Raw genomic sequence first — 437,127 nt, forward strand, 5'->3', positions numbered from 1 at the left:
AGACATCATGCTTTTCACACTCTGCTCCATAAAAGCCATGGCAGAACTTTGGTATCACTATAAAAATGTCTCAAATTGTTTCCCATTTGGTCACGAATTTTGACCCCATTACAGTGATGAAGGAAAGCTTGTATGGAATTTCCTTCAAAGGCCTTTAGCAATGTTGCTTACTGGTCCCGGTGCCGATGCACTGTATAGAAGCATAGCACTTCGTAACTTCAGTTCTTCCAGGGTTGGCTGCAATGTCTTTGGTACATGCGCAGGAAGTTTCATAATTATCCACACCCAGAGATATAAACATTTTTTAAAGTTTTAAGCAAACACTCATAATACTCCAAGCCCTTTTCCATACAGTGGATATCTTTCTCAAGATATAACCTCTCACCCGCAGCCTTACCATTTCTCTCCCATTAGCTTACGTGTAGGTAATAACTCAGCTTTACTGGTGGCGCTGCAAGTCCACAGGGAGCTGCCTTACCTCTGGGAAGTGGCCCTGTTTTAAGCACATTCGGCATCCTGGGTGCTGAGGGGGTCAGCCCCACTCTCACCCCCTGCTCTGGTAGGCTGCTGCGGGATACAGCCAGGGAGGATGCTGACACTGACAGGGAAAGGGCATGAGGTGGACATATTTTGACTCCGAGTTTCCTGATGGGAAAAATGGCGAGCTCAATGATTTATTTTTTGGCTAAAAATACTGTTTTATTTTTAGTCCTCAAACCCATATTAGTCCATGATGCAGAATAGCCCCATGTGGTTCCTTCAGCCTAAAAAACTACTCCTGGCTGTTACGCACTATTGAAGGTACAACCATTTTCAGCTGAAACTATTTCACTCCAATGGTGATTTCAGCCACAATCCATGTAGCTTTCTCCTTCTGCTTCTAGGTGAATAAATACTTGTCATTGTGCACCGAACACCAGCCAAAACTGATGCAACAGTGAACACAAGTGATTCTTCTGAGCTAATGGGTTGAAAGCCTGTAATTCTTGGGGCTTATTTTTAGCTTAGAACAACATAGGAGTACTTCACCCGAAAGTCTGAAAATTGAATTCTTCTTTTAGGGAGGCTGGCATGTAAAGGCAAAGCTCCCTTTAGCAAAAGGCTGGTCTCTGATTAAGCTGCATTTGATCCCCCTGCCTGTTGTCACACAGCTTGAGCCAATAACTAATAACAGTGTGGGGAGGGAGAGAGGCAGCCCTGCATTTCAAGCTGTCAGTAAGAACTTCTAATTTCACTGCAGAAATGGCTGCTCCTTGTTATTCTACTTACCAAACATGAGTCTGAGGACTAAAAAGTATTTTCACATGTTCTAAACAAGCTTTAACTGAGATGGGAGCAGTTTAGCACTTGTGGAAAACTTTTTATCCCAGTTAGCACAAACATTGTATTATTCAGACGAAATCAAGAAGAGAGTGTCTGAAGCATGCTTCATTTGCAGAACTTGGCATTTTTGTAAAGTGCCTTAAGGAAACTCAGATGAATTTTGGGGATTTGGTAATAGCAGATGTATCTTAAATCTTCCACAACACTCATTGAAACAGAACAGGGAGACTGTCATGAAAATTCAAGATTGTACCCGTGTGGGTAAAAACCTACATGTTTCAATTACAGGACTTCAGCTGATACTGTGTGGGCATGAAATCACCCCAGCAGCTAGCCTGGATACTGAGGGCATGATGTACTTCAGAGCCCTGGCTTTCCGTGCCAATTCATCCCCACTGTTAAAACTCCACATGCAGGTAAGTGGCACCCCTAACAAACTAAAAACTTCCTTATTGACCCATTGTTTTCACCGACCCTTGCTTGCCTCCTTCAGTATAGTAGTGGAGCTACAAACACAGAGCACAGCCTTGAATTGGTAAACAATGGCATAAAGCAGCCAAAAAGATGCAGCATCCATTATTAGGAAAAGTGGCTCCCCGGTCTGTCAAAATATCAGGGATTTTGTCTGAGAAGAGTCAGTGTCTTCCCAACAGCCCCTTTTCCCATGTCCTCTTTGGCACATCCCTAAAAATAATAAAAGCAACAGACAAGGCAGGCAGGTGAACATCCAACTGTAGTTTTTTCAAGTCAGTCACTTCAACACATCCGTCACCTTGGATAGCTTAAAAGACAGACTACCACAAACACACTGCTAGCTCTGCAACACACAATTATTTTAAGATGTCTTTCCCACATGTGACAAGCTGAGTTTGAAAGGCAACAATAAAGCACTTCAGTTACTCCAATCCGTCTTGGAAGGAATTTATTTGGACGCTCCCATAATGTTAAAATATGATTTGGTCACCTTAATCCTCCCAGATAAACCCTGAACCCTAAGCCAGGAAGAACCTGATCATACTGTTTCCCTTTCTCTCTTGACTGTGTTTGCACTGTGATTTTTAGGCAGCAAACACTGTCCCCTGAAGCCAATAACAATGGCTGTGACAGAAGCGTCATTGAGAAACACACTGTGATCTGTGTATCCACACAGGCCAAAGCCATCCTCAGTGCTGGCTGAAGTGCTAGTGACTCCTCTACTGTACATCTACTCTGGGAAACTTTAAACAAAAACCCTCCAGGGATCAAGGACTATCTGGAGTTCCCATTCTAGCAGATGAGTGACTTGAGGCAAGTCTTTGTCCCTTCAGGGAAAGACCCAAAAGCACAAGAGGCTTTTCATCAACCTTCTCTACTTAGAGCCACTTGGGGCATGTCAGGAGTGCCAGACCAGTACTGATGTACCAGCAGGTATCAGTAAAGAGAGTTGGGATTGCCGGGACCTTTAAGAACCACCTGTGGTGGCATTAAGCATAAAAAGACAGAGGATCAAGGACTGTAGAATGCTAATTATAGGTAAATACAATTAAGTATTGTCAGGCAGTGGTATTAGATAGGAGGTTTCACTAAACAATTTTTTTAGTACTTTTGCATAACCTAATGACATTATTATTCAATCCAATGCTTGCCAGCGAAACAGAGCAATTTAGAATGCAATCAATTTCCCAATGTCAATTTTTGCAAAGCTAACTTCAAAACACACGTTGCTGCAACTTCAAAATGAACGCACACCCAAAAGCGCTTACTGTTCACTGCACTGAATGAAGGCCCCAGCTAACAGCACCTATTTGAACTGAACTACCACAGACACACTGCTCGCTTCCTTATCGAGGTTGGTCAGCTGGAGTTGACTGGCATCTATAGAAATAAACCCACTAGGAGCCCTTTTCCCACCCTCTCGTGCTGCTGCCCCAGGCTCCTCACGCAGCTGCACGTGCAAAGCAGCACGAGTCAGCAGTGCTTGCTATGCTGTGGAGGGGAAAGAGGAAAATCAGAAGCTGCAGTGTTGCAGTTTTCCTGGGAAAGCAGAGACTAAGGAGCCTTCACCCTGATGTTCACTCACCTCCAAGACCCAAGGGCTCACAGACACACAGCATCAACTGCTGACACCGCAACAGAGCAGGAGTCACACGGATAAAATATTTACATCTTCCATTTCACCACTGGACCATACCTGAAACGATGCATTGTTAAACCTCCTCCCGAGCACACCCTCCCTCTCCCAAACTGACGATGCCAGTGAAGCTTAGCGCATCAGCAACAGTAGGAACAAGATGCTTGGACCCATTTTCAGATGTCCATCTATTCCTCCTCTCCCCCCCTTTCTATAAATGCAGGAGGAGGAAATGCGAAGGGAAACGCAGCTGAAGCAACCTGCCCAGATCCCAGCTGGGGCACTACCAGGGCTGAGACAGTGGCTATTTTGAGATAATGGAAGGCTGAAAACCTTCAGATGTCAGCATTTAGCAGCAGACAGTATTTCAAATATTTACACAGCCATGTCCCTTTCTGAGGAATTGCAAACATTAGGGCTTTTTACACCAGAACTGCTGCACAGAAGGGGAAGTGCTATTGAACATCTGTCTGAGCATACTTCCCTCATTCATCCAAGTCAAGATACCGAGTTTTGGGGATCACTACTGTAATTTGTGAACAAAACGGTATATTCAGGGACCTAAAATAAGCCACAGACAAGACAGGAGATAACAATGCTTTATTTGTACATTTCAGCAACAGGAGAAATAATTGAAAGATGAAATTATCTGCTTTGTTGTAAAGTATAAAAACATTTAATTATAAATATTTAGCTAAAAAAGCGTGATTTATAAAATATAATCTGTGAAGATATATATACACAGTTTAATTGTTTAGCAATTCTTTCACCTGACATTAAAGAGTAGAGGTTTTTTCTATTTGTTATTCCATGCTCACAGTTTAGTGCTCACAGTTTAGGAAGCAGAACAGACAAATGAAAACACGACTGGTGAGTTTCATTCTGGAAAGAAAAGAAGCACAAACTGGGGCACTAGCAGAGGCAGAATTTGAGCAAATCCATGTTTCAAGAGAGGTCTCTGAGGGAATACAGCTCCCCTGCCATGACCTACAGTGTATGTACCTGGACAAGCAGTGGGCATTTTAACATTTGTGGGCAAGTTTCCTGTGTCTGCAGAAGAAAATGGCTAATAGTATAGTGCAAGCCCTCTGAATTCAGTTCAGCTAAATGTGCTCACCTTGCTGCTCTTTCCTTCTCGAGCAGAGATTGCTCAGTATGCTGGGCTGGTGGTATGTCATGGCTCTAATGAAATCACAATGTCACCTTCATGATTCAGGATTTCCAAATAGAAAACCCCAGTGTGCCATCCGATTGCATTGTCCAGCTGGTAATACCACTTAAAAACAGATACAGCTGCCTAAAGGCTGGAAAATACAGTGAAGTCGTACAGTACACTAAATGTGATGGAATGTGAAAGAAGATACATGGTCAGGCAACTCAGTTTTCTATTCCTCATTTAAGACAGAGCCAGCTTCCTCCCTTCAAAGTCTTGGGAATTCTTGCCTCTTACTGAAAGATTTGTTACTATGGCACTTCAGAGAAGAAAAACTGGAAGACTCTCCAACATGCTGGGTGGCAGAAACTACTACAGGAAATGGTAATTAATTTGATCCACATCCCTAGTAACTCTCTTTCTCTCTTCACAGTGTTTTCACAGTGCCTGTGGCACAGGGCTTTGAGAAAGAAAAGGGTGACAACACCCAACAGCAGTACAAACATACAGGAAGTCAAGCTGTAATTTGTACACCCTGATTTACACAAGACCTCACTACTTGCCTGCAAGCAAGGAATTAATATTGTGTTAAGAGAAAAAGAATGTATAGAAAAGAAGGAAAGAATAAAGTAGGCAAGCATGACACTTGTCAATGCTCACCCATGATTTGCTACCTGCTGTTTCTGCTTCAGGGTGATGTGCTCCTGACAGTTCAGAGCAAAACAGCATGTGCACAGCTCTTAGGATTCACCTTGTTATGAATGCATAGTAACTGCAAGAACTGTGCCCTTAAACTCAGGAGGATCTTCAGGAGAGGAAAGCTAACAAAGCTGTAACGAGTTTTAGGCAGGATCCAGGCAGTTCGCTCCAGGTAGAGCCCTGATCTGGGAAACGTACCAAGTCATGTGCAATCTCAGAGTGCATATTGGCTGGTCGGTTACTGAGTAAATGCAGACTTTAACTCCCTGAAAGCGGCTCGGCGGTGTTTCCTTTCCTCCTCTTCCCGCTTTCGTTCATCCTGCTCAGCTTTTATCTCTGCTTCAAACTTACTGGCTGAAGAGAGGGCTTGAACCTTTATGAGAGAGAGAAAATAAAAGCCTGTCAAGCCTTGCAGAGGGAGAGCCAGAGCCTAAACTACTCCCAGATGAGCAATGGAGAACTGTTTGCTGTGCCACCCAGTGCTCTGTGTTAACTACCCTGCAGTGCTTGGGTATTTACATCCAGTACCTGTTAGCTTGCTTGACTTTAACATCAACAAAAGAAAGGTCGTTCACTAGTAAGTCACTAACAAGTGACCAAAACAATGCTGTCAGTACTGGGTCACATACATTCATTCTTTCTGTAGGCAGACAGCATAGCATAAGCTGTGAGTGTACAGTGGGAGAAACTACTGCAGGAGACAGTTCTGAATGACAGCCAAATCTGAGAACATCATACTACACCACGGATAATCTGCAGATCAAAGAGACATTGTTTATTTGCTGGCTATTTTTCCAGCTTTCATCTCAGTACATCTGCTGTGCAAGAGCTGTGTTATGCTCTTGGGAAAAAAACTTCTTGTATAAACAAGCAGGATTATTTTCTCTCCAAGAGAGCTTTCAAAAAGGGTGCTTTGTCAGCTTTGAATGGTGCAAAGCTCTTTCTGCCAACCCCAGGACCCTGTAGAATAATTCTGATTCCAAAGGTTAGAGAGCTGCTCGAGAAAGAGATGTCTGAAATCTTATACTCCAAAACACTCCATTCACCACTGAACCCAGAGTGTTCTGGTTGAGGGAGGGTTTTGCAAGATGGGAAACTCTGTCCCTACTGCATTAGTTTCCAGGATACTTTTGTCTTTAAAAGCAGTCAGCCAGCTTTTCCCATAGAGCTCCCAGCCACAGGGACACAGGTTGGCCAGTCCCTGTGGCTGGCCCTGTAAGACCCAAAGCAGAGGTGGTGAATTAAGCCGTTCTAGTGTTGACTGATTTGCAGAAGCAGCATGTAGATAGACAAATAGAAAGTTTGAAGGGAAAAGCTATGGCTGAGGTTGGGGTGGGAGGCATGAAATATACATCCTTGTAGCTAGGAAGAAATACTAGGCAGTATCTTCTGTTCAAAAACAAGCAAGGTCAGTGTCTCGGCGACAGTTGCGGCCTGCGTACAAAGCTTTTTCATGTTCCTCTGTGCCACACCATACCTTAGCTTCAAAGAAGTTCTTGGCTCCTTTGACTCCCTCAATGGAGACATCTATCTCCGAAAGCTTCGCAAGAGTCAACAGGCCGCTGTCCTCCTCGAGTTCCCCAGCTGCAGCTTTATGGAAAATCAGCAGGAACTAGCAATACAGAGAGAAAACATCCAAGCTCTTCAGTGAAGCTCAAACGAAATGCAAAGAGCACAGACGTTCACCTGCATGGGGCTGGAATTTACATTTCTGAGCAAAGGAAACCAGGTCTATATAAACCCAGCAGTGCCATGGAACTTGTACCTAGCTTTAGTACACAGCCCTATTAGACTAAAAGGGGTAGGAATCTCATAGGAAAATAGGGTTTCCTGGGGAGCAGAGCCCTGGTGAAGCACAGCTCCTCCTGAGCCAGGGCTGCAACATGGCCAGAGGAAGGAGACCACCTGCATGGTACAACCATATGGTAGGCTCAGATACACTTCGTTATGTCCTCACACCCTACTGATGTATTCACAAGCTCCTCACCAGCTTCCCCAGTGTTCTGGGGACTCAAATCACATCCCATGACAAAGAAAGCAGGACAAAAATGGCCTTGGCTCACAGCTGAACCCCAGGCTCCCTAAACAGAGGCACCAGTGCACTCCTGTTAGAGAGCACAGCAGCCCAAGCATGTGCATGCCCTTGTGATAGAGTGCCTTGAACAACTGTGCACAGAGCAACATCTCTGTTCTGCACTGGACCACAGACATTTAACTAATCCAGAGTCACTACAACAGAGTGCATATTGGCACGTGAATTGCACAGGAAAACAAACAAGGAAAGCACACTTTATTTTACAGAAAGGATGCAAAAATCTGCCTGCTTAAAAATAAAGACCTCTGCACCACCTTCTACCTGCTAACTGAACTCCAGGTTAAGATGTGGATGTTCTATGCATTATTTGAGAGGTCCTATAACTGCCAGCTCTTTTTGGCCACCCGAGGTTTCTCAATCCTTGGAACAGTGTGGAAAGAACAGAGACTGGGACAAGTCACCCAGGTTCAAAGGGAGCACAAAGCCACACTGGTTCAGTCCAGGGCAGAGGGCTGCACATACCACACAGGGCTGCCCATAAATCCTGAAACTGCACAGGCACATCAAACACCTCTAGTGCTGTGCTCCTCAGGCTGCCAGGCCTCTTCCTACAGAGAGCCTGAGCTGTCCCAGCGGAGGGCAGCAGAGTCCCAGCATCTGCTTGCCTGCTAGAAGGATGCTGGAGAGGGTTTCATCAGAGACTGTAGCGATAGGACAAGGGGTGATGGGTTTAAACTTAAACAGGAGAGATTTAAGTTAGATATAAGGAAGAAATTCTTCCCTGTGAGAAGGGTGAGGCCCTGGCGCAGGCTTCCCAGAGAAGTGGCTGCCCCATCTCCGGCAGTGTTCAAGATTGGACGGGGCCTTGAGCAACTTGGTCTAGTGTGAGGTGTCCCTGCCCATGGCAGGGGGTTGGAACTGGATGATCTTAAGGTCCTTTCCAGCCCAAACCATTCTGTCATTCTATGATTCTAAGTTGCTCGCAGAAGCTGGTGGAGATGCAAAGGCCTCCCATGGGGAAGGGTGTGGAGATGACAGCAACGCTGGCTGCCTCTCACAGAGGGAGCGTCACCAGGCTTTGCTTGCTGCCTCATAACCTGTGTGTGCTCAGCACAGAGCAGCCAGAAAGCAGGCTGTGGTTGGGGAGGGAACTTCCCCCCCTCCAAACACATGTAAGAAATTAGACGATGCTCTGCTGAACATCCTGCTCAGAAAGAAACCAAATCCTGCCCAAGATACCCTCTCCTTCTGCTCAGTTCCACTGGGCTCAGGCTAGTTCCTCTCCTCCTCCGCCACCAGGCAGGGGACTCGCAGGGCTGGCAGCCAGGCTTGGCATTAGTCATGGCTCCTCCTCACAGTTTCTGCTCCACCCTGCGAGTCCCACTTCCTGGCATTGGAAAAGAACAGCGGAGGCAGCACAATCCTGAGGTCTGCTACAGCTGTTGCCCAGGAGGGACTGGAAACACCCAGTCATGAGTACAACTGTGCATGAATCATCCTGAAACTAGAAGATAGGGCAGTGATCCTCCAGTGGTGGAATACGGGCTGCCACAGCCATGAAATGCGGGCTGAGCTAAAGGAAACCAGGGGCTGAATCACCATTTGGGGCACACACAGCATAACGTCAACCCCAAGCACCCAGCAAGATGGGCTGTGAGGCATCATGCTGGTTTCCACAGGAGCAATCCTTACACCAGCACATCACCGGCAGCTCACCTCACCAGTTATTTGCCCTCAAGGCATCAGTCCTTACTATTTAGAGACCACGAGCAATCTGCATTCAGCTTCCATTCCCAGCCTGTTTCACACTCTTGCTGCGCCCAGGACCCATCACCTGCAGCTAAGCCTCAGGAAAATGGCAATAGAGGAAGAAAAGTGAATAATGTCGGTACCTTTAAAAGCTGTGCTCTCAAGGAGGACAACATGACACACTTTCCACCACCCTAACCCCATAAGAGATGTATGTGCTCACACTCTTCATGATCCAAGACCTACCCTCCATTGCCAGGTCTCAGAGCGATGCTGCAGTTATGCAGCCCCACCAGGCTCCATGCTGGCCTCAGGGATGCGAGGGAAGGCACAGGATTGACTGGCAGCAGCAGCCTTGCAACAGCTTGCCAGGAAAGCAGTGCCACCCGAGGCTGTGGTTTGCACCAGCCCTGCCAGCAAACATGATATGGGTCAGCATTTAAGCTGATGTGGGCGTGGTGGACATCGGGTGGATTTTTGAGGGTTCTAGATAGCGGCCACAATTAGACATTACTATTATAGCAATTAACTCTGGTTTCCTGTGGTAATGACGGAACCAGGTGGTCAGAGATGTTTCCTCCACACACTGTACTCATCTTTTTAAGCCTAAATTCCTTTGCTGCAATTATGCAGTTAATTGTTGATGTATTGATGGATGCTCAAAGGTCAGTGGTAGAAGGCAGCTTTCCTACTGGGGCCAGCATTTTGTCAGCAGCAAGTCAGATCCATGCAAGCCTGCTTCCCAGGCAACAGCTTACCTGGAATGAGAGGACATGACACTACTCAAAGCAGCAGCAAAAGGTGACCTATTGCAAGTGAAAGAGGTCCTTACCAATTCTCTGCCCAGGTCATAAGAAGCACATCTTCAGGCAGGTATGTCAGGACTTGTTATTCTGTGGAGAGGCAGACAGGAGCCCTCCAGCACTTGAGTTCAACCCTGCTGAGTTCAGACACTCATTTAAACCAGGGTTTTGACTTGTGTTGTCAGAGAGCCCCAAGTCAGCTTCATCACCCTCCACATGCTTGTTTGTCACCACTAACAGGAAGCAGAGGGGGACAGGGCTACAGGCTAGTTCAGACCTCCTCACCCACTGGAAAACCTGCCTCCCTGCCAGTCCTCTACCCTAACTCAGCAGCTGGACACAGCACATCTGCAATAAAGCAAGCAGCACCCTGCTCCTTGCAGAAGGAGTTCTGGGTACATGCCAAAGCTGCTATGTAATTTGTGCCCAGAGCTCTGCCAGCGATGCTCCCTCATTCCAAACCATGTGCTGCTCAAGCTGGGGGTTACTTGACCGTCATTTTGCATCTGGCAAGAAGCTACAACCGCACCAGCTGCCCCGTGCTGCAAGCCAAGGGCTGGAAGCACAGGCAGACCATGCCAGCTGATGGGTGGCCGTGCAGGGGGCTGTGCTCCAAGAGCAGAAGAGGAGCTGCTCTCCCTGCCACTGGTGCCAGGAGCTCATAGCATCTTACAGAGCCCTCAGGATAAAGGCACTTACCTGTCACAATAGGGAGCCCCTGCAGCAAGCCCAGAGGCTGTCCCCAGCTCTTCACCCAGGGTGAAGGGTGGCCCAGGAGGCACACAGAGAGCTCCTCCAGCCCACACAGTGATTTGGCAATCACAGTCTGACCTGGGGCCAAGGGAATGGTGCTCTTCCTGCTCCGCTGGATTCTTTGCTACCCCCCAGTTCACCTCTGACATGGCACATCTCCTTCCCTGCCCAGAGGAGCTGCTGGCCTAGGGATGTAAAGCCACAGGCTCTCACTTCCCAGATTTGCATGCCTTTCCCCCTCTCTAAGAGCTGGGGCCTGTAACCCAGCCTCTGCCTTGTACTGCTGCGCTCTTGTAGGGAAAGAAATGCAACAAAACCCTTTGGGGGTGGAAGCAGGGAGAGATGGAGCATCAGCTCTGTGAACTGCCCGTCACCCCTCACCCCAACCAGCCCAGCTGGTCACGGGCTGTGGCTGCTCATCCTCCCTCCCAGGCACTGCCAAATGCCTCGGAACCTCCAAAATGAACAACTCCATGTCCTGAGCTGTGGAGAGCTCTGCACATGGTCTCCACAACTAAACCACCACGGTGAGAGCACAACCCCATTGCAGCCATCCCTTGGGGTGGGACAGCAGCACAGTACTCAACCAGTGCAGGACACAAGCAGCACTGGCCCTCCTGCTGCCTAAGGGGATGTCAGTTAATCTAGAAAGCCACAGTGTGACATATACTTCTGACTGAGACAGCAACCAAAGCCTGGGAAGAGGAGATGATGCAGCGTGAGGTTTTAGTACCTGGGATCCCCCTTCCTGCTAAGTTGGGTACCTGTGAGTGCATGAATGTCACTGCTCAAACTCCCTCTCCTCCTGTGCCCAGCAGCAGTTCCTGGCCTGTTCATGCTGCTCCCAGTGGTGTCAGCCCAGCGGTGACAGACCTGTTCACTGTGTGTCCCTGCTGAGCCAGCATCCAGCACTGAACTGCTGAATCACCACATTTGTTCCATGGTGCAGAGGTGACCACCCCCCAGGAAGCTTGCCATGGCTGGTCACTGCCTGATGCAGAGAGGGACACAGTATAAACTGGAAGAGGAAGCCTCCAGTGCCACAGGAGATCAGCTGCTATGAGCAGAGACCTTGCCCTGCACCTAAAATGAGGCCTGAGCCACTGTATCGCAGGAGCCCAGCAGTAAGACCTTGTGACTGAAGGGTTGTGCCACCTCCAGGTACAGCAAGGAGCTCTGTCAGCACTCCCAGGCAGCTGCAGCAGGGCTCATATGTGCTCCCAAAGCAAGCAGGGAGGTTGGAGAGCTTTGGCATCAGCTACCACTACTGCCACGTGGAGATGGATGCTGATGGTGCTCTGCACCTCGAGCTCCCCATGGCATGGGGAAGCTTACCTGCTTCTCCACTGCACCCCACAGCTGGAGAAACAGAGACAGGACAGGGCTACCTACAGCCAGAGTACAGACCTGGCTGCCTCCTCCCTCCACCCACAGCCACATCCCCATCTGCTCCAGCAGCTGCCCTCACCTCGCGGAAGCTGAGCTTCCCATCAAAGTCTTCATCCACCTCCTTGATCATGTTCTTCAGCCCCAGGTGGGTCTGCGGGGCTCCCAGCTTTTCCATCATCAGCTTCAGCTCCATCAGGTCAATGTACCCATCCCGTCCCGAATCATACCTGCGGGGTGCAAAGGCGGGGGGGTCAGCCCTCAAAATCCCCATATCCATCTTCCCAGAAGAGGAACTGTGCCAAAGGATAAAGTCATGGGGTGGCTCAAAGCTCAGGCGAGAGGGGAAGCTGCAGGACGTGACCAGCACTGAGATATATTAAGCTCAGGGAAGTAGCTGACAGCTTACACAGAGAGAAGTGCTCGGGGGAGCTCAGACCAAACCACCCACACAGAAGGAGCATGGAGGAACTCGGCTTATCTCAGCGGGATTTCCATCTCGCCCACTTGTGTGCCCAGCACAAAGGTTACTCGCACACAGCTTTACACCATGCACCAGCACAGGGAGGCAAAGGCATGCCCGAGGCAGCTCCTGCCAGGCCTGCTGCTCGTTTTGAGGAGAAACAGGGAGCACAGACCAACCAGAACCTCCCAGCAGAAAGCAGATAATATATCTCTTTGTAGGCAAAACACACACACACACCCCCCTGGCCGTTAAGATCTTTCCTCTACAAAATGGACATGGTTTTGTACTACACGAGCACCATGCTTCAGGGTGGCTGTTTATCCAGTATTCCTGGGCCGAGCAGAACAGCAGTCCTGGGGGAGCACAGCAATCCCAGCCAGCGCTGTGGGCTGCATCACAGGGCCAGGCTCGCAGAGGAAACCAGTGCCCACCTCTAAGAGCAAAACTGAAGTGGGACCACACTCCCAGTGGACTCTTTGTAGGAGGAGAGCACCCATGCAAGGAGCAGAGTGCTTCAGGGATGGGGAGACAGAGACCTGCCACAGTCAGCCTCGGACTATGCACCATCTGCTGCATATAAGCATCCAGCCCACCCAGCAGCCAGTGCTTCACACCCAGCACTGGGTTTCAAAGTCCAAAGGCTGGAAGGATGGGTGCTCTGCTATCAGATCTCTTATCAACAACCCTCCCTCAGCCTGGGCCTGCCGTCGGCGTACAGCAGAGCTGGAAGCTCGCATGGGAGGACAGGGCAGGGTCTGCCAAGCTGGGCTTAGCCCCTGTGCATGTCTGCCACTGCCCCCTCGCCACCACCCCAACCCCAGAGTCAAATCCTTTCAGCCATTCAGAAAGGAAACCCTTGGCACAGCTCTGAAGCAGGAGGCAGTCAAATCCTCGCACCCATTATCAATGAACGACCCAGTCTTTCATTGACTGCTAGCTCTCTTCCAAAGAAATAAGGGCTGCAGCAGACCAAAACCTGCACAGCTGTGGTTATCCTGGAAGAAAGCCCTTTCCAGCTGAGAAACCTCGCAGCCGCAGAGGAAGCTGTGGCACAGGAAGGCATGAACAAAGCCGCTGGCCCCGAGCTGCTTGCAGGCGTGGGCAGCTCAAGGCAGGGCTGCAGCCTAAAGCTCTGACCCTCTCTTCACAAGCATGGGCACAAGGTGCTTTTCCCCCAAACTGAGCCGGCCTCCACGGCTTTCCAGAGTCCCGCTGCCTCTACAAACATGATTTATACTCTCTGTGCCTCTTTGTTTCCAAGGTCCCAGGCCCAAGAGACCCCAAATGGCAGGGACATCACCACTGGGCTAGTGCACAACCCCTGCTACCAATCTGCTTGCATGCTGTGCACCCAAACCCAGGAGCCCACCGGGCCAGACAGCTTTCTGGAGCACTAGGAAAGAAACCTCTGTCGGAGCAGAAACCAGGTCACAAACCTGAGACGTCACAGGCAAGAAAAGCAGCAGGTTCATCATAGCAAGGCAGGCGTCATTTAATTAAGGCACATGTCCACAGCATCACCCAGCCCAGCTCCGAGACACACTTTCAAGACCTCACAGAAGTATAATAAGTGCAATATTTAATTGTCAATTTGCTTTTTCCTTAAGTTTGGGAGGAAGGGTGTGGAGCTGCTCCTCCACAGCAAGGTGGTTGGAGCAGCAGTGCTTTTGATGAGATAAAGCAGCAAAGCATAAAGTGGCACTTGGGAGGCACCTGGGCTTGGGTTTTTTGGCCCCAGTAAGCTCACGCTGCCCTTTGGCTGGGTGCAGAAGCAGGATGATACCGAGGTCCCCAACAAGGGCTGCCCAAACAGGGTCGGAACACTGCTCGTCCCCTCTCAAAAAGCGCTGGGTAATGGAGATGAAGGCAGAAGGAAGGCAGAAAGCCCATCCCTGCCTACCACACTCATCTCACCCTGCTTCTATGGACACTACCCACAGGCAAACAGCAGCCCTCAGTGCCTGCCCTGGTAAATGCACTACCCCGAAAGGGTTAAGCATGGGGCACAGCTTCAGGGCTCATCATTCCCGCAGAGAGGCAGCACAAAGCCAGGATTGTGAGAAATGGGGACTTGCCAGCGGCAGGCTGTGGCGGCAGGGCAGCACGCTGTACCAGCCGCACAATGGGTGTTGATGAGCACACCCGCTGGCACCGAGATGCACCCCAAAACCAGATTACCGGCCCCTTGCAGTGGGGAACAGCCAGACAAAGGGACACTGAAGCCCCCTTGATGCTCAGTGCCAGCCCCAGCAGAGCAACAGCAGCACACTGCAGACTGCTGCATTCTCTCCCCACCCCCCTCGTCTCCGAAAACAGCCCAAGTATTTTAGGACCTGGGTAGAGCCACTCGGCTGCCACGGGCGCTGCAGCCAGGCTATTTAGGGAGAGGCGTATTTATAGGGCATGTGAGATGGTGAAATTCATTCCCTCCAGCCCCCACCGACACAGGCACAATGGGGCACAACGCAGACTGCAACCTGTTAGTCAGCCGATGCTTCTGGTACACCTCAGCCCTACCAAAAACCCCACTGTCTGCTTTTCCGGAGCTCCCCAATACCATTCACACCAGAGTCACTGCCCACAGAGCAGCCCTGTTCTGGTGATGGGCACTGGTCAGCCCCCATAGGCAGTGCTGGAGGGGGGCACCAGGGCAAGTTTGGTCCCTAAATGCATTGTAGAATCACTAGAATTGGAAGGCCCTTAAAGCTTATCCAGTTCTAGCCCCCTGCCACAGGCATGGACACCTTCCACTAGAGCAGGTTGCTCCAAGCCCCTTCCAAACCTGGCCTTGAACACTGCCTAGGATGGAGCAGCCACAGCTTCTCTGGGCACCCTGTGCCAGCCCCTCAGCACCCTCACAGGGAAGAACTTCTGCCTGATGTTTAATCTAGATCCACCCTCTGTCAGTTTAACACCATTCTCCCTTGTCCTATCACTACATGCTCGTGTAAGAAGTCCCTCTCCAAAGATCCTGGGGAGCCATCCCATCCTGTACTCCAGGGGTGGTGCAGCAAGCATATGGAGCACTTGAGTGCCTTCCCAGCCCTTGCCATCCCTGCTGTGACACTGGGGCTTTGCTTCCTTTGGGCTCACAGCTCCCCGGGACACAAGCCAAGCCTCATCCGGGTGATGCGCAGGCATTATGGACAGAGGGGCTCTCATGCTAATGGGCAGAGACGTCTCACATCGCAGGCAGGCGACTCCAGCAGCGAGCCAGTGCCATGGCAGGTCCCCACCTGCGATGGCTGGAATGGGAACATGGACTGGTGTGACACGGCTCCACAGCACCGCCGCCACAGCACTGCTGCTGGCAGCAGACGAGACACAGGCAGCGGCTGCCAAAATCCGCAGCAAGGATGCACCCAGATTCCCACGCTGGCGCGCTTCCATCTGGGCTGCTGAAGTGCTGGGAGAAGAAAAGCAGGAGCAGACATTGGAGGGGAAGGAGGGAATACCTGCTCAGCAGACTTGCTTAAGAGCAGCCTGTTACACACTATTACTGCCCAAGTACAGTCATTGTACTGGTGTTATGCAGCGTAGCTGGGGGTTACACCATAGAAGAAAGAGGGATCAGGAGGAAAGGAGAAAGGAAATGCCAAGGACTGCACCACCTCTATTGACTCTGCAGTCACCTCCCAGCTGCCTGAAAAACACCAACGGAAATAAAAGGATAGTTGAATGAGAATTCCCAAATCCCTAAGGATCAAAGAGCAGTTTCTAAACATTCATGCTTCTTGAGAAAGGCTGGAAAGAAAACCTGCCCTCCCTGTTCACAATTGCTGTATCTGAGCTTGCTCCACATGCTGTGGGCACCTGTACTTTGATCTGCAGTTTCAGCATGCTGCAATGGCCCAATTTCGAAATAATTTCACTATTTTGAAATAAAGCTGAAGTAGCATAATCTCCTCTTAAATATTTCAAAATCCTTTCGAAGTAATAGTTTATTCCCTCCAAGCGTTGTGTTTCACCTTACGTGGAGAGGTATCTTCTTGGTATCCAGTGATGTCTTCTTGGTATCCAGTGATAGGATGCATGGGAATGATTCAAAGCTGCCTGAGGGGAGGATCAGACTGGACATGAGGGAGCATTTCTTTACCAAGAGGATGGTCAGGCACTGGAACAGGCTTCCTTGAGAGGTGGTCAATGCCCCAAGGCTGTCAGTGTTTAAGAGACATTTGGACAATGCCCTTAACATGCTTTAACTTTTGTGTTGTGGGTGGCCAAGTCCCTGTGGGGATGACCTCCCTAAGCACTGGACTCCAGAGGCAGCCGGTCTCACTGGGAGCACGGCAGTGCTGGAGCAAGCAGGCCTGCTGCAGCACATCAGACATGTCCTTTGGGACAAGGTGAGTGGCTCCCAAATAACTCCAGGAGGCAAGGGGACATCACAGCCTCTCCCACTGGCCAGGCACAAGGCGCTTCAAGATACGTGGGCAACGCATGGAATTCCATAGATACAAAAGCAATAGCAAGGCTGGAATTTCTCCACTCCCTCGCACCCTGCAGATGAAGCCAGTGGCTGTTTTCCTCCCTCGGAAAGGTCATTCCTGCCAGGCACAGCCTCACAGGCCTGGCCTTTACACCCCACTCTGCCACTTCTCTGGACAAGAGGGCACCAAGGGGAGCTGTGAGACTCCAGAGCTCCTGAGGTGCAAGACTTGGGGAAGGGAGGTTATCATGGCTACCACAGTCCTCACACACTGTTAGAATAGGCAGCTAATTAGGTCACATTATAATTAGCCTGAGCTGCAGACTTCCTGGTCCCTTTGCCGAAAAAAGATACCCACCCCAAAGGCTGCCTGTACCCAGCACCTACAAGATACCTGTACCCCATCTCCAAGGGAATGGTGCCAAAATGGGGGGATGCTGCCAAGAGGAGTCTTGGACAAGAGAAGGAAAAGTGAGCCCAACCATGGCAGCAAGAGCAAGGAGCATCATTTCTGCTTTGGAAGGATGCGGTACAACCTGCAACACAGAGCACCCGGGTGAAGCACTGGATTTTGGGAAGCCCCATGTGCAGACAAGCCCTTTGGTTCCACCCTGGCACAGGGTGGTCACAGCCATCAGCTGTACTGTGGAATGCCCTGGCAAACACCAGAGCAGCCACTATCACCAGCAACTCCCTCTTCCTGGCTGGAGCACCTCGGCCCAGCCCATACTGTGCCTGGGTCCCACAGGCTCATATTTAGTCAAAACTATAGATTTATAAGTCAGGCTAAACTGATTAGAAACACTTTTGGATGGGAAGTCTCATAGTGGAAACTTACATCCTGTGGCAGCGAGAAGATACATCCCTGTCTGTCCAAAGTTTACTTTACCATTAGTAAGAAAGATCCTGGGTTGTGGCGGCCCAGCCCAATAAGCCATACAGAGAATAAAAGCCTTAATCACATTAACTCAAGCTCTGACTGGCAGGAATTAAGGGGAACATTTCCTCTCCTCATAGAGCACATGGTGTGAGCTGAGACTTGAAAAGAGGTCGCTGGCAGCAGATGGAGCAAAGAGCAGATCCTCCACCACTGCAAATGCCAGGTGCCTGTAACAGAGGGAAAACCAGGATGGGGTTTTCTGTCTGACTGTCCGGGGAGCACAGGGGAGCAGCAGCCCAGCTTCTTTCTCTTTTGGCACAACCAGCCGGCACTCAGCTGCAGTAGTCCTCACAGGGCGTGCAATGTTTCCCAGCTACATTGACCGTCTGATTAGCATTCAAATGCAAAGCCTAGGTTTCCCCGCTTACAAGGCTGGCGTTTAATGAGCTCATTGTTGAAAAATTCGGCTGCGATTCAGCTCTTCCACTTTTTATTCCCCAAACCACCGCTGTTCCTTTCCTTATCCCTATTGAGGCAGTGCTGCTGCCCACTCCAGGCTCTCACCCGCAGCTTTTGGGCACTGCAGCTGCCTGCATCGTTTGTCCTCCCGCCCTCACAGTGCCACATCTCGGCGCTCCGCAGAGTTGGACCCCTTTAACCATGGTCAAAAGGGACACACAGGAGCAGGCAGAACAGCAACCTCACCCATCCCGCTTCCCTTCCCGCGCCCGGCTGTGAACAAAACACTGCCTGTGCAACAAAGAACTCCGGTGAGCTCAAAAGACCCACTGCCTGGTCTCCTGCAGCAAAAGCCCCATACGGGGCCAGCAACACCCCGTAGCACCAGGAGCTCTTAACCAGGCTCTTGGTCTCCTCGCAATGACCCCAGCCTCCAGGGTGCCCAGGGCAGCTTTCACATAGGAAGACAAAAACCTAACAAGTTACAAGCCCTGCTGCTGTCACCTCCGTAAGCGGAGATAGGTCTTTGCACTTTGCCATGAAAGCTCACGTAGGTTCTCTGTGGTCCTGCCTCATGCCAGGCAGCAGCTCAGCCCCAGCCAGGCAGCCAAGCCTGCGTGACCCCTCTCCTTGGGGCTGGGAGAACATCGATCCCCAGGAGCACAGGGGTTTGTGGTGCCAGAGGGAAACCCAAGCACACATAAAGCTACCCAGGCACGGTCCAGGATGGGGCTTGTAGAGAAAAGGGCAGGATCACAGTCCCAGGAAGGGCCAAGCCTTTCTGTTTACAGAAGCAGCTCTCTGCATTGGCACCAGCAGCTTGACGCTAATACAAACCTTCCTGCCAGGAGGGGATCCCCATCCTAGCCCCTAGGAAGGGGAAAGCAAGAGGAAGCTGTACACAAGCTTTGTTTGGGTACACAGGAGTGAACACCAAGCCTGGCAAACGGGACCGTGGAAGGAGCTACTGCACTGCCAGGCAGAGCTGCAGGGGATGTTCAGGGTCACAGTTGTTGAAGGCAGATCCCCAGCATTGCTGCGAGGCTCCGGGGCACAGAGTGCCCCCAAACCCACAGCATATGGGTGCCACCACGAACAGCCACCGTCCCAAACCCAGGTAGACCAGAGGCAACACCAGGCCGTGAGCTAAGCACAGGGCTCAGCTCCAGCCCCGAGTCCGGAGAGGAGGGGGGCAAAACCCACGAACCACCTCCCCCACCACCACCACCCGAAAAAGCGCAGGGACAATGTGGGGATCAGATGGCGCTGGTAACACGCCGCAGCTTCTTCCAGCCCGACCGCAAAACCGCGAAGAAATGCAAATATCTAGCCAAGAGCAAACAGCCTCTCTCCAGATGTCCCCCCGGCGAAAAGCACGGGGAGGGCCCGCGAGGGAAAAGGCAGAGCCCCAAACCCGACGGCCGACCCCATGGGTCCGGGCAAGCGAGTTCTCCCCCCTCCCCGCTCCCGCGCCACTCACAGGCGGAACATGCGCTCCATGTCCTTGATCTGCCGGCGGCTGAACTCCTTGAACTCGGTGTAGGGGTTGAAGACCGCGGCAAGCCGGGGCTGCGCCGCCCCTTCGTTGATGTCCTGCCGCCGGCACAGCTTGGCGCTCAGCTCCGCGCCCGCGCTGGCCGTCAGGCAGCTCCGCTCCGCCTCGGCCCCGGCCGCCGCCTCGCCCTTGGCCGCCGCCGCCACCACCTCCTCGCCCTCCGCCGCCGCTCCGCTCTCCTCCAGCTGCAGCCGCCGCTGCAGCTTCTGCGCCAACTCCTCCGAAGCCATGGCCCACGGCCGCGCTCCCGGCCCGCTCCGCTCCAACCTGGCCTGCCCGCCCCGACCCGCAACTTTATTCCCTCACTTGGAGGGAACGGGGCGGAGCGGAGCGGGGCGGGACGAGGCCCGGACGGGGCGGGAACTTAAGGAGGCGCAGCAGCATCGTGTGGCTGGTGGGGGCTGTCGGCGGGTGCGGCGCGGTGTGGGGTTGGCCGCGCTGCCCCTGGGGGTATCCACCACATGTACACCCACCGTCGGGTGCAGCCCCACAGGCTGATGCTCTCAAGAGTACATTATCGCACACACAGAGGCTATCTCCCCACCTCCCCAAGCAGGGAGCCCCCCCCCCCAGATAAACCCTATGGTTACCTCTTCGCGGGCAGGGTCCCCCCCATGGACCCCCTGCACCCAACACCAGGGTACGCTGGCCCAGGCTTCACCGCTGCCTGCAGGACTCCGCGCCGGGGGGAGCGGCCGGGCCCCACCGGCTCCCCAGGCACCCCACAGCCCGCTCCATGCCTGCATGGGTGGCGGCGGCCAGGGCCGCGCGCGCTGGGGCAGAGGGACCCCTTAAGTCCCGCCATGCGCCTCCCCTTTCTTATCTCCTTTGGCTAAAATTAACACAGGACAAAGCTCAGCTCAGCTCTGGGCTCCCCCTCCTCCTCCGGGCAGCGTGGAAGACAAGGCAAACCTTTTCCACCACCCTGCTCCCCTTCCCGGGCCAGTGCCCAGAACCATCCCTGCTGTCCCCAGGCCCTGGCAGGACACAGGCATGTCCCTCCCAGGAGCTTTCGTCCCTGTCCCGGCTGCTGGGCGGCTGGACGCATCCCCCGGGATGGGATTATGGCTGTCATGAGGCTGTTTAGGGTGGCTGCTGATGCGATTTACTCACCGAGGAGGAGGGGGAGAGGAAAGCACTGGCAGAGACATGCAGCCTGTTTATGGCTCCTGCGTGCCCAAGCCTGTGCGTTGTGGGGAACCTGTCCCAGCGGCTGTTACGTGGCTGCTCCACACTGCTGGGTGTGTAGTAAGCAGCTCTCTCACTCTACCATAGTATGGTGACCTACAGCTGACACTCTTTGGCAAGCTCATTCCTACGAAACCTCCTCGGAAAATAACTGCTGAGACTGTTCATAGGAACCCTGCCTGATACCTGCTGCCTGGGCAGCTCGAGGATGCCCCAGCAGGGGTTGGCATGGCCACAAGGTCACCAGGCTGTCTGACACAGGAATGCCACTGCAGGTGTATCACACCAGGACTGCCTGAAAACGAGGGTTCAGAGTAACAGGAATAGCATGTGCTATACTCACACTACTGTGCCTTCAGAAAAGGCCATGGTGGAGAGATCCTCCTTTCACCCAAAGGGCATTGAGAGGAGAGCTGGGAGCTGTGACAGTCCGCTGACCACCCTAGAGACTCATGAGCCAAGAAGAGCTTTGGCCTGCAAGGTGTCCAGAGACGTGAGAATAACAAAGAAGTAGGGCGGGACCGGGGCTGTGTGGGGCTCCGTGCTCGGGGGGATTGCCGGGAAGCGCGTGCTCGTGAGGGTCTTCCCGGTGCCGTGAGGCGGTGGGGCTGTGGGGCTGGGCTGGAGCCGGGCAGGGGCGATCTAAGACCCCCCTGAATGAGCCCGATGCCGTCTTGTGCGGTCAGCTGAGCAGGGCTGGGCTGCACTGGTCCTTGCACGGGTGCCCTGCCTTGGAGCAGAGTTCCTCCGTGCCTGGGAGAGGCCCCGTGGAAGGCCGGGGGCTGTGGGCTTTTGGGGGATGGTTCCGGCCCCGTTTTTGTTCTTGGGGTGCTGCGGCTTGTGAGGTGTGCGGGGTGCGTGCGTGCGTGTGTTGCAGGGGGGCGTGAGGGAAGGAGCGTGGCGTGTCTGGTTTGGGGGGGTTTGTGTTGGGTCGTCGGGGCGAGCGGTGTGCGGGAGTGCGTGCTCGGGGGGTTGTGTCGGGGCGGGGGTTGCCTCGAGGCGTGCGGGCGTCACAATAGTGTGGGAGTGTTGTTGCGGTGGGTGTGAGTGCGGGTCGGGAGCGTGTTCGGCTGAGCGAGTGCGGTGGTGTCAGGAGAGAGAGTGCCTACGGCCATACCACCCTGAAAACGCCCGATCTCGTCTGATCTCGGAAGCTAAGCAGGGTCGGGCTCGGTTAGTACTTGGATGGGAGACCGCCTGGGAATCCCGGGTGCTGTAGGCTTTTGCCAGGCGCTCGGGGCGCCTGCGGGCAATGCCGGCCCCCTTTTTCTTGCTGGGCTGTTGCGGCGACAGGGGCCCCTGCGGGCCCTGGCGGTTCCCATTTTCTTGTTGGGGTGTTGCGGAGCGGCAGCTCCGCGGGGGTCCCGGTCCCATGCTCCTTGGGGGGCGGCCGGGAGGGAGCGTGGCGTCGTTGAAGCGACGGGGTTTGTGGCGGGGCGGCGGGACCGGGGCTGTGTGGGGCTCCGTGCTCGGGGGGATGGCCGGGAAGCGCGTGCTCGTGAGGGTCTTCCCGGTGCCGTGAGGCGATGGGGCTGTGGGGCTGGGCTGGAGCCGGGCAGGGGCGATCTAAGACCCCCCTGAATGAGCCCGATGCCGTCTTGTGCGGTCAGCTGAGCAGGGCTGGGCTGCACTGGTCCTTGCACGGGTGCCCTGCCTTGGAGCAGAGTTCCTCCGTGCCTGGGAGAGGCCCCGTGGAAGGCCGGGGGCTGTGGGCTTTTGGGGGATGGTTCCGGCCCCGTTTTTGTTCTTGGGGTGCTGCGGCTTGTGAGGTGTGCGGGGTGCGTGCGTGCGTGTGTTGCAGGGGGGCGTGAGGGAAGGAGCGTGGCGTGTCTGGTTTGGGGGGGTTTGTGTTGGGTCGTCGGGGCGAGCGGTGTGCGGGAGTGCGTGCTCGGGGGGTTGTGTCGGGGCGGGGGTTGCCTCGAGGCGTGCGGGCGTCACAATAGTGTGGGAGTGTTGTTGCGGTGGGTGTGAGTGCGGGTCGGGAGCGTGTTCGGCTGATCGAGTGCGGTGGTGTCAGGAGAGAGAGTGCCTACGGCCATACCACCCTGAAAACGCCCGATCTCGTCTGATCTCGGAAGCTAAGCAGGGTCGGGCTCGGTTAGTACTTGGATGGGAGACCGCCTGGGAATCCCGGGTGCTGTAGGCTTTTGCCAGGCGCTCGGGGCGCCTGCGGGCAATGCCGGCCCCCTTTTTCTTGCTGGGCTGTTGCGGCGACAGGGGCCCCTGCGGGCCCTGGCGGTTCCCATTTTCTTGTTGGGGTGTTGCGGAGCGGCAGCTCCGCGGGGGTCCCGGTCCCATGCTCCTTGGGGGGCGGCCGGGAGGGAGCGTGGCGTCGTTGAAGCGACGGGGTTTGTGTTGTGTCGTCGGGGCGAGCGGTGTGCGGGAGTGCGTGCTCGGGGGGTTGTGTCGGGGCGGGGGTTGCCTCGAGGCGTGCGGGCGTCACAATAGTGTGGGAGTGTTGTTGCGGTGGGTGTGAGTGCGGGTCTGGAGAGTGTGCAGGTGATCGAGTGCGGTGGTGTCAGGAGAGAGAGTGCCTACGGCCACACCACCCTGAAAACGCCCGATCTCGTCTGATCTCGGAAGCTAAGCAGGGTCGGGCTCGGTTAGTACTTGGATGGGAGACCGCCTGGGAATCCCGGGTGCTGTAGGCTTTTGCCAGGCGCTCGGGGCGCCTGCGGGCAATGCCGGCCCCCTTTTTCTTGCTGGGCTGTTGCGGCGACAGGGGCCCCTGCGGGCCCTGGCGGTTCCCATTTTCTTGTTGGGGTGTTGCGGAGCGGCAGCTCCGCGGGGGTCCCGGTCCCATGCTCCTTGGGGGGCGGCCGGGAGGGAGCGTGGCGTCGTTGAAGCGACGGGGTTTGTGGCGGGGCGGCGGGACCGGGGCTGTGTGGGGCTCCGTGCTCGGGGGGATGGCCGGGAAGCGCGTGCTCGTGAGGGTCTTCCCGGTGCCGTGAGGCGATGGGGCTGTGGGGCTGGGCTGGAGCCGGGCAGGGGCGATCTAAGACCCCCCTGAATGAGCCCGATGCCGTCTTGTGCGGTCAGCTGAGCAGGGCTGGGCTGCACTGGTCCTTGCACGGGTGCCCTGCCTTGGAGCAGAGTTCCTCCGTGCCTGGGAGAGGCCCCGTGGAAGGCCGGGGGCTGTGGGCTTTTGGGGGATGGTTCCGGCCCCGTTTTTGTTCTTGGGGTGCTGCGGCTTGTGAGGTGTGCGGGGTGCGTGCGTGCGTGTGTTGCAGGGGGGCGTGAGGGAAGGAGCGTGGCGTGTCTGGTTTGGGGGGGTTTGTGTTGGGTCGTCGGGGCGAGCGGTGTGCGGGAGTGCGTGCTCGGGGGGTTGTGTCGGGGCGGGGGTTGCCTCGAGGCGTGCGGGCGTCACAATAGTGTGGGAGTGTTGTTGCGGTGGGTGTGAGTGCGGGTCGGGAGCGTGTTCGGCTGAGCGAGTGCGGTGGTGTCAGGAGAGAGAGTGCCTACGGCCATACCACCCTGAAAACGCCCGATCTCGTCTGATCTCGGAAGCTAAGCAGGGTCGGGCTCGGTTAGTACTTGGATGGGAGACCGCCTGGGAATCCCGGGTGCTGTAGGCTTTTGCCAGGCGCTCGGGGCGCCTGCGGGCAATGCCGGCCCCCTTTTTCTTGCTGGGCTGTTGCGGCGACAGGGGCCCCTGCGGGCCCTGGCGGTTCCCATTTTCTTGTTGGGGTGTTGCGGAGCGGCAGCTCCGCGGGGGTCCCGGTCCCATGCTCCTTGGGGGGCGGCCGGGAGGGAGCGTGGCGTCGTTGAAGCGACGGGGTTTGTGGCGGGGCGGCGGGACCGGGGCTGTGTGGGGCTCCGTGCTCGGGGGGATTGCCGGGAAGCGCGTGCTCGTGAGGGTCTTCCCGGTGCCGTGAGGCGGTGGGGCTGTGGGGCTGGGCTGGAGCCGGGCAGGGGCGATCTAAGACCCCCCTGAATGAGCCCGATGCCGTCTTGTGCGGTCAGCTGAGCAGGGCTGGGCTGCACTGGTCCTTGCACGGGTGCCCTGCCTTGGAGCAGAGTTCCTCCGTGCCTGGGAGAGGCCCCGTGGAAGGCCGGGGGCTGTGGGCTTTTGGGGGATGGTTCCGGCCCCGTTTTTGTTCTTGGGGTGCTGCGGCTTGTGAGGTGTGCGGGGTGCGTGCGTGCGTGTGTTGCAGGGGGGCGTGAGGGAAGGAGCGTGGCGTGTCTGGTTTGGGGGGGTTTGTGTTGGGTCGTCGGGGCGAGCGGTGTGCGGGAGTGCGTGCTCGGGGGGTTGTGTCGGGGCGGGGGTTGCCTCGAGGCGTGCGGGCGTCACAATAGTGTGGGAGTGTTGTTGCGGTGGGTGTGAGTGCGGGTCGGGAGCGTGTTCGGCTGAGCGAGTGCGGTGGTGTCAGGAGAGAGAGTGCCTACGGCCATACCACCCTGAAAACGCCCGATCTCGTCTGATCTCGGAAGCTAAGCAGGGTCGGGCTCGGTTAGTACTTGGATGGGAGACCGCCTGGGAATCCCGGGTGCTGTAGGCTTTTGCCAGGCGCTCGGGGCGCCTGCGGGCAATGCCGGCCCCCTTTTTCTTGCTGGGCTGTTGCGGCGACAGGGGCCCCTGCGGGCCCTGGCGGTTCCCATTTTCTTGTTGGGGTGTTGCGGAGCGGCAGCTCCGCGGGGGTCCCGGTCCCATGCTCCTTGGGGGGCGGCCGGGAGGGAGCGTGGCGTCGTTGAAGCGACGGGGTTTGTGGCGGGGCGGCGGGACCGGGGCTGTGTGGGGCTCCGTGCTCGGGGGGATTGCCGGGAAGCGCGTGCTCGTGAGGGTCTTCCCGGTGCCGTGAGGCGGTGGGGCTGTGGGGCTGGGCTGGAGCCGGGCAGGGGCGATCTAAGACCCCCCTGAATGAGCCCGATGCCGTCTTGTGCGGTCAGCTGAGCAGGGCTGGGCTGCACTGGTCCTTGCACGGGTGCCCTGCCTTGGAGCAGAGTTCCTCCGTGCCTGGGAGAGGCCCCGTGGAAGGCCGGGGGCTGTGGGCTTTTGGGGGATGGTTCCGGCCCCGTTTTTGTTCTTGGGGTGCTGCGGCTTGTGAGGTGTGCGGGGTGCGTGCGTGCGTGTGTTGCAGGGGGGCGTGAGGGAAGGAGCGTGGCGTGTCTGGTTTGGGAGGGTTTGTGTTGGGTCGTCGGGGCGAGCGGTGTGCGGGAGTGCGTGCTCGGGGGGTTGTGTCGGGGCGGGGGTTGCCTCGAGGCGTGCGGGCGTCACAATAGTGTGGGAGTGTTGTTGCGGTGGGTGTGAGTGCGGGTCGGGAGCGTGTTCGGCTGAGCGAGTGCGGTGGTGTCAGGAGAGAGAGTGCCTACGGCTACACCACCCTGAAAACGCCCGATCTCGTCTGATCTCGGAAGCTAAGCAGGGTCGGGCTCGGTTAGTACTTGGATGGGAGACCGCCTGGGAATCCCGGGTGCTGTAGGCTTTTGCCAGGCGCTCGGGGCGCCTGCGGGCAATGCCGGCCCCCTTTTTCTTGCTGGGCTGTTGCGGCGACAGGGGCCCCTGCGGGCCCTGGCGGTTCCCATTTTCTTGTTGGGGTGTTGCGGAGCGGCAGCTCCGCGGGGGTCCCGGTCCCATGCTCCTTGGGGGGGCGGCCGGGAGGGAGCGTGGCGTCGTTGAAGCGACGGGGTTTGTGTTGGGTCGTCGGGGCGAGCGGTGTGCGGGAGTGCGTGCTCGGGGGTTGTGTCGGGGCGGGGGTTGCCTCGAGGCGTGCGGGCGTCACAATAGTGTGGGAGTGTTGTTGCGGTGGGTGTGAGTGCGGGTCTGGAGAGTGTGCAGGTGATCGAGTGCGGTGGTGTCAGGAGAGAGAGTGCCTACGGCCACACCACCCTGAAAACGCCCGATCTCGTCTGATCTCGGAAGCTAAGCAGGGTCGGGCTCGGTTAGTACTTGGATGGGAGACCGCCTGGGAATCCCGGGTGCTGTAGGCTTTTGCCAGGCGCTCGGGGCGCCTGCGGGCAATGCCGGCCCCCTTTTTCTTGCTGGGCTGTTGCGGCGACAGGGGCCCCTGCGGGCCCTGGCGGTTCCCATTTTCTTGTTGGGGTGTTGCGGAGCGGCAGCTCCGCGGGGGTCCCGGTCCCATGCTCTTTGGGGGGCGGCCGGGAGGGAGCGTGGCGTCGTTGAAGCGACGGGGTTTGTTTTGGGTCGTCGGGGCGAGCGGTGTGCGGGAGTGCGTGCTCGGGGGTTGTGTCGGGGCGGGGGTTGCCTCGAGGCGTGCGGGCGTCACAATAGTGTGGGAGTGTTGTTGCGGTGGGTGTGAGTGCGGGTCTGGAGCGTGTTCGGCTGAGCGAGTGCGGTGGTGTCAGGAGAGAGAGTGCCTACGGCCACACCACCCTGAAAACGCCCGATCTCGTCTGATCTCGGAAGCTAAGCAGGGTCGGGCTCGGTTAGTACTTGGATGGGAGACCGCCTGGGAATCCCGGGTGCTGTAGGCTTTTGCCAGGCGCTCGGGGCGCCTGCGGGCAATGCCGGCCCCCTTTTTCTTGCTGGGCTGTTGCGGCGACAGGGGCCCCTGCGGGCCCTGGCGGTTCCCATTTTCTTGTTGGGGTGTTGCGGAGCGGCAGCTCCGCGGGGGTCCCGGTCCCATGCTCCTTGGGGGGCGGCCGGGAGGGAGCGTGGCGTCGTTGAAGCGACGGGGTTTGTGTTGGGTCGTCGGGGCGAGCGGTGTGCGGGAGTGCGTGCTCGGGGGGTTGTGTCGGGGCGGGGGTTGCCTCGAGGCGTGCGGGCGTCACAATAGTGTGGGAGTGTTGTTGCGGTGGGTGTGAGTGCGGGTCTGGAGAGTGTGCAGGTGATCGAGTGCGGTGGTGTCAGGAGAGAGAGTGCCTACGGCCACACCACCCTGAAAACGCCCGATCTCGTCTGATCTCGGAAGCTAAGCAGGGTCGGGCTCGGTTAGTACTTGGATGGGAGACCGCCTGGGAATCCCGGGTGCTGTAGGCTTTTGCCAGGCGCTCGGGGCGCCTGCGGGCAATGCCGGCCCCCTTTTTCTTGCTGGGCTGTTGCCGGCGACAGGGGCCCCTGCGGGCCCTGGCGGTTCCCATTTTCTTGTTGGGGTGTTGCGGAGCGGCAGCTCCGCGGGGGTCCCGGTCCCATGCTCCTTGGGGGGCGGCCGGGAGGGAGCGTGGCGTCGTTGAAGCGACGGGGTTTGTGGCGGGGCGGCGGGACCGGGGCTGTGTGGGGCTCCGTGCTCGGGGGGATTGCCGGGAAGCGCGTGCTCGTGAGGGTCTTCCCGGTGCCGTGAGGCGGTGGGGCTGTGGGGCTGGGCTGGAGCCGGGCAGGGGCGATCTAAGACCCCCCTGAATGAGCCCGATGCCGTCTTGTGCGGTCAGCTGAGCAGGGCTGGGCTGCACTGGTCCTTGCACGGGTGCCCTGCCTTGGAGCAGAGTTCCTCCGTGCCTGGGAGAGGCCCCGTGGAAGGCCGGGGGCTGTGGGCTTTTGGGGGATGGTTCCGGCCCCGTTTTTGTTCTTGGGGTGCTGCGGCTTGTGAGGTGTGCGGGGTGCGTGCGTGCGTGTGTTGCAGGGGGGCGTGAGGGAAGGAGCGTGGCGTGTCTGGTTTGGGGGGGTTTGTGTTGGGTCGTCGGGGCGAGCGGTGTGCGGGAGTGCGTGCTCGGGGGGTTGTGTCGGGGCGGGGGTTGCCTCGAGGCGTGCGGGCGTCACAATAGTGTGGGAGTGTTGTTGCGGTGGGTGTGAGTGCGGGTCGGGAGCGTGTTCGGCTGAGCGAGTGCGGTGGTGTCAGGAGAGAGAGTGCCTACGGCCATACCACCCTGAAAACGCCCGATCTCGTCTGATCTCGGAAGCTAAGCAGGGTCGGGCTCGGTTAGTACTTGGATGGGAGACCGCCTGGGAATCCCGGGTGCTGTAGGCTTTTGCCAGGCGCTCGGGGCGCCTGCGGGCAATGCCGGCCCCCTTTTTCTTGCTGGGCTGTTGCGGCGACAGGGGCCCCTGCGGGCCCTGGCGGTTCCCATTTTCTTGTTGGGGTGTTGCGGAGCGGCAGCTCCGCGGGGGTCCCGGTCCCATGCTCTTTGGGGGGCGGCCGGGAGGGAGCGTGGCGTCGTTGAAGCGACGGGGTTTGTGTTGGGTCGTCGGGGCGAGCGGTGTGCGGGAGTGCGTGCTCGGGGGGTTGTGTCGGGGCGGGGGTTGCCTCGAGGCGTGCGGGCGTCACAATAGTGTGGGAGTGTTGTTGCGGTGGGTGTGAGTGCGGGTCTGGAGAGTGTGCAGGTGATCGAGTGCGGTGGTGTCAGGAGAGAAAGTGCCTACGGCCACACCACCCTGAAAACGCCCGATCTCGTCTGATCTCGGAAGCTAAGCAGGGTCGGGCTCGGTTAGTACTTGGATGGGAGACCGCCTGGGAATCCCGGGTGCTGTAGGCTTTTGCCAGGCGCTCGGGGCGCCTGCGGGCAATGCCGGCCCCCTTTTTCTTGCTGGGCTGTTGCCGGCGACAGGGGCCCCTGCGGGCCCTGGCGGTTCCCATTTTCTTGTTGGGGTGTTGCGGAGCGGCAGCTCCGCGGGGGTCCCGGTCCCATGCTCCTTGGGGGGCGGCCGGGAGGGAGCGTGGCGTCGTTGAAGCGACGGGGTTTGTGGCGGGGCGGCGGGACCGGGGCTGTGTGGGGCTCCGTGCTCGGGGGGATGGCCGGGAAGCGCGTGCTCGTGAGGGTCTTCCCGGTGCCGTGAGGCGATGGGGCTGTGGGGCTGGGCTGGAGCCGGGCAGGGGCGATCTAAGACCCCCCTGAATGAGCCCGATGCCGTCTTGTGCGGTCAGCTGAGCAGGGCTGGGCTGCACTGGTCCTTGCACGGGTGCCCTGCCTTGGAGCAGAGTTCCTCCGTGCCTGGGAGAGGCCCCGTGGAAGGCCGGGGGCTGTGGGCTTTTGGGGGATGGTTCCGGCCCCGTTTTTGTTCTTGGGGTGCTGCGGCTTGTGAGGTGTGCGGGGTGCGTGCGTGCGTGTGTTGCAGGGGGGCGTGAGGGAAGGAGCGTGGCGTGTCTGGTTTGGGGGGGTTTGTGTTGGGTCGTCGGGGCGAGCGGTGTGCGGGAGTGCGTGCTCGGGGGGTTGTGTCGGGGCGGGGGTTGCCTCGAGGCGTGCGGGCGTCACAATAGTGTGGGAGTGTTGTTGCGGTGGGTGTGAGTGCGGGTCGGGAGCGTGTTCGGCTGAGCGAGTGCGGTGGTGTCAGGAGAGAGAGTGCCTACGGCCACACCACCCTGAAAACGCCCGATCTCGTCTGATCTCGGAAGCTAAGCAGGGTCGGGCTCGGTTAGTACTTGGATGGGAGACCGCCTGGGAATCCCGGGTGCTGTAGGCTTTTGCCAGGCGCTCGGGGCGCCTGCGGGCAATGCCGGCCCCCTTTTTCTTGCTGGGCTGTTGCGGCGACAGGGGCCCCTGCGGGCCCTGGCGGTTCCCATTTTCTTGTTGGGGTGTTGCGGAGCGGCAGCTCCGCGGGGGTCCCGGTCCCATGCTCTTTGGGGGGCGGCCGGGAGGGAGCGTGGCGTCGTTGAAGCGACGGGGTTTGTGTTGGGTCGTCGGGGCGAGCGGTGTGCGGGAGTGCGTGCTCGGGGGGTTGTGTCGGGGCGGGGGTTGCCTCGAGGCGTGCGGGCGTCACAATAGTGTGGGAGTGTTGTTGCGGTGGGTGTGAGTGCGGGTCTGGAGAGTGTGCAGGTGATCGAGTGCGGTGGTGTCAGGAGAGAGAGTGCCTACGGCCACACCACCCTGAAAACGCCCGATCTCGTCTGATCTCGGAAGCTAAGCAGGGTCGGGCTCGGTTAGTACTTGGATGGGAGACCGCCTGGGAATCCCGGGTGCTGTAGGCTTTTGCCAGGCGCTCGGGGCGCCTGCGGGCAATGCCGGCCCCCTTTTTCTTGCTGGGCTGTTGCCGGCGACAGGGGCCCCTGCGGGCCCTGGCGGTTCCCATTTTCTTGTTGGGGTGTTGCGGAGCGGCAGCTCCGCGGGGGTCCCGGTCCCATGCTCCTTGGGGGGCGGCCGGGAGGGAGCGTGGCGTCGTTGAAGCGACGGGGTTTGTGGCGGGGCGGCGGGACCGGGGCTGTGTGGGGCTCCGTGCTCGGGGGGATTGCCGGGAAGCGCGTGCTCGTGAGGGTCTTCCCGGTGCCGTGAGGCGATGGGGCTGTGGGGCTGGGCTGGAGCCGGGCAGGGGCGATCTAAGACCCCCCTGAATGAGCCCGATGCCGTCTTGTGCGGTCAGCTGAGCAGGGCTGGGCTGCACTGGTCCTTGCACGGGTGCCCTGCCTTGGAGCAGAGTTCCTCCGTGCCTGGGAGAGGCCCCGTGGAAGGCCGGGGGCTGTGGGCTTTTGGGGGATGGTTCCGGCCCCGTTTTTGTTCTTGGGGTGCTGCGGCTTGTGAGGTGTGCGGGGTGCGTGCGTGCGTGTGTTGCAGGGGGGCGTGAGGGAAGGAGCGTGGCGTGTCTGGTTTGGGGGGGTTTGTGTTGGGTCGTCGGGGCGAGCGGTGTGCGGGAGTGCGTGCTCGGGGGGTTGTGTCGGGGCGGGGGTTGCCTCGAGGCGTGCGGGCGTCACAATAGTGTGGGAGTGTTGTTGCGGTGGGTGTGAGTGCGGGTCGGGAGCGTGTTCGGCTGAGCGAGTGCGGTGGTGTCAGGAGAGAGAGTGCCTACGGCCACACCACCCTGAAAACGCCCGATCTCGTCTGATCTCGGAAGCTAAGCAGGGTCGGGCTCGGTTAGTACTTGGATGGGAGACCGCCTGGGAATCCCGGGTGCTGTAGGCTTTTGCCAGGCGCTCGGGGCGCCTGCGGGCAATGCCGGCCCCCTTTTTCTTGCTGGGCTGTTGCGGCGACAGGGGCCCCTGCGGGCCCTGGCGGTTCCCATTTTCTTGTTGGGGTGTTGCGGAGCGGCAGCTCCGCGGGGGTCCCGGTCCCATGCTCCTTGGGGGGCGGCCGGGAGGGAGCGTGGCGTCGTTGAAGCGACGGGGTTTGTGGCGGGGCGGCGGGACCGGGGCTGTGTGGGGCTCCGTGCTCGGGGGGATTGGCCGGGAAGCGCGTGCTCGTGAGGGTCTTCCCGGTGCCGTGAGGCGATGGGGCTGTGGGGCTGGGCTGGAGCCGGGCAGGGGCGATCTAAGACCCCCCTGAATGAGCCCGATGCCGTCTTGTGCGGTCAGCTGAGCAGGGCTGGGCTGCACTGGTCCTTGCACGGGTGCCCTGCCTTGGAGCAGAGTTCCTCCGTGCCTGGGAGAGGCCCCGTGGAAGGCCGGGGGCTGTGGGCTTTTGGGGGATGGTTCCGGCCCCGTTTTTGTTCTTGGGGTGCTGCGGCTTGTGAGGTGTGCGGGGTGCGTGCGTGCGTGTGTTGCAGGGGGGCGTGAGGGAAGGAGCGTGGCGTGTCTGGTTTGGGGGGGTTTGTGTTGGGTCGTCGGGGCGAGCGGTGTGCGGGAGTGCGTGCTCGGGGGGTTGTGTCGGGGCGGGGGTTGCCTCGAGGCGTGCGGGCGTCACAATAGTGTGGGAGTGTTGTTGCGGTGGGTGTGAGTGCGGGTCGGGAGCGTGTTCGGCTGAGCGAGTGCGGTGGTGTCAGGAGAGAGAGTGCCTACGGCCATACCACCCTGAAAACGCCCGATCTCGTCTGATCTCGGAAGCTAAGCAGGGTCGGGCTCGGTTAGTACTTGGATGGGAGACCGCCTGGGAATCCCGGGTGCTGTAGGCTTTTGCCAGGCGCTCGGGGCGCCTGCGGGCAATGCCGGCCCCCTTTTTCTTGCTGGGCTGTTGCCGGCGACAGGGGCCCCTGCGGGCCCTGGCGGTTCCCATTTTCTTGTTGGGGTGTTGCGGAGCGGCAGCTCCGCGGGGGTCCCGGTCCCATGCTCCTTGGGGGGCGGCCGGGAGGGAGCGTGGCGTCGTTGAAGCGACGGGGTTTGTGGCGGGGCGGCGGGACCGGGGCTGTGTGGGGCTCCGTGCTCGGGGGGATTGGCCGGGAAGCGCGTGCTCGTGAGGGTCTTCCCGGTGCCGTGAGGCGGTGGGGCTGTGGGGCTGGGCTGGAGCCGGGCAGGGGCGATCTAAGACCCCCCTGAATGAGCCCGATGCCGTCTTGTGCGGTCAGCTGAGCAGGGCTGGGCTGCACTGGTCCTTGCACGGGTGCCCTGCCTTGGAGCAGAGTTCCTCCGTGCCTGGGAGAGGCCCCGTGGAAGGCCGGGGGCTGTGGGCTTTTGGGGGATGGTTCCGGCCCCGTTTTTGTTCTTGGGGTGCTGCGGCTTGTGAGGTGTGCGGGGTGCGTGCGTGCGTGTGTTGCAGGGGGGCGTGAGGGAAGGAGCGTGGCGTGTCTGGTTTGGGGGGGTTTGTGTTGGGTCGTCGGGGCGAGCGGTGTGCGGGAGTGCGTGCTCGGGGGGTTGTGTCGGGGCGGGGGTTGCCTCGAGGCGTGCGGGCGTCACAATAGTGTGGGAGTGTTGTTGCGGTGGGTGTGAGTGCGGGTCGGGAGCGTGTTCGGCTGAGCGAGTGCGGTGGTGTCAGGAGAGAGAGTGCCTACGGCCACACCACCCTGAAAACGCCCGATCTCGTCTGATCTCGGAAGCTAAGCAGGGTCGGGCTCGGTTAGTACTTGGATGGGAGACCGCCTGGGAATCCCGGGTGCTGTAGGCTTTTGCCAGGCGCTCGGGGCGCCTGCGGGCAATGCCGGCCCCCTTTTTCTTGCTGGGCTGTTGCGGCGACAGGGGCCCCTGCGGGCCCTGGCGGTTCCCATTTTCTTGTTGGGGTGTTGCGGAGCGGCAGCTCCGCGGGGGTCCCGGTCCCATGCTCCTTGGGGGGCGGCCGGGAGGGAGCGTGGCGTCGTTGAAGCGACGGGGTTTGTGGCGGGGCGGCGGGACCGGGGCTGTGTGGGGCTCCGTGCTCGGGGGGATGGCCGGGAAGCGCGTGCTCGTGAGGGTCTTCCCGGTGCCGTGAGGCGGTGGGGCTGTGGGGCTGGGCTGGAGCCGGGCAGGGGCGATCTAAGACCCCCCTGAATGAGCCCGATGCCGTCTTGTGCGGTCAGCTGAGCAGGGCTGGGCTGCACTGGTCCTTGCACGGGTGCCCTGCTTTGGAGCAGAGTTCCTCCGTGCCTGGGAGAGGCCCCGTGGAAGGCCGGGGGCTGTGGGCTTTTGGGGGATGGTTCCGGCCCCGTTTTTGTTCTTGGGGTGCTGCGGCTTGTGAGGTGTGCGGGGTGCGTGCGTGCGTGTGTTGCAGGGGGGCGTGAGGGAAGGAGCGTGGCGTGTCTGGTTTGGGGGGGTTTGTGTTGGGTCGTCGGGGCGAGCGGTGTGCGGGAGTGCGTGCTCGGGGGGTTGTGTCGGGGCGGGGGTTGCCTCGAGGCGTGCGGGCGTCACAATAGTGTGGGAGTGTTGTTGCGGTGGGTGTGAGTGCGGGTCGGGAGCGTGTTCGGCTGAGCGAGTGCGGTGGTGTCAGGAGAGAGAGTGCCTACGGCCACACCACCCTGAAAACGCCCGATCTCGTCTGATCTCGGAAGCTAAGCAGGGTCGGGCTCGGTTAGTACTTGGATGGGAGACCGCCTGGGAATCCCGGGTGCTGTAGGCTTTTGCCAGGCGCTCGGGGCGCCTGCGGGCAATGCCGGCCCCCTTTTTCTTGCTGGGCTGTTGCGGCGACAGGGGCCCCTGCGGGCCCTGGCGGTTCCCATTTTCTTGTTGGGGTGTTGCGGAGCGGCAGCTCCGCGGGGGTCCCGGTCCCATGCTCCTTGGGGGGCGGCCGGGAGGGAGCGTGGCGTCGTTGAAGCGACGGGGTTTGTGGCGGGGCGGCGGGACCGGGGCTGTGTGGGGCTCCGTGCTCGGGGGGATTGCCGGGAAGCGCGTGCTCGTGAGGGTCTTCCCGGTGCCGTGAGGCGGTGGGGCTGTGGGGCTGGGCTGGAGCCGGGCAGGGGCGATCTAAGACCCCCCTGAATGAGCCCGATGCCGTCTTGTGCGGTCAGCTGAGCAGGGCTGGGCTGCACTGGTCCTTGCACGGGTGCCCTGCCTTGGAGCAGAGTTCCTCCGTGCCTGGGAGAGGCCCCGTGGAAGGCCGGGGGCTGTGGGCTTTTGGGGGATGGTTCCGGCCCCGTTTTTGTTCTTGGGGTGCTGCGGCTTGTGAGGTGTGCGGGGTGCGTGCGTGCGTGTGTTGCAGGGGGGCGTGAGGGAAGGAGCGTGGCGTGTCTGGTTTGGGGGGGTTTGTGTTGGGTCGTCGGGGCGAGCGGTGTGCGGGAGTGCGTGCTCGGGGGGTTGTGTCGGGGCGGGGGTTGCCTCGAGGCGTGCGGGCGTCACAATAGTGTGGGAGTGTTGTTGCGGTGGGTGTGAGTGCGGGTCGGGAGCGTGTTCGGCTGAGCGAGTGCGGTGGTGTCAGGAGAGAGAGTGCCTACGGCCATACCACCCTGAAAACGCCCGATCTCGTCTGATCTCGGAAGCTAAGCAGGGTCGGGCTCGGTTAGTACTTGGATGGGAGACCGCCTGGGAATCCCGGGTGCTGTAGGCTTTTGCCAGGCGCTCGGGGCGCCTGCGGGCAATGCCGGCCCCCTTTTTCTTGCTGGGCTGTTGCGGCGACAGGGGCCCCTGCGGGCCCTGGCGGTTCCCATTTTCTTGTTGGGGTGTTGCGGAGCGGCAGCTCCGCGGGGGTCCCGGTCCCATGCTCTTTGGGGGGCGGCCGGGAGGGAGCGTGGCGTCGTTGAAGCGACGGGGTTTGTGTTGGGTCGTCGGGGCGAGCGGTGTGCGGGAGTGCGTGCTCGGGGGTTGTGTCGGGGCGGGGGTTGCCTCGAGGCGTGCGGGCGTCACAATAGTGTGGGAGTGTTGTTGCGGTGGGTGTGAGTGCGGGTCTGGAGAGTGTGCAGGTGATCGAGTGCGGTGGTGTCAGGAGAGAGAGTGCCTACGGCCACACCACCCTGAAAACGCCCGATCTCGTCTGATCTCGGAAGCTAAGCAGGGTCGGGCTCGGTTAGTACTTGGATGGGAGACCGCCTGGGAATCCCGGGTGCTGTAGGCTTTTGCCAGGCGCTCGGGGCGCCTGCGGGCAATGCCGGCCCCCTTTTTCTTGCTGGGCTGTTGCCGGCGACAGGGGCCCCTGCGGGCCCTGGCGGTTCCCATTTTCTTGTTGGGGTGTTGCGGAGCGGCAGCTCCGCGGGGGTCCCGGTCCCATGCTCCTTGGGGGGCGGCCGGGTGGGAGCGTGGCGTCGTTGAAGCGACGGGGTTTGTGGCGGGGCGGCGGGACCGGGGCTGTGTGGGGCTCCGTGCTCGGGGGGATTGCCGGGAAGCGCGTGCTCGTGAGGGTCTTCCCGGTGCCGTGAGGCGGTGGGGCTGTGGGGCTGGGCTGGAGCCGGGCAGGGGCGATCTAAGACCCCCCTGAATGAGCCCGATGCCGTCTTGTGCGGTCAGCTGAGCAGGGCTGGGCTGCACTGGTCCTTGCACGGGTGCCCTGCCTTGGAGCAGAGTTCCTCCGTGCCTGGGAGAGGCCCCGTGGAAGGCCGGGGGCTGTGGGCTTTTGGGGGATGGTTCCGGCCCCGTTTTTGTTCTTGGGGTGCTGCGGCTTGTGAGGTGTGCGGGGTGCGTGCGTGCGTGTGTTGCAGGGGGGCGTGAGGGAAGGAGCGTGGCGTGTCTGGTTTGGGGGGGTTTGTGTTGGGTCGTCGGGGCGAGCGGTGTGCGGGAGTGCGTGCTCGGGGGGTTGTGTCGGGGCGGGGGTTGCCTCGAGGCGTGCGGGCGTCACAATAGTGTGGGAGTGTTGTTGCGGTGGGTGTGAGTGCGGGTCGGGAGCGTGTTCGGCTGAGCGAGTGCGGTGGTGTCAGGAGAGAGAGTGCCTACGGCCATACCACCCTGAAAACGCCCGATCTCGTCTGATCTCGGAAGCTAAGCAGGGTCGGGCTCGGTTAGTACTTGGATGGGAGACCGCCTGGGAATCCCGGGTGCTGTAGGCTTTTGCCAGGCGCTCGGGGCGCCTGCGGGCAATGCCGGCCCCCTTTTTCTTGCTGGGCTGTTGCGGCGACAGGGGCCCCTGCGGGCCCTGGCGGTTCCCATTTTCTTGTTGGGGTGTTGCGGAGCGGCAGCTCCGCGGGGGTCCCGGTCCCATGCTCTTTGGGGGGCGGCCGGGAGGGAGCGTGGCGTCGTTGAAGCGACGGGGTTTGTGTTGGGTCGTCGGGGCGAGCGGTGTGCGGGAGTGCGTGCTCGGGGGTTGTGTCGGGGCGGGGGTTGCCTCGAGGCGTGCGGGCGTCACAATAGTGTGGGAGTGTTGTTGCGGTGGGTGTGAGTGCGGGTCTGGAGAGTGTGCAGGTGATCGAGTGCGGTGGTGTCAGGAGAGAGAGTGCCTACGGCCACACCACCCTGAAAACGCCCGATCTCGTCTGATCTCGGAAGCTAAGCAGGGTCGGGCTCGGTTAGTACTTGGATGGGAGACCGCCTGGGAATCCCGGGTGCTGTAGGCTTTTGCCAGGCGCTCGGGGCGCCTGCGGGCAATGCCGGCCCCCTTTTTCTTGCTGGGCTGTTGCGGCGACAGGGGCCCCTGCGGGCCCTGGCGGTTCCCATTTTCTTGTTGGGGTGTTGCGGAGCGGCAGCTCCGCGGGGGTCCCGGTCCCATGCTCCTTGGGGGGCGGCCGGGAGGGAGCGTGGCGTCGTTGAAGCGACGGGGTTTGTGGCGGGGCGGCGGGACCGGGGCTGTGTGGGGCTCCGTGCTCGGGGGGACTGCCGGGAAGCGCGTGCTCGTGAGGGTCTTCCCGGTGCCGTGAGGCGGTGGGGCTGTGGGGCTGGGCTGGAGCCGGGCAGGGGCGATCTAAGACCCCCCTGAATGAGCCCGATGCCGTCTTGTGCGGTCAGCTGAGCAGGGCTGGGCTGCACTGGTCCTTGCACGGGTGCCCTGCCTTGGAGCAGAGTTCCTCCGTGCCTGGGAGAGGCCCCGTGGAAGGCCGGGGGCTGTGGGCTTTTGGGGGATGGTTCCGGCCCCGTTTTTGTTCTTGGGGTGCTGCGGCTTGTGAGGTGTGCGGGGTGCGTGCGTGCGTGTGTTGCAGGGGGGCGTGAGGGAAGGAGCGTGGCGTGTCTGGTTTGGGGGGGTTTGTGTTGGGTCGTCGGGGCGAGCGGTGTGCGGGAGTGCGTGCTCGGGGGGTTGTGTCGGGGCGGGGGTTGCCTCGAGGCGTGCGGGCGTCACAATAGTGTGGGAGTGTTGTTGCGGTGGGTGTGAGTGCGGGTCTGGAGAGTGTGCAGGTGATCGAGTGCGGTGGTGTCAGGAGAGAGAGTGCCTACGGCCATACCACCCTGAAAACGCCCGATCTCGTCTGATCTCGGAAGCTAAGCAGGGTCGGGCTCGGTTAGTACTTGGATTTCCACGGTGGTCCCGGTCCCATTCTCCTTGGGGAGCGGCAGGGAGGGCGCGTGGCGTCGTTGAATTGACGAGGTTTGTGTAGATTAAATGTCTTTTGAATGTCCGTTATATCCTAAGGTATTCTGTGATTTACACTGTATTTTGAAATGGTCTGTCTGGAGATTAAAACCCTCGTAATTCTGAAGCTAAATAAAACTAGAAATACCCCTTGCTTTGATTTTATTTCTAAGGCAGGCTTTACAGGATTCTAGTAGGCTTGAGATGGTAATATTTGAACTTTTATTAGTTGGTCTCTTCCTGCCCTTTTTTTTCAAACCTATACTTTTACAAACGAATTGAGGAGAATTAGAGATTATGTGACATCTACACGTGTGTTAACATTGAAAGGGGCACAGAAGAGCTAAACTGAGTGCACAGTCTGAGTTCAAATCAATGTAATCCCAGAGTGGCATAAACTCTTGGTTTGGTATGAGTCCTCCTTATTTTCTGCAAGGTGACTGGAGCCCTTTCATCAGGTGGTATCATCACCAGGTTTCTTTACTTCATGCCTAATTTAGCCCAGATTTGTTTCCTGATCTCAGCAGTGGCTACAGCTGATTGAAAGTCAGTTCTCCCATGTATCACTGCGTTCTATAAAAAGAAACCCAGCAACAGAATGCTACAAAAAAATGGTGTTGGGAGAGAAAATGGAATAAAGGATTTGAAAATAATGTAATTTTTTTCCGGTTTTTTTTTTTTTTTTGGCCATTTATCGTCATTAGGCAAGGATAAGCTTTCCTGAAGAAATTTTTTTGGGTTATTGTCTGGAATTTGAGGTAAGGGAGGTTGTATTCTCTTTTATGTTAAATCTTTCAAGACTTGTCTAAAGTGTATTGAGTTTCACTCTAATTCTGATATTACAAAACATCCATTACAATGGAACTTTGTCTAGCAAAAGAAGGTAGATCATGGTATACAATGTTGTATCATTTGACTGAAAAATGTTTAAATGTTTTAAAATACATTATTCTGCTGCCAAAATCACTAGTGCTGTGTAAAGAAAAGGGCAGAGATATCATCCAGCTGTGATTGATGTAGATGACAAACCTGGAGCTTACTACTAATTGTTGACTGTTCTTCCAGTTTTATAGACTTTATTTTATCTAACCTGGAAAATAATCTGGTAAACCTATACAAGCAAGACACCTGCTTAACAGTAAAAGAAATGCCATATTTTTACTGTTAAAGAGAATCACTTATGACAAACACTGTGAGATTCTGCTCTACCATACTGAAATTTAATGATGGGAGCTTACACCAGTGTACTCATTTGTGCATTGCAAGTGAATTAATAGCGGTCAGAGTTTTACTTTTAAGTGTTGCACCTTCATCTAGTGTTTCTAGCATTTGAGCAGCATCTCCACTGTACCCTCAGACTTAGACCATGTGGGGGAGTGTTAAGAGCTCTTAGGCAGATGTGTGTGGGAGCCAGGTTCAGAGCCGGAGTGAGTGTCTGGGCAGGGAAAGGTGCAGCAGCAGAGGCTGTATTGGTGCTGGCATGTGCATCCGCGCATTACTTCAGCTTGCTGCAGTGGTTTCAGCTGAGGAGAGCAGCCAGGTTAAAATGCTGCCTTCAAAGTGTTTATCTCCAGTAACTCCAGCATTCGTGATATCTCTAATAGCCTACACAGCCCATATGACTAACAGCAACAGGAAAGAACCATTTTTGTGAGGCTCTTCTTGAGGTACAGCAGCTTGCCAAGCCTTCCCAAAACTACTTTAGTGTTTTTTTTTTTCTCTATGTGCAGGATGTTTCTCATCACAGACCAAAGCTTTTCCAGAAGTCAAACACATTGGTTTCCCTCTCCTCCCCCAACAAAGGGGAAGTGTGTGGCCAGTTACAATGATAGCACGTGAAGAGGTATTGTCCTGAAATAGGGTTAAATGGCTGCATCCTTCCAAGAGGCTATTTCCAAAAGGAGAATTGCCCTTTGAGCTGGAGTACAGCAAGGGGAGGGCTGCCCCTGCAGTGAGTGCCCATCCCCAGAGAGGGGTGGGGAGCTGGGGACTTAGCGCCTTCCTGCTTATCACCAGGGGTGAAAAATGTCATGATATAAAATGGTTTGGGTTGGATGAGACCTTAAAGCTCATCCAGCTCTAACCCCCTGCCACGGGCAGGGACACCTTCCACTAGAGCAGGTTGCTCCAAGCCCCTGTGTCCAACCTGGCCTTGAACACTGCCAGGGATGGGGCAGCCACAGCTTCTCTGGGCACCCTGTGCCAGCGCCTCAGCACCCTCACAGGGAAGAACTTCTTCCTAATGTCTTATCTCAGTCTCCCCTCTGTCAGGTTAAAGCCATTCCCCTTGTCGTGTCACTACATGCCCTTGTCAAAAGCCCCTCTGCAGATTTCTTGTAGCCCCTTTAGGCACTGGAGCTGCTCTAAGGTCTCCCCTTAAGGAGCCTTCCCTTCTCCAGGCTGAAGCAGCCCAGCTCTCTCAGCCTGGCTCCAGAGCAGAGCTGCTCAAGGCCTTGCAGCATCTTCATGTCTGTGAGAATTGCTCTTATTACCCCTCTGCAGCTGAATGAGAATTCCACTGAAAAATGGCATTTCTTGTTTAAATCAGTCCCCAGTTCCCATCCTGCCCCCCATGGAAGTGAGCAGAGTGAGAACACGAGTTATTTCAGTGGAGCTGAATGCATTTCAAAAATATCAGAACTGACACTCATGCGTAGTTCGCCTCACGCCTCTTTCTTTCCTCCCTCCCTTTCATTTAACCCCAATTTAGGTTTCCTTCCTCCTCCATCCCCCTTGTTTGTCTTTGAGGTGAGCTGAGGTCAGGTTTCCCTCTAGTGGTTTGACACTTTCTGTGCAGCTATGTAGTAGAGCAGAGCTTGGGCCTTTTGAAGTTTCAGAGCAATCTTTACCTCTTGGCAGCTCTAAGTGGGTGTAAATGTTTTCCATTCAGAGCAGTATCCAGCTCAGGATTTACCAGGAGGGTGCTGGCTGTGTTGGCTCCTTTTGCTCTGACTGGTGCCACGCTGCACCAAGCTCTGGCTGGCACAGGGATGTGCTGACTATGCTGTGTACAGCTGGATGTTGATAGCATGGTTAGATATTTAATTTTTTTAAATAGTTTTATGGGTATAAAAATGGTTCTGTGTGCTCATGGAAGGCAGAAAAGCCCCTGATGGGCCATATTATGTGAAGGAGCAATCTCTGGTTTAGGAAGTTCCTAAACTACATGCTTTAGTGACCTAGGAACGTATCTGGTGGGCTTCCAACCTGCCACAGTGAGGACGATCTTCCAGATTTGTGGAACAGAGCCAGGGCCCTGCAGATCCAACCTTCCCAGGGCTCAGATCCTGTAGATAGACAGCAGCAGGGATTGGGGCAGCATTGGCTGTGCTGGGTTTCTGCTTCCTATTCAGTGCGACTACAACTGGAAACAGCCTCGTGGGGAGGTGACCTGTACTGCAGGAGGCTGATTTCCATACAAGACTCTCTTCCTCATGGCGTGTGGGAGAGGTGGAGAGGTCATGCACTTGCCCTTTTCCCCTGGCTGCCTACAAACAAGAGCTCTGTGCTGATAGGGGAGACCAGAGGCTCACAACAATCACTAATATGGCGCAGCAGAGTCAGGTCTGTGTCACAGAAAGAAGCTCTGGCTACCAAGTGACTGAAGGCAGTTGCTTTCAGAAGACCCAGAGAGAACATGTTATGGGAATACAACTCCTTCAGACACTTGGAAAGGCATCTTAGCACAGAGGTGAATTACTGTGCTGAGAAAGATGAAAAAACAACCCAACCCTAATTGAAGTCTGATAGTCCTATCTGGAGAATATCGACAAAATCTTCTGTTTCATGCAGAACACCTTAGAATCAAGAGTTCGATAAAATAGAGCAGTTTATATATATATATATAAAAGATATATAGTAAACTACCCATGCTCTCTGCTCAGACATAGTAGTCATGGGGAATTCCTAATTTCTCTAGTTTTATAAGCCTAATGCATCAGGAACTAAATTTATGCAAAGTGTTTGTTTTTCCTTCCTGCATGCCGCAGCCACTGCCATTTCCCCATCATTGTCTCTCCAAGGTGCTTACTTGCTTTCTGTTCCCTTTACATCTTTTATAGAATCATGGAATCACAGGATGGTTTGGGTTGGAAGGGACATTAAAGCTCATCCACTTCCAACCTCCTGCCACGGGCAGGGACACCTTCCACTAGAGCAGGTTGCTCCAAGCCCCTGTGTCCAACCTGGCCTTGAACACTGCCAGGGATGGGGCAGCCACAGGTTCTCTGGGCAACCTGTGCCAGGGCCTCAAAGAGGCAAAAGCCACACTGCTTTTTGTAACCAGCAAGGGAAAAAAGCAGAAAAAGGAAGTGTTTTGTCTCTGTGCTGACTGATGTGTTATTTACTTTTCAGTTGGAGACTGAGGGTTGTGTTCACAATGTTTCTTCTCAAATCAGAATTTTACGAATGATGGAGGACGACTCACGGAGACTTTTTCTTTAGCTGTTGTTATAAAATGAATCTTCAAATATTTTTCTTCTTCCTTTTCTTGTGATAACTTTCAGGTTGATTGACCTTCCCTTAGTTCCTGACATCTAGGGTTTGTTGCTCTTGTACGGGTCATTTATTGAGTCAGATCATTTAATGGCATAGGCTTTGTTGATCAGAGACAGGCTACTCTGGCACAAGGTGGAGAAGGAAAAGGTCAGATGAGGAAGGGGGAAGATGTTTCCTTGTGCATTTTTCAGGTTGATGCCTAATTGTCTATGGAGATGGTGATAAAATGGGTCAGTGAGGGATGGTGGTCCAGAACGGGGAATCTGGCCTTTGGGGCTGGGGACTTTCTCCTACTGGGCTTGTCACTCCTGCGTGGACAGGTTGGAGGAACAAACCTTGAATAATCATTGCTCAATCTGGGGAAGAGGATTGCTGGTTGGGGTCTGTTAGCCACTCGCCCTCTTCTCTTGGCTGTCTCTCTTTCTTCAGTCATGGGCTGTTTTGTTAAGCTATGGCAGTGAAGGGAATTCACTTAGCACTAAGGCAGTCTGATTTCCCAGTCCCAGCTTTCCCAGCACCTGCTTGAGCCAAGGGTGATGAATGATCTTGCAAAACCACACTGGCCTTGCACTGGCACCTGTGGGGAGAGGTTAGACTGCCCTTTGCTGTCACTGGAAAGGTGACACTTTCCCCTGAAGTTGGGTGGGGAGGAGAATTGGGAAAAAAGGTAAAACCTGTGGGTTAAGAGAAGAACAGTTTAATAATTAAAATATGGTTTAATATAATACTCTTACTGCTAATAATAATGAAAAGGGAAACAACAAATAGAGACACAGCTAAAAAACACAACAAAATAAGAAACAAACAAGTGATGCACAGCTTAATTGCTCACCACCCACTGACCGCTGCCCAGCCTGTCCCTGAGCATCGATTGGTGGCTCCTGGCCAGCTCCTCCCAGTTCTATACTGAGCATGATGTTCTATTGTATGGAATGTCCTTTTGGCTGGTTTGGGTCAGGTATCCTGTCTCTGCCCCTCCCCACTGGTAGAGCCTGAGACTGGAAAGTCCTTGACTTAGAATAAGAACTACTGAGCAAGAACTAAACATGGTATCAGTGTTATCAGCATTATTCCCAGACTAAAGCCAAAACACAGCACTGTACAGCTACTAGGAAGAACATTAACTCTATCCCAGCTGAAACCAGGACCGAGGAATGTTTGTGTTTATTGAGGAAGAGGAAAGTGGGAATAAAGCAGTGGGAATAAATCAGCCTGGGGTTTATTGGCAAGAAATAAAGCCAATGTCAATTAAGAAACAAACAGAGATGTGCTGGATTTCTTGTATCTTCACCTCAAATCTGCCTCACAACAATCATGTAGATAAATTGTCAGCAGCAGCACAGTCTGAACCTGGGATGTGCCTCTAAGTGCGAAGTCTGGGAATCTCCTTGTGCTTTTCCTGCCATGCTCTCATCTCCATGGGAGGCCTTTTCTCTTCTTGTTTGCTAACTTTATTTTACTTTCTGAAAACCAGTGGGGTGCTGCCTGGTTAGAGTCCCTGTCCTGGGCAGGAGGTGGTGGGATCCACTTTTCTGCTGGGGGAAGGCAGTGGGTGTCCAGGGAAGGGGGTGCTGGGGTGGCTCTGCCCTGGGCACCCCAGCAGGAGATTGGTGCCTGGATGCAGGTGAGCACATTGCCTCCATGGAAACTTTTTAGCAGAGCCTCTATTTCCTAGAGATCTTTATCTCGTGGGGAGGTTGGTCAAGCATCTACCTCTACTGAGACCTCCCTGCTGTGCCTGAAGTAGCTCTGAGGTTCTTTGTGTGAGAGATGGGAACAGAAGAATCTGACACACACTCCCCCTCCCGCCCCGCACCCCCATCATGCATACCTGGAACAGGTCTGTTGTATTTGAGCTCCCTTGTCTCTTCTTCCAGAGCCGGGACTGCTGCAGACCACCATTCCTCCAGGAGGCAGGAGGTAAGATCCCCGCCTTGCTGTTCTCTGCCTGCTGAAAACATCCCCTGCACTTTCCAAAGGGACAAAATCCACAACTTGGATCCAGCCAGCTGGTAAAAGAGAAAAAATGCAGGTATGTTATTAAAGTCAGAGATATATCCTTAATCATTGTTCTGTTTCTTCAAAACTAAAACAGATGTCAAAACCCACCCTTGTTCATCTTGGCAGAAGAATGTCAGCAGACAGAAGTGAGTAATGAAGTTAGCGAAGCTGCTGGCATATTGCTGCCAGGCTTTCTGATGGACAGGCTTGCAGATGCTGTGGACTTTTAGCACCTTTGAGGATGAGGAGTGCAGGATGTCAGATGCTCTCCTGGGCTGGTGCATGCAATGCTCACCCCTCTAGATTGTCTTGGTGGTGTTTCTGAGCCTTCAGAAACTGAGACATACAGCAATGCTTCTGTCTGAAGCTAGTGATAGTGAACCATCCTGGTTTTCACTTCCCCAGAAGTGCCCTCTTTTTCTGCCTTTGATGAGAGCACCTTTGATGTTTGTCACAGTTTTTTGGTGACAGCTTTCACACTTTCCACCCACACCTGGCATTGAGCTGAACTCTCATTTTTCAGTCAGCTGCCGTGGTTCAGGACTTGGCAGCAGAGTTCATTTAAAGTGTGACAGCAACAGCAAATGGAAAGCCCCAAGCAAGAAAACTGGTGTGAGCAACCACATCGAAGTTAGAGGAGGTTTGGGTTGTGTCCTGCACTCGTCTGTGTGTGTTCTGCACTATGTGTTTGTGTCCTGCCTATGCAGCCACCTCTAGTGCACTGCAGCAGGTCCACTTTTTGCTTTCAAGTGACCTGTTTGTGTAACAATCCCATTCAGTGCTTGTAAGGGGTGCCAAACTGGCTGTGTCCAGCTCTGCATCAGTTCATAGAATTAGAAATAATATAATGTAGGAGATGCCAATGCAAGATATTTGTGCTAGCTGTGTCCTGCAGGTGCTGGGAGGGCAGTGTGGCCTGATGAGGGCAGGATGCGGTCATGCATGGTAGGAGATACCTGCCCTCCTTACACCTGAACCCTCATCACTTGGAAAGTATGAGGTTGATGTTGTCCAGACTTGGCTCCAGTGGAATTTGGGAAGTCTGAAAGACAGAGTGTGTGACCTATTGTAAGAAGGTTAAGTTGCACATACTTGAAAGCTTGGTGGATGGAACAGGCTGCCCAGTGACGTGGTGGAATCACTGGCATGGAAGTGTTCACAAACTGTGCAGACGAGGCCCTTAGTGACATGGTTTAGTGGTGGTCTTGATGATCTTAAAGGTCTTTTCCAACCTTGCTGATTCCATGATCCTGTGTAATCAGATAGCTATGTTTCTGCAGCAAGACCAAAGCAAACCAGCCAAGGCCTGCTTTGCTTGGCTAGTTGCAGTCTGTCTGTGCATGGGATGGGGGCTGTCTGCCTTCCAGGCAGCGGTGGAAGGATTGGTATTTGTTGGCATATGCTCAGACCACCCTTTCCTCCTGGAGGCTTCTGAGCCAACCAAAAATGTCTACTATAGATTGCTGCTGCATCCTTACTGCTTAATTCATCCCTTAGCTCTTCTCTTTATGGTGTGGGAGAGCTTAGCCAGATGGGTTATGAATTTAGATACACCTACTAAACACCTACTAAATCAGACCAAAACCTCAAAAAAAAAAAAAAAGTGTCAACACAACTGCACATCCCAGTTTTCCTTTTGAAAAGCCTGAGGGGGTTTCTTGGTCCTTGTGCCATGTTTTTCAGCCCCAGCATGTCCGAATCCCTGACTGTCTTGTGTTTGGATAGACCCTGCTCAAATGAAGAATGGAGGTTTTGGTCTTATGTCTAAGGGATAGTTTATCTATCTGTTCCTTCTTTTCTGAGAGTGAAAAATGCTCTCCTGTGTTTTTGTCCTCACTAGGAGTCATTCAGAGTGGTGGTTGTCCTTCTCAGAGCTGCTGTGGAGGCTGGCTGTGCAGTAAGGACCATCCCTTCGCTCCCTCCTCAGCACCACCTTGCGCTTTCACATCCCAACTGTCTCCTCCACGGCACTTCTGAGGCTCCCTCCTTCTCCTAACCTCAGCATCACCTGAGAACTCATGGCTGTAAGGGGGCTTTGGTGTGAGGTTTCTGTGCGGAGGAAGTTTGGCCATCTTTGGCCAAGCATTCATTGTATGTATTTCTGTACATTCAGTATTTCTGGCAAGTGGCTGCTAGGGGAAGGGGTGTTACTTGAAGTGAGATGGCTTAGCAGAATCTGCTCAGAAATGCTTTGTTTGTAGGTGGCTTTGTATCTCCTCCACCCATTTAATTAGCAGTTACTGGAGGTGAAATATTTTTTCCCAGCACATCTAAAATAGCTGTTTGATTTGTGCAGCGCTTTCACCTCTGAAGAGCTCGCACCCATGCTGGTGAGACTCGAGGTGTACAAAAAGCACACTGGCAATCAGGTAATCTCTCAAATCGCTGTGCTTTTGGCACACATATCCCATACTGGGGAGGAAATATTAAAGGCTTGTTTAGCCTTATTGGGGAACAGTCCATCAAATCAAAGTCTGAATTATTAACCCTCTGTATTGCAGAGCAGTTGGAGTTGATGGAGTCCATTTTAAAGCAAAGGAGATGCCTGAGGTAAAGAGGTAAAAAGCATACAATGAGCACAGCTGTATTTGCTGACACAATGTAGATGGCTTTTCTGAGTATCTTTTCCTTCTGACAGTCTCCATTCTCTCTCATGAGTTCTGCAATGACTTGCATGGAGCAATAACTCAAGATGATCAGTGATACATCACACAGATGATGACCATCCACAGAAATCCAGGGGCAAAAGCTGCCTTCAGCGGTGACCTCAGCACCTTGGCTTTCAAAGGGTCCTTGATTGCAAGGTACCTATGAGCTGCTATGACGGTGATGATACTGATGCTCATTAAGTGGTTTATGAAATGGCCACCTTCCAGAACCAGGCACCATTGGCCTACCTTCAACTGATGGAACTGGGATAAAGTTTTAGAAGGCAAAGTAAAGAGCAGCAAGCAGTCAGCCACAGCCAAGGTGACCATGTATACTCTTGTTTCTGTCCATTTGCCGAGTTTGCAGCAGAACACCCACAGCGCCAACACATTCAGCAGAATGCTCAAAAGCAAAACTGGGATGTAAACACACAGCTGGACAAGTGGAAAGCTTTCATAGGCTGTGATACTGCAGCTGCTGAGGTTCATTTTGGGGGTATTAAGAGGCACAGTTCCTAGAAAAGCAGACTAAACCTTTAGAAGCTAAGCACTTGGCTGAGTCAGTGGTTAATTTAGATAGTTCAGGGCTTTTCCAACAGTGACTGTGGAAATGACTCTGCAGAGCAGAGCTGGCTGAAGGATACTTAGTAGGAAGGGAATGAAGTGGGGCATGAGCCTGATCGCTTGTGGAGGAGAGGAAAGCACTGGCTCCCATGTAGGGAAGGCTGCGTGTGGAGGGCAGCGGGGGAAAATGCTTGGGCCTCTGTTTTGGGCCACACTCAGATCAGGCAGCAGCAGGTATCCTGCAGCTAGGAGCTGCGTGAGCTGTTACAGCCAGGTGATAATGGAAAAGGAATGCCTAAACACAGCTCTTATTCCTTCCCCTTATAGTGGTGCTCAGGAGAAGCCAGCCAGCATCCTCACAGCTCAAAATGCTTTCGGACATGTGCATCAAAAAGACAGCTGTGCTCTTCTACATTCCTGAGCTGTCTCTGCATATTTCTCATTAGTGATTAGAGCAATTATTAGTACATTTCTTATTAGTTTTAACTGCTGTTGAATGCTGTACTTGATGGTAGCATTTAGTGGTCTGCAGCAAGAACCAGAGTCAGGGGTCTGCATGCTGCATTTCAAGGATTGTGAAAGCTGGTCTGTGTCTCAGATGTATTACAGCTATCTGCCACAGTTCCAAGACAAAAAAGCTCACCTATGCCATGGCAAGAAATGTGATCAGCAGCCATGTGAAATAAAGAGATGAGCTGTGTCTGGTCTAGTGGGTGATTTTATCACCTGGGATCTAAGGCCAGTATTGCTGTTTACCTTCTTGTTTTGGAGGAGTTAGTGCAGGAGTATATTCCGGGTGCAACTGTTCATGGACAGAAAAGACCTTGGGAGGTCTGAGATGTCTTTCATTTTCCCTGCAAAGGGAACATGGCTCCACGAGTGCAGGTTCCTGGTGCTCGAAAGCATCCTGAGCAAGCAAACCATAGGACAGTGCTGCAGCATCTATGTGCATCTGCAGCTCTTGGCTAGCTTTGAAAATAATGCTGCTGGAGGAATCATGCCAGGAGACCTCTTCAGAGGTGAGGGAATGTGCTATAGTCAATACCTGCAGCAGGTCTGTGCTTTGGACACAAGGAGAAAGTTAAGGAGCTCAGAAGATACAAGAATTGACCATAACAGACAACAGGGAGACCTAGCAAAGGCTGAGGCAAGCTTTAAGTGCAGAAAACATGTCTAATGTGTCCAGTATCAAAATGAGCTTTTGAAAATACACCAGCTCCAGCCCTCTCTCAGTTTCTCCACCACCATTTTGGTGTCCCACCACGGCTGGCGAAAGGCAGTGCCCTGCAGAGCTCAAATAACTAGGTCAGCAAATAGCCAGGAGGAATTACCTGCTCACTCACTGTCCTTGCAGAGAGTGAATGTTCCTCCATACCAGATGTGCAGGCACGATGAGCCGTCCTGGCAATGCTCCTGGCCCATGACTAGTGAGTTGCCCTGCGATGTCCGTTTGCTGGTGGCTGTGAGAGCAGCAACGCTGGTCGAGGAAGCACCCCTGCCCCTCCTCAATGCATTTCCACAGGGTTGAGCTTTCTCTGCCATCACTGGCGTGGTTCGTACCACCCCCTTTTGACTGAGGAGCCTGCAATAGCAAGGTGGAATGCTTATCTGCTGTGCAGCCCTGCAGCAGTTCCTCTGGCAATTGAACAGCTTTGGATTTTCCTTTGAGTTACTTTCCAATGCCTGATACCTCACTGGGCAATGCCCACTGACTTTCCTTGCCCAACAGGCTGTGCTCAGTTCTTGGAGGGGACTTACTGGCCTGAAGCATCCTGAGGTCTTCTCTCTGCCTTCTAGACCACTGCTCCTGCTGGAGCTGGCATGGGGACTGCCACCTGAATGGGCCCACAGTCCCATTCACAGAGGTGAGTGCTGCAGTTTCCGGACAGTTTTGTGATTGTTATAACTGGTTTTCAGTCCGAATCACAGTAATTCTCTCATGTTCCACAGTTCTGTTCCTCCAGCAATTCTGGGAAGACGTGGCACTGTGACCCTGTGACCTGCTGACTTTGTGACTGCTCTGTGGTTGCAGTACCCTGAATTGCTGTCTTGGGCAAGTGCATTTCCCCTTCCCACTTCCCACATTGTCTTAAAGCAGCTTCAGGAGTATTTCTGCATTGTCTGTCTGTGCATTACAAACCAGCCTTTGAGATTAATTCCTTGTTGTTAGTGTATAGTCAGTATAGAGCTTGGTTTAAATACTTCTCTTGAGTTTCCAGGGACTGATTTTGCCTTTCTTATGGCTGCTTCTTGGTGGATGCTTATAAATAGTTACTGACTTATTAGCACGCCCAGCTCGTTGATCCCCAAACACCACCATTTTCATGTCATGGTCCTTGTTAGTACTTTAGTTTTCAAAGTCACCCAGCTCCTTGGGTTGTGATAGTTTCAGCACTGTACAAAAAACACTTCACTTTACATCATCCTCAAATGTCATCTACATATTCCTATTGTCTGTATCAAGGCAATCACTACCAGTATTAACCATGAGCAGTCAAAATCAAGCCTGAAGGGAGCTCAGCTCATAACATCTCTTTGGTGCAACGCTTCCCATCCACAGCTTGGTGCTGTGGTCACCAGATGAGGGCAGCTATGTCTCTCATCAGCCTGGTGAGGCTTCAAGGGAGGGACAAATCATGTCACCAGGCACAAACCAGCTGGCTGTGATCATCAGGTTCACCAGGATATGTCAGAGCAACTCAACACCAGCTACCAGTAGGGAAAGCTATGATGAAGTGTTACCTGTGGAGAACTTGCGTGTCTCCTGGTGTGGTACTTGGGTCTCTGTCTGATTCCTGGACACCACTGGGTCAGGATCCTCATGCTTCTCGTCTCTCCACCTCGGCTCCCTACCAAGCTACCCTCTAGGTTCTTGCAGCTGCTTATGGCCCCTTTCTTCCATCCAGTTGCAGGTTCTATCACCTCTGTCTCAGACCAATGATGCTCACTTGGTGTTTTCCCTTGCCCCTGCAGCTCTCAGCCTGTCTCAGCCCTGTGAGTGCTGTCACCATGTGGCACAGTGCAGGTGGCACTTGTGCTGTTTTCTCACTTCCTTGCTGGCAGCTCTCCATTGGGGTAGTCTGGGGGCCTATGGCACTGCTGGGAACCAGCGCCTGTACAAAGAGAAGGGGCTCTGTTTGGGGGTCTCTGCCCCCTGACTCTACTTTGTCTGACTTAATTAAAAGCCTTGTTGCTGGTGTGAGGTTTCATGTGCCAATTCCTTTAAAATTCTGGACTTTCTGGGTTCTTCATCCTTACTGAAAGCTGTGACAAAGCAATCAGGTAATTTTGAGGGCATACCTGGACAATTTTGTTGTTTGTACCAGCAGCAGTACTAGGTGGTCTCACTTCTTTTCTTGTAATGTGTAGGTAGCTTTTCATGTCTAAGGGAAGAATTTGCTAAGACCTGTTTGATCTTTGTACTTCTTGATCTCTAAGATTTAATTCTGTTTTGTACAGTCATTTTTCCTTCCCTTGTAAGCTCTGCCTCATGTCCTGCTTGAGGTTGTTTCCCAGCCAAAGAAAGTCCTTCTCATGATGTTTTCCTGTGCTCCTGGTACAGTTTGCTAGTAGACAGGTTTGATGGGCTTCCTGCCTCCTTTTCCTGCCAGGGAAGATCTTGGCCTCCTCTGTCTCCCAGAGACTGTGCCTTGCTGGCTACAGCTGCTGGCACATCACAGTGGGGCACCTCTGGCAAGGTGAGAGGTACCGGTACCCCCTCCACACGTGCAAGGGGAAGATGGGACGCTTCACTGCCCCATGGCATTTGGGTTCTGCATGCCTCTGCCCTGTGTGATTTTCTTTTCCCTGGCTTTCTCACAGGAACATGTGATGTTGCAACAGCAGATCTTGACCGAAACAGAACTACAGGGATGGGAGCTGAAAGTGTCAGTCTTATTTTTAGCATGGAAAACCTGTGAAGTGGCAGTGTTATGCTAAGTGCATCCACTTCACACAGTGACCAACCTTGGCTGCTGAGACTGTTTCTCTTTTCCCCTTCCTCAGCACCACACACGAACTGAGCCACAGCAGATGCACTTGCAGGGCTCTCTGTACTATAGCCCTCTCCATCCTTCCACAGCATCAATGCAGTGAAATACTGGCTCATGCCAGCCCCTGCATTCCCTGCTTAGAAGGGCCAAAAATGCTGAATCTGATGGATGCTCACACAGAAGCAGGAATCTGGATTACTTTGTAGGCTTCTCTTGCATGTTAATTTTTGCTTTTTGTTTGCATCCCCCTTGCTCCCCCCAGCCTAAATTTTTACTGCAGCATCAATTTCCTCATTTAGAGTTCAAGCCATTGTCAGCATCTTTTCCTTTTAAGGGACAGAGAGATTATATCTTGCTCAAACACTAGCAGAATGCAGTGGTCCAGCCCTGCTTGTTGGAGCTGATGATGAACTGTGGCTGCTGCTCCCTACTATTGTTAGCCAGACTCCTGTGCAGAGACATGAGAAAAATTTGTGGATGACAGTGTCACTGTCCTCGTGGATTGCTATTCCAGTGCTGTAGGATGGCTGCTGGTTTGTTGTAGACCAGGTGCTGTTCCATTTACTGGAAGTGCTCATGGAGCTGAGGTTTTGTTCTGACTGAAGAAAGGTGTCAGAAACCTATAATTAACATCATTATAACTTGACATGTTAAAGCAGATAATAATTTTTGTCCCAGGTAGTATATACATCTTGAGGTAATCAGAAAGTTCCCTGCTCATCTTTGGGTTACACTGTAAGTATCTTATTATAAGGCAGATCTCATATCATGGTAGCTAAGTCTCTTTTCACAACCTCTTATCTAAGTTTAGCATTAATAATAGAGGACTCTGCTGAATAATGGTGATAAATGAACATTTATTTATAGATATATTACTATGAGATAGCTTTATTATCACTCACTAAAGAACGTTTCCTTTTTTTGTTTTTATAGCAGTCAGTGCAAACAACAAAAAATATTACTTAATGATGACTGGGATTGTGAAGTCAATTTCTATTTTACAATAAGAAAAAGAAACACTTAATTTTTCTGATTTAGAACATGAACAGTGGGAGGTGTCAGTTTGCTTCCTATAAGAAAAAAGCACTTCATAGAGCTCTATATGCAGCAAGCTTGGCTATGTATAGGAATGCCAACTATAAATTCTTTAGCACAGTTGTCGTACTGTTTTTGGCACCAACAGGGAGTAAGCAGGAGGCTGTGTGGTGCTTAGCTGCTGGCTGGGGTGAAACCATGGAAGCTGTTTAGTTTATTTAATAGAGTGCCTTGCCTGTGATCCTTCCTTGATTTGAAAACTCTAGGCTTGGGGAAGAATACAGTGCTCTGAAATTCTTTCGTTATAAAACAGTAGCAAATGGTATCTCAACAGCAGCTATTATTTGCCATCCTATGAGGCCTATCCATGAGGCCACAGGCACAAAAGCATTACTATTTTGTATTTCAGAGTAGACAACTTCATCAGAGCCCATTGTAAACAGTACAAGGTGCCCCATGTTAACAGGCAGAAAACATGAACATGACTGGGTTTGCAAAACAAGTAAGTTGTTTGCTTTCTGGGTTAACAGCAGGTTAACAGGTTGATATGGATCAACCTTCATCTTTTTTCAAAATAATTAACATTTTCATAATAATCTGTTTGGAACAGGCATTCATTGTAACCAATAAGATGCAAAAGCCCAGAAGGGGATCCTACAGCAAAGAGTGTTTTTGAAGGCCCTCTGCACTATTTCTGAAAACAGAAGATGTCTTCCTTGCAAAACACCTCTTGCCTGGACACGTAAGTGATACCTGTCATGAATACTGACAGCACACCATAAAGGAGAATGGGCTAACAGGGACTCTAAGCCTCTTGCTCTCCAAGGATAGTTAATAGCAGTGTATTTGCTGGCAGCTACAAGGGTGCCAACACTCATGCATCTCCTTAAGAAATGGAGGATTTTTAAGATCTAGAACAATGTGTCTCTTGTATCCTTTGCTGTCTTTGAAAAGAGAATTTAAAAGGCAGAAGGAGGCAGAAGTGTGTGCTGTGATTAAGTTGGCTACATGCACTCTGCTTGCCCTGAAATACCAGTAATTCCAGAGCATTAAATAATACATCAAAGAAAACTGGGACATAAATGATCAACAGAATGACCTCAGTGGTTTCATCCATTTTTATGCTGAGCTTCCATCGTGCTGGGGCCTCTGCCAAAATATTGACACAAAGCAGATGGATCTAATGTTTGGATGAGGAGTGTTTTCTGTGATGGGAATAGTCATTTCAAACGTTGTTTGGCAAGTGTCTAGACACTGGTTTCAGCATGTGGTCTGCAGACACTAGAAGGTGACAGGACACTTTTAAGGAAACTATTTGTAAGTTGTCACCAAGAAAGTTAATTGTCTGTAGGTTTAAATGAGCAGAATATGGATTTGCCTTCCCTGGAGGAATATTTTAGGTATTTACAAGTCAGAAGACACTTGGAGTCAAGGACCATGAAGCCAAATAAGATACAGCTATCACGTGCATTTCAAAAACTCTATAATGTTTACCATGCTGACTCCATGGGTCACTTCCTTCTAGTGCCCCAAGATTTTTGTTTGTGGCTTAACTGTTTTGAGCTGCTCTGTTGTCACTTCCTTATAGGGTGGAAGGATATATGGTGCATAGTCAGCAATCACAGGTGTTATAGAGGAGATTTGTAGTTGGAAAGCCAGACATTTAAATGGATGCATGGTCCAGGATCCAGCTAGGAAAGCTTAAGGCTCTCTGTATAATCATAGAATGGTTTGGGTTGGAAGAGATCTTAAAAATCATCTATTTCCAACATTCCTTCCATGGGTAGGGACACCTTTAGAGTTAAAAGGCTCAAAATGAAGTACAGGAAAGCTGTTGAACCCCCACTGTGCACTGTCAAGCAGCTGAAAGAGAAAAAGTGCCAAATCCAAAGCAGTGCTTCATCATACAGGGCAATGCCGAGAAGCCCTCAGCTGTAGGTCAGTCTGCTGATCTCACCTCAGCAGCCGCTTGGGTGAGATCAGATCTTCACAGATTTATTACCTGATGGGCACAATTCTAAAGCTCTGTTCTGGGGCCTACAATGCTTTGCAGGGCTCAGTTTTTCCATGCAGTAAGGACTTTATTTATACCCACAGTGATTTTAGTCTCACAAATGCCAGGGTGTTGCCGCTTATGTGTTATATGGCAGGAATGGGGCAATAATCTCAGGCCACTGTCTTTACTCCGTGCACAGCAATAGCTGTATCCTGGTGATAGCTGCAAGCTTTGAAATTATATAGGCTGGCAGGAAGCTATCAGTGTATGGTTTGATATGAGCAGCACAGATCTATTAGGTTTGGCATTGTAGTACATGGGGTTTTTCTTGGTGTTTAGTGATCATATACGTAACAGTAGCAGAAGTGGATTTGTGTATTGCTGTATGGGTGCTCAATTTCCTGTGTTTAGTTGCATGTTATGTACAAAGAAGTGCATGGTGGAAACAGTGGCCTTATCATCTATTGTCCATCCCACATGGCGCGCTCTCTTGAAGCTGCCATACAATGATCTAAGACTATAGTCAAAGCTGGAGTCAAGTCACTGAGGACAGAAGGACAAAATTCAAGTTAATATCAGACCTCTTGGAGAGGGTTGCCCATTTTTGCAGGAATGCCTATACCTACAATGATTGCAAGAACTGTAGAAGGTCCCATTCCCTCTGCCTCATTACTTCAGCAGCACTGGTGGCTCTTAACACCGATCGTGTGCTACGCCTTCATTATGTCATGACTTGATCTGTGGGTGGCTGAGATTCTTGGCTTTTGTTCATCTTGGACCTCCTCGATATACAAGTGGGGAACAGAGATGGAAATTCTTGAAATTCCTTAGCTGCAAAGTAATAGCAAAATGCATCCAAACAGCAGTTAGAACTTGCTAAGCATGCACAGATCTGAATACAGGCTGTAGCTTCCGAGAGCAGAGAACAAGCTCCAGCAACATCTACTGCAAACCGTGAGAGCAGGGCGATGTAGAAGGGTGAAAAACATACAGTGAACACGCACAGATTCACAGAAATAATGCGGATTGCTTTCTGGATTAGTTTTGTCTCATGAAGGCTTGTGACCATCTTCTTTTTGAGACATTTGATAACTTGTACTGAGCAAAAAATCACAATCACTAAGGGAATAAAATAGCCAAAGATAGTGGACACTAACAATGCATAACTAGGTTGAATAGATTGTTTCCGAAGGCAGAATTTTTCCTTTTTGTCATTAAATAGTGGATGAAAGTAGGAATAAATCATTAGCATCATCCAAAGAACCCCACAGATAGAAGCTGATTTCAGTGGGGATCGAAGAATCTTTGCTTTTAGAGGGAACTTGATTGCAATGTATCGATCAATTGCAATCAGGGTGATGATCAGGATGCTCATAGGCATGTTTGTAAAGTAGATCTTCTCTATGATGAAACGCAGGTTGTCGATGGGATGCTTGTACTTGGTAAAATACATCAAAAAAGGCAGGGCAAAGAGCAGGAAACTGTCTGCAACTATGAGGTTGATCATATACACCCTGGTCTCAGTCCACCTCTTGAGTTTGCAGCAGAAAACCCAGAAGGCAATCACGTTCAGTGGGATCCCCAAAGAGAACACTGGGATGTAGACTACAAGCTGAAACAGCATGATGCCATTCTGTGTGCTGCCGTCTTCGGTGCAGTTCTCCATGTTGGATTGTCTCTGCAAGAAAAGGGGGCAGGCATGAGACCGAGCTTGGAGATGGGTTGTCTGGTCTGGGTCCTGCTGCAGAGCGGTGCTCTCGTGTCTTTGGGGCTCCTCATGCCCCTGCACTGCAGATGTAGGCTCATCAGCACCGTCTATGCCTCAGCTACCAAAGCAACTTGCCACCAGCTAACACAAAACCACAAAGGCAATTCTCTCTTGCAGCTATTACAGGGTTAGCCCTGCCTTGCCCTCCATCCAGTCCTAGTTTGTGCAGTTTGACTAATAGCAAAGGGTGTGCAAAGCACAATGGTAATTTCTGTGGTCCTTTATCTTTGCTGCTGCTGTAGTTAGCTGAGAGCCACTGGCTTTACGGCAGCCCAAAGCAGAGCTGGGCAGCATTCCCCCTTTGTCCCCAAGGTCCTTGCTTTGTTGCTGAAGCCACCCTTTGCTCTGGGTGTTGCCAGGCTTGTGAAATTCCACAGACTTCAGTCCTTCCAGATGTGGGGTAGGTCTGGTGGCTTTACTCCTGGGGTGGTGGGAATGCTGCTGCAGGCTGGTGGGTGGGTGCCTGCTGTGGGCAGGCTGTGTCCAAGCATAGAATCAGCTAGGCTGGAAAAGACCTTTAAGATCATCAAGTCCAACTGTTCCCCAGCACTGCCAAGGCCACCACTAAGCCATGTCACTGAGGGTCTTGTCTACATGGTTTGTGAATGCTTCCAGGGATGGTGATTCCACCACTTCCCTGGGCAGCCTGTTCCAATGCCTGAGCACCCTCTTGGGGAAGAAATTGTTCCTGATATCTAGTCTAAACCCCCCCGGTGCAGCTCGAGGCCATTTCATCTCGTCCTATACTTGTTACTTGGGAGAAGAGACCAACCACCTCCTGGCTTCATCCTCCTTTCAGGTAGTTGTAGAGAGCAATAAGGTGTCCCCTGAGCCTTCTCCAGACTAAATCCCCCCCAGGTCCCTCAGCCATTCCTCATCACACTTGTGCTCCAGGCCCTTCACCAGCTCTGTTGTACTTCTCTGGACCCGCTCCAGCACCTCAATGTCTCTCTTGTAGTGAAGGGCCCAGAACTAAACACAGGATTCGAGGTGCGACCTCACCAGTGCCCGGTACAGAGGGATGATCACTGCCCTGGTCCTGCTGGTTACACCATTGCTAATATAGGCCAGGATGCTGTTGGCCGCCTTGGCTGCCTGGGCACAAGCTGGCTGATGTCATGCCACCATGAAACCACTCCTCTCTCTGCAGGATGCCGGGGAAGAATTGCTCAGCATAAGTACCACCAGCCCTAGCAGATAACAGGTCTCCAAAGAGAGAAGGGAATGTGAGCACGCATCTGACCTCAACCTTCAGAGATAGAAAGCCAAAATGTTGCTAGAGCAGAAAACACAAATCCAAGAACTTAGACTATTTTCTGGTATTCTTTCAAATATTCAGGTTATCTGCTACCAGCAAGAAGGCTGTGGAAAATGAATCAGACTTAGTCTGCAGCTCATAAAGGAAGTGTTTACATTGAGGCAGGAAAAGAAAACACCCAGATTCCTACAATCCCTTACAAATACATTGCCTTATAATTCAGCAGCTTGTAAGCATCAACATTTAAACTGTAGTGAAAATGCCCAATTGCATGAAATAAGTGAACTGGTTTTAGTGTTGCAGACTGAGAGATGGATCTGGCAACCACAGAGGAAAGCACAGCATCTGCGCTAGCACCAGAACTGGTATGTCATTACTGAACCACAGGGATACAGTCATTTTTGGGGTGGAATTTATGGAGGAACTAATATACAGCTGATGTCCTGGCTCTCTTGGGCTTTCAGCCTCACAGGTCCTTGGCTGTGTTGTGGTACCACCTACCTTGCAGCCGTTCCCTGCCAGCCTCCTGTGGTCATCCCACAGAGAAAAAGCCACTCTCTGCATGCATAGCACTGCCCTGAGGAGCAGCTGAGCCCACTAGGGCTGGGCATCCCAGCCCCATCAAACCCTCTATGTAAGCACAGAGCCTGCGGTGGTTCCCAATGTCCTGTGCTGCAGCGTGCCTGGAGCTGGGTATCTCTGTGTGTGCGGAAGAGGAACTGGTGTGAAACTAAAGCAAGGGATGAAGACCCCCCTGAATGACACAGGCAGCTGCAAAGTAGGAGGACACCAAAGCATCTGTGTGCAGGTAAGGATTGACCTAGAATGGTTTGGTTTAGAAGGGACCTTAAACTCATCCAGTTCCAACCCCCTTCCATGGGCAGGGACACCTTCCACTGGAGCAGTTTGCTCCAAACCCTGTCCAACCAAGCCTTGAACACTGCCAGGGATGGGGCAGCCACAGCTCCTCTGGGCACCCTGTGCCAGCGCCTCAGCACCCTCACAGGGAAGAACTTCTTCCTTACATCTAATCTAAATCTTCCCTCTGTCAGGTTAAGGCCATTCCCCCCTGTTCTGCCACTACAGGCCCTTGCAAAAAGTCCCTCTCTCGATTTCTTTTAACAAGCAGGTTAGTACTTCAGTTAAGAGGTGAGAAAGTACACCCCAAAGTATGTATTGAGAAGAGCACTCACCGGTGTGGGAAGAAGTAAAAGCCATTACCTTGTGGGGCTGTCAGGATGGTTTAATCCTCGGAAAGGTTGCAGTGTAGACACAGATGTTGTAGCAGGGGAGGAAATCTGCCGGGGATGCAGGTACGAGAGCAGTATGCTACTCCATGCAGAGCACAGCTGCCCCAGAGCCTGCTGTCGACAGCTGAAACACAGCAATGAACTCTTGTTCCCCAAAAGCGCTTCATTTATCACCTACTTTTTGGGAGAGTCGAGTCTCTGGTGCCCTCTGTTGTTCTACTGGCATCAGCTCGATGCTTCACCATCATCCTTATCCACCCAGACTGTGCTCCCCCACTCATCCCACACAAACCCCAGCAATTAAAATTTAATCTTTTTAGTCTTGGGGAAAACAAATAATTTCTGAAATACAACCCGTAATGGTTGCAAATTGCCCTTCTGGCAGCAAAAGGTCCCCTAGGGAGCACAGCAGGCTGAGCTGCCTCTGGTGCGGTTGCAGAGTGTGTGCAGTGGGAGGGCTGGCAGCCTTCCTGAGGGGACACGTCAGTGCTTGTGCACCCCCTAATAGTGAGCCCAGGGTGAGAGGTCCCAGCGTGCTTCTTTTCAGTGCCTTTAGAGGAAAGGTGACAGCCATTATGGGCTGGCTCATCCTCTGTGAAGCAGTCAGGTGTCTAACACTGCTCGTCAGCATCACTGCAAAGCCCAAGCTGGTAATGACAGTGACTGGTCAGAGATAGTGGTGAGGCCATAAGCACACTGTCGGGAGCTTTAGAAACTTGTTTAAGAGCATGCCCCAGTGATTTTGATGAGTCATTTTGATGGGTTTGCTGTCTGTTGGCTGCAGCAGTTGCAGTCCTATCTATGGGAGCCAGCTGATGGGGCAGTTAAGACATCAGACATTAATTCGTGTCTCCTGAACTCACAGTTCCAAAGGTGACAACAGCAGATTGAGCAGCAGCCATTGGCTCCCTGGAGGCAGATGCAGGTCACAGGGGAAACTGCATAGGTGAGCAGGGAAGACTCCTGCATGCAGAAATGCAGACCCAGCTGTGTCCAGATGTGGAGTTTGGCTGAAGGTGATAATCTGAACCTGACCTGTGCCTGGGAAGGTGAACCTGGGGGCCAGCCTGGTGCCACAACATAAACCCAGAGAATAGAAATGCATAGATGGCAAAAGTCTAGACTAAGTTAAACGGGCTTCCCCAGGCATGGGAGCAGCAGCCCCTTGGGGATGGCTGTGCCAGGGCTCAGCAGTGCAGCAGGAGGAGCTCAGCCCTGACACCTCCTGGACTTTGTGCCTTTATGGCGCTGGAGAAATCTCGTTTTCATCCTTCACATCTATCTGATGCATTGACTTGAAGATGAAGGGCAGTCACTAGAGTGGGTGTTTTGTAGGGGCATCTACTTAGTAATATGCTGGTACTGCTTGAACCGTCCCCCCTGCCCTCCAAAGCAATATGAAAGAAATCAGATTATTTTAATAATTGTATATTTTAATAATGCAAATAACCTGAAAGGCACAATGAAGTAAAATGTGATATATTCTTTTGTATGTGTTGGCAATAAGGATCAACAGGCTTTAGCTGAAAAATGAACTAGAACAGGGAGACATACATAGGTCACCTGTCTTCCCATAAGAGTAACAAGTAGGTGCTGGAGGGTGGAATGGAGGCACGTTAATGACCAGTGATTACATACCCACTTTTACATAGCTCTGTGAAATTAATAGAAGCATAGGGTATAAATTGCAATTAACTTTGTAATGCTAAACCTAACAAAGATCTTGCGCCATCCCTGGAAACATTCAAGGCCAGGCTTCTGGGCAATCTGATCTAGTTAAAGATTTATCTGCTTATTGCAGGGGAGTTGGACTAGATGAGTTTTGAAGGTCCTTTCCAACTCAAACTATTCTATGACTCTATGGTCTCTCCAGAGAGATAGAGCAACAGTTATCCCAATAACACTGAAGATGTATCTTCTCTTGATGTTGCAGAGATGTTGTGGGGTGCTGTTTCTCATCCCTCTTGCCTCCGTCCTTCCCCCCCCCCCCCTTTCTTTTAGCAAGTGTGTGTCTGCAAGGGGTGGATTTGATCTGTTTTTTCACTGCTGGTTTTGGGAGGTAGAAGGGCTTCATGGAACTCCCTGGTCACAAAGTAGTAGCAGACACTATCCAGGCAGCAGTTAGATGTGGCAATACACCTTGTCATGGAGGAGATGTTCTTCATAACCTGGAGCATGAAACAGGTAGCTCCAATGCTATCCATTACAACCCTTGCAAGTAACCCAAAGAAGGCTGGCAGAAAACATACTAGAAACACAATCAGATTTGCATAAATAATGTGAACAGCTTTCTGGATTGATTTCTCCTCTGGTGAATTTGTGTTCAGGCATCTCTTAAGGCTCCTAATCACTTCTGTGGAGCAGAAAGTCAAGATTGCTAATGGAAGAATAAAAATGAAGAACATGGAAAGCAGGATCAGAGCAGCAGGCACGGCGGTATCCTTCTGGAAGCAGAGGGTGGATTGGCTCTGCCAAATCTGTACAGTGGCACCAATTATCACGGAGACCCACAGAAGCCCACAGAGAAGGGCTGCCTTTGATGGAGACCTGAAGGTCCTGGCTTTCAAGGGGTGCTTTATGGCAATGTATCGATCAATGGAGATAAATGAAATTATGTAGATACTCACTAACATGTTGATGAAATACGTTGTCTCTATCAACTGGCAGAGTTCACCTCGGGTTGACTTATTCCAGCGCAAATAAGCCATGAAAGGCAAGGTGCAGATGACAAAGCAGTCTGCAAAGACTAAGTTGATTACATACACCCTTGTTTCTGTCCACTTCTTTATCTTGCAGAAGAACACCCAGAGGGCAAGGGCATTAAACAGAACTCCAAAAAAGAAAATGAAGTTATACAGAGCAAATTCAATGAGGCGGACATGGTGATAAAGTTCTAGACTTGTGATACTGCAGTTGTTGGACACATTCATTGTCCTGTTGTGTAGATGTTGTATGATGTTTTGAGACCTGAAATCGGAAAAGACATGGTAAGGCTTTGCTCCTACCTCATAATAGATGCATGTCCTATAAAAAAAAAAAAGGGTGTTTAGGTGAAATATTTAGTTTGCACATCACAAATGTGTATTTGAGTCTACAAAGCTGGCCTTCTCAGTCAGTGTGTAACTGGGATGCATCCTTTGTCAAGCTTTGTTTATGTTTACTCAGTTTAGGAGTAAATATCTCAAAGTACACTTCCAATAGTGGGAGGCAGTCTTTATTAAATAGCGGTATCTTCAATGGAGGGGCAGAATAGCACTGAGAAGAACCCCCATGGATAGTGAGGGCATCCTGTGACAATGTGATTTCTTAAGCCAGGCTGTGCAAATGAGGTAAGATTACCCTTAGCTTGGGTATGAGCTAGGCAGGGATTGCTGCAACCAGACCTAAAGCCCAGCACAACCCATGAGTGAAAGCTCTTTTACCAGATCTGCTGGCTTGGAAGAGAGACTAGTGGGGTGAAGGCCTGCAAGGGCATAGCAGATGTCTCTTGGTAGACATGCTCATGCTCTGGCTCTAACTGGGCAGGTTTCTGAGCCTTTGGGCTGCCTTGCAAACCTGGACCTCCTGCTCAAAGCTGAGGAAAAGAGCTGAATCTGAGTTCCTGCATCCCAGAGGCATGCTTGAAACCCTAAGTGAGTAAGTGAGGCATGTAGCTTTCCACCTCCTTGGAAGGGGAATTTGGGGTGGATTAACCTGATTTTAAGCCCAGGAGAGAGTACGATTCTGTAGATATAAAGCAGATAGACGCACCTGAAAGAGGAAACACCAGTGCAAAACAAGGAACTTGTCATTAAGAGCTGCATTAGATGGTTCCTGCTCAAGGCAGGCATTCTGCCACCCTGGGAAATCCATGAGGTATAAGTAGTAGCTACTGAGTCTCTGTCACACTGGATGCTAGATGTTCTGCAAGAATATTGGTTATGTGAAGAGTGTGAGTTTGTGGCCTGATAAAAATCAGCTTTTATCAGACCCCATCCTGTGCAAAGTGGCTGTATGTGGCATACAGAAGGAACAGTTCTCTGAAATGGTGATTCCGTGTATATGTCACTGAATTTCTGCTTGCATCTAAAGGCACTTTGGAAATAATTTAACCTTTTAATTTGAAGTATGGTTTTTTTGCCATTCTAACAGGAGACTGAAGTGGTGAGCAATCTGGTGAAATCCTACAGCTTTCAGAGGTTTAGAAAGGAACACCATGACTGAACCTGCCTGATTAAGCAGTTATTTGCCTCTGCAAGCAATTGAAACCTCCTTGTGGTCAGTTGGTGAGAGTACTGCCTGCAAGATCAGACTTCACTAACTGATAAACACACAAATAACTCAACTGCTGGGGAAAACGTAAATGTCTTGGGCACTCATAGGCACTAATGTGGCTCCTGTGCAGAGCTCTCTCAGGTTCTTGTGTGCTCAGGTCTGGGTTTCCCGACACAGGCTTGCTGCTCGCTGCCTACACCCTGGAAGGAAGCTGTCACGCAAGGAAAACCTCTCTGAACTACAGTAAGTAGCAGTAGGGAAATATCTTACATCAAAGGCCGAAGCTGCTGCATCGTTATGCTCTCTAACTGCATGAGGCAGATGTCTTTGTTTGCATGGCTGACATGTTGTTTTTCATTCATCAGCCCTGGTCTGCAATGCCAGCAGCAGCCCCTGTGCTGAAGTACAAGGCAGGCAAACCTGGTGTGCTCTGCTGCATGTGTGCTCTGCTGCATGCTGCTCTGCTCTGTGCATGTGTGCATGCTCTGCTGGTGTGCTCTGCTGCATGAAAGGGCTGTGGCTGACACCACCCTTAGAGCTGGAGATGTGGCCCAAATGCAGCTCCCAGCATCAGAGCTCACAAGTGCTCCAGGCAGATCAGAGACTGGTGGGAGGAGGGAGGAAATAAGCAAAGAGTTTTAAAGCAGGTCACGTAGCACAGATGGAGCATGGCTGAGCACAAGATATCTTTAAAGAGATGCAGTTTGATAAGCTAGCATATCCTGTGGCTGCTGGAAATGCTCAAGGTGGGGTAGATAAGGTGGATGCAGCATCAGAGGAGCTAGGCAGCAATATACGGCTGAGAGAAAAGGATGGAGATGGCTGTAAAACAGCATCTTGCTGCTGCTGGAGGACCATGAACAGGCTGGGTCTTGATGGACAAGGTCACCAGTACTGTGGGGTGTGTCCTGCTTTCCCCCACCCATAGACTGGGGAGAACTGGCAGTAGCTCTCCCCCACCATAGAAGGCCAGTGTGGGCTTGTTTCCTCCAGCAGCTCAACAAGCATCAGGCTTCTTCCAGAGCCTTAACAGAGCTTGGAGGAAGAGAAGCAAGGCAAAGGCTGAAGGCACTGTGGGTGTCACAGTAGCACTGTAGTGGCAAACATCCAGTGTTTTTCCCAGCAGGATGCCTGTGGAGAAGCAGATGCACCAGAGCCCTTGCATGTAAAATCCTCTCCCTTCCTTGTGTGGGGAGCTCAGAAGTGAGCAGGTACCGGAGGGGTGAAGGCTGAATGTGGTAGATGAAATGACTAGGGACAGCACAAGAGCTGTGGTGGGTGAGGGGAGGGACCTGAACTGAGCAGAGGGAGAATGGGGTGGGAAGCATGGTGTACAGCATGGCATCTTCTGCGTCAACTGCCTTCAAACCTGCCGCATCTGTGGCAACAGCCCTGATTTTCCCTCTAAAAGGAATGGGTAGCTGTCAGCAAAGATTTAATACATATGCTGCAAAGGTGAGAGAATAGACTTGGTCAGGGCAGTACTTCACAGGGGTGTTAATCTAACCATGGCGACTGCTGACCTGGGAGGGAAGCCCAGCCTGAAAGAGTGAGCGGACACACTGCCTCTGTGGTAGAAGAGCTCTATGTGAGGGCCACAGCACTTGATTGAGGGGCTTTTCCTCTCTGTTTCCAAACAGCATAAAGAAATCTGGAAACTGCCTGCTCTGACCTTGCTATTGTTGTTCATAGCTCTCAAACATAATGATCTAAATCACAGCACTTTGTTCTTTTCTTTTTTTGAAACGTGTGTTCTTTCGAGCTCATCTGTCACTGCATCTCTTGAAAACAGTAATGTCATCACCCCAACCACAGAACTGCTTTGAAAGACCCTGGAAGTGAATGCAAGGGTTTACTTGGTCAAAAAAAAGAATTTTTTTTGAATCACCTGTTTCCCATGTTGGGATGAATTTAGCTTCCAGTTCCCAGCTCCTGTTAGGAAATAATATGCTGTGATCTTCCAGGAAAACTACCCAGAGAATACCCTGGAGTAAGAACAGAGACCAAAAGAGATGACAACTTACTGGATGGATGTCTGCACCGCCGGGACTGCGCTGCCTCGCAGAAACCAGGTACCTAATGCTCCTCTGCCTCCCTCCAGCCACAGCAGGACCCTGAGCAGCAGTTCACAGAGAGCAAGAGAGAATGAAACCCAAGTGGTATTACCTGTAGGTTTAAGGCCACAGAATCAGCAGCGGGTGTCAGCAGAGGCGGGACATGTGGGGGCTGTGCAGCCATGCATCCTGGCCAGGAGGAGCAGGGCCAGCCTGTGGGGCTGCAGGATGGGCACAGGCTACAGGATGGGCAGGGCTGGTGCCCAGCACCAACAGCTCTCTGGTACTTGAGGGTTTCTCTAGCACCTCCTCCTCCTGTGTAGGAGATTTTTATCCCGGTTTGGTCTTGAATGTTGTTCTGCTGGCGAAATGAATGGTGGCAGTACTTTCCACTGAGGTCTAACATCTCATCATTCTGCACTTCCTAAACCGGTGTGTTTGATGGCTAGCAGTGGTACTCAGCGGCTGTGGATTTGAAGTGCTGTGCTGAAACCTATGCTAAACAAGGCTGGAAGATGTGATATCTGGTATTAGATCATCCCATGCAGGGCCCTCCAGCTGAATGCTGGATTGAGTTATGCTTGCACAGCTCTGGGCAGGGAGGTGGGCACACCAAGCACCTTGACACAGAGTGTAGACTCTCTCTAGGCTGGAGAAAGTCTCCCCAACCGTCCTCAGACAGAGACTGCTGCACTGAAATGGCCCCTTGGGATGTGTTGGGTGCCTAGGGCAGAGATGGAGCTGGAGATGGCCACAATGGGGCCAGTGGCAGGGCTGCAGCCTGCACTCATGTTTCAGCACAGGCTTTAGGCTGGCAACTGAACCAAGGCCTTGGCATCTCACATGGGTGGCAAAGAGCCTCACTTCTTGTACCCTGCATTGACAGAAATACAGGGGGGAAGAGAGAGCTGTAAGCCTGAAGGGCTGAGTGATGGCTATTTAATTGGTGTTGATGACCAGCATGCAACACAGCTGGTGGGGAATTGTCTTACTGTCTATTTGCCCTTAGCACCTGACCAGCTGAAACACTTCATTGCAGTGATGTTAACGGTGGTTGGCTGTTCATAAAATAACAGGATGGGTATTCTCCTGTCTATGTGAGCTGTGAGAGAAGAGAAGCTGGCTGGCTTGAGCTGGAGGTGAGAGCACGCAGGCACTGGTGTGGTGAGTGAAGGATGGCAGGATGCAGACATGTCCCAAGTGCCCCTGGCTCAGGAGGCACCCAGTGGCAACAGGCAGAGGAAGTGCTGAAGCACAGCTGGCCAGGAAAGCAGTACAGAGGAGAGGAACTGAGTGCGACCAACCAGCCAATTCCTTATCCACTGAGTGGTCCATCTGTCAGATCCATGTGTCTCCAGTCTAGACATCGTGTGGGACAGTGTCAAGTACCATATGTGTAGGACAAGTGCAGGTGGATGTCATTAGTTGCTCTTTCCTTGCCCAGCAATGCTCTAACCATTGTTATCAGTGTAATCAGTGAGCAAGGTAGGAGTTACTTAAAATGTCTCTGAACCACACAGTGATAAGCCCCTCAGATAGCATCTGGCACTTGTGAGGTGCTGTGGTGGAAGAGGGCAGGGAAGCGCGTTTACGTGAAACACTGCAATAGCTCTTTGGGTCGCAGCACGAAAGAGGGATGGGAGGGTCACTGTAAGTGTTTAAGGCCAGAAAAGACGTGTGAGGAAAGCCCCAAAAGAAAAGCTGTGGGAGCTGTTTGCCTGTGGTAAACGCAACTGTGTTTCCCAAACAGAGGCTGATGCTGTGAGTTATTTTGAACTAACAGCCCAATGCCATCATCCTGCCTTGTTCACAGAGTGGTTGAGGTTGGAAAGGAATTCTTGATGTTTACTCCAACCCTTTGCTCAGACTCTGTTGCCATGTCCAGTCTGGTTTTTAATATCTCCAAGGATATCTCTACAAATTCTTTGGGCAACCTGTTCCAGTGTTCGCTCACCCTGAGAGTAAGCATTTTTTCTTAATGTTTAAATGGACTTTCCTGTCCTGTATTTCATTTTGTGCCCAGTGTTTCTCACTGTCACTGCTGACAACAGCTCCGTCTCCTTCCCAGGATTGAGGTGAGACTAACTGTCCTGTAGTTGCCTGACTCCTTCCAGCCTTTCCTGAAGATAGTGGTGACATTTGAGTAAGTCAGCAGTGTTAAAGGGAAGAGCACACCATGGGTGCCAGCTCACTTGCAGATCTGGCTGTAAAAGGAGAGGAGATGAGCAGCAGTAGAAAATTACTTTGGGCAAGGAAAATAAAAGGAGCAGGCTAAGATTTCCTATGGAAGATGTCAGCTCCACCTCTATGTCCAAAAATCTGGGTAGAGTGCCTGGGATGGGAGCAGTTTCAAATAGAAACGCTGCACTGAATGTGCTTGCTGCAGCTCCTTGAAGCTGCAGGATGGGTGCACTAGCTGAGGGGAAGCAGAAGGGCAGGGGCACCCATCTTGCGAATAGGTAGGCAAGGTTTTGTGCTCCTTAATGTTAAGTGGAGAACAAAAGCCACAGGCCAGTGGGGAAGGAAGCACATACCTCCCTGGGACTTTGTGGGGGGTGATGCTTCAGGGCAGCGGTATGCTTCAGTGTCTGATAATGTGGCACAATGGAAAGGATGCAGTGGAAACCATTAAAGCTCCATGCTTTCCTTTCCAGGGGAGGCATGCTGATAAGTGTGTATGTGTCTGCAGAGCGTGAGACAGCATCGAGATGAGTCACACAAGTGTCAGCCCTGCAGACACCTCGCTGTCAGCCCCCGGAGCCAGCCTGCACCTTCCTGAGAGCCTGCTGCTGGACCAGGAACCATGGGGAGAGGCAGATCCCCCACCACGCTGTGCCGGTGAGCTGTCACCCAGGCAGAGATGGGATGAGAGCCTGTTGAGACCCTGTGGAGAGGCTTCTGCACGCCCTGTTGCAGGGAGAGTTGTACAACAGTGAGGCATCAGGGTGGGAAGAAGTGGCAGAATCAGGTGCTGCCATGGGGCTGGACAAGGTGTAGGGCAGGAGGATACACACAAGTGTAGTACTCTCACAAGAATAGAGTTCCACACTCGCAGAGTAGTGGCAGGGGCTGAGTGTGGCCGTTGCCATGTTGAGGAAGAGCTTCTATGTGGAACATGCCAAGCAGTTGTGAAGGTGTTTCAAATCAGGTTTGTGCATGGCATACATGTGCAGTGCTGTAGCCCCAATGCGTCTCATATCATCCTTTCACCTCTTCTTCACAGCTCAGCTTGCTTTGCAATCCTACTTGTCACTTAAACACAAATACCTTTGTGTAAGGGCACTTTTATCTTAAGACTGTCAAGTTTGCCTCTAATGCCAACATAGAATCACAGAATGGTTTGGGTTGGAAAGGACCTAAAAATCGTCTAGTTCCAGCTAGAGCAGGAACTTCCACTAGAGCAGGTTGCTCCAAGCCCCTGTGTCCAACCTGGCCTTGAACACTGCCAGGGATGGGGCAGCCACAGCTTCTCTGGGCACCCTGTGCCAGCGCCTCAGCACCCTCACAGGGAAGAACTTCTGCCTAATGTCTATCATAAATCTTCCCTCTGTCAGTTTAAAGCCATTCCCTCTTGTCCTAGTCCTACAGGCCCTTGTCAGAGGATCTCTGCTGGCATCTGGAGGATGCTAAACTAGCAGAGATTACATTTGTTTGTGTTTTGCTAAAATATAGTACACTGAACAGGACTAGATGATGTTTTTGGTTGTGGTGTGAAACGGGGAACGCCTATGTGGGATGCTGCAAAATTTTGTGAGACAGCCTGGGTGACCTTTTGAAGGTACTATCTTTTCCACGGCAGCGAGGAAAAAACACTCTTAAACTTGGTTTGGGTTTTTTTCCTTCCCACCCCTCAACCATTAACATCTCTTTCCTACGTTATCAATTTGCAATGTCACTTTGCTGTGCAATACTTTGAGTGTGGAAGGTCTTCACCTTTATTAAAATTCCAAATTCAAAGCTTAACTTATTTACAATTTATGTCCATATGTACAAGGAGGAGGAACATAAAGATGATGTAAGGATAGATAGGTTTGTAAAGCAAGCCATGCTCTATTCAAGGGCTGGCTGCAGGAATACCCTGCTTGTACGATGCTATATATGAGTGCTTATATTTTGAATGAGTTTTACGTATGACCTGCACACTGATAGAGTGCTCTTTAGGCTGCACACTAGCCTATTCAGCCTTAGCAGTGTTGATACTATGGACCCACATCAGTGGTTTCTTGAGCTGAAGAAAAACCTGATTTTTGTTCTTAGGTAAATATAAGAACCTTTTTCTTTCAGAGCACCGTGTGCTTGAGTGGATATTGTGTGTGCCAGAACACACAATTTCAAGAGCTCCAGATTTTTTTTACCTCTTTGTCTCAGCTGCAAGACCAAAGAGAAAAACAAGGTTTCTGCTAATGGGAAGCAACAGAGGAGGGCAGAGGTAAGGCTGGTAATTGCAGCACATGCTCCCCTGACCATGTCCCAATGCCAAGAGAGCAAATCCATTTACCCTCTGCTTTCACCAACTGGTCTGTAATTTGCCTGTAGTTAGCCTCTCTGTTTCTGCATTTTATAGAATTATGGAATGGTTTGGGTTGGAAGGGACCTTAAAGCTCATCCAGTTCCAACCCCCTGCCACAGGCAGGGACACCTTCTACTAGAGCAGGTTACTCCAAGCCCCTGTGTCCAACCGGGCCTTGAACACTGCCAGGGATGGGGCAGCCACAGCTTCTCTGGGCACCCTGTGCCGGCGCCTCAGCACCCTCACAGGGAAGAACTTCTTAATGTCTCATCTCAATCTCCCCTCTGTCAGGTTAAAGCCATTCCCCTGTGTTCTCTCACTACAGGCCCTTGTCAAAAGCCCCTCTCCAGATTTCTTGTCAGCCCCTTTAGGCACTGGAATCTGCTCTAAGGTCTCCCCTTAAGGTGCCTTCTCTTCTCCAGGCTGAACCAGCCCAGCTCTCTCAGTCTGTCTCCAGAGCAGAGCTGCTCCAGCCCTCGCAGCGTCTCCGTGGCCTCCTCTGGCTCACTTGAGCAGCCCCAAATCCCTCTTGAGTTGGGCCCCCAGAGCTGGATGCAGGACTTTGTTTCCTCTTACATTGGCATAAATTCAGAGTAATGCTTTAACAGCTGGACAGATCTAGATCCTCATATAGAAATACCTGGGGCCAGTAAATCTGAGCAAAACCATGTCCTCTGCTTGAACAAGGCAGAAATTATTTTGTTCTTGTTTGCGTGCTCAATTCAAAAAACTTGTTTACGTGCTTAAGTCAGAAAGTTGTTTCCTTTCCACTCAATTACACCCATTTAATTGAAAACATTTTCACAGGAAATCTCAGCTTGATTTGCTTTCCTGATTTGGGATCATTGCATTGCTTTTCATCTAAACAGCAGTTGATTTGCTTGCAGGCTGTTTTGCAGGGGGTCTATGGGGAATTACCACTATTTTTCTAATCATCCTGTTGGATTCTGTAACAATGCACGTCGCCAGTATCCTCTCGACATTTGAGTACTTCCAGCTCCCATGGCTTCAAGCCTTTCTCCAGGGAAAGGTTCATATGTGGGAGGGAGGCAGTCATCTGTACCAATGTAGGAGCACCAGAAGTCCTAGAGCTGGTCAGGGCTGTATTTAGGTCCTACACATGCAGAGTAAAAGTCATTCCTGCCTGAAATATCTTGGAGTTTAAAATCCCCTATTCTAAAAACAGTGGTAATAGTCAAAGCACAGCACAAGCAGTCCTACCCGTGGGCAGCACCTGGTGTTGAGCCTGTGCCCAAGACAATGCCACCTGATGAGCCCTACCTGCTGCAGTCAATGGCCCCCCTGAAGCACTGGCATCCAGGGCAGAGCTTTTGCTGTGTTTTTTACTATTTCAGGAGAGGTCTTTCACACACAGCACTCTCTACTTAAGTTTGAAATGGCAGAGTTTACAGCTCTTGGTGTTGTCTTGTTGAATTTGTACCCATGCAGCCTTTGAACCCAATGGGAGTCCACCACAGTACTCACAGTGTGTGAACCTTGTTGTTTATGATGTCTTCTGTCTAGGGGACATACACAAATAATAAAGCTTTGCTGTCTTGATCTGCTTGTATGAGCAGAGGCTGGTGGGGCAGTTTCAGGGCTAAGAGCTGATTTTCCTGAGAGGCATCCCAGCTCTGCAGCAGATGAGCCTCACTGCTGAGGAGAAGGCAAGGGCTGGAGGGAGGGAGAACCAGAAACTGCAGGTCTGCTACATTATTTTTTGCAATGAGGGTGGTGAAATACTGGCACAGGTTGCTCAGAGAGGTGGTGGAGACATTCAAGGCCAGGCTGGATATGGTTCTGAGCAACCTGATCTAGTCGAAGACATCCCTGCTCATTGCAGGAGAGGTTGGACTAGATGAGCTTTGAAGGTCCCTTCTAACCCAAACTGTTCTGTGATTCTATGATTAGAACCCCAGTGAATGCAAGCATTTCCCTACAGCTGCTGAGGATCTCCTCATTTCTTTGTAAAAAAACCCTAAAGCCACAATTATCCTTCTTTCTTATGGGAAGGGCTTCTCATCGTCACACTCTTTGGTGTGTCTGGTGGGATTGTGCCCTTGCCGGAACTCATTGTCAGTACCTTGAGCTAAAGCGTTTTGCTGAATAAGGTTAAATTCATCTGGGGGAACATATTTTAATGCATCCGGGGAGAGGAAACTGGCTTATTTGAGATACTAAGGTCTGTCTGGCATGTGGTTCGCACTGAACATTTGCTACCACAAGTACCGTGTGTGAATAACACCCAGCTCTGGGGAAATTCACTTTTATTTCAAGCTGTTTGAACTGGTCATTTAGCAGAGTAGCAAGTGTCACATCTTGAAAGCAAAGCTCCTCTGGTGCAGCTGATGGACCCTGAGCTCAGCAGGAGGCCTGAGGGTGCTCTGCTGTTTACCTAGAAGAAAAATGACACCTGAACCACAGCAGGATGTAGAGCTTTCATGTGTGTAACCCCAAATTAATCTACATTTCCTAGCCTGCCAGGCATGCAGCAGGAGTGCAGCTTTCTAGTTCAGTAAAGGGTATTATCTGCTGAACATTTTTCAGTGACAAGACTTCAAATGTACCATATCTGATGGGGGGCTTATAGACCATAACACACACAGTCTATTCGACAGACTCACTTTCCTGGCAGCCCCGGATACCATCACTGGGACTGAGATGTGTATTTTAGCCCCTGATTTCAAGAAAATACCATAACAGAGTGGTGCATGCAGGCAAACAGTACATTTCCGAAGACCCCTCTCTACTGATGCCTCTGTTGCACCCTGCTGATCACTGAGCACCTAGGAAGCCCAGCTTTGCAGATGATGCATGCTGCCCAGCATGCAGTGTGCTGGTGAAGCCAGACATATAGGAACAAGGTCCTTGGATCCTGCAGTGAAGCATGGCAAAGTGGCATGGGAGGAAGAGGCAAGGCCGCGGGGGATGCAAATGGAAAATTCCTGTAATTGCTACTTAGTGCTACTTAGCAAGCACTTTGAGAATTTGCCTCTGCGTTCCCTGCACACCACAGCATCCCTTCCTGTTCGGTGGCTGCTGGCAGGGCTTATCTACACTGTTGATGGCATTAGTGTCACTGCATAGCTAATATTGATGGGTGGCTATAACAGATCACTGCTCAACTGCTTGCCCTGGAGAAAGGATTCCTTTTGCGCAGCTGCCTCTCACAGTTTAATGATGCTGCAAAGTTTTGAAGCTCCATGACAGGAAAGTCTATGTACATTTAAAAAGAAGATTCCTGCTTTTAATGAAATTAAATAGTTGTTATGAAGAAATCAAGACGTTATTATGGCAGGACCACATTTCTAATATTCTTGTATAGTCTTCTCTTATAGTCTCTTCTCTTATGTTCTCTTATAGTCTCTTATATTCTCTTCTCTTATATTCTTATATCCTCATATTCTCTTATAGTCTCTTCCCTTCTCCTAAAATCTCTCCTCTCCCCTTCTCTTTCCTTCTCTTATATTCTCTTCTCACATATTCTCTTAGAATCTCTTCCCTTTCCTTCTCTCATATTCTCTTCTCACATATTCTCTTAGAATCTCTTCCCTTTCCTTCTCTTATATTCTCTTCTCACATATTCTCTTAGAATCTCTTCCCTTTCCTTCTCATATATTATTAGATTCTCTTCCCTTCCTTTCTCTTCTATTCTCTTAGATTTTCTTATATTCTGTTCCCTTCCCTTACGTTCCCTTCCCTTACGTTCCCTTCCCTTACGTTCCCTTCCCTTACGTTCTCTTCCCTTTTCTTGTATGCTCTTCCCTTCCCCTCTTCTATATTCTCTTATGTTCTCTAATATTCTCTTCCCTTATATTCTCTTATAATCTCTTACTGTCTCTTCACTTCTCTTTTATTCTTTTCTTTTATACTCCCTTCTCTTTTCTTCCCTTCATTTACATTCTCTTCTCCTATATTCTCTTATGTTCCCTTCCCTTTTCTTCTCTCATATTCCTTTCCCTTTTCTTCTCTTAAATTCTCTCCTCTTTTCTTACATTCTCTTCTCTCGTATTGTCCTATATGCTGTTACATTCTTTTAGAGTCTATTCCCTTTGCTTCTCGTATATTCTCTTCCCTTTCTTCTCTTGCATTCTCTTCTCCTGCATTCTCTTCTCTACTCTTATAATTTCTTAGATTCTCTTATATTCTCTGATATTTGCTTCCCCTATATTCTCTTGGATTCTCTTCTCTTAGATTCTCTTCTCTTACATTCTCTGATATAGTCTTCTCCTATATTCTCCTCTCTACTCTTATAATCTCTAAGATTCTCCTCATATATTCTCTTCCCTTGTATTCTCTTGTATTCTCTTACATTCTCTGCTCTTAGCTTCTCTTAGAATCTCTTATCTTGTATTCTCTTAGATGCTCTTCTCTTAGATTCTCTTGTATTATCTTATATTCTCTTATCTTATGTTATCTTCTCTTAGAGTCTCTTCCCTTTTCTTCTCTTAGATTCTCTTCTATTATGTTCTGTTATTCCTTTCTCTTATACTCTCTTCCCTTATATTCTCTCTTGTATTCTCTTACATTCCCTTTTCATATTATCTTATATTCTATTATTGTATAAGAGAATGTAAGTGGAGAAAATACAAGAGAAGAGAATGTAAGAGAATACAACAGAAGAGAATTTAAGAGAAGAGAATATAAGGCAATACAAGAGAAGATATTCTAAAAGAACAGAATGTAAGAGAATACAAGGGAAGAGATCCCAGGAGATTCCAAGAGATTATAAGATATTTTAAGGGAATATGAGAACATAAGCTAATACGACAGAAGAGTTTGTGAGAGATTCCAAGAGATTCTAAGGGATTCTAAGAGAAGAGAATGTAAGAGAGTACAAGAGAAGAAATTCTGAGAGAATCTAAGAGATTATAACAGAATCTAAAAGAATCCTATAGATTCCAAGAGATTCAAACAGATTTCAAGAGAAGAGAATGTAAGAGAATACAAGAGAAGAGAATCTAAGAGAATCCAAGAGATTCTGAGAGATTCTAAGGGATTCCAAGAAAATCTAAGAGATTGTAACAGATTCTAAGATTCCAAGAGACTCTAAGAAATGCCAAGATATTCTAAGAGAATCCAAGAGAATCTAAGAGATTCTAAGAGAATCTAAGAGATTCTGAGAGAATCTGAGAGATTCCAAGAGATTCTGAGAGAATCCAAGAGATTCTGAGATTCTAAGAGAATCCGAGAGATTCTGAGAGATTCCAAGAGATTCTGAGAGAATCCAAGAGATTCTGAGAGATTCTGAGAGAATCTAAGAGAATCTAAGAGATTCTGAGAGACTCCAAGAGAATCCAAGTGATTCTGAGAGATTCCAAGAGATTCTAAGAGATTTTAAGAGAATCCAAGAGATTCTGAGAGATTCCAAGAGATTTCAAGAGAAGAGAATGTAAGAGAATACAAATGAAGAGATTCTGAAAGATTCTAAGAGATTTTGAGAGATTCTAGGAAAATCTAAGAGGCGAGATTCCGAGAGATTCCGAGAGATTCCGAGAGATTCCGAGAGAGGAGAATCTAAGAGAATACAAGAGAAGAGATTCCAAGAGATTGTAAGAGCTTCCAAGGAAATCTAAGAGATTCTAAGCAAAGAGAATATAAGAGAATGCAAGAGAAGAGATTCCGAGAGATTCCAAGAGATTCTGGGAGATTCTAAGAGAATCTAAGAGAAGAGAATGTAAGAGAATGCAAGAGAAGAGATTCTAAGAGAATCTAAAGGATTCCAAGAGATTCCAAGAGATTCTAACATATTCCAAAAGATCCAAGAGCATCTAAGAGATTCTAAGAGAGTCTGAGAGATTCTAAGAGAAGAGAATGTAAGAGAATACAAAAGAAGAGATTCGAAGTGAGTCTGAGAGATTCTAAGGGAAGAGAATGTAAGAGAATACAAAAGAAGAGATTCTAAAAGATTCTGAGAGATTCTAGGAGAATCTAAGTGAAGAGAATTTTAAGACAATACAAGAGAAGAGATTCTAAGAGAAGAGAATGTAAGAGAATAAAAGAGAATAGATTCTGAAAGATTCCAAGAGATTCTAAGGGATTCTAAGAGAATCTAAGAGAAGAGAATGTAAGAGAATACAAGAGAATAGATTCTGAGAGATTCCAAGAGATTCTAAGGGATTCTAAGAGATTCTAAGAGAAGAGAATGTAAGAGAATACAAGAGAATAGATTCTGAGAGATTCCAAGAGATTCTAAGGGATTCTAAGAGAATCTAAGAGAAGAGAATGCAAGAGAATAGATTCTGAGAGATTCCAAGAGATTCTAAGGGATTTTAAGAGAATCTAAGAGAAGATAATGTAAGAGAATACAAAAGAAGAGATGCTAAGAGAATCTAAGAAATTATAAGAGATTCTAATAGAATCCAAGAGAAGAGAATGTAAGAGAATACTAGAGAAGAAATTCTAAGAGAATCCAAGAGAAGAGAAGAATCCAAGAGAAGAGAAGAATCCAAGAGAAGAGAAGAATCCAAGAGAAGAGAAGAATCCAAGAGAAGAGAAGAATCCAAGAGAAGAGAAGAATCCAAGAGAAGAGAAGAATCCAAGAGAAGAGAAGAATCCAAGAGAAGAGAAGAATCCAAGAGAAGAGAAGAATCCAAGAGAAGAGAAGAATCCAAGAGAAGAGAAGAATCCAAGAGAAGAGAAGAATCCAAGAGAAGAGAAGAATCCAAGAGAAGAGAAGAATCCAAGAGAAGAGAATCTAAGAGAATCCAGGATAAGAGAAGAAAATATAAGAGATTATTAGAGAATTGGATCTAAGAGAAGAGAATATAAGAGAACCTAAGGGAAGAGAGTCTAAAAGAGTCTAACAGAATAAAAGAGAATCCAAGGGAAGAGAAAGAATCCAAGGGAAGAGACTTTAAGAGACAAGACTCTAAGAGACCAGAGGAGAGGAAAGAGAATATAATTAACGCTGCCCAGGCCGCCCTGTGTGAATCCAGCCTTGCTGCACAAGCTGGGGTCTCCCAGCCCCCTGAGGACGGAGCACTGACACGTTCTGCATCCCAAAACACATGGAGCTGTCATTGCAAAGACATTACCGGTAGCTTAGCAGCAGGCAAATGCTTTGTGATGTGAAGTCCTGCTGGGGCACTGGGAAGAGGACAGATCAGGGAGGTACATTGCGATGAAGGCTTGTGGTGTGCCTGAAATTCCTTTGAGAACATGATTTTTCTACTCCTGTACTGAAAAAAAACCAGGCACAAACAGCAAAAACAAGCAAAACAGGAGAAAGGAAGATTTAACCCTTATAACACTTGAGACAACAACATTAGTGAATCTATGTGTCAGTGACTAATGTTACAGGTTGCATTTTTTATAGCAGTGCATCCTGGGGATCTTTGTCATGTCACAGCCCTGATGTAGCCTTTGCACTGTGCACCCACCTGTTTGGGCTGCAGGGCAAGGAAGGAGGTCAGTGACTCCAACTAGCCAAAGCCCTTCCCTGATTCCTATTGAGGTTTCTGCATGGCGAACATCCTGTTTCTGTACCAGGTCTTATTTCAGGATACTGGCTTTAAGGTCTTAAGCAATAAAGGATTTATTTTGCTTTTTCTTTGTTATTCTGGTGTCTAATTGCCCTTGGTGCTAAATTAAAATGTTCTTTCCAGTTTGATATCCATTAGTTTTAATTTGCAGGCTGAGTGACACTTTCCTCCCCAGACCTCTGAGACCACTGTCTCAGCTCTCCTGGCTCAATAAGGATGGCTGATAGTGCTGTGCTCACCCCTTCCACAACACCTATCTCTTTGTGACGAGGTCTGGAAGCTTGGAGAGGAGTACAGACTACAGATCTACACTAAGGAACACCACCAAGAGCTACATTTTGCAGGGACACCTGAAACACTGCAGCCTGGGAAACAGTGATATTGGCTGCTCACAGCTTGTTGTGAGAGCTGACCCTGCAGCTCAGGGCTAAAGTACACTAGGTTTCTTTAAACTCCGTATAATCAAGCAGACCTCAACATATTTCCTTGCTAGAGTGTTTTACTTCCTCATTCCTCTTCGTGACAGTGCTCAGAACAGAGACATTACTGGAAGCCACATACATTTCATGTAGTAGCGAAACCACAAAACCAGCAACAGGCAAACAAATGTTTTCAATGTTTTCAGCTATACCTATTGTCATAGAGTCAATAGAACAGTTGAGGTTGGAAGGGACCCTAAAGCTCATCTAGTTCCAAGCCCCTACCACGGGCAGGGACACCTTCCGCTAGAGCAGGTTGCTCTGAGCTTCATCCAACATGGCCTTGTTATAAAACAGTAAAATATCAGTTCTTGTCCTTTGCCTCCTTGAAAAAGGGCAGTTTGTGTCTCCATCACCCTCTCCACCACAGCACAGTTTGTCCACGCACTGCAAACCATTCCTGATAACTTGAGGGGAAATGGCTGCTAAATAATAGGGCTGCTAGAGGCTTCATTCCTATCCATGGCTACTGTTGAGTTTTAGTTAAAACCACTTTGGTTTGATAACTGCTCATTACTGGCTGGAAAAGGGTAAACAGACCAAAGCTGCTGCAGTCACAGCAGCAAGTTTGGAGACAAAGTTCTCTGTAGAGGACCAGCAAAACACATTTGATGGGGCAACCCTAAGGGATGCCACAGGAAGCATTCAGGTGTTTAGCAACTAGGTCACTCTAGGCATTCAGCACCTCACTACAGTCCTAAGGGTGCTCCCTAATCACTAATATTTGTCACTACACCAAAATAAAGAGGTGACACCAAGTCATTGCAGGCATAACTACTGTTCAAACTCACCAAGTCCCACTAAGATACTTTTGGCCTAACAGCCCTGCAAGGAGGTGATGATTTACAAGGAATTAAAACCCCCAAAACTTCAAGAAACAAAAAATACCAACGCAAAATTTGAAACAACAAGAAGAACCGAATGCAAAAGTCTGCTCCAAGCCTGCCCATTTATAGCAAAGAGTAGCAATTTTTCACACAGGAATTACTCACATAATCATTAGGGAACTCATTAGTTAACAGGCTTTCTTTCAGGGAATAAAGATGAGATATCATCAGGGACTGCAATAGCAAAGAAATAATACAAAATACATATCAAATATTCAACTACAAGCAGTTAGAGAAGAGGCTTTTGCAGGAATTTAGGCTGATCTGACAGCCAAACCCAAAGGGTAGAGGGCATAAGCCCTTGCAGTTATTGGAATTATACACTCCAGGCATCCAGGACAAGGTAAACTAATAGTGAGAGTTTATTGTGGGTGTTACTGGCAGACAATCATGTGCAGCTGTGGGAAGGGAAATACTGGTGGGCATTATGCTTATTGAGCAGGCACTATGTTCTTTGTGACACACAACCCGAGTTTACTTTAAGTCAAAACCAACCAGAGTTTTACTTCTAGATAATTTCCCAGTCCTTCTCCCCTGCAGCATTTAATCCTTTGTGATTAATTACACCATCATGTGCTGAGATCAGAAAAGATGGGACAAAAGAGAGACATGTACAAAATAATAATCTCTATTCACATAAGCCTCTTTATAAATGCAAATTGCAACTCTTCAAATACTGACAACGGGGCTTATTTTCATTACCATATTTTCACTGGCTGTAATTAGTCCAGTAGCAGGATTATTACCTCTCTTATCATTAATAAGAGAAACTTATTTGCCACATTGCCATTGATGGCTTCTGCTACCAGCACACCACCCTCACAACTTCCCTTTCAACATCTCCACTGTCTATTTCATGACCCATAAAAATACCACCAGCCAACGGCCCACACAACACAGGCTGTATTTCCACAACAGGCCCAAGTACTTAAAGGGCACACACTGGTGGGAAACTGTAAAGTGGGGGAACCCAGCAGGAATTGGCTGGGTCCCGTTCCTGCTACTTTTCAGGCATTATCAAAATTTTGGTGTAGGAGATGCATTTTTTGGTACTAGCTGGACACAGATAATATTCAACACTGTGGCACAACAGCAAAGCTGCCTGCACAGAGCCCAGCTGCTAATGCTGCTGATGCAGCACTGCTGCAGTGCAGTCACTTTTGTGTACACCAACAGAAAGCGGTGGCAGCTGGGATGCTGCTCTCAAACCCACTGCAAAACCCCTTTGCTGCTGCCCCACAAAACTCTCCTCTTGGTTCCCCAAGCGGCTGTGTGTCCTGCACTCCCTGACTCATGATGGTCAACCACGAGAGCTGCTGTAGGGAGAACACACGGCTCCAGCACATGGATCCTGACCATAGCATCTGCATGAGCCAGCCTGCAAGAGCAAATATAGGCATCTGCCAGCCTGAGGAATAAGTTACCCATCCCTATGTATAAGCGTGGGGGGGCTGCAAGACAGAGCCCTTGAACAAGACGCTGCCCTGAAAGCCACCTTCTCCCAGCCCCTGCTGGCTCCTTAGCATCATAGAATCACAGCATCAACGAGATTGGAAAAGACCTTCAAGTCCAACCATTGCCCAGCACTGCCAAGACCAACACTAAACCATGTCACTGAGGGCCTCATCTGCATGGTTTTGGAACATTTCCAGGGGTGGTGGCTCTACCGCTGCCACGGCAGCCTGTTCCAATGCCTGATCGCTCTTTGGGGAAGACATTGTTCCTAATATCCAGTCTAAACATTCTTGCAATTATTTTAACCAGAATTTGCCATTCCTGAAACATCTCCAAAGAGCTGTCATCAAGATAAATGCATTTAACATCACTAATACCTCTCTTCTGCCTTCAAAATCCAAGACCTGTTCCTCAAAGGAACTTCAGCTGCTTGTTATGTCCAGCCAGCTGAAAAAACAGTAAGCCGCAGGCTCTTAGGGAGCATACCTAAATAGATTTCTGTGCCAATAAGTTCCCAAAATAAGATGGGAATTTAGGAAAGTAAATCCCAGTGGGGTGTGATCAGGGGATTGGAATAGCCAGGGATGCTAAAGGAGAACAAACAAACCACGAAGCTGGAGTGTGGAGCTGTTTCAAGCGTAATTCAGCTCTACCCTGAACAACATGGGCTTTCCACAACAGCAACCAAGTTTCACCTCAAATGATCAAATACTATACCCAAGTGTCCTGGAAGACACAACAGACATCACCACATCCCCAGCAATCTGGATTCACAGAGAGGGCTCCCTCTGCCCTATTAAAAGAGGTTTAGCTCTGCAAATACTCCACAGAGTGGAGCCCAAGAGACTTCTCTGAGCCAGTCTGCAATTGCAAAGGTCCCGCTTAAGAGTGCACATCAGCATAGAGCTGCTATACAGATACACAGATAACTCAGATAACATATATACAGATAACTCAGCTGTTATTACATACACTAGCACTAATTCAATTAATTTGCTTTTAACTCATACCCATCTTTGAGCACAGCTATTACCTGTGCTCTCTGGGAGACCAGTGCATGGTGTCCAGCTCCCCTGGAAGGGGAGGCACCAGGACACCCTGCCTGCCTGAAGATCCCAAAGGCACTGAACAGTCTTGGGTGAATGTATCCTGAGGCTCCTATTCTCCTAATACTTATTTTATATGTAGAAATCATGTAATGTTTGAGAAACCTCCACTCTCGACGAGAAGAACATGCTATCATCACAGTCATTACCGATTAAAGCAGCAAAGAAAGATACATAAAGAGGGGAACTAAACCTCTGTGAACATAAGTAGTGCTGAAGTATTTTAATCTTGATTCTCACTGCAGATTAATAACTCCAAAACACATGCTTCTTCAAACCATAAGTATTTCCTGCTTTACACAGCTAAGTGCTTCAAAGCTTCAAATCCACTGTGTTACAGAAGACTCAGTAGGAGAAGGATAAGGCAATGCTTAGAATCCAGAAACCTCCCAACAGCACTGCACCATACCCACACTTGGTACTCAAGCTTTTGCAAACAACCACCACAATGAATCATTTTAACATCCTGATATTTAAAATTAATAATTAACCCCCTTTCGTGTTTACAAGACCTCTCCTTACAGTTATGGAGCCATCTATGTTTATAAAGGTGAGTGAAGAACTGAATTGAGATTTAAACTTTAATCTTAAATCATGTAGCCCACCCTTTTGAGGACACAGGTGAATGTGAGAGGATGCTGTGAGAACTTCAAGGGCATATTCAAGCCACAGAGCTCTCTCCCTTGCACAGCACAAGGCCCTTGCTATTACCCATTTGGCACCTTTCAAGCCCCCTCACAGATGAGAACAATTACTATAGCAGAGAGGAAATACATCATCACAGCAGATAGAAAGAGATTCTTCTTCTCTCCCCTCTTGCCTCCCTATATACTTTGGCAGAGGTCTGTGTTACTATTGGAAGCCACAGCTTCCAGAAAGCAATCAGTAACAGTAAATCCTGGTCCCTCTGCCCATGCAGTGAAGGTCCCTGCAGGGGCTGTGCAATCCCTTTCAAATGGGACACATCCCAAGCCCAAGCCCAAGCCCAAGCCCACCTTCATCTGGTTACAGCCAGCTTTAAGTGCTTTTGGTCAAATTTCCGCAGTATCATTCTTGCCAATACACTTACCATAGGAGATGGCTTTAATGGTTTTAAGATGACAGAGAGGAGATTTAGATGATACATTAGAAAGAAATTCTTCCCTGTGAGGGTGCTGAGGCGCTGGCACAGGGTGCCCAGAGAAGCTGTGGCTGCCCCATCCCTGGCAGTGTTCAAGGCCAGGTTGGACACAGGGGCTTGGAGCAACCTGCTCTAGTGGAAGGTGTCCCTGCCTGTGGCAGGGAGTTGGAACTGGATGAGCTTTAAGGTCCCTTCAACCCAATCCCCTTCAAGCCATTCTAGGATTCTACAAATTTCCACAACCTTCATTTATTGGAAAAAAAGAAATGATTTGCAGAGGCAAATCTTCACCCAACTCTTATTGCTGGGCAGAACAAAGTGCACAGCCCAAGGGCCCAAAATTTTATTTGGGCCTGCCAAAAGGGAGCTGTTAGTGTCCCCTCTGTATGAACAGGCAAACCTGGGACGATGCTGGTGTAAACCCAATTCATTAAGGTGTATGATCATACCCTGCGTTTAGGGTTGAAGCTGTGTGGTTTTGAGTACAATTCAATGCATAAGCATTAGTGAGATTCGGGAGCACAAGATGTTCTGCACATCACGAGTGATTATAACATTTGTCATCTGGTTCCCTTCTCCTGTAGCACAGCCACGTGAGGTGGAAGTCTCTACAGCACTCCAGGTCAGCCCAAACTGTGCCTCAGTAACTGAGGGACTGAAAGGTAAAATAGCACAGGGGGAAGGCTGGGAGAAAGGAAATACTTGGCTAGAAAAATACATCACTTAGGTGGACTGTTTTCCAGCTTCAATAATAAAAAAGTATTAATGTCATTGGAGACTTCTTTGCATTTTCATGTACCCTTAGAAGAAAGAGTTCCATCTCTTAGCTGTGTAATTCATAGACATTTGCTTTTGAACCTCTGCTTGGACAAGAAGTGAGCAGAGGGGAATTGAAGGTGGGACCCAAAACCTTCAGCAGGGAAAGCAGAGCACCTCCTAAGTATATCAAAACACAAGGCTCAGCTCCCTCCAGCTACATCTCTTTTGCAAAAGAAAAAGGACGGAATTCTGGTTGCAGTTAATTAGCGGTTGGAGGCAAAAGTAATTTCTTAGAGACGTTTTATTCCTCCCTGTGCATAAGGTGTTTCATTAGCCATAAAATTACACTTAGTCCCAGGCAACAAACCAGGTGCCAAGAATGCTGTGGTCACGGAAGAAATGTGCAATTGCTACTGTGAGCATCCACAGCCCTCCAACCTCCACCTGCAGACACGCTTGCTTCCTTCCTGGAAATCCTGAGGAAGGTTTCCTAACCTCAGGAATAATTGCATTTGTGCTCCCGAAACTAACACCAGCTATTTGAAATCAGTTCCTGTCTCTGCTCCCCACTGCTGGCCCAGCTTTGCTTGGGCTGCATCAGGAGACAGAAGAGCTTCCCAGGTTCACCAAAGGCAGATTTGAGATACAGATATAAAGTTATGCAGAAACAGAAATCTCGGAGGGGCTTAGTAATTGCCCTCTTGCACATGGGGAAGACCTGGACCCTAACAAACCCAGCCAGCAGGGACCTTGCTTAGTTAGCATTGCACAACAGGAATAGAAAAGGTTTGTCTTGGACTCGGATGAAGGAATTCGGGTTTTGCCACCTGGACAATGACACCTCTAAGCCTCAGCATATCCTAATTTAGTAGATCTAGACCAGGTAACAGCACTCTAGGAAACCCACGAGGTAGAAGTTTCTATGTGACAAACCAGTATCGTTGCTACTTTTTTGCCTCGAGTCATTTTAATCCCTGTCTCCAGCTTTGCTCTTGCCCACCTCTCCCTGTGCTGTGCTGCAGTCTGACCTGCTGGGTTCAAGACTGCTACTTTGGTGTAAAAAACCTGATTTGTGGAATAAAAGCACCAGATCTGCCAGGAGAAAGCTGCACTCCTCTCATGGACGAGCACTAAACTGAAATGCAACACAAAGTTGGCAACTTGCTTTTCTCACTCTTGTTTTCATGACAAGGCGCTGAATGCATAGGGATTTTAAGAAAGCCCAAGCTCTGAATCAAAGATTAAATGAAAACATTTCTGTTATGGGTACAGATAACATGTTCCTGGGTTTTATGCTTGCAGTGAGAAGCTTTTTAGCATAATTCTAAGAGTCATTTTAGGAGGGATACAAAAAAATTCCTTAAAATCTACCTTGATCTTGCAACATTTCTGGATGGTAGCATCAGGCATTTATTTTCCTTGAAAAACATCAGTTTTTCCTCTCCAATCCAAACTCTTTTTATTATTAGGAGAGACCATGAGCTACTGTTAAATCAGCCACTGTATCACTGCCCACTGTTTCAGAGCTTCAAGGAACTTCTCGTTAAGCCCCAGCAATAGATTCCAAGGCTAACTTCTTACTGTAAGCACCTATTGACTTACTGTTTGAAGCTTTCTGCTGGGCTTCCACTTCTTTTTGTTCAGCCTTTGCCAAGCAAGCCCATGCTTGCGAAAGGAGGGTATTCTTGTGCCACAAGGTCTCATGGGCTCTAAGCTCCTATCGCCACTCACCAAGCTCCCCTGGCAACCTGCCTTGTGCACAGGATACACCTAAGGTCAATTTAAGCACCTTTCCAAGCAACACACAGGTGTATTGTGTGTGCCCATAGATGCCCTGACTTGAGTTTTACACATCAACCAAGGACGGACAGCACAGTAACAATTTGAAGGGTTAAGAGCTTCCCCTGAAGCATACTGCAAACCCATTACCTACAGTTATCAATGGCAGAGAGACTAGTGCAACAAAACAATAAGCACAGGTTGAAGTAGAGGTCAGTGTGGACGCAGCAAATTCCTGGCTGATATTACTGACACACACTATGCAGAAATAACAGAGTCATCATGTTGCTAGGAAAGTAAAATATGCACTTTCAGCAATGGATATAGAAATTGCTCAGTAACAACCAGGACAAGTGAGCACAGCTGAGTATGGCTGCCTGGGAAGTTTAGGCACAAAGCTCTCACTGGGCTTAATTCCTGACCCAGGATGATCTGGGAATCTCAGCTGAGTGACTGTTTCCTCTTGGGGCTTTTTTGGTGAAACCACCACAGTATTTATTGTTTGGAGAGGTGACAAGGACACTCACAGGACTAGGAGGATGATCCCAGTTAAAAGTGGAATGAAGGGAGGTAGAGGCAAAAAAACACTCAACCGAACTGGTGTACGTGGTGGCTGAGCACACCAGCCCAGGGCTTCTGCGAGCAAAGCTGCTGTATTGCTCTAAAACAGGCAGCACAGGCACCCCTGAGCCATGGAAGCAGCTGAACCACCTTCAGACATCACTGCTTGTTCACCAAGACATAGTGCCCCTGAACTGAGAAATCGGGTATACCTGGTTATACTCTGCCCTGGCAAATTCATAGCTGCAGTTATTTGAACACATACCGCAGAACCAGATCATAACCTAATAAAGTTGCAATTAAATTGCACTGCCTTTACATTAAAGGTCAATCCAACTTCTTCTAAAGTAGATGTGAGACTTCCTGATGGGCCCTGCACATCATAGAATCATACATAGAATCACAGAATGGTTTGGGTTGGAAGAGACCTTAAAGCTCATCCAGTTCCAGTTCCCTGCCACAGGCAGGGACACCTTCCACTGGACCAGGTTGCTCCAAGCCCCTGTGTCCAACCTGGCCTTGAACGCTGCCAGGGATGGGCCAGCCACAGCTTCTCTGGGCACCCTGTGCCAGCGCCTCAGCACCCTCACAGGGAAAAATTTCTTCTTAATGTCTCATCTCAATCTCCCTTCTGTCAGGTTAAAGCCATTCCTCCGTGTTCTGTCCCTACTGGCCTTGTCCAAAGCCCCTCTCCAGATCTTGTCAGCCCCTTAAGGCACTGGAATCTGCTCTAAGGTCTCCCCTTAAGGAGCCTTCCCTTCTCCAGGCTGAAGCAGCCCAGCTCTCTCAGCCTGGCTCCAGAGCAGAGCTGCTCCAGCCCTCACAGCATCTCCGTGGCCATCTTCTGGACTCACTCCAACAGCTCCACATCCCTTTTGCATTAGGACATCATCCATGTCCTTCTCCTGTCCATGACACCCAGTGCCACACCACAGAAACACAATATTTGTGAGCATTTCCGCTCCTACACCAGGAGGATGGATGTGTAATTTCCCAATTATGGTCAATGAAAAAGAAGCAAACGAATAACTTCTGCAGGCTGAATCATCATCTTGCACTGCATAGCAGTGGTTCCCTCCATCAGCCTTTACTGCCTGCTCATGTCAGGGACTGAATGCAGGATAGAGCCCAGTACAAATGTGGTCAGGACCTTAACTGAGTATGGCAGATATTTGCAGAGATTCCCAGCTATTCCTGACCTGTTTGTTAGTTTTCCATGTAAGAATTAGCACCTGTGGGAAACATGTGGAGACATCACTGTAAGGGCAAGATCTGACCAGGGCCTCCAACTACACTGGAGATAAACCCCCCAGTCCTGCAAACTCAGTATACTGGACCATATACGCAACATGGAATGAGCGATACAGAGGCATCATAAATTTTAGGAAACTGAAAAGATCATGTTTAGGAGACACAGACTCAATTTCCAGTGAAGAAAACAAAGCTGTAAAAGCACATTTTCTGTGGCTGTTTTCTATACCAAACCCTACAGAAATAATAAGATTTATTATCATTATTATTATTTCCTGCACATCAGATTGAGGTTTAGATTTCTGACCAAACCAGACGTGAAGGCCACTTTACAACAGCTTTCCAACCTCTACAGACCAGCGACTCCAGACAAGCTACCTGGGCCAAACCTGTGTTCTTACTTTCCCTGGAAGGCACCAAAACAAAATCAAACTAAAAGCCCACAGCACCACTCATGAGGATCGCACAGCTCTTTGCTTTTGCCCACCTACAGAAGCTGATCCAATGGCAAGTCTGAGCACAGCCCTGGAGCTGTGCGATATATCCAAGTCACCATCTGATGATGATGTGCCAACAATATTTTAAGGTTACTGAGGTAGTTTTGTCAAGGTTTTCTGCATGTGCCTTGAATATTAATATCAAGGTCTCTTGTTTCCCTGACTGACCAGGGGAGCCTCGTAATTGAAAGCAAAAATGCTTCAAGGAGAATTACAGAAGTGGGAGGATATTCAAATTCTTTGGCCTCATAGGATAAAAATAATAATTTCCTCCTGCTGGGCAAGGAAATTAAAACCTTTCCTTGCTTATCTGTGAAGCCATTCCCCGGCAACAGCAGACTGAAAACTGCAAGCTTTTCTTGTTTTGGGAAAGGATAAAGTACTCACAAAAAAAAAAGAGAGTAATACATGATGCTGTAGGATTACCTGAGCTGTAGGTTTATGTTGTGCTGGTAGAACATGCACCACCAGAAGCACCCCTCCAGCTTTACATCAGTGCTCAACCCAGTGGCAAAAAGCAGCTGTTTCTCCCCATTTAGCTGTGTGTCACGCTGCATCAGGATCTTCAGATGTGGAGACCAAGCGTTACAGCAGCTGCCCCAGGACCCGAGCTCTGCTGAGGTTCTTAAATGCGAAATACCTCCAGAGTCCTCCTTTCATGCCCACCCTCAGACCAGGCTGATTTTGATCGGGAAAACATCTGGAAAACATCTGTCTTCTCTGACCTTACCTGAAGGAAGTGGAAAGGGTTGGTGGGCTGCCTTTTATAAAATCAATAGAAATCAATAATAAAAATAGGAGGTTTGGGTCTCCTCAAGGTGCACCTCTCACAAGCCATCACCCACCCCCGACCCTGGGTGTCTCCTGACATGCGGATTGTGGAGGAAGGCATAAAGAAACTGTGATTTAGTGCGGGGATAAACGACCCTGGTAGCTGGCTGCCAATGCCTTTCAGTGCCTCTTCTTGGGAACCTAAAGTTGAAGTGCACACAATGCAAAATGCAGCTGCTCTTTCGTCTCCATCCCTGCACACATGTGCCCCAATCTGCCTGTTTCTACTACACTGCACAGGCTGAGCACCTTGTGAAGTCTGATACCAAGTTGTGGCAGACTTTCAGAAAGTCTGAACACAGGGAAGATGTCACAGAGAATTCATGTCAGCTCCATGAAAAGCAATGTAAGAAGATAAATGTGAGCTTTCTGTCTGAGACATCCCTGAGTAAGCCTGATGCCTGTAGGTGTGTTGAGTGAAATATTCACCTCTTACCGCTGGAAATATTTTGACTAATGACTTTCTTTGCCTAGTGGCAAATACCACCTTTTTTCCTTTTAAATCAGAGACAAGTGTCATGAAAGAGTTCATTTGCACATTAATGGGATATTTATAAAGTACTTAGTATTGGCATTCCCTCAGCAGGCAATTGCAGACACATTCTGCTTTTTGAACAGTTTTGGGTTGTTTCTTTAGTTAGTCTCGAGGTGACTTCCAGCACACAAATACACCCCGTTGGATTCCCCAAGAGTACCCACTTCTGCTCCGACCCTACTTTTCCCCCCTTAGAAACTCCAGGTACCAGTAGCAGGATGATTCTTCAACAGGGATTTGACTGCCCTGCCATTTCAGTCTCTGATCCCACCCAGCCCCTCAAATGGAAACCATGAACTGAGGCGAGGTGAAGACTAAAGATACTGTGATTTGGAGTCACATTTCCACCCATGCCAATTCCATAGCATTCACACAGCAGAAATATGGACCCTGCCATGATGCCTTGTGTCTGTTCAACTGCTCTCAAACCCCCTTGCTGAACCAAGTTTGCATCCCCTGAAACATACACAACATTAGCTCACATTCATTAAGCTAATGCACTCAACTTGATTCTGGCTCGTACAGTCAGGCTGTCACGGGCTAATCTCTGTAGAAGAAAATTGTTCAGTAGGCAAAATAAGGGAGTAGAGTAAAAGAAGCTTTATGAGGCCATCTATCCGCTTTCTGCCATCCACTCTGCACAAAGTTTTTCCCTGTGACATGAATAATTGTTTCCTTTCTCCTTTATTATTATTTTTGCTTAAATAAATTGTCTCATTAAGCTCCGTGGAACATTGAAGAGGTATTACCTTCCCTTACCAAGAGAAAAGAACCCAAACAGACCAAGTAGTGCTTCAGTATGCTTCTTATCATGCTAAGACTTGCTCCCTTGCCCAGGAGCTGCACCAGCCAGAGGCAAGCTTAAAAACTGCAGCAGCATGACCTGTTGATCCTGGCACCCAGGGAAAAGACAGAAGCACTAAGCTAATTACAGTAACTAGTAACTGCCAGCTCAGCCCAAATCCCATTGCAGGGACATGGAGAAGTCTGTTCCCATGGCCAGAGCCTCCACCCTGCAAAGATAACCACATCACTTCAGACACGTGCAAACCTAGTTAAACCAAGAGAGGCATTGTAAAAATCACAGGCTAATCTTAATATGTTCATAGGCTGGAAGGATCACTCTGAAACAGCACAGACTGCAGAGGAGTTGTCCTTTCTATAGATGCTTTCTGAATTAAAATAAAAGATTAATCTACTTACTAAAAGATTGGATTGGGGCAATCCCAAGCACAAGCACAGGCTGGACAGAGAATGGATGGAGAGCAGCCCTGAGGAGAGGAGCAGGGGATTTTTAAGGTCCCTTCCAACCCAAACCATTCTGTGATTCTACTATGATTCTATGACTTGCAGTCCATGGCTGACTTTTGCTCTGCACTTGTTTTATTTTTTTTGCTGTAAGTTTCCTTGCAGAAATGGCTTTATTGTCTTTTCACAGAGCGAGAGAGAAGGCAGCATCAAAAGTTCTTGTTCTACCCACAGTGTTTACATGTAGTTTTACTTTAAAGCGCATTACTAGTTTTACGCGCTTTGTCAGAAGGCTACACGGCATCACAGAGGTAAGTGTGAACCCCCTGTCTCTTGCATAAAGTGTAGGTTATCAACAGTATAAAAGGAACACACTGACAGCAACATTGAGACTGTCAGTGAAATTTGTCACTGAGATGATAGAGACAGAGAGCTTCTCCAGGTCTTTCCACAGGACTTTCCAATTATAAGTGGAATGAAGCATGTCTTGGAGATATAGTTTTTAATTACAGTGGTGGTTTCAATCATTATTTACGATGTATGTTCCTTAGTAGAGAGGAAGGGTATTTCCAGCAGTGGAAAAAGTAAAGATGAGGCAGGTTTAGGCCATCAAAGTCCTTCATTTAAAAACTGCTTCTACCGTGTTACAGGACACTGAAGACACACAGAGGGAAATCAGTCTGAGTTAACCAAGAGGTACAGATTTAAAGTGAATTGGTTAATCTACATTAAGATGCTTTAATTCTGAGTAAGCGATCTTTACTCTGCTTTAAGATATGATTAAGCTGAAGTAAATTAAAGTAAAAAGAGACTATTTGATATCCAAGTCCACACGAGAGTGGGAAGCAAGCCCATGTCGCAGGGCTGGCCTTCCCCAGTCACTAGAGATGCTCCAGACCTCAAAAGCCCCTATGAGGCACCACCACGAATTTGCTGATGGTTTCTGTAGCAGACAGCATGACCCAGCTGCACACCCACAGTGCACTAAGCCACAGCTATAACCAAAGACAAAAATGAAGCTGAAAATCTTAACAAGCTCAAAGGACTCCTGTTGCTACATCCTAACGGCAGCACATTTGCCACGTCATATTTGACGCTCCTAAAATATGAGACTTCTCATTGCTTTCAGTCCCACAGCAGCCAGCATTACTCACAATAAGCGTGTTTTCACCAAATAAATCAAAGCCTACTGCTCACACCTAATGAACCCTTGCAAAATACCTCCTATGTATGAGATTTAAAAGCCTGGAGTGCTTTTGAAGGCAAAAACGTCAACCCACTGATGAGGGTACATTCAAGTGTCACACTTATGATCTAAATGTAGTAAAAATGCACTAAGTGCCAGCCACAATCAGTTCTAGCAACAGTTGCTGTGATCCAAGAAGAAAAACATCCTGTCCAAGGAGATGCGGGAGGAACGAACGCAGAGGATCCTATTTTGCTCTTTATTACTAGCTGACACAGTCACACAGCCCAAACCGTACGAACAATAGAGCAAGAATTTCAGTATCTATTAAAAAAAAGATATTTTTTTAAAAAAATAAAAAATAGAAGAGGATTAAAGTCAAAGTGCACACAATCCTATTTCATCATAAGAACTGGAAATAGATTTATATAAGCACTGTATCACCGATTACCTGCCTTTGCTTTGGGGAGCTGCCTGAGTTTGATAATTTGTTCACATCAAATTGGAGCAACTCCTACACAGAAGAACAAGATCCTATCTTGCACATCTACATAACCCAAATACTGTTGGTAACTTGAGGCATTCCTGCAGAAGGCCTTCTATAATGACTTTATGGAGAGGACTACCTGTTTCTTTATGTCTATTCTGCCCACTGAAAAAACACTGTCAGGCAGGTTAGATTTCATTAGTGCTTATTTAGAGCTTGATGGCAATACAGGGATGTCTGCTGAAGGACTCCCTTTTCTCTGCCTTTGTTAACAACCTCAGGAATAACTGAAATGTTGGCAAATGTAGCCTCATCTGATCAACACTACTGAAGCAGTAGAAAGTTTGTTCTTAATCCCTGTTTACCAGGCATTGCTGTTCTTCCTGAAGCAAAAGGGAATAAAAAGGTTTGGAATAAAGTTATTTGAGTCTTAACATATCCTTGTTATCCACATAGTTTTCCATCCCTTTTTCAGTGCAGATAATTTTTAGTGGAAAAGTCTGTTTTATCAAATCAAAGTCTAACATCTCACACTGTGCTGAAGGAAAGTCATGCTTCTTTTTGCTGAAAAACATGGAAAAGGAGGACAATTATGCCCCCATTAGCCTTCTCATCGTTGCATGTGATAGCTGGGTCTATACAAACACAGTACAAACCCCACATCTTTTACAATTAGATGGTTATTCTACTGAACATGTGAGATACAGCTCAAAAGAACGTTGCAAGATAGGTCTAGGGAAAATATAATAACATTTGAAAGCATTAGGAGGACTAACATCCAAGATTTTTTTGTTATCAGCATTATCTAATATATCACAGTAAATCGTCATAAAATAAATTTGCTTTGCAAGAAAGCACAGAAGATGGTAGAATAAAAATGTGTTTATGGAACAAAAGAAGATTGATTAATCAGAGCAACAGTAAGAGCTCAATTCGACCTTATTTTTGTATATTGATTTTTTGTTATGATTTGCCTTAATAGAGGAGGTTTGACTATTTTGTTTGTTTAAAAAAGGACTTTCCGTTAAAAAAATGAAAAATACATGCTAGTAAATCAATAAGACTTGTAAGACAGGCTTTTCAGTGCCAAAGTATCTGTAGCTGAGTTTGTAACTGCTGCGAAACCAGGAGCAGCAGCTCCTGACCCAGTGTCATGAACCAGTTGAGCAGCACCAACAATACACTACTGCTGTAGAGAGGGACTGGCCCCTCACTCCATCACTGGCTAAGCCCCCACACCGTGGTACTATGCAGGACACAGCTGCTTGATGCTGACATCTGTATGAAGGCTGTTCATCACTATCAATTTCCAAGCCTCTCTCAGTGGGAAATGCTTCCATCTATGGAACTCTCCATCTGATACCAAGCTAGAGGAAAGGTTTAACCCATGCTGCATCAGGAAGTTGCTCATTAACCTAGCAGGTCATAGACATGTCTGACAAACAGGGATCTGCATTTCCAAGGAAAGAGAGGGGATGTTTATTTTAGTTGTACTTCTCCAAATTCACTTCCAGGTAAGAATGAAGTAATTAAGACATGGGGGATAGAAGAAATACATCTAGACCTGCTGGAACAGACTGGAAGAGTGAAGTGGTTACAGAAACTAATCTGCTCTGCAAGGTTGTGCTTCTCTTAAATGGGTGCAACCCAATGAAGGGGCCCAAGCCTTCCAATTAGAAGTTCAGGTCTGACCTATCTGCCGGGGCAGAGATTTATTTACAACATAACTGTGAGATCCAGGCAAGCAACAGTACAGCTTCCTAAACAATTAGCTTTCAATGAGCAGCTCCCTAGATAGGACTTCAGTTCTGTCTTTGGATGATGTGCAACAACAATATGGGAGCATCCACCAAAGGGATTTTAGCTTATGTCTTTTCATTGATAACCCTAGCTGCACAGCAGGTTCATGTGCCAAAGGCCCTCAGACACTGAGTTAGCGGCTCACAAGATTTCCTTGTCTTGTGACAAAACAAATGCTGTTTTCCTCTATGGAGACAAACTGAGAGATCTGGGCTTGTTCAGCCTGCAGAAGAGAAGGCTCTTTAAGGGGAGACCTTAGACCAGCTCCCAGTGCCTAAAGGGGCTACAAGAAATCTGGAGAGGGGCTTTGGACAAGGGCCTGCAGGGACAGGACAAGGGGAATGACTTTAACCTGGCAGAGGAGAGATTGAGATGAGCTCTTAGGCAGTTCTTCCCTGTGAGGGTGCTGAGGCGCTGGCACAGGGTGCCCAGAGAAGCTGTGGCTGCCCCATCCCTGGCAGTGTTCAAGGCCAGGTTGGACACAGGGGCTTGGAGCAACCTGGTCTAGTGGAAGGTGTCCCTGCCCGTGGCAGGGGGTTGGAACTGGATGAGCCTTAAGGTCCTTTCCAACCCAGACCATTCTGTGGTTCTGTGATGATTTAATCACCTTGCTACAAGGAACCTGCTTCTGAGGTTCTCCTGCACTGATACAATGGGATACAATGGGATACAATGTGGAAGGATTAATACCACTACCAACCACTTTTGTGTTCCCTGTGCTGAAGGGGGTAGCAGCTCATCCCTCTGTTCAGCCCAGAGCCACATGGAAGGCACAGCCACAGTGGTCAGCTGGAGTGCACAGGGAGAGGAGGACTGATGGTACAGCAGAACCAATGTGCCATCCATCCTCCTTCATCATGCCTACTCACACCACTGAGAAGTGTCATCTTCTCTTCCATATGCTGATAGCTGTGACTCTATGAATCCTCCCGTGAATCCATGAATCCATCTTCTCAGGACACAGATAACTTCTGCTGTGTTTACAGAGCGACCAACCAAGACAGAGATTTTGAAAGCTCCTGTTGTTTTTTTTTAACAAACCACTTTCCACAAACCCCCACGAGGTTTTAGAATTCCTTGAAACTGTAAAGTACACACCCCCATGCTAAAATTGTTAACTTCTTCTGACACACAGGACAGCCACCAGCATCTGCTGAGAAGGGGTTTGTCACAGGTTTAAAATGGTGTTGACTCATGGAAGTGCCTCACTGCTGTTTCTGTAAAGGATGCCAGGAACAGGCAGGAGAAACACTGCAAGATACTTGCATGAATAGAAATAAAGACATTCTGAGCTTGTTCTGCTCCCAGAAGCACGGCTTTCAGTGCACACTGACCTTCAAAACCAGCAGCACACTCAGAGCTGGCACGGGGACAGCAAGCCAAGTTCACTGGGCTTGGGGAAGTACCTGTTTCTATTTAAAGAGATCTACTTTCTGCCAGAAGTTACTCAGTCCAAACCACTCTCAGTCTGCTCCCTCTGCTCTTCCCCTTCTCTGGCTTTCTGAGTTACTTGGAACAAATTGCACTGGAGACACACTTTTCCAAACCATTGCCAAGGGCAGTTTTTCCCTTCCATTCTGCTTTTGCAAACACACATGTTATCTTCCCAAAGCACACCTTGAACAGAGTTGTTTGTTTGCTTTTCCAAATTCTCATTGCTTAAATTTCCCCCCAAGTTAGTTTTGTCCATTGTACACTGAACACAAGTTAGTGGCAGAGCGCTCAGCTTCAATCCTGACCCGTTGTCAAAAGATGCAATTGATATGAAATTCTTTTATCACACATGAAGCTGCAAGGTAAGAGATGACATCCTGGAGGATAAGTAGCAGCAGGGGCCATGTATCTACAGAGGGAAAGCATTTCACAGGGCTTCAAGGAAAGATGGTGTGAAAGCTGGCCCCTACAAGGGTTCCTTCCTTTTTCAGTGTGTGAGGGTGCTGCGTTTGCAACCCTGTAGTACCATCCCCTGCAAGAAGCCTTCCATTCCCACCTCTAGAACAGCAGACAAGTTGTACATGACATGAGCTGTGCATTACCAACTCCAGGAGACACCAGATCTCCCTCACTGTGTTACAGGATGACCGGTCAACCTTGTGCACTGAACCCATTTTCCATGCTTTTCACAAGGCTGCTAAGCATCTCACTGAGTTTAGTTCAGAAGGAGAATCTATTTGCTTAGAGAATAGAGAAAGCCACTTACCTGTTTTCCTTCGTCTGCATTTTAAAAACAAGCTAGAAACAAACACACCCTCTTCCTTGCATGTTCTATCCTCCAAAAGAAGTCCTGATCTGTAGCTCCTTCTGGCATGGAGTGAGGCACAAAGTCAGCCAGATCCCAGTTTGCTCCCATCATTTAAGCTCATTAGGTCCAGGTGATGTGATGCTGAATATACTTGCAGGTAGCTCCCTTCTCAGGACACCAGGTGATATGTTCACACCTTCACAAGCTCTTTCCCACTTCTATAAATGCTTGAGGGCATTTCCATCCCCAGGGCATGTTGTTTCTGGAGCATTTGCTAGGATCTGAGATACTTATGGCCATGCACACAAATTATCTGCTCCAAATTGAAGCCTGATGCTTCTGCAGTGTGCCCTGTATCATCACCTGAAGCAAGTGAAGATGCTTCCCTGCCAGGCTGGTACAATTCATAAATGAAAACAAAGATCCACAGTGCTGGGCAAGAGCATATTGTGTACTTATGCACAACAGAGAAGAATAAACCATCTTGCTTGTACCCAAACTTTAGCTGAGTGCATACACAGAAGACAAAAGGAGTATGTGGCTGGGGTAGCTCATGTTCCTCTCCAGGGAGTGCCAGCAGGGCATGCGGGCGTCACAATAGTGTGGGAGCCTTGCTGCGGTGGGTGTGAGTGCGGGTCGGGAGCGTGTGCGGCTGAGCGAATGCAGTGGTGTCGAGAGAGCGGGTGCCACCTGGGAATCCCGGGTGCTGTAGGCTTTTGCCAGGCGCTCGGGGCCCCTGCGGGCAATGCGGGCCCCCTTTTTCTTGCTGGGCTGTTGCGGCGATATGGGCCCCTCCGGGCCCTGGCGGTTCCTTTTTCGTGTTGGGGTGTTGCGGAGCGGGAGCTCCGCGGGGGTCCCGGTGCCATGCTCCTTGGGGGGCGGCCGGGAGGGAGCGTGGCGTCGTTGAAGCGACGGGGTTTGTGGTGGGGCGGCGAGGCCAGGGCTGTGTGGGGCTCCGTGCTAGGGGGCGTTGCCGGGAAGCGGGTGCTCGTGAGGGTCGTCCCGGTGCCGTGAGGCGGTGGGGCTGTGGGGCTGGGCTGGAGCCGGGCAGGGGCGATCTAAGAACCCCCTGAATGAGCCCGATGCCGTCTTGTGCGGTCAGCTGAGCAGGGCTGGGCTGCACTGGTCCTTGCACGGGTGCCCTGCCTTGGAGCGGAGTTCCTCCGTGCCTGGGAGAGGCCCCGTGGAAGGCCGGGGGCTGTGCCGGTTTTGGGGGGCGGTGCCGGCTCCCTTTTTGTTCTTGGGGTGCTGCGGCGTGTGAGCTGTGCGGGGGGCGGTCGTGCGTGTGTTGCAGGTGGGCGTGAAGGAAGGAGCGTGGCGTGTCTTGTTTGGGGGGGTTTGTGTTGGGTCGTCGGGGCGAGCGGTGTGCGGGAGTGTGTGCTCGGGGGGTTGTGTCGGGGCGGGGGTTGTGTCGGGGCGTGCGGGCGTCACAATAGTGTGGAGTGTTGTTGCGGTGGGTGTGAGTGCGGGTCGGGAGCGTGTTCGGCTGAGCGAGTGCGGTGGTGTCAGGAGAGAGAGTGCCTACGGCCACACCACCCTGAAAACGCCCGATCTCGTCTGATCTCGGAAGCTAAGCAGGGTCGGGCTCGGTTAGTACTTGGATGGGAGACCGCCTGGGAATCCCGGGTGCTGTAGGCTTTTGCCAGGCGCTCGGGGCGCCTGCGGGCAATGCCGGCCCCCTTTTTCTTGCTGGAGTGTTGCGGAGGGGCAGGTCCGCGGGGGGCGCCCGTGCCATGTTGCTGGGGGGCTCACAAGGCCAAGTAGTAATCCCACCACTTAGAAGGAGGGAAATAATACAGACAAAACAGAAAGAATGTCACTGAGGAGCAGAAGCATTAGTGGCACTTTGAAAAAGACATAGAGGATCAGTAAAAATGCTAGAGATATCTAAAATGACAACTGCCAAATGTGGAACAGGTTTGAAAAACCATCCAGTTGTAAAGAAAAAGGTTCAAAGGGAATACTGAAATCAGGAATGGAACCAGGAGATTATGGGCAAATAGATTTTTCGGAAATCAGTAGATACTGATTTGGATGTTAGTGGGAGCCAGTTTTGGTGGGGTGTTGCGAAGGGACAGGTCTGCGGGCTGCTCCCATGCCGCTGGTGTAGGGGAGCGGTAGAGATTATGGCATACTTGGATGGGAATTCTTCCTTGGTTATGTGGCCTCTTGCTCTTTGATTGGCCTTTGTCTTTGTTTTGTGCTCATGATGGACTGGTGGCATTTAATTTTTGATGGTTTTTTTTCTGCTCTTCAGTCTTTTACATACTTCTGGCTTTTTTTTACCTCAGCTTTAAATATTTTGTATAATTTTAAAATAAATTTCCCTTGTTGTATATTTTCTGATCATTATGCTTATTTATCCTGCCCACACGTTACCTAGAGTCGTTAGCTGTACCCGCGTTTCTGTACTTGTCTCCGAGGTTGGAGCGTTGGCTCGATGGTTGCAGTGTCTGATGCTGTTACCTGTTTTTAGGGGTGCCGTCACGCTTGTGCAGTTCCTACAGCAATGCCTTTCCACATTGCCCAATTCCTAATTGCCTGTGCTGTGGGAGCTGCCGCCAGGGCAGCGGGCACTAGGTGAAGAGCCCATGGGTGTCTGCGAGGGGCCGTGCCATGCTCTGGAATGCCCACTGCAGGATCCCGTCCCAGGCGCCCTGCAGGACAGCCCCAAGGTCATTCTCCCGATCCATCCCACTCCCTGCCCCCTTGTCTGTCCTGCCTCACCCCCTGCCTAATGTCATCCTGTAGGCCACACCAGAGACATAGTCCCCTGAGTGGACTGTGCCTGTTGCTGCCCGTGAGTGCCATACCTCACCCAGGAGGGCATCAAGCTCATCCCTGCTCAGCACAGGGTCACTGCCGAGGGAGCCATCCTCTGCCTGCAGGAGGAGACATGTCCTGTCAGCTTTCCTGCCTCCCTCTGCCTGCAGCCCTTTGGGTCAGGGCTGGTTGGCTGGGTTCTATGTGTCACCTGGTGCAGACTCATCTCATGCGCCACGTCTCTAACCCCCTAACCCCCTCACCCCCCTCTCCAGTACAGCTTCGTAGAATCATAGAATGTTTTGGGTTAGAAAGGACTGTAAGATCATCTAGTTCCAATCCCCTGCCGTGGGCAGGGATGCCTCACACTAGACCATGTTGCCCAAGGCTCTGTCTAATTTGGCCTTGGACACTGCCAGGGATGGAGCATTTACCACTTCTTCAAGCAGCCTGTGCCAGTGCCTCACCAGCCTCACAGTAAAGAACTTCCTCCTTATATCTATTCCCTGTTAAAGTTTGAATCCATTACCCCTTGTCCTATTACTACAGTCCCTAATGAAGAGTCCCTCCCCAGCATCCTTATAGGCCCCCTTCAGATACTGGAAGGCTGCTATGAGGTCTCCACGCAGCCTTCTCTTCTACAGACTGAACAGCCCCAACTTTCTGAGCCTGTCTCAAGCTGAGACAGGCTGAGAATGAGACAGGATGCTCAAGCTCCCTTATCATCCTCGTGGCCTCCTCTGGACTTGCTCCAACAGCTCCATGTCCTTTTTATGTTGAGGACACCAGAACTGTACGCAGTACTCCAAGTGAGGTCTCACAAGAGCAGAGTAGAGGGGCAGGATCACCTCCTTCAACCTGCTGGTCACACTTTTGATGCAGCCCAGGATATGGTTGGCTTTCTGTGCTGCAAGCGCGCACTGCTGGCTCATGTTAAGCTTCTCATCGACCAGCACCCCCAAGTCCTTCTCTGCATGGCTGCTCTGAATTTCTTCTCCGCCCAACCTGTAGCAGTGCCTGGGATTGCCCCGACCCAGGTGTAGGACCTTGCACTTGGCTTGGCTGAACTTCATAAGGTTGGCATCGGCCCACCTCTCAAGACTTGAGCAGTGTAGCTAGAGCACTTGCCAGTGAAGACTGAGACAAAGAAGTCATTGAGAACCTCAGCCTTCTCCAAATCAAGAATAGCCAGTTCTCCCGTTCACTAACTTGCCTCCAGCAACACTCAGCCAGTCCCTCACTCCGCCTGAAGTAACATTCCTCAGCCTTATCATTCCCTCTGTAACCACCACTGCTGCCTCACCCAGCCTGTTTCCCTCCACTGGGGCTGGTTGCTGGTGGTACCAACCTTTGCTGCCTGTAGTGGGTGGTTGCCGGCCACTGTGGTGCTCTCCAGCCTGCCGGTGTCCGGGGTGGTCGTGCAGGATGGGCACAGCAGCAGCCCCCTACAGCCAAGAGGGGTGACAGAAACCATCGGAGTAGCCGCCCCCTTCCCAACCATGGCAGGATTTAAGGCTAGGATGTGGGGGATGCTGACAGGAGACTCACCTGGAGTCCCTGCTGGGTGCAGAGTAGTGCCGGGGTGCAGGGATCTGGGTGAAGCAGCTGCTGCAGATGCTCCCATCACCTCCATCACACTGAGGTCCACAGGCCTCCTCCCTCAGGGTGTCAGGGGTTCGCTCCACAGCTGCATTTGCCTCCTGCAGCCTGCTTGACTCAGCCACAGCCGCCACACAGGAGCCACACTGCCACGTCCCACTGCACAGCCAGAGCAAGGCGGTCAGGGACAGCCGGGGGGGCACCGGGTTCCCAATGGCGCCCTGGGGCTCACCTGGGGACGCGGGGCAGCGGGGGCACCAGGCAGGCGAGGTGGAAGGCCCTGGGGCAGCCATCGCAGCAGATGAGCTCACCACCATCACCGCACACTGCACACTCGTCCTCGTTCTCCTGCCCCGGGGGAGCGGGCAGGGGGTCACCAGCACCCAGCAGGCTGCGACTGTGGCGGGGCGCATGCTGGCGAGGGACCCCAGACTCTGTCATCCCCATCACCCTCTCCCCTTGCATCACCTTCTCCCCTGCACCAAATGCACCAACTCCAGTCAGGGTGGGAATTGCCTGTTTCTGGGGAGTTGTAGCCTTGTGACGGCTGGCAGCTAAGCCCCAGGTTGCCTGTGCTCAGCCGAGCAAAGGAACGTGCAAGGGATGCTCCAATAGTCCCTGTTTGCCCAGGTGCCTCTCAGGGGTGCACAGGGGCCATTCCTGGGGCTCACCTGGTGGGGCACAGCGTCCTGGCTGTGCACAGTGGGTGTCAGCAGACGGTCCTGGGGGTGCACTTGGTGCTCCCCGCCCTGTGGGCAAGACAAAAAAGGGGTTGGGAGGAGCTGCTGGGACAGCCTGGCATGGGGGGACACCCCCAGGCCATGATTGTGCTGCCAGGAAGGGACAACCCCCTGCCACAGCCTCGGGCAGCTGCAGAAGTAGGGGGTGAAAGCAGGTGGTGGTGGGGTCCATACACTTTGGGATGCCTTGGGCCGGGCAGGGGGCCTCAGGCTGCGGCTTCTGCTCCTGGCAGCTGGCTCCTCACAGGCGGCTGCGGCATACAGCTCGTCCCCAGCTTTGCTGCTTGTCTTAGAGCTGCCTGCAAGAGAGGCCAAGAGCAGTGCCCTTACCCCCACCCCCCCTCCTGGGGGCAGCTTCTGGATTTGGGGGGCTAAACTAGGCAGGAGGTTAGCTGGTCCTACCTGGTTCCAGTGTGTGTTTGATGAGGATGCCCTCGACAGCACCTTGAGTGACAGGCAACTCATTGCCTGCCACAGCCACCGCTCTCTGCACCGAGGTGGCCACTGCCTGGAGGGCTGCAGGCAGGGGTTGGCTCAGTGGAGCAGGCACCAACTGCAGGCAAACAGTGCCCAGGCAGACACTGCCCCATCGGGGTTAGGCACTCACCACCACCACGAGGGGTGCGAGGGGCATCCACACCCTCTGGCTTCTTCACAGTCCTCACCTTCACCAGGGGCCCTGCAGGGTTGTGAGGCTGGGCATCAGGGAGCACTGCCCCTCAGGGATCCCCGCAGCACCCCACCACATCTCCATCCCACTGTGAGTCTCCATACCGGGGCTGGCGGTGTGCCGTGGGGAGGGCTGCACCACCCGGGCTCTGTCCCGCTCCTCAGGGGCTCTCCTCTTGCCTTGGGGTCTGTGTGGTGCCATGGGGCTGGGGGAGAGACGCCTGCCGCGGTGCTGCCGCCCCAGCTCCACCTCTGTGAAGGGGACAGGCACAGCCATGCCTGGGTGACACCCCTGCCCGCCAGCAGAGCCGGAAGGTAGCCATGGGGTGCCCATCCCGCCTGCCTGGCCTCCTGCTACCTCTGGGGAAGGCGCCGCGGAGGGGCCGGAGCCGGGTGTACCGCTCCAGGTTGTAGTCCTTGAAGAGGACTTCCCAGAAGTCGCGGACGGCAGCAGCATCTCGGCCCAGCAGCCAGGTGAGCAGCGCATGGAAGGCACGGTGGGAGCCCTCCCGCTCCGTCCGGCTCAGTGTCTCCTACCGGTGCCATCACAGCCTGTCGGTGTCACCGGCCAGCCCCATGGCGTGTCCATCCTCTCCCACCCTGCAGCCTCACCTTGAAGATGTGCTCGGGGACAACGTCGTGGTCAGCCAAGCCGTGCAGCAGCGGGAAGATGTCGTCCACTGCCATGGCAATCTCGGTGCGGTGCAGCTTCAGCAGGCGCCGCAGGTCCCCCTCGCCGCCCGGCCCTGCCATGCTGCGGGGATGCTGCCGGGGACAAGCAGCCTGCCCCAACGCCCCCCTTTAATATGCCCTGGCCAACAACAGTGGAAACCTTATCAGGCTCCCGCGGACACACTCATTTCTGTATGAGGCCACGTAACATGAGATAGTTCCTCCCGACACTGGCTGTCCTCATGCCTTGCCCCCATGGTACCACCACACCCCCAGCAATGGGATTTGGGGTCAGGCTGCTCCCCAGCTCAGGGCATTAAGAGTGGTGTTAGCATGGTGAAGGACAGCCAACGCTGCAATGACCACCCCTGGGTGCTGGCACAGGGGCTCCCGCCTCTCTCGTCCTTGTGGTTGGCCAGGCATTGCCCCAAAATTTCTGGACTTTCCACAGGACCTGCTTCTCTCATCCAGAAACTGAGCCCCGGAGCACGTGGGAAGCAATGCCCTGACAGCAGGGGAAAACGGGAGTATTTGCCCTGGCTACCTGCAAACCACCAACAGGAAAGCGCTGACACCAAGCGTGTGATCAGGTACAATTAGGAATGCTGAACAAGCAAACAGCCCGCTTGAAGTGTGGCATCATTGCCTTCCAGCCTGCCAGAGCGATGGCAGTGCCACAAACAAGGCCAGGGATTACCTGGGCAGGCACTGCCCGCAGCTCCTCAACACCCACTCCAGGAAATTGGGCAATAAGGTGATTTCACTGGATATACACAACTGTAAAAAACTTGGAACCGGCATAAACCGGCTCCTTGGGAGCATCGAGCATAAAAAAGTCTGTGGGCCTGGCTGCTCTGCTACCAGGTGTCCGAGAAAGAGATAGCTCCAAAGTTCCTATCCCAATTCCCAACTGTGGTATCTGCTGGCTCTAAAGCTGTGCCAGAAGGAAGCGTCTGCTGTTCAGAAACTCGGGAAAAATAACAAGACAACATCCTCTGTGAGAGCAGGAAATACCCTCATACATATCTGCTTAATAAATTAATGTGTTTACCCATGGAAACATTCACCTTGGAGCTCCTTTCAGCATTTGGAGTGACTTTTCCCATGGAGGCACCGGGAGAAATGGGATTGGGGTCAGGCAGGTGCCCTTCCAGGTTCCCATGCCCCACACAGAGATTTCAGTCCCCAGCTCTGCTGTGGTAGGGATGGCTTTCCCACTCCCTGATGCACCCCCTTACCCCCCCATGGTACAAACCATGGATGTCGGGAGAAATGGGAGCTGAAGCTCCCTGTGGCCCAGCCACAGGCGCTGAGCACAAGCCTATCATGACACATTCTCACAAGTCTGCTGAACCCTTCCCAGGAAAACCAGTTTCCCCAGCGTCCCGTTGCAGGGCCAAAATATGTCACCATCACCCTGTCTGGTGCCTTCAGGACAAGACCCTGGTGCTTGCCGCAGGGCAGCCGGTGGCTGTCCTCTCCCCATGCCCACCGCAGTTAGGGCAGCTCCTTTGAGGTCAGGCGCTGCTCAATGCAGCTGTGAGCCATAAGCCCACAGCACTGGGCTCAGACTTGTGTCAAATTCCAGCCTTGTGACTGTTTCTGTGCTCTGAATCACGGACAGATTGTTTTCCACATCCAGCCCGCTCAGTAGTGTAATGATTTGCATTCTGGGTGGTTGTTTTTGTGTTCCTTCCCCTTTCTGAAACACTACACAGGAGGCAGAGCAGCAGCTGCCAGGTGCCACGTGAAGAGGCATGTACATCCTGGGGTATTCAAGTGGGTATTTCTATATGTCCTTGCTTAGAGCAGACCTTGGCAGCTGGACAGTACTTGTAAGGGCCATGAAAAGTCAGCTTTTACTTGCAGAGGGGTGTAAAACCCTCCCTGGGGCTGCCTGGCTGTGAGAAGCTTGGCCATGGTTTCAGCTTTTCTACTGCTCCCCTTGCAGAAATCACAGCAAAAGGTTCAAGCTAGGTCAGCTCAATCTGAGCTGAAATCTGACTGTGAGGGCTGAAGGTGTTTCTCCACAAACACCTAGTTAATTCAGCAACTCAGTGTCCAGCAAAAACATGTGTAGCCCCTGGAATGAGCGTTGATTCCCTCCTCCTGCGAAAAGCTACTGAAGCAAATGGGTCCTTTCCAGCTTTTCTTCCTTTCCCATTTCCCTTCCAGGTCAAGGCCTCATAGTGCAAACCTTTGCCCTCTTGGACACCACCTGCCCGGTGCTCATCTCATAAAACAGGTCCCTGAACCAGTCAGGAGAGAACAGGCAGAAGTGGGGAACCTTCCCATGGGATCATGCCAGGAAGGCAGGCCCCCTCACTCCCGTTGTCCCCGATACCAACCTCGCCATGCCTCAAGCACACCGGGTGAAACTGCCACCACACTCAGAGGTTTCATCCCTCTCCCCTTACCTTTGGCTGCTTCAGGCTCCAGCACTGCTGGTACAAAAGGGCTCCAGGTAGGGCCCAAATCTAGACTCCCATTTCTAGCAGCTCCCCTCCTGCTGCCCCAGAGAGTCTGGCTGAGAGTGGTTCCAGCCACAGCTTCACAGCTGCTCCTGCAAGAGCCTGGGAGGGAGAGCTGGAGTAGAGCAGGTTTATTTTAGCTTGAGTTTCCTCTTTTCTCCCCCTTTAGAAACAAAAGAAGAACCAAAAGAAGAAACAAAAGCCCAGAGGTATGTTATATTAATTTATTTGGGACACACCAAAAAAGGAAAGTCAACAACTGTTAACGTACAAAAGTACAGAATCCTGGGACAAGATTTACTGTCCTGATTAAAAAGGCACCATGGTCCCAAAGAAGAAGTAATCAGAATACATCATTTAGAAATTTCCCCCCCCGTTGCAGCAGAAACAGAGCCAGGCTTTGGCTCTATCCACAGTCAAACCCAGTTTAAAATAAAAAAAGATTTAAATGCAATAAACACTGCTCAGCCTGTACAGGATGTCATAGAATCACAGCCTAGAGGATGGTCAGACTTTTTTTTTTACTTTTTTTGTCTTTTTTAGAACAGCAAAGGTGACAAATCACTAATAACTGAGGAAGACTGCAGAGTTCTGATGTTTTCTGCTCAACTTTCTGTAACACACGTCACTTCAACTGAAACTAGTAGGCTGAGCGTGGGGCTTCTGGATGAAATGTAATTCCCTGTGGTGTACAGGAAGTCAGATTCGACAACCTTAAATTCCCTGAATCCCTGAAAAATCATAAAACACTACACAGCTGTGTTCCATATTCGAGCCAACCCTGGTGGATTTGCTTTACACACAAGCATTTATACTGTCAGCTATATTTGTAATACAAAGGGGGGGTTTACAGCAGTTATTTTAAAAAAACATCTACTTCGGCGAGGTCCGAGCTTGGCTATATTCCCTGCTGAAACAGAGCTGCTGGTGTAAAAGCCCAGTGAGAGGCTCAAGTCCAGCACCTCAGGGCTGGAAGGCAAATAGTTCAAACGTGACATAATCTGCACGGGGAAGTCAGTGAAGCACGTCAGAGAGAGGAGGAGAGGGAGGGCTGCAAACGCTCAAGCAGCAGAGGCCCAAGGGTGCTGCAGAACGTGGGTGCGTGCTATTAAACCTGTAATGACACACTACGGGTGATGCAGAATACACTGAGTTCACTACGTATTTTGGAGCAACTTACCGTGAAGAACTTCTCCGAGACACGGAATAAGGATCCCGGCAATGACTAACGAGCAAGGTCACTGGGAAGCCGATGCACGGCTCAGAGCCGGACGGATCCGTCCTTGGGCGGAGGGATGGAGCAGAGGAACGCCGGAGCCGGCCTGAGCAGCGAGGCCAGGGCTGCCGCCGCCTTTTGTGCCTGCTCGCTCTGCTGCGTCCCAATGGGACCAGCAGCTGATTTGTGTTTCATTCCTCCTTTGGCACAGGACTTCAAAGCAGTCCAAGAACTGATTCATCAAAAGTAAAGGAACTGTCAAAATTATTCGTACATGCATTTATTGTTAAAGGGAGCAAAAGCCAAAGAATGAAACAACATGAGTTAATGTCAGTAAAATGATGTGCGGGACGGAGAGGAAAAGAAACGGGGAAAAGCTGAGATACTGGAGTGGGGAAACCAACATTCACACTGAAAGGTAAATTTGAAAACCAGGCAAGTTTGCGTTCTTTTTACCAGAGAACTTCTGCAGACAACTAGAGACTTGGGGTTTTTAGATCTATCTCAGTGTTCTCTGGCGAGGCTTGGGAATCTCACCAGAGAGATCTCCAGCACTGGGTTTCACTGAAAGTTCAAGTCTCTCATCTTTAAAAACCAGTACAGCAACTCTAACTAAAAACAGCAGATACCCTCGTACTGGGGGCATCTGAGATCACAGACACATCACTGCTCAGGGTGTAGGTGGACAAGAGGGTTACACTTTGTTCAAACAAACTCTGGGTGGGAAACTACCATTTCCCCCCGCACTGGTCTGCACAGACCTCAGGGGTGGAAAAGCAAGCCCAGGCTCAGGTGCCTTTTGCTGTAACTACCACAGCTCTCCACACCCGGGAAAGGCTTTTTCTTTCCTATACCCTATGAAGGCAGGATAACAGTTTATAAAATTCTACCCATCTTAAAACTAAATAAAGCAATTTGCATCCTTCTCCCTATATTTACTCCCCCCACACCTCCCCCAAGATAAAGCATTACCACTTCATTTAGGATTCACACCTTAGATCCTAGATTAGGGACTTCATGTTAAAACTCATCCAATTATGGGAAGGTTTATCCTGATCAAGGAAACGTCATTAAAATAGAATCTAGAATAAAACATTCAGAATCACCAATGCTTTTACAGCCAAAGCACTCAAATGTCTCCCGATCTCTCTTCTCCTCCCCTCCTCAAGCAAGAGAGCAATCCCTTCGCACAACTGCAGGGCTCCTCTCCGGGACTGGGTGATACAAGCTGAAAACCACCTTCCTTCCTCGCAGCAACACCAAATTCTGCCGAAAGGGGCCAAGCACCTTTCACCTCCACTGAAACCAGAATGAGTTAGGGCTTTTCAGCACGCACACTTCCTGTTAGCAACAAGTCCAAGTTATTTCCCTGCAGTAAATCCAAGTCCTGTTTCATACTGTTAGGTCACCACTGGCTCAGAAATGGTGAGAGACTTCCAAAAACCCACTGGTGCAGACAGGACCTTGGAAGAAGAGGCTTATACGCTACATAACCGTGGATCATCTGCTACGTTTGAGCCTTCGCATCATTAGCCGCTGACTGCGTATCCTTCCAAATTCACGTGTTTTAGTCCTTGCCGCTGTCGCTGTCATCCCAGCGCTCTTCCCTGGAGGCAGGATGTTCCTGAGCTCTGGCTTGGGGATCTACAACAATCACTTCCAATTGATGGTGGGATTTCAAACTTGCCTAACGTGTGCATTGCCACCTCGTACTCCAGCAGCTCTGCCTGCCGACCGCGGCATGCACTAGCAGTTTTTGACCTTCTCCACAGTCTCGTAGAACCCAGGCCTAACCCTCCTGATGCTCATCCGTATATGCTGGCACTCCAGGGGCATGGCAGTGCTCGCAGGAGTCGTGGTGCACAGGCGCTTCCTTCTGCCCCGCAGCGAAAAAGCCGGAGCGCCGCCGTTCTCCTCCTCGGCCGGGTAGGATTCATCCACACTCGTGCCTTCGTCTGATTGCTCATCACTTTTGTACTTCATTTCCTTTGCTTTGTTTCCTTCCTTCTCCTCCCTGGCGAGTTTTCTGAAGTGCTCCAGACACTGTATCTTCTGCCTTCTGTCCATCATCTTCAATTCCTGCTTGTCTGTGAAATCTTCATAGTACATTTTTCTCTCGCTTCTTTGATCTTCAAGGAATTTCCACTCGATGCTAGTCATTTTTATCCCACTGTATTCCTCCAGTTTATTTCTCATCTGCGTGTCTGTGCAAAACACGTCGAAGAGCTTCTCCGAACTCTCGTTGAACTTGTCTGCTCGCTCACTAAAAGCCTGGTTCTGTCTCTGCTTTCTGGTCTGATACAATCGGGTAAACTCCTCGTACATTTTGAGGATAAGTTTCTTTATGTTTTGCGTCGCGATGGTGTGCAAGTTGCAAACCAACCAGTGCTCCTGCAGGTGCTCTGCGAGCAACTGGGCCGCATCCTCTTTGGACCGCTGGGCCTGGCCAGCTCTTTTGGGCTGCAGTAAATACAGCATGTTCTGAACCACATCCTTCTTGGTTGGCAGTATTCCCTGGGTGAAACCCGAAGACTCTACATATTCAACAGTCCCCAGAGTCTTCCGTGCTCTCACCTCGGTATCCAGTGATTCCATCACTGCTCGTTTATATTGTAGTTATGACACAATCTGAAAGAAGAGGGAAGGGAAAAAAAAAAGGAGCATGTCAAATGAAGCTTCTTAGGTTTTTTTCTTTTTCCTCTTATTAATATAAATAAACAGATGAGAAAACACTCAGACCAATAAGATCTGGGAGTTTATGGTATACTCAGTTGCTGTTGGACGGCTGCCGTTAGCCCAGCCCATCCAAACATCTGCACGTTGAGACTCTCTCTCTCCTCTGTGCGTTCTTAAAGCCTAATACAGTGTGTTTGTTTATGTTAATTAGCTTTTAATTAGGTTTTGGACTTCGCATTGTCAATTACAGCAAATCAAGACCGCCTAGGGCACCGGACTGCAGCGCCGGCATGTGAGGACGGGCATGCCCGCGCACCGGCCGCTCCGCTTCGCGGCTTCCCCAGCGCCGGTACGAAGCTGCCTAAAGCAGGCAACAGCCGAGCTCGCTCCCCCCGGGCCCCTCGCTGGGAGCGGCCCCTGAACACCGGCTCGCCCTCCCGGTGCCCTCCCCGCCCGCGACCGAGACACCGCCCGCAGCGCGGAGGCCGCGGCCGAGCATTACTCATCGCCGCCCGCCGCGGCCCTGCCTAGGCCCGGCCTGCCCCGCAGCATGACTGGCACTTTTCCCGGCCGCGCAGCCGGCGAGGGGAGCCGGGGCCAGGGGCACCACAGCCCGCGGCTCTCCGGCCGCACCTCGGCCCCCTCCGCCCGCCGCCGCCGCGGCCGGGGAAGGCCGGGGGGGGCCCGGGGAGCCACGAGGCCCGGTCCCGCCGCCGAGGACACGGGGCCCGCCGCAAGCCCGCCCGTCGCCGGGGCCCCCCTCCGCCGGCAGCTCCCGCAGGCGGCAGCGCGCCGAGGTGCCGCGGGACCGCCATCGGGGAGCGGGGCCGGGGCCGCCCCCCACCCCGCGGCCCCCCGCAGCGCTGAGTCACGGCTCGGTGCCGGGAGGCCCCGGGCGCCGCCCGCCCGCCCCGCCTGAGGCCTCCTGCGGGCCGCGGGCCCCGGGCGGGGGTCGGCGGAGCCTGGCGCGCCCTGCCCCCGGCCCGGCCCGGCCCCTCCCCTCCCCTCCCCGGGGCTCACCGCCATCTTGGAGGGGGGTCTGCGGAGCCTGCGCAGGAAGGAGCGGGGGGAACAGGCCGAGGGAGCCGCCGCCATCTTGGAGAGGGGCAGCACCTCAGCCGCTCCCGCCCGCCCGCGCCCGGAACATCCGCCTCCCGCGGCGCGATGGTGCGCGCCGGAAGCGCGCCTCGGATTGGCCCGACGGGTGGGAAGGAGCCGGCGGGGGCCAATGGGAGCCCCACGGGTTCGGAGTCCCCCGGCCAATGGGCGGGCGCAGTGCGGGCAGAGAGGACGACAGGAGCTGATTGGCCGCTGCCCAGGCAATTGGGAGTAGATTGGCGGGCGGGCGTCAAGGCGGCAGGGAAGGGAAGAAGGAGGGAAGCTGATTCGTGGGTTCTGCGGCGATGGAGCGGGAAGGAGGGAGCTGATTGGTGGAGCTGCGGTGGTGGGCGGGCACAGCAGCTGCCCGCTCCCGTCCGTGTCCGCGGCGCCGTGGCGGCGGCGATGGGCGCCGGGACGGACCCGGCGGAGGCGCGGTGCGAGGAGCCGGAGGGGTGAGACCCTGCCCCGCCCCGTCCCGCCCCGCCCCCCTGCACGGCCCCCGGCACCCCCTCACCTGCCGCCTGCCTGCTCCCCCCCGCAGGAGGGTCTACCTGGACTACAACGCCACCACCCCGCCGGCCCCCGAGGTGGCCCAAGCCGTGCGGGATGCCCTGCGCCACGCTTGGGGCAACCCCAGCAGCTCCTACCCCGCAGGTAGGGACCCCGCGGCGAGCTGCCGCGTTGGTTGGCTGCTGCCCCATGGCCCGGGCAGCCCTTGGCAGAGCTGCCACGTCTCGTCCCGCAGGGAGGAAGGCGAAAGAGCTCATTGGCAGTGCCCGGGAGAACGTGGCGAGGATGGTGGGGGGCCGGCCGGAGGACATCGTCTTTACCTCGGGGGGCACGGAGGTGGGAGCAGCCCCCATGCCCCTGCCCTCCACCTCCTCGCAAGCAAGCGAGGAGAGTGGGTTCCAAGGGTGCTGTGCTCCCTATAGGACTTCGTTTTCCGCTCTGCCTTCCTCTCTTCAGGCAAACAACATGGTGATCCACACCGCCTGCAGGCACTTCCACGACAGCCAGGCCACGCCGGGGGACAGCTGGGGGATGCCGCACATCGTCACGTCCAACGTGGAGCACGACTCGGTCTGCCTGCCGCTGGAGCATCTGGTGAAGGAGGGCTTGGCGGGTGAGCAGCAAGGGATGCGCTGGGGGCAGCTGGCTGCAGATCTGGGCCCCCATAACCAGGGCTTTCCTCCACTGGTGCTTTTGTGGAGGAGGGCAGGGACACGCTTGCTCCGTGGTGTTCCTCTTTCTCCTCCCAAAGGGCACTGACTTCCCACATGGCGTCCCCCTTAAGCTGGGTGCATTACCCTGTTGGCATCCTGAGAGGCACCATGCTGTCTGCCTGCTCACCAGCTGCCTTCACGGTTCTCCTGCCCCACCGCTCAGTGGGGTGCAGGCAGCCCTGGTCGTTGTCAGGCTTCCCAGCAAACCTCAGGGCTTGTTTCTTGGCTTGCAGAAACCACTTTTGTGCCCGTGTCCCAACGAAGCGGGCGGGCTGAGGTGGATGATGTCCTTGCTGCCATCCGGCCGACCACCTGCCTGGTTTCCATCATGTTGGCCAATAACGAGACTGGGGTCATCATGGTGAGTCTGTGGGCAGCGAGTAGGATGGGGTAGGGACGTCCTCGCAAAAAGGTGCTTGGTAAGGGGGAGCAGGCAGTCCTTGGGATGCAGACCCTTTTCCCTCCCGCCAGCCTGTCATGGAGCTGAGCCAGCGTGTCCATGCCCTCAATCAGCGGAGAGTAGCGGAGGGGCTGCCCAGGATCCTGGTGCACACAGATGCAGCACAGATGATTGGCAAGGGGCGCGTGGACGTGCAGGAGCTGGGGGTGGACTACCTCACCATCGTGGGACACAAGGTATGGCGCTGTGCCCGTGGCCCAGCCGCTGTTTGCCCTCTAAGACATCTCTGTTGGGTGCCAGGGAGACTTTGGCAGCCCCCTACAGCTTAATACCTCATCAGTGGCCAAAGTTTTCCTGCTGGATGGTGGTTTGGAGACTGTCTTCAGCTGGGTGACAAGGCTTCTGGTAACAAGGGGGACCAGGAGGAGGCCAAGGGAGGGGGACAGCTGTACAGCAGCCTGTGAGATGTGCAGGGGTCAGCACTGGAGGGCACTCAGATTTGGGCAGGAGTACAGGGAAGGGACACCTGGCAGTGTCCCCAAGGTGACCGTGGCTGTTTCTCCCCACAGTTCTATGGCCCGCGGATCGGTGCGCTGTACGTGCGTGGCCCCGGCACCACCACCCCACTACACCCCATGCTCTTCGGAGGGGGACAGGAGAGGAGTTTCCGGCCAGGGTAAGGCAGCTGGGTGATGGCCTGGAGAGCGAGGCCTTGGGCTGGTGGCCAAACCATGCGCAGTTACATAGTCCAAGCTGAGCTGGCAGCTGTGTCACTTGCCAGCCCCGGGGTGGGCAGCCCAGCGCAGGGAGCTGGATCTGTGCATGGGAACTGTGGGATCCCGGTGTGCGGGCTTTGCTGCAGGAGGAACCACACGGTGGAAGTGCTCCCTTCCCAACCACCGCAGAGAAGGGTCCAGGACCCCCTACCAGCAATGAGGGAAACAGCTGTACCCTGAGGTTGGGTTTCTGGTCCGGAGAAATAACTCACTGCTCCCTCTTCGCTTCCAGCACTGAGAACACCCCAATGATTGCCGGCCTCGGCAAGGTGGGTCAGTGATGTTCAAGGGTGAGCAGTTCCCTGGGGGTGCTCTCTGGTGCTTCCAGCATGGGGACAGCCACCTGCGCTCCCTGGTCACTGGAAGAGACAAAGTTGAGGTGCGGGAGGGTGGGTGAACCAGTGGGAAAGAAGATAGGGCTTTCTGGTGCCAGTCAAAGGAGGTGCTTCGGAGCACTTGCTGCCGGCTTTGCAGCCCTGGCAGTGGGCAGTCACGGAGCTCACATGGTGCAAGGCACCAAGAGGCTATTGATGCAGGGAATCTGGCAGTTCCCAGGCTGGACTCACATGCTGGGGGGCTGTGCACAGAGGAAGGTGTCGGGGTGTTAGTGATGGAGCCTGTCTGGGTTTTCTCTCCTCAGGCTGCAGAGTTGGTGAGCAAGAACTGGGAGACCTACGAGGCTCATATGCGGGATGTTCGGGATTACCTGGAGGCCAAGCTGGAGGTGGGCAGACCTTGTTCCTGTTTGCCTCTCCCCTCCTGGGGTCTCAGCCTGCAGAGTGTGGGGCCCGGAGCCAGAGTGGGTATGACCCTCATCAGGACAGAGCTGCTCGCAAACCTAGAGTGGTTCACAACCCTGTGATTTCTCTAGGCGTGCTTTGGGAAGCAGAGGATTCACCTCAACAGCCACTTTACAGGCTCCAAGCGGCTCTGCAACACCTCAAACTTCTCCATCCTGGGCCCAGGCCTTCAAGGTAGCTCTTACCCCACCGCTGCCCCATGATGGTGCCTGTGGAGCCAAGCACCTGTCCTGCACAGCACCCTGTGGCTGGAGCCCAGCGAATGCTCAGCCAAGGCTTTGGCAGAGAGATGAAGCAGGCAGGGGCCCTTGGAGAGAGTCTGGGTGATGGGAAACCTGTGCTTGTGTATGCTGCAGGGCGAAGGGTGCTGTCCTGCTGTAAGGTGCTTCTCGCCAGTGTTGGGGCTGCCTGCCACTCTGAGAAAGGAGATAGGTAAGCAGCTGGCTTGGCCAGGCTGAGGGTGTCTTCCTAGAGGAGAGTGGGTGGGAGGGAGGGAAACAGGACAGGGAAAGGGACTTTGGTTCGCTGTGGGCATGGTCATCTGGAGCAAAGAGGGTGCAGAGCTTTCCAGGGGGGCTGAAGGGCTCCTATTGCAGGAGGCACAGATGGAATGCTTGGCTGCTGCTTGGAAGGACTTTGGCCCTCCTGGCTTTGGTGATGCAGCTGAGCTTGGAAGTACTCTTCAGCAGCTGGCACTGCCAGAAAAGAGCCTGCCTTATTCCTGTGTGTGCCTGGCTCACCTGCTTGAGCCCAAACTGGGCCTCCAGTGGGCTCCTTTGGGGGTGTGTGGGGACAGCAGGCGACTGGCCTGGTCTAGAGTAACGCCCTCTAGACATGGCAGAACTGCCAACCCATGGGAGTCATGGGAGAGGTCCTTCCTTGAAGGGGAAGAGCCAAATCCTCCATGGGGTAACAAGCCCAGAGGGAGCAGGTGCCTTTGGGAAGGGAGCAGGATGCCGTGCAGGAGACAGGTTTGCCTAGAGATGTGCTCCCTCTTAGGGCTTGGTGAAGCTTTCTGATGATGACCTGTGCTTCCTTGGCCTTCAAGTTAACCCTGCTCTCCCCTGTGTCTGTGTTTCAGGCCCTCCTCGATTCTGCTCAGCTGTGGGATCCCCTACGACGTGGCACAGAACGCCTTGCGGCTGAGCGTGGGGCGGGACACCACCCGGGCCGACGTGGACCTGGTCGTGCAGGACCTCATGCAGGCTGTGGTGCAGCTGGACCAGGACCAAGCCCCGTAGACCTTGGGAATTACTCCCTGGCCATCACCCAGGTTCTCGGGATGGGGTTGTGTCTGATCGGCTCCTGGCTGCTGGCTGCCTCTGTCAGTCTGGGCTCAGGTTTTGGCAGGATTAGTTTTGTACCTGATCCCCAAGTTGAACTGACCCAGCCTGCAGCTTGTGGCTGTGGATCAGACACAGGGGAGGTGGCAGAAGGAAGAGGTGGGATCACCCATTTTGGCAGCCGTGCGCTCTTAGGGCTGCTTGGCTTGCGCTCACAGGGGTCACAGCGGGGCTGGCACGGCTCTGCAGCTTGAGCAGAGAGGCTGGCAGAGGTGGTGGAGGCAGCAGGGAGCTGTGCTGGGCAGCTCAGCGAGAGCTTGGTCAGGACTGTCACTCCCTCTGCATGGTGCAGGCACTTGGGGAGTTTCAGTACAGAGTGCTTCTCGCTTGCCAGCACATACCCAGCTGCCTGCATGCATGTGTGCATGTTGGCACGATGGAGTCCCAAAGCTCGACTGCATCCAAGGCATTACAAGTGTGGAAGCCCTAGGAGATAGAGCCTTTTGACCTGGTTGCTTTCCACAAAGGAAGCTTTCCTGCTGTCTTATTGCGCAGAGGAGAAAAGACCATCTGCCTCAGAGGGAAATGAGGAGTTTATAGAAGCACAGCGAGATTCTGGGCTGGGAACTGACAGGGCCTTCAGCTACACCCAGGGGGTTTTTGGCTGGGAAGGTGTTTGGCGTGGCTTTCCCAGCACTGCATTGCGTTACCTATTCCCCTCCCTCCTGTCCTTCCTACAGTAGGCAGAACTCCCGTCACTGGCTCCATGTGCTCCCGAAGGAAACATGCTGGGGCAGCTGTAACCATGCCAGCACCATCTCTGAGGAAGTGTGTGACCCAGGAGGTCGCTCTCATCACTGACAGAGGACATAAGTGTCACACGGATTAGGAGTGTTGCTGATGGGCTGATGTTGGGGAATCTGGTCTCCTTGGGTATTCATAAGAATAAAAGTGTTTGCTGCTGCTGTGGCTTTTTACAAAGTAAAATGTATTTTTCCGTGGGGGAAGCTGGACGGATTGAGGTCATCTGAGCAGTATCTTTCCCCTCAGAAGATGCACATGTCCCAGAAGAGAGGCACAGTCTGCTGGAACAGAGAGGTGCCTGTTGGTCCGGGAGCCCATGGACACAGGTTTTTAAACACTGGTCTTTACTATGTATGTAGGTACTAATGTACTTTACATACATTAGCACAGCCAGGAGTACTGTTTGGGACCATAAAACCCTGGGGCTTTTTCTAAACCCAGTTTCTAACTGCCCATGTTACCACTGCTGTGCACACCTCAATCTCAAATGCCGCCTTTTCTTCTTTTTCCTTGCATAATTGTCAAAACCTCTTTAAGAAAAAGTGGGTCCATAGAAGTAATATTGCTCTGCTTCAGGGGCAGATCTTTGATCTGCCATGGACCTTAGAGTTCTCGGGGACCTTTCTTTCACAGCCGTGGCACAAGTGGAGATCCAGTTTTGGGGGCTGTTCAACCCCGCAGGAGGTCTGGGCTTCCCGCATTGATTCAGACAGAAATTTAACCACAAAGCACAAACAGCTTTACTGACCGGTTCTTTATACACACAAGAAATGCAGGTTTTAACCACAGAAATATTAACATCACTGTGAGTATTACAGCCAAAGCAGAAGTAGTGTTACAGAGGAGACGAGTACTCTGGTCGACCATTTTAATGGCTTTACTGTTCCATTTTCCTACTACCACATTGCACAGGAATGAGAGTCACTAGTGAATCCCTCTGTCTCTCTATTGCCTTATCCACGGAAGGTGAGGAGGGACCTGCCCAAGGCTTGGCCGGCACCTCTGTGGGCCAGCCTGCACTCCCTGCTCACGCACCCTACGTGCTGGAGACAAATAGTCTTTCCTCACATGACAAAATGCCAGTGGTGATATGTGCTAGAACAAATTCACCTGCCATGGAAGTCTGGAAACACCAACGTTGCTACACCAGCTGTGAATTTAAACAGTAGAGAGAGGACCTGGCTACTCTAGACAGGGACATGACTCTAGAATGCGAGAGTTGAAATAACTAACTTCCATGTGGTCACACAGCCAGATTCAGAGGGCAAAACCACAATTCATTTAATGGAAGAATCCACAATCTCCTGATAATCTTGCCTTCCTAAATTCTTCCAGGACAGTTTGTAACACGCAAGGAAAAAGACACTAACCAAAATAACAGCTCCCCCGACAAGATCGTAAGCGCCTGGGAAGATCCGCAACACGACAAGCTGCAGGACCATGGCAATGACTATCTCCAGGTGCTGGACGGTGCTCACCAAAGCAGGGTGGAACTTGCTCAGGGCGTAGTAGACCCCCAGGAAGGCTGCTGTGGAGCACAGGCAGATGGCAAGGAGATAGCTCCAGGTTTCTCCATCCAGTGGGACGATTGGCTCTTGAAGCAAGAACATGGTGGACGCTCCCCACACCGTTCCTGTCCAACTAAAGGTGAATAGTGCTGTCCACATGCTGATGTTATCTTTGATTGACCTATAGACTATCATGGAGAGAGCAGTGGTCAAACCTGCCATAACAGTCATGGTATAGCCAAAAGCTTCCTTCCAGGTGCTTAGTAAAGAGTTTTCCTCCTTAACAATATTGGGGATCATGACCAGGCAAACACCAAACACGCTGCCAAATACAGTAATAAGGTCTACGTAGGCCATTCCTTCATCTATGAGTAAAAAAGCCAAAATGGCACTGAACACTGTAGTGGTAGCCCTCCACATAATGGTCCCATTGCTGGGGGGAACTATAGAGAAGGAGGTATAAGCACAGGTAATAGAGATAACATTACAGACCCCATAGAAGAAGAGCCGGAGTCTGTAGCCTTTTGGGCCGAAGGGAGGCTCATGGTAGTAACACACAACAGTAATGGACAGCACTTGTAAGACTGAACGGATGAAAATCAACTCTAGGGATGGCACTTTGGAACGATCAGAAATTAATCTTGTGATTAGAGCCACACATCCGTGAGCCACAGCAGATCCAAACAGGACTACCCATGTTTTTCTCGACTGCAGTATATTTCCTTCAGGAAAATGCTGGGATTGCCCCATCTCATTGGGTTTTGGCAGTTGTGCTGGCTGAGGTTTGGTGTCTATTGTACCAAAATAAGTCCTTTCCCTCTTTTTCCCATCATTCAATAGTCTTTTCTTAGGATTATCCTCCATAAATACTCCAGTATCTTCATTAACATCCTCATATCCCTCTTCTCCTGGCTGGGGATAATGAGAAGTATATTTCACTGTTACTGTGTTGGGATGAATTTTCACTCGCTTTTTGACTGGGTATTTTTGGGAAGACGAATCCATTTCCTTAGAGAAACTTCCTGGCCTTAAGAAAAGGAGATGCACTGTTATTTTTATATAATGAATAGCAAGGGATTCATTAGTATGTAAATGTCATTAGTGTTTACAAGCTGTTTTTGTCAACCAAGTCAGTACTAGCAGATTGTTCTTGGTTTTGCTTTTTCTGTTGCGTTACTACTAAATACCTTTGACAGTCCAGCCATTTGGATCTCCTCCAAAGCCAACCATGGCACTGCACTGTAGTCATTATTTTAAATCACATATATTCTCATTATGTATACTACATATAATGCATTCTAGTATATACTTACTCTAATGAGAAAGTTCCCTTGCAAAGCTTTTTGGACAGTATATACCCTGTAATTATGAATTATACTTCTTGTTAATTGCTTGCTAATGTTACAAGATTATGGAAGAAATTTGGCAGGAGGAGATGATTGCCTTGTTCCTAAACTGACAGAAAGCACACAGGGAAATAGTATCCCTGAGCAAGTCAGCATAGTTACTGTATGAATAAACAACAGAGTTTTGAACAATGCTGCTCTGACAGTGTTAAAAGTTCCTTCCTCTTTTCACATCCTTTTATTTCCAGTGATATTGATTTTGCAACAGGTTTGTTCTTTAAATCTGATTTATTTTTTTTTCAAATGGGGAAAATTTAGAAGTGCTGATCCAGACTGCCAGCCAGACCTTCCTGTGTGTCTTGGTTTAAATCCAGCCAGCAACTCAGCACCATGCAGCCATTCACTCACTTCCCCTTTCCCCCTCTGGGGAGGATGTGGAGGAGAATTGAAAGAATGTAAACCCCACAGGCTGAGATAAGAACAGTCCTGTAACTGAAGTACAATATAAAACTACTACTAATGATACAGGAAATAACAAGGGGAGAGAATATAAAACCAAGAGGGGAAAGAAAAAAAAAAAACCAACAAAAAACCAATTAACACAAGCGATGCACAATACAATTGCTCACCACCCGCTGACCAATACCCAGCCCGACCCAAGCAGTGATCTGTCCCTTCCAGATAACCCCCACTCCCCCACCTCCCTCCTGGTTTATATACTGGGCATGACGTGCTGTGGTATGGAATACCCCTTTGGCTAGCTCAAGTCAGGTGTCCTGTCTCTGCTCCCTCCCAGCTTCTCATGCCCCTCGTCACTGGCAGAACATGAGAGACGAAAAGTCCTTGATCAGGGCAAGCGCTACTTAGCAACAACTAAAACATTGGTGTGTTATCAGCACTGTTCTCAGACTAAAGCCAAAACACAGCACTGCACCAGCTACTAGGAAGAAAATTAACTCCATCCCAGCCAGAACCAGGACACCCAGGCAGACATTTAAAAAACACAGACACAAAATCTGTCTCCTATTGGAGGTCCATTTCACTCTACACAAGCAGTGCTTGCGGTTTGCGCACACCACCTTAACACAGGCAGCAACACGCGTGGTGTGGCATGTGTCAGAACAGCAACAGCCTCCCAAAACAAGCAAGGGAGCGATACCATCACTTCACCAGCACAAACACCGCTTGGTCCTTGCTGTCGCAGGCACAGGCAGCCTGCCCACAGAGAGCCCACCTGCAGCCTTAATTCCCTCCAGCTCTCTGCTGAGCGTGCCATCACTGTCCCCAGGCCCAGTGTGGCAGCAGTGGGCCAGTTTAATTCAGGCACAGGGATGTCATTGAGATTACTTTGTTTTCACAGCGCCCTCCACCATCTGCACAAAGAGCCCTTCCAAATGAAGTGGCAGCAGGAGAAATGCAACCTTCCCTGCCGTCTATTTGCCCCAGCAAATAAACACATGCAGACCTTACCTGCGACTGAGAAATTTAATCCCAAGCCAGAAGGGGAAAACACCTCTTGGTCATCTACATCTTTGCCTGGGCATCTAAAAAGAAACAGTAGATGCTCTCAGATATCAAATAGGAAAGGTTTCAATCATCTCAACACAGAAAGTAATACCTAAAGGAGGCATGAAACATGCTGCTTGTTTTTCAAAGCTGAAAATATGAGAAGCGCTAGCATGCCTTTGAGGCCATGCTTCTTGGGAACTGGCAACCCTGGTGCATCATTATGGGAAACACCCCGCCACAAAACCCCAAGAACTTTAGATGGAGAGAAAGCAATCAGTGTTGTCTTGCCAAAACCACTCTGCAGCCGTCTCTCTGAATTACTGATGGAACTAATCCAAAGAACAAGTGGTGGTTTTGTAAGCATAAGGTTCCTACAGCTTAATAACAAGAAAATTCACCATCCCATGCCTGACCCACCAACACTGCGGAGGAGAGGACCCCAGGAGGAGCCGTCCTCCTGCTCCAGCCATCCATCCCCAAGAGCTGAGCCCAGCCCTGCAGGCAGCAGCAGTTTGGCCTGTGATATCAGCAGGCGATGGGATCTCTCTGCAGTCCTTGTCCACAGGGACTACGGAAGCAGCAGAGCAGGTGGGTCCTGAAGGTGCAAGACCATAGCCAAGTAGGCAATCAGGCTGAACAGCGCAATGGCTGTTTGTCAGGGACACCACAAATCAAAAGGCGATGTAGAAGTGGGTGCAGCAGCTCATCACAGACATACTTCTAGAATAATGTGGCAGGGTTCAGCCTTTGCATTTTCTCCACCATCTGCGGACGTGGATTTTCTCCCTGTGTGACAGAGAAGCACTGCCTGTCCCCTGGCAAAAATAATTTACACAACAATAGGATATTCTTTACCCTCGGTGGGGGTGAGTGTTTATTGAACTCCCTGCTGCATCCAAGCTAAGCTGTAGCCTGCTTCTTTCAGGTAGAGTGAATCCTGGTAGGGACTTTGAACCGGGAGAGGGGCAGGCAAGAAGGCAGCAGCGTCAGTTCAGACCTCTGCAAGCAAGCGAGGGATCCCGAGGCACCACCTTACTCTTGCCTTTGGCTGACTAAGCTTGCTCACAGCTCCGAGACACCTTACTGAAGCCGAGATTGGTAGATTATTTAAGGGTCTGAGGACAAGAGAGGTCCTTGTGTTGCAGGAGGCCTTGTGCTAGTCCTCCTGTTCATGTTTCTGCTGCCGACGCATTTTCAGCAGAACTCAGCTGAAAAAAAACCAAAAGCATACCCAGTGTGCTGCTGAACAGTGAAGGAGTACTCCAGAGAGCCCATTAAACACTGCAGTTTAAATACTGCAAGAAACTTGAGAAGAAACAGCTGAAATGCCAAGGAGAGTAAACACAGAGGGTAAGAGCTGGGTAACTGCTGCACTAGCAAGCAGTTCAAACAACATTTAAACACCTGGGCAGAAATCTACCCCCATCTCAGCTGCTACTTGCACTTCACATGAAGATAAGTTGTTAATTTCAGATTCTTTTAACATGCAAATGCAAAATGCACTGAATGAATCCAGGAAGGCAGTGATTTTCACAAGCACAGCTTTTCTCACTGAGCATTTTCATTGTGTTATGAACTCACAGTTCTGCCTTGCTGGCCTCACATCTTAAAAATAAGATCTTCTTTATTTAAGGCACAATATATGGATCAGGAATAAAATAAGTGTGAGGAGAAGACGACAAATTGTGCGCAACAGGCATTAATATTAGCGGGATAGTGGATCTAGCCTGTGTAAACACAATCATTCCCTCAAGAAACACCTGAGTACACACTGCAACTGTTCGCTCACGAAAACAAAACCCTGCATTTTTTACCATTAGCATACAATGGTGGGGTTTTTTTTGCTTCCAGTGTTCAGGTTACATTTTGTTCCAACAAATATAGAAAGCAGTACAGAAGAGAGACAAAATGCAGTTGCAAATTTAGCACTGGGCCTGTGTAATGTATTCAGAGATCTCTCTGGAGGAAAACAATAGATCATGAGCACGCAGCTCAAAATGGCTGTCCTATACAGACACAGTGTTCCCTGTATTCCTTTCCAGCGCTAGGAATTCTAACAGTTGGAAGGGCTGGAAGGCTGAAGGGCAAACGCAGGAGAAATGAGAAAGGCAGGAAATGAGAAAAGAACAAAAAAATAACAGGAGTGCTTAAAACAAAATTTAATTTCCTCTATTAAATATGGAGATAATGACAAATGTCACACCAACTCTCACACAGTACATCTATTTGTGCTCTTTGGTGACCTTGCTTTTCTTAACCAGTGAGAATTTCGATGGAGACAGAGATTAACGCGTATCCCAAATCCATTCTATTTGTCCCAGCCACAAATTTACACTAAACAGACATCAGCAGAGCCTATGCAGAAAACTTGCTACTTCTCTTTCTGCTAGTGCCTTTTGTGGAGATCACATGAAGTCTTTATTTTTCTTCATATCTGGACACATAAATTTCTCATTTTCTATCAAAACCATAATTTGACTTTGAATCGAGTTTACTACAAGGCTGAAGATTAAGTACTACGCAAAATTCTCATGTTATTTAATAAAACAAACATTCCCAATTAAAACTACAACCTGGGACACCCATTTAAATTACCAGCTCATGGAAATCACCAACTGCCAAAGTGGGAACCCTGTTTTCCCCTGGATGAACAAATAATCACAATGAATTCACTAAGTGTCACAAATCATGAACAGAATACACACCATGATTTAACTGAAAACATACCCCAAATACTCCCCTCTCCCCCACCACAATCATTACACATGTGCTGATTAGCAAGGTAGAAATAGGTGATTACACACCACTTGACTACTGGGGGGGTGGGAGGCTGAGCTCTCCTGTTTGCAGTGCCTGAAGGAGTTAAGGCTTTGAGGTGTGACTGGTGATTCTAACCACCGATTTTCAGTAAGCTCACAGAAAAATACCCTCATCTTCTGCCAGATTGGTCAGAATCAGTCAGACGATTGAAATGTTACTACGGAAGATTTGCAACCATGGCAATTGATGTCGAAAATGAGCAGTCAGCTATCCCTGTGTTCTGAAAGGCACATCTCGCAGGGCTGCTCCTTTGCCTCCTCTGTGGAAAATCCCCCAAATCCCAACCAGGTTAGACTGGGATTACCAGGGGGCTGTAAGCAATCCCTGTAGGATAACTACAGACTCACAAATATCCCTGAATATTATACGTACAAAAGACCGGCTCCATCCCTGCAAGCCCATGTAATTGACTGAACTTGTGCCACGTTCACCAAGCACTTCCACGCAGCGTGCTAACTTCTCACAATGCAGGTTTTTGATTCCCTATCGAGTGCAGGAAAATACCCCAAATTCCTGTTTCAGCAGTCTCTCCATTAAGCCACCTTAACCCTTCCTGCAGACTCTTCAGTGGCTCATAGTTCAGGCAGCTGCACATGCCATGGGATGTATCAATTAGAGGAACACAACGTGAATGGAGGGGGAAGAAAAGGCAATGCAAGGTGCGCAGCAGGCAATGAGATGTTGGTTTCTCTGAAACAGCCTGCATTTCTGTTGCACTTTAAAATTACTTGACAAGGTATGTGCTGGAAAATCAGAGGACCTTTATCGATGAAGCCAGATGGTTTGACCATATCAATTTTATTAAAAATTACGCAAAGAATCTCAAATCTTTATTAAAATTTAATGAATAAAAATAGCTATTTAAGAAAAATGAAAGAGCAATTACATGAAAAGAGTTTTTAGCACTTAAGCGTAAGAGCAAACATTATACACAAACCAACAAACCGGTATCCCATGTCTTCCAAGTTGAGTTGTGTCCGACAGCAGTGCCTAAGGGAAGAGCCAGTACACCCTTCACAGAATTCAAATATAAACCCTACACTTAAGCCCCACAAATTGTAAGCACGTTCCTGATATTTTGCTACCCCAAAAACCAATCCGTATTTCTGCTAGCTTGCTAAAGCTGCCACATGCGATTTCAATGGGATTATATGTAACACCTTTAATTTCTCTTGCTTTCACTAACCTATTCTCTCGCCGTGTAAGGGCTCCAAATGCATCCCATTCCATGAAAAAACACTCTTCCCTAATTTCTTCAGCCGTGTCTGTTGCCTGCTGCAACTACGACCTCTACAGCAGCAAGACTTGAATGAAGTGATTTTAGAAGAGCCTGCAAACTTCCCCTTGTACAAACCCCGATATGAGCAAACCCTTTTAGACTGTAATTCCAGGCACGGGGGAAAAAACGGGCAATAAATCAAGACTTAAATAGAGTATCCTACAGCATACAAAATTAGCTTAATTAGATATTATAAGAAATGGTTATGTTACAACAGGCTGAAACAGAGCACGAAAAGGCAATTACAGGTTTACAGGTTAAGATTAGAGGTATTTTGCTTACTGCTTTTGAGCTCCTCCCGACAAATTGCCTCAAGCCTGGCAAGGCGGCAACCCGGTGCGTGTGTGCGGTGTGTGCAGAAGGGCTCCCGGGGACAGCCGAGTGACACCGGGAGCCGGGGCTCGGGAGAGGACGGCACAAGCTGCGATGGCAACTGCCACGTTCGCAGCGCTCGGAGAGGAAGCGGCGCATCTCCGAGGAGAGCGCAGGCAGCGCGTTCACCAGGGAGCGAGCAGCAGCCCCCCGCGGCGGCCGCGGCGCGGTCTGGCGGCGCGGCTGCGAGCGAGCCCGACGAGGGGCTGCTGCTGCTGCTCGGGCTCCTTCCCCGCCAACCCCTTCCGTCGCCGCCGGCCCTGCAGCCCCGCGGGGCGAGTCTCGCCCTCTCCACCTCCGGAACACTTACCGGTGCCGAAACACCCGCCTCAGGCCGCCGCCGCCTCAGCGGCCGCTCCCCGCCTCTCCCATGCCGGGAGACCCCCGGCCCCGCTCAGCCTACGGGCCGCATCGCCGCGACCCCAGCCTTAGGGGAGCCGCCAAGACGAACCCTCCAGCACCCGAGCGGGAGCCGCACGACCGCCACTCCTGTCGCCTTCTATCGCGACAGGTGCCCGCCGCACCACACTGCCCCCTTTCTCCCAACCCCCTCCCCGGTTTCCTGTGGCCCCGCCTCCTCAGCGGCGGCGCTCGCTGCCCCCTTCCGCCTCGCGGGCAGCGGCGCACGCGCGATGTTTTCGCGCGAAAGACGTTTGCGGCGCCCGCGTGCCGCGCGCTGGGGCGGGGCCGCCCCGACCCACGGGCTCTTCCCCCCCCCTCCTCCGCCCCTCCCCGTTCCCTCAGCGCGGCAGCGGCGGGCGGGCGCCAGGGGGCGCTGGGGGTCCGGCGCGCGGCGGCGGCTGCGCCATTGGCGGGTCGGACATGCCGCCAGATGGCGGTTTAGGATTGCGGCTCCGGTGAGCGCGGCCCCCGCCAGCGCCGCCGCCCCGGCCCCGGCCCGCACCCGCCCGGACCCCGCGCGCTCAGCCGCTCCGCAGAGCTTCCCGGGGTGCCGCCCGGGCCCGGCTGCGGCGCGGCCCGAGGTGAGCGGGGCGCGCGGGGAGGGAGGGCGCTGAGGCGCCGATCCAAGATGGAGGCGCGAGGGGCGGGGGCAGCGGGCCGGGGCCGCTCGCTCGCTCGCTCGGTCTCCGCGGCGGCCGGGCCGGGAGCGGGCGCTGCCCGTGCGAGGAGAGAGGAGAAGGGGAGGGGAGGGAAGAGGAGGCGGCGCGGGGCGGGGCGGCTCCTGCCGGAGCAACGGGTCCCCCGGGCGCGGCGCTCTTCGCCGCCATCTCATTGTCCCCGTCGGGGCTGCCGGGGGCGCCGGGCCGAGCTCGGGCGGCCTCTCCCGGCTGCCGGGCCTGCGCCCCGCTCCGGGCGGCGGCGGCGGCGCTCCCGCTGCGCGGCCCCGGCGGCGGGGGCGGCCCGGGCGGTGGCGGCGGCGGGGGATGCTCGGGCGGAGCGGGGGTGGCGCTTCCGCCGCGCGGGGCACGCTGGTGGCGGCCCCCGGCCGGCCCCGGGCGGCGGCGGAGTTGGTGCCGTGGCCGCGGGGAGAGAAAGTTGCGGGAGCCGGTGCGCGGCCCGGTTCGGCCCGGCCCGGCCCGACCCGCCACCTGGGCCTGGCCCCGGGGGAGGGCGGCGGGAGCGCCCGGGCCGCCCCAGTGCCGCCGGCGTCTGGCTGGCGTCCAGGCGGGACAGGCGGGGGTTGGGGGGCCACAAACATGGAGGAGTGTGGGGCTGCAGCCCCGGAGCTGGGGACCCTCAGCCCACCGGTCCTGTTGCTTATCCCCAAGTTGTTAGTGCGGCGGCAGCGGGGCGAAGGGATTGCGGTGGGGTGGGCGGCCTGCCTGGCGGCGAGAGGCCGCTCCTCGGCTTGCCAAGGGAGAGTAGACCTGTGTCATGTAGTGGTGATGCTTCCCTGACCTTTGGGGTGGGAGATGCAGCGTGCTGAGCCCCAGGTGGCTGGTGGGTAGGTTGGACCGACTGGTGGTACTGGAGCTGGAACCGTGGCTCCTGGGAGAAGCTGAGTGTAGGCAATGCCGTCTGACCAGTGCTGCGAGGTGGGGAGATGGAGACACCAGTCTGGGGTCCTGGGCTGTTGGACAGCAAAACCAACAAGGGTTTGCTGGCAAGGAGGAAAGCTGCTGTGATGGGCGCTGGTGACTTGGTGACTGGCCTGTGGTAGGGAGTAGTGGTCAGCCACACTTGGCTTTCTGTGTGTTCCTGGGGTGGAGCAGCGAGTGTGAGCGGTGGTTGGGATGAAGTGTGACTTGGGAGAAACAGGATAGCAGTAGTATCTGTAGAGCAGCTTAAAGGGATGTGACGGCCAATATCAGTGTCAAAAAAACTTAGTTTCTGGTAAGACAGCGTGAGTTTAATTAGACTAAATTGAGCTGCTTTATAAGTATTGATTATTTCAGTTGTGTTCTTCACAATTTTGTGATACATGTAGCTCTGTAGAGTTAGTCTAGTAGTAATGTTTATTGAGTTGTTCAAGAGTGAAAAGCGTTTCCCAGATCACACCACTAACACAACTGTTCCTAAATTGTGTCGTGTTTGGTGTGATGGATGGCATTAAGGTCTGGATTCAAACATCTTAAGACTTGCTTAACTTCTCCGTGTTATCACACTAGTGATAGTGGTGGTATGGGAGAAAGGTTAGTCCAGATTTTCTGGATCCAAAGCAGTTTTGCATTGTCTAGTGTTTTTTGTTTGTTTGGGGTTTTTTTGTTTTATCTGTAGACAGCAAGGTCATTTGATGAGTGTTTCTACAGTAAACTCCATCAGTCCATGAAGAAATCGCTGGACCGCAAGGCAAGGTATATCCTGTCTGTTGAAACTACAGGAAGAAGTTCTTAGTTTTGTGGAACTAGAGGCTGGTTTATTAGTGGTTTTTTTCTTTTTTTCTCTTTTTTTTTCCTTTGTGACTCAACTGTGGTGAATTTTTGGTGGACAGCCTGCGAAAGAACACGTAGTGGGGTGCAGAGGTTTTGGAACAGCAAGCCAACCCATGATGTGGCAGGATTTCCTGGCGAGCAGGAGCGGAGGGGCTAACTCCAGGGGTAGGGTTCATCAGGGAGGATGTAGTTTTTACTGGCTGCTCAACACGGAGCATTCAGTTGAGACTCTTGGTTGGCCGCTGCTGCTGGACCGCTTGTGGACTGACAGCACTTGGAGGGGATGGTGGAAAATGGTACTTTTCTGAAGCTGAACAAAGAGTTAGTGTCAGTTCTGGAGGTTCATAGCACCTCTTGTACAACCCCTGTATTTCAGGGCTGAAGCACATGGCAGTTGACAGCTCACAGTCTCCGGTGGTTCCTAACATGTGCAAACGTGCTGAAGTTGACAAGTTTACTTTGAGAGACAGCATTTATGGCCAAACATCCACACACAGTATGCCATGGACAGAATTTGGGGGTTGCTGAAACCCTGGTGTTGTGATCGGGGTTCCAAGCTTTTCAGCTACTGTCTCTGTCCATAGCCAGCCCTTCATGTTGTGCAAATTTTTATATGACGTCTCCTGAAAGTAGAACATTAAATATTTGGATGCCTTGACAAAATGAATTACTTGGAATGCTCAGAAACTCAGCAAGCAAACATTTTTGATTTGAAAGAACCCTTTCTTAAAGAAGAACATCTATCTCAGGTTTGCACTGGTGACTTTGGGTTCTCTCCTTTCTTTCCCTTTGTTGTAAAGACTTGCCCTGATATAAGGTGCCTAAATATTGGTGTTTTAAATATCATTTTAGTAGGCAAGTCGGCCTATAGAGGTGTAAGGATGCAGTGGGAGAGAAATGCTTAATCGTGATGGCTTTCTAAGAAAAGTCCTTTCTGAGATAAGAACACGTATATTGTAACATGTTCTTGTTGGCATTCAGACGTTCGTTAAACATTTGTAAGTTGTTTTCTGGTAAAAAGCACAAGAGACTTTAACACCCTGCTGAAAATTTGGAAGTGCTAGTTCTGTAGTTAATACAAGACATACTGAAAGCAGAAAACTTGTTGTCTACTTGAGCTGTGCAGGAATGCTAAAACCTGAATTTGGATGCAGTGCTGCCGAGTGGGTGCTTGGCCTCTTGGAGGTCTGGCTCTCCCCTTTCTGCACCTCAAAGTGCCCAAGTGTTCAGGTGAGGCTTTGGCTTGGAGTCAAAACCAGAAGGTAATGCTGATATCTGGTGCCAAGATAAGAATGTGCCTTATCTAAATCTGACGTACTGGCTTCAAGACTTAAAACCCCAACCAAAATCTGTAGGATACTTAATGCCTTTTTTAAAGTTCTGGGGGTTTACTTGCAGTCGCTCAAATCTATCATGTGGAGCTCTGAAACTCTCCCATTGCAGATTGCCATCTCCTCCTGCTTGCAGTGCCACTGTGTTTGCTCATCCGGCTAAAAATAGAAAGGAATAGAGTTAGATTTCTTTCTTGGAAAAGAAGGAGGAATCCTACAAACTTTGAATTCACCGGCAGATAATGGTTTTGTCATTTCTAGCCAGGACATCTAGAGAGATGCTTTATTCTCAGCAATATTTTGCTTTTCCAAAACTGATTTAACTTTGTTGGTTTGGGTGTTGAATATGTGATCAGAATAGAGAGATGTATTTCTTTGTTTCCCTAGAAAATAAGGGGTTGAGAGAACATAATTATGGCGCTCTGTTGCAACTTTTCAGTCCGAAAATATGCTTCCAAAAGCAAGTGTTTTAGGAAGATCCACACTAATTTGTTTGTTTTAAGGTAGATACACCTTCAGCTTGGCTGAAAGAGCTGAAGAGAAGGAGCTGCAGAGGGAATCTTCTCCTTAGTTCTCATTTTGTAGCTACTTTCTAGTTTCTGACATATCTGAGCGTCTGAACATAGGGAATGATTTCACCACTGGACATTTTGTTTGTGAGAGAATAGCCAGTGACTCAGGTCTTTGCTAACATGAGAAGGAACTATGCTCCTGGGTTTCATAATTTTGCAGCGTTTCCTCATTGGCATCTTAACAGGCATTTTAGTATTTTAGAAAATGTGTTTGTGTGTGCTTGAGGTAGCAGGATGCCTTGAAGAACAGATTTGTCAGGGTCTCTCTTCTGTGCCCAGACAGTATCACGTGTATCCTGTTCTGAACTGTAGTTTCAATATAAACTTGAAAAATTTGGTGACTCTGCTTTCATATTAGACAATCTCAAAGCCACCTTACTTTGGAAGAAAATGTCTATTTATAAATACAGCTAATGCCATATGCGGTGCAAATCACAGAACCATAGAATGGCTTGGGTAGGAGGGGTTAAAGCTTGTCTGAATCCAATCCTACTGCCACGGGCAGGGACACCTTCCGCTAGAGAAGGTTGCTCCAAGCCCCTGTGTCCAACCTGGCCTTGAACAGTGTCAGGGATGGGGCTTCCACAGCTTCTCTAGCCCCTTGTCCAAAGCCCCTCTCCAGGTTTCTTGTAGCCCCTTTAGGCACTGGAGCTGCTCTAAGGTCTCCCCTTAAGGAGCCTTCTCTTCTCCAGGCTGAACCAGCCCAGCTCTCTCAGCCTGGCTCCATTGCAGAGCTGTTCCAGCCCTCGCAGCATCTTCATGGCCTTTCTCTGGTTTTTCATCCCTTCAGGCATCTGATTTTGATTTGTGCTGCTCTCTATGTACCCAAAGATGGAGAGCACTGGCTAGCCATGAGCTGCCAAATACTTGTTCCATGATTATGGTGCTAGTCCTGCCTAGGGTGGATTTGTAGTCTTAAAACATGCAAAAAGGCATTGGTCGCACAACATTGTTTGGTGGGACAGGCCTCTCAGTCAGCATGATTAGACACAAGAGCTTGATGTGAGAGTATATTCTGAGTTCCAGTTGCACAGTTATTAATCTTTTATTGCAGAATTAAGAGCAAGAGGTTGAATTCTTAAGCCTCTCCACCCTTAACTGAAAGGCAAGTTGTTTCAGGTGGTTCCCAAAAGTGATGTCTAACTAGAAAGCAGCATGAGGCAATATCCAGCCAGCTGTGTTCTTTGCTGTGCAGGGTTTCAGCAGAGTATGTGCTATTTATTCTATAAATAAATACGATGAGTCGATCCTCTGTAACTCTCCATACAGCAGACTTGTATTATACTGGCAGGTCAGCTGAGTGAACACAGTGTTGGCAGATGGTTGAGCTCATAGGAAAAAAAAAATCTGCCTTTGTAGGGTTACATAAGAACAGACCTGTGTGTCAGAAATGCTTCTAAATGTCAAATATTTTTTCTACAGGAAAATAATAAAAATGAAAGCAATTCATCTTGGATGCATGTTTTTTATATACCAGAGCATAGCAGGTGGTGGTGTTTTTTTGAAACAAAAAAATCAAACGACAAGCTGAGAATCTGTTTGCTCTCCCCCACATGAGGGTTTCTCTCTCCTTATAGGGTTAGAATCCCCAAGTACCAGGAAGATACCAATGTGTTAGTGTTTATAAGTGGGAAAATGAAACTTCATTTGCAAATGGATAACGAATTCTCTCTCAAATGAGTGACAAATGCACTAGTTTTGCATTGTTATTTTCTGAGATTTGTTCACTAGGACCACAAGAGCTTGTTTCTGCCAGTGGAATTGCACAAGATGATTGAGCTGATCTGCCAGCCTGCCACAGCTGAGAGCAATCTCTTTCTGCACAGCTGCACAGATCTTCCCTTTCCTTTGTGCTAGTGCTCCTGCTGGATTGACCTTTCCTTGAGCTAGTTGAATTCCCTACCTGGCAAAAACCATCTGATTGGGAGGGGTGTTTTTCTGCCCAGTGAATTAACTGAATCAGGCCATCAGAGTAAGGTATTGCTAGAGGTGATGCAAGGTCAGTGGCAAGAATATTTTGGGGGAAAAAGGGTTCTGTAGATGAAGACCCTGGCTTCTTTAGGTGGGAGATTCAGATTGGCTCAGCTCTATGCGCTCACCCTGGGTGGCAATGTTCAGTGTGGGGCCCATCAATATGTATGTGAATTTGGGATTCCTGCGGGCAGCTCTTACCTTTACTGAATTCTCTCTGCAAGCTTTGCTGTCTGTAGCCTGTGTGTGTTCTGTTCTTTGCGGCTGGTCCAGTCTGCCTTACCATGGGTGTCACCAGTAAATCGGTAGCACTCACCTCCTTTTCCAGATGTAAGAATATCTCAATTTGGGCTCCAGCTCATATTCCTGTGGGACTTCACTGGTGGCCTTACTGTATTGTCAGAAATGACCGTTTGTTTTGCTCTTTGTTTCCCTTCTTTTACCCAGATAGCCTATCTATGCAAGGCCTTTTATTGCCATGACAGCTTAATTTCTTTAAGAGCCTTTTGTGAAGAATCTCGTTAAGTGTCTCTTGGAAATTAAAGCTGGTTTTATCAATTAGAGTCCATCGGTGTGTGAGTAAGGGAGATCTTCTAGAGAACTCCCGTACGCTTGTGGAACTTGACTCTCCTGTGCACAGGTGGGGTTAATTTCCCTGTCTGAATGCTGTCGTCTATTTAGCTGTCTACTGATCTGTCTTCTAGAATAGTTCCTAGTAAGGTAGGCTTACTAGACTGTAACATCAGGAAGGGTCAGATGAGAGAGTAAACATATAAAAGTAAAATTATAAGTTGTGCTGAAGAGAAAGCACTGCTTCAAGCAGTAGAATTCTTCTTGAAGGCTTTTCTTTTGATTCACCCTCACTTGGCGTCTTTGGTGTCTTAATAATTTTGTTTTTCCTCTAACCTTGCTTTAATAGGACAGTGCTTGGGTTTTGCAGAGGAATTAAGCGTCTCTCTTCTAAGATATTAGTGTTTTAAAAAAGGTAGAAGAACTTATTTTGGGATCTCTGTTTTTTGGAGTTCAGTGGAAATTGGTTCAGGGACTGACAACTATTGGTAGTGGGAATTGGAGAAAAGGACAGGGAGGGAAGGATACGCACGCAGAATATGGTTGTGTAGGCCTGTTTCTGTTGGATACTGAGCTTAAAAATAACCCCAAACAAAATAACGTGATGTCAGTGATACTGTGAAATGAATAATACAGTACAGGGAGCGCAAGATAGATCATGCTTGCTCAGAGGGCTGAAGTCTGCCTTCCTTTGGCTACTCACAAAATGTACTCAGCGATCTGTGACATGTGTTCTGCCCTACATAATGCTCTGAGAATGAAAGTGTGAGTGAAGATAGAGAATTAAAATGGGAAGGATAACTACCGAGCCTTTTGAGGGACTTTCCTGAAAGATTGCAACATTTTGGGTACTCTGCCCGTTTAGTTACAGGTCATGGTTTGTTTATTCTTCATCTCCTTTCTATTCCTGAGTTGCAGTGTTTTTCTTCAGCTTTTGGAAGCTTTCCCTGTTTTAGCACTAGCTGATTGTTCTGCTTGTATTTACATAAACAGAATTTGCCTATAATGTGTCCTTTCTCATCCCTCTAAAAAGGGTCAGTATAGTGGGTCAGAAGAAATGGCATATCTATTGCCTTCCCCAGTCACATGGGTGATTTTTTCTCTTCAACGTGGTTTGGTTTTGTAAGCTTCATTTGGAACGCTTTCCTCTGCCAAAGAGATCAAATGGAGCTGAAGTTTAATTTCTGTTTCAAAATGTTTTAGGGAAATTCTGAATAGTATTGTTGTACAAGACACTGGTGGTGTACAAGACACTGGATGTGTCCAGAACCTGAAGAGGAAGAGACACACAGAATATCATACTATTTCATTAAAAAATGGCCAATCTGAATTATGGCAGTGCCATCCGTTTGCTGAGGTGGAAGAGAGGACAGAAGAAGGTTGCATGGCAGTAAAACCTTGCGTCTGGGTCCTATCAAATATCCCCAAAGCTGGAGTGTAACAAGTGGAACCTTCGAAGTGGAATGGAAGGAGGGAGACTGTTCTGTGCAGCCTGTCCCACAGCTTGAAGATTTCCTCACTCTGCTGCACTGTTAGAAGCAAGTAGGAGAGCACAGGCAATGGAGTTAGTCAAATTTCAGGTATAACCTACATTACCAGCACTGTCAGAAAAGGAATGGAAATAAAATGTCCCACTTCTTGCATTTTTCTTACTGTGTTTCAGTATCTTATTGTTATACTTGGTTTTCTCCCCAAAAGAAACCAGAGAAGCTGCTGGTCTTTTGCTTTGCAAAGAAAGGTTTTGGCACACTTCTCTTTCTGTTGGTGTAACTATAGAGCATGGGCGTTATGGACTGGAAGCACTCGTGCGTGGGTTTGTATGTAAATTCTTATTGCCTGAGGTGGCTATTGAATTATGAATTTCTTGTCTTGGAGTTGAAATGTTTGTTGCTGTCATAGCCATTAAAGCTGGTAAAACAAACTTTTTGCATTGGCATGCCTTACTTTTCTGATTTCTCAGTACTGTTAGTTGATTTAGAGTTTGTGTTGGTGTCCAGGTAGAAAGTTGAAGAGGAAAAGTTAAGGGTGTTAGTGAAAAATAAAAATAAAGGGAAGCAATGTCTCACATTTGGGGGTAGGGGAAGGAATCATCAGTTGTAGCTGCCATTATTTCCTTGACATTTTGTTTTCCCTAGGCAAATGCATTGTTATGAAACTGCTAAAACTTGAAAGTTTATTCTTTTCAAAGCCTTCAGAGTATTTTCTTAGAGATTTCTGCCAGGACTTCATCCCTGAGGAGTGCCAGGCCTTTTGCAAGAGTGTTGTCATTCACCAGCGTTCATCCATAGCATTTGTGCAGAACTTGGAGTCTCTTTCCATGTAATACCACCAGTATTTTCTGTAATAAATTCTGAGGTGTTGCTAGGGTATGTCACTGATGTAGCTCATCTTATTGTGAAATACACTGCTAAGAATAACCCTTTCACGTCTTATTGCCCATAAATTTTTGGCAGTCACCTCCTTTGTTGTCTCTCCCTCAAACAACTTCCCTGACCTAAAGTCATGCTTTGATAACACCCACATCTAGAGTTTAACTATTGTATCTGTCTCTGTCCTGAAGGCAATTCGGTGCTCCTTTGTAACTCGTGTTTGCATTCAAGCTTGTGTCAAAAGATAATGACTTTCTGTGACAGTAATCACAAAAAGCATTCAGCATGTGGGACAATCAGCACTGATTTGTAGTTCCCCAATTCTGATCTCTTCACCTACAAGACTGGTAAATGGCACATAGCACATTGTGAAATGCTACAAAGTGCCATTAGATTTATTTATACTGTTTGAATCCTGAGCATATGTGCAGGTTCACTATTACTGGCAGAGGCGAGCATGACACAGGGAAAAGAGCTTACGGAACAAATACATAATTCAAGAACATGGGAATGTACAAAAAAAGACATTGCCTTGCAGCTTGCTAGAAGAAATAATTACACGGTGAGATCCCTTTGCACCAAATGAGGTGGCAGGGGTGAGGGACCAGACTGTTCCCATTGCATACAGACTGCAGCTAGTAGAGAAAGTATCATGCAAAGTAACCACAGCTCCTGCAGCTCCCTGGTTTTCTTTGTAGTATTGTGTTTTATTAATAATAATAGTAAAAAAAACCCAAAACAACTAGCCTTTTTAATCTCTAGTCAAGCTATTGCTAATATTTATTGCCCATCAGACTCTTTCAGGGATGATTCAAAAGAAGGATGTGTGTCTCAGGTTAATTGGAGAACCATTCTGTTCTTCCTATGAGCTCTTGCGTTTGACGTTACTGGCAGAGTTCCCTGAAACAGAGGCTTCAGTTGAGAAGACAAAAAGCTGTGGTGAAGAAAGGAAAGAACATGTTGGTAGAAGGAAAGTTAGAAATGATCCGAATGTCATCTTGCATTCACCAGGCATCCTTTTAAAGAGCAAGAAAGACCAAAACTTTAAGACACAGAACAGCCTTTTGTTTATTTTCTTCTTGGCTGTAAGTCCAGGCAGTTAGAGACTTAGTTGCTGGGGATTTTTTTAATCCTAAAGGGAACTTTGGTTATTACATTATTATAGATGGCTCAGATGAGCATGCCTGTGGTTTAGATGGGTATTGTTAGGCAGTTACTAAAATCTTGTTCCAAACAATACACGCCTCTGAGAAATCATTCAGACTGGAAATTCCTTATCGGAATTTTACCTGTTGTGTTCCAACAAAAAATATTCTAATTAGTGACTGAATAGGAGATTAAGGAATTTATTTGGGCAGTGATAAATATGTATTTTTTCCAGGGATTTCAGTGGAAACTCCTGCTGAGTTTTCCTGCTTTAGGGTAGAGACCTGTAGTTGACCTGTTCTGTGGTTTTAATGGGATTGCTGTAAGTTGTTGCTTAAAACAACAACAGCAAAAATCCATGTAGCTTGATCAGTTTGTAAGTGTCAGCAAAATAGTAAATGATAGCTTGGTAAGGACTACAAGATACATTTTTTGGTGTGGATCTGCACTGAGCAGATTTCGTTATTGTGCAGATTTTGCATAAGGAACAGATTGCATGTGCCACATTGAGAGTAACCTTCACTGTCTCCTTCCAACTTTGTGAGGAAGGACAGGAGTTTGACAGACATCAGTCTGTTCCTGTGTAAACACAAGCCATTCCCTGACGCCAGACTATCTTAAGCATAACTTCCAAGGTTTGAAAACTAGGCTTCAAATTCCTTGTCGTCATTAAGTTGCTAAATGGCAGATCTTGCCAGTTGGGTATTTTTTGTGCTATATTCGTGTTTCCTTCAAAGCATGCAAGTTACTCAAATAACGAACAAATGTTTTTCCTAATTTTGTTTAGAGGAGAACATTTGTTTTGGCTGAAATCTTCCAGAGCAACTTAAACAGATACCAGCATGGGAAAATTCGTAAAACTAGCAGAATACAACAACATTTTTGTGCTTGGGCAGTTTAAAATGTCATAGCAGAATATGAAGTAAAAGGACAATGTAAACTGCTTTTAGCTTTGCTAAAAGCTAAACGTCGATGTCAAGATCAGAATAGTTGGTGCTTCAAAGCGCATTATAAAGGTGATCAAAAGTGTCTATATGGAAGATCTCAATTTTGCTCGAGTACCCAAGTGGAAGGTTACTTTGTTGGGAGCCATTTGGTGACTTTATTGCATGGGTATCAGTGCTCTCACTAGTGGAACCCAGTAGATCTAATACTATTTTTACCCATCAATTCTAAATATCCTGATCATGTGTGATGAGAAGAATTGAGACTACCCAGCCCCCTCCATATTCTGTTCTTTACAATCTTTCTTCCTTACTGTCCCACTCATAAGAATTTTCCTGTATTGCCAACACAGATTTAACATGGCAGTATGTTTTCTTGAAGACCACTACCCAAAATGTTCAAATGGTTGATAGTTTCATGTAATACCTGCTTTGCAGTCTTCTACACCTGTCTTTCAAGTAGAAATGCACTATTATTTATTTTGTCCTGTAAGTCTTTTGCTTTAGAAACAGTAGCTTATATTTGAAAAATTGCAAAGTATCTCTCGGGCGTCTTCATCCTCTAACTGGGACGTGCTGTGTTGGGAGAACACATGTTAGAAAGATTTTTACCATTGAAGTTTTATTTAATGAAGGAACTGGTATTGGGGAGACTGTTAAAGTGTGCTTATGCCTGATTATTTTATATGATTTCTTTCACTGATTTTTTTTTTGGTGCATTGCTGGAATCCCTGGCGACATAACTCTTAAATCCAAATTCATCTTGCTTTTACAGCCACTACGGGTATTAAAACTGTAGTATTCCGAGATCTCTATCCAATCTTGTGTTTTACTGTAACAATGGACTTGTCCTAGAATGGTTATTTATTTACTTTTACTTTCATGGTTCTGCCTGAGCTTTCTTTGTTCCTGGAAGAGGACTGAACAAAAAAAAGAATGGAGAGAGACCTTGAGCTAATCCCTTTCTCTGTCTTGGGGGAAGATCATTCACAATATTCTTGACAGGTGCTTGTCTAATCTCTTAATTGCTGGAAATTCCACTGCATTTCTTAAGCAGCTTATTCCAGGGCTTTCTATTCTTGCTGCTTGTTTTTGCCTTAATGCCTAACTGACACATTTTGCAGTAAACTTTGATTATTTTTTTTTTTATTTGGTTATGTCCAGCTGTTTCTGATGTACCTGGATGTATTTGAGCTATCATTTTCTGACCCTGCTTGGTCTCTTCTGTAACACAAACTGTGTCTTTATATTTGTGCTTCCTCATAGATTGTGTTTTCTTGTCTTCTGATCCAGCTCACTGCTTTGTAGACTTTCTCCTGCCAGTTCATATCTTGAAGCCTGGAACCCCAAACTAGGCACCCCACTTTAATGCCGAAGATTTAGTAGAGCTGAGTGGATCTTTCTCTGTTTATTTTTGAAGAGCTCTTCACAAGACTCCATTGCTCCATTGTTACCCTCTTGTTTGTAGCTCATGTAAGGCTTTGTGAGCAATCCCAATGTTTGCGATTCTGTATTAGCCTGCACTTGGTTGCATATCTGGATTCAGTCTTGGTTTCTGTCGGAAAGGCATGTTCATCCTTCTCACAAATGGAGGAATTAAAAGCAGGATGGGAACCAGCATGGAAAACAATTGATAGCAGTGAAAAAAATCAATATTTGCCTGTTATTAAAAACAGCTTCCCCTATGTGGTTAACAAGATGTAGAATATAAACATTTTATTAGTTTCTTGGCTGATGCCATTTGATCATACAGGAGCTGTGGCTTTCTTACTGCTCTTGTCTAGGAGAATCAGGACTTTCCTTTTTGATGTTGTTGCCTGATGCAGTTGTCTGTGTTGTCATTTGATTAGCTGCAGTCTTCAATATTCATGAAGAGTAGTGAAGAAAGAGGCTGCCTTGTTTGTTCAGCGTCAAGCTGTTGAAAGCGTACGTGGAACATCAGTTTCTCTCCATCCTTTGATTTCAAATGCTGGGGTTTTGTTTCTGTAAAATGGTACAAATCTTCATGACTACTTCTGTCAATACAGAAAGAGGATTTGCTTTTTCATGGTAAAAGTCTAATGGCAACTGTAAGAGGAAAAGAAAAAAGCTGGGAAAGAAAATTTAAACGTGAATGCTAAAAAAGGGAAAAAGGATACATTTAATGTGAACGTAGGCTCTGGGTTTTTTTACAGTCTTCCTCTAAAATTTGGCTAAGAAACAAATGTCTTCCAGCATGGACAGTATTTGCAGCTTTTGTCTCTTTCAGACTGTGGGTATATTTTTGTACCAAGTAAGGATGTTTCAAGCCTTGAAACCATCTTCTATTTATGACTTAATTAGCAACATTTATTTATTAACTGTTTGGATCCTGGTTTCCTCAAATAACAGTATTTCTTTCCTATTAATGTATAATCTTCAGCAAATAACTTCAGACATAGATCTGAATTGGTACTGTACTATTTTAAGTGCATGATGATTTGAAACTTGGATTTCACTCCTTGTTTGCTTATTTTGACAATCTGTCTCAATGTGTATATTACAAACTAATTTTTCTTGGGACCATTGGTAGAGGTAGGATAAAGGTTTAAAATTGCAATGAAACTAGCTTGTGTTTTCTAGGCTTTACTGGATTTTGTTCACTTAGTAGCTTTGTATTGATAGACATGCCTGATCTTTTTTTTTTTTAAAGTGCTTTTTTTGTTCTCGGTTAGTATTTTCCCACTTTTTTTTAGGGTGACAATCACTGCTATCACCTTTGCTGCCCTTATGTCACCCCCCAAGCATCTGCTTTTGACTGATGAGCCTCCGTTCCCTCCACCCTTGTGACTGCTTCCTCCATGAGCAGTTTGGCTCCTGCTCGGAGCACAAGGTCATCTGCCTGGCATGGCTTAGGGAGTTGTTCCACGCCCTGCTTCCAGTAGGGAACAAGTGCTCTACACAGCTCTCGTAATAAAATAGGGGATATTGTACGTTTCACTTAGCAGTTACAATGCTGTCAGCGTTTGCCAGATCATCAGTAGCCACTATGTTTGTAATGGTTTTTTTGGAAACACATTGAATGAGTTTGAAATCTGTTAGCAGTTGGTTTGTCACCAAATGAGCAAGTTGTTCAGTAGTGCAAAGCCAAGAGGACAGTGATTGAACAACCTTCCTTTCCTCCTGTGTGTCCTCTCTTTAAGCTGCAGTTCCCCAGCATTGTTAGCTATATTTTGCTGTGCTGTTTCTTTGGTGTGGTTGTTAGTAAAGGCATGTTGGAAGACAGGTATCTCTGCAGGCTAGAGAGTAGTTTGTGGTCTAATGTATAATAATTGTGATACTCAGGTTGGTTTGGAGGTGGAGAAGTAGTTGGTGTTTTGATTCTATACTTCTGTGGCAACCGCATTTCTTAGCCTAGCTCTCAAACAAATGGAGCATGCTTTGTTCTGTAATTGAGCATTTTACTAGGAGTAACAGTGTATAGTACAGGAGTAAATGGTTTCTCAAGTACCCTGGCTTGTTCTCTGGGAATATGAGTTTCTTCCTTATCATTGCAATTGGGAGACTATCAGTAGTTTATTCTTCAAATGTACCGCCCAGGGAAACTCTTATCTCCAGGATTATATCGCTTCTCTTACCAATATATTGACCTCTTTAATAGACTAGGAAGAACCCAATCATCAGTCTCTTACTTTCCCTTCTAAAAGCTCTCAAATATGCAAAGCAAAAAAAAAAAAAAAGTCAACTGCTCTTTGGTTCCTTAAGAGTTTGGCACTGTATGTACATGAGGTGTTTGAGTTGTATTTGTTTGCATCATAACCTCTTTAGTTTGTACAGCATTTTTAGCCTGGTTTCATGAATGTCATGCACAATCCCACCACCAGTTTCTCTTGTGCTCTGCTCTGTTGAGACATTGCAATAGTCCAAAGAATGCAATGTTCCAAGGAATCCTGTCCTTATTTAAGCTCCAAAACTGTTTTCCTGACCCTTTATAGGCCAGAGAGGTTTTCCACAGTGGCTCTGTATGAATTGCTTCTGACAGCAAAGAACTACATGGTTTGGTGTTACAAACAAGAGTCTCACCAGCTGGCTGACAAAGTGATTTGTCCTTTAAATGATCCACTGCGGTTAGGAATTGTCTTTTTGACCTTAAGGGTTCATTTTCCCCTGTAACCTGGGAGCTCTGCTCAGAAAAGAGATCACAGACTTTAAACGTTCATTTCAATCTTACCTTGGTCTAATGACAATTGTTTGTTGATTCAGGAAACCATTTTATATTTGCAAGTCAAAGTTTAACTACCATACTAATTATTTTCTCTTCTATTTCCCTGTAACACAGTTTAATTTCATCCAAGCCTTCATCAGTCTGGGAGTTTGCAAGCAGACTAGAAATTAAATTGTACGTTAGAGAACAATAATAAACATCCTTTTAAATGCTCACATTTAAATTAAAATAATTGTAAACCCCCCTCCTAATAAAAATGATACTTTAAAATGTGTTCAGGTTTCCATGTTTCTAGTGAATTAAAATCTCCTTCTCTTTCCTTTTTTCATCCTTTGGCAATTAATCTGGTATCTCATTCTTCCAGATCATTCTCCTGATGTTTGAGTAAGGTCAACAGCTACTCAAAATGACAACCTCTTTTCAAGTGTGGCTGCCAAATTGCATTTTCATATTTGAGGAGTATCTTCTGCCTTCAAAGAAAATGTGGGCACTCCTGTTAGAGAGAGAATTAACTGTTCCATTTCTGCTTGCTGCTGTTAATGAATCAGTACTCCCTCCTTTGAGGAATATTGAAGACTTGTGGAAGAGGCTTTTGTACCCATTGATAAGGAGCTCATGAAACTTTTTTTAGCTTAAAATCCAGGATTTTCTTAGCATTGCTCTCTGAATGCCAACAAGATGTTTTTAGCTTCAGTGTAGGAAATTTTGCTGAAACTAATAACTGGCTCATTTTGTATTCTCTTAAGCTGCCCAGTATATCGGGATCTGGAAGATGCTTGTATTGAATGCAACCAATATCACACTAAAACATTGACACAAAAGGGTTGAAGAGTTCCCTGAATTGCGACAGCAAAGGAACTTTTTGGAAGCGCTCAGTGTTGGGCTTTGCTAGAGTTGTTCATTCAGAGGGCTGGCATTAAAACAGGCTTTTCTCTAAAAGCTGCAGTATCCACAAGTTCTATCAGACAGGAAGAAGCCTTTGAAAATAGTAATCTTTGATCAATTGATACTTTTGTGGTGTTTGCCTGGCAAAGAAGTGATTTTCAGTCTTGCCACAGAAGAGTAGCAACTCAATTGTATCGATTTAATGTAAACTAGTGAATGTGGGAACACTACATATTCCATATGCTCCTCTAGGAGCCTGGTTTTTTTTTTGACTGAGTATCTAGTTGTTAGATTTACAGTAAGAGTTGTGTTACTGTGAAGGAGTTTGAGTGTTTCTGTGATCAAACAGGAGTATATAACTTCAGTGGCAGCGCTGTAGGGGAGGGAAAACTGAGTCTACTTTATATCAGTGCTGTGTGCTAGGTGTCATCACAAGGTAGCATGAGGTCTATAAGAAAACTGTAGTTATGTGTTAATGAAATTAATGTGGTCATATATCAGTTTTCAATTACACCGCTGAAGAAAGCAGATGTCATTGAAATTTATGTGTTGCGTCAAATCTGCTCATTATGCTCCTTCCTACAAGGTTAAGTCCCTCTTACAATTCTGCTTTTGAATGGTACCTGTAGAAATAAAAAGCTTTAGACAGAAACCAACTTCACACCTTCTTATTTTTGTTTAATTGAAAAGATATAAAGTGAAAAAAACCAAACAACAAACCACCCAAACCAAGAACCCAACCCAGGCATTAAAAGCTCAAATGCACGCAAGGGTGGGGTTTTTGCCAAATGTATCAAATGGGGAATTACCTTTAAGTTCCCTGGGATCTCTACCTCCAGGAGTTTTTGCACTTAGGAAGGATATGTTATTTTCAACATATATGCTGAAAGAGCTGGTCTTGTTCAGCCTGGAGAAGAGAAGGCTCCTTAAGGGGAGACCTTGGAGCAGCTCCAGTGCTTAAAGGGGCTATGAGAAACCTGGAGAGGGGCTTTGGACAAGGGCCTGTAGTGACAGAACAGGGGGGAATGGCTTTAACCTGACAGAGGGGAGATTTAGGTTAGACATTAGGCAGAAGTTCCTCCCTGTGAGGGTGCTGAGGCGCTGGCACAGGGTGCCCAGAGAAGCTGTGGCTGCCCCATCCCTGGCAGTGTTCAAGGCCAGGTTGGACACAGGGGCTTGGAGCAACCTGCTCTAGTGGAAGGTGTCCCTGCCCGTGGCAGGGGGTTGGAACTAGATGAGCTTTAAGGTCCCTTCAACCCAAACCAGTCTGTCATTGTATGATATTTTAAAACCTTGAACAACTGCTTTAAGCATACAGTGAAGTCCAGGTTTCAGCCTGCAGGTAAGACAGGTACCTTCCATAGAAAACACACAAGTAATTCCCAGTGTTCCCAGAAAAAAACAGTAAGCCTAAAGGGCTTAAAGATTTGAAAAAGTAGTCTGTTCCATTTTCTCTCCTTGACAGTAGTAAGACCAGATTTATGAACATTGTTGATAAAGAAATGTATAAATCAGTGATGGAAATTGCTCTGGAGTTGCACAGCTTTTGAAGGATGTGTTTCTCTTGTTGCCTCCTCCAGCCATGTATGGGAAGGCCACTTGGCAGTCTAGCACATGTGTTCTGCTTCAGAAGTATCTGGAGGCTTGGGTTAGATTGATAATGTGTTTTGCTAGATATTTGACAAATGCATATTAAAGGAACGTATCCTTTATTGAAAAATATTATTTAGAGGGCAAGGTATGACAGCCACAGGAGAATATGGTAATAACAGTGGAACTGGCCAGGCTGAGATAAAGAACAAGAGGTGAGATTGCTCTTATCTTTCCTGCTAGTCATGGGCTGAGAATCGATTAGTGTTGGACTTCAAGTATGTAATTAATGATGAAAAGAGCCACTAGCAATTTGGACTGTATTGAACATGAACTGTATAATGAAGTAGCGAGGTGAGCCCAACTACATTAAATGGGAGAACCTGTCACATCTATAATATTAAAAAGCTGTCTTAGTATTAGAAAGCTGCACTGGTAGAGTACTTGGTATTTCAGTGTATTTAACATAAAAAATCTGAATGAGCTAATTAAGGGTATTAAAATGGCTGCAATAGAATTTGAATATTAAAAGTTTATAAAAGCTCTAAGCAGTAATTAAGGATGCTATTTTCATATACGAACTTCATTAAAGTTTAGTAATGAAAAATCCTGCTGCAGCTCACAAGGCGTAGCGTAAAAGAAAAATCTACTTTTAAATTCTCTCTTACTGTCTCTCTTTTGGATTTAGTTAAATAATTAAGAAATGTGAAACTAGACTGTCCTCTTCTCATACATAGTATAATTTGGGATATTCCCATGTCCTTGCTAAAATTGGGGAAGATAGTCCTTTGCATGTTTATCTACTTTTGTACTTCAGTTGAAAGAGGATTAAAAACTATGTTGTGCATTTTTTTGTCTGTTCTGTATTTTCTGAGATTTTTCCATTTTAGAGCTTCTGAGGTCACGAATGAAGTAAAAGCTGTAGTCCTCCGCTTAATCAAGCAGCTTCCTCATTTTTAGCTGATGAAAGATTTTTGGCACCTTGTCCTCAACTCTCCTTGCTATAGCTGTTGGGCTACTACTGCTCAGATAGCGGCAGCTCCCTGAAGAAAATTAAAGGAAGCTCTGTTTATAGCAGCTGGATGACCCTTTTGGTGATAGAATTGCCTAATCGAGCAGTAAGAGAAGATCCAGGCTAATTCCCCATCAACCCACAGACTTTTGAATAAGGGCATACAGTAGCCAAGAAGCTATTGGGAAACAGGAGAAAACTTCTTGCCAAAGGGCTATCTAGTCTCACACATTTATTCAAAAGCTCACCAGAACCTGTAGTGGATTATTCTGAATATTGAGTTACATCTTGTCGCCTGGAAAGGTACTTTACTAAAAAGGTTTACATACGTGTGTTTTGGAGCCATCCACCCTTTGACTAAGGCAATTGGTCATCTTTTGTGTGCCAGTAAGTTGGATTAAGTAAATAGAATGAGGCCTTTCAATTTGCCGCTAACTTCTTTTCTTAACTGCTTTCCACTGGTGGTTATCAGGATTTTTCTTTCTTACCAGGATGTCACCCTTTCTGCTAAAATATCAGTGTTCTTTCTCTAGTGCACGCTTTTGCCTTTCATAGTTTGGGCCACTGCAGTAGAGCTCTACATGGGTGAGCAGGTTTGAAGGTTAAGGCCAAGGCCCTTTGAACATGCAGAGGCTCATTTATGAACTGTGTTTGTTGATGAGTAATCTGTGTTTATTGATATGTGTTTAATGATGAGTAAACTTTGGTTAGCATTTGATGCTGATTAGCACCAGCATCATTGAAGGCTAATGATCCCATTACCTTTTCCAGGAATGACAAATACATGAAGATCTGTATCAAATTCTGAGCTGTTCTAGCTCACTGGTCAAATGCCTTCCCCAAATGGAGAGTCCATTCACTCTTTTTGAAACCCAAAATAGAATTAGTATCTTGATGTCACTGCATGAATAATACTGGAAATGTTTTAATTTGCTTTGTTACTCTTTACACTCAACTGCATCTTCCCTGAGAAGTATTTCTGAAAAATAAAGCTATTAATTTAATAGGCTTTTCGTCTAATTAGAAGGAAAGTGCTTTTTCCTGTTACATGTAGCTGACAAGTGAATGGATATTGCCTTGACCACTCAACTAAATTCTCAGTAAAATAGTGCCAGTGCTCCTAGAGCACTCCTTGTGAGCACTACATTAATGTGCTCTTTAGCATTTCTCTTAGCAGGACTGTGATCAATATAGTACTTCATAATTTCTCAGGATAGAGTCAGATTTAGGTAGAATGTGAGTATTAATGTGTAGAAATTATCTGGAAGCAATTACGCTGTTTGTTCACTGGGGAGAGAAAACCAGGTGGTCCTGGACCAGGAAGCTGCCTCTCATCCTAAAACCTTACAGTAATTTATTAAGCTATCCGCATTCATTTATGTTACCTGTTCATATCACTGCTTTTCATATTATCAGAGAAATCATTAATAGCTTCCTCTTCTCTCAGATTGTGTTACCATTTCTTAAAAGCCACTGATTGTTCAAAGTTTTATTTAAACAGCAAAATAATTCTAAATGTCCTGCTTACAGGTGATCAGCTTGCAAGATGACTTAAAATCCGATTACATTAGTGTGGATTAAGTGTAGCAGATGTGAGCGTTCTCTGCATACACAGCTCTCCTGTGGTCTTAATGTTTGGGCAGTGGAGTCTTTTAAACCTGTAGTGTTGAGCTTTGTTTTTCCTGTCCAGGCATTTACTTGTAAAAGAAGTGGTCTCACAAGTATTGGAAAATGAATTGAGTTGAGTTAAGCTTTCTCTTTGAGAGGAACAGCTGCATTTATCAGACTGTAATTTATTATTTATTCCTTTGTGAGGCGGCACTCCTTCACGTGGTGATGTTTCATACACTGTTTTATCACTGAGAGTTTTACTGTAACTTCCTAATTGTTTCCCATTCAGGGAGTGTAGTTTTGTGGGGCTAGACGTTACCCAGGTTAAAACTTGAGGTTAAAAAAAAATCCCTCCAAACATTTTCATGAGTATTAGCTATGTTTTCAGTAGGTGTTTTAGTTTCATCAGATGTGCTATGAAGTTTTATCAACTGAGATAGTGAACTCTTTCTTAGACGTAAACCTTTTGAAGAGTTGTATACTCTATTTCATAACCTATAAGCTAATAACGTAAGTTTTCTTGAGATTATAAGATGGTGTGCTTACAAACAAAAAGTGCTTGTCAGCAAGTGCTTGTACTGTTTCCTTTCCCTGATTTTTGAGGACTTCTTCCCCCCACTAAAAATAAATAAATAAAAAGGCTAACAACTCAGAAGGGCAAAATAGTGAGCATTAAATCCTGTGCTACTAAAGCTCTGGGATATTTGAAAGATATATATATATATATATTTTTTTTTTTGTTTTAAACTGTGTTATATCCTGGAAGATTTTTGAAACAAGCCTTTGAAGTAAGGAACACGTATTAGTTCAGAAGCAGAGAAAGCAATCCTTTAAACTCATTCTTCACTACGCATTTCATTATGTGTGTGTATTCCAAATGCTTGTAAGGTAGCAAAGGAGCATGAAGTTTTTTGGCAAATAGGTGCTGCTTGGATGGAAACCCAAGAATTTTAACAACTGTTTTCCGGGGAATGTCTTGGCTTTCCTTGGTCCATGTAATTTATATCCATGCAGGCAGTTTGATGTCACCTTTTGAAGATTCATGATTTTTAGCTTGGTTTTCTAAGGTGATGTGGCTTTGCAAGTGTTTTTGTTGCTCTTGTTCTTGCCAGGACAGTTGGATCTGTGAGGGCCAGAGGAGGGGCTGGGAATCCTGATCCAGGAGGAGACAAGGAACAGCAGTTTGTGATGCCTTTATAGTGTTAATTTTTGGTCTTGTTTTTAAATAGGGCAGGGTTCAGCTTTTTTTATGGCACGACATGACATGTTATTTAAACGCATTACAAAGAGTTGCTGCATGTCTTGAACATAGTGACTAATTTCAGTCAAGTTTGAGGGGGTGAAGGGTGTCCAAAAGACAAATTTCTGCAGTTCTTTGTGAAGGCAGATGACTGGCTAAAGTTACTCTGTTAATATCATCTCCCATCCCTCTCCTACGTACCCATGCTCTTCTAAATAAAAGCAACAGCAGGATTTAAACTGTTGTTACATGTTAGAGAACCCACACTGAGTTACAGTACAGTGAGCTGTTGAAAACCAAGCTTCATTGTTTCCACAGCTTATGAAACTGCTGGAAAAGACAAACACAAGGATACAGCAGTCTCAGTTGGACAAACACTAAAAAGAGAGCTCTTTTATCAGTGTATCAGAATGGCAGCAAAGACTTGTGTTCTTACTCAAGAAGAAAATCTTCAGTGTGGTTTAAAACAGCAATTTCATTCTCAGGAGAGACAACAGAAGGGACGGAAAAATGCATCAATACCTTCTCAGAAATCCTTCTGTGAAGTAGTCCATCAGATTTAGTATCTTGATGGCTCATGATCTGTTCTTGCAAATGCTTTTTTTTAAAGTAGGATTGTGGTTGACTGTTCCGAAACCATGTAATCCACTTATTGCATTGACAGAGAGAAATCCGTGTACAAGAGCAAGGTACTGTTAGATGAGATTTTCTTGTTGTCTGGGTGAGGAGATGGTTTCACTGTTCACTCTCTTTTTACTAGTAGTTACGATAGTTCCCTAGGGAAAAGGGGGTGATGCACTCAACCTGTCACACTCAGGCAGCAAGTGGCTGTGGGATGGGAATGCCCATTGATCAGTGTAAAGGAATAAGATTTTATTCTGCTTTATGCATGTTGTGTAACATTTTATGAATTAATAGTTTACTTTTAAGAAGCGCATTTGTTGTTTTAAGAGTTAATTTTGAAATTTGGCAACTTGTTGGGAGCAGTGATCCATTTACTGGGGAAAAATTAATCTCATTTGAGTTTTTGGTCAAAATTGACACCTGTCCTCTTCAGTACAAGTTCATAAAACTTGAGTTTTATGCAGTGCCAATGACAAACGAGGAAATATCTCTAGATTGCTAATGAATATAAGTTTATACAGTTTAATGTTAAAAAAACCCCAAAAGAAAACCCAACCCTCAAATAAAAGGAAGGCCTGGTGAGTCCCACAGCCTTATTACTGGTACCTTTTAAGAATTAAAGTGTGAGAATTATCTACATGATGAATAGGTTATTGGAAAAAAGCCATGTAGGATTCATTTAAACAATCAATTTTTCATGTTGGTGCTAATGTATTAATTTAGTAAGAAACGATTATGTTCATAGGATCTTAATAACAAAGCTGCTATTAATGCGGCCTTTTGACTTCCATCCGAAGAAAAATGGGAGCTAAAAGACCACATAAATTTTCAGTGATAAGCATCACACTTCAAATGTTTAATTACAAGGGCAAATTTATGTAGAAAGCAAACAGTGGGATTTTGTAAAACATATTTCATTTATGTAAGTGCTAGCACTGTATCTCATCCAAACAGTAAGGCAGCAGCAGGCACAGGATAAAACACAGAGACTCATTTTGGGGTAAAAAGAACCCAAGTGCTTGGACTTAAATGTTTGGGATCACAAATGAATTCTGGAGGGTTTTATGGGAGGTAACTGTATACTTGCTTAAAACTGACTGCAGGATACTGCTGAAAGATGTATCCAGTTTCTCCTCCATCCTTCTTCCCTCATTTTCTGAACTTTGTGCTCTTGCCAGCAGAGTCTGCATCATAGCAACGGTTAACTTTTTGGAGGAATATATGCTAAAATTTTGAATGTATCATTTTTTAACTGGAAATATTTCCTGTTTAGAAGGGGAGGCCTGGGAAAATACATGAAATATTTGAGACCAAAGTAGAGAAGCAGACATTCAAAGGTGATTTTGCTGGTAGACCTGAACTTGGTGACAGGAATGTAAATGGGGGCACAGACTCCAGAACAAGGGAGGGAAGGGGACAGGATGGGACTGTCATTTGGATCAGTAGAAGAAAAGGGACAGGCAGGGGAGTTGGTTCCTGGCAGGATGGTGTTACTCTTCTGGCTGAATCTATGGTCCTTGAGTCACAGTCATTGAAAGTGAAGGAAACTGCATCAGTCAAGATCTGTATGATCAAGGTTCTCACATTGTGTCTGTGGGGAGAAAGTAGCCTCTTCCTGAAGGTGTGAAAGAGGAGCAGAAAATCTGGATATGGTACGGTCTGGCTGCACGGGTGGGGAGCTGGAGATGGTTGTGGTGTTCAGACTAAGGAGTCACTCTGTGAACTTACCTGATGCCTGGAGGTCACAGGGTGGATGTCAAGATGAGTGGGGATTTTGTACTGAACAACGGAGGAGATCCAGAGGGGAGAGGTAGAGTTGGAAAGTAATGAGAGCAAGTGTAGTTTTGAATGTAGATGGTAATGAAAGATGACTTGGTTTGTTTATTCTCAGAGGGGTTTGTTTGGGTGGCATACAACTACATTTTTGATTAAGAAAGAAAACCTGGCCAAGGTGAATATTAGGGAATGAAAACTATTATTTTCAAGAATAATATTGATACATGTATTTACATACATTAGATTTTGTAATCAGGAAGATCTGGCTTCCAAGAGTGTTGTAGGAGTATGGCTTCACACACACTCTTGTCTTGTGCCCTGCTCTGGACTTTTGGCCTCAGTCAAAGTACTGGTCTTTACGGGTCTTTTTTCTGCCTAGTGTGCTGGTTTTATTGTTGTAGATGTATTTATACCAGTGTTTCAAAAAGAAATAAACATAATTTAAGCAGGAAAGGGCATCACTTCTTCAGTAACTTTTAAAATTAAGACATCTTGCCTCTTTGTCAGTTATTTAAAGGTGTGATTCATGAAACTGTGATCAGATAAATTCTGGATTTAAAAAAAAACAGTGCAGTTTAGAAGTGTTGTTACAAAACTTTGTGAGTTGCATTTACTGCTATCTCACTGGAAAGGTTAAGAGAAACTTGATTGTCATATTTAAACAATATTGTTTAATTAGTCCTGTGCCTCATGACTGCTGCCAGCTGGTCCACAGGCAGCAGCAAAACATTTCTCCCATCTTGATGTGAAAAGTGACTTTTTAAGGCACTGGTTTTCTTGCTGTTCTTCACAGTGTTAGGTTAACTCTGACTAGAAATGGAACATGGGTTATTTTGCCCTCGCCTGCTTTGCTCACATGAACTGACTGCCAGGTAGCTTTCAGAAAGAAATGCCCTTGTACCCCTGTCTCTGGGCCTTGCTCCTTTGGTGATCGTGGAGAGATACATTATCTCACAGATGTCTTATATATTTTATTTATATGTGTAAGGATCAAACTTTCAAAGTTGGTCTTTTTTATCCAAGCTGAAAGGATTGGTTATGATTCAGTTTTTAGAAGATCCTCCCTATTAAATCCAGGGTGAGGATTTAACTTTCCTTTCCAAGGAAAGTCTCTCTAGAAATTGTTGCATACATGTCACCAGCCTGATATACTCAGTAGAGCTCATCTCGACTGAGCTGCTTATTGAAGTTATGCAGAAGTTTAGGCAATATATGTTGTCTATATTCTGATGTCCATAGTGTCTTCCAGAAGGATTTCACCTTGCATCAATACTAGTATATTGTCAAAGACTGGGTGCTGTGAGAGCTTGATGTTTATCCCAAAACAGAAAATGTGATGGGAAAGCATTTTTTTATCTTTGTCACATGAGAAAATGATTTGAACTGGATTTAGAGGATGTGAGAAAGGAAATTGAAACAGTTTTCAAGGTCACATTGGAGCTGAGAAACCACTGCAGTGTTTCTTACCGTATCACTGACAGAGGCGGCATTGATGATCCAGACTCTTTGCAAAACTCTCTGATTCTCCCTCATGTTTTATAGAGAGAGAATATTCTCCACATTAAAATGCATTTACCTTTCAAAGGTGAGACAGGACAGTCCATGAACAGAATGTGTGTCAGCTGAGATAGGCAAAAAATTGGCATTTAGTACATGCACTTTGATGAAAAGAACCTACTAGTATAAAGCAGGGTGTTGAGAAGAAGTGGTGCTAAACAAGCTACTGTTGTTTTTTAAATTGTGATAGTTGAGTTTTCTGTCTGAGAATAACTAGTTGGCATTTTAGATTTGTGCTCCCTTTACTATGGTTATGCCTTCTGTATAATAGTTATCACCAAGTACACTAACCCAAAGTTGTTAGGTATCTAGGTCCTGAGAACGAGACAGTGTGATTCACTTGGTCTGCTTGCTCATTAGAAGAAACTTGACTAGGTAATTCCATGAAGCCTGGTGAGGTTGAAACCATATACTCAATTTTGGTTTACTCAATGTATTTTAAAATACAGTAGTGGTGTTTCTTATCAGAGGGATTTCACATAAAATAAATAGCAGTAACCTAAATTAAATTGTTTTCAGTATGCTCCTGTAGATGATTTTATGAGTAGGTTGAACCTGCTTAAATTAGACATGTAACGATATACATGAGTGATTTCCCCCTTGAAGGTTGCAGTGGAGTTTTTCAGACTTCATGTGCACTTAAACAGAGTTACATCTTGGTGCTGAATATGTATGTTTGGTTGGTTTCTAATTACTAATGATTCTAAGGCTGCAGTGGGTTTCCAGGTACTTCCTTTTGTAGCCATAAAGCCACAATGTTAATTTTTTAATTGTTTTGGGCATGTATGTGATATGTTGCTCTGAGCCGTGGTTATTAATTGACAGATGAGTTACACTATGATGGCACTTAAAATGCACAACGTGTATTTCTGAAAGCAGTCGTTGCTATAGCAACTTTCTAGTAGGTCACTGGCGGTGTTGTGTGAGTGTGTATGATTTGGTGGTTAATGCAGACTAATACTGATAGAAAAATGAGAAATGTGAGAGTCGGGAAGAAGGTAGCCCTTCCCCCTCCTTGTCCTCTCCCCTCAAAAGCAGGGTAAGGTTATTTTGTGGAGAAAATGCTAACTTAGGATATTGCATGTATTGGCAAGAAACTGGCTATCATCTGCTATAATTAGATGTTTTATTTATGCAAAGATTAAAAAAACCCCAAACCACAAATTGCCTTAATCTCATTCTGCTTTTTCTTTGACATCTTTAGAGTTTGGTTAGGGAAGGAATACATATTCAGTTGATCCAGAAGCAACGTGTTGTGTGTATGGAGCATGGAGATCTGTTTTTGAAGTCAAAGTACATCTGTGTTATATGCTGGAAGTGAAAAATTGGAGAAGATGCTTCTTTTTCCTCATTTGTAAGACCTTTCAGCAAGATACAATGCATTTCCATAGCAATTTAGGCCAATCTGAATCTTGTGGTCCCATTCTCCCCTGCCCGCTCCCATCTCTTCCCTAGCACTAGTCCTGTGCTCGTGTGAGCAAGGGGAGGGCGATTCAGGGAGCTGATCCAGATACAACCAACTTGAAAACAATTGTAAAATTGCTAGATGATTTCTTTAATTGTGTGAATGGGCAGAAAGCCACATGCCAGTACAGCTACAGGAGGGAGGAATCACAGTGCCTGCAGTTCAGGTCAGTGTACAGGGGTGGTGGTGACTGGGGTTTTAAGAGGGGCTGAAGATGCTCTTTCCCAATGACTTCTGGTATTAGTTTGCTCTGAAACTTCACTGAAAGTACTGTACAGAGGACTCTTTCCCAAAGTCTGTTCTTCTCCAAAATAATTATCTTCTGGGGTTTTTTTTGTGTGTTTTTAATTTTTCTTTTGTTTTAATTTTTATTTTGATTTATTTATTTTTAATTGCTTTACTTAGTGAGCATTCATCTATCTCTTTTAGAGTGCTCAACCTATAGCCAGGCCATTACTTTTCAGTCTTGATTTAACACTGCCTTAAGATACTAGAAAAATGAATGATTTAAGGTGACACATTCTGGTTTGTGATTAATGAAAATAATGTCAAGTGTAGCAAGTGTTTTCTTACACTGTAATCCACTAGATTTTTCTCAAATTACAGTGTTGTTGGGTTTTGTGGTTTAGTTTTGTTTTGGGTTTGGTTTTTTTTTTTAAGTGTAATAATGTGACCTGTATTTTGTGTTGACTCTCTTGTTCTCCAAAAGAAATGGCAAGCTGTGCTGCATTTGCAGTTGAATCAGTATGGAGAATTGTTCTGCTGTCTGGATGGGAGCAGTGAGAGATCATGGTAAGGAGTGGAGGGAGGGCAGCGGCGCTTGAGCTGCTTGCTGCTTTCTCTTTTCCAATGCCTCCTGTCTCTCCATTGACTGCTTTGCTGATGGCCAGGCCAGTATCAAAGCTGCTGTAATGGAAGGACCAGGAATATGTGGCCAGGAGTAGAAGAAAAGAGCAGGAACTGCATTTTTGGCAACAGCAACCCATGAGATTGGTTCAACCATTGTATGAAATGGATTCTACTGAAAAAGAAACCATCTGTTCCATATTGTTGTTTTGGGGTTCCCCACACCTCCCAACCTCACCCCAACCCCGATGTGCAGTCATGTTTTCTGTGTTTTGAGAACTTGATTTGTGAAAGTGCGAAGTGTTGATTTAAACCCTGGGGAAAGAAAAAAACCAGCTTCCTTGATGTTTTTGTTTAGTATTTAAATGATTGTTGAATGCCTTGTTAAATGTACTCATATATGCTGTGTAGTCTGGGAAAGCTTGCTCTAACTCTGCCTCAAGGGTGAAGATAATGCTTAGAGATTAATGTTTAAATTTATTTTGATAATTTGTAGGGACATGGAGGTAGGAGCAGGTACAAGAGAAATAAAATCTTTTATCTTCCTTGTGTTTTCAGTAAGGAAATGTTCCCTTATTTAACTCCTGGGGTTACAGTTTTCAGTTAGAACTTGTTCATGTCTCATGGGAGTTCAGAATCTGTTTAAGGAAATGCTTCAAAATATTCCCACTCTTGCTGTTACAGGCTGACAGTTTCAAATACCCATTACCGTATGTAGCTTAATTTTATGTAACTGTGTAAAAGATGTGAAAATCCTCTTCCTACCTTTCCCAAGTGCTGAAGAAAGTGTCTGCAAATTCTGCAACTTTTAGAACTGTGTGGTCTTGACCCTTCTATGCAAAAACAAAAGCCAAGAAGTCTTACAGAGGAAAATAACCTCTTGTGAATTTCCCCTTTCACTGGACAGCCTCAGCTTCTGATGATGGCAGTTTCTCTCTTCCAGAACTTGTGTTAAGTTTCACTCAGTTTCACCAGCAGTGCTTTGAGAACTGTGTTTTTCCAGTTTTAAGTGTTTCGTATTTGATGTTAGAAGTAAGGCGATGCTTTTATCTTCTAGGCAAGAGGGGGTTTTTCTTCTCTCATTTTTCTTCTCTCATCTGTTAATTTTTTCCTTCTTTTTCAGTCTGTCATTCACCAGGAAGAGATTTGTAAGACTGTTGTATATCTAAGCAGAAGGTTGGTATTAGCAGACCTGTTAGAGACCATCATTGTAACTACACAGAGAATTCTGTGAAGAGCAAGTGGTTTTCTGTTCCAGTTGTTGAAGATAGCATGATACTTGCACTGAACACTGACCTTAATTTTGCCACTCTTCTCTTCCCCTGAATGCATCTGTGACCTTCCACAGACTCTGAAACCAGCCAGGTGCCCCTGATCCCCCAATGCATTTTTAAACAAGGTTTGGTTGTTTCAGGATAGCATGAGAATTATAAGTTGTTCCTGTTGTTGGGTCCCTTGGAGATGTTGGTTTGTGCAGCATGGCTCCCGTAGATAGATTGCTGAGGTCATCTCTTAGCTTCTTTTCTGTGAGGTATCTCACTGCAGTTACTCTGTATTTCTAGTCTGTTGGGAATTAATCCTCAGTTTCCTTTCTTGGTTCACAGTTGAGGTAAGCTCTCTTTAGGGATTGGGGCAGGGAGGAGGTTTGGTTGCTTTTTCCCATGGGAGGTGAAAGGGTTATTGTTTGGATTGCTGGGAAAGCCCATGGTCTAGCTTTCTGGTACCGCACACGGTTTCCATTCTGATTGGGTATCTTTAGAAGAATAAAGCACTCTGCCAGTTCATGCTGTAACTCATGATGGCTTCATTATAACATCATGGCTTTCATCCAATGGCAACCTTTCCAAGTGAGACAAGATCTCCTCTTTCTTCTGTCTCTTTTTTAAGTGGTCCATTTTGGCTAAGTGTTATCTAAGCTGTTTCATTAATCCCAACAGCTACATTAGTCCAGTGAACTGTTTTGGTAAATATCTCCCAGATCAAAACTTCTTCCTTGTCTAGGAGGAAGGATTGCTGTCATTGTTACTGGGAGAAAGCACTTTTGACTAGGCTTTAAAGCTCACAGAACAGTAGCACTAAAACAAATGATGCTTCCTTGGACACAGTCACCCTTTTTCCAGTTTTTGTCATCTGCTTGTCTGAGTCACTGTTCAGAAATAAAAGAGGTGTTCCATATTTCTGTAAGCAATGCAAAATACAGTTTGGTTGGTTTTCTAAAAGCATAGAATGTTTGGGTTGGAAGGGACCTTAAAGCTCATCCAGTTCCAACCCCCTGCCACGGGCAGGGACGCCTTCCGCTAGAGCAGGTTGCTCCAAGCCCCTGTGTCCAACCTGGCCTTGAACATGTCCTTGTAGAACATCCCTCTTCCTTGTAAAAAGCACCAATGTTTGCAGTTTATAGTCTGGGTATCCACTTGGTGATAGCTTTTCAGTTTGAGTTGATTTTCAGAACTTACCTTTTGAGGTACCTGCCCTTATGTTCCATCTGTTTGCATTTGGTAACAAATTCAAAAATTGCCAAGACATGAAGGTCAAATAGCCTGATTGGATGTAGAGTCCCTGGGAAATGAAGCAAAATCAGCTTTTTGTCCAGCTCATGCATTGGCTTCTCTGTTCTTGCCTCTCCTCCTTGTATTTCAGATAACGCTTATCTGATTTTTCAGTTTGTCTGGTTTGGAACTGGGCTTTCATCTGGTTTCACACAGTGTGATTTATCTTCTTCCATCTGTACAGTCATCATTCCTGTTATCTGGAGCAATCAACAAGCAATGAAAGAGATTTTGTTTTTCAAGCATTTTTTCCCAAGGAAGTTTCCCTTTTAATGGATTTATTGTGGTGTCCAAGACATTTCTAAACAGCAAAGAATAGACAGTTTCACCCCGCTACTAATCCTTCCTAGGGTTGTTGACTAATTCATTTCATTTCAGCACTGAATGATAAAAGCTTTTCTTCAGGACTATTTACTAAGCTAAAATAAGTCGTGTTCCCAGGTGCTCATCTGTCTTTTCCCCAGTGATATTGACTCTATTGCAGAACTATTTCCAATTTTACTTAGTACTTGATAATGACTTCTTTCCTATTTATTCTTATTATTTCATTGATTTCTTGTGACTGGTGTGTCAGGGAGGTCATTAGGGAATGCTGCTGCATAGCCAACCCTGTTTAGTTTATCTTTAATTTCTTGTGTTCTTCTATTTCTTTTTTTCCCCTCATGTCAGAATCCACATCAGGAAAGGCTTATAAGTACAGGTAATGTATTGGTTTTAAGTCAGTTGACATTGCTGTGAAAAAGTAGACAAGCTTCTGGATCAAAACACCTTTAGCCTGAAATAAAATCAAAAGCTCAATACAGGTATAAAACAATTACTTGCTGTGAGCTCTGCTGCCATGGGGAAGGATATTGGAATCAGTATTGCCCGTGGGGCAGAGAGATAAGTTATAGGGATGGAGGGAACTAATGTGTAATAAACTCACTTTCCCTTTGAGTCAGTTATTTTAAATGATTGTGAATTTTAAATTTCCAGCCGTGCACTTTCCTAAGTCTTTAGGATCAGGAGCGAGAAATCTAGAAGCGGAATGGTTTTGCTTTGTGAAGTCTTCTGTTTGTAAATCTTTATTTCAGTGTCAGCTGCTAGTCCTGGTGTTGGTTTTCACCTGTGTGGTTTTGGGGAGGTCATCTTGGCGCTTTGGTGAATTATGTTAGTCTGGGAGCTGTGGATTTAGGGTTTGAATTTTGATGGCAGTATGAGACATTTATGGTCACTGAGGAAACATGTTTGCAAGGCTTTTTATTTTTAGCTCCGACATGGTTATGTGTGTCCACTGGAAAAATATGCTTCTCCTCACAAGTTTGTTGTGGTGGTCATGTAGTTTTAAGATTGGAGGATGAGAGGAAGGTATTTTAAGGTATGCTTTTCTAATAGAGGTTTTAACTGTATAGCTGATATATAGTCATAACTTGTGTCATTTGTAATGCAGTAGTGGCTGTTGGAGTACATTTCAGTGGTGTTTGTTCAGCAAAATGTTGATGTAGTTTTGTGGTTCTTGATATGCTGCTGTGGTTCTTGGTGTGCTGCTTAGACATTGTGGCTTGTTTGAGTACCCCATTGCTGTTGGCTTTGTGACAGTAGGTGTGTTGGTCTGGTGAACCAAGAGATGGATGTCTCTGTAAGCTCTGGGAACAGTTTGGTAAAAAAGAGTTTGCTTGGTATCAGGCATTGGGTAACTTTGAAAGACTATGAGTTTTCAGGCTAAGAAAATAGATGTCATTTGTATGTTTTAGTAAATGAATAGTCTTGGTTATACCTTTAGAATCTCTTCCCCTAAGTAAGCTCAGGAGGATTTCAGCATATTTATGGGCCTGTTCCACTGCCATTATTTAGAATTGAGGCAGTGTCGGGTTAGGATGGAATGAAGGTATTTAGGAACATATAGATTGTGGAGTTAAGTGTTCTTTTAAGTTCTTACAGTGAAAAAAAAAAAAGGTATCACAGAATGACAAATTTGAGATTGACTTAATACATTTGTGGTAGCATTGATGGCTTTAATGGAAGGATGATTTAAATTGTGTAGTTTATAGATACAGTTTAGTTTGTCTTGAAGATGACTGGCTTACTGGGTACTAAAAAGAGAAATTCTTTAACGCATTGTGATGGGTTTTGTTCTATTGTATTGGGACTACAGACCTGCCAGGCTTCTCAGTCGTGGGGAGCATATAGAAAAGTTTCTAGAGTAGAATAGGGTCGCTTAGTTTCTGGGAAGAGAACTTGAAACAAGTTTTAAGGTAAAAGGATTCAAGTCAGAGTTGCCAGCTTGTTTTGCTGTTTGTCAGGGTTTGGGATTACTTACAGCTCTCTCTTTGGTATCTAGGACATGATGGGATTTAAGGGTTGGATAGTTTTCCCTGAAAGGCTGCAGCTGTGGATTATTTCAGGAGTGGGATTGTAGGATTGTAGTGGTGCAAGACATAGGTGAATAAGGGGTTTGGATTTTCTTGGGAAATTGCTGGGGTTCAGACATAGGGCTTGATTCTGTAATTGAGAGAGATACAGAGATATTTATTTCTATCTAATGACTTTATTGACCAACTTAATCTTTTTTTGTTTACCTCTGTTACTTTTTTTGGCTCTTGTTCATTTTGCACAAACACCTTTTAGGCACTTACCACGAATTTGTAATTTAGGTACTTTAGTTAATGGATAGAGGAAGAATATGTAAATTGCTCCCTCACCATGGTACACTACTACTGTATTCTGTCGGTACTCCAGCAGAGTGTCAAGAATCAAGAGTCAGAGAATATGTTCTTTTATGCTAAGGCACATGTGATTGATTTATTTATTTATTTATAGTTTTTATCATTTACATAGTTATTTGGGCTAACAGTGAAAGGAAAACAGCTTTCTTTTGATTCTTGTCGAAATGTATTCCTGTTTAAATAAAAAGCGTCAGTGGAATCCCTGTCTGCTTGATGATAATACAAGTTAAAAATGGTTACAAAAGGCAAGGGTATTTAGATTGCCTTACTGCAGAAAGATAGCATTATGCTACTTAGAGTAATGCCTACTGGATATTTGCTAATCCCTTTATTAAATGCAACCTCTCTTCTAAGGAGCTCAAAACATGAGGGATTCAAAAATTAAAAAACCCCCACATATCCGTTGCACACAAAGATTGTATTTGTGTCAAAAAGGAACCTTAGTAAAACAGATGCCTGTTAGCTTCATCAGACTGAGGGTTTAACTGAATCTCCATCCTCTTAATAGAGAGGCAGTAGGATGGGAATCCGCAGGTTTTTCCTAATATGAGCATTGCTGAAGTCCCTGGACTAGATAAAACTGGTACTCAAAGATCTTTCAGTTCATGGACTGATAACATTGGAAGACTCTTTTGGCCTAAAACTTTGTAAGGGTTATCTCTGGAGTAAGTGTAAGTACTGAGTAGAGACTTCCGATACCTCAGTCATACCTAGATGATGTCCAGAAATCTTTGCTGTTTGAGGGACTCAGATCATGGCATCTTTGTGGCATCTTTGTAAGGACAAGAATCTTGACAGATCTAACAACTAGGAAATTGGTGGAGCTGCTTCCCAAAGCTTGGAGTCCAAGACACGTAGGTTTCTGAACGGGCAGTTTTCAGTGGCGGCAATGCTTTAACATGGTCTTTCAATGCTACTTTCTTTTGAAGAACCATTATGCCTTCATGTTCTTTTGAGGGTAGGGTAATAAAGGTGCTTATCAGGAAATTGGTAGAGTATTACACTTTAGAGTGGTCCTACATTTACATCTACTTGATACAAGCAAGAGTCTCTCTAATACTTTCTGTTAGCAGCTGCTTGAACTTAGAGAAGTTGTTCTTTTAGTGACCTTACTTTCCTCAAGCCTTTATACACATCCCCCTAAAGTTCATATGAGTACCAGAATTAGTCACTTCTCAGAGTGTTTAATTTCTTGTACCTTCAAAATGCATGTTTTCTTTGATAATCTGGACAAACTGTTCTGCAGTTCCTCTTGGCTTTTATCATCAATGTCCCATATGAGGAAAAAAAAAAAGGGAAGACAGAACAAAGAAACAAACGCCCAAAGAACAAAACCCTCAATCATTCTGAGAGTTTTCTCCTTTATTCCAACATTCTGCATGTCAGGCTTTGCTTCTTTTTGTGAAAATTGGTTTTATTGTTGGCAATTTTCCAGATGCAATGAATAATAGAACACCAGATGTCCAGTGCCGAGAAAAATTACAGATGAGTAAACACTTTTCTGAGGTAGCATAAAAATCTATTAACACTGCTTCTAGCATGCCTGCAGACTGTGAACGCTCTTGGCCTGCTGTGCTTTGTGCTCTACAGAGATGAAAATCCAAAGCCTGTGTGACTGTCTAAATGTGTTTGACTACACCAGGGATTCCTGCCTTCCTCTAGATGTGAATTATTTTGCAGGAATAAGCAGTCACTCGCTGAAGTGCTTGAGTGTGAATTTAATCACTGGATTTAATTTTAATTATTGTCACACATGGATTTGATTGAGGGTAAAGTCACAGGAACACTAGAAGAAAGGGGGGGATAAGCAGGGGGATGTCAAGAGTTCATCTAGTTCTCACCCTTTGCCCTCCAGCAGGCACAGTTACACCATGTTGCCAAAGCAGGCTGAATTACCAAAGCTTTGTCTGTTTTTTTCCAGCTGTTTCCAGCTCCTAGGAGTAAGCTTTTACCACAAACTTTGCTATGCTTGTTGTTACACCTGACAAGTGTGACCCATCTATTTGGAAAAAAGAAATAAATCTTCAGTGGTGGATAATTGATATTTGTTTGAGCAAACTCTTGGAGTGCTTCACTAGTCCTTGTCAGCTTTATCTCAGTGCCTTGCCTGAATTTTCCTTCCTGCAGTTTAAACCCATTACTTTTCCTGTGCTCACTGGGAAAGAGAGTTTAATTCTCCTCCTCTTGCCTTTTCAGCAGTTGTTATGTATTGAAAAAGAAGTCATCCCCCTTCAGTCTTGTCTGTGTCCAGCTCTGCTCTCCTGTTGCTTTCCTGCACACAGGTCTTTCTGAGCCTTTGGAACCCCTGCTTGGCCCACTAAAATAAACTATGCAGAACCTTGAAAAGCTTGATGCCGTTTTAGTGAGCTGAACTGGCTTTCTAAGAAGATAGCTGAACAGGGTGGTCCTTTTGTGGGGGAAGCATTTCATTGTCTTGATAACTGTTTTAAAACTTTATGCTAAGGTGTGGTGAACACTTATGCTACCTTCCAGCTCTGGGGGCAACAACACAAGAGGGACATGGAGCTGTTGGAGTGAGTCCAGAGGAGGCCATGGCAGGGGGTTGGAACCAGATAATCTTTAAGGTCCCTTTTAACCCAAACCCTGTGGTTCTCTGAGTATTTAATATTTTGCAAGTTTTCATTGATTGCTCAAGCTTTGGAGGATAACTCCACAGTTTCTGTGACAGGCAAAATCTCTCTTGACTTTAAATTTGTCCCATGGGCTTTTCTGTAACTCTCAATGCTCTTGCATCGTCTTAAAAAGATGAGTGAGTTTAGCTTCTCAAGATTCCTGAGTCTTGGAAATACAAGTGCAGAGAAGCAGAAGACTTTGAGGATCCATCTCTTCATGCTCACAATTTGAGGATAGTAGAACCTAGCTTTCTAGAGCCCTTTTTATTATGTGTATTTTATGTTTAAAGCAGGAAAGGTAGAAGGCTGGTAGATTACCGATGTTATTCTAATGGACAGATGGCAAGGAGCAAGTTGTTTATTTAGACCTTAATTATCCAGATAGTGGACTAGCATTAGAACTCAGTGCGTTAACTTTTAGTCTTGTGCAGTAAGTCCATAATTACTTGCCTTATGAATGATGGAGTGCCCATAGCCCCCAGTGATCTCGGTCACAGTTGTCAATGCTTAGTGCTGCAGAAAATCAGGTCAAGTGTCTCACTGGGTGTCCACAGAGCAAGGAGCAGTTATGTCTGAAGAGCCTGTAAGAATAACAAAGGGAAAGCAAGCTTGTTTTCACATGCTCAGCCCATCAATTTTTGCTTTATTAAAATAATTACGAATGGAAAAGGATAAAATTTCTGTTCTTGAGCAAGCCACATCTACAGGCAATCTTTGCACAAAACATTTGATTAGTATCTTTAGTGTTAGCCTTCCTAGGCATTATAAGCAGCAGTATGATAATACAGTTAAAAATGATTGAAGTCCACACTGAAGATGATTAAACAAAATTGTCTTAGTGATGTGTGACATTTGAATCAACTATGCTGTTATAATCATGGTTAAAAGATTGTATCGGCTTTCCTGTGTAATCTTGGTGTCATTGCTTCAGCACAGACGTGCACAGTGCGGGGAATTAGCTGCTACCTTTTGGAAATAGTAGCAGAAGATAGAGAAAAACTGATTGGTTTTGGCACTAAACACATTTTTAGAGACAGAAAACTAAGAATAGAAATGAGGTAGTATGACTTGGAGTTTTTCTGTCATTTAAACATTTTATTCCCAGCTCTGCAAGAGGTGATTTGTGTAACCTTTCAGTGTGAGGTCTTGCATTCGTAATTGTGAAGAGCACAGAATTACACTGCACACTAGAAAGTGAGACTTCAGATTATTTTTCTGGCTGACTGGGCAGGACCTTTGGAGGCTAAATGCATTTGGCCAGAGGAAGCAGCAGCAGCTGTTTTGCCTGTAGAGTCAGTTCTACATGTTGGTGCAACAGTAGAGTGCATCTGAGGAGACAACTGAAGTTGAAAGCAAGGTTACATGGACAGCTAGGGGTTGTCACAACATAATTCTTGTTCCCACATGTATGTGTAACATGTCTGGAAATACCTTTAAAGAATGGGAAAAAAAAAAGGAGAAGCTTTAATCAATGATAATGGATGTCTACTAAATGCTTTAATTTTTTGTACAGTCTTGCTTTGTTGTTCTTTGCCTTACGTTTTCCTTGTATTACATGCATTACCTCCATGAGCTCACTACCCTTTGTTTTGTTTATGTATTAATTTCCTATTGACACTTTCTGAGGAAAAAAACAAATGTCCAGCTTGCTGTTCTGCTAACTCCATCCTTCCGAAAGACCCCTATCCAGAACATACGCCACACTGTTGAGAACTTCTCTCTTTACTGCAAAACAACATATGCCCATGTCGCTCTGGTACTGGGGAGCCCGGTGCTGGACTCAACACTCCAAGTATGTCTCATCAGCCCTTAGAAGAGGGGAAGGATCACCTCCCTCAATGTGCTGGTAGGGCTTTGCCTAAAGCAGCCCGGGACATGCTGGTGGCCTTTGTCGCAAGGGTGCATTGGTGGCTCGTGTTCAAGTTGTTGTCTACCAGATCTCTTAGAAAAGCTGCTTTCCAGGTGGTTGGTCCCAAACCTGTGCATGGCGTTGTTCCTCCCCAGGTGCAGGAACTTTATTGAACTTGCTGTGATTGCTGTTTGTCCATGGCTCCAGCTTGTCCAGGTCCACCTGAACAGCAACACAAGCATCTGGTGTATCAACCAACTCTCCCAGTTTTTTCCTTTTGTCGTTGATGTGCCTTTGCAGGTTGGGAACTGCAGGTCCTACTGGGTATTAAGTGGATAACAGCAACAGCAGATACACATCTGGGAGAGGGATGTGGAGTAATAATAATATGTCCATTATGATTTGAAGGATGTAGGACATGCAGCATTGCCATGCTGTGCTAACCTGGTTGTTCCTAACATTACCTCCTTCTGTCGTGGTTAGACTGGATTAAAAATATTGGAGATCGCATCAGTAGAGCCTGCTATGTACTGTCAGACTTGAAGGAACTCACTAGTCCTTAATGTTAATTTTTCTATCACTTTGACTTTCAATCTTGGCTTAAATACTAAAATGTGATAATGTGAAATTTAGATATAGATATCTATATCTATCTATATATATACACAGCACGATATTTGGAGTTCTAAAATTTCCTTTGAGCCATAATGGGATGGAGAAATATACTGCTTGATCATTTTTCAGCTTGCAAGAAAAGACATAGCAGGGAGCACCAAGGAGAAAGCAGAGTAATTTTAAATGGAAAATGAAGTTACGGTGCACAGGCATTACCAATTACACAGTAGAAATTGTGGCTCTGTTAGTGTGAGACATGGTTTGAATATATTTTGCACTTAGATGGGACAAGGTTACTTGGTCAACAAGGAAAGGATCTTGAACTGGAAGTCAGTCAAATACCAGTTACCTTTTACTTTGTATATCTTCTAGGCAATGGAATTAATAATGATGTAACTCTTACTGCTAAATTTAGTAGGGTTTTTTGCTTGGTTTTAATTGTTTCATTTAAAGTTTTGGTTTCAGCTTTGTAAGGTGTAGGTTTATAAGGTGCATAGTTTACAATAATGTTAGTTGAACTTGATTTGCTTGTTGCTACCAGGTTGTTGCTTTCAACAACTCTGTGAAGTTTTAGGGTTTATGTCAGTCTTTTCGTTTGTTTGTTTGTTGTTTGGCTCAAATGGGTAGATTACTTAAGCACCAGAGAGGCAAATAAACAATCTAAAGGCTACAAAAACTATAGGTAACTTTTTATTGTTAGTAGAAAATGTTGATGGAATGCATTATCGGGTTCATTGATGTAAAATTGTAGGGCCTTTCTTTAAGCTAAGCTCATTATGAGCTACTTATTGAAGAAAAACTGTTGTAAAACTGACAACTTGCTAGGAAAGACTTTTTTTTAAAGAAGCAGTTTTATGCAGTGGTCATTATATCTGCCCCGATTACTATGCAGGTTAAAGAAAAAAGAGCAAAAAAGAGAAATATTTACTTGTTTTCCTACTGTATGTGTCAACTGAACGGTGTCTTCCATTGCCTGCTTTATATTCTTCTTTTGGTCATCTCTAACTATGCTAGCGTAAATTTGTGTCTTCCTGAAATACAGATGTGCAGGCTTAAAAAGCTGCAGACATGCTAAGGTCATTAAAATTGGAATTGAATGAAAACATCAGATTTCTGTTTTTAAACTCTTAAAATAGAAGCAGTTGACTGCAAGTTGAAGGACTTGTTCAAATATATTGTGTTTGTTAAGGTTTAAATAAGCCAAAATGCTGAAGAAAGAAGTGTTCCTCCTCCTACTTTTCCCTTACCCAGGATAAAGGTGGCAAAATAAGAATCTGTCTCAAGCTTTCAAGATTTGTTATGAATGGCTTTATCTCAGGCTGAATGAGACAGAAAGGAGGAGAGTTTGGTTTTCCTGCTTATAAGAATGTTCTCTTTAAGAAACAGGTATTTCTTTTATTAAAACCAGAAAAAATGTGAAGGTTCACATTTGCATACTCCGTAAGGACCAATGATTTTTCCACAGTTGTCAAATTTAATTTAATTGCACGACTGAATTGAAAACACTGTTCCAAGCACATACAGCTTTTCATTAGTCACTATATTGCCTTATTTTATTTCCAAACCAGGAATTGTGTGCAGAATTGTGCCTTTTCTATTTGGGCTTCTGGCTCTGAGCTGTTCATTTTCTGGCTCATCAGCATTGACAATTCTTATATTTTAGCACTCTTCAGCTTAACCCTTGTTAAGTGCCTTTACTAACACAAGACAGTAGAAGGGCAATTTTGTCATCTTCTAGATGGTCCAGTCTGGACCTAACCACATGCAGATGGTTTTTTTCCAGCACTGTTTTGCAGTTTCCTGTTCAGCATTGGGACTATGAGAAAATACCACATGACCTTGCAGTTCCCTGTGTGTCAGGTTGTCTGCTGTTACCTCTATGTCAAAGCTGTGGGTCCAGCTTCCTTGGATCTTCAGTCACTTCCAAATGAAACAGCTCCTCTCTTCCCCTTCTGGCTCTTTATACCTTTCACTCCATAGATTCCTTAGGCCAAGACTTGTTTTTCAAGTAAGTTCTCTCTGAGCAAGCACTTCACTAGAGCAGTTGTATGCGGCTGGTTGCTATATCTGAGCATGCACAGAGCAACAGTTGGGGATGATGATAACTAAGTTAAAAAAAAAAAAAAAAGAAAATAAAAAAACCCAACAGATTCCACATCACATCTGTGCAGGATGCATTAAACATCTCTGGAAAATATTTCACATGACTCACAGAATGGTTTGGTTTGGAAAGGACCTTAAAGCTCCTCCAGTTCCAACCCTCTACCACGGGCAGGGACACCTTCTGCTAGAGCAGGTTGCTCCAAGCCCTGTGCAGCCTGGCCTTGAACACTGTTAGGTTCAGGTTTTCTTTAACTTCTTTCAAAAGCTCTTCTGAAAAGTAAGATTAATGCCCTGTATCCTACTAGAATTAGATCATCTGAAGATCCAAGGTGGATAGATTTCCTTTGAGGTCTAGTTAGCATATGCAAGAGTGTGTGTGAATGAGTGTACGTGTGAACAAGAACTACTTTTTTTCTTCTGCTTTAAACAAAGGGAAAGTACTACAAAAATGTGTACATCTCTAGTTGTCGTGGCAGGGGGAAAAAATACTTGCAGGGGCTTAATCAAAAGTTTTCTTCTTCTATTTCAGGATTTCATTAAATACTATTCTTATGTTTTACCTAAATATTATATTAGTATTCTGTGACCACCAGAGTGCACATTGTTCCACTTGTGGTGAACCTCTCCTTTACAGAAATCTGAATGTTCCCTTTTTTAATTCGTATAAGAAATCAACTCCAACTGAATTCAGTCTGATGCTTTTTTTGTTTATAGTGAAGTCTTCCAAGTGTCTGAAATGGGTGCTTTATGTTTTTTAATGGGCATGTCGTTCCTGTGTTAAGAGTAATTGCATCCTTTAAAACACAGTAATCACCAGTGTCTCTAATGATGAAATACTGTTATGGAAACCAGTTATGGAAATATAGCTCAAATAGCCTGTCGAATAACATTTTTGTTCATGAAGAACTCAGTCTACCTTGTGTCTTATAGTGAAATAGGAGAACTTTCACCAACCTGGTGTACCAGCTGTGGAAAATGACACTTTTAATGCGACAGTGGTACCTTTAATTGTAAACAAACTTCTTTTGTTAATATTTGTTTTGCTACCAAGTGGCTTGCTAATGATACAGTAGAAAAAATGGCCAATGAGATGGCAATGTAAAGTGAAAACTTTAAATTCGTTGAGCATTTGTTTTTACATACACTGTAAGTAAAACTATTGGTAGCACAAAATAAGTACTGGAAGAACTAGTTGCTTGCATCTGTGAGTCTAATTGGAACTGTAATAACCAGAGGCAAGAAAGTCTGTTCATGCTATATGGTTATAGTTTTGGTAAGTAAATACTGATGTGCAGATAGTAGGATGGAAAATAGTACTTCACATGTTGTATTGTTTTGCTTAGACTGGTGTAGTTTTATTTAGATACTGTGTTTGCAGGTCATGTTACCTCTTCTTGGCTTGATTTTCCTGGTGTCTTGTGCAGAGCTACTAGAGCACAGAAAAAAAACCCCTGCCCATTGAGGGAAATTAAGTATTTAAAAGAGATCTAAAATATGCTATGTTTTTAGAATATGCAGTTAAGTCCTTGGTATTCATTGCTATTGTTCAGCTGCAGTGCTCCATGCTGCTGTGTATATTATCCCAGGATCTGTGAAAGGGGAGAAGGAAACAAATCATTTCAGTTGCTCCAGAACTTGCATTTTCTGGAAGAAAGTGATGGCAGCTCTGTGTTTTATTACATCAAAGATTATTGCATCTGTCACATTGTGCCTTTATTTAATGGTCAAGTCATGTCTGCTGTCATTAGTCAACGCCTAATTAGTCTTTTGGGTGGAGAGATGTTACTAGTGGGTGTAGTGGTACCACAGATGCAGTCTAGGTTATTGTCTTAACTTACAATTTTAGTTTCCTCAGGTTAGAATGCTTTCTACTGCAGTTAGACATGTGCAGAGCTTCTGATAGTCTGTGACTGAAATTCAGTCACATAAAACTGAGAGCCAGTGAGTCTGATTGAATAGGTGTAGTTCCATTGAAGGGAATGTTATCAGGAATATTATCTTTCCCCTGTTTTATCAAAATCTCTGTGATTTTAGGTGCAGATCTTTTTGATTCAAAACTAGGAAAGGTTGTTTCTCATGAAACCAGACTTTGGTCTTGCAAGTTTAGTCTATTGTATGACTGAAAATAAATTCCATAGATCGAGATCATCACATTCTCTGACTGCTTAGGCTTATATATTTATCTTGTTTATTTAAATTTTCTCAGAGTTCTTCTTGTGTTTTTACATTAGGGTTACCATAAACAAATATGGGAGGTAATGCAAAATACTTTTTGCAATGAAAAACTTAAAAAGTAAAGTTGGCTAAACAGAATTGTAAAAACTGAAAGCGAGAATAGGATTAAGCTGTCCTGGGGACATCCATTCTGAATTTCATATGGTTTAATAGTGATGCTGCTTCAAAATTGACTATTTTTGTTTACAGTGCTTTTTATTCTATGTATGACTCTTCTGGAACACATCTAACAATTTTTTTCTGTTTTTTTACAGACTGGACTTTGACATTCTTTTCATGAAAGAAGTTTTGAAGTAGTTGTCTTACAATAACTGTAAGAAGAAGTTCTATGTAGCTCTTACTTTCAAGAGTGCTGCAAAAATGATTACTTCAGATTTGCCAGTACTACAGTGAGTATACACTTCTCTCTATATTTGAAATCTTAAGCTTTCAAAAAGGTTGAAGTAAACAGGAAGGTGATCATGAGGATAAAGCACAAGCTTGAGAGAAGTGCAGATTAGTGTGGCTGTTCCAGGTCTCCTGTGTTTGTCATATACCGAACTGTGTTAAATAAATAAAATAATCTAAAAGATATTTATTTATATGCATGGAGATTTACCTTGATTTGAAAAGCAAAACGAGATCTTTGCTACTTCTATGCTTCTGAATGTTGTGAGATTTCAGAAATGTGTATGGGTTTTAGTCATAATTGACCATGTTTGTATATTCCAGTTGCATACTCTTTCTTACAATGAGATGCATTTATTGTGCAAAAGGCTTGTGGGTTCTGCAGTTGAAGACAGCCAGTGGCATTAGCATGGTTTGATCTTGCTGGGAAATAGGAGTGGCTTATACAAATGGGAATATCACTGTGCTTGGATAAAGGAAACTATTGGAAAGAATTGAGTGGAAGTCTGTGGAGAGGAGCTAGAGCATTCAGCCCTTTCTTCAGTAATTCTCAGAGGGGCACCATCAGCTCCACTGACTGACCCAGCTGTGCCCTGCACAGGGGTTGTTGGAACCATCCAGAACCACTGTGTCCTGAGTCTGGCCCAGAGCCCACCCTGCGGCCAGCCCGCTGCTGCCACCTGGGCACGTAGACCAAAACCATAGGTATGTACTGGTTTTTGCATGGACTGGACATTTGCAAATAGGAGCCTGTTTATCAAGGTTGGGGGGTGTTGCAAAACTAAGATTTTATGTCCTTTTATTTAAGAAACGGAACGCTTGGACAATTGTAAAGTTATTTGTCTAACTTTAATAATAACATGCTCTGTATTGCGATTTTTGCTTATATTTTTAAATTTCTTTCAAAAAAGAGTTATATTTCTGCTGTATGTGAGCATATAGCTAAAGACAGGGATGGTGGTTAGCACACATAGGGAAGCATCAGCCCGGAGTGGAGTTCTGGTTTGGTTTGGGGGTAATTGTGGAAAAAAAAAAGTTCTGTTCAAATTTTCCTGGATGTGCCCCATTGAAGAAGTGAGAGAATGCTTGTGAAATGTGCAAAAAGCTGGGAGGTTCTGTCACAGCAGTGGTAGGAAAGGGATAATCCTGTTCCCAGTTCAAGAAGCTAGATGGCCTTAAGAAGTGAATGAGAAACCGTAGAGTTTAAGGTTAAAAAATTAACATCAGCTGAAAAACCTGAGAGATGTTAGAGATGTTGGCACATTCTTTAATCAGAAGATGCTTGTGAGCCACCAGTATTATGCAACATTAAAAAATGAAAGAAAACATGTATCTTGCTCTTTTCCAGTAGAGCTGGGAAGCATTTAATGCCACTGTGTGCAGCGTTGGCAAGATGTCATAATCAGTAAAATGTATATAGTTTGGTTGCTCGTAAACAAGGTGAGATCTTTCTTGTTACAAAAGAAAAATGAGCAGGATTTGCACATAAAGATTTTGAGGCTCTCCTGAGAGCTCAGAACATTGTCTAATGTGGACAAGGTGTCGAAGAAAGTGGTAACTGCTAATTCAGTAAGTCCCAGCCAGACCTTCATCAGAAAGGAGTCTGGCTAAGGGTGCAAAAACCTGAAGCAGTCTTTGGTTTAGGGGTATTAGCTTCACACATTTAGATCTGGGAAGCCACAATGTGGTTCCATGCGGAGAAAGCCAAGTTTTCTTTCTAGTTCTGAAATAAGCAGCTTTGAAGGATTATTACATATAATCTACCATTCAGGTGCCTTATTTCTACTTTTTCGTAATGTTTTCTAATCTTTCTGCCTATCCCTTTTAAATAAAGGGTCCTTAAGTCAAATCGATACATTAATGTACTTTACTTAGGACCATATCAAATATTCCCTCCCAAATTCTTCCCTGTTGAGGGAACATTGAAAGAACTCCTTAACCTTTCTGGATTCATAGAAGTGGCTTCAGAATGCAGTGAAGACAGGATTTCACTTACTGGTGTTTCAGACGCAGGGGGAAAAAACCTCTGGTGTGTTTGACCTGGGGGACTGACTGTTATGAGTCTTCTCTCAATGGGATGATTCACATTTGCTGTGAGGCGTGTTCCTCTCTAGGTTCCGAAGATCAACCATGAGAGCTGATTCATCCATGATTCATGTGCATTTAGCTGTTTTTCTTCATGAATGCTTTTTATTCACAAGGCTGAATCTGGTGGTAGCAATTACTGAATTTATCTCTGCCAGAACCCTGGGCCACCTCAGCAACACTGATAAAAGCTTATAGAAGCATTTTTATTTACAAAGACTAATACATGAACCGAGGGTTTTGGTGTGGGTGTTTTTAAGGGGGGGATGGTGGTATAAGCTGTAGAGGTAGGGCTTTGTGTAATAGTAGAAGGAAGGCAAATTTGTTTTGATTTATTTTGCAGAGATGTGAATTCCTTCAGAAGCGTGCCATGTTAAATGGCTGCCCACTAATCTGTTAATTCTTCATTAAATATGGTTAGTTTCAATGGCTAGTTATAACTTCAGAATAATATCCGGAGTTTTTAGGAGGGATCTTGGTGTTACTGCTGGTTTTTTAGGGTGTTTTAGCCACCACAGAAACCAGAAAGAAAAGCAGAGTAAATATGAACCCATAAAAGGGGTTATCACTTGTCTGCTTTACTCTGCCCACCCCAGTCGCAAAGGTCTTCCCCACTCTGCCAAATTCTTTTATGTCTCTATCATGCCAAAGGTGTCTTAAGAGGAAAGATTTAGCCTTCAGCACCGCCACCTCCCCACCTCTTAGATGAGCCAGGTCTCCACGTTGTTTTCCCCTCCCAGCAGCTTCAGGAAAGATGAATTGTGTCTAAGGCGAAGTTTTTCCCCTCAGGTAACTAGTCACACGCACACAAAATAAGGACAGGATAATCCTGGTCTATTAAGATGTGGATGACTGCCACCTGATAAATTACTTCCTAGCAGTTCTGCAAGAGGAGTACGGAAGCGAGGGAGATGGATGCTGGCCAGATGCTCTTCTCAGTGAGTGTTAAAAACCTGACAGCACTGCAGGTAGTTAAGATGTGCTGTATTCCTCCTCTGAGTTCAGAAATAAGAAAAGGAGCATGTGTGTGTACCCAGAGCAACTGTAAGGCTTTGATAGAAGCAAGAAGCACTCTGTCCCAAGGTCGCAATGGAAGTGATTCAGACAGAATTCTCTGCTGTTTGAAATGATATTTATTTTAACGTTAAATCAGCCAAGGACTGTAGGTTGTCCTTGATCCTGTCTCCCTACTCCAAATAATGTGAGGATTAAAGGAAACTTACTTTCTGCTGTTTTCCCCTTACTCCTTACGTACTCACATTCTTTGCCAGAAAGACATCTCCTGTCTCGCGTACTGTTTGGCAGAGATTCATCTTGTTTAATTTTAAACATTTATATTTGAGCTGCTTGTCTAGATCACCTTACCATCAATGGAGAGAAAAGAAAATTCATAAAACATAAACCACCTGACCAATTTTGGACACTGACCTTAGCATGAGGTATGTTGTGCCTTAAAGGTTTTCTGTTTTCTGCATTGAATATGTCTTGAATTTAGATGAGATGAATCTCATCCTTAGTACTGATTTACTGAACCTTTCTCAAAAGGCTTCCAACAAACCAGAGAAGTTTTAGCAAAGAAATATTAGGGAAGCATGGTTTTTGGGTTTAAGACAACAGTCTCTTTAAGACAAAGAAGAGAAGGTGGTTAATAATTAAACTGTTCCTTCCATACGCAGTGTTCCGAAGCAATTGAGATTCCCAGAACTAAACACACAAATCTCAGTAGGTTTTGCTAGATGTATACAGACGCTGTAGCAAAATCAAGTTGTCTGTGGATTGGATGCTTGCAAAATAGTAGTACAGTTTATTTATATAGCTTTAGTGTTTCAAGAGAAGTGTCTGAGCCATTTGCCTAGGAGGACTGCTGAATCTGGTTTTAATAGAGAAAAATCTTTATCCTGATGATATTAGGGGTGCGGTTTTGTAAGCTAACAAAGCTCCAGCGTTTCCCCACAAAGGGGGGTATTGCTTAGACCACACCATGCCCAAATTTTTTCCAGTAAGGATCTTTATAGAGCAGAGAGGAGCTTATTTTTATTAGAGTGAGCAAGAGAGAATGGCTTTAATTCCACTACAGCAATAGAAAGCAGCAGATGTTTTTATGGGATTCCTCACTTCTGTATTCAAGTTATTTAAATAAAAAAATAGTGTCGTTGTGAAGCAATATGCATTTTAGTCAGACTGAGTTGCAGTGTGGTGGCTGGTCTTTGAGTAGAGGCTGGATACATCCATTCGTATAGACACTGTGTTCAGCTGTATTCACTGCATTGCTTTTTCACTAGTGTGGCCCTATTCTAACAGATCACTTTGAACTGTGTGTGGGCTATCTTTGATTTGGTTTTAGGCTTTTGACTATTTATTTATTTTAATTAATAGCTTGATATTGAGTTTTGTAAATTTCATACTTTATGAAGCAGAAAAGCTGCTTGGCTTTGATTTTATGACAATGAAGCTTCATTTTCAGTATTTTGTGGAGATACTGGTTTACAAGCATATAATTTAGGAATTCAAATGTACTTGAATACTAGTTTTTAATCTAGGTGCCTGGTTTTCTGGGGTGTTCATAGTATTTAGAGATAATCCATTGAAGTTACTTTCAGAAAAGGAGATTTAATTTATGTTCTACTGCATTCTAACTTTTGTGAAGGATTCTGTAGACCCCCTTGCTGGTTTTGTGCTTGCAAGTTGGAAACAGTTGGAAAGTAATGTCTTACTATTAGAAATCCATGATAGTTCTGCAGAATTGAGATAGAGCAGATGTAGAACAATACAGTAATTTCAGCAAAGAGAAGTATCAGAACATTCTTGATTCTGGTACAATTATGTTTCTATCTTTCTACATTACTAAATAGCCTTGAGCAAATTTGTGAAGAATTCCTGATTTATTGAATAAAAAATCCCAAACAAACAAAACCAAAACCCAAACAGTAGACAATGTGGAAGATATGTGTAGATCTTGGCTTGCAGAAACTTCTTAGTTTCTGTAAACCAGATCACTAATGCTGCCTTTTATGTTTGAAGCTGTATAAAGTAATGGAATAGGTCTGATTTTCACCTTTCCCTTGCATAAGATTTACAGCAATTTAACTCCTTTCACTTCAAGGAAATGATATTGAATTTAAAGAAATCTCCAATTAGAGCTAGACTTGACCCATCTTGGAGTAATCTAGGGCATTATTACAGTTACTCTTACCATTCACAGAGACCTCATGCACTGGTGGTCCTGCAAACTAAAAGCACATCATTAACAGGTATGGTTTTGCTTGTGGGTTCTTCTTGGGCAAAATCTAATGCCTCAGAAGATCACTTAGAAGCTGAGTTTCTTCAAGCAGCCAGGTCCGTTTTGAAAGCAGAGAAGTACCTGTGCACCTGCCTTGGGGGGAGAGGGTGGTGGAAATTGGGATAATGCTTTTTTCCCTGCTTAGTATGGTGTTAAGTCTTAAAACAGAAAGGATTGACAAGTGATACTGTGGACCTCTATGCCACTGTCGTTGTGCAGTGTTAAGGTTTTATCATTGTATAAGTGAGAATGTTTTTCTGACTGCACGAATCATAAATGTCCTCAGACCAAAGTGAGTTTTCTGGTTTGTGCCTCTGGTCAGTGTTAACCCTCTCTTTATTAACAGCTGCTCAGGACCATTGTCTTTGAGTGTGACTAAAACCTGATGTAATCTGAGTGGGAACTTGTGTAACTGTTCTAATGATGTGATAGCTGGATCTCAGTTTTCTCTCTCATGGCCTTGAAAGCAGTTTGGAAGTGGTTACTAAGGGTAAAAGAAAGTTGATACTAAGTGAATACATTGTGGGGTGAATATGTTGAGAATGTGCTGTTTAATATAGCCAGTTTTTGAAGTGTAATATGGCTTCAAAAGAAGCTGTTAATTTAAATAACTTCTAGTCTATGAAATGACATTCCAGCTCGTAAAAAGGTAAGGCTTTTTGCCAGGGCTAACAATGCTTAGTTCCTTCGTTCACAGAATAAATGTGGCAAGCCTTTTAATGCTGACTTTTTTGGTTTTTTTCCTGGCTTAGGACTAAGTATTTAATCAGTCAGTTATAGATTACTTGTTGATTTCAAATCATTTTAATTTATCTAGTGTTTTTTCCCCCTTAGGGATTCTACAAATGAAACTACTGCACATTCAGATGCTGGCAGTGAGCTTGAAGAAGCAGAAGTCAAAGGAAAGAGAAAAAGGGGCCGTCCTGGCAGGCCTCCAGTATGTGTAATTTAGTTTTGTTTTGTTATGCATCTATTTAAAATCGACTGCAAACTGTTTTTCATCTAATCATCCTGTGGTCACATAAATAGGCTTTTAATGAGCCCTGTGTCAAACTTTATGAAGACTTGTAGTATGAAATATTTATCAGATTGATATACAAACAATGTTTGGAGTGTTTAAAAAGGGACATAAAAATGAGCTCATAATAGCTATTATTTTTTCTTTTGCTAGCTACTTACGTGAACGTTACTATTTTGTTATTATTGTCATATTACAACATTCTTCCAGACAAGAGAATAATCTCAGTACATACAACTGCTATCTGTTTTGAAAGCTGCAATGGATTTTAAGTGACAAATGACATTTGAGGCATCGTTTTAGTAACTGATAATCTCTTAATGTGAATGGAAGAGTTGCAGCATAGTATTAACTAAATGCCTCAGAAGGTCTATTAATGCATTTTAAAAATTCATGTAATTGACATACTCTCTGTCCTATGTATAGATTGGGAGCTTCAACCTATTCTCTAGCATAACACAGCAGATGATATTGCTTCTGCTCTATAAGATGTGCTGTTCTCCATTAGTCTTTACCCATTGCTGGCCCATAAATGGGATTATACAGAAACAATTCTCTATTACATGGAGCGTTTAAGGAGGCTTTTTCTTTTATTTTAATTTGTTTTATATAATAGACAGTTTATTGGAAAATACAGAAAAAGTTCTGTGTGTCCTGTTGTCATTTTAGGTCTTCAGGGTCATCAAATGTAGTTCTTGTGATTATATCAATTGAAGTACACTCTGTGGAGTAAGATTTTTGGTGGGAACTTCTGTGCATTTGTTATTAATGATTTTGCGTCTCCTCTTAGTGTTTGTCTATGTGTACACCCCCAGTATAAATGTGCTGTCTATATAGCACTAAAAGATTGAAATCCCCTGCGCAAGACCTTCCACCCTAAGTCTAACTCCTTAAGCATGGGCTAGTGAGGCTGTAAGAATGGACAGGACCGTGTGTTCCTCTCAAGCATGCTGGCCAAGCTGGTGTAAACTCCTTAGTATTGGTTTTCAATTTACATCACAATTTATGGACATACTTTGGGAGCCAACATTTTAAATCCTTGTCTTTTCTGGGCACGTCGTCTTCTTTTTTTAAAGCTTTCGAACAGTGTTTCCTATGATGGCATATGTTCATCGTAAGGACAGATTTGCTCACAAATGTGGATCTTCTTTACAGGAAGCTTTAAAGAAGTTTGTAAAGAGAACTGGTCGTCTGTTTATATAGCTTGTAAGCAAAGGGCAAAATCAGAAATCATCATAAGAATATCTCATTAGTAAATCTATGAGGTTTTGCAGATTTAATAAAAAACCCCAAAATAAACAGAGGATGGTGCAACCTGATTGCTATGCCAGGAGGTTGTCAGAGTATAGGAATTCAAGTTCAAGCAATACTAGTGGTATTTTGTACATACCACACTTTTACTGGAAGGGAAAGGTGGATGTTAAAAAAGGTGTTTCCCTCTGTTTAAGCTTATTAGTAGCTCCTGTGGGAATATTCTCTGAAGCACTTTACTGGTCCTGCTGTCAAGTTTCTACAGGAGCAATTGCTTATGCGCAGAACAACTCCAGGCTCATTAAGTGTGTACATGATTGTGAAGTGATTAACATTCAGAGGAAGTGGCCATTACTTCATACATAAAATGATGGGCTGTGAGCTGACCGTTGATGCTAAGGAGCCAGACCTTGGGGTTATCAGAAATCATTCTTCGAAAGCATCATCTTAATGCTGAATAAGGGTCAAAAAAGACAAATTCTTAGTCTTAGAACTAAGGAAGAGAATAGAGAATAAAAGAAATACTGTGTCTTTTATAAAACTGTGGTTTGCCCAAATTTGGTAGACTTTGCACAATTCTAGTTTCTCTTCCCCTCTTGACCTCTGCTTCAGAATCTCCAGAAAGGGTATATTAGGATTGGAAGAGCTTCAAAGAAGAGAAACAGTAATGGTCAATCATGGAATCAGGCTGCTGGGAAGGACCTCAGGAGGTCTCATTGCAACCTCCTGCTCAGACCAGGGCCTGCTTTGGGATCAGACCACATTGCTCAGCGCTTTTCCAGTCTGGTCTTGAAAACCACTAAGGCTGGAGACTGCACAGCCTCTCTTAGCAACTGGTTTCATTTTATTTTGTGAACACTTTCTCCCTTGTAGGCAATCAGAGCCTGTCTTTCTTCAGTTTACAACTGCTGTCAGTTGTCCTCCTACTACATGCTGTTTCAAAAAGCCCCACAGATGGGTGTTCCCAGCCCCCTGACCCAGTTGGTAGCCCCTCTGCTTGAACTTGTTCTAGTTTATCAATACCTTTCTTGCATTGAGAGGGCTAAAACTGGGTGTGGTATTCCCGATAGGGGCTAAGAAGTGCTGAGTATAATCAGTTGCCTTGCTGTTCTGCTGTATTCTGTTTGTACAGCCTGAGGTGCTGATGGCCACTGCTGCTTGGGCACATGGCTGTTTCATGTCCAGTTTGGTGTCTTCCAAGACCCTAAGGTGCTTTTCCACAGAGCTGTTCTCTCACAGGCCAATCTCCAGCCTGCGTTGGTGCAGGGATTTATTCCTCTGCCAGGCACTGGTCTTTGCATTTGTCCACGTTGAATTTTGAGTGTACTGTTAGCCCAGTCCTCCAGACTGTCAATAGCTGTCTTGCTGTTGATGCCATTAAGTGGTCTCTCTGCCAGTGTTGTGTCATCTGCACTCTTGACATGAGCACGTTCGCTCCCCTGCTCCAGCTATCTGATAAAGATGGGAAACTGGACATGTTCCAGTTAGACTTCTTTTATATTCCCTCATTGCCAGCCTCTAGGTAGAGAATGATCCGCTATGAACCACTATGCTCTGAGCTCAACAGTTCAACCACGTTTCTACCCATCCAGATCACAACTTCCCAATTTGGGTACAAGAGTATTGTGGAAGACTAAAGTCAACATAAATGGTTTCTATTGTTCTCCCCTTATCCACAAATTCAGTCATTTGACTAGAGGTTTTTGGGTGACTTGATATATATGTATATTTGGACATACAGTCAAATCCTGCTTTCATAATTGGTACTGCAGCAACAGAAAGGAATAAATAAGGTGGGTCTACAAAAAAATGACCAAAAGGAAAAAGCCACTCGATGCCTCATATCCTTGAATAGAAATGCAAGCACCTTGGAAAGTCTAATCTAGGCAATTTATAACATTATTCGATGTGACAAGTCTTGGACTTAGTAACTGAGGTATTGGTTTTGCAAACGTTGTATTTCACTTTCCATCCTCCTCCACATTCCTCTCCTATCCATGCTGCTAACCCATTCACTTTCCTTAGGTGAATTATCTGTTTCTTACAGGAGGTGCAGCTCTGACATTTCTCCCCCCACTCTTCCATATGCTAACATGATTTTTATTTCCTCCACAGGTACCACCTACCTTTACTCTCAGATGTGACACAGATTAAAACATTTAGTTAAATTCAGAGCTGTTATATCTCAACTTAGCTTTGATGCTTTTAATTTCTGTTATAGACCTAAAGAAAGGCTTTTCTGCCCAAAGGCTCTTCTGTTTCTTGTGGCTTGGGGGTTTTTTGGTTTGGGTTTTTTTTTCCCTAACTAAAATATTATGATCTAATAAGATTTGATCTCTCCCTGCAAATGCTGATTTGATTATGTCCTTAGGCCATCACAGCTACAGTGACGCATCTGCCATGAACATACTGATTTCTTTTGAAAGTGCTATTCTGTGCTGTTTTGTCTAACTGCATGGTTCTGTTAAAGAGCTGCACACAATGTACTCCATAAAATATATTTAGGTATTTTAAATAGGTGAATAAATAGATAAATTTTATCTATAGAATAAAAAGATAAATTTTATTAGAAAGACTACTACTAGAGGATTTTCCAGACTTTTTTCCAAAAAAAGACATTCTTCTTTGCAGATTTGAGACTTTTGTACAGAGGTGGTCCTCATTTGAACATTTGCCATTTGTAGAACCTCTTCAGTTCATAGAGAATCTTAATGTTCTGGGGAACTTTCCCTTCCTGAAAATGCTGCTTTCCAAGTTGCCCCTCCACTTCTATTAGAGACTTCTAATGAGTACTTGACTGAGTAGATTATACCATCAACTTGTGAAGAGATACAGTGCATTGGTCATTCAGGGTAACTCTCAGATTCTAACCTGATTGTCCTGAATTCACCAACCCTTGCTGTGAATTTGGCAAGAGTCGCACCATGTCCTTTCATAGCATTGACAATGGCTGGGGCTGGCATCCCACTTGCCCATGTCTGCTCCTGGACACTGAGTCTTGTAGACCATATGCCTGTGGAATGACTGGCCAAGAGTGGGATATTTTGTTGCATGGATTTAAGCAATACTGTGTGCGAGCATACCATGTGGGTATGTATTTAGTGAATTGTATGGGGTGTATTTAATGAGTGACCTATAACAGTCCTCTGGTTGAAGCTGCTGAATAACATTGGCCAAAAACACCTTTTCTGTCCACTGCGTTATTGAAACACATGAGTATGGACATGCTCTCCTGTTGTAAGTAAGAGGTTTAAAAGCCCAAGGGCTTATGATGCAATGCAGCTTTCACATCGGTGAGCTCAGGCTCAGATGAGTTATTCATCTATCCTTTTTTTGTCTCCTTTCTTGGATCAACACTTTCTGTTCAATGTTATTGGCATTCTTTATTTTAACCTATGTTCCCTTACCTTCCCAGGAGCTAAGGATAGGTTGGCTTAAGCTTCAGCTGTTAGACATTGAGGGAGTGAGAGAGATCTCCTGGCTGTATTTCAGCTTAGAGGTAGGAGTAGACAGATTAGCCTATTTGGTTCAGAGGACAAGAAGAAATGCCAGTCTTTCTGTTTCAAAGGTGGCAATTTTGAGATCTCTGCTGGTGTCTCTCTCATCGCATACACAGGGCCACTGCATGCCTTTCTCCAGCTCCTCAGATTCTTCTATTAAGGCAAGATGGAACAAGGCACTTCCATTCCTTTTATTCCCAGTGCAGACTGTACAGTTTTGCTTTCATGTCTTTTTGTATTTTTCGGTATGGAGGTGACAGACCACAATACCTTATCTCTGCATTCGTATGTGAAATTTTACCTTTGCAGAAGACTCTTAGCCTTATTCAGTCTTGTAGCATGGATGTTAGATACTGCTGGGGATTGAGTTTTCCTTCTAGTTCCAAATCATACACATCCTAATGAATAGAAGGAAGGAATCCTCTTGGAAGAATTTATTTTCATAGTAGTCAAAGTTTGTGGTTTGATGTGACTTACATCATTGTCCTGTTTCAGCTTGATTGCATGGTATTTTAGGTCTATCCCTTAAAACTGAAGTGACTAAGTCTTCCTGTAGCTCTGTGGAAATGCAGTGCAAATACAGCCAGTGTGTGAATACTTTCTATTCCACCACTTGAAGCTTCCTGGTGGAGAAATCCTAATGGCATTAGAAGATTTCCGTTGAAGCTTTTGATGGGATGGTCCTTGTATTTTTGGCAATCTAATCTATTCTTCATTTTTCTATGTAAATAGTCTGATTTTGACAGCAATTCCCTCAGCTGGAAGGATTGAAGTGATTCAAGCATTTACAGCAGACTCTCTTGATTCTTTAATATGACTTTTAGAACTCTTGCTAGGCTTTTAAATAAGGATAAAAAAAGCAAGAGCATGCCTCAACACTGCCTCTGCTTTTTGTTTTGTTCTAAACTGCATGTGCTATAACTGAAGCAGTTCTGTGCGCACTGGATGCTAGGGGACCTGCATCTGTCTTTATTTGTGGGATAAGGCTTTTCAGAGGGAGCACCTTGTTTGTTTTTCTGATGAATAAAGTCCAAAGGACTGACCATTTGAGTCTAAGAACTTCTCCTAAGGTAACCATGATGATGTTACAAAGTGTGCAGTAGCTTTCTTTTATTAATCAGGATTCATTCAGAAAGAGCTCAGACATTGCCACTGTTCTGCTTAACAGGAGGTTATAGTGCAGAGGCCTCTCAGGAGGATGGTGCCTTGGAGAGGCAAGTTCTTCAGTTTTGCTCAAGTGGAAGGTTAAAAAGCTTCTTCCAGCTATCTAGAGAAATAGGTACTGCTTTAAATTACTTATAGTATGAATGCACACATAGAGGCCATCATTTAAGCCTGCAGGTTAGATGGAGTTACTGACCTGTAACACTTCTACTGTCTTTATTTCTTCATGAAGTGTGTTGGATCAGTCTGGGGAATGTTAATGGAAAATGTCAAGCCACTTTCACTTTTTTTTTTCTTTTTTAGTGTAATGAATCAACTTTCACCATATTACTTGATTTTACAAATATGGGTTGCTTTTTTTTTCTTCCCAATCATTTTAAAGGCATGAAAGCAAAAGTATTATCTAGCTAATTTATTACAAAATTCTGAATTGCCATCATCTTAGCTGAATTTCAGTCCAGGTAAGTATTTTGTTTCCTGTTTGCCTTTAAGGCTTAAACTAGCATTAAAGCAACAGTATCACTTAAAGCAACACTTCCTGGAGGCTTCCAGCATCCGCAGGGAGGAGTGCTCCTTCAATTCAACAAAAACCCGAGTGTTTTTATTTATGACAGACAAATGTTCTGGACAGCTGGAAGTGGAGCTGCAAAGTCAAGCTACAAATCATTGAGGATGCCAAACAGAGGTGGCCCTGTATCTCAAAAGAGAGATTACTGTTGCTTCCACTTCCAAGAGCACACTGCCTCTGCAGGTATTCTGCAGATACTCTGTATCATGAAGGAGTCCTCTTGCGTTTCTATGGATATACCAGTCCATGCTTTTCCTTCACTTGCTTCAGTGGTATTGGATGTATCCATCCTGGGATAGAATCCTAGGACATGAGGTTGGCAGGCAGCTCAGGGATCAACTAGTCCTACCTTTCTTGGCGAAGGACAGACTAGACAAGATGGCCCAGCACTCTGTCCAGCTGAATTTTAAGTGTCCAACATTGGGGAATCCACCACTTCCCTAGGGAGGTTATTCCAATGGCTGGTTGTTCTCATAATGAAAAATTTTCGTCTTGATATAGGCTTATCTATTCAGCTTTGTACTCAGAGGTGGGAACCTGTATGAAGCTCAGATCTTCAGGATGGCCTGAGAAGTTTCTTGCTGTATATTCAGGGATGCTACATGGAAGTAATGTTTGATAACAGCATCGTAGTATTGTATTTTAAGAAGATGATGCCAGTTCTTCTATTCTGTCCCTGTGCTTGCAAAGCTTTACAATTAGAGTACCAGGCAGTTTCTGGAGGCTGGAGCACCTATGTATGACTTGCTTTTGTATTTGCACTCTGGAATGGAATTGAGCTTGGGCTTCCTGTCAGATGCCTACTGGGTGGAAGTGCTCTGGAGTGGCAGTCTGGTGGACATCCTTCCTCTAGTGCCTTTCCACCTGAAAATAACTCAGAAAGTTCTAGTTTTGAATTTCTTTCAGTTTTTCTACAGAGGATCCTTTGTCTGCTTGTTTTGTCTCTTGAGGCAGGATTCAGTACAGATCCTGCATCTGGATTAAGCTACTTCAGTTTGGAAGCAGAATGGTTTTTGTGAAATGAAAGACTTGGTTTCTCCACTGTGAGAGATGTTCTCTTTGTCAAAAGAAAATCTATACCAAAGAGAAACTTTATTCAAGTAGACTCAGTACCAGTGTTAACTCAGGTCCAGGATACTGCGCTACTTACTTGGATTTGAAGAATCTGGCTTTGTCCAGTAATTCTGTCAGAAGTACCGCTGTCACTTATTTCAGTACCTCTTCTGAGAGCAGACTGGTGTTCTCACCCTTCTAATTCAAACTAAGAGTCTTGGTCAAAGCACCCCTTTTTCCCAAGATGCCTGGCAAAAGTGGAGTTTAAACCGAGCATTTACGTGTCTTGTGATTACTCACTGGGAGCGTGTGCATGCTGATCTATAGTACTCATGCCATGTAGGTGGCTCTTCTCATTCCTTTCCAGTAACAAGGTATCTTGGGATGTGTGCATTTCACTTCCAGCTCCTCCTTGCTTTCCCTTCATCCTGGCAGTGTTTAAAATTTGAAGTATATGTTGAGAAAAACTGACTGTACAGAGGGCTTCCATTAACTTCTGTGGAGGGCATCAACTTGCAGTCCTCCTTTCATTTAGCAGTACTTGTAGCTAGTTGAGGATCTTATGGCTTACTGTCACCCAGACTCGATAAGCACAGGAATTATATATCTCAAAAGAGACAATTTACTTCTAATTCTTTGTCATTTTATAAAGTAGTGATCATGTGTCTCTTTGGAGCTCAACAGAGCTCAAACATGTCGCATATTGATAGTTTTCTTGCTGTTAAAGGCAGCTTTGTGCATGCTTAAAAATTCACTGAGGGAGAACACGTATTCTTTTAATTGTAAGTGCAGATGTTATCCACACAACTTCTCACAGAGATTGTTCCATTACTTTAAGCTTTCCAGCTTGCATTTGTACACAAGTCTTGCAATAGGCAGTTGCAGTTGCACTCTGCCTTGCCCTTTTCTTTAGCACTCTGGCCCCACCAGCTGTGATCCCTTTTAAAGTAAGGACCTGCTAGACCACAGGTCTGTCTTCTACCAGCTCTCTTCCAGAAATGTGATCCCTTTCCTCTGTAGGAATATTCTTAATGTGTCTACACTTGGAAGATGCAACCAAAAACATTGACTTGATGTTCTTTAGTAAAAGCTTTAATAGAAACCATCTGACAGTATATTCAAGTAAATGGTACCACGAGGATATTGTCCTAAATGTAATCTTCAAGTTGCTTGCATGCTGTTTTCTTTGATGTAATTCCTCAAAGTAGCTTCATAGTTGTGTGGAAGATGGCAGCTTTTGCTTTTCTCTGCCTCACAGGAGGGAGAAAAATTGAATATGGAAGTAAGATCATAGCAAGAATCTTGCGTTATTTTCTTCAGAAAGTTAAATTCAGAGCAAACTGTTAACTGGGTGACTTCTTACAAGTGGGATCTATACCACCTGATATAAGCTTGAGGAATCTAGTGAAAATTTACAATAAATAATTTAAATTCACAGGGAAAATGTTTTAACTCATAAAACATTGAAGCAAGGGGCTATTACGATGATCTACTAAATCCGTATACTGGCTGTATAAATCCAGTGATTTAATTTGAGTTGAAGAGCTGACTCGTTATGTACACAGTTTCTTATACAAGTTGTATAAAAATGAAAATACAGAAAATGAATGTTAACGTGACAAGTGTATTTTTAGTAACTTATTGTCTTCCAAAGATCATTAGTTATTCTAAAAGTTTTTGTGTGCCAGCATGAACCACTTTTGCTGTCTGTAATTTGCTACCATTTGTCTAGTTTTAGTCATATTGTCAACTGTCTGTGCTGAATAAGACTATACGAGTATTGACATGAGCTGGTGCTCCTGTGTTGGGAAGTCACCACCACTTACCTTGATATGACAGTGGCTTTTAAGTTGTTCCTCAACGATTACTGATAAATAAAAATATATGGACCTCATGGGATAAAGCTCTAAGTAACCTGGCTGAATTTCATAGCTGACCCTGCTCTGAGCAAGAGGACAGGCTGGAGATCTCCTGAGATCCCTTCCAGCCTGGCTTATTCTGTGATACTTGTGTGTATATACATGTGTGAGTGTATAAATGTGTGTGATATTTATGTATAATTTATAAAGATACATTGAGTGATTTCAGATATAGCTATAATAGATTTTTGTTGTGCTGGTTTTCTTTGCCCAGTCTGCCACTAAGAAACCTCGAAAGTCTCCGGCGGACAAGGGTCGTTCTGAATCTGGAGCCAGAGGAGCAAGTCGTGGAAGAGCTAATGGCCACCCTCAGCAGAATGGAGAAGGGGACCCTGTCACTTTATTTGAGGTGGTTAAGCTGGGAAAGAGTGCCATGCAGGTAAAATAACTAAGTCACCCCTTCACAATTCAGTATGTCCTGACTGTAGGAGTTCAGCCTAAGCTATGCTTTTGTAAACAGTTGTATTTTGACTTTACGGTGCTAACTGACATGATAAAATGGCAAATTAGAAAAATTTAGGGGCCAGGTCCCATTTTCAATATTGTTTTAGCCTGTCTACATATAATAAAAGTAAGGGGCAGAATGTGCTTTGATTGAGGACTGCCATATATACTTCTGAAAGGCAAGAGACAGATGAGAAAGTTATGTATTTCAAATTCTCCATGATTTTGTCCATTACTTCCAAATTGAAAATATATGTTGGTATTAAGCAGTCCATTAAAAATATCCTATAATAAGTTTTATATGAGGGAAAAGTATATATTAGTGATGGATCCAAGGCTTTTTTTGTTTGCTGCTTTTTTTTTTTTCAAAAATACCTACTGACACAAGCAGCTTTGCTTGATTACTTTGCGCTGTACTCTTCTTGCTGTCCCCACCAGAGCAGCAGGTGAAGGCTGAATGAGTTGCCTGGACTTCCTCTGTATCTAAGGGACAAAGATGGACACATCTTGAAGGAGAATTTTTCATTGGAAATTACTTATCTAAGATAGTTGTAGTGAATGGCCTCTGGAAGTGTTTCTTTCTCCTTTGTGTTTTGATCAATTTCAGAGGTCTTACAGGATCTGTTGGGCAAGATGAGTTCCACCTCGAGAACCTTTATAGATGATTGGTTTTGACAGTACTTTTATTCTTTTAAGAAGCTACTGGGCTTCACCTGTTGGTTTTGGCACTCAAAGGAGTAATAATGAGCCCAAAACACTGTTCATCCTGTGCAGTGCAAAGCCAACAGTCGTTCCTATTGAAGGATTGTTTAAGCAAACCTCTTTTACTTTGTAGTTCAGCAAAACAGTTTATTTTGACTTTATGGTGCTAACTGACATGATAAAACGGCAAATTAGAAAAATTCAGGGGCCAGGTCCCATTTTCAATATTGTTTTTAGTGGAGCTAAAAGAAAAGTCTAATTAACTCCCAAAGGAATCTAGTCCTTCCAAATGAGTGAAAGCTGTTGAAGATTTTCTCCCAGTCTCAAATCTGTGGAAGGTCTGAGATGTTATTCTAAGGAAATAATGAATGGGAAGTAAATGAGAATTCTTATACTTTATAGTTTCTATATTTACAGTTATTCAAGATTGACCCTTCTTATCTAGTAGGTGAAGACAGAACAAATTTACTCCTAACAAATGTACAGATTACTTGTGCCTCCTCTTCTTATATGTTTTAAGTCAGGGCTTCTAACTCTGCTTGGTTTTCAACACTTTTTTAAATTTCGTTTTTGGCAGGATTTGAGGAAACATCTGGAGTCTATTTTCTGGTTTTACTGTGGTACAGAACATACAATATGCTTTATGTAGTATGGTTTGTCTTAGAGTTATTGATATTTGCAGGAGCCAAATGAAAAGGAATGAGTGATTGCTTTGATATTGGATGACTCTGTGTGTGTGTGTGTGGAATTGACTTTGATGCATTTCATCTATTTCAGGAGATGCCATCAGAAGAAGTCTTTGCAGATGAAATTTTAAAAGGGAATTTCATGCATGCATTAAGAAACCTTTGGAATTGAAATTCAAAGGAATTGTTTTGAGAAATTTACTATTGTATATGCAGATACAGAAGGGTGTGTGTCTGTATATTTGTGTATATATACATGTGCACACACATGCTTAAAATGTGCCCCACCTGCATCTATGAGAAAGAAGTAGACAGCACATTTTAAGCAATGGAGAAATGATAAGCAAATAGTAAAGGAATAGGCAGGTTTATAAAATGATAGAATAGTTTGGGTTGGAAGGGACCTTGCAATGAGCAGGGACATCTTCAGCTAGAAAAGGTTGCCCAGAACCGCACCCAGCCTGGGCTTGAATGTCTCCAGGGATGTGCATCTGCCATCTCTCTGGGTGATCTGTGCCACGATTTTACTACCCTTATTGCAAAGAATTTCTTCCTCACATCTAAGCCTGAATCTCCCCTCTTTTAGTTTAGTTTTTATTTGAAGACCTGGGCTACAAACAGGCATAAATGACTTGAACCATAATTTCCAGAATATGTGTCACTTGTGCATCTTTGAAAATTCTACTGTTGGTAAAAATATATTAAAAGGAAAAGAAAAAAAGAGAAAAAAACCATATAGTGAGAAAGAGGATACAATTAAAATTGATTTAATATCTTTTAACTTGCACTTCGGAACAATAATCAAGTGAAACCAAGGTTCTATGAACCAAACCAAACTTACTAGCATCTTTATACTTTTCTTTTTCCTTAATTGCTTAGGGATTTTGATGTAACAATTAGGAGTGCTTGGCATTTTTGTTTTTTGTAGTTTGGATGCAGGTGTGTTGTGGCTAATTTTAGCAATTTTGTCAGTATTGCCAATTTTCTGATAAATGACATATATTTGGATTTGTCAGAACCTATCATTTCTCAATTTCTAGTTCTTTCCCTGTAATATGAACCTACATTTTTCTGTAGTGCTCTGAAGTTTGCTTACAGCAATGAAAACCCAGCAAAATTCCATTTATACATTCTGAGATTACATGGGAATCATGTGTTTTCTGATCTATCTGCTCCTGCTGTTTGCTCTCAGGATTTATTTTAGTTGTTAGATTTTTCTGGCTTTGTGTTGCCAACTCATGGAAGTCTGTAGCTGAATTCAATTCTCACTTCTTTTAAGTTTGTTCTCTATTTTGGTTCCCATAGCAGGATTCATTTAATTCTTCTCTTCAGGCTTAGTGCTGTTTGGTTCTTCCAGGGAAACAAAGCTAGGTTAGTATTTTGTATTTCAAGTATACATAACTTCAGGACTGCTCTTTGTATATAAATCTTTGCCTCTGTTATGAAGTGCTAGTTGTGTTGGGGTTAACTCTTACTTGAACTCTATAAATCAATTTGATGCCCGCATTAAGTTGGTATTGGGCTGTTGTCACTGCTTTTTAATTTGCTCTGTAATATTTTGTACAGTTAGTTACTTCGGAAGTTTTTATGTTGGCAGCTCCCATGTATGAAGTGTGATATGACCTACTGTTCATGTTTTCTGCAGGTGTGTTTTGTTAGTCCATTAAGACTGGTCACTGACCTTTTTCAGGCTTTATGCGTTTTTTTGGTCAGGCAAACACGATATTCTTTTGCTTTTTGTCATTTGTCTCTCTTGTTTGTTTATTTTTTCCTTGAGTGATTTTATGTAGACAGCTATATCTACTATGTAGACAGCTATATCCACTATATTTCCCCACTCTAAACCTCCATAGGCAGAACAGACTATATCACTGTTTCTCATGGCCTAAGCTGCCTGATTTGACACTGACGGGAATGAAGGATGTGGGTGAACCTCCACTCCTCCAGCTGAGCCCCCAATACAGAGGCTGACTTGTAGCTTATATCTTTATAGATACTTCTCTACTGGTCTCTGACCACAGCATTAAGCCAGCAGTGAAATAGAGTGTGTGATGATCTCAAATTTTGTTTAGGCTTCAGTCTGAAAATTTCTCCTAATTGTGACCTATTAGCTGTAATGAAGTTTGTTCTTCTGCATTGGTCAAACCAAGCATGAAAGTGTTCTGCTTTCTTGTGTTCAAAGGGAATTTGTACCTCGCCCAGAACATCAGAGAGAATCATCAGTGCTTGTAAGAGGTGTTCAGTTCCGAAACATGAACAGACCTATGCTTTGATTACTCTGTAATATTATCATAGACTGGTTTGGGTTGGAAGGGACCTTAAAGCTCATCCAGTTCCAACCCCCTGCCATGGGCAGGGACACCTTCCACTAGAGCAGGTTGCTCCAAGCCCCTGTGTCCAACCTGGCCTTGAACACTGCCAGGGATGGGGCAGCCACAGCTTCTCTGGGCACCCTGTGCCAGTGTCTCACTGCCTCACTTACATGTATTAACATTTACCCTTAACTGATGTTATCAGTTTGCTACAGGTTAGAGAAAAAAAGTTTGAACCCTCTGCCTAGCTAATGAAAGTAATCTTGGTGTCAGTTAGACATGGTTCAGAGTATGGTAAAAGTATGCCAACAGGCATTTTAGGATATTATATACAAAGAGAGCTTTCTAGTATGTTGAAATGGGAGTTTTCTCTGTGCCACCAGAAATAAAGAATGTGCGTGGTTCCTCATTGTTCTTGTCTGTGCACCTTGGCATGCATGGATTTGAGTCCTCCAAGATTCCACCTGTCTATCGCAGACTAAGGTTCAAGATTACTACATGCAAAAATGAAGGGTATGCATCCTTATAATTACGTATTTCATCTGTTGGAAATAATATGGAAGAGGTAAAGGAAATGCTCTCCTCACTTTCAGCAGTGCTCTTTTTTGTTCTTTTTTTTCCACAAGTGTCTTACTGGGGTGGTTGCCAGTTCCTTTTATCATAATGTATCAGGTTTGGGTGAGGTTCAGTCATCAACATCTGCATCTGAAATTATATATGATTGAAATTCCTAGTACTTCCAGTACCTTTTTCTGTCACTTCGAGGTTTGATGATCTGTTCAAGAAATGCAGGATAGTATGTTCTTCCAAACTGATATGTCTTTATTCATCTTGTTAATATGGCATATGCTATATAATTTCAGTAATTTTTGTATTTTCATAGCATTTAGGGCAGAAATTATGGTCTGTATACTACTTCCCTGTATAGCTCAGACCATGGAATTACACCCCATTCCAGTATTAAGCCAACAGCTTCTTTTACAACCATAATTTTTCTATGTTAATAGTAATATTAGTTTCAGTTAATTAGAAGTTAGGGGAGGCCAACCTTAGCCACTGTATAGGCAGAGCCAAAGTTTGGAACATCATTGTTCCCCAACAGGTCTTGCTCCAGCTCCCCTATCCTGCTGATTGCAGGTACCTTGGCCATTGCAGCAGGAAGCTGGGCTGGTGAACGTGGAGCAGGAGGTGGCATTGGTGTTGGAGAAGGCATTTGGTGCCCTCTTGGAGAGCAAGGCTGCTCCTTGGGCTGGCTTCTTCCAGGGAAGGAAGATGATGGTGGAGTGAGCCCCAGTGACTGCTCAGCTTTGTCAGCTGGTTCCTGATGCATTCTGCATGGATTAAGCTTTCCTTTGCTTACTTCCCTCAACTCCCTGGAATTTTATCTCACAATTATTTTAATCACATAATCATTGTGCAGTATAGATAATCCCCATCTTCCTTAGTCCTTCCAGTGGTTCTGGTTAGAAAGAATTGTTACATGCCTGCTTTAATCTTGCATAAACTAAGGCAGCTGTTGAACAGATTGGTCTCACCTTCTCCCACACCTGATGGTTTTTACACCTTTCTTGTGTGTTTGTAGTGGCACCAAGAAATAGATTTAATTAGAGCCTGACACTTTGATGGATATTTTTTTCTTTTTTAACTGGATCAGCTCCCGGATTCAGCTCATCTCTGGGAGCAGCTCAGACTTATTCTTGATTAGAATGACTGTATAACCATCACCATACCTACCTTATGTAGGAGGAATTACATATATGCTTTTACATATATTCTCGAGCTTAAAACATCAGGGCAGCTGCAATTGGATTGTACCAGAAGTCCAATATCCTTTCTCTGACAATGGCAGTTAAGAAAGAGAATAAGGCAGCAAAGATGTATTCTGGGAATTCTCCCTACCTCGGACAGTTTGCAGCTCAGCATGAATGTGGTGTCTGTGTTCTCAGTAGCATTAATGGCTTTCTCTTCCCTGAGTTTGTCTCTTGTCCCTATTAGAAGTCCTCTTTGCTGGATAGCGTCTCTGCATCTGCTTCTAGCATTTTTGGGAGTGAAGATTTTTGAAGAGTGCCAATATACAGACATATTTGGTCAAGTGTTATAGTTGTTTTTTGTGTTAAAGGCATATTTTAGTTTAATTGTCCTCTGTTGTATTTTGACAATGCTGTATTCTCCAACTTGAAGGATGGATAATAACTTTGGGTTTCCCCGGACTGTCTGAGAAACTCCTTAGGAGTTTAAGTATTCATTCTCTAGAGTTTACAGGGTAAAATAACTGCAACTTTATTTACATTTAAACTGGTATTTTGTTTTCATATTAATATGAATTTGTTCTGTGGCCCAATCTAGATTTGCTTTTGGTTGAATGCTACTGAATTAGAAGAAAAATGAAATGAAAACGAGGTACATGTTTTCATGCTTTTTATACTAGGAACAATTCAGCCACCAGATGTAGCGTTAATTAATTAGAAGGGTATCCCTTAATACCAAATAAGTCTTCCTACAGTCATCACACGTTACATCATGTGTTTTCCTTTGTGATGTAATAAGATGTAGGATGATTTTGCTCTTCATGTGAACACATGCGCCAGCAGTGCAATCTGTGAAAGCATTTATACCTAAAAATGCCTGTTAAAGCCAGAGAAGACTTTTGCTCTCTAGAATGTTATCCTTTCTTGAAGTGTCTGGGATGATCTGTGAACCCTTTACAAATCGTGCTAACACTTGAATCATGTTTTTTAATAAGTCGATGGGTCTCTCTTAGTGGAATAACTAACTTTGCTTCCACATTCCTCTAAGGACTTCTTTTGTTCTCATGTTCAATGTATATGAGTAGTTTTGGTGCTTTGTAGCATCTTGGAACCATTCATGCCCATGATTAGCCCAGCTTAAACAGCCCCAGCCCCATGGAAATTATGTTACGCATCAATTTTAAGAGATAGGCATCTACAAACATTCTGTACTGTAGCAGAAAACCTGCTGGGTATGAGGCTGTCGCATGGTCCATTTGTCATTTCTGAGGACTCAGGTGAGGAAATACAGCTCTGAGCAGTGCAGATCTGCTGTGTCAACAGCGTTCATTCCCAGTAGTTCCTGTGATTTTAATCCATTTGAGAGAATAATTTTTCCAATGCTTTTTAGGCACATAAGTGTAATGACAGTAAAATTGTGTCATTCCAATACTCTCAAAAGAGAACTAAATATTTTTATCTTTCAGTAGTGTTTGGTTGGTTGTTTTTTTTTTTCTCCCAAATGGTTCCATAAAATGTGTTACACTGATTTCCCTACATAATGATATTTAATGCTCATTTTCCTGCATGGAAACATGTATTTATATGAAATGCCAAACACAGATATCTCTGTATGGACAGTATGAATCCTTTAGTTTTATCTGGAATACATACTTCTAGGATTATATTACTTCCCTCTCTGTGCTTCAGGAAGAAAAAAAGTTGTATAGGTACACACTGTATAAAGTGGATTTTCCCATCTTTGCTTGTGATGAGAAAAACAAGAAACAGGTACTGTTACATTAAAAAAAGAATCATTTGGGCTTTTCAGAAGGTGCTTGCTAGGTGTTAGCAAAGTGTGAACTCATAATCTAAAATGGCCACCTTTAGGGGAAAAATAGTAAGTTGCAGCTTCACAATCTGCGATTCTTTTTAATTAACCTTATGTTAGGTTTTTCTATGAGTATATATTAGACTTACTGGCTGCAATTTGCAATGCAGCTAAATAGTCATCTTGAAGTCTAATGCACAATCTTAAACTGCATGTACTTTCATGTGTTAGGAACTACTTTCTCCCCAATAACTATCTGTGTAATTACTTCAGTCCTCACAAAATTTAACCTTAAATGACTTTTACTCTTTTTAAAAAGAAGACCTGCATGGATTCACTAAAAAAAAACAAAAACAACTTTTGTGCAAAGCATTATAAATCTGTCACTGCTTGCCTTTCTTTCCCTGTGTTCTTAATTTTATTGTACTCTTAAGTTCTTCTCACTGTCTGTTAAAGCATATTTTTTAAGTTCTGTCTTCTCTTTGAGCTGCTCTTTATACAGATAATTGAAATCTTTAATTTCACTTTGCATTCCTTTTTTGTTTTAGTAAGCTTTGAATTTCATTTGAATAATTTTGGTTTTTTGGCAGAAGATGTTAGCATAAGCTCTGATTTTTGTGTTTTTTCTTCCTGTCTTTAATGTAAACATGCTACGCACCCATTCTAGAGTCATCTTTTGTTCTGTCATATTCACTGTAAATGAAGCACGTCCATGATCAGTTGCATGAAATGGTATATTATTTAAATGTTCTTTATACTTGATTTGCCTTGGTTTACAGTTGACTCAGATTTTACACTTGACCGTGCACTTTATCTGTACTGTCGTTTGTTGTCACTTTGTGGTAGTAGCACTGCTGCCAGATTGTTACTTTATTTAATTGTGAAATAGCTGGTTTTGAAATCAACTTTCATTAATATTTAGTGGGACTGTGGTGGTTCACAGGAGCTGGCAAGGTATCATCTGCAGTTAGTTCCTCTGCTTCCTCCAGCACTTAATGCTCCTAAATGTAGTAATGTTCTTGCACTGAAGGAATATGACATGGATTTGCAGTTGTAAAGCCTCCAGGAGGTAACACAATACCTTCATTATTTCATTCGTTGCATCAGACTTCTGCCTTTACTGGCAATCCAAGCTGCTGTTTCTCTTCAGTTCTGTAAAATGTTCCTATTATCTTTTAGCAGACTTTGAGATGTGAAGGTCAATATATCTGCAAGTCTCCTTCATTGATTTTAAGTTGTTGACTCAGACTGTGGATCTATTCTGCTACTTGCTTGACTTTAAGCTTTTCATTTCTGTGGGGTTGCCTGTTCGCCATATTCTTCATATTATGCTGCATGGTAGTTCTTAAAGCAGATCTACTGGAAAGTTAATTACTGTGAGATTCTCTTGAAAGCAGATAGGGGCTTTTCACAATCTCCCTACTATGTATTTGTACCATACATCATCTGCCATTTGCAGACTTAGATTTTTCCACTCAGTTCTCCTAAGATTAGAAGCATTTTCAGATTTAAAAAAACCAATGCTTAAGACTCTAATTTTGTAACATGTACTTGTGTGGACGTGTTATGCTGACTGACACCCAGAGATGTGGTGCATCTATGTGTGTATACAAATATATGTATGTACATATATATATATGTATGTGTGTGTGTATATATGTGTATATATATATGTCTTACTGTTTTCTAACAGGAGGGAGTAAAAGAGGGTCATGTGAGTGTTACTGGAATAATCCTGAGGTATCACCTATGTAACTGAGCTAGATAATTTTTTACCTTGCTTAAGTTCCAATACTCCTTGCCTCACTCCAATCTGGTAATGAAAATGAAAAGCTACAGAGTTTTTAATGCAATTTCTCATTTGTTGTGCTTTATAACCTTGTTGTCAAGGGAGCATTTTCCTTGTGCACATGCACTGAATTTGGTGAATCCCAAAAGCATGGATATCATGCATCTGGGCAGAGTGCTGCAGCACATTTACTGCATGTCTTGTGCTTCCCAGTTATGCTAAATTTATCATGTATTTCATGCACAGCATGCAAGTGCACATTTCCATGTGGTAAATCCATGCTATCCACTGCATCTGAAGGTAAAAACGTCTGAAAGCAGATGGGAACCACCAGAACAACTCATGCAGTCTATTTGTATCATCTTTCATAAGTATTTTGCAGAAGTGGGCAACCAGACTTTTGTGGGAATGAATTATTCTGGTGGATGGAGCCTGATTGTAGCTACCTCTTTTCCAAGGAGCTGTCTGGTCCTTCTCTCCTCCTGTCACAGCATGTACCTTCACTGCAGTATCAGTTCTGCTTTTAGAACAGATGACAGGGAGAGGGCCAGGGCAGGATATCTCTGGGCAACGTGGCGGCCAAATGTGGGTGTTTGCCCCGAGTTTGCTCTTTACTTGAGTCTGAGAAGCTCTTGAAGACAGGAGTGACTGGATGGAGGCTGCTAACAAGATAAAATCATCCTGGAAGGTTTGCTGTGGCCTGTGGAAGGTTAGAAACCCTTGTTATTAGTAGGACTCTTTCTCTCTATGTATGTTTATGCAAAAGAATTCCTTTTCTGGCAACGATTGCTCATTTTACCATTTGCTACACTATTGCCCGTTCTTTGGTTTCTTTTTCACTCTTATTTGACCTTTTTCCTGGTATTTGGCTTGCTGCTGGTTTTCTCTTGGTTCATTTGATAGTTGTCTCTTTTAGGGTTGATGTGTATAATTTTTGTTTTTTTGTCCTAGTGTTTTCAGTTTTTGTAGCTCTTTTCTGTTACATCGAAAGTCAGCAGTTTGATTAAGTTCCAACTGTTGTAGCATATGTAGTCTGGCTTCATTATCTCCTGTTGCCTTAAACTGTAATCTCTAAAAAAATTTGCCAAGCAGCATGCCAAGTGTGCATGAGGGGTTGAATGCTGTAGATCTGTGGGTGTTACTTCACTTTGGATACACTGAAAATACCCCTCTCATCATTCAGGATTAGTGAATATAGTTTGTGTGACTTCACCTACTGCTGCCCCTAAAGATTGCATTGCTTTAAGACTGGTCCACGAGTCTTGAGGTCATCCGCTTGTGTTTATTTTTCCATGAATTGCATTATGGTTCTGGGTTGAAAATACAAGTGCTGTACTAGATATGACAGAGTGGGCCCTTAGTGGCCAAGGACACAGCACGTCCCTTGCAATTCTTTTTGTATGAAGAGACAAAAAATAGCAGGAGATGAGCTGCACTTATGCTGTGGGTTTGAGGTAACGCTGCAAAAATTAAATAATTGTTTAAAAGAAGCAGAAACAAATTGAAAGATATTCCTCCCTTTTGCTCCCCCTTTTTTAAAGTCCAGGTGGATTCACTGGTGATATTTATGGCACAGTCCAGTAAAAGTTGCAGTGGTACAGATGAAGGGGCAGTATATTATAGCAAAAACAGGGATAAGACTGAATGTGGAAAGGCGTCTCTCAGGCCAGCCTTGCTTCTACAGGGCATGTTTTATGTGAAAGAGATGTGGAGAGTGCGTGGATGCTACGCTCAGGGAAAGGCTTTGAGATTTCCCAGGCTCAAAGAAGAATAAAGTAAACTTCAGAAACTGTTAAGAGATCTGTGACAAGGGTGAGCAAAGATAAAGGTGTGGAAGTATTTCTGTGCAAGCCTCATGGCACAGAGTAGGGTATTCTGCCTGAAAAAGGTGACCAGACAGAAGCATGGAAACTACAAATAGGGGCTTGAGGTTTCTTTTCTTCTAGTAGGTCGCATCAAATTGGTCTAGGAATTGGCAAGTTTAAAGGAAAAAATTTTTTCTTGTTTTTGCAGTGAATAATTAACCCCTGAGACACATTGCTGCAAGATGATAGAGTTCTAAACCTTTCTGATTTAGACAGACACAGTCATGAGAGAAGAAATACGGTGAGGGTCTGGGCGAGTAACTTGAAAGTATCGGTGTGTTCTTGCCCTATTTTTATGCTTTTTCTTACGTGCATAGGCCTTGTTGGTCAGGTGAACCTGTGGTCTGATCCAGCACAGCTGCTATTTTCTTCAGTGAAAAAAAGAGCTGCTGGCAATTGCATGTTGTTCTGATATCTACAGTAATGTAGCTGTTCAAACAAATCTTCTAAGTTGGTAGTGCACCAGCAGCCTGGTCATTAAGCTTCGTCAATATTTGATTTAGTAAATAATTTTTGTATTTGGCTACACTTGGTTGTATGTGCCGTGGAGAATTCTGCTGATTGATTGAAATGATTGATTCTTACAGCAACAGGTTTAATTTCATGATGAAATAACAGCGAAGCATTCTAGATAACTGTTCTTGTGCTGTTGCTTTGTGTTTCCTCAACTTGTGTGAAGATTAATTAGAGGCCAAGACCTTCTTTTTAATTTCTTCTAAGTAGCAGATGGACCTCTTCATAAGAATCCTTCTCCTACTAGGCATGTGTGTGTGTATTGGTAGGCAAAGCCTCTAAGGACTTAAGTTCCTTGGCAAATTGAATGTTCGGAGATTCATGCTGGTTGTTGAGTAACATAGTAGTGATAGCACTGATAGCCTCATCCTGTCTTGGGTTAAGAGTCATTATAGTGATCTGTTCTAAACATGAATTGTTTTGGCTCTCAGTTCATGGAGTTGTGTATGTCTCTAGTACATACACAACTGTTTTTCTGCTTCCTTTTTCTCGTACACTCACTACAGTCCCACTGGTGATCAGGGGAGTTTGTGTCTGCATAAGCTAGAAACTGCAGAGGGATTTTTTGAGGTCAAGATCCTATCCCTATATCTTCTAGTTTAAAAAGAGGCCAAATTTTTCTTAGAGGTTGAATTGTTTGGATTTTGTCTTTCCTATTCATTCTTTCTCAGCATGGTTGGAAGCTGGTTACGTGGGGATGGTGGTGGTGTGTGTGTGTTTAGGATTTTTGAAATTAAGTTTATACAAATTCATTGTAAACCTGAACTCTCCAAAATAGAATAATCCATTTGCAAGGTGTCCTCTGATAGCATGATCAAGCTTCTGCTAATGGATGCTGCCGCATGTATGGAACAGTAAAGATTATTTTTTTTCCCCTAGTAAAATGAGTAAAACATGGTGTTTGGTTACATTAAATATACACAATTTATTACCTTCAATGTTTATGCAACTAAGGAACTTGTAATACTGTATTGTAGCTGTATGAAAGGAAGCCACACTTGTCTTCCTTAAGCATGAAGCAGGCCGAAGATGGACCTCACGCAAGCCTCTTCTAGAACAATTTTTAAATGTTTCCATAGTTATTTTGTTTGCTTTGTCCTCGTTGTTTAACTTTACCTACATCTGGAGTTTTAAAAATCGTGAGCCTGCCCAGGTCTGATAGGGTTCTGTAGTCTGAAGTGTCTGTATGGGAGGCAGTGATAGGCTTTGCCGCATTCCTTTGAGCTGATGTATATCTGCCATTAACTCTTTCTGATGCTGTGATTGCACTTTCATGTTGACTGGCAAAATCCATTTAGTGCTCTTTCTCATTAAGCTGCTGAGGCATGTTCTCTTTCCCCAGAGACTACGATTGACAAATGATAAACGTTTTTGACACCTGTATGCTTTCTGTCCTCCTCCCTCCTACTATTCATGATAATGACTGTGTGCTATGCCTGCCTATGAGTGGTTATAAAAATATCTCCTGGCTACTTAGAGTTCTGAGTGTGGTTTGAAACTGACTCAGCTTCGTATACTGTGTTTCAGGTGGCTTATTGACTCCCAAATCCTGTAAGACCAGCTTCTGTGTATTTTTTTTTTTTTACTTATCAAGTATTCCCCATTGCATTCTGTCTTCCTGAACTATATAGAATGTTTCTGAATAACACTACTTTGGCCTTTATAAATACTGAGAAGTTCACTATGCAGTATAAAATCAGGTTTTATTCCCAAAGTGTTTCTACTAATAGTTTTTTGGGAATGTATGTTGGTCATTCTGAACAGAATCACAGTGTTTGGTTTTTTCAATACAATTGTGAAACTGGATAAATAGTGTAAGTAGAGTTTTGAGGAATTATGCTAATTTCAATTTGAGCTTCCGTTTATACAATTACAGTACCAGAAAATGATGCATATAGTTCTGTTCTCTAATAATATTTGTTCTGTCTCCACCCTGAGAGAAGGTGTATAGATTTCTGAATTTGTACACATGTATAATTGTGCAAAATAAATGCTCAGTTATCAAATTATATTCTGAAAAGAATAAGTCATTTGACTTTAATAAAACACTTTTTTAAGAGTCTCTGATAAGTATTCTTTTTTTCTTGACAGTCTGTGGTGGACGACTGGATTGAATCATATAAACAAGACAGGGACATAGCACTTCTGGATTTAATCAACTTCTTTATCCAGTGTTCAGGATGTCGAGGTACAGAACGTTGGAAACAAGTTGTATAGAATAAATCTGATAGTCATACAAACGTGTATTAGTACAAATGCTGGTAAAGGTGTGGGAGACACACGGATTGGTACTCCTCGTATGCATGGTTTATATAGAAATGTTGTCTACATTCAAGAATAATTTTATTTAAAGCTTGTTTGTCAAGGGCCTACCCTTTCTTTTTCTCATTTTCCTGTCATCATCCTAAAGTGTACAAATCCTTACAGAGACACTCTACTCATCAGCCAAAGGAGACAAAAGACCTGTTAATCAAGGTAGGCGTATCTTTTCTCCCCCCCCCCCCCCCCCCCCCCCCCGTTTCTTCCCTACTTTTTTACTACAAGAATTAGTAGGTGTAGTTATACCTTAACTTTGCTATTTTTAATTTCTTCTTAGGAATGATGGGTTGTTTTAAACTGAAGAGGAAGGAGTCAGGCTTCAACTGACTTCAGCTACCGAGAAAGATTTCTTCTGGATGAAGCACCAATCTTATTTCTTTCTCTGTTGTAATACTTTATCAACTCAGCAGCAAGTGGCCTGCCTTTTATACCCTATTTAAGCAGTCTCCATTACCAGGCATGTGGCAGTCAGTCTTTCTAGCATTCAGTTGCCACACTGTACCTTCTAATGAATTTTACATGTGTTGTCTTTTTTCAGTTAACTCAGCCTTGAAAGAGAAAAGGCAGAGCTCTGCTCTCTCTTTAGCTCCCGGAACCAAACTATTTACTGTTTCCTAGGCTTCCTATAATTTGCCTTGAGTAGAATTGAAAATAACACACAATTCAGAAATACTTTTTCTTCATTTTGTAACTGGTTCAGGAATATAACTTTAGACATCAAACCATCTGGGTGGAAGTCCCTTTTGTTTTTTCTTAATATAAGGTGAAGTCCCATCTACATCAGAGAAAAGAAATATGAGTTGTCAGCAGGTTCAGCAACCCTTTATCATAGCTGAGGGAAACAAACTTACTTTGTGGAAGCTCTGGAAGCATTCTGTGAAGCTTAGGGTTTAGATTACCAGCCTGTGTCAGTGTCTGTACTGTTCACACAGATTCCCTAAAATATTTTTCAGACTTGTCTGGCAGTTTACATGAAAGTAGCTGTATTCTGTTTGCTTTTTTTTAACACTCTCCTAAAGGTGTATATGCTAAAAAAAAAAACCCAAACCCACAAGCTGCCTTCTAAGAATTTGGGCAGCATTAAACCAAAGGGATCCTTGGCCATATGTTTTTATTCTTGTTGATGCAAGCTTTTGGTGAAGGCATGTCATAAATATCTTCATTCCCCTGCTGCTCTCTAATTTCTGCTTCCTTTCTTTCTCCCTGTTAGAGAAAGCAGCACTCTGACAGTCTCGGAAGATTCATCATTTTTTAAGCCTCTCCTTACTGACTGATGCAGGCTGAATGCCCACTGTCAACCATATGCTGCTGAAGCAATTGCTTCCCAGAAAAGCTTTCTGTTATTGGCTGTGAAGCAGCAGCGCTTCAAGTGGTTGATGTCATTTACTTTCCTTTTGTTTTTAAATGGTGACTTTCTATCCATTCACAGTACTCTGCTTTCTACCCTCAGGGATGTCTCTCTGCTGAGCTTGCTCTAGTGTGGCCTTGTAGTCCCGAACGGCAATGACAGGAGAAAGGAAGCAAAAATTACTTCTTCTCTGAGTTTATAGTGTGTTGGGAGGGATTTATTTCTGTGTTAAAATGTTTGCAGTGAGGACAGTAACAGCTGTAAACCGGGGTTAGAATCCTGGCAAACAGTTCTGTTCTTTCCAGTTTCCAGTAGTGTGCTTTTTTTCTAGAGTAAGTAAAGACTTCATCAGAAGAGAGTGGATTTTATTGATAGTACTGAGGATAAAATGCGTATTTAAGCTCTCCTTAATGGAACTGAGATATGGAAATTGGTGAATGTTCTATATTTTGTGAGGAAGACGACTTTTCTTTTTCATGGGAAGATTATATGCTCTATTATGGCGTTTTAATTTCTCTGTAGAGATTTTGCTGACATTCTTGCTTGTTTCCATTTCTGATAAATAACAAACAGCTCCTTGTCTGTTGGCTCAACGGCTGCTTTATCTTCCTTAATATTCCTTAATTTTCTTCTTTTCAGTTGCCTCCACTAACATTGTCTCAGATTGTCCAGACTTCTTCCCCAGTGTTGGATCTGAATGCTTACTGATATTGTGTCTAACTTTGTGATCATTAACTTGAAGGGAGGAGCAGGAGGAGGAGGAGAACTCACTTGGGAGAAAGTTCTTCAGGAAGCTCAGAAAGTGATGCTAGGTTTATAAATCTACCATTTTAGCAGTGCTTAAGATTATTCTATAGCTAAATATATATATAAAATACCTTTATTTTGACATACTTTCAAAAGTTTTAAGCAGGTAAAGAGCATTTCTGACTTGAATTAGAAATCATCTAGGCACCAAACTGTTTTATTTAGCAACAGTATTGACCCTGACAAAAATATCTTTCTGTTCAGAGAAACATTGATTTTTATATATTTATCCTATTCTCTTGGCCAGTGCATACGCTTGAAGGAACTTCTTAGCATCTTCCAGCTTTGTTTAGAGATGTTCCTGAAATGAGAAGTAATCTCTTGTAAATATGAATGAGCAGGCATGGTATGTAAATTATTAATACTAAAAAATTGTAAAATGAATTAATTTTGCAGGTGAACGTAAGAGACCTCTGCAACTCAAAATCCAATAAATGTAGACCAAATATTTAAGCATGTCTGTCTTTTGTCAGCTCTTTTCAAGTGTCTGTTTAATCAGTTGCTTTATAATGTGTTCCAATTCATATAATAATGTCCATTAAAACGTGGTTTTAGCGTGACTTCAGTAATCTTTCTGGGGTTTTAAAGGCTCATTGGGTATAAATTAGAAGTTTATCCTATTGAACTACCTAAAGCATTTTAAATTCAATAATTAGAGTTGCATGAGACTTAAAATCACTTTTCATGCCATCTTTCCCCTAGTTTGCCCGCTCAATATGTACGTGGATACAGGCATCCTCCTCTCTTGCAGAAGAGTTGCAGATCAGTGTTCAGAGTTTTGGGGGGCGGGGTTGAGAGCTCTTTTCCATTGCTTTCTTCTTATGTATGAATGTAATTTTGCTTTTTTCCTTTTTCTCCTTTTCTTTTTACAAACACTTGTGTAAAGCACAGCATGGTATGCGGAGATCCCTGGGCTAGTTGCAAGCAAGCTGAAATGTCTAATCAGCAATATGCACGCCCAGGTCCCAGAAGGATTATAACTGTGTCAGGATGATGCTGCATCTGGGCTAATTAGCTCTGCTTCTCAGACTGAGTAATTAGCTCAGGTATCATGCTCCGCTGCTATGACAACCATGCTGTTTCCTTTTCTGAAGCTCTATGGATTTAGAGCTGGCTTGGGTATCCGCATTGCTGTCTGCTTTTGCCTTATGTTATTGATATAAAACAAACAGCAAACCCCACAAGCACTCTGACCTTTCTACATTTTAAAGGAGGAGAGCCATGCTTTTGAATAAATATTTCTTTTTCCTCTAACCACAAGCAATTAGTGCTTGAAACAGCCTCTTAAGCTGTGAAGGAGAAACCAACCCATCGAGTCAGAAGCTTTCTTTTGCAGGGGAAAAGGTCTCTCGCATAGCTGAAGAGGAGAACTACTTCGCTGCTTTAAAGTATTTAGTGAAATTATTCCCATTCTTTCTGTCCCATCCCTCTCCTTCCCTCTCATTTATTTTCTGATGGGTAAGCCAGAAACCTGTCAGTTCTTCATCAGACTTTCACAAGTAGTTTGAGCATTGCTTCCTCTGCTAGCCTTACCTCTGTCAGACAGCTGAGGCACCAGTTCCTGATGGAACAAAATGGGTGAACATCCCTTGCAGTTAAATTCTGAGCAGTGCTGCAGCCTTCTCTGGGGCTCTCCATTTAAACAGTTTCGTGATTTGGCACCGAAGTTGTTTTTAGGGGTAGTTGGTGAAGGACGCAGGCAAATAGTCTTTATTTTCTTTTCTCATCTTCTCATCTTATTTTTCCCCTCAAAATCTTCTCTTTAGGGTCTTGTGCGGAATCAAATATTAATGAACAAATGTTCAAACTGGCACCTGTCAGTGTTGATTGCTGGTGGTGTTAAGGGTTGGGTTTTTTTTGGTTGCAAGTAAGCAGGAATCTGTATGATTAAAGCAGGACATCTTTATAGTATTTTTCCTTGTGAATCAAGCACTTGGGGATCCACATTCCTTTCCAGCTTGAGCCTTGAATCTCTAGAATCTTACTCTAGTAAGATCCTCTGGAAAATTCTGTGATTGAATGGTGCAAACTGAGTCAACAAGTGCAGGAGTTAGGAGTTAGCTTGCTCGAATGCAGGATGCATGTTCATTTTTATTTTTATTAATGTTCTATGCTCTTAATTAAGAGCAAGCTAATAGATTTCTGTTTTGCCAAGGGAAATTGAAGGCTAAACCTAGGCAAAAACACTGTAAAGTGGCCACTGTATGCTGCGGCAAAAGAAAGGAACAAGTAACTGCTTCTTTTGCCTTTGGATAGGATTTCAAAAACCAGATTAGCCAGGAAATAGTGTTATTTACTCTGATTAATAATATTTTAATAGGGGATATAACATTGTAAGTAGAGTAATGGTTTAGAAAATCCCTAGTCTTTTGTCATTTATTTGTACACAATTTTGTGATTGATGGAATAATATTGCTCTATACAGATGGATGTTACTGAGCATGGAGAGAGGACTGCTTGATAAATATAATTTCCTGCAAATGTTCCTTTCGCAAGAATCTGCAAATTGTTAGTGAGAAATGTTGCTGGCTTTGGCACCTGTTAAAAAGCTTTATCTCTTCAGTCATTCACTATTAAGAAGTTGATACCATAAATGTTTAGTATTTTGAACAAAACAGAAAATAATGCTATTCATTGGATTGGAGCCTGTATTTTTATTAAGAGTATAAAATATGCTTTCTCAAAATTTCTCCAACAAAATCCCTTTTTAGTGTGTGAATATAAGGAAGAAGTTGCAAAGTGAAGGCCTAATACACATTAAAAAAAATCGATACTTATACATGGTTTAAGTCATAGTAATGTCGAGGATTTATAAAATATTTTGTATAGTATACAGAAATAAATACAACCCCCCCTAACTATATGATAGAGTTAAAAACATGCCGTTAACCACATTCAAAAAATGGTAAGGTAAGTCTGAAAGATGGAAATTACTTAATTTTAATTTTAATTTCATATGTGGTGTAGATAAACCAGATCCTAATTTTCTACTTCTTGTTTCTGAGCCTTGGGGTCATTTTTACAGTGTTTATCTTGAAGTGAAAACTCATAAAACTCAAACTGCAGGTAATATGGAAATTATTAACTGGCTTGGGTGGAGGATAAATCACATCACCAGACATGCATTAAATGTTTCATCAGTTCAGTTCTTTAAATGAAGATAGGTAGGGTTAAAATGTTCATATCAAACAGTTGACAATATGGTTACATCAAAATCAATCTTTTGTGAAGAAGTACAAATTACTGGTATTTGTTGTCACTCTTGAAAGTAAAGCTTTAGTTTCATTGTGTGTATGATTTTTAAACCAAAAATGTTTTCAGTATTTCTTCCTGTTTGCTGCTGAATGGTATCTGTACTTTTCATCTCATGTGCTCTTTCTTCCTTAATATTTGGTTTGTTGTTTTTCATTTGAAGTAGTGCATCACATTCTATAGACACTCATGAATTAATGGCATCTTTTTCCCAAAAGGTGCATCCTACTACTTCCAGAAACTAGTGGGGGAGAAAAACGCAGGAATTTGCTGACCTTTCAGTACAGGAGGCATGAATGAAGGGCACACTGCTCTGTGGTTTCAAAATGTGAATGAAATACCTGCTGTGTCAAGGTCTGACTTCAATCCAAGGTTGCACCCTATGAATTGGTAACAGGAGTGACAGTAATTTAAACCAAACATATTTTTCTGTATTACTTGCTACCTAAATATATTGAAGTATTCATGTTTCACATATGACAGCAGAACAAAATTAAGCTGGCCTAAAATCAGCTATTAACTAATTTATTCATAAGAACTAACATAAACTTGCAAATAATTTTAAAGAAATTTATTGAACTAATCGATGGAACTTGTGACAATGGAATATTTTAGAGCCAATATATAACATACAGAAAGACAAATTACTTCTGAAATGACAGTTTAAGAGCAAGTTCTGCACTGCCAGCTCTGTATAATATGTTCAAATCTCTGCTGAAAATGAAAGCGCCTCTTGTAAGCGTGGAACAAAGTCTATGTTCTACTCCTGTGTACCGCTTAGGAAATTCATAGCTTGTAAAACTATTTTTGGCACTGCTCACTGAAGATAAATTGTGTAAGGCTTTCAAATATTACTACTTGCTTTCCACTGTATTCATTTAATTACATACATATTGATCTGGAAAGTGGTAGGACTCATATGACTGCAACGTTACTGAGATGTCTCTCAGATTGCTGATGCATTAATGCTGCAAGTTCTTAAGAGCAATAAATACTTCTTCGTGTTAATGATTCAGAATAGTTGCTGTCTTATTAGCCTGATCTGTGTCATTTCCTCTTTATTTAGGCTTAGTTTGTTTTCTGTACGATACCAGTTTGTTACGGGGGAACACCTCTGAACTAAGCAGATAAGAGAAAACATTAGTTGGATTTTTTGACAATATTGTTCTAAGACTTGTGAGCAAATTATGCCTGTATGTGAGTTTGTCTTTACCTGTGTACTAGATGCATTGCTGGATTATATTTTTTTAGATGACATAAATGGTAGTTTCTGTGAAGAAAGGAACTAATTATGAAAAGGAACCAAGTATCACTAGATCTTAGCACTTGCTTAGTGGATTACTAATAGGAAGGGTCCTCGTGTCTCTAGGCTTTCCAAAGATGCAAATTCTGCTGAAGGTTGGGTCAAACTTTTTATTAAGTGCAATGCTAACACACACTGCAGTAATTACTTTTGAAGAGAAAAAGACTGGGATGATTAAAACAGTCCACATCCTAATGAAAAAGCCTTATTCGCTGGCACCAAGAAAGTGGTTACAATAAATTCAGAGTTCTCTGAATGTGCAAGCACTCAAAAGTAGCTGGATATAGAAGAGCCACCTGGATTTCAAAGAAGGTACATCTAAATTTGGAAAAGGAAAAAGTAGACTCTTAAACAAATACAATCCTGCTCACATTCCCCTGCTACCTACTTAATTCCGTATTTATATCAATCTGATCATACTGTCTCAGTCATCTTTAATCTCAACCATGACCAGTTGAGCCCTACAATTTTTCATCTCCTTTTAACTGGAAGTTATGGCATTATCTGGCAGGGGTCAGACCCACTACGGGGAAGCCTGGTGTAAATGGCCTTTACCTCCACATTGTTGTCATCCTTACTTGCATCGAGCAGGAAGCATGGTGGAATGTTTTTGTGTACCTAGAAGGGTGGAAAGGGAGTTGTGCAGAACTATTATCAGATCTTGCAGGAACAATGAGGAGCTCCCTTGCCAGCAGACTCAGTACCCTTGTTTAAATAAGGAACCGATAACCCCTAGCAGAGCTGAACCCGGTTTTTGGATAGCTGTCAGCCACTGAGCAGTGAGCAGTAGAGAGTGTTTGCATTTCTTTCAGTTAGCACCGTTAGCTTAAACTTCAGTTTAGAATAACTGGTATTCGTACTCTCCACCTGTGGCACTGGGTCCTGTGTGTTTCAGTTTGAAACTGCATGGTTTCATAAAGGGACGAACGCAGGAGTTATGAGGTTAAAACACCTTTGATTAGAAGGCCTTTTTTTCTGAGGAGTCATCTGTGGAGCTTAATAAGCACCATCTGTTGTGGAAGTAAGTTTCTACAAAGTCATAATATCATCTTTTGAAATACCTTTAATGTAGTTTGTCAGATTTACTACAAACTCTACTATTTATTTCATCATTATGGAAATAAGTCTTATTGATAACTTGTAAGTTCTTGTGACTAGGAAACAGTGATAATGGGAAAAGGGCCTAGAAATATTTTTAGCAACTTCTCGGAATGAAAATTTATTGTAGATATATTTAACTACATAGAGTTAAATAACGTTATTTGAAATAACCTTTTTTTTAGACTCTAGAAATTACCACATCGCAAAATTATCAATTATTAACCCTCTAAAAGAAGTTTTACTTCAGATCTAATTTACTATGACAAGAATACATTTCCTGTTGACCACAGAATCACAGACTGGTTCGGGTTGAAGGAACCTTAAAGCTCATCCAGTTCCAACCCCCTGTGGACACCTCGTGGACACTTTCCACTAGAGCAGGTTGCTCCAAGCCCCTGTGTCCAACCTGGCCTTGAACACTGCCAGGGATGGGGCAGCCACAGCTTCTCTGGGCACCCTGTGCCAGCCCCTCAGCACCCTCACAGGGAAGAATTTTTTCCTAATGTTTCATCTCAGTCTACCCTCTGGCAGGTTAAAGCCATTCCCCCTTGTCCTGTCCCTACAGGCCCTTGTCCAAAGCCCCTCTCCGGATTTCTTGTCGGCCCCTTTAGGCACTGGAAGCTGCTCTAAGGTCTCCCCTTAAGGAGCCTTCTCTTCTCCAAGCTGAACCAGCCCAGCTCTCTCAGTCTGTCTCCAGAGCAGAGCTGCTCCAGCCCTCACAGCATCTCTGTGGCCTCCTCTGGACTCACTCCAACAGCTCCACATCCCTCTTGTGTTATTGCCCCAGAGCTGGATGCAGGACTGCAGGGGGTGGTCTCACCAGAGTGGAGTAGAGGGGGAGAATCCCCTCCCTTGACCTGCTGGGTCACACTCCTTGGACACGGTTGGCTTTCTGGCCTGCAAGCACACACTGCTGGGTCATGTTCGGTTTTTCATCTACCAGTTCAAAGCAGAGACTCGTGTACACTAACACGTTTGCTTTTAAAGAGGGAAGAAAATAAATTCAGCTATCATGCCTCACTAGATATTCTAATTTCACCCTGGTATAGCACCATTGTAGACTGTCAGCAAACTGCATTCTTTTCAGGTTCAGGGGAAAGGTTTAAGTTTGTTTTCATATCTTGCTTGTTTGTTTGCTGAGTTGGGTAAGTGACCAGTGCTTTTTGCTCTGAATTATGAGAAGATGGAGTTTATGGATCAGCTTTCATTTGTAATTTTCATTTGTAATTTTCCAAGCAGCTGTTGAACTGTAAGTCTTTTCAACCAATCTCCACTGAATTTACTCCCAGAAGATGTAATCATTTCTGTTAACATACAGAAGAAAATATATGCCAATCAATTCCTGGTGCCACTTGTAGGTATTTCAGTAACAGATTGGAATTTTAAGTCATGATTAACAAAGGGATCATAAGAGATTCAAACTGTCTTAAATTCTTTATCTGAGTTACAAAGGGTACAATTCTAACAATATGATGCAGAAAACTTGGGTGAGTTGCTTTGCTTTTTGTTCTCATAATTTGTTGTTATTGTAATTATTATTTTCTTTTTTTAATTGAATTTAATTTTTCGCTGGAGATTCCAGTGTTCTGAGGCTAGCATTGAGATAGAGAAGGTTTATAGCTGGTGCAGAAATTTGACTTACTGGTGTTGTATGCAGAATACAGCTTATTTTCCTTTATATTATATGATGTCTCACTGTTGGATGTAATTTTTTGACAATTTATAACTAAACCCATGGCTTAGAGTTTAATTTACAATGCGTACTTGTGGAGTTACTTCTACTTTTGTCAAACAGATACCGTTTTTTTCCCTTATGATGGGAGAGGACACTTGAGCTCTAAAGATTTGTAAACACTTTGTATGTCCTGTCCTTCTGGTTCACTTGTAGCTGCTTACAGAAGAATGTGTCAAACAGAAAAGATACCAGCCTAGGCCCATTACAAGCACTTGCAAACCGTTTTGTTTGCTAGCAGTGAAGGATGTTCTCACACTCAAATTTGTTTGATATCTAATTTTCAACCCTTCTTTTTTAACCTTTTCCTGGTTTCCATGGTAGCCTGTATCAGTTGGATTATACTTGTTATGTGCTATGTGGAAAAATCCCTTTCTTTAGCTCTGATAATTCACTGGCTACTTCCCTGGGATTTCCTCCCCCCACCCCCCCCTTCCCCACCCCACCCCCAACATAACAAATCATTCCATATACGTCTTCTCTGTCCCATGTGGAATTTTGTAGAGACTTCCCATAACCTTCTTTTTACCACTGTTTTTCATTTCATTCCAGTTATTCCTTTGTATTAAAAATGCATCAATTAAGATCAAAGAGTGAATCTCCATTCATATGATACATATGACCTAATCTTAGGTCCCATAGTTCTTTACCTGGTAACTCAGCTGTGACTGCTACCCTAAGTTTCTGAGGTATCTGCATTCAAATGAAGCCTTGGTGTAAACAGTTTGCTGATAAGGGGCAGTGCCTGGGTTCAGCAGTTCACAAAGTGTTATCAGAGTAGAGTTATAATTGCTGGGTACAAGCTGTTTGGTCTTGAGAAAGACACAGCAGTCTGTAAATATTATCAATTTAATTTGGTATATTACTGTATTGCTTTGGTTGTCTGATACTTTGCCCAGTGATTACTTTGTTGTGCTACTTTGCGTGTTATGTTTATAATGCCATTATTATTTCTTTTACTTCCTCAATTGTGATATAAAATCAAAGTTGGATTTAGTTTTGATAGTGCTTTTGTGCTTGAGTGGTAGCTTAGTACGCTTAACTCAGTGGTTACAGAGGTGTTTAATACATTTTAGGAAGCAAAAATAAGGTTGGGGAAGGAAGGGTTTTAGGATATTCAGAGTAAGTTGATTGAGCTTAACTGTGTACTAAAGTAGTATTAATATAGTATAATATAATACATAGTATAGTCACTGTTTCAATTATAAATTGTATTTGTTGTAGCATACAGTGTTAATAGTTGAGTTTATTTGCATTGCGTTTGCTCCACTTACGGTAAGTTATAAAATCAAGAGCCATACTATGGACCAGGTTGAATACCGAACTGTGAAGACGTGAGACAAGTTAGAGATAAACTGCAGGGCTTAGATTTAGATTTAACATGCACAGATGGATATCCCCTACCTTCCTCTTAGGGAAATACACACAGAGTTGATCTTACTAAGCGGTTAATGTTTCCTAATGCTCTGAAGGAAGACTGGGCAAGAAGCTGTTCTTGGGAGAGGTGAGCATCTGCACTCCTCACCCCCAGTAGTGTTTCTCTCTGCCTGCCTGTGCTGAGCAAAGCTAGCAATTCATTCTATTAAGAAACAGTGAAAGACACTGCGCTGTTTTGAGAAATGCATTTAACCCTTAGGTGTTTTGAGACTTTGATCTCATGGAAACAGTGTAAAGTGGCAGGCACTTTGAAAATGGGCAAACCTCTATGCATTTGTCTTTAGTTCTTATCAGCCTGTAATAACAGCAGAAAAAGTACTAAACATCCTAGAAAAAAAAAATTAATTACATGCATGAGATCTCACTAATATGGAAAATTTAAGGAGGAGGGAAACTGAAAGGTCTGTAACAGTGGAATGAAAGATGAAAAGGTAAACTTGTGCCTTTAAATGCAGGAAAGTGTAAGGCAAAAGGAAGAAATGATGGATTCCGAAAATTACAAGAAATGAATGTGTTCTGTGAGGGCACATCGAAACAGATGAACTTAGAAAACAGGGGAAGAGAGAGGCAGCAGGTGTACTTCCCAGTGGTTTAGCTTTGCTTCAACAGCCAAAATAGTAGCATACTTATTTCATCTGATGAGTATGTTGTGGGGGTGCTTTAAGCTGCTGCAGAATGATAGAGCTGATATACAGCTGAACAGAGCCATAAATTAAAAATGTGACTCAATTTTGAATCTTTTCATCAAGCAGTTGATCCATAGTACAACACCCTTTGCTGATTTTATTGTAGGCTTCGAGGAAAACTTCATGTGAGAAGGACAACATAGCAATTACTAGTCAGTCTGTGTTGACATGGAGTTACAGCTGAGAATGTATTTATGCCAAAAAAAAAAGGGTACTATACAGAAAATTCAGTATTATGGTTAAACTTTAAAGGGTTTAAAAGGTAAACATATTGCAGTAAAGGTATCCTGATACTAATACTTCCAAACATCATAAACTGATAGTGGGGGAGAGGAACCATTGAAAAACTTTAAAAGGAAAGATTGCCTAAAGTGTTGAAACTTGGGAGAGAGGTAGGCAGAATTCTGAGCAGTTTGTTACAGAACACTGAGAAAACTAAATGTGCTTTACAAATAAAACAGTAGCTTATAGGTATATTAAAATATTTTATTTTACTCAAGCATACTTCGTATTTTGCCACTTCAAAAATTTTTTCCACCAAGCTGTAAGACACAACCAGAAGAGTAAGGTGGCTGCTTTATTCTGTGGCTGCATAAGTGGTGTTTTGCGTTTGGATATCTATGAAGAATAGTACTAGTGGCATGATAATTCTTGATGTATTTACAGGGCCTTTTTTAATTTGAGCAAAACACACTATTTCAACAAATACTGATATTAAAATGTATAAGGTAAAACAATCTGAGAGGAGAATGTAAATAAGGTTTAAAGCCATTTTCCAGATTAAACCTGCCTTACTTGCAGTGTTCCTCTGTGTTTTTCTTCTTTCCCTTTTCCTTAGTGGTACTTGATTAATTTTTCCCCTTGAGTTATCTTTGTGTTAATTAACATAGTCAAACTCTTCACTCCCTCCTGTATTTCATCTGTTATTACTACGTATTACTATTTTTATATCTAAATATTACTGTTTGTCTTTCAGCACTCCTTTCGGTACTTGCTGCTTTATCACTTATGTAAAACTTCTGTAAAGTTTTGGGTTTTTTTTCTAGCATTACTAAGTTTAAATAGGTGTATCTTTTTTTTTTTTTTTTTTTACATTTTCTCAAATACTCCTTAGTGAATCCTAGATACCCATTATTGAGAAATAAGTTACATGTTGATCCTTCTCAGTTTTCTGCTCCTTTGTTCACATTCCCAGTTATATTTGTCTGGTCAATGCTGCTTGTGATCTGTGTGTGTTCCAGCAGGTTATCTTTTCTCAGTTCTGAGGTGACAGTTCCCTCTTATGTTATATTTTTTTACAAGCATATCCAGGCTTTTTCTGATTTTGGCTCTAGTATGTGCTCTCTTGTTCTCTTATCCATGCCAAAACATGTTGAGCAACTATTCATTGTGTTGTTTTAACTTCACTTTTTAATATGATGCTTCCTCTTATATTTTCATAGTAGCCAAGTTCCAATCAAAAAGGGAAAAAAAAAAAAAGATTCCTCAAGGGCTTTTTCCTGTAGTTTCATCTAGTTTTTCTTTGTAAATTCCTTATAAATAAAGATCCTGTCTCTGCTCTGTAAATTACTAATCCAGGCACAGAGTCATTGATATAAAAAGCTTTTGAGACAGCAGATACAGTGTCTGTGCCACTCCCTGTGGGGATATTTTTTTCAGACAACATATTACATGTTTAAACCATAGCTGTTATTGATTTTCCTATTCCTTTTCTTCAAATGGCTTAATGACTATGCTCAGCGTACCTAAAAGATTTCTTAAAGTTCATGAAATGGAAACTTAAAAGTTCTTAATTTTGTATAATATAAATGTATTTGCGATAAAGAAAAAGCTGGACTCTAGCCTAAGCCCTCTTTTTTACCCTTTCCAATAAGGAAGGGTTAATTCAAGCTTTTTCCCTCTTTCCTAAGTTTAGGGTTTTTTACATACCTAGAGGACAGTGTTACAGTCAGTGTACACACAGTTACAATTGCTTGTGTGCTGCACTTCTGTAAATTAACCCATGAGACTGCAAGTTAGATGCCTGGAAAATGGAGAATGTGCCATTATGGACCATCTTTGAAATAGTTTAAACTGTCCAGATTCTTACAGGAACTCAGAAGTGAAAGAAAAGAGCAGTCTGCAGCATCCTAATCAATTCCTCTCTTAAGACCACCCTCTTTGTTCCTGTGCTTCCTTACCTAGTTCATTTGCTGTAGCAAGAGCTGCAGACCTCAGCGATAAAATAATTTCAGCTATACAACCCCTGTTCACTTCCAAATAAGTTCTATTTTCTGTGGCTGATGAATCTAGACAGAATAGTAGATGTGCATATAAGTTGGTGACTCATCAGAGTTGACACACGAAGAGACTAAATCAAGGTTGCACAGAGCATCTTAAGTTGGGCACTTAATTTCTGCTTTAGTTTCTAAGCACAAAGATAATGTATTTTTTGCATGCGATTTCTCAAATCTTTAGATAAAGAAAAACCTCTATACGTTTGTTTGGATAGTCAAAAAGTGAAAAGAGGTATTGGAGTGAACTAACACTCCAATAAGAGGAAACAATTTTGTATTTTTCCAGCAAAGCAGGAAAAAGAATTATGTGAAAAAGGAGAACTCTCATCTTGCATTCTTTTAAATGAGGAGAGAAGGATAAAGGCATTGCTTTGGGCCAGCCCGGTTAATTTTTGTGTTGTCTTTTCATGGTCATGGTCAGTAATACTTGAGTCTTTTAATATACTCTAAATAAGTGATTTCATGAGAAGCTGAACTAATGAAGAGCGATTTCTAGTGTATCTGTGTTGATCAACTACTGAATTACACAAAAGCTATTGATTGTACTTGTGCAGTGTGAGGTGTTCTGTATGAGAGATGATGTTCTGAATGCCATGTAACTCTACAAAGGATGTGGAAGAAGCTTGTAACTTTTTGGAAACTAAGAAAGCTATGTAGACAAACACTGCTGGAGAAGAGATGGTTGTGCTCCATCTGAAGCTTTTCTTGAGGAAGCAGCAGTATTCACAGTGTGAGTGTCTATGCCTTTTTTCAGGCTCAGTCAGAGGCCAAGATAGATTGAAAGAGCTTGAGGTCATGGTTCAGACTGTGCTTGAATGACCTCTTTGGCTTCTGTTCAACTACCTGCCTTTGTAAAATTTATTGGGGCATTTTATATCCAAGAGCAGTCAGATTTGGTTTAAACAAATAGTTCAGAATTTATTAAGCAGCATACTTATAGACAGAAATGCATGTCTCATTTCCTTCTTTTAGCACAGAAACTTTTCAGGTAGATGGTGGCTTTCATTTCATGAGGAGAATCAAGTGTTTTAGATAGAAGTTGTTTCAACAGTGTTTCGACATCTCCAACCGCATTTTATGAAGCACACCAGCTTTCGTCATTAAAAGTTCTTCAGCTTTCTGCTGCAGCTCTGTTTGCAATACCCACAAAGTGTCTTTTTTTTAACTATTATTGTTTAACATGTCTGGTTTTTTTTCCATTAAATAAGTAATATAGGAAGATACCAGTCAGTGTTTGCCGGGTGCAGGGGACTGGCTTTCTGGGCCTGCAGAGTTCTGTCAGACCTTGGGCAGCACCCGGGTGTGGCACAGCCCGCAGCAAGGCCTGCTGCTGCTCTGAGGGAAGAAGGGCGCTATAAGGATTCTAGTCCTCTCTTTTTGTTGTTGTTGTTGCTTTGTTTTCTTTCTTGTGAGGTAGTTTGGGATTGTTTTTTTTTTTTTGTGGAGTCTAGAGTCTGTCGCATCAGTTGCAGATGCCTAGAGAATTACTTCTCTTTTTGTAATTGTTTGTAGGACTTCTCTTTCATCTGTTTTACTTTCTCTGAGAGACGCTCGGAAATAAGGCTAGAAATAAGAGTCACAGAGGACTGAGGAAAGGATCAATACTTCATCAGGGGAAGCAGAAAGACTGAGGGAAAGAGGGTGGATCTGGACTATATAATGCTCCTGTGGTAGTCTTTTGCCTTCTGACCTCCTGGTAAGTGGAGGTACCATGTTCTGTGGAGTTTTGTGTTCAGTATCGGGAGAAATTTAGATATTGACTAGTAAGAAATTTGTTTCTCTGGTAAATATCATTTGGAAGGACTTCTGAAGTGAGTGTCTTTGGTAGATGGTTTCTAAGGAAGAGAGCTTGAAGTTCTTTGAAGCAGGAAATGTGGATAAGTACAGTTTGGTTAAAAGATTTCCAGAAGGACTTCAGTGTAGTCCTCACTCTCCTGAGCGGAGGGAAGCTGACAGAACAGCATTGCTCGGGCTCAGGAAGAGATGGCTTAAGGGAGATCTTACCCATTCTCTTCAAAGAATGAGAGACTAGAGAGAACATGAAGCTAGACTCTTTGTGCAATTCCGTAATAATAGGAAGACAGATTACAGATAGAAGTTGAAACATGGGTACTTCCAGTTTGACATGAGGGGAGACATTTTTTCTGTGAGGTGGTAGAGTACTGGAGGCACAAGGGCTCAGGGAGGCTGTGGGAGCACAGTCCTGAGACATACTCAGAATTCACCTGGGCAGCCTGATCTAGTTGGCCCTGCTTTGGGAAGGGTTTGCACTAGCTGACAGTCGGGAATCATGCCAACTGAAATTATTCTACAATTCTAAGAAAAATCAGTAGCTGTGAGTTTGTCCTTGTGGGACATACATTTGGTAAAAATCATAGGGAAACAGAACAGGAATAAATCATCTGTTATTTTAAAATAATAATTATCTATTTATTACTCTACAAACTGGTGGATTAAACCTTTTAGTTATCCAGAAGAGCACATAATAAGGCATCTGTAGCATATGTAGCCTCTTCTAGGATGGTGGAACAGGGATCCGTTATTTTTCCTTAAAGGAGTACTCAGTATCTTTAAAACTGCTTGGGGAGTTATTGTAATAACTATTAAATATTTAAATATTTAAATTAATTTTAAACTTAAATAAATTTATTTAAATATTTAAATTAAATATTAAATATTTAAATACCAAGTACAAAAATAGTATATTGGTACACGTTAAGTACAAAGCATTGGTACAAAGCGGTGGGTCTTAGCTGAAATCGGTTTATCAGACAGATATCATATTTTCAAGGCCTTTGCTATTATATTATCCCACACTTAAATTGCATTATAACAAAAGACACCTGGTACCAGGCTTCAGTTTACAGAGCAGGTACTGATAACACGTTGATAACTAGCCTAACAGCCTAGGACTAGGACTGTGTGTAATGAACATAGGCATAGTTACAATGCCTATCGCCTCTTGTTAGCAGTGGCGGTAATATTCTTACTCTGCCCTTGGCTACAAAAATGCTTACACAGTTATGTTCTATTAGTGTGCTTGTTTGTTGGGCTCTTCTCCTGTCACTGGACACCACTGAGAAGCATCTGGCTCCGTTGTCTTTGCAGGTATTTGCACACAGAGAAAGCATCCCCACCGAAGAGTGGGGAAGAGCTTAGGCTCCCAAGGGGCCCCTCTCCCTATGGAGGGAAGCTTATGTGGTTGCATGTAAAAAGCACAGGTGATGGGTGAGTTTAGATACGAAACAGTCTTTGATAAAAGCACTCTAAAAGAGTAGATATACCTAAATGGACTTAGTTCAAATATTATTCATTGCTATATCTGACACTTAATTTTCAGATCTACCTCCGGACTGCTATGTTTATCTTGCTGAATACGAGTAACTTCTGGCAGCATGCAGCCAAAGTCTGGTTCTATATATGCAGTGATAGGTCGTAGTTACTAACATTTTGCTCCTGGAGCCCGCTGCCATTGTAAATAATTTGAAAATATAACCTCTTTGCTTGGCAGTGCTCTGAGAGGTGAAGTTAAGAATTAGAAATAAACGACAAATTTGTGTGCATGCATATTAGAAACAAAGAAAAAAACCCTGTCTCTCAAAGTTGTGTTGCACCTGCATCTTGAGCATTAAATGTAGTTCTGACCATCCCACTTCCAAAAGTATATACCAAATCAGAGAGAAAAACCCAAGCAATAGGAAAAGAACAGCAAATAGAGGAACAGTTATTCACTCTTGGCAAAAAGGTCGCAGGCTTATCAAGTAAAATGATCAGGCAGCAGCTTTAAAAATAGAATGAGTTACCTTCTTAAGGAATATAGAGCTAAAGTGCAGATTTTATTGATACACTGTGGAGGTCTATGGAGATAAAAACTACAAATGAATTATAAGATGATAGATCTACTAGCAGCTATTAAATCCAATAGTCATGGTATGGCTTAACAACCTGCAGTTCAGGTAAATTAATCTGCTGTCAAATGCAAGATTCATCTAATGATGACTTGTACTTGCACTCTTCCTAACACCTAGTGCTGATTACTGAGTACAAAAATCCATTTTGTTAGTTTTTGTTTCATCAGATCTGTGAGGAATATTTTTCTTACCAAGCATTCCCATACAGCACGTGTGCGGGAAACTGCAGCAAGGAGTAGTGCTCACAGAAATGAATCTTGGAAACACTGGTTCCAAGAACTGGTTCCAGAAATGAATCTTGGAACCACTAAGTAAACAGGTGGAACGTTTCAGAGGAGCATAAACCCAAGAATATGTTGGAGTCAGTGCTTTCCTTCCCTCCTCAAGTGTAAGTGTCCTCCTCGGTCACAGACTTCTCATTGAGCCAGAATGAACTGAGGCAGTGCAGGGAGTCACTCCATGTGGCTGCTGGGATGACTGCAGTTGTGAATGCTTCCAAGTGGAAAAGCTTTAAGACATTACTAGGAACAAAGAGCTGCCTTTGGGGAGCAAAGGCTCCTGAGCTTTTTACTCGCATTCATGTCATTTACTGTTGTTCAGGTCTGAAGTTATCTGACAAAAAGGTGGGTGTTTTGTGAGAATTACTACTTCAAGCCATCAAAGGATTAAAAGATCTACTCTGTGAAATCATTCAGTATGAATACTAGGTTGCAAATTTAGTGGCTTTGGATTAATCACTTGGCTTCTGTTTCTCAGTCAGTGACATTAACATCAAGATGAAAAGCAGCTTACGGTTTCCAAATGCAAATACGGTAGAGCCATATCAAAACAGTATTATCTGCCTTAAACTCAGAGTAAGGTAGTTCCCTTTGTCAAATTTTTAAGACTTGAACACATGAAGTGTACTATTTTTTTATGTGTTAAATTATGTAGGCCTTCTTCTTTTTTGACTAGTAGTTTGTGAATTAGCATCCTTTTTTCCTCAACAGCATTATTTGCTGTTTTGTCACTTTCACTACTATGAAATCCTTTGGCAGTGTTGCCTGTCAGCTTTAATTCTATCTGTTCTAAATAATTCAGTTTTCTGTCAGCATCAAACTTTGTCTGCTCCAATATTATCCTTTCTTTCAGAGCATTTATATCTGTTATTTAGCATATTTCTATCAATACCTATGCTTAGAATAAATCTATTGAAAGGTTCATTCCATTCTGAAAACTGACCATTTTTGCTGGTTTTGCTTTCCTACATTTTAATCTGAATACTTTATGTTGCATTTCAACTTCTTTAAGAACTAAGATGAGGAAGATCATTATAGGACTTTGAAAATGTATGTGTTGCATAAATGTATGACTTTGAGCTGCTTGCTGATGCCTTATGGAGCTCAAACGGGTTTGTGAAGCATTGCTTCACAAAAATTAACATCAAGCCTTGAATAGACCCACCAGTTCTGTAGTAATGAGATTTAATGGTATGTAGTTCTTTGGGTCACTCCTGGATTCTTTATTTTTCCCTTTTTTTATTCTAACAGGGTAATTTAAGCAAGTGGCAGTAATTGGAGCTTAGGAATTTCATAGGATTGGATTTCTTTACAGTAAACATTAAGTTTCTGTCACTTTTTACTATAGGAATGTGTACTTTTTCTTCTTTTTATCACAACAAGGGGAAATAATCGTTGACACGAACCATTGTCATCCTCTTTGTAAAAATTTCTCATGATCTTCAATGTATTTCTTCCCATGCCTGTAATGGTGGAATTGTTGCCTTCACTGTTACCTTCTGGATCAAATAACATTTTGGTTTTTAAAAACTGTAAACATTTAGAATTGTTTGAAACACTAGTTACATACATGAAGTTATCAACTTCTTTATCTCATTCAGAAATTTGAACAGCTTAGTGTAATACAGAATTGGTCACTCTAAAAATTAAACAATTATCCTTGAATTTGGGTATCGGAAATAGCAAGGATTTGATACTAAGATTCCACTGTTTTGTGCAGTGAGCCCTATGATAGTCAAAACAATAAGTTTCTCAGCTTTCCTGATGTTTTTGACAACCTTTGATACTCCTTATACCTGTTGGCACTATTAACATTGCTGATTGTTTTAAGTCAGTTTCCATTTTAGTAAACTTAAATGGATTATAATAAGGTTTCCATACTGGGCAAGACATCTTCCTTTAGGCTGAATTTGGTTGTGAAAGGCCAGCAGAAACAGTTCAACTAAATTTTTGAATAAGAAAGAGGTGTTTTCTTGCTTATGTTTAGCTTATGTAAACCAGAATAATAACAGATTTCTGGGCCTTGTATTATGGAGGAGGTAAATTCAAAATGCTTTAATAGTGGTCCCTTTGAATGTGCCTCTTTCTGTCTCTGCTAATGACTGCGTATGTTATCTGTATGTGACATCGTTGGACACGTAAAGAGCACAGGGTTGGAACTGTAGGTGGCAGTCAGGCGTTGGGAGGAGAGAGCACAAAAGGGCCATAAGAATGGTAAAAGGACTGTAATGCCCAAAGTTTGCTCCATTCCAGAGCCTAGATTTCATTGCAGATTTTCTCAGCTTTAACGTCACATTACAATAGGGAAACATGTTTCTGCCCTCAAGTATCTGTTCGTGATGACAAGTAACAAATTACTTTATTTCTCCTTCACGTTGCTATCTGGTGGAAGTCTGTTGTATTCATATGTTTCTCATACAGCTTAAGACTCTCAGTAGGGCTAACACAGTTCTCTGTAATGGCTTTTCTGGTGTTTATCTAATTCAAAAAAATTGCTTGGAAGGATTTTTAGCAAAATCAAGATGTGTAAATCCAGGAAAAGGAGCTTGCCACACAATCCTTGTCCTCTGTAACAGCTGCATTTGTTCTGACATCTGGAATAGCTTTCTTGAAAATGTCTAGGCAGTGATAGAACAGGAGAGAAGCCAGAAGTTTCTGCTGTAGATGGCTACTATGAGCCATCAAAGCAAGAAGGCCATATACAAAAGCTTCATTGTTGTTTTTTAATCAGTATCTAGAGTGGTATGATGTGCAGAAGGCTCTGAGATGAAGGGACTTAAACTTAGCAAGGTGTTATCAAAGAGTAGAATGTAGCAAGTTAAGGGTTGTCCAGTGAATTCTTACAATGTGGTGGTGACAAGTTTTTGGTACAGGAGATGGAGAACACAAATGGAAAACACTCTCCTCTAGAGGTAATTCTCATTATTGGGATGGCAACTCAAATGAGCTCAGTCATTAGAGTGACAATATTCCTAGTTGTGTGAGAGCAAAGTAAAGGGTAAAACAATGATAATGGTCTTCAAAAGTGGAAAAGACTATACTGGAAAAGTAGATACACTGAAAAAGTAGATACACAAGTCTGCATGGGAAACACAACCAAGGCAAAACGAAAAGAAGAGCTTCCTGTTCCAAATTGCACTGAAGTCTTGAAATTATATTCGATTATATTCAAGACTTGAAATATAATTTGAAATTACATTCAATTGCATTCAAGACTTAAGTGAAAAATAACCTGAAGCAAAGGCAGAACAGAATTACAATGACTGATTTGAATCATATGCTGTGCAGTGGTCTAAAAATTAAAATGGAAAGTGAAAAAATCAAAGAATTAAATATTCAAGGACTGCAGGAGGATGTTGGACAAAATCAGAGCAGTGCATAAAATAAGTAAAACAAAATTGAGGGTTACATAATTATATTTTTCTATGTAAATTAGTAAGCAGAAGGTCAATTAGATAATGGAACTACAGCAAGAGAATACACTTTCCCTGTGTTTACTCTGTATCAGGTGAATCAGGTAAGGAGTTGACATTGCAGGGGGATTTCAGAGAATGCATTTCAACATATTTTGGTAACTGACAGATATTTGGTTTCGGTTTTGTTGTAGGAAGGTAGGCTTAGCTGAACCATTAGAATTTGTTTTTGACAGTTGCCCGTGATTCTCTGTTTGTTAAGGTTTTAATTGCATGAGGCTGTGCTTTTGGTTTTTCCCCACTGGCATTCTTGCTGATTCATCCAGTAAGAGTTCACTGTCTAAAGCTCTTCTAAGGATGAATTAGGGCTGTGTCTTTTAGAAAGATGCTGGCTTTTGCATACTGCTTCAGTGGCAGTAGAAGTTGGGCCATGTAGAGTCCATGCACCAGGAAGAATTTGGGAATAAATCATTAAAAGGGTGTTATGTTCCTGCATGTGCCACAAAAGCTGAAATTCAACAAAATATTTGGGCTGATGTCTTTCTAGAATCCTGGCTTCTGTTTTCAGTAAAGTGTTTCAGTTTGCAAGCACAGAAATCAATAAAGAGTTAGGAGCCCTCATGGGATTTAGGAGTCTCATCATCTATTTGGATGTGTTTCAGCTGTCCCAGTGCAGCTTCCATTTAGATTAATGATTAACGCCTATTGATTCCTATGAGGTAAGATATATTTCACTGTTCCTACGTGATTGTGAGCAAGCCCTATAAAATAAACTTTTTTACTGGCATGAGTAATTTCTGGTTAGTTTCAGACAACTCTCTTCTGGGAACGGTAAAGGAAGTGTTACAGAAGTGTACCACGGCCCAAGTTGAGCAGTGAAAAATCATGTGCTCCTTATGGTTTGACTTTAGTATTTGTTTATCGTCTTTCATACGGGGATTTTTCGTTAACACTTCTGAGACAATTAAAAACAGCACTTGCAGAGACGTTGTAGAAGTGGAATGTTTCTCATGATCTAAATGGTAATTGGGGAGAAAGGTATAGGAAATGCACATCGAATGATATAAAGGGAAAGAAACATTGCCCACCCAGCAATTCTGTAATAATCGTCCATCCTTGCAAGATCTTTATTAAACTTGCCCTCTTGACAGTGTCAACAGTCAAGATTACTTCCCAGTGCTCTGATCCCAACTATCAACCTTCAGCTAATGCAGAAGCGTACATTGCATTTTTGTATGATACTTTCCAGTGCAAATCTTCCCGTATCTTCATCTTGATGCCTTTATAAATCTTTCTTCTAGTTACTGTTTTTCCAGTTTGTGTGGTTGAGAGATACAAATCAGTCACCACGAATTGAAGTTCCCACAATTAATCCTTCTTTGGCAGGAGACTGTGGGCTTACATTATATCCATTGACTTCAGTCTTAAGCTGCAATTTTCCCACCATTTTTCGTGCAGCTTATTCAATTTGGGCAGATGATCCAAAAGAGAGGGGCTAAAATTGGCTGTGTAGCTTCTGTGAATAAAGGTACCAGAGAGTAAAACTGAGTATATAGTATTGTTAGTATACTACATAGTATATAATTTATTACCAACTGTCAGTAGTTTAGGTTTCAAGAGTCCGTTTTCTAAGGAGTATTTTGGTTTCGGTAGTAATGTTTAAGCAACTGTAGACTATTATAGCTGGAGTACCACTTATGCAGCGGCTTGTTTCTGTCATATAAGCTTCCCTTTCCTACAGAAATACCAGAATTGCCATATGCAGGAAGCCACTGGCATGTCGTATGTGGTGTGATGGTGTTCCCTGATTTCCAGCACTGGTTGGTGCCTTTGATTTCAGAGGATGAAAGGTAGTCACCTGCATCCAAAAAGTAATCTTTTTAATCCCAGGATCAAAGGTTGGGTTTTGCACAAATTTGAGAGCTTACACATTTTACGAAGCTCTTGGAGATTGTTGTTACTTTTGTTTTGCAGGGTTTACTATTATAACTGGCTAGTCTTCTCACTATGAATATGTGCTTTGAAACCACTGTTATATCTCCTGGAAATGCTGTATCTTGTTTTGTACACAGTCGTGTGGGGTTTTTTCTTGTTTGTGTGTTTTAAGTGTATTCATCCAATTTTGTATAGGCCCTTTTAGTCTTTCTCCTCTATAGTTGAAATAATGTTATATCCTCTGTATGGGTTTTTTCTTTTCACTTTTAAAAGCCTGGTTGGATGGCATGTTTGATTACTGACAAATCAAATTGGTATATATAAACTGGAATTTTGTCATTAAGGAAATATACTTACCTGTCAGTGAAAAGACTTTTTAAAACACAGTATGTGTGAATAACTTTGAACTGAGAACTTAGTACTGAAGTAGAATAGGCTTCTCAATTTCTTAGTGGACTAAGACAATTTAATTCCTCTTCACCAAGTACGCAGTAAGAACTTCATGAGAGAGGTAAAACTCAGTTTAGAAAAGGATAGAAGACTAGTAGCAACATGAGTAAGGCAGAGACCATAGGAATGGATTCCACACCTTCAATAGTATTTTATAGAAAATCTTGTATTTTAAGGATTCACTTTTCAGTAAGAGAGTTTAGCCTTTCACTAATCATAAAAACCTCTGAATTTGAATAGTGTTGGCCATTGCAGCATAGAAAAGTTGTGATGACACCATGAAATGTTTTGTGAGCGGAGTCTTTGCAGCATACTTACAGAATGTTATATCAGTTTCCCAGAAAACCAGACAGGATTGTGTTTTGGTCAGGTGGGGGAAGATGGTGCAGCCCAAAGCTAATACCTACTGCCAGATAAGTAGAAATGCTCATGTTGCTTGACAAGACTTCCAGTAAACTTTGTCATAAAAAGTGGAGGAAAGAATGAGACATTACAGTGCGTTGATAAGAGCTGTTCATCTCACTCCTTGGCACTATTGAGCTCTTGTGCACCATGGCATCCCTAGATATCAAAAGTTTGTTTCATCCTGTGCATTCCCTTGCTTCCTGCTCCCAAAGAACTGAACCGTTGCTTGTTTGGAAGATGTGTAGAAACTACTCCTGCCTTATCTGTGATACTTGTGCACACTGATCAGTAGAAATCCTAAAATGCTCAATAGATGGATGGTGCTATCTCAGTTCTAGCCATGGAAGGTAAAAGCCTTTCCATGATTCAAGAGAGACTCCGTGTCTTGTGTTGTCTTTTGTTTGCAAAAAGTCTTGTGTTTGCAACCTCTCCCTGTGGTGTCAGTTTAACAGGCAGGTTCCATGTGGCTGTGGCACCATGTACACAGTTTGTTTTACAATTCTGAACCACAACAGAATTATACAGAGTTGAAGGGAGATTTGAGTGAAGTGCATTAACAAGGAATTTTATTCATGGTATTTTTACAGTACTTTTCTCTGACAAAGTAACATGGTTATATATCATGTGGAAGCTATTTAAGGTTATTGACAGAAGTCATAAATAGATAAGAATAAAATTAGAATTGGGGCTGTTAAAAAAAGAAGTATCAAAGATCATTAGGTTACTTATCCGATGAAGGTTATAGTACCAATGAGAAGAGCAACAGATGACAGCATGCAGTGAGAGAAAGAAGTATTAATGCAGTCGAGGTGGATTGCTAAGAATAGCAGTCCACTATTCAATACTCTCAGATACTGTGAAAGTGTTTCACATAATCAAAACAAAACTTTCAATACTGGGGGAAACATTAAAGCTGCATGTACAGATGAGATCAAAGCTAATAAAATAGGTCTTCAACTGCCATATGGTAGGATTCTCTTAGGTTTCTGGTTTTATAGTAATATATTGCATTAGTAATTGTTTATTGATCCTACGGAAATTGCCATGCACAAACTTGAATTGCCATTGTTAGAACTGAGGTTGATAGTGTTACCCAGCATGGAACAGATAGCAAATAAACATTATTTCATGAAGAAGCAAAACAAATTCAAGAAATCAATATTTAAGTTGCATTGTAAAACAAAACCCCAACTAAGATATAGAGGATTGTTGTGCTGTACCTGTGCTGGTATATTTTGAAACGCTTATGTTTCTAATGTGTATTTTTCAAGGAATTAAAATATTCTCTTAATATTTGGGGTATTCAAATTTATCTTTTGTAGAGGGACTTACACTATTAATTGTTAAGCTTCTGCTATTACGATTTGAAGTTTTGGAGCCATGCAGTGAATCATTAATTCAGTTGAACTTTTTCCAAGAGCAGGGAGACTGTTAAACAATTACTGTTTGTAATGTTAATGATGTTGGGCTGGATTTTGCGGCTCTGCAGTTTGCTTAATTTTTCTGCATTTCCTCCTCTTCCATTAACAAAAGAAGATTGTGAAGTGGCAAGAAGATCATGCAGTAGCAAAAAAAAGTTCCAATGTTGACTTGTGTTACGTGGTTGGTTATTTAGACAATGTCTAGTTGCAAAGACAATAAAGTGTGAAAATTTTTGTTCTGTAAAAATATTTGGTTATAGCGGTTGAATTTAGGATCAAGTCACAAGAATTTTCATTTATTGTTGTTGTGTTGTTATATTTTCAATTCTGGTACCTTCGTACAATTAACAATGAAAAGTGAATCAGCTTCGCTGTTCAGGTAAAAATGGGGAATGGCATAATCCAGATGAAGGAATAACATAGATACAATTGCTGCTTTTGGTCCTGAGCTGCGTCACGTCTTGATTGGGCCCTTTGGAGCCCTTGGTTTTGGAAAAACTTGCTGACAGTAGCATCATGTGATGCAATTTTGCTAGCTCTGCTCTGCAGGTCCATTCCCACGCTGCTGGGACCATGTCAATAACCCGTGTTGGTCCTGAGATAAGCAATATGAAAACCACTCCTGTGTCTCTGTATAGGCATCATGATATCTGTATCCAGGTGACTCATCATAACAAGTGGAGAATTGCTAGTAGTGGCCATAGAACTGAAAGATGGGCTTCATTTTATTTTGCACACAAAATGAAAAGCTCTTGGCATCTGCAGAGATAGCATGAGTCCTACATTGCTGTCACTTCTGGATTCCACTTGCTCAGTTGTAAAGAGTAAAAAGATGGACATTTTTACTAACTCCTAGACTGATAGCATTTTACCGGACAGATGATTTTTTTACCCACTTCTTCAAGAGACAGTCTTGTTTAATGTGTTCCTGTTATTGCATTATATACTTTTTCATATGTGCTATTGAGCTGTAAGTTTAGTAGCAGAAAGACATTGATATTTTGACATAACAAAAAATGGATTGGGCTAATTTCTTTTGTTGCTTTGTTACCTTACAGGTACTGTAAGAATTGAGATGTTCAGGAATATGCAAAATGCAGAAATCATAAGGAAAATGACAGAAGAATTTGATGAGGTATAGTATGCAAATAGTTCTTTAATCGTTCTGAAATGTATTACAATATACTTTTTGTTTTAAAATAGAAATACAATGGGCAAGAAACCAGTGGATGAGCAGTGTCTCAGTATGAGAAATTGCAATGACAAGCAAAGCAGTGATTTAAACTATTGGGTGAAAAATAACAAGCCATCGTGAGTTTTAGGAAAGAATAATAATTGAAAACCAAGAAGTAATAAAATTACTTGAAAAGATAGTTCCAGTCACTCATCTTGAAAAGTCAGTGTTGTGGATTGAGTTGGCCCTGGATGCTGAAATGCTGGTGCAGAAGAGTTTGTGAATTAGCCAGTTTAAGGGCACAAGTGTACTCTCACACAAAAGCATGGAGCAAGGTCACAACCGGTGGGGTGAGAGAGCCCAGCCAGGTCTGCCCTGGCAAGAACTAGCTTGGGTCCGTGTTGGTCCTGGTCTGGATGTGTGTAGACCCTCATATTCTTTGTATGGCTTTAGGGATGTACTTGTCTGTCTGTATCCTGGGTATTAGAGAAGTTAGTAAGAGGAGGCAGGAAGAACTATAGAAAGTTTTCTCATCCCACTGACATTGGTGGTGGTATTCTGGGTTCTGAAGTTTACCTCTTGGAACTGCCAGCATACAACAAAGAACTCCAGATTCCTGAGGCAGGTTTTTTCAGCATTCTGCTCTGTTTTCTGAGTGCAAATTAATGTTTTGTTCTTCTGAAAGGGCAGTTTAAACCAAAGAGTAGTTTGACATGAAAATTACAATTTGGAACAGTATTAGAAAAAGAAATACTCTTTCCGTAGAGTAGATCTAGGCATTTTTGCTTGAAACAAGTATATTTCAATTCAGATTGGATATCTTCTGTCAAAATAAAAATGTACCTAATGGTGAATGATTTTTAGCTTTGAGATTGTTTTAACTGTGGGGTTTGGGGAGGGGGGTTATTTTTCATGTATAAAAAAATGAAATATTCTGAGTGTTCATTTTGTATAGTGAGGAAAACAACTACTGAAACACAAATTTTCTGTAGGACAGCAGTATGTTTTTCTGACCAATTCTAAATGGAATGCCAAGGCTGTGACTCAAGAAGGAAACTATAAATATGAGCACTGCTCTTTTTCAGGATTTACTTCTGCAAGTCTTCCATCTTACCCATGGCCTTGAACAAGTATTAGAATATTAACATGGAATTAAAGCATGGGGATGGAGCATGACACAAACTTTCAGTCACACAAGCCTGCCTCTACGTTTTGACCTTCAATACTTTGAAATATTTCTTTTTTATCTTTTCCCCCCACTTCCCAGGACACAAGGAAAAGAAATGAGTCTTGATGCGTATTTTGAACTATACAGAGCTAATATTGCAAGTGTAGAACGGTTATAATGAAGTCTTTCAGAAAGTGGTTTCATGCCAACAAGTTTCTTTGTTTGCTGAAGAATAATGTATTGGTTCTATTTATTATTTTCTGTTGGCTTGGAGGAAAAAGGTGGTGTTTTGCTTAGAGGCTTAGACCACAACGGGTACAACAACATTAAAATACATTAAATGGGGGGACTTTTAGTACTTCATATTTTCATTTTCTTGTTCTTCAGGACAGCGGTGATTATCCACTTACCATGCCTGGGCCACAGTGGAAGAAGTTTCGATCCAACTTCTGCGAGTTCATTGGAGTGCTCATTCGACAGTGTCAGTATAGCATCATTTATGATGAATACATGATGGACACGGTGATCTCTCTTCTGACTGGTTTGTCAGATTCCCAGGTCCGGGCTTTCAGGCACACCAGTACATTAGCTGGTAAGTAAGCTAACACAGAGAAGGGTTTTTTCAAAGAAGTTGCTACTATTTAGCCACTTCGAGATTTATTTCTAATTTTGATTGAGGCGGAATTTGACCAGCATTGAGAACTGTGAAAAGCTTGATCAAATCCGAGTACCATATATGGTATAACTATACTTAAAGTGCAGGTTTTTTGTTTGGAAAGGACTATGCTGAGGCATTTAGTGTCAGAGAATTGACACTTTTGAATCCTGTGAATCAAAAGTGGTAAGCTTATGTCTTGTATTTTGTTACTAGATGTTCATTTGTTGTATAGAATGTCTTAATAATTTTGTATTTTAGACTACAAATTTATTCTAAATAAGTGTCACAAAAATCGTATTATCAAAGAATTTCAGTCCACCAGAGAGTAAAATCTGTGCCTTCACTCTTGGGGAGCATTAGGTTTGGGAGCACTGGGCCATAGTTGTAGGTCTCCCTGTCTTCTGTCTCCAACCACACTGCACCTTTCAATACAACTGCCTACATCTAATGAAAGCACTGGGTGTCTCGTTAGTTTGAAATAGGATTTTCCAGAGTGTATTTCATCAGATCTGTATGAGATGTCTCCTGCAAGACAGATTAATTTCTCCCTGGAACTAACTCTTTTTCTCCAATTACAAATCAATACTAGGGTGGCTGGCTTGGGTATAGGTGTCTAAAGCTAGTTATGTCAGGTGATAACCTTCCTGCTCATCTCATGAGCTGAAATATTGAAGGATTCTTCTGTCTAGATTGGTCATAGATCATGCCAAGTATTTGAAGCATTTATATCTATCTTGTACTGAGGACTCCAGAGCTGGATGCAGTACTCCAGGTGGGGTCTCACCAGGGCAGAGCAGAGGGGCAGAATCACGTCCCTTGACCTGCTGGCTATGCTACTTTGAATGCAGCCCAAGATACAATTGGCCTTCTGGGCTGCAAGTGCACATTGCGAGGTCATATCCAATCTTTAATCCACCAGTACCCCCAAGTCCTTCTCCTCAGGGTCACTCTCAATCCCTTCATCCCCCAGCCTGTATTGATACCAGGGGTTGCCCTGACCCACGTCCTGGACCCTGCACTTGGCCCCGTTGAACCTCACAAGGTTCGTATGGGCCCACCTTCAAGCTTGTCTGAGTCCCTCTGGATGGCTCCCCGTCTCTCGGCTGTGTCGGCTGCTCAGCTTCCTGTCATTTGCAGTCTCGCTGATGGTGCACTCAATCCCACTATGTTGTTGATTTAAGATACTATAGGAGTACTGGTCCCATTGTGGACCCCTGAGGGACACCACTAGTCACTGGTGTCCATCCAGACATGAAGCCATTGACTGCTACCTTTGTGGATGTGACCATCCAGCCAGTTCTTCATCCACCGAACTGTCCACCCATCAAATCCGTGCCTCTCTAGTTTAAAGTTTCTTCACCATAGTCAGTAGTGGGATGGTAAAAACATGAATTATGCAAGAGTAAGTTTCCAGGTTCGGAGTTTACCTCCACAAATCATGTATTCAAAGGTGAACGCTATTTGAGTTGCAGATAACCTGCTGCGAATCTGTGCCTACTGTTTAAACTGCAGTGGAAACTGTATTCCTGTCCAGCTGATGCTATCTTCAATTCTAGGTGATCTTGGTTTGTTGTTATCTTAGATTATGGTTGATTGTTTCATAAGAGAGATATGGAGCGAGGCATGTTCTCTGGTCTCATATTGATCGTGTGGGACAGATGTTTGGAAAGTTTGAGAGGCTTGATTGACAAGACAGGAAACCACACCATACGTTAGAGACGTTACCCAAGATCTGTGCTATATGGAAAAAATAGTTGCCATCATTTGGAATGGATTATGTAGCTAGAAACTTCAAGCAAGGATAAACAAATGCAAAAACCAAGGTTCATCACAACTAGCTTTAGTTACTTAAGGCACTGATGGCTTCTGGCATTAGATACATGTTTATCTAGCACTTACATTAGGAATAGGAGCAGCCAGCATTTTCCAGGGATAATACATGCCGTTTATTTGATTGGTTGGCTTAACAAGCTAGAGAGCTTTGTTTTGATTTTGCAACTTTCCTTCAGGCTTGTTTTTGCACATGTAATTATGTTGCTGTCCTGCAGAGCACAGGTCAACATGATGCCTTGCAGTTCAGTCTTTATTAACTTTATGAAAATGTACTTTTAGAATTTCATTTATTCTTGAAGGAGTGTTTTTGAGGTCTTTGATTTCAGTTTTCCTGTGCGCTAGCCAATTTGAATGATGAAGGATTCACTATAGCAATAAACTTAAGGCAAGAAGTACATGGAGGTGCTTCTAGGATTACCAGCTTTGAGCAACAGCAACATAAGACAGAGTTACCATAAGAGTAGGTTCACTTCTCCATTTGTATGGTTGCTTTTCTACCTTAAAAAAGACACTGCTGTATATTTAGCTGGAGAGCATGTGATAGTTTGTTACATTACTTTGTTGTTTCCTCGGTATTGTAAAATGTGATATGCCATGGGAAAGCACCTTATTAATGTTTTTGTAGAAATAAATTAATAGCCAAAAAGGCATATGAACAGTATTATATCCAGCATGCGTGAAAAGCGATATAAAGGGGTGCATAAGGTTCTGGTTGTATTTTTATGCAGCTGTACACTTCGGAGCAGTGTCAGACTGAGTTTCTGAGAAACTCTGCTGTGGTCCCTTGTAAATTGCATAATCCTCAGGAGTTACTGGGTAGAGTTACCCTTAGCGTGGAGACATCTATAATGATACTTTTCAGTAGAAAAATGTGTGTAACTTCACAGTAACTGGCTTCATGATGTACACTGATCCTGTAGATTCAAATGCTTGCCTTACTGACCTTACAGACTCAAAACTTGCATGCTTTTCTGGAGAAGATGGCAAAGAACATGGCCTGGAGCTCAATGCAGTGTATGTATACACTGTTCTGGTTTTCAGATGAGCCAAGTGACCTGGGTATTGTTTGGGTGGGAAGTGCCTTTGTGTCAGGATTGAGTTGGTTATTTCCTGTGACCATGGATCCTCTGAGGAAATATTTTTTAGCTCTGACTACAGGTAAAGAGTCATATTCTGTCTTCTGCCTTTGCAGCTATGAAGCTTATGACTGCTCTTGTGAATGTTGCCTTAAACCTGAGCATTCATCAGGATAATACTCAGAGGCAGTATGAAGCTGAGAGGAACAAAATGATTGGCAAAAGAGCTAATGAAAGATTGGAGCTGCTGCTTCAGAAAAGAAAAGAGGCAAGTAAAAAGGTGTATTTTTTTTTTTTTTCCCTGTTCTGTGTGCATTCCCTCCACCATAAAGTCCACCACTGGTTTACTCCTTGGCAAATTAAGGACGTCTGGGTGCTTTACCTGGGTGCACCTTGGATTCTTTTAGGTAAAATTTTGACTCAGAATTGCTTGTCTTTGTGTGGGGATAATTACAATTATGTATTTTTATTTTAGCCCTATGATCCATAACATCATTTTATTTGGCTTTCATAATCCTTAAAAATCATGCATTAAGATCCAGAGCAAAAACAATCTCTCCTGCCCAAACTGCAAGAAAAACATTTTAAATTAAATATTAATTTCAGTGTCAGCCTGAAAGGATTTTAAAAAGCAGAATTGCTTTGTTAAAACAGCTGGAGCACAGTTCCTAATCCACATTTGTTAATCATTGCTTTGAATTTCCAGAGAAGGATGAAGTCACCAATTACGCTGATTAACTTGGTTTAGTGTCTCTGTGTCTGTGGACATCCTCTGTACTCATTCCTTCAGCTCTGGAGAGCCTTTGAAGCAATGATGCCCAGACCAGCACAGGGCACTTACACACTTACAGAATGAGCATGTGGCAAACCTTAACTTTTGATATGTATGTTCAGTCTCTCTCACACCACTACTCGCTATTAAGTAATCAAAGTGTTGCATAGCAGTAGGCCAGAGAGGAGTGATGGCGATTGAGTATGTCCTCAGACACATTGTGTTAAGCATAGTAGAGTGACCTGTATAGAAGAGATTTATTAAGATCAGATGTCATAATGGCTCTCTGTAAGAACACCTGACATACTGCTGTATATTTCCCATGTTTAAATATACTGAATTTACAGTTGTATTCTGTGCTGGCACTTTCTTAGTGGATTCTTTTGATGTAGTGCCATCATAATAAACTCTCATAAGCACATGCAAGGGCATATGTATATCTTCATGCAGTTATATAGGGACAGTACTTGAGCTAAGTGTGGCAAATTAATCTGAAGTAGAAGAGATGGAACAGTCTCGCAAGCGTTTCATTCTCAAGTCGTCTTCTACATACCTGATGTGAGAACAGTGTGTGAAGGTCTAGTGTCATCAATGAGATTTTGAACTAAACTGGATGATTTATGAAACAGTCTTCCATAAAAGAGAGGAGGTTATGTCAGTAGTAATCTGAATTTTGTGTTTGTCATACATGTCTTTTTGGCCTTCTCAAAATTCTTGCAGAGTCTATAAGAGAATGTTTCCCTAATTTTTACTTAGGTTTAAGGGTGAGTGTGTCACTTTTGCGTTGGTAAGAGCAGGAATTCCAAGGCCCAAATGGTCTCTCAAGATGCTTGAAGTTTAGCACGCAAATTCAAGTTCATGAACTAGAAAAGCTGGAATGGTAAAAGGCAATTACAGTTTTGGAGAAAATTCTTTCTTTTTTTTCCCTTTTTTCCCCTTCCAAAGAATTGTTAATTCATTACTGAATCTAAAACACGTTGGAGCTTTTAAATGCTTTTAAATGTTAGCACACAAAAGTAAAAGAGATCTCATGTGGACCTACTGAATCTCTGATTCTACTTCTAAACCAGCTCTGGATCCCTGTATGAGTTATATAGCTGATAGCTTACCATGTTTATAGCAAGCTGTAAGTTCCATGCAGAAAAAAAGACAGAGGCGGCAACCATGCTGTCCCCTTATCTGTGCCACTAAGTCTTGTATGGTGTTGCTCCATTTCACACTCAAATGTCAAAGTACACTTTTCTTCAGTATCTTAATCTTCTCATAAAGTTCAGTCTCTCCTACCTCTGTTTTGTGGTGTGCTTTAATATTAATGATTCACACCCAAAGTTCTCAGGAGCTTCCCCCTTGCCTTTCAGGGCCTCAATAGTTTTGCAGAAGTCCTCCTGAGGTTTCTTGGTTCATTCCCAACCTCATTTTACTCCACAGTTTCTGCCTCAGTTGTCTCTAGCCTCGTGTTTCTGTGGATGTTTGCCTGCTTGTAGCCTTTGAAGTCAACCAACTGAGGAGCAATTAGAAATACACACTCCCTTTTGGATTATGTATTGCAGAACAAGCATTTAGTCTGTGTGTATTTGGGTTGAGCTGATGCTGAAAATAGCGCTTCTCTCAGAAGCCGTGTCTAAAGATGTTTGTTTTGTTTATCAGACCTTTGGTGTGCATCCAACTTTTCCCTTTGTAAATAATCCCTTTTACTATGAAATTAATTTCTTTGGCAGGTGTTTGGCAGTTTAGTCAGGAGCTCTCAATGTCTTGTTTTCCCCATATGCAAAATGCAGACAGCACCTCCTTGCCTTTTAGAAACCTGAGTTTTGCAAGCTGCTTTAGATCTTATCTGGAAGATATTGTAGAAATACTTATAAACATGGCTTGAAAAATACAAACCCCTGGATGAGTGTTTTCTAGCTCATGCTGTGCAGGAAGTCAGAGGGGTGATCATAATGCTGCCTCTAGCTTTAAGATTTTTTTATCTATGTCCATAATTATACAGGTTTGATTATTTTATGCATGTATGCACTCTGTATTAGCAAGGCTTTGTTGTGGTTTTCATACTGAAAACACGGAAAAATTTACATTCACACATGGGGTATTCTGCTTTGACATTAAGAAACACCTTGATGGAAGAATGATGGCTTTGAGTGTAGTAGCAGTTCTGCTGCAAAAGCTGATTGTATGTAATTGGCGTAATCTTATTTAACATGCTCATAACACATTTTCATTTGGGTTTGGTTTGGTTTTTTGCAGTCTAAGGCCTGGATGTCAGGTGTGCTCCAATAGCAAGCACCCATACTCTGAGTCTGGAAAGCTTCCTGGTTCAGAAACTCAGTTATCGTGGGTGCTGAAGTTAAAGCAACTGACACTCATACTTAAGATTGAGAACATCTTTAAGTACTTTTCTGAAATGGAACATTGAATTTTTCAGAGGGGATACCTGATGTGTAACCAGCTTCATTTCTGCAGCCGTCATTCACTCATAGTTCTATCAGTTTAACTGAATACACGATTGCTGACATTTCTGAATATATAGTCTCTACTTGCCTAAATTTCAGTAGCAAAAAAATGGTGATAACCACTTCAAAGGACTAACTTGAAACTAAATTAATCGATGTATGTGGAGAATGTTAACTTTGTTCCATTGTTAACTTCCATTAAGGCATTGCATATATATATGCATGTGTATGCACACAATACAGGCATGTGCTGGAAAAGCAGAAATTGATGAGTCTACTAATACCATTAATTAAGTGCTGTTTCATGGTGTTCTAATGTTTCCCAAAAAGGAATTGTAGAATATCAAATTATAATAAGCAGTGATCTGTTATTTATTTTTGTGTTGGTTTTTTTTTTTTTGCAGCTACAAGAAAACCAAGATGAAATTGAAAATATGATGAACTCTATTTTTAAGGGTATATTTGTTCATAGATACCGGTAAGAAAATGCATGTTACAGTAGACTCTGCTAACAAAGTATAATCATAAATAATGTCAAGGGCAGTTTCTTTGTTGTTTTTTCTTCTGATGTAATATTCTAGATGCCACAAAAGCAGTTTCAAAACCACTGAAGTTACAGAAGAAAGTGTAACCCTTATTAATTGCATACTAGAGCAGCCCACATAACTTCATTGTATTTCAGTAAAACAGCTTTAAAGAGTTGTGGGAGTCATGGGTTTTCCAAGGTGGGAGCACAACATGACATATCCTAAAAATAATCAAATGATCACCGCATATTGTAAGTGGGCAATTTTGGTTGCTGAGTACCTCTACTTTGCATTTCCTTTTGTATGTCTTAGGTGTAAACAGCAAATTACTGATGTTTCCACCATACATACTTTGGCCACAGCTACAGCTTTACTTTAGGCTTTTTCCTTCCTAAATTGCATAAAGGCAATCAAAAGCTTTAATTCCAGGTAACATGGATTTTTTTGTTTTTAATTGTTTTGGAAGTTTGCATCGAAACTATTAAAAAGTAATTGTAGTGTTAGTACATCAAAAGGGGTGGTTTTAACAGTTGATATGCTATGTCTTGTGAATACCAAACTGCAGTAGGTTATATCCATGTGTGTCTGTGACAGTGCACAAGCATGCAGTAGATTTGGACTGGTACGTGCTATTTTGGAGTATGGTTGATCGGAGAAAAGTAATCTATTTTAAAATAGAGTTAGGGTGGTTTTGCATCATAAGATACCTCATAGTGTCTGCAGCATCTTGGTGCAACCTGTTCTTTAAATGTTAATTGACTTACTGAAGTGAGAAGATAAAATTCAAAGATAATAAACAATGCAATTGACCTTTCAGTTATAAATTGTTTTAAAACTTTATAAGTTATGAAATCTTTTCAACAAATGGCATAAAACAAGAGAGGGTATATGAGAAGAGGGACGAATAGTTCAGTTGGGCAGAGGGATTATTGTAAATACAGAGAAAAGCATGCAGGAAACCTGGAAGGGGCTCGTGTTAAGAAATATGTGAGCGTGAACAACACGGGATCTAAAGTGTGTCTTCAGTACCCAAGCATGATACTTGAAAGTAAGTTTATAGTTTATGGTCAGTAAGCCTTGAACTACGTGGCCACAGAAGGATGGGTATGCAGTCAACAGATAATTTCGGATCTTAGCTCAGTATAGCACTCACTATTTTGCTATGAAAGCAGCCTTATGGCATGTAGGTAATACTCATAGGGACAGCTGAGTATTTTTACAGGTAAGTTGAAGAAACTAAATGTGAAGAGTGTTTCCATTTTTGTCCCTTCAGAATTTGATGTATTGTATCAAACAAGAAGTCGCTTTAAAATATCTTCCTAGTAGCTCATGCGCTTGTGTGGGGTTGGAAAAAGACTCTGCCTTTTGATGGTCTGTACGCTGGTTTGTTGCGTGGGTTGGGGTTTGGTTTGGTTTGTTTTTTTTTTTTCTTTTTAAATTCTCCTTTTGTAACCAGGATTTCTTTTCATGCCTCCCCTTACCATTATAAAGGCCTGATTTTGCTGATGCTGCTGTAACAAAGGAGAGGCCAAATAAATAAACTCTGTTTATCTGTGCCCTGAAAAAAGATGCCCATGCTGATACTGTTAGACCACTGAAGAATTTGCTCGAATCAGTCAAGCAGCCGGTGTGCTCTGAGCAGGGCGGGTGGCACCGCTTCTGCCACTATCTACAGAGGCTCAGAAGAAGTAACTGCTTGCAAGTCTGCCACCAAGAGCCACTTTTGTGAGGAGTTATCTCCTCTCTGGCTTCCTTAACTTCTGTGAAGCTCCTAAGAGAGTCTGTTACAACTTAAACCTGAATATGAGTAATCCGTAGGCAGCAGAGAACATAGATTCAAATTTCTGCAGCCACAGCTATGCAAGAACATACAGGGGGAAAAAATACCTGTATTAAAACCAACTAATTGAAGTGAAAACCAGGGCTGCAGGGAGTAAAAAGGAAAGGATTTCAGACTTCTCTCTGCTTCCATAATGTTTCTTAAGCATTCCTTCTCTCAAATAGTTCATATGATTTATTTAGTTGATGTCATTTTACAGTCCTTAAAGCATGCGCAAGTGGTAATGATTTCAAAGGAACATCTTTTTAATTATTCCCAGAGTATAAATGCCTTTCCATAATACGATTCAGACTCTGCCACAGTGATTCATGCTTAGTGACCTTTGTAACTTAAATAGCAAGTCTTTAATCTAAATAAAAAGCCCTCCAGAAGTGTTTCATTCAGAATGTAGCTGTCTTCTGAAGTAAGCTGGTGTTGCAGTGAGGTTGCATCTTCTTTCTATAGATTGGCTTCTAATTTACTAAAAGATTTCAATGCTCACTTCTCACATAAAAGATTTGCAGAAATAACTAAACAATTTTCTAGGTGTAATGTTAGTCTAGTGACCAAATCTAGCAAATTTGGTCAAAATTTGAGATATTCTTAATCAACATGCAGGAGATGTACCTACCTCATTGCATATTTCCTCATCGCTTTCCTGAATAATTTTTTCTGACTATTTTTGTGTGGCTTCGTGATGTATTTGTTTGTCAATTGGTTATTTTTTTACCATTTCTAAAACTGAGAGTTAGCATCAAAGAGGAGAGGTAAGAGTAAGTTCAGCTAGAGTCAAGTTGCTGAGCTCAGCAACTCATGTTGGTCAGTAAAGCAGCAAAGATGGTGACTCTGGTAAACAGGACTGCAGAGCCTTGAGGGTAATCAGACTCTGGAATGGGTTGTCCAGAGAGGCTGTGGAATATCAGTCCTTGGAAATTACCAGAAACTGACTGTATGAGGCAAGTGTAGGAAGTTTGGATTGGTGACGCTCAAAATAATCAAGTTTGTGTCTGTATGAGTAATACCTTTGGTATGTAGTAATTAGATACTATATACTGGTAGTTCAGGGATCTTCTTAAAAGTAACTTTTTTTTTGTGTGTCTGAAATTAAACAAGATGAAAATTGCTATTTAAAAAAAAAGGGACAGGCTTATTTCTACATTTCAGTTGCATCTGCATAGCAGGGATTATTTTGAATCTGAGATTATTGGCATTTAGCTTCTCAGATGTAACAAGTTGCCTCTGTGGGCAGCCTGTGCCAGGATTTTACCACCCTCATTGTAAAGAATGTTTTCTTCACATCCAGCCTGAATCTCCCTCTTTTAGTTTAAAACCATCACCCCTCGTCCTGTCGCAACAGGCTCTGCTAAAAAGTCTCTCCCCATCTTTCTTATAGGCCCCTTTTAAGAACTGAAAGGCCTCAGTAAGGTCTCCCCAGAGTCTTCTCTTCTCCAGGCTGAACAACCCCAACTCTATCAGCCTTTCCTCATAGGAGAGGCACTCCATCCGTCTGATCAGGTCAGGCAGGACTTGCCCCTGGTGAAGCTGTGCTGGCTGTCTTGAATCACCTCCCTATCCTCCATGTGCCTTAGCAGAGCTCCTAGAAGGAGCTCCTAGAAGCTTCTATAGAAGGATCCGTTCCATGATCTTCCCAGGCGCAGAGGTGAGGCGGATAGCTCAGGAGTTCCTAGGGTCCTTTCTGCCCTTTTAAAAATGGGTGTGATATTGCCCTTTTTCCAGTCACCATTCCAGTGTTCATCACTCTCAACTGTCATTTGAGGTGTCACAATTTTGTTTCTGCTACTTCCCCCCTTCTGACTTAGCAGTGTGTGTGCAGACACAATTCTCTTTCAGAGGGTAAGATTCAGGGAATTCTTATTTAAGTCCTACTTCATAATATCTTTTTGTTTTGAATGCCCAGAGAGCTATTCCTCCAGCTATGAATGTTCAGCAAACAGAACTGCTACAGTTTTAACTTCTGCCAGGCCTGAATGGGGATCCTCAGACTGATGGACACAATGATTTTGTGAATTTATGCAGTTCAGTGAGCCTGCCCCAAGATACTACTTTTGGCAGCACTGAAAAGGTAAAATTTACCAAATCTAGATGTCATCTTTACAGCGAAGATGGTTCTGTCTCCTTTCAAGGTGCTTCTTTCCTTCCTACTGAGTAAATAGGATGATGGTGACAAGTTATATGTGAGTTCCACTCTGGGAAACAAGTGTTGCAGGAAGAAAAGGGAGAGGGAATGTTGATGGAAGTCTGGGAGGGAAGCAGGTAAGACACTGAGACAAGCAAAAACTGATCAGCACAGGGAAATGAAAATGCAAACAAAACCATAGAAAAATCCTTTTCCCTCACCTCTAAATGCTATCCTAAAGAGGTGAAGCATATGTCTTAAGTGACAAAAAAATGCATTATTTTTTTATCTAAGTTTAAAAAACCATATAGAAATTACTGAGTTTGTCACTGATAGGTAGAGAAGGGCAGAAGGTTACATCTTTGTACTTAAATGAGTTTGACCTTAATATTAGTTTTAAAAGTACACACTGCTCTCTTTCCTACAAAGCCACGTATCATACTTCATATAAGCAAAGGTGTCGGTATCGTAACTCTTTGAGAAACACTGGATTTAGAGATATGTAGAGCTACATCTTGAAATTCAAATCATGCCTTCAAACAATTCAATTCCTTGGTCTCGTAATTACGTTGGATAATCAGCTTAGTAACATGTTATTGAAATAGCTATTTAAATAGCACTCTCTGTAGAATTACTTAGAATGGTAGTGCTGCTTATCAGCCCCTCCCAGGAGTGGGATATGCACTGAGCATTCACCAGATTTTTTGGAAGTGGACTTTGCACTCTTATTTTTCTTACCATTCTTTCCTTATGGGGTCGTAAATCAGCTCCAGAAATGAGAGAGTCATGGAAAAAAGTAGAAGAGACATTTTGTCCAGTTCTTCTTACAACTACATCTTCATAATTTTTAGAAACAGCAGCCCAAGAGGCAGGCATAGTTTGGTCCAACTGAGAATGGTATATTATTGTAGTGCTGCGCCATTTCATGTCCTTTGGCTGGGAATTTGACATTCCACCTCAAAAAATGCCAAAGGCAGATGAGCAACCATCGTTACTGTCTTTGTTAGAAAGTTTTTTCATAGGCTAGCTCTTATCCCAACTCGTTAATGGAACATCTTATCTTTTATTTCTGTTCATACCCAATTTGCTTGTTGAGTAATACTGTGTTCTGCTGAAGGTTATCTGTAGTTCTCTCCATCTTAAGAGCAAGGTGTGAGAAGCAACAGCTCCAGTGGTTATATTAGACAAGCAAACATGAAATAAGCATATAGTCAGGCATCCTTTAGGAACTTCCAAGAAGTCTTGAAGCAGTTACTGCTCTGCTTGTAATCTCCATCTCTTGCCTTGGATGTTTTACCTCAACACTGGTAATGCTTTAAGGATTTAAGCATCCGTTTCAGTGCAGATCAGCCAGATTAGCTTAAATTCCCTTCAGTTTTGGTCTTGATTAACCTGCCTGAGTTTGTGATCAAACAGTTGCCAGGAGTTACAACCGGCAACCACTCCAGGAAGACCCTTAGGAGCGTACTGGTCTCCACCTGACACATCCCAGCTATCCATTATGGATTGTATGTTTCAGAGTCAATGTTTTTGGCCTTAATCAAAATCCTTGAGTGTAATTTAGTGTGAAATACATGCTAAAGTGGCACTTTCAATTATTATTTGTCTGAAACGGAACTAGTAAAACCTATTTCTTGACACTGTTTGCTATGGTTTGTCCTAAGTTTTATAGGCCTGCCTTGTCAACCCCAAATTTTAAAAGGAACCAGTGAATTTCTTGTTCCCCTTTAGTCAAATGTCTTTACTAAGTTGCATCATCAGAGGCCTCTTTACTAAAAGTAGGAATATAGGTTGTGGATTTGGCTGGGAATAGTTTGCTATGTGTTTCCCATTTACTGCATAAGACATTTCTTTGCAGTTTGTGCTGAAAAGAAGGTTAAGTATATTTTATGTCTAATATTTGTAGATCCAGCATTAGTTTTAGTTTCTGTGCTGGACTAGATTCTGTTCTTTCTAGAAGAATTTGACAAGTAGTACAAACTCACGTCACTAATTTATAATGATGATATTTAATAATGTGCTAATTAGTCTGAAAGTACTTCCAGTGTTGGTATGATTTGTGTTTGTGTGTTCTTATGTTATCCATAAATAGTGTATGTTTTTAAAAAACTAAACAATTCATAGTGACTGTGACAAGCTAAAATACATGTAAGTGTGTAAAAGTTAAAAGAATTGTAGTTTAATAACAAGTGATTGATCATGTGTATAACAAAGGGATAAAGGCTTTTGGGCTGGGCCATGTTTAATACAGCATCATACAGGTGTGGAATCTGTGTTAATGATTCCTGCAAGAAGACGAGTGATTCTTATTGGTAATCCAGTTACCTGGAAGATGATGGTGGAGCGGGAAATTGGTGTCTCTCGCATTCTTGTGCCTCTCCAGCAACTCGAGTCTGTTTGCTAGTCTCACATTCCTTATGCATGATTCTTTCGCATTTTCAATTACACTGAAGATGTTAAATTTTTATTGTACTAAATCTTGTAATTAGTTGAAGAGCTTTATTCTTTTTTATTTATTTATTTATTCTCTCTATTGTAAATAGCAGCTCGTAGTGAGTGTTTGCCCATAGCGCCTAGGGAAGCCTGAGAAGCTTTTGTATCGAGAATCAGTTGTTCATTGTCTGCCTAGGGAGAAGCTTGAATGCATTCTTACAGGAAAGAGAAGTTTTCCTGATTTTTGGCTGGCTGTACTGCATGATTAAAATAGCTGTTGACACTTGGGTTCTTTTTGGGATTGCCATTAAATCCTTCCAAAAGTTAGTAAATTTATAAGGTGACGAAATAATCTACTTGGATGTGAAGACTCAGACTGTCATCCCCTAGTGGAAACGTCTTCATGGCTACTTTATGCTGCTGCATATGTAGCTCACCCTTTTTTCCCCTCTTGATTCATACTTATCAATCTTTTAGGTTGGTCTTTGAGTCTTGCATTCTGATTCCTTCCACCTATATTTTGTTTTTAAAATAGTTTAAAAATAATTCCCTATAAGAGAATTGCTAATCTAGTTTCGTGTGAAGTAATATATAATTAGACTTATATATGTGAATATGTTAATAGTTTTAATTAAAATTTGTCTTCATTGTAGCTGCATTCCCCACAATGAATACAGTTTTTATAGTGCAAACCCTTGTATGCGATCTTTTAGCACATTCCTTACGGTATCTAAAACCTGTTTGAGAACTTCCTAATAGAAACAGCTTATTTAATGCCCTACTCTTCTTGTAATGCAGCTTGTCTACACTGTGGATTGACAATTGGTTTTAAGGTTTATAACCTTAAAGCCTTCAGGGATTTTGACAGACCAGTTTTAATGATTGTGTTTGGAAGTTGATAGACTCAGTGTGCTTCGCATAGGCAAAGAGAGGCAATGGTATTGGTTTGATGGCATTCCTGCAGAGTTTCCCCTCACGTTCATACATTAGCTTTAAATAAATGTTTTATGCTGTTGCATCAGTAGTTTCCTCCCTGTAATTTGAAATTGAATGAGAATAACAGAGACTTGATCATGGAAGTTTCTAGTCACCTGTGATACTGCGATTGATTGTTGTGTTTAGGTCAGAAATGTGTTTTTCACCTTGGTGGCTGGACGGTAGAGTAAATATACAGTAGAGTGGCACCTATTGAGGTGGACCAGTCTGGAGGCTGGAAGTACATAGGCAGTTACAGTATGGAGTAGTCATGGTTTTGTTATACTGTTTTGTGTGTATGAACTTATGCAGTATCTTGAACATAATAGTGAGTGCATTTTATTTACATTTTATAAAATTGAAGACTTTAGGAAAAATACAGTTTCTCTTTATTTTGCAATTATTCTCTTGCTTGAACCAGGGAATTTGTTGGTTTTTATTTTTTCTTCCCCATGAATTAGATTTCATTTTGGGGCTCTCTTGGTCTATTTTAGAATTAAATTGATGTTATTATTTTTCCAAGACGATTTTTTAATAAAAATACAGAACAAGAGTCTCAATTATAAGCAAGGCCACTGTTTGCAAAGCACAAGACATTCCCTTCTTCTGTACAGTGGCTCTTTATGCTTCTCTTTTATTACAGCTGAAATTTTGAACTGTGAAGCAGTGCCAGCTGGAGTGGCACAAGTGATTTCTCATAGTAACAGATGTCTTGGAGATGAAATTCCTGAAGGGCCAGATGGCCCCAATCTCTTTTCCTGTTGTTTAGCCGTCATTCATTATTAGTAAATATGCCATGCTCTATGTCAGTTAGGCAGGAAAGTGCCAATCAGATTGAAATAATTTCCATCCCTGATCTCTTTAGGTGATCTCTCCAGACAGTTTCCTGCTGTCCCTCCTCAATAAGCAGCTGATAAGTCTGCCTAAGACATGTCTTTGCCTCTTCCATCACTTGCCACAGTCAGAATGTAGAAAAAAAGCAAGAAAACTGGAAGAAACCAATGTTGAAATGTGAACATTCTCTTGGTTTTGTTAAGGGGCTTTCATGCGGTGCATGAAACAAGATCTGCTTAGGTACCAAATTCCATTCTGCCCCTCTGGCAGGCTGCTTTGGTTAAACCAAAGCACATGTTCCACTTGGCAATTGTTCTACGCCTCTAGCTGGAGAGAGTCAAGCCTGCTGAGCAAATGTCAGTGATGATGCTTCAGAAATTACTGTATAGAGGAGGTTTGTAGCTTCAATTCATAATTCTGTTTGAAAAGATAGAGGTAAAAGATGGAGTAATAGACTAAGAAGCAAACTAGGGTAAGACTTTTTAAGATAATGGAAATATTGTATCTGAATGTAGAAATATTGACATTGTTAGATAGATTTAGGACATAAAAGAACAGAAAATCAGTGATATGGCAGTAAGATCAGTGACAAGCCTTACATAGTGAGGTTCATCAAAAGTAAAAGTAAAATATAGCTAGGGCAGTGGAAATGAGAATTGGTATGTATCTGTAATCTGGTTAATACTTTATCTTTTCTCTTTTTCTTTATTAGTGATGCTATTGCTGAAATTAGAGCTGTCTGTATTGAAGAAATTGGTGTCTGGATGAAAATGTACAGTGATGCCTTCCTGAATGATAGTTATTTAAAATATGTTGGTTGGACACTACATGACAGGGTAAGTATTGTATGTTCCTGTACATAGTAGAGTGCACTGTGAATAGCTGGTGTTCTACTACCTAAGACATGTTTAATATATCATCTTTGATTTATAAAGACATTGTTCTTTTTTCTTGCCTTTTATTTATCTTTCAGCTAGCCTATTTTAAGGTCTTTGCTTAAATTGGGATACAGTACTCCCAAACTGCATACTTGGTTCATATGCCTTTTGTGTTTTCAGTGTCCATTAGAATATCTCAATAGAAGTGTTCCCATGGTGCTTTTCTTCTGATTACAAGGGAATGAAAAGTCTTCTCAGATCACACCTGAGAATCTTTGTGTCTGAAACAGTATGGAATAGAGACTTCCAGATGTGTCTTCCATTTACATTGCCAATAGTTGAAGAGAACGTCTCTGGCTCCCCAACAGACATCACTGGCTCCACAGCCAGTGGAGTTCTCATCAATTAATTTTCCCCTGAAGAATCTCCTCAACGTTCTCTTTAGCTTTTTCTTCAAAAAATTGCTGAAACACCAGGTGGAAGCCAGAAGATCTGTATCCAGAGGTTCTTTCCTATATCACCAGAGTTGTTAGTACTGATGGTATACACAACATGCCTCTGCTGGGTGGCAACAGGCCTAAGTACCACTCAGTTCCTGCAGGAAGAGTAGCCCATTCCTAATACTAATAGAAGAGAACTTTGGACTTCTGACTGCATGACAGTTTTATACATGAGGCAGCAACTGGGACTAGGTGTCCTCCCGCTCTCACCAAAATCACTAGAAACATTTATTTTAATCTAAAAATTTTGCTGACATTATCCAAGGAAAACAGATGAGGCCTACCTGTACTGTTGACATGCTCATTAAGTTCTAGCATCCTTTATTCAGACTATTGTTTTTTTCTAGGAGCACTGCTGGACAAAATTGAAAGTTTGCAGGTTCATTCTGATGACTTGCATAACTATCAGTTAACAGCTGATTCTTTAAAAAGATTATTTCTTCAGTAACTTGGGACAGCATATTAACATTGAGGATAGGACTCGGCCACTCTTTTGCTCAAGTCTGAACAACAGCAGTTAGAAAGTTAGCTTTCCTAATGAAAGAAGTTAGTGGTTCTTTTGCTTTAGCATCCTAACCTTGATTTGGATCAGCAATTTACTTGTTGAGAATATCCTGTAAGCTTTAGAAACTAGATATATTACGTCTTTCCTCTCTAAACCTGTAGTTCTCAAACTTTTTACTTTACAAACTTTTACATTATGTCCCATTATTACAAAACTTGATTAGGAGGAAAACCCTGTCTTCTGCTGCATGCCGCAATGACCACTCTTTACTGTAGAGAAGCTAAACTTGCTATCGTTAAAGCTTAGACATGGAAACTTGGTCATCACAGTGCTTTGAGAGGCAGAGCTGCTGCTCCATCTGTATACTTTATTTTCGGCACTGGTGTGCCTTACTAGTAGGCATGCTTCAGGCTTTATTTTACTAGGGCTTTTAATGAAAATAAATTGCCTCTTGAATAATTACAGTGAATCTTTCGGAGCACATTCTAATCCTTGCAGAACACTTCCACAAAGTACCACTTCCAATGGGAGAGCAGAATCTAGCAGGGTTGCACTTCACAGCTCTCAGTCCCCTTCTAGTATCTGTGAAGTCCAGCCATTTCTCACATAACTCCCTTTACCCATCTGTGAAATCCAGCCATTCCTCACGGTGCTGTCTGTGCCTGGTGTCAGCTTCTCATACTCTTCTCTGTCACATCCAGCAATTTCTCATGTCTAATAGTTTCTCACATCCTCTTCAGTTAGCTTAACCTCAGACCAGTGTCTACTCATCTGCCTGCAGCCTTAACATATATTAATGCCTTAGCTTTTTTTAAATTAACTTGTTCTTTCATATTAGATAAATTTGAACTTACAGTGTTACTGTAAAAAAGAAATGGTTTTCCATCTGGACCAGACACAGAAGAATTCTATCAGGCTACTCTCCTGCTTCTTCTTGCTTTGTAATATTTGTAATTGTAGATCTCAGAAATGGGTTGCAGTTTGAAGTCTTTGAATTGTTAGCTAATCCGCTGTACATAATATGTGGTATTTTTTGTTGATGTAGTATATGTTTAGCGTATAGAGTGTGGCAGGTTGTAAGTAAAATAAGAGAAGACCCAAGTGGCAGGTGAGCCGTGTGTCAAAAGGGTGGAACCAGAGAGATTGGAGAGAGACATTTGGGAAGGCACAGAAAGGAGGAAGGAAGTGCAAGGGGAAGAATATATTGAAAAAAGATGGAGTAAGAACCTATTAAAAATGCCAACCCTCCAAGTGTACAATATCCCTGATCAATGTTGGTTTCATTGGCACTTCCTGAAAAACCTGCCAGCTGGTACCCAAGTTTCTTGATTTTGTTTAGCTTTGATCAGGAGATAATTTTTTCTGTGATCGGTACATAAAATATTAGGAAAAGATGAAGGCTGAGGCAATACTCATAAGGTGTTTCAATTTAATATGAACAGAAGTCACTCCAAAATGATTCAGTTCTCTGGAAGCTTGATACTACAAAAAAGAGAGGAGACAGCAGTGCAAGAGAGATTCATGAGCAGTTTCATATTCCACTTTGGAAGACATACAAATTAAAGCACAGGGAGGACACGGTTCTTACACTTCTTTGTAGTAGCTTCAGTGTAGTCTTTCAGAGGTAGGATACAGAAGTTTAGTTCTCTAATTTGGGAAATCTGTGTATTTCGTATGTTAATCTTGTCTCTTTCCCAAATTTCAGATTAATGTTTGTAGAGCTTTTCGGGTTTTTTATAGTTTACTTTCTCATTTGAATATGGGTTTCTAATTCTGCCTTTCTCTCCTTTTAAGCTTCTTTTTCATTCCTGTGGATCTGGGAGCTTGAATTAAAAATGTATCAAACTATAATATAATTCTATAAAAACCCTTCTTTAAAAAAGGAAAAAGAAAATTGTGTTAGACTGTCCAGTCTTAATTTTCATCTGCCTCATTCATGCATGGAACTGTTTTGAAGCTGTAATTGTGTCCCTAGATGCCTAGGCAATCATGGCTCTTAAACCAGTTCCTAATACATAAGGAAATACCTTTTCCTTCTTTTCATGCCTCTACTTTACTTATTGTCTATTTCTGTGAAAGGAATGAACCCAGAGTCCTCTGGAACAGATGGTGCTTGAATACTTCATTGTGATGGCATCTTTACTTAAAAGGATGAAAAAAGAGAACTTGCCTTTATTAAGATTATATAGAAACTGAAATTGTGTTTTTTCCAGACTTCTGAATGTTTATATTATCTCCTTGTACCTAATTTCCTAGGGTTTGGGAAAGCTTTAGAAAATGCAGAAATGCATCAGATGATACACAGTATCTTCAGAAATGGCATTAGTGGGCATGTGCAGACAGAACACAACTGCTTGCTCCTGCCAGGAATACTCCTGCTGTAGGTACTCATGTGCTGCAGGACATTTTCATCTGTTTCTCTCTGGTAGTGCAACTGTTTCTGTCATTAGGCAGGAGATTACTTCCAAATACACTGCCCTAGAGCATCAAAATGAAACACAGTATCATGGACATACCATAAATGGTGGGATTGAAGAAACCTACTAGTTCAGGTCATTTTGTACGCAAGAGAACAAAAAACCCCAGGGCGGACTGCAGAAATCTGGTAGGGCAAAGACCTGAGCAAACGACTTGCCTATTATTAAAACCTGGTAATTTTTTTAAAAGAGCAGAATACCCTTAGCCACAAAAAAAAGAACCTTTAATTACCATTTCTGCAGCTGTGGTATCCCTGGATCTTAAAAGAGGTCTGGATCTCTCTGGGAGATGGCAGACTAATGCTCTAAACTGTCAACTGTATGGACCATTGATAAGAATCTAAGGTGGCTTGATCTAAGGCTATAGGTCACTGTGAGACTCACACAAGAGTTACAGATTCTTGGTTCAAGCCCTGCGATTAGCATGTCAAAAATGTGGAACTGGTGAGCTTCCCTCGGGATGGATTCTTTTCCACAGGTCTGCCATATTAAAGAGAATTTTGAGTAGAGCATGACTCTCCCAGACAAGTGTAGACTGCCCCACGCTGCTGGCATGAAAGGTGTCGGTGTTTCTTTTTGCTTCATTAGCAGCAGTAACAGTTTTTTGCTTGAAACTCGAAAGTGTCTCAACTTGGAACTTAAAAAAAATAGGGAAAATGTGAGAACTATTTGTCATTAAACAGAGTTGATAAATTCGATGGTTTTGGCTTAGGTTCTAATTTCAAATTGTACATAAAAGCGTTAGCAGTGAAGTATTAATGTGATGCATTTTCATATTTATGAAAAACCATTTCTACAGTGATTTCTATAACCAAAATAATAAAAATATATAAATAATTGTTTAAAAGTGCTTTGAGAAAAGGCGAATTAGAGGAATAACTAGAGTGGAGAAAGAGGCACATGTAGAACCAGTGATAGTGTGGATGAATTCAGGATCCTGCAGTAATCAAGTGTCACAATTGTAAATTGGACAGAACCCCAAGTAAGTATATTTTTCTGAAACTCATGAGGATGCGAAGTCTTAATTTTAGAATGCAGATAATGTATATAGTTTATCCATTATTTACTTAGAAAATGGCAAGGCTTTCAGATATGTTCTTTATGTCTAAAGCCTAGATGTGACTACAATAACAGCTGGAAAGCATAGCTCCTTTTCTTTAACAGAATTGAAGTTACTACGTGGTTGCAAATATTTTCTGCCTTAGATTGGCTCATGCTCACTATGAACTTCAGCTGAGAGTTGCAGAAAATGTGGCTAAAACCTGGTTTGGGAAATATTTTTGCTTTTTCCTTCCCTGCTTCACTGTATATCCACAGTGATTCTCAGTCATATTTTCTGAAACTCTCTAGTGTTGGTTATTCCACAGCTTTCTGTAGCAGTTTGAGTGTTTAACTGTGTTTGCCACAAAGAAATTCTTCCTTCCATAAGCTAAATAGTCTTTGTTGTAATTTTAATTTATTATTTCTTTTCCTAGAAAAAAGTGCACTGCGCACATAAAAAAGTGACAATGACTTTTTTTCCTCTCCCTTCAAAGCAAACTAACTTTTCTTTGTTGAGCTACAAAGATATTTGCAGAAAGTTTTCTTTATTACCTCTTGTGTCCATTACATACCCAGGACTTTTTTATCATATCTTCCTTCTGTTTTTTTGTATTCCTCTTGTGCTTGACCTCCTAATTAATTCATTAGTAAGTTAATTTCTTAGTTTAGTAAGTCTCTTCCTGTCCTTGCTCTGCATCACTGTTTGCAGCTTTTACCCTGGCATAAGTTTCCTAGGAATTACCCAAACTTTAGCTTTCCTACCCACTTATTTCACTGCTAGATAGGAAATTTCTGCTGTGTTTCTTTCCACAAAAAGTGTTTGGGGTGTTAAAAGCTCATGTTACTTGGGTGATTCTCATACTCAAGAAATGTCTCATGTCTGACATGTTGATGGTCTGTGGCACGTTGCTACTCCATTCTGGACTTCGGTGGGGTGTATCCATGTACACATTCCCTTCTGCCTTTCTTAGGTTCTTGTCCAGGTCATTGCTGTTCATGCTTCCCTGTTGGGTTCCTGTCACTAATCTCTATTGACTCTATTTTAAAACCTTCTTAACAGGATTAGCAAGCTGACATGCAGAAGTTCTTCCTTCTCCAAAGACATGAATTCCAACCTTGACCAACAGTTTAAAAACGAGACTTTTTAGTTATCCTCCTATCATTTGTCTGCCAAGAAAGGCAGTCATTTCCAGGGATTGCCTCTGCGTCTCAGGGGCCTTTCCTGTCAGCTAGAGGGACCAGATGTAACACAACATTTCTCTCTTCCTTGCCTGTTTCTGCAGTCACTTGTATTCTGCCTCATATCTGGTAAGCAACAGGACAGTAGCCTGGTTCAGTATGCTTCTGTTAGCATCCGGCTTTAGTCTCCTGGCAGGCCATGCAAGTACCAAATTCACAGGTGTGCTTCCTATCTACCTTGATTGATTTGTGCATTTAAGACTTAGACACACTCAGTATCAGGCCTGAACTTAACTCTGGGGCCATTGATCCACGGTATTTGCTGAAGTCCACAAGGGCTTTGGACTCCACAGGGAGTCCAGACCTTACCTGCACAGGTCTCACGTTCTGTTGCTGTTGGCAGTGATATTTTTTTTTAACTCTTTTGTACCTAACCAATGTGGAGTTTTGCATTTTGGAACTACAGCGCTGGCTGAATAACAAGACATCTGCTGGCAAGTGGGACAGTCTTCAGTGGAGTTATAACTAAACCTGCTACCTCACTGTTGCTCCATAGTGTTCATGACATGCCAAAACTGGTACTGATCCTCTATAGCTAAATCAGCCAAGGCCATAACAGGCTTACATCCTCTGCTAATGATCAGCAATGACATGTACTATCTACAGTCCACCAGACCAAAGCAGTCCCCATCTAAAGAGTAGCTGGGGATGACCTGCTGCCACCAGAACAACTCAGATGGAACAAGCTGCTCTTCTTCCCAAGGGCTCCTCATGCTGTGGCTTAGATATGGTGTTCTTGTGGCAGCAGCCCGCTCCCCAATGGAGGGTCTCTCAAGCCTTTTGCATCCTTCAGCCTGTGCCTGTCCTATGATGAGAGATGGGGTGTAGAAAATTTCAGAGTAATAAATCCAGTGTGTATTTCTTCTGTCCTCAGGAAAAGGAAAGACAATGCTCAGAGATGGCTGTTGCTTGACTGGGCTACACACAGCCCATGCTCAGTCATTTTAAATGCTTGTACATTGATTGTAAACACCAGGTATCAGGCAGAAGTTGCCTGTAGTCTCTTTTCTAAAGATAAGTAGCCATGCTGTCTTCACCAACCACCTTGAGATCATACGTCTTTATTTTGTAATAATTGCTACATTCTTTATCTTTTTGTGGAGTTAACTTGAAAGTGAAACAGTAACAGACATTTAAGTGAATGCAAATTAAATCCTTCATATATGCAAATAGGGATAAAATTTAACATTGTTTGTCTGCAGCTGCATGTGGTTTTTGGTTTTTAGCTGAATTGCAAATTGGCTTTGGTAGCTCATTTGCATAAAATTTTAAATGTACATTAAACAAATTACAATATGATATTATTTAATATTCATGTGCATTTGATTAGGGTATTCTATCAGCTAATCTTAGTGTGTTTTATTTAGCAAGGTGAAGTGAGGTTGAAGTGTTTGAAAGCTCTTCAGAGTCTGTATACCAACAGAGAGTTATTTCCAAAACTGGAGCTGTTCACTAATAGATTCAAGGTAAGAGGAAATAAAATTTTTGGAAGGAGTACAGAAAACAAAAGCATCATCTGTCTCATGCTGTTGCGGTCTTTGAGTCATGTATATTAAATGCAAAAATAAACTCATTTGTTTGTGACAGGGATTGTAACTGCAGTAGTAAAACTGTATTACTAAATGATGAGATTAAGCCAAATTCATTTTTACAGTGTTTATTGTAAGATTTGTCAGGCTTGGCCAGCATGCTTACTTATCTGTTTGTATTATTGATAGTTTATAATTATCATCATTCAATCTGCTTGTACTTATTTAATTTCAGATTTATTGAATTTTAAGGATGTGTACTGTGTGTTTCACTCAGTCTGAAATACATCTGAAAGTAACAGCCTGTAACAAAAGATTGTTTGTATGACAGCTTTTTAGCTGAATATGTGCTTGTGTTTGGAGAGAGAGATACTTCGATCTGCATCACAATATTCTGTGATACAGAATATTATACAATAGAACACACAATGAAATACCTTCCTGCTGCAGAACAGGAGATTACATTGGTCTTTTAGACAAACCCCTGAGCATGATTGTCCTGTTCAGAAGATAAGTACTGGAGAAATATTTTATGGGGTTTTTTACTGGCACAAACGCACTGACTTTTTTGCTTAGTATCTTGATGAGAACATGGCTGTAACTCACTTTGTGGCATGACTGCTTTGTTTCATGAGTGAGGTGTTTGGAGAGATGAGTGTGGAAATATTGCCACTGCTTCTGTTTGATTTAAATACTCATAAATGATTATACTGTGCATAAGACTTAAAAACTTCTCACTATAGATTTTTATATCGTTTCACTGATTTTGTCTGTCATTGCAGTTAGTATTAACTCCTCCAGTTTGATCTAGGAAAGCACAGAATGTAGAAAACTTGTCATGTAAACAATTCATAAAAACATAATGGTAATCAGCCTTTTACCACATTCACTTGAGATGGAGAAAGAAGTGCTTCTACTGCAGTAAAGTCTAGATATTAAGGAAGGATTTTTGTCCAGAGTGATAGTTATATAATAGATTAGGCTCTTTTTTAATAAATTTTCTTTGAGATTTTTAAGGCCAGATTAAATAAATATGTGTCAAGGATGGACTAGGTATAGTTGACTTTAAAGTAGGAGATGAAACTATGTAATTTTGTGAGATCGCCTGAGGGCCTGTGTTTTTCTCATGTTACAAACCTAGGACTATTTGCAGTAAAGACAAAGTTTCCTCTCTTAGAAGAGTACCTGGCAAACACGTTCAGACCTCAAACTACTTCTGTAATACCTCCATAAGTCTGGTTTGCTCAGGACAACCAGAAATACTAGTTAACTCTCCAGAAAAATGAACCATCCAACTCTGATATTTTTATTGTTCCATCTGTTTGGACCTACAGATTTCTTTATATTTGCTCCTTCTGTAATTCGATTTATTTTGAAATAGGCCACTAAAACTGTCACGGTCTCCATATCTGCTCTCTACTAGAAAATGTGCTGGATGTTTCTCTCTTAGCCTCCCGTAATTTGTTAGAGGAAATGCTGCTTTGTGACTGAAGTTGTCCCATCCACCAGCAAAACTTTCAAGACAATTGAAGGCACTTTGAGAAATAGTTACTCAGAATGTTCTTCAAAAAGCCACAGGAACATAGAACCTTTAAATACTTTTTCCTGGTTTTTTTTTCCACTGTGTAAACAATTTTCTTTGTTAGAAGAGGTTAGGTTAGCCTGGGCATTGCTGCGTGGTTTAGAATGGCACAAAGAATTTTCATTTCTGTCAAAAAGATGAAGGGAAGCTCTGTTAGGAATCCTTGTCCTCTGTTCCATTAAAGCTGTTTTTACTACAGAAATCTGTATCATGCAATAAATTAGAGAAAAACTAAGCTCAGAGTCTCTGTGAGCCTCAAGTAGAGATAAGTATAACATGATGATTTATCAGTTTCGGTTTGCAGCCACATCAAGAGAACAAAAAGCTGGCATTTCCCAAATGCCTGCACTTGGATTTACAGTTATGCTGACAGGGATGCGGCCTTTGGCATCAGGATGGAGCAAAGTTTCAAATTAATGCTTTTCGAATCTGTGATACATTACTTAAATGTCTTGCCACCACAAACTCTACCACCACCCCCTGAAAAATAATTGAGCTAAATGTCATTTGCAGTTCTATTGCTGCTTATTTATTTTTCCTCATCAGACTTTAATGGAACTGCACAGTTCAGCTGCTGTTCAGCTCAATCCATTCAAACTGTCAAGAGGAGTCTCTCTAGAGATCTTCTAGCTGTTTAAAGTATAAATTAATTTGATCCAGAATTACTTGTGCTGGGGTGTTAATATTTCACCATCTTCCAAATAGCTGTGACAAGGATCTAATAATGTCACTTCTCCAAAGGAAAGTGTGTTCTTTCCAGCATTTGTTTGTGTTTCTAGGAGTAGATGATATGCTAAAAAATAAGCTTTATCCAAAAAAACCCCCAAAGCTTTGTCCATTGAAGAGGAGACTTTTGTTTTCCATCAAGAAGTCCTGTCTGATGCAAGCATTAACTGGAGCCATATGGAAAAGCTGCACATTAGCTCTTTTGCAGTCAGTGCTAAAGACAAGACACCAGCAAATTTAGGCTCAGCCGTTTAAATTCCCGTCCCTCATCTGTGACCCTTTGCAGGACAGTGCTGTCTTCATCTCCTAGGAGGCAGAAGGAGATAGATTCTCTCTTCAGCCAGCCTTGTTCACAGCCTCATATGTAATTGCAAACTGATCTTCACAGACAGTGAAAATTAATATTTCATGTTCTTAATACAGGTCTGTGTCCTGTTCTACTGCTGTACAGCAGTACAGGAAATTTTTGTCATAGCAGATTGAGCAGCTGGGGCTTGTAACTTACTAAAGCACAGACGCTACGCTTTCCTGAGGCATTAGGTGTTCAGGTCTCACTTTCAGAGATCCTGGTACCTGGCTGGCAGGTGCCATCACACAGAAATGCTGCCACCAAGGTAGAGAATAAGCAAGTGACACATCCACACTGTTTATTTTAAGCCTGATGTTTCTGGGGAAAACGGAGAGGAGGGAGCAGTCTTTTTGGATAAGAAAACGTTGCAGCATCAGTCAGCTTCGAAGTCCAAAAGGACTCCAAATTCAGAGAGTCTCTCTTGCTCTGTAGGCAGGAGAGACTATCCCTTCCCTTCTAGGCTTTTTTCAGAGATGTAGGAGGAGTTTTATACTTGTGTGCTTACTCCTTCATGTGCAATTAGTTCCCTCCCTGTGGTATCCTGGAGTTCAAGATACACTTTGAGGGACTATATGAAATTCCACTGAAACTTTTAATATCAGTATCTCTGGCTGTTCTTTCTCTTGATGTTGTTATTAGTTGTCATTCCTTGGCCAAGACCTTAGGAAAAATAGATAGCCATTTTTTGTCTTGTCCATACACAGAATTTCCTGCTTGGAAAGTCATTTCACTGCTTGAGCCTCTTAACGGAGTTCTTAGAGTCTCTAAAGCTGTCTAGATATAACAAGTTAAATGTATAGGATTTGCCAAGAACTTAATGGCGATTGATAGAGGTGCATTCAGTCATAGTGACACCAAGTATCTTTACAGCCTTGGTTTTGTTGAGTGGTAACGCTTGAGAAAGCCACAATGTGTTCTTTACATGCTATTCCCAAATTTCAATATTGACATAAGCATCAGTTGCTGGAAAGTCACCTTCAGCCTTTAAATGCCCAAAATATTAGAGAAAAGAGGTGAAAACCTTTATTTTGTCCTAATTTGTTCTTGGTGACTTTCACTTTTGTTACCTAACACTTCCCCTCTTTCTTTTTAGTCCCTAACTATTTTTTCACATCCAAAAATGCCATATAGCACCTAGCCCTTCCTGAAGTAGGTCAAGCCAGAGCAATCGAGTTTTATTTTCAGATGGCCCAATTTCTTTTCGTTAACTTGATCAGTCAAGCAGAAAACATCAAGACATATTGTATTTTTATGGATGGATAGAAATTCTCCCCAGATAGGAAGGACAACATAGACTAATTGCATCTATTTTCGGTTGACAGTAAGCAATCTGAAACTAAGGAGAAAGAAACCCTTAGGAAGACTGTTCATAACTGTAGGGTCCTTAGAAATTATAAAATCGTCAGATTTGTCTGGAAGGTGGTGTACTTTTCTTCACTAGAAAGAATATAGGAAAATACAAAGTAAACCCATGGAATTTTCTACTTTCCTGTGGAAGGTCTGTAGCATAATTCTTGAGATCAGCTTCAAACCTTAAGATGTAGCCAGGTATAAAGGCCACAATTTGACAGATAATACACAGGTGTGACTTTCTTCACAGTATTTCCAAGTATGTATCTGTGCAGCATTCATTGCTCTCAAATTATTTTCCAGGGTGATGAAATGGGACAATTTTTCTGCTGTTATCCAACCCAAGTGCATTCTTTTTCAGGAAAGAATTGTTAAATAAGACCAGTCCAGAACAGTGCTTCAACTCCAAAGCCTGCTTGCTTGCTTCCTAGAAAACACACAAGGATAAGGATTGGTTTTTAAGCAGTTATTCTCATTCCTGTGTACTTGCCTATTGTTCCATTGTGCAGATAGCACACAGCTTCCTCAGATGTACATGAGATGGTTGAGTCATACTGAAGGGCTTTCATGTGTCTAGTTGAAAGATCTTTATCCCCAAGAGTATCTCTTTTGTCATCTGTGGAATTCTTCATCTGATAGCTGTTTGTGTGTTTCTGGTTTGTCACTGTAATAATATTCCTTTTCAGGATCGCATTGTATCAATGACACTTGATAAGGAATATGATGTAGCTGTGGAAGCCATTCGATTAGTCACGCTAATACTTCAGTGAGTATTTTTCAAAACCTGTATATTCCCTTTGAAAGTTACCTAAAGCAGAAATATGTAATTGACTTGATTTCTTTGCTTGTGTAATGAAGTGAATCTGTTACTTTACACTTCCTAATATCTAATCTAAATCTCCCCTCTGTCAGGTCGAAGCCATTCCCTCCTGTCCTGTCACTACCTGCCCTTGTAAAAAGGTTTCTTGTAGGCCCCTTAAGGTATTGGAAGGCTGAATTGGAAGTGCAATGGATGCACTAGTAGTCTCAGTACATCAATACATTTTTATACTTCACCTACTCTATTCCCATGAGATGAAATATTTTAGCTTCATGGCCATATTATTTTGCCTCTGTTTTACAAACAGATGTGTAGAATTTCTGCATTATGCTTTATACCCAGTGGCTTCACTTTGAAGATTGTTTTTGAACATGCAGAATTTGGGTGAAAGATCAGACTAGCCTTTCCTCTTAGTAAGGAAGTCTGGACTTCACTTTTTTTATTTATGGGTCACTCTGTTTTACAGATATTAGAGTTGTAATATTTGTAAGAAAAGAAATCTTGTACCTACTGTTACATTTTTGAAGCAAATGTAACAAATATGGTCACAAAGGAGATGTAGAACATATCCTCTGCATTAATAGCAATGTTCAGGAACACAGTAAGATTTTAGGTCAAAAATTATCTAGTGCACCTGTTTTTTTCCCCTGTTCCGTTTTCTCTTTGATGAGAGATGCATGATGAAAACATAGTTAAATGCATTTAGCACCAGAAGAATATGGGTCACATTGAACAGCACAGGGCGATGTTCTGTCAGGTAGGAACTCTGAAAAGATGTCATGAAAAATCACCATGGGGAATGACCAATGAAAAAGTATTTGTAGTGTGAAGCCAAATGATGTCCTGATACATAGATGTTTCTGACAAGTACTGACCAAACAAGGAGGGAAGTAATATTCCTGTATGCAACAGTGGTGGTATTTTGATATCATTGATATCAATATCAGTAGCAATTGTTCTGTGGGCCATAGCATTTTTCAAGAATATTGCTGAAAAATCGAAGTTTTTCTGAGTTTCAGAAGTTTTTCTGAGTTTCAGAAAACTCACACACAACCTACCTTGAGATCAGAAACTGCAGAAGCCCCAACTATGTTATTTGCCTAAAACAAGGGTAAAAGGTGGCTTGTTCTTGTCAAAAAATAATTGTAGAAAATAAACTTTTTATCATCTTTCATCCAGCAGAGCAGGGTATGATCAGACTCAGTTCCTTGATGTTGAAAATGAAGTCTATTTCTAGTCAGCTCACTAACTACCGTAAAAGTGATGGACAGTTTATTGTATCAACATTATTGTAATGCTACATGCACACTGTGATTCAATCCTAACGTGATTATGTGTTGATTTGGTTGATGGGTGCACAGTGCTAGTTCTGTGTCCCAACTTTGTGACATGATCTGGTTTAGTTTTCTACTGCCCATACCCAGAGCATTTCTGTGCTTTCTCCCATTGGTGAGGCAGTTTTATCTCATGGCCCTCTCAGCAGCTGGAAATGGGAATATTTCTTCCTGCTCACCAGGCCAGCAGAGAGGCACCTCCTGCCCCACAGCACACAAGAGCTCATGGGCTGTCATGTGAAAAGGCTTTACTCCTGAAAATGGACTACGCCGTTTTCCCAGGTTTTCCTGGGAAGGCAGGTTTTCCCAGTCCCAGATCTGAATACTTTAAAAATTAAAAGCTTTGAAAGCAAACAGACATTGCTATAGAAGTAAATATGTCTAAGCAAGTAATTACATTTTCCTCATGTAACATTCTAGGCTTTTTAGTTTAATAATACTTAATAATGAATGTTTAGCGTGTTGCAATATGTGCATTGTAGTTAGTGTGATGGTCTATGTAATTAAGCAGGGCAAGATTTGTAAGCAGGGATGACCTTTTTTTTCATAATACTGTTTTGTATATATATATTGCTACAACTGGGAGGAGGAAATTAGACAAATTTCCAGCCTTATGGGCCCTTTAAATATCTCTGTATTTGGAAATTGAACCAAAGATCCTTGAAGTCAGTGTTCAACCATTTAGGATTTTGTATGAAGGAAATCAATCTTGCAGCTGTCAAAAGTAAGTTATGAGAGGCAAGGGAATTGAAATAAAACATGTTTTAGTTCAGGTGTTACTTTCTGACTCTTTCAGTGGAAGTGAAGAAGCTCTGTCAAATGAAGACTGTGAGAATGTTTATCACTTGGTGTATTCAGCACACCGGCCTGTTGCCGTAGCAGCTGGAGAATTCCTTCACAAAAAGTAAGTTCTCATTTGCCCTGGAATAAGACCAGATTTGTGAATGCTTCCTAGTGGAGGTAAGATGAAAAGAAGCAATGGAGTGAAATATCCCAATGTAGCAAATTGGGAATTTAATTTAAAACAGAGATTTACTCTCTTATTTAAATTCAAGACCTAGAAACTTGAAGAAACTGAATTCACATTTTTCTTGCTCTACAATTCAGATAACGTTTCCTAACTCCTCAAGAGTTAAATATACAAAGACTGCGTAAACCTCTAAAGTCTGTTTAAATCCCACAGCTCTTGCTGAATTACTATTGTGATAATATATATAGGGCCTACACATCCCTGATGTCTACTTGCTAGGCACTCATCCTTTTTACAAAGTTTTAAACCAGTTTATTTCAGAATTGTCAACTTGTGAGGGGTTTATGTAGTAATAATTAAGAAATTTGTTTCTAAACTCACTGACTTCCCTTAAAAATATATTACACTTGTGGTTACATCTTTCATGTACCCACTCTGCCAAAAGAAATGAGCTACCCTTTCAGTGTGAATCATACTGCTTCAGTAGCTCTCACCAGGACATTGCCACATCACAGCAGTTAACTGTTTGTTTTAGGGTTTCCATTTAAAATTCTTCTAGCAGTAATTTTATTTTTTCCCCTCATGGGTTGTAACATTGGAGTTCTTTAATATATTTATAGAGTATTTATATCAGAATCCAGGTTATCTAATTTTTCATGCCAAGATACATGATAGGAAAGAATTATAAAAGCATCAACTTTCCGTTGTCAGTGTTCTAATTTTCTGTGGTTTATTAGTGATTTAGAAGTCCACATTGTAATTGTAAGCTTTCATTTGTGGATTTCTGGAATTCCATCTTTGTGATCAGGCATTGTCTGTTTCAAGGAGGTAATTTACAAAATTCACTTACATTTGATTTCGTACATAACATTTTACAACATAGAGGAAAGGGTTAGGTTCTTTTTAAAAGCATACACTGAAATTCCTCTGTTAATCAACATGTGACAAAATAATTCTAAAAAATGCTTCAGAAGGTAAATGAAGACATATCTGCACTTTAGTGCACTTAGTGTAAAGACTTCGTCCTAACTTTTCTTTACAGTGAGATACTATCCTGTGGTACTACAAGTGTGTCTCAAAGTAAACAGCATTGAGGGAAGATTGTCCCATTCCTAACACTCATTTTTCTCTTGGTTTTTGCTAAGACATAAGAGCTGGTGCTCCATTTAAATAAGTTAGAATCTCCTCGAGGCATTTGAGGTGGGATTTATCTCACCTAATTTAATATGTTTAAATACAACTTTCTACATGTAAGCTAGTCATTAGAGTTTCTCTCTGTAGTTAGCAAAGGAAAGCAAATAATACAGAGGATCACTGACTCAGTCCTGAGGTGAATGTTTTAAGGTAATTCAGCAATTGCAGAGGTGCTCATTTCTTACCTATTAAGATAAGAAGGGGGAAGAGGTGATGTGTTCAACTAGAACAGGTTTGTGTAACTCATCCTACTCTTCAGTGAATTATAGTAGTGAAATCACTTTGTGACTGGTTTCACCGTGAAAGCAGGAAACAGTTTTCAAAGTTCTCAAAATAAAGCAATCATTGGAGCAACTGTAATGTAGGCACATCTGAGATCTCGTTAAGCTAGCAAATTTGAGCATGGAGAGTAGTTTGGAATTAGCCATGCATCAAGAAACTCAATGCAGGAATAAACCCCCACATAGTTTACTAGTAGCTTGCTTTATCCTTTATGCTGCTGCCTGTGCATGAGGTTGGTTGTTCAATGGGATGTCAAGTTTGTTTATACCATATCCCAGTCAGAGTGACTACAGTGAAGATACAACTTTTGTTCTTGAGGCAATAGCGGAATAAGTGCTAACATCATTGTAAACTCATTGGGTAAGTTAAAGTTATGTACCCATTGTAAACATTGGGTAAGTTAAAAATGCAGAACTATAAAAATAATGCAAATATATAAAACTGTGAAGAATCCTTCAATATAAATATGTTTTGGAGAGCTGCTTCCTGTGTGAAATTTTTCCAGCCCTGTGGGCTTGAAGACTCTGAAGATAAATTCATCTCTTCAGACAGGTGGAGGTCATGTCCTCTTTCCATTGAACGAGATAGCTTGAGATACTTTCACTGTGTTTTATGAACAAATATACTATATAAAGAAAATGCTATTATATTATTGCAGAAATGAAATTTGTTTTGATAAACATGATAGCTCCTTTTGCTTATTTGTAGACTGTTCAGCAGACATGATCCCCAAGCTGAAGAGGCTCTAGCAAAGAGGAGGGGACGAAATAGTCCAAATGGAAACCTTATTAGAATGTTGGTTCTTTTCTTTCTTGAAAGTGAGGTAAAAGAATTCTTCTAACCTTCACATGTTTAATAAAACCTGAAACTTTAGTAGTGATGTATCCACATACAGTAACAAGTTCTTTCTGGTTTTTATTTCATCATTTCAGAAATACTGTGTGCCCTTTACCCTGCCCCCCATTCTTTTTCATGGTTTATTTTGCTCTTGCATGTCCCCAGTATGGCATTTCTGGTAGTATGATGGCTACTAGGATTCATTGCTACATAAAAATGTAGCTGGTTATTTTTTGAGAGAACTATGTAAGGAATATATCTCTGGAGTTACTCTTAAAGGAGTAAAATAATTTGAGCCAGAACAGAACAAAAATTGCATAATATCTCAAATTATTATTAAAATCAGAATAATTCAGAATGGAAAGGACCTGAGGGTCATTAGCTCAAAGCAGAGTCAACTGTGAGATTAGATGAGGTTGTTCAGAACTTTATACAGCTGCATCTTGAAAACGTTGGAGGATGGAGGCTGCAAGCATACATATGATGACATTAAGTGTTTGATGAACCCATTCAGGATGGGATTCTGCCATAGTTTATAAAGATAGCATACATGGGAAGTTTTGTGGTAGACATACTAATAGTAATTCAGGTGGGGAATGGCAGTAGAGTGGAGGGAAAACTTGAGAAGATAAACCATCAGGTATGGGATGCTCTGAAGATAGAGGGGGAAAGGTTTAAAAATTATACATTTGATTTGGTAATAAATAGATGGCAAAGGAAGACCGAAAGAAAGGAATGACAGGAATGTTTCAGGGCAGAAGGGAGGGTAATATATTTTGTGTAAAAAGGAAAGGTATCACAATCAAGTATTTTAATTTTTATGAAGCCTTGAACAAGACACTTGATTGTGAGAATGAGAAGAAACGCAATGAGAGATGCTGGGAAGGAAGGATAACGTTTAGACCCAGTGTTAATTTTAGAGACACCTTTATAAACCTACAGGTTAAGTCCAGACAAAACATTACTTGTGTGAGCATTCAATCTGCTATGTGAATGTATTTTTAGGTCCAGCTTCTTAAAAATTTATAGTGTAATAGATCATTGTGTATTTCAGAGAAAAAGCCTTAAATCTGAGTGTGTGTGATTGGGAGTTACCTAGTGTTAATCATGTCTGTCCTTCTGAGGGGAAAAGAAACTTGGCTTTGCTCCCAAAGCCGTGGTCAGCAAAGTGCCTTTCCAGGCAAGCCATAAGCTGCTCCCCAAGATCACTTCTCTCTAAAGACCAGTTTTTGCAGTTGCTGTTTTTGAGAGATTTGTTAGAAACAAAGCAGAATATTGTGTCTTCATTTTTAATAAAGACTTAGAGAATTGGGAGCTTCCGTTTCCATAGGACTGGAAGATGTAAGTGCTGCAGTCTGAGAGGGTGCATTCAGAAGAGGGAACAGGTAAAAAACTGTGACAAGCATCAGTAAGCTCTGTGACACAGGACGTTTTGCCCAATGCTGTCAGAAACACAAGAGTAGGTAAATGTACTGACACCTCCTTCCTGACAGTCTTAAGTGTTTTCCAGTTAAGGAATCAGTTCCATGTCTGGCAAGCAAATCAGAACTGCATGTTGTGCTTGTTACTTTTTGATAGAGGTTAAAGAACAGTTTATAAACCAGTAGAAGCGTATGGATTATTTTTCTCACTTTACAACAGTTGCCTTAATTCACATAAAAACATTTTTTGTGGTTAAAGTTAGTGTTAATTCTGTACCCCCTGAAATCAGTAGGGTTTCTGCTACTGGTTTTGGACTATGTAGCAGCATGTATGCAAAATAAATGCTTGTTGAAGACACATATTAGCTCTCTCTTCGTCCATGTCTCGCCATCTCTCCTCGTCATTAAGAAAAAGAGAGTAAGAAAGTGAGGAAAGCTTCTAGGTCAAAACTCTGAGAAGGATTTTTCGCAAACAAGCTGCTTTATGGAAAAGAAGCTTAATTTGGTTTTATTCCATTTTCTGTTAAAATATAGCCTCATTGTCATGCAGTTATATCAGTCAGTTGGAAGAAGATCTTCCACAGTTAGTTTCAAACTGAATTTTCTTTCCAACTAACATAAGAGCACATGCCCAGGACGTTCTCCATGGCCAAATGACAGTGAAAGTTGAAGAAATGCCGCCTGTACCAGAATGCTGTACTCATGGTTGCTTTGGATTTTCTAGTTGCATGAACATGCAGCCTATTTGGTGGACAGTTTGTGGGAGAGTTCTCAAGAGCTGTTGAAAGACTGGGAATGTATGACTGAATTGCTCTTGGAAGAACCAGTCCAAGGAGAAGAAGGTATTTGTTTAGGCTCTATACTTTATTGCTATTGCATAATACTGTTAATTATTCCTTAAAAAGATGTTTCACCCTGGGTGATAGAGGTATTCATGTTGTGGTTTGCTCAGAAAGCCTATTTAAAGAGGATTTTCATTTAATCCATTTTTAATGCACTTCGTTTCAAAAGCAGCATTTTTATACTCTATTTTTCATCTTGTGAAGTATGCTGTACTGTGGTTCCCTGATATTAAAGGCTAGGATTACTTCTTGTCTGAATGTTTAAATAACAAGTGTATACATGAGCTTTTCAATAAATTAAATAGCTAACAGAGTTTTGAACAAACGAGCACTTCAGGTGGTGGTAATTATTTTCCAGACAATGTTAAAACCTAATGAATTCTCAGGAGGAAAAAAAGAAAGGGGATTCTTTCGCCTTTAGTTTTGAATCTCCTTTCACTAACCATAAATCTGTGTGCACAAGGTAGCCAGGGAGGTTGCTGGCAAAGAGTCCCTAATGGTAATGAGTGTCATTCAGGAGCCTCTAGAATCCTTCAGGATTGTCCTAGTTCAGGGACCTTCACAGGTGGTTGAAGAAACAGTGCACTCTTAGTGGTTCGTATCACGATGTGCTCATCATCTCAGTGTTTCAAAATCTGACGTTTTGGCATCCATCTGCTATAAGTGTGGTATTTATATGATAATTTCCTTAGGAAAGTAGGCACTTTGGTTCTTCGCTTATGCATAGCCTAGTGGGTTTTAATCCTCTAGATGTGACCAGAAGAACTTCCCAAAGAACAGAAATAATATTTCATGATAGTGAGAATATTTTATAAGGAAGGGATGGTTGATAGTAAGTCACTCTCTATCCTCCATGATGCTCTTCATTTTCTAGATTTTTGTTACATTCCCCTTTGTTCATCTTTTTTCTAGATTAAATTTCTCTGGACTTCTTTAAGTTCTGCTGTATCCATTTTGAGATGATGTGAATGGTAATTCAAAGAACAAGCAAGAAAGCCTTGGGTTTAGAAATGGGACAAAATGTTGTCTCTGTTCTCTAGTCCCCGTGTTTCACAACTGCATTCACAGATTTGCCTTCTTTAAGATGTCTTGCACACACATCAGAACTGATGTGACTTGTTCTTTTCCCTCCATAGCAATGTCTGACCGGCAGGAGAGTGCTCTTATTGAGTTGATGGTGTGTACAATCAGACAAGCTGCTGAAGCACATCCTCCAGTAGGCAGAGGCACTGGCAAGAGAGTAAGTGGTACTGCAGTAGGTAGCTCAGACCTGTGTGTATTACTACAGTGACATAAAAAATATGTTTACATACCACAATTTGATGCTTTTAAAATAGATTTTTATAATTGGCATTTCCTGTTTCATGTGAACATACTTGAAGAAAAATAGTAGAAATTCTATTTCTGGACATGTTTAGGTTTTTGTTTCTCTGTTTGATTTGGGGTTTTGTATTGCCAAGTAATACAAATTTTACAGCATGAAAATCTTTATTATTATTTAGATAGTCTGTTTAGCATATCCCTTGCTTATCCTTGCAATGTACACACATCTACAGCCCTTAACGTTAAATCTAGATTAGAATTGAAATCTAGATTAGAATTGAAAGTGCGCAGGAATAGAACAAGATTACCTTTGTCTTCCATAGAAAAGAATGTGCTGCTAATACGGATGTAGAATTTGCAGGAAAAGCCAACAGTATCTTCATCATGAGAGCAGTTAAGCCCTGGAACAGAAGCTGAGAGTCTGTGCAGTTTCCATCCTTGGCAGCTTTCAAGAGCTGACTGGGCAAAGGCCTGAGCACCCTGGTCTGACCCCTGAACTGGGTCTGCTTTGAGCAGGAGGATTGGGACTGGGACCATCCTGAATGCATCTGTGGTTTTATGTATCTGTTCTCTTTTGTCTCTTCCACAGAGTGCCCTAAACATTTAAGAATGTGATATTCTGGCCATGTTGCAATCTAGCTGCCTCTTTGATTTATTTTATAGTGACTGGAGATCAGTGGAAGTCCATTCCTAAGGCTGGGCATGGACTTTTAAGCATTTCAGTCTAAGTCACAAGGTCAGGGTGATAACAGCCTTTCATCTGTATTCTCCATAAATTCAACATCCATGTTCCAAAAGAGTCCCAGCTTCCCAAACGTACTTTCCTGATTTTTGATAGTCTCCCTTTTATTTAGGTTAGGCTAAAATGAAATAAACCCATGTAAACATTTGGTACTTGTGTTAGGTTCTGTTCCGAATAATCATAACTACTTTATTGAAGAAAGCCACAGACTTAATGAAGGTGAGATCTGGAAATACACATAGCATTCTTCATTCCTAAACTACATGCAGTTACCTAGCCTATGAATTGTTACAAGCTAGCAATTAATAAGCAGATTAGCCTCATGTGCAGAAACAGCATCCCAGGAAAAGCTCCAAGAAAGCACCAATTTAGACATGCTTGATGCATCTAAATTTATAAAGCATATTCTAATAAATTCCTAATTTATTAAAACATATCTCTATGTGCAAACTGTCCTAGCAGGCAGAGCAACCTTTAAATTTAACAAGAATTTCATGTTTGTATTTTCTATTTGAAGCACCAAATACTGTTACTATCAGCTTTCCAGGTATTTTTTCTATATCAAGAGGTCTACATTTCGGTTCACTTAAGTTGGACAAATTGCTTAGTCTTAGTTTTCCAATATCTATATTTCTTTAAAGCTAAAGAAAACATTTCAGTAATTTCACCTTCTGCAGGATGATAAAAAGAGCCTTGAGACCATCCTTAGGGACCCAGATTAGTTCATGGCACCACTGAATAGCAGTATTTGGTCACCAGAATATGACTGTGTGGTTGTCCCAGCTGCATTTGCATTGCCTTCTGGCGAGCTAGCAGCTTTTGCTGGCACGCTGGTGCTGCACTGCAAGTTGGTACAGGGATTGCAGCTGCTGTTGTATGTATCCAGCTGTGTGCCGTGTACTATGGAAGTGGTTTCTTAACCTGGTTACAGATCTGTTCCACTTCACTTCCATGGTTGTTTTGGATTTCTGCTGACAAAATAGGCTACCTTTCATCCAAGAATGTGTTTTGTTTCCAGCTTTTCCTCCTCACTTACAGAGAGATGTAGGTATGACATTTAGCTTTTGCTTCTTTTCAGTTAGATCATGAGTTGTGGGATGGTAACTGCAGGGATCTCTGACTTGTCAGTTGAGGTTTGTCATGTTCTCATCTCTTGCTAGCATATTCTCCGAGTTGAAATGGGAGCAGATTTCTAATTGTGCACTCACCTTCTTGTGAAATAGTTTCTTCTCTGACTTCAGCTTGTAACCCTTATTGTGCAGTCTGGCAGCTTTGCTATACATAAATCATTAGCTAACTTGAGTATTTTATTATCATTATTTGTTTTCAAAAGTATTCTCTCCTTTCTGAAGCCACAAAGCCAGATCTAAGCTTTTATGAAGCATGCCATTTTGATTATTGTCTCTCTGTTCACTGTTTCAAGGTGGTTTTGCTATGACAGCGTTAGTAGCATCGGTGTATCTGTCACTGAAATTTGTAAATGAATTCTGTGAATTTGGATTTATGTTCTCACTGAGAATTACGTTCCAGTTTAGAGATGAGGCCATGAATCTACTAATGAAAATCACTGTTACAGTGTGGTTTTGGTTTTCTTAATTATACTTCAGTTGCCCTGAGGTTTTACATTAACACAGTGCTTAATGTGTGAAAGCCAGAGCTCAATTCGCTTGGAAGCAATAGCAAAACTTCCATTGACTTGGGTTGTATTTGAATTTCAATCTTCAAAAAATGATGATGTGTTGAGACAATATCATGCTGGATAATATGATATTTTCCTTTTCAATCACGGCTTCCTAGGACACATGGTCCTCCCATTTAATCACTCTTCAGTCCAAATGTGTTTGAGTGCCTTATTCCCTCCTGTTTTGATTTATTAAAAATATACTTGCATGGATTTTTGTTTGTAATACAAACTTCAGGAAAAAAAAATGAAAGCTATATGCAGAAATTATATTTATTTTAGTTATTTTTGGTTGCTTGCAGGTCTTGACAGCAAAAGAAAGAAAAACTCAGATAGATGACAGAAATAAATTGACTGAACATTTCATTATTGCACTTCCTATGTTGCTATCAAAGGTACATTTTTCAACCAAAGAAACCTCTTGCTGGTATTTGCAGTTATCTTTAAACTTTTTCATTCTGTAGTGTAGGTATTTATTTTTACTTCACTTATTTTTTTTATTTTATTTTAATGATGTTCTAGTATTCTGCTGATGCCGAGAAGGTTGCAAATCTCCTGCAAATCCCTCAGTATTTTGATCTGGAAATCTATAGCACAGGCAGAATGGAAAAGGTACAGTACATTGGGCAAGAAGTCTGGGTGCTTTCAAGTATCTGGTTACTATTCTAGTCTCACAATAGTGCGCCTGCATTTTGCATATTAGTAATCTAACTTTGATTTGGTGTGTTCTTTGAATGACTTTTTTCTTTGAGTTTCATTGTTCAGGTGAGGTGAAAGCTGAACTTCTTTTCTGATCTACAGCATCTGGATGCCTTATTGAAACAGATTAAGTTTGTGGTGGAAAAGCATGTGGAATCAGATGTTCTCGAAGCCTGCAGCAAAACCTACAGCATACTCTGTAGTGAAGAATATACAATCCAGAACAGAGTTGACATAGCCCACAGCCAACTTATTGATGAATTTGTGGATCGATTCAACCATTCTGTAGAGGATCTGCTGCAGGAGGTTTGTTTTCTTAAAATTAGTTTAGTTAGACTGCCTAAAATGCACTACAATAAACAGCAGAAAAACATTCTTACCAAGTCATTGAATTACCCATCTGAAGATGTAGTGCAGCAGTAGCTATTTCATAATTATTTGGAGCAATATCACTGCGTAGAAAATCCTTTGAACTAGCCAGTAAGCCTGCAAAACATTGGTGCTGTAAAACAAAGACCATGGGACAGTCCTGCTTCTGAAAATGTAGTTTAGTATTTAACAGTCCACATAAGAAGTTAACTGGATGAATGGTTGAAAGCTGATGTAAAATGCAGAGAAAGGCGCATTTACATTAATGCTTGTGGTGATTCCAGTTGTCCCAAATGGATTCGTAGGCAGCAGGATGAAGCTTGGATTGTGTCTTGAATGGAAGAGAGAATTTAGTAAAATATTTATAATGGCATATTGCAAGAGCTCTGGAAAGAATGAAATAAAGATAGAGGTCTAAAACCTGGAGGTGCCTGGGAATTACTTGTAAGAATGCATCCTTCAAAATGCGTAAGACAGAGTACATTAAATAAGAACAGAAAACTTACTCATTTTTTTCTTGCTTTACATCTTTTTAACTTTGTGTAACATTACTTAATTTGCTGTAATTCTCATGCTTTTTAAACATAAGGGCTGCATAGATCTTCCTCTAGTCATGCATTGCACTGTGACAGATACATTTAGTTTTTTATGTAAATTTATAGTCTTAATTTCAGAATTGCACATTAAAGAAAATAAGCTTTTTTCCTGTCTTTAATATGCCACATAGATGTATACTGTATATATGCCTTGTCACACTGCAGAGTAAATACAGATCTTTCTATTGCTGTAGGAATGTACATGAGTAAAAAAGGCAGTGCATGCAGGAAGCAAGCACTCCACAACCCAGAGGAACAAGTGGAGTCACTGTGCATTCTTTGATAGGATACATTTACTTTGCTGTCTACCTGTCTGCTATTTTATATGTACTTTCTTAGGAACTTCTTTAGCTGAACCTGGAAAGACATTGCAGAATTTGTGCTACATCTCTGCCCATCTGTTTGTGGCAAGAGAATCCTTTCAGCTAATGCCACATTACATGTGTTAGCCATTTGTTTTAGTAGATGGATAAAACACTTGGATAACTGAAGTTCCTTGCCCCTGGCCAACAGGACCAAAAACTTCAAGGCAAAAAACTTTGGGAATCTGTTGCTGAGTTGGGTAGCAAGAAGGGCTGGAGTGGGACTGCCAGCAGAAAGACCCAGCTTCAGAACCAGCCAAGTTCTCCACACCAGATGCCCAGGAACTGATCACCATAAATATCAGCCTTCACTTTTTTCCATTGGGACCCACTGACAGAGGTTTAGGAACTCTCTTTTGGAAGTATCTTATTTCAACTTTTTTTACTAAGACAATTTGCTGTTCAGTTTGCATAAAATATTAGGATGATGATATTTTTAAACACCAGAAAGGAAAAGAAATAATTTAAATGGAAAGTTTTGATTGAATTGTGCAATATTTATTCTTGGACTGTTGTTTCCTCAGATTTGTAAAATCTAAAACAAACGACCTTCCCTCCAGTTCTGAATGTATGTCAATCTGTGCACATAATGTGATTGTCATGCATTATGGGGTGTAACACAGTGAGCAGCAATGAAAGATATGAAAAGAAAGACATTTTTCCACTGATAATTTTAAAAAACTTGCTGTTGAGATCTGCTAGTGTCTGGTGTGGAGAGTGGCAAGTGTTTGACTTTGTTCTTGCAGCATTTTCATCAGGTGATGGTTAAAACTGATGATTCAGTCGTTTTTGCAAAATCAGGTAGAACTCAGGTTTTATTCTTGGGAATTATTTCTGCTGCTGGAGAATACTGATTTGAGTATTAACACAGTGGTACTGCTGAATATTGTCAGATGATCTCACTTATTTCCTAGTGCTGTGCAGTGGTTATTTAAATATTATTGTTATGGAATCTAGATAAAAATCACTGGAAAATTTGGAGACAGTTGAGCGTCAGCATAAACCCTCAAAGAAGTCTGCTCCCCCTGTGCAGTAACGTTCTCTGCTGGATTGCTGAAGTCTAATGGATTTCCTTTCATTTTCAGGGAGAAGAAGCTGATGATGATGATATATACAACGTGCTCTCCACATTAAAGAGGTTAACCTCTTTTCACAAGTAGGTGATTTTTTTCCCCTCAAAAATTTTATCAGTGAGTATCAGTTAATGTTTAGTGTTAAGAAATGAGAAAATATATGGCCTGAAATATGACATAGAGATTGCTGGAAGATTAGTGGCATTTGTGAGTATAACTGTTTGGGTTAATCTGGGTCCTTGCTTAGTTAATGCTATTACTTTTACAGGTTTGATTTTCAAGTGGTATACTATCCCTTGCACTAAATACTTTTACACCTATGAGTGTCTTACTAAAAGTCCTGTTCCCCTGCATGGCAGACAGTCAGCGCACAAGGGACGCTTCCTCATCACAAGATGTGAGAGGTCTTGCATCTGCCACCTCTGTTACATAAATTATTTTTACTGATTCACTTTCTCTTTTCTTTCTGTGCTTAGTCTTCACTTACCCTGAATTCTGCATTGGATTGTTGTACAAAATGGCTCTGAAATATCTACTGTTTGTTTCCATTCAACAGGAGTCCCACAGAGAACATTAAATCATTACTAATTTCCGTAGAGCAGCAGACTGACACGTGCAAATTAGGTTCTCGGTCTCCCTGGTAACACGCTAGAGCCACTTCTGCCTTTCCTGAGAGGACTGGTGAAAGCTATAGTTCACATCCAAAAAAGAAGCACAAATCTTAAAGCTTTTCTGAGTCTCCCATATATATTTTTTTTCGTTTTGGGTTCCAAATCTCTGGGGAGTTATTTCAGACTGTAAAGAAAGCCTTGTAGAATAACACACAAATAGGGGTTGGGGACATCTACCTTCACCTTCAAAAAATAGGAAAGAGAAAAGAATGAAAGCTGAAGAGCAGCTGTGTATCATTTCTCAGCTGATTTGTTATTTGCGATTATAGTTCAATGGGAATTTCTAATTAATATCTGCTTGCATATAATGAAGTAATGAAATCTTTTAATTTCTCTACTGAATGTAACGTCCTATGTGATTTCTTTGTGAAAGGAAACAGTCATACCATCCAAGATGATTTTTGCTGAACGTTTAGCTAGGAGATAAGGATCTTCAAATCTTGCATTGAGCTTTCTCATCTCAAAGAATGGTGGCTGTTGTCTGATATTGTCATTGGCTGTCACCAGCTGGGAGCCAAAAGAAATTAAATCAATGGAAGAAGTTGAAATTGCAGGCTAACAACTGACATCTTTCCAGTCTTATAAAATACACTGATAAAGAAGGTGCTGAGGCTTCGAAATGAAACAAGTCCATCTCTTCTTCCGCTGAGAGAAGCTCCTCTGTACCTTATCTGTGCTTCGGTTTGCTTGGTAATTGCTGCTACTTCGTATTTTAGGAAAAAGAAGCCCAGCAAGGTGAAAATAAACAGAGGATTATCAGAAAACCTTTCCAGACCAAACGGCTTCTATACTGAGATTGCCAAACCTAAGCTAATCCTCTTTCCAAGAGGGCTCACAGCACCCTTTTTAAATCATGTCTTTTCATCAAGCAAGGATATCAATATTGCAGTACAAATGAAATTCATCATTACAATGTTTCACTCCAAGTTTCAGAATGTAATGACAAATTTTCTTGAGGTCTTCTGAGTAGAACACCTGAAGGATATACTTGGGCTTCTTTTTTTGCCAGGGTCTCATTGATATTTATAGAGATTTTTCTGTCTATAGAGTTTTTTTTAAGTATATGGAGACAGTTTTCCTATACTGACTCCAGCCTAATTCAGCTGAGCTTTCACACATAACACACCAGTGCTGTAGCAGTTTGTATGCTGCAAAATATCAGCATTTCTTATTTAATTACTTCAGTTAATTCAATGCAAGTTGTGTGAATCTCAAGCATCACCTCCCTTAGTTTGGTTGTAACCTTTGATGCTGTCCTGTATAGAGAACATTTCACATTTAGAAATCAGGGTTGTTGGTATTGCTGTCCAGTAGTCCTCAAATATAATCTGGAATTTGATTCCTTCCTGCCTCCACAGTGACTTTATAAACCTGCAGCGGCTGTAGAAACTCTCCAGAGTCGGTATAAGCATGATCAGTCGGGACACTACCCAGATCGGTAAATTCATGGTCAGACCAGATCTTCTCTACCTGTTACAGAAACCATTTGCTTAAGCTTTTTTCTAGTAGTCGACCAGAACATCCTTCAGACTGAGTTTCTCAGAAGTTTGTTATATCCAGAAGTAGTAGAAATGATGATAAATGAAACCTCAGTAGAGAAATTAGACTGTATCTAGCATAGCTGTTCAAAGTCCAAGGTACAGCTTCTCTCACATTGTGCATCTTCAAAAAGAGAAGCAGTTTTGTGAGTGGAGAGATCGCCTCTGTGAAAAGGAAGTTTTATAAGCTGCTGCTTGCCACGCAGAAACACTGTGGAACTGGTACCTTTACTTCATCTGACTACCTGGCAGAAACGTGCCCCAGCAGACAGTGCTGTCTATAGGGATGAAAAGAAACCTTGGATGAAATGTTTTCTGTAATCCATGAAGATTTTCTGACATGGAGGGATAAAGGGAAAATTCTGTGTTGTGTAAATTTTCATTCTGGAGCGTCTGTGCCAATCTGAACCTCTGTGGAGAATTGTATTGTGTCCAAGGTACCCTTATAACTATCATTTTGGTTGTTAAGTAGTTCAGAAGAGACAAAGGTGTGCCAGAATGTGCCTAAATTTAATGAGGAAGCTCTTCTTTAAGGAAGCGTATATGGAAAACCCCTATGCAACATGTATGTAGTTAATTTTTTTTCCATTTTGGCAGCTGAAAAGCTCTTCCTGAGATCAGCTGTAAGGCCAGGCTCTGAGCACAGAGCTCAGGTGCCCCCAGCTGTCAGGGCAATGGGGCATGCCCCCTGTGATGGCTGCCTGTCATGGAGGGCTCTAATATGAAAAGGTGGAAATGAGATAGTTTTTCCTTTCCTGTTCCCTGTAGGATAATCTATGCTGATATCTGCCTCTGCACACCAAGGAGATTTTACTGCTTTAATTACAGCACTGTAATTAAGGAGGTGCAACTCTGCCTTACTAGCAACTCTGTGATTTGCTGAAGCAGCAACTATGTGCTTAATATCACTAGCCAGAGGCACTTCTCTGACAGTCTGTAATTTATCTATGAAACATTTTATCTTCATACTTCGAAGACCATCCAGATTCAAAGGTGGAGAGAGTATTTTTACATTCTTGTTTCCTTTTGTTTTTAAGTTTTCCTCTTGTTCTATGCACGGATTTGAACTAGAAGTCAAGATGCACCTTGGCTTAATGACACAATCCTTGTGCATACTTCACTTGCCCTCAGCACAAGGGCATTAACGTTTTCTGTGAAACTTATCTGTGAGTTTTTCCAGGGCTAACACACTCCAGATGGGGAAGCATTTCATGCTAGGCTTTCAGCAGGATCTAGGTATTCCCAGTCTTGAGTTCAGCCTCGCTCTGCTTCAGAACTAGGGAATTATTTTTTCTGGCTGAGCAGGGTAGTTAATTATTAAAGTCAGGCAGCTCTAAAGCAGGGAAGACACAAAGGGGTGGGAAAAGTGAGCATGTCTTAGTGATCAAGGTGCTGGGATGAAAGGGAGCCAGATGCAAGAGACAGCTTTACCTAATTTACACTTGGCAAACTGAGTGTCTCTTCTTCCAGGTGAGTATTTTAATCACCATAAGTCTGATTATTCTGAAGTGCCTTGGTCTTTTACAAACATATTATAAACTGTTTCAAATTATCTCTGTTTAATTCCACTGCAGAAAAAAGCGTTAAACCTAAATTTTGTGGGAGAGAATTTTTGTCTTTCAGGCAATTAGATGTTTTGTAATTTCTTCTGTATTTCACAGAATCACAGACTGGTTTGGGTTGAAGGGATGTTAAAGCTCATCTAGTTCAAGTCCCCCTGCCACGGGCAGGGGCACCTTCCACTAGAGCAGGTTGCTCCAAGCCCCTGTGTCCAACCTGGCCTTGAACACTGCCAGGGATGGGGCAGCCACAGCTTCTCTGGGCACCCTGTGCCAGCGCCTCAGCACTCTCACAGGGAAGAATTTCTTCCTAATGTCTAATCTAAATCTCCCTTCTGTCAGTTTAAAGCCATTCCCCCTTGTCCTGTCACTACAGGCCTATGTAAAAAGCCCCTCTCCAGGTTTTCTGTCAGTCCCTTTGGGCACTGGAAGCTGCTTTAAGGTTTCCCTGGATTCTTCTCTTCTCCAGGCTGAACAACCCCAACTCTTTCAAGCGTGTGTCCATAGGAGAGGTGCTCCAGCCCTTGGAGCATCTTCATGGCCTTTCTCAGTTCTGTATTTAAAAAAGCTGTATCACAAGCTGTTGAGATCTGTACGGATGTAGAATGTATGTTGCTAATCTCATTTGTATTCCTCTCACTGGCGAATCAAGTTGGTACAACTAAAATGTGAAACAATGGGGGGTGGCAACCACCTGTCTCATGTACATGTATATCATGCCATGCTGTCTTACTTTAGATATTTCAGGATATGTCTCATGTACATGTATATCATGCCATGCTGTCTTACTTTAGATATTTCAGGATATTTAATATCTACTGGTAATGTATATTATTTTTCTCCAAATGATACAGTAGAAAAATCTGTAACTTAATTTTGCTTAAAGCCATTTTTAATTCAGTATATGTTGCTAGATGTTTGACCGTAGTTTCTGCTATAGTGCCAGGAAAGTGCCTTCTGGAGTTCTGTCAATGTTTAGAACCAAAGAGGAAAGATGATTTAGAGGCAACACTCAAGTAGAGTTTGTAGCTAAACTTAAATAACCTTTAAAGATGTATGATATGCAGAGAGTTTATCTCCTTCCTACAGAATTCCCACGTAGTTAAACATTTTTCCTCAATTATCCGAAAGCCTAACTTCTGCTTTTAGCATGGTGTGAACTAATCGTGCAGCTGCTTTGTCAGCAGGCTGGATTGTCACAGCTTTGCAAAAATACCAAAGCTCACTGAGCTGCCAGGTCAGACTATATTCTTGCTGTCATGTGGAGTTTCGAGGAACACAACTAATCTCTCTTTGTTACCTCTCATTGTAGTGCACATGATCTCACAAAATGGGATCTGTTCAGTAACTGCTACAGATTACTAAGAACTGGAATTGAACACGGAGCTATGCCAGAACAGGTACAGTGAGCAATATCTGCACGGCATCGTTTGGGGATTCAAAGTTTTAGAATCTAGTCATCAAGAAATTCAAAAGGTTAATGTGCTAAACTGCAATTATTTAGGAAGAACTTGGAGTTTTGAATGAAATTTATACCATAGTGAGGCCCTGACGAGGACCTGAAAAATCTTGGGTTATGAGATTTTTGAGCTACTTCCTCACCTTTCTCAACTGTGAAGTAAGGAATAACTGATGTTCCTGGCTGTGAAAAGCAATGCATAAATCATGATGTTTGCACTGAAACCCAGCGTTTATACACCTTGAATGCAATTGGTATTATCATAAGTTATTGGTGTGTGTTGAAGGTAATAGAAGTTTATGAAAACCGAGAAACAAGAACATTTAGCAGGGATGCTGGCCAGCCTTTCCAGGGGAGTTCTTAGAGTGGGTATATCTTGGACTTTGTTTCCTCCCAGTTCAGTCTTAGTCTCTAAGGGATGAGCATAGGGATCATTTCAGATTCTCCCAGGATTTCAGTTTAGACTGCAGACTGCCTACTCCAGCATTTCAGCACATTTTAAGTTATAATTTGATTTCAGTTAGAAACCAGTTGTTAATTTTACATCAACTTCATTTAGAAAAAACCCAAAACTAACGAAATTCCATAAAATTATTTTCTAAAAAGGACCATATGGAGGACATGTCGCCACACACCATGTGAATGTCATGGCTTTAAGTTCAGGGACCTTCTGCTCTCTCTGCAGTTGCTACTTAATGCTGGAATTGTGCTACTTGGAGGGAGGGGGCCAGCAGATAAAAACTGTCCATGCTGCTACCAGCCATTTTCAGTTTCTGGGTTTGATAGTGATATGGCTCCCCAAAAACTTCTGTAAGACGTTAAGCAGAAAGGTCTGAAATCTGAACGATCCTCAGTGTTTCTTCCCCCAGTCCACTTGTAGAAGTTTGCTGAAAAGGAATGATTTTGTCTTTAGTGATGCCTTTCAAAACAATATTTTGTGAAGTGATTAGAGATTAGATTGATTTATTCTGCACAGAACCACTGACTGTTGGAAGCATCTTCAAGCCAAAAAGGTTTTGAAATTTTTAGCAGCTAATACAGATTTGAAATTTTAAAGATTTTTCTGAGCATCATGAGAATGAGTCTTGGTCTTCTCCGTGAGACAGTTTGTATTTTCTCCCTTTTTTTTAGCAGCTGGGCTACATATCGGTTAAACAATGGAACAAATTTCCAGACTGTTTTACTAGTAAAGTCAGATTTAGAAATATTTAAACAGATGCTTTTGATCCGAGATATGTAGATGTTGGGTTGTACTTCCAGCATGCTGTGACATTGCCTCTTGCTGTACTCTAATGCAGTTTTCTGTCCCATGTCCCAGCATTTAGCCAGTATATTTTTTACCTGTAGTAGGCCCCTTTCTTATTGCACCAAATTGACTAAGGAAAAACATAATATCCTTGAAAACAAAAAGTAGTATTTGAGAACTGCTCCTATTTCTTCTCCCCAAAATGCATTATAAATTCTACATACACTTTACCGATATGCTTGATATTTCCAATGCGCTGGAATTGTTTGTATTCTCTCTGTTACAGATTGTTGTTCAGGCACTGCAGTGTTCCCATTACTCTATTCTCTGGCAGCTGGTGAAAATCACTGAAGGTTCCCCTTCCAAAGTAAGTAGGCATTTGATCACACAGATTTTACTGAAGAAACACGACTTGCCTAAGAAGGCATTAGACTTCAGTCTCTGTAACTCCACCTGCTGTACTGTCATTTCATGTCATGCAACATACAAAATGTTGGTGTTTTGATTTATTCAATATTTCAGGATATATTTACCATCATGCATATGTCTGTATAAGCTATACAAACAGCTAAAGCTTGTCTTTATCAGGGTTTTATACTAGCTGATTTTTACATTTTTATTGCTGAAAAGAAATGCACTTTATTGTGAGTACAGCAGTTTCAGGAATTGGATGGATAACTCTTATTGACAATGCTTACCTAATAGTTGTAAGCAATAATGTTGGTCTGTACACCACAGATAGCTTAATATTTATGTGTGTTTACCTTGCTTACCTTTTACTTGCATCTTTTATGGTGCTAAATAGAAATGTAAGGTCACTAGCAGATGATTACTAATAAAAAGTGAGTGCATGCAAGTGTAATGCAGTAAAGACAATGTTACATGTATCTTATTTGTTGTACTTTGCTTTTCCAGGACCTTTATCAATCTTCTATCAATCAGAGGCCAACATCCTGTCTTTTTAGGGCTTTTTTAAAAGTAATACATCAAATGAAAATAATATGAAAGCTGAAGTAGTAAGCGTATTTCCCCTTCAGCATCAAAAAGAAAAAGATGCTAAAGTACTGCTAAAATAAGCTTTTTAGGCACATAAAAACGATAAAAAAGCAACGTAAATTCTTAGAATTGTTTTGAATACTGACATGTATTGATATTTTTAAAAGCTACTAGAAAAAAGAATAATTGGTATTCTTTATTCTTGGCTTTCATTCTCATTTTCCCCTCTCAGCTTCTTCAGCTTATTTCTCTTTAGCATGCTGGTAGTATATAATATTATATCCTGAATCTTTATAACTGAGAAAACTGAATATATCCCGTTTGCTGGGCCCCTTGAGGAGCAATGCACTCTGGGTGCAAATGCCAAGACATGGAATATTTGATAAGATTCTCATCTCCTTCCACTGCATTTCTCCATTTTTTGGAACTAACTACAGTAAATTGCTGCAGTATAACATAGGTGATGCAGAGTGATAGCTGTCAGCGTTGCTGGAAGAAAGCTTCATGTTCTCTTGTGTATAAATTACAGCAAAAAAGCATTCACACTAAACTGCAGCTAGTGGCTAATATATACAGTGTCTTTCTGTATAGGACCTGGTCAGAACCTTTGCATTTTCATATCTAAGTATAAATATGGGCTGCTGTTTGCAATATTACCATGATGGTCCAGTTAAACTGAAAGAAAAAAAGACCTTTATTTCAGTGACTCGGTTTTTCTTGCAGACAAGCTTTGTGCAACCGTATGGCTTTGCCTACCTACTTTTTCCAAATAGGATACATTTGTATGAGGCATTGTTTTATGTAATGAATGCAGAATAGCCTTAATCTTTCATGTATTTCTAATACTATTCTGATTCATATTAGTCATAGGATTCATAACGTAGTTCATAGGAATGGAAAGAACTACGAAAGCTCCATTAGGAATGACCATTTGAAGTACACATCAATTCTGTTTCTGGAATCCCATATGAAAATCATAATTACTGTAACCAAGAGAGCTGTTATTAACTTAGTGTTTGGTGTTTCACCCCAACCCTCATAAAAGTAGTGAGTGTTCTGCATGCTTAGTTCAAGAGTAGCCTGCATTAATGCCCTTTGGCTGTTCATACCTGGCCAGCAGCGACCTCAGCTGTGCTCATCAAAAAAATGGGATAGAGAGAAATCTGCAAATGTGATGTGGTTTTAGCATTTTGTTCTGTGAGAGTTTTTTCTATCAAACTCTCCATTGTAGTTTGTTCACTGTGAAAAGAAATCTGATCTGCACTATATCTGGCATTTAATCCATTAGGAGATCATTTTGCCTATGGTGGTTTTATAAGCTGTGATTTAGGCCTATAAATTAGCAGGCATTAAAGGGGATCACTTCTAAATTAAGATGTATGGGAAGACAAAAGCATTAACACGAGCATCTCAGAATGAAAAGTAGTATATTTCATGGTCATTTTTTAAAATATTCAGGCTTTAACAGGAACATTTCTGATGCAGTATTTTAATATGTAGGTCCATCCAGCTTTCTAGTGTGACTTTGCTGTAGCTGTAAGGATCTAAGGACAGAGGAGGGTGATGGTTTGTAGGCTGAAGTGGTATCTTTAGTAGACCAATGAATATAGCTGTAAAAATTAGAGAGACTTTTGGACACAGAAGCCTTTCAGGTTTGAAATAAAAGCAGGAGATTACAAAGAAAAATACAAGCTGAGAACAATTGCTTGGTTTCTACTTAGACACAGATCAGGTAAACTGTCTCTGGAAGAAAAGGGAAAGGCCATTGGTACCTATAGGGCAGTGGGGGTAAGGGAAGGCAAGGTGGTAAGAGAGTAGGAGGGAAATAGGATCTGGATAGTGGGGAAGAGAAGGAAAATAAAAGATGAAAAGGCTAATGGAGAGAAGGGAATTTATAATATGTCATAAACCTCATCTTGAGTCCTTGTTTTTCTGTATTGCTTAGATTCGTGAATTTTTGTTCTCAGGCTTGTGTTTAGAAGATGATTTTTTAGATTTGTCTTGAGCACCCAGGCTGAGAGATCAGAGATGGAGGGATTGATCTGTAAGAAATGTCCATCTGCTGCCAGCTGGGTCATGTGTGTGAGTTCATGCTGGCAGATAGTAGCTGCTCTGTTTCACCTACTTAGTTACCATGTAGGCATTCAATTACTAAGTACAATATTCAAGGGTGTTGTGTTTCTGTGGGAGAAAGTACTTAGTTTGGTTGTAGTGGGCATATATTGGCAAGTTTTACTTTTCTCAATTAGGTATGCTCTGTATCCATGAGGTGTACGTTTTATTGCAGGAAGTTTGAGGCAGGATGGGTGCTCCTGGTAAGATTTCTTTGAAAATGAGTTCTGAGAAGAGTTTTGGAATTCAGTTATTCTTTATCCTGGTGTTCAGATGGCTCTTCCAAAAATACAGCCTCTCTGCTGAGAGGATTGCCCTTGTTTGGAAACTGTCCTGGGCATTATGCCCAAGCCCAGGGCACGTTTATTGCTTTCTGAGAGATACTTTATATTACAGCTGTTGGGTATGTTTTGGACTGTGGCTGACTACAAGAGGCTGGGTGTGTTGGCCTATAGGCTTTTTATGTGTGGCAGGGAAAAACTGTTTGTGGTTGAAATCAAATTAGGATGAAGTCAGCTCATTGATGTATCAACTACACATAATTAACCTGCAGTCAGGGCAACACATCTCCAGGATAAGTATCAGCTATACCACAGGTAAACCAGAATACTGGTCACTTTTATAATCGTAGAACAATGCTAATGTATGCCTACAAATGTCAAACTACTCTCCTGTAACTGTTCAAAAGTTACACTAATCCCCTCCCCAAGACATACACACAGTTTGGAGTTACATGTGCCCACCCCAACTCTCACAGGACACGTGGAGTACAAGCCCATTGCCCTTCTTTCAGGGAGCGTGAGATCCCCTGCTTACATGTGGCTGCTGTTGGACGTGTGGGTGCTCCAGCTTCATGTGTACCCACACCCACAGAGCACTCCACAGTCACATACATGCGCTTGAGATGTGGGTTCCTGCATGTCACACCCAAAACTGACAGTCCTGCAGATGGATGCAGGCTGCTTATGGCTTCCAGCAGGCAGGATGTGCCACCAGGCCCAGGCAGTGGTGGGGTGTCTGACTTGGCTTAACTGCTGCTCTGTTCCAGCCCAAGGTTCCTCTCCATGATCACAACTGCTTTTATACTTCTTTACAAGGTGGCTCCTCCTTTTCTCAAAAGCTTCTTTGTAATCTCCTGGTTACTGTTTCATCTGGTAATTGTAAGCAAATTCAGGTTAACTTTCCTCTTAGCATTATCAGTCTTCAGGCAAACACCCCCTCAGAACAGGTAGGTTTGGGCGTTTTGTTCACAGGCACTGTTGCACTCATGTTCTCATTGTATCAACTGTGGTTTATCCAGGCTGTTAACAAGAGGATGCTCTGCAGATTCCCCCACACTGTGCAATATCATTTATAGATTACAGTTTTTATCATAGATCTTAAGGAAGTGGTAACAGCATAAAAATGTTTCAGAGATGTTTTAATAGAAAGGTGATAATTAGGGTTAGGAGCTTATACTTGTTCCTGCTATGGACTACTTAAATTTGCAGATACTATGCTGTACAGTTCAGAAAAGGGCTATTTTTATCCTGGGTCACAGTGTGACCCCATGGTTTTACTCTAACAACCAAGAGGACCTAAAATGTTTTCATAGGACTTTTTCTGCTGAAGCCAGCGGATCAGGTGATCACACCTCAGGCAGGACCTTGGCTGTGTGCCTGAGAATAGTAGAAGACTTTAAAATCTAATTATTTTTTTTTTTCTTCCCATTTTCTCTTTTGCAAAAGAAAAAAAAAAAATTATCACTCTGTAGTAGTCTGGGGATTCTCCAAATTTAGCAGAGTTCCAGATGGCTCAGTTGCTCTGTTCATTTGGGCTTTCTTTTGCTGTCTGTAACTTCTCAAAATGGATCTTTGTCATGCTATCAGGAGAGGGGATAATAAATAATGTGTGCCTACGTCTTATTCATTCTTTGACAGAAAAATGGGAGCCATACTCATTCACTTCTTAACCTTTATATAGGATTTTTCATAGGTTTTAGTTTCTCTGTTAAATTCATTAACATCTAAATGGAAGATAATTGTGATAGAAAGTAGGAAGTTATTAAGGTGATTGTAATCCCAGTGTTTAAAGGTATAAATCAGATGGTTATGTAAGAGTGAACTGAGAAGCCTGACATCAGTCCTAGGTAAGATCTTGGGCTGGCTGATAGAAAACACAGTTGGTACGAGGCTGAAGGGCAGAATGAACATGGCCAAGAGGTAAGACTGGCAGGAAGAAATAAATCTGTTCTTGAGAAGATTGCATTTTTTTCCTGATAAGGAAAGCAGTTGAAATACTGGTTTCTGTAAGACACTAGTATCACATTGCATTTCAGGTGAATATGTGAATTTAATGTAGTTCCTATTCAGTAGCTCAAAGCTGATTAATATACTAGAAAAGCTGTAGGTTGGAAGTCATCACCCAATGGGATAGCTCCTGATGCGTTCCAGGAGAGATCCATTCTCTGCTAAAATCTGATAATTTTTACCAACCATCAAAGGAGGTAAAGTGAAGGCATTTAAACTGCACATTATATAGATCAGTTGGTAAACAAAATACAGTTAAAAACCCAGAGAGACAGTTTAATGCTGCCAAATGCAAAATTTGTATCCGGGAACAAGAAGACTGATCAGGTTAAAAATTATTAGGAATAGGAAGCTGAGGTAGCTCACAGACCTGCAGTGTCCATATCAGAAAATCACACTCTATTGAAAATTATGAGAGGGTCGGAGATTTAGAAACGCTTTGAGGTGCTTTTGGACGCTTGCAGACCTGCCTTCTGTTGTGAACCAGTACAGGAAGAACATATGGACCACAAAAAGGCTTTTCAGTAAACAAAGAGTAACAAGATCTTATAGTAGGAAGCAATAAGAAAAGCTAAAACTAGAAATAAGACACATGGACTGAACAGCCAGCATAATTAGATGTTGGAATTTTTAGCAAGGAAAATGTTATGTGTAGTAACATCTAATAGATAAAATAAACCTGTTTAGGTTTCTTTAGGTTTAGGTTGGATGTTTTTCTACAGGGCACACTGTCTTCTGTCTGAAAGCTGGTAGAGGTATCATGGAGGAAAGTATCTTATATTTTGTTTTGATTTGTTTTCACTAGTTTATTTTGTTATCCATAAAAACCCTAAGAATTCATCAGGATACAGCATTAATTCCCCAGATGAAAGTGCACAGCTTTCCTATTGAGCCTGCCGCCTCTGGCACCCACATTTAAAATACACATCAGTTGTCTCTGTATCAAGGTGATCAAGAGCGGTCATTCATTTATCTTTTCCACCCACAAATCCCTTTTTCTCCAGATCAGCAAACCTCCCTTCTTCCTCTGTAATTCATCAGATTTCTGTGATTTACCTTCATGTTTCCCAAGCCTGGGGGCAGTTAGGATTATGCTTTTGTTGAACTTGAGACATTCATTGCTATTTTACATTTTTTGTTAATGTTAATTTATCTGAGTACAGAATTCTTTATAAACCACCAGGTAGGCTGACCTTGAGGTATTAAAACTTTTTGTTCTGAACGTTACATTTATATTCAAGATAAAATACAAACAATTTAACTAATGGATGTTGTTGTTGTTATTTATTACAGGGAAACTTTGGGTCATTCCTCTGAAAATTAGTGGCTTGGTTTACGCTGAGCTCTATGAATAGTATGCTTTCTCATGGCCTTTTTTTGTTTGGCTAGTTTATAGGATTGAATATGTGAAATTATTACCATCTTTTTATTTTTCTTGTTCCTATCAACCTTTTATTAATGTTTATGTATTGTCCCTTTTTAATGTTTATTCTAGGAGGACTTGTTGATATTGAGGAAAACTGTGAAATCCTTTCTGGCTGTCTGCCAACAGTGTTTATCAAATGTCAACACTCCAGTCAAAGAACAGGTAAAGGAAATGTCTGTCACATGCTTTTAGGGAAGTGTGAATATTAAGCTGTAACTCAAGATGACACTATATCAGACTTAAAGAAAACGTCTGTCTAAATACAACACTCCATAAGAAGAGCTGTATTAAAAGCACCTTCAAAGCACAGCTAATGTCAGAATCATTTTTGATATAGTAAGAAGGATTACCTACATGCTTAGGCTCATGTTCAGCTCTCATAACTTTAGTCATCTAAATCACCTAAAATAAAAGCCTGTTCCTTTAGGCACTGTATTAATTGCTTGAAATAGGCATTTTTAGAGGGTGACTGAGACCTCAAATGGGCTGAATCTTCCTCTGTATATTTCGGCTTATATTCCCCCTGTTACTGACCAATAGGGAAACTGGAATGACTCCTTTCCTGCCAAAGGCAAATGGTATTTCATTATTTTGTTATCCTTATAATTCAGTTCAGTGCAGAGGTGAATACTAATTATTGTATCTCTTTCCCATTGTGGCTAATGGGAGAAAATTGAGGCTTCTAGCAGGGCAGGTCATACTAATGCATGTTTTCTAGCAGAAAAAAAAGTTAATTCATTCTACAAAAATACTCTGAATAACACCAAGAACGTGGTGTCCTCTCACGCTGCAAAAAATGGTCACTTCACAAATAGAATCATAGAATAGTTAGGGTTGGAAAGGACCTTAAGATCATCTAGTTCCACCCCCCCTGCCATGGTTACACCTCCTTGAGAAATCAGAGTAAAGTATCTATTTAAACAGTGTCTTCATTATAGAAATATAAAGATCTGGAGGGGGTTTTAGTTTCTCGTCAGTATAAGCATAATAGCTTAGGTTGTTGTTCTTCCCTGTTTGGTAGCTGACTGAAAACTGAAGTGCATGCATCTCTCTGCATGTGTATGGGCATGCACACATATGCCAAAAGTATATATGTGAAATATGATTGCATAATAAGGTACCAGATTTTTTTATGGCTCACTTATCCACTTCTCTGGTTTAGATTTTTGGGAAGCCGTGCATGCATGGAATGGGAAGCTTCTGCTCTGTGCATTTAGAAATTGAATTAAAAGAAATTAAATTGAAGGGCTTGGTGAAATAATTCAGTCTTTGAAAAAGAAATGGCTGGTTTGTTTGCTGAGGTTTTATGGATAGCTGCTGATTTGTATCAAGTCCTTTGACATCTTCTAGTTGTCTACGAATTGCATTTCTGTCAGACCTCCCAAGATTTTGCAAAGACTGTAAATAATTGGCCTGTGGTTTTTGCCTGTGTTTTTTTTTTAAAATGTAATACTTCCTAAGACATCTCTAGGTTTTTTGAAAGGGAGCTCTCCTTGGCATTTACATGTTCTGCAACTTGATCGATATAAATATAAAAGGCTCGTAGATGTTGCTGGTTTATGTATTTTTAAAAGACCCTGATGTGTCATTGTCTTCCAGCCGATTTAACTTTAGTAATTGGGTTGTAATATTCTGAGTAGTTACTCTTGGTATATTTTATTAATATTATATAATGTGAATGTATCATCTACCTTCATGAGAATGCCAACCATTCTAGCTTAAACTAGCACTAATGTCTTTTCTGCATCAACAAATGGTGAATGATCCTTCCCATTGCTGCAATGTTTTTTTTTGTTCTTGATCTACCTTAACATGTTTTTATTCTCTCATTACTAAGTAGTCACAATGTTGGGTTTTTCGTTGGCAATTTAAACTTTTCTTAGAAGCTCCTTTGCAGTTCACAATTCTGTGGAAGCTTTTAAGCTTCAGCAAGACAAAGCCACAACCAACCACCTAGAGACAGGAGCTGTCCCAGTCAGAGTAGGTTGGACTAGAGACTCCAGATGTCCCTTCCAACTGACACCTCTGTGGTCTTTAAATTTTGTTCCTTAAAAAGTATATTGCTGCAAATGCAGGACTGCTTCTTAATCGTTTTGGTTTACTGGCTTTTCTCCTTTTTTGAGAGTTCTGTGTAAATTATATTGTCTCCCTACCATATGTGATTATTAATCTCTGCATTCTTTCCAGAGAAGATCGATGTATGTGTCGAAGGAAGGTCTTTATAGAAACATGACTCAAACGTTTCAAAATTCCCTAGACTATTTGAATGACTAGACATAGCTACAATACACAGACATCTGTATCTGAGCCCACTGCTGTCTTTATATGGGACAGAAATAGTATAAATAATTCAGTGCATTATTCATGTGCTCTATTTTAGAAGTCTACATTAAGATGAGCCTAAATTCTATTGACTATCAAAGGACTTTAGAGCAGGTGAGATCATTGCTGAAATGAATCACAACTTTCTGGATCCAGTATAGAAAAATCCCAAATAGTGGCATCTGTTGCCAAAGCCTGAGCAGAACATAGTTTACAGTGAGTTTGTTCTTGTCTGAGTATAGCTCATTCAGATTTTATAACATGCTCCAAGAAGTGAGTTGTTGCTATGACGTTCAGCTTTCACAAAGATTTCATTCTGGAAGTTTGTAAAGCAGATTGCTCTCACTCACTACTTTTCCTTAGGCTTGGTTCAAAATGTGTTAAACACACATTTAACTATCTTTTCTGTGCAGCTGTCTATAAAAGGGGGAATATGGGACTGAATTAAAGCCTACATTAGATTTCATTACTCTCTCAGAGCTATTCCGCAATCTCTGTTCAGTTCAAAAGGCCTCTGGCCTACAGCCTGCCTGGGAGTCATGATTGACACTGTCCTGAGTGAGACTCCTGCAGGCTTCTGGGGAAGAGACAGCACATCCAGCATCGATCTTCTGGGAGTCTTTTTACACATCCAGACGTTGAACCATCCTCTCTTTCTCAGTTTTAAGAACCTGAGGTTAAAGATAGAGAAAATAAGATGATTAAAAAGTACTTTCTGAACGGTGCTCAGGTGTTGAATGTGGTGCAAATGAATACAGCTGGCTATGACACTCTGACATAAGCCATTGGGGAAAACAGTGTTATTCTCATGTATGAGAGTATACAGATAAGCCCTTCAAAGAAATAAAGCTGCTAATAGCTGCCTTCTCTCTCTGTTCTCAAGTAGCAAGGGTATAACAGTAATGAGCATAAATCATTAAGAGTTCTGCTTTTACCTAGACTTGAAAGCCGTGCAGGTTCTTGATTCTTTTTGCAGAGATTTGATGAAATTCTGCAAGAATTTCTTTGTCTACAGCTGCTTCTCTGTATTTTCAGGATCTGACAGTGACTCAGCTTGGATTTTCCCCCATAATGTTGTTCATTTTTGTGCTTGTTTAACTTGTCTAACTGTTTATCAAAAGAGGTGTGTTTTCTTTACTGCAAATTTGGCTACAGTTCTTGGATCAGAGGTAGGTTTAGAGTTTTTTTCATAGAGAAGAAATGGAAGTTTAATATGATCAACCTTTGACATGGAAGAGGTAGTAAACCTTACATAGGAATCAAAGACGTCAAATTTTAAAGTTATGGGAAACACATTTCACAGCACACAAACAACTGTGATTGAGTACAGTTAAAGACATTGAATAATAGCAGGGCTTATCTGAACATTAGATAAATTGTATTTTATTTTTTACTTATTGACTGACACTTCTTTCTGCATTCATTCTCTTTTGCCTTCCAGGCTTTCATGCTGCTCTGTGATCTCTTGATGATATTTAGTCATCAGCTGATGACTGGAGGCCGAGAAGGTCTTCAGCCTTTGGTGTTTAATCCAGATTCAGGCCTCCAGTCAGAACTTCTCAGTTTTGTGATGGACCATGTCTTCATTGACCAAGACGATGAAAACCAGAGCATGGGTATGTTTAGCTTCCATGTTTTCTACTTTTTTTTGTCATTAACAGACATAGAAGAAAACAGAATTTTCAGATGGGTTTGCTCAAATGTTTTTGAATTATTCCGTTTTTATTTTTGGAAGGTGTGAAAATGGAATATTCTATATTCAGTACTACTGTGTTAAAGAAGAATAAGTACTTATAAAGTTCACTTCATCAAAAAAGATGTTTTCAGAAGGCATGGAACTGGCCTGTAACTACATGCTATAAATCTGAACAAAATTGTTCTTCTTTTACTGTTCTGTATGTTTCTTAACATTTATTTCCAGAACAGTACAGACTTATTTCAGCAGCAGACTTCATTTAATATGGCTTCAAGGGAAGAAGTGTGATGGAACAGTACATAGCAGAGAAATCCTTTTGGGTAACAAAACAGAGTTATAGGATCCTGAAGGCAAACCTTACCAGCAGAGCCCTAGGCAAAGAAGGCCCTAAGAAACTGCAGTTACTAAATAAACACCTCTTCTCCTCCTCCCCCAGAATAATCAAATCAAGCTCAGGACATCATTGGTTTCGTTGGAGACTAGGAAAGTACTTGGGAAAGTATCAAGTATGCTTGCTTGCTTCCTTGCTCTTTCCTAGGTCTCTGTGCGTGGCCACACTTTGAGAGAGCAGAGCTTGAGGTGACCCCATCTCTACCTCCTCAGAGGATGACGTGAGATTTTTGGCTTTCAGTCAGGGAGAGGCAAATTTGTCATTTAGGTCTGGTTTTAAATCGCTGCTGGTGCTGCTCGTGTTGAGTTATAAATCCCTAAATTCAAGTACAGAGGTATCCAATTTCCAAATCCAAAATAGCTTTGGACAGTGATGGATTCCCAGATAGTCAAACTGTGTGAAAGAGCTGCTGAGCACATACTGTAGTGCTCTTTTTGGCACATGCTCTGAATTTGTACTGTACTCAGTTATTTGTATGTCAGCATGACACACAGGGGCTGTTTTAGACAGCAATATGTATAGCTAAGGTCTGGGAGAATGTATTCTGGCCCTAAAGGTGCTTTCAGTTTTCTAGCTTCCTAGCTCCACAGTAGCTAACGTCTTCATTGAGCATCTCTTTAAGGTTTCCTGGGAAGGACACATTTTGAAGTGCACCTTCATCAGAAATCCGTGTGCAGTTAATCATATTTCATGAATTCAATGTTCAGAATAATACATCAAGGATAGATTTTAGGAGGACAGTGTCTATTTTTTTGCTATTCTTTAACATCCTGTGATTGAACTGGGAAGCAGCAAGAAGATGGATAAAGATCTTGTATGTAGTCTCTATTCCCTTATCTGCTCTGACTCCACAAAGTCAGTCTGGCCATTTATAACTTTTGGTATTCAGAACACATCAGTAGTGATAAAAAATAAATTAAGAAAGGGGGTGGGAGTGTACTAATGGGCTTCAATTCTGTGGGTTAAAGCACCTCAGGATTGAAATGTGCATACAGAGTTCCAGTCAACCCCACTGCTCATGAGAGATTTCCTCTGATCACATACGTGACTTAATCCTGCCCCTGCCACAGCTCTGCACTTCTTCAGGCTGGTCAGAAGATTCCCTCCAAGAATAAGCTCTTCAGTACCAGAGAGTATTTACTTTAATCACCACTGTTGTAGCTGATTTCATTTTCTTATATAAGTTGTGGAATATGTTTTTATTACATATATATTATATTTAACTTTTTTTTTTTTGTGTAGTTTCATTTTCATTCCCAGAGTGGAGTCTTACATGGGGACTTAATACTTACAACATTGCCATTCGATATTAATGTTTCTTACAACTCAATTTTACTCCCTGGTGTTATTGATACTTTAGAGTCATTGATTTCATGCAGGCATGCAGTACAAGTATTGCTGCTTCTCATTTTCCTTATGTGAAATATTTGTATCTTAGCCGTATTAATGAATCATCTCCAAATGTTCTGTGTTTCATAAGTTAAGGAAAAAAGCATTCAAGAAGTCTTTCCCATGGCCTTTTACAGGGTAAAGGAAATAAACGATTCAGTTCCATGTGGATTATGTCCAGTACCTACTCAGGACTATAGAGAGCATCCTTGGTCAATGGCGTGTCATGTTCCTGAACTTACCTGAAAGCCCTACCATAGGCAGGACTCAAGAATTTCCCACCTTTCATTGTAGCAAAAATCCCTGCTTCGTGTGAAAGAATTGGTTTTTTCCAAAAGCTGCTCTTTGATAATGTTGCTTTAGAACATGGCAGTTTCTTACGAACGTTTCATTGTTGTTGCTGCTTTCAGAGGGAGATGAAGAAGATGAAGCCAACAAAATTGAAGCTTTACATAAGAGAAGAAACCTTTTGGCTGCCTTTAGTAAGCTGATAATTTATGACATTGTGGACATGCATGCAGCAGCAGATATCTTCAAACACTATATGAAGGTACAGTTCTGGGTACTCTCCTCTTCCCAACCAAACACAGCCTGTAGTGTCAGGGCCCCTCTTTCTCACTCTTCCAGTGCAGTAGAAGATTGAACACTTTTGAAAGCTTATTCAGCCTTATTTGATTTTTGTAATAGTTTTTCCTTTCTAAATTACACCTGCCACTGAGAAGCAGTAAGCTCTGAGCTTTCTGTCCTGTGTAGCAGGAGTGCCTTGTTAAAGGCAGCACCAGAAGTCAGTCCAACAAGGTGCTGAGTATTTCCAGAGAGCCTCTGGAGAACGAAGTTCTTATTCTGCCTCTCAAATTCAGTCCTAGAATCCTCAATATCTGTTCAATGTCATTATCTGTTCAATGTCATATTTCAGTGGCAGTCTCTTGGTCTTGGTGCTTGCCATAAGGAAACAGGTTGATTTTGTGAGAAAAGGTTGTTTTAAACAGGAAAGCAGTAAAAAAGAAAGAGCTCTGTATGGTACTGCTCTAAGTGTATGCATTAACTGAATGTCTTGCCAGCTTACGCTGCTTCCATACACTGTTTAGGCCCAATGAAATTTAGTTCAGCTACCACTGCACCCTGTACTTGTGAGTTTACCTGCCAGAAAACAGGCCCATTAGCAGTCCTGACACTGCCAAGCCACAAAAACCTGCCTGTAAGGGATCGGTCATCACAAAGTTGACAATAAAGAGGAAAAACTGGAAGATAGAGTGGAGAGTAGGTCCTGTACTATAGACAGTGTTTGAGATGTTGATATGAAATAAAAAGGATTTGACTTTAAATCCTCCTCCTCCTGTTCATTAGGAGCAGCAGTGCAATAAAATCCCCAGTGCACACACACATCAGCCATGTCACTGCTCAGGGCTAGTCTTGCTTAGGGATTTTTTTCCAGAACAGGAGTTTCAACCTGAAGCTGTCACAATCCAGGTTTTCCTCTCCCCACACCACTCCTTCTCTTGAATTGGGGATGAGGCAGGGAAATTGAATTTAAATTAGAATATAACCTGGACGGATCTCTATACAATGAGGGCAGGAGGAATATTTTAGAGGGAATTAAAATAAATGATTGCAAATGCAAAAATGAGACTGAAAGAATGCTGTTTGGAAAAGTTTTTTTTGTATTCTCATATATATAAGTTTTAATGATTATACAGGTTTTTCTACCCGGATGGCCAGTACCAAAGGCTGTGGTTTTCAGCAACCATTCTTCTAACATCAAGAAAACCAGCCCTTCTTACAGCCTAATTCCTTACTCAGTTTTCTGGCTTCAGTGGTTTTCTTTCTTGGCCATCTAACTCACCTTGCATTGTACATGGAGCTTCACACCTGTGTGCTCGTGTCTGCACACACCTTCTCACGAGCACACTTACTTGTGGGTTCAGCATACTGGTGTTTCTTAGAATCCGTAGCCATGGGTCACTTTCATCAAATACTCGGTTTGGGGTAGGAAATACTCTTCTGTTTGGTTTTCAACATATGTTTTACAACAGATAATAACAAATAGAGGATTTCCTTACCTCATCATTGGGTGCAGGCTACCAATCAGCTTAAATTTTGATATTGAAACATTACTTCCCACTCACACAAAAGATCTGGATTTGAGACTAAGTTTTTAAGCAACTGCTGCCTTTTTAAATCTAGAAGCACAAGTAATCTTTCTATCAGGAAAATGTAAGAAATTGTGTAAGAAGTTCAATTTAAAGATATAAAGAGGTTTCTTCCCCCTGTTTTTTCCTAGTACTACAATGACTATGGAGATATCATTAAGGAAACCCTGAGCAAAACAAGGCAAATTGACAAAATCCAGTGTGCAAAGACACTCATTCTCAGTTTGCAACAGGTAAGAATACTGATTTTTGTAAGAAATGTCTCACTGCAAGAGAACACTGGACAGGATTTTCTCTGGTGCCCTTTACAATGAAGCGAAAATACTACAATCCTGATAAGAGATTCTCTTGCTCCTCAATTCAGGCTGTCGCTATTCATTTGTCTCAGTAATCTCTCTCCTTAAGACCACACTGGGAAAGTTTTGCTCAGATGAAAATGGAAGAAAGGGAGAGAAGAGCTTTGTGAGCAGTTTGATCCAAGCTGAGTCATAGCATTTGCTTACTGGTACCTAATGAACAAGAAGGATTAGGATGACTTTTAATTAGCTGGAAGTAATGCATCTTCTTTACATTTTGTCTAAACACAGATTGTTTTGTCAAACCTCAAGCTAATCAGTTTAAGTCTTCCAATGTTGTTAAACATGTTTTCTCCCTGAAAAATTTGCTTTACGTCAACCACAAATTATTGGCTTGATGATGAAATCCATCCTTGTTCTGCCAACAGCAGGAAGTGTGTGCTTCACTAAATACCATTTAGGCCCTTGAAGTACTAACTATATCCATTACATAGAGAAATCACTTCTATAAACTAGATGTTTTCAATTCCTCTTGAAACCTCCCAGAATTCATTCCAGAGTCCTAAGGGATTTTCTGTAGCAATCTGGAAGCTGAGAGATATCTGTGAAAACATGAGAAAACCAGATGTGCTTCCAGAAGAGTCGGCGAGTCTCAAAGTAGTTCCTGCCTTTAAAATTTGGAGAGAGGAAGAAGCCAGGTGCCATAGAGCAGTCAGCTTGGTATCATTTCAGGGGGGAAGAAATAATTAGATGAGCTTTTTGCAAAAGCCTAAGTGATAGGTAACAGCCAGTAGGAATTTGTCGAGGAGAAATCATGTCAAATTAAGCTGCTTTCATTAATTATATGGTAACGCAGTTTGTGGAGATCAGAGAAACAGTAGATTTAATGCAGCTTGATTTAATATTGTGACTGACGCTGTCTCCCTTGGTATTCTCATTAGCAAGTTAGGAAAATGTGGTCTAAATGGCAATAGCAGAAAGATAGATACAGATACAGAACTGATTGGAAAACTACTGTGTAGTTCCTTTTTGTACTGAAAGGGCATTATCAAGCAGGCTCCGAAGGCATTTACCCAGTAATACTCTTAAGGTATCATCTTGATTGATGGAACAGCAGTTTTGCTCTCTAAATTCAAAGATGCTGATCTGATGGGTGATGTAGGTATTTTAGAAAAAGAGCATCAGAATGCAGAACCACCTTGATGAGTTGGGAGAAAAACAGATGCAATTCAGGGAAGGTAAGTGCTAAATTCTGGTTAAGGGTTATCGTCTGCACAAGATGGGGGACAATTGGCAGTGGGTTAGAAGTTGAATGTAAGAGAAAAAAGTCATTGTAATGTCCACTCTTAGCCATAACAGGGTAAGAACAAAAGTCTTTCTCAAGGAAAGTGTTTTCTAGCTCACGCATTTTTAACAACCAAATCCTTTCTTCAGCTGTTTAATGAGCTTGTTCAGGAGCAAGGTCCCAATTTGGACAGGACGTCTGCCCATGTCAGTGGCATTAAGGAGCTGGCTCGTCGGTTTGCCCTCACTTTTGGCTTGGATCAGATCAAGACAAGAGAGGCTGTGGCCACACTACACAAGTGAGTGGTGGTAAATAAACTAGATTTTTATTTTACCTCAGATGAAACCTTTAGCTCAGCATCCCTTTTCTAAAGGTACGGAATCCTAACTGCTCCTGGAATAATTACATAGTTTTTCTAGTTTATGTGGAAAAATGGTGGGGGGTGTACATGTGTATATGTAAGAAAGGAAGAAAAACTAGCTGCTACCTAATTTTTTGTTGGAATTTATTGAGTTGGCCGTGTTCATCTATCTCAGGTAAAGCCACTGGTATTGTATGTATTTGTGTGCACTGTATCTAACAGCTGGAAATGGTTCCTCTGTGCATTCTGTAGGCACCGAGGGCTTTTATAAAAAGATATACAAAAAATATTTTTGAATTTTAATTTTTTTCTTTAAGTGGATTGAAGCTTTTTACATAACTGCTGCATAGAGAAGTGTAGAAGGGCACTGCTGAATTCGTATTATGACTTTCCCGTGCCATAAAAAGGTTAAAATATTAAAGTTTGCTATCTCAGAGACTAAGTCATTAAGACTGAGATTAGCAAAGCATGATCAGAATGTTACCAGGCACCTCCCTGTACTAAGCAAAAGAGGAGTTCAAGACACACGTGCGCCCTTATTAGATAATGTGAAAGTAAATTGTTTTCAAACGGTAAAGCCAAGATAAGGCAGAGGTGCACATATCAATGTTCTGGTAAGTCAATTCTCTGACTCTTAATGCAAAAGGTCTTGTTGTATCTTACGTATTATTGCAAGCTTCTGCTTCATGCAGAATCAAGAGCGAGCCCGTTGGCTGTTCCTGCTAAGGCAGAGCTTGCAGCACCTGGCAAGTTCTTAGGTTGTAGTAGGTCCCTTCTCAGCACGTGACTAAAATTGTGTTGTCTTTGAGACTGAATCCTCACAAATCGAGAGGGAACATTTGACTTTCCCTTTGTCCAAAGCACCTGTTTGCTAGCAGTGAAGAAGAAAAGAAAAAGTTACAATGGGATGTAAAGATACAAAGAGTTCCATGACATGCAACATTTTTTAAATTGTATAACAAATATCTGAAAATGCTAATATTTCTTTACTGCAGAGATGGCATAGAGTTTGCCTTCAAATACCAGAATCAAAAAGGACAAGACTATCCACCTCCTAACCTTGCTTTCCTTGAAGTGCTTAGTGAATTTTCTTCTAAACTCTTGCGACAGGATAAAAAGACTGTGTAAGTGATGCTCCTTTTCTTCTGTGGGTTTTGCTGGGCTCTGTTAATCACTGTAGTGTGTGGCTAAGCTCTCTGATTTAAGGTTTTCACGACCTAACAGGCTGTAGGAAGTCCCAGTGAGACATTCCACATGCATAGTTATTCATCATTTTATATTTTAAAGTAATAAAAATAAATGAGAAAAGGAGATTCGGATCCACTGATGAGGTGTGTTTGAGACCTCACAAAACAATGTTCCTTAGAATTTCCGATGGGGCACTGAAAATAAAAACCTATCTTTTTCCAGACTAGAATTAAAAGGAAATGAAATGTTAGCAGTGCAGTACATTTACAGGCCTGTGAACCCCACAGTTAACATCTGTTTCTGTTACATACTTACCTAAAATGTAAATGTATATTTGTTGTTTAGTTTAATATATTGAGTTAAACTTGGAAATAAAGGTTTGTCAAGGCTTCTGTTACTGGCACAATAGGATAGAGGAAGAGGCTTGGAGAGGACACTTGTTGGTTAGGACAGAGCAGGGTGGCGGAGAGCTGACAGGCTAAAACAAGCAGCCTGAATTTGATGTGGTAATTACTGCAGGTCAGATGAGGTATTGTTGATAAGATCTGAATAAAGAGCAAGAAATCCTGCGTTATGAGCAACATTTGAACAGACTGTCAAGAGGGGCTGCAGAGATCAGCACAATGGGCAAAGAGGAAACTGCATTATTAAGGGCAAGCTCACAGGATGGACATGTCAGCATCACTGCAGAGAATGCTGTACGTTTCTTCTGTGTTATGTGGAAATATCTGGGATTTGGCTGCAGCACAGAAGTAGTAAGGCAAAAAGGAAGAGGTCTCCAGTCAAAAATCAGCCAAGCACTACGTGCCCAGTGTACAACTGAATTCTTTGAATAGCTCTTTTAGTCATTTAAAAAATGCAGTTGCCATAAATCTTATGATTTCTGGTTATAGACATCTTTCCAGTCAATTTTCTGACCACAGTGAGTGTAAGTCTTACATATCTAACTACCTCAACTGACTCTTTATGTCAAACTTTTCTGTAGTTCTTTTGTGAAGACATTTGTTTTAAAGGACTTTTCTATTAGGGCAAACAGTTATGAATACTACAGCTTTATATGTGTTATAAAAAATGGATCTTTATTAACTTTGTATCATTTTTAACATATACACACTTGAACCAATTTAAATCTTTTATTGTATCAGTCATTTGTCAATTCAGCAAACATAGTAGAATAGGTGAATGAGCCTCGGAACTGGATGATCCAGTTGGGCTAGCTTGGCACTCAATTTCTGAAACTGCTTTTCATTGTTATATCCTTGAATCTTGTCAACCTTTGTCCTTTCTTCAGGACAGGGCTTAAGGATAATAGGATTTTATGACTATCTTCCTAGCTGAACCATAGATTCTCTTGCATCTATTGGTTTAAATGCCATTAGCCTCATTCCTGTGAATTCTAATTTTGTGAAGCTTATCCTTCATGTAGAGTCATCACCCTTTCGGTAAGTTTCGTCAGTGTCTAAAAGTTAAAGTTACATCATTGTGTACAGTTTACAGGACCTGATCCTTGAAATTAAGTGCTTCAAGACTTCTTGTTCCTTTGCCTTCTATGTGGCCATTTCATATTTGTTCTTGAAGGTTCCCCATTCATTGGTGCCCACATACACAACCACTGCCTTCTTTTGCAGGATTGTAAAGATTGATGATTTTATCTGTCTTTATTGTAGTCATCTGTCTCTGAACTGTTGACTTTTGCTGAATCTGAAGATCAGTGAAAAGAAATAGGTCCTTTAGTGCGTCATTTATCTGATCTTATCTGCTTTAAGATGAGTTCAGACATGCCCTGGATTCCATTGGCTGTGGTGACTATGTAAAGAGTCAAGATAACTTGCTTATATGTAAAGATTTCTTCTGGAGATATCTACATTCCTTTCCTTGAGATACCTGTCATGGTTGCACCCATCGGGCAGTGGCTGCATTGCCCATAGCGCTTCACTGACCTTACATACTCAACTATACTCTGGAGAATTGATTTGCCCTTCTCTGTAGCATGACTACTCCAATCCTCAGGGACCTCTTCCCCCTCCCTCCAAAGGGGTTGCCTATGAACAGGAAGGTACTTGACCACCATCTGGTGGAGAAGTCCTGTGTACAGGATCCTCTACCTCCTGCCCCGGCTCCATCTCCTCCCGCCAAGTTACTGTCTCTAAACTCAGCAATGGACTGTTAGTTTGGAGTGTTCTAGAATAACCCTGAAAGTCTCATGAGCATAGAGCTGCCTGTCTCCCACAAGTTCTTCAGCTTGGCTTCCCTACCTCAAAAGAATGAACTGTCTACCCAGTATGTCTGCATGTGTCATCTGCCCTTGGTACAAAATACCCTTCCTCTCACAGTTCAGCAAACATTGCTCTTTTGCAGGGTTCCTACTTCCTTTCTGGTTTACTGCTGGCTTTTTTTGGGGGGAGAAGAAAAGCAAAATGTTTCTGGTTTGGGAATAGAGCAGCATTGATTTCAGATAGCTTTCCTATCCTATTTATTTATTTGACTTCTTGGTTTATGAGTAATATCCACAATTAGTGATAGCCATTTATGGGTATATTCAAATCTATGGATTTAATATAAAACTATACATTTAAGGTACCAGGCTCTTACACTTGGCAAAGAAAGATTTATACTAATGCAGTTACAATCACACAAGGCAGATGCAGGCAGGGAGTTTCTGAGGAATTCATCTAAGACAGCAGAGAAGTGAATTGCCCTGTGGAGGCATTCTTTTCCATGTATTTTTCTCAAATAGAGACTGTTAGCTTAGACTAGACACCTGACTGTTGGGTGTCTGACATGAGATCAGGCAGAGCTCAGTGGCGTGTCCTGACTCTGGAAATTCAGAGCTTCTATCCTTGCTGGAGCTGGTGAGAACTACCACTATGAAGCTCCTCTAAAATGCTGAGCAAAAGTTGTATCACCTTTGGCATCTAATCGGCAAAGAACTCCCAAGTGGTGTAGTTTTTTCTTCCTCACAGTTTGGGCATAACCTGTGCACTCTAGTTCTGTAAATATAAATTGGATGCAGAAAAACTTCCTGGTTTTCATGACTATTCTGCAGATAGATTCTATGAAGTCATGAAACACTCAAGTGTTACGCTATTTGGTACTGTAACACAGAGAGAGAGAATAAACCCGTGCAGGGTTTGGGTGTTACTCAATATGCACATAAAAAGGGGAAGGAAGAAGCAGTCGCAATATTTAATAAAACAGCAGACAGAAAACACACGGGAGGGAGGTTGCTTGGTTCCACCCTTATGTTAACATGTGTGTATTGGATTTCTTCATGGCAGTGGAATAGGTCTTCAGCTGTTTTATCAGCAAATGACTGCTTGTAGAAGAAACCATATTTCTTGTTCCAAGATGCAAAAGGATATCCTACATCCTCACCATAGGGGTTCTAATTCAGTCTGTCTGTTGACACAGTAGCAATATATAGAAGTGGCTTCCTCACTAAGCAAATCAGAAAAGGTATTTGAGTAGAGTGTGCTGCGAGTGATCGCAGCCAAATGTGGAGGAAGATGTTGGGGAGACAACGTTTATTGTTTATGTGTGAGTAACCTGTGCGTCATTAACTGCGTTACCTTGTTTTCAGGGAATGCCTTATATTCTTATTCAGTCAGAGATACAATGCCCTATCAGCATATGTTATTAAAATAATGAAGCATCATGCAGGATTTATGTTAAGCTCTCAACAGTACAAATTGGGGCTGCAGGTTAATTAAAGAGGGAACAAAGTGTTGTGCCTCTGTACTCATTGTCTTTTATTTTCAGTCACTCCTACTTGGAGAAGTTCCTGACAGAGCAGATGATGGAAAGAAGAGAAGATGTTTGGCTTCCACTCATTTCCTATAGAAACTCACTAGTTACAGGTGGTGAAGACGACAGAATGTCCGTTAACAGTGGAAGCAGCAGCAGCAAAGCCTCTTCAGTGAGGAATAAGAAAGGACGGCCACCACTCCACAAAAAGAGAGTAGAAGGTTTGTGTGGGTTTAGGTTGCCTCATTTTGTACCTATATTGCAGGTTTCCTTTTTAGGAGCCCTTATGGTTTATCAGTTAATGCTGAACTATATGATATATTCTGTATGTATTAAAACAAGACAGCTGCAAGTTTCTCTTGAGCTTGGACGTGTCTTTATGAGAAATACCATTGCGAGTCCTTATTCTTGTTCATCTTCATTGAGATTTGCAGATTCAGAACTATTAAAAGCTGTTACTGAAGTTGGAAACAGGAGGTGTTTGTTGTTATCAGCTCTACACCTTTCTCAGTCATGGACTTCTGGTTTTCTGCCTCTGCTTCAGTCTGGAGCTGTTGGTAATTAACAGGGTGTTAGAGCAAACCCGAGGCAGAAGATCTGATGCAGGACCGCTGGAGAACACTAAAAACAGCTTCTTTTAAAATGGTATTAATAGCCAGTGTCTGTATCTATGCTCTTTCTGTGACTTCAGGCATGTTCATTGGGAATTTGGCTACGATAGCACATTTCTCACCAGTTTGCCTCTGGTTCATCTGTATGATGTAGTGTATACTTTTGTGAATATAAATTTACAGTTTCACTACAGAGTAGGTGTAAGAGGGATCTTTAAACTTCAGGGATTTTTCCAAGGTCAGTATCTATGGTAGTAACTCCTCAGTAAGGGATCCAATGCCAATTTGCCTGAATATACAGGAATTTCCCAAAACAGTCTTCAAAAGTTTGTGCATAGGCACTTCTACAATCTGGCCCCTTCTCCACTAGAGCTTTTGTTGAGCAGTATGTGCACCAAGTCCTTCAGTTTCTTATAGCCAACCTGGAGTTCAGGTAGATAAAATACTGCTTCCTTTCTTCAGGTACTGTTTTGCTTCCTTCAGGATGCCATGATTTTCACAGAATTCAACTGCTGAGGTTTTTTTTTCTTTCCTCTTGTTACTGTTTTCATTTTATTTGTGTTCTACCAGTGCCTTTTCTTTTTTCTGGGAAGTGCAATAATGTCTTTGTTTCCTTGCAAGGCAAGTCTCAGTCTTATGACACAGGTTTTAGGCATTGTTTGCCTCATGATCTTTCATGTCCTCTTTCAGTGAGCAATAGAAGGGGAATTTGCAACATTTTCCATTTGAATATCCCCTTTCTTTGCAACAGTTCTGGGCCTGAATTTTCCATGAACGTAACTCGCTTATAATGATGTAGGCCAAATCCATGGTTCCCAAAAGAGCTGACTGTACAGCAGTTTCCACTGGGAGATCATCTAGCTGAGCCAAGGATTTATCTCCCTATAGGCCGAGTGGTCTAATGTCACTGTTCTCTACTGTAACCCCAAATTCCCCTGTTGGTAATTGGTGGCTGGGAAAAGACTGATGAACACTGCCTCTCATGGGGTGCTCTTGGAGGTAGGCTATGGGCACGTCCTTTGCATAGTGCTAGTACAGCTTCCTTCCTCTCCAGTTTGCTCCCTTTGTGAGATGAGCACTGTACCCCACTTAGACCTTCAGTCACCCTCCAACCTCTAAATGTGCTGTCTGAAGCCACTGTTCAGAATTCACACGAGCCAGACCCCTTCTCTTGTTTCAGATGCTCCCTATGCAGTCCACTGAAATGGTTCTTATTAAGCTTCTAAAGATCTGTGCTGACCAGATTTTGGGGTTTATGCTCCAACCTCAGCTTAGTGTTTAACTGTATCTTAGTTGCTGTGTGCATGTGAGATTAACGGTCTTACATTTAGATTGTAAACTCAGTAATTGGGAATTATCTTTGTTATATGTGTGCAAGACACCCAGCAATAGAGGTAGTGCTGCAATATGATATTTGCAATGATTTCTGATTGTTAAGTATTTCTACTTTACCTTGTTTATCACTGAGAAGAGCTGTATAGTAATCCTTCCTTAAAAGAACACAAAATTAAATGAGCTGAAAAATTTATAATTTCAAGCATTTACCCACTTGTTTTAAAAGCCGCTAAACTGTTGAAAATCTAGATGCAACTAAAATTAACTGTATCAAAGCGTGTCAGCAGCTGGAGGGCTGTCAGTGCTAATGTGAGGTGTGCATTCAGAGCTGGCTGAACAAATTCTGACAGTGCAACACTGCACTGCCCCTTATCAGAAATGTGTCATTAATTTAAAGTGTCCTTTTTCTAGATGAGAGTCTAGAAGGCTCATGGCTGAACAGGAATGAAAACATCCATACTCCAGGGACACTGCAAGCACCACAGCTCACCTCAACTGTCTTGAGAGAGAACACTAGACAAATGGGAGAGCAGATCCAGGAGCATGAGTCAGAGCAGGGATCTGAACAAGATTTTTTACACAAGTAAGTGTTGCCATTTCAGTATCAAGCACAATGAGCCAGGCAAAGGAGTTACATGTTATTTACACAGGAAGTCTTAGTCTATGGCTCCATATATACAGCATTTATTTGCAAAAACAACTGGAAATGTCTTGGCTATAGCTCAGCAATACTTTATTTTCAGTTCCCAGGAAGAACATGTTGTCATGAAATCATGGCAGAAATTCCCTACGTTAAAATTGTCTCATGGCATGACCATATGGTTATGGTTAAATCTTCGTAGTGTTTGTGCCCCCAGGTTGGATTGAAATGTTTCCCTGGAAGACTTGTTAGATGTTGTCTTTTCTTGCCGTCTGCCCTTTGTCATAGCGCAGTTATTGGTCTGCAGGCATCCTAATGATTTCTTGTAAATCAACTCTTCAGTCCAGTTCTAGCTGCTGAGCTAGCATTTCCTGTTTCTGGGATCATTGCCATCTGCCAAGTTTATTTTGCCCTAAATAACACATAGTTTTTGTCTATGTATTTTTGTCACCCAATTCCCATTTTATCACCTCCATTTAGAGGGGGAAGAAAATGTTGGTTATTATGTGACACTACTTTAGGACTAGAGATCTACAGAGAATATTATTATGGGTATTATTTCTATTAATTTGAGGATACAGAATAGCAATATCTGTTTTGGAGACTATAACTTTCATAGCTGAATGCACTGATGTAGCTGTATTAAAAACTCATGGTACGCTGGCCCGATGAATGAGGTCTCGACCAATGCACTATAGTATAAACCAGCCAGATTATGCCTCTTGGGTTTCCTCCAGATTTTGTCCATCGTGGTTTTCTTGATATATGTTCCCCAGGTTCCCAGTTCTTACTGAACATGCACTCACCCTGCTTGATCCCTGCTTAATCCTAAACTTCCCTGCCTCATCCTGCATTCTTTGATCATAGCTTTTTCTAAATAGAAATAATTAATAGTGGTCATTTTTGCCTTGGAAGGTAAAATGTTCTGCAAAAATAAATAAAATAAAAACAAAATTAAAAAAAAAATCTAAATTATCTAACAAAATTATCTAACTAGATTTAACAAAATCTAACAAAATCATCTACCAAAATTGAAAAAAAGCTACCACAATCTAACAAAATCATCTAACAGAATCAACTAAATCTAAAAAAAAACCTAACAAAATCTACCATATTCTAACAAAATCATCTAACAAAATTAACTAAATTGAACAAAATCTACCAAAAACTACCACATTCTAACAAAATCTAACAAAATCATCTAACAAAATTAACTAAATCTACCACATTCTACCAAACTCTACCACATTCTAACAAAAGCTACCAAAATCTACCAAACTCTACCGCATTCTACCAAAATCTACCACACACTACCAAAATCTACCAAATTCTACCGCATTCTACCAAAATCTACCACACACTACCAAAATCTACCAAACTCTACCACACTCTACCAAAAGCTACCACATTCTAAAAGCTACCAAAATCCACCACACTCTACCAAAAGCTACCAAAATCTACCACATTCTACCAAACTCTACCACACTCTACCAAAATCTACCACATTCTAACAAAAGCTACCACAATCTACCACACTCTACCAAACTCTACCACATTCTAACAAAAGCTACCAAAATCTACCAAACTCTACCGCATTCTACCAAAAGCTACCGCATTCTACCAAAAGCTACCAAAATCCACCACACTCTACCAAAAGCTACCAAACTCTACCACACTCTACCAAAATCTACCACATTCTACCACACTCTACCACATTCTAACAAAAGCTACCAAAATCATCTAACAAAATTAATTAAATCTACCAAAAGCTACCAAACTCTACCACATTCTACCAAATCTACCACACTCTACCAAACTCTACCACATTCTACCAAAAGCTACCACACTCTACCACATTCTAACATCTAACACAAAATCATCCTAAAAAATCATCTAACAATATTTAACAAAATCTAGCTAAATTACCTAAATTATTTAACTAAATTTAACAAAATTATCTAACAAAATCATCTAACAAAATTATATCACAAAATTTAATAAAATTTAACTAAATTAGATTTAAAAATTAACAAAAGCTAACAAAGTAATCTAAAATAATTAACAAAGTTTAACAAAATCTAACAAAATTCTTACAAAAGCTAACAAAATAATCTAACAAAATTATCTTACAAAATCTAAAAGCTAACAAAATCATCTAAATTTAACAAAATTTAAAAAAAATTTACAAAATCTAACCAAATCTAACAAAATCATCTTACAAGATTTAACAAAACCATCTAACAAAATCAACTAAATTTAACAAAAGCTAACAATCCCCTAAAAAAACCATCTAACAATATTTAACAAAATCTAAATTATCCAAATTTAACAAAATTTAACAAAATTATCTAACAATCTGATAAAATTCTTATAAAAATCTAACAAAAATCTAACAAAAGTAAAATTTAACAAAATTATTTAATGTAGCAAAATCTAACAAAATTATTTAACAAAACGCAACAAAATTCTCTCATAAAGTTATCTAACAATTTAAAAATAAGTAAAAATAAAATAGTTAAATAATAAAACCTGATGTTGCTCTCCAAGAACTACCCTTAATTTACTACTGTTTGCTTGTGCTGCAATATACATAGCAAATCTGTTGCTGTATACTACTGGATTTAGCTGGTATAGTATTTAAGCTATTTACATGTGGGCTAAGTTAGTGGATGCTAATCAGGGTATATGTTTAAAAGCAGTTTGGTTTTCATGTTGTGTGACAGTTTTGTTTTTAAATGTGTGTCAGTTACTAATTTGGATCTATTCTTGCTCTTATTTTGCCTGATCTGTGCAAGTGAAGTAGGCTTTAGTAGTACACCCACTTCAGGTGTCTGTCACACTAATGAATGAGCAATGTTGCCATTTTATGTAGCTGGTTTTATTACAACAATTAAGGGAATTTTTTTGTTTGTGCACACATACAGTGAGAGGAAACAAGTTCTGGAAGGGAATCCATAAGACATGTACAATGATGGGATGTGATTTAAATATCTTAATCTGAAGCATGGCCAGACGCAATACTTGAGTAGATATATATTGTCTAAAAAGCCAACTCAGAATTATTTATGTTCTCAGTCATAACACTGCTTTGTTTCTTAGTCCCCAGATGCAGATATCTTGGTTGGGCCAACAGAAGCTAGAAGATTTAAATCGAAAGGACAGGACAGGCATGAACTACATGAAAGGGAGAACTGGCGTAAGGCATGCAGTGTAAGTGTTCAGAGCATCCTCAGCTTCACACCAGAACCATTTTAGACGACAGTGCCTCAAGTTAAATGTCACCTTTTCTGGGTTGCTGCCTCAACTTCTGTGACATTTGACCTGTTGTTAATGAAGGCAGTGTAACAGCTCGGTGCTGCTGGAACGGACACTGGGCCATGTGGCTCTCTAGCCCAGCATTCTGCTTCCACCCATGGCCATAAGCAGCTGCCCAGTGAACAGAGCAGACACAGCACAATTCCCTGCTACTCTCTCCCAGCCTTCAACTTCTTCCATTTTCAGGGGGTTCCCCGATTTGTCTGGTAAGTTCCCCATGAACTCATCTGAGTTGTTGCCAGCCTTCCCATGAAGCTGCTTAGGCTTCTTTCATCTACATCATCTTTTGCCAAGGTGTGCCCCCAAGCAGCTAATGGAGGGACCACACATGGGTGAATGCTGAAGCATTCTGTTGTACAAGGTGCTCTGGGGCTGATCCAACCCAGTCTTCCAGAACATCTTTCAGGATGGGGGCCAGAGGCTCCAGCAAGATCAGGTCCTCAGAGTGTTAGAAACTGGTCTTGGATTCGCTGCTGGATTTCCAGGGATTTACCAGTGATCCTGGCACCAGTGTAATTCTTTTCTGGAAAAGGCAAGCAAACACAGTGAGGTTATTGCCGTTCTCGTTAGGGACAAATTTAATTACTGTTTATAATGATATCACACGGGACTTGCTGCTTTTGCCCCTGCAAGCGCTAGGTTTGTTTTTACATAAGATTTTCTTCCAGTTAATATTGCAGAAAGCACACTGGCTTTAGCGTCAGCATGAGGTTCTATATGAAGGCATTGAGGGATAGGATTTCTGCATTCTTTGTGATGATGAAAATCATGGGTGAGGTTGAAATGACTTTTTCTTTCTCATTATTTAATCAGACGAGGTCTAATGGAAGATGACGCTGAGCCCATCTTTGAAGATGTAATGATGTCCTCACGAGGTCAGCTAGAGGATATGAATGAAGAATTTGAAGATACAATGGTCATTGATCTGGTCAGTAAATCTTATTAACAGCAAGTTTAAAATGGATGAGAGAGAATTTAAAAGGAATTTTAGAAGCGCAAACAAAAAACATTTTAAGATTTTGAGCCAGATTTTCTTGAGCAGAAATTATCCGAATGCTCCCTAGAACTTACAGCTGCAGATTCAGGAAGGTGAGCTGCTCATCACCCAACACTCCCACATCCTCCTCAGGGCTGCTCCATCCAGTCTTCACCCAGCCTGTATTTGTGCTTCAGACTGTCCCAACCCATGTGCAGGACCTTGTACTTGGCCTTCTTGAACTCCATGGGATTTTCACTGGCCCATCTCTCCAGGGCCCTCTGGATGGCCTTTTCCTTGTAAAATAGGAAAAAAGAGCCATTTGCATTATACACCTCACCATTTTTATCCTTACCTATTTCTCCTTTTACATGCGAACAATAATGCACGGGTTACTTTAGGACTGGGCTATAATTTCTTGGAAAGAAAATTTAGGCAGTAATTCAGTTGCTGCTGCTGAATACCAAGGTTATTGCTAGCATCAAGTAAGTAAAATCTCTCTTTCACTAGTAATCCAAGGCAAGGAAATGAAGGAATTTGATCAAGACAGTGAAGATCACGTTTATTCTTGTGTTCCTAGGGAAAGACCACATACAGGGTTTAATTCTCAGAAACACTACTAAATCTTAAGTACCTTTTTTTTTTCCTAAACCCATTTTTTGTCAGGATCAGAGCTGAAACTTCGCCATAAACTTAAAAGCATAAAGACAGTTAAAGGACAGTTTTTATGCAGTGTGGCTGACAGTTCTAAAACAAGAACATCCTTAAATCAGCCACAGCCTCTCGCCAGTCCTTATCTGTGAGCACAGACTTAAAACTACTTTAGCTTTCACCCCAGGCCTTAAATAAAGCGTGAATGTAAGAAGCACTCGCCTATGCCAGGGCCTACCTTTGTATCAGACCCTCTAGGGAAGCCCACACAACGCCAGATGTACCTGCTGGCTGCAGAGCCACGTGAATCCTTTGTACCCAGGCAGTTGCTGCTATGTTCTAAACCTGCTGCCTCCTCTTTTTAGCCACCTTCAAGAAACCGGCGAGAACGGGCTGAGCTGAGGCCAGACTTCTTTGACTCTGCGGCTATCATTGAGGACGATTCAGTAAGGCTTTACTAGTACCATTTCCTGTTTATCTGTGGTTCTGATGACTGTTACCCCTCATTGATTACTGTCTTTTAAATCATTTTTCTAGGGATTTGGAATGCCTATGTTCTGAAGTCTGGTGAAGACATTTTACAAATTTGGAACTCTATTGTTTAGAGCTAGAGGCCTATATACTGTGATAGCTTGTATGAAAACCACATTTTTGATGTGATACGGTTTGATTTTTAACCAAATGATTGAGGTCAATCCCTTTTTGTAGTGACAGAAAGAAGAGGAACTTCTTAATGACAGAAGGGAATGTGGCCAATCCAGTCACCTCAGAAGGGCTGACCTGAAAAATCATTTGTATCCCTGTTCTTGACTGTCCTAATACAGATATTTTTTTTTCGGGATGAGGAAGAAGTTTTAAATTGTTAAGACAGCTGTCGAAATAAACACTGTTCTACATATGTTTTCTGAAAACAACATTGAGTGAAAACAGAACTTTTTAACTTTATTTTTCTGCTGTACAATTTAAAACAGTTTTAACATTTGCCTTTTTATGTTTTAAGAGCTAGCCATTTTTATTAAACCTATGCCTATCAGCCATTGACTAGCGATGATGCTATAAGCAGGTCATTCTGGCTACAGAAAAGTGTTTTTGAACACACTGGATTTGATTAACATTATGGTACGCTTATATCCTCTCATAGGCATTGAGAAGAACACTCTTGTAGAAGAGGTTAGAATTCTAATGACGTGCATCTCTGCCAAAAAATTTCAGATTCTGATATGATAAACCCAGATTTTATACTCTTGAGAAGATTTATTTTTATTTATAATGGGACATAAAGTAAGAGATGTCCGTGAAGCCACTTTTCCAACAGACGCTGTGTAACATTCATTTTATATAGCACACGGGGACACAAAAACAGTAAATTTTCTATTGGTACTTGCTCTGTGCATTTTTAGCAACTTATACCAGCAAATAAAGTATTCTCAGTAAAACACACAAATGGTTCTCAAGTAATCACTTTGCTGTTTTTACTACCTACTTCAAGCCCTGCCAACCCAAGGTACATAAACAGCAACTTTCCTAGTCAAAAAAAGAAGTCAAGGGTGGGGGAAAGGAATCACTTTAGCATAACTAAAAGCAATTTTAACTGTACCATAAACAAAGAGAAAGTCTACTTTCCGTGCCGTAAATACCCTTTTCCGCTATTTTTGTAAATTAATTTTGCCAGTTAGAAGTACTGTATGTGCTGCATAGAAATTTGTGCTTAGATGGTGAAGTTCTTAAGCTTACAATGGAATACAGCTACATTTTCAGTGTTAACTGTGCATATTAAGAGTAATTCTTTGGGGGAGAAAAAGAGAAGATTTTGCAAAAAAGTTAAAAACGTCAAAAAAAACCCAAACCATTCTCAGCTAATTCATTGTAATAAGAGATTTTTCAATGTCTTCAGTAATTTGGAATTCCGTTATGACTCTGCCTAGTAGCTGCTACTTAGTTTAAACTGGCCCGATACCAGAGGTGCTGCCCATCCACAACTTGCACTGACTCTAGGATCTCAAAGAATCAGCCCCAAAATGTTAATCTTCCTTTCTGCGTTCTAACATTAGCATTTGAGACATGAGGCAGATTGACCCACTTGAAGCACAGCAGGTTTAGAGGTGCTTTTTTTGGTTTTTTTAATAGCAACTGCAAAATAATCATGGAGCTTTTTTTTCCTGTTACGAGCTTGTTGAAAAACAAACCAACACGCCGATGCCCAGTGCTTATTTGCTGGGAGGGAAAAAGATCTTAAAAACAAACCCGCCTTTCACTCAGCTGAGGTTTGTTTCTTACAACACGTGCAGTTCTCAGACATGGTTGCCAAAAATGTCTGACTAGGTAATTCAGCCATTCCTCAGATGGTGGTTGGGTAATGTATAAAACCTGAGAAGTAGCTGGAACCTTATAAAATCACGTTACCTCCCTTCTTATTCTGTCCACCCCAACAGTAATAGGGTGGGCAGGAATGGCTGCATTAAATTGTCATCACAGTAACCCTGTGAGCATAGTAGCATAATAAATGCTGCCTGGTTTGAGTCACAGTCTCAGACAAACCTTGTGCTTCACAGTCCTCTGTGTGGAAAACTGATTCCTAATTTAACATTGTAGAATACTGTATAACAAACATTTATTATCACGGTACCTGCAATGGGTTTCCAGTTCAGTTTGCAGTCAATAGGTTTTTGTATTATGAGTGTCTCCTTGATTGGTTTTGCTAGTAATTCTGTAAATTGTACATTTACAATATGAGGTTTTTTTTTTCCTTTTGTACAATTTAAAACTGATGCTTCACCTTTCATTTAATAAACTATTCAAAATCATGAGTATGATGAGCACCCTCTTCACTATAACTTTCTTTTAAATGCTCGTTTGGACCATCACATCTTACCATCCCATTTCTTAGTAGACAAAGGAGATATTGAAAGGTGGCTCTCGTGGTCCAGGCTTCACACCCAGATTCCATAAGCTACCTCACCCACTCAGCTGCAGCGCAAAGGAAAACCCTGCCTGCTCTGTCTTATTTCCCCCCTCTACTCTGGCGGATTTTTGGATTTTGGTTGATCTGGGAGGGCTTTATTGTGAAATTGCTGTAAATCTGGTAAGTCATCACCCAAGTTGGGAGAGTTGCTTTGTTAAAACTTAACATTGTCTGAACTGTCACAAATTACGAGGAAAATCTCACCTTCCTGCCCTGTATGTCTGAAGCGAAGCGGACAACATGCTAAAGGCTTGGAAGGTCCAACAACCAGCTGGGCTAAATGGAGTTTCACGGATCCCTGCAATGAAAGTCCTCTTGTTATTTCCCATGCCTCAGAGAGAAAGGTGCCATGGTTGTCCAACCTGTGAATGAGTTCATCTCTGTAGCATTAAAGAAAAACTGACTTATTTCTCACCTGGCCCACCTCCTAAAGAAAAATCATCTGAGTCAGAGAAAGGAACAAGATGCCACAGGTGAGGAACAGGGATAGGATTCAAGGCCTGAACTGCACTCTAGGACTACTCCCGAGAGACAGCCCAGACGCTGCATCTCCAACTGCTTGTAAGTGATGGTCAACTCCTAATGCACTGTGGAACACAGTAAGTAACAGTAAGTCACGCTTCTAAGTTCAGGGGCTGCTTTCTGTTGAAAGGATTTGATTTTATTTCTGTTGTTTCTGCAGGTGACTGGAATTCAAGAGAATCTCAAGTAGTGTGGCCAGAACAGCTTCCCAGTGTGCTTCCAGAGCATTGTGCTACTAGAACGACTGACTGCTTGGGAATCAAGGGGATATAAAAGCCAAGTTCTTGTCCTGGCAAGGAACAGAAGAGAGGATGAACTCTATAGAACTAATGAGGTTAGGAAACAATTAAGGTTGTATTTTTGTGACAATGACAACTGGGTTTCTCAGTGTTTCCTCCTGACACTGGGCAGGCTGAAAAAGCTATGTGCTTATTGCTTCACTTAATACAGCTTTTGCCTCTAAACCTGGGACAGCCACCAGTGACTCTCAACTACTAATTACATCTGAAAAACCCTCTTGGTCCTTACAAACTACAGCTTCTCTCACAGTTACTGAAGAACTCACTTCATGGCAATGACCCTTAACATATAACATTTCAGTTTACCTTACCTTGTTGTTGCAGCCAGCTCTGTGTTCCCTGGGGCAGCAGGTACAGGCATCTGCTCATAGCACATGTTTCTGCTGCGGTACCACCAGGTACATTCCTGCAGGTAGCTTCAGTGTGTCTGCAGCCAGGATGGACAGTACATCTGTAACATGAAGACATTGCCTCCAGCTAGTACAAACGATGGAGCTGGGACTTGAACTTGAAACACTCCTTCTGTACTGTGTTCTCAGATGATTTTTAGTTGTTGCCCTCTCCCACCAGGTACAGACTCCATGCTCCATGGCTGTACTCACTCGGGCACTGGCTGCACTTACCTAGGAAGAGATGCTACCTGCCAAGTTGCCATCTTGTCTTTCTTCCACTTCAGGCACGTGTCTGGGGAGTGAACAGCAGCAGCTGCAGCGTGCAGGTAGGGTAGTTCTCTGTCTTCTAATACACTGCTATAGATTACTGAGGTTACTTATAACTGACAGATAATTAAAGAAGTTCATGTGCTTGACAGCTGTTTGCAGTAGTGCTAAACATGCTGACAGCTGTTACTCACTACCTTCTGGGGCTGTAGTTAAAGTGCAGCTTCTAACGAAGAGAGTGAGCACAGTGACCAGGGCTGATCATCTGTAGTAATGCTATTGCAGTGGTTCCTCGTGAGTCTGGCAAATAATCATAGAAAAAAGGCTGGGAAGGGCCTCTGGAGGTCTCTGTTCCAATCCTCTGCTGAGGGAGAAAAGCCCCCCATGCCCAGGGAGAAGAATTCTTGTGTCCCACCAGAATTACCTTTTTCCCCAATGTGAGTGCATTGTCTCTTGTCCTTTGAGAGGAGACTGGCCCCACAGCTCTTAACTACCTGTGTCACAGCCTGGAGGCCACTGGTACCAACCCAAGACCCAGTGCTCCTGCAGCCAACATGTAAAAGCTGCGAGTCAGGACAGTCTAACAGAGGAACAGAACAGGTTAGTCTGAGACTGGCAGGGCCTGGATTCCAGTGCATTGAAATCCAAGCTCAGGATTTTTCTAAGTCTGTGGCCCAGGAAGTGGAGTCAGACTCCAAAGGTGGACCAAGGCTAGACTTGAACTCACCAGGGTCTGACTCCTGAGCAGTGAGAGGTCACTGCAGCTCTGCCTGCCCAAGCCACCTCCAGGGCCTACAGGATGGAGCAGCCCACAGAGCATCTGACCTTGCGCAATTTGTAACAACTCACCTGCAGCAGGCATAGCAGGTTGTGTCGATTATTAACCCACCAAAATGGGTTTATAGAGATGAAGTGATAAGACCCCAAATTAAATGACATATGTACTATGATTTAATGGTCATTAGCAAAATCAAAATGAAAAGACTATTTCCATTGCAAAGTAGAGCTGCACTTAAACATAGAGTTCAGAATACTGCTGTGTCTTCCAGCATGGCCAAGCCCCTCCTCACGCTCACAGTGGGATATTAGCATGTTTCTTCCAGGGACTGGACTGTGTTTTACCAGCCAGCACATCTAGGTCGTGGCAGATGCGCATGCGCGTGGTTGAAGGTTGGATGATATCATCAACAAACCCTGTAAAGGAAAGAAAACAAAACCTGACCAACCATGAAGTGTTTGCTTGCTTCTCAGCCTGCTGTAGCAAGGCTGCAGTGTCAATCAGCTAAATCAAAACAGTACTTGGAATAAACAGTTCACAAGTTACAAATTAACTTAAGAAGATAATTTAAACAGCCTGAAAAGGCAATATTCCTGTGTCAGCAGTTTTTAAATTAGAAACATTTGGGGGGTTTAATTTTTTCAAAAGTTAGTAAGCCAAAAAACGTTAAGGAGGGGCTTTACTCACCGAGTACTGCACCTGTTACTGCAAAGGTTTAGACATACCATCTCCTTCCATTTACTACTATTAGTCTGACTAAAAGATTTAGAAGTATTGAATAGAAGAGACATCCCTTGACTTTGCACATGCAGGGAGCTGGGTTTTTTCTGGCTCAGACAGCAGTAGTAGATAGTCTACTGCAAAACCAGAGGGAGGGATATACTGTGCACAGTGTTTATGGTGGAAAACAGCTTGGCTAAGTCTTCCCAGCTCTGTGGTGCTAATAATGGGATTTAAATGAAGTACAAACCCTATCAACAGAGTAAGCCAGCACAACTGGAAATGGAGAGTGCCAGCTCCAGAGCCTGCAGAACTGCCTTCCACAGCACAGTTAAGGCTTCAAAGCCAGAAGGAAAAACAGTGGGAAAATTTACTCCCAAGAGTCCTGGGTAACATCACTAAACTGAACCAGACTCTGACCCTTTCTTAAGGCCACTGTCAAATAGATTTGTCAAAGCACCTGTACTTCTGAGGGAAAGGCTGAGGTTTGAGATGCTTTCCAGTGTCTATGAAATTGAAAATCTGCTTTTCAGTGCAGTCCCCACATCTTACCAGTTTCTTCCCATCTGAAGATGTTTTGTGTTTTTTGACAAGCTGTGGTCAAGCATCACCTTTCTGACTCAGGCACAAATGTCACTAACAATAAGTTACTAAGCAGCTACAAATTTACTACATGCAGTGACAAACTCAAACAAGGGACACAAAGTGTGAGAGAACCATACCTCTCATGGCAGCAGGAAAGGGGTTTGCAAACTTATCCACATATTCTGCCTCTGCATCTGCTTCTTTTCCTCTGAAAATGATCTGGACAGCACCCTAGGAAGATGAAGTTTACATGTCAGTGATAGTAGCTGTGCCTGTACAGAGGACATTTGTGTGCTCTACCAGCCCCTTCCCCCTGCCACACTGTACAGATGTGCATTCCGGTCAGCTGCTTCAGAGCCAGTGTGAGAGTCAGCCTGGATTTACCTTTGCACCCATCACTGCCACCTCCGCAGTAGGCCAGGCATAATTTGCATCTCCTCTTAAATGCTTTGAACTCATCACATCGTAGGCACCCCCATAGGCCTGGAACAAAAACCAAGGGATTAATTAGTGTGAAGTTGCTTGCAGCAGCAATAGCAGCAATAGTTCCTCTTGCAGCTTTTACTATACCAAAAGACAAGCAAGTGGGGCTAAATTTTACCTGAAAGAGACCATGATACCTCCATTTGGCTACACTCTCCTAGGACTAGATGTCTCTTCAACTAGAACCACAAAGAGCAAGGAAGGGAGTTGCTGGTAACTAAGACCCTTGTTGATGGCAGGTAGGGAGGAATCACCCTGTATCTTGAACAGCAGGCCTCAAGCCACACTGTGCACATGCACGCAAACAAACGGCGTGCTTCTGGAATTTCCTGGCCAGGGAATGCAGCACTCGGGCTCTGCAGCGCTCCACTCTGGTACTGGAAGCGCTCCAGGTGGCAGTGATGAACAGATACTGCAGAACTGCAGAGCAGACTGCAGTACAGTCTGTTGCAAGGCATTACTGAAAGCTACAGCAAGGCTGCAAACTTGGAAATAAAGGATGGCAATATTGAGAAGAATCAGAGAAGGCAAAGGCACAGCAAGAAGGAAAGTAACCTATCAGAAAACAAAGCAGGAGGGGCAGACCAGTAAAGAAAAAGCTAAGCCTTTTAGGACCTAGGAGATCTCTGAGCTTATGGCAGCATGGTATCAGGTACCTTGCAGAAAAAGAGAGGGGAAAAAAATTAAATAGACTACAGCAACAGTATATGGAAGAAGAGAAACCATGTAAGCATGAAACCTGCAGGCATAACGTAAGAAAGATACAGTCAGCACTGGTTTTGGAAAAGGAGACTGAAGTGGCAAGAACAGAGAAAGAAGATTTGCTGTGTGCAAACAGATGGCATGTCCTCAGTGAGACAAGCTGGGTGACAGAGGACAAATACTTGACTGAAGGCATTCCAGGGAGAAAGCAAAGAGCAGAAACATGTGATTTTAGAGGAGTGCAGAGGCACAAGGAATGAAGGAGCTGAGGTAATAGTCTGAGAATAGAAGAAATGGCCTCTTGTAACTTGACATAAAGAGGTGTTACCAGATGGGACAAATGGAGATGTGACAACAGAAAGCACAAGTGGGACAGATGGACAGAGCTTCGCACAGCTAAAATTGCTACTAGTGAAAACAAGAACTCCAACAGAGCACCACGGAATTGTGCCAACTTACCTTTCTGGTGATGATAGTGATTTTAGGCACAGTTGCTTCTGCAAAGGCAAAGAGTAGTTTTGCACCATGACGTATGATTCCACCATACTCCTGAGCCGTACCTACAAATGACAAGGAATTTCTTTCATTCCAGGGAATTCACAAAACTCCGTATGCAGTTTGGCATCATCATCCGTTACTGGCAGCAAACCTAACAACAACCAGAGCTGTGTTAATATCCAGGAGAAGGCAATACCAGGCAATGGTCTCCATCAGATACTGAGCAACACTATGGAAAGACTCTCACCAAAAGCAGCATGTATTTGTAGATAAGGTCACAGAACCAGAACACTCACCAGATGGTATCTTCCTAGGAACAAAATACAGTTACATCATTTTCAGGACTTCAACTGTGACTAGCAGTGAAAAACACAACCTAGATTCACTTCTCCAAAAACCCACTCGTCCAAATCCCCTTTTTTCTAGGCCATACTGAAAGGCACTTTGACTATCAGAGACCTATCCCAGTTGTTCTTCGAGCAAGCCCAAGATGATGGACCTTAAGCAATGGAGCATGAATTCCTCTGTAAGGATTCTTAGCAGATGCTGCTGGAGAATGATCATATACAGCAAACATGAACACAAGTCATTTGTTTTACAGTTCTGTCCCTAACACAGGCCTCGCTGGCTTGACTTGGAAACAGCCATCCCATATGCCTTATTTGTAGGATTTCTGAATTTCAGACCACTGGATGTAACTCTACAATTACTTTCTAGCAGTTTATCCACCTTTTGACTTTTGCTTTTGGCACCTGAGATAACCTCTTAGAGTACTTTGGGCTCTTTTTAATTGATTTCTTTTTTAAATGTAAGATCTTAAAGAAAAACTCTTCAGTGAGCTGTAGTAACTCACTGGGTGGCCTGACTTTAATGTTTCCCTCGGTGTCATTTGAGTGTCTAATAATTTACAAATTGTTACACTTAGAAATGCCTGTTCTCAGCTACAGCTTCACTTTTGGTTGTTGTTTCCCCTTCAGCCAGTGGGACTTGTCAAGCCTACAGAACCTTCCTCGCAGCAGCACTCAGAACCGGCACAGCAACAGCGTGGGCACAGCTGGGATGTTCAGCCTACACCTGGAAGCTGCAGAGCACTCACAGACCCTGTGATCTACTCCCAGTCTCAGTTTCTAATTCACACTTAGAACAGCACAGCCAGGCACTTCAAATACTTCAAGTGTAAGACCATTCAGCTGTTATTTGAATTATTTACACTGTCATCCATGGCCAAGTAACAAACTCTTCTGATCATAGATTCAGCCCCAAACTTGTTCTCAATACATGTTTTCATCCAGCTATGGGTTATGAATGTCTTAAATGTCATCTCTGTGCACACCTATTAAAGTATTTGGATCACTAACATTCAGTCTTCTGTACTGCACTGGGAGATGAGGTGACCACCACCTTCAGAATTTGTTACTTAATCTGAAATTTCTAATGCTATTGTGCTGATCTTTTCAAACTCCTAAAAATACATCAGTTTAGGATCACTGCCAAGCCTCAGGTCTCCTCTTATTAGCTTTTGTTTATCTTCACTCTCATGTTTTCAAACCAACATTCTATTATGCAATACTAAGTTACTACTTTTAATTAGCTGTATGGAAATAGCTTTTGTCTTGGATTCTGAGCAGCTGTCCAAATCTAGATTCCTGCAGTGGCCCCTGAACTAAGCTGCTGCTTGGTCCACCTCAAAGGAGGAGGGGATGTCCACAGCAGGAGAGAAAGGAGAGAGGGCAGGAGGGAAGAAGAAGGTTCTGTTAACGCGTTCTGTATTGCCTCATTGTTCAAACATGTATCAAACTAAGAACTGGAATGTTGACTCGTGACATTTTGATGCTTTGATAGCCGTAGAGGCCTTGAGGCAAACCTTGGTTTATCCAACAGTATTAACCTTATACTTTCAGTGGTATGAAAGACGTAGCATGTTTATCTGTATAACATTCATAGTCCTCTCACAGCCTGTTTTCTAATAGGTCATTTTAATATTAACTGCTCATGTAGCCTATGCTGGAAAAAGTCTGATCTCAGACCTTTCCTTACTGATTCACGTAAAGCTTCTCAACTATGGGCATTCTTTTATCTAAAAAATGCCTTGAAGCATGAAAGAACCAATGATACAGAGAGGGGGGTTTGTATATAACTGAATCAACAGCAACCAAGGATGTACTTCCCCCCACCCCGTAGCTTCATCCTTTTACACATTTGGGCATTAAGTACAGCAGATTAAGCTGGTGGATGAGGTAGACAGTTTCTCTTCCTGCAGCAAAGCGTTCCTAGTGCTGCTTTGACCAGTGGCCTCCCTGACCACAAGAGAATCAGTGGTGCTGTGCTCTCATGTAATCCTAACCAGAGGGCTCAGAAACAGTGTGCTGGACTGCTTTCCACTGCCTCTTGGGCAGCACAGTCTTTGCAGGGCCTTCTGCTACCACACTATCCAGGTTACAAGCTTATAAATAAAACAGCATCTAAATAAAACAGCTGAGCATTTAAAGGGACAGGGAGTCTCCTTATAATAAAAAAAACCCCAGTGCAACTTCCATACTATTTATGACAAGGGCAGCATCTCTAAGAAATGCAGAGGTTTTTTCTTGGACAGGCCATAGTCACAGCTGTGCAATTGTGCTGGAATTCCAGACAGTAGAACAGAGCTTTCCAGAGTGTGATATACCCACAGTCAGCCCTGGCCAACTGGTCATCCCAGCATCTCTATCAGACTGCTAAACATTCTGCATTGACTTACTGCATGAACTGGCCCTCTCCTCCAGCAAGCCCTGCAAAGCTTTGTGACCTCAGAACACACTTAGTGGCATAGTTCAGGCGCTTCTTTAATTTTCCTGCAATTTCTTGCCTATTTCAATCTCCTTTTGTAATAACTACTGTACTTAGAATAGAGTTTCTGTCCCCAAAGTGGGATTTTAAAACCTGGCTTATTTAAGTCTGAGGTAAAGTAAAGGTCTTCTCACAGAGTTTTTAAAATGAGTTTTTAACACCAACCCCACCCTGCAGTGAGGTAAGATATAAAGGCAAGGCTTACCTGGCAAAAATCCAGGAACATCCACAAAAGTAATCAGTGGTATGTTGAAAGCATCACAGAAACGAACAAAGCGGGCTCCTTTTACAGAAGAATTTATGTCTAAGCACCCTGAAGTTAAGAAAACAGGATAAGGTGTTAACAATTCCAGTGATCTGCTAATGGCAGTAATTCAAGACAAAAATCACACTATTTTAGCTCTACTGTCTTCATAAAACAGAACCAAAGCTTATCTGTAGACAATGCAGAGATAATCTGCCAGGAAGTTTGCCTGGTTTAGAACTAAGATTAGAGTACAAACTACTCTACATTCAAGGGGAACTCATTTCATTTGTCTGAACGCTGTGCATAAAGACTTTCTATTCTCCAAAACAGCAGTTCAAATTCATTGTATTCTTGCAATTTGAAGTATTTTTTTCTGTCATTTTCTCTTTATTGATATTTTTCAGCTCAATCATGTTGAAAGGCTACAGCGTTCTCCATTAAAAAAAAAAATAGTCTACTAATATTGTGAGAAACTTGAGTGGCTTTGGTAAACACACTGCAAAGTTTCTGTTCTGTTTCAGTGTATTTACAATTTATTATGTGCTGTTATATTAAACTAAAACACATTTTGTATAAAGGCATCTATGTGAAATATTAAAAGCCAAATGATGACTAAAGTAATATGAAAACCTGCTGTCTAGTATCTCTATAGTCATATCTTGTCAAGATTACAAAAGAATAACACATCATATTGGGTCATCTGATTTTCCCAAACAAAAAGGCACAAACATTAAAAACAAGGAACAAAACAGTCATGATTGGTGACAGTTTCACACCAGACTTGTACAGCCAGCTCTAACCTGATGCTACTTTGGGTTGGTTGCCCACTATCCCAACAGTTCGTCCATTCATCCTGGCAAAGCCAACAACAATATTCCTGGCGTAGGAAGGCATGATCTCGAAGAATTCCCTTTCATCGACAACCTACAAGAGTGAGAGTTAGGCCCTTATGAGGACTGACATAGATACATACATATAGATGTATATTTCTTTACAGAGGCAAACACAAAATCAGTTATGTCAGTATTGCAACTTTTAAAACACATCAGAATTCACAGAATTAAAAAGAAGGAGGAAGACAGACACCTTTTAGTCCCCCTTTCAGCCTTCATTCCAGGAATTAACTAGTGCTGCACTTATCAGAACTGCCGCTTTGGCATTCCATCAGAGAACATCTGTCTGACACCTCCTCGGTAGTGAGCCTTTTTCCCAGCTTACAAGAAATTGGCATTTCAAATCAGATGTCAAGAACTGCCTTCTCGCAACTTAGTTACCGGCAGACTACATTTGCAAAGAGCAAGTCCCGGTGATACAAAGCAAATAGTACTTCCCAGAGCTCAGGAACGCTCCAGGACACAGTTAATACATACTCTACTTCCTTGCATGTTCGGAGCACTAAATTAACAGAGGCCAATACAAAATTCCCATGTTCAAAAGAGATCATCATTACAGATGGAGCAGTAGCGACACCTATACATGGATGCCTACCTAGTGTTTTCTACTAGAATTCCTTGTTTTCAACTGTTTGTGACAACTTTGCCAATGCAGACTGCAGTTTGCCAGCCATTTCTGAGCCTAAGACAAATGAAAAGTAGTGGAAAAAAAAAAATACATATTATTGAAGTAGTGTTATTTCTTTCCTTGATATTTCTCAAAGTCCATGGGAGGGCTTTGGGTTGTTTTCCTAATTCTCTTAAGGATGTTTTTTTAGATTTCACCTTTTACCTTGAAGCAGTAGTACTGAAACTCAGAATGGAAAAATCCAGAGATTAAAAACATCCTGAGCTTGCTTTCTACACTCAAATAAACCTGAATGTAGCCAGTTGCAAACTGAAATGTGGTGGCTGAGTGAGTGTGTGGGGAGAAAGTCCAATAAAATAGCAAAAGGGAGAAATATGTAAAGGTCCTACAAACACAGCTGACACCAACACCACCATTTGAATGCCCTGCCTTGAAAAGGAGTCAGTCCTAGGTTCATCATCCACCATTCAGCAGCTGAGTGGCAGGAGCAGCAGCTGGCAATTTCAGTACTCAAAATTTGGACTCTTGGGGTGCTCTACAGGGGGATGTAACACTTTCAAGTGACAAAACTTCTTTTACAACCATGTTCTCTGCCTGAGCATTTAGATTGTATTAACTTGTTAAGAAGTACTCAAAGTTAGGCAAGAGAATTACCAGCAAGGCCTGTGCTGCTTTAACTATTCACACATTGCAATACCAGCTTTCAGGGCTTTTTAAAACAGCAAGATGTTTCTGTTTCCTTCCGTGCCAGCCTCCCAGGAGAGCTGCCTCACTGAATGAAACTTGAACATCTGCAATACCAAGCTGCTGAGTGCTTGACTTGTAATTAAAAAGAAAAAACCCCAAACGTATTCTTGTACTGTCCACATGTGTAACTGTCTGTTAGAACAGAGAAGGATAGAACTCCAAGTGCACTCACCTCTAACAAAAAAGGACAGAATTCAAGACAGTAATTACAAGCTATGGGAAGGGGGGCAAGTGACAGAACTCAGGACAAGGTGGGGAGAGGATTTCAACCCCAGAGAGAAAACTGAATTACAGCATCTTTCATCTGTATAGTTACACATGCAGTGTAAAAAGATGGATCCTGAAAACAAGCTTTAGGATTCCTTTCATCTGCTAAAGTCTTTTTTTTTCCTATGTTTTTTGTTGTCCCTTCATTCATGGCTGCTGCACAGGTAAAACAGTAACTTGTGAAGACTAAAAATAAAAATCTCTTCAATGCCATTCTGTGGGTTTCTTTCAATTATTCACATACAGAATATAGTTCATCCATATTCACCTCACCAATGCTCACAGTAGCAGACTTACAGAGTGTATGATATCCAGCATATCATAGGCTTTCGTAGATTCAATTGGGACAATCGTGTCCAGCTCAGGAGCCAAACGGTCACTGCAGAGAAGAAGTAAGTGTGAGCAACAGTATTTACATGTCAGATGAACACCAAGACCAAAAACTCAGGTAAACAATTTCACCTCTCAAGACACTTCATGGAAACTGCTTCTCCAATATGGGGAAAAGAAAGAGTCCTTTCGGTCTCAGGCAGTTGTGCCTCAGTCCCCTGAGCCCTCACATATTGGGAGGAGAAAAGCCTGAGCTATCTCTTCCTGAAGGAGACATCTCTTCTACAGACACCTCTGCTCATGTACCATCTCCTGGAAACACCATTGCTCTCTTTGACTAGAAGAGCCTCACGTTATGTGTGGGGAACATCTGCAGTGGACACTGGAGAAAGGCATGTGGGACACTGCAGTGGGGCACAATTCAGCCATGGGGAAAAGGGTGTAGAACAAGCGTCAAGCTGCTGGAGCAGAAGAGCCTGCTTTAGCCAGCAGCTCCAGTCCTCAGAGCTGGATAGGCACAACGGTTTCTCTCAATGGCAGAGCAAAGCCTCCTGTCATGTACCCACATCTACTGTGCACACACAGTTTAGGAGCCACACATTTACAGCTCGGATCCTTTCCCTGCCCGTGCTGTGCACCTGTGATTTTCAATACAGGAAACTGTTCCACACTTATTTCCCTGGCCACCAGGGAAGTAGAGCTTCGTGGGCAGGGAAAACACATCCACTCTCAGCTTCTGCAGTTTAGTGGCTGTGTTTACAGAATCTTTACTGTTACTCTGCTTAACAATGACTTGCTTCATGTGGGGCTTTACATGTAACAAAACTGCTGCCTCCCTGTTGGCAGCTGACACTATCAGTTACCTCCATCTCTGATCATACTGGCTTCATTAAGGACTTGCAAGTGTTAGCAGGACTGGGGCTCTAGCTTCCTTCAGTCCCAAGGGAGGGTGGGAGGAGACGGTGTAGTTTTTATGCGTCACCACTGAGAAGGTTTCAGGGATTATTCTATTTGTGCTATTCCGTAAAAAATACAGATCTATATTCGTTACAAATGGTGTTTCTGTGGAGTTCCTATTTTAACAGTGTTGTCTTGTTTCAAATGCACTAAATCACAACACAAGGCTCTAGACACCCAATTTAAAACCAAAGGGATCTGCAGACTGTCAAAATCAGACAGAAAACACTAGTAGTGCAAGCCCCACCACTGGCTCTGTTCTCCGTCACATACACAGGACTAGAGAGGCACAACTGCTTGCTGAGAGCCTGAGACACATCTATTAATAGAATAAAACTGAGAGCAACACTTCAACTATTTTTTCCACGTGATTGAGACTATTGCATGCAAATACTTCCATAAAATTATGATACCTTAATCTGATGAAAGCAACCACTTTTAACACACCAAAACTTGAGCTACAAAAGACTCTAAAACAACTTCTTGTCCATAAAGGAGGTATGAATGTGCTCTAAGTTCTGCCCGTTACCTGTGGTCCCCCAAAGGATAAGGAAAGTGGCAAATGAAGTTACCGCTCCCATAAATTCACAGTGCTGTAGAGTACTGACGGAAACAGTAAGGGCATTAAAGTAAATACCCACATTCACAATGAAGACATTACCCAGAATACCACAAGCTTGACAGTCTCCTTCAAATCATCACAGATAAAGGACAGCTGGTGTCTGCTAGTAGAGTCACCAGACTCAAGAGGTTGAGAACTATGTTTCTTACAGATCCCAGTGAGCAGGAAGGAACCACTGCTCATCATCAGAGCAGTCATCTGAAGCCTGTGACAGCTTGAGATACCCTCACCCAGAGCAACAGTGGTCTTCATTCAGTACAAAAGTGAAACACTGTTACCAAGAACTGATAATAACCTCCTCCAGAAATCTGTATGAACACTTCAGGCCTTAGAGGAAATGGAATTTGTTTATAGTCAAAGCCACATGAAGGTAAAATCACACCATACAATGTACCAAATACAATGAACCAGACACCCTTCAAAGGCAGGACATTCACCATTAGATAACTTGGTACTGTAAGGAACCTTCTATCTCTTTAGAACCCAGGCCACTGACACCAGAAACTCCAAGTGCCAGAAGTTTCAGCAACCAAGACTGGCATTTTTCAGCACCACAAAGAACCTACTTACCTAAAAAAAAAAAAAAAAAAAAAAAAAAAAAATTACATTTAATCCACATTATTCGTGCCCATTTTCTCTGATGTGAAAATGATGCAACAAGAAGGAAATTACTCTAGAGGAATGGGCTTTGACTGGAGCAATGTAAGGAGCAAACACATCGATTTGAAGCAAAAGGATCAAACACATCAATTCAAAGCAGAAGGACTATTAAGATGTCAGTATATCCAGATGAAATAATACCAATGCAAGCATTAAGACCACAAACAGAATAAATATTGGAGATGCTGCTATAAAACCAGGCAAATTTAACAAATAGATCTGTCTTCACACATATAAAGGCTAGTAAATTCAAGTTCTTAGTACAAATTGCATTTATTATACTGTGATCCTCTAATAATGTATCTGGTGCCTAATAGTGAACAATGTGTTTCAGATACCAGAGCAGTGATTTGTAAATTAGATCCAAAACCACCTCCCCAAGCTGTATGTTTCAAAGACACTGCAAAGAACAGTGAAGCATGAAAAGAATATAACCTTCCTGACTCACATGGGAAAATCTTTAGCCAAGTAAGAACCACAAGACCTACATCACACACAGCTGTAGAGCTGAAAGGACCAAAGTCAGGCGCAGCTCCCATAGAAGAGTGACAGCCTCTTATGGGTTCCCTACTGAAAGGGCTGAAGTGGGGGTGAAACTGGATCTCAGGTCAGAATTGTTTTGCTCCATTGAGATTCTCCGTCTTCAGCACTACTAAGCAAGGCTGGCTACTCAAACAGCTGCCTCTCTGGCTGTCCCTCAAACTCTTGGGAAAACTCTCTGATAAAAGTCCAGACAGTCATGGGTTTTCTCCTCCTGAAATGACTCAAGTCCTTCCTTTGTTATGTTGCCAACTACATAAGGAAGCTGAGAGACAAGTACCTAACACATACAACTTTCTGCCTCCTTTGCTTCCTTGTTGCTTCCCCACCTGAAACCTTAACAAACAGACACATAACTGACAAAGCAGGGAAAGTTCTCCCCACTTGGGTTCACTGTGCTGTTTTCTGCCTTGCTTGCTTGTTTGAAAAGACTGTGACAGCCCATCTGTACAAAGATTTCTCTTCCCCAATTCTGTACGCAGCCTGCATAACACTGCTTTCAATCACTAACAGTGAGCATGTATGTATGTACACATGCATGATGAAACACAACCCGTGTTCACACACCGCAATGCAGAATTATCAGCCAAGATCCCCAGGCACAAAACACTCATCTTTGTACACTACTTGAGCCAGAGAAGCCATGAAATCCAGTGGTCAGAGACCGCAGATCTGAGTCTCCACTTACCTGGGGTCATGACATTCACAGACTGGTGCTGGATCACGGTTGCTAAGAGGTAAATAATTAAAGAACTCTCGGAGATTAAGTAAAGCATCTATATCATTCTCAAAGGCTCTGTGTGCAACTCCTGGAAAGAAAGAGTTAAGCAGTTAGTGAAACTATTTTGCAAGGTTTCATTTTCAAGTATGCACCAATAAAGATACGAAGTAGTAACAGCAAGAATTTTTAAAACCTGAGGTATTAACAATTGAGAGTTTTAAGCCGCCAAATTTGACCAGTTAAAAATATCTAGTAAACGCGTGGCCCTATCAGACTTCCTCCTTCACAGGTCTGGATTGTTGATCTCATATTTAAAATAACTTAAACTGGTTTTTCAACTGTCACAGACCCAGCTGGATTCCAGCCTTCTGGAATTCAGTCCAGCTTACTTTGCTGCACTCAAGCTTTGGACTACAAGTTCTTTTCTTAAAGTCTGGATCTGAGCAGCGTCTCTGTATTTGGGACTGTTCATCATCAGCTCAGTTCTCATAGAATTTGAGATATCACAGTCATTTGAAGTCTCAAGAAGATCCATGAGTCACCAAGTTTTCCCAGATAGGAGAGGGGAAAAAAAAAAAACCTTTATCTCACATTGCCACTCAGTTTATAGTTCAGAAGTTCAATCAAGCATGTTAGTAAGCAAACAAGAGGTTGTTAAGAATCTTTCAACCCATGCAAATTTCTGGACAACAAACAACAAAACCCCACAGCACCCCAAGCCTGCTTTGGTAAGCCCTGCCTCCAACAGTCTTTCCACTTCTAGAATCTTTTGTGGATTTGCTACTTTCTCTTCCAAATTCCTGAACTCTCCTGTGCTCTCTGCTTTTCCTATTTTGTTTTTCATTATATAAAAGGACTGGCAAGAGAACCCTATGCAGAGTAAGATCCTGTGCTTTATCACTTAGACTCAAGTGACACTCAGTAGTACAATCAGCTGTTCAGCTAGACCTGTATCATTTACTTTAAAGAACAATTAGTGTGTTAAGTAAACTACCCAGCTCTCACCAGACACAGCAGTGTGCGTCTTTGCACCCCCAAGCTGCTCTTGGGTGACATCTTCATTGGTAACACTCTTAACTACATCTGGGCCAGTGATGAAGAGATAGGATGTATCCTGGGGGAGGGAAAAAAGCAAACACACAGAGTAAATGCTAGACCCAAGCTGCAAAAGCACTTAAGGAAAAGCCAAAGTCTTTAGAGAATTGCCCCAATATAAGACAACAGTAGAACATCAGAAGACAAATTTCTTAAAAATCCTTAATGCATTATATTAAAAATGGAATTAGCCACAAGTTATTTGGGAAGGTTTTTCTTGACTTTTCATTAAGAATAAGCTTAATCCAAAGCAGGAAACCACCTCAAAACCCCCTTCATGTGGGGTCAGTGTGTGCCTGATCAATGTTACCAGCCGCAGGGCAGGATATGCTCCACTCTTACCTTGACCATGAATGTGAAATCAGTTAAAGCAGGTGAATACACAGCTCCACCAGCACAAGGACCCATAATAAGGGAGATCTGTGGAACTACCCCAGAACACAGAACATTTCTCTGCAACAGAAAAAAAACCAAACCACAACATGTCGCTATACCAAAAAAGCATATCTTTAAGTCTGTGCACAGATTCTGCAAGAATTCACAATCACACACAGGAGAGAACAACTTGCTTTAGTTAGTGGGAGACAAATATCTAAAGAAAACATCTTGATGCAAATATAACCAAAATAATTTTGTTGCTTCTGTTTTGCTTCTTTCCATTCCCTTACATTTGATTTTGTTTACCACGCAATGACTGCAAAGGAAGCTGCAATGTGCAACCTCAACAGATGCTGGAGGGCCAAACACTGCACCAAGCCTGGAGTGGCGAGACGTGCATGTACCTGAAACATGAACATCCAGGTACACTAGCCTCAGAGGTAGAAGTAAGCGTTACTAACAAACTTTGGCAGAGATGCTTTTAAAAATCAAGATTCCTGCACTGGCTCAAGTTTGACACAATGGCAAATTACTGCTGTCCACCAACATGGATGGATGTTGTCCAGAAACTGTTTACACTGCTCATTGCTCAACTGGATTACAACTGACTTCTTGTAACTGCTCAGCTACATCATCCCAGATTGCACTAATCCATAAGACTGTAGGCAGCTGACTAATTAACATCCCACCTGCTTGCATTCCTACTGAAAGCACAATCATGTTTCTGTTCTCCACACTTAAAGCAATGAGTTTTGGTAGGCATATAAAATAACGTCATTTTGGTGAAAAAAATGATCAGTTGCATGTATAGAGGAAAAATTCTTACATTAGCCACAGAAATACTGTAGAAAAAGAAAACTTTCACCAGTCCAATCAGTACTGGAAATCCCCAAATGGTGAGGTTAACACTGTACTGCATGCTGTTCTTTGGACAGAAACCTCTGACTTGCATGTTTTCTTTCCTTTCCAAAAGTTCCCACCCCCGCCCTCAACCTACCGTCTTGACAAAACAGGCACTTGGTCCTTCTGATCAGATTTTCTCAAGTGCATAGTGTTTGGTTTACTTTAAGTCCTTCTTTCTGCAGTGGAAATATTCCACCTTTTATCAGCCCTACTGAAAACAAATCTGCTGTGTGAAATTCTTAACATGTCTCTATTTCAGAGGAGACACAGAGACAGCTGGTGGTGGATCACAACCATCAGCCACCTAACAAACCACTCTCTGAACTACAGCTTGTCCACCTGTCTCAAATGGATAAACACTTGAGAGAAATTACATCCCAACACAGGCAATCCATACTTCAGTGTAAATCAGAAAGCTAAATGGTTGGTTGGGGATTTCTTCCAATTAAATATGTTGTCTACTCTTTAATTCTTATAACACTCCCTATATAGTGCAGCTCCTACAAGGCTTTTCACTGGATCACAGTTTTACAAGGCTCAGCATTACCCTTGCTTAACACATGGGTAAATGGAACTACGCAGGAGGGTAAAATTACCGTCCAAAGCCAAGAAGAGAACCAAGAGGACAGTTCAGGTCTCACAAGCCCTTGTACATGCTGCTTTATTCACCAGGTAACACCGGCTGAAATAGGATGATGATAACCTAAAAGCTTACTTACTTTGGCCATCTTTGTGGATGTGAAGCTTCCTGGTCATCCACCAGTCTACTTACCAAAAATATGTCTGCATAGCCTGCCAAGGACTCCACTCCCTCCTGGATACGGGCTCCTCCAGAGTCATTCAGCCCAATCACAGGTGCTCCAACCATAGCAGCTTGATCCATGACCTAGTATGAATACAAGCTCCTCATTACTGACCTAGATAAGCTAAAACCCCAAAGCAACCAATCCCAAAACATACATCCCCTAGAAAAAAATCCCTATGTGCCAGAATCCGAATCGCCTACATAGCACTCAGCTTCTCTATCTGTATTAGCTATCACAGTCACTAACTGCTTACTCAGGTATTGTGTTTTGACTCATTCCGACTGGAAGCTAAAAGATACACGCTTAATCTTCCCCAACCTTTCATATTTATCTGCCTTACCAGGCGTGCATCTCCATACTCACACTGCATTACCCAAACCCTGCGCTAAGTGACATGATCACAGGAGTTTGGACCAGAGAAGACCAATCTATCACTGTTCATAAGACGTCTCAACTGCACCTTAAACATTCCCTATATATGTCTAATCTGATCTTAGAAGTTTGTTGCAGTGGTGACTGTGTAATCTCCCTAAGCAGTATATTCTAATGCTTGATTATCCTTCTTAGAAGTTCTTTGAGAAGACTAAACTAAATCTTTCCTCTGGAAATTCAGAAACATTACTTCTTTCTTGACATACACGAGTCAGAGGGAGCAAGTAACTGTTTCATTGCCTCCACCTTCACGAACATTGAAGTACTTCAAATGTCCCTTCAGTCTTTGTATCTTCCTCATGTTTCTAAACTAAGCACCATTCTTTCTACATCCCATTTTCTAGATCTCTGATCATTTGGTTACATGCCTCGGGATCATATGCAATGCTCCAACAGAGGCTTAAGTGGGAGGACTGAATTCCTTACATTCCTTACATAAAACATCCGTGCTTACTGGATCCAAGTAAAAGGTTTGCCATTTTCATAACACTACAGCACTGGCATACTATGTAAAAATCTGCTTTAAGATCTGCTTTAGTTCCTAAATAGTTTTCTGACAAAGTACATATTGTCAGCCAATCCCCATTTTGAGTTTCAAAGTTGCTTTTCCCTGCCTGCTATTAGCCCTTTCTATCACTGTTACAAGATTGTGTCTTATTTCAGACAATCTTTAATTTATTAAGATTTTTTAAACTTCAGTCTTGTCTTTCAGATTGCTGCAGCATCAACCTTGAATTTTATATTGCCCAGAAACACAGCAACCACACTCGGTCCTGTTCAAATCAATGGCATTGTAGCAGTACCAGCATCCCGACATGGATTGGTGATAACTATCTCTGTCTAGTTCTAGAGCGGCTTTGTTCCTACCTGCAGTCATTCAGTGCAGAACAGGGGTTCTTCATGCTTTGTGCCTGTATGTCCATTTATAAGGTGAAACACCCCAGTGGCAGACACACAGAATGACTTTACAGTTTAAATACAAATCCACATTTAGAAAGCATCTGTGTGGATTGCAAAGAGAGGCTCTGTGAGCCACGAGTGCCCTCCTTTGCTATGTGAATGTTACACAAGGCGTTAGCAAATGCCTTATTAAAGATCAGTTGAGTCACAGTTATTGCTTCTTCCTAGAAGGCCTGTTATCCTATTACAACAGGTTAGTGAACACAAGTTCACTGACACGACTGTGCTGATTTCCAGGGACTTATATATGGATTAATTATTTATTTCAAGGCTTTTCCAGACACTGAAGTTATTCCTAAATCACACATCAACATGCACATTCAGACTACTGAAAATGCGTTCATGTATTTGAGACCAGCTATTTTTTTGACACACCAGTATTCACAGGGAATGTTTTGGAACTGATTCTCAAAACCACTTTTCTTCATCTCATAGAGTCAACAATTGTCTTGAAACACATCATAGAAACCCATATGTATATAGGCTTTAAGGCATTCCTCACCACAAGCAAGCACCTATTACTCTCAAAAGAGCTACACAAAGTCTCTGCTTCAGGGAAACCATTACAAGCATTTAATGTGGTCTGAAAGACCATAAAGCTCTTCTGCAAAATCAAGTGGCAATCTGTAGCCCAGACCTACCCAGCTTGGAGCTTCACTGCAAGATGCCAAATCCTGCTGCCTCTCTGCAGCTCCAGGAAGAAATCCCAAATGGCAAATGATAATCACCAATGGGGCACATCTCCAGGAAAGCCCAGCTGAGAGAGAACTTCACTTCCACGTTCCACAACATTTCACAACCCTTATGCCACTGATAAGGTTTGCAGAAGCCAAGATCGTCTCTCTCAGAACAGATTTTTGCTTCCCAGAATTGAGCCCAACAAGAAGAGCGCAGAGAAGCAATACCAATAGCACACCACCCAGCCAGCCTCTTCTCAACTCTGCACTGCACAGGCTGCAGCCTCAAAGACTCTGAGCCCCAAAGCAATTGAAGCATCCAGGGCCTTCAAACTTCAGAGCCTACCACTGACACTGATGCCAACGAGGAGCAGGACCAGCTAGGAAGGACTCACGTTTTTCTCTGGTTCTGCTATTTGCACTCTGGTTTTTTAGAAACAAGAGAGAAAAAAACAGCAGAAAGCATCCTACCATTTCAGTACCAAGTCTTTCCCAATATCAAGACTTACTAAAGCCAAGCAGTTATTATCCAGCCCAAAGCCTTCATGTTTTTTTAGTTTTATACCTCCTCACTGCTCAGGAGCCTTTGCCAAAAAGTAGTTATTTCCATCAAGAGAAAATGCCTTGGGCCTCAGAAACCTTGTTTCTGATTCATTAGCAAGAAAATTCAGGAAGTTTTCAACAGTCCACATCACTGAACACTCACACATGTAAAAGTTCTTGTCCTCCCCATGGGATTCAAACATCAGCTTTTCCAGTGTAACAAGCAGACGAATCAGAATAAATGGCCACAACTGCCTGATAACAGAAGCTCTGAGTATCAAGGTGACCTACAAGTTGTAAAACTGTTGATCTTCACATTGTTTACTTGTTACATTTGCTTTTTACACATACCACACACTTCCACATAGCATTTTACATTTCTCCAGCAGACAATAGCTAGTTAATTTATATTTGTACTTTGCAAGTCTCTCTTGTCTTTTACAGCACAGTAGAAAAGGCAACTTAGGTTAAACAAAGTGTGTATTACTTGGAAAAGTTCTCTTACACCTGAAAGGTATCCAAAGGGTTCCTCTCTGCTCACCTGTGCTTTCACATCTGAACCGCCATGAGGAGGCAGGCACTCTCAGGTTGCCAAGATACATGCCAGAGTCCATTGAAGTCAGTCACAAATTATTTTCTCCAAAGTCTTTAAGACAACAGATTGAAAAAAGGACACTGACAATTTTTGGTTTATTTTCAGCTGTGAAATATTACCTTGCAGATCTTCTGGGCATGAGCTCCAGATAAACTGCCTCCAAACACAGTAAAATCCTGGAGGGAAAACAAATTTTCAGATTAGGGGGAGGAAAAAAAAATCATTTAAGTAAATCTAATATAATCCTACAATGCTCTATATTTGGTATGCTGCTCCGAAACAACCCGAATCCCTTAGTGAAGCCTGCAGATCAATCCTGTTCAATCCAAACCTCCTTAAAAGGAAAAAGATCTATTAGACACATTTGCCAGTGGATTCCATGTTGAAATTACAACATGGAATAGTTTTGCTCCCCCCCTTTTTTGCTCCCCACAGAAACATTCTCTCTTTCTACAAATGTATATTCCCCTTTTGCCAACATTATCCATAGTGGAATAGCCTGGAGAAGTTTCACCTGTGAGGAGGGTCTTGCTGCAAGGGGCAGTGGTAAGATGTGCCTGCAAACAGGCAGAAATAAAAACCTGAAAATATGCCATTGTTCTGTATTCATGAGTTATGCTTCAAGAGTTGATTATTCTTTTATGGGTGCTGTAGGGACTATGTCAGCCAAAACTTGACTATTGGTGCTACCCCTAGGCCTGAGCAGTAAGATCTTTAACAAGCAACATGAGGCCCTAGGACTGACCCAGAAGGAAAAGGGGATATTGACACCTACTGGCACCAACAGAGCCCAAAGCCAACTTGTGGTGAGTTTTAATGATGCATTCCTACCAAGTCTTACTCTCAGATAAGCCCTAAAAATCTGTGTGGACAGAGAAAAGCACAACTACAAGTCACAGTTAAACCAAAAAGGAAGGAACATCTCAGGTGGCAGCTCGATTTGGAGGGGGGAAAAAGGTCTTCAAATATAAATATAAGAGAGGTGTATCATGAAGGGGCACACTTAAATTCTTTTAATATAAAAACTGCCCTCCACTTGTGTTCTTCTAGAATTTAGGTCTGTGTTCAGTTCCTATCTTATGTTCAGGCCCACACAACAGTGTCCTTCCTTGGAAGAACTACATATTCAAGAGAAAAAAAGCAGGGTGTATGACTTGCTCCAAGGTCACACGGCAACAATCATTTTGGCCATGATAGCATATTGAACAAAGGCTACTTTGTGGCCCAGAACAGAGCAGCAGTTACTAGTGTTCTGAAAGAAAGCCTTTCTTTCACAGTGTTAAGATGAACCAAAACAAATATCTTACCTATGATGATTCCTCTAAAATATTTTTATTGTAATATAAAAAGCACATTTTTAACATTAAAAGTATATTTTATGTTGCTATTTATATTCTATGACAATCCCTTCAACTATTCAGAGAGTTTGAACCTGAGAAACAATTCAAGGTTGCTCAAGTGCCCTCTGTCACGAATTCCACTCATTGCAATTCCAGATGACATCTCCAGCAAACAGCCCCCCCATTTCTGCAGTATGAAACCTAGAAGATGCTTCTCAGAACTTGCAAAGCCCTCCACTGACACTTGCAGGTCTCCGCATGCCTGCAGGAGCTCATCCACACACATCCAACTGCAGGGACAGAGGCAAAGCTTGCAATTGATTTAAGCACACGGTGCTCAGTCAGTGACTTCCCCATTAATTCACTTCTTGGTTATCAAAACTGTGGCTCTGGAGGACTCTTCCAGTCTTTCAGCATGTCAATATCTAATGATGTTGCATTTAAGTAATAACACGGTCTTTTCAAAACATTCCCACTGGCTTTGCACTCTTTATTATTCACACTTCACCCTCATCACAACTGCATCTGTCACCCAACCAAAGTCTTAGAAACGCTTTTTTGCATCTTCTTGTCTGAAGATGCCCTGCTTCCTCTCACAGGATGTTACATCTATCTTAAAGTTATTGCTAGAAGGTAAGCAGGTACATTATTACATGGCCATACTGACCCTTTGGAATAAATTCACACTATTTGAGTTCATGCTACTTAAAAAACCAACAAGTAAAACCATACCTGACTGAAAACATAAGCCAGTCTTCCGTTAATCCGTCCCCGGCCAGTCACCACACTGTCTCCAGGATACTGCATTAAAAAAAACCAAACAAATCAATTCATTAAAAGCAATAATTCAAAAAACTCAAAAAATAAATCAAAGCAGTGACAATATCCACTAAAAACCCCACAAACTTATACTGAGTGCTAAGTCAAAGTAAAGACTGATTGATTCTCAAAGAGGACTGGCCTTACATGTTTCCAGCTGGGGCTCCGCAAACATTTCCCCCAGCCCTGGAAAGGAGAACCAGAGGTAATATCAAGTATTAGTTGTGCATTAGTGTCAAGATTACAGAATTTTGCAGTTCCCTTTCAAATTTCAGCACATCTGGAGTTAAAGCAACTTCATGTCCTTAGAGACAGGATGTATCTTTTATCAGAACCGATTGATTTTTCTTACAGAATGGACACAGCACACAAACCTTTCTTGAGCTGTTGATACAGGGGGGAAAAAAACAACCCTGGAAAGGACAAAAACACGTCAACCTGAGCTGTCCCATTTTTCACCCTGTAAATAAAGGAAGAATAAAGAGCTGGAAATGGAGCCTGTAAATCTTAAAATCTCTTACCTTTGTTGTCTCACTTTTTGGTAAAGGAAATACATAGAAATCTTTCAAGACAACACTAGAAAAGGAACTTTATGGGCTGTCTGTCATAAAGGAATTCCATAGGCCATTTATGCTGAAGGTGATCTGTGCTCAGGAAGGTCATACCAGTCTGGGGACCTCTCTCAGGCTGCACAGACAGCACTGCTATCAACCCATGGTTCTTAGCACAGAGAACAGCAGAAACACACCTGCAGTTCCAGCTGCTGTCTCATGCAGATGACTCCTAAAAGCCCAAGCAGCCTGCAGAGCAGCCTGGATGTAAGCACAAGTCTTACCCTATCTTCAGAAAGTTCCAGGAACTCTGAGAAATTCAATGCTAAACTAATATTCCAGCTCACTGACCACAGTTAGGTCATCTGTTGTGAAACCCTACTCTGTAAACACAACATGCAGCTCACCGAAAGGTGAATTCTGAAGGACAAGGAAAAAATTAACCCTCTTGTCAACTTTCAGCACTTTGCTGGTCCTTGTATCTTCAGAAACAGCCATTTGTTATCAGCACTGTGGGATGCAGTGCTGAGTAGCATGATGAGAGGCAACACTGCAGTTATTTGAGTTTGCTAGGGAACAGAGGGGAAAAAAAGTACTTAGAGAAGAAAATACATTTGCTCCTACGCTCCCCGAGAGGCGAGAAGGTCTAACACGACATCCTTCCCAGCACCAAGTCCCATCAGGCTCCTGGCTACTAAACCAAAACCAAATTCTTCACCTTTGCCAGTTCCCAATGCCCCAGCTGCTCATGGTGGAAGCCTGCTGAATCCTCCCTCATCTATAGGATGCAGCCCTGGGACTTGAAGGACTGAAAACTGACAAATTAGTTTAATAACTGTATAAACAGAACTTGCAGTCATTGTATGCAGCATGGAGCAGTGGCACATACAGAGCGGGTTCTCACCGCACCCCAAAGCGGAACACTTCACAGCAAATAGGGCCTTTTGCTACAGGAAGATTCACACTGACCAGGCACACCCACACATCCCAGCATGTTCATTGTCCTTTCTGTACTAAATCACAACAAAATACTTTTCCCATGTAGTAATTTATCAGGCATCAATGTTACGGTGAGAGACTTTAGGGAACCACAGATTCTCCCTCTATGTGATGAGCCTCATGTACCATGTTGATTTAGGATACATGGCTGGATATCTGAAAACTGCATAAACTTGCTATGCAGTTCTCAGACTTGCTAACAGACTAGTATGAATGCTTGAATTACCTAAACCAGCAGATTTTTAAGGCCCTAAAGGATTTCATCACTCTTCAGTTTAGCAGACATAAATATGGGTCCAAGTTATTTCATCCTATAACTCAGATGTCACCTGTAGGGAGGCAGAAGTATCTACCCATGTTTGTTCTTCATACTTGTCTTGATTAAAAAAGTTGTAACAACAAAGCTCTGCAGCTTCCTCTATTATGTAAAATGCAAATTAAGACAATATCCTACTATCTTAATACAAATTAAGACAATATTTTTTTGACCTTAAAAAAAGGTATCAAGTTTAGACAATGGAAAAGCAAGCCAGGTAAGCTGTTAAATAGAAACTGAGAGTAATAAAAGGAAATTTGAGAAACAAAAAATAAATAAAACAATGAAAAGAGATTACATGTGAACAGAACAGCCTATTTTCTATCAACCAGCTGGCTGGCTAAATGGCAGAAGAGCAGAGGACAAAGAGGTGTATGAAGTAAAATTACCTTATTCTTATTAGAGTCCATCCCAAAGTCAGAACATCTGTGTTCCACAAACATATCATATTCATCAAAAGTGTCGGGGTCCAACAGCAGAAGAATTCGTTCCCTTGCTGTCAGCTTTCCCTGAAACAAAGCAAACAACAATTACCACAGCCATCAGGTGGTTCCAGCTCCATTTATTGACCACCAGCAGATATAGTTTAATCAAACATGGCCTCACTTCATCTGTCTCATTTGGCCCATTAAGCAACTGCATGACCCAAAGCTGAGAATAGCCTATCTAGTGATTATCCTTCTTAAAAACAAACACCATGCAAGCCACGCTTGGAAAAGGCTGACTACCAGAGCAGCACTACCACAAGATAAAGGAAACAATCTCAGAGTCTTTTCAACAAGATCTAACAGCATCACAGCTATTTTTGCCTACACATTTAAATGCCGCTAGTAAGGTCTTTGTTCTATTCTTCAACATGGAACCCTTCTACAGCTAAACCAGTCCTCACTAACAGTTCAAGGCTCAATTCACCATGCTCCATATCTGACTGCAGCAAATGAGAGAAAAAAAGAAATTCTGACAAAATCCTTTTGTTTTGGGTTTTTTTCTGTTGGACACTGCTATGAGCAAAAGTAGAGTAAGAGCCAAGAAAGTTATCAACTGACCAGATACACATCGTCCCTTGCTCAGTACGAATGATGCCACGCAGGAATAAATGAATGCAAAGTTCTTTTTATCTTAACCTTCCAAACATATGTGTTATGTCCAGCCCAGGTAAGCATCTGTCTACAAAGGTCAGGGCACCTGGGTTATGTTCTTTAAAGGATGGTGTAACCCTACCTCAATGTTATGTTAAAACACAGCTTGGCTTCTCTACAAAACTTCTGACCAGTAAGCCAGAAAGTTCATGAAAATCAACAAATGCAGGGAAGTCTAATGAAAGCCACAGATTTAGTTTATATGAGGTGTTTGAGGGCCCCAGAAATGCTTCCATATTGGTATGCCAGTGTCCTAAATGTAACTTGCTGAGACTATGACTGTTCAGATGTTGTATAACTGCAGGAAGGAAACTGCCAATGGGCAAACTGGTCATTCATGTGTTCTTCACATGAATGGCTGTCCCCATCTTCTTGATGCCTACAAGCCATCACGGTACCACTTGGCTCATTGCACTAAAATTAAGACATCCCAGCAAGAAACAACACACAAAAATAGGAAAACTACATTGTCACCCCCTTCAGCACCGCCCAAATTTGAACAATAGAGACTAAAAACCCAGCTGTTCTCATCCTTCCCATCTGCCTTTTCCTCTGCCTTACTTCCACTCTTCTTCGATCAGCTTAGATTTGCAACAGCACTTTTGTAAAAGATGACACTGCACGGCATGCCTCCAAGCTCAGAGAAGTATTAAGCAACCTAGAACTTGCCATCACATGTTAGGCAGTACCCCTCATACACACACATTATAGCCAATCTCGGTGACAAAGCCGAGATAAATTATTCTTTTTTTCTGCCTGTTACCACAGGTAATGCTGTCTCTAATGCCACTTCTGTAAAGCTCCACCGCAAAAGGGCCTCTGCAACTGAAAGGCAAAGCCGCACTGCGTTTCGAGGACCTGCACAACCTGGTCTAGTGGAAGGTGTCCCTGCCCTTAGCAGGGGGTTGGAAACAGATCTTAAGGTTCTCTCCAACCCATTCTGTGATCCTATGACTCGCGCGGTTACCGTCTCTGACCGCGGGAGGCCGTTTGAGCCCTGCCCGCGCCGCGGCACCGCTGCCTGCCTACCCTGGGGGGTCGGGTGCCGCTGTGACTACCCATGCCCTCCCCACCGTCCCTGTCGCGAAGCGGAGACGCCCCGTTACGGAGCCGGCGGCGGGACAGCCAAGCCGGGGCCCCGCAGTTGTTGGGGGGGGTGCAGCGAGGAAGGGGCTCTTCTCCCCGCCGCCCGCGGCTCACCCGCTTGTGCTGGGCGTCGATTCGGGCCTGGCCGCCGCCGAGCAGCGCGGCGCGGCGCTTCTCCTCGATGCGCTCGGGCACGGAGGGCGGGCGGCCCCCCGAGGCGGCCCGGCACAGGCACAGCGCCCGCGACCCCACCACCCGCCGCAACACGCGCAGCGCCGCCATGTCGCGCACCAGCCGCGGCAGCGCCTGCGCGCGGCCGCGGGGGCCTGCCCCGGAGCCCGCACCCGGCGGTGCGCAGGCACGGCCTCGCTGCCCCGCGCTGCTCGCGGGAATCGGAGCGGGGCTCCCACGGACGACGGGCCCACGGGCGGCTCTGGGGCGCCGGTAAGCGCGGTCCCTCCTGGCCGGGAGGCCCGAGAAGGGGGAGCCGGTAGCCGGGCGCTGCCGCAAGCAGGCAGCTGCCTGACGTGCAGGCCGGGTTTTCCTCAGCCGAATCGTTAATCGCTTTTGTCTTTGTGCAGGGAAGCTTTCCGACAGAGCAGCGTGAAAATGCATCAGCTCTTCCCGGTCTCCTCCGCTTTTGTGGAGATACTGTTTTGGCTTTGGGAAAGCCACCGGGACTTTGGAAAACTTGCTTTTCAGAAGCGAAGTGGGAAGCAGAAGCGTTTAATTCTAAAGATTAGCTGCCCTCTCTTTGTTCTGAGTGCTAGAAAGTATTATGAAAACATTGTCCCTGTGATACAGAGGCACTGATTCTCCTCCTCTTAACGGGCAGTCTGGCTCTCGTCACAGCACACTTTCAGAAGGATGAAGAAAATAAAGACCCCCGTAAAAGGGGAGCGGATTCGGGTGTTTGAGGAATACACATTTGCGCAGACCAAGTGACCTAGCTGCAGCGTATCCGCAATCCAGAGATCTGATGTCACCACTTCCCAGGCAGTTGCCTGGTCTGTGAAAGCAGCCATCTGTATATAGCAGATCATTTGTCACCCCTGTAGCCCACCTCAGCTGCTGACCACCAAGAAATAACAGGTCAGTTGAACTGAACTAGCACTAGGTGAATATTGCCTTACATGCACAGAGACTAAGCACAAAGGAGGACACAAGCATGGCCCTGTAGATAGCACAAGGGTAATTCTAAAGAAGAATCTCCAAGAATGGAAATTCTTGGATTACATGGCATATACAAGCTGGCATATAAAAATTCATTTTGGAAGGGTTCTCAGGCTCCAGTCCAGCCTCCTACTCACAACAGAGTCAGCACTGAATTCATATCAGTTTTCTCAGGGCATCAGCTGGATCTTAAAAGTCTGCAAAGATTTGGCCTGATGGAGAAACTAATTCCCCTCCCGCCCCTTCTATTAAGTAGCAACCTGCCCCTTTTCAGTTTAAGACAACTGCTTCTTGTCCTGATTAGGCACTTCAATAAAGAGAGGTTAGGAAAGATGAAGGCCAGTCCCTCAGCCTCTCCTCCGGAGGGAAGCGCTCCAGCCCTTCACCACCATGCTATTCCTCCTCACCACAATGTCCCAATCTAGGTACAACTGTACAGGAAGAGATCCTGTCAAAAATCTTGCCCAAATCAAGGTAAATGACATCCATTGCTCTTCCCTCATCCACAGAGCTAGTCATCACTAGAAGGCACTGAGGTTTGTCACACGTGATTTACCCTTGGTTAATCTATGCTGGCTATTACCAAACACCTCCCTCCTGTGCCAAAAAAAAGGCATCCAAGACAACCTGGTCCATGGTTTTCCTCAGAGACCAAACTGAAGGTGACTGCCTTGCAGTCATCCTCCCCACTCTTTTTCTGGATGGGTGTAACCTCAACCTTTCCCCAGTCATCAGGGATCTCCCCTGATCTCCATGACCTCTCTCAGCACACTTGGGTCACTCTGTCTGGTTCCCCCAGACTGCGCCTGTCAGACTTTCTCAGTAACTGCCAACTCAATCATCTGCCACTGCTGGTAGCCCCTCCCCTTTAGCCCTGCCTGCAGGCACAAAGGCCTGGGGACACCTTGTCAGTGAAGACCAAGACAAGGAAGACATTGAATACCTCAGCCAACACCTACCTAGCATGAGACTGTTTAAACTCCCAGCCAGAGCAACTGCAAAACGTTATTAGCTGCATTCCTGCCTATCTGCGAGATAGCTGCTCCTCTGCAGCAGCTGAATAGAAGCTTAACACTTCCCATCAAGCTCACCCAATGAGCGTTCCCTGATTGCGAAATAGCCCAAGCAGGAAACAGACAACAGGAGATGTTTGAAGCAAAAGCCTCCACTGTCCCTCTTTGGGGAATACTTGGTTGGTTAGGTATCACTCAGGCTGGCTACTGTAACTTCAGAAATAAAAATGACCACTACCCAGAACATGGGTCACATGCAAAAAACGTTACAAATCTGCATTCTGGGTACAGAGAGGTTTCAAAAAGATCCCATCCTGGAAAAGAAAGGTGGCATGCCTCCACAGCATGGCAAGGGGAGTTATGAGAAGCAAAAGGGCATTCTTTAGATAGTTGAAGCTCTGCCCAAGAGAGGAGTACAGGGGAAAACAGAATTGTAAACTATTGCTGGTTACATATGAAAAAACAGAGTGAAGAGGCTGAAACATACTCTTAGGAAGAGCTTGCTAGAAGTATGAAAGCTAGGAAATACTTTTTTCAAATACCTGAGAAAAAGGAAGCATGCCAGAGAATCTGGCAATGAGACACATCAACATTAAAGGGATTACTCAGAGCCTATACAACCATTGCAGAAAAGTCTATTTTGGAGTTGTTTTCTTTTTTTAATCTGAATTCAGTGCAAAAGAACCTGACAAGATTTCTGTGCCAAACCCCATTTTTATTTGACAAAGGGATAAATTGGAGTTTCTGTTTCACCCTGAAGAGTAGAAAATTAAGCTATAGAACAAATCATTACCACTAGCAAGTCTCCAGGACTTTTTTTCACCTCGCTGTTATAATTCAAACACGAACCAGCTTCAATAGCAAGTCTCTTGCTACAAACCTCATATTGCAGGTGGCTATTACAATGCCAATTTTTAAGACAGGCGTTACCAGATTTAAGAAAACCGTAAACCTGTAAATCCAATAGGAATTATGAAGCAAAGTGGGAAAAAAAAACCCCAAACCAATGAACAACACACCAAAAAACCCCCACACCCAGCCAAACCCCAGTGTTAGTGAACATGTAAATAAATAGGACATACTGGGGAGGAGTTGACACAGGTTTTGTACAGAAATTCATACCATGAAGATCTAGTAGCTCTATTTAACAAAGTCAAACACCCACACCAGAGATTCAGTTCATAAAATTACCAGGGTTTCCATAGGCTTTTGAGAGTGTCCCTTATTAGAACCTCTTGAAACTAAGTTGCCATTAGATTAAAAGAAAGTTCCTGTCACACATGGACAGTTGTTTAGGAAATGAGGAGTGAAAAGTAAATTTTCAGAGTGAAACAATTTAACCAGCAAGTCCCACTGGACTCTTGAGCTGGGACATCTTTTGTTCCTTGCATTGAGACCTATTCTGTTCATCACAACTGTAAAAGACCTGGAAAAAGGACTTAGGTGCAATTTCCTGCCAAGACCAAAAGATTTGTTTAACAACAGTTATGATGCTTGACTGAAAAAAAAAATCACTGAAGGACCTCACAGAGCTCAGAGAGAGAAGTTCAAATAGATGTCAAGTGATGCACTGGGGAAAAAAAACAATCCCAAGAACACATGTTAGGCCCTTGAGCTGTTAGGTACCAAAAGGAACAAGTTTGTAATACCTCTAGAAAAACATCAGCTTGATTTTCAATAGTGGTTAAAAAGTAAACTAAATATTAGTAATGATTGCTAAAGAGAACAAAACAGAAAACATATTATGCTATAGAATACCTGTATGGTAAATCCACATCTCTAATATTGCCTGCAGCTCTGGTCTTCCATTGCACTTTGTGCCCCACTCTTGAAAATGAGATACACGGATATGTTCTATGTATTCTCTAGTATATATACATATATATATATCCACACACCCCCAGAAAGACAGAGAAAAGAATAGAGTTGACTGAGAGTGTGAAGCAACTTCTGCAAAAGCAGATGAATAGTCCTCAGCCTAGAAAAGGAACAGCTGAGGTGGAATGACAAACACCTGCAAAATCAGCAGTAGCATGAAAGGGGGGCACAGGGATCGATCCTTCACCAGCTATTTCAACACAAGCATTATAGGCTTCAGCTGGAGCAGGCAGATAGATGATGTGTTACAAAGAGGTCCTTCTCCGTACTGCACAGCTGAACTAAGGAACTACTTATGACAGGGTACCCTGTGTGCCAAAAGGGTTTGGAAAGCTCCTATCTAAGGCTATAAAATACAAAGGTATCACTTCTGTCTTTGGAGGTTCCCAAGACACAAACTGCTAGAAGACTCTGCTAGGAAAATAACACTGTATGCTTACCATATTATTAGTGTTCTCTATATATTTGACATTGCCTGCTTTTGGAAGCACAATACTGGACTTTAGTTCTGACACAGTCCTATATTGTTAGAATTGTTTAGTTAGAGATTGCCTCAGAGATGCAACAGAAAGCAAGAATTCTCCAGGCAGTTTCTCAAGAAGCCCCTGCAATGCAATTCAGTGAAAAAGGATAAAGTATTTTGAGGCCAAATCCATTTACAAGAGGACTTTAAACTATGAGAAAACAGTCTCCTGCTATTCAATTTTCTCATGTTCAGTCAAATAATTTGTGTACATTTCTTGTAAACAGAAGTAGTCAATAAAAAACAGTTCCATCACCAATTTTTATGCCTGTAAGAAACAGCCCAAGGTCCAAAGTTGGTTGATTTGTTAAGTCAGAGGGGTAACTCAGGTGTACAAAGCATATAGATTCTTGTTCTCAGATAAGTATGTACAGTAGCATTTTCACTAAACCCAAATTAAGCTGGAATACATGCAGAGCCGAACCAGTATTTCTACATTAGCAGTTTGGCTCAGAATCAGCTTGAATACTTAGTGCTAATCCCAGATCATCTCTACTTGCTTTGTGCCATTCCAAACTGCACTGAGAGTCATGTTCTGACAAAACTCCTGCACTCCTGGAAGCCCAGGTTTTGAACCAGCTCACAACTCACACCACTGATGAACTGGGGACTCATAAAAATAAGCAGACCTCAGACAGGATACAAAGCCAAAACTGAATTCATAGATACGAAAGTCAGAAATGACTGCTGTGATTATGTCAGACATGATGTTGTCTCAGTAAGATATTCTCTGAATTGTGTATTTTAATCAACTATTAAATACGAGTATTACCTTATTAAAAAAAGAACTTTATATTCTTTGTCTGATATAGTGAAATAATCAATCTGTACTATACTGCTTTCTCAAAAACAGCCTGTGAAGATATAATGTTTGTATGTTTGTCAGCAGAGTAACTACAAAGTATCTATTGAAAAAGGCAGTTGAAATTTTCCAGTGTCAAAACAAGGAAAAGCAGCAAGAGGATTATCAATCTATCTGTCATTTGGCAGAAGAGTTTTCATTACAGAACACCAGAAATGCTTTGCTTAAAGAAAAGCTGCACAGAGAACATATGGATCTAAGAAGTCACCTTTAGGAAGTCACAGTAATACTTATAAGCCTGCACAGGGAACAAGGCAGTCAAGGAAACGAGTAAGGACAGTGTTTCTAGTTGTTTATCTGTCCCACTTACAACTAAGACCCAAAGGAAAGAGGTCAGAATATTCCTGCTTTAATAATAACAATACCACCACATCACCACCATGAACCACCAAGCTAAAAACAATCTATTTTTTGAAAGAGGGGTTCCCTGCATGAGCTTCTGTATTACTTCTGAACCTCACAGCTCAGTGGGCAGTTGGGAAGATGACCAGAGAGGAAGAGAACCATGCTTCTAGAAACAAAATTCAATAGCTAGCTGCTTGGCAACACCAGTAAGAAAGAAACACCTTCAGTGAGGAGATGGACTGCTGTGAGCTTTATCAATATCCTTCTGCTTCTAATGTGCATGTTGGGAAACTCTTTTGTGATGATTTTGAAAGGTAAGGTAAACAGATTTTTTACATTAGCAACAATAAAAGCTTACTGACACAGTTCAAGTAAATACCACTGCAAGGAAAAAAATAACTGAAAAGGGTGCTTTTGTAAATATGAAGGAGATCAACATAGACCATGTTTAGTATCTGGTAAAAGCTCTCAGGTCCAGTTCTAGAAAAAAGGAGGAATCAATCTCTTCTGACAGAGGAGCTGCACAGATATACCCCATGACTTCTGCTTATACCTGCACAGTTTAACAACAACAGGAGGAACTTGATTACCAAAGATCTAATATGATATGCAAAATGCATGACCGTACTTGATGCTTATTCAAATAGAACAATTATCAGGCCAGGCATGCTCACACAGCTGGAGAAAAGCTCTTGCAGCTACACCCACTGGCCTGTTTCACATTGGGGAAGTGCTGGGAGAACTAAAGGAAAAAGCCATGCTGAATAATATATGCTGGGGGACGTGTCCTATTAATTCAGCCTATGAAAATTCCCTTTAAACGTATCACCCAAATGAAGTAAGCAAATTGTGGGTGACTGGCTTGTGGAGAACAATAAGCAAAATCCATAACAATAGCGACTTAGTGAGTGGGTTTTATACTGAGATTCTAGGGACTTTAGCATTCTTGGGAATATTCCTTCTCAAGCCCTTGTGAATCCAAACCAGAAATAGATTCTTGGTTATTTGCTTGGTGTTTCTGAAAAGCAACAGATAGTTAAAAACCAAAACCAAGCTACCAAAACAACCAACCAACCAAAAACCCTCACACAGTTGCAAAGAATGGGTGGACCTAACAAACATTGTTATAAAACTGTACAGCACTGTATATTTCGATGTTCAACAACAGTGTAAGAAGCTTTCTGGCTTAGAACAGGGAATTCCTCTGCAGCAGTAAAAATACACATTGTACTGCACTACTCCAGGTCTCAAGCTTGATAATGTAGATGCCTTTTTTTTCCCTTCCAAAAATGGCTACTTGCAAAAATAGACCCTAATGAAAAAGCAGAAATTGGCTTTTTCATATTTGAATGTGTACTTGAATCAAAGGGCTATCGCAGCCACTCCTATAATCTGGAAAAATAGGATGTCCCCAGATGTGGCATTTTAGGCATGAACTTCTCAAGGATAACAATCCTCAGAAAGAGATCCCAGTAAGAGATTAGTAGGCAACTGGAATACTTTTCAAAAAACACGGCCGCTCTGGAATAACATGAGAATGCTTTTGAAAATAGAGGGGGGGAAATAATGGGAAAGTATACAGTTCATTAATATAAATTAAGGAAAACCAATAGACTGGGGGCTGCTAGTATGCTCTGTTTCACCAGGATTCTGAAGCCATGTCATGGTTGCACCCCCCTCCTTGTGCATTTGGGGATTACAAATCCTAAATGGACAATCCTATGAGGGAAAAATGCAGGGAGAATTAAAAACAAACCCTGCACAATTGATGCAGGTTGTATTGCAGGAGAGGTGCTACAGCTGTGTCTGGTTGGGATGGCAACAAGGGTGAGCAGGTAGCCACGGATCACTTCCCAGAAAGGCCCACAGCCTTTGCAGAGTAATGCTAACAATCTCCAGTTTACTCGTTCATTCTGATTGCTTTTTGGCAAAATTCAGTCTTTGTCTTTCTTAGAAGCTGTGGGGATATTTGTTGTTGTTCCTTTCTTTTGTTGCTACTGTGATTTCATGTGTACTAGTGTTTGATTTGTTTTTTTAATTCATTAATAAAGTTAGTCCAGAAAACATGAGCATCTGTGACTATGTTAGAACTGTTACACTCACTCCAGTCTTATCCTGCCTTTCTTCACATGATATTCAAAGTGTAATGACAAAGAAGGAAACATACAGCACATCAAACAATTAGAAGTAAGCCTGCCATTGGCATTTGTCTTCTATTTGTCTGAGGGGGAAAAAAACCCCAAACAAATCCCATAACAAAACAACAAACCCCTCCAGTTTCTTTGTGTGCAAGCTTGCAAAGGCACTAGATGTGGTGACCAGTATTTTTTGTGTGTGTGCTCAGTTGGTAACTTTCCCTTAAAGGTGCAGCACTGTAGGAATTACACACTTTAGGATGCACCACTTCCACAACAGAAGGATCTCGACACAGGGAGCTCCTTCATCACCTCCTATTCTATCTGGCACATTTACAAAGAATCATCCATTGAGATCTACATGTCTTGGTTCTTTTTTTTTTTTTTCTGTTCAAACACTGTAGTAAAGTATCTAACTATAACCCACAGACATAGGACATTAATGCAAATATTTGTGTTTGGCAGATTTCAGAGGCCCTATTCTAACCTAATCTAAATGAAATGTCTAGTTCTTCCAAATGCAGCCATGAGCAGAATATTGATAGGAACAGGGAAATGAAATAACATCCCTATTCTACCCTTACTCAGATTTATTTTCCACTGGAAAGATGAAGGGATGTAAATCAAGATTAGCACGCAAGCTCAGGCTGGAAGCGGTTGAATTAATCCATTACTACAATATGACTGAGGGTCAGTCAGACAGTCAGGCAAGCTCTAGTGAAGGCCAGGAATAGGTTTGCGATTGCAAAGTTAACTTACAAGCAGTCTGGAACCTCCAGAGTAAAGAGAAGGAACTTGCTTGCTGTCCAACACCAAGGAATTTGGTATGTTGAAACAGCACCAGGTTTGAAATATTGAACTGATTTTCAGGCACAAGGAAAACATAAGAAACCTTCTTGCCCCCCCTTTTTTTTTAAAGTGCTTTAAATTAAATTTTCTAAATAAATGTTTTATCTGTCTTCTTTTGCATTCTGCCCTCCCCTTTCTAGATCTCTGGAAATACTAGCCCTTCACCAATTGGAAGCAGAGTCTTTGCTTCCTACACAGGTCTCTTAAAACTGTCTCCCAAGGCAGACAGGTTCAGGGAGGTGAAAAACGTAACATGGAAGTAGAAATAAAACCACAGTAGTTGGACATGCAAAATTACACATTAAGACCTTCTTCCTGCTACTCTCCCAGCAGAGGAGAGGGGATGGCTACTGAAGGTCACTTCCACCGGCATATGAAATAGTTTGAGTGTTTCAGGGCTTGTTCAATATCAAGCACATACCACTGTCTGGAGAGGTAATGAGCAGTGATAACTCCTGTGCCACAATGCTTTTACTATCAGAGAGCAGCAGAAGTGGCTACTTTCAGAAGGTGAACCAGGAAAGTCACAACAAGGCAAGCAGGGCAGTATTAATACTGACAACAAATACAGTCCCACAGTACCTGAACAAGAAGAACAGAGCAGCAAGGTCCAGCAGCAGTAACAGCGAGCCCCATGACCACCCAGCAGACATCCACAACAATGAGGCAAGTCTAAGGTCAAAGCAGGAAGTCAGCAGGCAAATGCAGTATAGTTCAGGAAAAGGCAGCTTAAAAGCTGCTTAGAGGCAGCTCCTAAGGCACAGCTGAGAGGGCCCAGATGAACTTCCCACAGCTTGGCTAGTTCTCAGCAGCCTGATCCAAGGTCACACAGCTGCACCCCATCAGAGCTGGCCTAACGCACAGGCAGGCAGCCAAACCCCTGAGGGCAGGGGGAAGAGGTTGCAGAGCCCGTTGGTGCTCTCAAGACCCTAATAGTTAGTCTCACCGCTCTATTTATCCTAGTGATCTCAAACAGCTGAGGACCTAAACCAATCTGTTTGGGTAGCACGACTCATTCTCCAGAATAGTGATGCTGATAGATCACAATCAATAGAGGTAGAAAAAATTACATCTCCTTCTTGGACCGCACTGTTAGAAACATGAACTCTCTACTCAAGGGTCTGACTAGAAGAAAAGTCAAATTCAGCACATCAGCCAGCAACAGTGGGAAGGAAAAAAGCATTATGGGCTTCCTCTGGCCAGAAGAGCATGATCTAGTCAGTCTTGCTACTCTTGCAAATTCAAATTACCACAGTTTTCAAGATTTGATTAAGTTTTACTTGCAGTTCTAGAGCGTTCAGACACAGTTGTTCTTAGATGGAATCCAAACCTATTTAGCTCTATCAGGGAATGTAAGAATAGTGCAGGCTAATGCTGTGGATGGGGTATTGAGGTTTGCTCCTGGAATGCTACCGATGGCAACTGTTGAATCCAGCTCATGCACAATACGCAGGAGGAATATAGCCCAGAAATTAGCCAAGACTGGTAGAACTCTTTGGATGTTGGGTGTCAAGTCAGTTCCTTGCATAACAGCCAGAGAGCAGTGTGAGATATAGTTGGGAGGGGTTGAGATGAGAGTGTTCAGGACACTCTGTGTTTGGAGTTTGGCAGAAGATGTGATACAAGGAGGTGTGTATGAGAATGTGTGCTTGGTGGGAAATTGCTTGAATGTTATTTCAGTTTGCTGGCTTGGTTCAGCACTTAAGGTGTTTCTGGCAGTAAGCTGAAGAAGGAATTGGGCCTTTTACAGACAACATACATGTAGGCTGAGAGTGAGAATGAATATGCTGTGCCATGAAATTAATGTTTTGGGTTAGAGACTGAACATGTGCAAGGAGTTCTGGTCCAGAGATGGCATACTGAGTGTTTGCTGGGAGGTCCAAAGGGAGATGGGGGTGTATGTTAATATGAGAATATTAATAATATGCATGTTAATATGAGAAATGCACTGAGTGAGCACACAGGGGCTGTATGTGGGCTATGTTAAAACAGTGTCAGGTGAGGAATGAGCTGTACAGCTTGATGAGGACCAGTAGCGCTAGCTGTGTACTAGTAGTCAAGACCCAAATTCCTCTATTCTGTATGCGTGCTCATTTTGAGTTGGGCTGGAAAGCTGGGGGGCATTCATGAAGAGAGCAACAAACAAAAAGATACAGGTGGAACTCCTTCATTAGTTTAATGTGGGCAACTCTAGGTGAACACAGAGTGGGACAAGTGGGAGAAAGGAGAGGTTCTATCAGACAGTTCCCCAAAAGGCCAAGCAGGGAGACGGCTGCTTTGATGGCACTGGCCGTGTTGCAACACAGGATCTGAAGGTGTGTGAAATGGCCTCAGTGGTGCTTACAGTGGAAATACCAGAAGTTCTTTCCACGTGTCCTCAGTGACCTAAAACCTGGTGAAGATAAAAAAATCCCTCCTGTGCCCATATCTTGGTCATACCTGCCAAAACCTGTGGATCCACTGCTGTATTATATGTTAGGGTCTCCAGAGTGCTGGTACGGGCAGCAAGAACACTTGCGATAAGCCTCTGTCTACTCAGCCTTGTGTAGGCAGCTGGTGGCGTCCACTGGGGCATCCAAACCGCATCTGAGAAGGGTGTGTTCTGCAGGTCCTGTGCCAGATCTTCTAAGGACCTCGTAGGCCCTGCAGCTCTCTCACTTTGAAGGTACACACACTGGACTTGCTCCATGCTAGGTGGAAGGAGGGCCCAGCCGGCCACCCCGGAATCTCAAGCCCAGACGGAAACCTGATCTATTTGACAGGCCTGGCTGCAGGTTCCACGATGACATAAGGCAGAGGCGGAGCCTGATTCCTCAGCCCGAGAGGTGAGCGGAGGCACTCGCCATGACAGGAGCACGAAGCAGAGTCCGTGCCCAGCCGCTCCGGAGGCACGGCCGCCCGTGAGGTGGAGGCCCCGTGCGCGGGGAACGCCTTGCACACCCGGGGCACGGGGGCACCACACTGCGTCCCGGGAGGGGGGGAGCCCTGCCGGCAGCCGACCCCGCCCGCCTGGCGAGGGAGCGGCGGCGGCCCGCCCTTCGCGGAGCGGGGCGAGGCGACCGTTGTGGCGACCGTTGAGGCGACCGTTGGCTGCGGCGCGCGCTCCCTCAGGCCGGCGCCGCGCCCAGGCCGAGGGCGGCAGGGCAGCCCCGCTCGCCGCTAGAGGGCGCTGCGCTTCCCCCCCCCCCTCCGCCCCGCGGGATGGGCCCCCGCTGCGGGGAGGGCAGCGTCCCGGCCGCGCATGCGCAGTGCAGGGCGCTGGACGGCAGCGGCGATGGCTCCGCAGTGACGGTTGGATCTAACGGTTGCTATTGACATTGCGGCGCGGATCGGGCGGCAGGTCCGGCCCCGCGGAGCGGCGGCCGCGCAGCCACCAGCCACCGGCACCGCGGAGGAGGTCCGCGGCGGCGCCGCGGTGATGCGGCCGCGCTGAGGCCCAGGTGCATCCGCCTCCCTCCCCCGCCGCCGGAGCGGGCAGCGCGGCCCGGCTCGCCGCCGCCCTGAGCTGGCTTCGCGGTTCCTCCCTGCGGCCGCCGCCATGCCGGGCCGCCGCTGAGGCAGCGTCCGCTCGGAGAGGAGCAGGGCCCGGGAGGAGGAGGGCGGCCCGGCATGGCCCGCAGCCTGGAGTAGCGCCGCCGCCTTTCCCTGCGCTGTGTGGCTGCGGGCGGGCCGAGGCCGCTGCTCGGGAGCGAGGCCCCGCTGGAGGCGGAGGAGGAGCCAGCGCGGCCCCTCTGACAGGGCCGCCGGGCCGCCGCGGCCTCCGCGCTGCCGCCGCCGCGCGGCTCCAGGTGGCCCCGGACCAAGGTGACACCCGGCCTGCCCCCGCCCCGGGGCCACCTGCCCCCGCGGCCCGCACGGACTCGGCGCCGCGCCTTCTTCTCACCCCGGAGCCGGCGGCGTGCGAGCGGCTGCGATGAACCCGGTGAATGCCACTGCTCTCTACGTTTCAGCGAGCCGCCTGGTGCTCAACTACGACCCTGGGGATCCCCAGTCCTTTACAGAGATTAACAAGCTCCTGCCCTACTTCAGGCAGTCCCTCTCCTGCTGCGTTTGCGGTGAGGATCTTTCTTTTGTTCCCTGCACAATGAGCCTCCCCCCGGGGCTCTCCGCACGGCGCTGCGGGGCGGCCCTGGGCCGCGCTGCCCGCAGAGCCCGCCTCGGTGCTGCCCCGCCGGGCTGCCTTCGTCCCGGCCTCCGGCGGCAGCGCCACGGTAGGGCTCTTCCCGCCCCGCACGGCGGTGGCCCGGGAAACTTTGCTCAGCCTTTGGCCGCGGAGCCGCCGCTCCCGGGGAGCCTCTCGCCGCCGCTGGGTGGGTGGGGGGGCCCACGTGGGCGGCCGCGGTTCTCCCGCGGGGGGCAGCGGCCCCGGGGGCGCGGCGGGGGAGGGGGCGGCCGTGGTAGCGCTGTGGTTGTTGGGCCAGTTGGGAGAGGTGGAGTGGAAATATTATTGCTTTAAACCCGCCCCTCTCCTCCCGGGCAAAAACCCAACCCGAATGGGGGGAAGGCTGCGGCAATATTGGTCAAAAATATAGAGAGGCGTCAGGGGTCTGCATGTTTAATAGCCTGGCAAGCTGCACAGGAAATAATCGGTTGGGGTTTTTTTTTGTTGAGAGAGTGTGTTTTCCCCCCAAAATGCAACGCTTTATTATGGTCACTTTATTTCCTAAAGGCTGTGGTAGTTATTAGTGGTTATTGGAATGCGCTGGTATAGTGGAGTTAATTGCTTTCAAAAAGTGATGACTAAAAGAAATTGTGGTAAAAGATACTCAAAACAGTATACAGACTGTATACAGAGGCAGGGAAATAACTTTTTACCCCCCCCCTCCTTTTTTTTTTGTTACCTCCCTGAAATGGAAAGAACAAAAAATAATTCAGATGGAAAGCCAGGAATTTTAAGCACAAAGAAACAATATTTGGGTTTTTTTCCCTTTTTTTTTTTTGTGCATAGTAGATAATTGTCCTATAACAATAACTAGCATAAAAAACAAAAATGCTGAAAGGCTGCTGGGATTTCCCCACTCCCTCCCCCCAAAAAAAAAAGCATTCTGCATTTTGTGGGCAAAGGCAGGTATCTGGAGTTTTGGTGTTGCAGTCTGGGAAACATTGGGAAGGAATTGCATTCTGTTGTGTTTATGAAGTGGGGGCATGTGTCTGTTCCTGGTAGGAAGCTGTGGAATAAGCTGTCAGCCTTTCTTGAACTTCCCTTTGAAGCCTTGGTCAGTGTTGGGAGAGGGACTCTGAGCTCTTAGCTGTCTCAGTTGATCAATCCTTTTTTCCCTCTGGTAGTTTTAAGTCCTGGCCCTGTGTATGTTTGTATTTTCTTAACAGAGTGGACTTATGTCCACTACGTTTGCATGTGTTTATCTTTGCTAATGTGGGTGGTCACACTAAGATTTAACCGAATTACTGGCGTTTAGGAAGTTAAATAATTTATTTACAGGATCAGGATTTCAACTCTTTAGGCTGCTAAACTAGTGTTGGATGCTTCCTTATCCTGTAGCTATTGGCTCCTCCCACTTAAAGTCTTAGAAAATAGAGATCTGTTTGTACTGGGAAAGAGGGAGCCTGTTCCCAGGATCGTTGCGTCGTCATTTCCTGAAATAATTTGTCTAAGGTTTGTTTTTTTCCCTCACGTAACCCTGATGTCAGTATCGATGTATCGATGCACCTCTGCTCTTTCGCTCTTGCTTATTACCCTCAGCCCTGTTAATTCCAATCCCCGACTGCTTTTTTTTTTTTCTATAAATCCTCCTTGCTTTTGGTCAATCAGCAGACTGCTTTTGCCTAAAAATATGCTAATTTTTTCCTGGGTTTTTTCGTGGTTTTTTTGGTTTTTTAGTAAGATATTTACATAGGGACTGTGTGCTTCTAACTGCTGTGCTATCTGGCCTCTCCAGTGTAAGACTGCTCTTCTGAAATGTGTTCTTTGTTCTCCTTGCCTTAACTTATTCCTTTCTTGGCCTTTTGCAATCTTATTTTTACACTCTGTGCTATTGAAATTGTCTATCTTTAATTTGTCCCTGCCCAAATTCCTGAGTTGTTTTTCCTTTCTTTAGCTTTTCTTGCTTGGCTTTTCTGTCACTCTCAGTTTGGTAGAGCAAACCATGCTTTGTAGTTTGTTTTCCTCTATTGACTTGTGCATCCCTGGATATTTCTACCTACAAATTACTTCTGGATGGTACCACTTTCTCTTCATCCCTTATTTTCTTTGAATCTGAAGGTTACTGCTTTGGCTTGTTTCTTTGCTTTTCCTACTGTGGCTAGCTTTCAGGTAACTGTAGCTGCTGCTTGTTTCAAATTAGAATTCCCCAGTATTATGTCTCTGTGCCTTGGGCTCTTGTTTGTGGCATGGTAGCGTACAGAGGCCTCCGTAAATACCAGGCTCTTTGTGAAGCCATACAGTAACATACAGTTTCTGTCCTGCAGAATTGGTAGAGTGTCTGTCTTCAACCTGCAGGCACTCAGTCATGCGAGAGTGGTCCTGTCCAATACAAACCTGCCTGCTCTGGTGTTGGCCAACAGTCATAAATCTTCAGCTAAGACTAGTAAAGGCAAATTCACCTTCTTGTTGGACCTTTCTGTTCCTTTTCTCCTACTTCACTCACATGGGTGAATGTTGGTGCCTCTTGATCTTTAGCCCTCTGACCTTGCGATGGTATTTTTTAAATCCTTTTCTCTTTTGTACACGTTAGTGCTAAGAGCTGTGGAAGGTGCCCCTGCCCATGGCAGGCTGTTTGGAACCATATAGTCTTTAAGGTCCCTTCCAGCCCATTCTGTGATTACTTTGTGAGATGTCATGATCAACAGAGTAAGTGCTGTGATCACCCAAAACTTTACACTGTAGGAGTTTTAAAAATATTTAAAAGGTTTTCAGGTGCTCACTTCTTTCCACTTTGTATTTTTAGGCTGTAAGATGCAAATATTTGGGTATGGGTTCATTCATGTACACAGAACTTTGTGGGTGTCTGGTACTTCGCTTGCACAGATCCTAGTAGAATGCTGTCTTGACTGTGCATGTTCAAAACCCATGATTTGTTGAAGAAATGCTGTGTGAATTACCAGTAATGCATAAAACCCCTACACTTGGTTAGTCTCGAGTGCTGGACTTCTAGGACTTCCCCGGGGAACTTACTCCCCAAATTAGTGCTCCTTATGTCATCAGCCTTTCCTCAGTATTTAATCTCTCTAAATGCATTCTGTAATGCTTTGTTTTGCTGTAGGTATTAATTCTACAGTCAAGATTGTCCCTTTAATTGTAGAGAATCGTTTTTAGAAGAAATGAGTGACAGCTATATAAACCAATTAACATTATTGTGCTTTCACTGTTTTCTCAATGCACTAGACGTAAGCCAGGTCACTTTCTTTTGATCTGATAGTCTTTTAAACCAGCTCACATAGTAGGGGTGGCAGAAGTTTTTGGACCCACATAACTATGAAATTAAAGCTCTGATTTTAGATTCGAATTGGCACACATCAATTCCGTCAGTAGAAAGTCATAATGTAAATCCAGTGTGCCATTGTAAGCCAGTTACATCTGTTCTAGGTGAATTTGAGGTCTCTCTCTTGCCTAATGGGTTATAAAGGTGAAATTATGTTGATGGGACGGCAGTGTATGTTTCTAGGATTTAAGTGGGATCATGTGATAGTTTCCTAGATGGTGCTGTAGGTAATGTATCATCCTTTTACAGGGACAATATTTCCTAGAGCTTTTAAAACTTAAAAATAGCCACTCCTGAGTGTGTATTAGACAGAAAGTATGTGCCTTATGTGTTTTGGGGATGTGAAATCTGAGTTTTGATCTCTGGACTAAAGTGATTATTATGATTATTATGAAATTGCACGTTAATATTTTATTTAAAAATAGTTTAGTAGATATGAAATCTGAGCTTCAGTTTCTGGACTAAAGTGATTATTATTAAATTGCATGTTAATACCACATTTAATGTAAAAATAGCTTTGTAGAATTTATGCAGCAAACTTCTGTGCTTTAAAAGTACTGCCTATTGGAATAAAAATCTTCTTAAATAGTGCTTTTCTCTGTTTCAAATACTATGTAGGTTACTGCGAGTCATCCAAAGGTTCAGTTGGCTTTTCAGCATTAACAGCCTTCTTTGAAATTCAGTTACAATGCTTGTGAGAGACAGATTGCCAGTCACATCAGCTTAGCTTTTTACCTAAGTGGGAAACTTCATCCTGAAACCTCAGAAAGATACAGAAGAGGTGTGTGAAAGATTGTTACTGCTGATATCGAATGTGAAAGTGCTTGGAAGTGCATGGCTTTAGCACAACACTTCAAGTTTGACCAGGAACCCAGCTGTAGGTTGGGCCGTGGAAATAGAGGCTAAGAATACAGTTCCTCCCTTAAACATCCTGTAAGCTAAGTAAGGGGATGTGAGACAACATGTGGCTTAAGGGAGATTAAGAGGTGGGATAGAACAAAGAAACAATGGGCCAGTACTGGCTGGTACCTTACACAGCTCCTGTCAATTGTTCTGCGATTGTTCTTGACGGTTTCAGTTAGATGGTTGAGGACTAAATGGTAAAGTAGCATTATGGGAGCAATTCCCAAGTATGAGGAATGGCATGGATTACCAAAACCACAAAAATTGTTGACTTTTTGTTTCCCTATAGAAGGATTAGCGTAGGGATGTTATTTCCATCCTGCTCTTGTGTAAATGTGTTAGCCTGGTTTTTGCAAGTTTTATGCTGTAAGGTGAGTCTTCTGCTGCTGGGTTTGAAATGTCTCCATGGTGGTATATTGAGTTGCATAACATTTTTCCATCTTTGTGCCGTCTTGTCTGTGTTGTTGGACCCATGAAGGCTCCTGCTCTTCACCTCGCTGAGGTGATTCTCTGTTGCTTCTGCAGTTCTGATTACTTCCCCCATTCATGCCAGTGTGTGGTGTGACCTCCTCTGGAACCCTTGCCTATACCTCTTAGTGGTGTCCTTTTGGATCCCAAGTAGAGCTTATTACTTTAGGCTATGCTTTGTCATTGGGCAATTATGTGAATTAGACCTGTACACTTTCATTCAACTTTCATATAATAAATTCTACAAGTATTGGAAGCAGAATGCAAGTGAATTATGATTCTAGAGTAAGCAAAGTATTTTTTTTCACTGATGGTTTTGAGACAATCTGAGGCATGCAGCAGTTACATGATGTCTTTCAGAGAAAACAATGTTGGGTGAAGCGTTCTAGAAAATGCAATTTCTGGTCACAGAGATGGAAAAAGGCAGAAGAAACAAATTCCCACTACTAATGAAACTTAATTATATGCATGGTACTGGATTTTCTGTTTGGGATGTGAGCCATGATTGAGTTCAGCCTGGATTAAGAGAGTGTTACAGTGAAAAAGCATGTTTACGTTTTGAGATGGAGAAGTTTAGTCTAGAACTCTCATTTCTTGTCCAGTCTCCCTAGATTAGGGAGAGTGAAAGTTGATTCATGATCTGTGCTGCCAGTTGAGCAGCCTTTTATGTTTGAAAAGTGATCTGGATCAGTGCTTTTTAAGGTATTTTTTTCATTGACATGTTCTTCTTTCTTTCATTTTCAATGATGAAAAATACTGTCCAAGTATCACATATTGGTAGTTTTTAAAACTATGTTATTTTGCCCTTAGAAATTACATGAGTAGTTGCCAAAAGACTTCTGAGTTTCTGAAGAATGTGCAAAATAACCAGAATCTTTGAAACAATCATCAGGGAGCATGGACTACAGGACTAAGTACCTATCAAATACCTTTTGCTGCAGGTATTCTTGTTTTGGAGATAACCAGCAAGGGCAGTTGTCTCTAAAATGTTCACTTGCATATCTCTGAATACACCCACTTTTAGCCAAGAACACATTGGATGATTTTTCTCCCTCTTAAAATCTCCTTACTTGAATTCACCATTTCCCTTTCCTGTTTTTAAATCGTGTGTGTGACTCCTGGGAAAGCTGCTTTTTCAAGGTTGCCTGCATTGTACTGAATAAGTTTTGATAACATAAAGTTCTACCATTTGAATTTAAATTGGTTTCTAACCTAAAAATACTCCTCTGTCTTTGAACAAAATTGAGGAGTAGGAAGAGAAGTAGCTCTGGTTTCCACTGTACCAACTGGTTGATAGTGGGCTTCAAAAGGAGGTTGCAAAGTGGAGGTTGCAATATTGTCTTCTGATGTGATTTGAGATGAGAGTGTGTTTCTCCTTACAGCAGTGGAGATGATGGATAGGGTTTTGATGGTCGCCTGAGGATATTGATTAAACTGATTGTGTTTCAGAGTGTTTAAAGAAAAGTTAATGTGTTGCCAAGAGGCATCTTTATTGGGACAACTTAGTTATCTGGGTCTATGGACATAGTGCGTTCAAACGCAGATTTCTTCAGGTTTGTTTTCTTACTATGTTATGATTTACAGATTAGGTTGACTACATATGGAGTAAGCAGTTGCTGGATATTATGTTGGAGTTTTTTGTGAGGCCAGAAAAGATTCTTTCCAACTAGTATATGACTTGAGAAATACTGCACAGCACAACCTTTCTTGAGCGCTGTGCTTCCCAGATAGTGCTTTCCAAAGATTTCCCTGCTTTTATGGGGGAATTCACCTTGGAGTCCTTCAGTGATGTAATTTGTTATTCCCAGAGCCTTGTGATCACAGCACGGGGCTTGCTCCTTCTCCAGTGGCCTTGAAGAGGACAGTTTACTTTAAGATTGTGCAGTTCATCTTCATAGTGGGAATGTTTTTGTTTGGTGGGAAAAAAAGAGTGTTCATTACTTCTTAGTTTGCTCAGAGAATATGATCAACTTAATCTATAACTTTCAAAGCAAGTTTTAAATCTTAAGGGTGTTTATGCTGCTTGGAAGCATGTTGCATTAATCTTATACCTATAGGAGAAATGTTAACTTTGCTATTTAAAACTTTTTAAAAGACAGTAACCTTGACTTCTGCAAAACATCATTACATGAAAATTTGACATAGGATGGTGAAAAAGATGAATTTATCTTTTTGAATTTTGGTTATAAGAAAGTTTGAACTTCTCCACCGAGTTTGGTAAAGATACATTTAGAATTCTTCCAGGCTGTGACTTTGTAAACAAAAAGACTTTCAAACAGAAACACAACTTTGACATAGGAGTTGGTAAAATATGTTCTGTTGTTTATTGTGCAGGGGGTGGAGTCAGAGAACAAAGCAGTCCCTTCTACAGTTAAAATGCAATTTGTTGTCATATTTCTGTGGTGGTGGTTTTTTTCTTGAACTTTAGCTGAAGACATTGACTGTATTTCTATGCAGAAAAATAGGCTAACTGTATTCTTACCATGGTTAATTTGGGTTCCCGTGGTGTGCAGACAAAAATAGTGCTGTTTGTATTTCTCCAAACAGTTGTAGAATCATTAGTTCTTTAGTCACAACCATCCCTATATGAGGGTAATAATTTCTGTAGCTGATTTTTCATCGTTTGTTGACAGAGGATGCTCAGATCTATTCAGCAGCTACCACAATATTTTCTCTGATAAAACGTTGAAATAAGTTGTTGCTTTTATTTATTTATTTTTAATGCCTTTTTGGTGTGTCCGTGTGTTTCCATTTCATCTGATGAGGAATCTGTCAATGCTTATGAATGTCTCTGGACAAATTCTAGTGGCACTGTTGTAATTGTGGTGATCCAAAAGCAAGGGCTTTTTTTACTGTTTTTTGGTTGAAGAAATACTATCATTTAATTCACAGGTAAACTCTTGCTGTCTCAGATCTGAGAAAGGATTGTGTGCTCAAAGTCTTGGACAATTTTTTCTTCTTGTAGTTTTTGGCAGAATAAAACTATTTCTGTCTAGAAAACCTTGTCTCACAAAGAACATTAAAGGATAAATAGATTCTAGTGTTCTAGTTGTGAACTCCTCTTACAATCTGTGCTTTGTAGACATAGCTTCAAAGTTTTGTGCTAGTAATATTGCCAATGTGCCTTGTGTCTTCATGCCTCTCAGCCAAGAGTGTGGTGGCTACAAATGCTGATTTGTTTTCTGAACGCTGGGAAGTAGGTGTAGGATACCTGGGTGATGGGCAGCACCTCTGCCACGTGATTCGGTAGGTTTCTATATGATGAGAAGAGTTACCAACTGTTTTTCTAACTGGACAGTTTGTCAGGGCAGGCTTAGGACAAACTTCCATCTGGTGAACCTAACCTGCCTCTTGACTTTGGATCAACCAGACCATGGTTCAGACTCACCATCTTAAGTGTACGTTTGGAATGGGTTTATGTTAGGCCTTGAGATCGGTGGAAGGAGACCTTTCACTGCTGTCTTGTCCTCAACAGTTGCACTAACCTCTCTTGAAGTTTCTCTGGGTTTGAGTGTATTTTGTGATCTTCTTCCCTAGTAAGTACCCAGATCTTTCACCCATGTAAAACAGATCTTACACATTTGTTTTATTTTTCTGCAGATAGTTACCAAACCTTTTTACTACTTATCATATGCCTGCCTAGCATCAAATAGTTTTGCAAAAGCTACTGCTTTTATGACTGTATTTTTCTTTTGCATGTTTTGTTTCGAAACCTCATTGAGCTACTTATTCTTCAGTTGGATCTAGCTGATAATTTCTTAGATGAAAAGATGCAGTGTGGGGTCGAAGGAGGGAGCAATGCAGGGAAGGTGGGGAGAAGCAAACTTTTTCCTTTCAGAGGCTGCTTCAGCTGAAGTGCTTGAGCTGCAGTAGGTGGACTTCAAAAAGCCTATCAAGTGGTATTGCCCATCAGTGAAAACTAGCTCCCATCCTTCAGGAGGTGGTCAACTCTGAAGCTTGAATGTAGTAATTTGTTAGTTTACTGCCTGTTGCTAATTATTTTAGTAGAAACAATCAGATCGTGTTTAATCCAGAAGTGAAATGCTGAAAGTGTGGCAGAGCAACTGTTAAATCTCCGTCTTCTGGTTGTTACCTCGGAGGCATTGGCTGTATATTAAGTGTAACATCGAAGTGTCTGTGTGCTGCGTCAGATTGATTATAGCTTCCTGGTTTTTAAAACTTGCCAGATTCACGGTGCTGTAGAATTGCTTTCATCTGACTAATCCAAAGTTCTCAGCAGCTTTTTGTCATCTTGGTTTAAAAATGAAATCACAGTAACTGTAATGTTTGATTTACAGATTAACTGGTGCAGGTGAGCTTTCTTGTCCCCTTCTTCATGGATGGCACTCCTGCTTTTGTGTCGTGTAGCAGATATGCCCCTTCAGTCAGGTAGAGAGTGCAGGGCTGGGCTGTTGAGCTTTCCACTTGCTGTGCACTATAAAATGAGGGTGATTTCTGGTGATACGAATGCAATCAAGGTTTAAAGACTCTTTGGCAGACCAATGTCAGAGATTAACACCAGTGATAGATTTAATTCTACTTGTAACACTTTTTTTTTTTCTAGTTCTGCAAATTTAGAATTAATAGTTATGCCATTCTGAAGAGTTTGAGTTGTTTAAAAAAGGCAAAATACTATGTTTCAGTAGACTTTTCCAAGGGCGCTAAGCTAGTTATCTGTGTTTAGCCCCTTTTCTAGGGCATCATATATTTCTACCTTTGCTAAGGATAGATGAGAATGGAAGGTGATCTGTTTCAAGTCTTCTTTCTCAGTGAATTCCATCCATTTGGAGCACATTTGCTGGATATATACACCTAACAATTGCTTTGATTGCCAATTCTTCTCCTCCCTTTGGTCTGTGAGATACAATTTGCAGATGCTTCCCCTCTTCCTGCAGCTGTGAAGTAATGCTCATTAAGGAACACAATAGGAAGTATTCCTTGTGGTTTAAATGACCTCCCTCCTGGTAGCAGCCTTTCCAGGACAGCTGTGATATTTTGTAAATAATATATTAAAAGTATTTCCTCTGTTATATGCTGCTTATTAATTGTAAGTGCTCATATTAATGTAGATGTTGAGTAAACTTCTTTGAAAGTAGGAGATGTTAAGAGTTGATGTTGTTTAGGGAAGGCCTTTTAATGGAGGCTTTGTAAGAACATGATGTGGCTTTTGGTGTATTAATACACCCCTTGCAAAAAAGGCTGAGAAAAGATGAGGCAAAGTTTAGTAATACCAGGTATTTAAGGTAGAAAAGTGAAGGCCTGCGTTGGATAATTATGGAAGGATCTTGGGCAGATGAATGAGTGCACAATAAAACGTCAAATTAAATTTAGCTTAGATAAATATTAAAGTATAAACATGGAAAAAATATTAACTTCTTGGAGCCCACCGCTTTTATATCTTGCACATCTATTTACATCTGTAAATTTATAGGAAGGGGTAGCATTGATGGCTGCCAGCCAAAAGTGAGACCTTGCCCTTGTGATAGAAAAACTCCATGAGAATAACAGCTCAGTACCGAGTTATCAATTGAAAAGCAAAGCAAATGCTAAAAATCAGGACTGGAATAGAGGATAAAATGGAGAACTTTATTATGGCACTGTATAAAGCTGTGGTTCATCAGTATCTTACGTTGTGGTACTCCATCTCAGAAAAAGAACTGTAGAAGATTTAGGAGAAGGGTGACCTAACGTAGAGAACAACTTCTGTAGTCTGGAACAGAGACAAGTTGAAGGGTGATATGGTAAATGGCTGTAAAACCGTGAGTAGTGTGGAAGAGAGGAGCAGGGATTGCCTGTTACCCTCATTCAAGATGAGAACCAGAAATTGTCAGTGAAACCAGTAAGAGGTCGTTTTCAGCACAATAGGACCTTCTGGTCAAAGCCTGCTGCGATTACATTTGAAAGAGTGGAAGAGAAGATGAGGCAAACCTAAGGAGAGAATCTGAGGGGTACTGAGTCCATGGAAACCCATCTTGCATGAGAATTACCTCAGCTAGAAATGGTTAAAAGCTGGGCAGGTATTAAGAGTTTATTTGCCTTGTTCTTGCTCTTTCCCCTAGGCATCTGCTTTTGGCCACTAGTGATGTGGCCTGCTGGGCTAGATGGATCTTTGGTCTAACTCAGTGTGATTATTTATAGGAGTTTGAGGATGGGCTAGGTAACATCTTGGAGTCCTTCCTGGCTTTATTTTCATGATGGAGTTTACAGTCTTCATCTGGGAAGATCTGGTAATTTGCAGCACCAAATGAGTGTTACGCCTTGGCAGCCTCTACAATCCAGCAGTTTGCAATGTACCAGAGCTTAGTACCTCAAGATTCTGGGTAGCAACTCAGGTGGTGTCTTTCTGGGACAGTGTTGCTGAGTTAATACCATTCTCTGAATATTGAAAGTAATGAAACTTAATTTTCTGTGAATTTGCATCTCATGGTTGATTCTTTATCTTAACATTACTAAAGCTGAAGAGAGTGATAGGTGCCACAGAATCCATACAAGAGAGACTGACTGAAGAATGAATATTCAATGAGATTTGAGCTGAAGCTGAAAATACTCCCACAGCAGAGGCATTCCTAATGTCTCTCTCATGTAGGTTGCCTGGCATTTACCAAGAGTAACTCGCCCTGTTCTTTCCTTCAGTGAGAGCATGTGAAGTGTTTTATCTTGTCTCTCCGTCTGTTTGGGTTTTTTTCCTCAGAGCTTCTGGAAATCTAAATTTTTCAGTATCCTTTTTTAGCATTCATACCCATTCAACAGTTCCAGCCAAATTTATTTTGGGAGAAATAAAATGCACAGTTGGTGATGACTTTTTTTTTTATCTAATTAAAAGTAAAATTGGTATATTGTTTATTTGGTCTCATCCCTGAAGTGCTTCATAATCTGTGAAGCATTGATCATCATAACTCATCCTTAGTCTCTTTTTGCTACTTATGATGATGCTAAAGACAGACCAAGGGGCACCCAACTGCTCTGCTGCATTGGGTGTAATGCTGGTGGCCTTTCGGTCCTGAAGGCGCTGTAGATGCATGTAGTTGTATGATGGCTTCTGAGGTCTGAAAGCATTAAATGAATGAGCGTTCGGTGTGTTTGTCTCCTGCATTGGCCAGGGCATGGCTTTCTGCTTGTCCTGCTGGAAAGACTCAAAGATCCAGAAGGGAAGTTGTTTGTGAACTTGTTCTGCTGAAGGATGTGACTTTGGAAACTATCTAATGTGATTTAAATACTTTCTTTTCCCCACGGGAGTTAGGGAGTTTTCTCACAAGACCATGGTGGACATCTCTGCCTGTGTTGCTGCTTACATAGTGTCATTTAAAGGGAACTTTTAAAAGAAATTAAGAATTTCCACTGCAGGTTGGATTATGTTCCACCCGTTGGCTTTAAATCTTCACTGCTTAACTTGAAGAGTGTTTCGTTACTGCTTCTCATGGTGGGGTCTTGTGGAGTCACTCTTCTTCGGTCAGCCCTTCCTCACAAGATCAGCAAAGAAAAGCTAAATACCTTGGCTCTGATTGTGAAGCACATTTCCCATCAAGTGTTGCTGGAATTGTGCTTTGAACCTTTCTCTGGTCTACAGCCTCTTCTCTTCAGTGCTCCTCCTGCACTGCTTTCAGCTGGCTTGTTCAAATACTGCACATTGCCCTGTGGCCACCGTTCCAGGTGCACAGTAATGACAGTTCCCAGTGTTTGACACTGCGTAGATGTGTGCTGGGTGCCGATGGCCAACTTCCTAAACCATTACATTTTCTCTCAAGTTATAAAAAAATAAAACATAATGAGCAACAAGAGTCAGTGCTGAAGTCATCAAAAACCAGTTTCCATCAAGCCACTCTACTGAAAGACAGCTCAAGTGGAGGCCTGGAGCAGCCTGTTCCCAGAGAGGTACCAGGGAATTGAGATTTCAAAGGGAAATCGGGATAGTCTGCTCAGTCATGGAATGCAGGAGTCACAGAATTACTGTGCTAATGCACAAAGTTGAGTTTTCAAAGTGGCTTGAACAGTGAAAAGGTCGGGAAAGGATGAGGAACTTTTTGGGAAAAGCTACAGAGTGAGGAACAAGTTTTGTATTGTAAGTGCTGTTACAGCCAAGTGTTACTATAGTATGTCTTGCTCTTCTACCTGAGGGCTTAGATTCTTGACTAACATAATACAAGGTAGAAAGGATGGGGTTTATTCTGTAGCTGGTAACTCAGGCAGCTCAACTAGGTCCAGTTAATTACAGCCCTTCAATGTGCTGTCAGGACAATCGGTTACAGGACTGTGTGATTCAAATTTCCTTGGCAAGTGAGTGCTGAGGGGAAGTATCTTTACATTTGATATGTTTGGGTTCTTTTAATCTCAGTCTGTTTCAATATATGCACTTTGCTTTCTCTTCCCAAATGGTTTAATTGTATTCATGTGTTCGTAGCAGCATTGTTTTCACTTTGGAAAAATCTGGGTGAGAATTCACTGCCGCTTGTGAAAGGCTCCTTATGGGGAGAAAGGTCTGATCAAAGCTGGAAATCTGCTGCTTGGAAAGGAGGGGAAACCTGTTGCTGTAGATACTCTGAAATTTAATTTAGGTGTTAGAACATCTTTCTGGGTTAGAGCCAGCTAGAAATAGCAAAGCAACACTGTCATTTCTGGATATAGTTACTACTCAGATTATTTGTATACAGGATTTCAGGTACCTCTGTTCTTTCATACTTTATCCTTACGTGTTATTTGGTTTGCTCTTAAGATAAAACCCAAAACATTCTTCCAGGTTTTAACAGCTTCAGAGATCTGGAGACATAACGTGCCAGGTTGTCAGCACTGGGTGTCTGACACTCCCTGTGCTCTCAGGTGTGGCGATTCCTTTAGCAACTGATTTTTATTAGTATTTTATTCTTAACAGGAAGATCTCAGAGAAAATCCTTTCTTCTGAGTTCCTCACTCTTGCCTAGGCCATGAGCTGTTGTTGACAGCTTAAAGCATTTAAGCATCATGGCTGTGACAGTCCCACTATGTTAAGGATTATTTCACTGATAATGTGGCTGTGAATGGGAAAACCAGGAGCCACCACTCCCCAGGATGTGTTAGTAGTTGCCTTGTTGCACCTTCTGGTTTGGCACAGTCAATTACAGAGTAACAGAGTATTTTTTCCCCCATTTTTATTCAAATATATTACTAGGTAGTTTATTCAGGGTTTATAAGAGTTTATGGGATCCACTTAACTGCTATTGCATGCAAAATTAGAAACTCTGTGCTGTATTCATTGCAGTGACTGTCACAAAGCTAGGCTCTATTTTTAGTCCCAGCTAAATGAGAAGTAAACCGAAGTCTGCTGTGTCTTCTTTCCTTTTGGGGTTGGGATTTCATCATTTGCACATTCCTTTTAGAGTTTCCCTCTGCTCCATTGCCATTTGTTTTCACTAATTTCTTTACAATGTCTGCAGTAGCTCTTCATGGGAGTTTATTGTTGCAGTTTTGGTAAACTCATAGAAATCTTGTGTGTTTTACAAGCTTCAATGGCAGAAACTGCTGAAGGGGACAAGGGCTTTGGTAGTGGTTTAGTTGAGAGGTTTCTAAAGGCTGTAGCAGCACAACAAATGGTGGTGTGATGGTTTTCTTCTATTTTTTTAAATGTTGTTTTAAAACCAGATAATGGCAGCTGTGAACATTTTTACTTGAATGGTGTGTTTTCTTTTGACCTACTGAATGTTTTCAGCATATTTTGCTTTGATAGTACAAAAAATTCATCCCATACTATCCCGGAAACATGCTTTGGGTCCATTGTAATCTTTCTCTCTCTTTTTTCCCTTAGGAAATTTGCTACAAGACCCTATTGCTCCTACCAACTCCACATGTCAGCATTATGTCTGCAAAACGTGTAAAGGCAAGAAGATGATGATGAAACCATCATGTAGCTGGTGCAAGGACTATGAACAGTTTGAGGAGAATAAGCAACTAAGCATCTTAGTGAACTGCTATAAGAAACTCTGCGAATACATAACGCAAACTCCACTGGCACGAGATATTATCCAGGCAGTCGATTGTTCTGCAGATCTTTTGGCTTTGCTCAAAGATGGATCGCCACTCCATGAAGAGACAGACAAATCTTCTGATACGGCCTTGGCTTTGTGTTTGACACATTCCCCAGTACCTTCAACCTCAGAACTCACAACTGATCCTCCAGCTAGTTTTACATCGATCCCTGAAAGCACACACAACATCGATATTAGAGGTTCTGTTATCAACGGGTTGCCCAATTGTAATGGGCTTTCGGTAGATAAACTTGGAGTGAATATTCCTTCTCCTGAACATGCAAACACAATTGATGTCTGTAGTACTGGAGAGTATATAAAAACTGAGGACATCTCCAGCAGCCTGCAGCCTGTGTGCGATACAGTTTCCACTAGTGACTTGTGTACGACAGGCATCGACATCTGCAGTTTCAGTGAAGACATAAAACCAGGGGGCTCACTTCTCCTTAGCGTTGAGGAAGTTCTCCGGAGCTTAGAGACCGTTTCAAATACTGAAGTCTGTGATTCTAATTTGCAGCCCAGCTTGGAAGCAAACATGACTAACGGCCCTTTCCTGCAGCTCTCTCCCCCTCCTCTTAGCCATAACATTTTCATGTCCACAGACGCTTCTCCTCACGGGATCTCCTGTACAGCAGCGACGCCCAAGGTAGTGAAGTTAAACAGAAAGAGGTCTCGATCAGAAAGCGACAGTGAAAAAGTTCAACCTCTACCCATTTCCAGCATCATCTGTGGCCCAACACTGGGAGCATCAGCTCCTGTAACGGTGAAACAGGAAAATAAAATGTCTTTGCAGCCTATTGCAACTGTACCTAATGGAGGCACCACTCCCAAAATAAGCAAAACTGTGCTCCTGTCTAACAAAAGCATGAAAAAGAATTTGGAACATGCCCCTAAGAAATCTCACCCGAAAGCCAAACCAGGGGTGCTGAAAACAAAAGACAAAGCGAAGGAGAAAGTTCCTAGCAGTAACGTTATGCCGGGAAGCCCAACAAAAACTGTGTACAAAAAGCCACAAGAAAAGAAAGGGTGTAAATGTGGTCGTGCCACCCAAAATCCAAGTGTTCTTACATGCCGTGGCCAACGCTGCCCTTGCTATTCTAACCGCAAAGCCTGCCTTGACTGCATATGCCGTGGCTGCCAAAACTCATACATGGCTAATGGGGAGAAGAAGCTGGAGGCATTTGCAGTGCCAGAAAAGGCCTTGGAGCAGACTAGGCTTACTTTGGGCATTAATGTGACAAGCATTGCGGTGCGCAATGCCAGCACAAGCACCAGTGTAATCAATGTGACAGGGTCACCAGTAACGACGTTTTTAGCTGCCAGTACACACGATGATAAAAGTTTGGATGAAGCTATAGACATGAGATATGACTGTTGAATCTTTCTTTCTTTTCCCTGCCATCAGTAGGGGAACTGCTACAGTTTTAAGGCAGCTATGGTTCTGTTTAACTTGCTGGAGCTCCTGCGTTTAGATCACTTGTATCAAGTGTTTTTCATTGCTATGTTATGTGTATTAGTGTCTGGGAAATAGTTGCAGAAAATGGAGGAGTTACCCTAAAACTGTTTTTAGTTCTTACAGCACCTCATAGTTTGAGATCAATTGCTGATGTAAATGATTTTATCACAAGATCTTTGGCAAGGAGTATATTAACCTCATTGTACTTGGTCATGCTTTGTGCTCAGTCAAAGCTTCTGCTTAAATGTAGAAAGTGGTATCTAGTTAGTCCATCTAAACTGTGCTAGATTATGGCGTAGAAAAATAATTATTGATTAGTTATTGTCACCATTACTAGAAAATAACCTGATATTCCCATAGGAGATGCAGCCCTGAGCTGGAGAATACAGTCTGAAAGGGGTAGATAATGTCTGACTGTGAGAATTGGTTATCTACTCTGCAGAACAGCTTAAAAATAAGATTAGTATATATATTGGGAAGGCTTATCGCCCAAAAAGCAGCTCAGCTCCAGAGGGGGATCAGGAAGCTCAGTTGGTCAGATACGAATGGTGAGTCCCCGTTAACATCATCTTCTTGTCTTGGCAGTTCCACAGGTCATGTTTCTGACTATTTTGGCTGGGGTGAGAAAATTACTTGTACACAAAGACGACTCAAGTTTTAGTAGTACCATTCAGTGCCTGGGATACAGGGAGACTTCCACAGCAGTTATCCCCACTGGGGGGGGCGTCGTTTGTCTGGTGAAGTTTGTACCACAAGAGACCTGGGACCTATCCCCTTGAGGGTAGTTCTGCACTGACAGGTATCAGCTCAGGCAGAGGATCCATTGCTATCTAAGGTTGAGTATTTTGGATGTTTATTAGACAGAACAAGCTACAGTAACTCACTCTACCCAGAATCTCTCTCATTTTTTGCTAATGTGTTGAAAGCAGCTTTCAAAGCTCAGTGCTTTTCAACATGGGCTGAAGGGCTCCGAAATGGGAAAATCCCACAAAGTTGTCAAAGTGTTAAAATGAGTGTGTCTTTGTAGGAATTGAGCTTTATGCAAAAGAGTTTTATGTCTGTGTAATTCCTGAAGAAGAAGAGAACAAGCAGAAGAACTTAGTCTTGCATTTAGGGCTTCATTGGCAGCCTAAAAAAGTCATTTTACTTTATGAAAGCGGCAATTTCTCCTCTTTGAATGATACAGCACAAATGAGACATGGGCTGACTAGAACACAAAACATTACCTTCTGATTTAAAAGTTAATTCCTGTTTCGGCAGCATGTTAAATAGTATGTGAATTTTTTGAGTTACTTTACTGCTTCCACCTTTGCTTTTACTCATGCAGTGAACCCCGCGGCGCTTTCTGACCTAATGTGAGGTGTTTTTGATTTGGCACAAAGCATGTACAATGATGGTTCCTCACCTAAGAAATAAGCAAAAACCTTTGGACACAAATGACACCTCCTTTTGTTTTGTAGTGTACCGTGGTGTCATTCTCTGTGAATGTGGTCAGATCTTTTTTGTTGGTTTTGGTTTGTTTCTCCCCCCGTCTTTTTCGTGGGGTGGGTAGGGTGGGGGGTTAAAGCCATAGGAAGAAAAATGTGATGTACGTGTCCAGTCTGTACTTTTTTTTTTTTTGTTTTTGTTTTGCAAGAAGAGTTGAAAAATATTTTTGATAATGAGTAAATGGTGGAAAATGCTTCTTAGTATTCTTGTCTTTATTTGCCAACCCAAGTACCCAGGGTCTGTGTTTTTTAGCCCTCATGAATGAGATTTAACGATGTCCTATTAAAATGTATTTAGTTAAACTTGTATGTGATTTTTGTGTTGACCCAAAAGGATCCTACCATTTTCTAACTTGGTGGTTTGATGGTGACCTACTAATGTAAATCTCTTTATTAGTTCACTACGTGTAAGAAAAGTAGCTGAACCAGAGTCTGATTTAAAGGGAGTGAACTGCACAGTGTGGGTTGTTTCTGAATGCTTTTGCAGAGCTGTTAAAGTTTTGCTGAGATTGTTGATGGTACATTTATTAGGACTTTCATTAAATGAAATACATAGTACCTTTGCTCCAGAAATGTGGGAGTACTTGGAATCTTTACTATCTCACTGCTGCATTAAATGTGGTACCAAAAGTTGGAGAATTTAGGTCAAGCGTGTTTTGGAACCATCGACAGGAGAGCCCTGATCGTTAATGTAAAACTGCAAATGGTAGATTCAGGTTGTTTCTAAAAACATTTCCTTTTATGCTGCCACGTTCTTGAAATGTATATTAAAATTCAAATTGATTTAATAAATGTTAGTTTTCTAATTCTATTTTGCAACTGCTGAGGGCATCAGTGTGGCATATGTTGAACTTACTGTGTAAATACCACTTAGTCCGTTGATGACTAATTCTGTAATTGTTTAAATTAGGGTTGGCTTGGTTTGGTTTTCTTAACCTCCTGGCTAGCTGTTCTTGAATAAGCTGAGCAATGGAAAGGATCGTAATGTTGCTGAAAACAATTGCAAGTGGTTCCACTCTGAAAAGCTTTAGTTTCTGGTTTATAGCAATAGTACTGTGGGACCTTCCAGCCTCGGCTGTGGTCGGAGAGTTGAGTGGAAACTCAGCCCAATGTAGCCCACAGCAAGGACTTGCTCCCTGCTGCCTCTATGCTGGGAATCACTCATGGAGAGCAGCCAAGGGGCACTTTAGCTCCAGCTTAGCCTGGGCTGGGCTGGCACGTGTTCCTCCTGCAGGCTCTGCAGCTGGGAACCCTTCTCAGCATTAGAAAGCTGCTTGGGGGTTTCTTTTCATATAGGAAGTGTGTGATATTTCAGCTTTCTTCCCAATCTGCTCGAAGACAATGATTAACTTCCAAACTTTATTAAAATCCCGTAGTTTGTAGTGCTGCATCAGAAAGAAAAAGCAGTTCATCAAATGTGTTGCTGTGGGAGGCTTCCTGCCCCAAAGTGTGTTGCAAAGATGGGAAGAACAGAGCTCCTTCTGGACTTCTGGTCATGTGTAGTGGTACCAAATTACTCTGGTGCTCTTGCCCATCCTGATGTGAACATGTGGAAGATCCTTTTTCATGCAAGGGAAGACATCTAAGCTTTCATTTTGAGTGGAAAGGCTCTTTCCACATATCAGGTGAATCACTGGTTGGGATTAAATCCCGGAGGGAGGAGGGACATGGGAACAAAGCTGGAAATGACACTTGGATTGTGTTGACCTTGCTGCTCGTTCAGTAGTTCATTCATGCAGGTACTTATGGCAGGGCAAGGAGCTGCCTGTTCAATGGAACACTGATAGACTTCCAAGGAAGAGATTGTACAGATGTGCCACATGAATTGTGCAAGGATTCTGGCGTGATCCAGAATAAAAGCTGCTTTTTACCTGATTGATAAAAAAAGCACCTCCCTGACATTAATTTTTATACAAATTACATTGATTAAAAACCTCCTTTTGCTAACTAACTGAGAAGTGAAATGGAAAGAAGAGCGGCTTTGCATGTTAGAATAATTCCAAGTATATGGCACAGCTGATGAAATTCCCTCTGAAAGGTACATGCTTCTACTTAAAGTGGTACTGAGAATGTTGTGAACACATCTTTGGTCTTAACTGTTACAATGGTCACACTGCATTGCCCCAGTATTTCTGGGAAGCAAGCCTGGAATTTTGGCTTTGGCAGGCTTGCTGACAGGTAACTGGATGGCATGAACTCAGCAACAGCCAGAGAGGAAGTGAACAGTAACACTGCCCCACCACTGAGCGGGGTTTGCACTTTAAATTCAAAAGTCCTTTATTCGCCAAAAAAGAAGAAAATACAAAGTAAAAATACAAAGTTCAAACCATGCCAGCACAAAATGTCTCCAAACTACTTTTACAAAGTATGAGAACCTTTATTATTAAATACTCCGTTTCTAAACCCATCACCCAGTGATAGAAGAGCTCAGAACACAAGGGTAAGCACTGTTTGCAGGTTTTTCTTACAGTAGCTCATGCTCTTTACTGAGGTTCATTTTTGATTGCATAGACCTAAGATACTGTGATTTAGAAACGCTGTCCTCTAAAAACACATAGCATTAAAATGACACTTTAGTGACCTTTTTTTTTTTGGGGCCTTTCAGGCCTATTTTGTTTCGGAAGCAAGCACAGTACCTTGGTGAGAGTATCTCGAGTCACTGTTCTTAAATCCTTAGTTCAGGAGAGCAGGAAGGTTTTCCACAGTGTTTCCTGTAAGCTGGAGCCTGGCTGGGATTTCTTTTGCTATCCATGTCTGTTTTGCAGCACTGCCGCTCGGTGGCAGGCCGCAGGAGGGGACCTGTGTCAGTGCCAGGTTTGCTGAGGAAAACTCATGCAGCAATTACTGCTGAGATTTTAGAAGAAGAAGAATAAATCAAGCTAGTACCACTGCAGCAGGAACCGTGGTTGTATCGAGCCGTATCTCCAATCTTAGCACTGCAGACAAAATACTTGCAAATATACAGATAAAGAGCAATGGTTTTGTAAGGACACAGGAGTTTGCCAGACAAAAGCAGACTAGAGAGAACAAATAAACAAAAGGGTATTTTGTTTTTATCATGCAAAACTGAATTTTACTCACTTTTCTGGCTACTCGTAAGGGAAAAGGAATCCAGCTCCTAGGACTTCAGCCTGAGCTGGGTTCACAATGAACACTGCATGATCTGTCTTTAAAGGTATGCAACATCTAAAGTGGTGTTGGCAGTTGGGGATAGAGGGAAAGTCAGAGCGAAGTGGACTCCTACAAGTTTTCTGTGTGGTGATCCTTGGGGTTGCTTCATTCTGGAGCACTTGCTGACCTCTGAAGCTGGCCTGTGTGGCAGCTGAGCTGGTTCAGGTGTCTGTGTTCACAAATATCCCGGTGATCTTACATTTGGACTATCCCAGAAAGAAAAGCTAAGAAGTAGGACAGGAGCTCCCAAAATTACCTTGCTTATATACCGCAGACTTGGAAACCTTCCATCCAGAGGAGCTGTGGACAGGGCTAACTCACCAATGGGGTGTAGAATATCTCCTTTAATTCAGCTGTGGCTGCTGAATGGTGGTTATTTTCAAAGGTATTAGTGAGAGAGAATGGATTTCTGCTCTTGGAGTAAATAATGTGAATTACTGCCAGTTTTGCACTGATACCAATGCTAGCAGTGGTGGTTGTAGCTTGTCCTTATAGTCACATATACGGTAAAAATTTGCTTTAAATGGGTTTTGGAGTTTTTTCTTTGATTAGCTTGTGTTGACCTGGGTTTAGAATACCTTTACTTTGTCATAGCAGCAGTGAACCTCTGTTTGTAGAAGAGAAAGCCTTGGGTTTGGGGACCAAAGGGCTCAGCAGAGCAGCTACAAGCTTGTCTGAACTGACTGAAGTCAAACCTTGAAAAAGCAACTGGTAATTTTTACCAGCTTCCTCAAAAAAAGGCATCGGTTCAGGCAGGCTGGTGTGGTGTGAGATGGAAGGCTGAACTGATTTGACAGGTTGAGTTAAAGCCCCTCTGCAAAAGGTGTACGAGGAGAAAGACCAAGTAGCGTGAAGTGGTGGGTGAACAGAGTGAGCAGGAACAGCAGCAGTGCACTTGAGGCACAACCAGCAAGAACAGAAATGCCAAACCAAGAGGGCGATGCACCAAGAGATGCTGGAGTACCAGCTCTTCAGTCCCCCACGGGCCATGTCTGCACCCAGCACACATCTGCTGCTTGAGAACAGGGCATCACTTGCTCAACTGGTGAGTCCTCAAGTCCTTCATCTAACTTCCTCCTAGTGTTATAATGGAACTGTGCATTCCCAGGAATATAGATCCCTCCTGGAAAAGGATGTAGGTCTGAACTCCCATAGGGAAGAGGAGCAAATGTAATACACAGAGAGGTTGTAGGATCACCATCTCTGGAGATTCTTCAAAACTTGGCTAGCTGAGGTCCTGAGAAACTTGCTCTAACCTTGAAGCTGGCCTGTCTTTGAATGAGGAGGTGGACTAGAGCCACATGGAGGTCCCTTCCAACCTGAATTACTCTATTATTCTGTACAGCAGCATTAGGAGAGCATCTTTTCTTTGAGGCACAAGGGCTATCCCAGGTTAAAAACTTAGACAATCACCAAGTTATTCTGGAATGAGGCTTTACATAATTTGCAAACTGGACATTCCAGTACTGCTGCTTATGGAGTTAAAAGCTAACAATGCTGACGTAACATGGAGGTTCAATTTCAGCCTACAGTGGGGTCAGGTTCTTCTTGTTCCTTTGAGGAATCTTCATCTTTGGAGAGATGTAAAATTTTATCAAACTAAAAGGCCACTCTGGACCTAGACAGTGAAGAAAAGCAAAGAACTACTTTGCCTAGGTTCCTTCAGGTACAAAGTGGATGGAGCTTGTTACAATTGGCAGCTGGATGACTTCTATCCCATGGTCATTCCTGCGGTCCTTGCCTAGTTTCTTCTGCATTTGGGCCTTTGTGGAATTATCCCCAATAAAGCTTTTCCCCTCAAGCTTATAGTCATGATGGAGATGAGATTCCAACACCCTGGTGTGGAACAGAGTTACTCGTGTGCTTACTGCATTCAAAGAGAGTTATCTGGGTTTGGTTAGAGTGCTCCCTCCTGCTTACATCTTTTATTATGGAATGGAAGTTACTTTGTAGTGTCTTTCCTAATAACCTGGGCATCCAGAAGTTTCGCAAGTATCAAATCCAGGATCCTGGGGGGGTGTTTATGCTTCTGGGTAAAATAGCAGCTTTGTTCAAGAAAAAGAAAATAGATCTCCAAGCTCAGTACAATCTTCCTCTCTTCCAGAATTTGATCCTGAGGAGAGTCACTAACCTCCACCAGGCAGCAGTGTATCCCACCTGGGCATCGGCAGGCAGGCGTTGTGCTTCAGAGGCTCCTGGAAAAGTTGAAGCTGCATTGTAGTGATCAGCCAATTACTTACTTGGTTATTAACACTCAGAGGTATCATCTAGGGATTAGTGTTCCATTGTGCTAGTATCTGTATGTACTAAACACACCCAGCTAATAGTCTGCATGTGTATACACAAGTTCTCTATTAACTGGATGGCTTCTGGCTTTAGTAAGGAGGTGCCTGCTTGAAGAACTGATCATGGCATTGGCAGTTGTCTCCTGGGGATTTTGGCAGGAATGTCCTGAGGAGGCATGGTCTGATAGTCTTACAGTGAGGTAAGAGGAAATACAGTGTATACACACCAACCAAGCATTACATATTTGGGCACAATTATGACAGTTAAAATAAAATGACAGCTGAAACCTGTCCCAAGCTGGAGAAGGTAAGTACCAGATACTATTTGTGTGTCTATGATGGCTACGATTGAGAACTGGTAAGAACATGTTACAATCGTCTCTGTGCTGAATCACAGACAGCTGCTAGTCAGCAAGGAGAAACACCTCCAGCAGCAGAGCACGTGCTATTACTAGAGCCACCAGTTGTGATTCTATGGGGAAAGTAAGGTTATTTTTGCACTTAAAGCAATAATTCATTAGTTAGTTTCCTCTCTGAGACAGGGGTGGAAGTATTACAGACCAAGTCCTTTACTAGTTACAGGATCCCTCTGATAACAGAAATATAGCATATGAGGTGAGGGTTAGATTTTTAATTCATTGCCTCAGCTTAGTCTCCTGGAGGAGGCTCCAGGTTAGCAATACAGGAGAGGAGGAGAACACAGGGAACGGATGGAACTGGTGCTCACAAGACACAGCAGTTTCAACACACCAGCTGAGCAGCATATGTCTTGTCTTGTAAATACACTACAGAATACTTCTACAGAGACAAAACATTAGCCTGAGGAAGATCCTCTTATGCACAGGAGAGTATGTAGAGATGCTAACCATATCAAATTCTTAGATAAACATTACATCATGTAGTGCTTTAACTGTCCACACATTCATACAAGTAAAATATGTCCAGTATCAACCGTAAGAGCCTGTGGTTTAAAAAGCACACCAGGGGACTTCCCTCTCCCCAGGTGCAGGCATGTTGCCTTGGTTTCCAGGACACTGAGAAAGAAGAACTTCATTGTGACTTGGTTTTAAAAGGTTTCTAGACATACATGTAAACTAAGTTAATTTGGCAGCTCTTCTGTCACTCCTGGTATGAAGTCAAGGGGACAGAATGGCACAGGACTGAACTGACTGAGAAAGGACCACTGTAGATGTTGCATGCAGTTGTTACAGTTAACCATTTGATGCTGGCATTTATTGCACATCTGGGGACACAAGAGGATTTATATATAAATGAAACAAGGTGCAATCACCATTTTTAATGAGCGTGCATGATAACACATTGTAAAAAGCCTTTTTATAGAAATTACCTTATTGCAATTACACAGGAAAAGAAAAGGGGTTCTCAAGTTACAGTGTACAAAATAAAGCACATTGCTCCAATGACGGACTTAAGAAAAATCCCTAAGTGTCTCGGGACAGAACACTATCCAGTTTGAAAGATACTGATTAAATGTCTTCCATTTCTCTATGCTGAGAGATCTGAGATAACTAGTTTGTCTGACTTGTCTCCAGTTTCAGGGGGAGATAAGACTTCATCTGTGTCATAGTCTTCTTCAAATGATCTGCAAAGATAAAAGGTATGTCTTTAAAAGCCGTGTTTTGCTGGAAGTGTTTTCAGGTAAGTTATTTCAGTGGCTACTAAGCCAGCTGGCTAAAACACAGTAGCATGCAAGATACAAATATCCTCCTCCAGGTTAACAAGACACTGAAAACAGTGCGGTAGTAATCAGCATTCTGATAGCTGACATGACTTTGTGCTCCCATCCATCATCATTCCCAGGTTTTGGAACAACTTTTCACTGGTGTTCAGCATTCTAAAATTTGAATCCAGTTTCAGTAACAACTGTCAGTAGCTTCACAAGTAGCCTTAAGAGTTCGGGGTAGAAATAAAGTCGTCCAGTCATGCTTCGAGGCCCTAGAGGAGATTTGGCTTGCTCAGACTCGCTCAGAAACACCTGGTTTCCAAAGCATCTTCTGGTTTGGGGTATGTTTTGACATCCATAAAACAACAATTGTGGCCATGCTGTTATGTTCCTCTCTCACTCCAAGTTTAATATCCAGGCCTTAGCATTTATGGTCTGAGGAGGTTTGGCTGTGAATTCTCAGCTCCAACCAGTTGTTTTATTTGGGCTGGTTTGGTTCTGTGCTCTGCAGCAGAGGGTATCACTTTAGGGTTCTCATCCCATTCCTGTTCCTGAGAAATACCATTTTTAGTGTGCTCCAGTCTCAGCACTCTACAGGTTAGTTTCTCAGGGCTCTCAAGAAATGAAAATTCTTCCTTTTGTTCTGAAAGCAACGCTGCTTATGAAGGAAATGTTGCAGCAGATGTTCCAATGGCAAGCACAGGAATAGCTCTGGTTTCTCCAGTGGTAATTTGTGCTGCAAAAAGGTTAACTCCTGTGATACCCCAGCATGAATGATGCCAAGGAGGAGTTTTCTACCATTTCTTGTGCTGCTCTTCCCTTCTGTAACCCAGATGCAGGCACAGCAAATCCTTAAGTGCCTGTCAGTATGTATGTCCTGCTGTGGGGAGGATTCTGTGCTATAATCTGGCGATCCCTATGTGAAAAAGAGACAAACAGCACAGAGATCTTCCTGGACAACATTGTCATCGTCTCTTCTATAAAGGAAAGCACCTGCTTACTAATTCTGCCACCTTCTGGATTCTTGCATAAGTGGGAGAAGGGAAACAGTCTGGATCCTACACCAGTAACTGCTCTGATCATGCATGTAAAGGTTGTCAGTACGCAACGTGCACACTTCTTGCTTCTGCAGTACCCGCCGGGAGCCGATGTGGCTCTGCCTCCTGCACGCCTGCCTGGGGAGGGACTGTGCATGTCTCTCTGTGCCTCAGTTTCTCTAATATCTCTCTGGTTTAAGATGATGCAGCTGAGGAAAACTTTATTTCCATTTAAACGCTGTTCTTAGGGATGTTCCTATAGTGTCCCCTTTTCCTTCAATCTCACCAACTTCTGCTAGCTTGCTTCCTTCTTCTGTATGTGAAATGCAGCCTCTGTCCTGTATTGTTTACCTTGCATGTTCACCAGCACTTGGAGCTGCATTCTAGTATTTTTTATCCAGTGCCTTTTGCTTCTAGACTAAACCTTCTTATGTCTGCTTCAAAAGGGGCTTCCCATTGTCCTTTCCCCTGTGAGTTACTTTTCCACTTCACTCTTTTGCTCCTTAAGGCTCAACAATGCCTGCCTCTCCCATCTTGGAAAAAAATCCCACCTTTATGGCCAAGAAGCATCCAAGGGACAGCTTTTCCCCAAGATTATCACTAAAGATAGTCACCTTATCTCCTTCCAGGCTAGTTTCAAAACTTCACAGTCCCATAAATACAAATATGGGCTCATGTAGATTAAACACCCGTTCCTCAAGACTCAACCATGGCAACTCTAGCTTGTTACTCCAGGAAATTCTTTGTCCTTCTTTCAAGCAAGCATTTTGCCACTCAGTGGTTCAGTGATGTGCTTCTTCCCTGTTTTCCTTATGCTGCTGGGTTCATGAAAGTAAGCAACTGAGCCATCAGCTGACTTGAGGGAGGCAAAAAAAATGGCCTGAGCTGCCTAAACCAACATCATCTGCTCCTGTGTCTTTGTCCTGCCTCAGAGCAGGGTTGCTCTGCGTTGTGCCCTGGCTCCTTGTTGTTCAGGTGAAGGGGATTCTCTCCTACCAGCAGCTGACATGAGAGGTCCTCTGCCTCCTCATTTCTCTTCCTATGGAGAAAGGTCTCTTTCCATGAAGGCAGTTGTGGTTTCCATGGTTGAAACTGGTTTCTGGAACAGTGAATGAAGCGGTGCCCACTTCTGTTAGGCAGGCAATAGCCTGGACTGCACAAAAGGATTTCTGCAAAACCAATGCTTGCATCTACACAAAAAGCTTGTGTTGGTCAGGTTCAGCTATTGGTTCTGCCTTCAACCAATGTGTGTGTATGCTCACCAGGGAGCATACTCTCTCCACTGAATCTCATGCAGAGATGTATGAAGCAGAGCATGGCTGAGAAGTGTTCAGATCAGCTTAAGCTTCCAGTGGAACATGATGCTTCATTATTGTCTTGAGCAACACCACACCCTTCTCATTCTTGGTGACTGTAGCTCTCAACAGAGTCACGGCATCCTTGAAGTCACTGAGTATCCACTATGTCTTCATGAGATTCCTATTCCAGGAGCAATGCTCACCCATGGGCAAGCCTGCAGACAGCCAGACAGACACTGACTGGGTTTAGAAACTTTCCATCCATAGAAACTATGAACAGGGCTAAGTCACAGATGTGGTACATGCTAATTCATTTGTGATTGCAGAATGCTGGCTATTTCCAAATGTATTAATAAGACAAATACCAGTTTTCTTATTTTGTCAGCTAATCTTCTGGTCTCATAGAGCTCATAAATTGTCTTGGTTTTGTCCCCACTCCCTGCTTCTGTCATCCTCAAAGGACAACAGAAATAATGTATGTGCAAAAACTCAATGCCTGTTTCTGGCAAATTTGTCTGGGCATCCAGCTCTTTGTTTTTCCTTTTCCCTTCCTTTTTTCCTGCATGGTCTGTTGCTATGCTCCACAAATGAGATCTAATCCTGCTGCCATGACTACAGAGCTTTCCAGGGGCTCTTAAAAGCAAGCAGCAAGGTTGCTGACATGCTCTTTACAGGAAGACACAGAGCTGTTTCAGACAGACTTCAACTATCTGACATAATCTGTCACTTTTCCCCTGTTTTTGGTGAGTCTGGGGATTTATGGTCCTGCAAAGCTCTTATGGCAGACTCCTGTTTCTTTTCTGTGCTGAGGACACAGGTGTTGCAAGGCAGCTGCAGGGAATACAGCAATTTTATCTTCCATCCCGTGTTACCTCATCTTCCATTGTGAAGGCCACAAAAAGGCAAGGCAGCTCAAAGGAGATGAGGGAACAGCCCATAGCTGTTTGGATGCACATCACAGGGAGAGAGGGAAACATTGCTCTCAATAGCTTTGCAAATCTCTGGGGCTAATTAGTAGGTGCTCCTGTTAGCCCAAGCAATTTTCAATAGGGGAAGTTTGAAAATTATGCAATCTTCTCAGTACTTTAATTACTCAACAAATACTGTTCAAGAATGGATGAAATCCTGAATCATGCAAGATTAACATGGGGTAAAAGCATTCTTTGGATGTTTGTTGTATTAACCTCGAGACTTTAGAGTAATATTCTCCAGAAGATACTAACACAAACACAACTCTGAAAGACAATTGTACTGAGTCTCCATCAAAAGCCTCTGCAGGAAGCCACTGTACACAGAGAAATTCTGGAGCAACTGCTCTGTTTAAATTCATTGACTCTAAAGGTACTGGACTATCTGTCCATAATTTTATAGAAGGCCGCAAAAATGTCTGTAGTTATTGCAGAAACCATCAGTATTTTAAAGAAAAGATCTCAACAGACTTATTAAATGGATTAAAATGTTGAAACACAGCTAACGAAGAGCACAGGCTGATAGGCATGAAGTTTGACAGAAAGTAAAATTACTTGACTAAGAAAGTCTCTGCTTGGTATAATTAATGTAACAGAGCTCCAGCTTCTAATCTATGAACATGGTGTGACATGGTCAATGCATGGCCAAGACCAGCCAAAGTCATTTGATTGCTTTTTTTGTGTGGTTGCCAAAAGAAAAAGGCTTTGTTCTTTTTCCCAGCTTCTTCATTACTGCAGCGTGTGTAGCTGATTCAAAAGGCTGCCCACAAAGCAGCCCATTGTGACCACCTCACCAACACTGCCTTTTGGAGCCACTCTTTCAGGCTTCACATGCTCCAGTGTTGAGTCCAAATGAGAAGTCCACTAATCCACTACCTCTGTTAAAAGTGACATCCACATCCTACTAACCCTGAGCTGGAGCCAAGGAGCGCATCTCCAGGGCAGTGCAATGCTTGTGCTTACCCTTCTTGCAACTGTTCATTCCCAGACTCCTCAGCCACAAGAATCTCATACTCTTCAGCAGCATATCTGTCCCAGTCAGAGGGTTCAGGGCCATCATTTTCAATGTCCTAAAGAAATCAGAAAGTCAAGCACACTGTCCATACAGCTGTTTGCAATAGGTCTAAACGTGAACCAGCAATGCTAGGAACAGTAAGCGACTATATAGAAACAGCTGGTCAAAAACTGCCTTTAACTGAAAGATTCACAATTATCTTAAACTATTTTAACATCTGCCCATAAATGACTATGAAAAAATACATTGCTTAGTCAAGAAAGCGGACCTGAGCTGCCAACAAACAGCCCACTTCATTTCAGAAACGCTGAACATTAAGAACCACACATTTTCTTTGCTCCAGCAGAGCAAGCCCCGCATCTGTGCACTTTGTAACTGGTTAAAGAACTGAGTGATTTAAAATCTTTAATTAAATGTCAATTGTAACTGATGTTTTGAGGAAACTTTCACAGTTTGCTAAGTGTCCTGGTTTTGGCTGGGATAGAGTTCATTTTCTTCACAGGAGCTAGTATGAGACTACGTTTTGGATTTGTGCTGGAAACACTGTTGGTAATTCAGGGATGTTTTTGTTACTGGTGAGCAGTGCTGATGCAGAACCAAGGCCTTTTCTGCTCTTCACACCACCCAAACAAGAGGTTGGGAGAGGACACAGCCGGGACAGCTGACCTCAACTGACCCAAGGGATATTCCATACCATATGAGATTGTGCTCAGCATATAAAGCTGGGGAGAGAAAGAGGAAGGGGGGACATTTGAAGCGATGGTGTTTTTCTTCTCAAGTAACTGCCAGGCATGATGGAGCCCTGCTTTCCTGGAGATGGCTGAATACCTGCCTGACAATTGGAAATAGTGAATAAATTTCTTGTCTTGTTTTGCTTTGCTTGCATGTGTGGCTTTTGGTTTATCTATTAACCAGTCTTTATCTCAGCCCACAAGTGTTCTCATTTTAACTCTTCTGATTCTCTCCCCCGTCACACTAGGGTGGAGTGAGTGAGCAGCTGTGTGGGGCTGAGCTCCCAGCTGGGGTTAAACCAGGACACCCAAGTTTGTGCAAGTTTAAGTAACAGAGTAGCATCATTACAAACATCTGGCTCTTTGCCATTTACTATAGCATGGGGAAAATAAGTTATCTCCCAGGGCCCACTTGACTGCTCTTATGATGATCCAGTTTAAGCAAGCAAACAACAAATGAAAAAGAGAGGGTGGTTCTGGCCTGGGATATATTTAAGCCTTGAATCATGGAACCACAAAAGTTCTTACAGGTTATGTGGGAACAGCTGGGAAGGAATCAGAGTTGATTTTGGCACCCGCTCCACTTTACTGTACTTGGACCAGATAAGAGGCTTCTGGGAGATAGTCTCTAAGCTGTAGTCACATCTGGTTTCACTGGATGTGCAAGGGGAGCCAGAAGTGAGGGACTTTACACCATGATCTGACAAAACTCGGGTCTCTGAACATCCCACAGTTAGTGGTGAACAACAACCACAAAATACAACATCCACAATCTCCTCCTGTATTTTCGCTGCTTGGGAAGAGGGGATGATGAATGACAGTGCAGCCAGGCACAATCTGCAACATCCAAAGCTTCCATCTAGTCTGCCATATTTGTGACTCGATCATGGAGCTGGCATCTCATCTGCCTCAGTCCCTGTGTTGTAAGGAAGGTCTGTTCTGTTTAGGCTATGCAAAAATAGCTAGTGCTGTGTTAAGGATCAGGCTCCAGTCCAGATGTTTAATGAACTTCACACGTAGCCTACAGCTGTGTAGGGGATGGGAAGAGACAAATGGGATCTCAAGTTCTGAATCTCACAGCTCCTTTCCAAACTGAGTGAACCAGGTGCCCTTCCAGTGCAGCTGGACCCACCCTACTCTGAATTAAATCACTGCAACTCAGCAGACTGGTCATTCTCTCTAGAATTACACACCACTGCCCGTGCTGGTGCAGTAGGATCAGTGATGACAACCAAATCACAGAACTGCAGTAGTATAACTACATATATATATATGTAGTATAAAACTATATATATAGTAGTATAACTTGTATTACTACTACACAAGTAATATATATATATACACACACTACTACATATATACACTTTATATATATATGTAGTAGTGTAACTTGTGTTGGATGAGAACCAGAAGGTGTCTAGTCCCAGCCTCTGCTCAAATCAGGATTTGCTATGAGGTCAGATCAGGGGGTTCAAGGCTTTGTCCAGTCCAAGAATAGAAGCTGCACAACCTCTCTGTGCAACCTGTTCCAGTGTCTGACAGGCCTACTTGTGGAAAAAGTATTCTTATGTTAAGTTGGATTTTCCCTTACATCCAGTAGCATTCCAAATACGGGAATTTTTCAGAAATCTGTATTTAGAAATAAAGATGATTTATACCTTTTGCACTGCAAAGGGATCCCTCTGTTCATTGTCCAGATATTTCTCTAAATTGAAGAAAGTGTTGTAGAATACATGAGCCATTCTGCACCTCTTCAAGTCTCGCAGGGTTACTCTTCCTACAGGAAAAAATCCCCCACGTTATTGTGCTACTGAGTTCTTACTTAGTGAGAGACTGGACTTGGTCCTTGTCAGTCTCATAAAAGTTTTAATTCTAACACCAATACTACTACAATATTACAACATTTCTTCCCAAGTCTGTAAAGGATTTTTAACATTAATCAATAAACATGTACATTTATTAGGCTTATATCTCACATACATATGGAGGTTTTTCACATTCATGAGAAATATGAAAGAATGTGAATGGGGATGGTCCAGTTTCATAATCTAGACTGTCAGCACATCCCACAGCTGCAATATATGAGACTTGTTGCTCCAATTCCAGCAAGTTAATTCACAAGGTCTCCTGTTTCAGTATTTCAAACCTCCTGATGCATAACATGGGACAATAGCCAGTGTTCAGACTTTGACCTTGTGCAGTAATTCCAGCCCTGTGATTCTAGCACTTATAGATGGATTTCACAGTGACACTACCTTCTCAATTCACCACAGATCAAAGAGGATGGAAACTCCCATTAAACAAGACTTACCTTCCCTCTCTGGCTTAACGAGATCAAGCATCTGGCACAGCAAGTCATGAAATGGCAGTGGTTCTATGCCCATCACTTCCATCCGCTCACACTGCTCCTCATAAAAGTACTCCAGTTCATACATAGAAAGCACTCCATCCCCATCCAGGTCCATGCACCGAAACCAGTACTCGATGCTAGAAGAAAGAGACAGAGCTAGTGAAAGCACAGCACTGCACTAGGAAATCCGTACAGCAGAGATTGCAGCAATGCACATTCCCCTTTTCTTATCCTCTAATCCTCTTCTGCCCAAAGGATGGCATAAAACCGGGTATGAAGACACCCTTTGGGAAGAATGGGGACACAGGCCAACACTCTAGAGCATCTCCTGTTAGCCTTCTAGGTGGCTTGTGAGCACAACATGCTCATGACCTGTTTCACCTGGTAGCTGTAGCAAGTGTCCACTGTGCTGCAGCTCAACTGGCTCATGTGGGTTAGGGTGTCCCTGTCTGATTCAGCAGCAAAAGTTTGCCAAATACAACCAACTCTAAACCCAGGACGCTGGTTGTCCCCAGGTGACCCTGGTGAGTGATGAGGCAGGCACGGTATGCACTTATTTCCTCTACTCCTTCATACAGAAGGCAATGATTTCAGGCAGTTGCACACTACATCCTCCCTTCACCTCTGGATAGTCCAACATTTATGAAGTCATCTTCTCATTTTTACTCTTAAGAATCCCTGTCCTAACAATCACATGCAGATCTAGTTCAGCTCTGCACAAGCCTCCCAGTAGCTCTACAAACCAGGCACACAGGCAGGTTCTACAAAGTGACACAGCAAAGTTTGCCTACAAACCCTTTTTACACATTTATGACATACACAAAGGGAACGTGTCCATCCGCTGCAAACATATCATGGGTTTATCCCCAAAGCCAGTGCTTCGTGACATGGAGCAACCAAAGGGACTGATGACTACCAATACACTTCAATATTACAAGAAAACTCTGCTTTACACAATTTCTGTGCGAGAAAGGCAAATTATTTGACCAAGCATTGAAAGTAAGTTGCTTTCTTCTTAATAATCACTGGAACTCAAGCTGCCATCTCTTACAGAAAGCAGTAGGTCACATAAGTTTTCTATAATCTTATCTACTCATATCAATACTTCTACTAAGACACAGAAATCAGTCAGACCTTGTAGCACTCCTTTTGTCTTCCTCTGAAATCAGAAGCCACACAAAATCAGCGTAACTCATACGGCCTTCCTTTTGAACTTCATTGCCTCTGAAAGATACATGAAGAAAAATAATAAACAAACCAACCCCAAAACCAAACCACCAGGCTCCTAAATACTCAGAATGTTATCAAACACATTTTTCAAAGGCCTCAAATCATTGGTAAGAGAAAATGGGGCATGGTCACCCATTTAGCCTGTACTCCCTGCCCCCTGCAGCACCCATCCTTGTGTGCTTCCCCACAGGCACAGCACTTGCTGCCTTGCTGTCACTGCAGAGCTGAGGCTCATCTACCACATCCCTTCTCACAACAAGTGCTGGGCTGTTTCAGTTTTTGGAGACTTTAAAGCAGGGTTCTCCAGCTATCCCTGTGCCACTGCAGGGCACAAAGACACAGTGCTTCCATGTTCCCTCCAGCTACGCCCAGCTATTCTACAATGAGGTCTATAGGTGGTCATCCTATGGGATATTTGTATTTATTTTCTTAAGGTACTTGGAAGTCTCACTCCATTTTCAGGGAGCTGCAGCACCACGTTGGAAACCATTCTGATCAGTGGGGATTTCTGAGAGTATCTTGCATTTCTAATCAGCCTGACAGAAATTCCCTTCGCTTCCATCCCCAGCCAGTATGCTATTCCTCACCTCACCACAGCGCCGCTGAATATTCGCTCAATAATCCGGTTTGATAAAGCTGGAAACAAAGAAAACATGGAGAAAATGAAGCCACAGATCACAGGAATAACTACAGTCAATTGTTTATGCTGCATCCACACAAAGCCATTTCCCGCTGCTAAAGGAATGCTCTATCTACACCATCTAACCACTACATGGTCTCTTTTTTTATCAGCATGTTGTAAAAACCAAAGATAATTCTTGCAGTGTATCCTTTGTATCCTCCCAAACACCGTATCTTCCCACAGATATGGCAACTGTGTTATCTGGATTCTTGGACATGGGCAGTGTTGTTACTCCTACTTTGCTGCAGTAGGATTTGCCACATAAGCAAATCCTGCTGATACAAGGAGACTATTTCAGTGTGTATTGCAAAAGAAGTTCGGTTATCAAGCAAAAACCACACATTAAATCCCTATGAAACACTTCTTAGCAGAGCACAAGCTGTGGCAATCCTACTACAGGGAAGGACAATGGAAAACAAGCGTCGTTTTAGGTGAATGGGAAGGCTTTGCCATCCAGGAAATGTGTGCTATAGATTGTTATGGCAGAGACACACCAGTCAAGCAGCAAGTAAAAGTCTTGAGCACTGACCTTACCCTCCTAGACTGCTGACACCCTTTCTTTAGACTCCTACTTTAGCTCCTTCCACACATTCTCCATCACTCCTCTAGTCCTAGAACACTTCTGACACACCAGCCAGGCAGACCCAACCTGCGCCACCCCTCAAACTCCCCAGTATAGTGCTGACAGGCTGCTGTAGCATTGCACTGATGGCTTCTCCCCTTCACCCTGCCCACACCACCCCTTCTCTCTTTAGCTCCCCAGTGCACAGTGCTCTCAAGCTTCCTGTGCAACAAATACTTCATCCTCACACTCCAGCCTCCCAGCAGGGACCAAGTCTCCCATATCAGTTATCCCAAGCCAGGCACTCCTCCATCCTCATCCCATCCAGCCCCATTATCAATGCTCCTGACTCCTGTGACTGCCACACTCACCCAGAACCCCTGTGGCCTTCCCATCAATGCCTGCACTCAGAACACACGGGCCACCACACCACTCTGACACACACACACCTGCAGCACTGTCATTCTCACACCCCTTTACTTCTTTCTTACTTCAGCCCAGTAGGATCTTGGCTTGTACAAAGCATCCCCATCCCCAGAGCTCCAGCAATGCCTGACAACTTGTCACACCTCCAGATCCCTGTAGCCCTACACACTGCAACACATTACCACACACTTCACCTTTCCTGCCACCTCCTGTCACATGCATCCAAACAACTCATTTCCCAAATCTGATTCTCTGTCCCTAGACTTACTTTCCCCAAAAATGCAGCTACCACACAAAGAATCCAAGAAAGCTTTGTCTTCAGGGTTAAAGATGCTGGTCAATAGCTCAAGCTGTTGTCCAAGACGTTGTATCCTAAGTCTTAACAGCTTCACTGGACTCTGGAATATTTCTCATGCATAATGAGACTGCACTTCAGCAGTCTTTGAAGTTCATATGGGCTTGTCCCTGTCCCTACTTCCAAGTTCCTGCAAAATCCTTAATAAATAATAAGCAAGCTTCAAGACATTCTATTAGCTTGCCCTTCTAGCAGTGGCCCACACATGAAGAGAAGCTCCCTCTCTAGCTACTCATGCAGAAAATAACATGTAATGCATGTCTCTGTGTCTAAGCCCCTACAACTGGCTCTGTAAATCAGCATTTGTGTAAGAAATGAATGGCTCCATTTAGATTTGAGGCATCAAATCAACCAAATTAAAGCTAGACTTTACTCTTTTAGTGGGAACATTCTATTTTCATCCATCCCCTTATCCCACCACAGCTTGCAGGCAGCATACCTTGATCACTGTACCTAGCCAGATCCTTCTGGCTGATGTAAAGATCATGGTCAGTGTCCAGCTCCCAGAATTTACAGTATATAACATAGAAGTGCTCATAGGAGAAATAATCTGTGATCTGATTTATGTCATCCTCTTCTTCCAAAAGAGCAAGAGTCTGAAAGAGTACAAATAAAGTGGGAAGTTAAACCTAGACAAAGAGGCAGTTCAGCAGCTGAAGTCCTACAACATATGAGGAAGTTGGCTGAATGCAGCTCCAAGAGCTAATCCAGTAATGCAGCCTTTCTCCCCTATAGGAGATTTTGCTGCTGCATTCCTTAGGCACTTGTACAGCATCTGGCTCGGTTATCCTGGTTAGCATATATATATATGCACAATATTTCTGCCACTCCTGTGAACAATTTCTGCTAATTTTCTGCTAGCGTGAAGAGTGAGGCAGAGAAATAAGAACACAATTGCTGTCTCAGCTGGGATCCATTATTTGTGGAGCATTTCTGACCTGCACCAGAGACTCTTAGAGCCATTTACAACAGCAAGTCCGTAGTTCTCCACAGGAACTGACATCTATCTGTACACATCACACATCCTTGCCTGAATCCCAAAGGGCAAAATCTTGCTCCAGACTTGTGCCTGGACTGGCGAAGGAGGGATGGATCCCAAGCAGATCAAACCTATCACACTGACTTTCCTGGGCTGATGCTGACAGGAATTAGTCTGGTTTAACTTTGAACCTTAGACAGATTTCCAGCCATGACATCTGTTAGCATGGCTTGTTAGAAGACATTTAAAGACAATGTCTTTGTTTCATTCCCACTTCACATCAATATCTGCCCTTCCCTCTGACATGAGGGTATTGCATGTTTACCAGTGCCAGCTCCTTGCTTGCCTTTCTCCTATGCAGAGGACACCAGACAGCCTTTTCTATCTAATAAATTATGACTGCAGGAATGAGAAAAAGCTAACAGACCCAAGTGAGCTGTAAGTCTTCCTCCCCTCATAGCCCCTCAGAAGGGAGAAGGTGAAACACAGCCTAAGAGCTATCCCCAGGGAGGGTGTTGTGTCTCTAAGCAGGCAGGCTTAGTGGCCCTTCTATTCATAACCAGAAAAACAGATGCTGTGCTACACGTAGGTACTGATAGTTCAACATCAGCTTTCAGTCACCTTGACATTCAAGGAACTCAACTGAGTCTCAACAAAACTCTCACGTCCTGCTATCCACAAAGTTCAGTAAGATTCCAGGCACTACCAGATGTACTGTTCTGACTTGCTGATTCTCAAATCTAAAATCCTCTGATCAACCACTCATTAGTCTCTTCGGATTCCTCATTACTCTCTCCATTTCTCTGCAGATGATAGTCACTTGAGGAGGTTTTTCAGTAAGGAATATATTTTTTTCTAACTTATGCCAAAATATGCCATTTACACATACAGCAAAGAGCTGCCCAAGCAAAATTAAGGTCCTCTAGCTGAACTTCCCTGCAGTAGGAGATGAAAGACAGAGTAGATATGCAAGGAGAAAAATTGGAAGAGTGCATAAAGGGACAAAATGAGTGAGTAAAGATGCAGGATCAGTTGGGAAGATTTGTTTATAACAGAGGCTAGGGAGGAACTAGCATCAGAGAGCTTAGACTGGCATGAGACAATTCAAGGGAGCACTGGTTTTTCCATTAGCTGATGTGATTAGCCGTGCAGATGATGCCTGAAAAGAGGAGTGTGAATTCATGCTTGAGGCTTATGAGGAAGACAGCACGCTGTATCTGGAAGGGAGAACAGGATGCAGTAGGGAAGTCTCACTGCTTTAGCTGAGTCCTTAACCTTTCAGCCTAAGGACTTTTAGGTTGGGCTGGAGTTCAGCAGCCTTAGACTGTTTTAACCTGGTACTCTCTTGGGCAAAATACACAGAGAACAGATATCCAAATCCTGAAACATCTGCCCCACATAACACCACATCGCAGGGATTGTAACAAGAACCAAGCTTCATTTATTAACTTTTCTGAAGGAGTCTACCGCAGAAGTGGAAATCTGCTCCTGAGATGCAGAGTCTTGCAATTGCACAGCACAACATACCTGACCAACTGTCAAGCGGGCCAATTTCTGGCTGGGAGTCAGGAAATTAGCTGTCCTACCCCCCACCTACTGTAGGCAATCCAGCAGCTATTCCTGGCTGCTCAATGAGCCACTTAAAAATAGGTGCACTGCTGCGTCTTGCTTCTCTTCCTCTCTGGCTGGGTCAGGAGCCAAGAGTCAATCTGCTTGATATAGGTTTAGAGTGGGTGCACAGTCGCCTCTGACCTTCCATCAGTGCACTCTCAGCTACTCCAATCAGAGAGTCACAGACTGGTTTGAGTTGGAAGAGATGTTAAAGCTCATCCAGTTCCAGCCCCCTGCCACGGGCAGGGACACCTTCCACTAAACAAGGTTGCTCCAAGCCCCTGGGTCCAACCTGGCCTTTAACACTGCTGGGGATGGGGCAGCCACAGCTTCTCTGGGCAACCTCTGCCAGTGCTTTACCATCCTCACAGGGAAGAATTTCTTCCCACTATCTGATCTGAATCTCCCCTCTGCCAGTTTAAAGCCATTCCCCTTGTCCTGTCACTACACGCACTTGTAAGAAGTCCTCTCCAGATTTCTTGTCAGCCCCTTCAGGTATTAGAAGGCTGCAATAAAGTCTCCCCAGAACCTTCTCTTCAGGCTGAATAAGCTCTCTCAGCCTTTCTGGTCTTCTCTCACCTCAACTCAGACACAACTCCTCCACCAGCTCCAGCTACCTCCTGGCACTGAGCATTCGTCCTACCTCACTATAACCGAGGCACAGGTCCCTCGCTATACAGTATACAGCTATAGGAACAAAGGTATGATACATTCCATATCTTACTCAGGCAGAAACCAACATACTTGCAAGAAGTTGCTTTTCCTCAGCTCTGTTAGAGTGATCTTCCCAGACCAGGATCGATTGACTGTGTAGAATATTCTCTGTATAACCTGTAACACATGAACAGTGCACTTGAAGTCAACTTCTGAAATACACCAGTTTGGGAACATAAATGCAGAAACCTTGTTTATTCACTCTCCTAAGAGGATTTCTTTCTGAAAATCATTTTGTGATTTTTTTTGTAGGTACTACTATCTGTAATTCACCATAGAGTCTGAAAAGAACATTTGCATCTGAAACAGCATTACCCATTTTGACTTTGCAAATATTTGCACTGATCCTAGTTCACACCTTTGAGCATGCAGATGCATTATTTATGTCAGGCAATATGTTCAAAGTGCTGACATATCACTTTGAAATAGTTTTTCAGGTTTTAGGCAGTGTAGCTTGCATGGATCTCAACTGAAAGTGTTCTGCACAAGGAAAAAAAAAAATCAGGACTTTGAAGAGGAAACAGGACATGTAAATGAAAGCCACAATTGATGTCTGATCTATTGTGTCTGTAACAATGTCTCATCCTCTCTGTGGCTCCACTGAAAGTAAGCAATAGGGATTATCTGTCTGCATTTATCTTAGGTAGGTGTCAACTTCATTTGTCTCCTTCACTGATCTGCCTCTGGTAAAAGTGAAAAGCATGGGGGGGAAATGCACAGACTTCTGAGAACCCAAGAGAAACAGTTCATAGTCTGGGACAGTACACTCCCAAGCACCTAAAGAGAGTAAGCTGAACCCTTCCTAGCCCGCTCTTTGTTAGCTTGCCAAATATCATCACAGTGGGGAAAAAGTAAATGTATGATCAAGCACGTGTAAAAATGAACTTAACAGAGGAATCAACAATAAATATATTCAACAAGAGAAGTTAGAAATATAATTAACTTGACTATCAGCACTGAAAGCTTTGGAATATAATTCTTGTCAATGAAACCAAATATACACAAGCCTTTGATGTCTCCGATATCAAGCTGACATACTAATCTAGAGTCTTGGTAAACCTTCATAATGCATGCTTTTCCAACATGAAAATTAACTTTACACAGCATTATAGAGATTATGCCAGTTAAATTAAATGGGATTGATTTGCTTCATAGCTACAACTAGCTTTGAGTGGGCAATCACCATTTAAGGGTCATGGTTTGACTCAGTCACACAAGTGCTGGTTCTTAATCCAGAACAGATCTGGAGCCAAGTATGAGATTGCTGCTAACAGTCTGCTTTGGGATATACAGATCAGTGAGCCAGTAAATGCTGATGAGCACAAGTAATTTTTGAAAGCAATAAGAATGATTTGAGGGCTTAAAATGTATCCTGAAGAGAGAGAACTAATATGTTAAAATTAGCTGAACATGACACCTATTGGTAACTATCCTGGTCCTTGAAAGCCTACATGTAGAGATATGGGATAGCAAGAGGACTTTTGCTCTCATGAAATATATAACTAGAAGCTGAGATCAGCCTAATTCAGACAGATAAGAGTGTATTACTTTTACACTGTCATTGATTAACCACTCCTAAAGAAACACTGCAGACTATCACTCCAGACTTCAAAGATGGATGTCTTTCTAGAGTCAGGTATCAACTCAATTAAAAACAAACCAACCAACCTAACTATAGGAGTCATTGAGTAATGTTCTATGGCCTGTGTAATGCAAGAGGTCAGACTAGGTAATCACAATGATCTTTTCTGGTCTTAAGCACAATGGAAAAACCTGTATGCTTGTTTCTTCTTGAATGCCTCTGGCAGTCCCTGCCATCCTGGACTGCACTGTTGTACTTTGTTTGGCCTTTACCTTCAGATTGCACAAGACCTCAAGACTGAAGTGGGTCTCACCCCATATTATCACACCTGACAACGTTGCAGCTATTCTTCAAGATACACCATTTCCACACCATTTCAACGACTCAAAAATAACAATCCCAAGAATCAGAAGGACACTGAACCAGCATTTTTCTTTTTCTCTGCCTTCAGCAAAATAAAAGACAAAATATCCCCCATTTGTGACATGTAGGAAACTGTTCTTCTATCTCTTTTCATCTTTTACCATGGCAAGTCACTCAGTGCATGCTTTATTATTCAAATAATGGTCCAGTTTCAATCAATAGTACATAGTGTATATCTCAGTAAAAATGTCAATACCTCTCTTCTCCAGGTTGTGAAAACTAAGCTGTCAAAAAAAGCATTTGGGAAACATCCTAGAACATAGTTACACAGCCTGAAGTGATTTGCAGCATTCAAGCCAGTTATACTTTACTGAAAGCCAGAACTGGCTTCATTTTTCCCAGCATGAAAGATTATTTATTCTAAATTCAGTACAACAACCCCTTCCCATTTGACCATTATCATCATGTAATCTACCCCAGGAACCAACCCATAGATAGGCCAGTTCCAGACATTTCCTCAATTTTCCCATCGAAGGACAAAAGCAATACCACTTCTGGAAAAAGCCACAAAACTTTATTAAACCCTCCCCTTACACATTCACATTGGTAATACTGCATAAGCCAGAACATTTTTCAACAAGCAATATGTTTTGCCAAGCTGGTTTTAGCTGACTCAGCTTTTCAACAACAGCATGCAGTGCTAACTCAGAGCCTTGTCTGAACATTCTGGGAAGAAGTCACGTTCTAAACATTTCCCAATAAACGCCATGTGATGTTCTGCACTGTCTTCACCAGCTTCAGGAGTTGGTCTCTGTTGAAAGAAACAGAAGTAGTTTAGTACACTGGCAACACAACAGCTCACAGATACTGACATAGGTAAATTACAGCCTATTGTATCCAAAAGGCACCTCTAAAAGGTGCAGAGGTAGGCAAAAAGAAACACATCTTACCCATAGTAGACTGCTAGCTTATGCTCCAGGTGATTTCAACCACATGATGCTGTATCCAGCAATGGACACAAAAGTCAGTGTCTCCTTACAGCCCTCCTCTGTAACACAGAAATAAAATTAAACTCTTGCACTGGCAGCAAACACAGCATTCTGTTAGTGTAAGTAGGTGTAAGGGACTCTACCTTGAAGGGATCAAAAGGATCCAAGTAGTCTCAAAATCCAAGGACAAAGCTGGTTCCTTCATTACCTCCTGGTGGAAATACTGAATTTTGTTACATTCAAGAGACAGAAGGGCCAAACTGTCTGTAAAAGGAGATGTGAGAAATAGGAACTCCTGGTATCAGAGGAGAGCCACTGCTGCAGTGGGCCAAGTACTGCCACTCCAGATGGCAACCACCCGACCCAACAGACCGTGTGTCTCCCAGTGTCCTGACTCTGCTCCAACTCAGCGATCTGGCCAAGGCCAAATGCTCTGAGCTCAGAAGGAATCTGTCTGTCAGCACAGACACCCAGAACAGCACTGGCCTGCCAATGTGAGAAGTCTAAAGGACATCACAGCTTTGTAAGATTTGCTGCTACACACATTCAACCCCAACTCAACCACAAGTTTCCTGGCTGCATGGGAGCAAGCCTAGGAAGCCACCTTTGTCAGAATATTGTGAGTAAGGGTGCCTGAAGGCTCCAACTGAAGTAGAAAAGCACAGTGGAGAGACAAGCAGAATCAAGAAGCACTGAAGAGCTTCACATAGTGATTGATGGTCTGGTTTCGAGACTGCTTTGTGATGGTCACACAGGACCTTGGCCAGGCACAAGGGAAGTTGTGGAAAAGTAGAGGAAGGAAAAGGTGTTGCTGTTTTTAGCAGCAGCCTGCACTTCAGTTACTTGAAGTGGAACCTCAGCTTCACACAGCTGGTCTCTCAGACCAGACCATGCACTGCATCCCAATGAGGTCTAAAAAGTGCAGCAAGGGTGATGGTGTAGGGAATTACTCTACAAAGACATTTGTTTCTTGCCTTTACTCCCTCCTTTAGACTCTGAAAAATACAGGAAACAGCATATGACTTGAGAAGAGGAAAGGCAGATGCACAGAACTGCCTTTGTCACCACCAAACAGCCAGCGACAGGACATTGTATCATGACCCGCTCACCAGCAAAAACCAACTGGTTGATATTGCAGTCAGAAACCAATGTGACCTTAAATCTCTCAGCTCTCACCTTTACTTTAAGCAACACATATCAGGGTACATATGCCACTGATACCTTCCACTCACCTGTTCATGTGCCTCTAATCCCCTTCCCATTGTTATACCCATTCTGGCCAGTTACTATGCTTAATGTATCTATTGCCTTGCTCCATAGGGACGAAGTATGTTGATAATATACAGATGTTCAGTCAGGTTCAAGTGCATCTAAAACATTTAGAATTTATTCTTGTCACACATTTTCATGAAACATTAGTGTGATGGTTCGAGGTTAACCCAGAGCAACAGTGTCTTTCCACCATCAGTGCTTTACATGAGAGGAACAAGCCTGTGTCTGCCAGTAATCTCTCAGCTGCCAGTACATGGTGCAGCTGGCCCCCATGCAGACCTCAAAGCAAACGGGAGAAATTTTAAGCTCTAGAACCCTGTTGGGATATAGCTCCCATCAGATTTGTCATTTATACCTTTTATCCAGGTTTATACCCAACATAAGACAGGCTAAAGGCTTAAAAAAAGCACAACTGATTCAGTAAAGCACCAGCCTAACTGCTGACTGCAAGGCTGGAACACAGCTACAGAACAAAGCCCAACAACAAACAGCAGTCATGAAACCTCAGAGGCTCAGAAAGACTTGATGGGCTTTCTGGCAAGAGCAAGGGGCAGGAGAGTGGTCAGTAGACCCCTGAACACAATGGATACTTTGTACCACGGAACACAGATTCTTCATGCCTAAGTGACAAGAGATCTTCAAGCATACAGCCTTCCATGTCTCTGCAGCCCAGCAGAATTAAGGGTAACTTAGCAGCTCTCAAAGACCAAAGGAGGACATCTCGTTTTCCTTCATCAGGATTAAAGTCCAAAAAAGTTGTTTTTATGGATTTGCTTAAGACCAGAGAATCATTATTAACCTTTTGAATAACCTCTTGCACACACAGGCAGATTCATTTTTCCTTTGGAAGTAGTTCTTCACATAACTCATTGCCAGTAATATTAAAAACACCTTTAAAAAACCAAGAACAACCTAAGGGTTCGCTGATGGGAACAGTGACAAATCATAAAGGGAGGGTTGGTATCATAGGAGATCAAAGGAGCCAGCCTACCGTCGTAATATACCGGGAATGGAACTCCGGAGCATCCTTCAGGAACGTCAGGCCAGGATGTGTTTCCACTACATCCTGCAAGATAAGACCAAATAAAATGAAACAGATTTTCTTCTCCTTTTAATGTTTAGAAGTTACTGGGTTTACAAACCAATACTTGTGCTTACTTTTGAAACTGTATTTGCAGCATTAACAGTAAAACCAAAATGACATCTTTTATCTATAACCTTCTAGCATTATAAGTAGAATACATTTTCTGGGCAATACGCACCTGTTGGGCCATTTTGATTTACTTAAGGACAGAAAAACAAAGGAAGAGAGTTAGTGAGTAGATGAAAACTCATTTTCATTGAATGAGACAAAATATTAGTTAGTTGACCATGCAACTATCTCCTTTCCAAGATCTCTTTTTTTTCCTCCATTCATTGAAGATAAACATTTATTAGAGCTACGTGTCATAAATATTCCTTTAAAGGCTGAGAAAGTTACCTTTTATGTTCTCCACAACAGTGAAAGCTCTTGTGAGCCTCAGAATGCATACAGATAGGATCAGTGCTTTTCCAACTTAAACTACTGTAGAAATGCCTCTTTCTCAAGATCAGCTTTTTCTAAGTCAAATACATGACCAAAGCCATAGAGAAACTGCTCAGGTCCTGAATGAATCAGTTCAGATCCTGTATGAATCAATGTCTCTGTAATTTCTACATCTGACTCCTCCACCCTTTAAAAAAAGTGTTCAAAGTCTTGCCTTGTCCATACCACAACACAGCAAAGGGATAGAGCAGACACAGTGCCCTTAGGGGTGTGATATGACCAAATTTTGGCCAGTCTAGCTTGATGTCTAATATGATGGTGTGATATTGCTAGTCTCTGGTTGACTAACAAACAAGATTGTACATGCCTTTGATTGCACCAGTAGCTAAAAAGCAGAGCTGCAATCAATCAGGAAAGGCAGTGTGCCCAGTGGAGAAAAGATAAAAGGAACATGAGAAAATTTACCCATCACAGTCCTGGTTTTGAGACAGAGAAATATTCAGTGCAGACAAAATCTTTCCCCAGAGCAGCAGCCCCACAGAGGTTTTGTACAGAGGGCAACACAATATGAGAAACCTACGGATATGTGGGAAAGCTCAGAAAAAGTATCAACAGATGATCTGAGGAGCAGATGGACCTGACTTATAGACAAACTATAAATAAACCTATCCAGAACCTGCCTAAATGGCCACAAATAATGAAAGAATGATACTTTGCTTTGTTAAAAGTATCACATGTGAATAAGAGGAAAAGAAATTAAATCAGGATGCACACACTTAGCCTGAACATTAGGAAACAATAAATCTGCCGTGAGACTTGTGCACTAGCAGGTTTAGAGGCATATATAGAACAATTGGAACTGCAAAAAATTTGGAGATTTCCACATACTGTAACTAGAGAGCCTTACTAGACAAATTCAATTATAATGGTCTTATTGAGCAACTTTTACAGCTTTCCTGATAAGCTTTTATGTTGTACTTGACTAGCAACAGCACCATGCATTTTCTCCAGTAACCACCTAGAGAAATGGGGCAATTCTCAGCCTGGTTACCAGACACTGGTAAATATTAATCTTAAGAAGAGATAAGAGACTAAATAAAGCTTTGATAATCTTCAGTGACTATAGTAAGACATGTAGTTGGTTGGCACTTTTGCCAAACAATCCACTTTAAATGCTAATTTCTATTTCATTCCAAAATAAACCCTACCCAGGTGCTGTTCAAAGCAAAGGTCTGCAACTCCTTTTTAAAGATTTAAAGGCATGAAAATGAAGTAGTTACAAAATAAACATAGCTTGCTTCCCCATCCATTCACTGCTGAGCTGTTGCAGGTACCTGAAGCAGTGGGATGAAGTCCTCCTGTTCTAGGTAGTCACAGCTGGGCTTCGCTAAAAGGGATGTGAATCTGGATGCATCATCATGGCAGTTACATAGGATTCTACGAGAGAGGGAGAGAGAGAGTTACTCCAGCCACGCAGGAGTACTTTGCAGGACAATTGCGGACTACAGATTGATTATGAAGTGTCTTATCACATGCTTGGAAGCTGTCCCTCCCTGTGGCAGGGGGGGTTGGAACTAGATGATCTTTAAGGTCCCTTCCAAACCGTTCTATGATTCTATGTTACGCCACACTTGTTTGTACACTGTGAATGATGCAAAGTTGACCTCAAACTACCAGCACCCATTTTCTTCAATATCTTTCAGCACCACCAAGGTACTTCCACCCGGTGCAGCTTTTTTCATGTCACCTCTGCAGTGGTAAACAAGGTTTCTTACTGAAGACTGTTCTTACTTTGATTCCACAGCATCATCGTAAGTAACCTGACTTCTAAAAATGCTGCATTATAGCAATTATAGTGAGAAAGGCATATAAAACTTGTCTTGAGAATGGTGTGCTTAAGAGAATACAAAAGAGGGGCATGACCACAGAGTGCAAATATCTGAAGGATGTGAAAATCAGAGAAGCAAAAATACGTGGTCTCATACATGAGGGATTAATTAAGAGTAATTGGAGGAACCTAAGGAAGGAAAAAATGTTGGCTGTGGCAAGGAAAACTTACTGATCACACTCACCTCTAACATTTTTGAAATTTTGCCAGCGTAACTAGAAGCTGTTTTGACAATATTATCACAGGAAATACTTTGGGAACCCAGGGTTAAAGGCTACTTCAAGAATCTGAAGAGCAAACCATTAAGTAAAAAATTAGGACTCTCGCTAGATAGGAGATGTAGACATTTTTCAGGTGTTTCACAAAGACTGAATTGTCCTGGAGGGAAAAAAAGGTCAGGCAGAGGAGTAAGCCTGTTCCATCTCAATGCTCTGACTTCAAGCACAATATATCCAGAGCTCTCAATTTCAAAAAGAAGCCAATGACAATAGTATGTGGAAGTGATTGTCAAACCCCAAAGATTTACGACACAGTGTGCTTGAGAAAAGTAGTAACTGCTAAAGCTCCCAGAGTTTTCACCTGTATGATGCTTCTTGATTTTACATTCATTCTTCCTGTCCTAGAACATTATCACATGCCTCCTCTTCCCATTCCCAAACGGCACTCACTCAGTGCATTAATGTGGCAGCACACACATAAGGCCTGAGAGAAATATATCCAAAATCCACCGACATCTATCAGCTATCCCAGAATAGCTGACTTATTTCTAGAGAGCGTGTTAATATATTTTATATGTTAATTAGACTAAAACATCTCATCATCTATACAATTGCTTCAAAGTTTGTTGACGCAGCATGGAAATAAGTGTTCAGGGAGATTTGGAGAAGGAAACTTAGGCCAATTTTTAAACCATTTATTTTCTTCTAAAGAAGAGACAGTGATTTGAAAAGTCTGGTGGAAAGAGAAGGGGGTGAGGGGAAAGGGGAAGAAGAAAGACTTTTATGGCAGTCTGTTCTTATTCCAGAAAGAGAATTCTGCATTTGCTATACTCACTTTCTCCACATAGATACAAAAGAGTGTACAGATACACATCCTGTCCTTTCTCCTCCTGATGCATTGAACATAGGTGCTTTCCAGTAGAGTGGGCAGCCACAGATCTGTAATAAAACACCAGAAGAAAGAGGAATAGAAAAACAATCACAGGAAGAACTTGCTTGTTTACACACCAAATTCACCATCGACCCTTTTATATAAGGGAAAGGAAGTGGTAATGGCACACAGGTTAGTCAAAAAGCTATTTACTGTATGCCACAGTTCAGAATCCAACAAAAACTTTCTGCCTTTTTAAGTAGCTGAGAAAAATGTCCTGTGAGGCTAGGAAATGGATCAGAGACTATCAAGATCTTAAGCTCTGTCTTTGACTGAACTGTACAGCAAGATACCCTGCACAGGGGGGAAAACAGGCACCTCCTGCCAGAAGGGCACTCATACCAGCTACCTCACTGACCTGCCTCAGAAAAGGATGACCCATTCTATATATGAGCTGACTTCTTATTGACAGCAAGGAAACGTCAATTCTGATTACAGACAATTAATGATTAAATGCCTGAAGGTGAAAATTCACATAGTTTTCAGTGCAGTGCCTTCCAGCCAGAACAGCCCATTTACTTTCTGCTGTTTTCTTTTTGTAGCTGGTTCTGCATTTCTTCCAGAGCCTCCAAACTTGTACCATTAGCAATAATCCCACTGAACAGAAACAAGCCTTACAATAGCTAAATAGCACAGAGCATATCCATGTAGGGACAGATGCAGAGACCAGACAGAAAGGTAGAGGTCTCTTCTACATCACCATCCTGCTTTTCTCAGTTTGAACATTACAGGTCACACACAGTTGCCTGTCTTGCCATAAAATCAGTTTCAAATGGGTTTTTTTGCTCAAAGAAACTTGTTTGGTTTTTTTTCCCCCAGAGATAGTTTACAAATAATTCCACTGGATTCTTTAAACAAAGAAACAAAAACCAACCCGGTCTCTCCTTTCAGAAAAACCTTCCTGCTTGGAAAACAAGTGCTCCTCTTGGACAGAACTATCATTGCTCAATCTACAGTGCCAAAGATGTGTTCAGGGCAAACTGAACATATGAGATGTGTCTGACAACTGCTAGTTTTAGATCAGCATTACTAAAAACCATGGATGAAGGAGAGGAAAATAGAACCACCCATCTGCATCATGCTCCCACACAAGTGCTGCATTTTGTTCCCTGAAGCCAGGAACTCATTAGCAGACTGTAGCAACTCCAAGTCTGCTGACACCTGTGCTATGGATATTGAACATACACATCTCAGTGGCTGAGGGTTGACTAAGCACTTCCCTCTTCTACATCCAAGGAGGCTGTCGGTTGCAAATGGCCTTCTCAAGCAACACTGCAAGAGTATACACAGATCCTGTCCAGATCAGCGGGACAGCTAACCACAAAGCAGGTAGCTGGCACTACCTGAAGCCACAGAGGTTAAGTTTCTGCTGTCTCCTGAGCATAACTATGGAGGAACAGAAAAACAAAAATGCCATTTGTATTTAGTAAGAAATCTAAAAGAACCATTTTGCAAATCAAAGCAAGAAAGAGCATACACATCAGTTGTGGCAAACAGCAAACCCAGCTCGTTTTTGTTTACTATTTCCTTATTCTAAACAAAACCATTCAGAGCAAAAGGATATTGGTTCCTTTTCTTCCACTAAAAATGAGAACAGCTATGAGGTACTTCATTAGTTTTAGTTTCAGTCTGTCTCTCAAAAAATTGAAACCCTAGAGAATAGTTACCTTAGCAATTTTCCCCATTTCACAGATGTTTGCTTTCTCATCTTCAAACTCTGTAAAGGCCTCTTCAATCCTGGCAATGATTTCTTCATGATTAGTGCAGACATTCGGAAGTCCTTTAGGGAAGTAGAAACGTGGAATGTTTATGGAAAAAGGGGTACTGCTGGTGGCTTTAGTCACAGGTAGAAGAGTGCAAGAGCTAACCGCAGAGTTCAAAGAGACTGGGGGTGAAGTTCCAGACTTCTTCTCTTGTTTACTTTGAACCTGAAAAGATAACAAATAACAAACCCTTTTTAACAGCATGGCATACTGAGCAGGAAGAAGTAGTTTGTGCTCCCAGTGATTGGGAAGATAATGGAAACCACCACCAATTAAATTATAGCACAGGGATAAAAATGCACTTCTTAAGTAGCCAATAAAATGTTTCTGCAATACCAAACATGGCAAATTTAGGACACATCACATCTGCTTTTATGTAGTTTCTGTGCATTTCATGTATGTAGCCTTTTATTCTATGCCCAGCTGCCCAAGAGCTGATTCTGTTCAAGGTACTGAGTACTGGCAAATCAATTTCTACATCAGGAATTAGGAGCAGCCAGCACAGTTTGTCATTAGGCACCCACCTGATACAGCACACAGAGCTAGTGCAAAATGCAAAAGATCTGTTTTCAACTCCAGTTGAAAAGGACCCTTTTGCAGGCAAAGCACCCAAGGGTATTACTGAATCAGCACCTACATCATTTGGTGAGAAACAAGGAGAAAACAGGGAACTGAAAGCAGGACTTTTGCATGCCTGCTTGAAGGTGGTCTTTCCTCCTGTGCCTACCTCCTCTTTATTCGTTAGCTCTACGAGCCTACCACTCCTCTCCTGTCTGTAATAAACATATGGCTGATGTGGTGATCCTGCTAGATCCTCTTTCTAATGGGTCTCTGCAACCTTCTAGTTCTAGCTGTACATCAAGAATTCTCATAAAAGGCAACATTTGTATTCAAGCACATCATGAGATCCTAAAATAGGTGATTTTTCAGACAAGGGAAAGAGTATTTTTTCAACTAAGAAACGTTGTAATGTTGTTTACTGTAAGAGAACTAAGAAACGTTCTCTTACAGTGTAAGAGAATTCAGATGCTGGAATGCCAAGGGATGACGAATTCGTACTCCCCGATGAATACACACTGTCTTGGGAAAGGGCGACAGGCTTGCCTATTGCACAAGGGTTCAAATGCAAGAGTTGTTATTAATATAACAACAAATGTGATAAGAGGCTAATAAGGCAACAGTCAAGTAAATACAGCTGCAACTTTCAGTTTGTTTATTCTAAATGTTTCAAAACAAAATGGTGTTAGGATAAAGTAGCCAAGTCTGAGCTCACTAAATACAGAAGAATATATGATGAACTGACTAAACTCTTTGCCTTATTTTCCAGCAACTTGGAGCTTTTTCCTTAACACATACTGAGTATTTCAATTTACCACGGGTTTGCCTTCAGGAAAGTGAAGAAGTGAGAATTGTAAAAGCATCCTTAAGCCCTGTTTTTAACCTGCAGTTTAGAGTATATCATAACCCATTCTTCAGTGATCTGTGAAAGAGAGATGGAAGGATATTCTTCCTCTTCATTCTGCTGCTTCACTGCTCTTTCTTTAAGTGGGGAGGACTTCTTCCTTCTCCCAGATGCTGTCCCATTTCAGGAGCAGGAACACTCACACACATATGCCAGCCAAAGCATACTTGTGTAGTGTAACTGCTCTGTACAGAACACATTAGCCTGGAGCTTGAGTTTCTTGAAGTCCTCTTCTGTGCCTTAGCAACACAGGAAAAGCTGAAGATCACTTTCAGTCTTCAGGATTTCTGAGTCTATCAAGACCAATATTCACAGTCTGTATAGCCCTCAATATTGCTCTTAACCTTTGGAAAACAAGCCCATCTGTTCTTCCTTGACATTTCCTACTCTTTCACATACTGCACATCTTTGTGTCTGATCCTGAGTGATACTGGAGCAGGCTAGATCTGAGGCTCAAAGTATTATTAGGGCTGAAGAGGGCTGTGGGACAGTGTAAGCATCAGCCCGGGTTACTCTGTCCCACAGTACGACAATGCAGGTAAGTGATCTGAAATGGTGGCAGGGGTTAAGATGGGGGAAGTTGTTCACTCACTTTGTGAACAGCAGCTCACTGGTCTAATAGAAGACAACACTTCTCCTGGGTTCCTTTTGCTCTTCACTCAGAGTAACAAAAGCAAAACCCAGACAAGCTGAATGTGTCTGGGGAGGGAGAGCATGGCCCTGAAGCAGACACGGTTGCATAATGGAGGCAGATGAAGATCCAACCCCCTCCCTCCCATGGCTGGCTGCTTCAGAAAGGGAGGCTAAGCAAGAGGGGTGAATAGAGCTCCCAAGGACAGGCCTTCTCAAGAAGTCTTCCTCTGACTGGGAAATAGCGGGTTAATGAATCAGACCTTGGTGTCTAAGTCAAGCTAGGGATTTGACTTGGAGAACTCTCACACATCACCACTTCTGCTTTTACAATCTGCCTCCCCCGCCTGCCCTGCCTAGCTAGTGGCTTTTCCAGCCAAGCCCTGACTGTACTCACTAGTTTTCACTTTCTGGATTCCAGCAGAAGGGAAATCCCTGCTGGTCTGTTACAGCACCATATTCATACAAACAATGCAAAGCTGGAACAGACAACAAGGTGCCAACTGCAGACTGTTGACTTCTATAATAGGACCTAACATCAGTTTGTCCTGAAGATCAACTTCTCAGAAACAGGTTTATTGCTCACTACTCTCTTCAATGCCCACGTGCACTCCCAGCTGTCAGGGCTGTGATGAACTGGAAGTGATTCAAATTTATCAAAATGGTCCACAAACCAAAAGGAAGCAAACCAACATATTGTTCTCACCAAGGACACTACCTCTTCTCTTTAACAATATATCCCCTTCCCTTAGAGTACAAGAGACCACAGCAGCACTGTGCCATTTTCTTCCTCTTCTGCATACCACATACATCCTGATATGGCACAAGACTTGAGCTGATCATCCTGTACACAACTCATCCACTTTGCTCCAGCCTCCACCTTCTGAAAGGTAGAGCAGGTACCTCCAGGTACTGCCAAAGTCAGCAACGCTTGGTGCCAGCTCAAACAAGCCACAAGTCCGGAATCCAGAATCTACATTAATTTCCTGATCCACAACAAAAGCCAGGTTACATATCTATAGGAGAAATACAGGGAATGCTGCTAAGCTTCAAAGTAGGGTGCCAGTTCAGACACAGGCTTGCAGCTGACCTTCCCAATAAGATTGAGTCAATAACTCTTACTCAGTCCAAGTCAAATAAGGTGGAAGCGTTGCTTATAGATGGCTTCTTTTCAGAAGAATCTACCTCAGAAATAGAAATAAAATCTTTGAACTTTTTCTTCCTTCTCATGTAAGAAACGAGCTGCCTACAACATAAAGAGAAAACAACAAGCAGCAGCTAGCTCCTGAGGATCCCGTTCCTTAGAACAATCTTGCAAGCGAATATTCTGGAAATGGTATAACCAGATGTCAACCACTCTGGACACAGCAGGGAGTCAATTACAACTATGTGTGGGAAACAAAACCAACCAACAACAAAGCAAGCGACACGAGGGGTAATTCTATGGGAATTCCTTGGGGAAAAAAAGGAAAAAAAAAAGGTTTCTTATTGCAAACAGTTAACCTCAGTGCTATTTGCTTAGTGGAACACATTCCTCCTACAGGGATGTGCATTTTCAGAAAGGGCAACTAGGAATGGAAGTTACAAATACGATAACAATCTTTTAGCTTTGTTACCAAAAGCTAATGGACATTTTTTGCCAAAGAGGAAGGTGAGAGTAAAGCACGTTTTTAAATATTACTCTACAGTAATTTACCTTAACTCTCTCTATCCACCATATCACCTTTTGCCAGTCATATAATTTATTTAGGGACAGACTAAAATAGTGCCATCTGCATTATAAATAAACCAGACAGAACTGCAGCCTCATTGTAGCTACACAAAGCACAGAGAATAAACCTCTGCCAGTCCCAGCAGAAAACTCCACAGAAGGAAGCAGCATCACATCAAGCGCTCAGATACTTTCTACTCGTTCCTCCTGGCCCCAAGCTCCAACAGGATTCCAGATAATAAATTTAGCAGTTTCTTGGGGTTTTTTTCCAAATTGGATTCTGTAATCATCTCTTCTAAGGGACAGTGACTCAGCCTGGTTTCTCGCAGTCCACACTGCTGACTTCATGTCTCTTTCCATTTTTTTTTTATAGTTCCTGTCTTACTGAAGTCTGATGGTAACTGGACACAAGCCATCCTCAAAAGATCATCAGTTCTCCAAAGCTGCCTTGTATCTATCTCCTCAGACCTTCTCTTCCTTTCCTTCCCTGAGGCCCTTTCCCATCATTGTTTTTTTGCTGCCTCTCTCACTCATCTCTAAGGACAGTAAGAACAGCAAAGGTTCATCTGCACATGGCTCCAAACAGCCCAAGAAGGTGAGGCGCTGAGAAAACACATTTCTGGATAGACTCCTTTCTACTATAAATTGTAAACTCTCCAGCAGAAATAAAGCCCAGCTGCAGCAAAGCAAAAATGAGAACAAATTCTACTTAAGTAACACAATCACAAAAGGATTTAGGTGCGAAGGGATGCAGGGCTAACTCTATGGCTAGATCCAGTTCCTCATGGCCTTATCCAGTTGAGTTGTGCAAACACAGGCCTTGCATGCCTGACAGGCGTGCCTATAGATCTTACACACACCCTTCCTACAACTGATATGTTTCACCCCCCTCTCCAAATTTTCCCTGAAAATTCCATGGAGAAAACCACCACGGCTAATTAATTCAGACAGAAGGACAACAGTGGGCATAAAACCTCTCAGAAGCTCCACTGCAGTTTTCATCTGTCCTGATTTGCAGATGACACTTCTCTAGGGGAAGGCTGCCATGATGAAAAGTCTCTCGAGTAGAGAGGCTTTGACAATCTGTTCAACTGCTTCCATGAGAAAAGGTGCCAAATTCTCCTCCTGAGCAAAGCAATCCCAAGCACCAGTTCAGGCTGGGGACCCACTGGCTGAGCAACAGCTCCACTGAAAAAGGATGTGGAGGAAATGGTGTGCACCAGGCTGAACATGAGCCTGCAGCACTGGCTAATTATAAATAAGGCAAACTGCATCAGGAGTAGGGCCAGGAGAACATGGGAAGTTACTACCTCCTCTACCTGACACTAGCGAGGTACATCTGCATTACTGTGGCCAGTTTTGGGCCTTCAGAAAAGATGGGGAGAGACTGGACAGTGATCTACAGAAAGCGAATCAGCCAGGGTCAGGATCACCTGGCAGGAGAGACTGAGGGGCTGAGCCTGTTTAGCCAGTCAAAATGAAAGCTCAGGGACAGGCTAATCACAGCCTACAGCTATTTCAAGTACAGTTAGAGATGATGGAGCCAAACTTTGTAATGGTACATGGTATAAAAGGGGCAACAGCCATAAACTGCAGCTTGGGAGGGTTAGGCTGGAGGATGAATTTAATTGAGAGTAGTACAGCCTGCAAGAGGCCACTGGAAAGGGGTGAGGGGAATCCTTATCCTTGAGGAGTTTCCAAGACTTGGAGAAAGCCAGTGCTAATGTGACCCAGTGTTAGGAACAGTCTTCCTGCAAGTGAGATGTTGGATTAGAGACCTCCCTTCCTACCAACACTGCTATGGGAGGCTCTCTGATCCTTCCATAAATAGTCCTGCAAAAGATGAGCACGAGAACTGAAATTTACAGCACCTGAGACACGGGTTTTACAATAAAACTTCTCCCTTGCCTTTCTGGCCAACATCTATCTGTTCCACAAACTACCTACCACTCATCTCTCTGCTAGCACTTGTTTCTTCATCACTCTCTTTTCTCCTGCTAGCACTTTTCCCTCTACTTAGTGAGCCCAATTACCTCCACTTTCAGCTCGCCTCACACTAACACACCCAAACCACAAGGTATAGCCCCACAAGACACAAAACCTAACATCTCACTGCTGCCAAGTGGGAGAACTCCTGTCTCAGTACCCCAAATGTACATTGTCACTGTGTACTAAATGCCAGATTCAGAGCTTGCCAGACCCCTCTGCGAGCCAATTTAACCCACGAAAAGGTGGAAAACAGACTTGCTGGATGATACTTTACCATGTTAGGAGCTAAGCCAGCTCACAGAAAGGCCACTGCAAGATGGGGGTAACATACAGTAGCAAGAGGGAACAAGTACTGGGACAAAGATAAGAGAAAGGGGGACTGTATTTTTCCAGCTGCAATTGCCCACTACATCAGCTCACTTGCCTTGAATCTGCAGCCCCAGAGCAGCTATTCTTGATGCATGCAGCAGTGAAGGCGCTGTTCCTACTTCAGACCTGGCACAGGGTTTGTGTACCAAAGGCTCGTCAGGTTTTCCAGTTGATCTACCAGGAGATCTTATCTCCCCATGCAGCCCATTCCCTGATTATGTCCTTAGGTGAGGAGACCAGCTCTGGAGAGGGAACCTCACTGTGCTGCATGGTTTTTGTTAGTCTCTTCTAAATTGCTCATGGTCCACACCCAAGTTATTACTCTGCATTATTACTTCATGCAATTCTCCTCTAGGGAGTGAAAAAACATGTTCCACAGATTAACCTCATATGTACTTTAGCCTGTCACCAGGAATCATGAAAACAAAAGCACTACAATATACTCTGGAGCAAGTTTAATAGCTGTTTCTTTGGAAAACAGCTGCGCCACTCGGAATTTCAACTTTTTAACTTCCTTACTGGGTCACTGATTACTTAAATATAGAGGAAGCTCAAGACAGGCTGATTCCAGCATATTGTGACCCCCTGTAAATCTGGGGTGGCTACATGACCATTTGGTGTCCTAGCATAAATTACTCCAATCTTTTGCCAGTTGTCCCAGAAACTGAGCACAGCAGCTGGGGTTTACCAAGACATACAGCCGTGGTGCAGTTTCCATTTCTTTGGCTACATCTCCATGCTCTTAAGGGTCTTTTCCAACCTAAATGATTCTATGATCTCCTTCAGCCCCAGCCCAGAGATAGCAGGAAACACCACAAAGCAGCACCTTGCTGGTAAAATCACAAATGCCAAAGCCAGGTAGGCTGGTCTGTGCACAGATTTGTACAGTAGAGAGCACAACCCACTAAATACAACAGAATGTTGTGGTGGTTCCACATGCAACAGGAGACATTCAGAGCAATCACACACTGAGTTTCTTAGAAAAACACAGAAAAGACTTCAGTGTCTTACACTGCCTCTCCCTATTATTCAATCACTGTCCTTTGCTGTTAATTTTTTCCCCTTGTTTACAAAGACACTTTAACTCTGCAATCTAAGCCTAGAAGGTTTATTTTTAAACCTGCTGGTATCTAGCTGCAAATAGCTTTCTGCAAATAGACATGCCTAGAGGGGGGACAGTTTGATTCTCTGATCCAATAAAAAAATACAAAAAAAAAAAAAGGGGGGGAAAAAAAGAAATGCCAAGCATTCAAACCTGGGCCTGCTGGAATGACTTCAGCCTCCTCTTGAATCGAGATGGAAGAACAAAGTCACAGCCCTTCGCAAGGAAAGCTAGCTCCCCTCCCAAGTCTGGGTCCCTCCGTAGAGAACTCTCCTTGATCATCATCCTGGTCAGCTCCTAAGCAGATGTTGCCCTTTCCAGAAGGAGACCACGTCAAGACCAGCACGTTGCTTTCTTGGTTTTGATTTTTACAGGCAAAAACCACCAAGTGGCTTCAACATATTATGTCTTCTCTCTCTTCACAAGGACAACATCTAGAGATTTTATCTCACTCCTCAAGTCAAAGATCCCTTTTTTAACTGATATTCAAAGTATCTTTCAGTACCACAAGGATCTTCTGCCTTCTTGTAATAGTTTAATTGAGAAACATGATCTACAACAGAATCTATTTCCCTGCTGGCGACATGACAGACAATCTGTCCTCGGCTTGTAATAGGCCAGGGGTAATATGGGAAAGGAAGCACCCACCACCACTACCAAGAGTGCTAAAATTAGATGCACCGCAGAAGTGGCTAAATATACCATCTTCCCCAATAGTTCTTACTTTATGCACTTCAGTGTTGAAACTTTAGGTGCAAACTTGCATCGAACTCAGCTAGAGTTAAACCACATGCTCTCAGCCAAGGCCTGTGCCTGTATGATGCTAGCGGTTTGAGGTTCCTGCTTCTGAGGTGATGAAGCAGAGGATCAGCATTAGTGCCCACTCTAGACCAAAGGCTGCAATTTTAAAAAACCATCAGTTTTTCCTTCTTGCTTGGAAAAAGCAAATGATCAAGTTTCTTTAACACCAAGCAAGCACATAAAGACGATCTTGCATAATAAGCTCAGGCATTCTAAAGCAGTTCTTAAGAAAAAGGTTTCATAAAGACGCCAAAATGCATCATTCTTTTTATTCACTTTTCCCATAACCCTCAAGGCAAAGGCAGAGCATTTCTCAGTGGACAATAGTCTACTCTTTCTCTGCACGACTTTGAGCAAACAGACTTCAAACTCTTGCTCAGAGTTTGTCTAGGCTTGTTTAAAGCGTGTTCTCCCTCTCCTATCATGACAATGGTGCTGAACAAAGGTCTAAATCTAGTTCTTACTCCACCAAATGAACAAACATTTACAAACCATGAACTGCTTTCTCTACTTGACTTTAAAAATCCTAGCTACTTTGCCAGTTTACTTTCTAACCTTAGTAACACAGAACATCATACTATTTCTAGCTAGTAGGGCTTGCTTTCACCAAGATAACTGCATTTGAAATGAAAAGGTCTCACTAGGCCTCACTAACAGAAAGCTTTTATTGAACATGTGCCTCTGATGTCCTTTTCACAATTTACTGTAGAAGGCTGGAAGTTAATTCGAACGTAGCATCGCCTAATGCGACTTACTGCACTACAGATAGACACAGGAGCAGCCTATCCAAAAGGCTGCTCTTACCATAGGTTTGCTCTTGTGCAGTTAAATAGGCTATTTAGTAAAGGACAGAGACTCCCCAGCTGACATTCACAAAAATACTTTTTTAATGTCTCTGTAAATCTATATCAAACCCCCCAAGTTTATTTTTCTCTCCTGTTGCTTCTCAATCATGAGGTCATGGGCCCACAACGAAGGCTGGGGAAGCTGGGTCTTCATGAAAGAAGATTTGAACAAGAATGTATCATAGTTCAGGTCCCTTTAGGTCACTGCACTGTGTAGCTTGGGAACTGAAAATCCCCAAGTCCAGATGTATCCTCACAGCTACAAGTTCAAAGAATTGCAAGGTTATTACAGTATCACCAGCCCACTTTGCTGTGTGCCCTGCAACTGAACATGAAGCCTAACAGAGCGGTAGGATGAAGATGGCAGTAAGAAAAGGAACCCCCCGAAAAAAAAAAGGCAGGCAGGACTGTTTTAACGGGAACTGCCACTGAAAGAAGGATACACAGATCCATGTGCAACAGCTTTGGAATAAATTTTGACTTTCTTACTCTGGAAGTTATTTCTGAACATGAAGGCAATGCCTAAACAGTCTGCAAGGCTCCACTGTACTGAGAGTCCTGCACATCTCATATCACAGCATGTCAGAGGGGGCATTTTAAATCATCTGTGGCAAGTGTACTTACTTCGTCTTCAACTGACCTCCAACCCAGCTTACAGACTGCCACTCCTGTTACAGACTGCAGAGGAAATGCTGTCCAAAGAACCTCCGGTATCTACAGCTGCATCCAGCCAGCTACAGTGGGCTTTAAAAGATGGATGCATGAAAGAGACATAGATGCTACTTAAAAATGCCCCCAAACAAAACAGCCACATACTCTACACTCACAAATTACCCAGCCACAAAAGATCCTGGAAGTTGGCAGGGGTTGGCACTGATAACCTGGAAAAATACAAGTAATCTGGAGGCAAGGCTTGCTGTGTCTGAATGCCAATGTTTTGTACTATAGCAGGTTCCTAGCATGGTACTTCCTACCCTCAAAACACACAAGGTGGGTATAAATAAAAACATAAATATACAGTACTATGAGAAATTCACAGTAAAAGAATCTGGTATCAACGGTTTCAAAGTCAACTGGACAAAATCCACAGCAGGAAAATCTGATCCCAGCAGCCTACAGGTCAACGAACAAACCAAGTCAAATTTAGAAATTCCTCTTTACTATAACTGACCCAGTTTAAAGTGTGAGGGTGAGAGGTGTCACATCTAAAGAGGTGTCAGACTGCCTTCATTAGCCACCAGAATATAGAATCTCACCTGCACCTAAAGCTGGAGGCTTAGTACCAAAATATTTGTATGATTTTATCATCACAGGACTTAGCGGTACCCCAAAGCCTGGCTGCAACAATTCAATGCGCTCTGCACAGCTGAGAAGGGCACTGTTTCCAAAACTGGTTAAACTTTCCCAGCAACAGCGTGACATTTTCTTGATTTTAGAATCAATGAGGCAGAAAAACCTCAGTGTCTGTCACTAGACTGTTCCACCTGCCTTTAGACATCTACTTCAAGATAAATCAATTTCACACAAGCAGAGACTGTATCTGTCCCTGATTACAAAAGGTGCCCACATGTCATGAACATGTCCCCAAGTCATCCAATTTAACGTTTTGTTGGGTTTTTTTCCCCTCTACCATCTTTGATTTACTTCCTATTTTCATTTTTTTAATAACTACTATCAAGCAGGGGGGGAAAAAAAGGCACCTTTTTTACTATTTGGTTTAGATTAATGAATAATTGATGTCTGAAAGGAGTGCAGACTGTGTGCATGCTTGACAGATATTATCAATATTTGATCAAAACAAATTGTAATACGTGAGATGAAAGCTGATTTTCCACAAGTAGTTTTACATTATATTTTGGACACATTTTGAGAAAATGCGATTACTTCCTGACAAAGCTGAAGTCACAATGATGTTATAGAAGCCACTTTTTTTTACAGTTAATTGCTCCACACAAGCTCCTTCATAAGTGTATCATTAGATTTGGTGAATGAAGCAACACACAGAATTATGAAGTAACATTTTGAAGGGGCAGCATTATGAAGCTGCCAGGTGAACTTTAGCTTTATATGATTATGAAACTCAATTCCCCTCAGAGCCATCTGCAGGCCACCTGTTTAAGCATGCAATATAAACATTTTGACACACAAAAAAAGCAAGATGCCTGGCCTCAGGACAATGTTCTAGAGTACACGGAGTTAGCAACACTCCTGAGAGTCCCAGCAATACCCACCTCAGCCATTAAGGAGAGGCAGGATTAGATAGATGCTACCTAGAGCCAGCCCAGAGGAAACACGGGGCAGCAGGGAATGGCCTCTTGGATACTTGACTCGGGGCTCTACTGTCTCAGTCAGGTACAATATGGTTAGACAAAGTGGTTTGAAACCATTTATCAACCCTGCAAACTGTAAACCCTCTGCTCCCAGATCCAGTCTCTGTCCAGAAATGGCTGTATCGCCCATTTGACTCTGTGAGCAATTCCATTTACTAATATGGCAGAAACCAAGCCTAGCTATATTTGCTATCTTGCACAAAGCATCAGAGCTGGCATAAAGATTCAGAACCATGCAACAGCAGGTAGAGGCATGGGGGAGAGAGAAATGGGAAGCGAGACTGCTTTCTGGCTCACTACGCCCTAAGTAATCCTCTTGAGAAGATATACCCAACAGAGGAAAGACAAAAACAGAGACCTCTTTTTGTATCAAACCCTGGTCCTGGTCTCTGCTCTCCAAGTTACTCACAAACTTTATCTAACAGCTCTTACAATAAAATGCATGAGCAGGACTTGGAGCGAAGCCCTGCACTACTCAAACTTGATTCTGAAAACAGGATAAGTTCCTTACAGACTTTTCTAGGGTACTTTCACTAGAGTACCAAGTATTCTGCAAACATTAACTGATTTAAATGCTTTGTCAAATCAGCCATCCCGTACAGGCAGGAGACCAAGGGCACGGAGAGGCTAATGTCAAAAACATCCACCACTGACTTCAAAGGACTTTGTGTAAGACAGCAGTTCACCCAATTGCCTTCCAAAAGAACCCCCAAAACAACCAAACAAAACCCAAAAAACCCCAAACCCTGACACCAGCACTTCTGCAGTTCAGGTGACATCATCCCAACAGCCCCATCTCCACCTTCCTCACTACTCACTGGTTCTGGTTTCTCTCATCTCCTTCGCACCTGCTTATTGCCTCCTATCTAGAGACAAAACTACAGATAAACACTTGGTCATTTTGCTAGCCTCTACTAGACAACTGAACTGTTTTTACTGAACTATTTCTTTCAAAACCAACACATTAGAAAAAATCAGCTTAAGACAGGCATGCAGAACAGGAAATGTTAAAACAAATAGTTGGAGGTTTAGAGATAAGCAATGGAAAACTGAATCTCAGAATGGGAAATGTTGGGCAGTCTCAAAGTATGCAACACTTCCTGGCCTGCCTGAAAGAAGCACGATGCACTCGTTATGTGCTCTGTAAAGCTGATGGACTTCTTGAGTGTTCACTTCCGAGTTTCTAAATATTTTGGCTTTGAAAATGAAGAGGCAAGTAATTCTATTGTTCTCTGTGGAGAATCATAATTTGTTTTATGATAAAGCCTGTTGCCGATATACGTTAGCACAGATTTCAGCACAGATAGGCCAACGGAGCCAGAAAACAGTCCTGTCTGAAGCAGCTCTCTGTCTCCTTTTTCATTGCTTAGGATTTGAGGCATATTAAAACTGTCACAACCGTCATAAACGAAAGCTGGACTGTGTTTTCATCGGTATTAGATCTCTGGCATTTTGCTTGTGCGTGCAATTGTTTGATAACAGTTTTATAAGCCCTAATAAAATATAACAAATACTTTACACGTTATTTATTCAGGCACACATGTGCAATACTTAATCAGAATCCATATGGAGCTCCAAGGCAGATCCAGAGTTATCCAGGAACATGGATATATTGCCTAGATGCGATACCTAGAGAGGGCCTTGTGACCACAGCCAGATGTGTGGCCCATCTGTACTATAGATGACAGCAAACCTCGGAGTAAGTGTAGAGTCAGCAGTTCAGATGACTTTTGGCCACCCTGCCAAAGGCTAACTCCCTCTGAAGGGTACCAGCGGCACCCATGCTGCACAGTGCTCAGCCCAGGCCCCCTCCAGCTCCTCTGGGTCCCCAAGAGTTATTTTCTCTTGTGATCTTTGGTTCTAGGCATCTACACAAAGCAAGGGTTGTGCTGCTGCATGGAAGAGAAGAGCCCTTGTAGTATGGGTGCATGTTTTATGTCCAAAGAAGGCAGGCTGAGAGCAAACTAACACACAGGCTAGGTGGGTGATTAGGGAAACAGAAGCTGGCAAGGGACCAGACTGATAAGCTATTTAACAGTGTAACTGCATCCAGTTTTTGAGGATTCCAGAAAAACTGGCACAAAGTCAGTGTCGCACTGTCAAACACAATTTTGTTTTTAAGTTCACAGGTTAGAAAATATTCTACATTATTACACAAGGCAAGCATAGCTATTTTAAGAGATCACTTTAGAGCTTTTGCAGTAGAATTCTACACTCTTCAAGGGAAAAAGACTTTTTCCCTTGCTGGAGATAGCAGACAAGGTTCTGCTCACCATTTTCTGTAAGCAAAGATGCCCAGAGAAACACCAGAAACACTTGGAAAGCCCGGTCTAAAAAGATCTCAGTGGTCACCTAGGGTCAGACACCCCCCAAGCTTTCCAAATTGCCAAACCCCTGTATTTTCAGGGAAGCAGACAGTTCTGAAGACACGTACATCACGCTCCACTGGAAGCACCTGTGAATGGACACTTACAACCTTGGCACTTCTTAAGTGCCTATAAGAAAGGTGAATTTTGGAAATTGAAGCCCTCTCTATACATCCTGTGCACTTGGAAGGGAATTTGACATCAAGTTGTCTTGAAAATTTGGCGCTTATCGGATAAAAAGCATTGGAGGATGGACAAACAGCCTCAGCTTCCCTCTAAGGCAGGCTGCCATCAAGACCCTTTTTCCTGGGAAAACCTACTCTTCATTTGAGAGATTCAAGCGATGCAGACTCCACAATGACTCTAAGCACTAGGGACAGGGAGAAGTATATAAAATCTTCCTAGATTCTGACCTTTGTGCTATGGATGATCTCCTTAGGAGCTAGAGACAAGGACAACAACAAAGGCTGTTGAAAAGTCTGCTCAGAGACGGGGAAAGGTAGAGGTGGAACATTCAGTTCTCATTAATCCAATACCTGCTCCCAGGAGTAAAGCAGTTAGCTGAAATTGCTTCTCCTTGCTATCATATAGGACTCATTTAAACCCCAAGCAAACAGCCTACAGGATTACCAGCAGGAAAGGAGCAAGCTCAAGGGTGAAACCGTGTCATGGCATATTTTGTTTGCTTAGGGGGTTTCATTTCCTTTTTTTGTATTTAAATAAAAGCTCCATTTCTGCCAGGTTGAGCATGTTATTCCACACTATGGCATCCAAAGCACAATGAATCATTTAGCAGTGGTAATTGTGTCCCCTTACACACGTTTCCCATGTTTGTTTTACTCACTACTCCATCAAAAGTTTGGTTCTCTTACCTTAATCACTTCTGGGGCCTGCTGAATTGAAGCTGGAACAGAGTCTCTGGAGGCAACCCCAGCACAGCGTTTTTGCCCTGCAAGGAGGGACTGTGAAGGAGTCGTTAAAGTTTCCTGAAGAATTTGCATCACTTCCCGCTCCTTGGATAAGCTTCCCTTGCCTGTCTGGAATTCCACCAGTTCCTGGGCAAAGTCCTCAATGCTTCCCAGGATACGCAGTAAAAGGGCTTTGTCGTCCTCTTCCATTTTATGACCATTGGTTTCCATGATTTTTGACAAAGGGGAAGCGGGGTCAACTGGTTTACTTTTGGGTTCAAGAGACAGAGGTAGTACCTGCCTACCCTGCCAGCCAAACATCTGCAAATGGGCCGGTTCACTCTCCTTTTTAGAAGGTTCCCTCAAAGTACGCTCCATTTTCTGCGAGAAGCACTCCAAGTCCAGCAGCAGTTTGTCTATCTCATCCTTGTCTATCTTACTGCCCGTCTGTTCTCCTTTGGAGACATCAGCTTGGGAACCACGCAATACAGAATCTGAAACTGGTTTTAAAGGAGTGATTTTCTCGGAAGGGTGGGAGAGCCCAGCATCTCCCACTCTGGCACATTCTGCTTTAGCATTGGCAGTTAGATCTGAACCACCAGCTACCTGGTAGCTGCGCTCTGAACTCTCCCAGCCCCCTTTCTGCTCTGCCTTCTTTATTTTCCCTAACTTTCTTTCCCCATCAGACTCCTCCTCAATGTACAGAGCCTCCGTGGAAGATGTGCAGTCAGAAGGGCTTGTGGCTGGTAACTGAGGTAGAGCACAAGGATCTTTCACAGCTCTCACACTGTTCTCCTGTGGGACGCTGTGAAGGGAGTTAGAGGTAAAGGTCACAGTACTTGCTGGGATGGACTGAGAGGTGCTTGTCACCTCACACTGATCACCTGGTCTGAGAGGAAGCGCATTTGAGGATGGCTGCTGAATAATATCTTCATACCTAGGTGGCTGCTCATCTCCAAATACTGGGGGAAAGGGAGTTTGCTGCAAGCCATGAAAACAGTTAACCAGATCTGCTAAGTCACTGGCTTCCTTGTGTCCTGGTGGCTTGAGCTCAAAGGGTAGCTTTTTCAGGTATGAAGAAAATCTTGTCATCAGGTTCATATATATCATTTCTGAATTGGCCAGGGGGTCACTGCTGTTCCCTCCACTAACACTGTCTGCAGATTTCTTTTTGATGCAATGTTTTATTATGTCTGTGCACTTTTTCAGATCCTCTGAGCACTTGAGCAAGATGTCTAAGCATACCTTAATATCTCCACTAGAACCACCATCTAGCTTGTGTTTTTCCAAAATCTGGGTAATGAAGTTTTCTTCAGAGAAGGAATGAGGGGAGAAGGGAACTATGGGATTATTCATGGTGACTTCTGGAGCATCACTGCTTTCCTGCCATTTCTCCACAGGTGAGGGACTCTGCAAAAATCCACATGGAGGACAGTTCTCATCGTTGCTGAAATGCCCATAAATCAAGTCAAAATCAAATGAACGTCTGCTGAATGATTCTGACCGAACCTTCCTTCCCTTTCTGTAGGCCACGTGGCTGGAAGAGTTTTTGAGCTTTTCAAAGGAGAATTCCTTTATTTTACCACTGGCAAGGTTTATCGCCTCACCAGTAATGTCTTTTAAACTGCTGGAGGCTTGCACTGAAGAGCCCTTTTTGATTCTTGGATTATTTGGGAGGATTTGGTGATAGTCCTCATTTCCAGGCAAGGCAAGTCCATTTTCAGGAACAGGAATTTTATGGTCTTGGTTGGCATCTTGGACACTGAGCTCTGCGCAGACACTGTGGTGGGCAACTATGCACGTAACCCCTTGCTTAAACACTTGGCAAGTCCCTGTGCAGTAATGCACAGTGTGCCGAAAGTGCTGGTCTATCACCACGCTGCTGTAGCAGTTCACAGAAGTGACCATAAGCCTGTAGGTTGCTGCCATAGCACAGATCACACTCGGAAGTGAGGCGTCAAAATTTACCATGAACTTAACAGGAAAAAGTTCACCCCACACGCACTTTTCACAGCCACACCAGATTGGATAAAAACATTCCAGTGTCAGTTGGAAACGCTCAAACTACATGAGAAACTTGGAAATGCCGAGTCTGGAGTGTTATCAGAAGTACAGTTACAACAATTAGTGCAACTTGCACATGGTTTAACTTAAGGCAACTTGATTCTTGTACTCCGTGCAGAAAGCTTTGTTGATCAGAGATGCAGCACAAGCTGCTCTATTTCTAATGGTCCAGGAAGCTTCTCCAGCAGGTGTCCTAAAATTCAGCCAGTTCTTAGCCAGAAGTGACAATGATTTTTGTTTGACTCTTCTTGCTTTTCACGTGGGTCAGTAAAGGATAGATCATCAAGTAGCATGTACAGACAAAAAATCCACAGTGTGCTTCTGAGATTCCCCTCTCACACTGGTAAGGTAGGTCCCTGAAACAGAAAAAAGGTGTCATTATAATTTCCATGTAATATGCAGCCTTGTCTACTACCAAGCATATGGCACCAGCCCGTAACAACCAACACACAGGCTTGTACAGAGTAAGAGTAGGCTGATATTTTTCCTTCACTCAGATCTACCATATAAGAACACTGCTGAGGAGCTAGCCTATATTTATACACAGGCTGCCTGTGTGTTGCCATTTTAACAGCTCTATTTTAACCACTCATTAATTTTTTTCAGACTTGCTTTTTCTCCTCCCCAGACTGAACAAAACATTACCTTGAATTCTAATGGAGCAAAACATTTTGGTCACATGAATTTCTGACTTCAATTTTCCAAGACTCTAAAGATAAGACAAAGAGCAGCAAAGTACTTTCAGGATTTCCAAACTCTCTGGATTATGAAAAGCTGCAAACAGCCTGCAGCAAAGTAGATGAATGCCTCTAAGAACGCACGGCCTTTAGGAAAGGCCACATGGGCTTCCATTAGCCTTTCACCAGGGTCTCTGGGACCATGGCAAAATATTTTAAGGAGGAATAACTGTTTTTCTTTCTCTTAGAACCCATGAATAGCAGCATACTTTACACTTTTTTTGTGTAGACATCAAGAACAGAAAGCAACATTTTCAAAAAGGTTAAGCCTGTGAAAACTAGGAATTGAGCGGTTTACACTTAGCACAGCCATTTCCAGCTGCATTTCCTCTCAATAGTCAGATGTACACCAGGAAAGGAAAAAAAAAAAAAAAAAAAGACAAAAAGCTGCTTAACTTTGTTACAAAAAGATAGGAAATCCCAGGTTGAAGAGTCTTACATTTTAGTTATTGCTTCATCTGTCTTTAATACTTCAAGAATCAAAACACCCCAATGAAATTCTGAGCATCTTCTATTCCTGTACAAACAGAAAACCATTTCATCAAACTTGCTTATCTCACAGCTAAGTCACATTACCACACGGGTTTATTTTGTGGCTTTCAAAGGTAAATATCTAGTACCGTGTGAAAGGCCAGACCTGCACCTGATGAAAGGACTGCTCTCCGTGCATGTTATATCCCACCTATCTTAACTCATAAGCCTGTACAAATGTATCACACAAAAGGGAAGTGCTGTCGTGATTAAGAACTGGGGATAGCAGAAGACTGCTGCACTCCCACATTTTACATATTTTAAAGTGTCAATTTGCAACTGACCAGCACTGACTTAAGAGTATTCGATGGAATTTGTAGTGTGCCACGTGTGCTCATTGCAATTAGGTTGATTTGCACACTGTAAAGAAACCTTCCTAATTTGTTCTTTGGATTATATAAAGCATTGAAATGATTGCATTCAAGATGAAGAACTAACTGCTCCAACTACCACACTGGCATCTGTAACAGGCTGCCACCTGCCTATCAAACATCACAGGCCAAGTTGCATGTTGTGCCAGGGCCAGCTCCTCAGTACACTTCTGTGCCTGTCCTGCTCCCCTCTACACCCACTGGCACTGCCCCAAAGCCCCATAGGCATGGGAGGGCCTTCCAGAGGGATGATCTGAGGTATGAGGTGTGCCCCAGCCGCAGCAGTGAGTCAGGCTGCTGGGCACAAAGGGTGTAAACAGAACCGTTTTTAAACCCCGAGGTGCTTATACCATCAGGCATCAACCCAGGTAATAAGACTCCACACCCTGCAGCCACTGACTCCCAGGCTTCACTATAGGGTGTGCTAAATGCTCTGCTGAATCAGAGCCTCCGTTGAGAAAAAATACTGTTGGCTCTCCAATGTCTTCATCTTACAGGGCTGAATGGGCTTTGTTCAGACAGGAAAACCCATGCTTCTAGGCCTCTGAAAAGTCTAATGATCCACTGACTCCCTGAGAGTGCCTTCTAACACATCCAGGGGAAGAGGTCTTCTGCTTTTCCTTTTTCTGAGCCTCCATCAACTACAAACAAACCTTCTGGCATTTCCTGAAATAAAAGTTAAATAATATTTAGAGAAAGTAGAGTAATTCAGGACAAAAGATTTGATGAAAAATTAATCTTGCTTCCGAAAATGTATGGGATTTTCTCAGAGCTCCTTTCTCCTTCTGTGTCACACACAGCAAGGAGAGACTAGTAGTCTTCAGAAAAGAACAGTCTGGGTTTATACCTAACTTGGGAAATAAATACATCTTGATTAAGTTATTCCTTAATTAGAGAAATAAGGTATTAGATTCACTATCTCCTTCTCCTATATAACTCCAAGGGTAATTTCCTCCCTAAGGTTATTCAAGGTGCTGGAGTACTTAACTCCAGCTATGCAAGACCAAAAAACCCAACAAAAACACACAGAGAAGATCTACAAAGCCTCCACAAACCAAACAAAGCCCCCACAAACCAAACCCTGTCGTATAGGCAGCACAAACACATACAGACACAGAGCAGAAACGGTTTTTCTCATTTTTCCTCTGGCTTGACCAAGGTAGCACATGCACAGATTGTAGCTTTATTTTCCAGTGATCCATCAAACATGATCCAGCACGTAAACCTAGTCAAGACAAAACCTAAGCTGAGAGTATTCCTGTTACCATGTGGGGAACCTGAACCCAAGCTTAGCTTAATGGGCTTTTGTTGTGACTTTCAGTTGGTGACTAAAACCTACTAGTTATGAATAGCAACAATGGAAAGACTGACTGCATGAAGAAACATTCAGACTTGGTTCTTTTCAGCCTGCCATTTCATTCCAGTTGGGGCTCTAGAACAGCCCCCAATTGAGATATACTGTACAAAGATTCTGTAAATAGGACCGCTGCCACGAAACCAATTCCAACCCTGAGGATATGGTACTGGCTTCACAATACAAACTGTGAAATGAATAGGGCTTCTTGTACGATTGCAGAATAATGCTTTATGTCTTTCCTATCTGCAAGATGACATGAATCACTTCTCAAAGGAAAAAATTATTGCAGATACTAATTATATAAAAGGTTATTCTATAAAACACACAAGAAATTCTATTCATGCAAAGATTATGTTGGAGTTAAATAATTGAACAATGATAATCTGTTAGGATGGGGACTGTCTGCCAGCACTTGACTTACTTGTCAACTGAAGTCTCAAAAGCTACTAGAGACAGGCCTCTGCTATCTCTGAAAGTCTCAAATTCAGCAAAGACTTCTTGAACTCTTATCTCCAGCACTAGCAACAACGTTATTAGCAATCACAAGTTAGAAACCACCATAACATGCAGTATGGGGTAAACTAGCCCTTTCTGCAACAGTGCATGGCATGAGGATCGCTATGCAACTGTGCTTGTTTCTAGTAGAAGAGGTGTTAGGATAAACTCTCCTGTTTGGTGTTCTTGCAAAGGACAAACAGAAAGACAGACAGAACAACAGCTTTGCCATTTAGACAGTCATCAGTATAGTTTCAGAAGTATTATCCTAGCTATATAATCAGGTGTCAGGTCTTGCCCTCTTAGGAGCTTGTGGTGCAAAAAAGTAGCATATAACGGCATCCTCTCATTTACAAACATGTAACTTTTGTTTGCAGTTTACTGACCAAAGCATCAATATGCCAATGCTCAAGGAATAGGATTAGAAGATATACAGTATTTCCTAGGAATGCTCTCCTAGCCTGCAACTCTTTCCAGCTCATGAGAATTGTGAAGCTGGACGTGGCTTCTGTGTACTTAGGAACCTTCAAAGGATTTCCCTCCTATGTGCTTGGGCATCCCTCAGATTCAACAGAAACTTTTTGCATCCAGAGCATCTTTTGACAAGATGTTCCATCATCTACCACCCCTTTCAATTCCATCACTCACCAGCTTCAGTATGTCAAGATCTTGTACTGAAACAGAACACAAACACTAGACCTGTATGCACATTGTCCACAGCATTCCTGAATTTATAGAATTCCGCATCATCCCTGTCTTCCCTTTTCCAGGATTATTAGTCCTTGATTACACAGTTGCTCTTGTATAGAAGCCACTTTGCATCTCTGATCACTCCCACTGCCCCTCTAATAAGCTTTTCTGGTTCAACTACACACTTTAAGATGCCAGAATACAAACTGTGCACCATATCCAGAACAGATTATCAATGTATAGTGCCTTCCCCTTCCAAGCCTCGCTGTTTTCAGATAATACATTCCAAAGCATCCGCTCTCACGGCCACCCAGGTTAATTCATACATTCTGTCCCTCTTGCTAACCTATCTTTCAAGGGGAAACAATGATAGTGTTGTCCTTTGTAAAATGTGCAGGGACCTACCTAATGATAGAATGCTCTATGCAAGTGGAAGGGTTTCACTCTTAAAGACCAAAATTTTCATACAGTCTCATAAGAAAGGTTAGGAGATGGGCAACAATGATGATCCAAAGGTCCTGAACAGGTTGTATGTCAGGAGTGATTGAGTAGGACCAGGCATTTCAGACTGGAAGAGAGGTGACTCTGGAAGAGTATCATATTCTTCTACAAAATTATGAATGACACGGAAAGGGTAGATACAGTCTGACTCCTCACCTTCCCCTCCAACACAAGACCTAGGTGCAACCAGGCAATGCAGGAAGTAGATTAAAACAATCACACATGCAGCAAACCTCTGAAATGTCTCAAAGGATGTCACAGACCCAGAAAGGTTCTGGGGAATCAAGAGGTAATGTTTTAATACCTCCTCTGTCAGAGGTTACCATCTTTTGCTTAGGCACCACTTGATGCCCTCTAATTCTTGCTGTGTTTGGATGACAAAATAAACTGGGAAGAATTGCTTCAAATTCCCATGGTGGCAGATTGCTATCATAATCCCTCCCCTTATCCATCCTACTTCCAATCATGTATTTTCCAGGCTAAGCTTCAGTTTATTTTGTTACTCTTCTTACTAAAAGCTGCTTCAATCATAGTCCTCTGTGTTTTCTCCTAATCTTACTATAACTCTTCGGAGAGAGGAGAACATCTGTCCCTAACTTTGAGAAGGGCATGTTATTCATTACAGAAACCTAACACAGATTTACAGCATGGCATTCTGCTTTGCTCCTTCTCCTAGAGACGTCTTGAATGGCACAGATTAAGAGCTCATCACTGTGTAGACACAGTTGCTTCTCCTTGTGCACATAATTTTACAACTACTAGCATCAAATACAACTTGCCTACAAGCAAGAACTGCGAGAACCTTCTGCAATCCCAGCCACCTCTTGTTTCTGCTACCCTGATTTTGTGATTTTCAGCACCTACTGTCACCTCATTACTCAGCCTCTCTTCCAGACCATTTATAACTATGTTGAGCAACACAAGCCTGAACACAGATCCCCCTGGGATTCCGCTAGTGATTACTCTTCACTAGAAAAGCTGACAGTTCTTCCTACACTTTAACCAGGTATTAATTACTGAAAAAGCTATACTCCTACTCCATGGCAGATCATTTCCTTTAAAAAGCGTTAGCAAAGAACTCTCTCTGAAAATCCAGAAGCAGCAGAATACTTGTTTGCCTCTCGTGCCTTCCTGTTGAATAGCTTCAGATCATCTACCTCTACCAGCTGAAGCTGGACTTTAGCATTCTTGCAATGAACCATGAAGGTCACTGCAATAGGAGCACTTATCAAGGCAGGCTTCCAAGTAGACATGACCTTGAGAATCACTGTCCATGGCAGAATAAATACTGCTCTGTAGTCAGTACAGATTTGGAGAAGTCAATTTTTATATTAGGAAATCTTGTTTCAGTAGATTTACCCTAAAAATAAACCCCCAAGAGTAACTTAAATACAACCTCTCCATGTTTGCAGCAGCAGTGATGTAAAGTGAGCCCAACACCCCAAAAGATTTATGCTTGTACAAATAACAATAGTCTACACTTTTTTTAAAAACAAACCTGGCACCAGACACTAACCTATTGTTCTAAAATACTGACTTGCAGTTAGTGAATGCAGTATTATTCAGTGTCATTACTTCAGGTTAAGTCACAGGGTTCTCTAATATTCCAGTGCTGCTATACCCTTCACAAACACCAGCACGAAGGATCCTTCAACATCAGTATACCAGAAACTCTTAGGGAGAACAAATGTATGGGCCTTGTAAAGCCTGTCATTATGGGCCTCAGCTAGGAGGATAGTTAATAATATCAAGAAAGATTTCACCCTTTTCAGCTTTTCTGAAATACCTTTCTTCAACTTTTCCTTTGCAGAGACTTGGAACCAAAACTGACCAGACAGGAATTTGTGTCCCATGAGGCTGGTTTCCAGTTATACAGATGAGACAGCAAGAGAGTAAAAAGCTCACACAGTTTTTCCACACAACACCAATCTGTTAAGTATAAACAGTTTGCTAATTCATTTTTGTTCTAGCCCCATGTCTCTTTAGAACTACTATTTAATCTTAGCTCATTTAGCAGGCCCCTAATACATTAACATACATGTTGAAGCTTAGCAAGGTGCAAGTAAAAATAAACAACAAAACCCCCCAACAAAACCCACTGTAGGAAGTATAACCCTAATAGAGCTTTGTCATGCTGACAGAAAATAAGGTGACCAACCAGAAAACACGGGAGTTGAAAGAGCTTCAAAAGCACATAATTAGCAATGCTCAGAGCAGGGGTCAGAGCCAGCTTGATTAAGTAATGCATCTCTTGGCTGTTTATAACCTTATATGAAAGGGGATAATTTCGTATTTGCAAGATACATTTATTTTCCCTGGAATCAGTTAATTTAGTGTTATTAGTATCCAGTTACTTTACACAAATTAAAGTGATTTTATTACAGTGTTAAAATAACAGAGAAAGAGTTGTGTCCAAGGCAGCATTCCCTCAGTTATTAACCTTTCTTGATACTGAGATTACAATCTACAGATTCCCTGAAAACACTTTGGGAACTTACTTGTGAGCTAGGTAAAACTCCTCCATAGCTGCCCAGCCATTTGCTAATGATCTACAGAGTACAATAAATCTTTAATCTCATAACTAAACCCAAAACTTGTTTTCATTCCTTGCCAATCTATTCAGAGCTCACACATTTCTCACTGCCGTCCTCTTTGGCTTATGTGTGTTTACCTAAATCACACTGCTCTTTATTCACTTATTTCCTCCTGCATTCAAGAGTTTTGGTAAAGTTCTCTCTGCCTAAAGCAACATGCCATTTCTCTAGGGTAGCCTCAGTTCCCAGCCCATATCTGGCCGCAGCTCTTAAACAGGTCAGCAATGAGAACACTGAAATGCCAAGCTGGGGAGAAGCGCTCCAATTCTGTGCTGCACACCCATCCTCTCCTCTGATGCATCACCACAGGAATACGAAGCTAGCAGTCATTTCCACCAGTCATACCTTCCACAAGCCCATTCCTGCCAGCTTCCATCTCACACTCTGAAGAGGAGCAGCTGTTGAAATATAACAAATTATGCCAAAAGGTGCAACGTGTCCTAGCATTCAAGAAGCTTGGCACTGCTGCAGCCTTTACTGCTTATGCTTATGATAAGCCACACCAGAGGCACAGGGCAGCACCATCAAAGCAACATGTAACTTAAGTGAGGGTTAGCTTCTCCAACTCCTTTCCTCTACCAAGGAAAAGGTGTTTTAGCCCAACATCCCAGTACACCAGAGGAAGTAGTTTCCCCTGTATCTTTAACCTGGGACATTTAAAAAGCAAACAAAAAAAACCAACCCAACCCACCTTTATCTCTCTTCCCAACCCACGTATTTAAAAAGAAACAGATTAGAAAGACAAGTGATATACACAAAAACCAGAAAACCAAATAAAAGGTTCCCTAACTCTGAGTGAACAGCTGTGTTCACATTCACGAATCTTAATATTCTTTAAAACGAGTAGTCATTTTTCACAGCTTGCCTGTTACCTGTGTGACCTCAGGTGTTGCTCCCTGCATCTTATTCACACACAATCCTGCAATCAGAATTCTTTTTTCCCATCAATACAGTATTTACATGCTACTTAATCATTAACTTACTTTCCACTATTATCCTCATTTTATCTTGCAAGAATTGCTGCAAAGAGAATACATCAGGTTTTGGTGCTCAAGGCCTGATTTTTCCAAAGTATGTGACAGGACAGCACATTTCATGTGGTCAAAGCACAGCACCTGCTCATTTGCACATCAGAAATTCTACGGATCAGGTGTGAGGGCATAAGCAGCAGAGGAAATACAACAGTGAAGCCTGGCAGAGGCTCATCCCATAACACAAATTAAAACAGTTCTTTAAGACAGCACTTAACTACCTTAATTATGAATGAGCAAACTCCCTTCCTCCCACAGTTCTACTTTGCTGTCCAGTTTTTGCCAGCATCGGAGCTCAGGATCTAAGTTCTAATATAGTCTTCAGGAAAGTTCAGTTCAGTATAACAGAAGAAAACCTAGTCTTAAGGGGAAGAACAGCATGCAATCATTTAAGTAAAAACAGTATTGAAAACATTTATACAAAGGAAGTGAAGTAAGACTGCACAGCAACCTCTGCGCTGGACCAAGATGCACTTAGTTCAGAGTTATTGTTTGAAGGATGGAGAAAGGTTCTGCGGTTTGTATTTCATTTTCCTCTTTTACAAGAAGAATAAAAATGAAAACACAAATTCCACTGTGCAGCATCATATTTACACCTCCAGGGATAGCAGCAATGAGTGTTAGACCACATGGCTCCACTACAGACATTTCTGAAGTGCCTGAGCCACAATATTCATCACCTGCTCCACAGGTTGCAGCTGAAGGAAATGAAGTGGATGCTTTACCAGCAAATCTCTCCCTCCGAACTTGCGGCACTTTGCCCATAGCTACCTTTAACACTGCACCTCTGTGCAAATTACGAGTTCAAAATAGTATGACAGATGACAGTGGTTGCAAAGGTCTAGGTAATGGAAACTGGCTATGTGCCATCACAGAACAACTCTTTCATTTTATATGAAGTCAAATGTAAGTCAGTCTCAACTGATACTCAATGTTACCATTTCCAGATACATAAATACTGGAAACAAGCACACAAGATCCCCAAAACAAAAAACAACAACAAAAAGCAACTCACTACTGTCTCTGGCTTCAACTTCTCAGACTACAACAGACATTGACTATGTAATTTTACACAACTGAGAGAAATCAAATAGTACTGACAATTTGTTCAAAGCTCCTACAGAAATAACTTCGCCCCCTACGTAATCTGTGAGAGCAGACTTACCAAGCTTGAGAGATGCACAAGAAATAATCACGAGAGGAGGTGCCTATCTTAAGTAAATGCTTGGATTTATTTCCTGAAGCTGGCATTAGATCATGTGAGGTAATGCCATGAGACCACCACCACGAAAAAAGTACCCAGCCTTTCACTTCAACAGCAATCAGCTTTGGGACTACCTGTCTCTTGAGTTCTTCCCTCTGCACTACTACCCTGCCTTTACAGGAAAAATAGGGCACAGAAAAGCACATCTTCCAAGGCTGCTTCTTTAGTGCGGAGAACAGAGGTAATAAAATTAGCATGAGCCTTAAAAACATTTACATTACTTGAGACCAGTGCAGTGTGATAACCTTCAGAAAGAATTACTAAGTTAGGAACATGCCCTTCAGTAAATCACTCCATTAGCTATTCAATCTTAGTTTTACAAGTTTATGCCAAACTTAATCCTGGATTTGTCTACCCACGAACCGAGGAGCCTTGTGGCCAAGCTGTTCCCTTCTTGCTCGCAAAAAAATACTTCATAAAGTATAGAAAAAAATAACTCTACTTTCATGACCACGTATTAACAGCTCACTGAAGATAAAGGTCCAGCTACACAGGGTCCTGAGGCAAGCAGCAAGCGTTCACATAAAAAAAGAACAGCCTAAGTAGAGGTGCTCCTTCGCCGGTGTTAACCTCCTACTTTACAACAACTAACAGCTTCAGGCCATCCCGAACTGGAAACTACACCCAGACCCCTGTGCTAAAAAGCCGCTATGCCTCTCAGCACATTGTCAAAACGCTTTGAGACAATTTACAGCCTCGGCCTCCACAACACCACGTCGTGCTGGTGTTCACATCTTAGACGCGTGCGATGCGAGAAGCATTTCCTCGCCCTCCACCCTCTGTATTAACCTGGTAGCTCCACGGAGCCACCGCTCCCCACAGCCGCGGCTCAGCCCGGCTGTCCCCGCCACGCTCCCCGAAGCGACCCGCCGGCAGTGCCGCTCCCCGCAGCCCCCGGCCCGGCCCGCAGCTCCCTCACACCCCCTGTCAGCGCCGGCGGGACGGTTCACCACCGACACACAACGCACCGGCGCCCCCCGCCCCGGGGCCCGCACGGCACCTGCCGCCGGGCCCTGAGGGGAGCAACCAACAGCGGAGAGCCGGCGGCCGCTCAGCCGCGACCCCACCTCACCACCGCGTCGTCTCCCGCCCCTCAGCGCCCCGGTGCCCCGCACCACACCTACCCGCCGGGACAGCGCCCCGTCCCATGCCGGAGGCTCCGCTCCCGCCGCCGGGCACGCTCTAACCGCCCGCCCCGTCCGGCCCCTTCCGCGCGGTGAAGGGAGGAGAGGGGGGGGCCCCGCCCCAAAGGCGCGGCGGGAGGCCCCAGGCGCGCAGGTCGAGGCCGGGCTGCGAGGGGGCGGTGGCGGAATGGCGCTGCCCGCGCGGAGGGGAGAGGAGAAGGAGGAGGCGGGAGAACGCCGCTCCCCCCGCGCGCGTGCACGCGCCTCGCTCCGCCCCTCCTTCTCCCCACAGCCGCCGGGTGTGAGGAGGGGAACGTGATGGGGGCCCCTTCGCCTCAGCGCTGGTCCCCTTCAGCGCCGGTCGGGCGGTCCCCCCCCCCACCCCGGTGTACCGGGACGCAGCGTCCTCGGGCGGTGGCTTGTGTTGTGTCTCAGCTACTCGGGAAATCCGGCAATACACCGTTGCTTCATCCCTTGGCTTCAGCGGGTTTTCAGCCTTCTTTGGCTGGAGGCCATTAGTAGTGTCCGCCAGCAAAACAGCGTGATGAGTGCCTCCGAGAAAAGGTAAAAATTGGAAAAATTAAGAGGGAAAAGAGCCAAAACGCAATTGGAAGGGCCTCAATGGCGAGGCCCGGAGTGGTGCTTGTGTTGACAGTGTGTTTTGCTACGCTGCAGGTCGTGGTTTTACGTTGCAACTCTCTCAGTACTGCAGGAGGAGGTGCCCAGCGACACCGGAACACAGCTGCAGGTAAGCCTTGTGATGTTTAGGCCAACCTCACGGGCTTTTGTTTAGTTGCAGCAGCCTCTTCCTTCAGTCACACACATGCACACCAATGTGCTACCCCACGCTCCCTCGCAGCTTACAGGGACACCTCAAAATCTCAGCTGGAACGCAACAGGTATGTCTCTTGTGCCTCCATTTTATCTCTCTCTCCGTCACCAACGCATACTACTGCCTCCTAGCACTTCTCCCTTATATGTCCCTTCTCAGCCACACTATCCCTCCCCAAAAGTCCGAAATGGATGCCTCCTTTTTGCTGTTCCTCTTCATTTTAGTATCTTCTAAAAGTGCTACGAAGCACTTGGGAAGAAAGTCTCCAAGAACTCCTCTTATTCTGTTCTTGGTGATGAGGGAAGCGACCCTGTCATCCACAGCCCCTTAGGATGCCTTTCGTTCTTCCTCATCTCTCTGGAGAGGAAAACTGAACTACTTCAATGTCACTAAATTACCATAGTTAGCTCAGGAAAAAAAACATTAGCTGGTCAGGCCAAAAAGGCTAATAATCTCCCACCCAAAGCATCCACTCATCTGAGCTTGTTTCCTGGGACTCTTCCCTCTTGGCCGCACAGTTCCTTCACCTGTTGCACAGGACAGGATGTGCATTTGGTCACATCCAAGAAGTGCAGGTCCTCCGCTGTAGGACTGGCCATGCAAAGACGAGAGACATGCATGAGCACATCAGGGCAAGGGACTGTGACTGCAAAGCCCAGTCCATAGCCAAACATGTAGTGGAAGAGCAGTGTGCATCAGTCACAAAGGTTTTAAACAGGCTTGAAGGATTGATCAGAACTACAGTAACATAGTGAGGCATTAACTTGCTGCTTCTTACCCTGTAAATAGTAGCACGGCTGCTTCCCTTTGTGGTCTGACTGCTGTGGAAAGTTCAGAGCAGTTTTGCTCACTGAACACCCAGAGTTAAATTAGGGATGTTGAGATGCATAATGAATAGTGGACAAATACTAAAAGAACCCAGCCAACTAAACAACCCTTACAGATTCACTGTGCACCAGTTCACTTGGGATAAGTGGCACATGGAGTATGAGAAATGAGGCCAACATAACAGATTCAGGATTTAAAATTACTGTATCAGTTTATCTTGACTAACTGGGGATGAATTTGGGTAGGCGGGAGAAGCATCTGCTCCCTGAGATAGCATACCTTGGGGAGGGCGGTGATTTCCAGAGACTCATGGACCTCTTCTGTCTTTCACCCACTTCCTTTCAGCAAGTCTGAGATGTGGCAAATGCGAGGGGCTGCAGTTCTCCCCCGGAGAAGCTGGAAAACATTCCCAGCAGATGTGTGGGGCTGACCGAATTCTCACAGCACGCCCAGGTAGGTGTCAGCAAAATTAGTGAAAGAGCTCAGTGCACGCAGGAGTGCTCCTGTGTGTGCTTTTGCTCTGGAGACTCGGGGGGTTTAAAAGCCAGAGGAACTTTCCCCTTTGCTTCAGCTGGGCTTGGATGAGAGCCCCAAAGAACACACAGTAACCTGACATTGTGAAATTATGACATGTATCAGAGAACACTCATATTTTCTTAGTATCAAACGGGGGTGCATTATGTAATACTTGCTATGGTAGGGGAACAGGAATGTCTGCTTGGTTCCATGATTACAGGGTAAGCAGTAGCAAGTTAATGCTTAACTATGTTCTTGTAATTTTGCTCCATCCCTCAAGACTCTTTAAGAAAACCCAAAACCAACAAACCCAAACAGTGGAAAAACTCTGGAATGGGTTTATTTTGTGACACACAGATACCACCCTATGATCCAGTTCACTGCCCTTCAAACCACGGAAATCACTGCTTTCCAAATGAGGGAGCCTGACGTTCTTTGAGTAAGAGGAGAGATGCCCGATTTCTTGCCCTGCCTTGTGCCCCATTGCCCTGGTAAAGGCACTGACTGCTTCTGTCCGTGTTAGGAAGTTACAAGAAGCCAGTGCTTGAATATGCTATAAATATGCTTGCCTGATGCTGAAGCGGCAGGACAAACACACTGAAGGCCTGCCATGTCCTTTGCAAGCCCAAAGCCTGCCTTTTATTGACACAAATGTCAGGCGAAAGCATGCACAGCTACTGCTCGCTCTGTTGCTGCTCCACCAGCATCTTTGCTCGTTGTCTTTGTGCCACGCAATGATAAACAAGGGAAGCTTTGCAGCTTCCCCGCGGGGCTGGCAGGAGGTGTGGGCTGCACACCCGGCTCTGCCTGCGGAGAGAGCTGCGCGGTGCTCTGCGAGCCAAGCAGCGGCCCCCCTGCAGGGCCTCCTGCCCCACTGCAGAAGGCATCACAGGTTCGCGAAGCTCAGTTGTAACAGACGGGGCTTTTCTGACTGATGACGGTCCGTTGTGCCGGGGCAGTTCCCCCCTTCACCGTTGTGCAGGTCCCACCTGCCAGCGGCGCGACTCTTCCCCGCGGGTGCTGGGGAAAGAGAGACACGGGGAGCGCAGCGCTACATCCCCTGGGCCAGCCCGACAGCCGGCGAGCTTGGAGCGGCCTCGGCGGGCACAGGCGCCCGCGGCAGTGCCGGTAACACCGGCTAACGGGGAACGGCCGCAGCCTCCCCGTGCACCCCGGCACGGCGGCGGGCAAGGCGGTGGTTAGTGACGTCGTTGGTGACGCGCCTGGTGACGCGGTAGGCGCGCGCGGCGCGTGCGCGGTGGCGGGGCGGCGGCGATGAAGGTGGCGGTCGCGGGGTGCTGCCATGGCGCCCTGGACAAGATGTACGAGACACTGGAGCTGCTGCAGCGGCGGCACAACGTGCGGCCCGACCTCCTGCTCTGCTGCGGCGACTTCCAGGCCGTGCGCAACGAGGCGGACCTGCACTGCATGGCCGTGCCCGCCAAGTACCGCCATATGCAGACCTTCTACCGGTGAGCGGCGCCCGGCCCGGCCTCGTCCCGCCGGGGCCCGGTCCGCCCCACCCCGCTACAGCGTCTGTCGTTTCTCCGCAGGTACTACTCTGGCGAGAAGAAGGCCCCGGTCCTCACGGTGTTCATCGGTGGGAACCACGAGGCATCCAACCACTTGCAGGAGCTGCCTTACGGCGGGTGGGTGGCGCCCAACATCTACTACCTCGGTAGGGTTCCCCGGCGGCGTTTTCCCCTCCAGCCCTTGGCCCTGCCCGGGCTCCGCCGTGACAAGCCGCGCTCCCGTCTTTCCTAGGTTACGCGGGCGTTGTGCGGTATCGCGGAGTGAGGATTGGTGGCATCTCGGGCATCTTCAAGTCACACGACTACCGGAAAGGTATGGCCGGACAGAGCGGGCCTGGCTGGGTGGGCAGCAGGGAGGGAAGCACTGGGCCCGAGCCATCGTGCGTAGGTCTGGCTGTTCCTCCTCTCCTCTAGACCAATTCTTATGCTGGAAACCTCATTTGGCTCAACACACGGATTTTTCTGGAGGTGGTAGATGAGTCGGTAGCTGCGTGGTGACACAGCAGGAAGCAATGCGCCTTTTAAATGTTGTTGTTGGAATAGTCTTGTTTTTTCCATGGTAGTGTCCTCTTAGCATGCAGTGCAAGACTGTTTAGTTTTCCTTGTGTGAAACAGTCAATTTATAAGTATGACATTGTACAAATGGACTGAGGCTTAGTGTCGGTGCATCTTGAGATTGATTCCTCCTGGTTATATGTACGTATATTCGAGTTATTCCTTGCAAGGGTTTCCATCATTGTACAGAAATCTTGATATCTGGTGTCAGCAAATAGAAGATAGTTTAGGCTTTTTGATCTCCTCAACACGTGAAATAATGGTCTCTTACTTATGATTACTTGTGCAGTAATATTATATTTAGTAATATGGGGCTTCAGAGAAGACCTGATTCTGCCAGATATCTATCAATGCTAATTAAATCTGTTGTTACCAAGCATACCGTGTGTATGCCTGGATATTGCATGTGGGAAATGAGGCTTTGTCGACAGTAACGCTGACTACTAGAAAAGGAATTTTTCTGTTCATTCTTAAGAGTCCATGGAAGCTCTGGCAGGCATTCAGGTTTCTTGTCCCAAGGCAAAGTTGGAGACTCCGTCCCTTTTGACAGGGTCCATGTTTGCGCTTCCAGATTGCGTGGTGCTTGTGGGCAGTTACAGAAATGTTCAAACTGCTACTGAATCTATTAAGATGTAGTTTCATGGTTGGCAGTAGCAATCTTGCAGAAACAGAAAAAGATCACAGCCTCAGTGGCCTGAGTCAGGACTCATGCAGTGCTTTGTGATCTTTGGGTTTCTACCTCTGAGTTGTTAGGTCCTAACTTTATGTTCTGATCGCTGACCACTCATAGCACAAGCCTCCTTGCTCTGTGCAACACCTGCTGGTGTAAGCCTTGTGTAAAGGAAATACAGCGTCTTCTTTGGTCAGCAGCCTTGTATCTGGCATTGCTCTAGGTGTCTACATAACCCCAAGAAGTTAGCTTGCAATAGTGTTAGGAGGGAACTATCAATCTGGGCAACTACTCTTCTTTTTCCTCAACGTTTCAGGCCACTTTGAGTGTCCACCATATAACCAGCAAACAATCAGAAGTGCTTACCATGTGAGGAATATCGAAGTCTTCAAACTCAAGCAGGTTAGTGAAAAGTCTTATTTTTTTTTAAACAGTGGTAAATAGTTGTCATTAATGTAGAACTAAGATGTTAAAGCTACTCTGAACAAATACACTATTGGATAGCAAATCTTACCAGTAACTCCTAGCTAACCTGGACAGGCCACTTTATGCTGTGTGTTATTAGAATCAACTAGATTGGAAAAGACCTTTAAGATCATCAAGCCCAATTGTTCCCCAGCACTGCCAAGTCCACCACTAAACCATGTCACTAAGGGCTTCATCTACACAGTTTTTTAACACTTCAGGGATAGTCATTCCTCTAAAGCTTTGTGTGGCAGTGCAAATTTGATCTGAATCAGGCACAGGCAGGAGTGGTTTGGTTTTGTTTTTGATTAATTGGATAAAATTCACAAAATGGAAGGTACTCCAGCTATACTCCTCTGTTCCTTTATGTTAGCTTTAGGAAGATGGGTGCTACCTTGTCTAACATGCAAGCTGGTTGGTAAAAGATTAACTAATCAAAATTGAACCAGCTGAATAAGCAGATCCCAGATTCCTGTGGTTGAACTATTTCTGACTCCAGGGTGAGAAATTCAAAAGACAGATTAGCTTTATTTTTGGGCTATTGCCTACTCCCTGCTTTGTCAAAAGGGCTACTCCCTTTGGCTTAGGTTGTGGTGTAAATAAATGTATTTATAAGCATCTTGTGAATGGTTATTCGGGTTGCAGTTGCACACTGAAGTGTTCAGTAGATGCAGCGATGCTGAACATAGGACAAAGGTTTGCTGTCATTGTAAGTTTTTTTATTAGTTGGTCGTGGGTTTAGATTAGACTTCTGAGGGTGCTTCCTTTGAGGAGGAATGGCTTAGCCATTATCCCTTTTAAACAAAGCTTTTTAAAAATTTTCAGGAGGAAGAAGATGCCTTTGATTGTGGGTAGAGAATTTGCTCTATAACTGTAATTTTTAAGAGTCTCCTTCAGAGTGCCTGACACTTACTGTGATGATATGATCTCTTTTATAAGGCAGTATATATAAACCACAGCTGACTGTCTCAAGAGAAAGTGCAGTACACACCATGGAGACTAGAGTCCCTCGACAACTGCAAAGGCCACCTGAAAGATGGGGCTCAGTGGTGTGCTTCCTTGCTTTGAAAGTGAGGCTATTGTCACAGCTATCTCTGCATTGATCTGAGGTAGAACATGTTACACGTGTTCCATCTTGTGCTGTGTAATTTTGAAAGTTACCATATGTGTTTTATTTATACCATATGCATTTTGGCTTGACAGTTAAAGCGTCCCATTGATATATTTATGTCACACGACTGGCCAAGGAGCATCTATCACTATGGAAACAAGAAACAGCTTCTTAAAATGAAATCCTTCTTCCGACAAGAAGTGGAGAACAACACGTTAGGAAGCCCTGCTGCCTCAGAGCTTCTGCAGCATCTGAAACCCACCTACTGGTTCTCAGCACATCTTCATGTTAAATTTGCAGCTTTCATGCAACACCAGGTAAAGGGAGTGGAGGGTAAATAGCAGGAATGTATGTCCCAAGCACATGTAGAATTCCAATGCAGGTAATCATGTCCAGAAAAGCAACTTCTTAATGTTTTTGCTCAGTTCTTGAAGCTCAGCTTAAGCTGCAAAACATTAAGAGGTTTTAAGACTACTAACTTAGGTAAGTTAAAGAGATGTTATAAATCAGTGGTGGAAATACCTAATTTTCTTCAGGGACAGTGTGAAACAGCTAACATTACTGCACTTGAAACTGATCAATTAAAGTCTATAGGAAAGCACTCTCTTTCCCACTTCACGGAGGAAGGAGACAACTTTAAACCTAGGTGATAGAGAAGCAACTGAACAAGAAGAGAGCGGTTAACTGGTGATGGGAGGATACCTGTAGTAAGGCTTGGCAGGTTAAGTTGTCTGGTGGCCTGGGTAAAGCCATAAACCACCCCCTGTAGGTTGAAACTTCTCTTGGTTTGAGTTATTGCTGAAAGCGGTGTGACATGCTATTCCTATTTGCAGGTTATTTAGCTGTAAATCTGTAATTCTAGGCCTTCTATTCTCAACAACTCTGTTTCAAATTATGTTAAAGCTTTTCTTTTTGCTTCAAGGCTACATGTACTCAGCTGCCTGGGTTAAGGATGATTAAGGATGAAGTATGGCTCTTGCTTTCTCTTGCTGTCATCCGCATCTGGCTTCCTGTTAGACTTTCCATAAAGTCTGTCTTTGTCCCTCCATCTCCTTCTTACAATCCCATGCTGATTTTCTATTTCAGAAAGTCTTTTTCTGTATACAGTATGCCTTTGAATCTCTCTCTATAACTTGCTTAGAATGGTCAAATTTCACAGAAATGCTAATGACTGTGTTAACACCATTTGTTTCCTAGACAAACTCCAAAGAAGAGCTACCAAAAGCAACAAAGTTTTTGGCTCTGGATAAATGCCTGCCACACAGAGACTTTCTGCAGGTGATGACTCTCTGCAGTGGGTTATCACTTTTTAAGTACTTCACTTGTCTGGATTGCTAAGTGGTGGTCTTGGGTACAAGCATAAGAATAGTTCTGGTTAATGGAGGAATGGGAAAGAAACTAGGAATGGTGCATGTGGAGAATGCTCTTTGTATAGTATTGCAATAAGCAAACCTTGTGTCCTGCCATGGAGGTGTGGTGTTTGCTTATTCCTACCATTTCCTTCCACCTTAGAACAAGTACTTAACTGGAGGAGTAGCTCTACTTTAACCTGAATTGCATCTGCTCTTGTGGTGTTTGGGTTTTGCTTTTTCATTTGGTCCCACCCCTCCACCCCCAAATATCAAACCTAAAAAGAAAGCCCATCTTGAGGCTTTTCTTCTTTCACAGTTTAATTTGGGTAAGGTAAGGCCTCTGTCTTCAGATCTGGATTCATGAATTCAGTCAGGATTGAGTCCTAAATTGAATACTGTAATTTCCTTTCAGTTTTCTTAATTCCAGCAGGAATTGCTGCGCCTTCCTAAGAGAATGGCTCTGCTTTAGTTTGGTGCATATCTTGGCTAGGAAGGGTAGTGGACAAGTAGAAGATCTGGGTTGTGGGAATTCTTAATACAAGTGCCAAACTAATTTGCCAAGAGCAAAACAATGTTCATGTCTGTTGCCTGAGCTGCCTGGGGTGCCATCTGTAAAATCTCATATGGATGGATCTAAAATCTTTTGTTATGAGAGGGAGCTGCTGACAACATGTTCTTCAAATGCAGTGAAATATTTTAGTGATCTTCCTTTAAAGTAGCCCTTTTTTGTCAACTTAAAGGGAAGATGGTTCATTATCTCTCCTTTGGATGTGTGATGGGATCCATTTGCCCTAGTAGCTACCTTTGAAGATGGGAGAGAGTATGAGGATGAGCTTTTGCTATGCAAAGGTACACTGGGGTGCTAGTCCAGACTTAGAATCCTGTAGCAAAACTGATCTGGAGTAATACTGCCTCCAACAGCATGGTGATTCAGCTGTATGTAGCTCTGGTTTAAAGTGTATCTCTTTTTTGTTTATACAGCAGAATGACTTGCTATCAATTCTTGATTATTTATCTGCCTAGAAGGTGGCATGAATGTAAAGAGTAGACAAATTCTGTTTTCCAAGTTGCATAACTGTCCAGTAGCTGTGGCAGTGGGGAGGAGGGTGTTCTGCTTTTAGTTGCTGTAAGGTAAAATACAGTAATGCCTTTTTTACTATTGCTGATTGTCCTTTCTTAGCCCTTTATTGCTATAAACTTTAGGACTAAATGAGGGGACTTGTTTGATTGAGATCGCTAGCTCAGTGTTCTCGAAACTTAATTAAAACTGTAAACCATGCAGGTAACACTTGAAACTTTAATCAGTTTCTGGTGTCAAGAGAAATAACTGGCCTCATCTGTTTCTGTGGTTTTGTAAACAGATAATAGACATAGAACATGATCCTAGTGCAGGTGATTCGCTGGAGTATGATGCTGAGTGGATTGCAATCCTCAAGGCCACCAACAGTCTTGTTAATGTGACTCAGAGCTCATGGAATATGCCTGAAAAGAATGGCCTCCATGGAAAGTAAGTTGCATGCAAAACAGAGGAAAGGGTGATTTCTGCTGAACTGGAAGTAAGCTTGCCTTAGAATTGTGTTTCTTGTTCTGCAGCTTATAATGCCTGTAGGTCCTGGTAAATGCCTCGCAGAGCAAATGGGATGTTGACAAGAGCTGTACTCTAGAGCATACAACTTCTTTGCTGCTCTACAGAGGCAGCTAATATTGTTTTGCAAACTTAGATACCACCATTTGAGGGGTGAAAAATACATGGTGGCTGATCATCCTGGCAGTTACACTGTGAGACTGAAAATCAGGCTGGATTATGGGGGTGGGCAGGTGAATGTTTATTGGGTGTGTTGACATAATACACAAATCCTCGGTGGGGAGGGGGGAATGTCAGTATTGACCAAAGGCAATGTACTTTCCTGAAAAATCATTTGAGGAATTAGGCATCTATTGTAAGATGAATTTATTATCCATTTGATATAGAGTCTCTTTGCAGTGGGAGCAGGAAAAATGTTTTGATTAGCCACACTTGTTTAAACTTTATACATTTATTTAGGTGGGACTACAGTGCGTCAGAAGAAGCCATCAAAGAGGTGTTAGAAGAGCTGAATCATAACCTCAAAATTCCTTGTAACTTCACATTGACAGCTGCTTGTTATGATCCCAGCAAGCCCCAAAAACACGTGGAACCAGTTCATACCATCAATCCACAGACCACTGAGTTTTGTGCCCGGTTTGGTCTCACTGACATCAATGACAGGATCCAGCAAGCTAAAGAAGAGGGCTCAGTACGAGGTGAATATGAGGAAGAGGAGGAGGAAGAGGAGATGGACAGTACTGGGTCAGCAGAGGAACCCAGTGAATATAATACAGATAATTCTGGACTTTCATCCATTAATCCAGATGAAATAATGCTGGATGAAGAAGGTGGTGACGAAGACTTGAGTACATGTTCTGTTGATCCTTCTCCTGACCATCCTCCTGACTTCTCTGCAAGTTTTTCTGACATCCGGATCATGCCAGACTCCATGGCGGTATCGTCTGATGATGCTATGGACTCCACTAACGAGGAACTGGAGAAATCTGGTGTGAGTAAGCAGGTGGAAGAGAAGAGCTTAAGTGAGAGACCATTAAAGCGCATTTGTGGTAGTGAAAATGGGAACACTGGCATTAAAAAAATTAAGAGAAGGAATCAAGCTATCTATGCTGCAGAGGATGAAGATAAAACAGAATAATACTTCACATGATGTATAACTAAGTTCTCACCCTGCCTTTTTATGGGAAGATGGCAAGAACTGTTGTGGACTACTCGTGCTTTTAATGTTACTTGATCTTATTGATATTACTTTCTTAAGCTGAAGAGGCTCTATATACCTCTTACAAGGAAGAAGATTTATCCGGATTAAACATCTAAGTCAGAAGCAGACTTTTCCAACAAAGTACTTTGTCAAAGGATTTAAAGCTCATGTATAATCACTTGATTTCGCTTCAGTTCTTGGTTATTAGTGTATACTACGTATCTTTAGCTGTACTGCTATACAAGATTCACCATGCTTGTTTAACAAGAAAAGAAATCTTAAACTATAACTCAAGTCAAAGTGGGAGGATGTCCGACTTACAAGACTGAATAATTTGATTTTACTGCTTTTGTTTTATACTGAACTTTTAATACAAAGTAGCATATGCAATAACTCCATGAACTAAATTTAAAAACAGAATTCCCTTGATTACAAAACAGCAATAGAAGAGTGAAGATTTTTTTGTTTCTGATGATATTCATGCCATAGAAAAATGTCATAAACAAACCAATGTCTATTGTCCAGTATTGGCTTTTAATTACTGTTTGATAGAGAACAACGTCTCTTAATTTGAAGCATGGCAGTTTTATGTGGACCATGGAAAAGCGCATCTCTTCTCAAAAACTCACTTGTATGCTGTTTCTTAAAACTTGAAAACCATGTCTTGAAATTAAAATGCAAGTAGTTAGGATGAAGAGCTTCCTAAACATGGACATCATCACTGTCTCGCCTTAATTAAGGCTGGTTTCAGATAAGGTGGTTGATGTTTATAATTATTAGTTGCTTGAGACAATAATGCCTACCATTGTCATTAGCCTGGGGTTTCACCTGTCACTTCTCTTCAGCAGTTTGTGACTTGCCATATTCTTACAACTGGATTTGCGATCTTCCACAATACCTTCACAAACTTCAGCTGAGGGAAGACAGGAGCTGCCAGAAGAGAGACCCTCTTGGGAGTTTTCTGTTTACTGTTCCAGTTTGCCCTGAATTATTAGCAAACTGATTACACTCTTTTGGCCTAAAAGGCCAAGCATAACAAAACTTACTGAATTAATGAAAAGACAACGTTTTCAAGCGTATGTCTTTAGACTCACTAGTCTTCCTATCAAATACTGCTGGTGTGCTGTGCTGAGGTTTTGGAGTCCAGACAGAGTGGGGCTTCCTCATGACTGTGCTGCCCTTAAGAGCACAAATAGCTCCTGTGTGCTTTTGCTCCTCCGAGGCACAGGCACTGTGGAGAAAAAAGCATTCTGACAGGAAAAGGGAACTGGACAGGGAGCAATGAGTGAAATGGATTTGTGTGAGTTATGTTGCAGGGAAACGCTTTAAGGCCAAGACTTTGTCTTTCTGTATTCTGGGATTCATCTTGGTTCCTCTCCTGTCAGCAGTTCACTGTGAAAACTAAATGTGTATAAGTATTCAGGGGCTACTAAATGGCAAAATTAATGTTCTCCACCTTCAATTAACAGCTTTATACTGGTGGCTATTAACATCCTGGGCTTTTTTCCAGAGGATGTTATCTTGTTTACTAAATGATTAGTTGAGCCCTGTTAATACTCCTCCTCTGTCTGTCTGTGCCTGCTTATCTCTCAGAACACCCACCAAAGAGAACTGTAGTATGATGTGATGGAAAAACTGGAAGTGTTTGGTGTAACCCTCAGGTTATCTAAAGCAGTTGTGAACTATTAGCTACATTACTGAAGATATTTAACTATCTTTAAGGGTCTTGAGTCTGCAGTGCTAAAATCTTAAGCATGCCTCATGATCTGAAGACTATATTGGAAATAAAGTATTTTAAGCATAAAATGTGTTATGAACTTGGAAAGTCTCACAAGATATGAGTGTGGTATTCAGCTGTCAGATTGCCTGTGAACTGGAGTAGATGTATGTTACATGTAATAGACTTTTAGTCTTATTTCCTATGTTTTTAAAACAAATTGTTCTGTTGTGTGTTGTCCCATGTCCCCCCCCTTTCTGATATGTTTCTGCTTTCCGTAAAGCAGGAGACTTTGACAAGATAGAATAATGATTTTTGAATATTTAAATATATTTTTTTTAATACAGTATTTCAGCATCCATTGAGCAGAGTTCAGCTGGTAAATATAGTTAACATTTTTTTGAGTACGAATCGTGTCTGATCTGTATAATGTCACTGTGCCCTTTCTTGCAGTTGTTCACACCCTCTTTGCAGTCTGAAATGTCCTCCCCTACTGTGCTTTTGTCCATGATGGACTTTCCCTGTCAGCAAAGTCCTCTGCTGCATGTAGAATTCGGTTGAAGCGCTAAACTTGAAGCTTCTCCAGTCAGTACCAAGTACGCCACAAATTACGTAAAACACCAGGGAAGGCTGACAAAGTTTATTCAGCTTTTAAGACCCAGATGCCTCAGCCCTCTTTAAAAAGAAGCTTTAGAGGATTTTGGAAACTTCTAAAATTTTTGTGAGAAACATCTGGAAAACATTTTCTCTCAGGCTCTCCTACCACAGATTTTTCACTATGAGAGACTGGCACTTAGCCTAAAATTATATGTGCTATTACCTACAAAGTGCTAGAGAAAAGTGTTCACCCATTTCATTCCAGACCAGCACACAGGTATTTTGTTCAAAGCTTCATAAGTGGGTTTTGGGTTTGTTTTTTTTTTTCCTTAATTCAAGGTATTAAAGTGAATTTGTGACAGCATCCCAAACTATTGTGCTCCCATTCTCCTCTGCCATCTCTAGCAGCTGGCAAGCCTGCGTCTACCTTGCAACAGCAAAATTTAACCTGACCTGGGATCCTTTTACTATCCTTCCTGCTGCCCCCTTAATTCTGCTTCCAGGTGCAATGGTTGATAGAAATGGTATCCCCATGTCTCAAGATGTGAAATACAGGGGAGTTAATACAAAAATATCAGATCTTAAAGAAGGCTGCAGCAAATCTGTGTGAAGTTGTGGGTTTTGGGGGGCGTTTTCTGCAAAAACCCCAAACTAAATATCCATGAAAGCAACAAAAGCTACAACCAAAAGTACCTAAGCAGTTTATTTTCCGTGCAGCACGGCAGGGGCTGGGAAGCGGTGTGCCACGCCCGTGTCCCAGGTGATGCTGCCCGAGTAACCGGTTCTCCTAACGCTGCCGCTCTGTGGATGAACGCTGTCCCCCGCCCTGCTCACACTCTTCACTATGTCCCAGCAGCTCCACACAGGCAGGGACAGGACGCGGACACGACAGGAATTCCGTGATTTCCAGTCCAGCTACCTAAAGCTACACGCGGTTACTCGCGATAAGGTCGGGCTGCCGCGGGATAGGTGAGGGCTGTGCCGTGACCGGGTGCTGCG

At 43.7% G+C, this 437,127-nt stretch overlaps 12 protein-coding genes, 1 long non-coding RNA gene and 22 other non-coding genes across 50 annotated transcripts; 26 read left to right on the forward strand and 9 right to left on the reverse strand.

The window, feature by feature from the left end:
• Window positions 1-4,014: 4,014 nt before the first annotated feature.
• On the reverse strand, window positions 4,015-20,132 carry EFHD1 (EF-hand domain family member D1). The gene is made up of 4 exons (XM_030495998.1): window positions 19,726-20,132; window positions 12,094-12,241; window positions 6,763-6,897; window positions 4,015-5,658 (listed from the first exon to the last, which is right to left on the reverse strand). Exons 1-4 carry the CDS (start codon window positions 20,028-20,030, stop codon window positions 5,524-5,526), a joined length of 723 nt encoding a protein of 240 aa, XP_030351858.1. The 5' UTR covers window positions 20,031-20,132; the 3' UTR covers window positions 4,015-5,523.
• Window positions 20,133-22,091: 1,959 nt separating this feature from the next.
• LOC115612363 lies at window positions 22,092-22,210 on the forward strand. Its single transcript, XR_003992964.1, has one exon. It is a non-coding gene; the product is annotated as a 5S ribosomal RNA (ribosomal RNA).
• An 805-nt stretch (window positions 22,211-23,015) lies between these two features.
• On the forward strand, window positions 23,016-23,134 carry LOC115612379. The gene has a single exon (XR_003992980.1). It is a non-coding gene; the product is annotated as a 5S ribosomal RNA (ribosomal RNA).
• Window positions 23,135-23,520: 386 nt separating this feature from the next.
• Window positions 23,521-23,639, forward strand: LOC115612372. Its single transcript, XR_003992973.1, has one exon. It is a non-coding gene; the product is annotated as a 5S ribosomal RNA (ribosomal RNA).
• An 805-nt stretch (window positions 23,640-24,444) lies between these two features.
• Window positions 24,445-24,563, forward strand: LOC115612389. The gene has a single exon (XR_003992989.1). It is a non-coding gene; the product is annotated as a 5S ribosomal RNA (ribosomal RNA).
• Window positions 24,564-25,368: 805 nt separating this feature from the next.
• On the forward strand, window positions 25,369-25,487 carry LOC115612401. Its single transcript, XR_003993000.1, has one exon. It is a non-coding gene; the product is annotated as a 5S ribosomal RNA (ribosomal RNA).
• Window positions 25,488-26,292: 805 nt separating this feature from the next.
• On the forward strand, window positions 26,293-26,411 carry LOC115612386. The gene has a single exon (XR_003992987.1). It is a non-coding gene; the product is annotated as a 5S ribosomal RNA (ribosomal RNA).
• A 386-nt stretch (window positions 26,412-26,797) lies between these two features.
• LOC115612373 lies at window positions 26,798-26,916 on the forward strand. The gene has a single exon (XR_003992974.1). It is a non-coding gene; the product is annotated as a 5S ribosomal RNA (ribosomal RNA).
• Window positions 26,917-27,301: 385 nt separating this feature from the next.
• Window positions 27,302-27,420, forward strand: LOC115612374. The gene has a single exon (XR_003992975.1). It is a non-coding gene; the product is annotated as a 5S ribosomal RNA (ribosomal RNA).
• Window positions 27,421-27,806: 386 nt separating this feature from the next.
• On the forward strand, window positions 27,807-27,925 carry LOC115612375. Its single transcript, XR_003992976.1, has one exon. It is a non-coding gene; the product is annotated as a 5S ribosomal RNA (ribosomal RNA).
• An 806-nt stretch (window positions 27,926-28,731) lies between these two features.
• On the forward strand, window positions 28,732-28,850 carry LOC115612413. Its single transcript, XR_003993011.1, has one exon. It is a non-coding gene; the product is annotated as a 5S ribosomal RNA (ribosomal RNA).
• A 386-nt stretch (window positions 28,851-29,236) lies between these two features.
• On the forward strand, window positions 29,237-29,355 carry LOC115612376. Its single transcript, XR_003992977.1, has one exon. It is a non-coding gene; the product is annotated as a 5S ribosomal RNA (ribosomal RNA).
• An 806-nt stretch (window positions 29,356-30,161) lies between these two features.
• On the forward strand, window positions 30,162-30,280 carry LOC115612377. The gene has a single exon (XR_003992978.1). It is a non-coding gene; the product is annotated as a 5S ribosomal RNA (ribosomal RNA).
• Window positions 30,281-30,666: 386 nt separating this feature from the next.
• On the forward strand, window positions 30,667-30,785 carry LOC115612378. Its single transcript, XR_003992979.1, has one exon. It is a non-coding gene; the product is annotated as a 5S ribosomal RNA (ribosomal RNA).
• An 806-nt stretch (window positions 30,786-31,591) lies between these two features.
• LOC115612380 lies at window positions 31,592-31,710 on the forward strand. Its single transcript, XR_003992981.1, has one exon. It is a non-coding gene; the product is annotated as a 5S ribosomal RNA (ribosomal RNA).
• An 806-nt stretch (window positions 31,711-32,516) lies between these two features.
• On the forward strand, window positions 32,517-32,635 carry LOC115612368. Its single transcript, XR_003992969.1, has one exon. It is a non-coding gene; the product is annotated as a 5S ribosomal RNA (ribosomal RNA).
• Window positions 32,636-33,442: 807 nt separating this feature from the next.
• LOC115612381 lies at window positions 33,443-33,561 on the forward strand. Its single transcript, XR_003992982.1, has one exon. It is a non-coding gene; the product is annotated as a 5S ribosomal RNA (ribosomal RNA).
• An 805-nt stretch (window positions 33,562-34,366) lies between these two features.
• On the forward strand, window positions 34,367-34,485 carry LOC115612382. The gene has a single exon (XR_003992983.1). It is a non-coding gene; the product is annotated as a 5S ribosomal RNA (ribosomal RNA).
• Window positions 34,486-35,290: 805 nt separating this feature from the next.
• On the forward strand, window positions 35,291-35,409 carry LOC115612370. The gene has a single exon (XR_003992971.1). It is a non-coding gene; the product is annotated as a 5S ribosomal RNA (ribosomal RNA).
• A 385-nt stretch (window positions 35,410-35,794) lies between these two features.
• LOC115612383 lies at window positions 35,795-35,913 on the forward strand. Its single transcript, XR_003992984.1, has one exon. It is a non-coding gene; the product is annotated as a 5S ribosomal RNA (ribosomal RNA).
• Window positions 35,914-36,719: 806 nt separating this feature from the next.
• On the forward strand, window positions 36,720-36,838 carry LOC115612371. The gene has a single exon (XR_003992972.1). It is a non-coding gene; the product is annotated as a 5S ribosomal RNA (ribosomal RNA).
• A 385-nt stretch (window positions 36,839-37,223) lies between these two features.
• Window positions 37,224-37,342, forward strand: LOC115612384. Its single transcript, XR_003992985.1, has one exon. It is a non-coding gene; the product is annotated as a 5S ribosomal RNA (ribosomal RNA).
• Window positions 37,343-55,743: 18,401 nt separating this feature from the next.
• LOC115612031 (G-protein coupled receptor 35-like) lies at window positions 55,744-56,731 on the reverse strand. Its single transcript, XM_030495823.1, has one exon. It carries the CDS (start codon window positions 56,686-56,688, stop codon window positions 55,744-55,746), a length of 945 nt encoding a protein of 314 aa, XP_030351683.1. The 5' UTR covers window positions 56,689-56,731.
• A 4,454-nt stretch (window positions 56,732-61,185) lies between these two features.
• Window positions 61,186-62,279, reverse strand: LOC115612032 (G-protein coupled receptor 35-like). Its single transcript, XM_030495824.1, has one exon. It carries the CDS (start codon window positions 62,226-62,228, stop codon window positions 61,296-61,298), a length of 933 nt encoding a protein of 310 aa, XP_030351684.1. The 5' UTR covers window positions 62,229-62,279; the 3' UTR covers window positions 61,186-61,295.
• Window positions 62,280-97,342: 35,063 nt separating this feature from the next.
• LOC115612385 lies at window positions 97,343-97,461 on the forward strand. The gene has a single exon (XR_003992986.1). It is a non-coding gene; the product is annotated as a 5S ribosomal RNA (ribosomal RNA).
• Window positions 97,462-99,709: 2,248 nt separating this feature from the next.
• LOC115611606 (autoimmune regulator-like) lies at window positions 99,710-102,496 on the reverse strand. Its single transcript, XM_030494812.1, has 10 exons — window positions 102,207-102,496; window positions 101,953-102,127; window positions 101,700-101,846; window positions 101,533-101,604; window positions 101,328-101,441; window positions 101,100-101,224; window positions 100,857-100,934; window positions 100,418-100,533; window positions 100,135-100,344; window positions 99,710-100,031 (listed from the first exon to the last, which is right to left on the reverse strand). The coding sequence occupies exons 1-10, from the start codon at window positions 102,345-102,347 to the stop codon at window positions 99,857-99,859; spliced, it is 1,353 nt and encodes a 450-aa protein (XP_030350672.1). The 5' UTR covers window positions 102,348-102,496; the 3' UTR covers window positions 99,710-99,856.
• Window positions 102,497-104,947: 2,451 nt separating this feature from the next.
• Window positions 104,948-109,811, reverse strand: LOC115611363. The gene is made up of 2 exons (XM_030494149.2): window positions 109,650-109,811; window positions 104,948-108,581 (listed from the first exon to the last, which is right to left on the reverse strand). The coding sequence occupies exon 2, from the start codon at window positions 108,546-108,548 to the stop codon at window positions 107,700-107,702; it is 849 nt and encodes a 282-aa protein (XP_030350009.1). The 5' UTR covers window positions 108,549-108,581; window positions 109,650-109,811; the 3' UTR covers window positions 104,948-107,699.
• SCLY (selenocysteine lyase) lies at window positions 109,781-115,193 on the forward strand. Of its 2 annotated transcripts, none has more exons than XM_030494147.1 (13): window positions 109,781-110,182; window positions 110,272-110,384; window positions 110,476-110,576; window positions 110,697-110,853; window positions 111,187-111,314; window positions 111,425-111,589; window positions 111,923-112,029; window positions 112,362-112,398; window positions 112,770-112,853; window positions 113,001-113,103; window positions 113,286-113,361; window positions 114,011-114,202; window positions 114,953-115,193. In XM_030494147.1, the coding sequence occupies exons 1-12, from the start codon at window positions 109,794-109,796 to the stop codon at window positions 114,168-114,170; spliced, it is 1,620 nt and encodes a 539-aa protein (XP_030350007.1). In that variant the 5' UTR covers window positions 109,781-109,793; the 3' UTR covers window positions 114,171-114,202; window positions 114,953-115,193. The 2 variants fall into 2 exon arrangements, with proteins under 2 accessions (XP_030350007.1, XP_030350008.1); XM_030494148.1 differs by having other exon boundaries at window positions 109,781-110,164.
• A 539-nt stretch (window positions 115,194-115,732) lies between these two features.
• On the reverse strand, window positions 115,733-124,413 carry SLC35G2 (solute carrier family 35 member G2). 2 transcript variants are annotated; one of them, XM_030494150.1, is made up of 3 exons: window positions 124,161-124,413; window positions 119,341-119,414; window positions 115,733-117,551 (listed from the first exon to the last, which is right to left on the reverse strand). In XM_030494150.1, exon 3 carries the CDS (start codon window positions 117,527-117,529, stop codon window positions 116,294-116,296), a length of 1,236 nt encoding a protein of 411 aa, XP_030350010.1. In that variant the 5' UTR covers window positions 117,530-117,551; window positions 119,341-119,414; window positions 124,161-124,413; the 3' UTR covers window positions 115,733-116,293. The 2 variants fall into 2 exon arrangements, with proteins under 2 accessions (XP_030350010.1, XP_030350011.1); XM_030494151.1 differs by lacking the exon at window positions 124,161-124,413 and adding an exon at window positions 123,761-124,018.
• A 240-nt stretch (window positions 124,414-124,653) lies between these two features.
• Window positions 124,654-315,179, forward strand: STAG1 (stromal antigen 1). Of its 5 annotated transcripts, XM_030494155.1 has the most exons (36): window positions 124,674-124,833; window positions 167,320-167,454; window positions 173,652-173,754; window positions 183,490-183,669; window positions 197,251-197,347; window positions 224,292-224,368; window positions 225,963-226,167; window positions 229,259-229,410; window positions 232,769-232,842; window positions 241,802-241,925; window positions 249,097-249,195; window positions 253,952-254,031; window positions 256,216-256,323; window positions 258,574-258,688; window positions 260,848-260,965; window positions 262,102-262,205; window positions 265,014-265,106; window positions 265,234-265,323; window positions 265,513-265,716; window positions 267,823-267,893; window positions 272,891-272,978; window positions 274,570-274,650; window positions 281,175-281,267; window positions 284,869-285,043; window positions 287,314-287,453; window positions 289,185-289,286; window positions 290,784-290,932; window positions 291,991-292,119; window positions 295,943-296,148; window positions 298,285-298,456; window positions 301,613-301,723; window positions 302,642-302,756; window positions 303,821-303,901; window positions 303,993-307,273; window positions 307,809-307,956; window positions 312,641-315,179. In XM_030494155.1, exons 2-34 carry the CDS (start codon window positions 167,426-167,428, stop codon window positions 304,014-304,016), a joined length of 3,789 nt encoding a protein of 1,262 aa, XP_030350015.1. In that variant the 5' UTR covers window positions 124,674-124,833; window positions 167,320-167,425; the 3' UTR covers window positions 304,017-307,273; window positions 307,809-307,956; window positions 312,641-315,179. The 5 variants fall into 5 exon arrangements, with proteins under 5 accessions (XP_030350016.1, XP_030350015.1, XP_030350012.1 ...); XM_030494156.1 differs by having other exon boundaries at window positions 124,654-124,833; window positions 183,505-183,669; window positions 303,993-307,956; XM_030494152.1 differs by having other exon boundaries at window positions 303,993-307,956.
• On the reverse strand, window positions 298,590-334,250 carry PCCB (propionyl-CoA carboxylase subunit beta). Of its 6 annotated transcripts, XM_030494160.1 has the most exons (21): window positions 333,855-334,041; window positions 331,905-332,024; window positions 329,797-329,835; window positions 329,563-329,631; window positions 327,610-327,666; window positions 324,250-324,363; window positions 322,539-322,649; window positions 322,107-322,215; window positions 321,069-321,189; window positions 317,569-317,650; window positions 315,537-315,660; window positions 314,695-314,802; window positions 311,625-311,725; window positions 310,365-310,463; window positions 310,118-310,211; window positions 308,095-309,091; window positions 307,862-307,987; window positions 307,550-307,689; window positions 306,622-306,715; window positions 302,900-303,100; window positions 298,590-302,351 (listed from the first exon to the last, which is right to left on the reverse strand). In XM_030494160.1, exons 1-16 carry the CDS (start codon window positions 334,020-334,022, stop codon window positions 308,970-308,972), a joined length of 1,638 nt encoding a protein of 545 aa, XP_030350020.1. In that variant the 5' UTR covers window positions 334,023-334,041; the 3' UTR covers window positions 298,590-302,351; window positions 302,900-303,100; window positions 306,622-306,715; window positions 307,550-307,689; window positions 307,862-307,987; window positions 308,095-308,969. The 6 variants fall into 6 exon arrangements, with proteins under 6 accessions (XP_030350020.1, XP_030350021.1, XP_030350018.1 ...); XM_030494161.1 differs by having other exon boundaries at window positions 307,550-308,197; window positions 308,322-309,091; XM_030494158.1 differs by having other exon boundaries at window positions 307,550-307,987.
• An 11,506-nt stretch (window positions 334,251-345,756) lies between these two features.
• MSL2 (MSL complex subunit 2) lies at window positions 345,757-365,058 on the forward strand. Its single transcript, XM_030494185.1, has 2 exons — window positions 345,757-346,573; window positions 361,104-365,058. Exons 1-2 carry the CDS (start codon window positions 346,432-346,434, stop codon window positions 362,699-362,701), a joined length of 1,740 nt encoding a protein of 579 aa, XP_030350045.1. The 5' UTR covers window positions 345,757-346,431; the 3' UTR covers window positions 362,702-365,058.
• A 1,467-nt stretch (window positions 365,059-366,525) lies between these two features.
• On the reverse strand, window positions 366,526-426,507 carry PPP2R3A (protein phosphatase 2 regulatory subunit B''alpha). 4 transcript variants are annotated; one of them, XM_030494172.1, is made up of 14 exons: window positions 424,778-426,507; window positions 410,373-412,828; window positions 395,800-396,060; window positions 394,037-394,140; window positions 392,430-392,532; window positions 390,562-390,636; window positions 385,395-385,481; window positions 382,500-382,656; window positions 380,623-380,671; window positions 379,940-380,029; window positions 378,767-378,942; window positions 378,114-378,232; window positions 375,673-375,779; window positions 366,526-371,325 (listed from the first exon to the last, which is right to left on the reverse strand). In XM_030494172.1, exons 2-14 carry the CDS (start codon window positions 412,377-412,379, stop codon window positions 371,229-371,231), a joined length of 3,432 nt encoding a protein of 1,143 aa, XP_030350032.1. In that variant the 5' UTR covers window positions 412,380-412,828; window positions 424,778-426,507; the 3' UTR covers window positions 366,526-371,228. The 4 variants fall into 4 exon arrangements, with proteins under 4 accessions (XP_030350032.1, XP_030350034.1, XP_030350030.1 ...); XM_030494174.1 differs by lacking the exon at window positions 424,778-426,507 and adding an exon at window positions 423,168-423,509 and having other exon boundaries at window positions 366,526-369,632; XM_030494170.1 differs by lacking the exon at window positions 424,778-426,507 and adding an exon at window positions 423,168-423,508.
• On the reverse strand, window positions 387,862-390,540 carry LOC115611374. Of its 2 annotated transcripts, XR_004389943.1 has the most exons (3): window positions 388,442-390,540; window positions 388,260-388,357; window positions 387,862-388,120 (listed from the first exon to the last, which is right to left on the reverse strand). It is a non-coding gene; the product is annotated as an uncharacterized LOC115611374 (long non-coding RNA). The 2 variants fall into 2 exon arrangements; XR_003992548.1 differs by having other exon boundaries at window positions 388,260-390,540.
• A 77-nt stretch (window positions 426,508-426,584) lies between the features above and the next one.
• On the forward strand, window positions 426,585-435,939 carry DBR1 (debranching RNA lariats 1). The gene is made up of 8 exons (XM_030494186.1): window positions 426,585-426,815; window positions 426,897-427,021; window positions 427,108-427,188; window positions 428,417-428,502; window positions 429,769-429,993; window positions 430,874-430,954; window positions 432,390-432,535; window positions 433,073-435,939. Exons 1-8 carry the CDS (start codon window positions 426,619-426,621, stop codon window positions 433,749-433,751), a joined length of 1,620 nt encoding a protein of 539 aa, XP_030350046.1. The 5' UTR covers window positions 426,585-426,618; the 3' UTR covers window positions 433,752-435,939.
• The last annotated feature ends 1,188 nt before the right edge of the window (window positions 435,940-437,127 follow it).

The sequence above is a fragment of the Strigops habroptila genome, chromosome 8 (assembly GCF_004027225.2).
Source record: "Strigops habroptila isolate Jane chromosome 8, bStrHab1.2.pri, whole genome shotgun sequence".
Taxonomy (NCBI): domain Eukaryota; kingdom Metazoa; phylum Chordata; class Aves; order Psittaciformes; family Psittacidae; genus Strigops; species Strigops habroptila.

What these genes read in the sequence shown, in the direction of transcription:
- DBR1 (XM_030494186.1), top strand. Translation starts at nt 426,619, where the DNA reads ATGAAGGTGGCGGTCGCGGGGTGCTGCCATGGCGCCCTGGACAAGATG. An exon ending in GCCCAACATCTACTACCTCG is followed by an intron (nt 427,022 to 427,107) that starts GTAGGGTTCCCC and finishes CGTCTTTCCTAG; the next exon opens with GTTACGCGGGCGTTGTGCGG. An exon ending in AAGAATGGCCTCCATGGAAA is followed by an intron (nt 432,536 to 433,072) that starts GTAAGTTGCATG and finishes ACATTTATTTAG; the next exon opens with GTGGGACTACAGTGCGTCAG.
- LOC115612032 (XM_030495824.1), bottom strand. Translation starts at nt 62,228, where the DNA reads ATGAATGTGTCCAACAACTGCAGTATCACAAGTCTAGAACTTTATCAC.
- LOC115611363 (XM_030494149.2), bottom strand. Translation starts at nt 108,548, where the DNA reads ATGGAATCACTGGATACCGAGGTGAGAGCACGGAAGACTCTGGGGACT.
- STAG1 (XM_030494152.1), top strand. Translation starts at nt 167,426, where the DNA reads ATGATTACTTCAGATTTGCCAGTACTACA. An exon ending in GCCGTCCTGGCAGGCCTCCA is followed by an intron (nt 173,755 to 183,489) that starts GTATGTGTAATT and finishes TTTGTTGTGCTG; the next exon opens with GTTTTCTTTGCCCAGTCTGC. An exon ending in TAGAGGATCTGCTGCAGGAG is followed by an intron (nt 265,717 to 267,822) that starts GTTTGTTTTCTT and finishes TTTCATTTTCAG; the next exon opens with GGAGAAGAAGCTGATGATGA.
- EFHD1 (XM_030495998.1), bottom strand. Translation starts at nt 20,030, where the DNA reads ATGGCTTCGGAGGAGTTGGCGCAGAAGCTGCAGCGGCGGCTGCAGCTG. An exon ending in ATGGAGCGCATGTTCCGCCT is followed by an intron (nt 12,242 to 19,725) that starts GTGAGTGGCGCG and finishes TGCACCCCGCAG; the next exon opens with GTATGATTCGGGACGGGATG. An exon ending in AGAACTTCTTTGAAGCTAAG is followed by an intron (nt 5,659 to 6,762) that starts GTATGGTGTGGC and finishes TCTCTCATAAAG; the next exon opens with GTTCAAGCCCTCTCTTCAGC.
- SLC35G2 (XM_030494150.1), bottom strand. Translation starts at nt 117,529, where the DNA reads ATGGATTCGTCTTCCCAAAAATACCCAGTCAAAAAGCGAGTGAAAATT.
- PPP2R3A (XM_030494172.1), bottom strand. Translation starts at nt 412,379, where the DNA reads ATGGTAAATTTTGACGCCTCACTTCCGAGTGTGATCTGTGCTATGGCA. An exon ending in GACAAAAGGAGTGCTACAAG is followed by an intron (nt 378,943 to 379,939) that starts GTCTGACTGATT and finishes TCTTTCTTCTAG; the next exon opens with CATCGAGTACTGGTTTCGGT. An exon ending in ATCCCTTTGCAGTGCAAAAG is followed by an intron (nt 375,780 to 378,113) that starts GTATAAATCATC and finishes TGATTTCTTTAG; the next exon opens with GACATTGAAAATGATGGCCC.
- MSL2 (XM_030494185.1), top strand. Translation starts at nt 346,432, where the DNA reads ATGAACCCGGTGAATGCCACTGCTCTCTACGTTTCAGCGAGCCGCCTG. An exon ending in CCTCTCCTGCTGCGTTTGCG is followed by an intron (nt 346,574 to 361,103) that starts GTGAGGATCTTT and finishes TTTTTCCCTTAG; the next exon opens with GAAATTTGCTACAAGACCCT.
- LOC115611606 (XM_030494812.1), bottom strand. Translation starts at nt 102,347, where the DNA reads ATGGCAGGGCCGGGCGGCGAGGGGGACCTGCGGCGCCTGCTGAAGCTG. An exon ending in CCGCTGCCCCGCGTCCCCAG is followed by an intron (nt 100,345 to 100,417) that starts GTGAGCCCCAGG and finishes CTGGCTGTGCAG; the next exon opens with TGGGACGTGGCAGTGTGGCT. An exon ending in GCACCCAGCAGGGACTCCAG is followed by an intron (nt 100,032 to 100,134) that starts GTGAGTCTCCTG and finishes TCTTGGCTGTAG; the next exon opens with GGGGCTGCTGCTGTGCCCAT.
- SCLY (XM_030494147.1), top strand. Translation starts at nt 109,794, where the DNA reads ATGGTGCGCGCCGGAAGCGCGCCTCGGATTGGCCCGACGGGTGGGAAG. An exon ending in ACCTGGAGGCCAAGCTGGAG is followed by an intron (nt 112,854 to 113,000) that starts GTGGGCAGACCT and finishes TGATTTCTCTAG; the next exon opens with GCGTGCTTTGGGAAGCAGAG. An exon ending in CCTGGGCCCAGGCCTTCAAG is followed by an intron (nt 113,104 to 113,285) that starts GTAGCTCTTACC and finishes TGTATGCTGCAG; the next exon opens with GGCGAAGGGTGCTGTCCTGC.
- PCCB (XM_030494164.1), bottom strand. Translation starts at nt 334,022, where the DNA reads ATGGCGGCGCTGCGCGTGTTGCGGCGGGTGGTGGGGTCGCGGGCGCTG. An exon ending in TGGACTCTAATAAGAATAAG is followed by an intron (nt 329,836 to 331,904) that starts GTAATTTTACTT and finishes TCTCCTTTCCAG; the next exon opens with GGCTGGGGGAAATGTTTGCG. An exon ending in ATGCCCAGAAGATCTGCAAG is followed by an intron (nt 324,364 to 327,609) that starts GTAATATTTCAC and finishes TATTCATACTAG; the next exon opens with GTCATGGATCAAGCTGCTAT.
- LOC115612031 (XM_030495823.1), bottom strand. Translation starts at nt 56,688, where the DNA reads ATGGAGAACTGCACCGAAGACGGCAGCACACAGAATGGCATCATGCTG.